This window comes from Chiloscyllium punctatum, chromosome 41 (genome assembly GCF_047496795.1).
Source record: "Chiloscyllium punctatum isolate Juve2018m chromosome 41, sChiPun1.3, whole genome shotgun sequence".
Lineage (NCBI taxonomy): Eukaryota > Metazoa > Chordata > Chondrichthyes > Orectolobiformes > Hemiscylliidae > Chiloscyllium > Chiloscyllium punctatum.
The window spans coordinates 14,371,210-14,947,925 of NC_092779.1; the positions used below are offsets into that span (position 1 = coordinate 14,371,210).

General features: G+C 44.4%; 5 protein-coding genes across 19 annotated transcripts in view; 3 read left to right on the plus strand and 2 right to left on the minus strand.

The window, feature by feature from the left end:
* Positions 1 to 148,730: 148,730 nt before the first annotated feature.
* acad11 (acyl-CoA dehydrogenase family, member 11) lies at positions 148,731 to 393,004 on the minus strand. Of its 2 annotated transcripts, XM_072560417.1 has the most exons (48): positions 392,590 to 393,004; positions 387,368 to 387,753; positions 386,452 to 386,577; positions 384,559 to 384,709; positions 381,311 to 381,463; positions 379,503 to 379,636; positions 377,037 to 377,197; positions 374,265 to 374,421; positions 373,148 to 373,222; positions 372,801 to 372,980; positions 370,576 to 370,679; positions 367,780 to 367,894; positions 366,230 to 366,373; positions 364,810 to 364,907; positions 362,481 to 362,583; positions 357,643 to 357,725; positions 354,487 to 354,625; positions 352,999 to 353,163; positions 351,673 to 351,773; positions 349,776 to 349,898; positions 345,453 to 345,642; positions 343,140 to 343,381; positions 342,203 to 342,278; positions 338,350 to 338,477; positions 335,919 to 336,159; positions 333,938 to 334,063; positions 332,882 to 332,997; positions 331,977 to 332,113; positions 308,345 to 308,372; positions 294,240 to 294,339; positions 290,550 to 290,675; positions 285,289 to 285,450; positions 284,066 to 284,230; positions 280,371 to 280,518; positions 277,332 to 277,453; positions 274,372 to 274,478; positions 263,177 to 263,303; positions 255,584 to 255,661; positions 251,030 to 251,168; positions 241,613 to 241,720; positions 239,893 to 239,991; positions 189,954 to 190,020; positions 187,059 to 187,144; positions 181,569 to 181,640; positions 180,168 to 180,322; positions 155,779 to 155,895; positions 154,635 to 154,744; positions 148,731 to 149,290 (listed from the first exon to the last, which is right to left on the minus strand). In XM_072560417.1, exons 2-48 carry the CDS (start codon positions 387,686 to 387,688, stop codon positions 149,176 to 149,178), a joined length of 6,120 nt encoding a protein of 2,039 aa, XP_072416518.1. In that variant the 5' UTR covers positions 387,689 to 387,753; positions 392,590 to 393,004; the 3' UTR covers positions 148,731 to 149,175. The 2 variants fall into 2 exon arrangements, with proteins under 2 accessions (XP_072416518.1, XP_072416517.1); XM_072560416.1 differs by lacking the exons at positions 308,345 to 308,372; positions 331,977 to 332,113; positions 332,882 to 332,997; ... (24 more) ...; positions 387,368 to 387,753; positions 392,590 to 393,004 and adding an exon at positions 301,108 to 301,284.
* Positions 196,215 to 233,329, plus strand: LOC140464864 (atypical chemokine receptor 4-like). 3 transcript variants are annotated; one of them, XM_072560419.1, is made up of 3 exons: positions 196,215 to 196,352; positions 208,201 to 208,623; positions 228,609 to 233,329. In XM_072560419.1, the coding sequence occupies exon 3, from the start codon at positions 228,614 to 228,616 to the stop codon at positions 229,694 to 229,696; it is 1,083 nt and encodes a 360-aa protein (XP_072416520.1). In that variant the 5' UTR covers positions 196,215 to 196,352; positions 208,201 to 208,623; positions 228,609 to 228,613; the 3' UTR covers positions 229,697 to 233,329. The 3 variants fall into 3 exon arrangements, with proteins under 3 accessions (XP_072416520.1, XP_072416519.1, XP_072416521.1); XM_072560418.1 differs by lacking the exon at positions 196,215 to 196,352 and having other exon boundaries at positions 208,179 to 208,623; XM_072560420.1 differs by lacking the exons at positions 196,215 to 196,352; positions 208,201 to 208,623 and adding an exon at positions 208,944 to 209,116.
* On the plus strand, positions 310,189 to 325,734 carry uba5 (ubiquitin-like modifier activating enzyme 5). Of its 3 annotated transcripts, none has more exons than XM_072560412.1 (12): positions 310,189 to 310,404; positions 313,927 to 313,972; positions 314,070 to 314,159; positions 314,932 to 315,041; positions 316,754 to 316,840; positions 318,695 to 318,779; positions 318,987 to 319,091; positions 320,817 to 320,944; positions 321,534 to 321,669; positions 323,299 to 323,374; positions 324,860 to 324,966; positions 325,298 to 325,734. In XM_072560412.1, the coding sequence occupies exons 1-12, from the start codon at positions 310,250 to 310,252 to the stop codon at positions 325,385 to 325,387; spliced, it is 1,215 nt and encodes a 404-aa protein (XP_072416513.1). In that variant the 5' UTR covers positions 310,189 to 310,249; the 3' UTR covers positions 325,388 to 325,734. The 3 variants fall into 3 exon arrangements, with proteins under 3 accessions (XP_072416513.1, XP_072416514.1, XP_072416515.1); XM_072560413.1 differs by having other exon boundaries at positions 325,301 to 325,734; XM_072560414.1 differs by lacking the exons at positions 310,189 to 310,404; positions 313,927 to 313,972 and having other exon boundaries at positions 314,070 to 314,154.
* Positions 393,005 to 393,363: 359 nt separating the features above from the next.
* Positions 393,364 to 412,889, plus strand: ssr1 (signal sequence receptor, alpha). Of its 2 annotated transcripts, XM_072560421.1 has the most exons (10): positions 393,364 to 393,541; positions 397,871 to 397,986; positions 398,759 to 398,870; positions 403,478 to 403,605; positions 403,973 to 404,107; positions 404,226 to 404,302; positions 406,568 to 406,646; positions 407,786 to 407,879; positions 409,232 to 409,246; positions 411,803 to 412,889. In XM_072560421.1, exons 1-10 carry the CDS (start codon positions 393,466 to 393,468, stop codon positions 411,865 to 411,867), a joined length of 897 nt encoding a protein of 298 aa, XP_072416522.1. In that variant the 5' UTR covers positions 393,364 to 393,465; the 3' UTR covers positions 411,868 to 412,889. The 2 variants fall into 2 exon arrangements, with proteins under 2 accessions (XP_072416522.1, XP_072416523.1); XM_072560422.1 differs by lacking the exon at positions 409,232 to 409,246.
* Positions 412,890 to 443,601: 30,712 nt separating this feature from the next.
* The window catches only part of rreb1a (ras responsive element binding protein 1a), a 285,692-nt gene continuing 152,577 nt past the window's right edge, over positions 443,602 to 576,716 (minus strand). For 3 of the 9 annotated variants that reach the window (XM_072560423.1, XM_072560431.1, XM_072560426.1), the window contains exons 2-12: positions 543,795 to 543,932; positions 538,197 to 538,402; positions 524,854 to 524,943; positions 521,468 to 521,631; positions 493,263 to 493,407; positions 483,734 to 483,873; positions 469,080 to 469,269; positions 461,006 to 463,751; positions 456,457 to 456,621; positions 453,539 to 454,231; positions 443,602 to 445,961 (exon numbers count right to left, since the gene is read on the minus strand). In XM_072560423.1, coding sequence (XP_072416524.1) covers positions 445,405 to 445,961; positions 453,539 to 454,231; positions 456,457 to 456,621; positions 461,006 to 463,751; positions 469,080 to 469,269; positions 483,734 to 483,873; positions 493,263 to 493,407; positions 521,468 to 521,631; positions 524,854 to 524,943; positions 538,197 to 538,402; positions 543,795 to 543,932 — 5,234 coding nt within the window. In that variant the 3' untranslated portion in view covers positions 443,602 to 445,404. Of the gene's footprint in view, positions 445,962 to 453,538; positions 454,232 to 456,456; positions 456,622 to 461,005; positions 463,752 to 469,079; positions 469,270 to 479,989; positions 483,713 to 483,733; positions 483,874 to 493,262; positions 493,408 to 521,467; positions 521,632 to 524,853; positions 524,944 to 538,196; positions 538,403 to 543,794; positions 543,933 to 550,270; positions 550,531 to 569,886; positions 570,283 to 576,716 lie in introns of those variants that run through there. The other 6 variants (XM_072560430.1, XM_072560427.1, XM_072560428.1 and 3 more) reach the window with 6 other exon arrangements.

The window sequence follows — 576,716 nt, forward strand, 5'->3', positions numbered from 1 at the left end:
CCCACAGTGTGGAAACCAGGCTCTTCGGCCCAACAAGTCCATACCGACCCTCCGAAGAGCAACCCACCCAGACCCACCTCCCTCTGACTAATGCATCTATCACTATGGGCAATTTAGCGTGGCCAATTCACCTGACCTGCACATTTTTGGACTGTGGGAGGAAACCCACGCAGACACAGGGAGAATATGCAAACTCCACACAGACAGTCACCTGAAGCTGGAATCGAACCTAGGTCCCTGGCGCCGTGAGGCAGCAGTGCTAACCACTGAGCCACTGTGCCACCCATGGGAAACAAGCCCTGAAGAGTAACCCACCATTCCCCTACCCTATATTTACCCCTGACTAATGCACCTAATACTACGGGCAATTTAGCATGGTCAATTCACCTGACCTGCACATCTTTAGATTGTGGGAGGAAAACCACGTAGACACAGGGAAGAATGTGAAAACTCCACACAGACAGTTGCCCAAAGCAGAGATCGAACCTGGGTCCCTGGCACTGTGAGGCAGCAGTGCTAACCACCAAGCCAACCCTTTGTCAGTTAATGGCCATCTTGGTCAGACTATTGCTCGCTGTGCACCTCATGCAGTCATAAATGGAACTAAGGCTGCTACTTCCAGGCCTTCGAAGTATCCAGCCAACCTCAGGTTCCCCTGGAAGGAGAAGCTCCCTTGAGATTTGAACAACAGGTGAAGCGAGCTGGCTCATGGTGCTGTACAACTGAGTAGTAGCAACACATGTGGTATGTTCTACTAACTGGACGTCAAACATAAAATGAACCTTCCACCTAACATACAATTGAGGATTTATAAATTTCCAAGCTTGTGCAATCATGGAATTCTGGGTACAATTACAAAGTTTAAAAGACATTTAGATAAGTAGATGACTAGGAAGGATTTGGAGGGATATGGGCCAGGAGCAGGCAGGTGAGACTAATTGGGTTTGGGATTATGTTTGGATGGACTGGTTGGACTGAAAGGTCTGTTTCTGTGCTGTATGACTGTACAACTCTTGCAGTGTGTGAGGAAGTCATTCAGCCCATCAAGTGCACACAAGATCCAAGCATCCCACCAGACCAACTCCCCCACCTTATCCCCATAACCCTGTATTTCCCATGGCTAATCCACATAGCCTGCACACTATGGGCAATCTCCCATGGCCAATCCAGCAAACTTGTACATCTTTGGACTGTGGGAGGAAACTGGAGTACCTGGAGGAAAGTCTAACCTCTCTGCCCCCACCCCCTCTTCGGCCTATCACCCTCACCTTAACCTCCTTCCACCTATTGCATTCCCAACGCCCCTCCCCCAAGTCCCTCCTCCCTACCTTTTATCTTAGCCTGCTTGGCACACCCTCCTCATTCCTGAAGAAGGGCTTATGCCCGAATGTCAATTCCCCTGCTCCTTGGGTGCTGCCTGACCTGCTGTACTTTTCCAGCAACACATTTTTCAAAATCTCCTCCTTAAATTTATTCAATGTCCCAGAATCCACCACACATTGGGGTAGTGAGTTCCACATATTCATGACCCATTTAAGAGGCATTTGGATGGGTATATAAATAGGAAGGGTTTAGAGGGCTGTGGGCTGGGTGCTGGCAGGTGGGACTAGATGGAGTTGGGATATCTGGTTGGCATGGGCAGTTTGGACGAAGGGTCTGCTTCCATGCTGTACATCTCTATGACTATGACTCTATGACCCTTTGAGATAAAGGAACTCCTCCTTATCTCTGTTTTGTAGTGCCACCCCTGAGATTAAAACAGTTGCCAACTAATCAGCACTTTCTTTCCGCTGCAACATGAATTATTATGATTATCGGAAATTTGCAAATCTGAAATGCATTCGTGCATTTATTGTGATGACTGCAAGACACTAACATGTGTCTCTTTTCCTACAATAATGATGCAGAGAGCATTTTGTGCATTCCAATTGGTTTATGAATGTTGGCGCTCCATGGGATTGGCCAATCAGGATGGAGATCTTGGATCTGTTAGATGACCAATGGCATGAGGGTAGGTGAAATCATGTGATAATGACAGCTCTGGAAAGAACCGATAGCTCAAACAAGCATTGTACCATACTAACTATCTCACAATTAAACTATTTGTTGACAAAAATTAAACAGGAGTTTCCCTACAGCGTTGTTACACACAGCACCAGAAAATCTCACACTTCAGCGTCAGCTCTCTGCAAAAGCAATCCCTCTTTAACTTCATTCTGTGGTCTTTCCACATACCCCTTTATAATTTTTGATACCAAATATATTTTCCAGTTTCCTTATAAAAGTTTCAATGGATTTTACTTCCTCCTCTTTTTCTCCGAAAATATTCTGCCCTAGATTTTCTCCTGACTAATATTTCTGTCAGCTGTAAGTGAATGCTGGTGGAAATGTGCTTGAGAGTGTTAATTAAGCATTCATTGGATGTTTCATTGTATTCTGGCATCAAGTGGGGATTTCACATGTAAAGGAGTAAACTGAAACTGTATTTCTGAGTTTGAGAGACATATTTGCAGCGTGTACCTCTGTAAACAAAAGCCAATAATGTATGTAAAGTTGGGCTCCAGTTCTATCCTTTAGGGGCTTGTTATCCCGATTAGAATAAGGAATAAAAGTAAAGTGCTGCAGATGTTGGAAATCTGAAATCAGAAAATGCTGGAGAAGCTCAGCAGGTCTCACAGCATCCATGGAGAGAGAAACAGAGTTAACACTTTGAGTCCAGTGTGATCTGTTGATCTACTTGACTCAAAATGTTAACTCCATTTTATTCTCCACAGATACTGTCAGATCTGCTTATGGCTTGATCTGATTTGATTTGATCTAATTTGATTTGATTTCGTTTATTATTGTCACGTACCTGAGTACAGTGAAAAGGTTTGTTTTGTGTGCTCTACAACCAGATCATAACATACGAAGATACAGGGTAACAGAACAGAGCAAGGAATAAAAATAAGGTGCACAAAAGCAAGATCAACATCAGATTTGAAATTTGAGAGGTCCATTCATCAACATAAAAACAGAGGGGAAGAAGCTGTTCTTGAACCTGTTGGTATGTTTAAGCTTTTGTATCGTCTGCCTGACAGAAGAGGTTTGAAGAGATTATAACTGGGGAGGGAAAGCTCTTTGCTGATGTTGGCTGCCTCACTGCAGCAAGAAGAAGGGGGGCCATGGATGGGTTTTGTGTCCAGGACTCTCTGTGGTTTCTTGTGGTCCTGGGCAGAGCAGTTGCTGTACCAAGCCATGATGCATGCAAATGGAATGCTTTTTATAGTGCATCTGTAAAGGTTAGTGAGGGTCCTTATGGACATGCTGAATTTCCTTAGCCTCCTGAGGAAGTAGAGATGTTGTTGTGCCTTCTTGATCAACATGAGTGATGCAGGACAGATTGTTGGAGATCATCACTGCTAAGAACCTGGTGCTCGAGACCATCTCCACCTCTGCTCTTGATGTAGATAGAACATAGAACATAGAAAAGTACAGCACAGAACAGGCCATTTGCCCCTCGATGTTGTGCCAAGATTTAATCCTAATGTAAAATATAATAACAACCTACGCACCCCTCAACTCACTGCTATCCATGTGATAGGAACGTGCCCTCTTCCTTGCTTCCTGAAGTTGATGATCAACTCTTTAGTTTTGCTGATGTCTATCAACATTAACCAGACATACTGAACTAAATTGTCATGCAGGCAAGGGCTTGCAAGTTAAATTCTCATGATGGTTCATGAGATTTTCACCATATTTCCTGCCACTCGGCCCGACTGAATGGTGCGAGCCACTATCAAAGTTCAGCAGTGCAGGAAGGAGCAGCAAAATGTCTTTGGAGGTGAAAGGAACTCTGAATTCATTGTCGCTACAGCAGCCTCGCAAGTCTGTTTCGAAAGTGTGACTGATTGTTCAGAGAGCTCGGGGATCACTCTTTTCACTCCATCCTTCAGCAAGGCCCGGCAGCTGACCCTGAAACCATTGGCTAGGAGGTCATTCTGTACCAACAGTCTCTTTGCTGGAAATTCAGAATCATTGGTGTTTCCTGAGTAGCCCACCAGAGATATCCAACAATCGGGAACCCCCAAACCTTCCATGTCTTCTAAACTCTAGCTGGCAGAACAAAGATTTCAGTAATCTCCCTCTAAAGGGTTTCTCCCTAGTTATTGCCCCCAGAATTATTCTTGTAAACTTCCTCTAGACTTCTCCAAGGCCAGCACATCCTCTCTTAGGGTCCAAAACAATATTCACAAATGAGGACTCACCAGAGCCTCAGACAGCCTCAGTAGTACGTCTCTACTCTTGTATGCTAGCCCTCTCGTAATGAATGTTAACAATGCATCTGCCTTCCTAACTGCCAACTGAATCTGCATGTTATCCTGAAGAGAATCCTGAACTTGGACTAGCAAGTCCCACTGTGCTTCTAATTTCTGAAAAACCGTTTAAAATATAGTTTACACCTCTATTCTTCTTACCAAAGTGCATTACCTCACATTTTCCCATATTGTATTCCATCTGGAAATACATCCAGGGAAGTTATTTGGGTGGAACTGAGAAATAAGAAAGGGATGATCACCTTGGGATTGTATTATAGACCCCCCCCTAATAGTCAGAGGGAAATTGAGAAACAAACTTGTAAGGAGATCTCAGCTACCTGTAAGAATAATAGGGTGGTTATGGTAGGGGATTTTAACTTTCTAAACATAGACTGGGATTGCCATAGTGTTAAGGGTTTAGATGGAGACGAATTTGTTAAGTGTGCACAAGACAATTTTCTGATTCAGTATGTGGATGTACCTACTAGAGAAGGTGCAAAACCTGACCTACTCTTGGGAAATAAGGCAGGGCAGGAGACTGAGGTGTCAGTGGGGGAGCACTTTGGGGCCAGCAACCATAATTCTATTCGTTTTAAAATAGTGATGGAAAAGGATAGACCAGATCTAAAAGTTGAAGTTCTAAATTGGAGGAAGGCTAATTTTGACGGTATTAGGCAAGAACTTTCAAAAGCTGATTGGGGGCAGATGTTCGCAGGTAAATGGACGGCTGGAAAATGGGAAGCCTTCAGGAATGGGATAATGAGAATCCAGACAAAGTATATTCCTGTCAGGGTGAAAGGGAAGGCTGGTAGGTATAGGGAATGCTGCATGACTAAAGAAATTGAGGGTTTGGTTCAGTAAACGAAGGAAGCATATGTCAGGTATAGACAGGATAGATCGAGTGAATCCTTAGAAGAGTATAAAGGCAGTAGGAGTATACTTAAGAGGGAAATCAGGAGGGAAAAAAGGGGACATGAGATAGCTTTGGCAAATAGAATTAAGGAGAATCAAAGGGTGTTTACAAATACATTAAGGATGAAAAGATAACCAGGGAGAGAATAGGGCCCCTCAAAGATCAGCAAGGTGGCCTTTGTGTGGAGCCACAGAAAATGGGGGAGATATTAAATGAATATTTTGCATCAGTATTTACTGTGGAAAAGGATATGGAAGATATAGAATGTAGCGAACTAGATAGTGACTCCTTGAAAAATGTCCATATTACAAAGGAGGAAGTGCTGGATGTCTTGAAATGGTTAAAGGTGGATAAATCCCCAGGACCTGATCAGTTGTACCCGAGAACTCTGTAGGAAGCTAGAGAAGTGATTGCTGGGCCTCTTGCTGAGATATTTGTATCATCGATAGTCCCAGGTGAGGTGCCGGAAGACTGGAGGTTGGCTAACGTGGTGCCACTGTTTAAGAAGGGTGGTAAGGACAAGCCAGGGAACTATAGACCAGTGAGTCTGATGTTAATGGTGGGCAAGTTGTTGGAGGGAATCCTGAGGGACAGGATGTACACATATTTGGAATGGCAAGGACTGATTAGTGATAGTCAACACGGCTTTGTGCATGGGAAATCATGTCTCACAAACTTGATTGAGTTTTTTGAAGAAGTAACAAAGAGGATTGATGAGGGCAGAATGGTAGATGTGATCTATCTGGGCTTCAGTAAGGCGTTCGACAAGGTTCCCCATGGGAGACTGGCTAGCAGGGTTAGATCTCATGACATAAAGGGAGAACTAGCATTTGGATACAGAACTGGCTCAAAGGTAGAAGACAGAGGGTGGTGGTGGAGGGTTGTTTTTCAGTCTGGTGGCCTGTGACCAGTGGAGTGCCACAAGGATCGGTGCTGGGTCCTCTACTTTTTGTCATTTACATAAATGATTTGGATGTGAGCATAAGAGGTACAGTTAGTAAGTTTGCATATGACACCAAAATTGGAGGTGTAATGGACAGCAAAGAGGGTTACCTCAGAGTACAATGGGATCTTGATCAGATGGGCCAATGGGCTGAGAAGTGGCAGATGGAGTTTAATTCAGATAAATGCGAGGTGCTGCATTTTGGGAAAGCAAATCTTAGCAGGACTTATACACTTAATGGTAAGGTCCTAAGGAGTGTTACTGAACAAAGAGACCTTGGAGTGCTGGTTCATAGCTCCTTGAAAGTGGAGTTGCAGGTAGATAGGATCGTGTAGAAGGTGTTTGGTATGCTTTCCTTATTAGTCAGAGTATTGAGTACAGGAGTTAGGAGGTCATGTTGCAGCTGTACAGGACATTGGTTAGGCTACTGTTGGAATATTGTGTGCATTTCTGGTCTCCTTCCTATCAGAAAGATGTTGTGAAACTTGAAAGGGTTCAGAAAAGATTTACAAGGATGTTGCCAGGCTTGGAGGATCTGAGCTAAAGGGAGAGGCTGAACAGGCTGGGGCTGTTTTCCCTGGAGCGTCAGAGGCTGAGGTTTACAAAATTATGAGGGTCATGGATAGGGTAAATAGACAAAGTCTTTTCCCTGGCGTGGGGGAGTCCAGGACGTGATGGCATAGGTTTAAGGTGAGAGGGGGAAGAAATAAAAAGGACCTAAGGGGCAACTTTTTCACGCAGAGGGTGGTACGTGTATGGAATGAGCTGCCAGAGGAAGTGGTGGAGGCTGGTACAATTGCAACATTTAAAAGGCATTTGGATAGATATATGAATAGGAAGGGTTTGGAGGGATATGGACTGGGTGCTGGCAGGTGGGACTAGATTGAGTTGGGATATCTGGTTGGCATGGACAGGTTGGACCGAAGGGTCTGTTTCCATGCTGTACATCTCTATGACTCTATGAATCTATTCTATTTCTGCCCACTATCCTTGCCCTTTGACAGGAAGGATGTTGTGAAACTTGGAAGGGTTCAGAAAAGATTTACAAGGATATTGCCAGAGTTGGAGGGTTTGAGCTATAGAGAGAGGCTGAATATGCTGGAGCTGTATTCCCTGGAGCATTGGAGGCTGAGAGGTGACCTTATAGAGGTTTATAAAATCATGAGTGCAAGCGTAAGGTAAATAGACATGGTCTTTTTCCGTGAGTAGGAGGGTCCAAAACTAGAGGGCATTGGTTTAAGGTAAGAGAGGAAAGATTTACAAGGGACCTGAGGGTAACTTTTTCATACAGTAGGTGGTGCATGCATGGAATGAGCTGCCAGAGGAAGTGGTGGAGGTTGGTACAATTACAACATTTAAAAGGCATCTGGATGGATATATGAATAGGAAGAGTTTAGAGGGAGATGGGCCAAATGGAACTAGGCCAGATGGGAATGTCAGATTGGTGCAGATGAGTTGGACCGAATGGTCTGTTTCCATGCTCTATGACTCTATGATTCACCAACACCCAAAAACAATTACTTTTCCCCGTGTTGAAACTCAGAAACACTCTTGTGGGAAGGGTTATACCTTGTACAGGCTGTTTCCCAGTTGTGAATGGGTTTGGTGTTAGTGTCTGCTCACAGGTCGGAACAGAATGCAGGACAATGAAGCAGCTGTAGAGAAGAATGGGAAATGTTGACATGTTGGCTCTTTAGAAGTACAGCTCTGTGTGGGATTGTGTTTTTAAGTACCAGAGTTTATAAATCAGGGAAGACCTGTACTGATTTTGATATTTTCTAATGAGTCTGTTCTACAACTCTGTTACCCAACTCTGGAGGTGAGACTTGGAGGTGGACCTCTTGGCTCAGAGGTATGGACACTACCACTGCATCACAAGAGCCCTCCTGATGCTACGTTATGCTGAGGTTCGAAGAATTCTTGTTAAGTTTAAGTTTTGCAATGGATAATTGAAATACTGTTCCTGACTATGACGCAAGTTCAACAGAGAGGAACAGATTTTGTACAATCTCTGTTACATCGCATTTACTGTGAGGATAATCCCTCCGGTCGCTACATTGACAAGTAGCTGTTTCTAGTTCAATTGCTTGCGGCCTTAGCAATAAGCATTCAAACTGTCCTACTTACACAGTGAGCGCAAACCAAGCAAGCCTCATGTCTAATTAATCAACATCTGTGTGAAAACATTAGGGAAATGGCAATTATTTGGACAAATCTGAGGCAGGAAGCCAGGTTCAGGTCCCATCTGCTTCAGAGGTGTGTTATTTCTGAACGGGTTGATTAAAAATATACATGGCCACCACTCATCTTGCTTTTGTTGCTGTCTAACAGTTTAAAGATCGCATTCATAACTTCAGAACAGAAGGGAGGGATTTCTATTCCTCTTAGAATCAATGCTGGGGACTTTAAAATTAATCCCAACCTGAAGGAGGAACATGCTCCAGTTGACAGAAATCTACTGTCGTATGAACAGATTTTATTCCAAGATAGTCACGCTGTACACTTCCATGTGCCTTCCCATTGAAGGCAAGACAGCCTTGGGCGGCACAATGGCAAGCACAGCTGCCCCACGGCGCCAGGGACCTGGGTTCGATTCCACCCTCGGGTGACTGTGTGGAGTTTGCACGTTCTCCCCGTGTCTGCGTGGGTTTCCTCCCACAATCCAAAGATGTGCAGGTCAGGTGAATTGGCCAAGGGACATTGCCCACAGTGTTCAAGGATGTGTACGTTAGGTGCATTAGTCAGGGGTGAATGTAGAGTAATAGAGTAGGGGAATGGGTCTGGGTGGGATACTCTTAGGAGGGTTGGTGAGGACTCATTGGGCTGAAGGGCCTGTTTTCCACACTGTAGGGAGTCTATGGATCCTGTTTCCCAATCTGACAACACCATTCATATTTCAGTGGTATGTTTCCCCTCCATATGCTATATGTCTCCCAGTGGAGGGTGGCCTGGTTGCAAAATTAATCTTTTCTTCAATAGACACAAAAAACATGAGTGAGGATCTCCCTCCAATCTGACGCATTCTCACTGTTGAATTTTTTTTTAACTCACTCAATGGACGATGCTGGCTGGGTCCAGCATTTATTGCCTGTGCCCAGTTGCCCACTTGAGAAGGTGGTGGTGAGCTGCCTTCTTGGGTTTGCGCCTCCTTTCCAGCTGCAAGACTTCTGACCTGCCCTCCAACTTCGACAGCTACACCCCCATAGCCATCCTTCTTTGGATGGCAACCCATCTACAGAACAAATAAGGGGATTTCCCCCAGTGAGTTTGTGTGTGTGTCGGTGGGGGGGGGGGGAGGGCTGTGTTCGGAGACCAGGAACTGGCCCGACTTCATTTTCCAGCCCCAAGGTGGAAATTCCTCTCCAAATCTTTACACAGCAGAAAGAGTCTATTTGGCCCACTCCAGCTCTCTGTAAACTAGCCCCAAATCTGAAGTCACATGACACCAGGTTATGGTCCAACAGGTTTATTTGAAATCACAAGCTTTTGGAGCAGCGCTTCAAATAAACATGTTAGATTATAACCTGGCGTCGTGTGACGTCAGATTTTGTCCACCCTAGTCCAACACTAGCACATCAACATCTCGAAGAGCCCAGTCAGTTCATAACCCAGTATATAAATATAGAAATGTGCAAAGTTTGGCTCTAGTTCCTCCCTTCCCCAAACAGTGTAGTGGAGCAGATACTTCAGCCCAGCAAGTCAAGGGTATTTTTCTTTTTCCATTTATACAACTCTGATGCCAAATTTAATTTTTAAGTCCCTTAATGCTGGGAAATTATTTTTTGGAACGGTTCTGCTCTGTTTCCATCCTCTCGTCAGAGCATATGGATGGAAATTAGCACTGCTAATAAAGGATACATTGATTCATATCAAAGCCTCTATTCACAATTCATCATTTGTATGGAGTCCAGAGCAGTCAACAGCAGCTTGTGGTTTGCTGTTACTTCCCCGATAGGGGACTCGATCCTCCCTCAGTTATGACAGGTATCACTGACGCAAAGCTCACCTTCTGTTGGCTGCTTCACATAAAGCAACTGTACCAGGTTCCTCGGGGACAAGGTGAGAAGGATGGAGTTAATGGCCCGTTTCAACAGACTTTGGCATTGTATCGTGTACAGACAGATGGAGCTGCCTGTTATTCACTTCTGTTACTGTGCTCTCCTTCCAAAATCATGTAGATGATTAAGACAGATGCTTGCTGATGTAAGATATCAGCCTAAGTCTTTGGCTACATCAGCCAGCATGGGGATAACCTGTTGGGAGTATATTACCCTCCCACTGTTGAACCTCATCCCGCAATGGAATTCAAAATCCATTTCCCCCCTTCCCCTGCATGCCCCCACGCCCCATTCCGCACACACACACACACACACGCACATCATTGCATTTGATGTGGGAAATTGGAGTGAAGATTAAAGTGTTGTTGGAAAAGCACAGCAGGCCAGGCAACATCCAAGAAGCAGGAAAATCGACGTTTCGGGCAAAAGCCCTTCATTAGGATTCCTTGGATGCTGCCTGACCTGCTGTGCTTTTCCAGCACCACTCTAATCTTGACTCTGATCTCCAGCATCTGCAGTCTTCAGTTTCGCCTGATTTGGGAAATCACCTTTTATGATGGCCTTCGGATGCTTACACAGGCTAACACTGGGATTGGTTAGCTCAGTTCAATGGATGGCTGGTTTGTAATGCACCAGCATGGATTCAAATCCCACATTAGCTGAGGTTGACATGAAGATTATGCCTTTGTTTTGTCTGAGGTCTGCTGATCCTCAGGTTAAACCACCACCAGTTGTCTCTCTCTAATGGACAAATAGTCCTCTGGGGCTAAGTAACTTTATTATAACCAGCCTTTAAGTTAGACATTCAGGAGGCTGGAAGACACAGCAAGCCAAGCAGCATCAGAAAGTGAAGAAGTCTACATTTCAGCTGTAACCCTTCTTCAGGAATCCAGCATCTGCAGTTTTTTTGTCTCTAGTTAATTTAGACATTGACACTTTCTACTGGAAGGGATAAGGGCAGAAATAATCACTGCTGTGGTCAGTGTCCTGTGGTTGCATTCTCTGGTGGAAGGTGTCTGATATTTGCCATTTTTGTAGTTTGGATTTTAAAATAGTGGCATATGGGATAGATTACATTTGTGAAAGATATTTTTTTTAAAAAATAACCAGGCCAGACAGTCCTTTTGGAACAGTCACCACGTCCAGTATATGTCAGAGAACAGAGGCCCCTGGAGTGTTAACAGAAGATTGTTTATACTGTACTGGCTTATGACAGGGAGTATAATCATTGCAGTCAGGGATCTGACATGTCCATTTATACCATTAGTTGGCATCTCTATAGTACAGAAGGTTAAAGGTTAAAAATAAATCCCTTACTATCAATGTTGTGATCTGTTTTCCACCCAGCCCCAGTAAAATAATATTCTGACTGCTCTCTGGGAGTGAGGCGATATTAATGGGGAGCATTCTCCAATAAGTGAGAAGCACAAAAGTCCCCCAACTCAGTGAGGGACAGGGAGGGTTGGTAATTATAACGGGAGAAGGCAGAGGTTTCCTTAAAGAGCCGGTGAGCAGTACTCCTATGGAAAAAGTCTTCAGAACCAGAAGCTTCCGTCTCCCTCATCATGTTGTGTTTCCAATTAATAACAGTGAATTTAAATCAGGTCTGACTTGTAATTATATACAGAGTGCTACCCACTCATTTCAAATCAAATTAAAGGTGTAATCCAAGTCTGCTCTCTTACCATGCAGGACACTGGAATACCACAGTATCTGCTGCTATTGAATAAGATGGACTGACAAGTGGCAAGTAACGTTCATGCCATACAAGTCACCTTCTGACTTCCCAAACATCTATAAGGCATAAGTCAGGAATGTGATGGAATACTCCCCACTTGCCTGGGTGGTGCAGCTTCAACAACACTCAAAAAGCTTGACACCATCCAAGAAAAAGCAGCCCACATACACCACATCCACAAGCATCCACTCCCTCCACCACCGACGCTCAGTAGCCACAGTGTGTGCCACCAACAAGATGCACAGCAGAAATTTGTCAACAATCCTCAGACAGCATCTTCCAAACCCACAACCATTTCCATTTAGAATGACATGTGCAGCAGATACATAGGAACACCAGCACATTCAAGTTCCTCTCCAAGTCACTCACCATCCTAACTTGGAAATATATCGCGGTTCCTTCGGTGTTGCTGGGTTAAAATCCTAGAATTTCCTCCATGTTGTGGGACATTGTGAGTCAACCAACAGCAAGTGGACTGCAGCAGTTCAAGAAGGCAGCTCACTCCTACCTTCTCGAGGGCAACTAGGGACAGGCAATAAATATTGGTCAGCCAACAACATCCACATCCCACAAATGAGGTTTTTAAAAAAACTGTATTGTGAATACATCCCCTTATGTTATTTTTAATTAACATGTCTGCACCCTGCAAGGGTGTTAATATCAAGACCATTTTGTTACTGATACGATGATTACTTCAGTAATTCTCCAAGTCTGACTTTCTAATTGCAAAGATTAGCAACAATAATTTCTGAAATTCCTGCACCATTTCAATTGCTATGTGCCTTTAGATTATTCCACATTTAATCCATTCCAGGGCAGATGTTAGTTCTTGCACATTGCTGTTTTGTTTGAAGCATGTTATTTACTTTCTCATTTAGATTAAAAGCAGACCCTAGGCTTTGATAATCTCGATGAGACTAAACATCTTAACGTTAAAATGTTAAAATGATTCCCTATTATTCTTTCATCTCTACATGGTTGCCAAAAAGTGGAAGGCGTACCAAGGCTCTTGAGTGAAATGGGAAAGCAGGGGGAGCAAATCGGAAAATATTAGTCAGGCTGGTGGGAAAGGAAGTGAGTTAAGGAGATCTAACAGTTCTTGCCTAAAGTGATGAAAGGTTGGTCCAATGTGCAAAAAACATTATTCAAAACATAGCACTGTCTAGCAGGCAACCTCAGAAAAGTAATTTCAGAATTATGGTAAGAAAATAAAAGATATTGCTACAACAGCTTGCATTTGTATAGCGCTTTTAACTCCTTACACACTTAAGGAGTTCTTACAGCAATTGGCCAAAAGCTTGCTCAAAGACGTAGGTTATAAAGAATCCCTGAAGGAGGAAAGAGAAACAGAGAGGAATAGGGAAAGAATTTCAGAGCATAAGGCCCAGGTAGCTGAAACCATAGCAACCAATAGAGTAGGCAGCAACATGAAGGATGCTCAAGAGGCCAGAACTGAGAAGCCAGGACTTCATGAAGACAATTACGGAAAGAGGCAATAGGGCACAGTATTGTCAAGCTTCCAGAACACGCACAGCTGATGAAGGAGCGATTCCAGTTCAGTGGCACAGTGATGATGGATGAGTTAGAAGATGGGCAGCTGCGTATTGCATGGCCTCAGGTTTATCATGTGGGTGTTACACTGCCACAAGCCAATCAGGCAAGAACTGATGCAATATTACCACACAATTCTGAATTACTTTATCAGAGGAAATTGTTCATTTTGAATGTGGTTAACGATAGGTTGCATGTAGGATAATTGTCATGTTAACCAGGTCTTCCACATGGATTTTCACTTGCTCATTGCACACTGACTTACTTCAGTATTTATGGTAATGATGCCAAGAGATACCAGTACAAACTCAATAACGCTCATGAAACATGACACCACCAAGTACAAAGCAGCCTGTTTAATTGAAGTCACATTCACAATCATCGATTCCTTTCACTACCGATCCTCAACAGCAACAGTGTATACTATCCATAAGATGCATTGCAGAAGTTCTCCAAAGATGCTTAGACAGCACCTTCCAAACCCATGATCTCTACCATCTTGAAGGACAAAGGCAGCAGAGACGTGGGTAAGAACGAGTAATCAGTGAACCAGATGGGTTTTTACAACAGGAGAAAGTGAGGACTGCAGATGCTGGAGATCAGAACTGAAAATGTGTTGCTGGAAAAGCGCAGCAGGTCAGGCAGCATCCAAGGAGCAGAAGAATGGACGTTTCGGGCATGAGCCCTTCTTCAGGATTTTTACAACAATCAATAATGGGTTGTATGGACCTCATTAAACCAGATTTTATTGAATTTAAATTCCAACATCTATCATGGTGCAATTCAAACCTATGTCCCCAGAACATTATGTTACGATTCTCAATTGCTCGTCCAGTGACCGAATTCATCATAAAATTTATGGGTTTGGAGAGTGGTACCGAAAGAGCCTTGGTGAATTTCTGCAGTGTATTTTAAAGATGGTATACAGGGATGGAAAGAGTCAATGTTTCAGATGTTGTATTTGGTGCTGAGCAAAAAGTTTTTTTTTGTTATTCACTCATGGGATGTGGATGTTGCTAGCTAGACCAGGATTTATTGTCTATCCCAAGTTGCCCTTGAGGAGGTGATGAGGAGCCTTCTTAAAACGTTGCCGTTCATGGGCTAAGTATTGTTGCAGTCAATAGATATTCAAAACAACTGCATGAAATATAACCTGATTTCCACCATTGGCTAAATTTAATATGATGCCCCATGTGTATGTCAAAGGAATGCAAATAATTTACAGTCTCCATCACTAATAATGAGCACATGCTGTTAACCTACAATAAACACCTAAAGGTAAAGACAACCTCTGATTGATTATATAAAAATTGTTTACTGGTAGCAGAACTAAGCAAATTTAAAGCTCTTGTATATTATCATGCAGCATCGAGCACCCTATTGAGCCTAGACAGAAAAAACATAGAACAATGTGTCCCTATTTATAAATGTGGTCCAACACCTGTACCTGTATTATATACGCAGTGATTGGTTGCTTGGGTTTAGGCTTCTTTTCATCCTCTTTCTGGAGTCTGTCTTGTGACAGCTTTTCCCCAATAACAAGCCACATGCACTCCTTTCAACAGTAGCATAGAACATCTGAACCCCACCCCCCCAGTACCTTCCTTGTGGAACAAGCATCAGAAATAATGGTCTGAAGCTAAAGGTCTTCCCTTTTACATTACTGCACCACAATTGCCTGTCAGTGTTGGTCAGTGGGATCAACTAGAAGGGGGATCCTGTTAGCAAAAGACAGGCTGACCTTTTAACTAGGAGTGTTTCACAATGAAATGGACATCATTGTGATTCAGTTGTGCACTGTATGTGGGGATTGCCTTATATATTGGATAGGCTTATTAGCTTGTACTACATACTGCTATTGAACACATGACAAAGGTGAACTGCTTGCTGGCTAATTTGAGGATTAGTGTAAAAAAAAAGGTTTTGCGAAATGTTTTGTTGAATTGGTTTCTCATTCAAATTCATGTCATCGCATTAGACTACAACTTCCACATTTATATATAGTAATGGCAATGCAGGATCAGATCTTCACCAAGATATCACACCTAGAATTCCCTCTTCTATACAGGGAAGCAATCTCACTTTCTGAACATTCTACCTTTGAATCATACTGCAGCAAAGATAAATATAAGAGACAGCAAAATAAAAATATTGACTCAGCACAATGTATTTTTAAATCCCTTCCAATAACTTTATAAATGTTATTATGTTGCCCTCTGCAACCAAGTGAGAGGGGCAAGATTTAAAAGGGACCTAAGGGGCAACTTTTTCACACAGAGGATGGTGCATGTATGGAATGAGCTGCCAGAGGATGTGGTGGAGGCTGGTACAATTACAACATTGGGTGAGTACATGACTAGGAAGGGTTTGGAGGGATATGGGCCAAGTGCTGGCAACTGGGACTGGATCGGTTCAGAATATCTGGTTGGCGTGGACGAGTTGGACCGAAGGGTCTGTTTCCATGCTGTACATCTCTATGAAAGGAGCACAAGTGACCAACTCAACATGTTCCAGAGAACCACAGACAGATCCTGTTCAATCATCTTCCTTCTCTGTGCAGATGCCCTAGCCTTTACCCTCAACCACCTCTCCCATTCCAGGACATGTTGCTTACAATAAAAGATGCTTGAACTTGTTGAGCGTTGGTCCCACAGAGCACCCATGTGACTGATTTGATATTTCTTTGACTCTATGACTCTATTTACTCAAGGTTTATGGAACCTTACTCCCACGGCCTTCACTTCAGGCTGTCGGGCTTTTGCTTGTGACACTGAGTCTAAGTTCAACTGTTGGTGGAGATACATATTGAGCTTCACACCGCTTAATGGTCAGTGCATAAAATTACAGGGAATCACATAAATTCCCTGCTGAAAGACTAAGATCCCCAATTAAATTTAAGCCCCAAATAATTATCCCAATACACTTAAAATGTAGTTCACAGGCTTTAAAGTGCTTTTGGTGTCCTAAGGTTGTGAAAGATTTCATATAAATGTAAGCCCCTCTTTTTCTTCCTTTGTTGTTTCTATAATCCTTTGCCTCATTGCTATCTGACAGGACAGAAGAGCCACATTGTAAGAGGTCACTGAAATGCCACTGTGTTTATTCAGTGTTTTCTGTTCTGTTCATTACTGGGATGTTGATTTTTCCCTCTAGTGCATTCATGCTATTTTAAATGAGTGACATTAATACACTGTGAGAATGAAGTTAAATAGTCAGTAAATTTGCATGTTTTATATTAATTGGTGCTGAACAAGCAGTTAACAAGCAAAAAAAAACATGAGCGCGATGCCTGTGTGTTGGAAATATTCCAAAAGCAAATTTAGGAGCATGTGCCACAGTTACAGTCTACTCAATTAATGCCAAATCACACAAATTACTGCCCCTTAAATGCACAATTAACATGTGCATTAGCGCTAATGCACAGAGCAAATTAAACCCCAAGAATTCACAGTGCATCCACTATGAAATCATTTGTGTTGGGGAACCACAACATTGGTTTACGCACGTGTTTATTTTAAATGGAATCACTTCAAAATTGAGTGGTATCAAACAAAACACAGCCGGAATAGATGTAAGATGTGTTTCACAGCTTGTGATCACAATATAATATCACACTGCCTGTAAGGGGATAACTTTGAAATGTAAACTTAAGGTTTATATTGCATGCAGTAAGCAAAAGAAGCAGTCTTGTAATGTGACAAAACAAAGACTCTTACTTAATATACGAATTATAGGTATGAATAACAACAGGAGGAAATGTGCTTTTAGTTTACCTTAAAGAGTATGTCCAAACTAAAGCTTTAATCTAGCCAATAGGTACATTTTTCTACTGAAGGGACTTAAAGCACTCACTTTACTTTCTCTCCATAGATGTTACCAGACCTGCTGAGTTTCTTCAGCAATTTCAGATTTTAGAATCAGACTCCCTACAGGGTGGACACAGGCTATTCAGCCCACACCGACCCTCCAAACAGCTTCCTACCCAATCCTTGCATTTCCCATAGCTAGTCCACCTAACCTGGACTGTGGGAGGAAACCGGAGCACCCGAAACCCACGCAGACACAGGGAGAATGTGAAAACTCCACACAGACAGCTGCCCGAGGCTGGAATCGAACCTGGGTCACTGGTGCTGTGAGGCAGCAGTGCTATCCACTGAGCCTCCGTGGCACTGAGTTTTGGTTTCTGATCAGATTTCCAGCATCTGCAGTTCTTTGTTTCTTGATATTTTTCCTACTTGCTTACAGCCAGAGGACTCTAGCAGGTTGGGGGTCAGATTGGGGTCTTCAGCACAGGATGTTATCACTGTTCAATCTGAGGTGGACTCAGCACCTGATTCCTTGTTTCATGTTGGGGGTTTAATGATTACTGCTTCCAAAGAGACAGAAATGTACAGCAGATTTCACGTGAACATTGCAAGTCACAGGTGTTCTTACCAAATACATTTCATCAAACATTCCCTTTTAGCACTGAAAAAAGTTACATACATTATCATTTGTTACACATTTCCCAATGTAAAGAAAATTATCACTCATGAACAAAAACTTTGCTCATTTTAGTCAGCCTCACTTTCTTCAATAAATTAAAACAAAACCAACATTTTCACGCATTTATGGCCCCGTTATCAGCTTTCCTTTCTTCCTGGCTTACCATTAACCAGCCTTTGATTGCCTATCTGGTGTTTTTCTTTCTGTCTCTCTCTCTCTCTCTCTCTTTCTGGGTTTCATCTCCACCTATTGGTCAATTCTTTCTCCCCACCCTCGCCCCCATCACTCTTGTCTTCAGTTTATGTACCACTTTCTCCTATCTGCTATCAGTTCTGAAGAAAGGTCACTGGACTCAAGACGTCAATTCTGCTTTCTGTCCACAGTTGCTGCCAAACTTGCTGAGTATCTCCAGCAATTTCTGTTTATGTTCCACTTTAAAAAAAATCTGTCCCTGAATGTTGCAATTCAACCATAATCTCAAATACATTCAGGTTGTTTAACGGCATGTGTGTGAGTTGGTGTTGGCAGATCTTCTGGTATCTGCTTGGTCCTGTTGTGATGTCACTTCTCTAGGGAGTGTCATCGCCATAGTGACTGCTGTTACAGTAGTGACAGTTATTTAATTCTAATGGAACCCAATTGGTATTCCTTCCCCCAGCACCACTGCATAGCCTTAGCGATGAGGTTCCAAACAGGCTCACACTCTGGTAAAAAAATCAGATGAGAACTTTCCTATGTAGTTCACAAATCTGACAAATAACTGCATTGCTTTCATTTCTGTTGCTGTCTGGGTCTGTAATATCTTTCACCTTAACCATTGCAAATCACACAAGTATCCTAACCAAAAACCTTTCATCAAACATTCCCCTCCTTCATTAAAAGAAGTTGCAGACACAATTATTTGCTGCAGATTTACCAGTATAAAGAAAACTATCTGGTCTCCATGCTATCGCTGTCAGTACACGTCAGTAATAATGTACTTGCCATCAGCATCTTCGGTTGCATTTTGTTCTTATTTGGCTTCATGTTCATCTGACAAGCTTATTCCAGCAATCCACGAGATTCTGATTGTGGTCTACAATGGACTCTTCCATTATATCTTCACATCTATAGACCAGCAGATCACCACAATACATTCTACTCTTTTGTTATCTTTAGTTGTCTGTGTTTGTATTCCTCTAGAGCAGTTTTAATGCTAAACGACATGCATAACCATCTGTACCTCACAAATGGTAGCCAGAATGTAGTTAGAAAGCTGTTTGTTTCACCCACCATCACCTGCCATTGACCATCCTTCACATCAAAGGTAGTAGAGACCTTTGCCATTGCAAGCTGTGAAAATTTTCGGATGCAAATTCACAAAGTCCCAAGATTTTTTGACTGCTGCTATGTGGCTAATCCAGTAAGGAGGAGTAATTGTTTCCCTGATCACACCTTTCCTTTCCATATCCTCTATCTTGGCTTTCAAAACAAACATCGGGGAAGCTGGAGCTATCTTTAAGAGATAGGAAGTTGGTCTCATGCTCCCACCCATTTTGAATCAAAATACATCGGGAAAACATCAAAGACCTGCAAAGAAACATCGTTTAGGATCCATTAAGTCGAGGCTTAGCGGATTGTGAAATGCTCCAAATCTCTTCTAGCATGTTTGGGCCATGGTTTACCACACTAAGCTTTAGATTTTCATCATCTGAGATGGTGGATTTTGCTTAATGCATTCCAGCAACAGACCGTAAGTTTGGATTACTTATCAATATATTGGTCTTATATTTGCAAATGTGTGTTTTAAAAGAGGACACACAGCCTCAAGCTCAGTAGCTCATGAATATTAGCTCAGTAGCTCAGTGGGAGGGACCCTTGAATGTCACACTGGAAGGTGACAAGAAACCTCAAAGCAACTTTTCAAAGGGACGGAGGCAAGTCAAAACAAACTGGACTGTGATATCCTGTGGCTACAGATGTGTATCTGTACACAGATGTGTACAGATGGAGGGGATGACACCACCTCCCCACATTCCCCACCCACAACAGAAAGCCATCTCCTGTGGATCGATTCCCAAACTGCAGACATGTTTGTTTTATTTCTCTGGGAATGTACAGATATGGACTTTAAAAACTACCTGTGACCACCCCGACCCCGTCCCAGTCTATGTCTGTTGGCGGGGTGGTGTGCTAGGGTGGTCTAATGAAGGTCACAGCTTGAGTAAAGCAGGCAAAGAAAGGAATACATTTTTCTCTTACAGAGGGCTGGAAAAGAGGAAAACATGTGAGGAATCCATCAAGAAGGAGACAGGACTAACCTGTCAGTTAACTGCAGGGCCAAGAATCTTGAAATCAACTTCTTCATTATCAACACCAGTGTTACTGGTACCAACACCAGTGTTACTGGTACCAACATCAGTGTTACTGGTACCAACACCAGTGTTACTGGGAGGTACCAGCATCAGTGTTACAGGGAGGTACCAACATCAGTGTTACTGGTACCAACACCAGTGTTACTGGTACCAACATCAGTGTTATGGGTACTAACACCAGTGTTATTGGTACCAACATCAGTGTTACTGGTACCAACACCAGTGTTACTGGTACCAACATCTGTGTTACTGGGGGGGTACTAATATCAGTGTTATTGGTACCAACACCAGTGTTACTGGTACTAACACCAGTGTTACTGGTACTAACATCTGTATTACTGGTACCAACCAACTTAAACAGCTGTAACATTCCATCATCAACTCTTCACAGAACCCCATCTTTTTGACTGTTCTCTTACTCAATTCATATTTTTATTCTGTCTGCAAATGTGTTGTGTTTTATAATCTTTTAGAGCTAATAAACACACTCATTCTCACTTTGAATTTATTAATTTGGCTCCTTTTAAAAACATTGACACATTTGGATTGGTCAACGATATCCATGAGAGAAGTGATCCTTCCCTAAATTAGCCATGCTGCAACCAATCAAGAGAAAGAATGGGAGTGATTCATCCGTCCTCACCACAGCCACCTGGGGGTATACCATGAAGAATCATAACAAAATGGGCATCAGTCATAATGTGCCATGACTCTTTGGAACAACAGATCTTCATTCTTCCCATTGCATTGGGCTCTCAGCTTTATTTTCACCCTTGCAATAAATATTGTTCGATCATATAACCTCAACATTACCTATGAGAGCTTCATTTTGGGATCACCACCTTCAGCCATTTTTCACGGGTCTGTCTCTGAATCTCCTGATGCTGCATAAAACAATGCTGTGTGTCTGACACTTCACATTCGGCAGTCATTGCTGTAACGGTTACAGGCAATTTATCACCTTAAGATTTGACAATGCTGGCCTGGTATGGTGTAGGGTGTCAGAATTATTGTCTGATATCTCTCCAGCAGCCATCTTTAGAGGTTTGTTTTGTTTCTTTCTCGCTAAACATGTACATGCAAAGTTAGATCACAGCAGTGACTGGAAAATTCACAGCCATTCTGACTCACTCGGTTTTTCAAGTTACCAACAGCAGCTTCCTGACTGTGTCTTGCCAAACTTATTACAGCTCTGAAAGTCTACACGATTACAGCTACTCATTGCTGACACAATGTTTCCTGTGGTATGTCCTTATGCGAAAGGATAATGTTCTAATGACTCCTGTTTCTAAAGCCATCATGCCAAACGGTGTCAGAAGCTGTTGGAGAAGGGGAAGTGAAGCTTCTTCCACAGATATCCTGTGTCCATCAGAGGCACAGTATCCCTCGTCTCATACATCCTTTTACCCTCTTCTCTCAAACCTCTACCACCACCACCTACCATCATCCACAACCATCTCACTTCCCCCTCTTCATTGTCTACCAGACTGACCTTGGCAATACCCCAGATCTATCTCAAGACCAGCATCCTCTTTGTCAGGGCTGCCTGTAGTCCCAGCAGTGGCCACCATTCGAGCATGGCGCTGCTACAATACCACATTACTGTAGTACTACAGTGCCAGTCTTCCATTAGTAGACAGGCAGGAGGTTGGAAGAACACAACAGGCCAGGCAGCATCAGGAGGTGCAGAGGTGAATGTTTCAGGTGTAACCCTTCTTCAGGACTGAGGGTGGGTGTAAGGGGAGCTGCAGAAAAAGTGGGTTGGGTGGGGTGGGGGGGCAGGGTGGTGAAGTAGGGATAGGTGAAAACAGGTAGAAGGTACAACTGGTTGGTCAATGGGAGGAATAGATCTGGTTGGTGGCAGGGAGCAGTGGCAGGGAAGGGGAGGCTCTGGAAAGGAAGTCGGGAGATGGGGAGGGAGGTTATTTGAAATTGGAGAACTGGGCTGTAGGCTACCCCAGCAGAAGATGAGGTGTTGTTCCTCCAATAGGTTGCGTGGTTTGTTTTGGCAATGGAGGAGGCCAAGGATGGTCATGTCAGAAAGGGAGTGGTTGGGGGAATTGAAATGGGCGGTGACTGGGAGATCTGGTCAGCCACTGCAGACCTGACTGTGATGCTCGGTGAGCTGTTCCCTAAGTTTACATTTGGTCTCCCCCGTGAAGAGAAGACCACATCGGGAGCATCTACCACGACACCAGTCTCCACATCCAACACATCATCCTTAAACACTTCCACCAAATCCAACTAGACCCCACCACCAAGAACATCTCCCCCTTCCCACTCCTCTCAGGCCTCCACAAGGACCATTCCCTTCGACAGTCCTTGGTTCATGGCACCTCCGCTATCGGACCCCCAGGTACCTTGCCCTGCAACTAGAAAAGATGCAAAGAAGAGGAGGTTGGAAGAGAGACAGGTAAATGTGTGTGTCACCTGGAAGGACTGTTTGGGGTCCTGGCTGGAGGTGAGGGGGTGGTGTACTGGAAGGTTTTGCATCTTTCCTGGTTGCAGGGCAAGGCACCTGGGGGTTCAGGGAGTTGTTGGGGAGAGTGTCCCAATCCAAGGACTGTCGGAGGGAACAATCCTTGCGGAAGGCTGAGAGGGGTGGGGAGGGGAAGATGTTCTTAATGGTCTATTTGGAGTTGGCACAAGTGTTTGAGAATGATGTGCTGGATGTGGAGACTGGTGGGGTAGGGTACGTGAGGAAAAGGGGGACTCCTTATTACATTGGGAGGGGATGGTGGTTTAGAGTGGTGGAACGGGGAATGGAGGTGGTGGAGAGGAGGGCTGTCTGGATGATGGAGGGAGGAAAAGCACGTTGTTGAAAGTAGGTGGACATCTGGGATGCTCGTGGGTGGAATGTCTCCTCGTCCGAGTAGATGCGGTGGAGGCGGAGGAATTGGAGTTCTTGCAGGATACTGGGTGGGATGAGGTGTAGCCCAGGTAATTATGGCAGTCTGTAGGTTTGTAGTAGATGTCCGTCACAGTAGATGGAAATGGTAAGGTCAGGAAAGGGGAGAGAGGTGTCCGAGATGGGCCAAGTGAATTTCAGAGCGGGGTTGAAGTTGTGAGCGAAGGCGATGAACTGCTCTCGTTCAGCCTGGGTGCAGGACGCTGTGCCGATGCAGTCATCGGTGTAACAATGGAAGAGTTGGAGCACAGTGCCTGTGTAGGACATGATTTGTGTAGAGACAAGTCTTCAGTATTTGCAAGAACTCCATCTCATTCTCCCAATTCCTCCGCCTCTGTTGCATCTGCTCAGAAGGGGAGACATTCCACCTGTGAGCATCCTAGATATCCACCTATTTTGAACAACGTGCTTTTCCTCCCTCCATCCTCCAGACAGCCCTCCACTGCGCCACCTCCATTCCCCGTTCCACCACTCTAAACCACCATCCCCTCCCAACGCAATAAGGACGGAGACCTTTTGTCTCCCCCACCACTCCACCAGTCTCTGTATCCAACACATCATCCTCAAACACTTCTGCCAACTCCAACGAGACCCCACCACCAAAAACATCTTCCCCTCCTCACCCCTCTCTGCCCTCTGCAAGGACTGTTCCCTTCACCAATCCTTAGTTTGCATCCCTCCCCTCACTAATGCCCCTGAACCCCCAGGTGCCTTGCCCTGCAACCAGAAAAGATGCAAAACCTGCCAGTACACCACCCCTCACCTCCAGCTAGGGCCCCAATCAGTCCTTCCAGGTGAGACAGAGGTTTACCTGCCTCTCCTCCAACCTAACAGACACCTCTTCCAACCTAGTTTACTCTATCAGGAGTTCCCGATGTGGTCTTCTCTATATCAGGGAGACCAAACATGAACCAAGGGAACGGCTCCCTGAGCATCTCGGCTGGGCCTGCCAGGACCGACCAGACCTCCCAGTCACCGCCCATTTAATTTCCTTTTCTACTCCCTTTCGGACATGACCATCCTTGGCCTCCTCCATTGCCACAACAAACCAAACCACAAATTGGAGGAACAACACCTCGTCCTCTGCCTGGGCAGCCTACAACCCAGAGGACTCAACACTGAGTTTTCCAATTTCAAAAAACCTCCCTTCCCATCCCCCATACCCTCCCAGCCCCTCCCCCTCCCTTCCACTCCTCCCATCACCAACCAGATCCATTCCTCCCATTGACCAACCAGGTTGTACCCTCTACCTGTCTTCACCTTTCCCCACTTAACCACCCTACCCCCTCCACCCCCTTTATCTGCAGCTCCACCACACCCACCCCCCGTTCTGAAGAAGGGTTGTACCCAAAATGTCAACTTCTCCACCTCCTGATGCTGCCTGGCTTGCTGTGTTCTCCCAGCCTCCTGCCTGTCTACTTTGGATTCCAGCCATCTGCGATTTATTTTGTCTCTAGCCTTGCATTAGGGCACCAGCTCGCTCTCGGGCAGAATGCCCTCCTGAGATTGGGTGAAATAAAGTCTGTTCTTGAAAAGATTATCACCACTCCCCAGTTCAACAGCTGCAGGGCTGGCTCACCACTGACTGTAACATGTAGCCCACACTTCCATAAGTTATTCATTGACTGTAAAACACCTGGAGACATCCAGTGGTCATGAAAAACGCCATCCAAATGCCTAAATATCAATTCCTTTTCTGCTTTTCTTTCTCCCTCTCCTTTTCTCCACACCTCTCTCTTTATTTCTCTCTCTTTCCTTCTCTCATTCATTCCTTCATTATCCTTTCCTACATTTCCCATGACTAATCTACCTAGCCTGCATATCTCTGGACACTATGGGCAATTTAGCATGGCCAATCCACCCTGAACTACACATCTTCGGATTGGGGGAGGAAACCGGAGCACCCAGGGAAACCCACACAGACACGGGGAGAATGTACAAACTCCACACAGACAGTAACCCTAAGCTGGGGTCGAACCCAAGACCCTCAGGCTATGAGGCAGCAGTGCTAACCACTGAGACACCGTTCACCTTCCTCATGAGTTTTTTTTAGTATTTGTTCACAGGATGTGGGCAGCACTGGTTAGGTCAGTAGTTAATGCTAGTGGGCAGAGTGAACCACTTCACTGTGGGTCTGGAGTCACAGCCCAGAGACTTAACATTGTGTTCTCAAATTTCAAATAACCTTCCCAGCCATCCCCCGATTCCCTTTCCAGCCCCGCCTCCCTTCCGTTCCACCTACTGACCCTTCCTTCCAGCTACCAACTAGATTCATCCATCCTTCCACCCGCCCTTTATCTGCAGCTCCCCCTACTCACTCCCAGTCCTGAAGAAGGATTAATACCCAAAACATTGACTTCTGCACCTCCTGATACTTCCTGGTTTGCTGTCCTCTTCCAGCCTCCTGCTTGTCTGCCTTGGATTCCAGCAACAGCAGTTTTTTTGTCTCTAAATGGAGTCACATGTGGCCCAGACCAGGTAAGGATGGCAATTTTCCCTTCTTCGAGGACATAGTGAACCAGATGGGTTTTTCATGACAATGAGCAGCGGTTTCAGGATTGCAATGAAATGAGCTTTTCATCCGGATTTTTATTCGATTCTGGTTTTCACCATCTGCTATGTTGGGATTTGAACTCATGGTCTGGGAACATTACCCTGAGGTTCTGCATTAATGGCCCAGTGACTTTGCCACTGTGCTGCCCCTCTCCTCCTCATTGAGATGGTAATCTTAATTTAGTTTAATTACGTTTAATGTAAATAAATGCGGTGCTGCATTTTGGGAAAGCAAATGTTAGCAGGACTTATACACTTAATGGTAAGGTCCTGGGGAGTGTTGCTGAACAAAGAGACCTTGGAGTGCAGGTTCATAGCTCCTTGAAAGTGGAGTTGCTGGTAGATAGGATAGTGAAGAAGGCGTTTGGTATGCCTTCCTTTTTTGGTCAGAGTCTTGAGTACAGGAGTTGGGAGGTCGTGTTGCAACTGTACAGTACATTGGTTAGGCCACTGTTGGAATATTGCGTGCAATTCTGGTCTCCTTCCTATCGGAAGGATGTTGTGAAACTTGAAAGGATTCAGAAAAGATTTACAAGGATGTTGCCAGGGTTGGAGAATTTGAGTAAAAGGGAGCAGTTGAATAGCCTGGGGCTGTTTTCCCTGGAGCGTCGGAGGCTGAGGGGTGACCTTATAGAGGTTTACAAAATCATGAGGGGAATGGATAGGATAAAAAGACAAAGTCTTTTCCCTGTGGTGGGGATTCCAAAACTAGATGACAAAGATTTAAGGTGAGAGGGGAAAGATATAAAAGGATCCTAAGGAGCAACATTTTCACACAGAGGGTGGTGCGTGTATGGAATGAGCTGCCAGAGAAAGTGGTGGAGACTGGTACAATTGCCACATTTAAAAGGCATTTGGATGGGTATATGAATAGGAAGGGTTTGGAGGAATATGGGCTGGGTGCTGGCAGGTGGGACTAGATTGGGTTGGGATATCTGGTCGGCATGGACAAGTTGGACTGAAGGGTCTGTTTCCGTGCTGTACATCTCTATGACTCTATGATATGTTCGATAATAGTGTGAATTGACACTTAAATCAAAGACCTCAACCCGTTTTAAAATTGTCAAGCTCTTGAATGTTTGAAGCTAACTTCAAGCTTCACTCAGCAGGAAATTCGGAAATGGAGAAGTGAGGAGAAGTAGCCTATGAGGCCCATTGAGTCCTCTCCAACATTCATCATGATCATGACTGAACCTGGATCTCAACGCCATTATCTCCAGGAGTCTATCAATTTCTTTCTTAAATATATTCAGTGACTTGGCTTCCACAGCTTTCTGTAGGAGAGGAGTCCTCACATTCACCATCCTCTGAGTAAAGAAATTTCTCCTCTCAGTCCGAAACCCGTATCCCTAACCCATATCCTGAGAATGTAATCTACTGTTTCTGAATCCCTCAGCCAGGCGAGACATCATCTCTGTATCCAGTCTATCTAGCCCTGTCACAATGTTGGTCATTACAATGAGATCTCCTCTCATTCCTCTGAACTCCAGTGAGTACAGGCCCAATCTGTCCTCAAATGTAAAGCATGCCATCCCAGGAATGAGTCTTGTGAACCTCTGCTGCACTCCCTCAATGACAAGAGTATCTTCTCTTGGGTAAGGAGATGAAAACTGCACACTGTACTCTAGCTGGGATCTGACCAAGGCCCTGTAGAGCTATCAGTTACACAGTGGACTTACAAACACAGCACTTATTTTAGGTTAATGTTTGAATGTCATTTTAGTTGATGAACGAAATATTAATTTCAATTAATTTTACCTGTGACTGGGTAGATTGTTCATTGGCACGCGGGTGAGAGGGAAGATATAAATCCAGACAAAATAACCTCTCCTTGCTGCTGGATGTCTTGTTGCAGTTACACAGGGCCTTTGTGAGGCCACACCTTGAGTATTGTGTGTAGTATTGGTCTCCTCGCCTGAGGAAGGGCATTCTTGCTATTGAGGGAGTCCAGGCTGATTCCCAGGATGGCAGGACTGATATATGAGGGAAGTCTGGATCAACTGGGCTTGGACTCATTGGAATTTCGAAGAATGGGGGGGGAATCACATACAAACATACAAAATCCTGATGGGATATGTACAGGCTAGATGCAGGAAGAATGTTCCTGATGTTGGGGAGGTCCAGCACTAAGAATAAAGGGTAAGCTATTCAGGAGTGAGATAAGGAATAATGTTTTCATTCAGAGAGTTGCAAACCTGTGGAATTGTCTCCCACAGGAAGTTGTTGGGGCCAGTTCATTACATACATTCAGGAGGGAGCTGGATGTGGCTAAAGAGATCAAGGGGTATGGGGAGAAAGCAGGATTGCGATACTGAGATCGCATGATCAGCCATGACCATATTGAATGGCTGAGCAAGCATGAAGGGCTGAATGGCCTACTCCTACTCCTGTGTTTCTATGTTTCTTGGTTTTTAGTACAGATGTTATTTAAAACAATAACATTGTACATTTTCGAAGCAATTCTATATCATTCTTGTCCACCTCCCCCCAATCCAATTTCTGCAAAATTGATGTTGTCTCTTTCTCAGGAAGGTACAAAATGACAGATGATGTGAAGTAGATTTTGTTTGATTACTTTACTATTGCGCATTGCTGAACAAAAATACATTTTGCCAAAGTATGTCACCTTGACCACATCAGGATAATTCACAAGAAATACCAAACCAAAGGGAGAACAACACTTATACGGCCTGAAGGAAGAATGATGATCAGTTGGCAAGTGGACTCTGATTTATAGAGATAGCGCCATGGAGAATGTACCAGTTAATCATGATTGACAGTTCACTGCCAAGCTCTGTTTAAATTTTGAATCAGATGAGTTGACTCTGTTGTTTTCCCATTACTTTTGTAATTGGTGCAAATGTTCTTCTGATGCCAATTTGAGGGGCCAAATGGCCTCCGTCTACGCAGTAACAATTCTACAATCCTGAATGCAAGGTCAAAGGGTTTCACCAAAATGTCTAACACAAAATGACTACTTATTTCCCTATTCTAGAATTATTGACTAATGACTGGGTCACTGCTCTTGGAAGAGTTATGAGGAGTGGAAAAAAGTGCACAAAACATCCGCATTCTGGAAACGAACAAGATCCGGGCATGATGTCAATGTGGTTCAATGAGTCACCTGTGAAGCAAAAGGTTCAGAGTTCACTCTCACTCTCCCTGACACTTTATTGCAGTACTGAAGGAGTGCTGACCTGTCAGGGGGGTTGTCATTCAGATGCAACATTAAACTGGCATCATGTTTGCTCCGTCGGTTGGATAAACAAAATTTCATGGCACTATTTCGAAAGAGACAAGTGAAGCTTGTCTGGATATCCCGACTGATCTTTATTGCTCAATCAGCATCACCAACAAACAGAAATTATGATCGTTGTAATACCAACGTCAGTGGGAATTTGAGATTAGATTCCCTACAGTGTGGAAGCAGGTCCTCCGGCCCAACCAGTCCACACCGACGAGTAACCCACCCACACCCATTTCCCTCAGACTAATGCACCTAACTCTATGGGCAATTTAGTATGGCCAATTCATCTGACCTGCGCATCTTTGGACTGTGGGAGGAAACCCACGCAGGCACGGTGAGAACATGCAATCTCCACACAGACAGTCGCCCAAGGCTGGAATTGAACCTGGGACCCTGGTGCTGTGAGGCAGCAGTGCTAACCACTGAGCCATTTGCTGTGGCAATGGCTTGTCTTCCAGCAGCAATTACCCTTCAAAGGCACTTCACTGCTGGTAAAGCCCTCGGAGACATTTGGATAATAAAAGGTGCTTCAATACGCGTTCCTTCTTCCTAGTAAGCCTTCAACATTTAAAAATAACCACTAGTCCACAAGCAGGACAAAGCTTTCTGAGCACTTTGCTTCAAGCTGTTGTAGAAATGAGGAGCGTAAGTAGACCATTCAGTCTCTTGATCTGGCCCGTCTTGCAACAAAGGTCACAGTTGATTTTAACCTCACATTCCCAATAACTTTTCACCCCTTTGCTAATCAAGAAACTATCTACCCCTCCTTCAAAATAGTTAAAGTCTCTGCTTCCACTGCCATTTTCTGCAAGAAAGTTACAGAGCCTCATGACGCTCTGAAAGGGAAAAAAACCTCCTTTCTCCCCTACACTACACTGAACAACAACTTGTTTTTAAAAGCTGATTTCATATTCTCAAATATTGCGTTATCTCCTTACCCATAATGTTTGCATTCATATCAATGGGTCTCACCAGGAGCTTGGACAGGGGTTACAGCAGAGAACAATAATTGAGGCAGGGGGCTCTAGACTAGACTTGGGTCAGGGGTGGGATCACTGAGCTCGGGTTGGGGACCAGAGGCAGAGAGAGAGAGAGACCCTGGATCAGGAGCAGCTTTGAAGCCCATGTTTTCTGTCCCTGCCCCGGGGTCTCACAAACACCAGCTGAAAGTTGACGTGAAGCTGATTGAGGTTTGGCTAAATACAGGAGGTTTTCTATGAGGTTCCAGCTAACTCTCCAAGGCCTGTAATCTAAGGGTCACAAAGCCACAGGCAGAGAATTGGCAGCATGTCAATACAGAATATAACAAAACATTCTCAAATCAGTGAAAGGGTTACTCACACTCTGTTGTATAATTAATCTATCAGTTGTCAGTTGCATTTATGGAGAGTGAAAGCAGCTAACCACTGTTAAATCGACATTCTGACCCAACAGTAGGGAATGTATTTAAATGACATTGTGAAATATGAAAATATGATGTGCTAATAATTGCATTTTGTTTCTCCTTGCCTGCCAAAGATTGGAAAGCAGTGTCAGTGGAACAGACCAAGGTGACAGATTGAGACGAATTTGATAAGGTTCTCTTTACAGTTTTTGCACCTTAAATGAACAATATTGAACTAGCTGTGTAATATAATAAAAGCAACTCCTTAAAAGTGGCTGAACAGTGATAACATTTTCAAAGATCACATCAGTTCAATCCTACCTTCAGATTTCAGCAATTCTTCATGGTATTTATGTAATCTTTGTGATAAAGAAAGTCAATCATCATTACATTGGGCGCAGTTGTATTGTATCATTCACAAAGGTAGAGTTTTGAGGGAGTGCTGCACTGTCATAGGTGCTGTGTTTTGGATGCGATGGTAAATTGAGTCTCTGTTTGCTTTCTTAGGTCGACAGATTAGCATTGGGGAGCTATTCCTAACATCCAGGCCAATTGCCAATCCTCAACCAACAACATCAGTGAAATAGCTTACCTGAACATTGTCCCATTACTGCTTGTGGGAGCTTGCCGTGTACAAAGTGGTCACTTATTTCCTACATGACAACACTGGCTCCACTTCACGAAGCCCTGCACTGGATTGTGGGTAGGGTTAGCTCAGTTATGCTGGAAGCCTGCATTTGTAAAGCAGAGTGAAGCTAGTGTCGTGTGTTCAATTGGTTAGGCCACTGTTGGAAGATTGCGTGCAATTCTGGTCTCCTTCCTAAAAGATTTACAAGGATGTTGCCAGGGTTGGAGGATTTGAGCTACAGGGAGAGGCTGAACAGGCTGGGGCTGTTTTCCCTGGAGCATCGGAGGTTGAGGGTTGACCTTGTTAGAGGTTTACAAAACTATGTGGGGCTTGGATAGGGTAAATAGACAAAGTATTTTCCCTTGTGTTGAGGAGTCCAGAACTAGAGAGCATAGGCTTAGGGTGAGAGAGGAAAGATATAAAAGAGACCAATGGGGCAACTTTTTTCACACAGATGGTGGTACGTGTATGGAATGAGCTGCCAGAGGATGTGGTGGAGGCTGGTGCAATTGCAACATTTAAGAGGCATTTGAATGGGTATATGAATAGGAAGGATTTGGAGGGATATGGGCCGGGTGCTGGCAGGTGGGGCTAGATTGGGTCAGGATATCTGGTCGACATGGACGGGTTGGACCGAAGGGTCTGTTTCCGTGCTGTACATCTCTATGACTCTATGACTCTACCATGAAGGACTCTCCTTCTCCTCTCACCTGACCCTCAGGTTAAACCACCACCAGACATCGCTCTGTAATCGTCCAATATGACTCTCTGCAGTGAGAGAGCAGCCCTATAGTCCCATAGGACTGCAGTGCCCACATGCCCTGAGGATGTGAACAGCACAGTATAAATGTAAATATACCTTTCTCCTTTGTACCTCTTTAAGAAAAAGGAATGAAGGAATCCAGTTTTTATGAATACCTCAAGACTGATTCTACTCCTCAGGCACCTAGAGGGAGCGAGATCGGCCAGTTCTGCAATTTGGTTTGCTTAAACACACCAGTGGCGAATAACCGTGAATTTTACCGAATCTCACTGCTTCTGGGTTTACATTCAACAAGTTATTTCGATGTACCTCCATTTTGGCCTACATTTTAGGCTATGTTAATCACATGTTTGGTTCCATGTGTTGTAATCATCTCAATGTTATTGTAAATCTGGAAAAGTGAAGAGATTTGTTGCTCCTGAAAGTATCTACTGTATTTGCACAAATTCAGACAGATGGACAAGTCCGCACTTCAGTCTGTTCTGAGTAATCTGGTCTCAGGAGAGGCCATTCATTCCCTTGAGACTGCTCTAATATTCACTATTAACATCCTCTGAGCAAAAACTGAACTGGACTCGGCACCATATAAACACTACAAAAACAGATCACATGCTCGATCTTTTACAGCGAGTAACTCACCTCCTGACTCCCCCAAAGCCTGTCCACCGTCTACACGGCACAAGTCAGGAGTGTGATGGAATGCTCCCCATTTGCCTGGATGGGTGCAGCCCCAACAACACTCAAGAAGCTTGACACCATCCCAGACAAAGCAGTCACTCGATTATCACCACTTCCACAAACATCCACTCCCTCCTCCATTGACACTCCATAGCAGCAGTGTGTACTATCGACAAGATACGCTGCAGAAATTCACCAAAGATCCTGAGTCAACACCTTCTAAACCCACAATTATTTCCATCTAGAAGGACAAAGGCAGCAGATACATGGCAACAACAACAACTGCAAGTTCCCCTCCAAACTCCTCACCATCCTGACTTGGTAATATATCGCCGTTCCTTCGCTGTGGTTGGGTCAAACTCCTGAAATTCCATCCCTCTGGGAATTGTGGAAATATCTATACCACATGGACTGTCGTGGTTCAAGAAGGTAGCTGACTACAACCTTCTCAAGGGCAACTAGCAATGGGCAATAAATGCTAGCCCAGCCAGTAATGCTCACATCCTAGGAATAAACTATTTTTATATTAATTCCTTTTAAATCCATGGTCAATTATACAATGATTGATCTGCATTTTAACTTCCTTTACCTGACTTGATTCAGCTAAGCCTAATATCCTCAGTTAAAAAAAACTATCAATTTTAGTTTTGAAATGTCACCATGAGAGAGTTCCAGACTCCCAGTACCTTTTGAGTGAATAAAGATTTCCTGACCAGAGCCTTGAATGACCAAGATCTAACTTGAAGGTTATTTCACCTTCTTCTGAAGCCTTGCTCTCAGGGTTGGAGGATGCTGGGATATCAGGATTGTTTTCAATATTCTTTGGCCACACACACCTTAAAGGGACCATTACTTGGTAGTAAACTTACAGTGTTGTTCCACACCCATGATAATGTTGACTACATTGGATTTATGGCACAGAAACAGGCCTTTGGGCCCAACCAGTCCATGCTGCTGTTTATGGTCAACTCATCTCATGTTTACTCATTTAAATATATCAAAGTTTGTGAGAAGATTTGTAGCTCGGGTGCTCGTTGTTGTGGTTCTGCTTGCCGAGCTGGGAATTTGTGTTGCAGACGTTTCGTCCCCTGTCTGGGTGACATCCTCAGTGCTTGGGAGCCTCCTGTGAAGCGCTTCTGTGCTGTTTCCTCCGGCATTTATAGTGGCCAGTCTCTGCCGCTTCCGGTTGTCAGTTCCAGCTGTCCGCTGTAGTGGCCGGTATATTGGGTCCAGGTTGATGTGTTTGTTGATAGAATCTGTGGATGAGTGCCAAGCCTCTAGGAATTCCCGGCTGTTCTCTGTTTGGCTTGTCCTATAATAGTAGTGTTGTCCCAGTCGAACTCATGTTGCTTGTCATCTGTGTGTGTGGCTACTAAGGATAGCTGGTCGTGTCGTTTCGTGGCTAGTTGGTGTTCATGGATGCGGATCGTTAGCTGTCTTCCTGTTTGTCCGATGTAGTGTATTGTGCAGTCCTTAGTAGGACTCACAAAACCACAACATTTAAATATATCAGCAGCATCACCCTCCATCGCTCTTCGTGCTGATCCCTCTTCTCCTTCGTGCATTCATTCAAACTGTTCGTTTCAACTCTCCGGCAGCAAGTTCTACTTTCTTGGTTAGATTAGATTACTTACAGTGTGGAAACAGGCCCTTAGGCCCAACAAGTCCACACCGACCCACCGAAGCGCAACCAACCCAGACCCATTCCCCTACATTTATCCCTTCACCTAACACTACGGGCAATTTAGCATGGCCAATTCACCTAACCTGTACATCTTTGGACTGTGGGAGGAAACCGGAGCACCCGGAGGAAACCCACGCAGACACGGGGAGAATGTGCAAACTCCACACAGTCAGTCGCCCGAGGTGGGAACTGAACCCGGGTCTCTGGCATTGTGAGGCAGCAGTGCTAACAACTGTGCCACCGTGCCGCCCACACCCTTTGGATAGAGAGTTTTCTTCTGATTTTGTTGGTGGGTTTCTTGGTGAGTATTCTATATTGAGGTGGTCTTGTGATACAGCGGGTTGGGTCCCTGTTAGAAGGTTCAAATCTCACTCCGGGACTTGATGGCTTGGAAGGTGTTCGCATATCATACTCAAACAGGTCCAGTTGCAAATCCTTCCAAGCACACCAATGGAAGGCAGTAAGATTGGGAGAGATTCCCAGTCAGCCATGTTGGAGAATATTGGAGCTTCCACCATCACGCTCCATAGCTCCAACACAACATGTTTAAAGTACATGTTGTCATAGCAATTCAGAAACCCTGGATGAACCACCACAAGCCACCATGATGATCGTATTCTGAAGGTCAATGGTTATCCTCTCCCCAGAGGAGGAACCATTCTTGATTGACCTGACCCTCATCCTGTTACTCCTACTTTGGTAAGTTTTGTTGGTGAGGGAATGTGCTCGAATTCAGAATTACCCCAACCCACAACAAGGCGAGTAGCCCCTCAACAATCACACTCAATGAAATGAAAACAGAAATCATCAAAGAAACTCAGTGGGTCCGGCAACATCTGTAGAGAGAGAAGCAAGAGTTTCAGGTCCATTTGACCTTTCCACAGAACAGCCAATCAACAATAGCTGATTCATTCAGATGACAAGAGGACCACGGAAGCTTAATCCAGCAACTGACAGACATTCTTGGGAAAAGAAGGGCAATGATATGGAAAAAAAGTCTTTAGGCAGTCAGTTTGGTGAGAGAGGAAAGGTGCTTGCACTGAATGCAGCAGTACAAACGCTAAAATTCTCAAAGACATGTAACCAAGAATTTAACGCTTAACAGGGATGTTAGGCTGGGTGGATTAGTCATGGGAAATGCAGGATTACTGGGATAGGGTAGGAGAGTGGGTTTGGGCGGGATGCTCTTCAGAGGGTCAGTGTGGACTCAATGGGCAGAATGGCCTCCTGTAGGGATTCTATGATTCTATCTCAAAATAAACCTAATTAAGGTAAGAATGAAGCCAAGGCCATTTCACCACGTCCATTAATATCGCTGACATTGATTGTGCATTTTGGCAGGAAGGCATTGAAGAGATTGGCAAAAGAAACTCAGAGACAGCTGGGAAATCAGGGGACAATCAATCAGGGACAGCCCAGCTGTGATTGGAAGGTGCTGCTTTATCAAGGACATTGCTGAAGTCCCAATGTACCTCCAGGAGCACGATGGTATCATTCTGTCTAGATGTGATGGTCCAGAAACATTCAAGTTCACCCACTCCTGCTCAGTCCATTGGAACCTGGTCATAACTAATGAGGTTTCAAATGCTGTCTGCTGCTAGTTTCACAGCACATCAACAACCATATCTTGCATTTAGATAGTATTTTTAAACATAACGAATATTCCATGGCTTATTCCAGGAGTCAGAAGTCAGACGGGACCAGGTTACAGTCCAATAGGTTTATTTGAAATTACAAGCTTTCGGAGCACTGCCCCTTCATTATGTGAGTGACATTTCACCTGATGAAGGAGCAATGCTCCATAAGCCTGTGGTTTCACGTAAATTTATTGGACTGTAACCTGGCGTCATCTGACCTCTGACCTCGTCCACCTTAGTCCAATGCCAGCACTTCCACATCATTCTCGGAGGGAAAGTTACACAGAATGAAGACAGAAGCACATAGTGTGAGACATTAGTGTGGCAAGAGATGGCAGCTACTGACATCTGTTCAGATCTTCTTTGTATTAGACTTAATGTCACAGACCCTTCTTCCAATACCAGTCTACAGGGCTTATTCATATTAAGTGGTGCAAGATTAACCATGACTAGGTCTTCAGCTGAAGAGTCACGTACTTAAGCAAGTAGCTTATTATATAGTAGTAAGGTAGCAAGGTGTTGAGACAGAGAGTCACACAGCACGGAAACAAACCCTTCGGTCCAACTCATCCATGTTGATCAAGTTTCCCAAACTAAACTAGTTCCATTTGCCTGCATTTGGCCCATTTCCCTCTAAACCTTTCCTATTCATGTACCTGTCCAAATGTCTTTTAAATGTTGTAATTGTACCCGCCAGTTTGTGAGTCACCACATTGCTGTGGGTGACGCTCGACAGAGTTGGCAAAGCATTCCAAGCACAGTCAGACCACAATCAAGCTTGACGACGTCCTTACCCAATGTCCACGTACTTCCCCACCTCTCCGTCAGCACACCAGGGACACGGAGGTTAATTGTAACATTTCCACGGCTACCACGATTGAACTCAACTAACGGATATGGCTTTGAAGCTGTAACCTTACAAGCTGTACAATTCGGCAGTCACAGCCTTAATTAACTCAGCCACTGAGGGAATCACAGCATCCGTCTAGATAATTATTTTCAGATATGAAAAGTCAATCACAAACTGAAGAACACAGCGTGCTTATAAACCCCAATGTCAAATGTTTTTAATTGACACTGAGAGAATATGACACTGCAGAATGTTTTCAAGAGGGGTTCAAATTAATTTGGTGAAGTAACTGGGGTGGAGGAAATAACAGACTTGCCACTTGGCCGACAGGTTTTAGAAATATAATCCGAAAGATCATTTTGCCTGTCTGCCTCACTTCCTTGTTAAATCATCCAGGCGGTGATCAAAACAGACAAGGACATATAAAGATGAAAGGAAAGCAGAATAGGCTGGAAATCTGAAATCAACGCAGGAAAACAAGAGTGGAAGAGAATTCGAGCAAAAGTGGGTACTTCAGATGCTGGAGATTAGAGTCAAGATCAGAGTCGTGCTGGAAAAGCACAGCAGGTCAGGCAGCATCCGAGGAGCAGGAAAACTGTGTCGGGCAAAAGCCCTTCATCAGGAATCAGGAAGAGAAATAAAGATTACATTTCGGATTTGATCAGGACTGGTAAAAGTTGGAGGCGCTGTAGGTTTTAAGCTGGAGGAGGGTCAGGAACAAAAACAGAAGGGACGGTTTATGAGAGGATGGAAGATTAAAGAGACTGTATGATATAAGAGAGGGAGGCCAAGCAGAGTGGTAACAGGACAAAAAAAAATCAAAAGATGGGTCTAGAAGAGGTGTGAATGGCAGAATTTAAAAAAAAACTGCTGTCTGAAAGACAAAATGGAAAAAAAAACTCCAAGGAAAGGATATAAAATGGAGGGGGGCTATTACAGTTCAAAATTAACTCAATGTTGAGGCCTGAAGTTGTAAAATACTAAATCAAAAGATGAGCTATTGCTCCTGGAATGAAGTTGGTTGGAACATTCAGGAAGCTGAGGACGGAGGGATCAGTGTGAGAGGCAAGTGGAGAACTATAATGGGAGACCTCTGGAAGTTTAGGGTAATGCTTGGTGGAGGTGTTTCACTCAGTCTCTGTTCGGTCTCCAGAAGTAACATAGGAAGGACAAGGACAGTGGATTTTTCCTGGATTTGCTGGAAAACCTGGATGTAGTGAATATTGGGAAGTAGGATGGGTCGTAGGAGATTCCTGTGAAGGATCATGACCTTAACCATAGCCACCCCAGGACAATCACAGTTGACTCCTGGAGTAGAATGGCACTGATGCAATGTATCAATTCCATCAGCCCACAAGACTAAACACTTGTAGCAAAAACTCAACAGATCTGCCAGCATCTGTGAAGAGAAAGCAAAGTTAATGTTTTGGAAAAAGGATCACTGGACCCAAAAGGTTAACCCTGATTTCTCTCCACAGACACTGTCAGACCTGCTGAGATTTTCCAACAATTTCTGTTTTGCTTTCTGATTTCCAGCATTCACAGTTTTGTTTTGAACTTCAAAACTTCAAAATCTTGTGTTCCAAATAAAGTTCAATTTATTTTCTTTCTGTGCACCTGCCACACCAGTTAGCAGAAGAATCAACAGCTGCAAGAACAATGTGATGCTCAAATTTATACTTTTCCATTTGGCAACGTTCAACATTTTAGAGAGAAATTTGCTAAAAAAAACACATAAAGCGCAAACAAGTGCATATATATTTCTTGGCAGGCCCTACATAAAGGATTGTGATTCCTTGTTATGTGTAGAGGTTTATTTATGTGACTCCATGCAGGGAGTCCAAGTTGCCATGGAAACATACACTTTTTTTTTATTCACTTGTGGGATGTGGGTGTCGCTGGCTAGGCCAACATTTATTGCCGGTCCCTAGTTGCCCCTTGAGAAGGTGGGGGTGAGCTGCCTTCTTGAACTGCTGCAGTCCATATGCTGTGGGTTGCCCCACAATGCCATTAGGGAGGGAATTCCAGGATTTTGATCCAGCAACAGTGAAGGAATGGCGATATATTTCCAAGTCAGGATGGTGATTTGGAGGGGAATTTGAGGGTGGCTGTATTCCCATATATCTGCTGCATTTGAACTTCTCGAACTTAGAACATTACAGCGCAGTACAGGCCCTTCAGCCCTCGATGTTGCACTGACCTGTGGAACCAATCTGAAACCTATTTATCCTACACTATTCCATTTTCATCCATATCTTTATCCAATGGCCATTTAAATGCTTTTAAAGTTGGCGAGTCTACAACTGTTGCAGACAGTGCGTTCCATGCCCCTACTACTCTGAGTAAAAAAAACTACCTCAGACATCTGGCCTATATCTATCACCCCTCAATTTAAAGCTATGTCCCCTCGTGCTAGCCAACAGCAGCTAAGGGAAAAGGCTCTCACTGTCCACCCTATCTAACTCTCTGATTATTTTATATGTTTCAATTAAGTCACCTTTCAACCTTCTTCTCTTTAAGGAAAACAACCTCAAGTCCCTCAGCCTTTCTTCAAAAGACCTTCCCTCCATACTAGGCAACGCCCTGGTAAATCTCCTCTGAACCCTTTCCAAAGCTTCCACATCCTCCCTATAATGCAGTAACCAGAACTGTACGCAATACTCCAAGTGTGGTCACACCAGAGTTTTGTACAGCTGCAGCACGACCTCATGGTTCTGAAACTCGATCTCTCTACCAATAAAAGCTAACACACTGTATGCCTTCTAAACAGCCCTGTCAACCTAGGGTGGCAACTTTGAGGGATCTATGTACATGGACACCAAGATCTCTCTGCTCATCTACACTACCAAGAATCTTACCATTATCCCAGTACTCTGCATTCCTGTTGCTCCGTCCAAAGTGAATCACCTCACACTTTTCCACGTTAAACTCCATTTGCCACCTCTCAGCCCAGCTCTGCAGCTTATCTATGTCCCTCCGTAATCCGCAACATCTTTCGTCACTATCCACAACTCCACTGATCTTACTGTCATCTTCAAATTTACTAACCCATCCATCTATGCCCACATCCAGGTCATTTATAAAAATGACAAACAACAGTGGACCCAAAACAGATCCTTGCAGTACCCCACTAGTAACTGAACTCCAGGATGAACATTTCCCTTTAAACACCAGCCTCTGTCTTCTTTCAGCTAGCCAATTTAGCCAAACTACTAAACCACCCTCAATCCATGCTTCTGTATTGTGTGCAATAGCCTACAGTGGGGAACCTTATCAAATGCCTTACTGAAATCCATTTACACCCCATCAACCTCTTTACCCTCATCCACCTGTTTGGTCACCTTCTCAAAGGACTCAATAAGATTTGTGAGGCACAACCTATCCATCACAAAACTGTGTTGACTATCCCTAATCAAATTATTCCTACCAAGATGATTATAAATCCTTTCTCTGAGAACCTTTTCCAGCACTTTACCCAAAACCGAAGTAAGGCTTACTGGCCTATAATTACCAGGGTTGTCTCTACCCCCCTATTCCTGTAGACAATGCTGACATAACGATCAAATCCAAAGGCTCTGCAACCTCCTCCCTGGGTTCCCAGACAATCCTAAAGTAATTCCGATCCGGCCCAGGGGGCTTATCTATTTTCACACTTTCCAGAATTGTTAACACCTCCTCCTTGTGAACCTCAATCCCATCTAGTCTAGTAGCCTATATCTCAATATTCCCCTCAGCCACATTGTCTTTTTCCAATGTGAATACTGACAAAAAATATTCACTTAGTGCTTCCTCATCTCCTCTGACTCCATGCACAAATTCCCACTACTGTCCTTGATTGGCCCTAATTTTACTCTAGTCATTCTGTTATTCCTGATATACCTATAGAAAGCTGTAGGGTTTTCCTTGACCCTATCTGCCAACAACTTTTCATGTCCCCTCTTGGCTCTTCTTCGCTCTCTCTTTAGGTCCTTCCTGACTAGCTTGTAACTCTCAAGCACCCTAACTGAGCTATTACATCTCAGCCTAACATAAGCCTTCTTCTTCCTCTTGACAAGAGATTCAGCTTATTTAGTAAACCACAGCTCCCTCACATGACTACTTCCTCCCTGCCTGACAGGTACATACTTATCAATAAGCTCCACATCTCAATTGTGACCATCCCTTGCAGTTTCCTTCCTCATCCTATGTATCCTAAATCTTGCCTAATCACATCGTATTTGCATTTCCCCCAGCAATAACACTTGCCCTGCATTATATACTTATCCCTTTCCATCGCTAAAGTAAACATAACTGAATTGTGGTCACTATCATCAAAGTGCTTACCTACCTCCAAATCTAACATCTGGCCAGGTTCATTACCCAGTATCAAATCCAATATGGCCTCTCCCCTTGTTGGCCTGTCTACATACCCTTCTGCATACCTTAGACAAAAACTGACCCATCTAAAGTTCTGGAACAATAGCATTTCCAGTCAATATTTGGAAAGTTAAAGTCCCCTTAACAACTACCCTCTTACTCTCGCTCCTATCCAGAATCATCTTTGCAATCCTTTCCTCTACATCTCTGGAACTATTCAGAGGCCTATAGAAAACTCCTAACAGGGTGACCTCTCCTTTCCTGTTTCTAATCTCAGCCTGTACTACCTCAGTTGACAAGACCTCAAACATCCTTTCTGCCACCATAATAATGTCCTTGACTAACAATGCCACAACTCCCCCTCTTTTACCATCTTCTCTATTCTTACTGAAACATCTAAATCCTGGAAATGGCAACAACCCTTCCTGTCCCTGCCCTAACCATGTCTCTGAAATGGCCACAACATCGAAGTCCCAGGTACCAACCCATGCTGCAAGTTCACTCACCTTATTCCGGATGCTCCTGGCATTGAAGTAGACACATTTAAAACCACCTTCCTGCTTGCCAGTGCACTCTTGCGATTTTGAAACCTTATTTCCGACCTCACTACTCTCAACCTCCTGGACTCTAGAACTACAATTTAGGCTCCCATTCCCTTGCTGAATTAATTTAAATTCTCCCGATGAGTATAAACAAATGCCCCCACCCCCAGGATTTTGGTACCTCTCTGGTTCAGGTATAGACCATCCCATTTGTAGAGGTCCCACCTACCCCAGAATCCAGGTATCCGAAACCTCCCTCCTGCACCATTCCCATAACCACGTGTTCAACTCCCCTCTCTCCATATTCCTCGCCTCGCTAGCATGTGGCATGGGTAACAAACCAGAGATAACAATTTTGTTTGTTCGAGCTCCAAGCTTCCATCCTAGCTCCCTGAATTTCTGCTTTAAATCCCCATCCCTTTTCCTCCCTCTGTCATTGGTGCCTATGTGGACCACAACTTGGGGCTGCTCCCCCTCCCCTTCCCCCTCAAGGTTCCCCAAAAACACAATCCGAGACATCACGAACCCTGGCACTTGGGAAGCAACACACCAACCGTGAGTCTCTCTCGTTCCCACAGAACCTCCTATCTGTCCCCCTAATTTTGGAGTCCCCAATGGCTAATGCTCTGCTCCTCTTCCCCCTTCCCTTCTGAGCAACAGGGACAGGCTGCTTACCCCTGGTAAGTCATTTCTCCTCCAACAGTATCCTAAATGGTATACTTGTAATTGAGGGGAACAGCCACAGGCGTTTCCTGCACTGTCTGTTGATTTCCTTTCCATCCCTTGATGGTAACCTATTCTAGATGGAAATGGTCGTGGATTTGAAAGGAGCTGTCTGAGGATCTTTGGGGAATCTCTCAGGTCATCTTGCAGGTAGTACATATTGCTGTTACTGAGCGTTGGTGGGTGGAGAGAGTGATGCACAGTGACAGTGAAGGCTCCAATTTCTTTCCATCACGGTGATTAAGCCCGAATCTCTCCTATGCTTACTGCCTGACATTGGCGTCAGTCGGAGGGATTTGCAGGTTGATGCGTAAACCTCGATTTGTCCTAAAACTCATGGCCGAACATTTTAACTCCCCCTCCCACTCTGCCAATGACATTCATGTCCTAGGCCTCCTCCAAGGGCCAGAGCCTAACTACCCGACGTCTGGAGGAGGAACGCCTCATTTTCCACCTTGGGACATTACAACCACATGGGATCAATGTGGATTTTACCAGATTCCTCATTTCCCCTCTCCCCTACCTTATCCACTCCACCCTCCACTCTGACCTATCACTTTCACCCCCCTCTCCATCTATGTATCGCACCCCCCAGCCTCACACTCTCCCAGTTAACATTCCACTCCCGAGGCTCCCAGCCTAATTCCTGATGAAGAGCTTATGCCCGAAAAGCCAATTCTCCTGCTCCTCGGATGCTGCCTGACCGGCTGTGCTTTTCCAGCACCACACTCTCAACTCTGATCTCTGACATCTGCAGCCCGCACTTTCTGTGCGTAAACGTCGGGGCCAGGTTATACTTGCACCTTCCCCGGCTATCAAATTCTGGAATGGGGATCAGACCTAGAGCTTCTGACTCAGAGGCAGGGGCGATACCACTGGACGACAAGAACTCATCCAGCTATAGTATACAATATCCCAACAAGATGTGATATCAGTTAACAAAGGTGGAGCACTGAACAGAACTCAAATGGTGTTCTGAAATAGAAGTGACTTGTTTAAGAATCTCTCCGTACCTCTGCAGGCCAGCTTTATTCATCCATTCTCCATAATATGTCGTTCATGAAAAGATATCACTGTCCAGCCTCTTGATAGTTGCTCTTGAGGTATATAAACAGAACAATTATAATGACGGAAAAACTCCAGGAGTGAACCAATTAACAGCTCGAGGCCAAGCAAGCTTTCTTTCTGAAAAAAGCAGTTATCACACTGCAACGCTGAAACCTCTTGCTGGGAAGAAGTCCATCTTTTGACCATTTTACTGAAAGCCCCTCAGCCACTTTGACCAGTGCAATCCTGTTTGCAACAGTTAAAACCTGACCCACTACAGATAACACTGCTTCACCCAGATACAGCAATGACTGATTCCATGAACAAATATAGAAATAATAAGAATAGCCATGAAAATGAGCGAAGCAGCACATAGCGAGTTACAGCGAGTGCGCCCCATAGGAGGTAGTCACACTGACGTAGCACAGCTGAAACAGGCAATTGGTAGAGGAGCAAATGGGCGAACATATAGTGAAGCGGCAAGCACCAACTCTTTCACTTGGCACTACCAGTGGACACATAGCGAAATGTTGATGACGTTGATGAGAAAAAGGAAACTCAAGGTGAGGTACGCACCATCAGTAAGGAAAGATTGCAAATAAATGCAAGGAGCTTTCTTCATACAAACAGGTCATTCAACAAAGGTGCCAGTACCAATGGTCCATAGGAACCTTCCGTCAAAATTCTACATGCACCCTCATCAATATAATGTTCCATTCACTTCTCCCTCATGCTGTTATGGACCAGACCAAGCCCCCTTCAAATAGATGATGAAGTTAGCCCAGACCCTCGCTTTTCCGTATTTCAAAGGCAAGTGCCAGCCATGGTATTCTGTATGCAATTCAATTGGTCATACTACCAGATTTGAAACATAATACACTCTACTCATACGCTGTAGTTAAAATACAACAGCAGAAAGTAGAAATTGGAATAACAACTCTATTGGAAAACTTACCAGGATAATGGTCTATTTAACTGTCAAGCAATATCTATTTCAATACAGTAACAGCCCATAAACATACCCTTGGGAAAGACAAATTCAGTAAAATAGATTGCCTCACATGCAATTCTTGCAGTAGGAAGAGAATCCCAGCTTTTAGCTGTAACAGATGAGGAATAAAAATTCCCACATCCAGTTGCGAGACCCTAGCAGAAAGCTAAAGCTAAAAACCCTGGTTCTGTGGGAGCTGAACCCCACCCATTCAGGCTGCTTCTATTGTTCCAACCTTTAAAAAAAACTCAAGGCCTCACAAGATGTTTCCTGTAGTAGATCTGAGTAGACTGCTCACTACCTTTCTCACAACCTCTCTTCACAAAAATAAGGACAAAATACACCTCTTAAAGCTGTAATGTTGTCACAACGTGTTCAATTAGCTTCCACTTCACTGTTCCTACGCTATTCGCCTCAATTATTCCAGTGAAAGCAAGTCTATACTCTCGCCGATTTGTGAATGAAGAAGTTTAAGAAGGGTGAGCAGTGGTGCTGGGTGAAGAGGGGACATACACACAGACTATGAAAATCTAGGCTTGTTATTCATTATGTATTGTGAATACTTAGCTACCCCAGTTGTAATTGGATGTAATTATACACAGAGTACAATTTGCTGTTTTGAACTATTCAACTCACAGTCTTTTGATTGAAATAATGTGTAAATTTGCATGAAGAATCAATTAATATTTTGTGTGATGCAAGAACTCCAGGGATGCAGTAAGAGCATCCTTATTTCAGAGCCACCCCAAGCCTCACCTGTTCCCAAGCTTTGTCATAATATATTTACTGCGTTCTTTAAAAGATTTAACAACGGTGCATGAAAAGAACATTCTCTTATGTGCAGCTTTATTTGGCATTGGCAGGTTTATAACTTAAGAAAAAAATGAGGTAGCAACTTAATCAGATGAAGTGAGAGAGTTTGCTCCAACAGTAAGCAGGAGAAATTGAATATAGTGGCCAAGTGTAATGTAACTAAGTTTGTTGATGGTACAGAGTGAGGTGGGAATGTAAGCTGTGAGCTTGCACAGAGATGTAGGCAGGTGCAGAGATTGAACAAGCCGGCAGATGCTGAGTTATGTGGATTGAGCGAGATTATTCACTGTAGGAATAAGAATAGCAGAACAAAATATTTTTAAAGGTGTGAAATTTTCATGTATGGATGTTCGTAGAGCTTATACTCACAGAAGAAGCACCAAAAGTTGGTGTACAGGCACAGCAAGTGATGACTAAAGGAAATGGCATGCTGACCTTTAATGCAAGGTAAGTGGAAGACAAGAACAAGGAAGTCCCACTACATTTACCGAGGGCACATCTGGATTGCTGTTTGCAGTTTTGTTCTCTGTACTTAAAGAAGCATATGCTCACATCAGACACAGTACAGTAGAATTGGTTCCTGGGATTACAGAATTGTCATATGGAGAGAGGCTTTGTGAATTAGATCTTTGTTCTTTAGGCTTTAGAGGAATGAGAGGTGATCTCACCAAAATGTATAAGATCTTATTCTCACTTCTTTATTCACATATCAGCTAGAATATAGACTTGCTACCACTGGGAGGAATTGAGGTGAATAGCATTGCAACAGTGAAGTGGAAGCTAACTAAACATGCTGTGACAATATTACAGCTTTAAGAGGTGTATTTTATCCTTTTTTTTGTGAAAAGAGGTTGTGAGAGTAAGGAAAAAATACCGTGGATGCTGGAAGTCTGAAATAAGAACAGAAAGTGCTCAAGAAACTCAGCAAGTCTAGCAGCATCTGTGGAGAGAGAAACAGAGATAACGTTACGAGTCTAGTGACCCTTTCTCAAAATGTCCAAGGGATCATAGACCACTCTCTCATTAGTTTACCCGAGGGTCAGCATGCTTCAGTGTCATTCACAAACCAATCAGGTATTTCTTCAAACCTGACCAATAACACCATGAATTCCACCCTAAAATATCATTGACACAGGAACAAATGTGCTGGGAACTCCAATATATTTTAGAACCTCTTAGAATGTTGATCAGGTTGTGGCAACACTAAGGCTATGAGCTGTATTTTGTCCTGATCTTTTTATGAAAAAAGGTTGATGTAGAGGTGTCAAGCTGCCTCTTCCAAGCAAATAAAATACACAGCTTTGAGACCCTGTTTTGTTTTTAAAGTTAGAAAATAGAAGCAGCCTGAATGGGTGAAATCAGGCTCCCACAGAACAATGGTTTTAATTTAGCTTTCAGTAAGTGTTAAGGTTTTGAAAATGTCATACAGGTTTCCTGCTACAGCAAAAAGTTTTAAGTTCTCTCTCCCTGCCAGAATTTTCTCTTGGTGTTCTTTCCTCCTGGACTGAAAAAAACATCACAAATGAGACATTCTATTTTACTGAATTTGCCTTTGCCAAGGGTGTGTTGATGGGATGTTACTATATTGGAATAGTTGCTATTTCGTAGTTAGGTAATCAATTATTTTGTTACGTTTTTCTAATAGAGTTAAAGTTATACCAAATCTTCTTTCTTTTATTTATATTTTAACTGTCATAGTTCAGAGATCACATATTTGGACTATACATTTAGTTCTTCCACAACGCGATGGCTGTGTTCTTGTACAACTCGGTGTTATTGAAAGATCGCCCTTTAGAAACAGCGTTCTGGTGCTATAATCACACGTTTAAAAGTTAGTGCTATAGAAACAGCGTTCCCCAATTCATTAATTGCGTTACAGCAAATTTGCATTGACGAAACGCACGTTATAGCTGAATGATTTGAATGTCAAATTTTAGGGCAAGTTTGAATAGAGTGGGTGAGTTGGCTCGACAGCATTTGAAAGTAGCGCAGCATGTGGGAGACAGATAAGAAATCAAAAATTTGTAGTTTTGCTAGAGGAGATAAAGTGTTAGGTACACCTTTAAAAGTAGGCTTTAGTGGGCTTTATCAAATTGAAAGGCGATTGAGTGAGGTGAATTATTTGATAAGAATGGCAGATAGAAAGAAAACTTACAGCATGAGTCATGTGAATATGCTCAAATGGTATTTTGATCAGAAAGGAAAACAAAAGGGGAATGTGGTTACAACTCGGAGTGAAGAACCGAATTCAGGTAACTTTGAATTTGATATTCCTCAAATTAAATTGGACAATGAGGATGTTGGGATAAATTATTGAGTTACCTTCTAGAGGGAAATTGAAATGACCTGAAAGAGATAGGTGGGGATAGGTGGGGCTAAGCTGGGAAGTATTAATATGATTACATATAGTGTAGAGGTAAGAAATGCTGTTCTAATTAAGCAATATCCTTATAGACACAACCCTCTAAAATTAGCACAGGTTCAATAAGAGATTGAAAGCATGCTCAAAGACAGCATAACCAAAGTGAGTTGCAATGAATGGGGCTCATCCATGGTCATAGTGCCAAAACCAGATAGTACCCAATGGTTATGTGTTGATTTCTGCAAAGTCAGCGCAGTTACGAAATCTGATTCATATCCTATTCGCCAGCTGGAAGACTATATTGAGAAGATGGGACAAGCAATCTATATTTCTAATCTGGGCCTACTCAGAGGATACAGGCAAGTACATTTATCCGAAAGGGCGCAGTAAACTTTGGCTTTTGTGACACCACATAGATTTTTCGAGTTTAATGTTATGCCATTTGGTATGAAAAATGTATCGGCTGCATTTCAAAGACTAACGAATGAAGTCATTTTGGGATTACCCAGTTGTGTGGTGGACATCGACAACATGGTAATTTTTAGATCCACATAGAAGGAACATTTGTAGCATCTATCAGAATTGCTCGATCAACCTCAGAAGGCAGGCTTGGTGATAAATCTGGCTAAGAGTGAGTTCGCAAAAATCCAAATTGCGTTCCTAGCCTATACCTTTGGACAAGGTCAGATGGCCCGTGGAAAGGAAAAGAAAAGTTATTTTCTGTACCATCAGTGAAAAGGTGAATGCTACAATTCCTGGGACTGAGTGGGGTTTTTTTTATCAAAAATGCCTACCAAATGTTAGCAGCATGGTTGCTCCACTGATTGGCTTGTTGAAAAAGTGCAGGAAATTTCAGTGGACAGAAGAATGTCCAAAGGCATTTGACAGTCTGGAAGCTGTGTTCACCACTGCCCTGGTGTTAGCCACACCTAATTACATAAAGGCTTTCAAAGTGGCTATCGATGTGAATGATACGGGTGTCGGTGCTGGACTCTTGCAAGGCTATCGGGTATTTTTCGAGAATATTAAATACTCATCAAAAAGAAATATTCCACAATTGAGAAGGAGACCTTGAGTTTGGTATTGGCTTTGCAACTTTTCAACATTCATATTGTCAGTGATGTGTCTGAGACAGTTGTATGTACTAATAAAAACCTCTTAACGTTTTTGGAAATGTTAAAACAAAAATACAAGACTGTTTAAGTGGAATTTATTGTTGCAGCCATTTAATTTGAAAATTATACGCATGGCAGGATGAGAGAACATAATTGCAGGCACATTGTCAAGACTTTGATGAAGGAAGATGAACATGTTCAGTGGGGAATAAACAAACTGAAATGAACTGTAGTAGTGAACACTTGCATGCTTAGAGTCAATGTAATGTATATGTATTGGAATGTACTAGTAGAGTAAGATTTTTTAAAAGTGAAATGACTTTTGATGGTTCCTTGTTTTTTAAAGGGGTGAGGTGAGTCAATACTATTTATTATACCTTTATGAGACGTATTTTGTCCTTTCTTTTATTTAGAGAGATTGAGACAGAGGTGGCAAGCTGTTTTTTCGAAGCCAATGAAGTAAACAGTTTACAGAGTCATAGAGATGTCCAGCACGGAAACAGACCCTTTGGCCCAAAACATCCGCACAAATCAAATGTCCTAAGTTAATCTAGTCCCATTTGCTATCATTTGGCCCATATCCCTCTCAACCGTTCCTATCCATATACCCATCCAGATGCTTTTTAAATGTTGTAATTGTACCAGCCTCCACCACTTCCTCTGGCAGCTCATTCCATACACGTACCACCCTCTGTGTGAAAAAGTTGCCCCATGAGTCTCTTTTAAATCTTTCCCCGCTCACCTTAAACCTATACTGTCTAGTTCTGCAATCCACCCCTCCCCCCACCCAGAGAAAACACATTGCCTATTCACCCTAACTATGCTCCTCTTGATTTTATAAACCTCTATAAGGTCACCCCTCAGCCTCCGACTTGTGAGACCTTGAGGTTTTTTTTAAGTTAGAACAATAACCTGAATGGGTGGAATCAGGCTCCCACAGAACCAGGGTTTTAATTTAGTTCTGTTGTTGGGTTTTGAAGTTGACTGTGGAAGCAGCCATATAACTCTCCCTATCACAGCAAAAAAGCTTTTGTCTTCTCTCTCTGCCAGAATTTTCTCCTGGTGTTCCTTCCTCCTGGACTGGAGAAACATGGCATGTGAGACAATCTATTTCACTGAATTTGCCTTTGCCAAGGGTGTGTTTATGTGATGTTGCTATTTGGATCAGGTGATGTTTAGTAGTTAGATAATCTAATATTCTGTTACGTCTTCCAATACAGTTAAAGTTAGACCAATTCTTCTTTCTTTCGTGCGTATTTTAACTGTCGTGTAAGCATAAAGTGTGTTTTGCTTAAATCCCGGTGGTGTGTTCATTTGAATCACATCTGGAATGCAGCACCTTCCACCTTCCCCTAAATAAGATAAAAGTTCGGATCTAGGCTGTCCCCTTGATATATTTTGAGGGGGTTTGGTCTGGTCCATAACAAAGTACAGTGTGTCCAAATTCATGTTTAGATTAACTTTTGATTTAGAGTGATGGGAGACCTCGATGTGCTAACCTGTTTTCTGTTGACAGCTTCTGAAAATGAAGTTCCAAAACTGATGAATTTTCTTATTGTCTCTTCCATTATTATAGCTGTGCCGTGGAATCTTCAATGCTGGTGACCTTCACTGCAACTCAATGTTAAATGTTGAATCAGTTCCTGCTGATGTATGGCTGATGTGGGCTCCAACTGCTCTGAAGGAGAATATATCAAAGGAGCCAGCTTCTGCCAGTTCGATCCATATTCTGGAAGAGTATAAAGGTCAGTGGAATATTGACAAAGTTCAAGGACATAGCTAAAGCAAGTTGAAGTGTACCACACCGTCTATCAAAACGAGGGCTGGGAAAGGTTATAAAAGATGTGTTAACTCCAGGCCTTTAACAGGAGGTAAGAAAAACTCATAAAATGCTGTGTTCCATCCATTTTTCTGTATGTTTCAGAAACTTGGACAGTAAATGTGAAAGGAAATAGAAATCTTTGAAATTCTGGATGTCAAAGACATACACTGAAAATTGAATATGCAAGCTATTATTGGGCCAATGAAAAGCTGTTTGCAATTGCAAGATCAAATCAAACTCTAAACAGGGATATCCAGAAAGGGAAATGTCAGCATTTTGGCCTTTCTGTGTGATAGTATAAACTTCAGAATTTTAATAACAGCTCATGGACTGAAAGAATCAACAATAACACTGTCCAGAATAAACTGGACAAGGATAAAGTATTATTCAAGAACTGAAAGCAATTAGCCATGTCTAGGGAAAGAGGAGGTGAAATTACAGAAACAGAACTGTTTTAACAACTACTTGATAACTGGCTGCTTTATCTCACCTGGAGAAATGATTGCCCTGCAGAAGAATTTAAGGAGTTAATCACAGGAAAGCTGCCTCTCCAAACAGACAGTCAATGCCAAATGTACTCAGGAGCAAGAAGCCGCTTCTGATAAGAAGGCTAGATGTAGATTTGATGGCTTCAGAGGAATAGTCAACAAAGTGGGCATTAGACTCTAATGAATCATCAATAATGTCACACCACAAACCTGAAAGAGGGAAAATTGCATAAGAATTCATTACAAGGATTCCTCAGCAGCAGATCTCCAGAGAACAACACTGGTGAAGGATTGAACTCTGGACCCTTCCCTGATTCCCTTGGTTGGAATCATTGCCAAATTCCGTCTTTAATCGGGTAATAGACAAGATGGGTTGTGAGGCTTAACTTGCTGACTTGAAGGGTCTTATTTTAGTTGCTACACGTAATAAAGTTTAAATAATTGTTTCAGTATTTGATTCTTAGGATCCCTACAATGCGGAAACAAGTCCTTCAGCCCACACTGGCCCTCTGAAGAGTAATCCACCCAGACCCATTCCCCTACCCTATTATCTTATATTTGCCTCTGACTAATGCACCTAACCTACACATCCCAGTACACTATGGCCAATCCACCTAAACTACACATGTGTATGTGTATGTGTGCGCGTGTGTGTATATGTGTGCGTGTATATGGGTGCATGTGTATGTGTGTGTGCGTGTGTGTGTGCACACGTGTATGCATGTCTGTATGTGTGTCTGTATGTGTGTGTACGCGTTCGTGCGTGTGTGTACATGTGTATGTGTGTGTCTGTGTGGATGTGTGTGTGGTTGTATATATGTGTGTGTGTATGGTGTGTGTGCATGTGTGTGCACATGTATGTGTGTGTGGATGTGTATATGTGTGTGTCGTGTATGGCTGTGTGTGTTTGGATATATGTGTGGATGTGTGTGTGCTTGCGTGAGCGCATGTGTATGTGCGCGTGTAGGTGTGTGCGTATGTATGTGTGTGCATGTGTGTGCGTGTGTGCGTATGGGCATGTGTATGGATATGTGGATGTGTGTGCATGTCTGTGCGTGCACGCGTGTGTGTGTGGATGTGTGTGTATGTGTGTATCTGTATATATGTGTATGTATGTGCATCTGTATGGGTGTGTGTGTTGATGTGTGTGTGTGTGGATGTGTGGGTGCGTGTGTATGTGGATGTGCATGTGTATATGTCTATGTGTGTGGGTGTGTGCACGAGTGTGTATCTGTGTGTTTGTGTGTATGTGTGCGTACATGTATGTGCGTTTATGTGTATGGGTGTGTGTATGTGAGTGTGTGGATGTGTGTGCCTGTGCACGTGTGTGTATATGTGTGCATGTGTATGAGTGCGTGTGAGAATGTGAGAATGTGTGTGTGTGGGTGCGCACATGTGTATATGTGTATGTATGTGTGTGTAAGTGTATGTGTTTATGTGCGTGTGTGTGCTCATGTACTTGTGTGTATGCGTGTGTGTGCGTGTATATGTATGTGTGTTTGTGCATGCATGTATATATGAATGAATGTGTCTGTGCATGTGTGTATATGTGTGTGCATATGTGTGTATGCGTGGATATGTGTGTGTGCGTGCGTATGCACATGAATCTGGATGCGCATGCATGTGTATGTGTGTGCATGTGTGTATGTATGAGAGAGAGAGTGTGTATGTATGTATGAGAGAGAGAGAGAGAGTGTGTGTGTGTGTGTGTGCGTGTGTAGCAGAAAGAGGTTTCGACTGAGACAATCAATGTGACAGAGTGGTTGCAGAGGAGTTACAGTGAGTGTATGAGGATCATGCAAGCCGGATGGTTGTGTTGAGCTATCACCACTGATCCCTCTGGCAGGAAAAGCTACAAATAGCCACCGCAAAATGTCTCACCGAGGATACAATGCATGACCTATCAATGTATCTGTTCATTGTTCTTCTGGTGTCACAGAGCCTATCTGATGTCAGATAGGCTCCTGCATACCATCATTGCCTTGCTTTAGTGCAGTGAGAAGTTGCTTTAAAAGTTACAGTATAATCACCACAAGTTACAGTATAATCACCCCCAACAGTTACAGTATAATTACCACAAGTTACAGTATAATCACCACAACAGCTACAGTATAATCATCACAATAGCTACTGTATAATCATCACAAAAGTTACAGTAAAATCACCACAACACTTGCAGTATGATAACCACAACAGCTACAGTATAATCACCACAACAATTACAGTTTATCACCACAACAGCTATGGTATAGTTACCATAACGGTTACAAATTAATCACCACAACCGTTGCAGTATATTCATAACAGTTACTGTATAATTATCACGGCATCTACAATATAATCACCACAGTAATTACAGTATAATCACCACAACACTACAGTATAATCACCACAACAGTTACTCTGGATGTAGGTTTGCTTGCTGAGCTGAAAGGTTTATGTTCAGACATTTCGTCTCCATACTAGGTAACATCTTCAGTGAGCCTCCGGATGAAGCATTGCTGAGATTCCCGCTTTCCATTTATATGTTTGGGTTTCTTTGGGTTGGTGATGTCATTTCCTGTGGTGATGTCATTCCCCATGGCGATGTCATTTCCTCTTCTTTTTCTCAGGGGGTGGTAAATCGGGTTCAAATCAATGTGTTTGTTGATTGAGTTCAGGTTGGAATGTCATGCTTCTAGGAATTCTCGTGCATATCTCTGTCTGGCTTGTCCTAGGATGGATGGGTTGTCCCAGATAAAGTGGTGTCCTTCCTCATCTGTACGTATTAGTGAGAGAGGGTCATGTTGTTTTGTGGCTAGTTGATGCTCATGTATCCTGGTGCTAGTTTTCTGCCTGTTTGTCCAATGTAGTGTTTGTTACAGTTCTTGCAAGGTATTTTGTAAATTACATTAGTTTTGCTTGTTGTCTGTATAGGGTCTTTCAAGCTCATTAGCTGCTGTTTTAGTGTGTTAGTGGGTCTTGGGCTACCATGATGCCAAGGGGTCTGAATAGTCTGGCAGTCATTTCCGAGATGTCTTTGATATAGGGGAGAGTGGCTAGGGTTTCTGGATATGTTTTGTCTGCTTGTCTGGGTTGTTGCTGAGAAATCGGCGGACTGTGTTCATTGGGTACCCATTCTTTTTGAATACACGGTACAGGTGATTTTCCTCTGCTCTGCTTAGTTCCTCTGTGCTGCAGTGTGTGATGGCTCATTGAAATAATGTTCTGATGCAGCTTCGTTTGTGGATGTTGGGATGATTGCTTCTGTAGTTCAGTATTTGGTCTGCATGTGTTTTCCTGTAGATGCTGGTTTGAAGTTCCCCATTGGCTGTTCGCATCTCGGAATGGCAGTTTGTTGTTGTTTTCCTCCTCTTTAGTGAATTTTATGCCAGTAAGGGGATTATTGATGGTCTTGAAGGTTTCTTCTAATTTGTTTCGTTTAGTGATGACAAAGGTGTTATCCACGTAGCGGACCCAAAGTTTGGGTTGGATGGTTGGCAGAGCTGTTTGTTCGAGTCTCTGTATTACTGTCTCTGATAAGAACCCTGATATCGGAGATCCCATGGGTGTTCTGTTGGTTTGTCTGTAAGTTTTGTTGTTGAAGGTGAAGTGGGTGGTAAGGCATAGGTCTACTAGCTTAACGCTACTGTCCTTGCTGATGAAGTCGGTGGTGTTTGGTGTATGTGTCTTTAGGTCTTCTAATAGTGTAGTCAGCATTTCTTTGGCCAGCTTGATGTTGATGGATGTGAACAGGGCTGCTACATCAAAGGAGACCATTATTTCATCCTCTTCTATCTTGGTGTCTTTGATGGTCTCCAGGAATTCTTGGGTAGAGTGGATGGAGTGGTGTGAGTCATCTACTAGGTGTTTTAGTCTTCGGTGTAGCACCTTGGCCAACCTGTAAGTTGGTGTTCCATGTAGCGAGACTATGGGTCTAAGGGGGGGGGGGGGGGGCTCCTGGTTTGTGAATTTTGGGTAATCCGTAGATGCGTGGTATGTTGGATCCAAATGGTTTCATTTTTTTTTAAAGTCAGTCTTATTTATTTCTCCAGATTGCTGAAGTTTTTTGAGTGGGGGTGTGATTCACTTCTCTAGTTGTGGGGTTGGGTCTATCACCACTTGTTGGTAAATGTTGGTGTCTGCAAGTAGTGTGTTCACTTTTTCAATGTAGTCTCTTTGATGTAAAATTACTGTCAAGCATCCTTTGTCTGCAGGTAGGCTTACAATGTTTTTATCTTTTTTTAGTCTTTCTAGTATTTTCCTTTCATGTGTATTCAGGAGTTTCCTTCCTTTTTTCTGCTTAATGTTGGTGCGACTACCTGTCTGATAGTTTGCTGGGTTTCTTCTGTGAGTTGGTTGTCTTTTAGTGTTGTTTCTAATGCCACGAAGAAATATTTCTTGTCCTGGCAGTTGTAATTTAATCCTCTTACTAAGACGGCTTTTTTCAGGGTTAGTCATATAAGTTTTTTATCCATACTTCTGTGTTGTCAGTGTTGTTACTTTGTGTAAGTTTGTCGAGTTTTGTTTTACAGGTCTAATTTTTTAATTTTCTGTGTTTGTCGCTGTCAAATATTTCTGGCTTGTTGTACTGTGTCTGTCCATTCACGGGCTGTTGCATGAGAGAGTAAAGATTTCTGGTGCAGAATTTCCCAGTTGTATTTACAAGTCTGTTGTAGGCATCATTGATCAATTCTCTAAGCATTCTGTGGCCATTTTGCTCTGCTATTCTTTTGGCTAGTGGGGTGTTAAAGGGAGGTTTTTATTGAAGACAATTAGGTAGTACTTGTTTCCTTAGGCATTCGTGCAGGAAGTACAGCTCTTTGTGGGTGGCACTCTGTTGGATGGCATTCATTTCCCATTTTCGGGCCAGTTTTAACATATTGAGCCCATAGGTCTTACCGGGTTTTAAGAAGATTTGTAGCTCAGGATGAGGTTCTGGATGTAGGTTTGTTCACTGAGCTGGAAAGCTCATGTTCAGACATTTCGTCACCCTACTATGTAACATCTTCAGAGAGCCTCCAGACGAAGTATTGCTGGTGATTCCTGCTTTCTATTTAAATGTTTGGGTTTCTTTGGGTTGGTGATGCCATTTCCTATGGTGATGTCATTTCCTGGTCTTTTTCTCAGGGGGTGGTAAATCATGTCCAAGTCAATGTGTTTGTTGATAGAGTTCTGGTTGGAATGCCATGCTTCTAAGCCAATGAGGAACTTCAAACCAGTGTTCTACAAAAAAAACACATACAGACCAAATATTGAACTACAGAAGCAATCACTCCAACATCCACAAACAAATCTGCATCAGAGCATTATTCCAATGAGCCACCACACACTGCAGCACATAGGAACTACACAGAGCAGAGGAAAATCACCTGTACGTTATTCAAAAAGAACAGTCTGCTGATTTCTCAGCAACAAATCCAAACAAGCAGATAAAACATATCCAGAAACCCTAGCCACTCTCCCCTACATTAAAGACATCTCAGAAATGATTGCCAGACTACTCAGACCCCTTGGCATCATGGTAGCCCAGAAACCCACCAACACACTAAAACAGCAGCTAATGAACTTGAAAGACCCTATACAAACAACAAGCAAAACTAATGTCATTTACAAAATACCATGCAAGAACTGTAACAAATACTACATTGGACAAACAGGCAGGAAACTAGCCACCAGGATACATGAACATCAACTAGCCACAAAACGACATGACCCTCTCTCACTAATATCCTTACATACAGATGAGGAAGGGCACCACTTCAACTAGGACAAGCACATCCATCCTAGGACAAGCCAAACAGAGATATGCACGAGAGTTCCTAGAAGCATAGCATTCTAACCAGAACTCTATCATCAAACACGTTGACTTGAACTCGATTTACCACCCCCTGAGAAAAAGAACAGGAAATGACATCGCCATGGGGAATAACATCACCACAGGGAATGACATCACCAACCCAAAGAAATCCAAACATATAAATAGAAAGAAGGAATCATCAGCAGTGCTTCATCTGGAGGCTCACTGAAGATGTTACCTAGTATGGTGTCAAAACCACTGAACATGAACTTGCCAGCTCAGCGAGCAAAACTACATCCAGAACCTCAACCTGAGCTACAAATCTTCTCAAAACACACTAACAACAGTCACTGTATAATCACCACAACAGCTAAAGTATAATCACCACAATACTACAGTATCATCACCACAGCAGCTACAGTATAATCACAACAGTTACCGTAGAATCACCACAACAGATACTGTGTAACCACCATAACATGACAATATAATCACCACAACACTACAACATAATCACCAGAACAGCTACAGTATAACCACCACAACAGTTGCTGAATAGTTACTATGACAGCTACAGAATATCACCACAACACTACAGCACTTTAGACCCCAATATGATATAACATTTTAAAGTATATTTCAAGAGTACCAAAATGAAGTACAAGTTGAGAAAACGATGCTTAAAATTTACCATTTCAATTATTTGTAGGCTAACCCGATGCATGACTTGCTGCTGCCCAGCATTTTACTGTCTGTACTGAGATCAGAAAACATCACAGCAAAAGCAGATTAAACCTGGAGTCACTGGAGGATTAGACTGTCACTGATCAGTGAGTGAACGCGATCAATTTGCCCAGTGTGAATGATGTGCATTGATTTGGAAAACACATCAAGCTGCTGTTTCCAACAAAGGAAACTTGCCAGGGGCATCAGTTCTGTACAAATACCTTCTCTGCTTATGGTCATGTTCCTGAGCATGCTGTAGTTCGGTTGGAGATTGTGGAACAGACCTGAATGCTAGCAGGGAGACAACATGTGAACCCCTCCAACCAAACCTCCCGTATCAAGATTACTTCCTTAATTAATTTGCACAAGTGATATCAAAAAAAAGACCACTCGGTCCCTCAAGTCTGTTCTGTGTTTGGAGTGTTTTCATACCCATTGAGGGCAGCATGGTGGCTCAGTGGCTAGCACTGCTGCTTTACAGTGCTAGGGGCCTGGGTTTGACTCCACCTTCAGGCATCTGTCTGTGTGGAGTTTGCATGTTCTATGTGGACCTGCATGGGTTTCCTCTGGGTATTTTCTTAGGATCCAAAGATGTGTAGGTTAGGGTGGATTAGCCATGCGATATGCACTGATAGGGTGGGGGGAATGCTCTTCAGAGGGTGGGTGTGGAGCTCAATGGATCAAATGGCCTGCTTCCACACTGTAGGAATTCTATGATTAATACTTGTTAACAGCTCTGTAACTAGAACACTTTGTTTAAGAAAAATGTGCACATACTTTAGCTTTTTTTTGTAAAATCCAATTTCTTAAAACACCATTCAGATTTCATGTAAAGTGTATGGTAACTTCTTTGTAGAATATTCATTTAAGAAGTTGTCATGTTCTTTCTCAAGGCATACTATGTAAACACTGGGAAGACTAATAGGATTAAAATCCATAAATCTGATTATGTGCCCTCACATGATTCCTGTTGGTGGAATCATTTCTCTTAACTCATCCATTCCAACAACAACAGCAGCTTGCATTTGTGTAACACGTTTGATGTAGTAAAATAAATTTTTGAAAAGAGGGATGTGTTGCTGAAGTTTTTCATTCTGCACTCATCAGGACAAATGCAAGAATGCCAAATTTCAAATGAGTACAATAATTTGTACTATAGGAGAATTGAGTGCTGATTGTGGGCGGCATGGTGGCACAGTGGTCAGCACTTCTGCCTCACAGCACCAGAGACCCGGGTTCAATTCCCGCCTCAGGCGACTCTCTGTGTGGAGTTTGCACGTTCTCCCCGTGTCTGCGTGGGTTTTCTCCGGGTGCTCCGGTTTCCTCCCACACTCCAAAGATGTGCAGGTCAGGTGAATTGGCCGTGCTAAATTGCCCGTAGTGTTAGGTAAGGGGTAGATGTAGGGGTATGGGTGGGTTGCGCTTCGGCGGGGCGGTGTGGACTTGTTGGACCGAAGGGCCTGTTTCCACACTGTAAGTAATCTAATCTAATCTAAAAAAAATTAGTTGGCAAGTAAACTCTAATTAGCTTGGCTGTTGCCATGATGAAGGCAATGGGAAACTATACGTTCTCTAAATGTCCTGGTAATTTGTTAAGAGATGAATGAAGAGTTGAATATATTCCTTAGCTGTGTAGTAAAATATTCCATTTGGCAAACCACAGGAGAATAATCAAACAAAACTTGGCACAAGTCACATGACTTGTTAGGACAAAGGCAGTTTTAAAGAAACATTTCAAAGGTAAGAGATGAATGGAAGGAGTTAGACTCGATATTCCATACATTGATAACTCTAATGTTCAAATTTGGCTGATCAAAATACAGAATGTATTTTGGGTACCACACTTTAAGAAGGATACTTTGGTGTTGGAGGGAGTACAATGTAGTTTTACAAGACTGATACCTAGACTTCAAGGGTTACATTGTGAGGAGAGATTATACAAATTAGGCCTGTCTGCTCTAGTAAACGGAAGATTAAGTTATCATATGCTGTCTTTCATTCTATTATATAAAATTATTGTCATTTGGCATATCATTTTAAAGTGGATAAAAAGACACTTTTTTTAAAAAAGAGATTTTTAAAAGGGGCAACCTGATCAAAGCCTTCAAGTCATTAACAGAAAAGGACACAGTAAATAAAGATAAACCATTTCCATTGATTGGGGATTCTAGAACTAGAGACATAGTCTGAGAATTAGGGCCAGAGCACTCAGGAGAGATGTTGGGAAGCACTTCGACATACAAAGGATTGGAGAGGTTTGGAACTCTCTTCCACAAACAGATCTGCTGTTAATTTTAAATCTGAAATTGATGAAGTTGTGCGCAGCAAAAGTATTAAGAGATAACTGCCAAAGGCAGGTATATAGAACTAGGTCACATGTAAGTCATGGTCCCTTTGAATGGTGGAACAGGCTCAAGGGGCTGAATGGCCTCCTCCATTCCTATACATCTATTATTTCTCATCCTATCTTTTAGGCTAACAGTTAAACCTCCACAGTATAAAGTCAACTTTGGATTTCCCATCCATAATTCCATCCTCACCAACTGTACCCCTGATCCTTGTTAACATCCAGACCATTCGGTCCCATATTTATTCTGTTTGAGTTAATGGGTTAAAATCTTACCTCATACGGGCTGCATGGGAACAGTGTATGGTTGAACAAAAAAACATTGTCATGTTTTTCCTTGTGTAGTTTCAGTAAAAGAGATATTACCACAAACTTTGCAAGAATTTGTTTTATTCATTTACAGGACATGAGAGTGTTGCTGCCCCTGGGCTGGCATTCATTACCCATCTCCCATTGGCCAGAGGGCAGTTAAAAGTCAATCACTTTGTTGTGGGTCTGGAGTCACATGAAGGCTAATCCAGGTAAAGATGGCAGATATCCTTTCCCAAAGGATATCAGAGCTTTGATTTGATTTGGCTTAATTTGATTTATTACTGTCACATGTACCAATGTACAGTGAAAAGTTTTTCTTATGCTCCTCATAGGCAGATTGTACTCTACAAGTGCGTCAGGGTAATAGAACAGAGTACAGTGTTACAGCTACTGAGAATGTGCAGAGAGAGATCAAAATTAACATTAAATAGATCCATTCATAGAACATAGAACAATACAGCACAGAACAGGCTGTGCGGCCCACGATGTTGTGCCGAACAAAAGCCTGATTACAGCTGGGAAGAAGCTGTTCTTGAATCTGTTCATATGTGTATGCAAACTTTTATATCTTCTGCCCAACAGAAGAGGGTGCAAGAGATTATACCCTGGGTGGGAGGGGTTTTTGGTTATGTTGGTTGCTTTCCCAAGGCAGTGGGAAGTATAGATGAAGTCAGTGGATGGGAAAGAAAAACAGAAATTGCTGGAAAAGCTCAGCAGGTCTGGCAGCATCTGTGGAGAGAAATCAGAGTTGATGTTTCGGGTTGAGTGACCCTTCCTCAGAACTCAGTGGATGGGAGGCTGGTTTGTGAGGCGGATTGGACTGTGTTCACAATGCTCTGTAATTTCTTTCAGCCTTGGGAAAAGCAGTTTCCCTACCATGCTGTGATACATATAGATAGATGCATCAGATGGATCTTTTCTGACAACAGACAGAGGTTCACTGTCATCAATAATCTCTTAATTCCAGACTTCTTTTAAATTGAGTTTAAATCTGCCATGGTGGAATTTTCCTGATGAAGGACTTTTGCCCGAAATGTCGATTTCCCTGCTCCACAGGTGCTGCCTGACCGGCTGTGCTTTTCCAGCACTGCATTCTCGACTTTGAACACAGACTTCCCAGAACGTGACCTGGATCTTTGGGATATTCAGGGATAATATCACTTGACTATCACCTCCCCAAAGTGTCTTGTAATGAGAATAAAAACATTGGAATCAATTAAAGCAGATTTTGCATAATACCTAAAGCAACAAGGATGCAGTACAGCTACAGTTTGATTTTTCAAGAGAAAATAATTGTTTGCTCTTTATGAAATGCCTTCGGCTTATGCAATCAATAAAATATCATTGGCATGATATGTCTGGCATTTCACATAATGAAGACTGCCAACTCTTATGTCTTAGAATTAGAAAGGAAGTAATTTGTCCTTATGGCCTCTCCCAGAGTGAGCTGGGAGATGGTAAGGTTGTTTAATTGGGTGAATAGATGGTGAGTGGGAACCCCAGCTCTATTTTGCCTCTGCTCAAATGAATTGGAAACGGGAAGGCTCAGGGACAGGGAGGGCATCACCTTTATCCATCCTTCACACCTGGGGTCCAGCAGATGTCACTCAACTGGAATCGAGAAGTAGCTGGCTAATATTTACACTTGAACCAGCCCTTGTGGTTTAATCCGTTCACCCCTTTGATACTCCGAGACTTAATATTCCAACAGACTCCTTCCCCGCTCTACTCTCTGTAAACCTGAAGTCATCCAAAGTGCTGCCTCCTGTGTGCTACCTGGCTGTACAGTCCCATTCATCCATCACCCATGTTTGCTGTCCGACACTCCCCATATTAAATTTCTCAGTCTGCCTTTAAGACCTGACATGACACTTTTCACAGAAACTGTAATCTCCTGTAGCTCTCCAGTCAGCTATGTCAGAATCAGAGCATTGTTTCTGTGTAGATTCGGGTCATTCACCCCCATCTGCCCAGTCTCTGCCTCACCTTAGCGATACTCCCCTCTGAACCATATTCCCAGCATCTTCAGGTAATCTGCCCTGATGGTGAAGGGGATAAACGCTTGATTGGCCCAGTTCACAAAGAACATGGCCTCGATTTACCTTGGCTCCCGAGGCCAGTTCAAACTGGTCACAGATGCCCATGAGTCTGCACACTGACACGGGAAACCGCGAGCAGGAAACAGCGACATCATCCATGTACAGGGAGGCTTTGACCCACTGGCCCCCACTGCCAGGAGCAGTATCCCTCTCAGACTCACATCCTTCCTGTTGGACTCAGCAAAGAGCTCTATGCAACAAACAATGCAGGAGAGAGTGGGCAGCCATGCCTGACTTCGGATCCAACTGGGAAGCTTTCTGATTCCCACCTGTTGATTGGGTCCGGAGTCAATTGCAGATTCCCTCCCCAGACCCCATTTTGGAAAGCACGCCCCTTAATGTCGACGTCCAGAGTTCACCAAAGTAAAGGTGACATCTCCTGCTGACATGTCGCAACAGCAACCGCCTCTCTCGCCAAGTCGAGCTAAATCTCGAGTGACTGGCTTTGAAGTTTGCAAGAGCATAGCCTGGCCCAATGAACTGCGGGGTATTCCCTGTAATAAAGCTCCATGAAGCAGTTATCTTTCGCAATTAATGAGGCAGCAGGCGTACCCTGCCCTGAATTACAAACAGCCATTCAGGCATCGAATGTGTTGGCCAACTGAAACACAACCAGCTCTCACGAGAGACTGACAAGAGGCAAGGTAACAATGGATGTAGGTCTGCCAGAAAACAGGACAGACACAATGTTCCATCAGCCACATAATTACAGAGAGGGTCCCACAGCTTACAGACACAAATTAGTCTCAAGTTCCTTTTTTCTCAAACCCTTTTCAGACATGTCCCTCCGAGAGTGGTGCCAGATATGGGAAGGATTCAGAAAATGTTTAACAGTCTGCAACATTAGAACTCTTTCCATAGCCCTATCCATCCTTCGACTGCTCTATCACAAAAAGTAAAAAGTGCTCCCATAAACCATTTAATACAATCCCACTGAAATAAAAATCAGTGCGTAGAATTTCAATCGACGTTTGCTGAGATATTATCGATAAAATACAAACTGAAAGAAGTGTAGATGCTGGAAATCAGAAACAGAGATTGCTGGAAAAGCTCAGCAGGTCGAACACAGTTCTGAGGAAGGGTCTCTGGACCCGAAACGTCAACTCTGATTTCTCTTCACAGATGCTGACAGAGCTGCTAAGTTCTTTCAGTGTTGTTTTTATTATAGTTTTCAGATTATTTCTGCCTGACTGCTTCCACAACCTAGTATTTTCACAATTACATAGAAATCCTACAGTGTGGAAACAGGCTATTGACTCCAATGAGTCCACACCAATCTTCCAAAGAGCATCCCTCCCAGACCCACCCTGTCCCCCTTTTCCCTGTATTTCCTATGACTAATCACCCAAGCCTACACATCCCTGGACACTACAGGCAATTTAGGTGAAAGTGAGGACTGCAGATGCTGGAGATCAGAGTCAAGATTTAGAGTGGTGCTGGAAAAGCACAGCAGGTCAGGCAGCATCCGAGGAGCAGGTTAGTGCTTTTCCAGCACTAATCTAATCTTGACTACAGACAATTTGCCATGGCCAATCCACCCTAACCTGCACATTTTTGGATTGTGAAAGGAAACCAGAGCACCCGGAGGAAATCCACGCAGACACGGAGAATGTACATAGAGACAGTCGCTCAAGGCTGGAATTGAACACGAGTCCCTGGCGCTGAGAGGTAGCAGTGCTAACCACTGAGCCACCCTGCCACCCCTGGAGGGCATAAGCTCACATGGGAATAAATTGCCAGAGCTAGCACTACCTTGGCATGGAGGGAGCAAGGGCTCATTCAGGAGGGTGGGTAGAGGGGAATTGAGAGAGGGCTGAAGCCTTGGTAATACCATTGGTAATTGAATCCCTCAGTAAAATTCAGATGACAAAGATAAGTGGAGAAATAAATTAATCTCTTTCTAACTTCTGGGCCCAAAATCTCTGACCTCCACCCTTTGATTTGTGCTCCTCATTTTATCTGAGAAAAAGAACAGATGGCTTCACCCCTCACTCCAATCCCATCCTGACAAACACCAACACAGTTTGTCTTTCTGTATTATTGTAAGCATCCATTAACCCATTGGGGTCACACAGAGTGCATGACTTCTTCACATTAATTAGATATTTTTATTTTCCCAATTTCATTCCGACAAGCTCCCATAGTCCAATGGAGTTGAGAAATAGTGGCTAAGAATTAACCTCTTTCACCGATAACCCAATGCTTTCAGAATTGACTGCACCATTAGGAGTTATTGATCACGCAAAAGAGAAACCATTAACAAGTCAAATTAGTTTTTGTTACATTGAGTTTACATGAACTGCAAACTTTGTAATTAAATAGTTATAATGAATTAGTTACGTATTTAGTATAAATCAGTCCCAATATTGACATCCTGATTTGACAGGACGGTGCTGTAGCAGATAATCCTAGACTGGTGGAGGTCTGAAGTTTGTGAAAATGGGATCATCCCTCTTCAGGCCTTGTCTTGCTTGTCTCCAATGCCTTGTGATATGTACACACCAGCAAACTGACCAAACTGACCAGTAATGGGCCTCTGAAATACCATACAGAGCTTGTTTCCTTAACGTGAGGGTGGAGAGTGAGGTTGATGAGACCAAGGCAATTATGACCCAAGGCTGAATCCTTGTAGGGGCACAAGCTGGGGAGCTGGTGGGGGAAACAAATTAAAAATCATGCTGTCAGAGGTCATTTTGGAAATCCAATTACTCTGGACTTGTTTTGAATTTTCAACAGGATTGGGAGTTAACTTGTTACCAAATACTGTTGCATAAAACATAAAGTAGGGTCAAAAGGTGTGGCTTTCATTAGTTCCTAATGAAGGGTTTATGCCCGAAACTTCAACTCCCATGCTCTCTTGGATGCTGCCTGACCTGCTGCGCTTTTCCAGCACCACACATTTAGACTCTGATCTCCAGCATCTGCAGGCCTCACTTTCTCTCAAACATGAAGTAATTGGGAATGAAATAGGTCTGTATTCAGCCTGAAATATTTAGAAGTAGGAATAATGAGCTGTTAAACGTGGAACCACTATTACTTTGTCTTAGCATACTCCCTCTGCTGGCACATGCATGTATGGTAGCCTTGAGCCAACAATATGCAGAATGCGGAATATTCCAAATTAAGCTCTTTAAGGAGCTTGTTAAAGCAACAGTCCATTCAGAATTGAATTTTTGTTGATGTTTAAATCCAGAAAGCCTGGACAGGGCTGTTGGCTACTCCATGATCCCTAGAAATTGTACTGTTGTTTATTTTTATATTAAATGTTAAGGACCAACTACGGCCAGCATACGCATCTGAGATAGGGTTAGGGTTTGGGTTAGGGTTAGGTTTTGGTTTGGGTAAGGGTTAGGGTTTGGGTAAGGGTCAGGGTTTGGGTTAGGATTAGAATTTGGGTTTGGGTCTGGGTTTGGGTTAAGGTTAAGGATTGGGTTAGTGTTCGAGTTTGGGTTAGGATTTGAGTTATTAATAGGGTTTGGGTTTTGGTTTGAGTTATGGTTAGTGTTAGTGTTAGTGTTAGTGTTTGGTTTGGGGTTTCTTTTTGAGTTAGGGTTCAGGTTTGGAGAAGGGTTAGGGTTAAGGGTTTGGGTTTGCAGTTGGATTAGTGTTAGGATTTGTGCTGGGTTTGGATTAGGGTTTGGATTTAGGTTAGGGTTAGGGGTTGTTTTAGGGTTAGGATTAGTCCTTGTTTGGGGTTTGGGTTTGGGTTAGTGTTAGGGTTAGGGTCTTGGTTAGGGTTAGTCATAGAGATATAGAGATGTACAGCACACAAACAGACCCTTCGGCCCAAATCGTCCATGCCGAGTAGATATCCCAATCTAATCTAGTCTCATTTGCCAGAACTTGGCCCATATCCCTCTAAATCCTTCTTATTTAAATACTCATCCAAATGCCTTTTAAATATTGTAATTGTACTAGCCTTCACCACTTCCTCTGGCAGCGCATTCCATACACGTACCACCCTCTGCATGAAACTGTTGCCCCTGAGGTCCCTTTTATATCTTTGTTCTCTCACACTAAACCACTAGTTCTGGATTCCCCCAACCCAGAGAAAAGACTTTGTCTTTTTATCCTATCCATGTCTCTCATGACTTTATAAACCTCTATGAGGTCACCCCTCAGCCTCCGACGCTCCAGAGAAAACAGCCCCAGCCTATTCACCCTCTCCCTATAATTTAAATCCTCCAACCCTGGCAATATCCTTGTAAATCTTTTATGAACTGTTTCAAGTTTCACAACATCTTTGCAATAGGAAGGAGACAAAAATGCACGCAGTATTCCAAAAGTGGCCGAACCAATGTCCTGTACAGCCGCAACATGACCTCCCAACTCCTGTACTCAATACTCTGACCAATAAAGGAAAGCATACCAAACACCTTCTTCACTATCCTATCTACCCGCGACTCCACTTTCAAGGAGCTATGAACCTGCACTCCAAGGTCTCTTTGTCCTGCAACACACCATTGGACATTACCATTAAGTGTAAAAGTCCTGCTAAGATTTGCTTTCCCAAAATGCAGCACCTCGCATTTATCTAAAATAAACTCCACCTGCCAGTCCAGCCCATTGGCCCATTGATCAAGATCCCATTATACTCTGAGGTAACCTTCTTCGCTGTCCACTACACCTCCAATATTGGTGTCATCTGCAAACTTACTAACTATACCTTTTACGCTCACATCCAAATCATTTATATAAATGACGAAAAGTAGAGGACCCAGCACCGATCCTTGTGGCACTCCACTGGTCACAGGCCTCCAGTCTGAAAAACAACCCTCCATCCTCACCTTCTGTCTTCTACCTTTGAGCCAGTTCCATATCCAAATGTCTAGTTCTCCCTGTATTCCATGAGATTCTAACCTTGCTAATCAGTCTCCCATGGGGAACCTTGTCGAACGTCTTACTGAAGTCCATATAGATCACATCTACCACTCTGCCCTCATCAATCCTCTTTGTTATTTCCTCAAAAAACTCAATGAAGTTGGTGAGACATGATTTCCCATGCACAAAGCCATGTTGACTATCCCTAATCAGTCCTTGCCTTTCCAAATATATGTACATCCTTCCCCCAAGGATTCCCTCCAACAACTTGCCCACCACTGACATCAGGCTCACTGGTCTATAGTTTCTGGCTTGTCCTTACCACTTTTCTTAAACAGTGGCACCACATGAGCCAAACTTCAGTCTTCTGGCACCTCACCTGTGACTATCAATGATACAAATACTTCAACAAGGGGCCCAGTAATCACTTCTCTAGCTTCCCACAGAGTTCTAGTTTACACCTGATCAGGTCCTGGGGATTTATCCACCTTTATGCATTTTAAGATATCCAGCACTTCCTCCTCTGTAATCTGGACACTTTTCAAGATGTCACCATCTATTTCCCTATATTCTGTATCTTCCATGTCCTTCTCCACAGCAAATACTGATGCTAAATACTCATTTAGTATCTCCCCCATCTCCTGCAGCTCACACATAGTTTGCCTTGCTGATCTTTGAGGGGCCCTATTCTCTCCCTAGTTACCCTTTTGTCCTTAACTTATTTGTAAAAACCCTTTGAATTCTCCTTAAACCTATTTGCCAAAACTATCTCATGTCCCCGTTTTGCCCTCCTGATTTCCCTACTGCCTTTATACTCTTCTAAGGATTCACTCGATCTATCCTGTCTATACCTGACATATGCTTCCTTCTTTTTCTTAACCAAAACCTCAATTTCTTTAGTCATCCAGCATTCCCTATACCTACCAGCCTTTCCTTTCACCCTGACAGGAATACACTTTCTCTGGATTCTCGTTATCTCATTCCTGAAGGCTTCCCATTTTCCAGCAGTCCCTTTACCTGCTAACATCTGCCTCCAATCAGCTTTTGAAAGTTCTTGCCTAACACCGTCAAAATTGGCTTTTCTCCAATTTAGAACTTCAACTTTTAGATCTGCTCTATCCTTTTCCATCACTATTTTAAATCTAATAGAATTATGGTCGCTGGCCCCAAAGTGCTCCCCCACTGACACCTCAGTCACCTGCCCTGCCTTATTTCCCAAGAGTAGGTCAAGTTTTGCACCTTCTCTAGTAAGTACATTCACATACTGAATCAGAAAATTTTCTTGTCTACTCTTAACAAATTCGTCTCCATCTAAACCCTTAACACTATGGCAGTCCCAGTCGATGTTTGGTAAGTTAAAATCCCCTACCATAACCACCCTATTATTCTTACAGATAATTGAGATCTCCTTACAAATTTGTTTCTCAATTTCCCTCTGACTATTTGGGGGTCTATAATACAATCCCAATTAGGTGATCATCCCTTTCTTATTTCTCAGTTCCACCCAAATAACTTCCCTGGATGTATTTCCGGGAATATCCTCCCTCATCACAGCTGTAATGCTATCCTTTATCAAAAATGCCACTCTCCCTCCTCTCTTGCCTCCCTTTCTATCCTTCCTGTAGCATTTGAATCCTGGAACATTAAGCTGCCAGTCCTGCCCATCCCTGAGCCATGTTTCCGTAATTGCTATGCTATCTCAGTCCCATGTTCCTAACCATGTCCTGAGTTCACCTGCCTTCCCTGTTAGGCCCCTTGCATTGAAATAAATGCACTTTAATTTATCAGTCCTACCTTGCTCTCTGCTTTGTTCCTACCTGCCCTGACTGTTTGACTCGCTTCTTTTCTCAACTGTACCAGTCTCAGATTGATCTCTTACCTCACTATCCCTCTGGGTCCCCCCCCCACCCCGCCACCTTACTAATTTCAATCCTCCCGAGCAGCTCTAGCAAATCTCCCTGCTCGTATATTAGTCCCCTTCCAATTCAGGTGCACTCCATCATTCTTGAACAGGTCACTTCTACCCCAGAAGCGATTCCAATGATCCAAAAATGTAAGTCCTTCTCCCCTGCACCAGCTCCTCAGCCACACATTCCTGACCTCACTATCTCTATCCTCCTATTCCTACCCTCATGAGCTCGTACCACCGGGCGTAACCTAGATATTACTACCCTCGCAGACCTCCTTTTTAAATTTCTATATTCTCCCTTCAGAATTTCAACCTTTTCCCTTCCTATATCATTGGTACCAAAGTGTACAATGACCTCTTGCTGATGTCTCTCCCCTTTGAGAACATTCTTCACCGTCTCTGAGAAATCCTGGCACCAGGGAGGCAACACACCATTCTGATTTTTTGCCGCTGGCCGCAGAAATGTCTGTCTGTGTCCCTGACTAGAGAGTCCCCTAACACAATCGATCGCTTGGAACCTGATGTACCCCTCATTACATCAGAGCCAACCTCGATACCAGAAACTTGGCTGTTCATGCTACATTCCCCTGAAAGTCCATCACTCCCGACATTTTCCAAAACAGCATAAGTGTTTGAAATGGGGATAGCCACAGAAGACTCCTGTACTACTTTTCCTACCTTTCTTGGAGTTAACCCATCTATCTGACTGTATCTGTAGCTTTTCTCCTTTCCTATAACTGCCATCCATCACACCCACTTGCTCTTAGTCATAGAGTTATAGAGATGTACCACACAAACAGACCCTTCGGTCCAAATCGTCCATGTCGACCAGATATCCCAATCTAATCTAGTCCCATTTGCCAGAACTTGGACCATTTCCCTCTAAACCCTTCTTATTGCCTCTAACACTAACTCTAACCGATTCATTCGATCTGATAGGATTCGCAACCAACTGCATTTATTGCAGATAGAATCCTCGGTAACCCTTAAACTCTCTCAAAACTCCCACATCCAACAAGAAGAGCACATCACTCTACTGAAGGCCATTTTTCTCCTTTCAATCCACAGACCCAGAAAATAGCACCGCCTTATTGTTCTACAAAGACTGCCCAGGCTAACTTAATACTTATGGCTTATATTTTTAAAATTTAAACAAGAGACAGATGCCAATAAAAACATATAATCAAGAAAGAATCCACTATACTCAAGGCTACATTTAAAACTATTAACTTATCTGTTTCAGTGCTGTGACTTCTCCCAAATAGGTTCCTTCAAGATCAAGTGTGAATTTTGCTGTTTGCTAAGTTAAGATTGGATTAGTGTTCAGGTTAGGGGAAGGGCTAAGGGTTGAGTTTGGGTCAGGGTTAGGGTTAGGTTTAGGGTTAGCATTAGGGTTAGGGTTAGAGTTAGGGTTTGGGTTAGAGTTAGAGTTAGGCTTAGGATTAGGGCTTGGGTTAGGTTTAGGGTTAGGTTAGGGTTAGTGTTAGGGTTAGGTTTAAGGTTATTGTTCATGGTAGGATTAGGTTTAGGCATAGGTTTAGGGTTAAGGCTAGGTTAGATTAGGGTTAGGGTTAGGGTTAGAGTTAAGGTTAGAGTTAGGGTTATGAACCCTTTTTTTGTCTATTGCTGCTTGCCCCTCCATTTGAGCTCCTGGTTTTCTGGTGAACTGCCAGATCTAGTCAGCAGAGCAAGTAAATGTCCCAACATTTCCGCTTTTCCTGCTGATGCCAAGCAGGCCGCTCTCTCTCTTCTCCCCTCATGGTTCAATCGGCCATTTTCATTCAAATGCAGCATCGTTGGAGCCATGTGGCTGAGGCAGATGGTTCAGACCCAGAATTCAGCTGGACGTTGAGTTCCTGAACCCCATTTTGCAAATCAGGGCATGTCACCAAAACTGCAGGAAACTCAGCAGGTCTGGCAGTGTCTGTGGAGAGAGAGTAAACATTTTAGATCTAAAAGTTCTGAAGGAGGCTCTCTAGACCTGAAATGTTAACTCTGCTTTCTCTGCACACATGCTGCCAGACCTGATGAGATTCTCCAGCAATTTCTGTTTTGTTTCTGATTTCCAGCATCTACAGCACTCCATTTTGAGTGCGAGCAGCAGTGGAGGGAAGACGAACCCGGAAGACTGCAGCTAAGGTAAGGCAGTTTTTTTTAAAAAATTACTTACCGGGAGCGGACACCGGTGTTTTCCCTTTCACAGAAGGAGCGGGACCAGCGGAGGAAGCGACGAGGACCAGAGGGGCAGCCGGGAAGGAAAGCAGTGAGTATATATATCAGCAAGGCGGCTAAACCTGAGACTCTACAACTGTAGTATCTCCCACCCGCCCTCCTCCTCTAACCTAGTTAATAAGGTAAGGTTCATTCTAAGCTTCCTCTATTGAATATAAATTTGTTACTGATTTTATAGCAATTTGAACTAAGCTTTCTACTTTAGTACTGAGTGGGTGTTCAGAGAAGTCGGGTATGGATGCTGGGGCAGTAGCTTGCTCCTCCTGCAGAATGTGGCAGGTGGGAGACATGACACATGTCTCCGCTGGCTACATCTGTGGGAAGTGCACCCAACTCCAACTCCTTGAAAACCGTGTTAGGGAATTGGAGCTGGTGCTGGATGAACTCCGGATCATTCTGAGGCTGAGGGGGTAATTGAGAGGAGTTATCGGGAGTTGGTCACTCCTAAGGCTCAGGACAAGGATAAATGGGTTACAGTTAGGGGGAGGAAAGGGGACAGACAGACAGTGCAGAGATCCCCTGTGGACATTCCCCTCAGCAATAAGTATTGGATACTGCTGGGGGGGGATGACCTACCAGAGGAAAGCCATAACAGTCAGTTCTCCGGCACTGAGCCTGACACTGTGGCAAAGAAGGGAAGGGGGCAGAATAGAAAAGTACTCGTGGTAGGGGACTCGATAGTTAGGGGAATCGACAGGAGATTTTGTGGTCAGGATCGGGATTCCCGGAAGGTATGTTGCCTCCCTGGTGCCAGGGTCCGGGACATCTCCGATCGGGTGTAAAAGGTTCTAAAAGGGGAGGGCAAACAGCCAGAAATCGTGTTACATATTGGCACTAATGCTATAGCCAGGAAAAGGATCGAAGATATAACAAGTGATTTCAGGGAGTTAGGATGGAAGCTGCAAAGCAGGACGAACAGAGTAGTGTGCTCTAGTTTACTACCGGTGCCACGAGATAGCGAGGCAAGGAACAGGGAACGGGCGCAGCTTAATACGTGGCTGCGCAGCTGGTGTAGGAGGGAGGGCTTCAGATATGTAGATAATTGGGATGCCTTCTGGGGAAGGTGGGACCTGTACAAGAAGGACGGGTTGCATCTGAACTGGAAGGGGACCAATGTCCTCGGTGGAAGTTTTGCACGAGTAGTTCGAGAGGGTTTAAACTAGTATGGCAGGGGGGTGGGAACCTGAGCTATATACCGGAGGTGAGAGTTGATGCAGATGAGGCAATAGCAAGAGGTAGACCAGCTAGTGGGAAGGAAAACAAGGTATCAGTTAAAGTGTGTTTGCTTTAACGCAAGGGGTATCAGGAATAAAAGTGACGAACTTAGAGCATGGATCAGTACCTGGTGCTATGATGTTGTGGCCATAACAGAGACATGGGTTTCTCAGGGGCAGGAATGGTTGCTGGATGTTCCAGGGTTTAGAGCATTTAAAAAGAATAGGGAGGGGGTAAAAGAGGAGGGAGTGTAGCACTACTAATCAGAGAGGGAATCACAGCCACAGATGCTTCCATTGTCGAGGAAGATCTGCCTACCGAGTCAGTATGGGTGGAAATTAGGAACAGCAAGGGAGCAGTCACCTCTTTAGGGGTTTACTGCAGGCCCCCCAATAGCAGCAGGGAGATGGAAGAAAGCATAGCTCGGCAGATTTTGGAAAAGTGTGGACGTAGTAGGGTAGTTGTAATGGGTGACTTTAACTTTCCCAATATTGATTGGAACCTCCTTCGAGCAGAAGATTTGAATGGAGCTGTTTTTGTAAGGTGTGTTTAGGAGGGTTCCCTAACTCAGTATGTTGACAGGCCGACGAGGGGAGAGGCCATTCTAGACTTAGTGCTCGGAAACGAGCCGGGGCAGGTGTCAAATCTTGTGGTGGGAGAACATTTTGGTGATAGTGACCACAACTGCCTCACATTCTACATAGCTATGGAGAAGGAGAGGATTTGGCAAAATGGGAGGATATTTAATTGGGGAAGAGGAAACTATGATGCGATTAGACATGAGTTAGGAAGCATGGATTGGGAGCAATTGTTCCATGGTAAAGGCACTATAGACATGTGGAGACTGTTTAAGGAACAGTTGTTGCAAATGATGAATAAATATGTCCCTCTGAGACAGGCAAGAAGTGGTAAGATAAAGGAACCTTGGATGACGAGAGCGGTGGATCTTCTCATCAAAAGGAAGAGGGCAGCTTACATAAGGTGAAGGAAGCTAGGGTCAAGATCAGCTCTACAGGATTACAGGCATGCAAGGAAGGAGCTTAAAAATGGTCTGAGGAGAGCCAGGAGGGGGCACGAGAAAGGCTTGGCAGAACGGATTAGGGAGAACACAAAGGCATTTTACACTTACATGAGGAATAAGAGAATGGTCAAAGAAAGAGTAGGCCCGATCAGGGATAGCATAGGGAATTTGTGTGTGGAGTCTGAGGAGGTAGGGGAAGCCCTAAATGAGTTTTTTGCTTCTGTCTTTACGAAAGAAACAAAGTTTGTAATGAATGAAACCTTTGAAGAGCAGGTGTGCACGCTGAAATGGATAGAGATAGAGGAAGCTGATGTACTGAAAATTTTGTCAAACATTAAGATTGACAAGTCGTCAGGCCCGGACCAGATTTGTCCTCGGCTGCTTTGGGAAACGAGAAATGCAATTGCTTCGCCACTTGCAAAGATCTTTTCATCCTCGGTCACCACTGGAGTCGTACCTGAGGACTGGAGGGAGGCAAATGTAATTCCTCTCTTCAAGAAAGGAAATAGGGAAATCCCTGGCAATTACAGACCAGTAAGTCTCACGTCTATCGTCTGCAAGGTGTTAGAAAGGATTCTGAGGGATAGGATTTATGACCATCTGGAAGAGCATGGCTTGATTAAATGCAGTCAGCACGGCTTTGTGAGGGGCAGGTCATGCCTCACAAACCTTATCGAGTTCTTTGAGGATGTGATTAGAAAGATTGATGAGGGTCGAGCTGTGGATGTGGTATATGGACTTCAGCAAGGCATTTGATAAGGTTCCCCATGGTAGGCTTATTCAGAAGGTCAGGAGGAATGGGATTCAGGGGAACATAGCTGTCTGGATACAGAATTGGCTGGCCAACAGAATACAGCGAGTGGTAGTAGACAGAAAATATTCTGCCTGGAAGTCTGTGGTGAGTGGTGTTCCACAGGGCTCTGTCCTTGGGCCTCTACTGTTTGTGATTTTTATTAATGACTTGGATGAGGGGATTGAAGGATGGGTCAGCAAGTTTGCAGATGACACAAAGGTTGGAGGTGTTGTTGATAGTATATAGAGTGCTGTTGTAGGCTGCAGCGGGACATTGACAGGATGCAGAGATGGGCTGAGAGGTGGCAGATGGAGTTCAACCTGCATAAATGCGAGGTGATGCATTTTGGAAGGTCGAATTTGAAAGCTGAGTACAGGATTAAGGATAGGATTCTTGGCAGTGTGGAGGACCAGAGGGATCTTGGTGTGCAGGTACATAGATCCCTTAAAATGGCCACCCAAGTGGACAGGGTTGTTAAGAAAACATATGATGTTTTGGCTTTCATTAACGGGGGATTGAGTTTAAGAGTTGTGAGATCTTGTTGCAGCTCTATAAAACTTTGGTTAGACCGCACTTGGAATACTGTGTCCAGTTCTGGTCGCCCTATGATAAGAAAGATGTGGATGCTTTGGAGAGGGTTCAGAGGAGGTTTACCAGGATGCTGCCTGGACTGGAGGGCTTATCTTATGAGGAGAGGTTGACTGAGCTCGGACTTTTTTCATTGGAGAAAAGGAGGAGAAGAGGGGACCTAAATGAGGTATACAAGATAATGCGAGGCATAGATAGAGTCAATAGCCAGAGACTATTTCCCAGGGCAGAAATGGCTAACACGAGGGGTCATAGTTTTAAGCTGGTTGGAGGAAAGTATAGAGGGGATGTCAGAGGCGGGTTCTTTACACAGAGAGTTGTGAGAGCGTGGAATGCGTTGCCAGCAGCAGTTGTGGAAGCAAGGTCATTGGGGACATTTAAGAGACTCCTCGACATGTATATGGTCACAGAAATTTGAGGGTGCATACATGAGGATCAGTGGTCGGCACAACATCATGGGCTGAAGGGCCTGTTCTGTGCTGTACTGTTCTATGTTCTATGTTCTACAGTTCTCTGGGGGGAGTCTTTCACAAGAAGGTCAATGTTAATTACAATGGCACCATACTGTGTAATATCTCAGACGTCCCCAAGCGGCAATGTATTGTGTCAATCATTGCTCTATTTTACATTTAATTTGGCAAACACTGTACAGCTATTTCAAAAATTTAACAATTAAAGATTTTACCTTCAAATGGAAAAGCAATCATTATCAGAACTTGATTTATAGTAAGCAATCAGTATCAAGTCATCTTGTGATAACTTATGTTACCATTAATAATCGAGATCTATGTTGCTATCCATCCTGTGACGCTCAGAGTCAGTCTTATATCAATAGCTGATCATGCTAAAACTAGACATAAAGTTGATGTTAGTCATTAATTCAGAAAGCGTCATTGCAAGGTTTGAAAGGTGTTGCCAATGTTATAGACTGTATAAGTCAGATATCTGACAACAGCAATTTATAGGTTACTAGCCACTCATTTCCCACACTGGCTGTCTCACTGTCCAAACCTCCCTCTAGAATCCACAACTGTCTTTGCTTTGATGTATCGGAAGCTGGGAGAACATTAGCAATGTCAGATCTACAGCTGATCCCAGGTAATCCCCAAAGAAGAAAGCTACAAAGACTCGTATTGATACAGCAGCATTGGCCTTCTGAAGTGCAGCGTCCCTTGGAATTGTGGGACCAAGATGGCTGCAGTGGAGTAGGGTGTCTGAGCCAGAGCTTCTCCGCTCAACCTGTTTTTCTTGTCTTGTCTTTTCTTTCTCTTTTCTTGTTTGTTTCTATTTTCCTTACCTGGAGTTTGGATGGTATTGGGGTGGAATTCGTGGACCTAGAATGAGCCCTAAGCAGATCTGGACTGAATCCTATACAGATCTGGACTGAACCCTATGCAGATCTGGAGTGAGTCCTACACAGATCTGGAGTGAGGCCTATGCAGATCTGGAGTGAACTCTATGCAGATCTGGAGTGAGCCCTATGCAGACCTGGAGTGAACCCTATGCAGACCTGGAGTGACCCTATGCAGATCTGGAGTGAGCCCTATGCAGATTTGGAGTGACCCTATGCAGATCTGGAGGGAACCCTATGCAGATCTGGAGTGAGCTTTATGCGGACCAGGAGCACAACATGAACCTGGAGTGAGCCCAATATGGACTTGGAGCGAGCCCTCTGCAGACCGAGAGTGAGTCCTACACAGACCTGGAGCGGGGATAGAGCATGGCACCAGCTGGGACCCAACCTGAACCCAGTGATGGTGAAGGATAGCAGCAGTATCGGTCAACAGCAAACCCTGCTATACCCGGGCGGATCTTAGCCCAATGTGAGGTAGAGTGAGCCCAACGTGGGTAGAGTGAGCCCAATGTGGGGGAGAGTGACCCCAACGTGGAGTAGAGTGAGCCCAACTTGGGGGAGAGTGATTGAACTCAATGTTGGGGGGAGGGGGTGTGGGGAGCAGTGAACCCCCCTGGGGGGGGTGGAAAGCCAGTATGAAGCATCTGCAGGTTCATGGCTCCAGAGGGACTGTAATGTTTGACATTGTAACTTTAGTTTTCTGCCTTTATGCTAAACTTTTTAACTTATTTGTTTATGTCTCTATTTCCATAACTAAGGATATGTGCCTAGGATTGGGGCCGTGTGTGTGCCAATGTTGTATACCTTTCACATTACTCTTGTACCCCGTACTTCAGTATGCGTAACAAAATCTAAATCTCAATCTAAAAATTCAGAAAGCCCAGAAGCCAATGAACACAAAGCAAGATCCCACAGACGGCGAAGTGAGTGTGATCCAAAGGGAAGCCAGTGTCATTCATACAATGGGAGATCGAGTCATGTGGGTGGAGTGGATTCCCTGAAGTGTACTCACCAATCCAGTGCTTTCATAGTCTCTTCCATTTGACGTTTGCTCACCCAAGATAATTGGATTCAATTTAATCCAGTCAGGGTGAGACGCACAACAATCTGTGTCCTGGCTCAATACCATGAACATGAAAGCTACCCAATCCAGTGAAAACCCCAAGTTGTGTTGTTGCTCATTTCTGATCACCTTCTGGATGTTGTGGCCACACTGACCACCAAATCTGGAATCACATGGCATGGAGTTGACCCTGTGGCCCTTGGCAGCTAGATACTGGGGTGGAAGGAGAGTTCAGAGCTTGTGGGACGAGCTCACCATTTTACCTCAGGCAGCCTCCTGTTACACTGGCCAGTTACCTATCGAAGAGCGAAGATGGGCAACTCCGACAGCCAGCAGCTCTGAAGGACTTTCGGGAGGGTTGTGTAGTGTCACTGATCTAGCAATCCAACAGCTGATACTAATGCTCTGAGGGCCCGGGTTCAAATCCCATCCTTTCACCTGGAGCTATTTACATTCACATCATTAATAACTGTGGAGTATAGAAGTTTGTCCCAGTGATGACCACCACAAATCTATCATCACTTGTTGTGAAAATCCTCCTGGTTCACTATGTCTTTTTGGGAAGGAAACCTGGCATCCTTACCCAGAATCACAGAATACAGAAAAGGCTCTTCAGCCCATAAAGTGTGTACTGTCCACCTTCCAGGCCCAAAGCCTTGAATGTTTTGACACTTAACTGCTCACCTGTGCACTTTTTAAAGATGGGAGATCATCCACCTCAACCACCCTCCCAGACAGTGCACTCCCACCACTCAATGGGCCAAAAAGGTTTTCCTCTAATCCCCTCTAACCCTCCTGCCTTTCACCTTAAAGTTATGTCTCCATGTGACTGAACCCATTAACCCAGGGGGATAGCTGCTTTTGATTCACTTTGCCCATGCCCCTCATAACACTTTAGCTCCCCCGCCCACTCCGCCAATGACATGCAGGTCCTTGGCCTCCTCCATCGCCAGACCCTGGCCACATGGTGCCTGGAGGAAGAGTGCCTCATCTTCCGCCTAGGAACCCTCCAACCACACGGGATGAATGTAGATTTCTCCAGCTTCCTCATTTCCCCTTCCCCCACCTTATCTCAGTCCCAACCCTTGGATTCAGCACCGCCCTCTTGACCTGCAATCTTCTTCCCGACCTCTCCGCCCCCACTCCCTCTCTGGCCTATCACCCTCACCCTCACCTCCTTCCACCAAGGTATCCCCAGCGCCCCTCCCCCAAATTCCCTCCCCCCTACCTTTTATCTCAGCCCGCTTGGCACACCAGCCTCATTCCTGAAGAAGGGCTTATGCCAGAAACGTCGATCCTCCTGCTCCTCGGATGCTGCCTGGCCTGCTGTGTTTTTCCAGCACCACATTTTTCAACCCTCATAATCTTATCCAGGATTCCCCCACCTCCATCACCTCAACTTTCTCTGCTCCAAAGAAAACAACACAAACTTCTCACAAGAGCTGACATGGCTCATCCCAGGCAACATTGTGATGCATTTCCTCTGCACCCCTTCCAGTGCACTCACATCCTTCCTAATAGAGGATGCCCAGTCTGGTCTACTCACGGGTCCACCCTCACAGTAACTTGATTTCCAGTCATTGCTTTCTAGAATAGCAAGCGAGCTACTCAATTCAAGGGTCATTAGAGATGGGCAACAATTGTTGGCCTTGTTAGTGATGAGTCGAGAGTGTGGTGCTGGAAAAGCACAGTAGGTCAGGCAGCATCCAAGGAACAGCAGAACCAACGTTTCGGGCATAAGCCCTTCATCAGGAATGATGAAGGGTCCTGATGAAGGGCTTATGCCTGAAAAATTGATTCTCCTGCTCCACGGATGCTGCCTGACCTGCTGTGCTTTTCCAGCACCACACTCTCGACTCTGATCTCCAGCATCTGCAGTCCTCACTTTATCCTCCTTGCTAGGGCCATGAAAGGTTAAAGGTCACTGCGGAGTGGGGGTCAGGGACCCTAGGATGCCTCAAAGTAACTCACCTAAAAAGAAAAAAGAAAATGTAACAGTGGAGAGTCAAAGCATCAGGGAGACAGGAGATCTCCTTTCCAGCTCAAGGCTAACCCTGGCATACTCAGCATTCACCACTGTCTCTCTGCATTAATTTTTGAATAATCCATAAATGGGTTGTTTCCAAAATAGCATGCCAAGAACTAGAGAAAAATATTCGTAACAAGTGACAAATACCTCAATGTGTTTTGGCTACTCTTCTGAATTAATGGGGAATATTATTAACCCAATTGTTTATAGAAAGTATGATCATAACATTGTGTCCTGAAAAATATAAAGGTTAACTGTATTTGCTCATGATTTATACATTGCACTTGTTAACTTAGAACTTAGAACAATACAGCACAGAACAGGCCCTTCAGCCCTCGATGTTGCGCCGACCTGTGAACTAATCTAAGCCCACCCCCAACACTATCCCATCATCATCCATGTGCTTATCCAAGGATTGTTTAAATCTCCCTAATGTGGCTGAGTTGACTACATTGGCAGGCAGGGCATTCCACCCCCTTACCACTCTCCAAGTAAAGAACCTGCCTCTGACATCTGTCTTAAATCTATCACCCCTCAACTTATAGCTATGCCCCCTCATACAAGCTGATGTCATCATCCTAGGAAAAAGACTTTCACGGTCCACCCTATCTAATCCCCTGATCATCTTGTATGTCTCTATCAAATCCCCTCTTGGCCTTCTCTCCAATGAGAACAGACCCAAGTCTCTCAGCCTTTCCTCATAAGACCTTCCCTCCAGAAAAGGCAATATCTTGGTAAATCTCCTCTGCACCTTTTCCAATGCTTCCATGTCCTTCCCGTAATGGGGCAACCAGAACTGTACACAATATTCCAAGTGCGGCCGCATTAGCGTTTTGTATTGTTGCAGCATGACATTACGGCTCTGGAACTCAATCCTTCTACCAATGAAACCTAACACACTGTATGCCTTCTTAACAGCACTATCGACTTGGGTGGCAACTTTCAGGGATCTTTGTACATGGACTCCAAGATCCCTCTGCACATCCACACAGATCTTTCCATCTGCCTTCCTGTTATTCTTCCCAAAATGAATCACCTCACATTTATCTGCCTTGAACTCCATTTGCCACCTCAGCCAATTCTGCAGATTATCCAAGTCCCCCTGCAACCTGTAACATTCTTCCACACTGTCCACTACTCCACCGACTTCAGTGTCATCTGCAAACTTACTAACCCATCCACCTATGCCTGCATCAAAGTCATTTATAAAAATGACAAACAGCAGTGATCCCAAAACAGATCCTTGTGGCACACTGCTAGTATATGGACTCCAGACTGAATATTTTCCATCAACCACCACTCGCTGCCTTCTTACAGAAAGCCAGTTTCTAATCCAAACTGCTAGATCACCCTCAAGCCTATGCCTCTGCATTTTCTCCAACAGCCTACCGTATAGAACCTTATCAAAGGCTTTACTGAAGCACTTCTTAAATGTGCATGTAATTTTGTTACCAACTGAGGGGGAAAAATCAGCCATGCACAAAACATTGGTGAACTATATCTTCATATTTCTCATTTAGCTAATGAATAATTCAACTGTGGAGAGTACAGAAGAACAAAGCCATAAATCCTATTCATTTCCTGGATATGTTCAGTCCTCATTGAAAGCTGCTACCTTTATTTGACATTCTGTGTTGAATGACTTGAACATTCCTGAACAATGTGTTCATACCAAATGTTCATAACAAATAGAATACAGATTGTGCTCAACCAGTCTGTGTTTGCAAAGCTCAAAATAAAACATCTGTTGTTAGTTGAACTCCAAATGTGCTGAACAATCTGGAGTGTGCCAATACCTTCACGAACAATGAGTTTAAGATGATCAGTCAAGAACATTATGTGGCTCATTACTGCTTGGTACAAGTGATTTGCATTCAAATGCAGAAGCCCATTTCCTGCAACTAAAGGGAATAGTCCAAGTCTTCTGCCTGTTTTTTTTTCCTCTCAATTAGAATTGACTTGCCAATCAATCAGCTCCCTCTTCCCTAGTAATGTAAATGTTGTGGCTGCTTGAAATTGGTTTCTTGCAATTTATCCTGACGAGTGCAAGATGTACAGTTTCAGTAATATATCTCTCTCTTCAGCAACATCCATATCAAATATTCCAGTCCATCTTGCTCAACATGATTTCCTGGGATTGTAATGAGAAAGCAGAATGAGAAATCTGCCTTGACTAATTTCACATTGGTTGAGATTGACTGCTGCCTCACTGTTGAGACAATTTTCCACTCAGGTATCAATTTCTTTCATAAAGTAGAAAAGCATATCAATCAAGGTCTTGCTTTGTTAAAAATTTATTCCCAGAGCTAACTGAGGCTAAGAAATTAATTCTGCCAGTATACTTGGGCTGATTCACGCAGAAAGCTATAGCTAACACTTAGATTAATTATGCATTAACTTGCAACAATTTTATTACCATTATTAATTGTCTACATCCCTAAACCAGAGAGAGAGTGTGCAGCACACATCAACACATGCACTTTTCTAATGGTTGTCAAGCAGCATTAATGAAAACATGCAAATTTCTTTGGGATTCACTTCATTTGCAAATGACATGCAAGCGATGGTAGTGCAGAAGTAACAGAGCGAGCAAACAGAATCTGAGCTGGAAGATGAGCGGGGAACCACAGAGTGAGTCGGCAACTCTGCTTTTGCATCAAGCCCTCAGCACTTTGGAGATGTATTCATCCATAATTCAGAAGGTTGAAGGCTATAGGAAGGGGATTAAAGTTTTAGCACTATCCGCTACACTGTGCAGAAGAAATATTGCTGACTGGACCTTAATGCAATGAAAATGGAAAAGCAGCACACATGTACTCAAGCAGTCAGATCTCTCTGTATATAAAGATCAGTTGGATCAGTTTAACTGTGTTTGTCTACAATACACAATACCTGTACTGTCACCTCTCCTGAGTTTTGTTTAATTTGAAGTCAGTTGAGATTGATGTTTAATGTGTGGTCAAGCTAATAATACGCTATTGTCCAAAGTCAAAACTCATCCTAGTGACTTTATCATGTCTTCTTTATCTAATCAAGTGCAAGTTCATTGATGCTAGTCTGTGGATTATAGCAAATGGATGTTAGCATATGGATGGTAGCATATAGATGTTAGCAGAATGATGTTAGTGTATGGATATTGGCTAAACATTTTTGAGGTAAACATCTTGGTGTACTGCAACGTCCTTGGATGAATATTTCAACTAGTATAAGACAATTTGACACTTGAATCCAGAAAGACAGTTTAAATAAATTAGCACTTTCACTCAGGAACAGGAGCATGAGCTACATGTTGGTCCTTGTCAGCTGCAATGAGATTATTTCTTCAAGTCTGACACTTGAGTCTTCACGGCCTCTTAACTAGCCCAGGCTGTTGATATTGCACTAGTATCCTGTTTAATTGCTGCCAATGTGGTCAAATCCCTCTCTTTCATGTCCAATTAGTTGCCCTTTTTACCATGAGAGGGATATATTGTACACATCACACAATGCACGTATTCCCCAGCTGAATTGATGCCATTGTTCATAACGGACCTGTCAAGGGAGGTAATATTAGCACTGTACTGTGGACTTCTGTAGAGTAAAGGGAATTGTCACTGAGCAAGAGCAAAGGGAGCAAGTGTCATCAGAGCACATGGGACAGGAGCCTGGGGTTGTAATGATCCCAGTAAGATGTTCACTCTTAGCATCCTCTGTACATACAGCAAGTGCCTGTATAATATAGACCGAGAATGTGCACACTTACTCATAGCAAAAGGCAATCACACCTCCCACCACCATCCTTAGCCTTAACTGACATATCCCCTTGACCCAACCTAACTGCCTACCCCCCCCAGCCCCTACTCCATCCTCAACATGGCTGCCTAACCACACCACCCTCCACAATCCCTACCCCAACTCTCCCCCTCTCTGGGTCCCAATTCCTCCCAGGCCCCAACTCGCCCGTCAGGGAAACTTCAGGCAGGAGAGGATTGCGAAGACTTTAACTGGTACCAGCGCAAGGTGCGCCCAAAGCTGATGAGGCTGGTGAGAGAATCAGGAGAAACAGCTCCATCAGAAACTAAACGCGAGGCTGAGATTTTACTCAAAAACAAAATTCGACATGAGCAATTGGGAATGTTGCATTGAACTTGTGGTGAGGTCCTAGTTTAAAGGCTGTTGTAAAAGACAGTCACTACTTCCACAAGTTGTTAAGATTAAGGTTGTGTGACTCAATAATTGGCTAAGTGCCAATATTCATACGTACAGTGTTATTGTTTACAGTTACTCGAGCTGTTGAGATAGGGTTTAATGAATACGTACATAAGCTCTAAGGTCAGCTACAAAGTCACTGTGACCTCAGTAGTCACATATTAGAGATTGGCTAAGAAATTAAACCACGTCCAGTTTGAAGCTTACTGCTTTGCGGTCTTACCATCCTACACTGGGGAACAATAAACAAAAGTTAACAGAGACCAAGAACTCTTCAATGAGCTTGTATTAAAATCAAAACAATGCACACTGGAACCAGATGGAAGGTCGAATATAAATCAAGGGATAGCCATGAGACCATCGCTAGGCAAAAGTGAGGACTGCTCACTTCCTGATGAAGGGCTCCTGCCAGAAACATCGATTTCCCTGCTCCTGACCTGCTGTGCTTTTCCAACACCACTCTGATCATGAGACCATCACTGCTTTTCTTATATTTAGTTTGGAACTGTGAGCTGAAGCTGAGAATCAAACTTCCAAATTTGAGCGGTGGCTTGTTTTGGAAAGCAGGAATGAGCGAGCAAACCGGTGTTTGTTGATGGGGAGCTGGCCCAGAAAGACGATTTCAGGTTAATGGTTGTTCTAAGAGCACAGCAAATATTTCAGCACCAGGGTGTGTTCTGGTCAAGGGCTGGCAGGTGGCTGGATGTTGCATTGGTCAACCAAGTGGAGGTCAGTGCTGGTCAGCCAACCACTGATAATGTTGAAAAAGATGGAGAACCATCAAGTTAACTGACTTTGCCTGCTATTTTGGGACGAAAGGCTGTATGCTAGGAAGCTGCTGGACTGGGAAGCTGTGCTTTAAGTGTTACTGAATCACCAGTCTATATTCAGTTAAAGAATTGTTGAATGTCTTGTGAAAAAAATCCTGAGAAATATGGGAATAAAATGCGCAGAGCCTGCTGGGAAAACATTTGCATTGACCAGTGACTTTGGAATTTAAGCAAGCTATAATCCCATTTGCCTGTCATACAATGCATTATTCAAGGATCCCATTAAGACCTGGTACTGAACATAGAAATGGTTATTGACCTGAAAAATACAATTCTTTATTTTCTTTGATTTACCCCAATGGTGTCTGACTGCCTATATGTGCAAATGGCAGTTACAATCAAAGAAGATTGCATTTAAGCCTTAAACCCTAATAGACTACCCTTGTTACTTAGCATTGTTCTGTTAAAGTTACAATATTATTAATGTTTTTTCTTTAATTCACATGATGTACATATCACTGGCTAGACCAACATTTATTCCCCTTTTTAATTGCCTGGACAGCAGCTAAGAGTCAACCATATTGCTGTGGGTCTGTAGTCACATTATAGGCCAGACCAGGTAAAGGACATTAGTGAACAAGATGGGTGTCACCTGACAATTCATAATGGTTTCACAGTCATCATTAGACTCTTAATTCCAGATTCTGTTAAAAAAAAAGCTTCAACACCTACCACTGCAGAATTTGAACCCAGGTCCCCAAAGCATTACCTAGGTTACTAGCCCAGTGCTTAATACCACAAGGTCAACTCAGTGCATGCAGCTTCCATCAGGCTCTGAAGAATATTTAGTTATTTCTTATAAACTGGGATTCTTTTCTCTAAACATTCATAATAAATTGTTAGTTTCTTTTAAAACTATAACCTTGATGTCTGATATTTGTAATTTTGAAGTCAGTCTAGGAACAATTGGGCAAATTTGAGGATCATTGAATGTTTTAAATTTACTGTGCAGTGAATACAGTGTGAGCAAATCTGATTTGGCCTGGCTTGCTATTCCTGTGTCATAACAGTAGACACATGCAGACCTCTCGTTGACAGTACTATCAGGTGCTTACTTGCAATCCCCTGCTGATTAATAAGTAAAAGGAATCTATTCAAGGAATCTTTGCTTTGCATTGTGAATTCTACAAATTGAAACTCTCTAAAACTGTTTGACATTCAGAAAGTCATACACAACCTGGTGAAGGTTCAGGCTGCACTGATAGAATTTAAATTATTAAAAACTGACTGCTCCCAGTAGCACACTCCTCCCTTACCTACCCATTGACCCATTATGAACTGATATTTCCCTCCCTGAAGATCTTGGAGTTTAGTTAAACCAAAACTATAATGGAGTTAAGAAGTAAAATGTAACGCAGGTCTGTGTAAATGATTTTTGCAAGCATTTGTAAGAAAATATAATGAATCAAATGAACAGCACAATAAATAGGAGGACACATTGAAATACTGGTTGAGATGGTAGAGCAGTCATGTCCATTAATTTCACATGCAGTTTAAATTAATGCAGTTCCAGCCTGAGGTACTAGTACTCACTCTGAAGGCATTCCACAAGCCCCTGCCATAAACCAACACATTTCTGCTGTGTTGATAGCTCTTTCCATCTCAAAAGTGCTGATAGGTATTTCTTTTGAGATTACAAATGATTGCTCACCACAATCTTCACTGAGTGCTCATCGGTTCAGCAGTAACACATCCCCCACTCTCAACGGAAAGTACATTGTTCAGTGTAGAGAGAAAATAATATGCTTTAGACTTAAAATTCCTAGTTAGCAAGACTTACATTTGGAGATAGTTTCTGAATCAACCAGTGTAGAGATGTTATTATAGACCTCTGGGGCAGGGAAGAATTGAACCTGCATCTCTCATTTATCATGATCAGCAAAATAGGCAATCATGTTACTTTGTGAAATGTACTCAATATCGTACTGTAGGAAATGCATCAGCAATTTGTGCACAGCAAGATCCCACAGGTAGCAAAGGGACAATGACCTAATAATCTGCTTTATGTATGTTGCTCAAGGGATACTGGATGGCGCACTAATGTAGCTCCTCACTGTTCACTCGAATAGGGCCACAAAATCCTTTGTATCCCAACCCCCCAACCCACAAAACCCCGAGAAGGCAGACGGGGGATGGGGGTCCTCATCTGAAAGACCGCAGCCTGCCCCCTACAGGGCACACTCTGTCAGCACAGCTCAGCAAGCTGTAACTGTGGCTTACAAAATACACAGTAAGAGCAGAAAATGTGTTGCTGGAAAAGCGCAGCAGGTCAGGCAGCATCCAAGGAGCAGGAGAATCGATGTTTCGGACATAAGGCCTTCTTCAGGATTCCTTGGATGCTGCCTAACCTGCTGCGCTTTTCCAGCAACACATTATCGGCTCCTGTGTGAAAGGACAAATATCCATAGACTTTGCACGGTGGGTGTGCAGTTCGGAGAAACAGTATGGGCTATCTGGAGACTACAGGACCCTCTAATGCCCTTATGCGCAACACCTGCAGACTATAATAAACACAGATACAATCAAGGCCTCATTGTAAAGTCAAAAATCCCAGTGTCCAATGATGATTTGATTTATTGTCACGTACATCTCGTTACAAAATACACTCCGGCGCCATCTTAAAACACAGAAAAACAAACTGAAACCTAGAAGATTAAGGCAGAAAAATGAAGAAATAAAGGAAGTATCCAGCTTTACAGTGTTTCTTTTTCAGTGCTCCATCTTGGGTTTGGTGACCAGGCACAAGTCCTCATTGCCACTGGAACAAAAGTTCGTCCATTCTTTGGCACCATCCAACCTAACCGGTGCCAGTTTGTCTGCAGTTGTGTTGCAGACCCACCCTGCAGGAGGGGTGGGGAGTAGGTACAGGGGGCTGCCATCTGTGATGGTGCCCAAGAGGGATAGCATGGCCCATTTACGGAGCGGCAGGAGCAGCACGAGTCAAGAAGAAGCCGGCGCTTTTGGATGAGAGAAAATATTTGCAGCAAGTGTCAAAGAAAGAACGGTGAGAATGAATCCAGATCCAATCAGCACAAGGAGCAAAGTGTTGTTTGTGTTGGTGCAGTGAGCAGGAAGACAAGCAGAAAGAAGCCTAGCAAAATGTTCCCCCTGCGACTGATCCAAATAAGGGATTAAGATGTCAAGTTAAACTACATGGGATTGGGGATAGTCTACTGACATGGATAGAAAACTGGATGGAAGGTAGGAAACAAAACACAGGCATGAACAGATCATTTTCTGAGTGCCAGCCAGCGATTAGTGGGGTGCCGCAGGGATCAGTGCTTGGACCCCCAGGTATTGACAATCTATGTTAATGATTTAGACCATGGAATTTAATGTAGTGTCTCCAAGTTTACAGACGCTACAAAGGAGAGTGAGCTGTGAGGAGGATACTTCAGTGTGATAAGCAATAAAACGAGAGAGTAGGCAAATGCATGGCAGATGCAGTATAATGTGAATAAATGTGAGGCTATCTACTTTGGTAGCAATAACAGGAAAGCAGATTATTATCTGAATGGTGATAGATTAGGAAAGGTTGGAGGTGCAATGAGGCCTGGGGATCCTTATACCCCAGTCGCTGAGGGTAAGCATACCAGGGCAGCAGGCAGTGAAGGAGGCAAGGGGTTTTTTGGTTTTCATTGAGAGACGATTCGAGTACAGGAGCAGGGAGGTCTTGCTGCAATTGTACAGGGCCTTGGTGAGACAGCACCTGGAGTATTGTGTGGTCTCCTTATCTGAGGAAAGATGGTCTGGTGATGGAAGGAGTGCGATGAAGATTTACCAGACCGATTCCTGGGATGGCCGGATTGACATATGGAGACAGACTGGATCAGTTAGGATTATAGTCACTGGAGGTAAGAAGAAACAGGGAATCTCATTTAAAAGAACCTAGCAAATTCCAACAGAACTAAAGAGCGTTAACATAGGATGGATGTTCCCAATGACTGGGAGTACAGAACCAGGGGTCATTGGTTAAAGATATGAGGCAGGACATTTAGGACTGAGATGAGGAGAAATGTTTCCACCCAGAGAGTGATGCGCCTGGGGAATTCTCTACCTCAGAAAGCAGTTGAGGCCAAAACATTGAATGTTTACAAGATGGAGATGGCTAAAGTGGTCAAAAGGTATGGGGAGAAAGCAGGAACAGGAGACTGAAACAAGCAAAATCGGAAAAGCTCAGCAGGTCTGGCAGTATCTGAAGAGAAAAAATGAGAGTTAACATTTTAAGTCCAGTGACCCTTCCTCAGAACAAGAAAGTAAGGAGGATGATCAGCCATGATCATAATGAAGGGCAGAGCAGGCTCGAAGGGCTGAATGGCCTACTCCAGTTCTATTTTTGATGCTTCTAACTTCATTAACTAATATACCAATGGCTGACATATCCATTTAATTTATAGACAGTAAGGCCATCCAGGTGCCTGCCTGGGAAACACACATTTCTGTGCAAGTTTCTTTTATTTCACATTTATCTAATTTCTGTTTAATCAAATCCCTTCCTTGTAGTTTACAATAGGAAATTATAATGGAGCAAGCTGACACATAAAACCATGACAGCATGAAGTTAAATTCTGCAAATAAGAAATATACACGGAAACCAAAGATTTCTAATGAGACATGAATAGATTTTGTCACAACTTGATTCAGTCCAATGCTTATTTTAGTGCACAGAGAATAATTATAGACAAACACCTTTGGCTTTCTGATTTAATTTCCATTTTTTATGACTCTTCCTATTTTTAGGTTTCTTCTTATCGATGTCTCATAACAGATAGATCAAAGTCATGGAAATTGCTATGACTTAAACAACAAGTCTGAAATTTGAAAGAAAAACAGAGAAAATTGCGAGAGAAACTCAGCAGGTCCAGCAGCGTCGGTGGAGAGAGAAACAGAGTTAAAATTTCGAGTCCAATATGACTGTTTCAGAGCAGTCTGAAATATACCTTGTTGCTACTTTTTAGATTAGATTACTTACAGTGTGGAAACAGGCCCTTCGGCCCAACAAGTCCACACCACCCCGCCGAAGCACAACCCACCCATACCCCTACATCTACCCCTTACCTAACACTACGGGCAATTTAGCATGGCCAATTCACCTGACCTGCACATCTTCGGATTGTGGGAGGAAACCAGAGCACCCGGAGGAAACCCACGCAGACATGGGGAGAACGTGCAAACTCCACACAGAGAGTCGCCTGAGGCGGGAATTGAACCCAGATCTCTGGCGCTGTGAGGCAGCAGTGCTAACCACTGTGCCACCGTGCTGCCCACCGTACTTCTGTTACAACTTAGGATCCCAAAATGATTTGCCTGCTCTAGATTTTCTTGGGACACCTCAAATGTTCCCAAATGATTAGAAATTCTAAGTTCAGCTTTTCAGTTGTTGTAATAAACCCGATCAACATAAATCATTTTCCTGCAGCCCTCTAATAGCAGTATTCAGAATTTAAGAAGGCATTATAGGACCAATTCCCAAAATGGGCAGATCTTCTGAGAACAGGCTACACATAGAGTCATAGAGATGTACAGCACGGGGAAACACACCCCTTGGTCCAACTCGTCCACACTGACCGGATAGCCTAAACAAATCTAGTTCCACTTGCCAGCCCATGGCCCATATCCCTCCAAACCCTTCCAATTCATATACCCATCCAGATGCCTTTTAAATGTTGTAATTGTACCAGCCTCCACCACTACCTCATTCCATACACGCACGACCCTCTGTGTGAAAATGTTGCCCCTTAGGTCTCTTTTAAATCTTGTCCCTCTCACCTTAAACCTATGCCCTCTAGTTCTGGACTGTTCTACCCTGGGGAAAAGACCTTGTCTATTTACCCTCTCCATGCCCCTCATGATTTTATAAACCTCTGTAAGATCACCCCTCAGCCTCCAACACTCTGGGGAAAACAGCTCCAGTCTATTCAGCATCTCCCTGTAGCTCAAACCCTCCAATCCTTGTAAATCTTTTCTGCACCCTTTCAAGGTTAACAACATCCTTCCTATGACAGGAGATGTGAATTTAAAGCAGTATTCCAAAGTGGCCTAACCAAAGTCCTCTGCAGCTGCAACATGTACCTCCCAACTCCAAACTCAATGCACTGACCAATAAAGGTAAGCATGCCCAATGCTTTCTCCACGACCCTGTCTACCTGTGAACAGAGAAGATTAGATTAGATTAAATTCCCTATTAGTGTGGAAATAGGCCTTTCAGCCCAACAAGCCCACACTGACCCTTCGAAGAGTAACCCTCTCAGACCCATTCCCTCTGACTAATGCACCTCACCCTACAGGCAATTTAGCACAACCACTACACCTGATCTGCACATCTTTGGAGTGTGGGAGGAAACCCACGCAGACATGAAGAGAATGTGCAAACTCCACACAGCCAGATGCCCGAGGCTGGATTCGAATCCGGAACCCTGGTGCTGTGAGGCAGCGATGCTAACCACTGAGCCACCGTGGCACCCCATAAGTTAAGCTAGTGCGGGAATTGAATCCACTACTATTGGTTTTGTAAACTTACCAGCCAGCCAACTGAGCTAACCTACCCCCTTTTTTTCTCCCAGGTTTGTATCCATTGGAAATTGAAGAGTAAATTGGTGAGTTGATTCACACGTAGAGTATACTGACAGGGTGAACGTCGAGATGATATTCCCTCTTTTGGAGGAAGTCACTGTTTAAAAATTCACTTTAAGAGAGATTAGAATTTTTGAAAAATCTCTCAGAGGGTCATGGACTATCTTCCAAAGTGGTGGTGGAAGTACAGTCCTTAAGTGTTATTAGGCAGTCACACCTAGATTCTTGTTAAACAAGGGGTTGAGAGGTTATCGGGAGGAGGTGGGGGTTTGAGGTTGTAATCAGATTATTGAACAGCAGTGCAGGTTTGAGGGGCTGAATGGCCTTCTCCTGTTCCTTCACCTGGCCTACAGATCCCACCAGCTCCTCATCAGGATTTGACAGCTACATTGGAGCATGTACACGTTGCATTTCTCTTTGTAGAGGTTGGAGAAAGGGGAGTGGCTCCTGTAATCTCTCTGCATCCTCAGGGCAGGACTCCCTCACCACCGCCATCACTGCCAGCCCCCACTGACTATGAGATCCCCTCGGAGCCTCCTCCTGCTTCTCTGCACATCACTGAGTGCTGGTGAGATGGTCTCAATTGGCAGGAGCTGGGAGTGCCCTGCCCCATGCAAATGATGCCAAGTCATTAAAAGACAGGGCAATCTCCCACAGCCACTGGGCACCCGAGAAACGTAGCGTCTAGAAATGTGGCTTCTAATATCATAGAGACATGAAATATCACACAACATGAAGGAAAATAATATGGTGAAACTCGTGACATTTTTAGGTCAGTGGGAAAATTTCTTGTGTCTCTCGGAGTATGGGGATCAAACTCAGGTGTATCCCCGAGTGTGTATTTATAACTCTATCTCCCAGACTATTGGCCGATTGCCAAGTATTGGCTTGCCAGTTGCCTGAATAACCCTCAGAAAGAAAAAGGGTTCAAAAATAACTTTTCCACTATGTGCCTGCATTTTCTAAAGAGCTAGTCATTGACAGTCCTGAGATTGTGACTGGCATTCACAAATTGCTTGAGACTTGACCTTGTCCTTTCGCAGAAGTGCTCAATCAATTTTAATGCTTTGTTAGTCAACACTTGTACAAGGTCTGAATCATCCCTTTTGTCTAGTTAAAAGATCAGAGTGATTTGCTTCTCTGAATTAATTAGAAGCATTATTACATTTACGTGGAACAAAACTTTTGAAGTTAAATTCAATTAATTAATTCCTTTGGAGAGGTGATGGCTCAATGGTAATATCACTAGACTATTCATCCAGATAGGCTAAAACAGAAATTGCTGGAAAAACTCAGCAGGTCTGGCAGCATCTGTGAAAAGGAATCAGAGTTAACGTTTCGGGTCTGGTGACTCTTCCTCAGAATGCTCTGGGATCCTGGGTTCATATCCCGGTACAGCAGCTGGATTCACTAAAAACCTGGAGTCTAATGATGACCATGAATCTATTGCCAATTGTCAGGAAACCCCATCTGGTTCACTAATGCCAACTGGGGAAGGAAACTGCCATCCTCACCAGGTCTGGCCTACATGTGACTCCAGATCCACAGCAATGTGGGTTAGTCTTAGCTGCCCTCTGGACATTTAGGGATGGTCAATAAATGCTAATTTCTAATCAACTGATTTAGAGATGTTACTACACACCTCTGGAGCAGGTGGGACTTGAGCCTGGGTCTCTCAGTCCAAGACTAGGGACAGTGCCACTGCGCCATAGATCAAAAACACAGGGTCTAAAGATGATCATTGAAACCATTGTCGATTGTTGCAAGGGGGCTGTAGGGAAGGAAACTGCTGTGTCCTTACATGTGACTCTAGACCCACACCAATGTGGGTGACTCATTACCGGCAAATTGGGATGGGCAATAAATGCTGGACTAGCCAGCGACACCCACATCCCATGAGTGATTGGATTATTATTAAAAACTCAACTGGATCACTAAAGACCTCCAACTCTGCCATCCATAGCGGTCTGGCCTATATATGAATCCAGACCCACAGCAATGTGGCTGGCTTTTAACTACCTCTGAAATGACCCGAGTGAGTCACTCTTGCATTCAAAATGGCGGCTTACAATTACATAGGATTGTACAGACCACATGGTGCAGAAACAGACCAATCAGCCCAAGCAATCTATGCTGACTCTATTCAAGGTGCCTCCTAACCTTTCCTCACCTAAGTCAAAGGGAGAGTGATACTGTGAGGTTTCAATAATCTATTTCTGTGTGTTAGATTACAAACTACTGGCTCCATGGGTTTGACTTTGCTGACACTTTGGATTCTCCAGTTGGTCTAGACGCAAGTAAACAGAACCGACGATGCAAGTGGTTTAAGACTTTTTGTTTTGGCTTCACTTTCTCAGTTGGATCTGACTGAATGACAGAGCAGGCTGAAGAGGCTGAATGGCCTACGTCCACTCCTATTTCTTATGATCTGGTGAAGTCTAGCTAATGCAGCAGATAGTCAGCACATAGCAAGATCCGACAAATCAGAGACAAATTCTAGTCTGAGCTATTTGCTTCAGGGGAGAATATTTGCCAGATTGGGGATGGATCTCAGAGCTGGAAAATGATTTAGAGGATAACGTGCCTGAATTAATTAGTGAGTTTGCAGACAGTACAACAATTGGTGGAGTTGTGGATAGTGAGGAGGGTTGACAGACAATACAGCAGGATACAGACCAGTTGGAGGCATGGGCAGAAAAGTGGCACACAATGTGAGACGATGCATTCTGGAAGGTCATGTACAGGTAGAAGTTACACAGTGAATGGCAGAACCCTTAGGAGTATTGATATGCACAGGTTCTGGGTGTGCAGGTCCACAGATCACTGAAGGTGGCAATGCAGCTAGATAAGGGAGTAGAAAGGGCCTATGGCATGCTTGCCTTTATTAGAAAGGGCGTTGAGTATAAGGATAGACAATTATGCTGCAGCTTTACAGGGCTTTACTTCAGCCACACTTGGAATATTGTGTACAGTTCTGGTCACCACACTACCAGAAGGGTGTGGATGCTTTGGAGAGAGTACAGAAAAGATTACCAGGATGTGGTCTGGAATGGGAGATTTTAGCTATGAGGAGAGGTTGGATCGACTGGGTTTGTTTTCACTGGAATGCAGAGTTGAGGGGTGACCTGATAGACATTTATAAGATTGTGAATGGCATAGATAGAATGGAAAGTGTAAGGCAGGGTGGAAGGGTCAGTTACTAGCGGACACAGGTTCAAAGTGCAAGGGGGGGATGTTTAAAAGAGATGGGCAAGGCAGGTTTTTCATACAAAGGGTGGTGAGTGCCTGGAACACGCTGCCAGAGGAGGTAGTCAAAGCAGACCCAATAGCAGCATTCAAGAAGCACCTAGACGGATACATGAATAGGAAGGGAATAGAGGGATATGGATCCTGTCAGTGAAGACAGTATTAATATGGAAGGGCAGGATGTGTCAGCACAGGTTTGAAGGGCCGATGGGCCTGTTCCTGTGCTGCATTGTTCTTTGAACTTTGATCTGATAGCCCTGTTGTATCCACCTTAACAAGCATTCAGAACTTCAATTTAGAATCCCATTAAAAAAGGAAATCTGTCTTCTTTACCTGGTCCAGTTGATGTGAGTCTCCAGTGCCACATCAAATTCCTCTTCTTTTTAGTCATCGACTTATAGAGATGTACAACACAGAATCAGACGCTTTAGCCCAACTCGTCCACGCCGACCAGATATCCTAAATTACTCTAGTCCTACCTGCCAGCACCCGGCCCTTATCCCTCCAAACCCTTCCTATTCATATACCCATCCAGATGCCTTTTAAATGTTGCAATCGTACCAGCTTCCACCATTTCCTCTGGCAGCTCACTCCATTCACGCAGCACCCTCTGGGTGAAACATTTGCCCCTTAGGTCCCTTTTAAATCTTTCCCCTCTCACCCTGAACCTATGCCCTCTAGTTCTGGACTCCCCCCACCCCAGGGAAAAGACTTTGTCTATTCACCCTATCCACGCCCATCATGATTTTATAAACCTCTATAAGGTCACCCCTCAGCCTCTGACGCTCCTGGGGAAACAGCCCCAGCCTGTTCAGCCTCTCCCTATAGCTCAAACCCTCCGTCCCTGGCAACATCCTTGTAAATCTTTTCTGAACCCTTTCAGGTTTCACAACATCCTTCCGATAGGAAGGAGACCAGATTTGCAAGCAATATTCCAACAGTGGCCTAACCAATGTCCTGTACAGCCTCAGTGGAATTGCTTGTTTCTCTTCCAGGTCGCTGATTGACTTTTTGGACGCTTTCTGCCCATTTTCTACACTGCCAATTCCTGGTAACAACTTTGTGCTGGCTTATTTCCTGCAAGCGAAGCCTTTCTTATTGTAGTCGTGGGCGGTTCTGTCAGCCCAGAGTCTTGGGGCTAGAGGATGAAGGGGACAAAAAAAGGGGGAGAGAGGAGGGACAGCTGGGAAAAGCAAGGGAGCTGTAACATGAGCCAGTGCCTGCCCAGGTATGAGAATCGATATTTAAGTCCTTCCTGTTGGTATGTTTGTAGCAGATCTTTCAGTATCCCATTGAGCCTCTGACCCCTGCTTTCTCTCCCTACAGTGTACACATCTGTTTTCCATCTACACATGCACTCCAGCCATTAAAAGGAAGATGATGGAAGCATAGAGCTGAAGAGGCGAACACAGGGAAGTGTTTTACGGCCAACAAAGCAGCCTTGGTGTTGTATAGTAGGAAACATAGCAGCCAGTTTACACACCACCAGCTCCTGCAAACAGAAGTGTGATAATAAGCAGATCAACTGTTTTCATGACGTTGATTGAGGAATACAGGTTGCTCAGAATACCAGAGGAGATACTTCCCCTCTCCTCTCTGAATCGGGGCAATGGGTTCTTACGTGGTCAACTGAAATAGCAGATGGGCTCTCCATTAGAACATCTCAGTTAAATGGGAAACATTAGTGATCACTCTTTCCTGTGGGTCAGCCTTTGAGTTGATTTGATTTGATTTATTATTGGCACACGTACCAAGCCTGTAATCAGCATTCTTCTCTCAGACATTATAATATATTGTTTCCCCCACACATTGGTATTTCTTGAGAAAGTCCTGTTGAGTGCAAGATGGAAAGCTTCTTTCAAATGTATATTCTTTCAAGTAGTCTAATATTGTGACTGAATGACTCATCCCATAATTGACATGTTGCTATCCACTCTCCTTGTTTACATCACTGTCAGCATCAGTGATGACGTGCTTCCACACAGACCAGGCGTGTTCTTTGTTTGATATCTCCAATTGCCATTGTGAAACACTAACAGGCTGGTAAGCCTGCCTGGCACTTCTCTTCCCCCGGTGGTAATGGTTATCAATTAGCCCATTAAATGTATGTGCAGAGCAAGGTGCAGTTTGCTTGATTGTACGTTTCCCTCACAGTTTCCTGCAGATGCTGTCTTTCCACCATCCCCACCCCCAATACATACTGTCAATCACTCAGGCAAGTGATTTGGAGCCTGGATTTGTCAGGCAAATCTGATTTTATTCCTCAGCATTTTCCTCACCAATATTTCTTGAGCCACAAATTACACAGAGCCCAAGTCGATCATGCGTTGGTGAGGTTGACTCAGAGTTGAGGGCTTTTGAGAGGGAGGGCACAGGATATTCCAGCTGTGTGGGGGGTGGGGGGGGTAGGTGTTAGCTGCAAGGTCAGCTTGAAGGGGCTTGGCTAATTCCACAAACAATACTGGGGTGATGGCTGGAGTTGGTTAGCTGAGTTGGCTGGATGGCTGGTTTGTGATGCTAATAGCATGGGTTCAATTCCCACACCAGCTGAGATTACAATCAAGGGCTCACTCTTTCTCAACCTCTCATGAGGAGCATGGGTAAGGTGCATAGCAGGTGCCTTTTCCCTAGGGCGGAGGATTTCAAAACAGGGGGCTTATTTTTAACATAAAAGTAGAAAGATTTTAAAACAGCACGAGGGACAATTTCTTTTCACAGAGGGTGGTTCATATGTGGAATGAATTGCCAGAGGGAGTGATGGATGTGGGTACAGTTACAAAATTTAAAACACATTTGAATAAGTACATGAATAGGAAAGGTTTGGAAGGATATGGGCCAAGCTCAGACAGGTGGGACTAGTTTAGTTAGGGATTATAGTCGGCATGGCCTGGTGGGACAGTAAGGTCTGTTTCCGTGCTGTAAGAGTCTATGACTCTATGACAGTCTGAAAAGGGAGCCTGTATAGTCAGCTTTGGAAGCCACAAGGTGATGTATTCATTAAGCAGAATCCAAATGGATAATTCTCCTCACAAGCCGACAAACCACTCTCCCGAGATTCCCACTCTTCTGTGGTTGAAATATAAATATATGCTAATGCCAAAAGATTTCAATGATTGATGAATGTGGATTCTAGATACTGTTACCATTGTATTTTGGCATGGAGGCCAATTATGTCATTTATATGAGGTGTTAAGTGCGTGAAACTCAGTGAAATGGTTGCTAGGTTTTATTGAAGAACTATACACTCCTTGAATAATCTGAGGATCAGACCTATAGTCATTTTTTTTCTCTTGTAATTTAGAGAAATACCATGTGACTAGACTTTCTGCTCTATCAATTTGATTTGATAAAAAAACACTGTCGGTTTAATAGTTCCGATAGTTTAATAAGCCAACACTCTCAAATCCAGAACCAACCTAGTGAACCTCCTCTGCACCCCATCCAGTGTCAGTACATCCTTTCTCAAGTAAGACACCAAAACTGTACACAGTACTCCAGGTGTGGCCTCACCAGCACCTTATACAGTATAGCATAACCTCTCTGTTTTTAAACTCCATCTACCTAGCAATGGAGGGCAATATTACATTTGCCTTCTTAATTACCTGCTGCAACCGCAAACCAACCTTTTGTGATTCAAGAGACTGTTCCCACTCAAGAAAGAGCTGTTACAGATGCTTGGGTGGCATGGTGGCTCAGTGGTTAGCACTGCTGCCTCACAGCACCAGGGGACCCAGATTCGAGTCCAGCCTTGGACAGCTGCCTGTGTGGAGTTTGTACATTCTCCCTGTGCCTGTGTGGGTTTCCTCCGGGTGCTCCAGTTTCCTCCCACAGTCCAAAAATGTGTAGGTTAAGTGAATTGGCCATGCTAAATTGCCCATAGTGTTTGGTGCATTAGACAGAGGGAAATGGATCTGGGTGGGTTACTGTTCAGAGGGTCAGTGTGGATTTGTTGGGCTGAAGGGCCTGTTTCCATACCATAGGGAATCTAATCTAATATAAAGTTACAGGCTAAAGAACTAACTGTGACAATGAGGTTAAACTTTCTCACACACAGCAAGTGGTGAAGGAGGCAGATTCAATCACAGCATTCAAAAGGGAAAGAGACTGTTATCTGAAAGGGAATGAATGTGCAGGGTTACAGGGAGAAAGCAGAAGAGTGTCACTAAGTGAGCTGCTCTTTTGGAGAGTCAGTGAAGATACGATGTGCTGAATGATCAAATTCTTCCCTGAAACAATTCTGTGATTCTGTGATAGCACCTTCCAAACCCACAACCTCCACCACCTTGAAGGACAAGAGCAGCAGATACATGGGAGCAGGACACCTTCAAGCTCCCTTTCAAGTCACTCATCATCCTGACTTGGAAATATATCTCCATTCCTTCACTGTTGCTGGGTTAAAATCCTAGAAATCCCCCCTTAACAGGACTGTGGGTTTACCTACACCAAATAAACTACAGCAGTTCAAGAAGGCAGCTCACTACCACCTTCTACAGGCACAGTGTAGGGCAGGCAGTGGTGTAGTGGTAATGCCACTGGTCTAGTAATCGAGAACCCCAGGCAAATGTTTGGGGACTTGGCCTCAAATCTCACCATGGGAGAAGGTTGAATTCAACTTCAGAAGAAAATCTGAGTAAGAAAAGATCTAGTCTCATTGTGACCATTGCCATTAAGGAAGAGAAATCTGCCATCCTTACCTTAGTCAGGCCTACATGTGACTCCAGACCTAAAGCTATACGGGTGATTAGGTAAAATCAATAAATGCTAGCCCAGTCAGCATTGCTCATATGCCCCGCCCCCCCCCCAATGATTTTAATTAAAGAAATGAGTAATAAATGCCAATCTTTCCAGAGATGCACACTTGTCAAGAGTGAATTGAAGAAACTGCCAAAGTTCATATGATGTAGGTGTAGCCTCAGCGCTGCTATGCAGGGAGTTCCAGGAGTTTGGCAATGGTGATGTATTTCCAAGTCAAGGTGGTGAGTGAGCAGATTTATCAGGGGTGGTGTATCTGCCACTTGTAACCTTCGGGCTTGCTCCACCATGGCTGATCGTCCAACTCAGCACCTGCTTACTCCTCATAGATTCGAAAGGTTTCTTTGCAAGCTTTTTTGCAATGCCAGAAATATTGGCCTGATAGAGATGTGGAGGAATCATTTTACGTTCTACCTTTGTATAAAATAGGAGGATGGATTGCTCTGAATGCCGTTACAGGAAATCATGCCAAAGATTAAGGATCTGGGTTTGTGCTGAAGTTTAGCCTTCAGGATGTCACTGGCGTGTTGAGTCCATAAAGCAAACACATCGCCTCAGCAATTTTCCATCATTTCTTGCTGTGTGAGCAACAACAGATAAAAGATCATTCAGAATCCTTCAGAAAACTGGCAGTGTACAAGGTATTTTAAAACAACGATAAAGAAATCAATTGTGACAATTGCAGCGGTTACAGTTTATAATCCTGTATCATTCTTAAGGTGGGAATGCAGTAAAGGGCAACTCTAAATGCTTGCTCTGCAGATACTGCCGTCGAGATTGGTTCTCATGTACCATCGCTCATATCCATGGACACATTGATGTCAGAGTCGAGCGCGTGATGCTGGAAAAAGCGCAGCAGGTCAGGCAGCATCTGAGGAGCAAGAGTCGACATTCCGGGATTAACCATTCATAAGGTCTGGGGAGGGGGTAGAGGGCTGAGAAATAAATGGGGGAGTGAGGTGTGACATCAATGTCAGTCCACTGATGACACAGAACAATCCACAGGAATCAATGACCGCACTTCAGAGTTCATTTCCGTCACTGCATTGAGACGTATAATGCAGAAGGAGGCCTTTTGGCCCATCGTGTTTGTTCTGAACTTTAAAGAGCCTCATTCCACTTTCCATCTGTACACAACTTCAACAGTGCACCTCAAAGTCTTTTCCTTCCGAGTGCAATGAGGGATTTCTGCCTCCACCAACCTCCCAAGGCAGTGAGATCCAAACCCTGCTGCAATTCTCCCACCCACTGGAGGAAAAGAATTCTCATCTTCTCTCTCATCCTTCTACCAAAATGCAAAAACGATGATCAGGGAGAAAGATTGGGATGAATGAGCAGCTCTACCAAGGGGCAGGCATTGGCAGGATGGGCTGAATGATCTCCTCTGTTGTGTGATTCTATAAAACCAGCACCAATGGTAGCAATTTTGTTGTAGAATTTTGTATTTGCATGATTACATTATCATTTCTTAAAAGCAAAAGTAATACATTTTCTATTCATCCTTTTATCAAAGGTGTCTTGCAAATTGCTAACAGTTTCTCATATGAAACATTTACAAATTTTAGGTAAGTTTATCCCTTTGCTATAACACTAGCAACACCTCACTAATTCAGCAATGGTTTACACACGATAAGGTACTGCCAGGGAGAACGTGGTGCAGCTCCAAGACTTTAACCTGGAAACATCAGATAAAACAAAGGCTAATAAATTGGACAAAATGTTGGCTTGATTGACCTTTAAAATCTACTCAAACTTTACACGACACATCATTTATAGGGCATTAAGTAGAAAGTGGAATCTAAACATATTCTCTCCTGGGAGAGATCAATATTCAATATGAGGTTTATTGTGTCTGCAGTGTGTTGAACTGATGAAAGGGGACAGCTGCTCGCACTAACCTACTCAGTTACTGATTATATCATGTTTCTCCTTTCCTTGAAAACAATGTCAGAACAAGCATCTTCACCATCTATTGTTGCAGCTTCCTAGTGTAGTGCCCTCTCAGTCTGGTGTGGTGTCCTCTCAGTCTGGTGTGGTTGCCCTCTTGGCCTGGTGTGGTGTCCTCTTTGCCTGGTGTGGTGTCCTCTTGGCCTGGTGTGGTTGCCCTCAGCCTGGTGCGGTGTTCTCTGCAGCCTGGTCTGGTTTTCTCTCAAACTGGTGTGGTGCCCGCTCGGCCTGGTGTAGTGTTCTCTCAGCCTGGTGTAGTGTCCTCTTGGCCTGGTGTGGTTCCTCTCAAAATGGTATGGTGTCCTCTCAGACAGGTGTGGTGTCCTCTTGCCCCGGTGTGGTGTTCTCGCAATTTGGTGTTGTGTTCTCTCAGTGATGGTGTGGTGTTCCCTCAGCCTGGTGTGGTGTTCCCTCAGCTTGGTGTGGTGTTCCCTCAGCCTGGTGTGGTGTTCTCTCAGTCTGGTGTGGTGTTCTCTCAGTCTGGTGTGGTGTTCTCTCAGCCTGGTGTGGTGTTCTCTCAGTCTGGTGTGGTGTTCTCTCAGCCTGGTGTGGTGTTCTCTCAGTCTGGTGAGGTGTTCCCTCAGCCTGGTGTGGTGTTCCCTCAGCCTGGTGCGGTGTTCTCTCAGTCTGGTGTAGTGTTCTCTCAGCCTGGTGTGGTATTCCCTTAGCCTGGTGTGGTATTCCCTTAGCCTGGTGTGGTGTTCCCTCAGTCTGGGGTGGTGTTCCCTCAGTCTGGGGTGTTGTTCTCTCAGTCTGGTGTGGTGTTCTCTCAGTCTGGTGTGGTGTTCCCTCAGCCTAGTGTGGTGTTCTCTCAGTCTGGTGTGGTGTTTTCTCAGCCTGGTGTGGTGTCCTCTCAGTCTGGTGTAGTGTTCTCTCAGTCTGGTGTAGTGTTCTCTCAGTCTGGTGTGGTGTTCTCTCAGTCTGGTATGGTGTTCTCTCAGCCTGGTATGGTGTTCCCTCAGTCTGGGGTGTTGTTCTCTCAGCCTGGTATGGTGTTCCCTCAGCCTGGTGTGGTGTTCCCTCAGCCTGGTGTGGTGTTCTCTCAGTCTGGTGAGGTGTTCCCTCAGCCTGGTGTGGTGTTCTCTCAGTCTGGTGTGGTGTTCTCTCAGCCTGGTGTGGTGTTCTCTCAGTCTGGTGTGGTGTTCCCTCAGCCTGGTGTGGTGTTCTCTCAGTCTGGTGTGGTGTTCTCTCAGCCTAGTGTGGTGTTCTCTCAGTCTGGTGTGGTGTTCTCTCAGCCTGGTGTGGTGTTCCCTCTGTCTGGTGAGGTGTTCTCTCAGTCTGGTGTGGTGTTCTCTCAGTCTGGTGTGGTGTTCTCTCAGCCTGGTGTGGTGTTCCCTCTGTCTGGTGAGGTGTTCTCTCAGTCTGGTGTGGTGTTCCCTCAGTCTGGGGTGTTGTACTCTCAGCCTGGTATGGTGTTCCCTCAGCCTGGTGTGGTGTTCCCTCAGCCTGGTGTGGTGTTCTCTCTGTCTGGTGTGGTGTTCCCTCAGCCTGGTGTGGTGTTCTCTCAGTCTGGTGTGGTGTTCTCTCAGCCTAGTGTGGTGTTCTCTCAGTCTGGTGTGGTGTTCTCTCAGCCTGGTGTGGTGTTCCCTCTGTCTGGTGAGGTGTTCTCTCAGTCTGGTGTGGTGTTCTCTCAGTCTGGTGTGGTGTTCTCTCAGCCTGGTGTGGTGTTCCCTCTGTCTGGTGAGGTGTTCTCTCAGTCTGGTGTGGTGTTCCCTCAGTCTGGTGTGGTGTTCTCTCAGCCTGGTGTCGTGTTCTCTCAGTCTAGTGTGGTGTTCTCTCAGTCTGGTGTGGTGTTCCCTCAGCCTGGTGTGGTGTTCCCTCAGCCTGGTGTGGTGTTCCCTCAGCCTGGTGTGGTGTTCCCTCAGCCTGGTGTGGTGTTCTCTCAGCCTGGTGTCGTGTTCTCTCAGCCTAGTGTGGTGTTCTCTCAGTCTGGTGTGGTGTTCCCTCAGTCTGGTGTGGTGTTCTCTCAGTCTGGTGTGGTGTTCTCTCAGCCTGGTGTGGTGTTCCCTCAGCCTGGTGTGGTGTTCTCTCAGTCTGGTGAGGTGTTCTCTCAGTCTGGTGTGGTGTTCTCTCAGCCTGGTGTGGTGTTCTCTCAGCCTGGTGTGGTGTTCTCTCAGTCTGGTGTGGTGTTCCCTCAGTCTGGTGTGGTGTTCCCTCAGCCTGGTGTGGTGTTCCCTCAGTCTGGTGTGGTGTTCTCTCAGACTGGTGTGGTGTTCTCTCAGCCTGGTGTGGTATTCTCTCAGTCTGGTGTGGTATTCTCTCAGTCTGGTGTGGTGTTCCCTCAGCCTGGTGTGGTGTTCCCTCAGCCTGGTGTGGTGTTCCCTCAGCCTGGTGTGGTGTTCTCTCAGCCTGGTGTGGTGTTCCCTCAGCCTGGTGTGGTGTTCTCTCAGTCTGGTGAGGTGTTCTCTCAGCCTGGTGCGGTGTTCTCTCAGCCTGGTGTGGTGTTCCCTCAGCCTGGTGTGGTATTCTCTCTGTCTGGTGTGGTGTTCCCTCAGTCTGGTGTGGTGTTCCCTCAGCCTGGTGTGGTGTTCCCTCAGCCTGGTGTGGTGTTCTCTCAGTCTGGTGTGGTGTTCCCTCAGCCTGGTGTGGTGTTCTCTCAGTCTGGTGTAGTGTTCTCTCAGCCTGGTGTGGTGTTCTCTCAGTCTGGTGTGGTGTTCCCTCAGCCTGGTGTGGTGTTCTCTCAGCCTGGTGTGGTGTTCTGTCAGTCTGGTGTGGTGTTCTCTCAGCCTGGTGTGGTTATCTCTCAGTCTGGTGTGCTGTTCCCTCAGCCTGGTGTGGTGTTCCCTCAGCCTGGTGTGGTGTTCTCTCAGTCTGGTGTGGTGTTCCCTCAGCCTGGTGTGGTGTTCTCTCAGTCTGGTGTGGTGTTCTCTCAGCCTGGTGTGGTGTTCCGTCAGCCTGGTGTGGTGTTCCCTCAGCCTGGTATGGTGTTCTCTCAGTCTGGTGTGGTGTTCTCTCAGCCTGGTGTCGTGTTCTCTCAGTCTGGTGTGGTGTTCTCTCAGATCTGAACTCCAGCATCTACAGTCCTCCCTGTCTTGATCAACCAGTCTTACCCCCAAGTTTACATCGACAGGCACAACTCTCATCACTGGCATTAAACCCCTCACAATTTCGGAAAATGGAAAGGAGGTAAACTGACTTGCAAAGAGAAAACTGGCAGGAGGAAAAGGAAACTTCTTTATTTGGGGCAGAGCCTCAAAATAGCAGGGAGCAGATTCAGGACTGAGTTGAGGAGGAAGGTCTTCACCCAAAACTGTTGCATTCTCTGCCCAGTGAAGCAGTTGAGGCTGCCTGTTCGAATATTTTTAAGGGAAGGGTATACAGATTTTTGAACAGTGAAGGGATTATGGGTTAAGGTGAACGGAAGTGGGTCAGTTATGTCCTTACTAAGTGGCAGAGCAGGCTGAAGGGGAAGGGGCAGATGACCCACTCCTGCTCCTAGTTCATATGTTTCTTATGTAATATTATCAATGAGTACGTTTGGGCTTTTGTTTTGGAATGGTAGTAAGAGCTGTGGCTGCAGCTAAGGTCTTATGTTAATAAAGTCAATGTTGAGGTTAGACAGTGACACTAATCATTCTCTACTTCCTCTATCATAGCTGTATCTTTGGCAGAATATCTGACAGAGAGGCGGCATAGTGGCTCAGTGGCTTGTACTACTGACTCACAGTGCTAGGGACCTGGGTTCGTTTCCTGCCTCAGGCAACTGTCTGTGTGGAATTTGTACATTCTCCCTGAGTCTGCATGGGTTTCTTCCCACAATCCAAAGATGTGTAGGTTAGGTGAATTTGCGATGCTAAATTACCCATAGTGTCAAGGGTATTTGTAGGGTAGGGATCTGGGTGGGTTACTCTTCAGAGGGTCAGTGTGGACTTGTTGGGCCAAAGGGCCTGTTTTCATACTGTAGGGAATCTAATCTAATATCTCTTTTCCTCTCCACCACTAGTCCCTCCAACCCACACTCACTTTGTTCCTTTCTTGCTGCTGATGTCCATCTTGTTTCCTTTTCCAGTTTTGACGCAGGGTTTTGTATAAACATCAAGAGAGGGATTTTTGAGAAGATTTGTATTTCAGGTTGATGATCTGGATGTAAGTCAGCTCACTGCGCCGGAAAGTTTGTTTTCAGACATTCTGTCATCATGACTAGGTAACGTCATCTCCGTCACTATGAGTCTCCAGTGAAGCGCTGGTGGTATGTCCCACATCTCTATTTATAGGTCTTGGTTTCTTAAGGTGGGCCATGTCATTTCCGGTTCTTTTTTCCCAAGGGAAGGTAGACAGGGCCTAAATCAATATGTTTATTGATGGAGGTCCGATTAGAATGCCAGTCCTCTAGGAATTCTCATGTGTGTCTTGTCCTAGGATCTGGGATCCCTGATGGTGCAGTCTAACTATCAACAGCTTTGACCCTTGTATCCTTCCAGGTTTAAACATGAAACACCAGTCTGTGTGTCTCTGCCTTTAAATACTGATTGACCTTCTCTATACCAGCATTATTTTCTAAGTTTCTTTTCGCTTTGCAACATTTGCTGTTCATTTCTTTTCATTTGTATTCGCTGTCAATATAATATATCTACATTAATTATTGCAATAAGAGAAGACCTGCATAAAATTGTCAACAGATCGAATCCAAAAGTCAGTCAAAACTCTCGCTGGTAACTCATTAAAACACACTGCCTGCTTTTAAACTTCACAGTCACCACTCTCAATAAAGACAAGTAATGTTTCCCAGAAAACCAAAAGCATTTATTTGAAGCTATCCACTCTGTACTTGATGAGTGCATTAGGACATTCCTTTTAAACTCCACACCTGAATGTTCTCCATATCTCCAATTTCCCCATATTCTGAAAAAATAAACACTCTGAAGTGCAAAGTAATTGCTACTGATACACCATTTGGTATTTTAAAGAGTAAGGTGATCCTGACCCCATCTGCACAAATCAAAAGCAGTAAAGTTGCAGATGAATTGTATGATTCTCTATTCAATGACTTTGTACACAATATTCCATTTAAATATCACAGCATCAGCGCTGATGGGGCAACTCAGCCCATTGAACCTGTGCTGATCCTTTCAGAAAGCAATTGAGCGTAATCGCCTCACATCCCTGCCTTTTGTCTATAATCCTGTTCATTCCTCATTTTCAAGTACTGTTCAACTCCCTCCTCACCTTCAGATCGAGTGTCCCAGAGCCCAAAATACTCTGTGTGGAATCATTCCTCCTCTTCACTTTCACCAACTCCACCTCTCTTCCTCCAACAACTTTATTCCAAGAACTCTAAAAATCTACAAAACTCTTGCTGTTAGTCCATTCACAAAAGGGAACATTCCATCTCTCATTATCTTCAAACCTATTTTTGATCATCTCTTCATCTTCTCTGTTCCAAAGGGAACAGTTCTAACCTGTCCAGCTTTGAACCCCTTATAATCCTAGAATCCCTACAGTGTGGAATAAGGCCATTTAGCCCAACAAGTCCACACCGACCCTCCGAAGAGTATCCCACCCAGACCCATTCCCCTTCTGCTCTACATTTACCCCTGACTAATGCACCTAACCTACACATCCCTGAACACTATGGGCAATTTAGCATGGCCAGTTCACCTCAGCTGCACATCTTTGGATTGTGGGAGGAAGCAGGAGCACCTGGAGGAAACCCATGCAGACACAGGGAGAAGCACATTATCCCTGGGAACACCTTTCTAAAGTGAGAAATGTACCGCCCAGAGTAGTCCATAATACTTCAACTGAAGCCTAATTAATCATTTGTAGTGTCCTAGTACAATCTCTATCCTTTCATATTTGATTCCTCTATTTATAACATGCAATAACGCATATTTTTCATAACCAGCTTATCAAATTCCACTGCCTACACCATAATGAGGAAACGTATATATGAGTAATGTATATATGTAGTGGTTTGAATGAGATTGGCCAAGTGGATCTTATTGAGAATGAGTTCCTTGACTGGGGCTGTTATCCTGGGCCAATCAGGGAGCCCTGGCTGACAGATATAAACAGGAGCCTACCGGGCGGTGGGGATCCCCAGTGGAGGGCTCTCTACATGGGAGTCCTCCCCCTTTCTCTTGGGGATCTGGGGTGGAGGGTGCTGCACGCAGTGGTCCCCTGCAACCGCAGATTGCGGTGGTTCACGGACTCCCAGCCCAACTGCTTGTTCTGTGGCGCTGTGGAGTCCGTGGACCATGTATATATTGGGTGGGGGCGTTTGCACTCCCTTTTTGATTTTCTTAAAAACCTTCTCCTCTGCTTTTGGTTGCACTTCAGTCCCACGTTCCTGATCTTCGGGTACCCGGTACAGAGGAGGGAGGGCAGGTCCGAAGACCTCCTCGTGGGTCTGCTCCTGGGCCTGGCCAAACTGGCCATCAACAGGTCCAGGCAGCGGGCCGTGGAGGGGGTCGTTAGGGCCGACTGCCTGCCCCTCTTCCGGGGTTACGTTAGAGCCCGGGTGTCCTTGGAGAAGGAGCACGCGGTGTCCACCAACACCCTAGAGTTGTTCAGGGAGAGGTGGGCGCCGCAGGGAGTGGAGTGTATTATTTCTCCCTCCAACTCTATTTTGATTTAGTCCCTAACCTCCCCTTCACTGTTTTGATCACACAGCATTGCCCTGTGGTTTGAAGGGCAGTGCCTGTCACTGGCCACTTGGGTGTTTCCTATCTTCCTGGTGGTGGAAATTGAATAAAGATTCATGCACCTTGTGTCTCTCACTGTGTCTCACACCTAAAAGAAAAAGAAATTTTAAAAAAGAAGCCTCAGGGATTCTCCTCCATCTCGGGACTGGCTCTGAGCTGGCTGGTAGGGCTCCATGGACTGTGTATTTGTAATAAAGGATGGTTTGGTGATGAGGGACTGGCCTCTGTGGAGTTATTTCAATGTAATAATGTGTAAGATGTTATAACTCTGACATCAACTGTCACATGCCATCAAGAAAAGAGAAATGGAATGACCTGTACAGAGATCAGCACAAAACAGCCCATCTGATAGGCACTACGTCCACAAGCATCCACTCCCATCATCACTGACACTCAATAGCAGTTATCACCTACAAGATGCACTGCAGAAGTTCATCAAGGCTCTTCAGACAGCACCTTCCAAACCCATGACCACTTCCATCCAGAAGGTCAAGGGCACCAGCCCCTGCAAGTTCCCCTCCAAGCCACTCACCATTCTGACTTGGAAATACATCACCTTCCCTTCAATTACTTTGCACTTCTGAGCGTTTATTTTTCAGAATATGGGGAAAAATTTCCATTGGAGATATGGAGAACATTCAGGCGTGGAGTTTGAAAGGAATGTCCTAATGCACTCATCAAGTACAGAGTGAATAGCTTCAAATAAACGCTTTTGGTTTTCTGGGAAACATTACTTGCCTTTACTGAGAGTGGTGATTGTGAAATTTAAAACCAGGAACTGATTCCCTAATGACATTGGGGTTTACCAAATGGATGGCAGCGATTCAATAATCCAGATCACTACCATCTTCTCAAGGAGACTAAGAGAATGGGTAATAAATGCTGGACCAGCCATACCTGTTAGTGAATGTTAGTATTATCGTATAGAAATATTGGAGGAACAATGGCAGATATTTCTGTGTATAATGCAGAAGATGCAGGATCAGTTCATTCCTAAAAGGAAGAAAGATCCCAGGAGGAGACATGGGCGGCCGTGGCTGACAAGGGAAGTAAAGAAACATATAAGGTTAAAAGAGAAAAAGTATAACTTAGCGAAGATAAGCGGGAAAACGGAGGACTGGGAAGCTTTTAAAGAACAACAGAGGATTAGTAAGAAGGAAATACGCAGAGAAAAAATGAGGTACGAAGGTAAACTGGCCAAAAATATAAAGGAGGATAGTAAAAGCTTTTTTAGGTATGTCCAAGGCAAAAAAATGGTTAGGACAAAAATTGGGCCCTTGAAGACAGAAGCAGGGGAATATATTACTGGGAACGAAGAAATGGCAGAGGAATTAAATGGGTACTTCAGATCTGTGTTCACTGGGGAAGACACAAGCAATCTCCCTGAGGTAACAGTGGCTGAAGGACCTGAACTTAAGGGAATTTCTATTTGCCAGGATTTGGTGTTGGAGAGACTGTTAGGTCTGAAGGTTGATAAGTCTCCGGGACCTGATGGCCTGCATCCCAGGGTACTGAAGGAGGTGGCTCGGGAAATCGTGGATGCGCTGGTGATTATTTTCCAGAGTTCAATAGAATCGGGGTTGGTTCCTGAGGATTGGAGGGCGGCTAATGTTGTGCCACTTTTTAAGAAGGGTGGGCGGGAGAAAGCAGGAAATTATAGACCAGTTAGTCTGACCTCAGTGGTGGGAAAGATGCTGGAGTCTATTATAAAGGATGAAATTACGGCACATCTGGATAATAGTAACAGGATAGGACAGAGTCAGCATGGATTTATGAAGGGGAAATCATGCTTGACTAATCTTCTTGAATTTTTTGAGGATGTAACTCGGAAGATGGACGAGGGAGATCCAGTGGATGTAGTGTACCTGGACTTTCAGAAAGCTTTTGATAAAGTCCCACACAAGAGGTTAGTGAGTAAAATTAGGGCGCATGGGATTGGGGGCAAAGTACTAGATTGGATAGAGAATTGGTTGGCTAACAGGAAACAAAGGGTAGTGATTAACGGCTCCATTTCGAAATGGCAGGCAGTGACCAGTGGGGTACCGCAGGGATCCGTGCTGGGACCGCAGCTTTTTACAATATATGTAAATGATATAGAAGATGGTATCAGCAATAACATTAGCAAATTTGCTGATGACACAAAGCTAGGTGGTAGGGTGAAATGTGATGAGGATGTTAGGGGATTACAGGGTGACCTGGACAAGTTAGGTGAGTGGGCAGATGCATGGCAGATGCAGTTTAATGTGGATAAATGTCTGGTTATCCACTTTGGTGGCAAGAACAGGAAGGCAGATTACTACCTCAATGGTATCAAATTAGGTAAAGGGGCTGTTCAGAGAGATCTGGGTGTTCTTGTCCACCAGTCAATGAAGGCAAGCATGCAGGTACAGCAGGTCGTGAAGAAGGCTAATAGCATGCTGGCCTTCATAACAAGAGGGATTGAGTATAGAAGCAAAGAGGTGCTTCTGCAGCTGTACAGGGCCCTGGTGAGACCACACCTGGAGTACTGTGTACAGTTCTGGTCTCCAAATTTGAGGAAAGACATTCTGGCTATTGAGGGAGTGCAGCGTAGGTTCACGAGGTCAATTCCTGGAATGGCAGGATTGCCTTACACGGAAAGACTGAAGCGACTGGGCTTGTATACCCTTGAGTTTAGAAGACTGAGAGGGGATCTGATTGAAACGTATAGGCTTATGAAAGGACTGGACACTCTGGCAGGAGGGAACATATTTCCGTTGATGGGGGAGTGCCGAACCAGAGGACACAACTTAAAAATACGGGGTAGACCATTTAGGACAGAGATGAGGAGAAACTACTTCACACAGAGAGTGGTGGCTGTGTGGAATGCTCTGCCCCAGAGGGCAGTGGAGGCCCAGTCTCTGGATTCTTTTAAGAAAGAATTGGATAGAGCTCTTAAAGATAGTGGAGTCAAGGGGTATGGAGATAAGGCTGGAACAGGATACTAATTAGGAATGATCAGCCATGATCATATTGTATGGCGGTGCAGGCTCGAAGGGCAGAATGGCCTACTCCTGCATCTATTGTCTATTGTCTATTGTCTATTGTCTATAAAAGAATTTATTGGAACTCCGTGAGTCAGACAATAGGCACTCCCCAGTAAGGCAGAGATACAGCAGACCCAGAGTGGGGATAATATTGAGTTACCCTAACCCTATCACAGCTTCTCATCAGTGTAAGGTTGACACCCAGTGCCCAAACCTCTTGAAAGACCAGCTCATGAGGACTGATCATCTCAGGGTTGTATCTGTGAAGACAAGTCAAACCATGGAAAGGACAAATCCTCCCCAACCCCATACTACATCCCTTTACAGGCTTTGAGGAAGAAAGATAGTTAAGGTTTCATTACACTCAGAGACACTGGAGTGAAACATCAACCCAGAAACACTTTAGAGCAATTGTCATGATAGCAAAGGTCCTGAGATGAATGAAGGCAATAAATTTAACATTGCTTCTTTCTGTTGCCATATCTGGTTCTTGGTTTATATCTAAAGATGTGGCTTGGCTGGCGAGGATTTTATTTCAGAAATTGTTTCAGAATTACTTGCAGTGTAGGGTTATCACGGTTATGTATAATGCAAATAGGATCACAGCTCTTTCATTTATTTTTAATCATTTGGAAGTTGCTCCAGATGACTCCCCATTAGCCATACTTACAATAAACTCCATATCAAACACATGTCAAATGGCAAGTGGGATTTACTTTGGGTCCTATACATTAGATAAGGCTGTACAGGGACTGGTATCTTACTCTCATAGCTTTATATACTACCACTCTTGCCTCTGAGTTAGAATGTTATAGTTTTAAATCTCACTGTAGAAACACAATGCATAGCTCAGTTCTCAGGCAGTGCTGAATTCTCACAGGTGCTGACTTTCACATGCAGTGTTAAGAAGGGACCTCATTTGCTTTCCCAGATTAGAGTAAAGGAGTTATCCTGCAATCATCATACAAAATTATATTCAGCAGTTATTATCATATTGCCGATTATGGGACCTTGCTGTGTTATGCTTGTTATATTACAACAGTAACTACACTTCAAAGATATTTCCTCGACTTAAGATGCTTTGGAAAGCCCGTGGTTCACACAAGGCGCAATACAAATGCAGGTCTCTCTTTAGTATTCATACATGAAGCTGACAGTGAGTTGTAGCAGACCTTCCGAACTAAGGTCTTTCTCACTGTCTCTCAGTATTCACATCCGTGTTTTCCTACTTCAGTTCCAGATGGTGTTCAGGAGGAACAATCCTATGTCGATATTTCCTTGTCATCCCAAAATGTTCAAGGATCAAGACTGATTGCAATGTCCCACTTTCACCTCCAACTGAAATCAGAAGCCACAGTGAAAGCCTGGAGATCAAAACTGGGATTTTCTCAGTTATTTTAAATCTTGCTTTTTTTTAATTCTCTCGTGGACATGGTTATCACTGGCTGGGTCACCATTTACTGCCTGCCCCTAGTTGCCCTTGAGAAGGTGGTGGTGAGCTGCCTTCTTGAACTGCAGCAGTCCGTGTCCTGTGGGTAGACCAACAATGTCACTCGGAAGGGAATTCCAGGATTCTGACCCAGTCACACTGTCATAATAGCGATATATTTCCAAGTCAGGACAGTGAGTAGTTTGGAGGAGAATTGCAGGCAGTGGTGTTCCTATGTATCTCCAGCCCTTGTCCTACTAGCTGATAGTAATCATGGGTTTGGACAGTGCTGTCTGAGGAACCTTGGTGAATTTCTACAACTCACCTTACAAATACTACATCCTGCTGCTACTGAGTGTCGGTGGTGGAGGGGGTGGATGCTTGCGGAAGTTTTGCCAGTCAATCAAATGTCTGGAGTATTGTTAGAGCTGCATCCATCCAGGCAAGTGGGGAGTGTTCCTTCACACCCCTGACTTGTGCCTTGTAGATGGAGGACAGGCTTTGGGGAGTCAGGAGGGAAGTTACTTGCTGCAGTATTCCCAGCCTCTGACCTGCTCTTGTAGCTTTTGTATGGCTGAGTTTCAGTTAAGTTTCTGATCAATGGTAATTCCAGGGTCTTGATAGTGGGGATTCAGTCATGATAACACTGCTGAATGTCAAGGAATGACAATTAGATTATCTCTTATCAGAAATGGTCATTGCCTGGCATTTGTCGGGCACAGATTTTACTTACCACTTGTCAGCTCAAGCCATTGAAATCTTTTGGCATGAGCATATCCGTTTCTTATTGCATATGAACATGGATTGCTTCAGTATCTGAGGTATTGTGGATGGTGTCAAACATTGTGCAATAGTCGATGAACATCTCCAATTCTGACCTTATGATGGAGGGAAGGTCATTGATGAAGTAGCAGAAGATGGTGGGCCTAGGACACTATCCCGAGGAACTCCTGCAGAGATGTCCTGGAATTGATATAACTAACCTTTAATAACCACAATCATCTTCCAATCTGCTATGTTCCTATGCTGCCGACCACTGCAGAGTTTGCCCCCTGATTCCCATGGACTGCAGTTTTTTCTAAGGCTCCTTGACGCTGACTTGGCCACATGCAGGTCTTGATGCCAAGAGCTGTCACTCTCCCCTCCCCCCTGAATTCAGCTCTATTGTCCATGTTTGAATCAAGGCTCTAGTGAGGTCAGGAGCTGAGTGGCCCTGGTGGCACAGTAGTTAGCACTGCTGCCTCACAGCGCCAGAGACCCGGGTTCAATTCCAGGCTCAGGCAACTGCCTGTGTGAAGTTTACACATTCTCCCCATGTCTGCGGGTGCCCCGGTTTCCTCTCACAGTCCAAAAATGTGCAGGTTAGGTGAATTGGCCATGCTAAATTGCCTGTAGTGTTAGGTGAAGGGGTAAATATAGGGGAGTGGGTCTGGGTGGGTTGCTCTTCAGAGGGTCGGTGTGGACTTGTTGGGCCGAAGGGCCTGTTTCCATACTAAGTAATCTAAAACTGGGCATCGTTGAGCAGGTGCTGCTTGATAGCACTGTTGGGAGACACCTTCCATCACTTTACTGATCAAAGATTCTCCTAATACACATATAAATCAATTATGTCCTTTTCAAATACAACACAGTTGTGATGTAGAGGACAGGACACATCAGTATTATCAATCACCTTTGTCATGAATTGGTTGCTATGGCAGCAATGGATGGCTTTTCCATGAGGCACAATTAATATTTGAACATTCACTTACATTTGTTAAATTTGGAACTATTAAACCAACAGGTTTTAACCAAATCAAATTGACAGAGCACAAAATCTAGTCACAGTAATAAAAAAGCACATGGTGTAATGGTATTTCTCCGAAATACAAGAAAAAAAACGCTATAAGTCTAGCAACCATTTCACTGGGTTTCATGCACTTAACACCTCATATAAATTACATAATTGGTCTCCATGCCAAAACAGAAAGGTAACAGTATGTAGAATCCACATTCATCAATCATTGAAATCTTTTGGCATGAGCATGTATTTATATCTCAACCACCGAAGAGTGGGAGTCTCGGGAGAGTGGTTTGTCAGCTTGTGAGGAGAATTATCCGTTTGGATTCTGCTTAATGAATACATCACCTTGTGGCTTCCAAAGCTGATTATACAGGCTCCCTTTTCAGACTGTCATAGAGTCATAGACTCTTAAAGCATGGAAACAGACCTTACCATCCAACCAGTCCATGCTGACCCTAATCCTAACTAAATTTGATGTTGCCAGGGTTGGAGAATTTGAGATATAGGGAGAGGCTAAATAGGCTGGGGCTGTTTTCCCTGGAGCGTCGGAGGCTGAGGGGTGACCTTATAGAGGTTTATGAAAACATGAGAGGCATGGATAGGATAAATAGACGAGGGTTGGGGGAGCCAGAACTAGAGGGCATAGTTTAGGGTGAGAGGGGAAAAAGGGACCTAAAGGGCAACGTTTTCACACAGAGGGTGGTGCGTGTATGGAATGAGCTGCCCGAGGAAGTGGTGGAGGCTGGTACAATTACAATATTTAAAAGGCATCTGGTTGGGTATGTGACTAGGAAGAATTTAGAGGGATATGGGCCAAATGCAGGCAAATAGGACCAGATTAATTTAGGATATTTGGTTGGCATGGACGAGTTGGACTGAAGGGTCTGTTCCGTGTTGTATATCTCTATGACTCTATGACCTGCCTGGTCCTGGCCCATATCCCTCCAAACATTTCCTATCCATGTATCCATCCAAATGCCTGTTAAATGTTGCAATCAAAGTTGCATCCATCACTTCCTCAGGAAGTTCATTCCCCACATGAACCACCCTCTGTGTAAAACATTTACCCCTTATGTCATTTTTAAATCTCTCTCACTCAATATGCCCCCTTGTCTTGAAATCCCCCACTTTGGGGCCCTGGTCAGTCAAGTCACCTCCACCATGAGGTACACTTCCATCTTTGAGACACTTCAATAAGGACTTCATTCTTACCAGACCAACCCCTGTGACCACAACACATAGGAGCAGAAATAGACCATTCAAACCATCAAGTCTGATCCACGATTCAATGAGATCATGGCTGATCTGATAATCCTCAACTCCACTTTCCTGCCTCTTCCCCATAATGCTCGATTTCCTTTCTGATTAAAAATCTATCTATCTCAGCCTTGAATATAATTAATGATGTAGCTTTGACTGCTCTCTGTGGTGAAGAATTCAACAGATTCACAAACCTCTGTGAACACTGAGCAGTCTATCCGCGGTTGTACTTTATAAATGTTCTCCCGCGTCCCACAGAAAGCAGCTGCTGACATTTGAGAATCATTCCTGATGAAGGGCTTTTGCCTGAAACGTCAATTTTCCTGCTCCTTGGATGCTGCCTGACCTGCTGTGCTTTTCCAGCACCATTCTAATCTTGAATTTGAGAAACATTGTCTGATCTGATCGGAACCTTCAAAGTGTTCCTTTGTAAGCATCCACATGCTGATGCCAGTAGTTTGTTTTTCCTTCAGCTGCAATAATTGATGTCCTCTTTAAAACCAGCATGGAGGGATCACAATGCATGATCAACTTGTTGTGTCCGTTATCGCCATTTCAGGCACCATGCAAACCCAGAGTTGCAGGGCCCCACTGCCAATGATAAGCACGGCCTCAAGATGGCGCCATTGAGCAGAATGCAGCAAAGCATGCTCCTGCAAAATATTGCAAGGCTCATCAGACTGCTCTTTTCCCATCCAACACACGCCATGCAGCAGAAAGACTCTCCCTGCTGATATGCATGCTGGCTGCATACTGGGGTCAGTAGCTAGCCCTTGCCACCCAGCCAGGAATCAAATGCTGGTCAGAGTCAACAGACTGGTCAGACCATAGATATCAGGGTCTCCAGGTATCAGTCTGCGCTGTTCACTGCATTCAGTCTCACATCAGAACAGCACAGAAGGCATGAAACTCCTTCAGCCTGCGAGACATTTCCCAATTTACAGGCAGCAACTGCAGGGAGAGGTGTGTGAAAGCTACTGAAAAGAACAATCCTACTTGGAAATGAACCTACGGGTCTTCTTCTATCTCCATTCTGAGGTATACAAGACAAGCTGGACCAATATGCCTGCTCTGTTCCCACTCATTCCTCCACCCCGCCTTAGTTAACAACAAGACAGCCATCACTTTCCAACCCCCTTTCAGCTCTGAAGATGAGTCTAATTGAACTCAAAATGTTGACTTTGTTTCTTTGTCCAGAGATACTGTCAGAGCTGCTGAGTTTCTCTGTACTTCCTTTTTTTATTTCAGATTTCCACCATCTGCAGCGTTATGCTTGATCACTAGCTTTGAGATGTGAATGACAAAGTAATTGCAATATTGAAACCAGATGTACAGTCCAAAGCAGGTGGTGGGTGCAGGCACAGGAACAACGTTTAAAAGACACTTAGATAAGTAGATGAATAGGAAAGGTTTGGAGGGATATGGGGCAGGAGCAGGCAGGTGGGACTAGTTTAGTTAGGAGTTATGTTCAGCATGGACCGGTTGGACTGAAGGGTCTGTTTCCATGTTGCATGACTCCGTGACTCTATGACTCTACGTCTGGTAAAGTACTGAGTTGGAGATAAATCACATGGGACAGGCCCTTGTTTTAATGTCTAAACATAGAGCTAATGGTAGTTGTCCTTTCCCTAGGGTAGGGGATATCAAGAAGAGGGGGCACATTTTTAAGGTGAGAGAAGAGAGATTTTAAAAAGGCACTAGAGGCAAATTTTTCCCACAGAGGGTGGTTTGCATGTGAAACGAACTTCTTGAGGAAGTGGTGGAGGTGGGTACAATTACAACGTTTAAAAGGCATTTGGATAAGTACAATGAATAGGAAAGGTTTGGAGGGATATGGGCCAGGAGCAGGCAGGTGGGACTAGTTTAATTTGGGATTATGCTCAGCATGGTCTGGTTAAACCGAAGGGTCTGTTTCTGTGTTATATGACTCTATAAGCAGCAGTACTAATCCCATCTGCCTATCATGCCATTGATCTGATCTATTCTTAAATATTAGAACAGTCCCTGGCTCAATCACAGTCTCAGGCTACATATCCAATACCTTTACAATCCTTTGTCCTCGAAACTGCTTCTTAGTTCTTGGCCGCATTTCTGACATTGAATTTAATGCCCACCTCCAGAAACCAAAACATTCTGCCAGATGCAACTCCACTCATCTTCTGGGATCTAATTGGTCTGCTGTTCTACCTGGAAAACTGAAATGGAAAACGAAATCCTGTGAACATCATAGGATCCTGATGCCTACAGCAAGAGGCATCTCTCAGACTGGCGCTCAGCATTGCCAACATTCGATGCTTCCACTGACAGCGTTGGCTAAGTTTGACAATGCAATGGTTGTGAGCTTTGCCCCACCATTTATGCAGCTATACCCACACTGAAAATCACTGCCGTGAATTTAATCAGGATCAGTCACAACCAATTTGGTGGGTGGATTGAGTTTAATCATATTTTAAGAGGGAATATAACCAATTCAGATCTCGTTTGGTACAGTGATAGTGCCCCTACCTCTGAGGCAGAAGGTCGGGGTTCCAGTCCCACCTGCCCTGGACATGTGTCAGAAAACATGTCTGAATCGGTTAACTAAAGTAACTCAGCACACTAGCAGCAAAATGGGCACTTGTTCATGACGATAGGGCGATGGATAGGGTGAACAGCCAAGGGCTTTACCCCACGGTTGGGAAGTCCAAAGCTCGACAGCATAGGTTTAAGGTGAGAGGGGGAAGATTTAAAAGAGACGTGAGGGGCAATGTTTTCATGCAAAGGATGGTTCCTGTAAGGAATGAGCTGGCAGAGGAGGTGATGGAGGCTGGTACAATTACATTGAATAGGAAGGGTTTAGAGGGAAATGGGCCAAATGCTGGCAAATGGGACCAGATTTGATTTAGGATATCTGGTTGACATGGACGAGTTGGGCCGGAAGGTCTGTTTCCATGCTGTTTATCTCAAAATGTACATGATGTCCTACCTAGACATGAACAGTCACATGCTATCAAGCCTCTAGGAAGACAGGAATGGAGTGATTATACCAGGGAGCTGTCATCACTATTCTGTGTCTATGTATATAAATAAAAAGTTATGGGAATGACTGAGGGTGAGAGATTGTCACTCTTTGGTAAAATAAACATAGAAATGCAGCAAATTCAGAGCAGGGTACTGGGGGAAAGACAGTTAAAACACAGTAGTCCTTGGAAATGAATGTGCTTTAAAGTATACAATGTTATGAACCAGACCAAACACCCCCAAAATATATGCAGAAGATAGCCGAGGACTTAACATTTTCTTATTTTAAAAGTGAGTGTAAGGTGTTGTTTTCCAGATGCAAATTTAATTGCTCAAACTGTTCAAAATTAAGCAAAACACACTATTTTTACACTACAGTTAAAATACAGACAAAATAAAAAGAAAATAAAAGAATTGGTTTAATTGTAATTCTATCGAAATACAAAATAATATATATATTTTCTACTATCAATTTACTGTTCCAATATAGTAACATCCCACAAACACACCCTTGGCAAAGGCAAAATTCAGTAAAATAGGCTGTTTGATAGGTCATTTTCCAGTCCAGGATGCAAAACATCAACAAAAAACTCTGAGAGAGAGGGAGAGAGAAAGACAGAGTAGCAGGGAGAGATGTACTGCACCTTCCAAATGCAGCTCCTGAAAACCTAAAACTAAAAACCTTGGCTCTGTGGGAGCTGAACCCCACCCATTCAGGCTGCTTCTATTATTCCAGCCATTGTACTGCTCAGACACTCCATGGTAGGCAATACATGAGGGGATCATGACATAGGCTTGAGTCCATGGAAGTAGCACAGTCCATGGACACAACAGTTTCAACACAAGACACTGAATACAACAAAAAACAGTACATTCGTAGCAAGAATCGTTTGGGTCAGAAAGTGCTGGTGTAGAAACTCCTCATATGGGTGTTCTTCTGTTGCATTCAGCCATGGTGTCCTGTTCAGGAGAACACAGCTCTGGTTAAAGTTGCTGCAGCCTCTTCACTGACTCTCCATATGTCAGGAGGAGTTATCGTGCAATGCACTGATGGTCCTGATGTCCCCGCAATTTCCTCATTGCTCTCAGCGTGAGTGCAACCCACGAGGTTAAAACAGCACTGCCCCATTATGAAATGGTTCTCCTGTATAAGTTCAGCAGTTTCATTCTACTAAAATACTTGGAAGCCATGGAGTTGTACAGCACAGAAACAGGTCCTTCAGTCTAATCCGTCTCTACTGACCAGATATCCTTTGCTGCAAAATGATGCAGGAATCTGTACCAGTTGTAATTTTGAAGAATGAGTTAAGATCTTTATTGAGACACATTAAGACGTTTGGTGAGTTGACAGGGTTAATGCGAAGAGGCTATTTCCCCCCTGTGGGAGACTCTAGGGCCAGAGGGCATTACCTCAGAATAAGGGATGCCTTTTTTAAGACAGAGATGAGGAGGATGATGAATCTGTGAAGTTCATGACTGCTGTGAGCTGATGTAGAATGTCCTACTGCCAAATTGGTAGAGTTGAACTCCAATTGAACAATGAAAAGTGAATAAAATGCCGCTATATTATTGACTCAACAAGGTGTAACTGTAATCCAGGGTCAAGAAGCCTCCCCAACTTCCTATTACAAAGTAATTTGAGCAGGTTTCCAAACTGTTTGCTTGTTGATTGTGGGGTGAAAGTGACTATCCTATACATTTAGCCTGATGAAATACTGACACCGAATGGAAACAGCTGATGTTAAATCAATTAATAAATCAGGTTTTATACTTTATTTACTACAGGACAGCTAGAAATCGATTACAGGAACAAAGCTAATCGTCTTTGTATTGTTAGTTAAAAGTAAAGTCGCTGGAGGCCAGCACTTTGTTTTACACATCTAATGCATCAAGTCTCAGGAAACACTTGACTCATTGACAGAGTGCGTTAAAACAAAATGATTAAATTCTTTAATCCCCATGGCTATTCTGGGTGAAAGGAATCTGCGGTGGTCGAAGATACACAGAGCTGTCCACAAATGTAATGTGGAGGCAGGGTCTGACCATATCTGTGTAACTTGATAGCTGTGCTTCCCAATCACTCAGCTGTGAGTGGCACAGCTGATCATGCAAATGAACCAATTGTAGATCGGGTTCGCCAATCTGAGTTATATCGTAGGTAGAATTGTCCTAATTGCTCTGAGCAGCCCCAGGACAATCGGGATGGGTGTATGAATAGGAAGGGTTTAGAGGGATATGGACCAAATGCCAGCAAATGGGACTAGATTAGTTTAGGACAAGTTGGACCGAGGAGTCTGTTCCCATGCTATACATCTGTATGACTCTCTGACAGCACAGCACTGATGCATGGCTTAAATATTCACTGTCTCTATCACACTGAACATGCTTCCGCCAATGGAGCCTGTGACCTGGGCCATTGAGCAACTGCAAAGACACAACAACATGCAGGCAGTCTGAGGATAGATGGAAACTACCAGCATTTAAAGAGGGGGTAAAGGACAGTAAAGATTTCCCAATAACCACAAAGTTTGCATTGCAAACCAGCCATCCAGCCAACTGAGCTAACTGACACTCTCCCCCCCACCCCTGAATGTGAATATGGAATGAACTGATTGGATAATATAATTAAGTGTACAAACTTGAATATAATTAGATAGAGCTCTTGTTGAACTGGGGTGGATTTCGTTAAAAATCACACAACACCAGGTTATAGTCCAACTGGTTTCGGAGTGCTGCTCCTTCGTCCACCTGATGAAGGGGCAGCGCTTCAAACGCTAGTGTTTCCAAATAAACCTGTTGGACTATAACTTGGTATTGTGTGATTTTTAACTTTGTCCAGCTCCTGCATGTCCCCTTTTTTTATATCAACCCTGCCCTGATGTGCCATTTGATTACATTTACATTCTGAATATTTGCAATTCCATAATTGATATTCTGTCACTTCCACATCTGTTAACAAATATAGCTTCCCTATAGATATATATAAAATCTATTTACACATTAATAATTCATTGCTATGCTTAATTTTGCATTGGTTATAGTTTTTTTGTTAAATGAAGCAAAGCTTCATAATTTTAGATTTTATGACTCAATCTGTGTTTTTCAAATTAGGTCTTCAGATGAATTCATTATAAAATATGCTGAATCTATGACTAAATGCTCTCTCCAAAGTTAGTACCAGTATTTTTTTTATGCTGAACATTTATAATGCTGAAGTATTTACACTCTGGAGATTTTATATCAGGAATATATTAAACATGCAAATAAATGTTTTGTTTGGCAAATGATTTGTTTTTTTTCCCACTCTCATCACACTGAATTTTGTCTTTAGTAGGGAATTAAACTCTAACTCACAATAGTTACTAATCTAAAATTCAACATTGGATATGGTGTGTGTTGAAGTCTTCTCCTTCTCTCCTTCCTCATCCATTTCCCTATCCCAAGGAATAGTATATCGACCTGAACGTTGAGGCAGGAATAAATGTGAGAATGTGAGCAATGTCATTGTTTCTCAGAAACCATAGCACCACTCTTTGGAATCCTCACGCTCAGATTAATATGGAAATCAAAAAGTGATTCGAACCTTGGCCGGAGGTTATGCTGCTGAGGGTCAGAGTCCAATAAATGAAAGTCAATTGAATTGTGGAGAACATCCATTATTGTCTCTGCTGTGGCTCATTGGGTAGCACTCCCACCTTTCAGTCACAATTTCTAGCTCAGAACGTCTTCCAGAAGATTCCACTGCAGGACGTGCGGCACTACTAGAGTGTTCGCCTTTCGGGTGAAATGTTAGAATGGGGCGCCCATCTGATGATTCAGTTAAATGTAAAAGATTCATGGCACTATTGTCAAGGAGGGCAGGAGTGCTATCCCTGGAGTCATTGATAATGTTTGTTTTTCGATGGACATCACACAGAAAGAACAGGTTATCTGATTCATTAATACATTGCTGTTTGTGGGAGCTTGCTGTGTATAAATTGGCATCCATGTTTCCTACATTGCCAGTGTAACGTTTCAAAAGAACTTGGTTATAAAGCTCTGTGTAACAATCTGCAGGTTGTGTGAGGCACCATATAAATGCGGGATTAGTGGTGCTGGAAGAGCACAGCAGTTCAGGCAGCATCCAACGAGCAGCGAAATCGACGTTTTGGGCAAAAGCCCAGGGCTTTTGCCCGAAACGTCAATTTCGCTGCTCGTTGGATGCTGCCTGAACTGCTGTGCTCTTCCAGCACCACCAATCTAGTATTTGCTTTTCAGCTTCTGCAGTCATTGTTTTTACCTCATTGTTTTTACCTCTTACCATATAAATGTGAGCCTTTCTTTATTGTTCAACCACTGAAATTACTGTAATGTTTCAAAAGTACTTCATTGGTTTAAAGCTCTGTGAAATGATCTGTGTTTCTTCAAGGCACTATGTAAATGCAGGTCTTCTCTCTTATCATTCAACTACTGGAACTACTGGCGAACACTTGCGGTCAAGTTGGTAAAAAGGCTGGCAGACACAAAGCTTTACGGCATCATGGGTGATACCAGGCTTCTATATCCCAATTGCACCAACTGCTGAAAGTCTAATCTCTTCTGATACAATTTAATTCTTGGAAATACGGAATCCTGATGTGCAGCCAGGGTTATTGAGTCAGTGTGGGGTTTCTGGGAGACTGCAATCAGATTATAAAATTAGGTCAGTGAAGGTAGCCCTTTGATTCATTGGGCGAGATCCAGGAGCACAGTGTGGAATAGAATACCCCTGATGATGTTGAGAGTTTGTCCCAGTTGAATGCTAACATTGTTTAATTGCTTTATTTATTCAAAGAGCCACTAAGCGATGTTACTCACAGGGACAGAAGAGAAAAAAATCACCAGTTATTAAGCCACAGCTGTTTGCTAAATGGCAACAGAAACATATTTAACTCCTGCGATGACATAACAAGTTTGTCGAGGAGATGTACTTGCCTTCCTGCTGTGTTACAGGGATTATGACTTTCTCCAAAACCCCTGAGATTTTATCAGCTCTTAATCTAAATTCATGTTACCAACGTGTCTCCAGGTGTCAATCGTATGGGAAGCTGGAAGCTTTGATCATTTCAGAGCTTCTCTCTGTCAGAGATCCCTGGCTCAAACATGACAAATGAATCGAAAATAGGAACCGATGAAGATTATTTTGTGATCATCACATGGCTTATGATTTCTCTGCGAGGACTGAGCAAACTTAGCCTCAGATTACAGCTCGTTCTGTCCGAATTTGGGATGATTAGATTAGGTTAGATTCCCTATAGTGTGGAAACAGGCCCTTCGGCCCAACCGGTCCACACCAACCCACCAAAGAGTAACCCACCCAGACCCATTTCCCTCTTACTAATGCACTACGGGCAATTTAGCATGGTTAATTCTCCTGACCGGCACATCTTTGGACTGTGGGAGGAAACCGGAGCACCCGGAGGAAACCCACGCAGACACGGGGAGAATGTACAAACTCCAATGATAGAAATCGTAACTATCTGGCTGTACTCCTGATGATTTTCAAACTTTCTCCGACGGTATGGAGACAAAACTGAACCGTATTAAGAGATGGGCAAAAAATACTTGTCTTGCTAATGATGCTGACATCCCATGAGTGAATCATAGACAAAAAGAAAAATCAAGTGAAAGTTCTTAGAAGTTCCAGAAGGCTTTGAGAAATACCCCACAGAAGCAATACTTTAGCTCAACCGATGAAGGCATTGTGCAACCTTTCTGTGGCTGAGGAATGACCCTGTCAGATTGAAGACCAGCATCTCCCAGGAACGTGCCACCTGCAGCATGTGAAACTTGCTGCATTTTGTCTTCACTTCTTCTACAGCTGTGCACGCGAAGAGATTCTAGAATGTATTTCAAAAAGCTGCCAGGGACTAATGCAGTGGGCATTAAGTTGAACTCCATTCTTCAAAGCTCTAAGAAATATAGGTCCATGCAGTTTACACAAGCTCCCTTCAAAGACCCATCTCTCATTAATCTAGAGGCATTGGGGATCAAGCCTAGAATCTCATGCATGCACAGCACCATCTCCGTCTCTAAACGTCACCATGAACTACGACCTGAGGAGAAACAAAGATGATTCCATAAACTCCATGCACTAAGCAGAAGAGTTTGATAATGACCAATTTGAGCATCTTCTCGAACATTGCCTTTCTTCTGCACCTTCCCTGGCAATGATATCATGCAGCTTCAATGATGGACCAGTACCTCCTTGGCATATTTGATGAGATCCGAACTGCTGCCTGCATGGTATAGTTCAGATACCAGCTCTATTAGCAAGGAGCTAATGTGCCCATGACCAAATGAACCATCTGAGATATCTTCAGTAGATTCGCTGCCTCCAAATCTTTAATCCTTTCAGTGCTAATTGCCTTATCCGGCAATCCTCAATAATATGCTGAGGTTTTCATTTCCTGGCTGCCTCCGATAACTCTGTGGCATGAACAAGCTGCTCAGTCTCTGCTGCTATGAATCAATTCTTCCCCCAAAACCCCAAGATGGCCAGCAACACTGAGTGGATCTGTCTCATTACCCTCAGCTGCTACCAAATCAAATTCTTCAGTGTGACTATGATTATGGAAATAAACCATATGTCCCAGTGATTAAATTAAGCTTGAACTGAGCACACTTATGAAAAAACAAAGATCACATCCCAATAAGTTAGAGACAATGAGCATACTAAAGATGTTTGCATTATTTGAAATGCAGTGATAGGTAAATCATTTGTGCATGAGGCAATTTGGGAATTGTGTCAAGAGAATGGAATGCACACAGGTGAGGTTTATTCATAACCAGAGGTTAATGGTTTGAAACAATGATTGAGATTCATTGAGTGCTCGTGCTTCACACATCCAGGATGTCCACACTGTCAAAGAAATGAACCTCATGAAAACAGACCCTTCGGTCCACCTTGTCCATGCCGACCAGATATCCCAACCTAATCTAGTCCCATTTGCCAGCACCTGGCCCACATCCTTCCAAACCCTTTCTATTCATATACCCATCCAGATGCCTTTTAAATGCTGTAATCGTACCAGCCTCCACCACTTCCTCTGGCAGCTCATTCCATACACGTACCTGTGAAAATGTTGTCCCTTAGGTCCCTTTTAAATCTTTCCCCCCTCACCTTAAATCTACACCCTCTATTTTTAGACTTCCCTACCCTGGGAAAAAGACCTTGTCTATTTACCCTATCGATACCCCTCGTGTTTTTATAAACTTCTACAAGGTCATCCTTCAACCTCTAACACTCCAGGGAAAATAACCAATGAACCCAGGAGCAGCACGGTGTCTCAGTGGTTAGCAATGCTGCCTCACAGCACTGGGGACCTGAATTTGATTCCAGCCTCAGGCGACTGTCTGTGTGGAGTTTGCACATTCTCCCCGTGTCTGTGTGGGTTTCCTCTGGGTGCTCCGGTTTCCTCCCACAATCTAAAGTTGTGCAGGTTACGCGAATTGACCAAGTTAAATTGCCCCATAGGGTTCAGGGCAGTATAGGTTAGGTGCATTAGTTAGGGGGTGGGTTACTCTTCGGAGGGCTGGTGTGGACTTGTTGGGCCGAAGGGCCTGTTTCCACACAGCAGGAATTCTAATTCAGCCTCTCCCTACAGCTCCAACCGTGACAACGCCCTTGTAAATCTTTTCTGCACTCTTTCAAGTTTAATAACGTTTTTCCTGTAGCAGGGAGATCAGAATTTATTTTGTATTCATTCACAGAGTGAAGGTGTCACTGGCTGGACCAGTATTAATTGCCTACGCTGAATTGCCCAGAGGGCAGTTAAGAGTTAACCATGTTGCTGTAGGTCTGGAGTCACATATAGGCCCGACCAGGTATGGATGGCAGTTTCCTTCCCTAAAGGACATTAGTGACCCAGATGGATTTTCCAGCAATCAACAATGGATTCATGGTTGTCATTAGACTTTCAATTTCAGATTTTTTTTGTTATTGAATTCAAATTCCACCATCTGCCATGGCAAAATTAGAACATGGGTCACCAGAGCATTATCTGGGTCTCTGGATTAATAGTCCAGCGAAAACACCACAAGACATTCACCTCCCCCTAATCGAACAGTATTCCAAAGGTGGCCTAACCAACATCCTGTATATCCACAACATGACCTCCTAACTCCTCTACTCAATGCATTGACCATTAAGGGCAAGCATACCAAACACCTTCTTCACTGTCCCTTCTACCTGGGACTCCACATTCAAGGAACTATGAACCTGCACCCCAGGGTCTCTTTGTTCAGCATCGCTCCCCAGGACCCTACCATACTCTGATGGGAGATATCCACCTGCCTGGATGGATGCAGCTCCAACAACACTCAAGAGGTTTTACACTATCCAGGACAAAGCTGCCCATTTGATTAGCACCGCATCCACCACCTTCAACGTTCACTCCCTTCATCACTGACGCGCAATGGCCGCACTATCTATCATCTGCAAGACTCACCACCCTGACTTGGTCCTTCAATGTCACTGGGTCAGAAACCTGGAACACCATCCCTAAGGGCATCGTGGGTCTATCTAGAGCAAAATGGATGGCAGTGGCAGAAGAAGGCAGCCCTTTTCAAGGGCAACTAGGGATGGACAATAAATGCTTGCCTTTCCTGTGACGCCACATCCTATGATTGAACATCAAAGAGGATCCAGTGCAAGAACTCACCAACGTACCTTTGACTGCACCTTCCAAATCCATAACCTTCACCATCTAGAAACGCAAGAGCATCAGGCACAAAGGAACGCCACCACCTGCGAGTTCTCCTCCATCCTGACTTGGAAGTATATCATTGTTCCTTCAGTATGGCTGGGTCAAAGTCCTAAAACTCCCTGTCAGCCAGCTACATCACATGGACTGCAGTCATTCAAGAAGGCAGCGCACCCCTACCTTCTCAAAGACGAGGAAGGGATCAACAACAGATTCTGGCCTCATCTGTGAAGGAATTTTAAAAACTGGGATTAATTTAATACAATGTGTAGACTTGATAAAACAAAGTTCACATTTGGTTAACACTTATGGGAAACGCAGCTTAACCTGAGAGTTAAGCTTAACCTGCTGGAGAGTAAGAATTGCATCAGGAGAAGAGATTAAGAAAAGGATATGCCTGTATTATTCAGCTCTTAAGAAAGGGTGAACACACCCAGTTGCTAACTGGAGAAACAGCTGTATGAATCTTCTGTTGTTTGCCAGACTCAAAGACAAACTCGTACACAGCTTATCTGACTTAATTCAATTCACAAATGTCGTGGAAAGGATTATAGACAGTCATTTGGTGGTGTAGATCATAAGAATTGCTAAATGATGACACATTTCGTTAAAGTTTTTCACCTACACTCATCAGGACATTTGCAACTGTACTAATGTAGGGGGGACAATAATTTGTACTATATGAATCATCCTGTAATGAAAGGATTATTCCATTATACAGGGCTGATGTTAACTACGTATATTGTTAGTCTACACCATCAGGGATGCAAGGGGTATATGACCATAGACTCTATCGAGAAAAAGAGAGAGAGAGAGATGGTTCTGTGTTCAGCCTCATGCTAAACCTTATGTTGCAAACAGTTTGAAGCATAGTTAATAGAAGATAAACTTACCAACAGCCTGGAATCCAGCAGTGTGAATTGATTCTGACCAAGGATGCCATCTCCCCTAAGACGCTTAACAATGCGAACAGAATGTCAAGTAGTACAAATACAAAAAGAGAAACATTTATTGACAGAGCTCCTTTAATATCATAAATCATTCAAAGCACGTTACACGAATGTTACCAAATAACATTTAAGACCAACCACAAAAGGCAATACAAGGACAGATCACCAAATTTTGGTCAAAGAGGTAGGCCTTCTATTAAACAAAAGAAAAATAAAGAGTTGTAGGAGGGAATTTCAGATTGTAGCGCCCATCAGTTGGGCTGCCAATGCTGGAGATGTTAATATGAGTGATTGTTGTATAAGGGTATTAGGACCCTGAAGGAACTTTGTGATGATGTCACACAGTTGCACATCACTGGGTTTAAGTTCCACATTGTGGGTGGAGTTAGAGCACTGGAACTCTAGACTTGGATGAAAGTGAACAAAACTACAGCAAATTACAACGTGCACATCATCACACCAGGTAGATAGCTCTTGTTCTTTCCCCCTGCAACCATCATTCAGGGCCTGGTATAGCTAGGATTGCCATTTGTTGTATTCAGTATCAGTGAATAATAAATAGCGTTACTTTGAAGTCTAAACCCCCAAAGACAGTCCTTGATATTGCCTTCTCCTCAATCAGTCTGTCTGGAATCTGAACTTCCAAGATAGTATCAAACCACAGAGAGGAACATGCAAGAGGTAGGAATTGGAGGAGTGCAGAGATTTTGAACTTTCCGATGTTAAAACCTTTTTATTTCATTGCACAATTAGTCCATCGCAAATAAAAGGCAGTAACGCTTGTTCCTGATCATTCCAGTAAGAATTGATTTTAAAGCTAAGTAGAACTGCAGGTTAGGTGGTATCAATTATTCAATTTGATTAACTTTTGAGAACTTCCATTTATTACTCTCCGTTCTCTTTAAATTTAAAGTTGCAACTCGTACAAGCTCTTCCTTACTGTTCTTAGCACGATTTCATAATCAATAGGAACTGCTGACATAAATTCAAGATGTCACTGGGATGAGAAAAACTGCTTCCATGCAGCAAATTGTTAGGGTATGGAATGCACTGGATGGAAATGTGTGGGAGCCAGGTTCTGTTGAGGTATGAATGATTATTTAAATGTGAAAGGTTACAGAGAAAACGCAGCAAGTTGGCATTAATTTAAAATATCCAGAGAGCTGGCACATGATGGGCCAAATGGCCTCCTTCCGTGTCAAGTCATCTCTGTGATTCTGTGGGCTCTCAGAAGGGTTTTGATGAACGCTGATTGTCAATAGCCGACATCTATCACTTGTAACAGGATTCTCAGGTACATTTAAGAATCTTGACCAATTCCTCAATCTCAACTGCAGGTACATTTCACCGTCAGTTTCATTGGTAAAGAGGAGATCTAGGCCCACAGTTTCCTGACCAAGAACCCTTGTGAATTTTACACTTTGGCAGTCCTCACTAACACTACTAACAGGAATTCCTGCTCTAAAGTGGCAGAAATTGTGGCTTTTCCAATTCAACATAATCATCATAAAGTATCCCTCCCTCAGTCAAAAATATCCTTGTTTTTTTTTGTCCTCATCTTCCTGTGAATAGACAAGGAGCCCAATGAGGAACTTGAAGACTATAATCAGTAAGAGAATCAAAGGTTATGGGGAAAAGGTAGAGAAACAGATTGAGAATGATTCAGATCAGCCATTGAGTGGCGCGGTGGCTCAGTGGTGAGCACTGCTGCCTCACAGCGCCAAGGACCTGGGTTCAATTCCTGCAAGGGTGACTGTCTGTGTGGAGTTTGCACACTCTTCCCATGTCTACGTGGGTTTCCTCCGAGTGCTCTGGTTTCCTCCCATGTTCCAAAGACGTGCAGGTCAGGTGAATTAACCATGGGAAATTGTCTGCAGTGTTAGCTGCATTAGTCAGGGGTAAATATAGAGTAGGGGAATGGGCCTGGGTGGGTTACACTTCGGAGGGTCAGTGTGGACTTGTTGGGCCAAAGGGCCTGCTTCCATACTGTAGGGATTCTGATCTCATTGAATGGGAGAGCAGACTTCAAGGGGTTGAATGGCCTACTTCTGCTTCTGTGTCCAATGGTCTTAGATGACCATAATAAAGCAGAAAGAAATGATGACAACAGGACAGACAGTTAAAACAATTCCACCCTGATCAGTCACAGATAAAATGTGGAATTCTTTATTCTAATCTATAGCAACCAAATAATTTATTTAAATAGAAGAATTCATCAAAACAAGAATGAGTAATTTTTGGCAGCTCAGAACTTATGTATCACTGAAAAAAGGAAACAGTTTTCTGAAGCTTTCTATTTGGGACTCATCAGGACAAAGTAAAAGGAATCGACAATTTATACTGTACAAGAGGAGAGAGCTAGTTTAAGAGGAGAATGCTGGGTCGCATTTTCACAGCATTGCAAATCAGAGACAACCTGGCTTGCTTGATTTTAAACAAAGTTTGGTAGTTAACTGTCAATCATCATCTAATTAGTACGGTCGCTCTGGCAGTGGACAATGGGATCCATCTGGTGGGGGTTTGGGTCTTGAACTTGTTTAAAAGTACAGGCTGCGCCATTTTTATCAATCCCATTGGCCTTCAGGGAGCTGAGTGGATAGTACAAAGTGTTCTTGAGCGACTGAGCAGACTGTGTAGCCCACCAACCTCATCCACCTGTTGTGGATGTTCAGATACCCTCCCAACATATGTTAATGATGTGATCCACACCTTCACTCCAAATAGGCTGGGGGCGTAGTCACTGGCACCCACTAATTTATCTTTCAGTGGCTGAGTGAGGCGAAGTATTTTAGGTTCCTCAATTATTTGCCAAGTTGAGGTTGCAGGGACAACAATTTGGTTCAGTGTCTTTTTGCATCTCTATCCCACAGGGTTCTTAACTGCATACCCTCTGGGTTCCTCCTTCTGTCTCTTCTTGTTGTTCTACTGAGATGGGAGCAATGTATGTTCTTTCTCTGGTTCCAAGACTTATCCAAGACTTCAGCAAAACTGACCTGTTTTTTTTTGTTCCTGAGCTTCCTCTTAAAATTAAAAGATTCATCAACCAGGTTGCTTTAATCAAATTTATTGAGCAACAAGGAGAAAGTGAGGACTGCAAATGCTGGAGGTCAGAGTCGAGAGTTTGGTGCTGGAAAAGCACAGCAGGTCAGGCAGCATCCGAGGAGCAGGAGAATCGACACATCAGGCAAAAGACCTTCATCAGGAATGAGGCTTGTGGGCTGGGAGGGGTACTGAGAGATAAATGGGAGGGGTGTGGGCCTGGGGGGGAAGGTAGCTGGGAATGCGATAGGCAGATGAAGGTGGGGGAGAAGGTGATAGGTTGGAGAGGAGGGTGCAGCAGATAGATGGGAAAGACAATGGATAGGTCAAGAGGGCAGTGTCGAGTTGGAGGCTTGGGACTGGGATAGTGCGGAGTGAGGGGAAATGGGGAAACTGGTGAAATCCACATTGATCCTGTGTGGTTGCAGGGTCCCAAGGTGGAAGATGAGGCGTTCTTCCTCCAAGCGTCGACTGGTTAGGGTTTGGCGACGGAGGAGGCCCAGGACCTGCATGTCCTTGGTGGAGTGGGAGGGGGAGTTAAAGTGTTCATCCAAAGGGCGGTGGAGTTGGTGGGTGCGGGTGTCCCAGAGATGTTCTCTGAAATGATCTGCAAGTTGGCGTCCTGTCTCCCCACTGTAGAGGAGACCACATCGGGTGCAACAGATACAGCAGATGACATTGGCGGAGGTGCAGGTAAATTTCTGTCTGATGTGGAAGATCCTTTGGGGCCTTGGTCGGAGGTGAGGGGAGTAGTGTGGGTGCAGGTTTTGCAATTCCTGCTGTGGGAGGGAAAGGTGGGGGGTGAGGGCTGGTGGGGGCAGAAGTGGGGGGGGGGGGGGGAAATAGTGTGGATCTGACAAAGGAATCACAGAGGGAATGGTCTCTCCGGAACGCTGATAGTGGTGGGGTCCATTTGTAGGAGGCGGAAGTGGCGGAGGATGATGAGATGTATGTGGAGGTTTGTGGGGAGGAAGGTGATGGAGGGAGGGTGGTGGTGGGGGGTTCTGTCATTGTTGAGTTGAGAAGGGTGGGGTTCAAAGGCAGAGGTGTGGGAAGTGGAGGAGATGAGCTGGAGGGTATTGCCACCCACCTGGGAGGGGAAAATGCCATCTTGGAAGAAGGAGGCCATCTGGGATTGTCTACAGTGGAATTGGTCAACCGAGGAACAGATGCAGCGGAGGCAGAGGAATTGGGAATAAGGGATGGCAGGGTGGGAGGAGGTGTCGTTCAGGTAGCTGTGGGAGTCTGTAGGTTTGTAGTAGATGTCCGTGGTTAGTCAGTCACTGGAGATGGAGCTGGAGAGATCCAGGAAGCGAAGGGAGGTGTCCGAGATGGTCCAGGTGAATTTGAGGTCAGGCTGGAAGGTCTAGCAGCCATCTCCTTCCCATTAAGTGGCTTTCCTCCACCTTAACGTTTAATCCTTCCTGCAATATCGCACGGATAATCTTTGAAAAGGACGTTCCATAGCTCACTGCTGTAAGAAATCTCGCACATTGATTTTGGAATCACTTCATCAACATGGGGACAACACATAAGTTGCCGGCAGTACCAGATCCAACGTGAAGCAAAGTGCAAGTAGACAATCACGTAGCCCTTTTGCTGGCCTTTGGATTGCTTCTTGTTTCACTTTGTAGGGTAACGTTATATCCTCGGCCTAACTTTACATACAGCTGCTCAAGAGGTTTGTCTCTCAGGCTATGTGTACAAGCTCAAGGTACACTGCCAATCAACCTCTGTCCTTGTATCATAGGGAATTCTGGATCAATATGGACACAATATCATGAAGGTCTGTATACTTTAAGAAATTGTCAATTCGCAAATACACACTCTCACGGACACACACACACAAATACACACTCTCACACATGCACACACACACACAGACATACTCTTTCTCACACATACACACACATGCACAAATATACACTCACACATGCACGCACACTCGCAAACACACACACACATGCACACACTCTCTCTCACACAAGCACTCACACACACATGCACACACACTCTCTCTCACACACACACACACACACACTCTCTATCTAACACACACACCAAACACACACACACACATTCAGGTAAATCAGATTGATAACTTCTATCTTTTGTAGGAGAATGGATTTAGAGTCTATTTCGTGAGGGATAGATTGTGCACAATTGTGGCTTCAAAAGTAATGAGTTTGCATTCGTGGGCTTGATGTGCCCAAGGTGATAGTCTCCATGATAGAACACTGGTTATAAATCCCTGTCAAGTTGGCCTCTTATCACATGAATTACTGGGCACTAAATAAATGGATCTGCCAGTCGCCAAGGTAATTAAACAGTGAGAGGTGTGAGTCAAGCTTAAAAACAGCAGTGTTCTGAGCAGTTATCATCTGGTCACATCCCTGAACTCAAAACCAGCTGTCACAGCGAAAATACAAAGTCAATTATTCTCACTGGACTGAGAGTGGAGGAGGTGGAGAAAGCAAAGGGAGGGAGCCACAGTCAAAACTCAATTTGGAATCAGAAAGTGATATTTTCGAATAAATAGTGAGATGTGGAGAGAAATCAGAGTTAATGTTTCAGGTTGAGTGACCCTGTTCTGAGGAAGGGTCACTTGATCCAAAATGTTAACTCTGATTTCTCTCCACAGATGCTGCCCAGACTTGCTGAGCTCTTCCAGCAATTTGTATTCTTGTTTCTGATTTACAGCATCTGCAGTTCTTTTGGTTTCTAAATAGTGAGATGTGTTGCACTAACCAGAATTCGATTTGCAAAATCATGAAACGAAAAGTTGAGGAGGGTGTTGGATTGGGCTGGAAAGGATTAGGAAAGGAAATCTGCTGCCCTTTCTTGGTCTGGCTTATTTGTAATTCCAGATCCACAGCAACACAGTTATCCCCCTGAATGCCCTCTGAACAAACCCATCAATAAGCCATTCAACTGCAGCAAATCACTCCCTCAGTGATGTTAGGAATAGCAAGAAGTGGGGGGCTTTTAATCCCGGGAATGGATAATAGCTTAGAGCAGCAAACTAGCAGGTTAATAAAGGAAGACTATCTGGTCGCTATCACATTAACGTCTGGGGGACCTTGCTTTGCCTAGATTGTGTGCTGCACTTCCGACAGCAATGAGACTTCATTGATGGCAAAGCCCTTTGAAACATTCAGAGGTCATGAAAGGCGCTACGAAAATGTATGTCTGTCATTTTAAAAATAAATTCCAGGTCAAAGTGTTGAAACCATGGCCCGGAATTGCACCAATCCACGATCTACTGAATCCAGGCTGCTGTCTGGAGACATGTTGTGAGATGAAACTTCCAGCGTTGGCAATCCTAAACGTGGGAAATTAGCTAGAACTGATAAAATGGGCGGGAATGACCTTGTGGGATTAACTGCTAGACTATTAGAGACCCAGGTCATTTGCTGGGAACCTGAGATTAAATCCCACCACAACAGATGGTGGCATTTGAATTTAATGAAAATATGGAATTTCTGAGTCTAATGACGATCATTTAACCATGTCTGATTGTCATAAAAACCCAGCTGGTGCACTAACCTTACCCAGTCCAGCCTAGAAGTGACTCCAGACCCACTGCAATGTGGGCTACCCTCAGGGCAATTATGGATGAGTCATAAATACCTGCCTAGCCATTAACTCCCATATACCACAAGCGAATAAAAATAAGGAAACAGAATTCAAAAACACAATTTATGAAATGAGGGAGTGGTGACTGATGGGTAATGAGATTCCAGCCTCCAGTCTCTCTCTATGGACAGATATACAAGAGGTGGCGCTATTTGACCGCCTATGACATGTGTTTTGGGATCAACGCTGGCAAATTGACCCCTGTGACCTTGAGACTGACTGCTACTCTCTGGCTGCTGCTCTATTGGGATTATTCCTCTCTGTTCTATTTAGTAGCACTGGTTGCTTGCATACAGTTCTCAGCGGCTGAAGAAAATTCCCAAGTAAGTAGCCAGATTCCTGATGACTGGTGAGCAGAGAAAAAAAAATCGATCAAAACCTCCACAGTTCTAACAGGACTAATCAATGCAGGAAGCATGTTCCTGATGATGAGGTAGTCCAGCACCAGGGGTTACAGCTTTAGGACTGAGATAAGGAGATATATCTTCAAGCAAAGCCTGTTGAATTCTCTGCCACAGAAAGCAATTGACTCCAAAACTTTGAATGTTTTCAAGGTGGAGATAGACGTACTTCTTAGGGCTAAAGGGGTCGAAAGGTTCGGGGGGACAGAGCAGGCTAGAATGGCTTAACGGCCCACTCCCAATTCTACTTCCTATTCTTCTAATGACAAAAACATGCCCCTGTGTATCATCGAGTCACAGAGATGTACAGCGTGGGAACAGGCCCTTTGGCCCAATTCATCCATACCGACCAGATAGCCCAACCTTTTGCCATCACTTGGCCCATATCCCTCAAAACCCTTCCTATTCATATATCCATCCAAATGCCTTTTAAACTCTGTAATTGTACCAGCCTCCACCACTTCCTCTGGCAGCTCATTCCATATGCTCATCATTCACTGTATGAAAATGTTGCCTCTTAGGTTGCTTTTAAATCTTTCTCCATTCACCCTAAACCTCTTGTTCTGGACTCCCCTACCCCATGGAAAAGACCTTGTCTATTTATCCTATCCATGCCCCTCATGATTCTATCAATTTTTATAAGGTCACCCCTCAGCCTCCGACACTCCAGGGAATTTAGCCCCAGCCTATTCAGACACTCCCTCTTGTTCAAACCTTCCAACCCTGGCAACATCCTTGTAAATCTTTTCTGAACCCTTTCAGGTTTCACAACATTCTTCCAATATCTGGAAGTCCGGAATTCTCCTAGTTAAGGGAGACTCGAAGGGTTGGGTGATGGCAATGTCATCATGGTACAAAACACAGGGGTCAGAGCTGGCTCTGTTTTGTTTAGCAATCCACATTCCCTCCACACAGACTGTATCCCATGGCCAACCTCCCTCCCAGCATCATGAATGGCAATGATGAGATTCATTCTCAGCAGAATTAAGAGTTAGCCATGAGTGTGATTCTACCCTTGCATTCTCTCCATACCCAAAGGGTGATGGTGGTGTAGTGGTGAGCATAGCTGCTTTCCAAGCAGTTGACCCGGGTTCGATTCCGGGCTAACGCAGTGATGGGGTTTCTAACACTGACTTGGGCAGCACGGTGGCACAGTGGTTAGCACTGCTGCCTCACAGCGCCACAGACCCGGGTTCAATTCCTGCCTCAGGCGACTGACTGTGTGGAGTTTCCACATTCTCCCTGTATCTGTGTGGGTTTGCTCCAGTTTCCTCCCACAGTCCAAAAATGTGCAGGTCAGGTGAATTGGCCATGCTAAATTGCCCATAGATGTTAGGTGAAGGGGTAAATGTAGGGGAATGGGTCAGGGTGGGTTACACTTCGGAGGGTCGGTGTGGACTTGTTGGGCTGAAGGGCCTGTTTCCACACTGTAAGTAATCTAAAAAATATCCAGATAATTGGCTGGTCTTCCAAGTCACGCATTCTAAATGTCTGCAACCCTTGTTCCTCGCCCATTCATTCAATATCTCGCGCTGGCTAATGCCCACTGGCTTCCAATTCAGCAACACTTCAGATTTATTATCCTGGTGCTCAAATCTCTCTCTCTCTCCATATATATATCCCTATAACCTCCTCCAGTCCTAAACCCTTTGAGTAACTAAGCATTGGGTAACGAACGAGGGGGACACAAATCACTGATCTATTAATCAGGAAGGCAGCTAATTTTCTGGACATGGGTTCAAATCCTGCCACGGCAAATGATGGAATTTGAATTCAATAAAAGTCTGGAATTAAGGGTCTCATGATGATCATGTGTTGATTGTCAAAAAATCTATCTAGGGAAGGAAACTATGATCCTTATCTGGTCTGGCCTACACATGACTCCAAACCCAATAGCACTGTGGTTGACTTTTAACTGTCCTCTGGGGAATTAGGGGTGGGTAATAAAATGCTAGCCTAGCCAGAGATGCCATCACTGCAATTAAAAAAAATTCCCCCCTCTGGCCATTTCCCCTTTCAATTTACAGCCCTGCCTTCAGGCAGGTTTAACCCTGTGCTCAGGAATTCCCACACCAACTCTGTCTCACTGATGAGTGTCCAGTTACCTGTCTCCTTTTTGCTTGGCCTCGTGACAATCATTACCAATTATGCTGCTGTTGTGAAATTCCTTGGGCTGTTTTATTGTGTTCATGGCTCTATTCTGAATAATTCACATCCCTAGGCTTTCATTCAACAACTTGTGTTTATATAGTGGCTTTACATTCCAAGATGCTTCACTGATCTATAATCAATTTGATGTGATTTATTGTAGTTATGTGTACCTAAGTACAGTGAAATGCTTTGTTTGCAAGCAGTGCACTCAGATCATGGCAAACAAGGACACATAGATCATACGGTGCTTAGACAGAGTGAGGCACACAGGTTACACTGCACAGGAGGTCAACAAAGCAAGATTAACGTTAACAAGATCACATTATTTGAAGTTAGAGACTCCATTCATCAGTCTAATATCATCTCGGTTTCAGCCTGATGAACTCCTTTAGAAATCAATCTATCCATCTTGACACACTCACATCTGAACAAGATATTACAGATGTGGCACATCCAGAGGTTAAACGAACCTCATACAATTTCCATTTCTTTGTTTTCAAAGTCACTTGTGACAAAAAACATTCCATTTGCTTTTCAGATTAAAGTTTTGTACCAGTCCAATAGTTTTTAGTGATTTTTGTACATAGACCCTTAAACCTCTCAACCTCCCCTACATTTCTCAGCTTCTTGCCATTTAGAAAGTCTCTCATTTACCTAACTGACCTCACTCTCAGCAATGAACTTCATCTGCCATGATTTAGCCCATTGTATCGATATTCATCTGTACTACTTACTGAGCAACCTACCTACATGCAAAATGCTGAGGTCTTTGTTGACTGATGCTCTGCATTGGTTGAGATTTTGGGATTGGGTTCACTCATGCACCTAGGTCTCTCTCTGTTTCACTGAGAGTGTTCCACTTATGGAGCATGTGTGCCATCTAATCACTCACTGATAATGTGGCATGTTCTGCTTGCATTATTCTTCATCTTTTACTGTTCTGCCTGTTGTCCATGGGCCTGAGTGGTTTAATACAGGATTGAAGGCACTAAGTACCAGCCATTATGGTCATGGCATGGGGGCTTAGCGAGCGTAAATGAGGAGGCTTGTAGGAGTCAGAACTAAGTTGAGAGTGTGTCCAACAGTCTCTGTGGTAATGCAGGTTATATTCACGTGAATAGTTGCAGGAATGCAATAAACTTCATATTGTTTATTCAACTAGTTGGATTAAAAGTGTGCCTGTCTTCATTCAGGCTTGAAGGAATCCATACACACACACCTTTCACTTCCATAAAGTAGGCAACTGATTCTATAAAGGAGAGGTACATTACCCCTTTGCAGCAAAATCCCAGTCAAATGGATCAAAAGATAATAAAATTAACCAACGCGAGAAGGTCAAATTAACTAAAGTACAAGCCTACCTGCCTTGGGAAGTTCTCGGCGACTGAGGTTTCTGCCTCCTTCACCCTCAGGTTTTGTCCAATCCACAGCTATTTACCCTCAGCTGCATCCCTTCAAGATCCACCGCTAGCCTTTTCAATCAAGAACACTCTTCAAATTTAAAAGCACTACTCTTCCCTTCCTCTCCTGGTGCAGCCACGCTGCTTGTTCACCCAGCAGCAGCCATTTCTTACTCTGAAGAGCAAGACAGCTTTAAGAGATGCTTTCACCTCACCGCCCCCCCCCCCCCCACCCCCCTCAAGTCCTGGAAGCAAATGAGCTGGCTTGGGACGCTAAATGTCTTCAAGGCAGAGATTGATAGATTCTTGTTGTCTCGGGGAATTAAGGGCTACGGGGAGAATGCGGGTAAATGATGTTGAAGTGCCCAGCAGCCATGATTGAATGGTGGAGTGGACTCGATGGGCCGAATGGCCTTACTTGCACTCCTATGTCTTATGGTCTTATGGTATTACAGTGCAAGGTGAGCAATGCAGCCAGCTGCCACTGTGCTGGGTCTACTCATTAAGAGCCTCATAATATGTCCAGGATGTCTTCACATCATCGGCCGACATGAGGCTAAGGTGTCACAATGGATAATTTGTTGGTGTGATGTGATGACCTTGGTTTTTCCCAAAAGGGGTTGTAAAAGGCAGAGACTTTGATTGTCTGGGTAGAGGCCACGTTGATTATGGCTAACAGATACTACCTAAAGCAACAATCGGGGAAAAGGGCTTCTCGATTTTTTTAAACTCTTGTAAAATGAAAGAGGAGTAGCCAGTTGTCCAGTTCAGGGATTTTTTTAGTCGGTTCAGTTTTTAGCCAGGGTCCTAGAGAAACAGTGAATGAGGTTCCATGCTTCAGCAAGTGATCCCTGGCTGATCCTCTCTCTCTCTCTCTTTGTCAAAGATCTTTCCTGGAAGAAACTGTGTTTGATTTTATCTTTTTTTGCTATGGGGTGTGTTTATGGGGATGTTGCAGGAAATTGGAACAGCTCCTTTGTTAAGTTGTGGGGGTTATCATGTCAGTCAGATTTTCAAATTGTTGGTATTCGAAATTCTGTTGCTGTTTAGTTTGTGTTTCATTCGGTGGTGTGTAATTAAATTCTGTTTCACTTGAAGCCAAGTGGTTTGACCAGCTGCATCAGTCCTGGGATACCCGCTTTACATCTGCCTGAAACAACTCAAAAAGCTAGGGTCTGGGATACCTTCTTAAAATGTTTTGGGGGGTCTGACCTGGTCCATAACAGTTGGTGCCCAGATCTGCTTGGAAAACAATCAATATGGATTTCACCAGTTTCCTCATTTCCCTTCCCCCCACCTTATTCCAGATCCAACTCGGCACCACTCTCCTGACCTGTCCCACCTGTCCATCTTCCTTTCCACCTATCTGCTCCACCCTCCCTTCTGACCTATCACCTTTACCCTCACCTCCATCCACCTATCACACCTTCACCCAACACACACGTGCCCCCCCACCCCCCAACACCCCCTCTCCTGCCAGTTATCTCTCCACTCCCTTGGCTCACAAGACTCATTCCTGATGAAGGGTTTATGCCCAAAACGTTGACTTTCCTGCTCCTCGGATGCTGCCTGACCTGCTGTGCATTTCCAGCACCACACTCTCGACTCTGATCTCCAGCACCTGCAGCCCTCACTTACTCCAAAACAATGTTTAAGTCTATTTAGCAAAACATACAGTCTTCATTTACAAGAGAGCACTATAGGCGATCAGCAGAGAAATTCACTGAGTACTTCACTTAACTAAATGACTGGAAGTATTTGAAGTGTTGTTAGTGATTGATGGATTCCCTTTCATACTTCCAGTCTCCAGTCTATTGATGGCAAGATGATATCCTTCGTTCAGCAGTTTCTGCCATGCTAATCCTGACAGATCCATGACTGTACGTCTCTTCATTGTCTTATCATTTGTACACCCTTTTAGCACAGTGTTAGTTTACTAGTCTTCAGAGTGGATGTAAATCAATTTCTCAGGCTGGGAACTGGGAAGAACAAAATGAGCTGGAGTCTGAATAATGATAAAGAGAAAAATTGGGATCCACTGTATGGAAAAGAAGCAAGCATTAAGGAAAACAGACGAAAGACAAATTGGGTGAAATCAGAAAATATATCGAACATAGAACATTACAGCGCAGTACAGGCCGTTCGGTCCTCGATGTTGCGCCGACCTGTCATACCAATCTGAAGCCCATCTAACCTACACTATTCCATGTACGTCCATATACTTGTCCAATGACGACTTAAATGTACTTAAAGTTGGCGAATCTACTACCACTGCAGGCAAAGCATTCCATACCCTTACTACTCTCTGAGTAAAGAAACCACCACTGACATCTGTCCTATATTTATCACCCCTCAATTTAAAGCTATGCCCCCTTGTGCTTGCCCTCACCATACTTGGAAAAAAGCTTTCACTGTCCACCCTATCTAACCCTGTGATTATCTTGTATGTCTCAACTGAGTCACTTCTCAACCTTCTTCTCTCCAACGAAAATAGCCTTAAGTCCCTCAGCCTTTCCTGGTAAGACCTTCCCTCCATACCAGGCAACATCTTAGTAAATCTCCTCTGCACCCTTTCCAAAGCTTCCACATCCTTCTTATAATGCGGTGACCAGAACTGTACACAATACTCCAAGTGCGGCCGCACCAGAGTTTTGTACAGCTGCAGCATAACCTCATGGTTCCGGAACTCGATCCCTCTATTAAAAAAAGCTAAAACACTGTAAGCCTTCTTAACGACCCCGTCAACCTGGGTGGCAACTTTCAAGGATCTGTGTACCTGGACACCGAGATCTCTCTGCTCATCTACACTATCATGAATCTTGCCATTAACCCAGTACTTTGCATTCCGGTTACTCTGCCCAAAGTGAATCACCTCACACTTGTCTGCATTAAACTCCATTTGCCACCTCTCAGCCCAGCTCTGCAGCTTATCTATGTCTCTCTGTAACCTACAACATCCTTCGTCACTATCCACAACACCACCGACCTTAGTATCATCTCCAAATTTACTAACCCACCCTTCTACGCCCTCATCCAGGTCGTTTATAAAAATTGACAAACAGCAGTGGACCCAACACTGACCCTTGCGGTACACCACTAGTAACTGGACTCCAGGATGAATATTTCCCGTCAACCACCGCCCTCTGTCTTCTTTCAGCAAATCAATTACTGATCCAAACTGCTATATCTACCACAATCCCATTCCTCCGCATTTTATACAATAGCCTACTGTGGGGAACCTTATCGAACGCCTTGCTGAAATCCATATACACCACATCAACCGGTTTACTCTCATCTACCTGTTTGGTCACGTTCTCAAAGAACTCAATAAGGTTTGTGAGGCACGACCTACCCTTCATAAAAACCATGCTGACTATCCCTAATCAAATTATTCTTTTCTAGATGATTATAAATCCACCTCTTATAACCTTTTCCAACACTTTACCAACAACTGAAGTAAGGCTCACTGGTCTATAAATTGCCAGGATTGTCTCTACTCCCCTTCTTGAAAAGGGGAACCACATTTGCTATCCTCCAGTCTTCTGGTACTATTCCTGCAGACAATGACGATTTAAAGATCAATGCCAAAGGCTCGGCAATCTCCTCCCTGGCTTCCCAGAGGATCCTAGGATAAATCCCATCCGGCCCAGGGGACTTATCTATTTTCACACTCTGCAGGATTTCTAATACCTCTTCCTTGTGAACCTCAATCCAACCTAGTCTAGTAGCCTGTATCTCAGTATTCTTCTCGACAACATTGTCGTTTACTAGAGTCAATACTGTCGAAAAATATTCCTTTAGTGCTTCCCCTATTTCCTCTGACTCCACGCACAACTTCCCACTACTATCCTTGATCGGCCCTAATCTTACTCTCGTCATTCTTTTATTCCTTAAATACCTCTAGAAAGCCTTAGGGTTTACCCTGATCCTATCCGCCAACAATTTTTCATGTCTCCTCCTGGCTCTTCTGAGCTCTCTCTTTCCTGGCTACCTTGTAACCCTCAAGCGCCCTAACTGAGCCTTCACATCTCATCCTATAATTGCAGGGAATGAAAAATAGATCACACGTGCAGGAATTGCTGACTCTACAGTCACACAGAGGACGTTGCATTCTGACAAGTAGAATATAATTAGAGGGTAGGGGAACAGTACAATTCTCCATTTAGTGAGTTCCAACGTTGATGCAAGACACTTGCTTGGCAGTATCACTTGGTCAAAAATGATGGATGGTCAGTCTCTCTGACCTGAGTTGGTGGCCCACACTCAGCAGATGTCATAAATACACAAAGCACTAATATCAGACCTCAAGTGCGTGAGCTCAGCTAGGGCAAGGACAACCCTGCTGTACCCATCATACTCTGAAACAACAATGTTGATACTGAAATTTCCCAGCAGCCCATTCCTTAGCAAGCAAGAAAGTGAAGGATCCAGCAAAGTGTGATGTCGCCCTTTTTTAAGAACAACTGCACAAACATATTCCGTGCTCACTTTAGAATTGCCCCGCGACCCACCTTTTGTTTTAAAGTGCAGCGTTGACTGAAAAGTAAGTAAAGGTTTGGAGTTTATCTTGGCACGAACATTGGCTTTAACTTTCCTTCTTTTGTTCCCTATTTTGGAGAGTTGTTGGTTTAACGGTAACGTCATTAAATTAGTAAAGATGAGGCTTCAGTGAAAGCCCTGGGAACAGGGATCAAATCCCGAATAGTTGCTGCTGTTATAGTTTGGAATTTGGATGGGAAGCTAATCTCAGCAATGATGAGTATGAAACAATCTTCAGTTGCTGCACAAATCCCTCTGCTTCCCTGTTGTCCTTCAGGGAAGGAAATCCACTGTCCTTATCCAGCCGGGCCTACGTATTTCTCCAAATCCACAACAATTTGATTGTCACAGTGGTTAGCACTGCTGCCTCACAGCGCCAGAGACCTGGGTTCAATTCCTGACTCAGGTGACTGACTGTGTGGAGTTTGCACATTCTTCCCGTGTCTGCGTGGGTTTCCTCCGGGTGCTCTGGTTTCCTCCCACAGTCCAAAGATGTGCAGGTTAGCTGAATTGGCCATGCTAAATTGCCCGTAGTGTTAGGTAAAAGGGTAAATGAAGGGGAATGGGTGGGTTGCGCTTCGGCGGGTCAGTGTGGACTTGTTGGGCCGAAGGGCCTGTTTCCACACTGTAAGTAATCTAATCTAATCAATGACCCTCAGAAACAGCCCCAGTGAGCTACTTAGTTCAGGGGCAATCAGGGATAGGCCATAAATGTTAGCCTTGCCAGTGACAGTACACATTAAAAATTCACTCAGTTCAGACAGGTGCACACAAGAAGATGTTACCACTATCGGTGAACTAGACATTGTGAGCAAAGAGGTCAGCGCATTCCTGGGTCAATGTTTTCTCTCTTCATGATAGAACGAGATGAAGGATATCTCAAAGATGAACCACTCCTCTCTAACCAACCTGCAGTGTCCTCCCAATATTATTGGCTTTACTTCAGATCCTAAGATGCTTTTTGTTCTTCATTCTTTTGACATTGTAAAGTGATTATTATAAAATGTTTTGTATGAACTGGCCACAAGCCACTAATTAGCCCAAACTTCTCATTATTGTACAGTTTCTCATTCATTTGAACACAACTCTGGTATTCTGTTCGCAGCACCGGTCATGAAAACACTTTCAAAGTTAATTTCCTGTTAATCATACCAGAACATTGTCTTTCCATCAGTGTTTTTCTTTTCCAATTATCAGCCTCAACCTCTGCCTCAAAATATCTGCAGAATTAGTTGATCAAGATGCCTAGCAAGAAGGATTAAAGTAGGCATAATTCAATACAGCCTCGGTACAGATGTTTACTGTCCTGCTCTTACAATGTCTTACAAAACCAGCATCTTTTTAACAACAGGAATTATATTTCATTACAAATTGTGAGCATTATGATTTATTGAGATTCCAGATTTCGATGAAGGTCAGGATGGGCAATGCAGGTAATTCAGTTTTACGAGAAACTACATCTAACTGAGCCATCCGGCAACTCACTCAGACTCCATTGGCCAGCACCTTCTAAACCCACAACCACCACCCAGTAGAAAGACATGGACACCACCACCTGGCAAGCTCCACTCCAGGTCACTCACTATCCTGACTTGGAAATATGGCACTGTTCCCTCACTGTCACTGGGTCAAGGGGAGAGATTGAGCCCAGTGTGGGGGGAGAGAGAGAGAGATTGAGCTCAGTGTGGGGGGTGAGAGATTGAGCCCAGTGTTGGGAGAGAGAGATTGAGCCCAGTGTGGGGGGAGAGAGAGATTGAGTCCAGTGTTGGGGGGGAAGGGAGAGAGATTGAGCCCAATGTGGGGGGAGAGAGAGAGTGATTGAGCCCAGTATGGGGAGAGAGAGATTGAGCCCAGTGTGGGGGGAGAGAGAGATTGAGCCCAGTGTCGGGGGGGGAAGGGAGAGAGATTGAGCCCAGTGTGGGGGGAGAGAGATTGAGCCCAGTGTGGGGAGAGAGAGATTAAGCCCAGTGTGGGGGGAGAGAGATTGAGCCCAGTGTCGGGGGGGAAGGGAGAGAGATTGAGCCCAGTGTGAGGGGGTGAGAGATTGAGCCCAGTGTGAGGAGAGAGAGATTAAGCCCAGTGTGGGGGGAGAGAGATTGAGCCCAGTGTCGGGGGGGAAGGGAGAGAGATTGAGCCCAGTGTGGGGAGAGAGAGAGATTGAGCCCAGTGTGGGGGGGAAGGGAGAGAGATTGAGCCCAGTGTGGGGGGAGAGAGAGATTGAGCCCAGTGTGGGGGGTGAGAGATTGAGCCCAGTGTGGGGGGAGAGAGAGATTGACCCAGTGCAGGGGGAGAGAGAGATTGAGCCCAGTGTGGGGGGAGAGAGATTGAGCCCAGTGTGTGGGGAGAGAGGGATTGAGCCCAGTGTGGGGGGAGAGAGATTGAGCCCAGTGCAGTGGGGAGAGAGAGATTGAGCCCAGCGCGGGGGGGAAGGGAGAGAGATTGAGCCCAGTGTGGGGGGAGAGAGATTGAGCCCAGTGTGGGGGGAGAGAGAGATTGAGCCCAGTGTGGGGGGAGAGAGAGATTGAACCCAGTGTGGCGGGAGAGAGATCGAGCCCAGTGCAGTGGGGAGAGAGAGGTTGAGCCCAGTGTCGGGGGGGAAGGCAGAGAGATCGAGCCCAGTGTGGGGGGAGAGAGGTCGAGCCCAGTGTGGGGAGAGAGAGATTGAGCCCAATGTGGGGGGAGAGAGATCGAGCCCAGTGTGGGAGGTGAGAGATCGAGCCCAGTGTGGGGGGAGAGAGATCGAGCCCAGTGTGGGGAGAGAGAGATTGAGCCCAGTGTGGGGGGAGAGAGATCGAGCCCAGTGTGGGGAGAGAGAGATTGAGCCCAGTGTGGGGAGAGAGAGATTGAGCCCAGTGTGGGGGGAGAGAGATTGAGCCCAGTGTGGGGAGAGAGAGATCGAGCCCAGTGTGGGGGGAGAGAGATTGAGCCCAGTGTGGGGAGAGAGAGATCGAGCCCAGTGTGGGGAGAGAGAGATCGAGCCCAGTGCGAGGAGAGAGAGATCGAGCCCAGTGTGGGGAGAGAGAGATCGAGCCCAGTGTGGGGGGAGAGAGATCGAGCCCAGTGTGGGGGGAGAGAGATCGAGCCCAGTGTGGGGGGTGAGAGAGAGATTGAGCCCAGTGTGGGGGGAGAGAGATCGAGCCCAGTGTGGGGGGAGAGAGATCAAGCCCAGTGTGGGGGGAGAGAGATCAAGCCCAGTGTGGGGGGAGAGAGATCAAGCCCAGTGTGGGGGGAGAGAGATCGAGCCCAGTGTGGGGGGTGAGAGAGAGATTGAGCCCAGTGTGGGGGGAGAGAGATCGAGCCCAGTGTCGGGGGGAGAGAGAGAGAGATTGAGCCCAGTGCGGGGGCAGGAGAGAGATTGAGCCCAGTGCGGGGGTAGAGAAAGATTAAGCCCAGTACAGGGGGAGAGAGAGAGAGATTGAGCCCAGTGTCAGGGGGAGAGAGAGAGAGATTGAGCCCAGTGCCGGGGGAGAGAGAGATTAAGCCCAGTGTGGGGGGAGAGAGAGAGAGATCGAGCACTGCGTGGAGAGAGAGAGAGAGATTGAGCCCAGTGTCAGGGGGAGAGAGAGATCAAGCCCAGTGCGTGGGGAGAGAGAGAGATCGAGCCCAGTCTGGGGAGAGAGAGAGAGATTGAGCTCAGTTCAGGGGGCGGGAGAGAGCTTAAGCCCAGTGTGTGGGAGGTGGGGGAAGAGATTGAGCCCAGTGTAGAGGGAGAGATTGAGCCCAGTGCGAGGAGAGAGATTGAGCCCAGTGCATCTGGAGAGAGAGATTGAGCCCAGTGTGGGGAGAGAGAGAGATTAAGCCCAGTGTCGGGGAGAGAGAGAGATTGAGCCCAATGCAGGGAGTCAGAGAGAGATTGAGCCCAGTTCAGGGGGAGAGAAAGATTAACCCCAGTGTTGGGGGGAGAGAGAGAGATTGAGCTCAGTGTGGGGGGAAAGATTGAGCCCGTGCGGGGAGAGAGAGAGATTGAGCCCAGTGTGGGGAGAGAGAAAGAGATTGAGCCCAGTACGGAGGCGGGGAGAGAGATTGAGCCCAGTGTCGGGGGTAGAGAGAAATTGAGCCCAGTGCGAGGAGAGAGAGATTGAGCCCAGTGTCGGGGGGAAGAGAGAGATTGAGCCCAGTGTGGGGGAGAGAGAGATTGAGTCCAGTGTGGGGAGAGAGAGATTGAGCCCAGTGTGGGGGAGAGAGAGATTGAGCCCAGTGTGGGGAGAGAGAGATTGAGCCCAGTGTGGGGGGGGAGAGAGAGAGATTGAGCCCAGTGTGGGGGAGAGAGAGATTGAGCCCAGTGTGGGGAGAGAGAGATTGAGCCCAGTGTGGGGGAGAGAGAGATTGAGCCCAGTGTGGGGAGAGAGAGATTGAGCCCAGTGTGGGGGGGGAGAGAGAGAGATTGAGCCCAGTGTGTGGGGGGGAGCAAGAGATTAAGCCTAGTGCAGAGGAAGAGAGAGATTGCGCCCAATGCGAAGGGAGGGAGAGATCCAGCCCAGTGTGGGGGGAGAGAGATTGAGCCCAGTGCGAGGGGAGAGAGAGATTGAGCCCAGTGTGTAGGGGCAAGGGGGATGGAGCCCTAATGGGGAAAGTTGGAGTGATTACAGACCCCTGGCTAACAAAGGACTTTATTTCGGAACTTTTAACTTCATTTCTTATTTACTACTTTATGCTGACAAGGACTGTAATGTTGAACTTTTAAATTATTTCTTTATTTTTCTTCTTTTTATTGACGATTTAACACCCAAGGAGCTTGTTCCTAAGATGTGAATGGCATTTCACCGTACTCCTCAAGTACATGTCTACTCAAGTACACGTTACAATAAAACCTCACTCTAATTCCAATTCTAACAGCACAATGGGTGTGCGTACACCCCAAGGACTGCAGTGGTTCAACAAGGTAGCTCACCACCACCTTCTCTGATGCAATTAATAATGGACAATAAATGTTGGTCCAGTCAGCAACACCCTCATTCCCCTGAACGCACATCAAAAAGCAACGAGAACACTTTGAGATGCATTTGCGTTTATAAAGGGCCTTTTCTCATATGTTCAAGATATCCCAAAGCACTCTGAAACCAATCAATTACTTTCAGAAAAGCTGTCAATATTCTTTGGTAAATAAATGTGGCAGCCGACCTGTGAAAACATTAACAAGTCATGTCATATCAAACGACCAGTTACATCCTTGGAGCCGCGTGTTAGAGGAGCATATTAGATTGAATTTGGCATCGAGTCAATTGATTTCCCCTGCTATCTCGGAAGTAATTAACAGAAGAAAAATGTTTTTTGAAACATTTGCTAAAATCTGGCAGATTAGTGACCATAATTTTGCGTAAGTGAGATTTATAATCATTGTATTAGCTCCTGCACTGACAACATCTCAATTATTTTCCTAATTTTCAAACACTCTTCATCTTTGCAATCTACTCCCAGCTCTATGACCTCTCAAAAATCTTGGTGGCTTGCCCAATTCTAGGCCTTATTTACATTCCCAATTTTGATCCATCTGCCACGGCCTGTCATATAGTCAGCTGTCTAGGCCCTAAGTCCTGGAACTACCCCAGAGAACCTCTCCCCTGCTCTCTCTCATTTCCTTTCAGACACTGCTTCAGATCAATCTGATGGACCACAATTCCGACCATCCAGCCTCATATGTCTTCACGAGGCTGGGACATCCTCAATTTTTGGATGAATGTCTGATGAAGTCCCTTCGGATGCTCCAGTACATTAAAGCTACTGCTTCCAAATAAACCTGTTGGACTATAACCTGGTATTGTGTGATTTTTAACTCAGTACATTAAAGGCACTCAAGTTTGTTGTTAATACATTCGAACACGCCAGGTTCTATGCAGTGGGAAGAGTGCTCTGGCGGAATCTGTCCTCGATAACTGCTTCAAACTGATTAATGTACAGGATAAATAAAGAAACAGAGGAGCAGCAGCAGAATAGGCCAGGGAATATGGGATTTCATTACTTCCCCTGCATTGTCACAGTTTACTGACAGTAATTATATTATGCAAATCTACAACATGCTTTTGATCATTTTATTACTGCATTATGCCAACAGTTTTGCTTCCTCTGACACATTTGTTCCCCACCAATATACGCTACAAACACAAAGAAATAAATCACTTCTGCGTGAATGGTTGATTCTCCAAATTATAACACAGCAGTGCTAAGAGAGCAGAAACACAGATGTAATTGGTGTACAGATGCTGAATTAACATGTTAGGTGGTTCATTGTTCAATGTGTAATATTTCCAGTAATTGATGCTTCAATCAATCATTGCATTGGAAAACAGAAGGCCAACGTTATGTTATCTCTGTCAGCTGCTGGCCTGGCTGCTCTTGCATTCTGAGCTTAAAAATGTGTTGCTGGAAAAGCGCAGCAGGTCAGGCAGCATCAAAGGAGCAGGAGAATCGACATTTCGGGCATCGGCCCTTCTTCAGGATGCTCTTGCAATCTGACAATTACTTATAGTTTCGCCAGGGAGTTTTTAAGCTGCTCCCTCAGCTCCAGTTTTGCTATCGCAGAGAGGTGCACTTCATCTGGCCCGTCAGCTATACGCAGGGTGCGTACCATTGAATACCTGAAAGACATCAGAACTTGATGTAGTCTGATAGATGCCCAAGTATCATTGGATCTAAAACTGCACTGAATTTCAACGGGTCAGCATCAAGCCAGTCTAAGAATAAAGGTAAAAATCACACAACACCAGGTTATAGTCCAACAGGTTTAATTGGAAGCACACTAGCTTTCGGAGCGATGCTCCTTCATCAAGTGATAGTCACCTGATGAAGGAGTGTTGCTCCGAAAGCTAGTGTGCTTCCAATTAAACCTGTTGGACTATAACCTGGTGTTGTGTGATTTTTAACTTTGTTCACCCCAGTCCAACACCAGCATCTCCAAATCATAAGAATAAAGGGTAAACCTTTCACGACTGAGATGAGAAGAATTTCCCCCACTGTGTGAGCATAAAAACACCACGAGGTACAAACAGTTTGCAAATGAACCTGGCATTCCGCTCTGTTCTAGAGATGGATGTATGGAGGGCACACCCCAAGGGGTTCACGTAGTGTGTCTACATTTTCACACACCACACATAGCTGTCTGAGAGTGGACACATCGCCCAACCTGCCCCCTATACTGGCAATCATCACAGCTCCCCAAGAAGTGTGGAAGTGAGAGATGTATCTCAGAGATACTGAGCTTACCCTTATTCAGGGAGAAAATATCAAGGAATAATGCCCTAAGGAATCACAACATCACTTTCCAGGTTGAAGAGATAAGAGGATCTGAATACAAGGTGGTCAGGTGGAGTTAGGGTTCACATCACCTGTCTCTGAGAAAGGTTATTCTTGCGTTGCTATCTCTAGGAAATGTTGGGTAAAGGCCCTATGCTTATGTCAGAGGCAGCAATGGTGTTGTGTTCTCGTTCATTCAGAGCACATACTCTTGCAACTTTCACAAGCCTGTTTTAGACTGGAACTATGGACTGGAATAATGGGCGAAACTCCAAATGACCAGGAATCTCCCCTCTCTCACTGCCTGCCATTTGCACGGGTTGGAAGGAGTTACAGGTTGATCCTCAACCTGTCTGACGACGTTACAAACACAACTTCCTTATCCATCAAAGCCTGGAGTGGGACTCAAACTTAGAACTGCTAGCTCAGAGACAGGGACACTACCTGCTGCACAATATAACCTCCAGCAGAAAAACAGGCAGATATTATGCATGACATCCTGGTGCACTGGAGGCCTGGTTATTGGTGGGCCTGGAATTTGGGGTGTCTGGTTTTTGGGTTCATGGGTATTGTGGGGCCTGGTTATGGGGGGGCCCTGGTTATTGGCAGGGAGCCTGGTTGTTGGGAAGGGCCTGGTTATTGGGGGACCTGGTATTGGGAAGTGCCTAGTTATTGGGGTGGCCTGGTTATTGGGAAGGGCCTGGTTAATTGGGGGCCTGGTTATTGGGGGGGCTGATTATTGGGGGACCTGGTTATTACGAAGGGTCTGGCTATAGGGGGTTGCTGGTTATTGGGAAGGGCCTGGTTATTGGGGGACCTCGTTATTGAGAAGTGCCTGGTTATTTGGGGGGGCCTGGTTATTGGGAAGGGTCTGGTTAATTGGGGGCCTGGTTATTGGGGGGTGCTGGTTATTGGTGGTCCTATTTATCGATGGGCCTGGTTATTAGTGGGCCTGGTGTATTGCGACATTACCTACTGGTGGTACCCGAGGCCTTGCTGCTGGTGTGGGTGTAAATCTGGTGATGGAGGTAGCAGCTGACAGCCTTTCCCTTCTTCCTTTCCGTATGGATGAACAGGATCTTGATCCATCCTCTCCCTTGACTGAAGCCAGCTCACCTCATAGCTGTGTCTGTGATGTGTTAATGCTGTGACTTTCCAGAGGTTATTTTGTCTTGGTTTTGTTGAAGACAAGTTGTAAGGCAGAGGTAGCAAGTTGCCAAGTGAAGACCGCTTGTGTAAACAGCTTTGAGACTTTGAGTTGCTTTTTCAAGTTGGACCAATGGAAGCAGCCTGGGTGTACCCAGATCTCACAGGTGAGACTTTCTCATCTACTTATAGGTTTTAGGTTTAGCTTTAAAATCTCAAAGAGTTGGAGCTTCCATGAACGCCTCTTGGCTGCTACTCTCTCTGACTTCTCTTTTGACATGTCCCTCCTAGATTGGAGAACTGCATATGAGAATCTGTGTCTGAATGTTCCTTCCTTTTGCCAAGGGATGTGTTTCTGGGATGTTACTACAGTGGAACAGTTAAATTAGTAACAGTTACTCTATCTATTATTCGGTTAAGTTTCCAAGAGAGTTAAGTTGTTCTAAATTCCTCTTTGTTTGGGTGTATTTTAACTAGTGTTTAAATAAATTGCATTTTGCTTAACATCAAGTAGAATGACCAGCCGCAATGCATCGGGAACACAGCATTTTACATTTGCTGTTAAAATAAGAAAAAGTTAGGGTCTAGATTACGTTCTTACAGTATTTTGAGGGTGTCTGATCTGGTCCATAGTATATGTAAAATATGTCAGAGACAAACTCACTCAGCCGCAATTTTACCCCCATAATTCACAAGGTGGGCAGGCGCTGAAATCAATATTGTTTCTGCCAATAGTTATTGGTCAGGTGGGCTCATTGACAAGCCTATTGACCTGAATATTACCCTGCCCACATCATAACATGGTTGCCTGGGCGGTTGAGTGGCAGTGATACAGGATGGGCATGTATCCATCAGTGTTTAGAAGGATGATATGGGTGCTTTTTCAAACATATAAGATCCTGAGGGAATGAACACAATAATTGTGGATGCTGGAAATCTGAAACAAAAATAGTAAGTGCTGGAGAAACTCAGCAGGTCTGGTAGCACCTATAGAGAAAAACAGAGTTAACATTTTGATTCAATGATCCTCCATCAGAATGCGAAACTTTAATTCTGTTTTATTCTGCAGAGGTGTTGCCAGACCTGCTGAGTTTCTCCAGGATGCTGAGTAAACTTGGCAGGCTGCATTCTGAAAGGATGTCTCCCTCGTTAGCATGGGATGGAAGAGCCAAAAATGTGTTGCTGGAAAAGTGCAGCAGGTCAGGCAGCATCCAAGGAACAGGAGAATCGACGTTTCGGGCATCAGCCCTTCTTCAGGAAAGGATGCATTCTGAAAGGATGTGTCCCTCGTTAGCATGGGAGGGAAGCAAGGGTTTAAAAATAAGGGATCTCCCATTTAAGGTGGAGTTAAGAAGAAATTCTTTCTCTCAGTTGGTCATGAGTCATAGAGTCATAGAGATGTACAGCATGGAAACAGACCCTTCATTCTAACCCGTCCATGCTGACCTGATATCCCAACCCAATCTAGTCCCACCTGCCAGCACCCGGCCCATGTCCCTCCAAACCCTTCCTATTCATATAACCATCCAAATGCCTTTTAAATGCTACAATTGTACCAGCCTCCACCACATCCTCTGGCAGCTCATTCCATACACGTACCACCCTCCGCGTGAAAATGTTGCCCCTTAGGTCTCTTTTAAATCTTTCCCCTCTCACCCTAAACCTATGCCGTCTTGTTCTGGACTCACCCACCCTAAACGTATGCCTTCTAGTTCTAGACTCCCCAAGGGAAGAGACTTTGTCTATTTATCCTGTCCATGCCCCTCATGACTTTATAAACCTCTATAAGGTCACCCACTCAATCTCCGACGCTCCAGGGAAAACAGCCCCAGCCTATTCAGCATCTCCCTTTAGCTCAAATCCTCCAACCCTGGCAACATCCTTGTAAATGTTTTCTGAACCTTCTCTCGAGATTTGTGCAGGCAGAGTCTCTGACTGGTTTTACAGCCGAGAAGGATAAAGTCTTCACTAACAAGGGAGTCAAAAAGCATTGGGGATAGATAGGAATATGCAGAAAAGTGCACACTCAAATCACTCAGTTTGGGTAAGGGAACAGCCAAGCAGTATTATCGGTGAACCACTAATGCAGAGACCCAGCTAAGGTTCTGGGGACCAAGGTTCGAAACCTGCCACAGCAGATGGTAGAATTTTAATTCCAGAAAATCTGGAATTAAGGCGATGACTTTGTCAATTGTCAGAAAAACCCACCTAGTTCATTAATGTCCTTTAGGGAAGGAAATCTGCCATCCTTACCTGGTCTGGCCTACATGTGAGTCCAGGACCACAGCAATGTGGTTGACTCTTAACTGCCTTCTGGGCAATTAGGGATGGGCAATAAATACTGGGCCCAGCCGTGATGCCTTCAGCAGTGAATGAACAAAAAAAAGTTATCTGTAATCTGAGTGAATATTGGAGGAGGCCTGAGGGGCTGAATGGCCTACTCCAGCTCCTAATTGGTATGCTCATGTTTTGTTATGGGTTTTACAAAGAATGGCTGGTTGAGCACACACGGTACTCTTCCAAGTGAATAAACCTAGTTAATTCAGAGTGGGCCCAACATGGCTCCTCTAATGCTGTGATCTAAAGTTCAAATCACTTTCCACATTAACTCCGACTGTGAAAGGCTGAGGCTCCTCTGGGTCTGTGGATGAAGCTTGAAGGTACATTTCCAGGCTGTCGATTATACTCATCACCAGACAAGTGAGAACCACCACAACTCAGCCGCAAATGGTTGGAGAAGCACAAAGAGAGCCAGTCTCCATGCACTGTTCAGCTGGAACAGAATTGTCATCCCAGTTTTTGGGTGAGGATACGTGGGCAATAGCAGAGGGTACCAAGAGTGAAGATATTGATATATTAAGCAGGAACAACTCATCAGAAAACAGAGAGACCAGCATTCACGGCTGGTAGAATAACCTGTACAAACGGTAGTAGACCTTTCTATTGGACAGTCACCTATTAATGGTCACTGAATCTCTGGCTTGATCTTAATGCTTCGTCTTAGCAAACTAGACAAGCTGGAGGCTGGAAGAACACAGCAAGCCAGGCAGCTCAGGAGGTGGAGAAGTCAATGTTTCGGTTGTCACCCTTCTTCAGGACTGGGGGTGAGTGTGGCGGCAGCAGCAGATAAAGGTGGTGGTGGGGGGGGGAGAATTCTGGGTGGGGAGAGGGGTGGAGTGGGGAAGTATGGACAGGTGAACACAGGCAGAGGGTGTGGCCTGGTTGGTGGATGGGAGGAATGAATCTGTGTGGTAGCTGGAAGGAAGGGTCGGTCAGAGGATTGGAAGTGATGGGAAGGGTGCCGGGGGATGGGAAGGGAAGCTATTTGAAACTGGAGAACTCAACGTTGAGTGCTCCGGGCTGTAGGCTGCCCAGGTTGGAGGATAAGGTGTTGTTCCTCCAATTTGCTGTCTGATTCAGTGTGTTAACAAAATAGCGTAAGCTACCATGACCTTCTATCTGCGTATATCGGTGCCGTCCAGGAGCTGAACTGTATCACATGACTTGTGTGATAATTGCTCCAACCTGCTCTGTGATACTCACATATGCGCAAAAGGGAGATCCTCAGAGACTCCACCGGCTCCATAGACCTGAATGGCACAGTCCACCACTTTACAGGCCATCCGTGGAGCAACAACCTTGATCATGGCGATCTGAGGTGAGAGAAAACAACATGGAGTCAGGCATACAGGCATGGATTCTTTCAGCAATGTAGGAGGATATTTGACCCTTTGTGCCTCTGTGAGTTCTCCACACAAATCATTCTTCATTCAATAGTTTAATAAAATGAATGCAGTTGATAGCTATTAATTGGACTTTCACTCAGTTATAGTAAGGGTTTGTTCCTATGTGCTTGAGTTAGGAGGTGCATGCTTGTAAAATGTCATTCTGTTAATAAACATCAGACAGAGATTAGCTCCAAAACAATAACACATCCCTGTTCTTGCCCTAAGCACTGTAAACATTTCTTTTTTCAGGTTTTTGTTCAATTCATTGTGGAACGTTACAGTTCAATCTGCTTCCACCACCATTTGAGACCATAAAAACACATCTCGGAAAATATTTGACTTCATCTGGTAAGAGACCACGTAGTTTGTTCTTTTGGCACTATGAACCGAAATGAAAGCTGGACTGACAGAAAGCTGAAGGAGCAGGAAGGTTGTGCAGCTTGAAGTTCAAAATGCAGCATACTTTTTGAGCTGTGCAGCACAATGGAATGTTTTGAGGTTGTGAGAGGGCAGGCCAGGGAGAAATGTCCAGAGCCTGTAAACAGAAAGCCTGACAATTGGCACATTTTCATCAGCAGGCTCTTGGTTCCAGATGACTTTTTTTGAGCTCAAATTGCGCCACTTGCCGTGATGGGATTCGAACCCAGGTCCCCAGAACATTACCTGGGTCTCTGGACTAACAGTAAGCGAAAATACCACTAGAGTCAAAATTAGAGTGGTGCTGAAAAAGCACAGCGGGGTCAGGCAGCATCCAAGGAGCAGGAAAATCGACATTTTGGGCAAAAGCCCTTCATCAGGAATGCTCATGCTGTGCTTTTCCAGCACCACTCTAATCTTGACTCTAATCTCCAGCATCGGCAGTACCCATTTTTGTCTGGTTGATAATACCATTAGGCCATTGTCTCTCCCAGTTGATGCTTTGTCTTAGATTTCCCAAGCACAAGGTAGTTTCATTTTACCTCCTTCCTTGCTGCCACAGTTCCCATGGTATCGACTGCATTGGCTGCTTTCAGTGTAAGAAGCCGGGCTTGTTCAATGGCAATTCGACACTCTGCTATCCAATGAGCAATTACTTCCTGCAGAGAGAGGAAGTGGAAAATTCCTTAGTGATAAAACTATGTTCAAGCTCTGCTCTAATTACACCCAGCATAATATCCTGCAAGAAATACAGAAAGATGATACCATTAGTTTGACAGAATCTTAAATCCACAATCTAAAAATGTTAGACACTGAATCCAAAGATGTGCAAGTTAGGTGGACTGGCCATGTGTTCGGGGATGTAGGTTAGGTGCATTAGTCAGGGGTAAATGTAGAGTAATAGGGTAGGGGAATGGGTCTGGGTGGGTTACACTTCAGAGGGTCGGTGTGGACTTGTTGGGCCGAAGGGCTTGTTTCCATATTGTAGGGATTCTATTCTATAAATAGAAGCTACCTATACCAACATTGGCAGAGAGGGGCAGTACTTTGGTACAATGCATCATGGCACTTCAGGTGATACCAACTTAGTTTTGAAATCCGATACCTTCTGAAGAGTTTTAGTGACCAGTATTAAGATATGTGGAAGCTTTAAATAAGGTGCTATATTATTAATAGTGCATACCCATTATATGGTTTTTAAATTCCTCCATGGCCTCATCACTCCAGATCCCTGAGAATTCTGCCAACCATACAATCCTCCCTTCTACAGAGAATCTGACCATCTCCTTGAAATTCAAGACCATAATCATCACTGGATCCCCCTCTGTAAATATTCTGGTGGTTACCATTGACCAGAAACTGAACTGGATTAGTCAGGTGGAATACTGTGACTTCAAGAGCAAGTCAGAGGCTCAAAAACACTACAGCAAATAACCCACCTCCGGACTCCTCAAAGCCTGTCCACCATCTATAATGAATGAGTCAGGATTGTGATGGAATAGAGCCTTGGAGCCACAGAGTCATACAACACAGAAACAGAGCCTTCAGATCAACTAGTCCATGCCAAACATAATCCCAAAATTATCTGCCTGTTCCTGGCCCATATCCCTCCAAACCTTTCCTATTCGTCGACTTATCTAAATATCCTTTAACTGTTGTCACTGTGCCTAAATCCACTACTTCCTCAGGAAGTTCACTCCGCATGCAAATCACCCTCTGTGTAAACAAATTGCCCCTCATATCTTTTTAAAATCACTCTTATCTCACCTTAAAAACATGCCCCCTAGTCTTGAAATCCCCCACCCTAGGGAAAAGACACCTACCATTAACTCTATCTACACTCCTCATGGTTTTATAAATTTCGATAAGTTCACCTCTCTATCTCCTATGCTCCAGTGACAAAAGTCGCAGTCTATCCAGCCTTTCTTTATAACTCAAACCTTCCATACCCGGCAACATCCCAGTAACTCCCTCCTGACCCCTTTCCAGTTTCATAATCTCTTTCCTATCACAGGGTGACCAGAACTGGACAAAGTAATCCAGAAGAGGCCTCACCAACGTCCAATACAACCTCAACATGACTTCCCAACTCCTATAACCAAAAGACTATGCACTGAAGTCAAGTGTGCTAAAAGCCTTTTTAACCACCCTGTTTATATGTGATACAAGCTTCACAGAATTATGTACCTGAACCCCTTGGATCTCCCCACTTGCCTGGATGGGGACAGATCCAACAACACTCAAAAAGCTTGACACCATCCAGCAGCCAGTTTGATTGGCACCAGATCCACCTTCAATACTCACTCCTCACAATTACAGCAGTGTGCGCCGTCTCCAGGATGTAGTGCAGCAACTCACCATGGCTCTTTCAACAGCATCTCAGGTACTCACAGCCTCTACCACCTGGAAGCACAAGATCAGCAGGTACATGGGAAACCACTGAGAGAAAGTGAGGACTGAAGATACTGGAGATCAGAGTTGAGAGCGTGGCGCTGGAAAAGCAGAGGTGGTCAGGCAGCATCCGAGGAGCAGGAGAAACAACATTTCGGGCATCTTCCAAGGATGCCTACCTTGAAGTTTCTATTTCCTGATGAAGGGCTTTTGCCTGAAACTTCGATTTTCCTGCTCCTCAGATGCTGCCTGACCTGCTGTGCTTGTCCAGCACAATACTCTCGGCATGGGAAATCGTGTTCTACAAGTTCCCCTCCAAGCCACTCGCCAGCCTGATTTGGAAATATATCGCCATTCCTTCCCTGTCACTGGGATCAAAGTGATAACTCTCACTAACAGGCATCCCAAGGACTGGAGCGGTTGAAGAAGGCAGCTCAACACCACCTTCTCCAGGGTAAATAAGGATGACCAATAAATGCTGGCCTAGATTAGATGCTGTGAGTAAATATAAGGAAAGATCCATCCACTCCTCCCAATGTGGCTTCCTCTGTTTTCTCTATTTCAGGCACTCCGAGCACTATGTTTTTAGCTGCCTCGTCCCTCACTGAATCTGACCTCTCCCATTTACATATGTCTTAAAACTTTCTTCTTTCAACAAATTCATCTGTCTCAATACTTACTTACATAGTTCAATAAGGACTTAAGATGTACCAGAAGTAGGGCATTCAGCCCATCAAGTCTGATCTGCTATGCAGTGAGATCACAACTGATCTGATAATCCTCAGCTCCACTTTCCTGCCTTTTCCCCATAACCCTCAATTCCCTGCCTGATTAAAAATCTGTCTATCTCAGCCTTGAACTTACTTAATGACCTCACTAGTGATCTCAGGCTGTGTCATTAAATATATTCAAGGCTGAAATACAGAGCTTTTTTTAAATCAGTAAGAGAATCAGGGATTATGGGAAAAAGCCAGGAGGGTTGAGTTGAGGATTATCATAGAGTTATAGAGTCAGACGGCATGGATACAGACACTTCGATCCAACCAGTCCATACCAATCCTATTCCCAAACTAAACTAGTCCCATCTGCCTGTATTAGCCCATATTCCTCCAAACCTTTCCTATTCATGAACTTATCCAAATGCCCGTTGTATGTTGTAACTGTACCTGTATCTACCACTTTCTCTGACAATTCATTTCACACATGAGCCACTGTCTGTGTAAAATAAGTCGTTTTCTCATCTCCTTTTTAATTTGTTCTCCTCTTGCCTTAAAAATATGCCCCCTGGTTTAGAACTCCCCCATCCTGGGAAGAAAAGACCATTGGGGCGGCACGGTGACTCAGTGGTTAGCACTGCTGCCTCACAGCGCCAGGGATCCGGGTTCAATTCCCACCTCAGGCAACTGTCTGTGTGGAGTTTGCACATTCTCCCCGTGTCTATGTGGGTTTCCTCTGAGTGCTCTGGTTTCCTCCCACAGTCCAAAGATGTGCAGGTTGGGTGAACTTGCCATGCTAAATTACCCATAGTATTAGGTGCATTAGTCAGGGGTGAATGTAGGGGCATGGGTCTGGGTGGGTTGCTCTTCGGAGGGTCGGTATGGGCTTGTTGGGCTGAAGGGCCTGTTTCCACACTGTAGGGAATCTAATCTAACCTATCCACCTTATCTGTGCCCCTCATGATTTTACAAACCTCTACGAGGTCACTCCTCAACCTCCTACGCTCCAGTGAAAAAAACTCTCAGCCTGTCCAGTCTATTTTCATATCTGGAATCTTCCATGCCCAGCAATAACCTGGTAAGTCTTTTCTGAACCCTCTCCAATTTCACAATATCCAGCCATGCTCTCATTGAATAGTGGAGCAGACTGAAAGGGCCTTCTTCTGCTGCTATGTCTAATGGTCTTATGGATTTTATTAACCTCTGTGAAGTGATGCCAATTACAAAGGACCATTCTCGCACGCAGTGATAATCCATCAGTGCCTACAGGCCAGGAGGGATGGGTAAATAATAATGAGGCACAGCTGAGTTCCCATCTGTAGATAATTTGCTTTTTACATAGCATTAAAAGAGAGAGAGGAACACCAACCATTAACCAATTGAACCCACATTATTGTCCTTGTGCCTTGGCACTTGCTGTTTATTATACAGCTGCTGCTTCACCAGCACACACACCTAGTACTACAACAGGCAGCTTCAGAGATTTCCCTCCCTGCAGCTAACTCCCACTATCCTGGTGAGATGGCTCCAAAATGAAGGTTTTGCTATTTAGGATTTTTGGAAATTGAGGAGCGTGTTCCTTCTTTCCCAACCCACACTTACCAACCATTGCATCTAGCTGCTAAAAGGCCTCTGATTGGCCTTCCAGGTGTAAAGGTCCTGGGGTGGGACCCTGAGCCTTTGGGTGGGGAGAAAGGGGTCAACCCATACCACAAGACCACCACTGATCACCGTGCCTGCTTTATGTTTCCTGGATTATTTAAGGAACACTTAGAGGAGTCAGCTTAGATTGGAGAACCAGGAAATTCTTCCTGCAACTTAGCGATTGATCAAATACATGTAAATATAAAAGAAACAAGCATTAATGATAGAATACTGGAAAATGTTCAGAACAAGGCAGAATGACTCAGTGTCACGTCCAAATGAATCAATTTAAAAGCTTCCAGATGTTAACCTGCAGCTCCCACTACACCCACCCTCAGTCCTAAAGAAGGGTTACACCCGAAACATGGACTTTTGCACCTCCTGACTCTACCTGCCTTGCTGTGTTCCCCAAGCCTCCTGCCTGTCCCTCCTGACTCTGCCTGCCTTGCTGTGTTCCCCAAGCCTCCTGCCTGTCCCTCCTGACTCTACCTGCCTTGCTGTGTTCCCCAAGCCTCCTGCCTGTCCCTCCTGACTCTACCTGCCTTGCTGTGTTCCCCAAGCCTCCTGCCTGTCCCTCCTGACTCTACCTGCCTTGCTGTGTTCCCCAAGCCTCCTGCCTGTCCCTCCTGACTCTACCTGCCTTGCTGTGTTCCCCAAGCCTCCTGCCTGTCCCTCCTGACTCTGCCTGCCTTGCTGTGTTCCCCAAGCCTCCTGCCTGTCCCTCCTGACTCTGCCTGCCTTGCTGTGTTCCCCAATCCTCCTGCCTGTCCCTCCTGACTCTACCTGGCTTGCTATGTTCTTCCAGCCTCCTGCCTGTCTATTTTGGATTCCAGCAACTGCAGTTTTTTTGTCTCTGACAATGTTCATGCCTCTCTTATTTTCCAATATGTTTAACTTTTGTCTTTTAACTGTAAATAAATCTGAATTACTCTAAAAGCTAGTTTGAAACAACAGTTAAAGCATGAACCAATAGTGTCCGCAAGAGCTTTTCAATTAGTAGCTTCTCACTATTAATGTAACAAAGAGCACAGACACCTAATGCCATTCCAATTTGCAGCACATTCATCATAGCTCCTTGTGTCCATGTAACTCATGAAACTATGTGATGTACAGAGGAACCACAATTATCTGAATATCAATTATCTGAATTTCGGACTATTCGAAGATCTCAAGGTCCTGCAAAATTGTTACATCAAAGAGGTAAGTGTATTCGATGTACCCGTACTGAAGAACATGTGAAAATGTTAGCAAGAACAAAGAAACACAAGCACCTCAACCAACAGCGATTGGATATTATTTAGATAAGGGTTAGTCACACAGTCCTTTGCAAAAATAAGCATTTTACTGTATTTCCATCACTTTATCGGGCCATTCATAAAAAAAGGCCAAGATAGTAAACGCATGTGCGAGGTGGTATTTTTGTCTTTCGGTCACGAGACTGAGTTCCCGGACACTGACAAATGCTCTTGCGATCGTAGAAGCTGTTCAGGCCCTTGTTTAATGGCTTCCCTTGGTTAAGGTAAAATCAAATATCCAAATAATCAATTATCCAAACGAAATAGTGCCCGCCCACCTCATTCAGATAATCGAGGTTCCTCTGTACTGCTCTCTCTGTTAATCACTTAACACCAGAAACTGTTTACAAGAATGGTTCAGCTCTGAGGATAGATTGGAGAGATTGGGACTGTTCCTTCTGCAGAGGAGAAGGTTACGAGGAGTTCTGATGGAAGTTCACAAAATCACGAGGGGGGTTTTTCGAATAGATAGGGAGACGCTGTTCCCGTGTGTAAAAGGCACAAGAACAAGAGAGAATCTTAGGAAGGGTCACTCAGACCAAAACATTAACTCTGATTTCTCTCCACAGATGCTGCCAGATCTGCTGAGCTTTTCTAGCAATTCTTGCTTTTGTTTCTGATTTACAGCATCTGCAGCTCTTTCAGTTTTTATTAAGAACAAGTGGGTATAGATTTAAAATGCAAAAAGAAGCATTGATGAAGTGGGGAAAATCTTTTTCACTCAGTCAGTAATTAGGGTCTGGAATGTACTCCCTGCACGTGTGGTGGAGGCAGATTCGGTTGAGTTTTTCAGAGGGCATTCAATGATTATTTGAATAAAACTAATGTATGAGGGTATAGGGAACAAGCAGGAGGATAGGGCAGAACGGTGGCCCACTGCTGCCTCATACTAGAAGGGACCTGGGTTCGATTCCAGCCTCAAGTGTCCGTCTGTGTAGAGTTTGCAGATTCTCCCTGTGTCTGTGTGGGCTTCCTCCGGGTGCTCCGGTTTCCTCCCACAATCCAAGGATATGCAGATTGGCCATGCTAAATTGCCCATAGTGTCCAGGGATGTGTATTAGTAAGGGCGAATGGGTCTGGGTGGTTTACTCTTGTTGGGCCAAATGGCACTGGGTAATGATGCCAATGACATTGACAAAACAGGCTGTAGCAAGAGCAACTTTATTATAACTACTTAAACCAATCAATCAAGAAATGGCGACAGTTATCTCCAGTTACCAAAACAGTCTCCACTGAGATAATCATTTTATATGTGTCTGGGCTGTCAGCCAAGCACTCACATTATGACTCTAGGACAAGAACATGTTTCATAACAATGGTCTGTGCTTGCTCATGTTACAGGAGGGACCCTAGCTACTCAAGATGAACCAAACTGGAGGAGCTTGACCAACAAACAGACCATGAGAGGCCTCCTGAATGTCAGGATCCTGTGCGGATACTCACTGTGTGAGAAAGTATTTTCTCACCTCCCATATGCTTCTTTGGCAAAACTCTTTGAATTGTGCCTTCTAGTTTCTGCCTATCCACTCTGCTCATCCCCCTCCTGAGTCTGTCAACTTCTATCAGATAGAGTCATAGAGATGAACATCACAGAAACAGACTCTTTGGTCCAGTTTGTCCATGTCGACCAGATATCCCAACCTAATCTAGTCCCACCTGCCAGCACCCACCCATATCCTCCAAACCCTTCCCATTCATATACCTGTTCAGATGCCTTCTAAATGTTGCAATTATACAAGCCTCCACCACTACCTCTGGCAGCTCATTCCATACACATACCACCTTCTGCATGAAAAAGTTGCCCTTTAGTCTCTTTTATATTCACTTCCTTCCTATAATGTGGCACCCAAAACTGTACAATACGCTAGCTGAGGTCTAACCAGTGTCCTATATGAGTTCCTCATACCGACTCTGCTTTTGTACATATGCCCCTATTAATGAACCCTAGAGTACTGTATATTTTATTAACTAGTCTCTCCGCCTATCCTGCCACCTTAATAACTTCTGCACCATGTATACCCAGCTCTCTCTGTTCCTATACACTCTAAAATAGTACATTTCATTTTATCCTGCCTCTCCAAACCCTTCATACCAAAGTATATCACTTGACAATTCTCTGCATTGCACTTCATCTGCCACCAACCTGCCAATTTGTTGATGCCTTTTTGAAACTCAACAGTTCACAATTTGCCCAAGTTCTGTGTCACCCCCAAGATCCAGATCATTTACGTGTATCAAGAAATGCAAGAGCTATAAAACCGACTCCTGGAAAACTCCGTCATCCTTCCACCAGCCCACACAAAATTACTAATTAACCATTACCATCCATTTCCTCTCCCTCGGCCAATTTTGTTTGGAGTTGGTCCCGATACATTTGGACAATGAAGCATGCCCAGTGATCACCACTGGCTCAAACGGCAGGCCAGACCTTATCAAGACACATTTAAAGACAGACGTTGGCATTTTCCAGCTGGTTGCTAAGGTGACCAGCTTCAAGCTAACGAGATGGTGAGAAACTGACAGGAGCATTAGGCAGGGTTAAAATCTACCCACCCTGAGTGAGGGAGAGTCAGCGCTTGCTCACATACACTATCTGAGTTTGGCCATTTGTCGAAGAACAGGCATTCAAAAACTTTCATCCATTCCAAACCAGCCATCTGCAAAGAATAAATGCTACGACTCTTGTTGGCAATACTGCTTTCTCCTCTGCTACATGTTGCCAGGGAATATTTCACATAGCTTCCATAAGATTGGCCTTGGAGACTAAATGAAAACCCAATTTCCAGGAAAACAGAACTGTTTTCGGCAGTTCAGTTGAGTTCATTTAGTTTCAAAACTCAGGAAAAATTCCTGGGTCCTCTCAGAGTGTGTCAGTGTTCATGATCGCACCCCCCCCCCTTTTGGATAATGTAGGGGCTGTCCTTGTTTTTGGTAACATGGGGTGGCAGGTGCGTGCAGCAGGATTGCTAACTAATTCCTGGTCACCCTACCCCTGGTTGTTGCTCCCTATTCCACACTACTGGTGAATATTCCTCTGGCAATTCCATTTTTAAATCCTAATTAAAATAATTATGAAAATAAAAGGCCCAACCGAAAGGGATATCAATTCTTAAGCAAACAATTAACAAACAAAATAACTATTGGTAGCACCTCTGTGCCCAAGTGCAACACTTTAAAGGATACTTAACACATTAAATCTTAATATAATTTCTGGGGCTGATGGTACTTCATCAACCGCTGCAGTGCCCATTGGTCACAGAAGGATTTCCAAGTGTACCATGGGTACTACTTGCTCCCTCTCTGCAGATATGTGAAGGGGGCAGGCTGGCCACTTAGCCAATCGACTCAACTGCCCACTATTGCACCCTGTCAATGGCCACCTTGACCAGGCCCAGGAGCAGGCTAACAAAGAGACCCTCCAATCTGGCCAAAGATCAGGAGGGTGCGTCTGAAGTTTAAACCTGAGGTGACTACGTGGGAAAGTGGGCTTGAAAGGTGTGTGGAAATGGTGTGCTTTACAGTACAGCAACAATCAGATAGAACTCATCTTCAGAACTGAGACAATGTCTTTTGATAATTCATATTCACCTGCCTTGGGCAAGCATAGACAGTAGTCCCCTAACAAGCATTAACCCTTTTCTGATGATGAAATTTAAGGAATTACTTTGAATAGTCTCTGTATAATTCCTTATCACTTGGAGGTGAAGGCAAAATTGTTTGCGCAGTAGGGATGATTATCACTGACTATTAGCATGGCTGCTCTTGCTGTTCTTAGTCAGAGACCCCATTTAATATAGACAGTTTCTCACCATACAAACATAAACATCATCTGTTCTTCAAGCTGCAAAATTATACTCATTGTGCTGGAACATCTGTTAAAATAATTATCATTTTAACAGATGTTGCAAAACGATATATGTCTTTTCTCCCCAAAAATTAGCAGCGTGCAAAGTCTGCTTCCTCATTCTGTATCTTAGGAGAGTCTTGTTGCTGTGGTCTTTACAGCTGTGGGACCATAAATCCCTCAGAAGCCTGCTCGGAAGTTCCGTCACTCTGATGTTAAAACCTGTCAACAACCAGTAACCAAATCAATCATTTGTTACGAGTTTTAGAAGGCAGCAGATGTGCACCAAGTCACACATGCATTAATATAACCACATGCCGTCACTTCATGTAAAGCACCTAGTAGCCCCGAGACATGAAACCACATTTCTTTCCTTTATGGGACATTGGCGTCACTGACAAGACCAGCATTTGTTGCCCATCCCTAATTACCCCCAAATGATGTGTCATGCCAGACTCATTTCTAGGCCAAGCACATCACTGTGGGTCTTAAAACGCTCCCCTGAAGTACTGTGTCTTTAAGAAGACGGTTGTCAACTTGGGGAAGCACCAAAATGGATACACCTACTCTATCCTTCATTATAGAAGCATATAGGAGCAGGAGTAGGCCGTTCAGCCTACTTCGAGTCTGCTCCACCAGTCAATATGATCAGTCCCCTGTTCCTGCTTTCTCTCCATACCTTTTCATCCCCTTAACCCTAACAACTACATCTAGTTCCTTCTAGAAATCTTTCAATATTTTAGCCTCAATTCTCTGTGTCAGAGAATTCCACAAGCTCACCACCATTGAAGAAATTTCTCCTCAGCTCAGTCCTACCTCATATACTTAGACTATGTCCTCTGGTTCTGAACTCCCTGGTCATTGGGAACATCCTGTCTATGTCTACCCTGTCTAGTCCTGTTAGAATTCTCTAGATATCCATGAGATTCCTGCTCAATGTTCTAAATGTCAATGAAAACCATCCCAACTGACCCAGAATCTCTTCAATAATCAGTCTTGCCACCCCATGAATCAGTCTGGACTTTATCATTGATTAACGTTTACTGTTTTCTACAAGTGAATGTATTCTTCAATAGCTAAGCTCTCCCAGGAGACCCTGGTTCACCTTTATAACTCTTAAAACCTGAGACAAAGACCCTTATTCACAAAAGAATTGATAGAAAATATAAGAACCATTGAGAACCATTGTCAACGTGAAACTCAAGGCCATCACTCCAGGAATAAAAGCCTCAAAATCTGGATGTAGGTTTGTTCGCTGAGCTGGAAGGTTCATTTTCAGACGTTTCGTCACCATACTAGGTAACACCTTCAATGAGCCTGCGGATGAAGCTTCATCCGAAGGCCCACTGAAGATGTTACCTAATATGGTGACAAAACGTCTGAAATGAACCTTTCAGCTCAGCGAGCAAACCTACATCCAGATCCTCAATCTGAGCTACAAATCTTCTCAAAACTCACTAAGCCTCATAATGGTGGAATGAGAAAAATGGGCTGTGACGGAGTTGAGCTTTGCTGTAACGCGGTTGCTCCTAATGTTCTGTCTGAAAAGACATCAAAAGTGGGGAGTTGATGAGGCTAGAATTGGATGGACACAGATAACTTGAAAAGCTGAAGAAGATTACTGAGCTAGTTAGGAACGAGGCCATGGAATGGTGTGGAAACGAGGAGAAGTGTGTCACTGGACAGAATTGGTGTTTCCAGAATTTAGCCTTTCTGACCGCTACTTTGCAATGTCGATGCAGTATTACTTAAGATCAGCAAACAAAATATTAACACAGTGAGCATAACGGATAAGGAGAGAGACACATTTCTCTGCAGGATCATTCATGGTGACACCAAATACTTTGTACCATCTGTTATAGCATGAGCTTTCTTCCAATAATTTATTCTCATCCTCAACAAAAACGTTAAGCCATCACATGAACCAAAATTTGATTTTCTTTGAGCAGTACAGTACATGAGATAGCATGCACTAAGGCAAAGAATGGATTAATATGGAATATCTTTTGCAAAATATTACAGATCAAGCCAAACAGGAATCTTGCAGATCCCTTAGAATCACTTATAAACATTGCTCAGACTAGAAATCACTGAGTCAAATCATACATTGAAGAAAGAATAAAGCACAAGACAAGCCCACAACGAAATACAATTAAATTGTGCTCTATTGATGACCTTGGCTTGGGTGCAGGGCAAATCATCTCAAAGTGGGAAATGGTAGCATTGTGATACTACCACTGGAATAATTCTCCAGGCAGCCAGTGGGGACTATAGCTCAAATGCCACCACAACAAGTCTGTTAACTGAAAAATAAATAGAAACATAATAGGTAGTGAGAAGGACAGCTATAGACTCCAGAGAAACAGAGATGGGCTGACACACAGCAGATGACACTTAATGTACAGAAGTGTGAAGAAATGCATTTTGAAAGGAAGAATAAGGAGAGGCGATGTAAACTAACTGGTCAATTCCATAGCAGCAAGTAATTTGGAACGGGAACCTTTATTGAAAGAGGGTGGATTAAAAAAGGAGGACATTCTGACAGCTTCATTGGATTTCTGCAGCAGTACTGTCTTTTCCCAAACCCAGGAGCCATGAATTGAACTAAGATAGGTTTTGTGTTAACTTTTTAATTTCATTTGTTAACTATGCCTTCTTTTATTACTGTAGCTGCCATAGTATGGTGTCTTAAACACCATACTATATTTAAAAAAAAATACAAGTGACAATAAAATACCATTCTATTGTTGAAAAACTGTACAGATCACTGGCGAAACTGCATGAGGAATAGTACGTAGCTCTGTACTCCTCAGTAAAGGAAGGAGGTAGTTGCTTTGGATACAGAGAGGGGTTCACTTTGCTGATTGCTGGGATGAAGAGACAATCTAAGCAGGAAAGGTTGAGCAACTTGAATCTACATTCACTGAGGCTTCGGTGAATGAGAGGAGACATTATTGAAACAATTAAGGTTCTGAGAGACTCTGATAAGGTACATTCTGAGAAAATGTGAGGAATAGAGTCATAATCATAGAGATGTACAGCATGGAAACAGACCCTTCAGTCCAACCCGTCCATGCCGACCAGATATCCCAACCCAATCTACTCCCACCTGACAGCACCCGGCCCATATCCCTCCAAACCCTTCCTATTCATATTCCCATCCAAATGCCTCTTAAATGTTGCAATTGTACCAGCCTCCATCACATCCTCTGGCAGCTCATTCCATACACGTACCACCCTCTGCGTGAAAAAGGTGCCCCTTAGGTCCCTTTTATATCTTTCCCCTCTCACCTTAAACCTATGCCCTCTAGTTCTGGACTCCCTGACCCCAGGGAAAAGACTTTGTCTATTTATCTTATCCATGCCCCTCATAATTTTGTAAACCTCTATAAGGTCACCCCTCAGCCTCCGACACTCCAGGGAAAACAGCCCCAGCCTGTTCAGCCTTTCCCTATAGCTCAACTCCTCCAACCCTGGCAACATCCTTGTAAATCTTTTCTGAACCCTTTCAAGTTTCACAACATCTTTCCGATAGGAAGGAGACCAGAATTGCACGCAATATTCCAACAGTGGCCTAACCAATGTCCTGTACAGCCGCAACATGACCTCCCAACTCGTGTACTCAATACTCTGACCAATAAAGGAAAGCATACCAACCGCCTTCTTCACTATACTATCTACCTGCATCTCCACTTCCAAGGAGCTATGAACCTGCACTCCAAGGTCTCTTTGTTCAGCAACACTCCCTAGGAACTTACTATTAAGTGTATAAGTCCTGTTAAGATTTGCTTTCCCAAAATGCAGCACTTCGCATTTATCTGATTCTAGAATTAGGTGTCAACACGAAAGATAAGGCATCTCCGAATTAAAATGGAAATGAGGAGGAATTTCTTCTCTCAGAGGGTCATTAGTCTTTGGAATTCTCTCCCACAAAGAGAAGAGACTGGGTCTTTGACTGTAGCCAAGATTGAGGTGTGATTTGGAGGAGTTGGTGTTGGACTGGGGTGGACAAAGTTAAAAATCACACAACACCAGGTTCTAGTCCAACAGGTTGAGTTAGACAGATTTTTGATTGACAAGGGAGTCGAGGCTTGGAGGTGGGGGGGAGTGGTAGGGGAAGCAGGTGAGGATACGTACTGAAGCCACAACTGGGGAGGCAATGGCCTCGTGTTATTACCACCAGACTAACTAATCCTCCATCCCAACCCCCATTCACCCATTGTACTCTATGCTACTTTCTCCCCAGGCCCCCACCCCACCCCCATATATCTCTCCACCCTGGAGGCTTCCTGCCTCTATTTTTGATGAAGGGCTTTTGCCTGAAACGTCGATTTTCCTGCTCCTCGGATGCTGCCTGACCTGCTGTGCTTTTCCAGCACCACTCTGATCTAATTAATTCCAAAACTCAGCAAACGCTCTGGAGAACATGGGCTCAAATCCCACCACAGTAGATAGTAGAATTTGAATTCAATAATGAATCTGGAATTAAGTCTTGAATGATGACCATGAAACTAGTGTTGGGGGTTGTTGGGAAAACCAATCCTAATGTCCTTTAAGAAAGGAACTCTGCCAACCTCAACTGGTCTGGCCTACATGTGACTCCAGACCCATAACAATATGGTTGACTCTTAACTGCCCTCTGGGCAATTAGGGATGGGCAATAAATACTGGCCTAGTCAGTGATGCCCACATTCCATGAGTGAATTTTTAAAAATTGGATCAGTTGTGATCAAAATGAATGGAGACTTAGTTTTAATGGGCTCAATGGTTTCCTCCTACCCCTATTTCTTATGAGTTTATGAACAGACAGGCCACACTATAGGATGGACCTTGGAAGGTAAAGCAAGAGAAGATCAACTAGAATATATCAGGAACTAGGGACTTACTTGTGGAGGGCCCAGAGACACCAGGAATGATTTGCTTTTTACCAGAGAAGGCTCATGGTAGATTTGATCAAGGTACCAACGTTATGAAAGGCTGTGATCAAGTTAATATAAATCAAACCAGTTTCCCTTAGCAGCAGAGAAAACAGGTTACAGACTTAAGACAAATGACTGAAGAACCAAAGAGGATATAAGCAGAATATTTTTAACACAGCGAGTCGATATGACCTGGATGATCATTATTGTACACCTGAAATGGTTGCAGAAACAGGCTGAGTCAGATCTGAAAGGTGAATTGGATAAATACTTGCAAAGGAAACATTCACATGGTTAGCAGGAGAGTGTGGCAGAGGGACTAAGCGGAGAGCTCATTCAAAGAGCTAGCACAGGAAAGATGGCCTGAATGATTAACAAAGTCGGATGCCAAACCAACACGAGCTTCACACATGATAGAAAGCCACAGAGAATTAGAAACAATGTTACGGGCTCTGAGCTAGCTTACATGTCTCTGTTTCCTTCCACGTTCAAACTGGGACAATGAAGCTAATTAAGTCACAGTTAAGCAAGAAATATCCCATTTCAATTTACTCCTCACAGTGGCAGCTTAGAGACACAAATTACTTCAGATGTAAACAATTTCTACCAACATAGAAGGTGATTTGCTGCAATTACATTTGGATCAGCCTGAGAAAACAGTGCTAATTGTACCTCAAAGTAGCAACCTCACACAGATCGAGCAACAGCAACAAGTGTCATGACCTGCAGATGTGGGAATATCTAATGGACTGTAGCAATTCAAGATGGTAACACTCTCAAGTTCATCTAGGGATGGAAAACAAATGCAGGCCCAGCCAGCGAGACACACATCCCAAGACTGAATTAAAGAAAAGATCAATTAGGAAATATTGCATCTTTCAAAATACTCTTTCTGATTATATTGTGGAGAGAATTGCTTCTTTTGTTCAGCTAATACACAATACACATCAAATGAAGCTGATTGTAGACAAACATATGGGTCCGCTAATACAAGTAACAAAGAAGCTTTGGAAATGATGACTATATTGGGGGCAGGGGTCTGAATTGAATACCTAACCTAGCATCTCCCCATCTATTATTGGTGATCATGGCCATGCTTTGTTATATGGAGAACAGAATTGGACTTATTTTTCTAATCAGCCTGTTCAGTGCTGTTATTACCCACCTGAGGAGCAGGTGAGATGTGAACCTATGCTGGTTTGGTTGAGAGGCAGGGACACTACCACTGTACCACAAGAGGGTCACCATTGGTCTTGGATGGAAGGGAGAAGGCTTTAGCTAGTACAGGGATTGAACCAAAGATCTTGGAGTTATTTGTTCCACACTCTAGCAATCTGAGTGAACTGGCCAGTGGGCAAATGACAGAGTTCGATCATTCTTGTTTCAATAACATACACTGTCTTAACAGACTGAATTTTCAAAGGCCATGTATCTTTTGAAGAGGTTTTCTGTGTTCTTAGTGTGAGAGAGGCACTAAATGTGAACCATTGTCCTTTGAGAACTTTATATTTAAAAGGCATCTGGATGAGTCTATGAATAGGAACGGTTTAAAGAGATCCAGGCTAGATGCTTGGCAAATGGGACTAGGTTAATTTAGGATATGGACAAGTTGGACCAAAGAGTCGGTTTCCATGCTGTTCAATTCTGAGGCACAAGTTGAAGGAGTTACATAAAATATCAGAAGCACCAAGTCAGGATGGAACATAGAGCCTTAGGAAATCATTGACTTTAATTACCTTTAACCAGGAACAATTGGAATAAATCACAGAATCATTTGTGTGTAGGAGGAGGCCATTTAGCCCATCAAGTCTGGACCAACTCTCCAAATTAGCAATTCACCTAGTGCCAAGCACTGACTTTCTCCCTGTCCCTTCACATGGTTTTCCTTTTCTGATAACAGTATGACGCACTTTTGAATGTTTCATTTGAATCTACCTCCAACACACTTTGAGGTAATGCATTTCAGACCTTAACCACTCGCTGTAGAAAAAACTTTTCATCCTGACATTTTTGCTTCTTTCACCAACTACATTAAATCTGTGCCCTCCCATTCTCAGCCCTTCCATGACTGAGAACAGTTTTTTACCATCTTCACTATCTGTCCTTTCCTCTCCTACAGGAAGCAATATGTACACAGCAAGCTCTCCCACCCAGGAATATAGTATGACTTGATAACCCGCGAGGGATTGTTGATTGAGGTATAAAGATAAAGATTAAATGGGGAAATTTTCCCACCTATGGGAAAAGATGGATGAAATTATGTCCAAATGATTTCCAAATGACGCAAAACAAGTTACAAACCTATGACCTTCACCACTACCTGCAAGTTCCCATACACCGCCCGACCATCAGGTCACCAATTCTTCAGTGTCGGTACAGCTTTCCCACCAGCACTGTGGGTATCCCTACACCACATGGACTGCAGCAGTTCACCACCTCCTTCTGAGCCTCTCCGACAAAGCTCACAGCCCATGAGTTAATATAAGAATGAAAACAATTGAGATCTGTTTCATATGACATAGGTACTTGACAGGAGAAGGGTCACCCTTCAGAAACACTGAGGGGGGAAATGTGAAGGTAGGATGGAAGAATTGTGTTCAGCGTGGTCCAAAGTGTGAATTTCTTATTCAATCACCCAATCTTTATTAGTGTTCACTGGAAGAAAAGAGACTTCCACCAGGCTTTTCAACCAGCCAGCAATATCCACATCCCATCAACAAACAAAAAATAAAGACATATGTACAACAATTCTGAGGAAGAGAGTAACTAATAATGAATATGCACATTCTAGAAGTTCCAATTAATTTTTTTTAGAAATGTTTGTAAATGTATCCAAGCTGAGGAATTCAGCTGAAGGGATGGAAGATTTTCTTTCCAAGTTGTTTTGGTTCTTTGGACTGATTTCAGTGAATTGTGCTTCCTTCTGTAAGTGGTTACATCTGTGAGTCGACTTGTTTGCTGCCTGACCTATAAATGTTATTATTCATCTTCTGGAAGGACATGGGTGTGGAGTGGAAATCCTGTGGAAATCCAGAGATGGATTGTCCAACTGTTAGGGCAGGATGTGTTATCTCCAATCTCTGCATCCACAAGGTCTCCTCTTAGTTGCGAGGAAGTGAAAATTTCTCTGCAGTAGCCGTATTACTGCTGATCCAGAGAATTGCGACTATCACTCATTAATATCCTTTGAAGGGCGCAGACAGGTTCTGCACAAGGTTTTTGATTTTTTTTCAAATTTCACCTTGTACTTAAAGACGAATGGTAGACGGAAGCCCAGTTTTATCCTTTTGTTTGCTCATTCACAGGATATAGGCATTGCTGACTAGACCCACATTTATTGCCTAGCCCTACTTGCCCTTGAGAAAATGCTGAGTTACCATCTTGAATTGCTGCAGTCCATGGGAGTTGGGGGCAGGGTGGTAGATAGCATGCAGAGTGCAGTTCATGAGGGAGCTGTAGGAATTTGTCCCAGCGACAGTGAAGGAACGGTGAAACATTTCCAAGTCAGGATAGTGAGTGGCTTGGAGGAGAGGTTGCAGATGTTGGTGTTCTCAAGTGTCTGCTGCCCTTTGTCTTTCTAAGGGGTAGAGGTTTGGAACGTGCTGTCTAAGGATCTTTGATCAATTTCTGCGGTGCATCTTGTAGATAGTTCACACTGCTGCTATTGAGCATTGGTGGAGCAGGGAGTGGATGCTTGTGAATGTGGTGCTAATCAAGAGGGTGCTGCTTTGAACTGGATGGCGTCAAGCTTCTTGAGTCTTGTTGGAGCTGCACTCATCCAGGCAAATGGGGAGCATTCCATCAAACTGTGCCTTGCAGATGGTGGACAGGCTCAGGGGGAGTCAGGAGGTAGTTACTTGCTGCAGTATCCCCAGCCTAGTTGGTTACACATTTTCACGCTAAAGAATGTTTAATTTGGCCTTCTTCACTTTCAGGGAAACCCACAGACTTTTACAATAAATATACTAATTCTGAAGTGGTGTCATTTAAATATTGCAGCCATAAAAGAGGCTATTTATCCCACTGAGTTCTTACTCGCCACCTGTAGATGAGTACGCAATATACATATAGAGTCCTGAGTGGTCTTTACAGGGTGAATGTCAAAGGAATTGTCTTCTTATACAAGATGATGGAACTAGGTGACCCTGTTTAAAAACCAGGAGTTACCTCGACATGATGAGGCTTTTTTTTTTCTCTCAGAAGTTCGAGAGTTTTTGTAGCTTTTTTTTCTGAAAAGGTTGTGGTAGTAGAGTCATTGACTACTCTTAAGGCAGAGTTAGACTGACTTTCATTAAGCAAGGGGACAAAAAGTTATCGGGGCAGGTGGAATTATGGATCCGAGGTAACAATCAGATCAGGCATCATAGTATTGAATGGTGAAGCAGCGATGAAGGGCCGAATGGCCTACACCAGCTCCTGGTTCAGATGATTGCATGGTCATAACGTAGTCAATGCCATTCCCCACTCTCTCCCAGGATCCTAACACCACGAGATGTAGAGCAGAAGTAGGTCACTCAGCCATTCAGTAAGATCATGGCTGATCTGATAATCCTTAACCCACTTTACTGCCCATAACCCTTGATTCCCTTACTGATCAAAACTCAGTCTATCTCAGCCCTGCATACACTTAATGACCCAGCATCTACTGCCATCCATGGTAAAGAAGTTCACTAACCTCAGAGAAGAATTTCCATTTCATTGCTGTCTTAAATGTGTTCTTTCCTTATTCAGAGATGATGCCCTAGATTCTTCCTCAAGGTGGGAACTCTCCACATCTACTCTACCAAGGCTACTAAATATTTTACACGTTTCAGTAAGATCTCTTCTAAACTCCATTGAGAGGAGGCCCAACCTACTCAACCTCACCTCGTAAGGAAATCCCTCCAGATCAGGGATTAGCCTCGTGGACCCTCAGTGGACTGCTATCAGGGCCAGAATTTCTTTCCTTAAGTAAGGGATCAAACTGGCCACTATCCTCCAAGTATGGTCTAATTTGTGTCAAGATTAGAATGGTGCTGGAAAAGCACAGCAGGTCAGGCAGCATCCGAAAAACAGGAAAATCGACATTTCGGGCAGGAGCCCTTCATCAGGAATGAGGCTGGAAGCCTCGGGCGTGGAGAGATAAATGGGAGGGGGTGAGGCTGGGGAGAAAGTAGTTGAGATTGCAATAGGTGGATGGAGGAAGGGGTAAAGGTGATAGGTCAGAGAGGAAGGTGGAGCAGATAGGTGGGTCATGAGGACAGTGCTGAGCTGGAAGGTTGGAACTGGGGTACGGTGGAGGGAGAGGAAATGAGGAAACTGGTGAAGTCCACATTGATGCCGTGGGGTTAAAACACTTGTGCCTTGTGTAGTCTCAGCAAAACTTCCCTACTTTTACACTCCACTCTATTTGAAATAAAGGTTAATGCTCCATTGCATTCCCTATTATCCGCTGAACCTTCGATGCTAGCTTTTTGTGATGTACGTACAAGGATCCCCACAAATCCCTCCATCTTTCTGCAGTCTTTCTCCATTCCAAATAATATTCAGCTCTCCCACCCTTCCTGCCAAAGTACACAACTTCACCCTTTCCCACATTATATTCCATTGGTCAGATTTTTACCCCGTCTTATAGGCTCTCTACATGTCCCTCTGTAGACTCTGTTTCATCCTCACCACTCGCCTTCCTCTTTATTTTTGTGTCATCACAAACATGGTCATACTACACTCTCCTCCCTCATCCAAGTCATTAATGTATATCGCAAACAATTGTGGCCATAGAACTGATCTCTGCTAACTACATGCTGCCATCCTGAAAATGCCCCCTTTATCCCAATTCTCCATCTTCAAACCTCAATCCACACTGACATACTGTCTTCAAAACCATGGGCTCTTACTAAATAACTTATGTGTGGTACTTTTCAAACATCTTTTGAAAATACAAATATATTATAGCTACTGCTTCCCCCTTATCTATCCAGAATGCTACCTCTAATCAATTTGTCAGGCATGACTTCGTGAAGCCAGGTTTGATTATATTGTGTATTTTTAAATGCTCTGCTATTCACCCTGATATTTTCCCACTGACAGATGTTGAACTAACTAGCCTATAGTTGTCTAGTTTCTTTCCTGTCTCCCTCCACCTTTTCAATAAGTGTGGTACATTAGCAGGTTTTTAAAAATTTAGGACTTTTCAAGAATCTAAGCTTTCTTGGAAAATTACTACCTGTGGATCCATTATCTCTGTAGTTACTTCCTCTAATATGATAGGATACATCCCATCAGGTCCAGGGGATGTTTTGGTCTTTAACCCCATTAAAGTTTCTCTTGCAATTATTTTCCAGTATTGTATTTCTTTCCTGCAATATCCACACCCAATAAGTGCATATGCACACATGCACACTCTGTGCCTGAGATTATTTAGTAATTTTGGAATGCTATTAGTATCTCCTGCCCTGAAAATTGATAAAAAAATATTTATTCAACTCCTCTGTCATTTCTTGCTTCACCATTATTATTTCCCATCCTTATTCTCTAGCAGGGCTATGTGACTTAGGCCTCTCTCTTCCTTTTTGTGTATTTAAATAAGTTGTTATCATTCTTTTCTATTTGACTTTCAAGTCTACTCTCAAAGTTTATTTTCTCCATTTTGAATTTTTTGTTGGTCATTTTTTGCCAGTTTTTAAAGTCTTTCCCTAACATTTGGTTTAATATTAATATTTCTAACACTGAATGCCATTCCTTTCATTTCAATATATTGTTCACTTCCTTGGTTAACCCATGGTTCCTCCCCTTATTCACTGGAATATATCTTGTTGTGAATTTGATGATACTATAGTTTTAAAAGTGTATTTTGTCCTTTTTCTTAATGAAGAAAAGTTGAGACAGAGATGCTAAGTGGTCTGCTCAAAGCCAATAAAGTCAACAGCTTGTGAGGCCTTGAGTTTTTTTTAAGTTGGAACAATAGAAGCAGCCTGAATGGGTGGGGTCAAGCTCCCTCAGAACCAGGATTTTTAGCTTTAGCTTTCTGGGGTCTTGAAGCTGGATGTGGAAGTTCTTATTTGCCTCTCTGTTACAGCTAAATGCTGGGGTACTCTTCCTGCTGCTAGAATTGCATGTTAGACAATCTATTTTACTGAATTTGCCTTTGCAAAGGGTGTGCTCATGGGATGTTACTGTATTGAAAGGGTTGAGTAGTTTATTATTTTATTAAGTATTTCAAGAGAGTTAGAATTAAGGCAATTAATTTATTTTTTAATTTGTCTGCATTTTAACTTCAGTGAATAAATAAAGTGTGCTTTGCTTCAAGCCTGATAGTTTAACCAATCAAATTGCATCTGGAATGCAATGTCTGGCACTTGCCTTTAAAATAAGAAAAAGTTAGGCTCCAGGCCATCTCCTTGACACATTTTGAGAGTGTTTGATCTGGTCCATAACATTTTCCTAAAACTCCGCCAATGTTCATCATCTGTATTTTCAGCTAAATATCTTTCCTTGTCTGCTCCAGCAATCAATCATGGCTGATAAGTTTCTCAACCCCACTATTCTCCCTTCTCCCTGTAGCCCTTGATCTCCCTCACTAATCAAGAACCGATCTGTCTGTCTTAATTATACTCAGTGACTTGGCCTCCATAGCCCTCTGTGGCAATGAGCTCCACAGATTCCCCACCCTCCAGCTGAAGAAATTCCTCCACATCTCAGTTCTAAAGGGTCTTCCCTTAGACTCTCCAACTGGTAAAACATCTCCTCCACATCCAGTGATTTCAGGCCTCTCAGTTTTCTGTAAGTTTCAATCAGATCTCTCTTCATCCTTCGACATTGAGTACAGACCCAGAATCCTCAACTGCTCCTCATATGACAAGCTCTCCATCCCCGGGATCATTGTTGTAAACTTCCTCTGGACCCCCTCCAAAACCAGCACATCCTTCCTTAGATACGGGACCCAAAACTACTCACAATATTCCAAATGCGGTTTGACCAGAGCCCGATACAGCCTCAGTGGTACATTTCTGCTCCTGTATTCTGGCCCTCTTCAAGTGAATGCTAACATTATATTTGCTTTCCTACCTGCCAACTGAACCTGCATGTTATCTTTAAGAGAATCCTTAACTATGATGCCAAGTCCCTTTGTGCTTCAGATTTCCAAAGACTTTGTCCAGTTAGAGAATAATCTACACCTCTATTCTTCCCATTAAAGTGTTTAACCTCACACTTTTCCCACATTGTATTCCATCTGCAACCTCTTTACCCACTCTCCTAGACTGTCCAAGTCCTTCTGCAGCCTCCCCTCTTCCTCAACACTACCTGTCCCTCCAAATATCTTTGTGTCAACTGCAAACCTAGCAACAATGCCCTCAATTCCTTCATCCACATCGTTAATGTATATAAAAAAACTGAAAGAACTGTGGATGCTAGAAATCAGACACAAAAACAGAAATTGCTGAAAAAACTTAGCAGGTCTGGCAGCATCTGAGGCGAGGAATCAGAGTTCACGTTTCAGGTCCAGTGACTCTTCGGTAGTTCTGTTTCTCTTTTTGTGTCATGAATGTATTACGTGAATAGTTGTGGTCCCAACATTGACCCGTGCGGGACTCTACCTGACACTGGCTGCCATCCGAAAAAATATCCCTTTATCCCCCACTCTCTGCCTTCTGCCATTTGACCAATCCTCTATTCATGCCAGTTACCTTGCCCTTAACACCATGGACTCCTATTCAGCAGCCTCCTGTATGATACCTTATCCAAGGCTTTCTGGAAATCCAAATGGATCACATCCACTGACTCTCCTTTGTAATCATCCTTGTTCCTCTGTAATTACCATTATTTAAATTTAGTACAATTGTTTCTGATCCAGGTTTCTCACTGAATGCTAAATGCAACATTCTACCAAGGTATGGTCGCTCTTCCCTCAGTAGATCATTTTACTCTGACTTCATTTATTAAATCCAACTCATCACAAGTCCCCAAATCCACATGAGCCTGATTCCTGACTGATTCCACAACTTATTGTTCTCGGAAACTTCCCTGATTACACTCTGTGAATTCCTCCTCATGGCTACCTCTGTCAATCTACATGAAGATTAAAGTTCATGGTTAATGTACTCCCTTTGCACATACCCTAATCAACTCCTTATTCATTCCCTATCCCACACTGTAACCACTGTTAGGGGCCTTTAGACTACCCCTACTGGTGTCTGACTACCCTTGCCTCTGCCCATATGGATTTTACATATTTCAATCCAAGATCATTTCTTGCTCTCTGTGCTAACAAAGCACCCCACCCCCTCTTTTCATTCTGCCTGTTCTTTTGAAATGTCACATCCCCCTGTTTATTTAGTTCCCAGCATTGACCTCCTTGTAACTATGTCTCTGTAACATCTATAAATCATACCCATTAACCTCTATTTGTGCCATAATTCATTTATAAATGCTTCAGGCATTTGAGTAAAGAGCCATTAATTTTGCCTTTTTACAACTTTTTCCCCTTTGATCTTATTTGCTGCTTTATTTTATGTTTTCACACTGTTGTCTCTTCCTGCCTCATTCTGGGTATCATTATCCAAATAGTTGTCCTGCAATGCAGTCATATCTTCTAGTATTATAAGTTTAAATATTTCCTCTGTGGAATCATCCTACCCCTCTGTATAGTTTGAAGCATTCAGCCTGCCCCTGGTTATTCAATTCACCTGGACACAGGTCCCAGTAAGGTTATAGTGAAGCTGTGGAGGCCAGGTCATTGAGTATATTTAAGACTGTGAGACAGGTTCTTGTGTGTTAAGGCGATCAAGGGTTACAGGGAGAAAATGGGAGAATGGGGTTGAGAAACTTATCAGCCGTGATTGAATGGCAGGGCAGACTCGATGGACTGAACGGCCTAATTGCTGCTCCTATGTCTTCTGGTCTTATGAAGCCCATCCCACCAGAATAGCTCCCTTCCAATGTCCCACAAACACATATCAATTCCTCCCACAATAATCTTTGAGCCACATGTTTGATCCCTTACTGACCCTGAGGCAGTTTGCCTGGGGCTCAGATGGCAATCCAGAGATTACTAACTCGGAAATTCCGTTTTTTTCAGTTTCGCCTTTCAACGGAATCTCCCATCCAGTCTTTGGGATCATGGGCACAGTCACGCCTACTTACATGTTCATAAAGTTTCTTCCCAAACGTCTTCCTCTGAGCTGCTCGCTGACACAGCAGCTCCAGGGCACGTTCCGCGGTTCCAATTGTCCTCATGCAATGATGGATTCGTCCAGGTCCTAGCCGGCCTTGGGCTATTTCGAATCCCCTCCCTTCACCTGAATCAGACCATGGGGAAGGTGAGAAACCATCTCGTCTCTCAGCCCTGTCAGTTTGCAAACCAATCAGGCCACCACACGCCCACCCTCAACTTCCGCAAGTTTCCGCCACCTCCCCCACCCCCCCTGATCTCCTCCCTCCACTCCGGCAGGAAAACCCATTGACAAGGATTCTCCTGGACAATTCCCCCAGAACTCTGAGGCCAGGGCCTTTCCTCAGTGCAGTCATGGAGGTACAATGAGAAAGGCACGGAGAAGATTAGTCAACAAATCACTGGCCTTCCTGGCAGAAATCTAGACCCACCGAGTCTCCTCATGAACACCTTCCTGGTCACCGGTATGGCAATGTGGTCTCAACCACATTTTCCTGTCACGACCCACAGCCATAATCTTGTCTATCAACAATCCAACCCTACTATCGTGATTGTGATGATGTCAGCTGGCTGGAGCTCAAAGAATATGATTTCCCTGAGTGAGGCTGTTAATCTGGTCCAATTAGGGAGCCCTGGCTGACATAAAAAGATTTCATGTCAAGGATCCTGATGCTCTGGTGTCTGACTATGAATGAGGCAGTACTCAAGACAAGGGTTGTTCATGTGTAAATTAAAGAGACACTTGGTGAGGGGATACCAGCCTCAGTAGTTATTTCACCCGCTAGGGATGTATTTAGTGAGCCAACCTCTAGTGCATTCTGGGGAACAGAGTTCCACAGTCCCACCCACCAACAAGAGAAGAAAGATCTCCTCATCTCCATCTTGAATGAAAGACCTCTTACTTTTAAACGGTGTCCCCTTGTTCCAGACTCCACAAGAGGAAGTGTCCTCTCAGAATCCGCCCTATTTAAGGCCCTCAGGACCTTCCTATGTTTCAGCAAGATTGCTTCTCATTATTCTAAAATCCCAGTGGGAATAAGCCCAATCTGTTCAACCCTCCTTTGTAAGACAAACTCCAGAAATGGGAAGACGGAGCAGACTCCGAACGGCTTCTCATGCAATTAGATCCTTTCTCAAATAAGGAGACCAAAACTGTATCCAGTCCTGCAGATGTGGTCTCACCTAGGTGCTATCTGCCTACTGACTCTGACTGGGCAGCAAACATGGAGGGGACCGACTCAATGGCCTCCATTTGCACAGAGTCGTTGGAGGGTGCTCCTCTGAAATGAGGAGGGTCAACACCAGGAAATGTTTCCGATGATTGTAGATATTCTGTGTCTGGATGTTTCTAGCCTTTGCATTTACAGACTCACCTAACAGAATGTTGGATACAGGAACTCGAACATTGTTGAAATGTATCTCAAAGTGTCCACCATGGAAAGCATCTGCCAGAACACAATGAAATCACATCAGTCTTCAAACACATGAACAGAAACACAAGGGCTCAGATCTACAATGACTCGCTGAAACCCTGATCAGACACACTTGAGACAACAGCTATTAAAGAGATAAAGACCTTCATTTAAAACGCAATGAAAAATGCACTTAATATTTGCACTGGCTCGCTTACAGTTCAGTTTTCCAGTTAAAATTAATTTGTATAAATTATCAAATGGAGATAAGAAAATTAAAAGGAGGAGACCATTTGGTCCCTTCAAGTCTGGCTGATCTTCGATCGTGACACCATCTTCCCACACTATTCCCTATCCCTTGATATGTTTAGTATCAAGGAATTCCTTCATGAGCCAGTATATTCAAAGTTGATCATCGTTTATCTTCCCCACATTAATATCTGTTCCTTTATTCTAGTTTAGAGCAGTGACCAGCGTGCTAAAAATGGATTGTTCAGCAGACATTTCCATTTCTATGAAGACATTATGAGTGTGGTGGACAATGGGGACCCAGTAGATGTGGTGTACCTAGATTTCCAAAAGGCCTTCGACAAGGTGCCGCACAAGAGGCTGCTGCACATGATAAAGATGCATGACATTACGGGCAATGTATTAACATGGATAGAGGATTGGTTAACTAACAGGAAGCAAAGAGTGGTGATAAATGAGTGTTTTTCTGGTTGGTGATCAGTGACTAGTGGCATGCCTCGGGGATCAGTGTTGGGACCGCAATTGTTTACGAGTAACATAGATGATTTGGAGTTGGGGACCACGTGTAGTGTGTGAGGGTTTGCGGATGACACTAAGATGAGTGGTAAAGCAAAGTTTTCAAAGGACCGTGAAACTTTGCAGAGGAACACAGATACTTTAAGTGAGTGGGCAAAGGTCTGGTGGAAGGAGTAAAATGTTGATAATGTGAAGTCATCCATTTTGGTAGGAAGAACAGTAAAAAGGGCTATTACTTGAACAGTAAAAATTGCAGCAGGCTGCTGTGCAGAGGGACCTGGGTGTCCTTGTGCATGAATCACAGAAGGTTGGTCTGCAGGTACAACAGGTAATTAGGAAGGCAAATGGAATTTTGTCCTTCCACTGCTAAAGAAATTGGGTTTAAAAGCAGGGAGGTTATGTTGCAGCTGCATAAGATGCTGGTGAAGCCACACCAGGAGTACTGTGTGCAGTTTTGGTCTCCTCACTTGAGAAAGGATGTACTGGCACTAGGCGGGGGCAGAGGGGGTTCACTAGGCTGGTTCTGAAGCTGACGGGGTTGGCTTATGAGGAGAGACTGAGTAGATTGGGATCATATTAATTGGAATTCAGAAGAATGACGGGGGATATTATAGAAACATATAAAATTATGAAGGAATCGATAAATTAGAAGCAGGGAGGTTGTTTCCACTGGTGGGTAAAACTAGAACAAAGGGCATAGCCTCAAAACAAAGGGAGCAGATTTCAGACTGAATTGAGAAGGAACTTCTTCCTCAAGAATTGTGTATCTGTGGAATCCTCTGCCCCGTGAAGTGGTTGAGGCTTCCTCACTGAATGGTTTTTAAAGCTAAGATAGATAATTTTTGGAGCAATAAAGCAAATAAGGATTATGGTGAGTGGGCGGGTAAGTGGAGCTGAGGCCACAAAAAGATCAGCCATGATCTTATTGAATCAAAACAGGCTCGAAGGACCAGACGGGCCTAGTCCTGCTCCTCGTTCTTATGTTTTTATTTCAAGAAGTCCAGTCTTCCACCTGACTAAAACCAGCTGCAAATGGGTGTTTTTTTTTAAAACAAAGACTATACTGAACCATTTCACATTTCACTGAGATATTCCACTCAGATTCTTCATCTTCTGAAATGAAAGGAACATTTAAAATGCAGCTATTAAAGCCCAGGAACCGAAGATGTATTTAGTGAGCCAACCTGTAGTGCATTCTGGGGAACAGAGTTCCACAGTCCCACCCACCAACAAGAGAAGAAAGATCTCCTCATCTCCATCTTGAATGAAAAACCTCTTACTTTTAAACTGTGTCCCCTTGTTCCAGACTCCCCCCACAAGAGGAAGTGTCCTCTCAGAATCTGCCCTATATAGGACCCTCAGGACCTTCCTATGTTTCAGCAAGATCACTTCTCATTATTCTAAATCCCAGCAGAAGACAAATGATGCAGAAAGAGCACTAATTGGTAAAACTGACCTGAAGGCAAGGTAGATTTAATAAGTGCCTAGACTGAAGGCTATGGCATAACAGGAATATCACTCCTTATGTAATCCAAGGACCCCAAGGCTCTAGGTTCAAATCCCATCACATTAGCTGATGAAGTTTGAAGAATTAATAAATCTGAGCCAAATGGTCTATGAGAATTTTTGTCCCCACGTTAATGGAACAGCAGTAAAGGCATTATTGCAGACCACAACGTCAAGGTTAGGGGTAGAGAAAGCAATCAGCTTAGGTTTTCCATACTCTCTTTTTATTCTGTGATGTTTGCTGCCACATGGGACGAGTGCAGGAAGATGACCATCTTGAGAATGGCTGCAGAACAGCAAGAGCTAGCTCCTGTTTGAACAATGCTGTTGGAGATTGATTTAGTTTCTCAACTGGGGAAACGTTTGTTGAGAAAAAGCAGCACATCTTGAAACATCCTTACCAAATCCAGTGTGAAACTTGATTGCCCTCTTGAAGATCATCTGAAAGACTTCTCGATACTGTAATTCCTGAGCAACCAGTGTCTGCCAACAGCCCAGAGATAACTGCACACGTCCCATGACCTATGTGTGCTAGATCAGCAGTCATCTGAACATTCCCCACCTGATCCTTTCTCCCTCCAGGAAGGATACTATTAAGTTTGAGAGAGCTCAGAAAAGATTTACCAGGATGTTATCCGGTTATAAGGAATGGCTAGAAAGCCTGGGACTTCTATCACCAAGAGTGTGGGAGGGTGAGGGTTGACCTTATAGAGATTTATAAAAACATGAGGGATATGGATAAGGTGAATAGCATAGATTTTCTTTTCCAGGGTAGGGGGGGTTCAAAACTAGAGGGCATATTTTTAAGGTGAAAGAAGATTTAAAAGGAAGCTGAGAGGCAACATTTTCACACAGAGGGTGGGTAGTATGTGGAAGTGATAGATGCAAGTACCATTACAACATTTAGAAGACATTTGGACAGGTACATGAATAGGAAGATTTAGAGGGATATGGGCCAAAGCGAGAGGAGCTTAGTTTGGGAAATTTGGTTGGCATGGATGAGTTGGACAGAAGGGTCAGTTTCCATGATGTATGACTCTAGAGCTGTATTATTCTATGTCTAACAATTATTGCCTAAGAGTTTTTTTAATCCAAAGTGAACCTCTGCAGAGGAAGACTTTTCTCCCCACTTTTACTTTGTGAGAGAGTGTTTGTGTGTATGTGTGTGTCTGTCTGTGTGTGTGAGAGAATGACTGTGTGTGAAAGAGAGAGAATGTGTGTGCGTGCGTGTGTGTGTGTGTGTGTGAGAGAGAATGACTGTGTGTGAAAGAGAGATACTGTGTGTGTGTGTGTGCACGCGCGCATGAGAGTGTGTTTGTGTGTATATTTTGGATTCGGAAGAGGGATAAAACATTTAATTTAAATTTTTAAAACGATGAATGTTAACCAGGTCTCAAATTTTCATTCAATAAGTTTGCTTCATGATAAATCAGTAATGTTGAGTTTTCTAAAGAACCGTGATCGATGATTTTTTAATTCTAGTCTAATACACAGAAAGTATACCATTGGCCATACTGGGGACTGGATCAAACAGTTACCTTTATATCGTGGTCTATGGAGCAGTGGGACTAGAGAAAGTGAGTGCACTCCTCCTGGCATAGTCTCAATACTGTCTAAAAAAATTCATAACCAATCACCTTTTACTCTGAGGAAAACAACCCTGGCGTCTCCGACCTAACCCCGTAGTTTAATTCAATGAATGAATGTGAAAGGACAGGCGAGTGAGCTCTCACTGTTGCTCCTCTCTCCAGGTAAGGGGTGAGGCCAATTACAGGAAAACCTCTGGGATATAGCCAGACCTTCCAAGCAAGCTCTGGGAGAGAACTGTGCCCCATTGTTCATTACTGAACAGGCTCTGGCACAGAGACAACAGACTGCTCATCGTCAGATAGCTGACACTAGCAATGTTGTCTCTCACTGGGAAGAATCAATGCACTAATTGTTGAGGTGAAGAAAACTGATTAACCTAGAGGTTCGCCAAGATGGTGGCACCCAACTGTAATTAAAATGGCAACAGAATTGAAACACCGATGGTATTAAAGATATGGACAAACCAGTAAACTGCGGCAAGAAAAAGAATTGTTACGAAATCCCATCTCAGATAGGAAGCTGTGACCCATGCAAGCAAGTGTCAGATAGAATTGCACAAAAATCCTATTCCCAGTCAAGAGCATTATTCTCCAGAGGCAGAATATTAAGATGTGCTGGTCCAGAGATGTGCAGGTTAGGGTGGGATGGCCATGCTAAAATTGCCCCGTAATGTCCAGGGATGTGCAGGCTAGGTGGATAGGGTGGAGGACTGGTTGTGAGTGGGATGCTCTTCGGAGGGTCGGTGCAGACTCAATGGGCTGAATAGCGTCTTTCCGCACAGTATGTCATTTTATGATTGAAATACACAGGCCAGCATGGTGGCTCAGTGGTCAGCACCAGGGACCCGGGCTTGATTCCAGCATCTGGCGGCTGTCTGTGTGGAGTTTGCACATTCTCCCCGTGTGTGCGTGGGTTTCCTCCGGGTGCTCCGGTTTCCTCCCACAGTCCAAAGATGTGCAGGTTTGGTGGATTGGCCATAGTAAATCACCCTGTTGCATGCAAGCTAGTCAGTCTAACTCTAGTAGATGTGGGGTTATGGGGATAGGGTAAGATGCTCTTTAGAGGGTGGGTATTGACTCAATGGACCGAATTATCTTTATCTTCAGATTCTATGTTGTTTCTATGTAGAATCTTTATTGTTCAGATTCTATGACCATTGCTCCCCCTGACAATGGGCTTGGCAACACCCCACCCTCTTGCCTGACCTGTTGGTACAATTACCTGGGGCAGGCAAGTGGTGGCTGACCCAGCTGTCAATTTGGCACAATTGAAACCCTTAAGGGGAGTGTTTGTTAGCTGCAAGGTTGGCATTGTCCCAGAAACTCCTTGGATGGTAGGGTGAGAAACCCCATCATAGGGGGGAAAAAAACCCTGCCCCAGGAGTCCAGAGGCTCCATTAGAAATCCTGAGCAGGGAATAAACCACACAGTGACACACAGAATTGGGGAGGAGCAGCCCGATGTCTACTCAAGGAGAAAAGCCTCCTTGACTCTGTGAAAATGCTGCTTCTGACATCCCATCATGACATGGCAGATGCCGAGAATTCTGACAGGAACCACCGACGCTGCCAAATAAATTAAAGCATCTCACCATCGTATCCAAATACTGTCAGGGGCCTGATGACCTTTACCCCTGGTGTATCCATGGGAACAAGAATCATGCTGTGTTGCTTGTGCCTAGGAAACAAATACAGAATCTAATAAACATATACAAGGAAAAAAAACACGGATTATGTGCATTTCCAATAAATAAAATGCATTTTTGAAATCCCATTTTCACATTCAGAGTGAGTGGATTTAGACTCTAATCACTTCCTCCTGGCCTGGTTTGCACAGTACACAACTTTTGCAAAGAAAGCATATGTGTACCTATTGTTGAACGTGGTGTTACACTAATGTTAAACATAAACAATTAACTTTTTACTTGCATCAACTGATTTTAACACTCGAGACCTTTATGGGCTAAAACAGTTTTACAAGAGGAATAAAACACTGGCTTAAAATGGCAGTAGTCATCACCTGCCCACAGACTGAGGCTAGCCTTGTAAAACCAATGTGAGATAAACAAGACCATCCAGGCTGAAATTAATATTTTCAAAAGGCAGTAAAACACAGATTTTTATTGCCTGTTATTTATACCCTTTAAGCATAACTTCCACATGTTGGAGATAAAAGACTTGCCTGCAATTATTCAGCTTGGAAGAACACTGAAACCAGACAATAGAATATACAATAAATTTATACTTCTCGAGAGAGTGAGGTTAGATGAGATTTACTAGAACCACTTAGCGATAGAAACTGACATAACTGCACAGAGGCTGGTATCCCGTCACCAAATCACTCTTTATTTTATGTGCACAGAACACTGGCAGTGGCCAGCCAGCTCAGAGTCAGTCCCTGATCTGAGGAGATCCCAAATCCCCTTTTCATATTTTTCTTTTCTTTTCTTGCAGGTGTGAGACACAGTGAAAGACACAAGGTGCACAAATCTTTATTCAGTTTCCACCACCAGGAAGAAAAGGAAACAACCGAGTGGCCAGTGACAAACACTGCCCTTCATATCAAAGGGCAATGCTGTGCGATCAAAACAGTGAAGGTGAGGGCAGGGGTTAAATCAAAATACAGTTGGAGGGGGAAATAAGGCACTGCACTCCCTGCGGCGCCCACCTCTCCCTGAACAACTTGGTGTCGGTGGACACCGCGTGCTCCTTCTCCAAGGACACCCGGGCTCTAACGTAACCGCGGAAGAGGGGCAGGCAGTCGGCCCTAACGACCCCCCTCCACGGCCCGCTGCCTGGACCTGTTGATGGCCAGTTTGGCCAGGCCCAGGAGCAGACCCACGAGGAGGTCTTCGGACCTGCCCTCCCTCCTCCGTACCGGGTGCCCGAAGATCAGGAGCGTGGGACTGAAGTGCAGCCAAAAGCAGAGAAGGTTTTTAAGAAAATCAAAAAGGCAGTTCAAATGCCCACAGCCAATATATACATGGTCCACGGACTCCATCCCCTGTTTATATATTTTTTTCTTTTTTCTTTTTTTTTAAGCAGTGCCCTTCACATCAAAGGGAAATGCTGTGATCAAAACAGTGAAGGGGAGGGTAGGGACTAAATCAAAATAGAGTTGGAGGGAGAAATAATACACTCCACTCCCTGCGGTGCCCACCTCTCCCTGAACAACTCCAGGGTGTCGGTGGACACCGCGTGTTCCTTCTCCAAGGACACCCGGGCTCTAACGTAACCCCGGAAGAGGGGCAGGCAGTCGGCCCTAACGACCCCCTCCATGGCCCGCTGCCTGGACCTGTTGATGGCCAGTTTGGCCAGGCCCAGGAGCAGACCCACGAGGAGGTCTTCGGACCCGCCCTCCCTCCTCCGTACCGGGTGCCCGAAGATCAGGAGCGTGGGACTGAAGTGCAGCCAGAAACAGAGGAGAAGGTTTTTGAGAAAATCAAAAAGGGAGTGCAAACGCCCACACCCAATATATACATGGTCCACGGACTCCATCCCCTGTTTATATTTCTTTTTTTTTATTCACCTGAGTGGGCAGTGACAAGCACTGCCCTTCACATCAGGGGGCAATACTGCATGATTCTCCTGGTTATATTTTTTTTTCTCTTTTTTTTTGTTTTTTTATATATTTTTTTTCTTTTTTTTTAACCCCCACACTACCGCATCCCCTGTTTATACCTGTCAGCCAGAATTTTCCTGATTGGCCCAGACTAACATCCCCAATCAAGAATCTCATAGTCGATGAGATCCACCTGGTTCCAATCACTACAGAAACCATGTGGAGAGACGGGGATAAGCTGGGGTTTCAGAACACAGACGTTTAAGACAAGACGTGACAGAAGTGTTCAGAATCTTGAACATTATGGGCAGGGCGAATAAGGAGAAACTGTTTCCAGCAGCTGAAAGCAACCTGCTTAATGCAGATCGATGGACAAAAAAATAGCAGGAGGCCGGATGAAACATTAATTTAACCCAACACGTGGAATACACTGTCTGAAAGGGTAGTGGAAGTAGACTCAATTGTAAAGAGAATTGAATTCATCGTTGAAAGGAAACATTCACAAGGCCTTGGGGAAGGAGCAGAGGAATGGGTCAGATGGTACAGAATGACCAGACAGCTAGCACAGGTTCAATGGGTTGGATGGACTCCTGTGTGTTATGTCAGTCAATGATTCAACCAATGTTTACAGCAAGTGTGTCTGTGAAAAGCTGAAACAAAGGCAATGATGACAACATTAGGGTCCATTCTGTGACCTCCTGCATATACCAGCTTTGTCTTTTGGGAGTTGGTTACAGGATTAGCTCATAGACCTGATCCCTGGGTGACGTGCACACTTCCTCCCCAACATCTCTTGCCCACGCCCATCCTGGGCAGCATTCGGAAAGGGAGGGGCTTTACAGCATTCCCCCATTCTTCCGGGAAAATAAACTCCTCTGAACCTTAACGCTTCATCAGACCGAAGGCCAATTGCTTTGTTCCTCACCTGGGAAGATGTTTATTTTCCGTTCTGCCCATGACAACAGCGATTTTACAGTTTGGATTCCCCGCTCCTGTAACAGAAGAAAAAGAAGGAGAATAAAGGTGACTAAAAATCTACTGTGTATGTCACATGCATGATTACAACTCCGAAATCCAAGAGAGGAACTTGCATACTCATTTCATTGCAATGGGGGGAGGTGAATGTGAATGGACTTTGACAGGGGACACCTGAGGGGTTATGACACCTCCCTGGCTGTGGCAGTCAGAAACATGCAGATGCTGACTCAGCGGCTTGGGTAATCATTCAGGACTGAGCTAGGGAGATATCACTTCAGTCAGAAGGATGTCAATCTTTGAAATTCTCTTGCCCAGAGGTCATTGAACAAATTCAAGGCTGCGAAGGATACATTTATGATCTGTCTAGGAATTAAGGGACATTGTAGTACAAAATAATTAATACGTTAAAAGACTAAGTGGTATCACCATCTGTTAGGATGGAAAGGATTGCTCTTGGGATCAAATATCCAGTTGTTCTTCCATTCCAGTTCAGTTTGCTACCAGGTCTAAGCTCAATGGTTAACAGTAATGTGTACTTTCTCTTAAGTCTAGTCTGAGGTCTTACAAAAGTCTCTCTTATAACTCAGATATAATGTAACTAGCTGTTAAGTACTGAAAACAACAAATGCTGGAGATCACAGCAGAGCTCTTCGGACGGTTGGTGTGGACTTGTTGGGCCAAAGGGCCTGTTTCCACACTGTAAGTAATCTAATCTAATCTAATCAGGCAGCATCCATGGAGTCTAGACTTGAAATGTGAGCTTGCTCTCTCTCTATGGATGCTGCCTGACCCACTGTGGTCTTCAGAGTTTTTTTGTTTTTCGTACAGATTCCAGCATCTGCAGTAATTTGCTCCTAGCTATTAAGTAATACGTAATAAACTTAACATTTTTTTATCATGATCGAACATCCCTTCTGCTCAAGACTTTGTGTCGGCATCCTTTTCTACTTCATACCCGGGTCTTAGGTTAGCATCAACAAGAAGGTTTGGTGGCAGTGAATTCACCCAGGCCATTGCAGAAGGATGAGGTAGACATGACCACTATCAGACAGCAGCAATGTGGAGCCAATGAGAAAATGGAGTTTAGGCAGAAGACATTCACTAGCTGAGCAGGGTTAAGGGGCTGAATGGACTATTCCAGCTTCTATTTCTTATGCTCTTAGTGTGAACTAATTGGGTGACATTTCCAAGTTTACATATGATTACCAAAATGCACTCCTATTATACTTACATCTGCACCATTGCTACACAGATGCTTAGCAGATATACTAATTGCAATGCATTTAATGAGATTGAACATTACAATCTCGGTGGCTAGAATACAGTTCAATTTCCATTATCATCAGTCACTTTGTAGAGCATTAGTTGGGTGCTCCTCATCTCTGAAACCCTGCGAACACTGTCCCCACACACCACCACCATGCCCCCTCAACACCCTCAAAATCTACCCCTGACACCTCTTCTTGCCATGGATTTGATTGGAGTCGGGGGCCTGAGACGATTGGGGTCCCTGGCTATTGCCCACTTGCCCAATTAACTGCCTCACCTACTCTCCCCCTCCCTGTCACCAAATCCACCATTGGAGGGAGTGGGGGGAGGTGTAAAGCATTAATGTCTGCCCATCAATACATGTGCTGACCCTCCCACAACCCTCCCAATCGTATAGCCCAGCCCGAAAATCTACCATAGCTTTGCCCAAATGTATTGGAACGTCAACCGATTGGTTTCATTCCTGACTCTGCAAAGGGATGGTCATACTTTAACAAGACAGGATTGTTAATCCAAGATGGAGGATGGGAAAAAATTGAGGCTGTAGGAACTGCTCCTTTTTTGAAGTATTTTAGATGTTGGAGGTGATTTCCTCGAATTCCAGGAGTAGTAATGACTGTTTTATAAGCTGTGCATTGTTTTGAAACTTTGGCTAGAAGGGTATACGGGCTTAGAGGGATCAGAGCCAAGTGCTGGCAAACGAGACTAGATTAGGTTCAAGATATCTTGTCAGCATGAATGCGTTGGATCGTGCTGTACAGCTCTATGAGTCTAAGTCCATATGTAGGAAGACATTAGAGGTCCTTTCCGAGTGCATGCTGGGACTGGAGAGCCACCCCCTCCCTCCACCTCTTTGCGCCACTTACAGTCAACTTTTGTCAGTTGTCAGTGACACCCCATCTACAACAACTTGCCATCAAGTAGCGATCTGTAAAACATCCCAAAGCGCTTCACAGGAGAGTCATCCGACCAAGTTAGACACATGCGTGATATATCATTGTGACCGGGGACCAAAAGGTTGGTCAAGGTGACACGTTTTCAGGAATGTCTTAAAGATGGGAGGAAAGAGAGAGAGAGGAGGGAGGAAAGAGAATGGAACAGAGAGGAGAATTCCACATCTAATGACCCAGATAGCTGAAGGAATGGGTGCACTTATTTTGGAGCAATGAAATTGGGCATGTGCAAGGGCCGGAATTGGAGGAACAATGCAATTGGAGTAGCTTGCTTAAATAGGGAGGGGCGCGGCCATCTACAATGGTGTGTATTCAGAAAATGACCTATAAACTGTCAAACCTTACTGAGGATTTGTTTGCAGAATCCTGAGGTTGGTTCATATCTCTTCCCACATGAAAGGGAACTTACTGTCAGAAAATCGCTCCTCTGCTGTTTATTTTCCTGCCGATTATAAAGGAACCCATTGTTCTCTCAATTCCAGGTGACGTCTTATACCATGACAATAAATTTGTGCTGAATTTACCTATAATCCTGGAAAATAATAACCTCTTTACATTACATGATACTGTTCCGACAGTGACACTTGCTGTGGGTTGAGTAACAGCCCCAGGTTATACCCACAGTTTAAATCATTCTCACCTCACTTGCATTTGAACTTAATCCTGAAGGATTGTGAGTTACGTCATGCAAGAACGAGATTACACCATTGCGTAGATCAGATTATCCGTAAATAAACCCACCAGGAAATTCAAGTAAACAGAAGCCATTAACAGTACCTTCTTTGTGTTTCTTTTAGACAACACGAAAATATTGCTGCAACATCTTAATTTCTTGTCTCAACACAACTCCAAAAACCAGTTTAACACCAGTTTGCAATTAAATTGCTGACATTGGAAAAGGCAAAGAACATGTTCGACCCAAGTAGAAGTGAATTATTGTGGATGCTGGAATCTATACTGGAAAAATAATGTTAAGAGATCACAGCGGGTCAGGCAGAATCCGTGGAGAGAGAGCAAGCTAATGTTTCAAACCTAGATAACTCTTCATCAGAGCTGATGTGAAATGTGGAAGGGACAGCATTTATGCACCATTGGGGCGGGGTTGGGATGTTGGAGGGCTGCGGGAGAAAGGGCGTTGATAGTTCAGATTAAGTGATTGGAATGTGAAAATGACAGAATAACAACGTGTCTAGCCACCAGACTGGAAAGAGCGGGGGGGGGGGGGGGGGGGGGGGAGCGAGGACACGGTGACAGAGAATGTAACAAGTTTAACTAAAAGAAAGAGAAGGAATGGGGGTGGGCTCAGAATCTGAAAGTATTGAACTCAACATTAAGTCCAGAACATTGTAAAACAGGAGAAAGTGAGGACTCAGATGCTGGAGGTCAGGGACGAAGAGTATAGTGCTGGAAAAGCACAGCAGGTCAAACAGCATCCGAGGAGCAGGAGAATCCTGATGAAGGGCTTATGCCCGAAACGTCGACTCTCCTGCTCCTCGGATGCTGCCTGACCTGTTGTGCTTTTCCAGCACTACACTCTCGACTCCTTATACTACACAGCCCTACAGTTTAAACATTCCCTATGACAAAAACGTCATTCTCATTGCTCTGCTCAGCAGCAGACATCAATGGCCTAGTGGAATTATTGCTGGCGTGTTAATCTGGGGACCCAGATAATATCCTGGGGACCCAGGCTTGAATCCTACATAGGCATTTGGTGGGATTTGAAGTCAATTTTTTAAAAATGACCATGTATCGATTATCAGGAAAAGTCCATCTGCTTCACTAATGTCCTTTAGGGAAGGAAACTGCCATCCTTACCCGGTCTGGTCTGCATGTAACTCCAGACCCATAGCAATACCCTTATAGCCCTCTGGGCAATTAGGGATGGGGGATAAATGCTGGCCTGGGCAGCAATGCCCTCATCTCTTGAATGAATAAAGGAAAGAAAACAGTTCTCTTATCTTTGCTTTAAAGTTTGTCTCTGAGGATGTGCAAACTCTGAGGCACTGAGATGGAGTCACAGTGGAAAAAGTTATCCAATTTAAAAAGTTTGTCTGCTTAGGAATGATTCATGCACCAGGCACTGACCAGTGGAAACAAGGATAAGCCACTGTCTCCATTGAACCAAGGTCACACTGTGGTTGCCCTGCAGGATTTCTCTCTGTTTTGAGATTAGCAAGTACTGACTTCACTGTAAACCTCACACACAATAGGACTTGTTGTGCCTGGTGGTCACCATGCACTACAGGAAGTGGTAGAGTTGCTAACTTTTAACATGTTGCATATCAGAGCGAACCCAGACAAAGCCATTGCAAGAGGTTAAACAGAATCATCTCAAGGAGAATGCTTTACAGCTTCAGAAAGACAGGAACTCAAACAAACTGCAGATGCTGGAGAAACTCAGCAGGTCTGGCATCATCTGTGGTGAGAGAGAGGAACAGTTAACGTTTCAAGACAAGTGACTGCTGTTCAGAATAAAATGTCTTTCAAGTGGATTTCAACCTATTTCCATTTTTGTAACGTCACCCAATGTCATCCATCTCAGCTCATTTCCCGGTGAAACCCTTATTCGTGCCTCTAGACTTGACAATACCAACACTGTCCTGGTTGGACCCCATCATCCCACACTCTGGAAATTTGAGGTCATCCAACATTCTTGCCTTTGTCTTAACTCATAGCAGGTTTCCTTCCCCTATGATCACTGTGCTCATTGATCTGCACTGGCTTCCAGTCAATCACTATCTTGATTTTAAAATTCTCATTCTTGTTTCTGAATTCCTCTATGGTCACACCACCACCACCGTCAACCTCAATCTCTAACTTTTCCTCCAGCTTCAGTACGTTCTGAGATTACCTGTGCTCATCTCATTCTGACATTTTGGGCATTCCCAATTAGAATCACTCCATCACTGCTGGGTGCATCTATATTCCAAGCTCTGGACCTCCCTCTCTACCTCCTTTCCTTTCTTCCTTAAAACTTACATCTTTGACTAAGTTTTCCAAAATCTGACCTAATATGTGGCTTTGTGTCATTTCTGACTGAATTACTTTCCTGTGAAGTATATTGAGATGCTCTACTACACTAAAGGTGCCAGGTAAATGTAGAGTTATTGTTGTCACTTAAGCGTTCGGATCAACAGTATTGTTTCTGATCAGCACAAACATGTGTGAACACAATAAAGCAGGGAGTGGTTACAATGTTGGAACCACTGTCATAGAAAGTACCTCAATCAGTCCTAATCCCCACTCCTCTCTCATAGACCCGTCAACGTTTCTGCTCAGCGATTTACCCAACTCCTTTTGTGAGAGTTTTTATTGAGTCTGCTTTCCCCACAATTTCAAACGGTGCATTCCAGGACATAACAACTCACTGCATACAATATATTTCCTTATCTCCTCACGGTGCCCCTATTTCCTTTGTTTTAGCCAACTGTCTTAAAATCGGTGTTCTCTGGCTTTCTGATCCACTTGCAAAAGGATCTCTCTGTTTACTTTGTTAAAGTCCTCTGTGAGTTTAAGAACCTCTCTCCACCTCCCTCTAACTTTCTCTCCCCCACTGATGCACTTGAGGAGGAGCTACATAAACACATGAGGGGAATAAAAGGATAGACTGACAAGGGCTGTTCACATGCAGGATGAATGTTAGCATGGACCTATGGGGCTGAATGGCCTGTTCCTGGACTATATATATTGTCAGAGCTGAAAGGCAGCATGGGCAATAGGGAAAACAGTGTAACAAAAGGATGGGGTGAACAATGGTTCTCAGAATCGGAGGTCAACTGACCAATGGTGTTGGGCAGAACTGACAAACAGAACAAAGGGACAATTCAGGGAGTGACAATAACGAGTAACATTTCCGTTCTCTGTCTTCATGGCTGTTTTAATGAGCGTGAATGATTTTACTTGCTTATTAAAGCCACAGATTGTTCCAATGTTGGCTGTCTCGTTAAATCAGTATAAATAAACGCCTTCTGGCAGACAGCTGCTTTCAGCCGCCCACTCCGGGCATCTGTGGGAGGAGAAAGTCACACACTACAGCACGAACCAGAACAGTCTGCCTGCGTTGGAGCGGAACACAGTGCTCTCAGTGCCTACCTGCCTGCCAGAGCCTTCAGGGCAATCAGGTAATGGGATCAACGGAAGTGTGGGCACTGGCATGGAGTCACCAGGAGGCACCAGCCCCTCACTCAGTAGAATGGGAGCTGCTTCTGAAAACTATAGGGTGGCGCTATTGGCTGGAAGGTGTGATTTTAGTTCCAGACAAGGACCTGGAAGAGACTCCATAGCCAAAATAATAGGCCGAGTCTTCCCAGAGGTGACTATCACTGTCGGATTTCTGCTCCTCTCCCGTTGTTTTGGAGGATGGAGCTGCACATATCTAACGTGGACCTCTGAATCTCACCTTAGAAATACAGAACATAATTGTTTTTACATTCATTCCTTAAGTGCAGAATCGTGGGAGTATTCCAAATCATACCCCTTTTTTTGTAGCTCAAATGGGCATATTCTGCTAAATTCATTTGCCAACACATTAAAACCCTTGGGATGTTTTGAAACTTTTTGATTGCTATTATGGTCAGTAGCACTGACCAATAAAGACAGACTAAGCCTGTATTCAACAGTTTTTAGAAGGATGAGTGAGGATCTCATTGAAACATGGAAATTCTAACATGTTTGGACGGTCTTGATGCAGGGAGGATGTTTTCCCTGGTCAGAGAGACTAGAGTCAGGGACCATGGTCTCAGGATACAGAGTAGGCCACTTCAGACTGAGATGAAGTACCACTCAGAGGTAGTTAACCTGTGAGAATTCACTACCACAGAGGGCTGTGGATGTTGAATCATTGTGTGTATTCAAGGAACAGATAGATATATTTTTAGATATTTAAAGCATCAAGGGGTTTGGAGAGAAAGCAGGAACATGGCATTGAGATAGAGGATTATCCACGATCATAGTGAAAGATGGAGCAGGCTTGAAGGGCCGAATGGCCTACTCCTGCTCTAAGTTTCTAGCAAACTCCTCGTTTCCTTTTCCTTTTGCTTTTTTTAAAAAGAAAATCTCCGTAAGGAATTGTCATTTTTGTTGTGTAAGCATGTGACAATGGGGAGGTGATGGCCGAGTAATATTATCACTGGACTGTTAGTCCAAAGATTAAGGTAACGTGCCGGAAATCCAGGTTCAAATGCCGCCATGGTGGATGGTGGAACTTGAATTCAATAAAACATCTGGAATTAAGTGTCTAATGATGACAGTAAGTTGATCGCTGTGGGGGTGGGGACCCATCTGGTTCACTATGTCCTTGAGGAAAGGAAACTACCATCCTTACCTGGTCTGGCCTACGTGTGACTCCAGACCCACAGCGATGTGGTTGACTTTTAACCACCCTCTGGGCAATTAGGGATAGGAAATAAATGCTGGCCTAGCCAGCAACACCTTCATCCGGTGAATATAATGAGTAAATTAAAAAGGGCCTGTGTGATGGATTAAGGAGGTGTAAGTGTAATCCTAGATCACAGTTTACCTGTTGTCCGTTTTTCAATTTGCTTTAATAAGAATGGTTTATAACAAATGGCTCATTTTGATTCAATTAAAGAAGTTTCAAGACCATTTCTTTTACTACAGATCATTGTACAGAAGGGAAGCAATTGGCCATTGTGGGAACTGACCAACACACTTATATTAATCATGGGACTGGTAGAATAAAGGGCTTAATCTTCGGCAACTTCCTCCTGCCACAATCATAACAATGTCAAAGCTTACTAAGGATAAGGATCTAATATTTGAGCATGGATGGAAGGTTTTTAGCAAACAGGAAACAGAGAGCAGGGTTTTCCAGTTGGTAAGCTGTAACTATTCGTGTGTTTAGGGATCAGTGCTGGGCCTCCTCTGTTTACAATTCCCCTCCATAATTTGGTTGAAAGAACTGAATATACAGTTGCTAAATTTACCAAAGACAGCAAGAAATGTAAGCAGGTATGCTGTCAAGAGGAGACAGAGAGTCTGCAAAAGGATACGGGGTGGGCTAATTGAGTTGTCAAAAGGTCAGCAGATGGAATATAATGTGGGAATATGTTGATGTCACCACTTTGGTACAATAATTAAAATAGCAGGATACTGTATAAATGGAGAGAGGTCGCAGAATTTAATGGGAATATGTTCATGTCTTCACTTTGGGACAAAATAGGATTGGACAGGTTTAGAGGGATATGGACCAAACCCAGGCAAATGGGAGCAGTTCAGTTTAAGGAACCTGGCCAGCACGGCTAAGTTGGGCCTTAGGGCTTGTTTCCATGATGTATGACACTGTGACTCCATGACTATGGGGCAGGTCAGATTATGAAGTGACCTTATCAGTAATGAACTATCTCCAATGCTGATATAAGTTTCTGAAGCAATAAGCTCTGAGTTGGAGAATAGGGCTAGTGTAAGTTTGGCAGTACAGACTTGATGGGTCGAAGGGCCTCTTCTGTACTGTGACTCTGTCCCTTCCCAAAATCCTTTGAGCTAGAATCATGAATAAAAATTATGGCAAGACACGTAAGTGAAAGAGTAAGCTATATTTTTTAAACAGAGCGGTCAGTATCTGTCTGGAAATCTCTCAGATGGGAGAATGGACTGAGTTTACAGACTCTGTGGAAAGGTCATCTGTGAAGTGGAATTCTTTCCCCACAAGTCCCCAGTTGCTTATAATGATACGTATAACTCCAGACATCCTGGAGGGAAGTCTTTAGGAGAGGAATGTCACTATTTTCATTCCTTAGAGGCTTGGTTTGTGAAGATATATCTCTCACAGAATATTAATGAAACTGACTGAGATTTAGCAGATGGGAGCTTGTGGCTGAGTCAGGGAACATGCTGTGCTGTGTTTCTGCAGCCACAGGAATTTACCCCATGGAAAGAGGCCATTCGGTCCATCCTGACTGTACCTGTGAAACATTGCTATCCAATCTACTCCCAACCTCCAGCTCTTGCTTTGCCAATCTTTAGATGACCGTGCCTTAAAATATTTAACATAGTGACCTTAATTTAAATGCAACAGAACTATTAACCCTCATCACAACAGAGAAAGGAAGTCTGAAGGACAGTGAATTAAGGATCCAGGTGGGTGGGGGAGGGGAGCAAGGTAGGTGAGGGGATAACGGACAATGTGGGTGAGAGGTATAGGAGCCAGGTGGGTGATGGAAAATAGTGCCAGGTGGGTGAGGGAACATAGGAGCCAGGTGGGTGAGAGGTATAGGGAGCCAGGTGGGTGAGAGGTAGAGGGAGCCAGGTGAGTGAGGGGATATAGGGCCAGGTGGGTGAAGGGGACATAGGGCCAGGTGGGTGAAGGAACATAGGGCCAGGTGAATGAGAGGTATAGGAGCCAGGTGGGTGATGGAACATAGGAGCCAGGTGGGTGAGAGGTATAGGGAGCCAGGTGGGCGAGAGGTATAGGGTGCCAGGTGGGTGAGGGGATATAGGGCCAGGTGGGTGACGGAACGTGGGGCCAGGTGGGTGAAGGAACAGAGGACCCAGGTGGGTGAGAGATAAAGGGAGCCAGGGGGTGAGGGGATATAGGGCTAGGTGGGTGAGGGAACATAGGGCCAGGTCGGTGAGGGAACATAGGAGCCAGGTGGGTGAGGGGATAGAGGGCCAGGTGGGTGAGGGGACATAGGGCCAGGTGAGTGATGGAACATAAGGCCAGGTCAGTGAAGAGACAGAGGGCCAGGTCGGTGAGGGAATATAGGGAGCCAGGTGGGTGAGGGAACATAAGTAATCTAATCTAATCTAGTGCCAGGTGGGTGAGGGAACATAGAGCCAGGTGGGTAAGGGGTACAGGAGCCAGGAGGGTGAGGGAACATAGGGAGCCGGGGGGGTGAGGGGTATTGGGAGCCAGGTGGGTGAAGTGTATAGGGAGCCAGGTGGGTGAGGGGTATAGGGAGCCGGGTGAATGGGGGTGTGGAGTAGGGAGTGCGGTGGATGAGGGAGAGCCCAGTGGTTGAGGGGGGAGTGAGGAGCCTGGTGGCTGAGGTGTGAGGAATGAGCCCAGTGGGTGAGGGGGGAGCCCAGTGGGGAGGGGGGAGCCCAGTGGGGAGGGGGGAGCCCAGTGAGTGAAGTGAGAGTGAGCAGCCCGGTGAGCAAAGGGGGAATAAGGAGCCTGGTGGATGGGGGGGGAGTGAGGAGCCCAGTGGGTGAGGGGCGGAGTGAGGAGCTCGGTGGGTGAGGGGCGGAGTGAGGAGCTCGGTGGGTGAGGGGTGGAGTGAGGAGCTCGGTGGAGTGAGGGGTGGAGTGAGGAGCCCGGTGGGTGAGGGGTGGAGTGAGGAGCCCGGTGGGTGAGGGGTGGAGTGAGGAGCCCGGTGGGTGAGGGGTGGAGTGAGGAGCTCGGTGGGTGAGGGGCGGAGTGAGGAGCTCGGTGGGTGAGGGGGGAGTGAGGAGCTCGGTGGGTGAGGGGCGGAGTGAGGAGCCTGGTGGGTGAGGGGCGGAGTGAGGAGCTCGGTGGGTGAGGGGGGAGAGGAGCCTGGTGGGTGAGGGGGGTAGCCCAGTGGGTGAGGAGTGAGGAGGGAGCCCAGTGGGTGAGGGGTGAGCCCGGTGGGTGAGGGGGGAGTCTGGTGGGTGAGGGGTGAGGAGTCCAGTGGGTGAGGGGCGGAGTGAGGAGCCCAGTGGATGAGGGGCGGAGTGAGGAGCCCAGTGGATGAGGGGCGGAGTGAGGAGCTCGGTGGGTGAGGAGTGAGAGAGGGAGTGAGGAGCCCGGTGAGTGAGGGGGAGTCCTGTGGGTGAGGGGTGAGGGGAAGAGTGAGGAGCCCAGTGGGTGAGGGGTGAGGGGGGAGTGAGGAGCCCGGTGGGTGAGGGGACAGGGTTAGGGAGCCAGGGGTGTGAACCCTTCAGGCTAATGGAACTCTGCAGATGATCCACGTGATTACTTTCTCCAACTGAGTTAATGCCCATTCCTCCTGTTAGGAATGACACGATTAACTCTTTCAATCTCATTCCAGCAGAAGAAACAGAAAAAGATATGCACCAACAGGAATTACAATGGTCATGACTCACCCTGTTTCTCTGCCTACCAGACATAAACATATGATGGCAATGTTTGTAAATTGTATTCATGACCTTGAATTGTTGTTTATACCAATAAGTTCTCACAAGGAAACATCGGTGACTGACAGCTAAACCTACCCCCATCTCACACTCCCCTTCAGAAGACCATGTTCTTGCAAGTTTCCGCAGAGTATTGCAGCATCTTTGATACAGACAGAAGATGCTGTGACCACTCCTACAGCAATCAGACATCATCACGAAGCAAGATCTGACAGGACGTGAAAAGAGAATTCATCATATTTAGCAAACTTTTCAAAATAAGATGGCCTTTCCTCAAGCTGAAGGTCAAGTTGAATTAATGACTGCATTAACTTTTCAATACATATTTATATTTAATGTGGGATACAGTGGGCTCCTGTCCAATGCTGATGCTATAAATAATATTGTGTGCCTTTTCCAACAGGTTGTACACCAAGCTATTATCTGCAGTTATTGTCCCATGCCTAAGGATGAAATCATGTCTGAGGCGTCTTTAGTTAAAATCGACCCACACCTAAGAATTTTGTTGCAACTCTCATTGTCCTCCGTATGTTGCCTGTTTATAGACTTTCCGTCATCAGAAATTTAACGAGGTTTGCACTAGAGAAATATGAGAATTGTGGACCTTTGGCACACTTAGCCCCAAACCCTGAACATGTTGAACAATCTGACTTGTTAGCTCAGTTAGCTGGATGGCTGATTTTTGATACAGAATAACATCAACAGCATGGGTTTAATTCCTGCATCTGCTGAGGTTACCATGAAGGTTTCTCCTTCTCAAACTCCTACCCTCGCCTGAGGTGGGGTGACCCCCCAGGTTAAACCACCAGCAGCCATCTCACTCTAACGAGAGAGCAGCCCTATGGTGTCACTATGCTGACTTTACTTGGGCTCAGATTTGTCCCCAACAGAAGTTGTCAAGTCAGGGAGCAGTCACTACATTTATCTGACACCTCGGGTAGAATTTCTTTTCAGTCAAGGTAAATTCCTGCTGCAGAGATTGGAGATGGGAGAAGAAGATTCCATTCCAGCAGGAACCTGTGGTGACATTTTCCTGGCACCAGTCAGTGAACAGAAGCCATTTTTAGCCAGAGGGTTTGGGGCTCAGCAGCGCCACCCCTGGTTGTGGCCACCCTGTGAAGTTGCATCAGAAAGGAGAGAAGATCTCAATGTCAAGACACCCTTGAACATCGGGCTGGGTTTTGGGGAGGGGCAGGTGGGGAAGCTGGTTAAGACTATATTCTGACATTGGTGCCTTAGTCGGGTTGATGGGGAGGAGAGGGGTCATTTTCATTGGTGTCAGGGACCCTTGCGTGAATCATGGAGCAGCCATTAAGGGAACCAATCGGGAGGTTTACCTGGTGACCTGTGCCTGTGGCAAAATGTCTTCAGCAGGTGACCCTTAAAGAAACAAGAACAGGAGGGCACTGATTTAATGTGATGTACAAGCCAAGCAAGGTTGGCATAAGATAAACCTTCCTCATGGAGTGAATAGTTAGGGTACGCAATACACTGCCTGGAAATGTGATGGAGGCACAAGAGGGCATTGGTTGGATAGTAATGATATGCTGGGAGACGGGAAAAGGCGGGAGATCATAGAGTTGAACTCGATAAATACATCTGTGATTCTGTAATTGAGCCATTAATTGCCTCGGCGAACAGCATCACTTGTTGGGCATCACTTTCAACTCCTCCCCCCACCATGGAGCCTGTCCTCCTGACACCAACATGTCTCCAAAGGATTGAGGAAAATCAAGGCCTCGACTTTACCCATAAAGAAATAAGCACATGAGAGAGAGGCAGTCAACTGCAGTGTGCCTCGAGTGACTGAAACATGATTGGCTTTTATAAAGCACTCCAAGTCGAGAGTTTTCCTCAAACACTGAGGAATTTCAAAGAGACCATTCCCTACAGCCAACATTGTTGTGGCTTGACCTAAATCATAACAGGATTCAAATCAAAAATGTGAATGATTTTCCTCAGTATCAAAGGATATCTTTCCCTTATGTCTACAATGTCACACTAACCATATTCTGACCCGAGATGCTGCCCCTTCCCCCATTTCCACAGGGTCAATTGCACAGATACCTCAGATACTAACTCAAACTGTTTCCACACCAAACAATTAATAAGATTGAGTTAAACTCCTTTGTCGCTGAGACTTATACAGGGGACTCAAATCTGTGTCCTATATCATATCTGCTAATTACATCTTGCATCAGATTTTACATGTCCTTCCCGCTCCGACAGAGTCGATGTGCTATCCTACCCGTCAACTCCCAAGTCCTTAATTTTCAAAACCTCACTGAAATCAGTTGAGGGATGCCAAAATTTGCAACTAGTGCTTGTTAGATGTTTACCAGCCCGATTCTAAATGAAGGGAGTGAGTGAAATATAATCCTTTGCACCTTTGTTAGTTACACCCACTACTGTTAGACAAAGCCCCATGTGGTATTGGTGCAGGGCTGGGCTCTTGTTTCGAGACCTGGTGCCAAGGTTTTTGGAGCTATATAAGATTTCCACACTGTTAATCTCCACGAAATCCCTGAGCGTTCCTTCCCAGAATCTAAGATAATAGATCACTTCCTGAAATCATAAAGGATGTAGTTACATTGGCTACCACCACAATTTACATTGCAGGAGAGCACCAATCCATGCCAGGGCTCCCCCAAGGACGGGTTTGTCCTTACATTGGGTCACATGCTGAGCGCAGCTCTGAAGCATTAGTAGCTGAACTCCCTGTTCTCACTGAAGGGTTACACTGAATTTACAAACCTCGAAATTGGGTCGCAATGGGAAGAAATTTGGAAAGCGATGATCTATGTGCTCACTCCCCACATTTACGTTGTTCAAACCCGTTGCAATACACTGTCGACAGCGCTGCTGCCCTTTAAGCTGCAAATGCATGTCTCAGCTAATCCATTAGATTTTGCCTCTGCCACATTATTGCTGATGTCTGCAAAATTCAGGTTAGTTCCACAATAGTCACATGGCCCACTCCACAGAGACCCTCCAGTTTTAATTTAGTTATACCATATATAACTAGAATGAATCACAATGCTCATGGCGTAGCAGTAGCTAAACAATCAAGAGTTCCAGAATCGCAGAATTGTCACAGTACAGGAGGCCATTCAGTCTATCGGGCTTGCACTGTTCATTAAGTGAGCATCATCCCCTGGTGACAATTTCCTGCTGTTTCCCCATACCCTTGCACATTATTTTTATTCAAATGATCATCCAAAGTTTTCTAGAAAGCTTTAACAGGAAGGATGCTGATAAACCTGAAAAGGTTCAGAAAAGATTCACAAGGATGTTGCCAGGACTGGAGGGTTTGAGATATAGGGAGAGGCTGAATAGGCTGGGGCTGTTTTCCCTGGAGCGTCAGAGACTGAGGGGTGACCTTATAGAGGTTTATAAAATCATGAGGGACATGGATAGCATAAATAGACAAGGTCTTTTCCCTGGGGTGGGGGAGTCCAAACTAGAGGGCATAGGTTTAGGATGAGAGGGGAAAGATATAAAAGGGACCTAAGGGGCAACTTCTTCAGACAGAGGGTGGTACGTGTATGGAATGAGCTGCCAGGGGATACGGTGGAGGCTGATTCAATTACGACATTTAAAAGGCCATCTGGTTGGGTATCTGAATAGGACGGGTTTAGAGGGATATGAGTCAAACACAGGCAAGTGGGAGTAATTCCGTTTAGGAAACCTGGTAGGCATGAATAAGTTGAACCGTAGGGTCTGTTTCCGTGCTGTATAACTCTCTGACTTTATCACACTCACAGGATTGGAGGAGCACAGGTATCCTGTACAGTTATGGGAGGGGGGGGGGGGGGGTGGGGGGGGGGGGGGAGAGATGTTAAGGTAGGGAGAAGCAAGGCCAGGAAGCAATTTGAAAACAAGTTTGAGAATTTTAAAAGCAAAACACTTGCTAGGGAGACAGTACCCTAATGGTAATGTGTGTGGACTAGTAGCCCTGAACACCAGCATAATGTTCTACGGACATGGTTAAAATCTCATCATAGTAGATTGTGAAACAGGAATTCAATACAAATCTGAAAAGGAAAAGCCAATGTAATGGCTATTGATTATCATTAGAAACCCATCTGGTTCACATTTTGCCCTTGAGAGAAGGAAATCTGCCATCCTTATTCAGTCTGGCCTACATAGAACTCCAGATCCAAAGCAATGTTGTTAACTTTTAACTTCTCTGTAGGCAATTAGGAGTGGGTTATAAATGCTGGCCTGGTCAGGGACACCCATATCCCATGAATGGATACAAAAAAGGACACAAGGCTGATAACTGAGAGTTTAAACACATGCGCAAGCAGCAGAGATTTGGATCCCTTTCATTATTAACCAGAGTTAAAAATCACACAACCCCAGGTTATAGTCCAACAGGTTTAATTGGAAGCACTAGCGTTTGGAGCGATGCTCCTTCATCAGGTGGTTGTTGAACCTAGTGCTTCCAAATAAACCCGTTGGACTGTAACCTGGGGTTGTATGATTTTTAACTTTGTCCACCCGAGTCCAACACTGGCTCCTCCAAATCATTAATAACCAGAAGTTATTTGCCTTTTGAGTTTTATGCATCAAGACAACAGAGCTCCTCATAAAGTGGCACAGTGTCTCACTGGACTGGAGGACATTTGGAAATAGTGTTTTCTTGGAGTCGCTCTGGCCCCCTTCAAGTACTCCAGTCCTTGCTTTCCTAATCACCGATGTGAGATCTGACAGCCAGTCTCTATCAGCGGTTGTCTGTCCCCTGGGAGGCCTGTGGACTGGAGTCAAATGGCTGACTAGCTGCTGTAATCTACTCTGCTTGTCCACTCAGACACTGACACCTTTGAGTGATGGGAAGAATGCGCCAACACGTACAGAACAAAAGTGTGTTTACTCCCAGTTGCCAAACTACTGTTAAGCATAATTTAATAATGCAATCACTGACTGTACAAATAAAGCTAACAACATAATAGCTTGGGAATGGAGTGGCCGAGTGGCATTATTAACCCAGAGACCCAGGTAATGTTCTGGGGACCCAGGTTTTAATTCCCAACACAGCAGATGGTGGAACTGGATTTCAAAGTTTTAAGAAATTGGAATTAATACCCTAATAAGGAGTGCCATTGATTTAGAGTGTAGGTTTGCTCGCTGAGCTGGAGGATTGATATCCAGACGTTTCATTACCTGGCGAGGTAACATCATCAGTGGCGACCTCCAAGTGAAGCGAAGCTGTTGTCTCCTGCTTTCTATTTATATCTTTCTCCTGGATGGAGTTCCTGGGGTTTGTGGTGATGTCATTTCCTGTTCGTTTTCTGAGGGGTTGATAGATGGCATCTAGATCTATGTGTTTGTTTATGGCGTTGTGGTTGGAGTGCCAGGCCTCTAGGAATTTTCTGGCATGTCTTTGCTTTGATGTCCCAGTCGAATTGGAGGTTTTTTTCATCCGTGCGTAGGGCTACGAGGGAGTGAGAGACCCTCTCTCCCTCGTAGCCTTACACACGGATTGAAAAAGAAACACCAATTCGACTGGGATAACACATCTATCCTGGGACAGGCTAAGCAAAGACATGTCAGATGTTACCAAGCCAGGTAATGAAACATCTGGATATAAAACCTACAGCTCAGCGAGCAAACCTACACCCTAAACCTCAACCTGAGCTACAAACCTTCACAAACCTTGCAGTATCATTGATTGTCATAAAATTTATCTGGTTCACTGATGTCCTTTTAGGGAAGGAAACTGCCATCCTTACCTGGTCTGGGACAAAAAACACTGCAGGTGCTGAATCCAAGGTAGACAGACAGGAGGCTGGAAGAACACAGCAAGCCAGGCAGCATCAGAAGGTGAAGAAGTCAAAGTTTCGGGTCCTGAAGAAGGGTTACACCCGAAACGTCGACTTCTGTATCTCCTGATGCTGCCTGGCTTGCTGTGTTCTTCCAGCCTCCTGCACATCCTTACCGAGTTTGACCTCCACGTGACCCCAGGCCCACAGCAATGTGGTCGACTCTTCATTGCCCTCTGAGCAACTGGGGAAGTGTAATAAAGGCTGGCTTAGCCATGTAAACTATTTAATGAACACAAATAAAACAGAATAGCTCTATAAGCAAAAAGGGGCCTCTTTAACATAAAGTCCTACAATTGTATCGTGCCTTTTAAGCCACTATCTCAAAGCACTTTACAGCTAACCAGATACATTTTCAAGGATGATTGCTCCAGTAACATCAGCAATGTAGCAGCCACAAGTCCCTACCAGTGGAAATATGGCCATGACCAGATAACTGGGTTTCATTTTGTGATTTATTTTGAGGGGTTAATATTTGTCAGGACACTGGACAGAATGCCCCTGGACTTCTTTGTGTCCTGGGATCTTTTACACAGACTCAAGAGGGCATGTACAGTCTTGGTCACTGTCAAAACATAGAAACGGCTGAGGTAGGCCATTTGGCCCTTCAAGCCTGCTCCACCATCCACAGTTGATCATCTAGAAACCCCCGTCCAGAAGAGAGACAACAAAAGGGAAGATTCATTGATAAGTTGTTTTTAATTATTACTTTTGAATACGGTGATATATTGAAAAATATCACTCGTGCTAAAGATCAATGTAACTTGGTTCTGTTTTTGATTTACTGTTTGCTACTTTGGAAAATGTTTGGCAAACACTTTTTTTTTCCATAAATTTAATACATTACTCATTTAAAATACAGTTGCTAATCCAATTTTAATATCTCCCATTGCACTAATATGTGTTTCCAGCTTATCTTTCGGAGCCTCTTGCTTTGAAGCTGCATCTTATTTATTACACTTTTCTGAATCAGAGCCAAACTTTCACAGCTCCCTCTACCCGTGCAATCTCGGTAGCTCACAGGTTAAAAGCAGCAATTGCCTTCACAAGGAGAGCCTTTTTCTTTCAGAGGATACAACAGGGCTGGTCATCAGCTATGAAAACAAGCAGCTAAATCCAGGGAGTACGATCATCTTCAGTCGCAAACATCCTCATTGGGGGAAATGAGCCCACAACAAAAGGATATTTCAAACAGCACAATCTACTGGGTAGAGCAGCAATAAACATGCTGTAGGCACAGGAACTGTTCAGGAGCACTTTATCTCTCTGGCTGCTGTTGGAACACCCCGCCCCACCGAGTGCTGTAAAGACATTTCTCTGGGCCGTCCCAGACAATGAAAAGTTTCCTGGGAAACTTCTGATAAAGGAGACAGTAGCAGCTGAAACGCACGATTCCTGTCTTGAACCTGCCCACCACAGAGTCGGTCTTTCACGACGGCAGGCTGCCACATTTAAGAGAGACAAAAAAGCAGGAGGGAAACTCAACTGATAAGTAAGTTACTCCGCTTTTGAATTACTTTTACTTCAAAAGACATCAGGAAAAGGACTTACAATTAAGACATTAGATTTTTTTTAAAATCACTCGTGAGATCTGAGTGCTGCTGGCTGAGCCAGAATTTATCGCTCGTCCCTAGTTGCCCCTTGAGAAGGTGGGGGTGAGGTGCCTTCTTGAACCACTGCAGTCCATGTGATGTAAGTAGACCCATTAGGGAGGGAGTTGATGATTTTGACCCAGTGACAGTGAAGGAAGGGCGATATATTCCCAAGTCAGGATGGTGAATGACTTAGAGGGGAACTTGCAGGGGGTGGTGTTCCCATGTATCTACTGCCCTTGTCCTTCCAGATGGAAGTGGCTGTGGGTTTGGAAGGTGCTGTTTAAGGTTCTTTGGTGAATTTCTGCACTGCACCTTATGGATAGTACACGTTGCTGCTACTGAGCATTGGTGGTGGAGGGAGTGGATGCTTGTGGATATAATGCCAATCAGGTAGGCTGCTTTGTCCCAGATGGTATCAAGCTTCCTGAATGTTGTTGGAACTGCACCCATCCAGGTGGGTGGGGAGTATTCCATCACACTCCTGACTTGTACTTGTACAGGAGTCAGGAGGTGAGTTACTCACATTTGAGTGATTTGAGGGTCATTCTACGTAATGCAATTTTCATTTGTTATTACAATCCTGTTCACCCTGCTTTTATACATCAGCCTCACAGTTCAAATTGTAGATAATGCTGGTTAGATTTTAAATAAAAGTAACTCCCTGCTTGAAAAAAAAGTCTTAATTTCCGATGCTGGCAGTCTATAATTGGCGAGGTGTTACAAGAATTTGCACTTATATTTCAGCCACGTGCAATCCTTATCAATGATTTAGATGAGGCATTGAGTTCAAGTTTGCTGATGATCCAAAGCCCGGTTGAAAAGTTGACGATGAAGAGGACACATCGAGGCTATAAATGTTACAGAGGCAGCTTACATAGGTCAGCAAAAATATGGTGGGTGGAATATAACATGGGAAAGTGTGAACTCATTCACTCTGGAAGGGAATCTAGAAAAGTCAAACGTTTGTATTCAAAGTAGCTTGGATGTCCTTATATGCAAAGTTTGCAGGCAGGTACATAAGCAATGAGGAAAGCAAGCAGTGCTTGTCTTTATTACAAGAGGATTAGAGTCTGAGAGTGAAGACGGCTTTCTGCAATTATACAGGACATTGAATGCGAGCCCACATGGAGTGTTGTGTACAGTTTTGGACCCATCACTACAAGAAAGGCACACTTGCCTTGGAGAGAGTTCAACAAAGGTTCAACAGATTTATGATAGGAATGAGAGGATTGTCCTTTGAAAAGGTTACCTCAGAGTACAACGGGATCTTGATCAGATGGGCCTTTAGACCAAGGAATGGCAGATTTAATTTAATTTAGATAAATGCAAGGTACTGTACTTTGGAAAGGCAAATCAGAGCAGGACGTATACACTTAATGGTAAGGTCCTGGGGAGTGTTCCTGAACAAAGAGGCCTTGGAGTGCAGGTTCATAGTTCCTTGAAAGTAGAGTCAAGGGTAGATAGGAGAGTGAAGTGGGCATTTGGTACACGTCAGGAGCTATAAATAAATCTCCATCAAATCTTTGAATACAAAGTTAGCCACATCTAGTTCTTATCTTACAGGATGTGGAGGTGCATGTGTTGGACTGGGTTGGACAAGGTCAAAAATCACATGACCCCAGGTGTTAGTGAGTAGCAAATGAAAGAGGAGCAGAGCTCCGAAAGCTTGCGTTTTCAAATAAACCTGTTGGACTATAACCTGGTGTCATGTGAGTTTTGACCTTATCTTATAGGAGCATTCACTGTATGAGATACATTAACCCTGTCGGAGGCAGAGCCCACACACCACAGTTAGATCAATTCTGTGGACATGAGTGGCTCGATTAATCACTCATTGCTTTGAAAACATTGCCCCACTGAACAAAACGGTGGAGAACTGCTACATGAGAACTCATTTCTGAGCAAGCCTTTGCACTGTCTAAGCATGGGAAAGCGGTTTAGATTTCATTAAAGACCGTACAGATTCTGAACATAAATGGAACATGTAACTTGGGTGGCTGCATCAGGTTTTTCATCAGTTGTAGGGTTTGGTTTTTACCAGACAGCACACAGCACTGATTATGTCTGGCTGACTGGATGGCTTATCTTTACAGGGATCTGGAAGTAATTTAGAAATGGAATCCAACACAGGCATACCCAGTTGGCAGTGTTTATGCGTGTGTTTAAAATAACAGAACTGTGGGCTCTTATTCACCCTCTGTGATGCTCACATCCCACTCATAATTTAGTGCAAAACATTGACGTGAGTACTGCACTGTCAGAGATCCTGGCTTTTGGATGAAAAAAACTAGAGGGCATAGGTTTAGGGTGAGAGGGGAAAGATATAAAAGGGACCTGAGGGGCAACTTTTCCACACAGAGGGTGGTGCACGGATGGAAGGAGCTGCCAGAGGCTGTTACAATTACAACATTTAAAAGGCATCTGAATATATGGGCATCTAGGTATATGAATAGGAAGGGTTTGGAGGGATATGAACCAAGTGCTGGCAGGTGGGACTAGATTGGTTTAGGATATCTGGTCAGCATGGACAGGTTGGACCGAAGGGTCTGTTTCCATGCTGTACATCTCTATGATTCTCTGTTAAACATGGGCCTCACTTGCCTGATTAGATTAGATTCCCTACAGTGTGGAAACAGGCCCTTCGGCCCAACAAGTCCATACCGACCCTCCGAAGAGTAACCCACCCAGACCCATTTCCCTCTGACTAACACACCTAACACTATGGACAACTTAGCAAGGCCAATTCATCTGACCTGCACATCTGTGAACCCACGCAGACACGGGGTGAATAAGACCATAAGACCACACAGACAGTCGCCTCAGGTGGGAATTGAACCCGGGTCCCTAATGCAGTGAGACAGCAGTGCTAACCATTGAGCCACCCTGCCACCCCTACATTGTATGGATATCAAAGATCCTGTGGCCACTTATCTGAAAGGAGAGCTGGGGAGTTACAACCCCCACCCCCCCCCCCCCCCCCCACCTCCGTCCCCTGGCCAATATTTACCACGCAATCAACATCACCTCAAACACGATTATTTGGCCATGTGCTCATTGCTGCTCGTCAGAGCTCGCGACGTGAGACTCAACATCATGTTTCCTACTTTGCAACACTGACTGCACTTCAAAGAAGCACCTCACTGGTTCTGAAGCTCTTTGGGATGTTCGGTGGCTCGTTGAAATATGTTACATAGAAGGCAAGCAGCAGGGATGGGAGCAGTGTTCCTGCCTCTGAGACAGAGGTCTGGTTTCAAATCCCAGGACCTAATGGTCAAAGAAGATGCATTCACAATAAGCCCAGACAAGTTGATCACTAGCCTGCAATCCTTATAGCAGGCAGTAAAACAGGGGCACTCCCCTGGTAAACCAGAATACTGTGGGATTTACAGCACTACAGCCTCCCCATGTTTAAAAAAAAAATTCCATGGGCACATTCTCTGTCACAAATATCCCCCTCACTTCAAGATTTAAAACGCATTTGGATGGGTATACGAATAGGAAGGGTTTAGAGGGATATGGGCCGGGTGCTGGCAGGTGAGACTAGATTGGGCTGGGATACCTGGTCGGCATGGACGGGTTGGACCGAAGGGTCTGTTTCTGTGCTGTACATCTCTATGACTCTATGAAGACTGTAAGAAGATGAAATGTACAAGCTGTTTTTGTTTTACTTTGCATGAAAATTATTTTCAGTGCTCAGGCGTGAAACTTGTCTCTGCTATCTGCTTTGATTAATGCAACTCAAGAGGATGAAAAATGTGAACATTCTTGGATCAAAGCATTTAAAAAACAATGGAGTGGCCCACACAGCAGCATTCAATTTTCTTTGTTACAGTCCACAAATGCTCAGCGTGATTGCAGATTTGAAAAACAAAATGACTCTCAAGGCCATATGTTTTAAACAAGAGGATAAACCGGGGAGCTAAAAGAATTGCAAATTTCTGAAGTTGTAGCAACTAGCTGCAGAGAAACACAGAGTATTGGGCGTGCCTTGTGTGAGTTAATAGCAGAAAACTCTCTGAAAACACTGAGCATTTCAACCTTTCAGAGTTTTTGGAATTTCTAAGAATCGTCACAACCAGTTCAAGCAGGCAAGCCAAGTTCTTAGAAGTGAGAAAGTCCAGCAGTTTGGTTGTGCATTGTGTCCACAATCCTACCAGTGAGCGAGGCAGGAGTGTGGCTATTTGGGCCATTTCCATTGAGGTCTTTGTGCTGTGCAGAGAAACATTGAATTATTGAGGGGCAAAATGAGGTCCAATTGCACCTTCTTATGAAAGGGACAAAAAGGCATCGATTTTGCACAGCTACATCAGAAGTACAGCTGACGCTAAGTTTGGCTCGCCTGATTATTTTGACTTCCTGCATGGCTTCCTGCACCAGGCCTCAGTGACTTTGCACATGCATTGAGGACCATCTTCCACCAGCCCCCAGCGCCTCTTTCTGTCCATGGAATGTGAGTGCTGCTCACTAGACCAACATTCATTATCTATCCTTAACTGCCCAGAAGGCAAATAAGAGTCAGCCGTATTGCTGTGGGTCTGGAGTCACATGCAAGCCGGGTCAACAGGTTGGTTTTTAATGAAAATCAGCAGTAGTTATACGATCACCCTCGGGACAGCTTTTTATTGAATTGAATCTCCTCCATTAATGTTACCACTGACTCCCTCTCCTCCCCTCTTTCTTTTACTGTGCCATAAGAGGGCCCCTACATTTCTGCTGGGTTTTTTTTCAACCTATTTTCCTAATCGACCTGTTTAACGATGTTGCTCTGCCCCCTCTTACCTCACCACATTAAGTCAGAGCAGTTGGCTTACCTGCCCTGATTATCAGCCTTAATAATAATCCATGCAATAAGATGGCTGAAGAACCTCGATTAACAGTAAAACCCCAACAAACACTCCATTCCTGCAGATTCCAGCATACTGAATGCATCGATTTTAATAATCGTTGGGAAAAGACAAGATTAGATCCTAAGCAAGTTGAAATCCAGGGCGTGTTCACTTCTTGACTTGTATTTTTTGCTACTAAACAGCGTGTGCATCACAGCCAAGGCCAAGGAGATGGGGATGCTCTGACTTGGAATAAGAACATGAGACACAGTAACGAAAGAAAGAATTGGCCATGCTAAATTGCCCATGGTGTTAGGTGTTTAGTCAAGGGTAAATGTGAGGAGATGGGTCTGGGTGGATAACTCTTTGGAGGGTCCGTGTGGACTTGTTGGGCCGAAGGGCCTGTTTTCACACTGTAGGGAATCTAATCTATAGGTGCAGAGTCCTCCAACATTCCTCATATGTTAAGCTTTTTATTGCTGGGACCATTCTCGTGAATGGAGGGATGGCCACAATGACATCGGCCATGATCTTATCGACTGACGGAGTGTCCGGTTTGGGGGAGAGGGGCCGATGTCATTGTGGCCATCCCTCCACTTTCCTGCCGGTCCTTCATAACTCTTGACTTCCTTGTCAATCAAAGTCTGACTGATGCAACCTTGAATACATTCAATGATCCAGCCTCCGCTACTCTCTGGGGTAGAGAATTCCAAAGGTTAAAAACACTGAGACAAAATTCCTTCCCATCTCCATTCACGAGAATGGTCCCAGCAAAGAAAAGTTTAACATATGAGGAATGTTAGAGGACTCTGCATCTATATTTTTGATGAGATTAGATTCCCATCAGTGTGAAAACAGACCCTTCTGCCCAACAAGTCCACACTGACCCTCCGAAGAGTTACTGACCCAGACTCGTCTCCCCACATTAATCCCTGACTAAAACACCTAACACCATGGGCTATTTAGCATGGCCAATTCACCTAACCTTCACATCTTTTGGACAGTGGGAAGAAACCAGAGCACCCGGAGGAAACCCACACAGACACGGGGAGAACGTGCAAACTCCACACAGACAGTCACCCGAGGCTGGAATCGAACCTGGGTCCCTGGTGCTATGAGGCAGCAGCGCTAACCACTGAGCCACCACACCAACCTTGATGGAGTTTAGAAGGATGAAGGGGGAATCTAATTGAAACATACAGAATACTGAATGACCTGGACAGAGTGGATGATGGGAAGATGTTTCCATTGGCAGGAGAGACTAGGAGGGCAAGCCTGAGAGGAAAGGGTAGTACCCTTTATAACAGAGATAAAGAGAAATCTCTTCAGCCAGAGAGTGGTGAATCTATGGAATTCATTGCCACAGAGGCTGTGAAGGCCAGGTCATTGAGTATATTTAAGAATGAGATAGATAGGTTCTTGAGTATCAAGGGTTACAGGGAGAAAGCGGGAGAATGGTGTTGAGAAAATTGTCAGCCATGATTGAATAGAGGAACAGGCATGATGGGCCAAATGGCTTAATTTCTGCTCCTTTCTGGCCTTATGGTCTTAAATGGGAAGCCCCTTATCTTGAAACCGTGAAATCCTAGTTCCGGATACCCCCATTAGAGGAAACATCCTCTTGGCATACAGCCTGCGGAGGACCCTCATGTCTCCACATAATCACCTCTTGTCCTTCATCTTTAAACTCCGATGGATTGAATTAACTTGCTCAACCTTTCCTCACAAGGGGAACCTGTCGAACCCAGGAATCAGGGGAGAGAGCTTCTCTGAACTGTCTCCAAAGCAGGATACAATCCGACTCTAACAAACAACAGGAATTTAGGAGAGTACTCAGGGGGAAGCTGGGCGGATGGAGAATCAAAGAGTCAAAATCGTGGACAGCTGACAACCTGGCCAGGCAAAATAGGAGACACAACAGGTCATTCTCCAGGAAATTAACAACATGGGCATTAAATATGATTGTGGTTTCGCTAAATCTGATGGATTCATTCCAAAATTCCTTCTAGCATTCAGTCCCATACACATCAGCACATAATAATGGGGGTGTGATGGGAGACAGATACAAATTCCTATGTCATGATGTTTAGTGAGTCGTAAATTTTTACAAAAGAGCTTCCAGAAACCAGGAGCTCAACAAGACACAGATGATACATCTGTGGACAGAACTCAGAGCTGTCAAGTGACCCGAAACGTTAACTCTGATTTCTCTCCACAGATGCTGCCGGACCTGCTGAGCTTTTCCAGCAATTTCTGGTTTTCAGCCGTTTTTATTTTGGTTTTTAGGAAACAGACGAAGTTAATTTGGCCAAAGGTTTTAACTCAACTAGTGGGGTCTTGCAACACAGTGGTACTGTCCCTGCCTCTGAACCTGGGGTCAATTCCACCGACACTGGACGTGTGTAATAACATCGCTCTGAACAGATTGATTTTAGGAATTACTCTGAACCATACTGGTTGAATGAATCAGTGACTCATCTCACTGTGAAACATACTCATGTCAGGACTTGTGGCTCGATGGGCTGAACATCCTGTTTCTCATTCTAAATCTTGCTACCATTGCCCGGAGCCTCACCTGCAGGGTTATGTACAGTTTTGATCTCCTTATCTAAGGAAGGATATACTTGGAGAGAGGATTGTTTTATATACTTGGAGAGAAGATTGAGGGAAGTGAGGCTATATTTTTACATAACTCACAAAATTCTTATGGGGTGGATGCAGATAGGATGTTCCCCTTGGCTAGTGACTCTAGGATTAGGACACATCAGCACAAATCTACCTAACCTTAGGCACATCTTTGAATTGTGGGAGGAAACCCACGGGCAGAAGGTGCAAACTCCACACAGACAGTTGCCTGAGGCTGGAATTGAACCTGGGTCCCTGGTGCTGTGAGGTAACAGTGCTAACCACTGAGCCACCGCATCACCCCATTTAGGATTAAGCTGAGGAGGAATTCCTTCACTCAGAGGATGGAGAATCTTTGGACATCCCCCCCCCCCCCCCCAATTCTGAGGCTTGAGGAAGCTCAATCACCGAGTATGTTTAAGACATACACTTCTGCAGAATAATGGCCTAAAGAGACAGGGAGATGGTACGCCAAACTGGCATTGAGGACCACAATCTCAAATGGGTTGAAAGTCAAGAGTGTGGTGCTGGAAAATCACAGCAGGTCAGGAAGCATCCAAGGTGCAGGAGAATCGACGTTTTGGGCATAAGGCCTTCATCAGGATTCCTTATGCCCGAAACGTCGACTGCCCTGTTCCTCGGATGCTGCCTGACCTGCTGTGCTTTTCCAGCGTCACAGTCTCAACTCTGATCACTAGCATCTGCAGTCCTCATTTTCTCCTCAACGGGTTGAAAGGGCTCCTGCTCTTATCACATTGCTATTTGTGGGAAAATTGGCTGTGGTCTTTTCTGCATTTTGACCACGACATCAAAGTACATCATTGAATGTGAAGCCCTTTGAAATGTCTGGTGCACTAGAGTTGCTACAGAATGCAAGTCCATCCATCGTAAATAGTTCCACAGAATGACTTAGCATCTCGATGGTGGTGCTTTGTTCTGAATAGCTGATAGATGTCAGTGAGGGATGATTGAAACCTGTACTGCAGCGTTCTTAGGAATTGTCAGGTCACACCAAGGGGAGATGTCCACTATTGCTGCACTTTTTTAAGAAACTGAAGTCCAGGCTTCGGGAAATCGTTCCAATTGTATTTGGCATCTTGTGCTGGGAGGCAGGAGCTGGATTTCAGGCAGCAGAGGTGTGAGGGGGAACTGGTCAGTGAGGAAGCACAGCCTGAAGTGGGTGCTGGGGCTGGCCCGGGTTGTATGGGCTGTTGGGGAGGAGGAGAATTCCTCAACAGAGCCCAGAATGGCACTGCTCCTTCTACTGAGATGAAGGACAGCTCACAGAATGGCCACTGAAGGAGACCATTTGGCCCGTCCTTTCTGTGCTGGCTCACAAAGGAGCAATTTCGCCGGTGCCAGTGCGCAGCCTATTCCACATCCTTTCTTTTCAACTGACGATCCTTTTCAGCAGCTCCACCTCACTGTCAGCACATTCCTGATCCTCACCACTCACTGGGCGGCCTAAACCTTCTCACCATGGTTTCTTTTGGCAGTTCCCTTAACTCCTGCATCCCCCTCGTTCTTGATTATTTCACCAATGCACATACGTTCTACTCTCACTACTCTGTATCGACCCCATGTGATATTGAAGATGCAATATCCTCTCAATAAAGTGATAGCGTTGGGCCTTATCAGTTTGAGCTTCCTGTTTCCTACCGGTCTTGTCTCAGGTTTAACATTTTGAAGTTATTTTTCATTCATTCACGGGATGAAGGCGTCATTGGTGAGGCCAGCATTTATTGCCCATCCCTAATGCCCAGAGGCCAGTTAAGGGTCAACTACATTGCTGTGGGTTTGGAGTCACATGCAGGCCCAGACCAGGTAGGCAGTTTCCTTTTCTAAAGGATATCTTTGAACCAGATGTGTTTTCCCCGACAATTGGCAATAGTTTCATGGTCATCATTAGGTACTTTTTTAAAATTATTGATTTCAAATTCCATTATCTACCATAGCGGGGTTTGAACCAGGGTCCACAGAATATTACTTGGGTCTCTGGATTAATAGGCTAGCAACTTTACCACTAGACCATTGGCTCTCCAGTAAAAGTTGGATCCCAAGCCCCATAGTGGCTAGCACTGCTGCCTCACAGCGCCAGGGATCTGGGTTCAATCCCAGCCTCAGGCGACTGTCTGTCTGTATGGAGTTTGCACATTCTCCCCGTGTCTGTGTGGGTTTCCTCCCTCAATCCAATGATGTGCAGGATCGGGTGGATTGGCTATGGGAAACTCAGGGTTACAAGATCTGGCTGAGACGTTCTTTGGAGGGTCGGTGCAGACCTGATCATCTGAATGGCCTCCTTTTGCACTGACGGGAGTCTATGATTCCATTCTATAATGTAAATATCAATCAGAATGCGCCGCTCTGCCTGGGGTAGGCTCATCGCCATCACTGGAGACACCACCAGTTCAAACAGTGGCAAGTGGGAGCAGGTCACACAGGCAGAAGGAAGTCTATGACCATAGACCGTAAGCCATAGGAGCAGAAATTAGGCCACTCAGCCCATCGAGTCTGCTCCGCCGTTCAGTCATGGCTGATAAGTTTCTCAACCCCATCATCCCCTTTTCTCCCTATAACCTTTGACCTTATGACTGCCATATTAACCACCATCTAAATGCCCCCCCCCGCTCCTGGCTTGACGGCCACTTTTAAAATCAGGCCCATCTCACTCCCCTGAAGCAAGTCTAAAAAGTGCGTCATCCCGCACCCGACCCCTCCAGGTTCAGCACTGGAAGAAAGGTTTGTGCTGCATTTTATAAAACATACAAACGAGGAATGAGAGTAGGCCCTTCCAATCAGTTCTGTAAGATCATGGCTGATCTGACTTTAACCTCAACTCTACATTCCTGCATAGCCCCAATAACCTTTCACCCCCTCGGTACCAAGAAATTATCTCCCTCTGCCTTCAAAAGATTTACAGGTACTGCATCCACTTCCTTTTGAGAAAGGGAATTGCGAAGACTCTGAGCTCCCTGAGAGTAAAAAACCTTTCCTCATCTCCATTTTAAATGGGCACGCCCTCATTGTAAGCGTTTGTAAACTGAGAAAAGAGATCCGGAGAGATTATCTACGTTCCGAGCAATGCTTCATTGATGTTGCTACGTCACAATCATTATCCAGCTCACCATCTCAAAAGTTCAGATAAACAGCAAGACATCTTTGAAGATGATGAATCACTGGGTGAACAGTCAAGTGAATGGGCCCCAAACAGGGGAGCAGCAATCACACTGGCCATTAGATTTACTGAAGATTTAATTTTCATGGTGATTATTTCTCCAATCTGCGAGTGATGGATCTTCACACTGCCTTTGGCAGCGACTTTACTCACTAATCTACGAACCGACTGCACTTCTACAAGTACAGGGTCAAAGTAAACTTCATTCGTGCACCATAAATGTTATTTTCTCTTCCCGTGTCTATCCAGCAATCTAAAATACTGTTTGCACTTCAGCTTGCTCTGCAAAACGTAAATCCTCAGCACTGCCCACACCGAAAGCTTTTCCTCCGTTATATCACTTATGGTGAGAACAGCCTTCTCATGTTGCGGCTGTACAGGACACTGGTTAGATCACTGTTGGAATATTGTGTGCAATTCTGGTCTCCTTCCAATCGGAAAGATGTTGTGAAACTTGAAAGGGTTCAGAAAAGATTTACAAGGATGTTGCCAGGGTTGGAGGATTTGAGCTATAGGGAGAGGTTGAACAGGCTGGGGCTGTTTTCCCTGGAGCGTCAGAGGCTGAGAGGTGACCTTATAGAGATTTATAAAATCATGAGGGGCATGGATAGGATAAATAGATAAAGTCTTTTCCCTGGGGTCGGGGTGTGCAGAACAAGAGGGCATAGGTTTAGGGTGAGAGGGGAAAGATATAAAAGACACCTATGGGGCAACTTTTTCACTCAGAGGATGGTACGTTTGTGAGAATGAGCTGCCAGAGGAAGTGATGGAGGCTGGTACTATTGCAACAGTTAAAAGGCATCTGGATGGGTTTATGAATAAGAAGGGTTTGGGGGGGATATGGGTAAGGTGCTGGCAGGTGGGATATCTGGTCGGCATGGACAAGTTGGACCGAAGGGTCTGTTTCAGTGCATCTCTATGACTCTATAACTTCTGCACGTTTGACTTCTTGCACCTCGGGTCAGGCAAACCTTTGCACAGAGTATTGAGTTGTGACATGAATGGACGACATAATTTTCTTACTCCTCTCCCAAAAATACAAACTTTTCTGCACCATTTCCCCACTGTTTGCTTTCTGCTTCGTGCACAGATTCTCGTGCACAGAGATTCTCAAGCATAGCTGGGTCTCTCAGTCTTCATTTGGCACATAACTGAATTCACAGTAAATACTTTCTCCCCTTCCTCTGCAGAAAGTGCTAACTGATATAACCTTCGACATGTGATATAAATCTCTCCAATTAAATGTTTAGTTATCATTTAGTCATACAGAACTTGTACATAGCTAAACAAAAAGACACATTTTGACAAAACTGTTAGTCTTGCGCACATCAGGACAATTTGCAAGAAACACCAAAGGGTAAATTATCTTTTATGGGGTAAAGCAAAATAAAGAACTATGGATGCTGAAGATCTGAACCAAAAACAGAAACTCAGCAGGTCTGGCAGCATCTACAGAGAGAAAGCAGAGTTAACATTTTGGGGCCAGTGGCCCTTTTTCAGAATTGATTGCAGCTAGACACAGATGGTGGAGACGGAGCTCAGAGAGAGAAAAAGTAAGCTAGGTAAACAAAGGGATGAATGAGGGTAAGCCAGGGAAGGAGAAAGCTGATAATGGGGACCATGGGTTGGCTGTGCTGACAGGGCCTGGGGCGTGAGGATGGGGAAGGAGGTATTCGGAGTCTAAAATTATTGAACTGGACGTTGAGTGTGGAGGCAGCAGGGTCCCAGTTGGGAAATGAAATGTGGATCTTCCAGCTTGCACTGATCCTCGGTGTAGAACTGTAGCAGGTCTGAGACAGAGAGGTTCGCTGGGGAATGCACTGGGGAGTTGGCGAGGGACACACTGGGGTGTTGGCTAGGGAATGCACTGGGGTGTTGTCTGGGGAACGCACTGGGGTGTTGGCTGGGGAATGCACTGGGGTGTTGGCTGGGGGACACACTGGGGTGTTGGCTGGGGAATGCACTGGGGTGTTGGCCGGGGAATGCACTGGGGTGTTGGCCAGGGAACGCACTGGGGTGTTGGCCGGGGAACGCACTGGGGTGTTGGCTGGGGAACGCACTGGGGTGTTGGCTGGGGAACGCACTGGGGTGTTGGCTGGGGAACGCACTGGGCTATTGGTTAGGGAACACACTGGGGGGGGTTGACTGGGGAACACACTGGGGGGTTGACTGGGGAACACACTGGGTGGTTGACTGGGGAACACACTGGGGGGGTTGGCTGGGGAACACACTGGGGGAACACACTGGGGTGTTGGCTGGTGAACACACTGGGGGGTTAACTGGGGAATATTCTGGGGGGTTGGCTAGGGGACACACTGGGAGGTTGACTGGGAAACACATGGGGGAACACACTGGGGTGTTTGCTGGTGAACGTACTGGAGTGTTGGCTGGGGAACACACTGGGGGGTTGATTGGGGAACACACTGGGTTGTTGACTGGGGAACACACTGGGGGGTTGATTGGGGAACACACTGGGTTGTTGACTGGGGAACACACTGGGGGCGGTTGGCTGGAGAACACACTGTGGTGTTGGCTGGGGAACACGCTGGGAAGGGTTGGCTGGGGAACACACTGTGGTGTTGCCTGGGGAACACGCTGGGAAGGGTTGGCTGGGGAACACACTGGGGTGTTGGGTGGGGAACGCACTGGGTTTTCGGCTCGGGAACACACTGGGGGCGTTGGCGGGGAACGCACTGGGGAACGCACTGAGTTGTCGGCTGGAGAACACATGGGGGGGTTGACTGGGGAACACACTGGGTTATTGAAGTGGCGGGCAATTGGAAGCTTGGGGCCATTAATGAGGAGTTTGGGAGTTGAACCTATGAACAGGGAAGATAAGCTAGCTTGTGTCAAGGGTATGAGAGAGGAGAGCTGATTAGTTGGTAGATGGACTCTGATAGATAGACACATTGCCACAGAGAATGCCTGACAGTTAGATGATGACTGACAGTTAATTCCCATAACAATGGGGACCCTGGCAGCTGAGAGACTTTTTTTTAATTTCATGTTTTATAAAGTTGTAGAGAGGTTTTACAACTTCAGGGACAGAGAAATTATAGTAAAGTTATAAAGTCCACCTTCTCTCCGCAATTGTGCAGGACTTTTGCCCTCAATTTGGGGCAAGTCACTGACTGTTCACCTGCACCATGCAGGTTTCTGACACCCATTTCATGTCAAAGGGAAAATCCATCCCTCAGGCATCAAGAGGATTGAGGCGTTTTGCCCGGAACTCGCTTATGAAGTCTTACTTCCAAAGTTTAACTAAATATTCCCCTCAAAGGTTTTACACCCCCATGGCCACCGAATTTGCCTGTGTTTAGGAAACTATAACAAACTCGAGTTGTTTTTGAAGCATTCTGAGGTGCGTTAAAATGCAAGTATTTCCTTTTCTTCCCCAATCATTATCAGCTGCAGGTTGTAGCACTTACTGCAAAACGCTCAATTTCTCACATACACAACCTCAAAAATGCAAAATTGAGCAAGGCAGCCACGCTCCAGTAAGCTGCCTCACCCAGTTCCAAAGCAGAGGGGAGGAAAAGAAGTTAGCTGGGGATTTTTTTTTTCAATGACCTTGTGTTGCCTTGTGACAACTATGGGCATTAATAGTAACAGTGATGCTCGGTTCAAGCTCACAACCTGATGAACTGACTGGTGTATCAGTCTAAAAGTGATCAGCCTGGAGTTTCATTCTAACTGAAATGGGTGGCAGCAAGCCAAGAGTTAACTGTAAACTGTCAAGAGTTCTGTACTGGGACAGTGTAGACATAAATATATACAAGCCCTCTACCCCCCCCCCCCCCCCCACCCCCCACCCCCACCACACAGATAAGCCAGTGTGCACCATCGAATTATTTTGATCTGAATACTGGGGGGGGGGGATATCCAATGCTCCCAGATTCAGACACAAGATGTGCGCGGAGGGTCTCTGAAGTGAGTCTTCTCTGGGCATGGAGGGGTAGCAGATGACGAAAAATGGTTCGACAGTCCAGCCCACGATTCCCCTGCCGCACCCTTCCCCCACCCCCACCAAACACCCACCTACTGCAAGCAAGGGTCGAAGTGAGCGGGTGTCAGAATAGGCAGCCTGCCCACCGTACTTGAAGAAACAATTCCGGCTCCATTGAGCCGGTCACCCACCTGAATGACCCACCCCGCGCCATTTTCTTATCGACCTGTTCAGCGTTGCCATTACGCAGCCTCTGTGTATTTGAACCCGGGCCTCCTGGCTCAGAGATAGGGTCAGTACCACTGCGCCACAATGCCCTATTACAAGGCTGTGCAGGCAGACATGCTTAAACACCAGAGGTTAAAGGTTGGTTAGACAGTGTTGGAGTCGATTTTATAGAGTCATAGAGATGTACAGCACGGAAACAGACCCTTCAATCCAACTTGCCCATGCCAACTAGATATTCTAATCTGACCTAGTCTCATTTACCAGCACTTGGCCGATGTCCCTCTAAACCCCTCCTAATCTTATACCGATTCAGATAGCTTTTAAATGTTGTAACTGTACTAGCCTCCACCACTTCCTCTGGCAGCTCATTCCACACTTGCACCACCCTCTGTATGAAAACGTTGCCCCTTAGATCCCTTTTAAATCTCTCCCCTCTCACCGTAAACCTATGCTCTCTAGTTCTGGACTCCCCTTTCCCAGGGAAAAGGCCTTGTCTCTTCACCTTATACATGCCTCTCGTGATTTTTTTCTTTTAATACAGAGTTTTATTTCAATTTGCAAATCACAAACAACTATCAGGCCTGATTGTATGATGGATGATATGTTTTGTTTAAAGTTGTTAAAGTAGGGCAGGAAGGAAAGGAAGGTGTCTGTTATCAGAGGGTCAAAGGGGATTTCCCCTACCAGCCATTAATACCACCACCAGTATCCTCTCCACCAAGAATTAAAACCTAACCCTTCATTCACTCCTTCCCCAAGATGCCCAATGCCCCTGACTCACTCGCGTTGCCCATCTATTGGAACTTCAACCTGGAATTGCCCACTGCTGGACCCTTGGTGATGCAGGTGCTGCTCAGATTGGCAGATAGCTCCCATGGGTGGGGCTGCAGGTCCTGCGCTCATTGGGCCCTCAATGAACGTGGCTCAGCTCGCCACCACCTGGAGGCATGCCATTAGCCCTGCCATCCCTCCACCCGCACCCAAACCAAATGAGCCCAGGGCATGCCTAAACCAGGCAAACCACACGACAAGTGATTGTGCAGAGCTTCACAGCTCGCCAACTGACCTTCATAGCAGGCCTTCAAACGCATCCTCCTCTGGAAACTTCCAGTGGACACTGGGAGCTCTGCAGAGAACGACAGTGCGCAGGAAGATGTCGTTCAAAAGCAGCTCTTCAAAAGGGGTGTCCAATGTGTGTCCTGCTGCTTGGTTCTACCCTGTTCAAACTTGCTGCCTGAAGCTTCCGCCACACGCCTTTGAGGCAGTATTTTTCCAAACCTCAACAACTCTCCACGTTAATGTCTTCCCTTCCATTCAGACTACATTGTTCAACTCAAAAGGATAGAAGCTGATTCTCCCCAGAGGTGCAGGTAGTTCATCTTTGCTTCAGAGGTTACCCTTCACTCAAGAACGTGAGTGAAAAATTCAAAGCAAACAAAGACATAACCTCGCTCTCTCATGTTGCCAATTAACATTCAGTCAGTGTCACTGCCGTGCGATCTAACAGCAGAGATTGCTTTTAAGTACTGACTATTTTGTATATTCATTGGGAGCCTCTCTATATTTAAATATCCCATTCATCAACTCAAGCAACAGCTCCACACAAATAAATTTCCTTCTCTTTGACATAGCCTTCAGAACGAGTGTGACAAGTCTGGTCATTCTTGTATTCGAGGTGACTCCTAAGTCAGGAGTCAGACTGAATATTCTCGATGAAAAATTAAGTGTTAAGAGAGTGGAGAAGCAAGTGTCTCTTCACAACAGTGTCTCTTCACAACAGTGTCTCTTCACAATAGTGTCTCTTCACAACAGTGTCTCATCACAACAGTGTCTCTTCACAACAGTGTCTCATCACAACAGTGTCTCTTCACAATAGTGTCTCTTCACAACAGTGTCTCATCACAACAGTGTCTCTTCACAACAGTGTCTCATCACAACAGTGTCTCTTCACAACAGTGTCTCTTCACAACAGCGTCTCATCACAAGTGTCTCTTCACAACAGTGTCTCTTCACATCAGTGTCTCTTCACAACATTGTCTCATCACAACAGTGTCTCTTCACAACACTGTCTCATCACAACAGTGTCTCATCACAACAGTGTCTCATCACAACAGTGTCTCATCACAACAGTGTCTCTTCATAACAGTGTCTCATCACAACAGTGTCTCACAACAGTGTCTCTTCACAACAGTGTCTCTTCACAACAGTGTCTCATCACAACAGTGTCTCTTCACAACAGTGTCTCTTCACAACAGTGTCTCATCACAACAGTGTCTCTTCACAACAGTGTCTCTTCACAACAGTGTCTCATCACAACAGTGTCTCTTCACAATAGTGTCTCTTCACAACAGTGTCTCATCATAACAGTGTCTCTTCACAACAGTGTCTCTTCACAACAGTGTCTCACAACAGTGTCTCTTCACAACAATGTCTCATCACAACAGTGTCTCTTCACAACAATGTCTCATCACAACAGTGTCTCATCACAACAAGTCACAAACACATTGAGAAGTGCACCCAATTTAAGAGCAGGCATTGGGGAATTGGCCCCATCTAGCCTGTTCTACCATACTAGAAGAATATACTTGATCTGATTACTCCACATTTCTACCTCTTCTGACAACCGGAGAGGGTTCAGAAGGGATTTCCCAGGATGTCGCCGGGAATGGAGAGCTTGAGTTATGGGGAGAGGCTGGATAGGCTGGGACTTTTTTCACTGGAGTGCAGTAGGAGGCTGAGGGGTAATCCTATGGAGGTTTACAAAATCACGAGGGACATAGATAAGGTGAATAGCAGGAGTCTTTTCCCTAGGGTGGGGGATTTCAAGACTAGGAGGCATATTTTTAAGGTGAGAGGAGAAAGATTTAAAAATGACTTTTTTTTTACACAGAGAGTGGTTTGTGTGTGGAATGAACTTCCAGAGGAAGTGGTGGATGCGGGTACAGTTACAATGTTTAAAAGACATTTGGATAAGTTCATGAATAAGAAATGTTTGGACGGATATGGGCCAAGGGCAGACAGATGGGACTAGTTCAGTTTGGGATTATGGTTGGCATGGATCGGTGGGACTGAAGGGTTGGCTTCTGTACTGTGTGACTCTGTGACTTCGGAATTCCTTATTAGTTCTGAATCTGCCTTAAACATCCAATGGCAAAAGATGTCTAGATTAGAGTGGTGCTGGAAAAGCACAGCAGGTCAGGCAGCATCCAAGGAGCCATCCAATGCTCCACTCTCCTCCACCACTGTCTGGGAGAACAGCTCTTCTTACCTTCAAAGAGTCATAGAGATGTACAGCATGGAAACAGACCCTTTGGTTGGTCCTGGGGAGTGTTACTGAACAAAGAGACCTTGGGTGTGCAGGTTCATAGCTCCTTAAAAGTAGAGTTGCAGGTGGATAGGATAGTGAGGAAGGCATTTGGACCAGCCTGCAGGGACCTGGTCAGTATGGAAACATCACCCCCTGCAAGTTCCCTCCAAGTCACTCCCCATCCTGACTTGGAAATATATCGCCGTCCCTTCAGTGTCGGTGCGTCTAAATCCTGGAACTGAGTGCAAAAAGTCATGGGTGTTACGGCATTCAGAAAAGGGAAAGGTTCAGGAAGATGGGAGATCAAAGATGTCACAGAACAAAGACAAAAGTGAGTGGCAATGTTTTTACAGAAGGCAAGACAGAGATCTAGAATCTTGGAGATAGTGAGGACTGCAGACACTGGAGAATCAGAGCGGATAAAGTGTGGAGCTGGAAAAAGCACAGCAGGTCAGGCAACATCAGAGCAGCAGGAGGTCAGGACATTTCATCAGGACTGGGGGAGGGGGAAGGGGACTGAGAAATAAATAGCAGAGGGGGTGGGGCTGGGGGAAAGGCAGGTGGGATGGCAATAGGTGGATGTAGCTAGGAGGTGATTGTGATTGGTCACTGGGAAGGGTGGAGCAGATAGGTGGGAAGGTAGATGTAGATAAGTGTCAAAAAGGGTGACGCTGGAAAAACACAGCCGGTCAGGCAACATGCGAGGAGCTGGAGAGATAACTTCGGGCATTAGCCCTTCATCAGGTAAAGGGTGCAGGGCAGAGAGGGAGGACTGGACCTGGGATGGGGTGGAAGAATCCAGAGTCAGTGATAATGACAGAGTAGAGAAAAACAATGGGGAACAAGATACAGACCTGGAGAAAAGGGCAGGGGGAGCACAGGGAAGGTATCGAAATGGAGACTGTGTTCAGGCTCTGAACTCAATGAACTCCTGAAGGCTGCAACTGCCAAAGTGGAAAATAAGGTGCTGTTCCTTCAGCTTGCATTGGACTTCTCTGGAACATTCCAGGACAGAATGAGAGCTAGAGACAGTGTTTCTCATTGTGAGCAGTAGACTAGATTGAAAGGAGTGTAAGTTAATCACTGCTTTAACTGGAAGGAATGTTTGAGCCTTGGACAGTGAACACGCAAGAGTTTAAAGTGGTCCATCTCCCGTAACTGATGGAGGAGTGGATCTAGAGTCCATGCCTCTGGTGGTGTGTTTGGTGACAAACGGTTCCAAATCACAGACTCGATCAACCTTACCAATGACTATCCACCCCCACCCTTGCCATCAACAGGCACCGGGATTTTACACAGCACCCAAAGGTGCACCTTAAATGATATTTGAGACCATTCAGTATAATGCAAACCCCATCACAGGTTGAACTACACCCACTTCGGTGTGACTGAGGGAAGGCCGCATTGTCAGAGGTGCTGGCATTTATCCGTGAGATGATGAACACTTGCCCATTGACCTGAAAGGAAACAATCCCATTAAATTCCTTAGAGTCAAGGGGGGGGTGCACAGAGTTGCTCCTAATGTCCTGACCAACACCCTTCACTCAGTAACACGCAGCACAAAAAGGTAAATGCTCAGTTATTATTTGTGGGAGCTTGCTGTGCTCTGGAGCACTGAGAGCATCTACTTCAGAGCAACAACTTTGATTAACAGGTTAAGAGGTGTTTTGGGATGTCCCGCAGAGGTGGAGACACCAGACAATGGGTGAAAAACCTTGCCTATTCTGCAAACGTAATTTTTCGGATAACATGATTGCTGTTATTTTATCTTGAAGGTGCCATGGAGGATGAAGACATTTATGACTATTACCAGAACAGTTATTATAACGGGACTGATAGCGACTACAGAAATTACAGCATCAACTATGACGATTATTATCATATATGTCAGAAGGATAACGTGAGACGGTTTGCCAAGTATTTCCTGCCAGTGTTCTATGCGGTCACTCTGATCATTGGGCTTGCTGGAAATTCATTGGTGGTGGCCGTTTACACCTACTACAAAAAGCTCAAGTCGAAAACTGACTTGTACATCTTGAATCTGGCCATTGCTGACTTGCTGCTTCTCATAACTCTCCCCTTCTGGACAGTCTACGCAATCCATGGGTGGATATTAGGGGTGGCCATGTGTAAAATCTCCTCAGCTCTCTTCGTCATGAACTTCAGCGCTGGGATGCTTTTCCTCGCCTGCATCAGCGTTGACCGATACCTAGCCGTCTCCAAGGCGACGAGCTCTCCGGCCGTCGGCAGCAAGGGCAAGGTGGTCTGCGTTTGCGTCTGGGCGGCGGCCATCTTGCTGAGCGTCCCCGATTTCGTCTTCACTTCGGTGCACGGGACTGAAGGCCGGGAACTGTGCATCTCCGTCTTCCCCTTGCACATGGCCCGCTCGGCCAAGGCCACCATCCAGATCTTCGAGATCCTCATGGGTTTCGCCATCCCCTCGCTGGTCATGCTGTACTGTTACTCGGCGGTGGCAAAGGCCGTGTGCAGAGCTCCGAGCGGAAAGAAACGCGGACCCCTGCGAGTCCTCCTCGCCGTCGTGGGGGTCTTCTTCCTGACCCAGCTGCCGTACAACACCGTCAGGTTCTGCCGTCTGCTAGACCTGTTGCACACGCTCATCAGTGAATGTGACAGCAGCAAGAGGATGGACATCGCCATCCAGGTGACAGAGACCATCGCTCTCTTCCACAGCTGCCTCAACCCCATCATGTACGCCTTCATGGGGGCATCGTTCAAGGGCTACATCCTGCGGGCGGTTAAAGAGTACGGTTACCACCGTCGGCATCGGAACACCTCCATCGCTCTCGAGTGCTCCTTCAACTCCCTGTCTCAATCTGAGCACACCAGCAGCTTCACCATCTAGCGAGATGACTGCACCAAGACTACACAATCAGAGCTTCTACTGCGTTACCAGAGTAACCTTATTGACCAATAGAAACCCACCCCTTCACTCTCCCAACACCCTTCACTTGCTCATTTTCACCACAGCCTTTGGAAGGCCATTGGCAACATTTTAGGAACATAGAATCACAGGAGGCAGAGTAGGCTATTCAGCCCTTCCAACTTCTTTGACCATTCATTGGGATCATGACCGATCTGTGACCTAACTCCTTATACCTGCCTTTGGCCCATATTCTTGACATCTTTGCTCGACCAGATTCATCTGTGTCAGATTTCACATAAACAACTGATCCAGTATCTTGCTTCTTCCCTTGTTTTCACAGAAATCTCAGAACCCCCCCAGTGTGGAAGCAAGCCGTTTGGCTAATCAAGTCCACACTGACCCTCTGAAGTGCATCCCACCCAGACCCCACCCTATCTCTGTAACCCTGCATTTCCAATGGCTGATCCACCTAACTTGCACACCTTTGGGCTGTGGGAAGAAACTGGAGCACCCAGAGGGATTGCACACAGAACAGGGGAGAAATAGCAACCTGCACACAGAGAGTCACCTGAGGCTGGAACCGAACCCGGTCCCCGGGCTCTGTGACGCAGCATGGCTAACCACTGAGCAACCCCAAAGGTTGTTATTATTTCCCAGCCACCTCCCCCCTCCCCATCCCCATTCAATTTTCTTTCTCTTCTGTTTCTACCCTCACTTTCTCCTTCAGCTGTTGCCAGGCCAACGCTCTCCGGTCTCCCTTTCCAGTCCCTGGATTAATCATTCTCTCTCGACCATTCAAAATAAAAGTGTTGGTCAAAATGAGCCAAATTAGATTGAGCAGCCCCTGACGAGCATCGTAACACAACTCAATATATCAAAGGAAACTTACAAATTTAAATCAAAATGCAATTTTTTTGGGGGGTGTGGGAAATAATGTAGTCCAGACCCCATGGTGTCCCACTGTTCCTATTGTTGAATACTTCACACACCCTCTGCACGGGCTCCCAGGGCCAAACAGAGGCACCAAAGTATTTCTCTCCCTAATTCTACTTTCCAATTCCTTAACTTCCCCTCGTGATCCAACCCATCTTTCTATCCATTCAGCTGATTCCGAGCATCCTCAGTCACACCCTCACTTCAAAAGTTATCAGTTCTTTTCACTGTCCATTCTCAGAGTCCAACTCTCACGTCCAACGCTCGGCATTAGTGACTGTACTGAAAGTTCTCACAACTTTATGCTGATGCTCCTTGAAGTCACTGGTCACGCCTCCTGTCATAGCCAATCTAATTTGGAATTCATTCATTTTCGATTCTAAGTTTGGGTCTTATCAGCACGCTATGTCTTTTCAACCCTTCCAGTCGGTGACATATCGAGTGTGCAAGTGGTGGTACCCTTACTTCACCCTCACAGTCGGATCATCTCTCTGGGAAAGGGGAAAATTGGACCATGGATTCATTCCCAATTGAGTCCCAAATCTCTACAGTAATCGTCTTTTTTCCCATTCTCGTATTCCACTCTCTCCTCTGGGAGCAATCATTCTGAATGCTCTTTATTTGACCTCTTCAGTGCTCCTGCTATTGTGCTCTCCATTTTTTCATTGTTAAATTCATTCATTTAATGCCACATATAAATCACATTCTGCTCAAGTCTGGAAGTAATAGTGAGTTTTTGAGGTAATTTTCGTCCCCTTTATTAAAGACTTAACAACATAAGAACTAGGAGGAGGAGTAGGCCTCTCGAGCCTGCTCTGCCATTCAATATGATCATGGCTGACCTTTTTGTGGCCTCAGCTCCACTTACCCGCCCTCCCACCATAACTCTAAATCCCTTTACTGTTCAAAAATTTATCCTTGCCTTAAAAACATTCAACGAGGTAATGTCAACTGCTTCCCTAGACAGGGAATTCCACAGATTCACAAACCCTTTGAATGAAGAAATTCCTCCTCAACTCAGTCCGAAATCTGCTCCCCCTTATTTTGAGGGTGATGCCCCCTAGTTCTGCTTTCTACAGCCTCCCTGCTTCTATCTTATCTCATAATGTTGTAAGTTTCTCTGAGATCCCCCCTCATTCTTCTAAATGCCAATGAGAATAATCCCAGTCTACCCAATCTCTCCTCATAAGCCAACCCTCCCAACTCCGGAATCAACCAAATCAATTCAATAAACGTTGACCTTGCCAGTGGTATCCACATCTCACAAATGAGCAAGACGAACTTTACAAACATCAGAAAAATCTGCATCTTAACAACAGAATGTGACTCAGAGTTCAACGCAGTATGTTACTTGTAATAACTTTGCAAGGAACACAATGACCACTTCCAACACGATATAGTTGAACCTTTGACCCTCAACTGCATTCCCATCACTGAATTCACCAACTGCTAACATCCTGGAGATTATGACTGATCAGAAACTGAACTGCGTCAACTACATAAATACTCTAGCGTCAAGAGCACGCCAGAGGTTGGGAATTTAGTGGTGAGTTAACTCACTGCCTGTCTCCTCAGAGTCTGTCCATCATCTACAAGGTACTCAGTCAGGAGTGTGATGGAATATTTCCCCACTTGCCTGGAGGAGTGCAGCTCCAGCAGGATTAAAGATGTTCACCAAAGATGAAACAGAACCTCATTCTCCACTGTGAGCATCCACTCCCTCCACCACCAATGCTCATTAGTGACAGTGTGTACCCTCTGTAAGATTTGCTGCAGAAATTCACCAAGGCTCCTTCGACAGGACCTTCCAGATCCATGATTTAGAGATGCCAGTATTGGACTGGGGTGGACAAAGTTAAAAATCACACAACAACAGGTTATAGTCCAATAGGTTTATTTGGAAGCACCAGCTTTCGTAGCGCTGCTCCTTCATCAGGTGGTTGTGGAGAATAAGGTCGTAAGACACCTTACTTCCACTCCTATGTCTCACGGTCTTATGGTCTTACGATCTTATACTCCACAACCACCTGATGAAGGAGCAGCACTCTGAAAACTAGTCCTTCCAAATTAGCCTGTTGGACTATAACCTGGTTTTGTGTGATTTTTAACTTTCCAAATCCATGATCACCTCCATCTGAAAGGACAAGGGTAGCAGATACATGAGAACACCCATCAAATGCAATTTCCCCTTCAAGCCACTCACCATCCTGAATTAGAAATATATCGCCATTCCTTCAGTGTCACTGGGTCAAAATCCTGGAGTTCCCTTCCTAACAACCCTGTGGGTATCCCCACATTCCAATGTCTACAACAATCAAGAAGGCAGCTCACCGTCAACTTCTCAAAGACAATAAATAAATTCAATAAACATTGACTTTGCCAGTGACATTCACATCCCATAAATGAACAAAATAAACTTTAGAAACACTAACCACGACTATGTGTAGACGTTTTGTATACATTTTTTTACAAATACAATGTGTTTTCGTAATGGTTCTCAGAAATTTATTCTTTATATTTGAAGTTGCTGTTTGTAATCTGGTTTATGTCCCTAATTTAATTAGAAGTGTACTTTGGCAATATTATTTTTAATGTGAATGCATTTCCTTTGTATTCAGTAGAAAGATCAAGCTATGAGTCTACCATGCAAAATCATAAAATTAAAGATATTTATGCATGCATCAGTTTCATACCAGATGATTCAAAGAGCAGGACATTTCAATTAAAATATGACATGGGCTGGATTTCAGTTATCATCTACAAGATGCACTGCAGAAATTCACCATAGCTCCTTAGACAGCATCTTCTAAACTCATGACGCATTCTATCTAGAAGGACAAGGGCAGTAGATACAATGGGAGCACCACCAATATACAACTTCCCCTCCAAGCCACTCACCATCTCAAATTGGAAATATATCGCCGTTCCTTCACCGTCACTGGGTCAAAATCTCAGAACTCCCTTCCAACCAATATTGTGGAGGTACGCTGAAAGTACATTGAAGAAGGCTCACCATCACGTTCTCAAGATCCAACTCAGCTTTAAATGCTGGCCCAACCAGGGATACCCATGAGTGAATGGAAGTGACAGTGCACACCTATATTGGTTGCCATGGCAAATTGTCATGGCAATTCAAGCATCCCCTTGACTAGAGTCATAATCATAGAGTCATAGAGATGTACAGCATGGAAACAGACCCTTTGGTCCAACCTGTCCACGCTGACCAGATATTCCAACCCAATCTAGTCCCACCTGCCAGCACCATATCCCTCCAAACCCTTCCTATTCATATACCCATCCAAATGCCTCTTAAATGTTGCAATTGTACCAGCCTCCACCACTTCCTCTGGCAGCTCGTTCCATACCTGTACCACCCTCTGCGTGAAAACGTTGCCCCTTAGGTCTCTTTTATATCTTTCCCCTCCCACCCTAACCCTATGCCCTCTAGTTCTGGACTCCCCCCACACCAGGGAAAAGACTTTGCCTATTTACCCTATCCATGTCCCTCATAGTTTTGTCAACCTCTATAAGGTCACCCCTCAGCCTCCGACGCTCCAGGGAAAACAGCCCCAGCCTGTTCAGCCTCTCCCTGTAGCTCAAATCCTCCAACCCTGGCAACATCCTTGTAAATCTTTTCTGAACCCTTTCAAGTTTCACAACATTTTTCCGATAGGAAGGAGACCAGAATTGCACGCAATATTCCAACGGTGGCCTAACCAATGTCCTGTACAGCCGCAACATGACCTCCCAACTCCTGTACTCAAGACTCTGACCTATAAAGGAAAGCATGCCAAATGCCTTCTTCACTATCCTATCTACTTGCGATTCCACTTTCAAGGAGCTATGAACCTGCACTCCAAGGTCTCTTTGTTCACTCCTGAGGACCTTACCATTAAGTGTATAAGTCCTGCTAAGATTCGCTTTCCCAAAATGCAGCACCTCGCATTTATCTAAATTAAACTCCAAAACTCCATAAGATGGGTCCAAGTAGCTGGAGCTATCCACAAATCAAGCAAAAAGAAAGTATGGGATGTGGCCTCCAGGCCCAGAGAGACTCTTGTAGAGTCTCAAAGTGCTGTCCTGGAAGATGAGGTAAATTGCCATGCAAATGGTCTGGGCAGTAGGTGGATGGATTTGCGTCATCCAGTTCTAACAGATTTTAGATGGACAATCAGAACCACAATTCCTGTTGGATTATTTTCCTGATCAAAACAATAAAGATTTAGCTCCTTAATTGTGGTAAGTCTTTGGGTGGGAGGAGTTGGTGAAGTGAAGTTTAAAATTGAAGACGTTTGATGGTAAGCTCATCCGACAACTCTGAGCTGTTAATGTTGTACAATCCAATCCTTACACCGTCAATACTGGCAGGTTTGAAGGTGTTTGTGACCATAGTTACCAAATGTAACAAGTTTTCAGGTAGTTTATTAAGTTTGTTAAGAAACAGCACTTTCGAAATGATGCATTAGTTAATGAGACAAAAACAAAATATATAACTTGTGACCATTAGGATGAATCCTTAATACCAATGGATGACCAGGCAGTTGGCATAGAGTGTGTCAATCCCATTTACTTTGTGTGTTAGTGTCCTTCCTTGAGCAGAAATCTCAAGGAACTCGTCCCTGAGGTCTTCCCTCAATCTCTTCAATCTTCAGTCTGAAGAAGACAGCTCCTTAATAAGGAGGCATGGTGGCTGAGTGGTTAGCACTGCTGCCTCACAGCACCAGGGACCTGGGTTCGATCCCAGCATTGGGTGTCTGTCTGCATGGAGTTTGCACATTCTCCCCGTGTCTGCGTGGGTTTCCTCCCACAATCCAAAGATGTGCAGGTTAGGTGAATTGGTCATCCTAAATTGCCCACAGAGTAAGGTGCATTAGTCAGGGGGAATAGGTCTGGGTGGGTTACTCTTCGGAGGGTCGGTGTGGACTATTAGGGCTGAAGGGCCTGTTTCCACACTGTAGGGAATCTAATTTCTCCTCAGACTCTGAGCTCTTGTTGATACATCCTATTTTTGGGATTGGCTGGTCTGAATCCCTTACAGCTACATATGACATCGCACCCAATGGCCAAGCCAACTGCATTCCTTGCTCACCTCCATCATAACATCAGTCTGCAATTTTCCTAAGAAGAAACCTTTGTATTTTTTTCTGAAACAACTTGGAGCTCCGGGCATTAGTGGCCTGTTAGCCTTTGTAACCTTGATCCTTATAAAATCATTGAATTTTACAGTCCAGGAGGAGGCCTTTCAGCCCATCGTGACTGCACTGGGTGCCGAAAGAGTTACCCAGTGAGTCCCATTCTCCAGCCCTATCGCCACGGCTCTCCGAATTCATCACTTTCAAATACATATCCAGCTCTCTCCTATGGAATGCACCTCCACTACTTTCCCAGGCAGTGCATTCATTTAAGACAAGTGCATTATTAAGTTTTTGATCTCTATAAACCACAGTGCAACAAATAAGGTGACACAGTGAAATGAGAAATGGAAAGAAACCACCAGAACAGAAATATCTTTTAAATCCAGTATCAGACAATAAGGCGCTGATAAGACGAAATGGCCATAAATTATTATTTGTCTTTGATGTGCACAGTTACTGTTTCATTTAAACTTGCCCTACAGCTCGTAAAACATAAAAGTTTGCAAAGAAACACAATCTTTTGATTCCCTCCCCAACATTTGTGGTTAATCCAGCACTTTGAAGTAAATGTTTATTGGGCCTTTAATCAAAGTCATGCAGAGACCATTCAGCCTATCAGACTCTGCCAACTCTTTCCAGGTGTTATCATTCCTTATAGGCATTGTGTCACACAGCCACCTTTGACCTGCTGGGTTTCTGGGAAACGCCATGTCACTGAAGCTAACTGGTTTCAACAAAGACTTCCACAAGTAATCAGCCTGTTCTACCAAGAGTGGCAGCACTGCTTTACCAAGATGCCAACTAGACCCCACCATCAAAGAACATCTTCCCCTTCCCACCCCTCTCTGCCTTCCACAAGGACCATTCCCTTTGACAGTCCTTGGTTTGTGCCACACTCTCCCCACCAACCCCCCCCCCAAACCGACAGGTACCTTCCCCTGCAACTGGAAAAGATGCAAAACCTACCGGTACACCAGCCCCCTCACCTCGATCCAGGGCCCCAAATAGTCCTTCCAGGTGAGACAGAGGTTCATCTGCCTCTCCTCCAACCTAGGAGAAAGTGAGGTCTGGACATTAGAGTTGAGAGTGTAGAGCTGGAAAAGCACAGCAGGTCAGGCAACTTTTGTCTGAATAAAGGGCTTTTGTCTGAAACGTCGATTCCCCTGCTCCTCGGATGCTGCCTGATGTGCTGTGCTTTTCCAGCACCACACTCTCGACTCTCCTCCAACTTTGTTTACTGTATCAGGTGTTCCCGATGTGGTCTTCTCTACATGGGGGAGACCGAACGTAAACTCAGGGAGGGAACGGCTCCCTGAGCATCACAGCCAGCTCCTCAGGGGCCGACCAGACCTCTCAGTCACCTCCCATTTCAATTCACCCAACCACTCCCTTTCCGATATGACCAACCTTGGCCTCCTCCATTGCTCCAACGACCCAAACCACAAATTGGAGGAACAACATCTCATCCTCTGCCTGGGCAGCCTACAACCCAGAGGACTCAACACTGAGTTCTCCAATTTCAAATAACCTCTCGCCCCATCCCTGACACCCTTCCCAGCCCCTCACCCTTCCCTTCCACTCCTCCCAGCCACCAACTGGATCCATTCCTCCCATTGACCAACCCTGGTTGTATCCTCGGCCTATCTTCACCTCTCCCTACCTCACTACCCTGGCCCCACATCCCCTTTATCTGCAGTTCCCCCCACACCCACCCCGAGTCCTGAAGAAGAGTTACACCTGAAACGTCGACCTCTGCACCACCTGATGCTGCTGGGCTTGCTGTGTTCTTCCAGCTTCCTGCCTCTCTTTTAATAAAAGGCTGGTATTCCGAGCAGCCGAGCCAAGACTGCCAACTGGTGGTGTAATGGCTGTGAAATAACCTGCTGGCTCAACCTCCAGCTTTGACACAGAAACATAGCAAACAGGAGCAGGAGGAAGGCCACTCAGCCCATCGAGCCATGCCACAATTCAATGTAATCACAACTGATCCTCTATCTCCACGCCAACACCCATTCAGTCCACACACCTTTAGCCTCTAGAAGTCTATTTATTCCTTCAATACATGGGGTGGTGATGGAGGGTTGTTTTTCAGACTGGAGGCTTGTGACCAGTGAAGTGCCACAAGGATCGCTGCTGGGCCATCTACTTTTTGTCATTTACATGAATTATTTGGATGCGAGCATCAGAGGTACAGTTAGTAAGTTTGCAGATGACACCAAAATGGGAGGTGTAGTGGGCAGTGAAGAGGATTACCTCAGATTACAACAGGGTCTGGACCAGATGGGCCAATGGGCTGAGAAGTGGCAGATGGAGTTTAATTCAGATAAATGCGAGGTGGCTGCATTTTGGGAAAGCAAACCTTAGCAGGACTTATACACTTAATGGTAAGGTCCGATGGAGTGTTGCTGAACAAAGAGACCTTGGAGTGCAGGTTCATAGCTCTTTGAAAATGGAGTCGCAGGTAGATAGGATAGTGAAGAAGGTGTTTGGTATGCTTTCCTTTATTGGTCAGAGTATGGAGTACAGGAGTTGGGAGGTCATGTTGCGGCTGTACAGGACATTGGTTAGGCCACTGTTGGAATATTGCGTGCAATTCTGGTCTCCTTCCTATCGGAAAAATGTTGTGAAACTTGAAAGGGTTCAGAAAAGATTTACAAGGATGTTGCCAGGGTTGGAGGATTTGAGCTATAGGGAGAGGCTGAACAGGCTGGGGCTGTTTTCCCTGGAGCGTCAGAGGCTGAGGGGTGACCTTATAGAGGTTGATAAAACTATGAGGGACATGGATAGGATAAATAGACAAAGTCTTTTCCCTGGTGTGGGGGGTGTCCTGAACTAGAGGGCATAGGTTTAGGGTGAGAGGGGAAAGATATAAAAGAGACCTAAGGGGCAACTTTTTCACACAGAGGGTGGTATGTGTATGGAACGAGCTGCCAGAGGAAGTGGTGGAGGCTGGTACAATTGCAACATTCAAGAGGCATTTGGATGGGTATATGAATAGGAAGGGTTTGGAAGGATATGGGCCGGGTGCTGGCAGGTGGGACTAGATTGGGTTGGGATATCTGGTCGGCGTGGACGGGTTTGTCTGAAGGGTTTTCCATGCTGTACATCTCTATGACTCTGTGACATTCAATGACTTCCAGTGGTAGAGAATTCCATGCTCTGAGTGAATTAAGATCTCCTCAGCTCAGTATGCATGGCCTATCCCTATATCCTGAGACCATGATCTTCTTGTCCTGGATCTCCCTACCAGGGGAACCTTCATCCCAGTATTCAGACCATCCGGCCCTGCCATAATGTTAGACATTTCAATGAGATCCTCACCCATTCTTCTGGTCTGCAATGAATTCAGGCCCAGTTGACCCAGTCTCTCCTCATGTGACAAACCTGCCACCCCAGGAATCGGTCAGGTGAACCTTCATTGCACTCAGTCTCTGGGAAGTGTACCTTTCTTGGGTAAGGAGACCAAAGCTGTACCCAATACTCTAGCTCTGGTTTCACCAAGGCCTTGTACAGTGGCAGGAAGACTTCCTTGCTCCTATACTCAAACCCTGTTGCAATGAAGGCCAACAAACCATTTGCTTTCCTAACTGCTTGCTTTCAATGACCACTGTATAAGACTACCCAGCTCCCTTTGCTCATTAACATTTCCTCACCTATCACCATTCACTATTTTTCCTATAAAAGTGAATAACTCCACATTTATCAGTGTTATACACATCTGGTACATGATTGCCGACTCACTCAATTTGTCTAACTCACACTGAAGACCCTTTATCTCCTTGTCATCACTCATACTTCCCCACTTACAAGTCCTTCTGCTATAACATGACAGTTATGTTCCTCCGTGACCTCACGGTCTAGAAAATCATGCTATACAAAGCTTACTAACAGAAAATTGTTATACCCATTCAGAAGAAACTGTGTGTTATCCAAACAACACCCACAATTCGTAAATGGTGTTATAGCCAATTCATGCTGACAAAACGCACGTTATGGCAGAACGACCTGTAGTTTTGAGTCAAGCAGAATGCTCAGAGTATTGGTCCCCCCCAGCCGGGGAAAAGTGCGTAATTTCCAAACCTGGGCTCTGGGTCACCCTTTACTCACCACTGGCCCACCACTTCTTGCCAACAATGACATAGCTCTCTCCGTCCCGGTGAATGGTACATTCAACATTGGTGGCATCACTGGAAGCCACATCCGGCTCTGAGAGTTGGACCGAGTGAAGAAAAAAACATCATTGTCAGAGATGAAAAGGTCACCATTTCCGAATTAACAGCAGCCATTAATAAACCCCAAGGGGGTTGGTGTGTTGGGGAGGGGCGGTGTCACAGCCATCAAGCATGAGCCTCTGCCAATCAGACACACAGAAAGGCTGGGGAGCTCAGAAGGTAGTGTTTCTGCCTCAGAGTCAGAAGCTGTGGGTTCAGGCCCCACTTCATGATGTGGTGGCCATGGCCCGTGATGTGGTGAAACAGAGTAAGCACCAAGCTGCCCCCAAGCCCTTCAAACACATGCCAATGGCAGACAGCGAGAGATTCCTCGTCCGTCATTGAGATGGAACAAAATGTGAAACCACTGCCATCCCAACTGGAAAATGTGCATGTCACTGGCTGGGGTAGGTTTAGAACCTGCATCGTGCCTTACCCCGGTGGAGATCTCACGGTCCATGGTTCAGGCCTGTGGGACTGTCCAAAACACTGGGGCCATCCGACCGTGGCTGCCATCTCTCAATGTCAACACTCAAATTGACACCAGTTGCCTGGGAAGTCACCCCATCAGCTCAGCAGATCCAGGGGTGGGTACAATGGCTCAGGGGTTAGCACTGTTGCCTCACAGCGCCAGGGACCCGGGTTTGATTCCCACCTCGAGTGACTGTCTGTGTGGAGTTTGCACATTCTCCCTGTGTCTGGGTGGGTTTCCTCACACAGTCCAAAGATGTGCCGGTCAGGGTGGATTGGCCATACTAACTTGCCCCATAGTGTTCAGGAATGTGTAGACTAAATGTATTAGTCAGGGGTAATGTAGAGCAATAAAATAGGGACATAGGTCTGAATGGATAGTTTTCGGAGGGTCGCTGTGGACTTGGTGGGCCAAATGGCCTATTTCAAACTGCAAGGATTCCATCCACGATCCATTTGGGGAGGCACGGTGGCTCAGTGGCTAACACTGCAACCTCACAGCACCAGGGACCTGAGTTTGATTCCGGTGACTGTGTGGAGTTTGCACATTCTCCTTGTGTCTGCGTGAGTTTCCTCCGGGTGCTCTGGTTTCCTCCCACAGTCCAAAGATGTGCAGGTTAGGGTAGACTGGCCATGGGAGATGGAGGGTCACGGGAATAGGGTAGGGGGTGAGTCTGGCTGGGCTGCTCTTCGGAGGGCTGGTGTGGACTCGATGGGCCGAATGGCCTGCTTCCACACTATAGGAATTCTATGATCAGCTTTGTGACCAACAGCAAACAGCCTGTTGCATTTAAATAGTGCCCTTTCCGTTGTAAAATGTTCTGATATGCTTCACAGGAGTGACCCCAAAATGGAAATGTGACACTGAGCCAATTAACAAAACCTTATGACCAATGGCCAAGAGCTCAGCCCAAGATAGGGATGTTTTATGGAGTGTCATGGGATCAGTGGAGAGGTTTCAGGAAGGAATTTCAGAGTTTGAAACCTCGGCAGTTGTAGGCCGGATCAGTCAAATGGAGCCTGCCGTTGTCTTTGGGAAGTGGGGGGGAATAAAGGGGTGTGTTACTTCCACAGCCCAGCTCCAGCGAGAACATCAACTAGAATCCTAAACGACTAAATGGATTAACCCAGGCAGATGGAGATACCTGTCATGCAAAAACACGAATGGATTTCTCCATTAAGCAGAGGTTCCAGCCATCTCTTCTTCTGCTCTTCTGTTCCGTACAAGTGTAGCACCTCCATGTTCCCTGTGTCTAGGAAACAAGGTGGGAATGTCATCAGATGGAAAGTCTGCCGTTCTACTCTGCTGCTTCTGTTATGATGCTGTGTTGAAATGAGCCATTTACACATCACCCTCATGGATCAGTCACCGAGAGTGGGGTGGGCTTTGGGTGGGCACAGAGAGGAGGAAACTGTTCCCTGCAGCGCTGAGCTGGACATGAACTGAAGGGGGGGGGGAAGGGTAGTTGGTCATTAGGGAGGACTTGGTCATTTCAGGGTGTGCATGTTGGTCATTTTGGTGTGTGCATGTTGGTCATTGGGGAGGTGGGGGTCGAAAGTGTGGTGCTGGAAAAGCACAGCAGGTCAGGCAGCATCTGAGGAGCAGGAGAATCGATGTTTCAGACATAAGTCCTTCATCAGGAATGAGGCTTGTGGGCTGGGGCACTAAGAGATAAATGGAAACGGGATGGGGCTATGGGGCTGGGGGGAAGGTAGCTGAGGATGCATTAGGTAGGAGAAGGTGGGGGAGAAGGTGATAGGTCGGAGAGGAGGGTGGAGCAGATAGGGGGGAAAGGTGATGGACAGGTCAAGAGAGCGGTGCTGGGTTGGAGGCTTGGGACTGGGGTAAGGTAGGGAAGGGGAAACAAGGAAACTGGTGAAGTCCACATTGATGCAGTGGGGTTGGAGGGTCCCAAGGCAGAAGATGAGATGTTGTTCCTCCTGGAATCGGTTGGTAAGGGAGTGGCGAAAGAGGCAGCCCAGCACCTGTATGTCCTTGGCGGAGTGGAAGGGGGAGTTGAAGTGTTCAGCCAAGGGGCGGTGCAGTTGGTTGGTGAAGGTGTCCCAGAGATGTTCTCTGAAATGATCCGCAAGTTGGTGTCCTGTCTCCACAATGTAGAGGAGACCTCATCGGGTGCAACAGATACAGTTGATGATGCTTGTGGAGGTACAGGTAAATTTCTGTCGGATGTGGAAGGATCCTTTGGGGCCTTCGATGGAGGTGAGGAGGCAGGTGTGGGTGCAGGTTTTGCACTTCTTGTGGTGGCAAGGGAAGGTGCCAGGAGAGGGGTGTGGGGTGTGGGCTGGTGGGGGGCAGGATCTGACAAGGGAGTCTCAGAAGGAATGGTCTTTACGGAATGCAGATAGTGGTGGGGAGGGAAATATATCTCTGGTGGTGGGGTTCATTTGGAGGTGACAGAAACGGCAGAGGATATTGTGATGTATATGGAGGTTGGTGGGAGGAAGATGAGGGCTGGGGGGTGTTCTGTCCTTGTTGCATTGGAAAGGGAGGGGTTTGACGGCAGAGGTGCAGGAAGTGGAGGAGATATGAGGGCATTGTCGAGCATGTGGGAGGGGAAATTGCGGTCTTGGAAGAAGGAGGTCATCTGGAGTTGTCTACAATGGAACTGGTCCTCCTGGAAACAAATGCGGCATAGGCGGAGGAATTGGGAATAAGGGATCACCTTTTTACAGGAGGTAGGGTGGGAGGAGGTGTAGTCCATGTACCTGTGGGAGTCAGTGGGTTTGTAGTAGATGTCTGTAGTCAGTCGGTCACCATTGATGGAGATGGACAGGAAGCAGAGGAAGGTATCCGAAATGGTCCAGGTGAGGTCGGGGTGGAAGATGTTGGTAAAGTTGATGAACTGAGAAGAAAGTGAGGACTGCAGATGCTGGAGATCAGAGCTGAAAATGTGTTGCTGGAAAAGTGCAGCAGGTCAGGCGATGAACTGTTCAACCTTCGCGTGGGAGCACGAGTGGGTGTCAATACAATAATTGATGTAGCAGAGGAAAAGGTGTGAGATGGTGCCAGTGCAGAGTCATAGAGATGTACAGCATGGAAACAGACCCTTCGGTCCAACCTGTCCATGCCGACCAGATATCCCAACCCAATCTAGTCCCACCTGCCAGCACCCGGCCAATGTCCTTCCAAACCCTTCCTATTCATATACCCATTCAAATGCCTCTTAAATATTGCAATTGTACCAGCCTCTACCACTTCCTCTGGCAGCTCATTCCATACACGTACCACCCTCTGCGTGAAAACGTTGCCCCTTAGGTCTCTTTTATATCATTCCCCTCTCACCCTAAACCTTCGCTCTCTAGTTCTGGACTCCCCGACCACAGGGAAAAGACTTTGTCTAGTTATCCTATCCATGCCCCTCATAATTTTGTAAACCTCTATAAGGTCACCCCTCAGCCTCCGACGCTCCAGGGAAAACAGCCCCAGCCTGTTCAGCCTCTTCCTACAGCTCAAATCCTCCATTCTTGTTAATTTTTTCTGAACCCTTTCAAGTTTCACAACATCTTTCCCATAGGAAGGAGACCAGAGTTGCATGCAATATTCCAAAAGTGGCCTAACCAATGTCCTGTACAGCCGCAACATGACCTCCCAACTCCTGTACTCAATACTCTGACCAATAAAGGAAAGTATACCAAACGCCTTCTTCACTATCCAATCTACCCACGACTCCACTTTCAAGGAGCTATGAACCTGTACTCCAAAGTCTCTTTGTTCAGCAACACTCCCTAGGACCTTACCATTAAATGTATAAGTCCTGCTAAGATTTGCTTTCCCAAAATGCAGCACCTCACATTTATCTGAATTAAACTCCATCTGCCACTTCTCAGCCCACTGGCCCATCCGGTCACGATCCTGTTGTAATCTGAGGTAATCCTCTTCACTGTCCACTACACCTCCAATTTTGGTGTCATCTGCAAACTTACTAACTATACCTCTTATGCTCGCATCCAAATCATTTATGTAAATGACAAAAAGTAGAGGGCCCAGCACCGATCCTTGTGGCACTCCACTGGTCACAGGCCTCCACACTGAAAAACAATCCTCCACCACCACCCTCTGTCTTCTACCTTTGAGCCAGTTCTGTATCCAAATGGCTAGTTCTCCCTGTATTCCATGAGATCTAACCTTGCTAATCAGTGTCCCATGGGAACCTTGTCGAACGCCTTACTGAAGTCCATATAGATCACATTTACTGCTCTGCCCTCATCAATCTCCTTTGTTACTTCATCAAAAAACTCAATCAAGTTTGTGAGACATGATTTCCCATGCACAAAGCCATGTTGACTATCCCTAATCAGTCCTTGCCTTTCCAAATACATGTACATCCTGTCCCTCATGATTCCCTCCAACAACTTGCCCACAGCCGAGGTCAGGCTCACTGGTCTATAGTTCCCTGGCTTGTCTTTACCTCCCTTCTTAAACAGTGGCACTACGTTAGCCAACCTCCAGTCTTCTGGCACCTCACCTGTGACTATCGATGATACAAATATCTCAGCAAGAGGCCCAGCAATCACTTCTCTAGCTTCCCACACTTGATCAGGTCCTGGGGATTTATCCACCTTTAACCGTTTCAAGACATCCAGCTCTTCCTCCTCTGTAATCTGGACATTTTGCAAGATGTCACCATCTATTTCCCTACAGTTTATATCTTCCTTATCCTTTTCCACAGTAAATACTGATGCAAAATATTCATTTGTTATCTCACCCATTTTCTGTTGCTCCACACAAAGGCCGCCTTGCTGATCTTTGAGGGGCCCTATTCTCTCCCTAGTTACCCTTTTGACCTTTATGTATTTGTAAAAAGCCTTTGGATTCTCCTTCATTCTATTTGCCAAAGCTATTTCATGTCCCCTTTTTGCCCTCCTGATTTCCCTCTTAAGTATACTCCTACTTCCTTTATACTCTTCTAAGGATTCACTCGATCTATTCTGTCTGTACCTGACATATGCTTCCTTCTTTTTCTTAACCAAACCCTCAATTTCTTTAGTCATCCTGCATTCCCTACACCTACCAACCTTCCCTTTCACCCTGACAGGAATATACTTTCTCTGGATTCTCGTTATCTCATTTCTGAAGGCTTCCCTTTTCCAGCCGTCCCTTTACCTGTGAACAGGTAATCCAATCAGCTTTCAAAAGTTCTTGCCTAATACCGTCAAAATTGGCCTTTCTCCAATTTAGAACTTCAACTTTTAGATCTGCTCTATCCTTCTCCATCACTATTTTAAATCTAATGGAATTATGGTCGCTGGCCCCAAAGTGCTCCCCCACTGACACCTCAGTCACCTGCCCTGACTTATTTCCCAAGAGTAGGTCAGGTTTTGCACCTTCGCTAGCAGGTACATCCACATACTGAATCAGAAAATTGTCTTGGACGCATTTAAGAAATTCCTCTCCATCTAAACCCTTAACACTATGGCAGTCCCAGTCGATATTTGGAAAGTTAAAATCCCCTACCATAACTACCCTATCATTCTTACAGATGGCTGAGATCTCCTTACAAGTTTGTTTCTCAATTTCCCTCTGGCTATTAGGGGGTCTATAATACAATCCTAATAAGGTGATCATCCCTTTCTTATTTCTCAAAGTTGCAGAAGATGGACTGTTCCATGTATCCGACAAAGAGGCAGGTATAGCTGGGGCCCATGTGGGTGCCCAGGGCTACCCCTTTGGTTTGGAGGAAGTGGAAGGATTGGAAGGAGATTTTGTTGAGGGTGAGGACCAGTTCAGCCAGGTGGATGAGGGTGTCAGTGGAAAGGGACTGGTTGGGACCGCATTACAGGAAGAAACTGAGGGCTTGGAGATCTTCGTCATGGCGGATGGAAGTATACAGGGACTGGATATCCATGGTGAAGATGAGGCTTTGGGGGCGGGGAAATGAAAATCTTGGAGGAGGTGAAGGGCGTGGGTGGTGTCACGAACGTAGGTGGGGAGTTCCTGGACTAAGGGGGACAGGACAGTGTCAAGGCAGGCAGAGATGAGTTTGGTGGGACAGGTGCAGGCTGAGGCAATGGGTCAACCGGGGAAGTCAGGTTTGTGAATCTTCGGAAGGAGGTAGAATTGGGCAGTGGGGGGATCACGGACAATGAGGTTGGAGGCTATGGATGGGAGATCCCCAGAGGTGATGAGATTGTGTACAGTCTGGCAGATGATGGTTTGGTGATGGAGGTGAGGTCATAGTCGAGGGGACAGTAAGAGGAGGCATCTGTGAGTTGGCGCCTGTCTTCAGTGGTGGAGAGGTTGGTGCCATACATGACTTCTGCATGCCCCCCCCCTCCCTCTGCCCACCTTCTGCGGGTTTGATGGTGAAGTTGTAGTTGGAGCAGAGGGAGTAGAGGACTCCGTGTTGTGAGGGTGGGAGATTGGAGTGGGTGGACAGGTTGAGGTGGTCAATGTCATGGCAGCAGTTAGAAATGAAGAGGTCAAGGGTGGGTAACAGGCCAGCACAGGGTGTCCAGGTGGATGGGATGTGTTGGAGGCAGGAGAAGGGGTCCTCTGTGGGTGGGCGGGAGTCTTGGTTGATAAAGTGGGCCTGGAGGCGGAGGCGGCACAGAAATGCTCAAGGTCACGACGCGTGTTGAAGTCATTAATTTGAGAGCATCGCAGGATAAAGGCCTGTGCTGAGGACTAACATTCATCTCAGTGAGGGGGAGGTCTGAGGGATTGGTGAACATACAGCAGGGGCTGGGAGCCAGGACCTGGTGTGGGGTTGCAGCTGGGTGTGGGGGCAGAGACAGTCACTTGAATGGGCGTGATTATAGGATCAGGAGTGATGTCACCAACAGAAGTGATGCTCACAAAGGGGGCGGAAGAGGGGTCTACAGCAGTGTCCATGGGGTAGGAAGTGACATCACATGTGACGGCAGCAACATTGCAGACTGGTTTCTGGTGAGTGACATCACTGGTGGTGGAAGTGACATAGGTGATGGAGTCATCATGTCCAGGTGAGTGACGTCTTTAGGGGCAGAAGTGGCAGCAGCAGCGGCAATTGCGGGAGGTGGGTGTGTTGGTCATTTGAGGGTGTGCATGTTGGTCATTAGTGAGGTGGGTGTGTTGGTCATTGGGGAAGTGGGCGTGTTGGTCATTGGGGAAGTGGGTGTGTTGGTCATTTGGGAGTGTGCATGATGGTCATTGGGGAGGTGGGTGTGTTGGTCATTGGGGAAGTGGGTGTGTTGGTCATTGGGGAGGTGGGGGTGTTGGTCATTAGGGGTGATCATGTTGATCATTGGGGAAGTGGGTGTGTTGGTCATTGGGGAGGCGGATGTGTTGGTCATTGGGGAGGCAGATGTGTTGGGGGTGTGCATGTTGATCATTGGGGAGGTGGGTGTGTTGGTCATCGGGGAGGCAGATGTGTTGGTCATTGGGGAGGCAGATGTGTTGGGGGTGTGCATGTTGATCATTGGGGAGGTGGGTGTGTTGGTCATCGGGGAGGCAGATGTGTTGGTCATTGGGGAGGCAGATGTGTTGGGGGTGTGCATGTTGATCATTGGGGAGGTGGGTGTGTTGGTCATTGGGGAGGTGGGTGTGTTGGTCATTGGGGGTGAGCATGTTGGTCATTGGGGAGGTGGGTGTGTTGGTCATTGGGGAGGTGGATGTGTTGGTCATTGGGGGTGAGCATGTTGATCATTGGGGAAGTGGATGTGTTGATCATTGGGGAGGTGGGTGTGTTGGTCATTGGGGATGTGCATGTTGGTCATTGGGGAGGTGGGTGTGTTGGTCATTGGGGGTGTGCATGTTGGTCATTGGGGAGGTGGATGTGTTGGTCATTGGGGAGGCGGATGTGTTGGTCATTGGGGAGGTGGGTGTGTTGGTCATTGGGGAGGCGGATGTGTTGGTCATTGGGGAGGCGGATGTGTTGATCATTGGGGAGTTGGGTGTGTTGGTCATTGGGGAGGTGGATGTGTTAGTCATTGGGGGTGTGCATGTTGATCATTGGGGAGTTGGGTGTGTTGGTCATTGGGGGTGTGCATGTTGATCATTGGGGAGTTGGGTGTGTTGGTCATTCAGGGTGTGCATATTGATCATTGGGGAAGTGGGTGTGTTGATCATTGGGGAGGTGGGTGTGTTGGTCATTGGGGGTGTGCATGTTGGTCATTGGGGAGGTGGGTGTGTTGGTCATTGGGGAGGTGGGTGTGTTGGTCATTGGAACAGATGTTGGTTATTAGGAGGATTTGGTCATTGAGGAATGGGATATACAATCAGCCAGACTGCTGCCTCTCACATACCCAGTGGTCCCTTGCCCTGGGTGCTTGAGGTTTGGAGTCAGTGAAGGATAGAGTTAGTCTGGACCACAAAGCCCTCACCCCATGGTCAACCGCTGCTCCTGTCTCTTTCTGGCCAATAGGTTCCACAACTTTAAGGGTGAAAGATGTTTTTCAAATCCCCCCTAAATCTCCTGCTCTTTACCTTAAAGCTATACCCACTGGTTACTGACCCCTCTACTTAGAGGAAATGTTTTTCCCAGTCTAACCGCAGTCTGAGCCCCTCAATCAGATCCCTCCCAGAACACCAGATCAGTCACTGTAGACAATACTTTCTGGTTAGCCATATGCCAAAGAACAGCATCAAGCACCGCATTTGTATAGCACCGTTTGCACAGCAAATTACTTTCAAGTGTTCATCAAACAAAGTTTGACATCGAACCACAGAAGAAGGTGTCAGAGCAGATGGCCAGAGAAGTGAGTTTTAAAGGGGAAATGTGTCGAGAAGTTCCAGGAGGGGAAGAGAAAGATATTAATGCAACAGCAGAGTAAACCACAGAAGGTACAGTATTCAGTACAGCTCCCGAGGGACGCAATACGAAAGCTCTGCTTTAAGCTGAGAATTTGAATTTTTACAGACACTTTAAAAGAATCATTTAAACACACTGAAGGAATAGTTATATTTTGATTCATTCATGTGTTCTGCCCAGCCAGCGTGTACTACCTGTCCCTAACTGCCCAGATGGCAGCTGAGAGTTGCTGTGGGTCTGGAGTCACTTGTAAGTGGGGGTTAGGCAGATTGCGTTTCTTAAAGGACATGACGAACAAGATGGGTTTTTATGCTTGCCATTGGATTAGCTTTTTATTCCAGATTTCTACGGAATTCAGTCTAAAGGGAGGCAGTGGCATTGTGGTAATGTCACTTGAAAAATAAACAAAAACCTTCAGAGTCATATTCCGGGGATGTGGGTTCAAACACCACCATTGGCAGAGGATGAAATTTGAATTCAATTAAAATATCTCACTGTCAATTAACACAGGCTCAGCGAGCGCTGTCAATATCCCATGAATGCTTTTTGTTCTCAAAAATCACAGGCTCAATGGACCATTCCTGTCCCTAACATGGAGAACTTGGCGAGGAGAGGATTAAAAAGTGAAAATACCACGCTCCTGATCTTCGGGCACCCGGTACGGAGGAGGGAGGGCAGGTCTGAGGAGCTCCTCGTGGGTCTGCTCCTGGGCCTGGCCAAACTGGCCATCAACAGGTCCAGGCAGCGGGCCGTGGAGGGGGTCGTTAGGGCCGACTGCCTGCCCCTCTTCCGCGGTTACGTTAGAGCCCGGGTGTCCTTGGAGAAGGAGCACGCGGTGTCCACCAACACCCTGGAGTCGTTCAGGGAGAGGTGGGCACCGCAGGGAGTGGAGTGTGTATTATATCCCCCTCCAACTCTATTTTGATTTCATCCCTGCCCTCCCCTTCACTGTTAAACAAAAATTAAAATAAAAAGTGAAAATATCAATGCAGAGGTGTTGACATTGTTCCTTGGCAGAAGGTTGGAGCCATGTGGACTGGCCAGAATTCACTTGTTGAGATCAAACCCGAGATCGTGATTTGTGAGGGTGGGTGGAGTTCACAGGCAAGGGGTTGGGGAGAGAAAAAAAACAAGGAAGAGAAAAAGTGAGAAAAAAAGCGAGAGAGAGAAAAACAGAGAAAGAAACAAAGAAGAGAGAAAGAAGGAAAGAAAAGATGGAAAGCGAGAAAGAGAGAAGGATCGAAAGAGAGAAAGAAAGACAGAGAGAAAGATGGAAAGAAAGAGATAGGAAGGAAGGAAGGAGACAGGGAGGAAGACAGTGAAAGAAAGAAAGAAGAAAATACAAGGGAAATAAAAAGGGAAAAAAAGGAAAAAATGAAGTGGGAAAGACAGTGTTAAAAGAAGAAGAGAACATTGAATACAAGAGAAAGATGGTCATCACAGAACATGGAAGGCTGGAGCTTAGTCGGGAAGGTCTGTGATTGTGGAAAGGAATGAACAATGATGCTCAGGGATGGCCGTGGAGTCTCTGATGAGGGTGGTCTTCAGGTAAGTGGAGATCAGGTTCAGCCGAAGAGAACTGATCGGTTCCAAAAACCAGTCATACCGGGATTCGAAACGTTAATTCCCTTGCCCTCTCCACAGGCAGCGCCCGACCTGGTGAGATGTCCCAGAACTTGCTGATTTTGTTATAAAATATCAGGAGTTTTTTTTCTGTCAACTTCCCTTCTCACTTAAACCTCACGGTTCGTAAGCAGAAGGTGCCAATCCATTCAGCAACGATAATGGGTGATGCTTGAGTTGGCGACCTACCTGGAGCCTGGCAGTTGAAAACGTCAGGAGCAAAGAAGCATCTTCCAGTTTCTTCAGCAATGAAAGCATAATCCAACTGAGTCAGGCCGCTGACTGCTGGCAGGAAGAGGTTCCAGAGACCTGCAGCTTTCGCCTTGTGCTGCCAGGAAAAAAAAACACACAAAGAGCCAAAAAAAAAATTCACCTCATCCAATCCTGCATAACATCATTGAACAATGTCACACATTCAACCGATCATGAATATCTGGTGAAATAATCAATCAGTCCCGCCTCTCCACTTTTTCAATCTCTTGAGAGTGATGCTGTGTTCAGGCAGAGGTTTTTCAGATTGCGACCTGTTGTGTCAAGCAGTTTGTTTGCCTAACTTTGTCTCCATTTCTTGCTGTGCCAATCACCTTCCATCCATCTCCCCTGTTTACTGCCCCCTCTGCCATCAGAACCTCATTTCCTCTGTCGTAACCGTTCAGGATTCATACACCTCTGTCAAGTTCTCTCTTCCTTTTCTCTACTCTGAACAAGTACAACTCCAGTCTCGCCAAGGGACAGATGCTTTTCATCCCTGGGTATCGTTCTATTTGAAGTTTTGTGCACAGTTGAAAGGAACATCTCGTGGTGCAGTGGGTAGTGTCCTTGCCTTTGAGCCTTGCACCTCTGGGTTCGAATCCAATCCCCCAGCCTTGACGGATAAGGTCAGTTCAAGGTTCAAGAACGTCCTCCCTCAAAAAATACAACGTCCCATCTCGTTGCGGCACTACCTTACCCTAGACCTTCCAAACAGCAGAAGGGTGTTCGCAAAGGTGCCATATTGTACACCTTCTGGAGGTCCAACCACAAACACTGGACGGAGTGCGCAAAAATCCAAACGTGCCACACACCTCTTCGACTGCCACTTGCCTCCCCCTGTGGTAAAGTGTGAATACCCACAGTCAGATTGTTCAGGGCCCTCGGGAATGGGGGGGGTGGGGAAGGACCCCCTCAATGCTGGGAATGATGGTGTGACACTGACCAAGGAAGGTGTCTTCACCATGTGACCAAACAGGTTGAGTCTCAACCTGCAAATCCATCTGACAGATGGAGGGAGAGAAAGGGAGACAGTGTGGGAGAGATTCCTGGTCAGCTAAGTGATGGAAGGGATATGGGGGCCCCTACCTTCACTGTTCAACGCTCCAGCTTACAATGTATCACACAGCAACCCTGGCTCCCTGAGTGAACTGTAACACCCCGCCAGTTCATTGCTTGCACCTCTAGGATTCACTCATCGGACTTTCCCAAAGTCGCTGGCATTGGTGTCAAAGAGCAAAGGGCACAGGTGAAGAGGAAACCATTAACCAGATTCAACACTGAGTGTTAGCAATCTCCTGGAGGGGTGCTCAACGTGAATTCACAACAGAATGGGGGCATTACAGCAGGATGGAGAATTCCCACTGGATTAAAAGGAAGTTGGGAATTACCACTGAGTGCTGAGAGGAGCCAGCTATGCTAGAAGGGCATTTTTAAGGAAATCTGTGTACCAAGTCTGGCTTTAATTGTAGGAGCAGCAGTTCAGAGGAGATTTACTCAACTGATTGCCAGGGCGAGGGTTGAGCTATCTTATAAGGAAAGGCTGAGCAGACTATGGTATAGTGTGTGATGATGTTGTCACTTTAAAAAGGTTATTTTGTCCTTGGTTTTTTTGAAGAGAGATCGTAAAGGCAGAGATACCGAAGATCCACATTTAACTCTGATTGCCCTCCACAGATGCTGCCAGACCTGCCGAGCTTTTCCAGCAAATTCTGTTTTTGTTTTAAACTTGCTGTCCATTGCATTGCAGTACGGACTTGATGGGCCAAATGGATCCCATGCTGTACAATTCTGCGAGTCCAGGCAATACCCAGGAATGTTGTGGTGCTGCACAAGGGGGTTTTTAAACAGAAACCATGATGAGCCATCTTGTGAGAATGACATTTTGCACCATGCCAGAGATCTCAGAGTTGATCTATTCCCATGGTTCCTCTGTTTTGGAAGGTGGTTCTTAAGCTGTCAATTGGAAATCTGAAGCTGCCCAGTACTCCTGCTGTGACCTGTCACCGAGTACTGCGTTCTGCCAACAGAAAACTGCAAGACTGTAACATCCGTACCCACACCCAGTTAAAGGCTTCAAAAGAAAGTTCGTCCCAATAAGAAAAGAAAAACTGAAATCTTTCAGAAGTGAAATCTTTGCCCTTTCGTTTCTTCCCTGCTGCATTTAACTCTATTCTGATCTCTTTCAAGATCGATCATTTCTAAAGAGAAATTCAAACCTCCAGTTAAGACCGGGAATAAAAACACATCAAGGCTTCACGTTTTAAGTCTTTTACTGCAAGAAATGGCCAACGAAACACAATCGACTAAACACTATTTTCTTTTTGTAGGCAATTAAACTGTAGAAATACTTGTTTCTTTTTCGGTATCACTCTCCATGGAATTAGTTACGATAACAAACAGTTCACAATTGCTCCCAGCTTCTAATCTGTTACTTTCTCCTCAGTTTTCCCAGTTAGGTAGCCTCTAATCCCAGGACTACCACCCACTGTGAGGCTTACACTGTAGATTCCTTCTGTTAGCACTGAGCTAGGCAAATCTTCCATTCTCCTTTCATTCCTACTGAATGCTGTCTTTAATCTGTGTCCAAGCTCCCACTCACACTGAATGATAACGTTAACATTTTTCTGCATGATATGTGGGCCTGTCTGATTCCATCTCTTGCTCTCTACCTCTCAGATGACAGCAAGAAAAAAATGCATCTGCTGTATGTTGGTGACAGCCAAGTGTTTATAGGGAAGTCTGTAACCTGATCTCAAAATGGCTTCCTCTGCATTCTTACTAACGGAAATGAAATACACATTTGTTTTGTATCTAAGTGGGAACTTTTTTGAGACTGGCATTGATGCCAACCTCACCCCATCCACAACACATTCACATCTTTAAAGTAAAGGGGTGATTTACAGCATATATGTGACAACATCTTGCTGAGACTTTGGAGATATGATGAAAGGTGTATTTTATACATATTACAGTTTGGGATTTCTTTATTAAAATAGAGACACATGTGGGTCGGTCCTGTGAATTGTTTTTTAAAGACAGGTCAGAAATTTGTGTGAAACAGTTTCTTAAGTGCATCAATTCCAAGAAAGCATATCAAAGACATGTCATAGAGTCATACTGCAGGGAAACAGGCCCTTCAGTCTAACCAGTCCATACCAACCACAATCTCAAAATAAATTAGTACCATTTGCTTACATTTGGTTCAAATCCCTCTAAACATTTCTTACTTGTGTTTTTTTTTAAATCTAAATGCCTTTTAAACGTTGTAACTGCACCTGCATCCACCACTTTCTCTGGAAGTCCAGTCCACACATGAACTGCTCTCTGTGGAAAAAAAATTACCCCTTGTGTCTTTTTGAAATCTTTATCCTCTCACCTTAAAAATATGCCGGCTAGTCTTAAAATCTCCCACCCTAGGGTAAAGAGACCCGCTATTCACCTTATCTACATCCCTCATGATTTTATAAGCCTCTATAAGGTCACCCCTCAACCTCCTTCACTCCAGTGAAAAAAGTGCCAAGCATTCAGCCTCTCCTTGTATCTCCAACCCTCCATTCCAGGCAACACCCTGGTAAACCTTTTCTGAACCCTCTCCAGCTTAATAATATCCTTCCTAGAGCAGGGTGACCAGAACTGGGCACAATACTCCAGAAGAGGCCTCACCAATGTCCTGTACAACCTCAATATGAATGTTCCAACTCCAATACTCAAAAGGTCTGAGCAATGAAAGCTAGCATGCTAAATGCCATCTTAACCACCCCATCTATGTGTAATACAAACTTCATAGGATTATCTTCCTGAACCCTTAGATTAGATTAGGTTAGGTTAGATTACTTACAGTGTGGAAACAGGCCCTTCGGCCCAACAAGTCCACACCGACCCTCCGAAGAGCAACCAACCCAGACCCATTCCCCTACATTTGCACCTTCACCTAACAGTACGGGCACTTTGACATGGCCAATTCACCTAACCTGCAGACTTGTTCTACCACACAACCGAGAGCCCTGTTTTGAATTGTATAAATCCTGTGATTGCAGCAAAGTGCCCGGGAGAACCCTTGTATTGGGAATGAGTACAATGCTTACTCTGCTGACTTTACAACAGACCAACAGCTTGCTTTGACCAGAACAGAAGACTCTATGTCCCAGTTGAGAAGAATCATGATTACATCTCAGAAGGGACTCTCCCAGCAGGATAATCTAGCTTCTCCCAGCAGGAGAACCAAGCTTTCAGTTCGGGGCAACTGGTCACCCCACCCCACCCCACCCCCCCCCCCACCTGCTCCCACCCCACCATCATTCCAGGAGACTGGATCTACACAACCGAGGCTTAGAAATGGCTTTGTTCCCAGGCGTAAATAACTTTCACCATACAGTAACTAAACATAATTCTTTATAATCCCCACAATTGTGACATAACTTGCCTGTTACGGGTCTCCACAGGGATCATAATGACAATCATAAGGAGAAAAAAAAATCACTTCAAAATTACCTTCAGTGCCTCTACAATGGGAGGTTTCTGCCATCTGCGGGTTGATTGCACGTTTGCTGCATAGTACTCTGTAACTTCCTGGACAAACATGAACAGCAGGGCGTGAAGGATAGAAATGCACACTGTAGAATGAACAGCCACAGCGCGGAGTACCCAACAACCTTCGCAACACACGGGTTATAGAAATGGCTGGCAGAGCCAGGAGGCTACTGGTTCAAGTCCATTTCAGCACAGTACCCTGGGCTCACCCTCCAAGGCAGTGCTGAAGGGTGCTGCATGACCAGAGACACCACGTTGGAGATTCTTTATTGCCTTCATGGGACGGGGGGCATTGCTGCCTGGGGTCAGCATTCAGGGCCCATCCTGAACTGGTGGTGACGGAGACAAAGGGCGACTTGAAGCTTAAAAGGGTTGGAGGAATTGAGCTATAAGGAGAGGCTGGGTTGGCTGGAGGGATTTCCTTTTGGAGCACTGGAGGCTGAGGGTTGACCTTATAGAGGTTTTAATTCACAGGGAGCATGGTTAGGGTAAATACACAAATCTTTTCTCTGGGGTGGGGGAGTCGGAAACTAGAGGGCATAGATTTAAGATGAGAGGGGTAAGATTTAAAAGGGACCTGAGGGGTAATGTTTTCATACAGAGGGTGATGCATGTATGGAATGAGATGCCAGAGGAAATGGTGGAGGCTGACACAATTATAACATTTAGAAGGTATTTGAATGTGTATATGAATACAAAAGGTTTAAAGGGGTATGGGCCATATCCTGGCAAATGGGACTGGACTTATCCAGGATATCTGGCTGGCATGCATGAGTTGGACCAAAGGGCCTGTTTCCATGCAGTATGTTTCTATTTCTTTCCCAGGAGCCCATGTAGACTGGGAAGCACACTGCTCAGTTGAGAAATGGGACTCAATGCAGTTTAGGCCTGGGAAGCAGATAGAGTCATAGAGTCATAGAGATGTACAGCATGGAAACAGGCCCTTCAGTCCAACCCATCCATGCCGACCAGATATCCCAACCCAATCTAGTCCCACCTGCCAGCACTTGACCCATATCCCTCTAAACCCTTCCTATTCATATACCCATCCAAATGCCTCTTAAATGTTGCAATTGTACCAGCCTCCACCACTTCCTCTGGCAGCTCATTCCATACACGTACCACCCTCTGCATGAAAAAGTTGCCCCTTAGGTCTCTTTTATATCTTTCCCCTCTCACCCTAAACCTATGCCCTCTAGTTCTGGACTCCCCACCCCAGGGAAAAAACCTTGTCTAGTTATCCTATCCATGCCCCACAAAATTTTGTAAACCTCTATAAGGTCACCCCTCAGCCTCTGACACTCCATGGAAAACAGCCCCAGCCTGTTCAGCCTCTCCCTGTAGCTCAGATCCTCCAACCCTGGCAACATCCTTGTAAATCTTTTCTGAACCCTTTCAAGTTTCACAACATCTTTCCGATAGGAAGGAGACCAGAATTGCACGCAATATTCCAACAGTAGCCTAACCAATGTCCTGTACAGCCGCAACATGACCTCCCAACTCCTGTACTCAATACTCTGACCAATAAAGGAAAGCATACCAAACGCCTTCTTCACTATCCTATCTACTTGCGACTCCACTTTCAAGGAGCTATGAACCTGCACTCCAAAGTCTCTTTGTTCAGCAACACTCTCCAGGACCTTACCATTAAATGTATAAGTCCTGCTAAGATTTGCTTTCCCAAAATGCAGCACCTCGCATTTATCTGAATTAAACTCCATCTGCCACTTCTCAGCCCATTGGCCCATCTGGTCAAGATCCCATTGTAATCTGAGGTAACCCTCTTCGCTGTCCACTACACCTCCAATTTTGGTGTCATCTGCAAACTTACTAACTATACCTCGCATCTAAATCATTTATGTAAATGACAAAAAGTAGAGGACCCAGCACCGATCCTTATGGCACTTCACTGGTCACAGGCCTCCAGTCTGAAAAACAATCCTCCACCACCACCCTCTGTCTTCTACCTTTGAGCCAGTTCTGTATCCAAATGGCTAGTTCTCCCTTTATTCCATGAGATCTAACCTTGCTAATCAGTCTCCCATGGGGAACCTTGTCGAACACCTTACTGAAGTCCATATAGATCACATCTACTGCTCTGCCCTCATCAATCTTCATTACTTCATCAAAAAACTCAATCAAGTTTTTGGGACATGATTTCCCACGCACAAAGCTATGTTGACTATCCCGAATCAGTCCTTGCCTTTCCAAATAATATATATCCTGTCCCTCAGGATTCCCTCCAACAACTTGCCCACCACTGAGGTCAGGCTCACCGGTCTATAGTTCCCTGGCTTGTATTTACCGCCCTTCTTAAACAGTGGCACCAGTCTTGCCAACCTCCAGTCTTCCGGTACCTCACCTGTGACTATCGATGATACAAATATCTCAGCAAGAGGCCCAGCAATCACTTCTCTAGCTTCCCACAGAGTTCTCAGGTACACCTAATCAGGTCCTGGGGATTTATCTACCTTTAACTGTTTCAAGACATCCAGCACTTCGTCCTCTGTAATCTGGACATTTTGCAAGATGTCACCATCTATTCCCCTACAGTCTATATCTTCCATATCCTTTTCCACAGTAAATACTGATGCAAAATATTCATTTAGTATCTCCCCCATTTTCTGTGGCTCCACACAAAGGCCGCCTTGCTGATCTTTGAGGGGCCCTATTCTCTCCCTTGTTACCCTTTTGTCCTTAATATATTTGTAAAAACCCTTTGGATTCTCCTTAATTCTATTTGCCAAAACTATCTCATGTCCCCTTTTTGCCCTCCTGATTTCCCTCTTAAGTATACTGCTACTTCCTTTATACTCTTCTAAGGATTCACTCGATCTATCCTGTCTATACCTGACATAATGGTTCCTTCTTTTTCTTAACCAAACCCTCAATTTCTTTAGTCATCCAGCATTCCCTACACCTACAGCCTTCCCTTTCACCCTGACAGGAATATACTTTCTCTGGATTCTTGTTATCTCATTTCTGAAGGCTTTCCATTTTCCAGCCGTCCCTTTACCTGCGAATATCTTTTTGCATTAGCTCTGTATACTGTGTATGGAGTGTGTGAGCCCAGGAAAAGCTGCATTGGGATAGTTAGGTCGAGAGGCACTCAGGCACGGGTAGGCCGAACGGGACTACGCATGAAGAATGTTGACATTATGGAGGCACAAAATGGACAGTCTTTAATGATGACACAATTTAGAGATTGGAAGGTCATCTGAGGGTCAAACTCCAAGGTTATGGACGGACTGCCTTCATCTCAGACTGTTCCCCAAAAGATGGGTAGCGTTAGCTACTTGGGAATGGGAGTTTGGAGTGGGGATTGAAAACAATAGCTTTAATTTCCATGGAGCGGCCTGGAAGAGATTGGGAATGTGTGTGTTTTAGAGAAGCAGGTTTGGGAAAGTTAACAGTTGATATTAGGAGAGAAAAAGGACCTGAGGGAAGGGAGTAGAGGAGCTGGAAAATGAGATTGGGTTTCAACAAAAGATACTTTAGAGGCAGAGGAGGTTGTGAGGGGAAGGGCTTACCCCTGTCTCTGAGCCAAGTTCTAATCTCACCCCAGGGCTTGATGGCCATTTTATCGTAACACTGGCAAATTCTTTTTGTATTCACTCACAGGGTATGAGGATCGATAGCTGGACAAGCATTTATCATCTAACCTTAGTTGCCTTTGAGAAGGTGGGGATGAGACTCCTTCATCAATCACTGCATTCCATGTGCTGTGGGTTGACCCACAATACCCTGAGGGAGAGAATTCCAGGATTTTGACCCAGCAACAGCGAAGGCTATATTTCCAAGTCAGGATGGTGAGGGGCTTGGAAGGGAATGTGCGGGGCGCAGTGTTCCCATGTATCTGCTGGGATGGAAGTGGCCATGGGTTTGGAAGGTGCTGCCTGAGGATCTCTGGTTCTGATTTTTGCAGGGCAGCTGAGTACACACTGCTCCGACTGCGTGTCAATGATGGAGGGAGTGAATGTTTAATGGGTATAGTTGGTGCCAGCTGAGCAGACTGCTTTGTCCTGGGGCAGTGTTAAGCTTCTTGATCAATTGCCGATCTACAACTCCTTCCAACACACACCAACAGAAGGGGAGACAAAAAAAGAAAGAGATTCTGGGGTCAGCCATTGTGACAGAAGGAATGTAAAGGGTTATGGACCATGAACAGGCAGATGGGATTAGTTTGGAATGGCATCGGGGTTAACACAGACATGGTAGGCCGAAGGGCATGTTCCTATGCTGTACTCTTCTATTGTCTATGAATGTCAGAGCCTGTACCATCACTCCACACAACAACCTGGTTTTGAACAGTGCATGTTGCCCACAGCCCTAGAGGCTGTGCAGCAAAGGTTTAGCAGACCGATTCCAGGAGTGGTAAGATTGGCATATGAACAGAAACTGGATTGGTAAGGACCCTATGGAGTTTAGAAGAATTAAGGGGTTTAGAAACCTACAAAATTCCAAGAGGACAAGACAGGGCAAATGCAGGCAGGATTTTCCCAATGACTGGGGAGTCCAGAAGAGTCCATGGATGCAGGGTATGTCCTTTAGGACTGAGATGAGGAGACATATCTTCACCCAGAGAGTGGGAAGCTTGTGGAATTCTGTGCTCCAGAAAGCAGTACACACAAAAACATATTTTGTGGGGTGAGTTTGTACTTTCAAAGTTACACTGTACTTTGCTCAAAAACTGCATAAGTTCATGAAAGACTGCGTTATCTCACTTTTTAGATTAGACTCAGTCTAACCATCATGGCACAGACAGAGAACACAGGGGGCTAACACCTTCAACATATTGTCTGGCTGACACCAATTGTTACAGTTAACCTGAGAATGTAACTTTCTTTTTTAAAAGTTTTGTGATTTACACATGAAAGAAGTGAAACTATCATGGTATTCGAACAGATGAAAGATTCAACAAATAATCAAGGTATTTTTCAATGAATAATTTCAGTTACATCACACTGTAAACTTTTGCTATGAATTCTGTGTCTCACAGTTGTGCCCTTCACAACCTCCTGATGAAGGAGCAGCGCTCAAAAAGCTAGTGCTTCCAACTAAACCTGTTGGACTATTACCTGGTGTTGCGTGATTTTTAACTGTGTACACCCCAGTCCAACACCGGCATCTCCGACTCAAGGCCAAAATAGTCAGTGTTTTCAAGAAGGAGTTAGATATAGATCCGAGGGTATGGGGGGGAAAGCGGGTAAAGGTGACTGAATGACTAGCACAGCAGGCTCAAAGGGCCGAATGGCCTATTCCAGCTCCTATTTTCTATGTTTCTTAGACTCCCTGAGTGAAGTCTAACAGACACACTGTCTGCTCCCTGAGTGAAGCAGAACACACAAGGTCTGAGGGAATGTGCTTTGACTGCCACCTGGTGGCCACTTTCATCGCATACATGTTCTACACAGGATTTTCTGGCACGATTAACTTTCCCTCAAGAGCAACCAGCTGTAAAATAGACTCTACTGACAATGCTGGGTAAAACAGCCATGAATTTCAGTCAGAGTCATAAGGAACAATCACAAATAGAAGGTGGAAGGTTCGGGAGAGGGCAGAGTTTAACCTGAGACTGGTTTCCCTCACTGCAACAATTGTTCCTTTGGACATTATTAAGGCACAGGTAAAAATAATCCCTCTAATTTTGGAGGAGGTCTCACGGATGTTGCTCAGGTAGTGAGGGGGGAGGAGGGGTGTTGTGGAGAGACTGGGGGACCCAGGTCATCAGCTAAAGGGTGAACCAGACTTACCATCTCCACCCCATGTTACCACCATCAGGGAAACTTGGTTCAACATGGGCAATGGGCAACTGGGTGGGGGGGCTTCCCATGGAATCCCGGGGTGGGGGGGGTTGTTGGAAGGTAGTGCAATCGGTCATATACCGTAGGTGGGAGGGCGTGGGGGGTTGGGGGGGTGGGAGAGCTGGTAGCTGCTTGCCTGTACCACACTCACCCAAGGTTGCCAATTCACCATGGCCCCCAGGACGAACAGAAGTGATGACAGGACAGGAGAGCACGTGGTGGGGGGGGGGGGGAAAGGGAAACAGGGTGCGGTTGGAAGGGCAGGGCTGCTGCATGGCCAATACCTGGGGCCTCTGACCAAGGGTCACTTCTCCCACCACAACCCCTTACCTTCTCCATCACCCCACTCGTGCCAGCCACCCTCAATCTACCGAGCATGGGTTTCCTCATCTATCCCTGGGTAAATGGCAGTGAGGGCAGGATGGGGGTCATTCAGTGACAACTCTGCAGAGTAACCCACGCAGACCCACTCCCCTACTCTATTATCCTATACTGACCCCCGACTAATGCATCACTACCTACATATCGCTGGACACTATGGGGCAATGTAGCATGGCCTATTCACCTAACCTGCACATCTTTGGATTGTGGGAGGAAACCGGAGCACCCGGAGGAAACCCACCCAGACACGGGGAGAATGTGCAAATGTCCCGAGGCAGGTATTGAACCCAGGTCCCTGGCGCTGTGAGGCAGCAGTGCTAACCGCTGAGCCACCGTGCCGCCCTCTTCCTCCTGGGGGCAGGAAGACCATCAAGGTTCCTCGGCCCCATTGACTACACCTGCCCCGGATGGCTGCAGTGTGGGAGGTCTAGCGAGTCGAATGGCCAGGACATGGGAAAGGTTTCCAGATGCTTTCCCTCTATCCCAATGTTTCCCGAGTATGAGGATCAGTGGGTAATATGCTGTTCCATGCAGGAAGGAGTCCACAGCTGGTTACCGCATCAAGAGTCCTCAACCACTAGCTCTGGAGCCATATGCAGCTCATTGGGCTGACAAGGAGTAAGTGACATGTACCCCTCACAAATGCCAGGCTATGTACATCTCCAATAAGGGGCCAGCTAACCACTGCCCCTTGACATTCAATGGTGATACCCTCACTAACAACATCCTGGTGGTCACCATTGGCCAGAAACTCAACTGGACTCATTGTATAAACAGAGAGGCTTCAGCAGTAGGTCAGAGATTAGAGATACTGCAGCGGGTAATCCACAAAGCCTGGCCACGCTCAACAAGGCAGAGGTCAGGAGGTATGATGGAATATTCCCCAATGGCCTGGATGGGTGCAGCGCCAACAACACTCAAGAAGCTCAACACCACCCAGACAAAGCAGCCCCTGCTTGGCATCCACTCCCACCACCACCAATGCTCAGTAGCAGCAGTGGGTACTATCTACTAGATGCGCTGTGGGAAAAACGAGGATTAAATTGTCCTCGGATCTGGACTGCATTTCCTGAGAATGGAGGGAAGGCAGATTGAATGGTCAGGACCTGAACAAAAACGGAATAGACTGCACAACACAACGCTGAAGGGATATCAGGTAAAGGTAACATCTCCGCAGACAAAGGGACAGAGGGGAAGGATGAGATATGTTTCTCCTGCAGGGAGATAGCCAGGTATAACAGGCCAAATGGCCTCCTGGAAGGTAGCCATTCTAGGATTCCCTGATAATGGCGGTTGATGTTGACAATGCAAGTGGACTCTCAGGGTTTGGGGCTGAGTTTTGTCGATGGTTAGAGATAATATCCCGTACCTGCTCTGCTGGGTACACATGTCGTTTACTGAACTCCCTCAGCTGCTGAAGGACACTCTCACCCAGGACTGACCGCTGAAACATGCCTCTCGTCCAGGGAAAACTCGCCTTCGACGATTCCGATTTCCTAAAGCGGAAAGGATTACAGGATTACTGTCCACTCAGCACATTCTGACTTGACGTTACAGCTTGGAGGTTTACTGTCAGGGCTCTGACAGAGCACTCCCTCCACGGGAGATTAGGGGTCAAAGTTCACTCAGCTGCACTGAGTGCTTCAATCAGAATGGGAAGCTCCTGGGAAACGTTTAGGGCCATGTTTGAGGGGAATATCTTTACCGATCAACCTTCAAACAAGTTAGGGGCTGTTTCTGTGCTGTATGACTCTATAAAGTCCACCTATTAAAATTTATAAATACTGGCTAGATTAAATGTTCGGCTCATTGACAAACCATCAAGGTGACAGATACCAAACTGTGATGAAATACAAATAAAATAAATCACCATAGTTCAGAACAGAGTTATAGCAAACACTCAAGGAAAATGATGTCAATGAACAATAAAAAAAGAGATGGTAGGCCTATGATCATTTCAGGATATAAGGGATGTCCGCACACTGCAAAATGTGGGTCTCCCTAATCTGTGGAACTGAAATGGACAATGGTTACAAAACAGAGTAAGGCCATTCATGCGTCATGTCTGTCCTAACCCTCTACAGAAGCAGTTCACCAAGTCCCACTCCCCCACTTGTTTCCCAGTCCCCCCGGAAATACTTTCTCTTAGATAATGAGCTAATTTTCTTTTTAAAGTCCTGATTGAACATGCCACCTCCACACATTTAGACAGTTCGTTCCAAACACAAACCGCTCACCTTTTCTTTAAGAAAGGTTTCTTCCCGTGTCACCGTCACCTCATTTTACCAATTCAGCGTCTGCGGGTTCTTTCATCTCATTTTATCAATCCCCTTCAATCACTTCCTTCTCGTTCTCAATCCTTCTGCCATTTTCCTCACTATCTGCTCTGTCCATGCCCCTCAGGATTTTGAGAACCTTGATTAAATCTCCCCTTAACCTGCTCTTCTCCCTGTTTATCCCGTGTCCCCATGGGAACTGAAGCTCCTCAGTTCTGCAACAATTCTCATCGATCCTCGCTGCTTCTTTTTAGTGACCTCGTTACTTCCCCAAAAGTCTGGTGCCCAGAACTGCACACAGGGTATTCAGCTTTATATTCACTGCCTTGCTTTGGTATTCTATTGACCTCTTCATTCTAGATCTCACTTATGGAATTCTACCAAAAATTTACTTCCAGTTAATTTAAAGAAGGGTTAATTTAATGATCTTGTGCAACCAGCTGACTGCTGCAACAGTACATTGAGATCACCTTTAAGGATTCAATATGCTTTGTGCACACAATGTTGTGCCTGCCTCTTAGCCCGCTTCGTGTTTGCAAGTTGCACTTAAACAGAAATCAGCTGGTTTTACTGTCATGTCTGCTTCATAACTTACAATGTGTTTCACTGTTTTAAACAAACTAGCCCACAAAGTTAAACAATCAGATGAGAAATTATGAGACCATTATCATTAAATGTGGAAGTGACCTCACTCAAATCACAAGAGGGTAAGATCATTGGTGAAGCTCTGCTTCAAAAATAAATTCCCTAAAGTCTACCCTTGTCTTCCATCTCCCCAAACCACCCCTCGGGTGATCCAGTGGATTAATCCATCAACCAGCATAACATCAAATCAGAACTTGGGATAGTCCAACCCTTAGTTGCTAAGGGGGGGGGGGGGGGAGTCTTATGCTCTCACTGGTGGTGGGTAAGTGGGAAGGTCATGGTAATTGACAGCATTGCAAGGAATGGTCTCTCTTCCCCTCAATCGGCTATTGAAGGGGCTGGATACAGGATGACGTGGGTGCACTGAGGGCCATACGCTGTCCTCCTTACTGCCTGCTCCACCCCACAATCCCCTACTTCACACGTGTCACCTGTGTGGCACCATGCCCTCCCCCCCCCACCCCCCAAACAAACCTGAGCGCACTTCCAGCAGCAGCCATTTCTTCCGGCGAGGCGCTGCTGAGGCTGGCCTGTGATTGGTTGGTAGTTTTTGCTTTGTGGGTGACCTGGGCCCATGGGGTCTTAATTGCAAAGTGGCCTGGGAGATTGCCATGACGTCAATGGGCCTCCTCTAAAAGAGTCGGAGCAGCTCTCCCACTACCTGATGAGGCCCTCATTCCCCACCAATTAGAGTGCGGCCCGAGTCAGATGTGTGTGTGTGTGTGTGTGTGTAGTGTGTGTGTGTGTGTGTGTGTAGTGTGTGTGTGTGTGTGCAACCCCTGCCAAAGTGAAGAATGGCCAAATGTGAGCATTGTCAGAGCGATACGTAATGTGAGGGAAACTGAGGGAGAGCCGAGAGGGTGGTCCTGGAAAAGCACAGCCCGTCAGGCAGCATCAAAGAGGCAGTATGATAATCAATGTTTCGGGCAAAAGCCCTTCATCAAGAATGAGGCTGGAAGCCGAGGGGTGGAGAGATAAGTGGGAGGGGGGTGGGGAGGTAGCGGAGAGTGCAACAGGTGGATGGAGGTGGGGGTCAAGGTGATAGGTCGGAGGGGAGGGTGGAGTGGATAGGTGAGAAGGGAGATGGACAGGTGGGACAGGTCGTGAGGACGGTGCTGAGCTGGAACTGGAATAAGGTGGGGGGAGGGAAAATGAGGAAACTGGTGAGATCCACATTGATGCCGTGGGATTGGAAGGACCCGAGGCAGAAGATGAGGCGTTCTTCCTCCAGGCGTCGGGTGGTGAGGAAGTGGCAATGGAGGAGGCCCAGGACTTGCATGTCGTCGGCAGAGTGGGAGGGGGAGTTGAAGTGTTTGGCCACAGGGCAGTGGGGTGTCCCGGAGACTGAGGGAGAGCCAGCTTAATATTATCTCAGCTGCATCGGGACAGAGGCGCTGAGGGATAATGTGGCAGCATTGGTGAAAAAGTCAAAACAAAGACAACGGAGTCTACGGCAGGGTGGGGGTTGCGTCTCCCAGCTACTCCCTTCACAGTGTGCGGCAAGCTTGGGAAGAATGCTGAATTGCATCCAGCAGATCCCCACACGATCGGAGGGAATCTGGTACACAGCCAGTGTGGGTCAGGGTACACACAGCCAGTGTGGGTCAGGGGGGGACACAGCCAGTGTGGGTCAGGGGGGTACACAGCCAGTGTGATCAGGGTACACACAGCCAGTGTGGGTCAGGGTACACACAGCCAGTGTGGGTCAGGGTACACACAGCCAGTGTGGGTCAGGGTACACACAGCCAGTGTGGGTCAGGGTACACAGCCAGTGTGGGCCAGGGGGGTACACAGCCAGTGTGGGTCAGGGGGATACACAGCCAGTGTGGGTCAGGGTACACACAGCCAGTGTGGGTCAGGGTACACACAGCCAGTGTGGGTCAGGGGGGGACACAGCCAGTGTGGGTCAGGGGGGTACACACAGCCAGTGTGGGTCAGGGTACACACAGCCAGTGTGGGTCGGGGGGTACACAGCCAGTGTGGGTCAGGGGGGTACACAGCCAGTGTGGGTCAGGGGGGTACACAGCCAGTGTGCATCAGGGTACACACAGCCAGTGTGGGTCAGGGTACACAGCCAGTGTGGGTCAGGGGGGTACACAGCCAGTGTGGGTCAGGGGGGTACACAGCCAGTGTGGGTCAGGGGGGTACACAGCCAGTGTGCATCAGGGTACACACAGCCAGTGTGGGTCAGGGTACACAGCCAGTGTGGGTCAGGGTACACAGCCAGTGTGGGTCAGGGAACACACAGCCAGTGTGGGTCAGGGGGGTACACAGCCAGTGTGCATCAGGGTACACACAGCCAGTGTGGGTCAGGGTACACAGCCAGTGTGGGTCAGGGAACACACAGCCAGTGTGGGTCAGGGGGGTACACAGGCAGTGTGGGTCAGGGGGGTACAGAGCCAGTGTGGGTCAGGGTACACACAGCCAGTGTGGGTCAGGGTACACAGCCTGTTCTATCACACTGCTTCGGACGGCCTGCAACTCACACTGAAGAGGACTCACTGTCAGAAAGTGAAAACCTCTCCATTTACCTTTACCTTTCAGATCTCCAGAATTCCCCTTCGACATTCCGCCAATGAAACGTGCAGAAGCTGCAACACCCACAGAATCAATAAGAGCTCTGACTGGGCCAAGGAAATGCAAATCAAATATAAAGTTAGATGTGAATCGGCAAAACTGGCTGCGATCCAGTCGTTTCAGCCTGGAGCCCAGTACGAACCCAGAACAGGCGGGGATATTAGACAGTCAGTACAAATAACAGGAGGGACTGAAAGGGAAAACAGACTGTGGGGGTTTCACTGCAAAGCACAAAGTGTGTACAAACCGTCCGAGATGTGAACATGTAACAATCTGACTGGGTGTAACGTCTGCCTGCCTCAAGAACAGGGGGCCCGTGCAGTCATTTGGGCTCTGCTGACACCTCAGCTCAAAATGTAATCGTAGCGACCTGTAAATAGGAATGATCACTCTGTTTTCGGTATGCTAACAAATGGAATGTTTACATATGTATGGCATGTCCAACTGTACAGACCATCAAAGTATTTTATGAATAAAGTATATTTTTGAACTAAAAAAAAGATTGGATAATATGGTTGCATATTAATTTGGAACGTTAACCATGCCAACACCGTTGGGTGGAGGTGGGAGTGAGTAAATGAGTAACTGTTTGAGTGGAAATGATTCTCTGCAGGAATAGTCAATTGGAAGATTGTTTTCGACAGAAATGATCTGAATCTTTCTTCAGGTTTGAGCTGCACACCATTTTCTTCATGTGTACGTCTCCCATGCTCACGAGGATGACATTCTCGGCTCCAAGAGGGCTTCATGCATTCAGAGGCCGGTCAGCAATGGAACCTGAAATGTGAACCCCAACCTCGGCAGCAACAAAGGACGAGAGAAATGCAATCTGGACTTAACAAGCTGCGCACAGCGCAACATTGCTAAGGCTGGACACAGTGAGGGGAGGTCGGACACGTGAGGGAACGGGAGGGGAAGGGAGAGCGTACGGAGGGAGGTGAGAGCACACAGAGTGTGGTGAGAGTGTACAGAGTGAGGTGAGGCTGCACAGAGTGAGGTGAGGGCGTATGGAGTGAAGTGAGAGTGTACAGAGTGAGGTAAGAGTGTACACAGTGAGGTGAGAGTGTACAGAGTGCGGTGAGAGTGTACAGAGTGAGGTGAGAGTGTACAGAGTGAGGTAAGGCTGTACAGAGTGAGGTGAGGTGGACGGAGTGAGGTGAGGCTGTACACAGTGAGGTGAGAGTGTACAGAGTGAGGTGAGAGTGTACAGAGTGAGGTGAGAGCGTATGGAGTGAGGTGAGAGCGTACAGAGTGAGGTGAGGCTGTACACAGTGAGGTGAGGCTGTACACAGTGAGGTGAGAGTGTACAGAGTGAGGTGAGAGTGTACAGAGTGAGGTGAGGTAGACGGAGTGAGGTGAGGCTGTACACAGTGAGGTGAGAGTGTACAGAGTGAGGTGAGAGTGTACAGAGTGAGGTGAGAGCGTATGGAGTGAGGTGAGAGCGTACAGAGTGAGGTGAGTGTGTACAGAGTGAGGTGAGGCTGTACACAGTGAGGTGAGAGTGTACAGAGTGAGGTGAGGCTGTACACAGTGAGGTGAGGCTGTACACAGTGAGGTGAGAGTGTACAGAGTGAGGTGAGAGTGTATGGAGTGAGGTGAGAGTGTACAGAGTTAGGTGAGAGTGTGCACAGTGAGGTGAGAGTGTACAGAGTGAGGTGAGAGTGTATGGAGTGAGGTGAGAGTGTACACAGTGAGGTGAAGCTGTATGCAGTGAAGGGAGGCTGTACACAGTGAGGTGAGGCTGTACACAGTGAGGGGAGAGTGTACAGAGTGAGGTGAGAGCATATGAGAGCGTACAGAGTGAGGTGAGGGCATACGGAGTGAGGTGAGGGCATACGGAGTGAGGTGAGGCAGTACACAGTGAGGTGAGAATGTACACAGTGAGGTGAGGGTGTACGGAGTGAGGTAAGGGCGTACACAGTGAGGTGAGGGCGTACAGAGTGAGGTGAGTGTGTACAGAGTGAGGTGAGGCTGTACACAGTGAGGTGAGAGTGTACAGAGTGAGGTGAGGCTGTACACAGTGAGGTGAGGCTGTACACAGTGAGGTGAGGCTGTACACAGTGAGGTGAGAGTGTACAGAGTGAGGTGAGAGTGTATGGAGTGAGGTGAGAGTGTACAGAGTTAGGTGAGAGTGTGCACAGTGAGGTGAGAGTGTACAGAGTGAGGTGAGAGTGTATGGAGTGAGGTAAGGGCGTACACAGTGAGGTGAGGGCGTACAGAGTGAGGTGAGGCAGTACAGAGTGAGGTGAGGCAGTACACAGTGAGGTGAGAATGTACACAGTGAGGTGAGAATGTACACAGTGAGGTGAGAGTGTATGGAGTGAGGTGAGGGTGTACGGAGTGAGATGAGAGTGTATAGAGTGAGATGAGAGTGTACAGAGTAAGGTGAGAGTGTACAGAGTGAGGTGAGAGCGTACGGAGTGAGATGAGAGTGTACAGAGTGAGGTGAGAGTGTACAGAGTGAGGTGAGAGTGTACAGAGTGAGGTGAGAGCGTACGGAGTGAGATGAGAGTGTACAGAGTGAGGTGAGGCTGCACAGTGAGGTGAGAGTGTACAGAGTAAGGTGAGAGTGTACAGAGTGAGGTGAGGGTGTATGGAGTGAGGTGAAGGTGTACACAGTGAGGTGAGGGTGTACGCAGTGAGGTGAGAGTGTACAGAGTGAGGTGAGGGTGTATGGAGTGAGGTGAGAGCATACAGAGTGAGGTGAGGGTGTACAGAGTGAGGTGAGAGTGTACACAGTGGGGTGAGAGTGTACAGAGTGAGGTGAGAGCGTATAGAGTGAGGTGAGAGTGTACACAGTGAGATGAGAGTGTATAGAGTGAGGTGAGAGTGTATAGAGTGAGGTGAGAGTGTACACAGTGAGATGAGAGTGTATAGAGTGAGGTGAGAGTGTACAGAGTGAGGTGAGGCTGCACAGTGAGGTGAGAGTGTACAGAGTGAGGTGAGAGTGTACACAGTGAGGTGAGAGTGTACACAGTGAGGTGAGAGTGTACAGAGTGAGGTGAGAGTCTACAGAGTGAGGTGAGAGTGTACAGAGTGAGGTGAGAGTGTACAGAGTGAGGTGAGAGTCTACAGAGTGAGGTGAGAGTGTACAGAGTGAGGTGAGAGTGTACAGAGTGAGGTGAGAGTCTACAGAGTGAGGTGAGAGTCTACAGAGTGAGATGAGAATGTACAGAATGAGATGAGAGTGTACAGAGTGTGGTGAGAGCGTATGGAGTGAGGTGAGAGCGTACAGAGTGAGGTGAGAGTGTACAGAGTGAGGTGAGAGTGTACAGAGTGAGGTGAGAGCGTATGGAGTGAGGTGAGAGCGTACAGAGTGAGGTGAGTGTGTACAGAGTGAGGTGAGGCTGTACACAGTGAGGTGAGAGTGTACAGAGTGAGGTGAGGCTGTACACAGTGAGGTGAGGCTGTACACAGTGAGGTGAGAGTGTACAGAGTGAGGTGAGAGTGTATGGAGTGAGGTGAGAGTGTACAGAGTTAGGTGAGAGTGTGCACAGTGAGGTGAGAGTGTACAGAGTGAGGTGAGAGTGTATGGAGTGAGGTGAGAGTGTACAGAGTTAGGTGAGAGTGTGCACAGTGAGGTGAGAGTGTACAGAGTGAGGTGAGAGCGTACGGAGTGAAGTGAGAGTGTACAGAGTGAGGTGAGTGTGTACAGAGTGAGGTGAGAGTGTATAGAGTGAGGTGAGAGTGTATAGAGTGAGATGAGGTTGTACACAGTGAGGTGAGAGCGTACGGAGTGAGGTGAGAGTGTACGAAGTCAGGTGAGAGTGTACACAGTGAGGTGAAGCTGTATGCAGTGAAGGGAGGCTGTACACAGTGAGGTGAGGCTGTACACAGTGAGGGGAGAGTGTACAGAGTGAGGTGAGAGCATATGAGAGCGTACAGAGTGAGGTGAGGGCATACGGAGTGAGGTGAGGGCATACGGAGTGAGGTGAGGCAGTACACAGTGAGGTGAGAATGTACACAGTGAGGTGAGGGTGTACGGAGTGAGGTAAGGGCGTACACAGTGAGGTGAGGGCGTACAGAGTGAGGTGAGTGTGTACAGAGTGAGGTGAGGCTGTACACAGTGAGGTGAGAGTGTACAGAGTGAGGTGAGGCTGTACACAGTGAGGTGAGGCTGTACACAGTGAGGTGAGGCTGTACACAGTGAGGTGAGAGTGTACAGAGTGAGGTGAGAGTGTATGGAGTGAGGTGAGAGTGTACAGAGTTAGGTGAGAGTGTGCACAGTGAGGTGAGAGTGTACAGAGTGAGGTGAGAGTGTATGGAGTGAGGTAAGGGCGTACACAGTGAGGTGAGGGCGTACAGAGTGAGGTGAGGCAGTACAGAGTGAGGTGAGGCAGTACACAGTGAGGTGAGAATGTACACAGTGAGGTGAGCGTGTACGGAGTGAGGTGAGAGTGTATGGAGTGAGGTGAGGGTGTACGGAGTGAGATGAGAGTGTATAGAGTGAGATGAGAGTGTACAGAGTAAGGTGAGAGTGTACAGAGTGAGGTGAGAGCGTACGGAGTGAGATGAGAGTGTACAGAGTGAGGTGAGAGTGTACAGAGTGAGGTGAGAGTGTACAGAGTGAGGTGAGAGCGTACGGAGTGAGATGAGAGTGTACAGAGTGAGGTGAGGCTGCACAGTGAGGTGAGAGTGTACAGAGTAAGGTGAGAGTGTACAGAGTGAGGTGAGGGTGTATGGAGTGAGGTGAAGGTGTACACAGTGAGGTGAGGGTGTACGCAGTGAGGTGAGAGTGTACAGAGTGAGGTGAGGGTGTATGGAGTGAGGTGAGAGCATACAGAGTGAGGTGAGGGTGTACAGAGTGAGGTGAGAGTGTACACAGTGGGGTGAGAGTGTACAGAGTGAGGTGAGAGCGTATAGAGTGAGGTGAGAGTGTACACAGTGAGATGAGAGTGTATAGAGTGAGGTGAGAGTGTATAGAGTGAGGTGAGAGTGTACACAGTGAGATGAGAGTGTATAGAGTGAGGTGAGAGTGTACAGAGTGAGGTGAGGCTGCACAGTGAGGTGAGAGTGTACAGAGTGAGGTGAGAGTGTACAGAGTGAGGTGAGAGTGTACACAGTGAGGTGAGAGTGTACACAGTGAGGTGAGAGTGTACAGAGTGAGGTGAGAGTCTACAGAGTGAGGTGAGAGTGTACAGAGTGAGGTGAGAGTGTACAGAGTGAGGTGAGAGTCTACAGAGTGAGGTGAGAGTGTACAGAGTGAGGTGAGAGTGTACAGAGTGAGGTGAGAGTCTACAGAGTGAGGTGAGAGTCTACAGAGTGAGATGAGAATGTACAGAATGAGATGAGAGTGTACAGAGTGTGGTGAGAGCGTATGGAGTGAGGTGAGAGCGTACAGAGTGAGGTGAGAGTGTACAGAGTGAGGTGAGACTGTACATAGTGAGGTGAGAGTGTACGGAGTGAGGTGAGACTGTACACAGTGAGGTGAGAGTGACAGAGTGAGGTGAGAGCGTACGGAGTGAGGTGAGTGTATAGAGTGAGGTGAGAGTGTATAGAGTGAGGTGAGAGTGTACAGAGTGAGGTGAGAGTGTATAGAGTGAGGTGAGAGTGTACGGAGTGAGGTGAGAGTGTACAGAGTGAGGTGAGAGCGTATGGAGTGAGATGAGAGTGTACAGAGTGAGGTGAGGCTGCACATTGAGGTGAGAGTGTACAGAGTGAGATGAGAATGTACAGAGTGAGGTGAGAGCGTATGGAGTGAGATGAGAGTGTACAGAGTGAGGTGAGGCTGCACATTGAGGTGAGAGTGTACAGAGTGAGGTGAGAATGTACAGAGTGAGGTGAGAGTGTACAGAGTGAGGTGAGAGTGTACGGAGTGAGGTGAGAGTGTACGGAGTGAGGTGAGAGTGTACGGAGTGAGGTGAGAGTGTACAGTGAGGTGAGAGTGTACAGAGTGAGATGAGGGCGTACGGAGTGAGGTGAGAGTGTACAGAGTGAGGTGAGGGCGTACGGAGTGAGGTGAGAGTGTACGGAGTGAGGTGAGAGCGTATGGAGTGAGGTGAGAGTGTACACAGTGAAATGAGGCTGGATGGAGTGAGGTGAGAGTGTACGGAGTGAGGTGAGGGCATACGGAGTGAGGGGAGAGTGTACGGAGTGAGGTGAGGGCATACGGAGTGAGGGGAGAGTGTACGGAGTGAGGTGAGGGCATACGGAGTGAGGTGAGAGTGTACGGAGTGAGGTGAGGGCATACGGAGTGAGGTGAGAGTGTACGGAGTGAGGTGAGGGCATACGGAGTGAGGGGAGAGCGTACGGAGTGAGGTGAGGGCATACGGAGTGAGGGGAGAGCGTACGGAGTGAGGTGAGGGCATACGGAGTGAGGTGAGGGCATACGGAGTGAGGGGAGAGTGTACGGAGTGAGGTGAGGGCGTACAGTGTGAGGTGAGAGTGTACGGAGTGAGGGGAGAGCGTACGGAGTGAGGTGAGGGCATACGGAGTGAGGGGAGAGTGTACGGAGTGAGGTGAGAGCGTACGGAGTGAGGGGAGAGCGTACAGAGTGAGGTGAGGGTGTACAGAGTGAGATGAGGCTGTACACAGTGAGGTGAGAGCGTACGGAGTGAGGTGAGGGTGTACAGAGTGAGATGAGGCTGTACACAGTGAGGTGAGAGTGTACGGAGTGAGGTGAAGGCGTATGGAGTGAGGTGAAGGCGTATGGAGTGAGGTGAGAGCGTACACAGTGAGGTGAGGCTGTACACAGTGAAGTGAGGCTGTACACAGTGAGGTGAGAGTGTACAGAGTGAGATGAGGCTGTACACAGTGAGGTGAGAGCGTCCGGAGTGAGGTGAGAGTGTACACAGTGAGGTGAGGCTGTACGCAGTGAGGTGAGGCTGTATGCAGTGAGGTGAGGCTGTACACAGTGAGGGGAGAGTGTACGGATTGAGGTGAGGCTGTACCCAGTGAGGGGAGAGTGTACGGATTGAGGTGAGGCTGTACACAGTGAGGGGAGAGTGTACGGATTGAGGTGAGGCTGTACACAGTGAGGGGAGACTGTACAGAGTGAGGTGAGGCTGTACGCAGTGAGGGGAGAGCGTACGGATTGAGGTGAGAGTGTACAGAGTGAGGTTATTACCGATGGCAGAGTTGCAGTCCGGTTTCAGCCAGAGGTTTGATACTTCCACCGTATTTGTGCGCATTCTCAGCAGTGGCATTTCCGAGCAAGGACCGTGTGTACACACCCTGCAGAAATAAAGACATTGCTGTTACAGCAACAGTTTGCAATATTGGTATTCCTGTAAACATTGGAAGAATCCATTTGTATAAATTCCATTGATCATGGTTACATCGAGGTAATGCCCCTGGGATAGTCGTCCTGAAGGCTATACGGGAACATGGGACACCCAAATCAGACACAGCAGCTGGTGAAATCTCAATTCAAATACATAATCAATCTGAAATATGAAGCTCGTCTCAGTCATTGTGATCTCAAAACTATCATCGATTGTTGTTAAAACTCATCTGGTTCACCAAATCCCTTTAGGCAAGGAAATGTGCAGTCCTTACCAGATCCTATCCACATGTGAAGAGTTTGGAGTTTAGAAGTAGGAATGTCTTACACAGGGTCTTGATGAAACAACATGTGGAGTGTTGTGCACAGTTTTGGTCTCCCTACTTAAAACAGGATACATTTATCAGAGAGGGAGTACAATGGAGATTCCATCAGCTGATACCAGGGCTATCAGGGCTGCCCCATGAGGATAGATTGGTTCGACTGAGCCTGTATTCACTAGAGTTTCAAAGAATGAGTGGCAGGGTATCTGACTGAAACATAAATTCTAACAGGGCTGGACATTGTAGGTGCAGGGAACGTGTTTCCCTTGGTTGGGGACGCTAGAGCCAGAGTCAAAGTCTCAGGACTGAGATAAGGAAAGATTTCTTCAGTCACAGGGTGGAATTCTCTACCTCAGAAGGCTTTGGAGACTGGGTGACTGAATATATTCAAGAAAGACATTGATAAATTTTGAGAAAGATTCGACATGTTTATCAATCTATCTTCATTACAGAAGCTCCTTGTCTTTGCACCCATTCTTGCAATATTGAAATAGAACAGATTAGAATCATTGATTGTCACCTTAGATGGTACAGGGTGGAGTTGGCTTTGTCTTAACACAATGGACTCCAACTTGGTATGTTTTCTTCATTCATCCATGGGACATGGAGCACACTAGCCAGACCAGTATTTAATGCCCATCTGTAATTACCCAGAGGACAGCCGTGGATCTGGAGTCACATGTAGGCCAGACTGGGTAAGGATGGCAGTTTCCATCCCTCGAGGAAGTGGACCAAATACAGACAAGTGACAATGTCATCATCAGATTTTATTGAATTCAAATTTGAACCCTGGTCCCCAGAACATTATCTGGGTCTCTGGATTAAAGGTCCAGTGATAATACCACTAGGCTATCACCTCCCCATCTGGTGTGGATGAACTCTCCCCCTGCCTGTTACTCCAGCAATAGGTTGAGTGAACTGTGCAGGACAAGGGGAGGCTCAAATGAGAGTCACGCCTCAAAGTATATCGCACAATGTCCAAGGGGAGATACTCAGACTAGCTTTGATGGCAACCTATTGGCAATGATATCATCTCCCAACCAGAGAGGTAGCACAGGGCAAGGAGACCCAGTGTTAATTGTTAGTCATCCAATGATTGAAGCAGCACTCAGCCCATCTTCCACAATTGTTTAGATGCATTTCATAGTCCAATACATGCTCCAGTCTGCTTCCTCTCCCATTCGTGACCAACCGCCCTTCCTGAAGAAACCCAACCCTCAAACAAACACCTCACTGAACTCCAGTAGCCCTCCATTATCTCAGAAGCATATCCTGAATAATTTATAAAAGGGACCATCATTTACAATATTCTCATTATGGTCATCGAGCTGTACAACACAGAAACAGACCCTTCAGTTCAATTTGTCCATGCCGACCTGACCACCAAAACTGATCCAGCCCCATTTGCCAGCACTTGGCCCATGTCCCTCTAAACCTTCCTGTTCATGAACCCATCCAGGTGCCTTTTAAATGTTGTCATTGTACCAGCCTCCACCACTTCCTCTGGCAGTTCATTCTATACACGCACCACTCTCTGTGTGAAAAGTTTACCCCTTAGATCTCTTTTAAATCTTTGCCCTGTCATCTTTAACCTATGCCCTCTAGTTTTGAACTCCCATTACCTGGGGAAAATACCTTGTTTATTCACCCTATCCACGTCCCTCATGATTTTATAAACCTCTAAAAAGTCACCCCTCAGCCTCCGACACTCCAGGGAAAACAGCCCCAGCCTATTCAGCCTCTCACTATAGCTCAAACCTTCCAAAACCCTGGCAACATCCTTGTAAATCTTTTCTGAACCCTTTCAAGTTTCACAACATCATTCCTATAGCAGGGGAACCAGAATTGTACATAGTATTCCAAAAGTGGCCTAACCAATGTCTTGTAGAGCCTCTCAACTCCTATACTCAATGCATTGACCAATATTGACCAAAATGCATTTCTCACCACCCAGTCTACATGACTCAAGGAATGATGAACCTGCACCCCTAGGTCTCTTTGTTTGGCAACACTCCCCAGGGTTCTACCATTAACTATATAGGTCCTGCCCTGATTTGCCTTTCCAAAATGCAGCACCTCACATTTATCTGAATTAAACTCCATCTGCCATTCCTCAGCCCATTGGCCCATCTGATCAAGATCCCGTTGTACTCTGAGATCACCTTATTCACAGTGTCCACTACACCACCAATTTTTTGGTGTCATCTGCAAACTTACTGACCATTCAGGGTGAAATACCCTCGGTCTGGGCAGTTAAGTCCCCCTCCCGTAGTCAGTGTGTAAGAGTGCAGCAGAGATCCACAGGTAAGCACCAACAGTGGGTCATCAGGATCCCACAGCCCGTTAAACTGCCCAAGCGTATTAAGAGCAGGAACTCAGGCTTTAGTCAGTGAAAAGTATTGTTTCCGTGCAGCCAACAGTCCCAACCCTTTCTGCATCCCAAAGGAGTGATTCCAGCCTTTAGCACAGAAAAACGTTTACCTGAAGAATGGAGGCAACTTTGAAATAGGATAGAGCCAGGAAGAAGGTCCAGTTGGGTAGAGGAGGATGGAGACCTCGACAGTGGCTGTACGTAGAGATCAGCTCACCACATGATGGCATTCCTGGGAAAAAGTCAAAGAAAGCAGGAGAACCTGAAGCAAACAGTTCACTCTGAGCCCCCACTCAAAAGCCATACCACAGATCGGACCCCCCTCACGTCTGTAATCGTTTGGTATGACATATGAACAAGGAACGAGAGTAGGCCACTCAGCCCCTCGGCTCTACTCTCCCATTCAATAAGAACATGGCAATCTGACTATAACCTCAACTCGACGGTTGTAAAATTATAACCTGACGTTTTGCTCAGTATGATTTGACTTTCTGAGAAACTTGCTGGGATCGTTATTTCAGCATCCTGTCACTTTGTGGCTTTCAGCTTGTTGGGTCAAGAGAGAGAAACCCACACACACACACAGAGCTAAGCCATTCAGGAGAGAGATCAGGTAGTACCTTTCCATGTACAGTGCGATGGAATTGAGGAACTCTCTCCCACTGAAAGTGGTAAGTGTTTGTTCCAAAACAATTCCAACACTGGCATCCTGGTGGCAATGTGGAAAATAACCCACATATGCCCTCTACATAAAAAGCAGAAGAAATCCAACCTGGACAATTACCGCCCCCATCAGTCTACTCTCGATCATCAGTAAAGTGATGGAAGGTGTCCTCAACAGTGCTATCAAGCAGCACCTACTCAGCAATAACCTGCTCAGTGACGTCCAGTTTGGGTTTCACCAGGGCCTGACCTCGTTACAGCCTTAATCAAACATGGTCAGAAGAGCTGGATTCCAAAGGGGAGGTACTGCAGCAAGATCTGGTCAATATCCAGACTTGGGTTGACGAGTGCCAAGTAACGTTCGTACCAGACATGTGCCAGACAATGACTATCACCAACAAGATAGAATCTAACTATCACTGCTTTACATTGAATGGCATCTCAATCTCAAACTCTCAACATCCTGGGGATTACCATTGACCAGAAACTGAACTGAACTAGCCATATAAATATTGTGGCTACAAGAGCAAATCTGAGGCTAGGAATACTGTGGTGAGTAACTCACCTCCTGACTCCCCAAAGCCTGTCCACTATCTACACGCACAAGGCAGGAGGGTGATGGAATCGTCCCCATTTGCCTGGATGGGTGCAGCTCCAACAACACTCAAGAAGCTCAACACCATCCAGGATAAAGGCAGCCTGACTGACTAGCACCACATCCACAAGTATCCACTCCCTCCATCACCAACGCTCAGTAGCAGCAGCGTGTAGTATCTACAAGATATAGTGAAGAGATTCACCGAGGCTCCTCAGACAGCATCATCCAAACTCGCTGCCAATTCCATTTGGAAAGATGAGGGCAGCAGATACATGGAACACCACCACCTGTGAGTTCCTCCCCAAACTCCCCACCGTCCTGACTGTTACTCATCATCGCTCCTTCACTGGGTCACAATCCTGGGACTCACTCCATAATGGTCTTGTGGGTCTCCCTACACCATTCAGTTTAACACATACTTATACCATGCTGTGCTAATTCATCTTTAAAAGAATTGTACAGGCTTGGCCGCTGCTGAACTGCAGAAGACTGCTCACTACCACCTCCAGGGCAACTAGGGAGGGCAATAAAAGAGACACCACCCACAATGCCCTCATCCCATGAACTAAGTAACTTTAAAACTTGATTATTTTAAATTGCACATTTTGACGGACAAGGATAATAAGGGGAATGGAGCAAAGCAGATAGTTGGGGTTAGAAGGTTTACTTTCACTCACCAATGAAGGTGCATGGGGGAAATGTTTCCACCCTATTGTTATAGTCTATTTATCCATACCCCAAAGACTAATGTCTGGATTTCAATGAAATGTGGTACACAGATGGGCCACATTGTCAAGAAGCAGTGATTAGATAAGATGTGATTTCAGAGTTCAATCAATCACATTGTCGGAGACTGTGCAGGGAGCTTTGAGTGACAGTCCTGTGGTACAGCTCAGTGCAGTTCAAGCAGCCAGGTAATGGTTGACATTTACATTTTGCTTCAGTTAAATATGTCATGAATTTCATACAAACCATTGAATGGTTACAGCACAAAAGGAGGACATTCAGCTCATCATATCTATGGAGTTTGTCTACAAAAGCAGTCAACTAGTCTGACTGTAACACCCTTTCCCCATAGTCCTGAACATCTTTTCAGGGATAGTCAGATTCAAGGCAGCATTATAGTGCAGAAGGAGGCCATTCGGCCCATAGTGTCTGCTTTGGCCACCCAAACGCATCATGACTTGGTGCACCCAAGCCATTGTGTTACTCTGAGTGTTTCTCCCTTCCTTTCCCTGGCTCTGATACAAGGAAACCCCATCTCAATTACTCAGAAATGTAAATAAACTACAAATGGAGGAAGTTCCCTTGCACTATCATGGAGAGAAAGTCTCATATCCACTTTATCTGCAATACTGTCATAATATCAGTGAATTCTCCCAGTTGCCCCCACTTAGGGCCCTAATGATGTAAATGTGACCTCGGAGGACTGTTCCTACCCTTATATTAGATTGTGTACAGTATGGAAACAGGCCCTTCAGCTCAAACCGACCCTCCAAACAGTAACCCACGCAGACCAATTCCACTGTCCTATACTAACCCCTGACTAATGCACATAATACTATGGGCAAGTTAGCATGGCCAATTCACCTGACCCACACATCTTTGGACCGTGGGAGGAAACACACGCAGCACTGGGGAGAATGTGCAAACTCCACACCGACAGTCGCCCGAGGTTAGAATCGAACCCAGGTCCCTGGTGCTGTGAGGAAGCAGTGCTGACCACTGAGCCATCATGCTGCCCCTTAAGAGTGCATTGCAAAACCATCCTGACATGCTCCCCGCTAATGTTCCCAGTGCCTCCCAACACCCCTCCAAGATTATGCTCAGAGGTGGTTAGGTTAGACAACACTGTAATATGATGCCAATTACATCTTTAGTAACTTACCCTCTACGTCCTGAATGGCGATGTCATTGCTACATCCTGGGAAGGGGGTTCCACTGGGCCAATAGAAAGGCATACAGGCATAGGCCAGGTCAGCAATAGGATTTCCAATGGTGGAGAGCTCCCAGTCCAACACAGCAATAACTCGGGCCTAGGATTTAAATACATCACACCTAATGAGTGAGAAAGACAACAAAACACACACATGTTGTGACTATTTGTATTATCTTATGTATCACTTTGATGCAAGACGAGGAGAATGTGATTTACTCTGAGGGTTGGGAGTTGGTTTAGTTCAGTTGGCTGGACGGTTAGATTAGATTACTTACAGTGTGGAAACAGGCCCTTCGGCCCAATAAGTCCACACCGACCCGCCGAAGCGCAACCCACCCATTCCCCTACATTTACCCCTTTACCTAATACTACGGGCAATTTAGCATGGCCAATTCACCTGACCTGCACATCTTTGGACTGTGGGAGGAAACCGGAGCACCCAGAGGAAACCCACCCAGACACGGGGAGAATGTGCAAACTCCACACAGTCAGTTGCCTGAGTCGGGAATTGAACCCAGGTCTCTGGCGCTGTGAGGCAGCAGTGCTAACCACTGTGCCACCGTGCCGCCTCTAAAATGGGTGGTTTGCAAAGCAGCACAATGCTGATGGTTCAATTCCCATCCCGGTTGAGGTTACCAAGAAGGACTCTTCTTCTGAACCTCTCCCCTCGCCCAAGGTGCGGTGACCGTCAGATTAAACCGCCACCAGTTGTGTGTGTCTCTCTCTCTCTAATGAGGGCCCCCCTCTGGTCTGGTAAAACAATGGCGACTCGACTCTGAGTGTTGTAAACCTTTAGAATTCTCGACTGCAGACGTTCAGTCTTTAAGTATCATTAAGGCAGAGGTTGACGGATTTCTGATTGCCAGTGGCACCCAGGATTATGGGGATGGGGTGAGCAAAAGGTATTGAAGTGTTTGATCACCCATGATGGTTTTGAATGGAGGGATTGGCTCTATGAGCTGAATGACCTACTCCCGTTCCTGTATGTGTGCACTACATAGGCAGGAACAAACTGGTCTCTCTCTGCCTTTGGGAATGTAGAAGACAATTTGTAAAGAACAGAAGGAATAGGAACAGGAGAAGACCATTCAGCCCAACGAGCCTGCCCCTCCACTCAATAAGACCATGGACTATCTTCTACCTCATCCCCACTCTCTAACACTACCTCCATATCACTTTATATCAAAAAACATCTCTCAACCCCTGCCTTGAATGTACTCAAGAACTGAACACTCCCTATTCTCTGGGCCAGAGAATCACAATGATCCACAGCCCTTTGAGTGAGTAAATTTCTCCTTCTGCCAGTCCTTAATGGTCACCCTCTTTTCCTGAGATAGAGAGATGTGTTCCAGGCTCCTCAAGAAGGTGAACCATTTTTCAGAGGCCACCCTGTCAAACCCCTGCAACAAAGTATATTTATCTATTAGATCATCTCTCATTCTTCTGAACAGCAGCTAATAACGTCTGGTCCACTGAACCGCACTTCATCGGTCAATCCCATCATTCCAATATATCAATTCACTGAACTTTTCTTGCACTCACTCCAGGGGAAGTATGTCCTTCCCCTTGTGGCAGTCTGGTGGCTCAGTGGTTAGCACTACTGCCTCACAGCGCCAGGGACCCGAGTTCAATTCCCATCTCGGGCGACTGTCTGCATGGAGTTTGTACATTCTCCCCGTGTCTGCATGGGTTTCCTCGGGTGTACCAGTTTCCTCCAACAATCCAAAGCTGTGCAGGTCAGGTGAATTGGCCATGCTAAATTGCTCATAGTGTTACGTGCATTAGTCGGGAAAAATATAGGGGAATGGGTCTGGGTGGGTTGCTCTTCGGAGGGTTGGTGTGGGTTTGTTGAGCCGAAGGGCCTGTTTCCATACTGTAGGGAATCTAATCTAAACTAAAGTAAGAAAATAAATCTACACACTACCCTCAAGGTTTCGCTCCTGTAAATCACCAGTCACTGACAGCTATGAACTGGAAGAACAGCAGATTAAGTGAGGACTATAACGTATTTCAAAATATGCAAATCTGACACTATGCTTTGAGAATTTGAACATATGACAAGTTAAGGCAAGAGGGGCTGGTGCATTGGGAATGTCACTGGATTAGATCCCAATTGATCAAGACAGATCCCAGAGTGAAACCTGGCTTGATAGACAATAAACGTTATCTTTGTAGTTTGCTTATCTTGGCAATCAGTCACTGAATATGTTTGCATGAGGCTGCTAATGTAATTTTCACAAAAGAACAGAAGTTCATTCCACAAAAAAAATTTACACACATAGACACTTATACAACAACTTAACAGCAAAAAGAAACATTCAACCCTTTTCCTTGGAAAATCCCAATAAACTTTGTAATTTCTTCCTCAAATTACTCTTTTCAGCTTTTCTCCCTGAAGTAGCTTAAGACTCTTTCCAATTATGAAAATCTGGTGACTTCTACAAACTCTAAAACTGCCCTCTCCTTGTCTGAGCATAACCGACTAAAGTCCCCACTCACCTGTTTCTGAATAAATGATTTTTTATTCAGTAATTAAATAGCTCTAACCGAGGAGGCCCAGGTTTGAGTCCTGCCTGCTCAAGAAATGAATCATAACAACTCTGATGCTCTGATGATTTTGTTTCTCCAGACTTTTGATTTTTTTCTAACAACCTGTTATTACACAGGTCTGGAGCAGGTGGGACTTGAACCCAGGCCTCCCAGTCCAGGGCTAGGGACTTTACCACTGTGCCGGAAGAGGGCCCTCATGACAACTCTGAACAGGTTGATAAAAAATACCTTCAGCAATTAACTCCCCAGATAACGGGTTGTTTCATTTAGCTTACTTGGAGAAGCTGTCTTTAATTTACTGGCCACGATGACCTTCCAATCTTTGTTTAAAAAGGTCACTTTCACATAACTGAAACCCAAATTCCATTTTCCTCCAATTCCAAATCCAAACACTAATGCTGTTGAGGTAGGTTCAAATCCCACCCCAGTAACCGTACTGGATTCAAACTTAGTTTGTAAAATTTGGAAATTTGGAATCGAAAGTTAGTCTCAGTTGATGACGAAAGTGATACTATTATTGATGATTATAAAAACCCATGTGGTTTGCTAATGACCTTTTGGAAAGGAAATCTGCTGTGATTACTTGGTCTGGCCTACAAGTGACTCCAGACCAAGAGCAAGTTTTAAATCATAAGGGCCATAGATAAGGTGAATGATAAGGAGCTTTTCCCTAGTGTAGGGGAATTCAAAACTAGTGGACATATTTTTAAGATGAGAGGAGAAAGCTTTTAAAAAATCATGAGGGGATTTTTTTTTTACACAGAGAGGTTCATGTGTGGAATGAACTTCCAGAGGAAGTGGTGGATGCAGGTACAGTTACAACACTTAAAAGACATTTGGATAAGTCCATAAATAGGAAATGTTTAGAGGGAAACACGCCAAGCGCAGGCAGGTGAGACGAGTTTAGTTTAGGTTTATGGTCTGCATGGATTGGGGTTGGACCAATGGGTGTGTTTCTGTGCCATATGACTGTTAAGTATGACTCTACGACTCCAAAACACTCTCTGAAAAGATCAATCAGTTCAGGGGACAGGGATCAAATGGCCAGCGATACTCCACACTCAATGAAAGAATAAAAGAGAGAAATGAGTCACCTCAGTGGGGTGAAATACGAAGTTCTCGATTCGGAGGTCACCATGGACTATCACTGCCTCCTGGTCATTATCCGGTAAATTGTTGATCAACCACTCTGAGAGCTTCTCCATGGCAGGAATATCAGCAGGAGCAGCTGCTTTATACTGCGCTGTCCATGTTAATACCTGGATCAGGGAGAGATCATTCCACTTAGCTCCAGGCCGCTGACTGTACCTTCAAACAGCATTCATTTGATCAATGCAGCCCATTCTCAAACACAACTCTCAGGGTTACATCAGTGCTTTGCAAATCACTTCCTGACCTGCTTCTATTTTAATATTTGCAAGTGAATATAACCCTAAACATCACCTAAAACAAGACACGCATAAATCTTAACGGAACACAGAAATTGCTGGAGAAACTCAGCAAGTCTGGCAGCATCTGTGGAGAGAGAAACAGAGGTAATGTTTCGTGTTCTGGTATGAATCTTCCTCAGAATAAACACATCAGCTGAGTAAGACTCAATTTCTCCAGAATTAGAAATTTGATAGTACAGAATATGAGTATTGCTGAAAAAAATCTTCACATGTATAAAATAAATCTGTATGTGATTGATCAACATATAACGATATACCATTTCAATAACACAATGAATACTTCTAAATTAATTTGCAAAAAGTGTGGATGTTTTATATGCCCATGTAGTTTTCAGCTAATCTTACCACAGTCCCCAATGACATCACCTCAAACATACAATCATCATCAAATCCTTACACACCCTCCGCTGCCCCCCTTACACACCCCACGACACCCCCAAACAACACAACGCCCCCTTACATAACCCTGACCTCCCCCCATACACATCTGCGAACCCCATCTTATACACCAGCCGACGCCCCCCCCCTTACACACCCCCCAACCCCCCTTACACACCCCCCAACCCCCCTTACACACACCCCAACCCCCCTTACACACCCCCCAACCCCCCTTACACACCCCCCGACCCCCCTTACACACACCCCCGACCTTACAGATGGCCCATCATGCCTGTTACATAGCGACACTTTGACTGTAACATTGTGAAGTCTAACGTGCGTGTGTCAAAATGGGAATTTTGACTTTGCATTCACGAGTGTTCTCTGTGCACATTCTATTTTCGGACACGTTATATTTGTAAAATCACAGTCATCTAAAAATGCCAGAGGTTCTGATGAACACGAGGTTTTCTATGTGGGAGGTGAACCTGTCTCTTGGAGTAACTGTGCTCCTTGCCAAAGCCCTGCAGTCCCAGTGCTCTCCAGTCGATGGAGTGAAGTCGCGCGATCATTGCCATCATGGCCAAGTACAGGGCACAGCGTTCTGCTGGCTTCACCTCCAGAAGATTCACATCTCGAAATATCCGGCCCTGGATCATAAATAGACAAGAATAAGACAAACCGAGATGAGTTGGTGTCAAGCCTGTAACTCTTGTGCTGTCTGAGTTCATTCGACTGTCACCCATCACCTGGTTTCTAAATAACTGGGTACTTTTCTCAATCTTCTTTCATGGCAAGGCCAACATTTGCTGTCCATCTCTGAATCCTCCTGAACAGAGTGACAAGTAATTGTCAATCACGTTACTGTGGGTCTGGAGGCACATGTAGGCCAGACCAGGTAAGGATGGCAGATTTCCTGCCTGATAAGAGTTAAAAATCACACAACACCAGGTTATAGTCCAACAGGTTTAATTGGAAGCACTAGCTTTCGGAGTGCTGCTCTTTCATCAGGTGGTTGTGGAGGACACAATTGTAAGACACAGAATTTATAGCAAAAGTTTACAGTGTGATGTCACTGAAATTATACATTGAAAAATACCTTGATTGTTTGTTGAGTCTTTCATCTGTTCGAATACCATGATCGTTTCACTTCTTTCATGTGTAAACCACAAAACTTTTTTTTTAAAGTTGCATTCTCAGGTTAACTGTAACAATTGGTGTTAGTTAGACAATATGTTGAAGGTGTTAGCCCCCTGTGTTCTGTGTAACACCTTCAACATATTGTCTCGCTAACACCAATTGTTACAGTTAACCTGAGAATGCAATTTCTAAAAAAAGGTTTTGTGATTTACACGTGAAAGAAGTGAAACTATCATGGCATTCGAACAGATGAAAGACTCAACAGACAATCAAGGTATTTTTCAATGTATAATTTCAGTTACATCACACTGTAAACTTTTGCTATAGATTCTGTGTCTTACAATTGTGTCCTCCACAACCACCTGATGAAGGAGCATCGCTCAGAAAGCTAGTGCTTCCAACTAAACCTGTTGGACTATAGCCTGGTGTTGTGTGATTTTTAACTTTGTACACCCCAGTCCAACACCGGCACCTCCAATTCATTCCTGATCGGAGATTACATCCAAAGTGAAACATGGCCCATGTGAGTGTAGAGAGTTCAGGGAACTTGGTGGGAATTTGCTGCAGAAGAAAATAGGTGCATTTTTTGCTTGTTTTATTTTTGGCTGGTAGTTTGTAAGTTTTTTTTTAAACAGGATAAATTGAAGGCCAAGATCATGGGCCCAGCGTAAAAGTGTCATATCAGGTCAACACATAAGTTCTTTTATTTTGGTAATAGCTACTAATTTGACTATCTATTATGGGTTGCCTTGTGATTTGAAGGTAAACAGGGGAAATATGTACAGGCCACAAACTGAAAGACAGTGTTCCTTTTTATATAAAAATCAAATTAAGAATGAAGTACATCAAACTTTGATTTATCTGGTACCTTATCAACTGGCTCTCTTGATAAACTGGCAAAAAATTATATATCTGAAATACTGCTAAGTAATTATGGTGTAAATAAAGTACAATAGTAATGGGTGTACCCCGGTATTATGTTTCTGTTTCTTACTGTGTGTTTTTACATTGAATTTAGGAGGGGTGTTGATGTTTTTACATTTTTTTTAATGGATGTTGATGTCTCAAATCTTTGCTTGATCAGGGTTTGCTGTGGTTATGTGTACCTTATGATTATCGGAATATTTGACCAACTGGCACACTCCTGGTCCCATAGATGCTGGTTGATAAAAGGTTTTCTGTGATTAAAACAGATGTGGGGCCAGGTGGTATACTGTAACTGAATGATGTCAGAGTTGGTAGACTGCATTGTGGTTCAGAGTGACCACATAGGGTTGTACAAAATGGAAAGTACTTATTCAGTTCCTTTGCCATTTCTTTGTTCCCAACTGGGAAACATAAGGAGAGAGTTATTCTGGTGGGATAGGCTTGTATTCCATGATTACAATGACATTTCTCTTTTTCTCCACCCCCCACACCCCTCCCCGTCTCGAATGGCTCCTTGCACCATGGTGCTATGGTTAATTTACTCATTCTCCCTACAGCCCCATTCTCATCCATTAGATTACTTACAGTGTGGAAACAGGCCCTTTGGCCCAACAAGTCCACACCGCCCCGCCGAAGCGCAACCCACCAATACCCCTACCCCTACCCCTACATCTACCCCTTACCTAACACCACGGGCAATTTAGCATGGCCAATTCACCTGACCTGCACATCTTTGGACTGTGGGAGGAAACCGGAGCACCCGGAGGAAACCCACGCAGACACGGGGAGAACGTGCAAACTCCACACAGAGAGCCGCCTGAGGCGGGAATTGAACCCGGGTCTCTGGCGCTGTGAGGCAGCAGTGCTAACCACTGTGCCACTGTGCCACCCATCCATAGAGGGAGTGAGAATCTTAAACTTGTTAAACAACCTCAAGGTCTAAGGCTCCTTCATCACTACCTCCTAGATCCCTCTACCTGCCTTGTTGTTCGTCACACCCTCTGGTCCCTGACTACTGACTAATGGAAAGGCATGACTGCCTCCTGAAACAGTGTCCAGATAACTCTTACCCCCTCCCTGATGTGTCACACAATGTTCAAAGCTCAAATTCCAGTTCATCAACTTTGAGCCAGTGTTCCTCAAGCAAGTTAGACGAAGGAGAGCTAGTGGACATGATCTACTTGAATTTCCAGAAGGGTTTTGACAAGGTGCAGTACAGGAGACTCTTAAATAAGATAAGAGCCCGTTGTGTTCGGGCAAGGTACTGGCCTGGATAGAGATTTGGCTGATTGGCAGATGGTAGAGAGTTGGAATAAAGAGGTCTTTTTCAAAATGGCAACTGGGGACGAGAGGAGCTCTGCAGAGTCAGCATTGGGATCTGAACCAATCATATCATACATTAACAATCTGAATGAAGGAACTGAGGGCATTGATGCTAAGTTTGCAGGCGACGTGAAGATGGGTGGAGGGACAGGTAGTGTTGAGGAAAGGCAGGTTGTAAAAGCACTTATGGAGTTATACAGCACAGAAACAGACCCTTCGGTCCAACGCATCTGCGCCAGCCAGACATCCCAATCTGACCTATTCCCATTTGCCAGCATTTGGGTTATCCCATTAAACCCTTCCTATTCATATACCCATCCAGACACCTTTTAAATGTTGTAATTGTACCAGCCTCCACCACTTCCTGTAGCAGCTCATTCCATACACCCACCACTGTCTGTGTGAAAAGGTTACCCCTCAGGTCCTTTTTAAACCTTTCCCCTCTCAACCATGCCCTCTGGATCTGAACTTCCCCTACCCTGAGGGAAAGGCCTTGCCTATTTACCCTGTCCGTGCCCCTGATCATTTTATAAACCTCTGTAAGGTCACCCCTCAGTCTCTGAAGCTCCAGGGAAAACAGCCCCAGCCTGTTCAGCCTTTCTCCATAACTCAATCCCTCCAATCCCGGAATAACACCCTTGTAAATCTTTTCTGCACCGTCTAAGTTTAACAACATCCTTCCTATAGAAGGGTGACAGGCTAGGAGAGTCGGCAGAAATGGTAGATAGAATACAATGTGGGAAAATGTGAGGTAATGCACTTTAGTAGGAAGAATAGAAATGTAGAGTATTTTTAAACAGTCTTTTTGGAAATTAGATTAGATTAGATTACTTACAGTGTGGAAACAGGCCCTTTGGCCCAACAAGTCCACACTGACCCGCCGAAGCGCAACCTGCCCATACCCCTACATACATCCCTTTTTACCTAACACTACGGACAATTTAGCATGACCAATTCACCTGACCTGCACATCTTTGGACTGTGGGAGGAAACTGGAGCACCTGGAGGAAACCCACGCAGACACGGGGAGAATGTGCAAACTCCACACAGTCAGTCGCCTGAGTCGGGAATTGAACCCAGGTCTCTGGCGCTGTGAGGCAGCAGTGCTAAAATCTGAAGCACAAAAGGACTTGGGAGTCCTAGTTCAGGATTGTCAAGACTAACTTACAGGTTCACTTGGCTGTTAGGAACACAGATTCATTTCGAGAGGGTTAGATTACAAGCGCAGAGATGTACTGCTGAGGCTGTATAAGACTCTGAGGAGGTTCACAAGGATGATTCTGGGGACACAGGGCTTGTCATACGCGAAGCAGTTAAGGACTCTGGGTTTGTACTCAGTAGGGTTTAGAAAAATATGGGGGCATCTGAGTGAAACTTACAGAATACTGACAGGCCTGGATAGAGAGGATAAGGAGAGAATGGATCACCCTTTTACAACTGATATGAGGAAGAATTTGGTCAGCCAGATGGTGGTGAATCTACAGAATTAATTGTCGCAAAGATCAAGGCATTGAGTGTGTTAAGACCAATTGATTGGTTCTTGATTGGTAAAGAGATAAGGGTTATTGGAAGAAGGCAGAATGGAGTTCAGAAACATATCAGCCATGATTGAATGGCACAGCTGACTCAATGGGCCAAATGGTCTAATTCTCCTCCTATATCTTATGGTCTTTATAATTGAATTTGTTTTGCCGTTATTTCAGATTGTAACAACTCACTATACAAAGACATTGTGCATCTTCCTCCACCCCAAGCCTCAGCTCCTTTGCCAGCTTAATGACATGTGAAAACAGTTTGTCTCTATCTAAGGAATTGCTCAGTTGGTCTACATCCCCAGTAACCTCCTGCTCAGTTCCTCAATACTAACTGGGCCCGTCAATTTTGGTCTAACTTTACCTCATAATGGGGAGGGATCCCAGTTGGCTCATGATGCTAGAAGTCCTGACCATGAACTCTGAACTAGAGGGCCCATATAGAGACAGATGGGGTTAGGTTAGAATGACATCACAGTCAGCACAGACATTGTGGGCCAAAGGGCCTGTTCATGTGCTGTACTCTTCTGCATTCCCTTTCAAAACCCTTCGGGATTAAACTTTCCTTTCAGCTTCTCAGCTCCAAGAGGAACATGTCGGTTTATCCCGACTCCCCACAATGCAGAAGTCTGTCATCCCTAGTACCAGTCTGGCAAATCACCTCCGCACCGTCGGAATTAGGGAAGGAATTGTTCAGAGACTATTCACTCTGCTTTTCCCATCGTGGGCACAGACCAAAACACCGGAATTAAAAAGCATACTCCAACTTAAATTATTTAAACATCTGCTGAGCTGTAAACGTTTTCTCATAAATGCACATAACGTACCTGCACACACTCCATCACATAGAAGTCAGTGCCAACAATGGAATGGTCATCTACAAACATCAATGGCTTCGGTACAGGAAATCCCACCTCAAATAATGCCTTTTGCACCCGATATTCTCTAGCCACCTGAAAAAGAGAAACAAAAACAGTCTCTGGGTGTTTCTCCTTCCCTCACACCCTTTATTGAAGCAACTTTATTTATAGTCCTTCTTTACTTGATTTGATTTATTATTGTCACATGTACCACGTAAAGCTCTTTGTTTTGTGTGAAGTACAGTCAGATCATACCATACAACGATTACATCAATAAGTGATAATTGTCAATATCCACGAGACCATAGGCATTTCTCTTCACTAGACAGGAACAATTAGTTTATATCAGGACAGACTAATTGACCTTTGGAGCCCACTCTGCAATCCAATATGGTCATGGCAACTGTTTAAGATCGTGGCTGATCATCCAACCCATAACTCTTTCCTCCTTTTAGCCCTAAGAACTAGATCTCCCTCTTTCTTAAATATTCAATCTTTTGGCAGAGAATTCCACACAGCACTGCTGCCTCACAGCGCCAAGGACCTGGATTCAATTCCAGCCTCGGGCGACTGTCTGTGTGGAGTTTGCACATTCTCCCCGTGTCTGCGTGGGTTTCCTCCGGGTGCTCCGGTTTCCTCCAACATTCCAAAGATGTGCAGGTCAGGGTGGGTTGGCCATGCAAGATTACTCCATTGTGTCCAGGGTATGTGTTGTTTAGATGGATTAGCCATGGTGAATGCAGGGTTACAAGGGAACAATAGAGGGGGGGTCTGGGTGCGATGCTCTATGGAGGGTCGGGTGTGGACCCATTGGATTGAATGGCTTGCTTCCACTTTGCAGGGTTCCCATGATTCTCTTTGGGTGAAGACATTTCTCCTCACCTCAATCCGAAATGGCCTACCCCATATTCTTAGACTGTGGCCTCTGGGTCTGGATTCCCTGGTGATTGGGAACATCCTTCCTGCATTTATCCTGCCTAGTCCTGTTTACATTTTATAGTTCTGTATGAGAGCCTCATTCTTAACTCCAATGCAAACAGCTAAAAGGACAGCACTCTGCATCAAACATGTGTTGCTTGCATTATAACATGTACTACAAAAGTACTACATTGGCTGAGAAGAGACTGTGGTTGTCATAGGAGCTTTATAAATGCAAGCCAGAAATATACAGCACAGAACAGAGTCTTTGATCCAACTCGTCCATCCTGACCAGACACTCTACATTAATCTAGTCCCAATTGGCCCATATCCCTCTAAACCCTTCCCGTTCATGTACCCATTCACATGCCTTTTAAATGCTGTGATTGTACCAGCCTCCACCACCTCCTCTGGCAGCTCATTCCATACACACACCACCGTCTGTGTGAAAAAGTTGCCCCTCAGGTCCCTTTTAAATCTTTCCCCTCTTAAACCTAGGCCTTCTAGTTCTGGACTCCACTACCCTGGGGGAAAGACCTTGTCTATTCACCCTATCTATGTCCCTTACGATTGTATAAACCTCGATAAGGTCACCCCCTCAGCCTCTGATGCTCCAGGGAAAACAGCTCCAGTCTATTCAGCCTGTCCCTGGAGCTCAAACGCTCCAATCCTGACCACACCCTTGTAAATCTTTTTCTGAACTCTTTCTAGTTTCACAACATTGTTCCGATAGCAGGGAGACCAGAATTACAGACAATTTTCCAAAAGTGGCCTTAACAGTGTCCTATATTGCCACAACATAACACCACCGCCCCACCACCCCAAATCCTATACTCAATGCTCTGATCTATAAAGGTATCTTTCATTTTAGGAGACCCTACCAATAAGAACAAGTATAAAGTACTTTGGAAGTATTGTTACTGTTATAGGAAAGATGGCAGCCAAGTTGCACACAGCAAGCTCCCACAAACACCAAAAGTGTTAACAGTGAGAATGAGTGCTAGTGTTTTGAGGATAAATATTGCCCAGACTATCCTGCTCTCCATCAAGGTACTGCAGTGTCTTAGTCACTTGGGATTTTCTGCTTGAGCTCTGGGGCAGGAACTGACTCTCAAATTTCTGACTTAGCCACAAAACTGACTACCGCCCAGTGGCCTTAACTTGGATGGTCATAAAGTGCTTTGAAAGGCTGGTCATGGCATTAGTCAACTCCAACCTCCCCACCATTCTTGACCCACTCCAATTTGCCTATCGGACCAACAGATCCACGCCAGATGCCATATCATTTGCTCTTCACTCCTCCCTGGAACATCTTGGCACCAAGAATAGCATGTAAGATTCCTAAGCATTGACTACATTTCAGCCTTCAATACTATTATCCCCTCGAGAATGATTACTAAACTTAGTGATCTCGGACTAAGCCCCATTCTCTGCAACTGGATCCTGAGTTTCCTGACCCAAGGGCCACAATCAGTGAAGATTGGGGACAATATTTCATCGTCACTAACACTCAACACTGGAGCCCCCCCCCAGGGGGTGTGTACTCAGCACCCTACTATACTCACTGTATACCTATGACTACGTCGCGAAATACCAGACTAATGCCATTTACAAGTTCACTGATGACAATACCATAGTCAGTCGAATCTCAGATGGGGACAAACCAGATAAACGACAGGAGGTCTGGAAAAATGGTGCACTGAGAACAACCTAGCTCTCAATGCCGGCAAGTCCAAGGAACTCATTATTGACTTTCGGTGGGATGTTACTCATGCCCCCCGCCCCCAGACATTAATAGCACAGAGGTGAAACGAGTGGAGAGTGTCAAGCTCCTGGGAGTGGTCATCCACAACAAGCTTTCTTGGACTCTTCATGTGAACGCGCTGGTTACAAAGGCCCAACAACGTCTCTTCTTCCTCAGGCAGCTGAGGAAATTTGGCATGACGGCGAATATCCTTGCCAACCTTTAGAGGTGCGTCATCGAGAGCATTCTGCCTGGATGTATCACTACCTGGTATGGCATCTGTACCAGTCAAGATCGGAGACAGTTACAGAGACTGGTGAACTCAGCCCTGACAATCACAAAGGCCAACCTCCCATCTATAGAATCCATCCATCAGGCCCACTGTCAAGGAAAGGCCACCAGCATTCTCAAAGATCCATCCCACCCTGACAATGCTTTTCCACAACCTCAACCATCAGGGAGAAGGTACAGAAGCCTGAACACCCAGACCAGCCGATTTCACAACAGTTTCTACCCTACTGCTGTTAGAATATTGAATGGACTCAAAAACTCTTAACATTGGCCTGTACCTGTGTTTTTGTTTTTGCTGCTATTTACCTATTAATTACTTATCCATGCTACTTAGCTCTGTGATCTGCCTGTGTTGCTCGCAAGACAAAGCTTTTCACGGTGCTTCGGTACACGTGACAATAAATTCAATTCAATTCAATTCAATGTAATTGAGCTGCAGCTGACAAATAAGGAAGGCTGATACCAACCAGTGCCCGGTCACAGTTGGCACTTGGGTAGCACCACCATCTTTTTTTTCCCCTTTCTCAGATTAAAATCACTTTTTTTGTCTTAAACCAGAGTTAACGGCAGTACTTGAGTTCCTGTGACAAGATTGCGATCGTTGTAAGTACTATCAATATCTTTTTTTAATGATCACAGTGCAAAGCAAGAGTGAACATCCCGTCCAGAAAGCCCAGTTTTTTCGTTTCCCTTCATTGCTGTACCTGATGTGCTCCTTTCAGGAGTGTCCCAGGGGGTCTCTTCCTCAGCACATACTCTTTGTCTCCCTTCTGTAAATGGAATGTTGGGTTGGACTGTCCCCATCTAGTGCAGAACACAATAGGAACTAATATTAGGAACACGTACATTACTCCAGTCTGGAGGTTTTTAATTTATAATTTTTAATTTGTTTTTAATTTGCGGGCGGCACGGTGGTACAGTGGTTAGCACTGCTGCCTCACTGCACCAGAGACCCAGGTTCAATTCCTGCCTTAGGCAACTGACTGTGTGGAGTTTGCACGTTCTCCCTGTGGCTGCGTGGGTTTGCTCCAGTTTCCTCCCACAATCCAAAGATGTGCAGGTCAGGTGAATTGGCCACGCTAAATTGTCCGTAGTGTTAGGTGCAGGGGTAAACATAGGGGAATGGGTCTGGGTGGGTGCGCTTCGGTGGGTCGGTGTGGACTTGTTGGGCCAAAGGGCCTGTTTCCACACTGTAAGTAATCTAATCTACAATGGTATTGGGTGGGGCGAGGGGGAGGTGACAATTAATTTTGTGACAATGAAATGTTTCTCTCATTGTCTCCAATTGTCAAAGTACTTAAGCAATGTCTGACTATTTGAGCCAAGAACCAAAATTGCTGGAGAAATTCAGCAGGTCTGGCAGCATCTGTGGAGAAAAAAGCACAGTCCATGTTTCGGGTCTAGTGATGCTTCACCAGAAGTAGTAGTGTACTGAGGAAAGGGAGTGGAGGGTATAAAGGAATGGGAGGATAATGAAGATAGAGCTCAGAGGGAGAGAAAGACAAGCAAACAATAGTTAACGGTAACCCAGGGGAAGGAGAACCCATGGGGACCATAAGTGAATGGAAATGGGTTGGCTGTGCTAACGGAAATCTGTGATGACAGGTTCTGGGGTGTGGGGCGGGGGAAAGGACATGGGCAAAGGTGCTCAGACCCTAACATTGAGTTCTGAAGGCTGCATTGTCCCTTGAGCAGAAAACCATGGGAGTCAATGGGCTTATGGCAGATATTGGTGGCCAGCCTTTCCCCAGAAGTGGAAACAGATGTCAAGGAAGGCGGAGGTGAGGGTAGGAGTTAGATATGGACCAGGTGAAGGAAAGTGCAGGGCAGCTATTGGAAGCAAAATTAACACATTTTTCCAATTCCAGACAAGTGAGGGAAACAGCATCGATGATAACCTCAATGAACTGGAGAAAGAGTTCCAGGAAGGAACTGAAGTCGGAATGTTCCACGTACCCCCCCAAAAGAGACAGGCATTACTGGGACCTATGCAGGTACCCATGAGCACACTATTGATCTGAAAAAAGTGAAATGAGTTCAAGAAGAAGTTGTCCAAATTTCACAATTTGAAGTTCTGACAGTCAATCTGACTGATTTTAATTGTGTGTTTTCAACAAACTATTCCTTCAAGACTAAAAGAAGACATGCTCGCATAACAATGTCTCAAAATGTCGTACAGCTAATGAAGCGCTTCTGATGTGTAATGCAGAAAGCACAGCAGCCAATCTGTGCACAGTGCACTCCCGTAGTCAGCAATGATATAGGAACCAGATAACACCCTAACTTTTCCAACCTGGGACAGAAGTGCAATTTGTTTAGCTGCCTTAACAAACCTGTGGAGACCAATCCAGGAAATATCGCAACTAGCAGCGCCGAGGAACTGTAGAAACCGTGACCTTTTTCACACCAACAAACAGGCCATATCCTTCCGTTTAAATATTCTCAAGCCACTTCAACAGCTACAGTACTTAGAATCAGTGAACAGGTAAGGTAAATGTGGGTGTAGGGTGACAGCAAAGGGTAGGTCAAGAGGCCAGGTCTATTACTTCAGGGTCAGTGAGGGTGTCATCTCCCACAGTGGGGAATCAAAAAGTGTGGTGTTGAAAATGATCATTCCTGATGAAGAGCTTATGCTCGAAAAATTAATTCTCCTGCTCCTCAGATGCTGCCTGACCTGCTGTGCTTCCCAGTACCATACTCTTCGACGGTGATCACCGCAGCATCTGCAGTCATCACTTTCTCCATGTCAGTGGGGAGTTGAGTGTTCAATTTACCAGTTACCCAGGAGCTAGAGGACGTTTATAATTCAGTAACTTTGTCTGGGTAATTGCTAGACCTTTGAGACTAAACATTCCCAATTCTCCAATTCCAGATGACTGGTAATTTCCTGGACAATTTCCAGATTTGGGATTTCCACATGGTTGCAACTCTGCCCTACCCTGCAGAAACAATTATCCAGGTTGTTGGAACTTCTGATGCGATTGTTATGAAAATGTGGGTGTACTGTACTTTTGAGAGAGTTAAAAGCAACAGAACTACCTGACAGAACCAAGTGTTCTGAAAAGAAATATAATGTAACATTTGGTTGAACAACTCAATTAGCTGGTTGCCTGGAGATGACAAAACAGATTCGAATTAGGCCAATCAGTTTAAATTATACCCTGAAAAATACCAAACTCCAATCCAGTTTGAATTTAGTATATTTACCATCTTAAAAGCCAATGACACAATCCGATGAGTTGGGGGTATAAGTCTGGGAAAAATCGAACAGTTGGGAGGAGAACTGCCAAGCCAACAACATCTGCACGCTGCCCAGAAAATAGCTCTCTTAAAGGTACCTTTATCAAACAGTAACTTCTGAAGCAGAATCCGCAAGAAGAAAAGAAGACAGGAATACAGAGAAAATTGAAAGCTGCCTGGTTTTGAGACAAGAAGTTTTGTTTCATAAATTGTAATCATGAGTTTTATCGGACTAGTATTATAGAAGGGAGGTTAAAGATAGGTTAGAGTAAAGAATTGTAAATAGGTGCTAGTTAATTATTCTCTGTTAAATTTTAAGAATTAAAGTTGTCAATTTTTACTTTAACTAGTTCTTGGCCTATTGAATTTTCACAGATTACTGCAAGGGATAAATCTTTTCTGTGTTGCTGGTTTTTAAATTAAGCAGGAGAGTTTACCCCGTGTTGTAACACTATGTTAGTAGTAAAGGTTAAGGGATCAATACTGGCCAGGACACCAGAGAAACCCCAATAGCAACTCTTCAAAAAAGTGTTTGACAGTGACCTGAGAAAGCAACTGACATTTCATCTAAAATACTCCCTCCTTGGTGCAGTTCAGGGAGTATTGGCATGGAATATTTGCCACTTGAACCTGTAACATTCTAATCCTGAGTGGTCTTATAGAGTAACACCTGACACCATTGAGTGAAATTAGCACATACCTGCCATTAAATACAGAGTTTATTATCTGAGAGTTCACTAGCCCCTGATTATCTTTGCACTTGTTTCAAAGGACCAGGGAAATGATGGCTAGAACATCATCTTGTGTTTGACTTGTTTTAAAAACATGCTAACGATAATTTTAGAGTTGGCTGTTTAACACTACTTAAGGAATGGTGCAGTGGAACCTCCAACCGTGATGGGATCCATAAAGCTCAGTAGACATCAAAGGCCGGTCTGAGAATGCCATATAGCCTGCTGTCTTCACACTGTCCAGAACAGGGCATCCTGTTATGTTCCAATATCATCTACATCAGATGCCAACAAAAGCAAACCAGCAATAAAACAGCATTGGAACGTTCAATAATTTTAACAACATTTCAGTACACAGATGGCACAAAGATCATGAGGCAGGATTATTTTATTCCATCAGGGGCGATACAAATATATTGGGAAAACAACATTAAGTTGAAAAACAAATTACAATCGGTTCTGCTCTAACACTTTTTTTTCAACGCAGTTGAAGAATTTAGACTGTTGTTTGCAGAATGTGAACTTTCTTTACCTGTATTGGCTATAATACAATTCTGGTAAAAACAATGACTGCAGATGCTGGAAGCTACTTGGATGCTGCCTGAACTGCTGTGCTCTTCCAGCACCACTAATCCAGAATATAATACAATTCTGGCCACATTAGTGTAAATGGCATGGCTATTGCATGATTTTCTTAATGTGAAATCGCATGAGAATGGAATTATCACGTTATATCAGAACCGATTATACATGTGCAGTTCATATCTTGTTGAGTAAATTATTTAAGTGACTTTCCCTCTATAAAGTCTCTTTCTTACAAAGGCATCCTTTCCTTTAGAGAGGTTCTGCTTAACTGCTTGAACTCGCTATTTGTTCCACAGTTATTCACATTATGTATTATAGATCAACATAACATGAAAAACTCTGGAGAAAATCCTGATCCTGAACTGCAAGTGGTCATTAAATTTCATGCCACCTCTACTCCCACGTTTTGCAGCCACAGGATAGTGTCAAACCTGCTGCAGGACATTTGAAAGCTGAATTAATGTCAAATTAATAAAGTAACAATAAATTAAATGTTACATAGAACATAGAACATAGAACAATACAGCACAGAACAGGCCCTTCGGCCCACGATGTTGTGCCGAACTTCTAACCTAGATTAAGCACCCATCCATGTACCTATCCAAATGCCGCTTAAAGGTCGCCAATGATTCTGACTCTACCACTCCCACGGGCAGCGCATTCCATGCCCCCACCACTCTCTGGGTAAAGGACCCACCCCTGACATCTCCCCTGTACCTTCCACCCTTCACCTTAAATTTATGTCCCCTTGTAACACTGTGTTGTACCCGGGGAAAAAGTTTCTGACTGTCTACTCTATCTATTCCTCTGATCATCTTATAAACCTCTATCAAGTCACCCCTCATCCTTCGCCGTTCCAAGGAGAAAAGGCCGAGAACTCTCAACCTATCCTCGTACGACCTACTCTCCATTCCAGGCAACATCCTGGTAAATCTTCTCTGCACCCTCTCCAAAGCTTCCACATCTTTCCTAAAGTGAGGCGACCAGAACTGCACACAGTACTCCAAATGTGGCCTAACCAAAGTCCTGTACAGCTGCAACATCACTTCACGACTCTTGAATTCAATCCCTCTGCTAATGAACGATAATACACCATAGGCCTTCTTACAAACTCTATCCACCTGAGTGGCAACCTTCAAAGATCTATGTACATAGACCCCAAGATCCCTCTGTTCCTCCACCTGACTAAGAGCCCTACCATTAACCCTGTATTCCACATTCTTATTTGTTCTTCCAAAATGGACAACCTCACACTTGGCAGGGTTGAACTCCATCTGCCACTCCTCAGCCCAGCTCTGCATCATATCTAAGTCCCTCTGCAGCCGACAACAGCCCTCCTCACTGTCCACAACTCCACCTATCTTCGTATCATCTGCAAATTTACTGACCCACCCTTCGACTCCCTCATCTAAGTCATTAATAAAAATTACAAACAGCAGAGGACCCAGAACCAGACCCAGTTACATTGGGGAAGCTTGGTTAACCTTGAATCTCCAAGGGAATATGGAATGTTTTACTACATAAAAACACTATATCAATGTAAGTTGTTGTTGACATACTCAAACGTCCATCCTCCAGCCCTCCATCCATCTTAGCCATTTGGGCTGGAGCACTGGAAGCACATTTTCCAAATTTGCTGATTCCACCAAATCACTGGATGTAACCAATACATAGCCATAGGCCATAACAAGATACATGGAAACATTATAAACAAAGCTGAACAGGTGTGTCTTTGGCAAACTAACCTTTTTGTACAGAAAAATGCAATCATGAATAAGGTGGCCGGTTCCTCATTCAAACATAACTTTTAAATCACAGAACAGCCAGGGGGGGAGGTGGAAACAGCAAAACTTGTGACTGATGCATACGACTTGGATATGTCAGAACAGTGGGTAAAAACAATGACTGCAGATGCTGGAAACCAGATTTTGGATTAGTAGTGCTGGAAGAGCACAGCAGTTCAGGCTGCATCTGAGGAGCATCAAAATCGACTTTTCGGGCACAGTGCTCCAGTATGACCAGTACATTCATTTCCCAGTGTTACTGGTTGTTCCCTCTGTTTGAAATAACAAGTGACTACAGACATTCCCCAGATTACAAACAGATTCCCTTCCTGAGTACGTTCATAAATTGATTGTATGCAAGTTGGAATACAATAGGGTACCTTATAAAATATCTAGCTATCAGATAGAGTCATAGAGGTGTACAGCACAGAAACAGACCCTTTGGTTCAATTTGTCCATGCCGACCAGATATCTCAACCCAATCTAGTCCCACCTGCCAGCACCCAGCCTATATCCCTCCAAACTGTCAACCAGCAAGAACAAACTTTCATGTCAGATGTTGAAAGTTAGTAATTGTTGGAAGTACATGAGTTTGTGAGGCAAGCAGCCTCTGTAGAAGCACAGTACTGACACAAACTAATTAAACATTTTCAAAACAAATTTAACACTGGGATTCACTAATCTAGTTACAGAACTGAAAAACAGAATTAATGTTAAAAACTTCTGTTGACCTTTAAACTGCGAATACCTGTGTGTCACGTGACTATGTCACATGATCAACCTTCCAAATGTAGCCAGGCTTTGCTACATTCCTGCCTTGTAAACATTTGAATATGTTGGAGCAACATGTTGTAGCTTTATCCTCTCCCTGCCGGCCTATCCTATTTGAAGCTGTCCTGGGGGCAGACACAGCCAGGGAATCACCGATTCTAGATTTTAGTAAATTGGCATATTGTTCCTCCGATTTCTTGAAATCTCCATCGTTTGCTGCTGCAGCAGCAGCAGCAGTGAGTGAAGCTCTGGGGTCAATGAGGGTTTTTTCCCAAAAATCTCACTTCGGTTGTGCAGTCCCTGAGACTGGAGAAGCCCGGGGTCTCAGAGAGACCCTGGGATCTTTCACTGGTCACAGCACAGATCGCTCCTGCTTCTCTCGGCTCTGGGCCACTGCAAACCCGGGCCACACACAGCAGTGAAATGGTAACCGCCTGACCCCCCTGAATTCTGAGTGTTACCTGTACTGTCTGACGGTGAAAGGTTGCCCCGGGTCTTGAGGAAACCCTGGGATCCCTGCAGACAGCACTCTCTCCACTGCCTCTTCATCAAAGCCATGGTTCTCCCGGACTGGAGTAGTGTCAGCCATGGTGTAGAGAAGAGATTTCAGCAACTCATCTGGGTTTTTGTTTTGTCCAAAGATCCCACTAGAGGGAACCCTTAAGGTAATATGTGAGGAAACCTCTTACAGAAGAAAAACATTCGAGCTAGGACCAGGAGTAGACAAGGTAAAAACAATGACTGCAGATGCTGAAAATCAAATACTGGATTAGTGGTGCTGGAAGAGCACAGCAGTTCAGGCAGCATCCAACGAGCAGCGAAATCGCTGCTCGTTGGATGCTGCCTGAACTGCTGTGCTCTTCCAGCACCACTAATCCAGGAGTAGACAGTTCATAGAACATAGAACAATACAGCACAGAACAGGCCCTTCGGCCCACGATGTTGTGCCGCACATTTGTCCTAGCTTAAGCACCCACCCATGTACCTATCCAGTTCAGTCCCATCCATTCCAAAGGTTTGTCTTGTGAATAGAGACGGGAGTAATTTAGACCTAATACTGTCTGAAGTTTAGAATGATTTGGAGACGTCGGTGTTGGACTAGGGTGGACAAAGTTAAAAATCACACAGCGCCAGGTTATGGTCCAACAGGTTTATTTGGAAGCACTAGCTTTCGGAGCACTGCTCCTTCATCAGGTGGTTATCTGATGATGGAACAGTGCTCTGAAAGCTAGTGCTTCCAAATAAACCTGTTGGACCATAACCTGGTGTTGTGTGATTTTTAACTTTGGAATTTAGAATAATGAGAGGAGGTCTCATTGAGGTGTGTAATATGCTAAAGGGGTTTGACCAAGCAAATGTAGAGAGGATGTGAAAACAGAAATTGTTAGAGAGCTATTTAATACAATCCAATTCATCTCAACCTCAATTCCATTTTCCTGCCTGCTCTCCATAACCCTTCAACTCTATACTGACTAATAATCTGTCTATCTCCTTAAATTTACTCAATCACTGAATCCTCACAGTGAGGAAGCGGGCCATTCTGCCCATTGAGCTCATACCAACCCTCCGAAGAGAATCCCACCCAGACCCACCCTTATATTTCCCATGGTTAATCCACCGAGCCTGCACATCCCTAGATACTATAGGCAATCCTGCACATCGTTGGACTGTGGGATGAAACCAGAGCATCCAGAGCAAACCCACGCAGACACCGGGAGGATGTGTAAACTCCACACAGTTGCCCAAAGATGGAATTGAACCCAGGTCCCTGGCACTGTGAAGCAGCAGTGCTAACCACTGAGCCACCGTGCCACCCAAAAAGTGCAGAGGACTTCACCATAGGATGGTCTCAAACCACCAACCAATCACACTGACCCATTGCACTAAGATACTGATGTCCTGACATCCACAGCGCTCTGGGGGAGTGAATTCCACAGATTCATGACTGTTTGAGAGAAGTAATTTCCCCTCATCTCTATCTTAAATCAGCCACCCCTTATCCTAAACCTCTGACCTCGTTGTACATTGCCCCACTTGGGGAAACATCCTCACTATAAAAATACCCCGCAGATGCCAGAAACCTTTTCTGAGGAAACGTCACTGGACCCGAAACATTAACTCTGCTTTCTCCCTATGGCTGCTGTCAAACCTGTTGAGTTTCTGTAGCAATTTCTGCTTCTGTTTAACATCCTCTTTATATCTACGTTGTCAATCTCATTTAGTATCTTACATTCCTCAATTAGATTCCTCATTCTTCTAAACTCCAGACAGTATAGGCCTAAACTGCTCAATCTCTCTTCAGAAGACAGATTCCTGATCTCTGGAATCATTCAAGTGAACATCCTCTCGATTGCCTCCAGTAAGGGGACTGCAATTGTACATAATACTCCAGGTACAATCTCAGTAACATTTTTTTAGTGTTGTTTAATTGTTTAAGATGCAGCATGTTTAGTCTTGAGGGATTTCGTTTGTGAAAGTGAGCACTCAAAGCCTTAAAGAAACACAATACCCGTAAAGGGCAGGAATAGATTGGAGATGTCAATGATGATTTCTAAAAGTGCAAACCAATCAGCTTCGGTCATGGAATCATACACTGATACATCATAGAAACAGGCCTCTTGGCCCACAATGTCTATACTAACCAACAAACACCAAACTACACTCATCTCATTTACCTGCACTTAGTCCATAGCTTACTGTACCCTGGCACTTTAAGCTCTTCCAGATGTTTCTTAAATATTGCAAGAGTTCGTGCCTCCACCTCCCTCTCAGGCAGCATGTTCCATATTTTTATGACCCTCTAAGTGAAAAACAATTTCCTCAAATTTCCTGTAAACCGCTTACCCCTCACCTTAAACTTGTGCCCTCTGGTCTTAGGCACATCTGCCATGGGGAAGAGACACTGTGACTCGGTACATGTGACAATAAATTCAATTCAAATTCAAATTCAATTCAAATTCTCACAGTCTACAGGTTGTGGCTCTCAAAACTTTGTATACCTCAAACTGACACCCCCACCTCCAGGCTCCTCTGCGCCAAGAAAAACAAACCCACTGTATTATATGCCCCCGTGTATATATTCTGCTTTTATGTTGATAATTCAGGATCTTTTTAATTTTCAAGAATCTTACTTACAAATGATATGCCACAACAACCCTGCATTTGCACAGCGCCCTGTGATGTTTTATTATCTCAAAAGTGACATATAACTATGAGGTCTTGTGATGAAATACAGTTTTTTGTGTGTTCTGAAGGTGGCTGCAACTGGCTGGGAGAATTGTAACATTCACAGAACATTAGCATTCCAATATTAGTTACATTTTTTAACTTTCCCACATACTGTCATCTAAGATGCTCATCAAGGGCAGGAACAGGCTGTACTCTCTGTGGGCTGGCTGTACTCTCTTTGGGCTGGCTGTACTCGCTGTGGGCAGGTTGTACTCTCTGTGGGAACGCTGTACTTTCTGTGGGCTGGCTGTACTCGCTGTGGGCTGGCTGTACTCTCTGTGGGCTGGCTGTACTCTCTGTGGGCACGCTGTACTCACTGTGGGCTGACTGTACTCGCTGTGGGCTGACTGTACTCTCTGTGGGCAGGCTGTACTCGCTGTGGGCTGACTGTACTCTCTGTGGGCAGGCTGTACTCTCTGTGGGCAGGTTGTACTCTCTGTGGGCTGGCTGTACTCTCTGTGGGCAGGCTGTACTCTCTGTGGGCTGGCTGTACTCTCTGTGGGCTGGCTGTACTCTCTGTGGGCAGGTTGTACTCTCTGTGGGCTGACTGTACTCTCTGTGGGCAGGTTGTACTCTCTGTGGGCTGGCTGTACTCTCTGTGGGCAGGCTGTACTCTCTGTGGGCTGGCTGTACTCTCTGTGGGCAGGCTGTACTCTCTGTGGGCTGACTGTACTCTGTGGGCAGGCTGTACTCTCTGTGGGCAGGTTGTACTCTCTGTGGGCTGACTGTACTCTCTGTGGGCAGGCTGTACTCTCTGTGGGCAGGTTGTACTCGCTGTGGGCTGGCTGTACTCTCTGTGGGCTGGCTGTACTCTCTGTGGGCAGGTTGTACTCTCTGTGGGCAGGTTGTACTCTCTGTGGGCTGACTGTACTCTCTGTGGGCTGGCTGTACTCTCTGTGGGCAGGTTGTACTCGCTGTGGGCAGGTTGTACTCGCTGTGGGCAGGTTGTACTCGCTGTGGGCAGGCTGTACTCTCTGTGGGCAGGTTGTACTCTCTGTGGGCAGGTTGTACTCTCTGTGGGCTGACTGTACTCTCTGTGGGCTGACTGTACTCTCTGTGGGCAGGTTGTACTCGCTGTGGGCAGGTTGTACTCGCTGTGGGCAGGCTGTACTCGCTGTGGGCAGGTTGTACTCGCTGTGGGCAGGCTGTACTCGCTGTGGGCAGGTTGTACTCGCTGTGGGCAGGTTGTACTCTCTGTGGGCAGGTTGTACTCGCTGTGGGCAGGTTGTACTCGCTGTGGGCAGGTTGTACTCTCTGTGGGCAGGTTGTACTCTCTGTGGGCAGGCTGTACTCGCTGTGGGCAGGCTGTACTCGCTGTGGGCAGGTTGTACTCTCTGTGGGCAGGTTGTACTCTCTGTGGGCAGGCTGTACTCGCTGTGTGCTTCATGTCAGACAACCTGGCTCAACAGGATTTCTTCATTGCTCAGTCCTTTGCTTATAGGAGTTGGTATGTTATGTTGAGGTTATACAGGGGGTTGGTGAGGTCTCTTCTGGAGTACTCTGCAGTTCTGGTCGCCCAGTTATAGCAAGGATATTATCAAGCTGGAGAGGGTTCCAAAGGGATTTACCAGGATGTTGCTGCGTATGGAAGGTTTGAGTTATAAAGAAAGGCTGGAACTTTTTGAACTGGAGCCTGGGAGATTGTGAGGTGACCTAATATAAGTTTATATGATAATGACAGATATAGATAGAGTGGATGGTAGTTGTCTTTTCTATAAGATGAGGAATATCAAGACCAGAGGGCACATTTTTAAGGTGAGAGGAGAGAGATTGAAAAAAGTCATGAGACAAATTATTTACACAGAGGGTGATTCGCGTGTGGAATGAACTTCCTGAGGAAGTGGTGGAGGTGGATACATATACAACTATTAAAAGACGTTTGTGTGATTACATGAATAGGAAAAGGTTTGGAAGGATATGGGCCAGGAGCAGGCAGGTGGGACTAGTTTAGTTTGTGATTATGATTGGCATGGACTGGTTGGACCGGAGTATCTGTTTCTGTGCTGTATGATTCCATACTGATCCTCAAAATGTCAGAATGTGATGATCTTTCTGAGTTTACTTCTTTGCTGATCACAAAGCTCTCTCTGTTTACAGCTGAAAATGTGTTGCTGGAAAAGCGCAGCAGGTCAGGCAGCATCCAAGGAACAGGAGAATCGACGTTTCGGGCATAAGCCCTTCTTCAGGAATGAGGAGAGTGTGCCAAGCAGGCTAAGATAAAAGGTAGGGAGGAGGGACTTGGGGGAGGGGCGTTGGAAATGCGATAGGTGGAAGGAGGTTAAGGTGAGGGTGATAAGCCGGAGTGGGGGTGGGGGTGGAGAGGTCAAGAAACAAGATTGCAGGTTAGGAAGACGGTGCTGAGTTCGAGGGATTTGACTGAGACAAGGTGGGGGGAGGGGAAATGAGGAAGCTGGAGAAATCTGAGTTCATCCCTTGTGGTTGGAGGGTTCCCAGGCGGAAGATGAGGCGCTCTTCCTCCAACCGTCGTGTTGCTATGGTCTGGCGATGGAGGAGGCCAAGGACCTGCATGTCCTTGATGGAGTGGGAGGGGGAGTTGAAGTGTTGAGCCACAGGGTGGTTGGGTTGGTTGGTCTGGGTGTCCCAGAGGTGTTCTCTGAAACGTTCCGCAAGTAGGCGGCCTGTCTCCCCAATATAGAGGAGGCCACATCGGGTGCAGCGGATGCAGTAAATGATGTGTGTGGAGGTGCAGGTGAATTTGTGGCAGATATGGAGGAATCCCTTGGGGCCTTGGAGGGAGGTGAGGGGGGAGGTGTGGGCGCAAGTTTTGCATTTCTTGCGGTTGCAGGGGAAGGTGCTGGGAGTGGAGGTTGGGTTGGTGGGGGGTGTGGACCTGACGAGGGAGTCACGGAGGGAGTGGTCTTTTCGGAACGCTGATAGGGGAGGGGAGGGAAATATATCCCTGGTGGTGGGGTCCGTTTGGAGGTGGTGGAAATGACGGCGGATGATACGCTGTACATGGAGGTTGGTGGGGTGGTAGGTGAGGACCAGTGAGGTTCTGTTCTGGTGGCGGTTGGAGGGGCGGGGCTCAAGGGCAGAGGAGCAGGAAGTGGAAGAGGTGCGGTGGAGGGCATCGTCTATTACATCTGGGGGGAAATTGCAGTCCTTGAAGAAGGAGGCTATCTGGGTTGTACGGTTTTGGAACTGGTCCTCCTGGGAGCAGATGCGGAGGAGACGAAGGAATTGGGAATATGGGATGGTGTTTTTACAGGGGGCCGGGTGGGAGGAGGTGTAGTCTAGGTAGCTGTGCGAGTCGGTCGGTTTACATTCTGGATGAGGAAACACAAACCCGTCTCGGCTGAAATGGTTGTTTTGATTGCTTCCCACCAGATTCCTGGAGACTCGAGAAGAGTTCAGGACAGCTGAGAATGAGGGCAAAGGAAACCTACAATCTCACTGCAGTGAAGAAAGTCTGGAGCTCGGACAAACGCTGGGGCTGTGCTAGTTTGGTGAAGTTAATGCCTGTGAGAAAAAAATATTGGAACCAAGGAAAGGAGAGTTAACACCAAGACTGGAGCAGTAATGAAAGCATTTCATAACCAGTTGGCTTTAAGAAGTTTTAAAATGAGAATGTAAAGGTTTAACAAGATTTGGTGAACCACAGTATCATTAAGTTGGGTTGGCTGAGAAACCTGAGATCTGTATTGACTGCAATTGCGATTTGAGAGGTGTTTGATCACAGTTAATCTGTTCCCTATATTGACGTCATGTTAATTCTGGATGTTAGAATATAAGTTGTATACATATTGTAGATTGTTTTGCATGTTCTAACCTGGCTTGAGTATGTTTTCATTGAAATACATTAGTTCTTTATTTGTTACTGAAGGAATCTGGCGGACTTGTTTCCGATACAGAGCTATGTGATCACATACTTATGCACAACCTTCAAATTTCCTGTAGTCAGGGGAGGAATAGCACAAGAAGGGTAATCAGTTTACCCCTAGCTATCTTGATTTTTAATGCAACAAAGTAACTCAAGTTGCTTCACAGGAGCTTCAGAAATAAAACATTGTCACTGTGTCACGTAAGACGGTGTTAGGATAGATATCCTAAAAGCTCAGTCCAAGACGTATGTTTTAAGGATCCTCTTAACAGAGGAAAGTGAACTGCAGAGCAGTGTAGGGAGATTATTCCTGAGCTCACGGCCCAGGCAGAACAAGCAATGGTGCAGTAATCAAAATCTAGGTGCTCAAAGGCCAGGACTGATCAGGCAGAGAGATCGGTGTGGGAGCTGGAGATTCTGGGGAGGCCATAGAGAAATTTGAAAACAAGGCAAGAATTTTAAATCTGAAGTACTGTTAGAGGCATAGGTGGGATGGGAACGCAGAACCAAAAGAAAATATTCAGTTTTGCTCTAACAGTCCCAAAGAAAGGTAGCGGAAGAGAAAATGGCACATTTATCTGAATAGGTACAAACATTTATATCAAAAAACAGAAGAATGCTGGAGAAACCTCAGCAGATTTGGCATCATTTGTGGAGAAACAGTTAATGTTTCTGTTGAAGATGTTTCTTAGAGCCATGTTGGACTCATACAAACAAGGAACAACAGTAGACACACAGAATGTGGAGGAATTCAGTAAGTTTGGCAGCATCTGTGGAGAGAGAAACCAGGTTCACTTCCAAGTCCAGTATATTGTGTGCAATTCTGGTCTCCCTGCCATAGTAAGGATGATGTGAAACGTGAAAGGGTTCAGAAAAGGATGTTGCCAGGGTTGGAGGATTTGAGCTATAGGGAGAGGTTGAACAGGCTGGGACTGTTTTCCCCAGAGCACTGGAGGCTGAGGGGTGACCTGATTTGTAAAATCATGAGGGGCATGGATAGTATAAATAGATAAGGTCTTTTCCTTGGGTCGGGGAAGTCAAGAACAAGAGGGCCTAGGTTTAGGGTGAGAGGGGAAAGATATAAAAGGGAACTAAGGGGCAACTTTTTCACACAGAGGGTGGTGCGTGTATGGAATGAGCTGCCAAAGGAAGTGGTGGAGGCTGGTACAATTGCAACATTTAAAAGGCATCTGGATGGGTATATGAATAGGAAGGGTTTAGAAGGATATGGGCCATGTTCTGGGAGATTAATTTAGGATATCTGGTCAGCATGGACAACTTGAACTGAAGGATCTGTTTCCTATACGTCTCTATGACTTCTTCAGAAGACATCTGAATTACGCCGGACTCAAATTGCTTGCTCTGTTTTTTTCTCTCCATAGATGCTGCTGCAGCTGCTGACTTTCTCCTGCATTCTCTATTTGTTTCAGATTTTCAGCATCTGCAGTATTCTGCCTTGATCAAAGGAGCGAGCAGGCCAGTTGACCCTTTGAGCTTGCACCACCATTCAGTATGTTGATTTTAAAATGTTAATATTTTCTCTCTACCCAGATTCTGCCGACCGTTCTTTTTCTTTTGATACCCATTTCCAGCACTTTGTTTATAATTCATTTATGTATATATTTGAGGGACAGTTGTGGCTGGGAGAGGTACTTTCTAATCAAGCAGTTTTGATGCGTTATGGACAAAGTTAAAAACTACACAACACCAGTCTAACAGGTTTACTTGGAAGGCCAAGATTTCAGAGAGCTGCTCCTTCATCAGGTAGCAACCTGAAGTGCTCAGAAAGCTAGTGCTTCCAATTAAACCTGTTGGACTATAACGTAATGTTGTGCTCCTCGGATGCTGCCTGAACTGCTGTGCTCTTCCAGCACCACTAATCCAGAATCTGGTTTCCAGCATCTGCAGTCATTGTTTTTACCTACCTGATTTTTAATTTTGTCTACCCCCAATAACAAATCATCGATGCGTTATGACACATCTCTGGAGCAGGTAGGAGTGTGAACGAAACGTCGATTCTCCTGCTCCTCGGATACTGCCTGACCTGCTGTGCTTTTCCAGCACCAATCTGATCTAATCATGATTTGCACAACCATTTGATGAAGGAGCAGCGCTCCGAAAGCTAGTGTGCTTCTAATTAAACCTGTTGGACTATAACCTGGTGTTGTGTGATTTTTAACTTTGTGCACTCAAATCTAAACTGTGAACCTGGTCCTCCTGGCTCAGAGGTAGGAACACTACCACTACCACTGTTCCGCAAGAGTCCTTTGTGTTTGGAAGATGATTACCACAGGGGTGGCCGGTCCTGTGTTTTTATCAATGGGAAGCCAGTCACTGAGTAACTCGCTACAATGTTGGAGCGAGAGATCTGACCAATCAGCGCGGCGTTCCGCCCGGCTTTTGCCACACTACGTTCGATCCTTTGTGACGTCGCGTCCCGCTGATGTCACAACGTTCGGGCCGTGCTGCGGCAGTGATACGTGGCGTTCCATTCTCTTCCTCTTTGGCCTGAAGCTCGGCGGTCCGGCTCTACCATGGCCACGATCCCGGAGCTCCAGGCGAAAATCCGAGCTCTCGAAGACGAGCTGGCGGCGGTCAGGGCCGGGAAAGCCGGCTCGGGGGAGCAGCCGTGCCAGCGCAAGAAAATAGAGAAGATGAGCGCGGAGGTGGTGGATTCCAATCCTTACAGGTGATGCTGCATTCTCCATTGGCCGCTTGTCTCATGCACCCCGCTGTGAAAGTCTTCCTTCCCCACATCCTTTTCCTCTCCCGTTACTTGTTAATGTTTCTGCAAGTGAACGAACCATGACTTGTAAGTTACCATATGGTGCTTAGTCGTTCCCAACTTAATCGCAGCTACTGCAGTCTGACACAACTAACAAATAAATACACTTGTTGTAATGTTGGTGTACGTAAGCTTTCTTCTGTTGATTTAAAAGCTTACAATTTTACTAGTAAGCTAGCCAGCCCCATATCTTGAACTCATCTAGCACTTTTGTCAGGATCGTTCTAATGTCCACAACTGGTTGATATTTGTCAGTGTGTGTGTAAGACAGACTGAGGGTGTGTTTGTGAGAGAGTGTGAGTAATGTGTGTGTGTGAGTGACAGTGAGCGTGAGAGAGAATGAGTGAGAATATGCACCTTATTTTAAAAGGGAATTAAAAAGGGCAATTATAGGCCAGTTAGCTCCACATCAGTTATTGGGAAAATCTTGAGAGTATAATAAAGAATGTATCAGCAGAGCATTTAGAAAACTATAATATAACCAAACAGAGTTGTAATGGAAAAATTACTTAGGATAAATTTAGAGAATTCTGACAGGGAGGATGGATAAAGGGGAGACAGTGGGTGTAATATATTTGGATTTTCAGAGGGTATTTGATAAGGTGCCACACTTTAAGTTATTTAAAAAGGGTTTGAGGGTGTAATAAATTGGCATGAGTGAGGATTGGCTAATTAGAAGAAAACAGAGTTGGGATAAAGGGGACATTTTCAGGATGTCAGCCTGGAACTAACAGAGGGGCACAGGGATCAGCGCGGGAGCCACAGTTATTTGCTTCATACGTTAATGACTTGGATGAGGAAAGTGGATGACACATAAATAGGTGGGAGGGTAAGTGGTGAGGAGAACACACTAAGTCTCCAGAGGGATATAGTGGATGGGTTAAGTGGATGGGTTAACAACTTGGCAGATGGACAATAATGAGGGAAAATGTGAAGTTCAGCACGTAGGCAGGATGGAGAAAGACTTCAGAAAGCTGCACCCCTAACTCATCACTGGCCTACACTGACTCCCTGCCCTTCTCTTTGTTTTGAGTTCTCATGCTTATTTAAATCCCTCCATGACCAAGCATCTCTTTCTCTCTCTCTTAACCTCATCTGTTCTGAAAATCCACGACTCGACAGTCCTTCGCTCATTCTGCCCCCATCCTGACTTCCTTTAATCTATGATTATTAGTCATACCTTTAGCTGCTAAGGCCCTGGACGGTGGAAAAACTGTAATTGTTTTGGCCAAAGGTCAGAGACCAATGTTTACCCAAGACTGGCTGCTAACTGAGTGTAGATTAGATTAGATTGGTGCTGGAAAAGCACAGCAGGTCAGGCAGCATCCGAGGAGAAGGAAAATCGACATTTCAGGCAAAAGCCCTTCATCAGGAAGATTCAGCACCACTCTAATCTAGACTCTGATTTCCAGCATCTGCGGTCCTCAATTGTGCCTTGCTAATTGAGTGTGCAAGCTATGCAAATGTAGACATTAGAGTGTTCTCAGTTCCCCAGATCCAGCATGTAATATTATCTTATTAACTTGTATTAATATACAAAGCAATTCCTTTGTTCTGAAGTTAATGCAACATAGGAATGTTTACAATCCAGATAAGGCCTTCAGGTGCAGCAAGACCTCTCCAGCTCCCTCAGTTGGCTGAGCAAGCCATTCAGTTCTAAGGGTGATCCTGCTACCCTACTCGAGGGCAATTCGAGATGGTCAAGAGTGCCTTCATGCTGTGAATGAAGTTTTAAAAATCTTGAATGGTCCTTTCCTCAAGACTCCGAGTCGTAGAATTTCTGCAGCACAAAAGGCAGCCATTTGACTCACCATCTCTGTAACAGCTTCCAAATGAGCAGCTCACTTAATGCCATTCTGTAACCACCATCACACTGTAATCCTTTCTCTATCGTTCTCATTCACTTGATTTTTCTCCAGTGTTCAAGTTTTTATGTAATGTACAAAATTTATGCGAAGAGCTAATTATAACTTCAGGAAGTTACATTGGAAGCTCTTCAAGATATTCCAGATCCCTATTATTGTGTGAATTGATAAGTACTTTTGAAATAGGTGTAGGAGTAGACCATTTGGCCCTTTAAACCTGCTATACCGTTAGAAACGATCATGGATGATCTTCTGTACTAATTCTGTTTCACTGTCCTCTTCCATATTCCTTGATTCAGGATAAAAAGTTTGTATCTCCCATTTTAAATATATTTCACTGGAGAGAAATCACAGCCCTTGGAGTGAAGAGACTTCTCTTCTCAGTCCTAACTGATCATCCCATTACCCTGAGACTTAGTGCCCCAGTTTTCTCGATTTCCCCTGTCAGCGGAAACAACCTTTCCATGTCTCCGTCTTCAGGTCCCAGCTGACAATAATACTGGACAAGTCAATCTCAGCATGAAACTTGACTTCGTAGATTGTAAATTTTATTTTTGCAGTTTGGTTAGCGTGGCGGTTGACTACTGAACATATTCACGGCAGGCTGTCAGTGTCCTTTAACAGGACAACACAAGTTATCGCACTAAAGAAAAACAAAGTTTCCTTTTATATAAGGTTTAGAAAGTTCTTAGTATTATCAGCAAAAAAAGGAAGGTTTAATCTTGTTCCTTGCATCACCTTTACAGATATTGGGTCCCAGTAAAATATCACTGCTGTCCTAATGCTTTAAGTCCCTTCCTAACTGATATTCCAGCTTTGCTGGTTTAGACATTTATTCCTAGTTCTGGGTGCCTACATTCCTTTCCAGTTCTGACAGCTTAACCCTCTCTTCAGTTCTGTTGGCTTTCAAACTTTTACATAAACTCTTATAACTTGTAGACTTCACAAACTTATCTGTCTTCCTTCTCGGGTGAAACTGTTCCTCTGAACTGAAACCTGATTGTGAACTCAAACTGCTTGTGGCCTTTGGTCAGTTTTTCTAAGATAAGATCCAACCAAATGTTCAAGTGAAGAAGTTCAGTTAACATAGCCGGTATCCTGCTAGGTGCTGAACCTAAGTCATGTGTTGTCTTTAGTTACCTGTTCCAAATGACTTTCTGATCTTTATGTTTGAAAGAAATGTCTTCACATCACTGAAACCATTTATCTACTTCTACTTTAAAATCTAAATTTCGAAATGATGATATATTGTACTTCTTCATCACACCTGTCAAACTCCAAATCAATAATATTTCACTAAGATTGCCTATTATTCTTCTAAACAATGGGAATACTTGGTCTCTCAACATAGGACAGCCCTCTTGTGCCAGGAGCCAATCTAATGAACCTTTGCCACACGGGCTGTCGTGCTGGTGCATCCTTCCCTTAGGGAGAACCAGAGGGCTGCATGGGACCCAAGATGCCATCTCACCAAAGCCCCTGTGATGTTGTTGAGAATTGATTAAATTTAGTTTACATTCTCTATTTTATTCTAACTTCAAAAACTTTCTGTTTTACTCAGTCGGCTGATGGCTCTGAAACGGATGGGAATTGTTGCAGATTATGAGGTGAGCTGACTTTGCCAATAAGCAGTGACTGCGTGTCTGTTGGGTGGTTTCGTGCTGATAAGACTGACTTTGTTTTTCGTTCTAACTGTACGAACAGAAAATTCGGGAGTTTGCAGTGGCAGTAGTGGGTGTCGGTGGGGTTGGAAGTGTGACAGCTGAAATGTTGACAAGATGTGGCATTGGTAAGGTAATACAAACTCTCTGCTTCCTTTTTGACCTTCATTCTACGGACAAAACCATTCCACGCAAACTTTTAAATTTGACATCGTAAATCTAGCAAGCGTTTTTATATTTCATACTTATCATATTGTCCAAGGGTGTAAGAAATAGACACTTCCTGAAGAGATTAAGAGTGTGAATGTTCTGAAGCAGCACAGTGCAAGATATCCTTTAGCACGACCATAATATAGGAATATGTTACACTGTTAAGTGTATAAACAGGAAGAGACCCTTTGGACCTTCGAGGCACATGGTGCTAATCTGTGATGTAAGTCCATACACCTGCTTTTTCCCCATTTCTTGGAATACCTTTGGTTGTTAAAAGAACTACCAATCAAGAACGAGAAGGGGAGAAACTGTTCCTGCTCATAGAAGTGGCGTGAATGACAGGACTTAGATTTAAAGTCACCTGCAAAAGAAGCCAGGGTGAAATGGGGAGGAAAACCTTTTCACTCTGTGAGTCGTTAGGGTCCGGAATGCAGTGCCTTGAACTGTGACAGAGGTGGGTTTGATGGGACCGTCGAGAGCATTAGATTAATTCAACAGAAACAAGGTTCTGTGGAAAAAGCAGGAGAGTGGCGCCGAGTCGTAATGCCCATTTGGAGAGCTGGTACAGCATGATGGGCGGAATGGCCTTCTGCCTGGAAATGCTTCTGTGAAGTTCAGTTGTTGGTCAAATGAAGCGGGTGACTGGATCAACCCGAGTGATGTTTCCTTCCCTTTTCTTTTCTAACTTGCAGCTCTTAATCTTTGACTATGACAAGGTCGAACTGGCAAATATGAACAGACTTTTCTTTCAGCCTCATCAAGCCGGCCTCAGTAAAGTGGAAGCAGCTAAACACACACTGAGGTAAAGCAATCGTCATTACCACCGAGAGACTCGTGTTCCTCCCTCTCCTTGAGGAGTTGGGAATTCAGTAGTGAATCCATTCTGTTCTTTGTTTGATGGAAAGATCCAATTTGCATTATCCATGGAACTTTCCATGAATGTGGTAATGGAAAAGCAGCTGCCAGGGTGAAAGACTGTCTCCCACCCCTACTACCACAACCACCACGGTGGCTTTGTTGGTATCAGGCATTCAGAGCTTATGAGTCAAAAGCTGATGATTGTCACTGACCTGGTTTGGTCACTCTCTGAACAGATATTTGATCTTTTGGTATTTCCAACATTTTCTCTCTTCATTATTACGATTTGAGCAACAGACATACCTAGCTGTGCCCTAAATCATGACAGCAGATGAGCAGTCCATAGATGTGCAGGCTAGGTGAATTGGCCATGCTAAATTGCCCATAGTGTTAGATGCACTAGTCAGAGGGAAATGGGTCTGCATGGTCTGATTGGGCCGAAGGGCCTGTTTCCACACTGTAGGGAATCTAATCTAATCTCATGAGCAAGATTGAAGAAACTTGTGTGCAATGTTAGTTTTTGTGTGTGTATGCATGTGTGTGTGAGAGAGAGAGACAATATCTACACCCACATTTCTGCAGTTGGATTGATAATTCAATATTGTGAGAGCTGCAGTCACCCACAGTGCTTTCTGACAAAGGGGACACATCTGAAATGTTGACTCGTCTGCTTTTTGTTTTTGTCCCCTAATCTCTTGAGAATTTCCAGAATTTTCTGGTTCTCTGCCATCCATCACTGTTGGAATGAGCTTTCTCAACTTCAGTGCAAAGGGGAGGACCGAAGGATGACTGGGTGGGGGAGGGGTGAGGTTACTAGTGTAGATATACGTATTTTCATGTAAGAGAAATCTAAGCTAGAGGTTATCTATATAAGGTAACCACTAAATAAATCCAATGGGCAATTCCAGAGAAATGTCTTTAACCTGAAAGAAAGTGGAATGTGAAACTTGCTACCACTGGATAGTGCAAAATAGATCTTTCCTCTCTCCTATTTGTAATAAAGAAATTTTTGACTTTAGCCATCTGAGTTTGAGTGTAGCATTTGTCCCTTAGTGAAAGTTTAGGAAAATGAGAGGTGATCTGACTGAAAGAAGATTCTGAGGAGATTAACAGGATTGGTGCTGAGAGGATGTATCCCCTCACGGGAGAGGTTAATATTAGGGGACACGGTTTAGCGATGAGGGCTCTGCCATCAAAGATGGAAATGAGGAGAAATTTCTTACAAGGATCATGACTCTGTGCAATGCTCTGCCCAAAGAGTGACAAAGGCAGAGTCATCTAGTGTGGAAACAGGCCATTCAGCCCATCGAGTCCACACTGACCCTCCGAAGAGCATCCCACCCTGTTGAGTCATCTTAAGGCAGAGGGAGATAGAACCTTTGTTAGTCAAGAATATCTGGAGGGGGGTGGGGAGGAGCAAGTAGATTAGAAATTACAAACAGATCAATGTGGAATAGCATATGTTCATAAAACCAATCCTCCACTCAATTTGTCATCATTAATCATCTAATCCTCAATCCTTTAAAGAATCCACTGGCCTTCCACCTTTTATCCAATGTATTGTGTACAATAGTATCATTATTAATATTGCTAATGTGGTTAGTTTGGCAGCCCATCAGGAGCTGAATGGAAATGACCTGTTTCTTGTGTTTTCAGGAACATTAACCCTGATGTTCAGTTTGAAACTCACAACTACAATGTCACTACAATGGACAACTTTCAGCATTTTATGGATCGAATCCGGTTAGTTCGGAGCTGCAAAGTGTGAATCATGCTCCCTCCTTTTCCAGGTGCCACTTTAAAGCGCTTTTTCCTTCGGATCTTCACAATCAGATGGAAGCTGTTCAGCCCATTGTCTGTGCTGGCTCTTGAAAGGCAAATGTCCAGTTCCCCCCTCACTCCGGTGTTTGCTCTGGTGTGCGTATTTGTCCCAGGGATGATCAAACTGGTTTTGTAAGTAGGCCAGATGCATTAGGGGTTGATGGTCCTACACTTCTCATAACATAAGAGACGTGGCAGCCAATTTGCACACGCAAGGCTCCACAAGCACAGATGTGATAATCTCCAGAGTGGGGCTGATCGAGGGATAAATAATCCGGAAAGCCGACTGGGCATGTACTTGCTGGAGTTTAGAAGAATGGGGGGGAGGGCGGAAAATCTCGTGGAAACATGAAATCCTGATGGTACTGGACAGATTAGATGGGAGGAGAATGTTCCCGGTGTTGGAGAAGTCCAGAACTAAGGATCACAGTCTAAGAATAAGGGGTAAGCCGTTCAGGACCAAGATGAGGAAGAATTTCTTCACTCAGAGAGTTGGGAACCTGTGGAATTCTCTCTGACAGGAACCAAGAGGGAGCTGGGCATAGCCCTTGTGCCTAAAGGGATCAAGGGATATTGGGAGAGGGCTGAAAGGGATACTGAGATTGCATGATCAGCCATGGTCATGTTGAATGGTGGTACAGGGGTAGACCATTTGGCCCTATTTCCCATGTTATCCCCTCAGCCTCCCTGTACTTATCCCTCAGCTAACAGGGAGAGCATCCCATTCCAAACCTCTCACTGATGCTTGGTGTTCTCTGGATCTGCTGCTGGGAGAGGCTGGTCAGTGTGTGGACACACTGACTCCAGGGGCTGTTGCAGGGCACAGACCTGGAACATTCACACAGCAACTGGGGAATTGAGGGATTCGTGTGGAGAAGACCTCTGCTCTGCCAAATCGCCCAGCAAGGTGTTGACAGTCTTGAGGTTTTCAGTATGAGCTTGTCGCTCACAGCGAGAATGAATCTTGCTCAGGGTAAGTGCGTGGAGTCTGTAGCAGTGTAGCCAGCAAATGGTTCTGGCTGTTCAAGAGATTCTCCCCCTCCTACTACACCAGGAGGAATTACAGATCGACAGTTGACCTGTTTAGTCACTTTATAGAAATGTAGTTAACAGGAAGAGAAGTAAGCTTTTTATTTACAAAAACTGGAAAGTCTTGATGACTGTGATCAATGTGGTATCACATGAACACTCTTTGAACTTGAACAGATGAGCTTCACAGGTGTGTTAACCTTCACATCTCTCACTATTTATCGTATGGGTGAGCTTCAATATGAATCTCTTCCAATTAAGGTTCTTCACAAAGTAATCGTGATCAAAAACAGATCTTCACAGATTGTAACTTAACTGTAAATTGGTGCCTGTGAAACCACAGAACAATTTTACATAAACATGTAAAAAACAAAGAAAACAGGAGCAGGAATAGGCCATTCAGCCCAGCGAGCCTGCTCCACCCTTCAGTGTAATCATGGTTTATCATCCAAGTCAACACCCTGTTCCCACTTCCCCTCTTGCATGAGGTGGGACTCGGGCCAGGAGGTAGAGATTGCTATCCACTGCACCACATCCTCTTGTGGTTTTTTCAGTAGGGTAACCTGGACACAGATGCCATAAGTTTTCTTTAACATTCTAAGTAAGTTGCCTGAGTGTTTTGAGCATATTCCCCGCTTTCCAACCACACATACCCCTTGGTGATACGTCATTTATGTTATAGTTCTTTCCAGCCTGAACTGTTCTGCAACAGGTTAACCCATCCCATATGATTCTGGTTGCCATTAGGAACGGTGGATTGCAGGAAGGACAGCCTGTGGACTTGGTACTGAGCTGTGTGGACAACTTTGAGGCCCGAATGGCAATCAACACAGTAAGTTGGCTTCAATCTTCATCTGATTCAGAGTCACTGAAGTGAATGTAGTGGCACTTCTTCAGTTTTCAAATGCAAATTTGAGTTTTCAAATAAACTGATTTTTTGGGGGGGGGGGGGGGTGGGGCGGGCGCGGAGAGAGAGTTATAGGATGATGTTTCTGTTCTGCTGGTCGTCCATCTTTGACATGTGTTTATTGGATTACAGGCTTGCAATGAGCTTGATCAGGTGTGGATGGAGTCCGGGGTCAGTGAGAATGCAGTGTCGGGACACATCCAGTTTCTTATCCCAGGACAGACGGCCTGTTTTGCAGTAGGTCCATTGCTGTTTATTGTGTTTCTGTTTCCAAATGTTGCAAACGACCCTTGTCTAAGCTAAAGAAGGAGAACGAGAGGGGCAGGGGGAAATCTCATTGAAACCTCTCTAATTCTCACAGTACTAGACTGGGTAAGCACAGGGTGGATGTTCCTGATGTCTCTGGATTCACAGAAAGGATACAGGGTGGTCCATTAAGGACTGAGATGAGGAGAAATGTCTTCACCCAGAGAGTGATGAACCTGTGGAATTCTCTGACACCGGAAACTGCTGAGGTCAAAACATTGAATGTTTTCAAGCAGGAGATAATATAGTTAATGTGAAAGGGATTGAATGGTATAGGAAGAAAGTGGGAACAGGGGACTCAGTTGGATGATCAGCCAGGATCATTTGAGTGATGGATAAGCAGGAGGCTGGAAGAACACAGCAAGCCAGGCAGCATCAGGAGGTGGAGAAGTTGATTTTTTTAGGTTTAACCCTTCAGTATCTGCAGTTTTTTTTGTCTCTAATCAATATTGAATAGTGGAGCTGACTCAAAGGGCCGAATGGCCTGCTGTCTGTGTAAAATTATTTCATGTTTTCTCAAGCACAAGGTTACATTTGATCGGGGGTGGGCAGATCTGCTTTTGATCACGACAACTTAATAGGCAGCCCCAGCTGAGAGAGATTCATATCGAAGCCCACCCACATGACAAACAGCGAGAGATGTTAAGGTTGACACACCTTCCTTGAACTGTTAAACTCATCTGTTCAAGTTTAAAGAGCGTTCATGTGATATCACATTGATCCCAGTCATTGAGACTTCGCAGTTTTTGCTGAGAGGGTAAATGTTTTGGACGTATCTAATTCTAAACGGCACACTTTAGGAAGGGTGTGAGGATGCAGAAACTGGTTCCTGTGTATGGGAATGATTCCAGGGTGGAGAAGCTTCAGTTTGATGGATAGACTGGCATTGTTCAGCCTGGAAAAGGAAAGGTGGGGAGGTGTCAGAGGCAGGAGGGAGCTGGGTAGAATAGAAATAGAGATCCAGGTATCAGCACTTTTTAACTGGGTATCAAGGGATATGGGCCCAAGGCAGGGATATCTTATTGAAGGTTGAATGTTCTGGAATGACAGAGCAGGCTCAAGGGGCTGAATGGCCTGCCCCTGTTCCTATCCATTTACAGAGATTAAAGTCCGGAGAAATTACCTTGTCTTCGCTCTTAACTTGCTACTCAGCCTACTCCTTAGTTTCTCATTTCCTTTGGAGACAAGTCAGTGAGTCCTTCCCAAGGTCCTGCTGACATGGACTTCTCTCAAATCCGAGCGCTGAAAAATTCTCTGTTTTAATAATCTGCAGAACTCTCATCCAAACTCTCTTCTGGTTTTGGAAGCTTTACCGACTATAAGCCCTTCTCCTGAGGAAACTGGTTATTCAGCCTCACAGCTCCAAGATGCGCCAAGCGAGTAATTTGTTTTATTTAATCACCAAAATGGTCCATTTGTTTCATGTTGTGTTACTATCCAGAATAAAATCAAATCTATCAGACCTCTGTGTAGGTAATTCAGTTACTTGAAACAGTCTGAATCTTACAATAAGTGGGAAAACTGGTTAACTGTTGTTAATTAAACTCTATCCCCTTGATCCCAGAGAACATTGAACAAGTTTTCAATCACTTGAAGTTTTTCTTTACTAAGCTCGACACGTTGTGACGTTGCCTGTTGTGTGTGGCCCCTTTGCAGTGTGCCCCCCCACTCGTGGTGGCTGCGAACATTGACGAAAAGACGCTGAAACGTGAAGGGGTGTGCGCGGCCAGTTTACCCACCACCATGGGCGTCGTCGCTGGGCTGCTTGTACAAAATGTCCTGAAGTAAGTCAGACTTTAAATTGCTATGTGTGGAGGGTGGAGTGTATCACAGATCACAAAATCCGTACATGTGGAAATAGGCCTCTCGGTCTAACAAGTCAACACAGACCCTTTGAAGACTAACCCACCCAGACCCATTCCCCTACCCTATTATCTTATATTTACTCCTGGCCAATGCATCTAACCTACACATACCTTTACACTACAGGCAATTTAGCATGCCCAATTCACCTGACCTGCTCATCTTTGTGACTGTGGGAGGAAACCTGAGCACCCAGAGGAAACCCACACAGACACAGGGAGAATGTGCAAACTCCGCACAGACGCGTGAGGCTGGAATCATACCCGGGTCCCTGGTGCTGTGAGGCAGCAGTGCTAACCACTGAGCTACCGTGCTGCCCTGCAGACAGGCTGTGTGAGTGTTTGCTGGCAGTGGTTTGGTGTCCAGAATGGTGCCTATGAGTGTTAGCTGAAATTTCCAAGGGCTGCACTAGTTTCAGGCAACAAACACCCCTGAAACTGACTCAACATCAGCATATCTAAGATAGAGTTACATCTGGCTATTTAATGAGCAACTCTGTTTTCTTTTCAGGTATCTTCTAGGCTTTGGCTCTGTGAGTTACTACTTGGGCTATAATGCAATGCAAGACTTCTTTCCAACAATGGCAATGAAACCAAATCCGAACTGTGATGATCAAAGCTGCCGGCTCCAACAGGAAGACTACAAGGTGGTCCATCAGTTTAAGCAGTAGTCCGTCCCTAAGGTGTGCCCTGTTCACAGACTTCGATTCCTGCTCCTTACGCCCACACCCTTTCGCTGTTTATTTTCTTTTCGATTCCCTGGTCCTTGCACATCATGTGGCCATGGAGATGGAAGGTTTGCCAATTATTGAGCTGCTTGTGTTGCTCTGACCCAGCCATTTGGCAGGCTGGTGGAACTTGGCACTTAACCACAGCCCTTCAGTTCTTTGCTTCCTGAGAGAATTGCAGTTCGTACAAAGGAACTAACTCTTTCAGCTGCTATGATCCCAGCAGATGGTAACACTCGATAAATGAGATCCCAACATGAAACCTGGCTTCATAGATCATTTTGTTTTGGTCAGTTAATATGATGACTGCAAAAGATTTTCTTTTATAGAAAGATCAAGTTGGATGACAGTTGAAGATCTTAAAACACACTGCAAATCAATGCTTCAATTTGTTTCCCAAAACACATGGCCGTCAGTGATAATTCTATTGCTAAATTTAAATCTGAGACAAATATTTATTCAACAAGGGCATCAAGCGATATGGGCCCAAGGCAGGCATATCTTAGTGAATGACAGAGAACACTCAAGGGGCTGAATGGCCTGTTCCTGTCCATGACGGAGATTCAGGTTCAGAGAAATTACCCTGTCTTCACTCTTAACTTGCTACCTGTGGAGACAATTCAGTGAGTCCTTCCGAAGTCTGCTGGCATGGACTTCTCTCAGATCTGAGTGCTGAAAATTTCTCTGTTTTAATAATCTGCAGAACTCTAACCCAAATTCTTTTCGGGTTTGGAAGCTTTACAAACTCAGCCCTTCTCCTGAGGAAACTGGCTTGTTGAAGTACTACTAGAAAACTAAACTTGCTTCTAAACTCCATCCTGGAGTCCTCTGTAGTGAACTAGACTGAACTGAAAAGGCAAATGGTCTTCACTGTTTACTCAACTGTCACATCTGTCCATTAACACCACAGAGATCTACGGTCACCTGCTAATGACAAAATGCTAGATTTAGTCATTGTTCAGGAAGAACGCTTTGACCTTTGTTTGAAAAGAGAATTCCTCACTAAAATAACTCTCATATATCTTCTATTTTGAAATGCAAATTCCAAAAATGGGAGTTGTGTATATAAAATAAATATACATCTTTTCATCTCACATCCCAACGGATAGATGGTTTATTGCTCTCACTTAGAAATATCAGTGGGGAACAGTGCCTGATCTTTTCAATTCCTGCAGAGATGAGTTTAAAGTTAAAAAGAGGTCTCTCTGCTCAATTTAACAATATACCTCCGGTCTGACATCAGAGACAGCAACCTCCCCTCTGGCCTCTCCATCCTCTTATCATGTGATCGTAGTGCTTTCTGGGATCTGCAGTGAGGTCACACCCACCCCCAAAATTACCTTCAGACAGAACCCTCCCAGTCAACAAGAACAGGCACTGCCAGTTCCTTTAAACTAGGTTCAATTTGAACTCAAGCACTAGAGGTGAAATGAAATTTCTATTCGACTTCTTTCCTTCCTTATCCACCTATGGTCAAAACGTTGTCTTCTGCATGTGTAAGACTTTGTGGAAGGTGGATAAGTGACATTCCACTTCTCTCTCCAACAGAAGAAGGAAGCAACGCATCCAAAGCAACAATTAGTTGAAGAGGATCAACAGATTGTACATGAGGAGAATGACTGGGGTAAGACTGGGGTGACTGGGGTAACTTGGGGCGGTGTAGTGGCTCAGTGGTTAGCACTGCTGCCTCACAACTCCAGGAACCTGGGTTCCATTCCACCCTCAGGTGACTGTGAAAACTCCACACTGATATTCTCCCTGCGGTTTCCTCCTGGTGCTCAAGTACCCTCGCAGAGTCCAAGGATGTGCAGGTTAAATGATTTGGCCATGATAAATTGCTCCATAGTGTTCAGGGATGCACAGGCTAGGTGGATTAGCTATGGCAAAAGTCAGGTTACGGGTTCTGGGTGGGAGAGTTGGTGCAGACTCAATGGCCTGTATCTGGACTGTTGGGATTCTGTGACCAGTCAGATCCACTTACCAAGTTAAGGATATGGGACAAGTGCAGGAAATTGGGATTAGCACACCTTTTGTGGTAGTTATGTCAGTACTGACATAATGTGTTGAAGGGCCTTTTCTGCACTGTATGAATCTATGCTAGAATACGATTTCTTGGCTGAAAGTTTTAACATATATTCTTTCTTAGACTGTGGTTGTCACTAGCATAGTGAAAATAATCAGTTATTACATTTATTACCCATCCCGAATTCCCCTTTGAGCAACTTGCTAGGCAACTTCAGGGGGCAGTTAAGAATCAACCATATTGCTGTGGGTCTGGAGTCACATGTAGGTCAGGCTTCTTCAAAGGACATAATCGTACAGCATGGAAAGAGACCCTTCGATCCAACCAGTCCATGCTGAACATAATCTCAAACTAAATTTGTCCCACCTGCCTGCTCCTGGCTGATATCCCTCCAAACCTTTCCTCTTCATCCACTTACCTAAATGTCTTTTAAACAATGTAATTGTAACCACTTCCTCAGGAAACTCACTCCACACACGAACCACTCTGTGTAAAACATTTGCCCCTCGTGCCTTTTTTTAAATCTCTCCCCTCTCACCTTAGGAACGTACCCCTGGTCTTGAAATCCGCCATCACAGAGAAAAGATAACTACCTGTTGGAGGGGCCTTAATGACAGTCAAACATGATCACTCGGACTAGTTCTCAATTCCATGTTTTATTAATTTAAATTCCAATTTCTCGGATTTGAACCTGTGTTGTCATGATCTTCGCCTGGGCCTCTGGAATTACCACTAGACCATCCTCACCCCTAATTGAAAGTCTTGGCAGCAGATAGTGGACAGTGGGAAGGAACAGACACTGAATCGCACAAAGTAGAGGGTGTAGGAGGAGAGCATTCAGTCCATTGTGTCTCCAACAGCTCAGTGTTGTAAACCAAATCTTCACAGTACAGACTGAGGTAGGCCAAGCTTTCCAGTTTGAGAAATTGAGACGGTGCGCTTTTCTTTCGTAAATATATATTAGCTGGAGACCGAGGACTGATTTTGCTTTTTCAGTGCCCCTTCACACCGTTTCATTTTATGAATTATCTTAGCAGGTGTCCAGAATGATTGGAATGAATGTGTCGTGCTTTTTCATTTGTGCAGGTATCGAGCTAGTTTCGGAGGTATCTGAGGAAGAATTGAAAGCTGCATCTGGCCCTGTGCCTGACCTTCCGGTGGGAATCACTGTTGCATACACGGTGCCTGATAAGGTACGTTTAAGTGTTAGTACCGTAACAACACAAATCATCATCATAACAAATGGTTTTTAAAAATGTACCATTATAATTCCTCAGAGTAAAGCTTTGTGTTGGAATAATGTTGAAAGAAAATTGATTTTAACAGTTCCGAAAGGGAGATGGTCCTTCATTTCGGATGTTTTATATTTCCTGTGACTGTGCCAATCTGCATTTGTCCAGCAGCGGGCTCCTTGGAAGGTTGGGCTGTCCCTTGCTTACAGCTGTTTGAGCTAGGAGAATGATTTCAACTTTACAGGGACTGATTATTTTCACTTGCATTCTTGCTTACTGTTTGTCCTGTAAGCAGGAGGAGGACACCGCTAACATCGGAGAGACTGTACAAGAGACGGAGCAGAGTCTGGAGGAGCTCATGGCTGCAATGAAACGCCTTTAACATCTTCATCAGTGCAATCAAGTGACGGAAATGAATCAGACCTTTTTCAACATGAAGACTGCAGTAGTAGTGGTCCTGCCTCTTAGCCAGGAGGCCCAGGTTCAAGACCTACCTAATATTTCTCATCAATCTGTTTGGAAAGTATCTTAACACAAAGACCTTGTTTGACAGAGCTGACTTGAGTTGCTGTCATCAATAACAGTAAAACATGGCGGTTCCATTATATTTAAAACATTTTAATGGCTCACAGTTTATGTATTGTCATCTCTTTGTATTCCTCCAAAGCTAGTGTGTGTAAATGTATGACTGTATATAATTAAATAATACAAACCTAAGTGACACCATAAGTTGCAGTTGACTAAAATTTTTTTAAAAGTTGTTAACAACAATATAAAAGACGAGAAAAATAGAACTTCGATTACCCACACTTTCAAAAGTCCACAATTTCTGTGGGAATTGGGAAGCTGATAAAAACCCAGGTCTCAGTTTTAGGTAGCCCAGTTCAATATTCAAAGTGTTTGTATTTCAGAGGCTCTGACTCTGGATTCCTATTCCAATGGGATAAGTATTGGTCAGAACCGGGCAGAATTCACTTTCCCTACAGGAACTCTACAGACCTCTGGCATTAATGTAGGATTGGGTTATTTGTTTGAAATTGTTATTTTTGAGGAAGAGTCTTATCTCCTTGCTGACTCGTATTTAACTCTGACTCTGAAACTAATCTGGGCAACCTACTGAAAGCCTGGCAACAAGTCCTGCTCTTATTACTAGGCAGAATGTACCGCAACTAATATTGGAATCTGAATCTTCTACTTTTACAACTAACCTCCTTACCATAACTGCTAACTTCAGAATACAGGGACCAGCAATCCCTCTAATTTTCTTTCTGCTTGCACGTCTCTGAAGTCTGTGAGTAGCAGCAACATGTAGAACCAGAAGTCAGTGTTGTGAACTGAACTGAGTGGATCAGCTGTACACCTGCACAGCCTACAGGAACTGTTGGGCGGATAGAGGAACAATGTTTTGCTCTGAAACCAAAGTGTCAGCTGTAATTAATAGCCAAAACTTGAACCTTAACCTGTTACTGCTGGTTTTACACTTTAAACTGTGGAATACATACTGTACAAGTTTTGATCTTACTGTTGGAATAAATGCAATTGGTGATTTTAGAGAGACCCTAAACAAACCATAATACTGGCAGAGTTTAGTGGACTCAGGTTGCAGAAAATGAATGAGCTCTCTGGTAAATGGACTGGTATTGACACGGAGCAGACCTTTTTGGAGAAGAAGGAGAGACTGGGCTAACAGTGAACCAGTGTTTTAGTGGAGCTGAAAGGAGCACACGAATGCTCCTATTACCTCCATACACCGAGGGGGATTTAAAAACCAAAAACATACCTTTTCAGAGCAGACCTTTGAAATAAATCAGGAGTAGTATGCTCTTTGCATGTCTGGCTTAGTTGCCGGTAACATTTGTCTGCATAGAAGTAATACTTTCACTTGTTTGAGTAGAAGGACTAAACTTCCTGCAAAGTGAATCAGGGCAAATGGTTCTCCAGTTTTTCCAACACCTAAAATGATTTTTGTTCATCTCACTTGCTCTCCATGTTGGTTTAAAGTTTTGACAGAACTCACAAGGTGCTTTTGAGATTTTTTTTATTAATCCACACAGAATGTATATTGGTGTTACTAGTCTGACCAGCATTTACTGCCCATTCCCTATCTGCCCTGGATGTTATGAGATATTAGTGAGTATTTCTCAAGGCTGTACAGGGGGTTCAGCAGCTATATGAAGCCAGTTTTAGTTGCATATGTACCTTAAGCTTTCTGTGATGCTGATGTGAATGTTTCACAGACACACACACGCAGTTGCACTCTTAAGGTTTGAAGGACAGTCAGGCTAATGTCTGGTAACGTTTCCACAGAATCTGCTCAAATTAGATTCCTGATGATTCAGTGGTGAACTGTAAATCTGGTCCAAGCAGCCATAAAGGTGACAGAGGAGAGAGCTGAACATTAAGTTATCTCGCTACTTTCACCGATATCTCATGGTCACAAAGACAATGGAAGGAAGGGAGACTGTAACGGTTGATAAAGCCTGCTCCTTGCATCGATGGTTTCAGTATCGGTTCTCCCATCTCTAACTGAGAATGGTTTTATAGTAATGTTTTCAATAAATGTCAAGAATACAGAATGTTCATCTATCCTCACTGGTTTTTTGTCAAAGTAACAGGCCAACATGAGAACCATTGTGTCCTATACATTATTAGACAATCTTGACTGTAGTTTTTCCCAGCAATAGATATTTTCAAATCAATCTGTTCAGGGATGTTAGGGGACATCTCTGGAATAGTTGGGACTTAAACCTGGGTCTCCTGGCCCAGAGGTAGGGACACTACCATTGCATCACAATAGACCTTATTCCCATAATAGAGCACTACACTGCAGCTATTAAGAATCATAAAATCCCTACAGAGGGGGAACAGGCCATTCGGCCCAACACGTCCACACCAATCCTCCAAAAAGTAATCCACCCTGACCCATTCCCCTACCTATTACTCTACATTTACCCCTGACTTATGCACCTAATCTACACATCCCTGAATACTATCAGTCATTTAGCATAGCCAATTTACCTAACCAACACATCTTTGGACTGTGGGAAGATACCCATGCTGACACAAGGCAAATGTACAAACGCCACACAGACAGAAATCGAACCCTAGTCCCTGGTGCTGTGAGGCAACTGCTAACCACTCAGCCACCATGCTGCCCATAAGAAGCTGAAAACAAAAATTGGAAACGTTCAGCAGGCCTGTGGAGAAATGACCATTGTGCAAATTAGTCCCTGTAACTGGTGCTGGAGCTGAAATGTTGACCCAATTGTGTTTTTCCTACTGGTGCTGGCTGACCTGCTGTGAATTTGCTAAATATGTAAACAGTGACGCAACTCTGACAGCAGGAGAGAAAAGCACTACACAGCATTGTAGGGAGAACCACATTTTGGAACCAGAAGTAAGGCACTAGAGTGCAGCTTTCAGTTATGTACAGGTCGCTCTGCTAATAATTCCTGATGAAGGGCTTTTGCCCAAAACGTCGATTTTGAAGCTCCTTGGATGCTGCCTGAACTGCTGTGCTCTTCCAGCACCACTAATCCAGAATCTGGTTTCCAGCATTTGCAGTCATTGTTTTTACCTCGCTCTGCTAATAATGCACATTGTGTTAATGTGAGTTTGCTATAACAGGAATTGACGAATTGGGGACACTTTCTATAGTGCGGATGTTTAAAGTATGTATTGATTATAATATGAATCAGGTTTAAATGGTGCTGCTATTACACTATTTTCTTATAACACAGAATTGCACAAGAATAGAACTATTGAATTATAGCAGAAGCAACTGTATAGCAGCATAAATAAACAGTGCTGAAGAGAGCGAGTGTCTTACTCTAGAATAAGGACAAACATGGGATACCAGCAACACAAAATAGTAACCTAGTGAAATGGTACAGCCTCCAAGAGTACAAGTAAAGATGCCCAACACCACTGAGAGCTGAGACAGTACAAAATCCACAGAAAATGCAGTGACCACAACATGCTCAAAAGTGTAGTAATATGAATATGCAAGGAATGAAGGGATATGGACCAACGGCAGGGAGAAGGGATTAGTTTAATTTGGCGTTATGTTCTGCACAATATCGTGGGCCGAAGGGCCTGCTCCTATGCTGTACAGCTCTATATTGTTCTAACAACATTATTTTTTTAAAGCACTTCTCAAATTCTAGACCAGCTGGCCAGTCTAAGATTTATCATAATTGTCCAGGGTAATCTTGTCTGGAAAATTTAACAGCAGATAGGCTTTATCTAGAACTTGCAGAAAACAGTCTTGGTCCCAATAAAACAATCTAGAAGCTTAACATACTACAAAAGATGGATAGTTTGAGTGAATTTTAATGTATCCAGTTACATCAGATTGATTGCATCCGCAAGTTCTGCACCAAAATAATAAATGCACTGTGCATTATTCCATGTCATTCAGGTGGTAAATAGATTTCAAATTCTTTGTTACAACTTCATTTACAATACTGTATTTTCAGGACTTAATAGCTTATTTCTCAAACAGTAGGATAACATTACATTGCACTATAAATCTAAATACTTCACATGTAACTTTAAAAAATTAACAGTTTTTTTGCCTATTGGCAATTTTCAATCAAGGCACAATTACCCACATTTCCCCTTGTACCGTCTCAGGTTTGCTTTGAAGGGAAACAGTCCACAACAACAATGGAACTCAAAATTCAGGCAGTTGCAAGACTTTGTGACTTTAAACTTTCGCACATCTGCTGCACAAAAGATTAAGGACAACATCAGGACGATAATGTAACAATGCTCCAGGTTACTTCATGTTTCAGTGGTTAGACCGAATCAAAAAGGGAGTGTATACTTTAGAGGTAAGTTGGAGTCACTTCTGAAGGTGAGAAAAGATGCCGTGAGACAAAGTGGTAGCAAGGCAAAGTTAGAACTCACTAACAGCTAGGGAATTAGAAACTGCAAAGGTCAGGTCAGTGTACACACTACTACAATGTAAACTTTACTCTTTACCATCCACTATGCCTATGAACCTCCCACTTTGGGATTATCTAACCTGTTGCATGTATCCCATCATTCCTTTTTTCCCCTCTTAAACTTTATTTTGCTTCCCTTTAAAAATAACTGCTATTCACCTCAAATACTGTCAGAGAATTCCACATTCTATCTACTCTCTGGGTAAAGAAGTTTCTCTCAAGTACTTCACTAGATTGTTTACTGACTAATTCAATTTATTAGAAGATATATTAATTTATCACTTTCAGATTTTCCCACAAGTGGAAATATCTTCTTTGTTCTGTCAAACTCCAGAAATGTAAAAATCTCACGTCAGATCACCTCTCTTCAGGACCAGAGCTCTAGTCTGTCCAGCCTTTTGGGTTATAATTTCTCAGGTTTGCTATGGTGTGTCATTTGTTATCTCCACCTTCTCCAAGGAGTGCCCCAATTTCCTTTTTTAAACATGAAGTCTCCTGCAGTATTCATCTTATTCTTCCTGTGGCTTAACAAACATTCAATATAAATTTAACACTATCTCAGTACTTTCAGCTCTGACCCTCTTCTGGGAGGGAACTTTCATGCTTCACATTTTTTTTCAAAGCCTCATTAACCTGTGTTGCTAATTAACCTTTGCTTAACCCTATGTTGTTATTTATAACGATGTGAATCAATCCCCTAGACTCCTTTGTGCCTTTCTCACTCTACTCATTTCTCAAGAGCCACGTAATTTATGTTACACTCACCAATATGTATCACGTCACAATTGTCTACATTGAAAGTAGCTTGTCAATTACACATCCATCCTACAAATTTATTAACTTGTTGGGTCTTTATTGCAGTCCTCCTTAGTGCAAACAATACCTTCCATGAGTTTCCAGTTAATCAATCGATTTTACACTTGTTAACTCCCAGTGGCTTACAGCTCTTCAGTACTGTCCCTTACACAGGCTACAAGAGCAGCTGTAAAATGGAGGATGCAAGCAGTCACTTGGGTGAAGTGAGACCATGGTCTGAATTGGAAACAAAGTGTGGGATTTCTGGAGGGAGTGTGCTGTAGGATTACCAGTCATTGGAGGTCAGCAAGGATAGTGTTGAACAGGATACTTTGTTGAACAGATGGAGGATGCGGAGTTTTGGATGAGCATTGGGAGGAGTGCATCTGAAGTGTTGAATGAGCTCACAAAGACAGCTGTATTGGCCAAAAGGACCTTTCCCTTCATTGTGGGATGAGGGTTTCCATGGCAAATGGCATGAGAGCCAGATATTTATGTCCTATATTTAATATTGAGGTATTGAGCATATCACTGAAATGAGTTGTGTTTTGCTTCACCAGCAGCAACTAAAAAAATACATAAACATTCTTTTGTACAGTTATTATCTTGTTACTCTCCTTCAAGGTGATCTGTGGAATTTTATTTTGGAAGTATTAGTTTAGGTTTCCTTGAAAAACGTTTTTCCTTTCAAAGGAGGCTATTTAACATTGCTATATTAATGTCTGTTTAAGACTGAGACAAATTTATACTCAATTGGAATAAAAACAAAATCAGTACTGATAAAAACCTCAAATGTTGCTCACAGAAGGTTTTGTTGCTTTCTCCAAAGCAGTGTTATTGTTCAGTAATGAAATCTTCATTTACAAATGTGTCCTGCTAATTCAGGACACCTGTAGGGTAACATGATGCCAGTTACTAGCTGAAAGGACTTTGCTTTCCATTGTCACAGCTTTACTGCTTGAACCTAATTTTTCTTTCTGATAAATTTCTTTATGCAACTTGTATCTCCTAACATGATTACTTCAGTTTCTTAGAAAATTACCGCTGCAAATTTAAATATAACTCCATTTCAGGCTTGACAGAGCATATAGTAATCAAGGCAGCTGTAAAAACGGAAATAACTATCACTTTGTCCCAATATTTTTCATATTTACAGGTTCTGCAGTCCATTTCTATCCATGAGTCATCTGTATCCCAGTTCTAGGTAGGGATTAGAAGCCAGCGCATTTCTTAAGCTGAAAGTGTCTCCCGTGGATGAATGTCTTGAAAGAGCTTTTCCACCAAGCACTGAGGCCTCAGCTTCCTTAATATCCATTGCTCTTTTGTATAGCTCAGCCGCTTTTTCAAAATTGGCCTCCTCATAACTGTAAATTACAAAATAACATCAGTCATGTATTGTGTTACACTGATGTGAAAGGGTGTCTGAAAACTACTCAATATTGCAAATATCAAATTAAACAAATTTTTTTACAAGTTTCTCCACTTTGCATCCTTTTCCTTACTGCCCTCTGAGCTGTAACTTTGTAGGTCACAAGTTCATATCCACGGTTTTCAACAGCATCCGATCTCAGTTCAACTGAAGCTCATTTAGAAACACCAAAACTACATGAATACCTAGATTTTTTTTTAAAGTGGCTTTTTCTGGTAATATTTCTACTATGTAGAATTTGTTTATCGTTATGTGTATAATACATGAACATCCTGTTCTCCCTGACTCTCAATCTTCCTGCACAAGGTGGTCCAATAATCTGCCCTCCTCCACATTCACATGTATGTCAATCCTGACAATTACGTTTCAATACATTGGGCTGTTTTTTCACTCCCTCAACTCCATTCTCCTGCCTTCTCCCCATCACCCTTGATCCCTTTACTAATCAAAATCCTAATCAAGGTGTCAAACCGATACTTTACTTGGGTTTGCAAAATTGCAGCTTCATTCATTTCCAACCTCAGCCAAGTAAAACTTCAGTAAATTCTGTTGTGCCATATTTCAGCACTTGAGATGTAGCATGACAATGTACCAAGTGTACACAGTATGCCAGGCACTGGCGTAATGTTACCAAGCTAAAACAAACCCGCAGCAGTGATATATTTCTGACAACTATAAAGACCATGCTCGGTGCAGCTGTTACCTTAGCACTGCTAGATTCTTCAGTGTCTCTCCCACTCTGGGATGAGAACGACCCAAGCTGTCCTCATAAATTTTCAGAGCACGTTCATACAGTGGTAAAGCTTCAGCGTGTTTTTTCTGTGGGGAAACGTGACACATTTATGGATTTCTTTTAAAGTTAAAGGATTAAAGATTGCTTTTACATCAAAGTTGTTCACACCTCAATTTATGGAATTGTGTATCATATAAATGATCTATTTTACACTCTATATTATTTATTCCACATCCAATTGTTTACACTTGGCAAATCACCCATGATGCAAGGCATGTTCTCAAAGAGTACATTGTAAAGTAACTAGTGTCTTTACAGCAACTGGTAAAAGACTTCCTGGTTAGCTAGTGGCAGCTGGATTCTTGCATCTGAGATAATAGGCCACTATTTCAAGAATTATAATTTTTATACATTTGACATCTTGCAAGCACAAGCAACCTTCCCACACTATTAAAGATATTTTTAGTCACTCATTTCAGATATGGTATGACCCACCTCTTGAGCAGGTGGGACATGAACCCTGGCCTTCTTGTCCAAAGATACAGACACGAACACTGCACCTACAAGAGCCCTCCCATACGATGATATCTTTATTGTAAAATGTAGAAAATTATGGGAGGTGAATGTTCAAATTTGGGATATGTACCCCGGATAGGTGAGGCTTTGCGGCAAGGCAGTAACTCAACATCAGCCCTTATTATTTGGCCTAGCTTTCCTGATTGCTCATGTTTGTTTTATATGCCCTGATGTTCCCTCCCTTCCACACTTCGAATACATGACTGAAAGTTTAGAACCTTGCCCCTCACAATAATGTTTGTGATAATAGTCATGTCCACATGCAACATTTGCACAGTAATAAGGATTTTCATCCCCCTGTCCTCGGTGTTTTATTCAAAACCACCTGTATTAGTAAGTTTCCTGAAATCTACTTTTTTTTTCTGTTCACCTTTCTTAAGCCTTGCCTAATATAACTGTACAACAACAAAGAGTAACAGCCAAGTATCGTGAGGCCAACAGTTAACATACCAACTGACAATACAGAACAGCCAAATTCACCAGGGCAGTTGCCACACTTGGGTGCTTCGGACCAAAGGACTTCTGACGAATTTCAACTGCCAGCTGACATAAAGGAACAGCCTTGTCCAATTTTCCCTGCAAATTCAGACAAGGATTAATATGCTAGGAAAGAGTTTTGGTATTAAAGGCAACAATAAAACAAGAAATATTTCATGCACTTGATGGTTTATAAGCTACAAGCTCAATGGTAATTTATTTGTTCCTTGAAATCTAGTCATTTGAAAAAAAACTCATTTCACATCCTGCCTTATAAATCCATCTGCTGTTACATATACAAATGAGCATTAAATATTGTTTAAATAGAATCAATGGATTTTTACACTGTAAAATTCCAGTAAACATCAAATGTACCTCTCTTACAGTATAAATATAGTTTTCCTTTTAATTAGTATTCACATTACATTGAACTGTATTACAAATTATCCTGATGAATTTAAAAAGAAAAAATTTGACAAAATATTTTTTCCGGCAATACTGAAGTTCTGCACGAGCAAACTACCAGCTGTTAATAAAACTTAGTGATGTTGTCAGGTGATTTCAAGGGAAATATGAGAATTACTTTGTATTCCTGAAACAATCAGCAGGTGAATTAGAATTTTATAAGCATCATATTCTAATGCATAAATTTGTGAATTGCACAAGTACATTTCAATGATCCTTACAGAAATACAAGGATTGCACCCTTTGGAATTATGAAAATTGAGGGCTGATTTGATCAAAGTTTTCAAGGGGAAACTGATGCTATAGATAGAGAGCACCTATTCCATTGGTTGGGGATTCTAAGGCACAAACTTGGACACTAAAAAAACAGGAGCCAGATCTTTCAAAAGGGAAGTTACTGAAACAATTTTGCAACAAAGGGCAGCACAAATTCAGAAATACGTTCCACAACTGGCAACTGATGCTTGTCATCTGTTAAATTTAACATGAGATCAACAGAAGGTGTTGAGGGATATGGGGCAAGGAGAGCTATAGAATAATGTTAGAATCTTGTTGAATAGCAGAACAGGTTCAGCTGGCCTCCTTCTGTTCCAATGTTCCTCAGGTATGTCACAACGTTTTAGTAATTTTCATGCCTCCTTGCCTTGCCCCACACTTGCAGAGTGGTGACCTTCAAGCTATGTTTAAGCAATTGACTTTCGCTCATAGAGAGAGATGCTTATGGCCCTTTGTGGATTATGGCATAATGTCAACTAGGAGAAGGTGAGGACTGCAGATGCTGGAGGTCAGAGTCGAGAGTGTGGGGCTGGAAAAGCACAGCAGGTCAGGCAGCATCTGAGAAGCAGGAGAGTCGACGTTTCAGACAAAAGCCCTTCATTGTTGCTATGTTTTTCCAGCACCACTCTCTCAACTGTAGCATATTATCAGTAATTTTCATTTATGGGATCAGCTATATTAAATTATGAAATCATTAAATTATAAAATTATTTAAAAATACATTTACTTTTCTTTGCAAAACAACAATCCTCTTTAGTTTTCTAATTCCTGCAGCATAACACTAATATTCACTCATTTTTGACTCAGTTAGAGTAGAAATGAATCTAAGAGGTCAATATTCAGATATGGATAGGAGATATGATTTGGTCTCAAACAGGAATGGGCATAATTGCTGGTCTCTTAAACAAGTTTATGGTACTTAAAAAAAATGCAATCTACAATTTTAAGGCTATCTCATCAGGGATGCTGCAAGATGCATGGGAAAATAAACATTTTAAATATTTTAAGGCAGAAATGAAGGGATGAAAGATTATTAGTGATATTCAGGAATATAGAGTTGAGATTAAAAATCAGATCCGCTATGATCTTGTTGAACAGCAAAGTAAGCTCGAAGGGCTAAGTGGCCTTCTTTTGTTCCCTGTTCATATGTTCGCAGAGATCAGGAGTTTTCAAAACGAAAATTCAGCAATCCATTGCAGTATGGTTAACTCACTCGCTTTTTATACAACACTGCCAGGTGTTTCACAGTATAAGCCACAGAGGGATGATCAGGTGCCAGGGCTATACGCCGAATATCCAGTGCCCTCTCATACAGCTCCTCAGCTTTCTCATGGTCCTTCTTCTCATTGTATAAAGCTGCCAGGTTATTCAAAGACTGTGCACAGTCAGGATGGTCACAACCAAGGGTCCGCTCCCTCATTTCCAATGAACGTTTAAAGAAGATTTCAGCTGTCCTATGTTGAAATTGTAAAAGAAAAACAAATAAAAAATCTTCTGCGATGCCTGTAGCTGTATTCCTGACCACGTTAACTAAAAACTAGGTTGGTAACAGGCTTTGAAATCCAGTGTAGGGAACCATTACAGCTTACCAATTTTACTCCACGATTACAGATTTTCCTTACAGTTTTATTGTACGGGAGACAAGATTCTTATTTGAAGATAGACAATGGCGTACACAACCAATAGCGTGTGGCATTTTCCTTGTCAAAGCTTTCCGAGAACAAGCTCTCAGCAGAATGCACCCCAGCCCACTGAGACACACTCAATCAAAGCAGCTTTGTGCTTGATACCGGAATCTCAGAGCATCATGTTTTCAATACAGATGGGAAAATGTTCTGCAAACTAACTTTCCAGGGACAAATGACTCCGTAAAATTCTATTCCACAACCACAACTTGCATTTACATATCATATAGGGTTACACCATTCAGCCATTTGGACCATCAACCATGTTCCCACATTCAACTGCATCATCGTCGATCTTTTACATCAAAGCTATTTTCCTGCACTATCCAAATATCTTTTGATACCTTCAATATCTAGAAATCTATCAATCTCAGCCTTGAATACACTCCATAGTGCTGTGGGGTAGAAAATTCCAAAGATTCACCAGGCTCTGAGCAAAACAATTCCTTTGTCATCGCAGTCCTCAATAGGACTACCTCCTGTTAGAGTCATAGAGATGGCACAGGAACAAACTCATTGGTCCAACTTGTCCACACTGACTAGATATCCTAAATTAATCTATTCCCATTTGCCAGCATTTGACCCATATCCTTCCAACCCCTGCCTGTACATATACCCATCCAGATGCCTTTTAAATGTTGTAATTGTACCAGCCTCCACGTCTTCTGTCAGCTCATTCAAAACACGCACCACCCACTGCATGAAAAAGTTGCCCTGTAGTCCCTTTTAAATCTTTCCCCTCTCACCTAAACCTAATCACTAGTTTTGGACTCCACCACCCTGGGGAAAAGATCTTTGGTATTCACCCTATCTATGCCTATAAACTTCTATAAAAGGTCACCCCCTCAGCCTCTGATGCTCTAGGAAAAATAACCCTCCAACCCTGGCAACAGTCTGAAATGGCGTTCCCTGATTCCAGAAGTGAAAGCCAGAGAAAACATTCTTTCTGCATCTACCCTATTGAGCCTTGTAAGAACTTATTACGCCATTAAATCACATCTAGTTTTTCTGAACTCCAGAGCATTCAGTCTCCTCAAACTCCCCTCAAAAGACAATTACATCATCCCAGGAGTCAGTGTGGTGAACAAACTTGGACACTGAGCCACATATTAGGAAACGTTAGTCTCACAGATGGATTTTTAAGAAGCATCTTAAACTAAGCAGACGTGCAAAGATGATAAGAAAGAGAATTCTGGAACTTGGAGTTTAGGCAGCTGGATGCAGAGAGATTGGGGGATATTTCAATACATTCAAATCAACACCGAATATACCGTTTTGCATTTTACTTAAAATTTTTTGTTAATTTTATGTGATTGTGAACTAAGGAGCAATACTCCACTCCACACTGACAGTACTTTATCACCATATCTCTAGAGTATCAGATGAAGTTGAGCAGGCTCTGTTCAGGTTTTGTTCTTGAATGCCGACAGGGAGAAGATTCTCACATTGCTGGGCGCAGTTGAGGAGACAGGGAATTGATGTTTTGAAAAGGTTGAGATCTTTCAGTATTGTTCTGTACAAGATTTGACATTTGCATTAAAACACTAAGAAATATCATCACTGAGCAGGGATAATCAAGAGTACATAAGATGTATACAATTTTACAAGTATGTTTCCGGGTTCTCTGGTTTCCTCCCACAATCCAAAGATGTGCAGGTCGGGTGAATTGGTCATGCTAAATTGGCCGTAGCACTTGGTGCATTAGTCAGGGGTAAAGATAGAGTAGGGGAATAGGTCTGGGTGGGTTACACTTCAGAGGGTCGGTGTGGACTTGTTGGGCCAAAGGGCCTGTTTCCATACTGTAGGGAATCTAATCTTCTAATTCTAATCTATTCTGAGCACACCATTGTGAAATTAAGGAACTGAGAAGAGGTGTAATCCAAGGTTTATTCTGATCTTCATTGTTGGTCAGTTGATAATCAGACACACAATGATAAATCATTCATTAAATTTCCTTACTCAATGTTGTTTTGAAGGTAGTAGAGAACTCCCAGTTCATTCAGTATGCGAGCAGTGTCTGCCGACTCTGTCCCAAGTGTAAGCTCCTCCAACTGTAGAGCGCGGCGGCGGAGAACAGCAGAACCATGCTGAGGTATAAAATATCACTGTTTAAACTTTGCAATTAAACTTCAAGTACCTCAATACAGCAGCAGACATTCAAAACTCCAAAATCCTCCTTTGGACGTAAACATTATTGCAGCCACAACTAATCAAAGCGCTTTTCAAGAAGAAAGAGAAAGCAGTGAAGATAACAGCAGGACACTACAATCAGATGTGTGAGGAGATAAAACAAAGCAGAAAAAGTAGAGCAAACTTCAGGCTGAAAGGAGAGGGCTGGCTTCATAATCTAATACTAGAATGGAGGAAATAGGAGACAAAGCATCCTTTAAGTACAGCGACTTCACACAGGTTTATTAGAGATCACCATCACAGAATGAAACACAGCCAGAAAGAGATCCAAGAGGTTAGTGTGCACTGACAAGAGAGATGATGACCACATGGAACTTCATGTCAGTGAGAACATGAATAGCAGAATTCTGAATGGAACATTTTGATTAAAAATGAAGAATACGTTGCTCAATCGAATTACTACTTTATCAGACTGCTCACCATCATGAGCAATCACCACCATCAACCTCTCCCTATAGCTCAAATCTTCCAACCCTGGCAGCATCCTTGTAAATCTTTTCAAGTTTCTGAACCCTTTCAAGTTTCACAATATCTTTCCGATAGGAAGGAGACCAGAACTGCATGCAAAATTCCAAAAGTGGCCTAATCAATGTCCTGTACAGCCACAACATGACCTCCTAATTCCTGTATGCAATACTCTGACTAATAAAGGAAAGCATACCAAACGCCTTCTTCACTATCCTATCTACCTGCAACTCCACTTTCAAGGAGCTATGAACCTGCATTCCAAAGTCTCTTTGTTCAGCAACACTGTCCAGGACCTTACCATTAATGTATAAGTCCTGCTAAGATTTGCTTTCCCAAAATGCAGCACTTCGCATTTATCTGAATTAAACTCCATCTGCCATTTCTCAGCCCATTGGCCCATCTGATCAAGATCCCATTGTAATCTGAGGTACCCTTCTTCGCTGTCCACTGCACCTCCAATTTTGGTGTCATCTGCAAACTTACTAACTATTCCAATGCCATGTTCCTAACCATGCCCTGAGTTCATTTGCCTTCCATGTTAGGCCTCTTGCATTGAAATAAATGCAGTTTAATTTATCAGTCCTACTTTGTTCTTTGCTTTGTCCCTGCCTGCCCTGACCATTTGACTCACTTTTGTTCTCAACTGTACCAGTCTCAAACTGATCTCTTTCCTCACTATCCCACCCACCCATCCCCCCAATCCCCATCCCCATCCCACCCACCCCCTCCCCCCAACCACCTTACTAGGTTAAATCCTCTTGGACAGCTCTAGCAAATCTCCCTGCCAGTATATTAGTCCCCTTCCAATTCAGCTCCATCTATCATAAGGTCAGAAATGGATATGCTTGATGATGACAGTATAACTCTTGTGCTAATGAAACAGCCAGTACCAACTAACAGTAGGATCTAGATAACAGAGTGGGAATGGAAGGCAACATTCATGTTACCTAAATGCCAAGTAATGACCATCTTAAACCTAAGAAAGCTTACTGACCTCCCTCTGATCTTTCCTGTCACAAACAGGAGTAAATCTCCTCCCATACCAACATTGATCATAAGCCTAACAACGAAAAATCATATCAAAATTAGTAAAAGCAGAATTACAGACCAGGGCTGGATGCTTGGTGATATATAGTTCACCTTCCGACTCCTCAACGCCTATCAATCATCCACAGGGCTCATGTTAGGCACATGAGTTACATCTTGTTCTGACTGGATTATTCAGCCAACACTGGGGCCATGTTTAAGGAAGAGGAGGAAGTTTAAATGAAATGTGCGAGGCAAGGTTTTTTTTGAACAGAGGTTGGTAGGTGCCTGAAATGTGTACCAGGAGAGCTGCCAATGGCAACATTTAAGAGGAATTTAGACAGACACATGAACAAGCAGGGAACAGAGGGATACGGACCATGTGCAGGCAGATGGGATTAGTTTAGAATTGTATCAAGATTGGTGCAGCCATGGTGGGGTCGAAGGATCAGTTCATGTGCTGTACTGTTCTATGTTCTTGACACTTCCAGGACAGAGCTATCTATAACATCAATGTCTCTACTACCAGTTCAGTGCCTGAGTATATCATGCCTGAGAAATGCATAAGCTTTCAGCATCTCTTCCTCTACAATTTGTACTACCAAGGACAAAAAAAAACAAAATTTCCTGATCAGTTGTCTTCATAAGGACCACACTTGTTTCCCAGAACATAACTTACCCAAGGTATAACCTATCTTCATGATGGTGCATTTCCAAGTAAAATGTGAAAGTATATTACCTCTAAGAGTAACTCAATGCAATGAGTGAACAGTCATTTGGCAAGATTCCATCTATAAGTTTATTTGTCTACCAAAGTCAATTAATTAAAGATTCCAACTCCCTTCACTATTTCTGGTGCTGAAGTTACTGTCTGAGAGAACAGCAGTGTAATTATTTTTTTATATAGAATCCCTACAGTGTGAAAACAGGCCATTAGCCCACAAGTCCACACGACCCTCTGAACAGCACTGTACCCAGGTTCATCCCCCTCCCCTAACCCTGCAACCAACGTACACATTCCTGAAGTCTATGGGTAATTTCCCATGGCCAAACCAGCTAACCTGCACATCTTTGGCTTGTGGGAGGAAACTGGAGCACCTGGAGGAAACCCACGCAGACACAGGGAGAATGTGCAAACTCCACACAAACAGTCACCCAGGGGTGGAATCGAACCTGGGTCCCTGGAGTTGTGAGGCAGCAATGCTAACCACTGACCCACTGTGCTGCTTTAACTGTCAGTTAAGTCTGGTAAGGACCGTATGCAAGGTTCTCTCTAATTGGGTGGGTGGAGGGAGTGAAGCAGAAGAATTAATTTTGTCTCATGTCAAATTGGAGATTCATTGAACTTACAGTAATTGGCAAAAAAAACAACAGCAACATGCACATGGTTAGGATTTGGAATGCACCAGTTGCAAACATGATAGCCTCAGTTTCCCTTGCACTTTCACAAGGGAACCAGATCATTACCTGGAAAGGAAAAATTTGCAGAACAATGGGGAAAAGACAGGGGAGTGGCACAAGTTGAACAGCTGCATCCTAGGACCAATACAGAGTTAAAGGGCTGAATGAACTCACTCTGTGCTGTAACCATTCTAGGATTTGGCAAATATCTCAGACAGAGGATTTGGGTGATGACAACTCTGCATATCAGCAATAACCTCATCAGCAAGAGAAGAAAGTACGGAGATTTTAAAAAGTAGCATCCATAACAAACCTCGAAAAGAAGTGTGTTGAATCTTAGATTTATAGCTTGACTATAGCAGTACTTTAGTCCCTGTGGCTCTATCAGCATTCCAAATAAAAACAAAATAGGTTTCTCTGAATTTACAGTGAACCTTTTGGGCTTAAGATTTTTTCCCTTTTTTGCTGCTTAGAATGAAAACTGAAGTAGTTTTAAATTTGCCAAATAAATAGGTTCCATAAAAGAACCCTAACTCTAATCTACTTCCACAACAAGGAAACATTGAGAACTATAAAAGCTTTCTTCTACTCCAAAGACACATTGCACAAGCGAAATAAAATGCCATTTAAATGGGTGTCCATTTAATTCAAATACATATCTGAAACTGATGGACAGAGAGCACACCATTATAATTCAGTCAGGCTACTTACATCTTTCATCCCTTACCATGTTTCCTTTCTGTGTGGAAACCTTCTGTCGGATCTTCATAGACCGCTTTCTTAATGGCTCCACTTGTTCATACCTCAAAATATGAAACAGTCTGTATGAAATTGAATTGCAGTAACTTAACACTGGCCTTTCTCAGGGATTTTTTTTTTTAAAAAAAGGAGAAACAAAAATTTCATTTGGAACTTCAGAGCATTGCTGAAATAAATGCATGACAGTCCATCAGTAATAGCACATTAGCGAGCAAGTGAATATTGTGGGAGCTTCCAAATATCTGAAAAGAGATTTTAAATAGGAAAACGTGAAATGTCCATTCTGACAAAATGAATAAGATAAATCTAAATTGTGAGGCATTACAGAGCTCTGAGATGTGGGGGAATCTCAACGTCCTAGTGCATAGAGTTAGAGAATCACCCAGCACACAAACAGACCCTTCAGTCCAACCAGTCCACACTGAACATAATTCCAATGAATCATAGAAGATTAGTATGCAGGTACAGTAAGTCATTAAGAAAGCTAAATATTGTTCATTGCAAGAGGAACGGAATATAAGAGCAGGGAGGTTATGCTTCACTTATACAGGGCATTGGTGAGAAAATTGGGAAGGGGAGGAAGAGGAGAAGTTGTCTGTCCAAAGCAGCACAATCTCTCAAACCAGTACCGATGCTTAGCCAAAAGCATTCAACACTTGTGAATAAATTATCATCATCTTGGGATGGTTTTCAAATTATAATAAGGTGCATTATGCACAGAGGAGAGGTTATGGTATGATTTTAGTAATAGGCATTTCTACAAAATAAAGGAAATCTTCTGGATAGATAGTTATGGCTTGAGCTCCTTCACAGCAAAATACAGGTATATAGGTGTATTAGCTACATAATAACATCCGTTAATATAAAAGGTGCCTTAGAGTACCAAACTTACATCAAGAACTCACTTATTTTGTTTCTGATAAAGCATTGCTAGAGCATCCAGCTCCTGAGCCACCCGGGGATGAACCGAACCATGGGCATTTTCACTGATTTCTAGTGCCTGCTTGTACAGCTGCTCTGCATTTCCAAACTTCTTCCACTGTACATACACACCAGCCAACTGGTGCAAGGACTGAGCCACGCTGGGATGATCAGGATCCAATGCACTCTCTCGGATCTCCAGAGAACGCTGCAAGGGTGCTACGGCCTATAAATGGAGAAAGTTACACACAGTTAACATATTTCACTTCTGACCCAGTCATTTACCAAGTTTAGTTTATCATACAATGATGACCCATACTTACAGCTAGCAAGTTAAAGTTACAAGCTGTGACTTGAGTTGCAGTACTGTATTAGAATTAATGTTTTGTGGGACAGTATTAACTTTATAAGGATAAAGCCCATAAACCATGCAAGTAAGACAATGCTGCAGGATAAAGTTAAATCATTACTCTTATTTACATTGCAACTTGAATGTAATAAAGAAAGTTTTAAAAAGGGCAACTGCATCCCTTGGGAAATGAGAAGCAGCAAAACATTTGAGGTGTCTAGCAACAAGAGTTTGTGCGATTTGATATTTTGAGGACAGGGAACATATCAAGGTTAGTCACTGTGGGATATAATGCAGACATCCTAAAGCATTACACAACATTTGGTTGGTTTGAAGCAAAATCAGGACGTGGGGGACAGGGTTTAAAAATAAGGGACATTCCATTAAAGATGAAGTGGAGGAGAATTTAGGGACACGAGTCTTTGGAACTCCCCCAGAGAACAGTGAAAGCAGAGTCATTGAATATTTCAAAGGCAGGGGGAAAACAGATTCTTGACTAATAAGGAACTCAGAAGTTATGGGGGTAGGCGGGAGTATGGAATCAAATCAGCCACAATCTTACAGGTTACAGAGACCAAATGCTTATTCCTGCAACTAATTCTTACGTTCATTAGAAACTCAACAGATTGCAAGTAAATAACTGGAATATTCAATAGTGATAGTGCAGATAAGCACTCAACAATGAAAAGGAGATAAGAGAGAGACAAGCAACGCACGGCAGTGGGAACAAATGAACAGACCTGGATGTGCAGTTTAAAGCTCAGAACAGGATCAAACTGGATACCTAAGTTAGGTACAGTCCGATTCAGCATGAACTAGCAGTAGAGAAGAAAAATAAAACTGGGTGGTGAATTTGGGGAGTTGAAAAGAATGCAAAGTTTATTCAGTCAAAGAGAGATATAGACATTCACAGACGGGGCCCTGAGAATAAAACAAAACAAAGAACTATGGATGCTTGAAATCTGAAGCAAACAAAAACAGAAGTTCTTGGCAAAACTCAGCAGGTTTGGCAGCATCTGTGGACCTTTAGGGTCACTGGACTCAAAATGTTAGCTGTTTTCTCTCTCACAGATGCTGCCAGACTTGCTAAGTTTCTCTAATGAGAATGATTGGCTTAAAAAAAATCAATTTTGACTCTTCATTCAGAACAGTGTAGATGCCGAGTCTTGTTTAGTGTTAACCTAAGACAGCTGTTCCCCAATTTCTACGTCAGCTGAAAAAAAATTTCATCATAGCCTGGGATTTAGAACCGCGACTCTCTGGTTTGTAAAATTTGGAACCACAAAAAAAGTGCTGTTGCCAATCAAGCCAACAAACGAGCTCTCATATTTGAAATACATTTCACCTATACACTCTAAATTACTGCTGAAGCTTCTTCAGTAGGGTGGGCTATTCAGGTCTGGGAGACAGACTAAAATGTATACTCAGTCCCACAAAGACAGTGAGAGATTAATCAGAAGCTCCACCAGCTTATTTAATAAACATTTCAAATTCAAATCACTCGGCTCTCTTGGGTGACCATGATGTGGAGGTGCCGGTGTTGGACTGGGATGGACAAGGTCAGAATTCACATGACACCAGGTTATAGTCTGACAAGATTATTTGAAATCACGAGCTTTTGGATCGCTTTCCCTTCATCAGGTGATGAAGGAGCAACGCTCTAAAAGCTTGTGATTTCAAATAAACCAGTTATACTAAAACCTGCTTTCATGTGACCTCCTGAGTGACCACAGTGTTTGAATCCAGTGGAAGATCTGCACAGAACACAGCTTCTCTCCTGATGTTAATGTAGTTTGGACAGAGCTGATTAATAGAACCATTTGCAACAGTCAGTGTCTTATTTTAAGATGTGAAAGCTGGGTAACTTAGGTCTACGTTAAATATAATATTCTGTTGCGTTTTACCCAAGTTTTCTCTCCTATACCTTGACAGGACTTATTATAAGTACCTGACTCAGTAGGCCCAAGTCTTTCAAAAAGCGCCCTAACGTTTCATAGAGATCTGCCAAACGTGTGATCATATCTTCGCCTTCACATTTTTTTTCATACTGCTTTAAAGACTCAAAATAAGCAGCAGCCATAGAAGTTTTATCCATTCCCACATATTGCCAGTACAAAAGCAGCTCCGCAAAATGGCCCCTGAAAGACAACATACAAATGGTTGAAAAGATGCACAGAAGATCTGCACCAAGCTAATAGGAAAACATTTTTTGACAGAGAATAAACCTAGTTGGTGCAAATTTTTAGCATATAAGCAATTAACAATATGATTACATACTATTTCTATAGAATTGTCACAAGCATCTGAGAAATGTTTATAATTACAATCAAGACAGTGTTGTCCACTACTTTAATCACCAATCAGATATGACAAAATTGCAAACTGCATTTCTAATTAGCAATTAAAAAGAATAATGCGCATAATTATTGGACATGAATAAAATTTATATTCAGATGTCATATCTATGTGAATTTTAAACTTTTTGGGTAGTTTACAGTAATATGATAAACTGAAGAGTTAGTGGGTTTTGAGAAGATTTGTAGCGCAGGTTGAGGTCCCAGATGTAAGTTTACTCGCTGAGCTGGAAGGTTCATTTTCAGACGTTTTGTTACCATACTAAGTAACATCTTCAGTGAGCCTCCAGATGAAGGTGACGAAACGTCTGAAATTGAACCATCCAGCTCAGCGAGCAAACCTAAACTGAAGAGTGGCGGGGTGTTTTCTGATTGTTGCAAATGTTTTACTTCTTTACTTCCTAAAAATGTGGTAGGTGGCTGTTAAGTATATGTACAAATGTTAAACAGATCTACCTATATTTCAAGTGGAAAAAAATCTTCTACTAAAGTCAGCACATGCAGCTAAAACAGTGTCACTGTGACTATTTAACAATTTCTAATTGACAGCAGGCTATAGTGTCTGTCATAATTTATTCAATGCTGCTATTCCTTCTTTCCATTCTCTTGTTGACAATTCATTCAGTGCCTGAGTTTGGTATTATATAAATGAACCAAGAATATTAAATCTGTGGTTTAGATATTCACTGCAAGTGGATTTACAACTACACAGATAGACAGAATTAAATTTATTTTGCCTCTAATCTTTGGAGACACAAAACAAGAAAGCATTTCATGTCAAACAGAAACAATTACATTTTTCTTTTGCAGCAATTTTTCTTGTAAGACAATTTACATAAATAAGTAAGATGGAACTCTCATTTAGTCCTTCCACATTATGGAGCAAAATGCCAAACTAGAGAAATATGATGTTAACACAAAACAGCCTTCAAAAATTTTCATTAGTCGTCAAATTAAAATTTCACTTTTCCAAAACTTGTAATGGCTAAGTGATACTGTCGAAGAGGATGTTTAATTACTTGTAATAATCACATGTCAAAATTCAATGTGTACAAACTCCAATTAATTACAATATTAGGCAACACAGCAAGACTCCAGAAATAGGCTCTCAGTTTCCTGCTTTCAAAAGGCACTGAGGTGAAATTGTGTCAAAATAATTACATTTGGTGTCTTTTCTAGTCTACTTCACTAAAGACTTTCAGTCTCAAGCTTCTTGAGATTAATCTCATAGCAAGTGTTTAATAGCATGATCTTTATAGCCACTATCTTTTAAAACGATAACCGAACTTTCAGTGACCAACTGAAAGGACCATCAAATAAGGCTTCAAAATACAAACTGAAAACAATATTTGCAAAATACAATTTCAGTAGACAACGTATACTCTAAACTACAGAAAGAATCCTCTCCAATTAAAATTTAAAAACACCAAAAATTTATAATTATACTTTATTCTGTCCCTTAAATCCCTCCATTATCCTAGAACTAGCCCAAAGTGATTGGCAATTATCAGGAATTTAATTCTTTTCTTTTCCTTCCTCAGTCAGGTAACTCCTACTGCCTGAACTGACTTTCATGGAGAAGAATGAGTTGATAACATTCTCATCACATTTAATTCCTCGTGAACAAATTCCTACAGGCAATATTGCATGGAGACATAAACCATAGAGACTTACTGCCTCTATCTCATCCAACTCTTGGATCCGAACAGATAAGCACTAAGATAAGAAAACATTTTGGAAACCAATCTACAATGGCTTCTTATGGACTCTTCCCCCTCTCAAAACTCATCTCCAAAGCAACATAGATCACATGGGCCTCGTATCCACAAATACTAATTAGCTATTCTTTGAATTCCCACTTTCATTTGTTACCACACAGCAGTGAGCCCCTCTGTTAATTAAACCAAACACTCAGAAAAGGCCGCCTCGCAATCTGTTAAAATACAAATGACAGAGAACTTCCAAATTCCACTATTTAAGGAAAGTAACATCAATTTATTTTTGAACTGTAAAAGTGAACATTAAACAACTATTCACAACTTTAAGCCCCCCTTTCTCTTAACTGCTTATCATCTGCCTCCAACTCTACAACAATATGCTAGTCCCATGAAACACTTATCAAAATGACATCAACTTAATTTCAAAACCACACAGTCACTGCCGTCTTTTGTGTCTTTCTTCTTCTGGCTGAAGATTTTCCTGGGTTGTCTTATTTCCTTTTAATGCGAGTATGTTTCATATGAAAAGGTACCTTTGATAGAGACAGCTTCCTAATTTCTTGGAGATCAAGATGTTAGCTCTCCATAAGTTTGCCTCGACGGCTATTACTCTGACCAATTTTCAAAAGGTTCACATTTTATACCATCCCCTCCCCCAAATCGGATCATCTCATTGGTTTGATGTTGGCAAAACAATAAATTCAAACTCGATTGGTTTTTTTGTACCTGGAGCATAATTTAAACTGATTGTTTAAATTCGAATTGCTGTCAAAACAGTAACCAAAACACAGGTATCTATTTCACAGTCAAACGTTACAAATTTTCAATTACTGCCATCTAGTCATGTACACAGATGCTTGTAATCTCTCCAGTTCAGAACAGCTTCACTCTCTCTTAAAGGAACAGTACACACCTTCAACTTCATAACACATTCTACCTTGAAAATAAATGGACAGTTTAAACTGCAAGTGTTTACAAAATATGATCTTCCCAACACTTTCCTGGGACTTTAGAGACCAACAGTCTATCTACATCAGCACAGATGCTTTATCATTGTTATTAGACTTGAAGAACTTGCATCATCTTCTCAGTAAACACAACCTTCTCATCATTAATCTTCAACAGCTACAACCCACTCTGTCTCACTAACAGCAGAATTTAGAGGTCACATGATTACTTTTATTCCTCCATTTTTCCTAAATTGAAAAGACAGTCCCAAAATACAAAAAATATCTTTATATTTGTTAAAGAGCCCAAAATGCTCTTTCCTTCAACAATACTTTCATTAGTTTCATATTGAAGCAGTCCTCAGCACTGAATCCAAAGAAGAGCCTAACAGCTAGTTTCTTTTTAATGTACTGATCGTGTGCCTCCACGTAATTTTATAATTCTATTATATAACTGCTCAAAAAGAAATTAAAGTCTATTTCGTCACAGAATTGGTACAGTACAGGAGGCAGCCATTTGGCCCATCAAGCCTGCAACAGTTCTATCCATGCACTTTACCAATCCAAATAATCATCCAATGCTTTCTTAAACGCTTGAATTAAACCTGCCTCCACCAGATTTCCAGCAGTGCATTCCATGCCCTGACAAGTCACTGTGTGACAACCTTTCTTCTCATGTCATCCTTGCTTCATTTGCACAGATTCTGCACAATAACTTAGACACAAATCATTCTTTTCTATCTTTACTAACTACAGGAGCCGGTTCATTTATCTTGTTTCTCCATGAAGATTTCAAATGATTTACTCCCATTAAATGAACTTTCTGCTGCGTTCTTATGTTCTTATCATACAAACAGTTGCTGATGTTATTTATTCTACAAAAATAAATATCTGGAAAACAACAATGCAACGTATGGAACAATACAGTTTAGATGAGTATCGTTGTTTTGTTAAACTCTTTAGGTAATAAACCCTGAATTAACAGGGCTATGTGCATATTAATTTTTATCAATGGCATGACATTTCATTTTAATCAAAGAAATGGATTAACAATTCACATGATCACATAATCACATTTGTTGTGAAGTCTTCACAGTAGATTGTGAACCCAATCAAATTATATTCCCCATTTCCACAGAGTCCAAACTATCAAGACTTAATACAGCCACCCTGGTTTTAAGAGATTCCCCAAAATAAGGATCAAAGCTTTTTTTGAAAAGGGAGATAATGACTGAGTGGTCCAGCTTCCTACCTCTTGTAAAGATTCTGAGAGACAAAAAGGTTCAACAGGCAATTGTGCAGTTTCTGTTTGTCTCCCAGTTGCTGGAAGAGCCAGGGAAGTTCATCAGCATCACGCCAGGTTACTCTGCCCTGACTGAAAAGCCACAGATTAGTTATGAATAACATGTGCCATACAGTCACAAAGAATAACATTTTATACACTGAAGTAAAACAGAAACTGCCAAATCAGTGATTTAACAATCCATTCAACAAACTTATCTAGAAGACATAAAATAATGTTAATTATAATTCCAAGTATTATAAAGAAAGCAAAATAGCAATTTAGTGTAGAGGGGCTCATATCTGTGGTTCCATGTGGTGGGATTCCAATTTCATTGTATTACATCTGGCAGCATGTTACACACAGTATCCATCAGCATTAGGACTGACCTGAAACATTAAGTCACATTGTTTATCAGGTTACAATTAATCCTATAGATGGATTGTTACCCTAAAACATTAACTCAGTTTGTCTTTTCATGTGTACTGCCAGGCCTACAGAGAACTTCCAGAATTTTGTTTTTAAACCCAATAAATGAATCATGTTCATTATCAATTTGAGTTCATCCAATGTCCTGTTATCTGTATCTTAACTCAGACCAAGTTCTGAGCAATCGTGATCCTCACTGACCGACAATGGCTCCATGGATGACAACACCCCAAATTTAAAATTGGTAGAAAGAATGAGAAATGGCGAGATAAATATAATGGTACAAATTCACAAGGAGCGCAAGAACAGAAAGCCTTGACCACCCTTTACACATACACACACAAAATCAATGCAAGTGATAGGACATATTGGGAGGACTGTAACAAGGCATAACGGGTCCTTGGTTTTACAAATGGGTGAATACAGGACAGAATCAAAGAACTTAAGCTAAATCTTTATAAAATCTGGTATGGCCTCAGCTGGATAACTGTATCCAATTCAGGGCACAGTTCTTTACAAAGAGCTATCAAGGTTTTAATTGCTAGAATGATACCAGGGATGAGACACTTCAATTACAGGGAGAACTTGAGAAGCTGGGAATCCTTCTCTTTACAGTCGTGAAGACTTAACATAGGTATTCAAAATTATGAAGTGATTTGACAGAGTGACTAAGGAGAAACCATTTTCAATTGCAGAACAGCCAGTATCCAGAGGGCACAGATCTAAGATAACTGGCAGAGGAACTAAAGACAGAATAAGGAAACATTTCTTTTCACATGGATTATTGTGATCTGGAATATGCTGTTTGAATTGGTGGTGAAAACAGATTTAATAGTAACTTTCAAAAAGGATTTGTGGATATATTTGGATGCAAGACCTTTCCAGGATATTATTGGTAAAGAATGAGGAAACGGGGCTAATTGGAGAACTATTTTAAAGAGTTAGCACAGACACAATGGGCCAAGTACCCTCCTTATGTTCTGTAAGATGGTGTTTGATTTTATAGGAGTACCGAGGTATACCAAGCCAAGTGTTTCTTTATTAGAAAAAGGGCAAGAATGCAAGAGAGAGTGTCTGCATATTATATTTTCTAGCAAAATCTAAGCTGGTCTGGCTGCATCTGTGGAGAGAAAGCTGAGTTAACGTTGAGCCCAGAATGTTGACTCTGCTTTCTCCCTGCAGATTCTGTAGACTTGCTGAGTTTTTCCATTTTGTTTCAGATTTTCAGCTTCCACAGTCCTTTGGATTGTTAGTTTGTTTTTTTAAAATATTTTCTAGCACATAGTTAAAAAGTAACATTAGTTAAGGCATGGAATCAAGATGCCCTCTGTTGGAAGGATGTAGAGAGAGAGAAGAAAGTGTCTTTTTTAAAAATTGTAACTAAATTGTGATGGTGTTGTTATGTACCCTTGTGATTGCTTGTAGGGCTAATAAATACCTCATTTGATGTGAAAAATATTGCACAAGTTTTTCTCTGTATACTGTAATAGTGTCGGACTCTTCTTTTTCCATATATTGCAATCTCACTGCTTCCCAAGCCTTCAAATAAATCATAAGATCATAAACATTAAACACAAAGTACCATCTGAACTTTACCCACAATGTAGATTGTTACAGTCACTAGAAACAGAATGCATATCTAACACTTTAATGGTGCTCAAATAACTGTGAATACATCAGGAAAGGAGTCAATGTGGTATCAGCATTGACGCTCATACCCAAGTCAAATCATGTGTTCAAACTCCACTCCAGAGAATTGAGCACATAACCTGGATTGACACTCCAGCCGAGTAAGGAGGGAGCACTATCCTGCTCAAATGCAAGTTTTGTCTTGCAGGTCATAGAATTATAGAATTCCTACAGTGTGGAAACAGACCATTCAGCCCATTGAGTCCACACCAACCTCTGAAGAGCATCCCACCCAGACCCAACCCCCTACCCTATCCCTGTAACCCGGCATTTACCCTGGCTAATCCACCTAGCCTGCACATCCCTTGCCATTATAGGCAATTTAGCATGGCCAATTCACCTAACTTGCACATCTTTGGACTGTGGGAGGAAACCAGAGCATCCGGAAGAAAACCATGCCGACGCAGGGAGAATGTGCAAACTCCAAGCAGGCAGTCACCAAAGGATGGAATCAAACCTCTGTCCCTGACACTGTGAGGCAGCAGTGCTAACAAGTGAGCCACCATGTAGCCCGATCGACATAAAACATCTTATACATCTATTCAAAGAATAATGCGGACAGGTCACCCATTGCTGCAGCCATCCTTGCCCCATGGAAATATCACTAAACAAAAATAGTTTATTTGATCATTTATCTCATTGCCACTTGTGGAACCTTGATGCATACAAATTGATTGTCATGTTTTGCCCTGTAAATTCATTGGTTGTCATGTCTTCTTCCATAATTTCATTGGCTGTGTCACTGGGATAGAATAAGATTGACAACAGCACGACATAAATTCAAATAATTTCTTGCCCAAAAAAAAGGATGTTCCAAGTGTGGCTGACCTATAATATTTACTACTATTTATTTCCCAGTTAATAAGCTATCAGCAAATTTGCTGTATGATAGTGGGAGTTACCAGAAAATCAGAAGCTAGTTTTGTGAGCTTAATGCTTTCCTAACTATGAAAATTCTATTCAGTCCTGTCACTGTTCTATACATCTGCGAAAATACAATAGCTTAAGTGTTCGCATGCCTTCGGAATCTTGAAGAACAGGGAGGTGAATGCTATTTGCAAGTCAGTAATCTTACCTGAAGATGCTGAAACTTCAGCAATCCACAGCTGTACGTTATCACATATGTGCCCTGCAAACTATGAAGAAGAGAGGCTAATATAGGCCAGGAAAGTTCTGGGTAAATCTCTAACAGTTCACCTTCGCTAACACCATTGTGACTCACATAGATTAGACAGAGAATCTGAAAAGGAAGTAAGAGATAAAGGTTAGAAATGACATAGACAAACTTATCGATAACACAAGAAGCATTTTAAAGAATCGGACTTAAAATCATCCTGTTGGTTGAAAATAACTTAAAAATGATTTTTTAAAAAATATACACTAAAATATGTGCTTTAACCACTGAAGGCTTACTTTTTACTCACACGACTTCCACATAATTACAAGTGAACAATCATGCATATAACTTGCATTTTCTCAACAAATAACAGTTTTAAATATTTTAAACATTTGAGTGGGTTCTACTTAGGTCATGGGAATATAAAATATCAGATAAACATTTATTTTCCTTTTCAAGACTTTTTCAAATTAGCAATATGCTTTCCTCTTCTTCAGAAACACAGAAATCAATTTCTAAATTTCAGAAATTTTGATAATCTTGAATTGAAACAGCAAACCTGCACAACTTTGATGAGGACAAGATTGAAAGCAAATTCAAATCCTTTAGCAGGGTTAAAATAAACAAGCCACGCTTGACATTACTATTAAGAAGTTTTCATTTACATTCCTTTATAAGTAAAATAATATGGTACTAATTAAATATTATGGTATTAATTAAATATAAAAATTACAAATTTAGCCACCAGGCAAACAGATTCAGGTTAGAGCAACTCAAGTGTTTCACAGCCAACTAATTATTGTTTACAACAAAACCAGGAAGTGCTGGAGAAACACAGCAGGTCTGGCAGCATCTGTGAAGACAGACAGAGAGTTCATATATCAAATCCAATATGACTCTTCTTCAGATTGGTATATTTCCCCCAATTACTTTTTGTACCCTGCAAAGCTTCTGACCGTGGCGAAGAATAAGGCTGTAAGGCACAAATCCGTTTTTTCGGGAGAATTTCTTTTCATTTCTTTACAGTGATCTCCACAATATTTTTTTCATGCTGGCTGCCAAATTGTGATAGCAAACAATCAGCCTAATGCACCTTAAGAAACTATGTCAAAACACAACTGGAGTGTTCCACTTTAATGAATTTCAGACGAATCACATGATGCAAACATTAAAATTCTTAAGTACTTGAAATCAAGATTAGATAGTTAAAATATACCAAACACTATTAATAACATATTATAAGGTCCACCACATCCAAGAAAAACATTTCTTCAGACAATCAATTCCAGTTACTTATGGTTTATGTTTAGTTTAATTTAATTCCAGGAAACCTTCTCTGTTCTTTATGTGATTTTTAAAAATATTTGCAACAATCTAACTTTACATCTGTACAGTCCTCCAAATTGAAAGTAATTTGCTGACAATTGCCAAAAAAGATCTTCTCACCTCTCTCATCAGCTGCTTGGCCCTGTCAGTAGGCAGAGATTGCTGTATAGATTGCAGCACAAGTCTGTATAAAGAAACTGTATCCTGACACTGGAAACATTTCTGGAGAGTTTCATCTATATTTCCCAAACCTTTGATACTAAACAAATACAAATGCAGTTAACCTCAGTATCTGCAATTAAATAGGTTGAGCTTTTTCTGAAATTGAAGAAAATGCAGCACATTCCCTTTTATAAAAGCAACTACTTAAAGTTTATGCTACACAGAGTATGATGATATAATTTCTTGAAGCAAATGCATCATTAATTATTACTTAAATACTTCATACTAAATTCATTTCTGGGTCCAGTAGCAGCAGGAGCTGAGCAACATAAAAGTTGATGATTACAAAATGTAGAATTAATGCTTAAAAATAAAACACCAAGCAGAAATAAAGCATACATTTCAAAATGTTATCGTTATGTCCTTTAGGGAAAGAAACTGCCATCCTTACTGGTCAGGCTTACATGTGACTCCAGACCCACAACAATGTGGTTGACTCATAACTGTCCTCTAGACAATTAAGGATGGCCAATAAATGCTGGTCTAACCAGAGATGCTCTCATCCTGTGAATAAATAAGAAAGTTGCTAATTACATTGGTCTATATCTGTGTTAAGAATAATGGTGATGATTCAGTGCTTAACATTATCTGGAGTATATAGCATAGCAATCTCGAGAGTCAGCACACACACAGTCAAATGCAACTATTTTTATTTTATTCCTTCACTGGATGTGGGCACTTTGACGAGATGAGCAATCATTAATTGCCCACACCTAGCTGCCCTTGAGGAGATGACAGTAAGCCAACTGAGTACTGCACAGTTGCTTGTTGGCCCAATTCAGAGGGCAGCTACATGTGAAACATATTGTTGTGTGACTGGAGTCAAATAAGGGCCAGACTGAGTAAGGTTGGCAGATGTCTTTCTCGACAGGACATTAATGAACCATATTTGTTTTTACAATGACCCACAAGTGTCTTGGTCACCATAACTGGCAGGAAAATTTCATTCCAGATTTTTAAATTCATCAAATGGTGGGAGCTCATGCTTCTGAATCATTCGCCCAGGCCCATAACATAAACATTGTGCTCTATATTGCTGTCAAAAAGCCACTTTCCAAATTGTCACGTTCGTCTATTAGCTTTGGGTGCAGCAGTACCTCATCCAAAGCATCAACATTAAAAGTTTGGATTTTCAATATTTATCCATTAAACATGCTAGAGACACTTAGAACTGAAGCATTCAGGGTTAAATAAATTTGTAACATTACGATTAATCTTGATTACTACTAAATAAACATTCCAATACTGAAAAGTAATAACCTTCACAGTTATGGAGTCTCATTCCCTCCTCACGTAATCATTGTTCTCACAATCACCAGACATCCTAAAGCAACTTACAGCCAAAGATGTACTTCTGAAGTGCAATTAATGTAGTAGGAATAGCTTCTTTTTAACAAAAATAGCAACATTCAATTTTGTTTTCCTTTTGTGTTCCTTTTATATACCTTACTTCATCTCATCATTTTTCATTTAGTGTTGCATTCAATACAATTGAACATCGGATTAAATATTCTGTTACACTTCCTGGCTTTGAATGCATGTCCGAGTGAGCAATCTTAAATCTGCTTTTGTGAGGATATATGCTGTTGTTTGCTCTGCCCATACACACTACAGATTCCGAAGGGTGTGGGATTTGCTCTGAAAAGTGTATCTATATGATAAATTGCCACTCAAAAATTCACAACATTTCTGTAGGGACCTGTAAGCATGATAAATGAGAAACCAAAAAGTCTGAGCCATTGAGTATACAGTGTAATTAATGGAGCAAGCAAAGATGGATTACAAGCCAAGCATGACTAAAATAAACTAAGTTAAAGTCACACAACACCAGGTTTAATTGGAAGCACACTAGCTTTCGGAGCGACGCTCCTTCATCAGGTGATTGTGAAGGGCTCGATTGTAACAGACTTATTGCCCATCCCTTAGGATAGCTATAAATTATCAGCCTGGTCAGCAATGTCCATGTCACATGAATGACGAACTACATTTTCATCCAAATTGTTGATATGTATTTCAAACAGAGGACCCAGCACTGATCCTTGTGGAATATCACTGGTCACAGAACTCCACAGAAAAAAAACAACTCCCACAACTACCCTCTGCCTTCTATGACCAAGCCAAATTTGTATCCAATTTGCCAAATCACTGTGGATCCCATATGACCTTATCTTCTGGATAAGCCTGCATCAGGGACCTTGTCAAATGCTTTAATGGAGTTCATGTAGTTAACATCCACTGCCGACCCTCAATTATCTTTGTCAATTCCCCAAGAAACTCAATCAAATTTGGGAGACAAGACCTCCCCACACAAAGCCAGGCCGACTATCTGTAAAACAAAAATCATTTTTTTCCAATACCAGTAAATCTATTCCTAAGAATCTTCTCCAGTTATTGGAGAATACCACTAATGTAAGGCTCACTGGCCTATTATTTCCTGGATTATCTCTGTTGGCCTTCTTAAACAAAGGATAACAATTGGCTATTCTCCAGTCTTCTCGGATCTCACCTATAGTTAAAGCGGACACAAAGATCTCTATCAAAGACCCTGCAATCTCTTCCCTTGCCTCCCTCAGTATCCTGGGATAAATCCCATCAGGCCCTGAGGACTTATCTACCTTAATTTTGTCTAAATACTCTTGGGATGGAGAAGTTTCTCATGAATGATTTATTAATTATCATCTTACATTTGAGAGTTGGTTCTCATCTTGTGCTGAAGTGAAAATTCCTCCCCAATAGTTTTGAAGAATTCTGTCAGGTCACCCACCCAGCCAGTTCAATCTTGCCAATTACATATAACTTTTCAGCTCTGGTATTATTCTAGCATTTCCTTTTGGCAACTTCTTCTGTGCCCTTAGATCCTTTCCTTGGCACTTGGGACAGTATATCCACAGTTTTCTAACCAAACCCTATGTTTAAAAAAAGTTCACAGTTTAAAAGAAAATAGTTGCAGCAATATTTTCCACTTATGCTGGAATAAATAGAGACGGTTTGAAAGCATTTTTACAGAATACAAAAAAATATATAATAGTTAATTATACAAGTTTATATTCTCACCTTGTGATCATTTTGCCCAGTAGGGTAACATAGAGTGCATTGCATGTAGTCGCAGATCTGCAATGTTTCTCCAACTTCTTCTCCTACAATCAATGATGATACTCACATAAGTAAACAATTCATTTCCTCATCTCTCCAGAAACAGTATGGTTCCTCAGGGAGCAGTTACATCAGTCAAGTGCTACAATTCATGAGCAATCCTAGAATTGTCTAGAACAGAGCAAGTGCCCTGTTGAGTTCAACCTGTCTTCAGTGTTCCCAGAAGCATAAACAGCAACACTGAGAAGTGCTCAAATACACAGATTTGATTGAAAGCAGTTGAGGCTATGGTAATATCTTGAAAAATGTCCATATCACAGAGGAGAAAGTGCTGGGTGTCTTGAAATGCATAAAGATGGATAAATCCCCAGGACCTGATCAGATGTACCCTGAAACTCTGTGGGAAGCTAGGGAAGTGATTGCTGGGCCTCTTGCTGAGATATTTGTATCATCGATAGTCACTGGTGAGGTGTCAGAAGACTGGAGGTTAGTTAACTTGGTACCACTATTTAAGAAAGATGGTAAGGACAAGCCAGGGAACTATAGACTGGTGAGCTCGACGTCAGTGGTGGGTAAGTTGTTGGAGGGAATCCTGAGGGTCAAGATTTACACATATTTGGAAAGGCAAGGACTGATTAAGGATAGCCAACATGGCTCTGTGAGTGGGAAATCATATCTCACGAACTTAAGAGTCATAGAGATGTACAGCACGAAAACAGACTCTTCGGTCCAACTCGTCAATGCCGACCAGATATCCCAACCCAATCTAGTCCCACCTGCCAGCACCTGGCCCATACCCCTCCAAACCCTTCCTATTAATATACCCATTCAGATGCCTTTTAAATGTTACAATTGTACTCGCCTCCACCACTTCCTCTGGCAGCTCATTCCATACATGTTCCACCCTCTACTTGAAGAAGTTGCCCCTTAGGTCTCTTATTGAGTTTTTTGAAATAACAAAAAGGATTGATGAAGGCAGAGTGGTGGATGTGATCTATATGGACTTCAGTAAGTCGTTTGACAAGGTTAGAAAGGTTAGATCTCATGGAATACAGGGAAAACTAACCATCTGGATACAGACTGGCTCGAAGTTAGAAGACAGAGGGTGATGGTGGAGGGTTGTTTTTCAGACTGGAGGCCTGTGACCAGTGGAGTGCCACGAGGATCGGTGCTGGGTCCACTACTTTTCGTCATTTACATAAATGATTCGGATGTGAACATAGGAGGTATACTTAGTAAGTTTGCAGATGACACAAATATTGGAGGTGTAATGGACAGTAAAGAAGGTTACTTCACATTACAACGGAATCTTGATCAGATGGGCCAACGTTCTAAGGAATGGCAGATGGAGTTTAATTTAGGTAAATGTGAGGTACTGCATTTTGGGATAGCAAGTCTTAGCAGGGCTTAATAGTAAGGTCCTAGGAGTGTGTTGCTGAACAAAGAGACCTTGGAGTGCAGGTTCATAGCTCCTCGAAAGTACAGTTTCAGGTCGATAGGATAGTGAAGGAGGCATTTGGTATGCATTCCTTTATTGGTCAGAGTATTGAGTACAGGAGTTGGGAGGTCATGTTGTGGCTGTGGTTAGGCCACTGTTGGAACACTGCGTGCAATTCTATTCTTCTTCCTATTGGAAGGATGTTGTGAAACTTGAAAGGGTTTAGAAAAGCTTTACAAGAATGTTGCCCGAGTTGGAGGATTTGAGCTACAGGGAAAGGTTGAATAGGCTGGGGCTGTTTTCCCTGGTGCGTCAGAGGCTGAACAGTGACCTTATAGAGGCTTATAAAATCATGAAAGGCAAGGGTAGGGTAAATAGGCAAGCTCTTTTCCTTGGAGTGAGGAGTCTAGAACTAGAGGACAAAGGTTTAGTGTGAGGGGGGGAAAAGATATAAAAGAGACTTAAGGGGCAAATTTTTCATGCAAAATGGTATAGCGTGTATGGAATGAGCTGCCAGAGGAAGTGGTTGCAACGTTTAAGAGGCATCTGGAAGGGTATATGAATAGGAAGGGTTTGGAGGGATATCTGGTCAGCATGGAGGAGTCGGACAGAAGGGTCGGTTTCCACACTGTACATCTCTATGACTATCTGGTCTCAACCTGGGACCTTCCTGAACCTTATGACTCTCTCAATCTCTGAATATGTATCTGCTAAACCACTGGAGAATTCCAATGAGAACATTAGTTTCAAGGTATTTTGACTTTAAAATTATCTATTTAATTAACTCGCCAGAGTTGGAATTCTGAACAGAAGTTTGAGAGTAATTGAGTAATTGTAATTGTTCTTTGGTGTTTGGGTGTGCAGATAGGCAGAAATCTGGAGAGAGGAAGTTTTAAATTTTACATGAACTAGGATATTTAAAAAGGGTACTTGAAAAGTTATTTATCAATAGTTTTAGATCAAAGCCACATGGATGTCGAAGGTGAAAAGCTATGAATTGTGCCACATGTTCCCAAGAATTAAACTGTGCAGATAGGTTATAATACTGAAAACTGCTAAAGAAAGACAGACCTGCACTTATATAGGTAAAAACAATGAGTGCAGATGCTGGAAACCAGAGTCTAGATTAGAGTGGTGCTGGAAAGGCACAGCAGTTCAGGCAGCATCCGAGGAGCAGTAAAATCGACGTTCCAGGCAAAAGCCCTTCATCAGGAATGGCTTTTGCCTGAAATGTCAACTTTAGTGCTCCTCGGATGCTGCCTGAACTACTGTGCTTTTCCAGCACCACTCTAATCTAGAGACTGCACTTATATAGCACCACTCACAACCAATGGTCATCCCAAAACACTGCAGAGTAAACATAGTACTTTTGAAATGCAGTCTCTATCAGAATGTAGGATAAGCAGCAGTCAATTTGTGCAGAAAACCTCCTATGAACAAAACTATAAAAATGACAAGATAATCTGCCTTTATGGTGTTGATTGAGTTCTGGAAACATACTTTAACAGACACTGGCTGCACGTATGACAGGATCTCGATATGCTTGATCTGTGTGGGTACACTGCTGACTACATCCTTAACATTGCTCCCCAGCACGCTCTTAACACCCCACAAAAATTGAGGTAGATTGGACAGTTTCAGCAACTCATCTGTCCCATTGCCTGTAAGTCCTGTTTCCCTTTACTGCTCTCAAAAAGTGGTTACAGTCTTCTCATATTCTACTGAACTGTCCAGTATTACTGCACGGCTAGCCTGATTCCAGACAGTACAATTCAGAAGCAACTCTGACTCACAGAAGAGCTAAAGAAAAAATGATTCCTAAGTCGAAGACCCTTACAGGTTAATTCAAAGCAGTACGGACTTAGAGATGACCCGATAGATTTTCCTTTTTTCACTTCATTCATGAGATGTGGACATTTCTGGACAGGGCAACATTTATTATCCATCAATAACTGCCTTTGAGAAGATGGTGGTGAGCTGCCAGAGTGCTGTTAAGGAGGGAGTTCCAGGATTTTGACTCAAAGACAACAAATATGTGGTGATGTCGTTCCAAGTCAGGATGATATACGCAAAGATCAGGCTTGGAGGGGAGTCTCAAGGTGATGGCATTGCCATGCACCTGCTGCCCTCGTCCTGGTTTATGGGAGAGATCATGTTTTTGGAAGGTGCTGTCGAAGAAGCCTTGAATTACTGCAGTGTATCTTATAGATGGTACAAACTTGTTGGAGAGCTAACTGAGAGAGTAGTCAAAGATAATGCAGGTGTTAATGTATCTAGCTTTCCAAAAGATCTTTAGTAAGGTGCCATATAATAGACTAGTTGGTAAGGTCATGCATGTTCATCATGGTGACGGAAGTATATAAAATGATGAAAGGGACTACACATCCATTGGGAGATTCTGAATTTAACAGATTTGAAGGATTGAAGGGCATGTGTTTAAACTGCAGGAGTAGGAACAGACCTGTTGTCAGAAATTCCCTCTCTTTCCTGAGAGATGTGAGCCAACTGAAGGTGTTGCCAACTGCTGCAGTGTGTACCAACTCCCTTCATGGTTTCAAGAGGGAGTTGAACCAGTTCCTGGTTAATGCATCGGTTGCTGACAGATAATATACAATCGCATGGTCAACATGCTCTCTTGGATTGATGTTAATAACCCAAAGTTGTAAGGGAGTGTCCTCCTCCCTTTACTAGCCCCAGCTTTCTTTTGTATTGTCCTTCCAGGGAGTTGCAAGGTTTCAGGGAGAGTACCAATTGTCAGGTCATAATGTTCCTGATATCTGGAGTGTCAGGCAGGCTTGTTAGCCTCCCTGATGAGGTAGAATTTAATCAAATGTTCTTAAAGCAAAGATTCTCTGCTCCAGAAACTCAATTCTCAAAAAAAGACACTCTCTTCCATCTTCAAAGTTCAGAAACAGAATCCTGCTAGCACCAATCTTCTAAACATCAAAGCCTCTTTGCTTAATGACTCAAGTATTAAATATTAATTGATAAAAGCACTCTGGCCCATTACACTTTGAGGCTGAAGTTCAGCTAAGAATTACACTCCACATCTCTGATCTGGCTTTTCACATTCTATCAGCATCTCTGCTCCAGTCTCTTCATAAATGTTTCTATTTGTTAGGAATGCATTTCTTCATTGTTCACTTTAACATACAAGTGTGCAGATTCACAAAAGAATAAAATTTAATAATTTACAGGTCAGAAATTTGAACTATAATTTGCAATATACTTCTGTTTATGTGAACAAATGTTGAAAGAAAAGTCATACTTCAGTTAATATTTATTATTTAACCTTTCAAGATGCAAATAAAAGCATTTTACACAGGGAACCTTGGTTACAAATGGACACTGGATTGCAAACCTGTTCTCTAGTCAATTTCACGTCAGCATTACAGCACTGCAAATTGATCAGAGTCTTGACATCCTTTGGGCTCAATGGATCAAGGTGTAGTGTTGGCCATAACCTGATTGAAACAAAATTAAATTGGTGGATTAAGGGATTCTAATTCATCTTCTGGTATTCTTAAACTAAATACTACCCTATATGTTCATTCACCACCGAATATATTACAATGTGCGAAACACACAGAGAAATAGGTCTTTAGTTCAGCCAATCCATGCCAATGATTGTGCTTCACATGAGCCTCCACTCATCCTACCTGATCTGAATCCTACCCTTGATTCCTTTTCCCACCATATCATTATGCAGCTCCATCTCAACTACTCCCTGGGGAAACAAGTTTCTCATTCTAGTTTTTGGGTGAAGAAAGTATCCTAAATTCCCCATTGGATGTCTTAGTGATTACTTTAAATTGATTGCCTCTAATTTTGCTTTCCAAGTGGAAACAATGCCTGTTTCTACTTTGTCAGAGTCTTCCATAATTTTAATGCCATCATTGGGTCACCCACTGAAGACATCCAAACTATTCATCCTTTCCTTATAGGTACAAATTTGCAGTACTGGTATCATCCTTGTAAATCATCTGAGAATCTTCCTAGTCCTCTAAATACTTTTTACAATATGACAACATAGTACTCCAAGAGTGGTCTATCCAAGATTAAATCTGCGTTTAGCATAATTTTCCTGGTTTTCAATTCTATCCCTTTAGAAACAAATGCTTTTACTTCTGTATTTGTACGTCCAGATTTCTTAATCTCTCTACCCTAGTTAGACTATAGTTTTCTAATTAATTTAACATTCTTATGTTCTTTATCAAGATGAAAATCCTTAGCTACACTCATGTCAATCCGACATTGGCATGTGCTAATTGTATGCCCATTGTGCAAATTTAATGTTGCCTTGCAATTTGTTGCGGTCCACAGTATTGACTGTTGGATGTCATCCAAAACTTCAACTATTTATTAACTTCATTTTGATTCTGAAGTCTGAATTATTAATAGGAATTGCCATTTTGAATCGCTAAATTTTACCCCAGATTTCGGCTTTAAGTTTTGCAGCCTGTCAGACTGCATTCCAATACCCCATAATTCTGCATGACTTTGCCAGCTCGTGTATTACATGGCACCTTACAAAAGGTCTTTTGGAAAGCTAGATATATTAACACCTGAATTATCTTTGACCACCCTCACTGTTAGTTCTCCAACAAATTCAGTACATTTGGTCAAGCATGACTTTCCCTTTTGAAATCCATGCTGATATTTATTATCATATTTTCGTTTTCTGACTTTTTCTATTTTCTTCTTTAATACAGAAGCTGTTATTCTTCCTGTGGCCAAAACTCTGCTGCCTGGTCTATAATTCCCCGAATATGTTTCAAATTTGTTTGTTCAAATTTTTTAATTTATAGAATCCCTACAGTGTGGAAGTAGGCCAGTCAGCCCGTCAAGTATACACCAACCTCTCTCAGAGATTCCCACCAGGACACACCCTATCCCTATAACTCTGCATTTCCCATGTCTAATCAATCTAACCTGCACATCCTTGGACTGTGGAGGAAACTGGAGCACTTGGAGGAAACCCACACAGAGAGAATGTGCAAACTCCACACAGACAGTCACCCAAACCTGGGTCCCTGGTGCTGTGAGGTAGCAGTGCTAACCACTGAGCTGCTATATTTTGATTGAACATCTGTGCCATTATTTAAAAGATTATTTGAAGCCCCAAGAATATGACTGGCAATGATAGTAGTGGAGGTGAGAGTCTGATGAAACAGGTTGAGGAGAATTATAACATGTCCACTACAGCAGGTCAAAGTACCGAATGTTGCAAGGTATTACCAACATTCTCAGGAGTGGAGGAGATGAATACTTATGGATGGATAAGCAAGCACTGACAAAATCTAACAAATTTATGATGAAATAATCCAGTTTCTTGTCTCAGTCCCATTATCTTTAGCACTGTACATTAACAGTTACTCATTACAGTATTACCAACTCTCTTCTAAAACAAATGAGGAAGTGGAGGAAGAAAAGCAAGAAATTGACAGAAATTGAAATTATTCTTATTAGTGGGGATGGCCCATAAGCTATCATCATTTTGTAAATTCCATGTCTGAATATAACAACTAGCTAGGTCAGAAAACAAACAACTAATCACATACAAAACACAAAAATAAAGACAATAATGTTTGACATTCAAGACTAATTTGCTGGGTTTATTGTAAATGAGTTTTACAAAGTTCAATTTAAAAAAAAAAGAGACAAACTTTGTGAAACATTCAGTCACTAACCTCCATGCTTGGGGACAAGTTTCCACATTTACAGAAACAATCACCCTTACATTGACAGGCAATGGATCAATCAGCCATTTCATGTGCCATTCAGCTTGCTAGAAGAACATAAATACATAAAGGTTTTACAACTGATGTAGCAACATTCCGTAACGCTCCAAGTGCACAATTCTTAGTTCAAATCCAAGTGGAAGGCTGTACTGGTTTTTTAAAAAAAAAGCAAACAAGCATGTATCCCACTTTAAGCAGATGTTTTTCACACCGAAAAATCCCAAATAGACTGAATACACACTGAAAGAATTTTCACAACTGAAGGAACGAGATTTCAGACCTTCTGAATAAGAGGGGGCCATGGACAAGTATCAAAACTATTAATTAGTGGCTAGAACATTCTGTGCAGAGTTTAATGGGTAATTAGTGTGGAAAAAATACTAACTTCACAAAAGTTATAGCAATTTTAAATATTAGTTTCATAAAGTGCCACAACTCAGACAGAAATTTGTTATGATTTGGAATTCATGGAATATCTCTTCTCACCATATGGTTTTGGCCAATTTCAAATTTACACAAAGACACCTGGTAGCATCTGTGGACAGAAAACAGAGTTAAAATTTTGGATTCCATGACCCTTTTTCAGAATTGTTCTCTCCACAGATGCTGCCAGACCTATTGTGTTTTTCTAGCAATTTCTGTTTTTGTTTCCGATCTCCAGTATCCGCAGTTAGAGTCAGAGTCACAGAAATGTACAGCACGGAAACAAACCCTTCAGTCCAACTTGTCCATGCTGACCAAATATCCTTAATTAATCTAGTCCCATTTGCCAGCACTTGGCACATATCCCTCTAAACCCTTCCTATTCATCTACCCATCCAGATGCCTTTTAAATGTTGTTATGGTACCAGTCTCTACCACTTCCTCTGGCAGCACATTTCAAAGACACACCACCCTCTGTGAAAAAGTTGCCCCTTAGGTCCCTTCTAAACCTTTTCCCTCTCACTATAAACCGATGTCCTCTAGTTCTGGACTTGTCCAATGCAGGGAAAAAGACCTTGTCTATTTACCCTATCTATGCCCCTCATGATTTTATAAACCTCTACAAGATCACCCCTCAATCTCCAACACTCCAGGGAAAACAGCCCCAGCTTATTCAGCCTCTCCCTTTACCTCAAACCCTCCAACCCTGGCAACATCCTTGTAAATCTTATCTGAATGCTTTCAAGTTTCATAACGTCCTACTTATAAGAAGGAGACGAGTTTTTTTAATCGTTCATACAATATTAGCTTTTCAGCTAAACTTAGCATCATACTTCAAACTATGATCTACAAGTTTCAGTACCAGTATTATGAAAACACAAATTATCCATAATACAAGGACAAAAAAGGCTAAAATTAATTTGAGGGCTTCTAGTTTTATCCTTACCTCAATCTGGTCAATGGAGTCAATGATTATGATAATACTGCCTTGGTGGCGTGCGGACAGTTTCTCCAGCCATCGAGGAAATTCTTCCAGTAACTTATTTGGATCCAGGGCAAGGGCAGACATGGACCATGAATGCTGCAATAGCTAGAAGTGAACAAGAAACTAATTTATGCGTTACTCTGTTTTTCAAGGCTACACTCTGAATTGCACAGGATCTTGGTGTCATGATGCATGCATTGCAAAAGACTAGTACGCAGCAAGAAATTGGGGAGTGCTAATGTTTATTGCAAGGGGAACTGAATACAAAAGGAAGCTATGCTTCAGCTTTATAGGGCATTGATAAAATCGCATTAGTACTGTGTACAGCATTTGTCTCCTCCTTTATTTAATGAAAGATATAAATGCATTGGGAGTTCAGAGAAGGTTTCCCAGACTAATTCCTGGAAGGGCAGGGCTGTATCCTCTAAAGTTTAGAAGCCATTTGATTGAAAATAACATTCTGTGGGCTCTCACGGAAAGGATGCCTTCTCTTCAGAAAGAATCTAGAACTAGAGGGTCATTCAGTTAAGGCAAAATGAGGATAAACGTTAATCTTACAGAAGGTCACAAATGTTTGGAATACTTTTCCTCAAAAAGGCAAAGGTAGAAAGATTATTGACAAGAAAGAAGGAGAAAGATCATCAGCAAGTGGGGGGTGAGGGGTTTAGCGGGAATGTGGAATAGTCAGATTAGCCATGATTTATTGAATGGTAAAGCAGGGTCAAGGGGGTGTGTATCCTATCCCTGCTCCTCATCCATTTGATTGTATGGCATGAAGCTTTCTGCAAAAGGGCAACAGACTAAAGAATCTGAAATCTTTAGCCCAATTACTTATTAGAATCACTGGCTGTTTATTTTCCAAGATCTGCACTGCTTTCGAGCTTGCTCCATGACAGGAGTGCAACCTTACAAAACTTCTCACTTTAAGAACAAAACCGATTTAGAAGCAATGCGCTCCCAAGTAACAAATGCAACATCACAGAAGATGTGAAAACACCGAAAGGGAGCACTATTTATATTTTCAGTAATGTAAATAATTTTCAATCAATACTCTAATGTTTTTCTATCGCATTTTCTCCGAGAACAACATAGCTGTGATCCGAACATGTTGAGAAGCTTAGTTGAAGTTTAGTTACATTAACAAATAAAACTGCCATTGTTTTACTGAACAGCAGCTACAAAGTGGCTCATTTACATAAATTTGGCGCAAAGCTCTTGAACACTGAAAGACATTGTTTTACAGTATTCTAAGAACAAAACATTTTCAGATTGACACAAAACATTTCTGATAAGGATTGTAGAAGGTTTGGCAACTAGCATTCATTTGGACCATTAATCACATCAACTCAAAAAGTATTTAACTCAGATTATCTGATAATTGGATACTATGTTCACGAGTAAATAAATGAACTATTCATCAGTGCCTGGTTAGTTAAAAAGAAAGGTTATTTTGTTTCCTTCCATCTCTTAAATACCATGCAGAGTTCGATTCAAGGCATTCAATTCTCTACCTTTACAGTCAGTCGCTTTATTATTAGAGCTGGCTCTGAGCTGGTGGACCGGGGCCTTCCCACAAAATGATATAAAACTAAAGTGTTTGGGGAACCTTTTTGCTGGTGCTCAATCCTATGAAGACACAAAAAAAATGACAAAAACAGCAAATGAGAAACTTAAAACTCACTATTTTAAGTCATGTCTTCCTCAATGATCCTGTATTTATAAGAGGACTAAAGAGCAAATAGCAACCCTGCACTTCATTCAATAAATTGTATATTAGATACATTGCAGAATAGGATGCCTTTCACGTTGGGTTTTGAGAGTTGTAATATGATCTACCCTCTCAATATGAAAATCTTTAAACAATTACTTTTAGCTTTGTGTTCAGACCCCGTAGAAACAAAGCAATACACAAAAAAAAAGCTGAACTAAGACCAGAAAATTCTGATGAAAAAACATTGACTTGGAACATTGGCCTGGATTTTCACAGAACTGGGAAGACTCAATACATGTGCAAACAATTGCCAGCCGGACATTAATCACTGGATTCCTGTTACCGGTGCCTTCAATTTTTACTAGTATGTAAGCAAAGATGAAAGTACAGTGAAAACAGTTCAGAGAAGGTTTCACAGATGAATACCTAAATTGAGGGATGGGTTGTCTTGTGGAGGAAAGGTTGGATAGGCTGGACTTGCACCCATTGGAGTTTCGCAGCATAAGATGCAATTTGATTTGAAAAGGATGTATCCTCTGACGACAGAATCTAGAACAAGGAGCCACTATTTAAAAATAATGGGTTGCCTTCTTAAGACAGATGAAGAGAATTTGTTTTCTCCCACAGGATTGGAGTCTTTGAAACTCAAAAGGCAGTGGAAACAGAGTATTTAATATACATAAGCATAATATTCTAAGGCAGAGGTGCACAGATTCTTGGCAATAAGGATGTGAAACGTTATCAGGATGATTGGGAATAAGGAGTTGGGAATCAAGTCAGCCACGATCTTATTAAATGGTGGAGAAGGCTCGAGCAGCCAACTGGCCTACTCTTACACATAACTCATATGTTCACAAACATGTCCATTGCAAGCTGAGGGCGCAGACTGGTTTGGGTCATGTGCCTACGTCAACAATATGACCAGCTCCAAAAGGGAGATATGCATCTCCTAGGGCCCCCACAATTTTTATGGACTTGAAGGAGCTTGGTAAAGATCTTGGGATTCAAGATCCCTTAGAACCATCATCCGGATAAGGGAACCTTTTAATTAGCCAAGTTCAAAAGGTTTCCCCCATATCCATCCCACTTCAGTTTCCAGAGGATTTTTTTTTAAATGCAACAATCCAAATGAATTAAAAGTTAGTCAAGTATGAAGATACTCATTTTTGATTTAGTCATTGTTCTGCCTGTCATAGAGTCATCAAGACGTACAGCAGAGAAATAGACCATTCGGTCCAACTCGTCCATGCAGACCAGTTATCCTAATCTAATTTAGTCCCAGCTGCCGGCACCCAGCCCATATCCCTCCAAACCCTTTGTATTAATATTCTCATCCAGATGCCTTTTAAATGTACCAGCCTCAACCACTTCCACTCACAGCCCATTCCACACATGTACCACCCTCTGCGTGAAAAAGGTGCCCCTTAGGTCTCTTTTATATCTTTCCCCTCTCACTCTAAACCTTTGCCCTCTAGTTCTGGATTCCCCTACCCCAGCGAAAAGGCCTTGTCTATTTATCATATCCATGCCTCTCATGATTTTATAAACCTCTAGGAGGTCACCCACCAGCCCCCACGCTCCAGGGAAAACAGTCCCAGCCTTTTCAACCTCTCCCTACATCTCAAATCCTCCAACTCTTGCAACATCCTTGTAAATCTTTTATGAACCCTTTCAAGTTTCACAACAGCTTTCCCATAGGAAGGAGACCAGAACTGCACGCAATATTCCAAAAGTGGCCTAACCAATGTCCTGTACAGCCACAACATGACCTCCCAACTCCTGTATGCAATACTCTGACCAATAAAGGAAAGCATACCAAACGCCTTCTTCACTATCCTATCAACCTGCGACTCCACTTTCAAGGAGCTATGAACCTGCATTCCAAGGTCTCTATATTTAGCAACACTCTTTAGGACCTTACCATTAAGTGTATAAGTCCTGTTAAGATTTGCTTTCCCAAAATGCAGCAACTCGCATTTATCTGAATTAAATTCCATCTGCCACTCCTCAGCCCATTGGCCCATCTGATTTGGGCAGCACGGTGGCACAGTGGTTAGCACTGCTGCCTCACAGCGCCCGAGACCCGGGTTCAATTCCCACCTCAGGCTGTGTGGAGTTTGCACGTTCTCCCCGTGTCTGCGTGGGTTTCCTCCGGGTGCTCCGGTTTCCTCCCACCATTCAAAGACGTGCAGGTCAGGTGAATTGGCCATGCTAAATTGCCCGTAGTGTTAGGTAAGGGGTAGATGTAGGGGTATGGGTGGGTTGCGCTTCAGCGGGTCGGTGTGGACTTGTTGGGCTGAAGGGCCTGTTTCCACACTGTAATGTAATGTAATCTAATCTAATCTAATCAAGATCCCATTGTAATCTGAGGTAACCTCCTTCGCTGTCCATTACACCTCCCATTTTGGTGTCATCTGCAAACTTTCTAACTATACCTCTTATGCTCGCATCCAAATCATTTGTATAAATGATGAAAAAAGTGTCCACATTCTAAATAAAATAATAATGTTTATTATAGTCTGGTTACAGCAGACAAAACATATTATAGTATGTAAAAGGAAAAAGATATTTTATGAATGTTAAACTATGTACATACCACTTGGAGAGCAAAAGTGATTTTCCCGAGCCTGGACCACCTGACACCAGAAGTGGAGGAATAGGTGCAGGAGCTGTCACCAGTTCATTCAGCCGAGCATAATACTAAATAAAAGTTACAACAAAGACCAGAAAACTTTGTTTCACATTGGCTGCATTTCATTTTATATCATTGTGCTTTGAAGTTTTCTTTGCTCTGAAAACCATTACAAATGAGTGGAAAATATAAACCAAACTAAGCATTAGATGAACAATTTGCATAATTAACCCTTCAAGCGTGAGATTATTTTTCTGATAAGACAAAGAACTACTTTATTGAAAACTAGTGAAATAAAAACAGTTTTATATTTCTATAGATTTTAATAACTTATCATTGCATATTTGAAGTAAATATGTTTTATTATTATTAATAACAAGCTTAGAGTTAACCAACAATTTGACAATGATGTGTGTCATGAAATAATAATCTATTCATGTAAATTTACAAATTATTAGAGATAATGCACAGAATAAATTTTCTCCAATCGTGTATAAGTAATGTCAATTTCCAAAACGCTAATACAAACAATTGAGTAGTCTATTTATATAGTTTTGTCATTGATGGCAATGCAGTTTAAATACTATGCACAGATGCAACTGAAGTTAAGCACCATTAATAGTTTGCTCAGATGTTAACTGATAAAGGTTGAACCATTACCAGGCTACAATGAAAAGCATTAGTTCCTTTGACAGGATGACTATTAATATTATTTCAGCTTCTGATGTATGACATTTGAAAACTACATATACAGATAAAATACAACAAGTGATTTGTAATTTGTTGAACAATCTGACATTTATCCTAACATTCTAAATGATTTGATAACAACTTATTACATACTTTTGTCTGGATCACGAATGGCACACAGTAGGTTAATACATCTCTTTACATGGTCTAGACTGATAGACTCTGCTTTATGGTTTCCTGAGCATTAGGACCAGTGTTTAGAGGCAGCAATTCCACAGTATAAGAACGTAAGCAATTGGGAAAAAAAAAAGTCTGACCGAAGGGAGGATAGCAACGATACCAAGTTTAATCAGTAGCATAATATATTGAGATCTTTACAAGCAGGTGACTGTGATGAAAGCAACACTGGATTACATCAGATGGATTGAAACCAGTCAGTGACACCAACAACGTAAAGATAATTGTGAATATTATCAATTTTAAATTCTCTTGTCTGTTATTGACCTTAAGGTACTGAGGGGTTACTTTGCTAACACTATTAAGTATGACTTTACCACTCAATCCTCGAAGGCATTTCTGAGAGACCTTACTGTGCACAAAAAAGCTGCCACTTTTGTCTGTAATGCAGTTACCGCATTTTATTTCAAATTCATGCAGCATGTGAAGTATTGTGTAAAGGCAATTTCTTTACTTAACATTCAGAAATTTCAAATCAATAACGGTAACATATCTGTTATTCATATTGTCCATGAGAGGAACACAAACAAAATTCACTCATAGTCCAAGAGTCATACAGCACAGAAACAGACCCTGAGGGTCAACCAGTTCATGCCGACCATAATCCCAAACTAATCTAGTCCCACCTGCCTGTGCTTAGCCCATATCCCTCCAAGCATTTCTTAATCATATACTTCTGCAAATGTCTTTTAAATTTTGTAACTATACCTGCATGCACCACTTCCTCTGCAAAGTTCATTCCACACAGTAACCACTCTGTTACAAAACTGCTTCTCATGTTTTTTTTTTAAATGTTTCTCCTCTCACCTTAAAATATGCCCCCAAATTAAAAAATAAAAGTTCTCTCTTTTGGAAAATGTTAAGAAAACTAAGGGAAAATGACAAGCTTCAACATAATCCATGGCAGACAAGAAGGTAATGGTAACTTCCAATCTAGGTCATCCCCTTCAAACAAGGCACAGACTTGAAAAATCACACTAGTTTAATAATGAATCCTCCTCACAGGATAGGTATGCAGCACCACTTAAAGTAATCGCCCACTTGGCAGCTATTCTTTGCTCTGTTTAGTCTGTACACTCTAAAGCAGGAAATTACTCCAATCCACTACAGAGTGATCCCTCATGTTGATGACTACAATATTCATTTTTATTCCATTTTAAATCATGTTTAGGGTTTGCCATTTACTTTGAGCACCTGTATTTCACCGCAATGGTTATGTAATTTTTAAAAGAATGTTATCGTGAGCATAAAGCGAAGAGTACCTTCTCAAATCCCAATTCACAGCTTGATCCAACTGCTACTTGAAAAGCTTCTAACTGTTCCTGCTCATCATGCATATCCCAAATTGCATCGTCAATGTCCTCCTCCTCCCAGTTGGTGGAATCATCCTCAATTCCAGAATCTTTGTTTTCAAGATCTGTGCTTCCCCAACCCAGCAATTCCTAGACCAAGGAACAATGATTTGAATAAAAGCATTAAGTGATTGCCTTCTTACAGCCAGCAATGCTGCTGAGGAAGACTAAAGATAATGAAAAACACGATGATGTATGTCAACATACAAAGAAAAGTCTGTGGTCATTAACTCATCATGTTGTAGTCTGTACAGCACCTGTTTAATAAGCTTTTCGACTTGGGAAAACACTTTCTTTGCTCCCTCCTCTGCACTTCCATCATGCTCAATGATCTAAAAAAAGATAAGAAAAAGTTGATAATTTTAAAATCAATATTAAACTTATGGTTTTAGCATAATCCCTGTGCAAACAGCAAGTGATACTCAAGTGTTTAAAAATATGAACAAAAAATTGCTGCAGCGTTGAAAAAAATTAGTGTTTGCAAGTCCGCTCTGTCTGCTGACATAAGCATGGGAACTATCTTCACAGAATTACTACTGCCTGACTGATATTATCATCATCTGCTCCCACATTGGGAATGCTTCTCAATTCCAAACGCTGTATTTTTAAGGGATTCAGTAAAGTTAAATGTATTGTTTTAGTTTTTCTCAATTATGGTGTATTTTTTTAAATAATGAATTCATCTTTACTGAAATTTACTTAATCTCAAGATAGGTCCTAGCCGTCACTCAGCGCAGACAAAATATCTGAATGTCTGAAGCACGTTTCCCCAGGTTGGGTTTGTGGAATTGTAAATTGGCCCAATTTTGCGTTCCTATCACAACAGCAAACAGTTAGGCTGCAACATCAATTGATGTCAGCTGCAGACACATGGTGGAGATCATAAGTTCCAAGTTTTCCCCACAAATGTTCCCCAAAAATCTGTCTGCAGCGCATGATTCCTTTAAGATTAGCAAACATCCACGATTGTGCATATCTTAAATGGAACATTGCTTCTGCGAAGCTTGCAGTAACATTTATACCCTATGGTGATGCATTCCCGATTGCACTGGTACATCTTAGAGGGAATACTGGTCTCTATTCAAACTGAGATTCGTGGACAAAACAGGGGCTTTCCATTACCTTTGTTTGGATGCAGAGACCTTGCTACAGTGCCTACTGCTCTCCAGGCTGATGTATTTTCCAGTTAAACCACAAAAGGCCAAAATCCACCCAAAGTGTCAATTATCACCTTTGTCTCCATCATCAAAAGCAAACAAAGCAGCTACATCGAGTGATAAGAGCAATAGCAGACTATAAAACATTGTGTTGTTTAGAATAAAAACAATGAATGCAAGGAGTCTCCAGTTAGTGCAAATAATTCCAACATGTTACCTTTGCTTTTTGGTTTTGATGTGCATCAGACAGTCTGCCAATCATCTGGAATACTAAGTCTGAATTCCCACTGCTCTCCTCCAATCTGTGGTATATTATCAATGGTCTAGTGTCAGCATTCTTCAGGAAACTTTCTTCACAGTCCTCTTCTATACACCTGTCATTAAACAAAACAGCATTGGATTTCATGTGAGAGCAGGTAATGATTACAATTCCTCAGCATATTTATACATTGTACATCGACTACTTCAAAATACTCCTTTTAGGTTGGAATTCAAATATAAATAGAATTAGTCCTATCAACATTAGCATTTGAAGCCAGTTATGCCTTTGTGATATGATTCCACCAGAAAAGATCTCAGTTAACAATTAAAGAAATATTAGTCAAGAAAATAAACATTTTGACAAAATTGTGTGTCTTGGGCTCATCAGGGCAATTTGTAAGAAAACCAAGGTCAAATTCTGAACAGCGTCCAAGCCTGAATGAGACTCCACAATGGGTCCAAATATGATAAATAATCCCGAGTGTGTCAATAACGATCAATCTGATACTGTCAGTTGGGTCCACTATATGGCAGACTTGCAAATACTGTATGCTATGTTAATGTACTGGTCCTATTCTTTGCAGAAAGAAAGATCGCATACATCCACTGTCCCTGTTTCAACTGGACAAAACAGATGAGAGCCTTGATCTGGTTCATTCCTCAGGAGAGTGCCTTGACCATAATCAACCTGCCTAGATCACAGTTGAATAAAGCTTGGCACTTGACGGTCAGTCATCATCAACTATCACATTCCCATAGCAACACCTTTACCAATCAGAGTCCACTTGCCAACCAATCAGCACATTCTGCTCACATAGTATAAATATGTTGTTCCCCTTTAAGTTGACATGCTTGCAAACTATCCTGATGAGTTCAAGACCGCTTCAAAAAACTGTTTTCAAATAATACCCATGTAAGAAATTCTATAATCTACCTTTACACCACAAAAATGAGTGAAAAACATCCCCCACTTTAGTTAAGCAAACCCAAGATTTGTCTTTTTCTTTCTTGGTGTGGAGGACACTGAATAATGAAAAATTATTATTCTACACTCAGGATAAATTAAGTATTCCAAAAATAAGTTTAAGATTTAATTTCCACAGTTTTTGCTACACTTTACAAATAAAACTCAGAATAAAGTACAATTGCAAATCATCCAACTATGTAAGCTGCAAAAACAAAAACAGAAGTGGGCTTTTATCACTCTGATCACTGACTATTTCCATTTTTATTGGACCTTGACATTTGAAATGGCAAATCAGAAAATAAGGCAAGAAATAGCGTTATTTTCAAACTTTAATAATACATCATAAAATTGACATTACTAAAATAAAAATAACCACTAAACATATTGCAAAAAGCTGTTACTTTGAATGTGAAAGAACATGTAGACACATCATTGAACACAGGGGCACGACTGGTAGCATAGTGATTATGTTACTGGACTGGCAATCCAAACACCCAGATGATCAAGAGACATAAGTTCAAATCCCTTTAGAGAAAATTGAGTTCCATTCGTTAAACGAATAAGGAATTTAGTAAAGTGCTCTTAAACCTACTGAATCACCTTTTTTTTAAAATGTACTATCGGTTCACTAGGAAAGGAAATCTAATTGTCAGCGACTCCAGACCCACAGTTATGTGGTTGACTTGAAACTGCCCCTGAGATGGCCTGGCAAGCCAATCAGTTGAATTCAAAAAGGCAGCTCATTATTATCTTCTCATTGGCATTTTTGAATGGGCATTAAATTCCAGGGACATACACACATAGTGAAACCTTTAAATAAAGTGTAATGAGTTAAGACCAGCCTTATCCTTCAGGTGAAGCAGTTTCCTTTATGGTGGGGGAATAATTTGACTAGGAGTTATAAATGCAATCCAGTCCTCATTTCAAAGTCTTACATTTTGTTTTTACTTTTACATCTTTTGAAGTATAAACTCTACTATCCACATTTATAGTTAAAGCTGACCATATGAACATAGTTAGCTATACTGTATTAGCATTGCCCCAATAACAGGCATTGAGCTGCCTTCACACAAACGTTTGGTAAAAGCTTGGAAGTCACTGTTGCAAAGCAATTCATCAATCTAACCAATGTGTCAATAATGATTCCCATCAGGAAATCTGGGATACAGCACATACTCAGACTGAATGAACAAAATGTAGTTCCCATATTCACTGATCTAAATTAAAAACATCAAGCCCTAGTCCATTCTTTTGAGAAAGGCATGGTCTTTCAAAGGAAGTTGTCAATAACAGCATAATAATGCCAAAACAATTCAATGGATATATTTACGTCATGAAAAATTTAACATTTTCGTTCAAATTTTTGTTTAGAACTAATCTTTGATATTAAAAATCTCTTTCTAAGAGGACCTGAAAACAAAAGAATTCAGAAAGCATTATGTGCAAATTCTGACAATCCACAGGGCAGGTTGCCAGTGCAGGCTTGGTGATTGACAAGGTCCATTACAAGGCGCAAATAAGAGTAGAATTTATAACAATATTGTTATAAAGCTGTGGCAAACATAATTGGAAGTCAAGAATCAGTAGTAGTCTCATACAAATGCAGAATGCACATATATAATTTTCTTCTCTACATTACCTTTAACAGCAAATAAATGGGCTAATGCCTCAGTTAACAGCACCAAGAAGACTTTAGTGTGAATAGACGCAATCACAATCACAATTTCAATTCTATACTTAACAGTGCAGAACTCTCCTTACCGAGGTAAAGCAGAACCCAGAAGGAAAAGACACAAGGAGCTTTTCTCTATCTCTCGTTTTCTCTCAGCTAGATACTGACTGGCACACTCCACTGCGAACTGTACTGGAAGAAAAAAGTTCCCAAGACTCTCACACATCATTTGCAGCTTCGGTAAATATTCCTAAAAGAAACAGACAACACATGTTGTAGTAAAATTAAACTTCAAGCCAGATTGAAAACAGCAAAATTGATTCTGCTCATTTAAGGGCTTGCAAAACCACAGCATTCGATCAAAGAGTGAGGAAAGCTCTCACCCAGAACAAAATCAGCAGCTATTTACCCTTATTATGATGATGAAACAAAATCATCTTCCAAAGTCGTGTTTTATGAATCCAAAGACATGCAAGTGAGTGCTTATGCTATGCAAGTACTGTCAATGGCATTCTGAATCCTAGACATTTCTACACAAGATACAGGTTAATAGCCCGAGTTTGAACCTGCTGAAAAGCCAAATTGGTTTCTAGATTTTCCATCAAAATCCTCTCCCTAAAGAACTCCATTCCTCAAAATACAAGAGTGAAAAGAAAGCAAAACCTGCATTTGCATCATATATTTCACCAGCTCAGTAGCCAATGTAACATCTTGAAAAGTTCAATAATCGTTGTAATGAAGGAACCTCAGCAGCCAGTATAGCAGACTTTCACAGCCAATAGTGAAATAAATTATCCATTTTCGATTTAGATTTACTGTCACATGTACATAAAAATACAGTGAAAATACTTTTGTTTATTATACACCAAATGTTGCCATGTTCCAGCGCCATCTTAAAACAATTAATACAATATAAGATTTTAACTGCAATAGAATTCATCTTTCTCTTTTCTTCTTGTTCCTCCCCCGCTGCTCCTCCTACTGGACATTTGCTGGAATCTCTGAAATGGGCTCCTGGGTCCTGCACGGGCTCTGGAATCTTGGTTACAGGTCTCCTCTGCTGTCACTCCCGTGACCTCTGCATCCAGGCTGGATCCACGGGCCTGAGAATGTGCGGGTTCCGTACCTCTCATTCCCCTTCTAAGGCTTCTCCCGACACTGCCGCCAGTTCACCTTCCATCCTTTTCACTGATGCTTCCACTCTTTCAGGTGCCTGAGCCTATCTATCTGCGGACCTGGAGCCTCGCCTCAGCCTGCGTGTCTGGGCTGGGTGAGGCAGCTTGGGACTTGCTCCTCGCTCACCAGGAGACACGGTCTGGCACCTCCTGACATTGCTGCCACTGCCTTTGGAAGCCTGCTCCTTCACCCAACCCCAGGTTTAAAAAGAGAAAAGAAAAAAAAAGAAAAAGTAAAAAGAATACAAGGCGAAAAAAAAGAAAGAAAGACCAGCACAGATGAGCCCCAGCTCATCCCTGTTACGTTTTTAAATATAAAATCTGAAAAGGCTGGAAATACCCAGTTAAATTTTGGCAGCATCTGTGGAGAGAGAAACAGAAATATAAACTCAGTTTCTCCACTGATTCTGCTGATAATCTGCTCGATAATTCTGCCATTCGGCTTTTATTTCTGATTCCCAACATCCGAAGTAATCTGTTTTTTGAATCTTTTTAGGTGTTGACTGAGGGATGGCAGGCATGAGACTACAATCTCAGAGAATTTACACTGCTGGCAGCAACTCTGACTAGATTAGGCAAGTGACATTTTGAACCTCCAAATACGCAGGTTATATTATTTACCTAAATGCACGTAAATGACACGAGACTATGTGAGAAAGCTGCATAACTCAAGAGTATAGAACTTGTTTTTCCCTTAGTTATGGAGTATCTATAACAACGCTTAGGCCATTGGAATGTAGATTTTTGACTGAAGCGGTTTTTCATATCACAGTCATGATCATGGCTGGAGTCCTCCAGCCCCCCATTTAATGAGAACTGTTTACATGTGAGCTTGGAATGCTGAAAGAATATTCAGCCAACAGGAAATATATCGCTCACAGGTTCAATTAAAGGAAGCATCACTGGACCGTATTTTATTTTAACAGAAAACCCCTGGAAGTTAGATCTTCCACCACAGAGAGTAGTATCAATGCTATATCCAGTTGCCAAGTTTGACAATTTCTTCTCGAGTAGTAGTGCTATGCTTCAAACAACCACTAAAGAAACTAGCAAAAGGAAGGGGATATTACCTTCGATACCATCATCACAGGTGAATCCCATCGTGTCCACGTAGCATCCACGCATTGTACATCCCAACATTGATTATGTGATCTTGATGTACCAAGATCAGTTATAACCACTCCCCTGCGATTTTGGATCTGAAATGACTGCATTCAGAGCAGATCACGGGCAGTAAAATAAGATCTTCTTCCTCTGTCTGGTTCAGTAGTGTTTCATGCTTAACCACAGATCCAGAAATAGACACTGAACAACTACCCAATCCTTTGATGCAAATGACCATGAGGGTACTAAACTAATATTCGATAAATTGTGCCTTACTTGTAGAAGCAAGTCCACTTCAGGCTGTGTGTCTGCAGAATTCATGAGATAACAGCGCACTGTATTGCTCCAAAGGGTCTGAGGAAGAAATGATGTCGTCTGCAGCAAGCTTGCCATAGCAGCATCCCAATCATCTGGAAAAGTCAATGCAACAAAATAAACCCCCTCCAAAATATGATTCACATATCCTACTATTCATCTACAGTAACGGTTTCATTAATGGCTTTAAAACAAGTAAAGAACAAAGCACATTCAAACTTTTGCTTCATTTTAGACTGAGGTGCAATTTCAATAAGTCACACCCACATGACGTACGGTCACTTGGTTCATGCTAAAACTCCAAGTTACTCCCTCTCCTAGCAACAACTGCTTTCTTCCACTACCACTGACACAAGTCTGGGATTTCTACCAAATTAATTCTAAACTTACGCTTTTTAACAATCAACTCAAGTCACTGCCCTCCACCTACATCTGGCCTCACTCAATACTTCACAGCACTGTCCACTGACAATTAAAAGTGAAAACACAAACGATGCTTCCAGAGATGTTGCAATTCATCATTAACTTCATCAAAATAGCATCTCATGTTCAGACACACCTTTGAATATCATGAAGTTCCTTGACTTACATGGTAGATATAAATAATACAAACTAATCAAACCACAAAACGTTAACTCAACAACATGATAAGCATTGTTGTGGTTCTGTTCGCCGAGCTGGGAATTTGTCTTGCAAACGTTTCGTCCCCTGTCTAGGTGACATCCTCAGTGCTTGGGAGCCTCCTGTGAAGCGCTTCTGTGCTGTTTCCTCCGGCATTTATAGTGGCCTGTCTCTGCCGCTTCCAGTTGTCAGTTCCAGCTGTCTGCTGTAGTGGCCGGTATATTGGGTCCAGGTCGATGTGTTTGTTCATAGAGTCAACATCGACCTGGACCCAATATACCGGCCACTACAGCGGACAGCTGGAACTGACAACCGGAAGCGGCAGAGACAGGCCACGATAAATGCCGGAGGAAACAGCACAGAAGCGCTTCACAGGAGGCTCCCAAGCACTGAGGATGTCACCTAGACAGGGGACGAAACGTTTGCAAGACAAATTCCCAGCTCGGCGAACAGAACCACAACAACGAGCACCCGAGCTACAAATCTTCTCCCAAATGATAAGCATTAGTTGTCAGTCACCCCTAACACTGAAAACAAATGAGTCTCAATCCTTCACACGTTAATTATTGGTGGAAAGGTTTCTCATGTCAAATGGATTTTGTTTTCAACTTTTATCCAAATTCCTTTTTCTCATCTCTTTATTTTACTTACCGTACCTGTGCTGACATTGAATTAATCCGTTATCCATCATAACTTGTATAATCATCTCAGTCCTAATGTAGTGAAGTTCATGATGCTTCAATCGCTCGCCTTGAGGAGGCACACAGTTGCTTGCCCCATTTTTTCAGGCCATGGACGCCCAGTTTCCCTCACTGAACTGTTCACAATCCTGATATGTTGCCATGCAAAGATTCTAAAAAGCTTTGAAGTTGTCACTAAATGTCTTGCCTGGCCGCAGCAAATTATAGGTAGTGCCAGGTTCCACCCTGGAGTCTGTATACAAGTTGGTACACAATGCAAGACAATGGAAATCAGCCGTCATAAGTTCAGGAAATGTTTGTATGTCAGGTCTTTAAAAATTAAAATCCTGTATGGGATTGCAGTCAAAAGGATAAGTACTCGTAAGTCAGGGACCCCCTGTACAGCCTAATATATGTAAAGCTGTGAAAGGAATGGTATTACCTCAGTATTAGCAACTGATAGTTTACCTCGATTAACATTGGCAAACGGTCCTTCGACATCTATGGAACTATGTGCGAGCTCTGGACCTCGGAACGTCTGTTGAAGCTGTATCATGCTGCCCAAAGATGGCTCACTTCCCAAGACCCCACCACTCCAGTATTCACACTGAGTGCCTGTGGCTGAAAAGTTCAAAGACAGTGTCAAGCTTTAAGGAGGTACAACTAATAACATAACTGAAACACAAAGTCTGGTCTCAACAGAACCAAAAAGAAATTTAAATTGCTGACGTATGCAGAATCACAAATCCAACGTCATACATGCAGCACCAAAATGGAGTAATTGCATATTAGCACCTGAATTACAAAGGATCCTACACTAGGCCCATTTTGGTATACACTTAGACAAATATTTGCAATAATTCTCTTAATACTCGCCACTCCTACTTTGCAGGAGTTCCTCAGGGGATTGTCCTAGGCTAAGTAGAAAGTATCTGCTTGGACTTTCCTCACATGAAATTGGAACACCAACAGGAGCAAACCATTTTGTCCTCAAGCCTGTTCTGCCATTCAACCGTGAATCTAATCTGTAATTTAACCACAATTGTCCCATATCCCTTGAGACTTCCGACAGATTTTCATCATGTAAAATTAAATTTAATATTAATCAATTGATCTAGCAATTGATTGCAACCTTCTGCTAATGTCACATTGATTTTATTTTAAAATTTCTTGTACCAGAAATACTTACCCTATCTTCAGTACCACTAATTCACATTCTGTGAGAATGCAAATGTAATTTTCCAATATCACAATGTTATAAAGGAGATGGAAGTGGTTAAAACAAAGACAAGTAAATACTTGTCAGAAGGATTTATAAAACTTTGTAACATCATGATTGAGAATTCAGCTATAAGTGATGGAAAGCAACTCTAACAAAAAGATCAAAGTGGATTACAAAACAATTAATTACAACAGAAATAGAGAAACAAGTCAGGCAGTCATGATACTTGTAGACTCTTTAACCATCGCAAACATTTTAAAGTTTATTTCAGAGTAGAGAGTGCATAGGGCAATAGATTTTATTAATTAATATATGTTTCACCTAATATTTAAAATCTGCCATCATGACTGCAGATACTATGAAGTGACTGAGTTTAATAAAAAAAAAGAGATGATATTGTTCTGTCCTTAAGTATCAACTCAAGCAATCGACACCATTCCAACACATTCCTTCTAGATGACAGACAGGTTTTGGGGAGTCAGGAGGTGAATTACTTGCTGCAGAGTTCTTAGCCTCTGACCTACTCGTCACCCCTATATTTATATGGCTAGTCTAGTTCAGTTTCTGGTCAATGGTGCTTCCCAGGATGTTAATTGTGAGAGATTCATTGACGGTAATGCCATTGAATGTCAAGGAACAATGGATAGACTCTCTTTTATTGGAGATGGTCAATGCTTGACACTTGTTTGGCATGAATGTTATTTGCCATTTATCAGACCAAACCCGAATATCATCCAGGTGTAGATGCTTTGGGAAGTGGACTGCTTCAGAATCTGAAAGGTCATGAATGATGCTGAACATTGGACAATGGCCAGGAAACATACTCACTTCTGACCTTATGATGGATGGAAGGTCGGTCACTGATGAAGCTGGTGATGATGGTTGAGCCAAGGACAATCCCCAGAGGAACACCTGCAAAGATGCCCTGGCTGAGATGACTGACCACTAACACCAAAACCAGCTGCCTATCTGTCAGGTATCATTCAACCAGCAGAGAGTTTTCCCATTACTTCCATTGATTCTAGTTTTATTAACCCTCCTTGATGCCACACTCAGTCAAATACAGCCTTGATGTCAAAGGTAGTCATGCTTACCTCACCTCTGGAGTTCAACTGGTTTGTCCATGTTTCAACCAAGGCCGGAAAGAGGTCAGAAGTGGAGTAGCCTTGACAGAATCAAATGTAATGCCAACTGCTGGTGTGTTACTTTGTGTATATGCACAAAGCTGCTATTTTTCTTAACATCTGTGCATATTTATATACTGGCAAAAACAGCCTTCTCACCTCTTCTTAGGGAGGTGCAAGATCCAGCATCAACGTGACAACTTCAATTTGATATGTCCCCCTTACCCTAAACAGCCAAATGTGAGCTAACACCTCAGAGTTTTAATGAAGGTCACAACAGAAATTCAATGAGAGAGAGAGAGAGAGAGAGAGAGACAGAGACAGAGAGAGACAGAGACAGAGAGAGACAGAGACAGAGAGAGACAGAGACAGAGAGAGACAGAGACAGAGAGAGACAGAGACAGAGAGGGACAGAGACAGAGAGGGACAGAGACAGAGAGGGACAGAGACAGAGAGGGACAGAGACAGAGAGGGACAGAGACAGAGAGGGACAGAGACAGAGAGGGACAGAGACAGAGAGGGACAGAGACAGAGAGACAGAGAGACAGAGAGACAGAGAGACAGAGAGACAGAGAGACAGAGAGACAGAGAGACAGAGAGACAGAGAGACAGAGAGACAGAGAGAGACAGACACACACACACACACACACACACAGAGAGAGAGAGAGACACACACACGCACAGAGAGAGAGAGAGACACACACACGCACAGAGAGAGAGAGACACACACACAGAGAATGAATGTGCAAAGATTGAGGGAAGGAGACTTCAAGAAAGAGTGTCTAAATCAATAAACATCACCACACTAAAGCTTATATAACTCAACCAACTATTAGGTGCGCTTCCCACTCTGTGCAGGGTTTACTGAGTGTGCTACTCGATGCATTAGCTAATTTAAAAGATAATCAGTTGAGCCTAGAACATGGCTCATTTATGCTTGCTAGAAGCACCATACATTCTGACACAAGGGCTCCTTTTCTGAAAAACAACAGGAATATGTACAAGTCTTGCAATTCTTTAAAATTACCTGGAAGTGTGGGGAGCCTATAGCTCCCTCATAGCAATAATTCGGCGAATCAAAGACAACTTGTCAACCAGTGTTCTTTTATACTACAGTATAAATGGCTGTGATTGTTTACAATTTGTCATTCTTGTGTTTGTCCTGATGACTGCAAAGACAAAGCTTTGGCAATACATCTTTCTTTGCAGCCATACAAGTTTAAACTGGCCATACAATCCAACAACCGTGGATACTGCTACATTATAAAATGATGAAAACGGTGAAATGTATGTCAAGCTCTTAGTGTTAGCTGGAAATGGGCGCTGTGAAGGAAGAGAAAACTCAGTAGGATTAAACATTAAAGTGTTACCTGTAACATCAGTATGATTATCGTCTGAGTCAGAATCAGCGAGATCAAACATTTGAACACCCTGAGCCTGCAGTCTCTGAAATTTGGTTTCTAACTCACGCTTGGCTCGTAATAGATCTTGAATCTCCTTCTCCTTCGTTTCCCTGAAAATCTGAAATAAAATAGAGCCCCATTTAAAGCTAATACTCAGAGTTTTGAAAACCTTTCATTCAATAAAGTAACAAGAGCGAAGTTTATAAAAAAATGTCTGGAGTTAAAAAAATCTTTCTCTGCAAGTAAAGATAACAAAATACAAGAAAGAATGAATGCAAAAAAATACGATCATAAATTCAACTTAAGGTTGCAAGAAATGTTCCAAAATTTCACAATAATGAAGCAGATTGAGGATTAGAAATGTGAAATGTAAAACAGTATCATTAAATACACATGGACACTGAAATAAAAAAAAACTGACAATTTCGATTAGTAATTAGCTGCATGGCATTTTTCAAACTTCCTTTAAATCGTGAGGTGGCAGATATTTAAACACAAAAAAGGCCAGAAAATAATACAATAACTTCTTGATTTACCTCAACTAAATGAAAGAAAGCACTTTCACAGACAAAGACCACTTTTTAAAGGTGAAACTCATAATCTAACATGGTGAGTTTTAATAAAAGGAATAATTAGTTCAATCACGGCTTTGCCTTTCTGTAAAAGCACAGATGTAAAGGAAATCATTACGATAGGAAATGTAGGGAAGGATGGAGACAATTTTCACACCGTAGGTTCCTACATGCTAGTAACCAGACAATCTCACATCTTGTATACAGAGGAACCTTGATTATCCGAATACCAGTTATCCGATCTGAAAATCAGATTATCCGAAGGAGATCTCGAGGTCCCGGTAGAAAGATTACATCAAAGATGTGTGTCCAATAGCGATCCCATCTTTTGTTTAGTGATTAAACAGGCACCGTCCCCTATTGACTGACCTCACGCCTCTCTCTCCCCCCACACTTTCCCTGGAGTTCAACACAGGAGTGTACCCTAAACCCGCCTCCCTTCCCCAGATAATCTGACATTATCCTGTAGAGGATAGAAGTGGAACCTGTCAAAAAGTTTCAGTAAAATGTTGTGTGTGTGGCTGCGGCGTTCACTATTCGGAGACTTACCCCACAAAGGCGGCAGCAGCAGCAGCCTTATTGTTGGTGTTCAGTCTGGCTGCCCTGGGGGGGGAGCAGGGGGGTGGCAGTGGCGTGGTGTTGGATGGGGTTGGGGCGGGGGTGGTGGCATTGGACAGGATTGGGGGGGGGGAGGGGTTGGGGTGTTGGACAGGGGTTGTCACATCATTGTTAGCAGCAGGCAGCCTTGGTCATTGATAACTGGTCACCAGTCCACAGACCAGTTAATTACTACTGACCAAATCTCCATTTGTACACACCCCAAGCTTCTGTTCATCTGGAATTGAAGTGTCCCCACTGCTTGAACCAACAGCTATATAAACAGCACTTACAATGAGTATCACGTAACTTGTTTTTAAAAAGCCCAGAAATCCTTCAATAATCCTTGGCATTAAATCAATCCCCTTTTTATTCATTTCAGTCCACAATCAAAAATACAGAAAAAGATAAAGATATGGTATTTACAGTTCCTAATGGAAAATAATGCTATTCCATCCAGTGCCCTTGCTCAATAGTAAAGAAATGCAAACAATAAACAGCAAATCAGGACACTCACACTAGCTTCTAGGGCAGATCACAGATCACACCCTAAGATCTGCTCATGTTTTTCAAGCATGTAAATTCACTTCAATATTACTTTGATTTGTCAACAAAGAGATTGGATGTGGCATTGATACACCAACCATTTTTTTTCTTCAATCTAGTGCTGCTGTTTGTTGGCTGAAATTACCTTGAACTGCCTTTTCACTTTATCCCTGTCATGCTCAAATGTGGCAGCTCTCTCCATGGCCTGGTATTTTGCCTCAAGGGCACTTTCTTTTTCTCGAAGTATCTTCTGGTAGGTTTTCTGCAAAGCCTATTAAAAACAGTACCATGCAGGTTAAAGCAAGTAAAGAGCACAAACAACCACCCACTCCCCAGCCCCACAGTGCTCAGCAAGCTTACTCAGTGAGCAGAAAAGCTCTTGAACACCAGGGATATCCTAGACTTGGTATTCAAAACCAAGTCGCAAAATCTTTCAAGCACTTCTGCAAGATGCATACACTCCTAATACAACCTAGTTTAGTATTAGACACACAAAGCATTGGAGAAACTTTTCAGGTCTGGCAGCATCTGAGTAGAGAGAAACAGAGTTAACATTTCGAGTCCCTTCTCAAACCTCATCACAACTATTTCCACAGATGCTGCCAGACCTGCTGCGTTTCTCAGCATTTTCAGTTTTTAGTTCAAATTTCAAGCATCTGCAGTATTTTGCTTTTATTCGCGATGTTTAGTAATATGTTTCCTTAGCGGCTTCTACATGGCTCAGAAGAAGTTCACATTTTCACTTTTAAAAAAATACACCAAACAATTTAACTTCTTAAAAAGATCTCATCATTCTTTTCTTCTGCAAATGAAAATAAATGAAATGCAAACAATGGTTTAATACATAATGCAGTTTTAACAGGATTGGACAGCATTAGGGTGCATGAACAGAACATATCAAGGATCTTCATGTCAAAGCAAAATACTGAAGATCCTAGAAACAGGAGCTAAAAATAGCAAAACATCAGAAAACATCAGCAAAGTAGGGAGCATTTGTGAAGAGAGAAACAGTTTTACACTTCAGGCCAACAATCTTTCAGAGTTTACGGTCAAGTTCTTACCTGAAGCTCCGCTCTCAGTCTTTTATTTTCCTTGTCAAGTTTGGTTTCCTTTTTCTGCATGGAGGCAATCTCATTATTTTTACTGACACGGAAGATTTCATATTCTTTCTTGAGTCGCTCATATTCCGCAGCATATTCAAGGTCAACTGAAGTTGTTGATTTGAAGCTTGCACCAATTACCCGTGGACCCCTTCTAAAGGAGCTGCGCAACAGCCTGGCCTTAGGTTTGAATTCCACTGGGATCTCGCAAGCCTCCCCACCACCACCATCTGTGTCTTCAATGACTTCATTTGGGCCAATCAGCGAAGACGCCGTTCCCATTGTGTCAATGGGTTTGCACACATTTAGCCCATGATTCCTTTATAGCTGCAGTTGAGAATAAATTTCTGGAAATAAATGTTGGAACAGCAACAAAAATAAAACAATTGGTTTTAACAATCATGCTGGTAAGTTAACAGCTCTGACAATGAATTGCCCAAAATTCAAAGGAAGCTTACAAAAAGGAACATTTCAGGCTCCAAACATAAGAAGCCACCTACCTTTGATCAAAAAATTGAATTACCAATCACTTGAATTGACTATGTAAAAGTAAATGTAATGCTGAAAAAGTAGAGCACTTAGAATAGGAATCCAGCTTTTGCTTGCCTTACTTTAGGAAAAAGCCAAGATCATGGATGGTGAAAGAACAATTCACCATGGGCAAACCTTTAGCTGTGAGCAGAGAGGAGATAAACAGAGCCTTTTCCCTTCTAAGAGAGGTTAAGAGAAGAATAATTAATATGTTCAGCGTGTTGAAGCTTTGATAAATGTGAATGATGAAAACGTATTTCCAGAGACAGCAAGTTAATAATCGGAAGGCATAAATTTAAAATTGCCCAACAAATTAAGTGAGAAGCTAGAAGAAAGGTTTTAGCACATGCACTTTGTCAACACGCACATTCGCAAACAATGATTCCTAATGAAGGGCTTATGCCCAAAACATAGACTCTCCCGCTCCTTGGATGCTCCCTGACCGGCTGTGCTTTTTCAGCACCACACTCTTCAACTCTGATCTCCAGCATCTGCAGTCCTCACTTTTTCCTAACGATTAATTTCCAGGAGAATTCCCCAGGAAGGGAAGTTTTGTTATATTTTCAAAAACTGAATCACACTTTGGTCACAAAGTTTTAAGGAGGATGTAATGGCTTTACAAAAGATTTACAAGGATGATACCTGAACGGAGGAGAAACAATCAGGAAATGCTGTCCAGACCAGGAACCAAATCTCTAGAAAAGGGAAAAATGAGGGCTAATTTAGCAGTGACATTTAAAACTATAAAGGGGCTTGAGGGGATAAATACAGGTGTTTTTACTTGCAGAAGAATCCAAAACTAGGGCCATAAATAATAACAGACATCAATAAATCGAAACAGGAGAAACATCTTTAAATGATTGAGTGGATAACATACAAGACATACCCACCTCGAGGTGTCAATGACATAGATGCATTTAAGATGTAGCTGTATAATTACTAGAAGAAATAAGGAACAAAAGATATGCTGACAGGATGAGATGACATAAGGCTTGGAAAGGCTTTTGTAAAGCATGACCACTGTAACAGTCTAGTCTGGATGAATTCAATAAAACAATGACAGACATTTTAAATGAAAACAGGCAAATATTCAAAAAAGAGAAACAATGCTGTGAATGAAGAAAATGCAAGGAAAAGGGACTTTACAGTTACAATAGCAGTTTACGTTTACAGAAAACCAATGTACTCATTATGGTCAAATAGCCTTCTTCCAAACAGTGGAATTCCAAGATTCTCTGAAAGTTCAATTACAAACTTTAATCGCGTTTAAATTAAGTCTACATTACAAATGTAATATTCTTATATCTAGCCTGCTGTGATATTTATCTCCAATCAACACTGCACAATAAAATTGACTTCCATTGAAAGCACAACTCGTCTTTTAATGTAATATCATCTTTCACCAATCCCGTGCATTCTTTACTGTAATTCAGCACATGCTAATTTTTCAAAAAGTCATTATTCCTGCTCTTTTGGATTTTTGGATGTCACTGACTACGCCTGCATTTAGTGCCCATCCCTAAATGCCCTTCAGAAGTTGGTGCTGAGCCATCTTTGTGAATTGCTGTAGTTTTTTTGTGGTGTAGATACACCACAGTGCAGGTGGGAAGGGAGTTCTAGAATTGAGAGCCAGAGATGCAAAGTGAGAATACATCTTCCCTGAGACAAACAAGCACTGCATCAAACCTTCACAACACACATAAAAGGACAGATCCATACAATTGCTCACATTTTCCAGTAAGCTTTCATAATGATATTTCACAAGGACACATCAGCAAAGCTTGATTCAAATTTCTCTTTGTAGCATACAGAAGTGTACTGTGCATATTTACTGGTTTGTCAGCTGCTTATCTGGATTATAAAACTTTAACACCTATTGAATGTAAAGATAAACATTTGAGTTTGATAAGAAGCTGTTTATTCTGGATCAGCCACATTAAAGTCCTCTGAAAAATTAGAGATCTGCTGTGTACTCTAGAGAAGGTTAACAGCTCAACCTTGGTTGTGAAAAGATATGACCTTGGACCTGATGTAAGCTATTGCTTTGTCTGCAGTACTTCTGATCTGTTCCTATTCAAAGTTTAGGCATCAGCCTTCAGGGATACTACCTTATTATTTAGAAACACCAAAGCTGCATTCTTTTCACTAATACACCTACTGAGTACATCATATATGAACCACTATCTATGTTAAAAATCCTTTATCTACAAACACTTGCGTGGATGATCTGAATTTCAATTGTCATGCTTTTGGGACATTTTCCCCAATTTATAAATTACCAATGTCCAAATTTCTAATGGAAAATTGCATACCCAAATTAAAGGTTAAAAATTTTAAAAATATTTGTGCAAGTCGATGCTTCAATTAAACATCTTCCCTTAGAGACCTCCACCACCTCGTGTCAATTTCAAGGCTGTGAGTTAATTTGCACAGCACTGCAAATCTGCAAGTGGAATTTGAACTGTGCGGTATTTCAGGATGTCAAAAATGTCAGTCAGACATATAAAATAGGGTAGGGGCAAATTACTGCAGATGCTGGAATCTGTACTGAAAACAAAAAAAAAAATCCTGGAGATTACAGCAAGTGAGGCAGTATCCATGGAGAGAGAGCGAGCAGCAAACTCTCAAAACATTAGTTTGCTCTCTCGCCACTGATGCTGCCTGGCCCACTGTGATTTCTAGCATTTTTTGTTTTCAATGTAAAATAGGGTGTTTTCTTCAGTTTTATGTCCCACAAAATTGTTTGAACTATAGGACACATTACAAAGTTCTAGCAAGCTAAAATTCACCTGGACTAATTTTTCACTGAATGAAAGAAGTTTTGAGAGAGAGAGAGCATGGAACTCAACACTGATTACAAGTTTTGTCTTGAATTCAATTAACTTAAAAAAAACAAGTATGTCTGACAGAAGAAAGGAAACAAATATTTTTTTTAAACTTCACTTCAGCATTATTAAAACAGAAGTTAAATGTTGAAGTCAGCTATAACTTAATCTGTTTTGAGAGGTAGAAACAATGAGTGCAAAACAGAGATTCTAATTTCCAACCCAGTTAGTGGGAGCAGAAGACAGACAGGAACAAATTGAGGAAGAAACAAAAAGATAAAACAAGGGATTATTTTCTTTTAAGTTTTGCTCTTTTTTAAAAGCAAATTTTAAGGAAAGTAACTAGGAAATCAGTGACAAAGCTGACTGAGGGTGTTGGGTTCCTGGCCTGTCATATTTACACTTGGGAGAGGCACTGGATTCTGGAGGCAACAAAACTATGATTGAGAGTTTCAGTACCAGCGAGTTTGGAGAAGATTTGTTTCAGTACCAAATAGGGGAGGGGGTGAGGAGTATTACAGAAGTGAAATTAGGGAGTCTTTACAATCGAGGAGGAATAGCAGCAAAAGCTGCGCTTGGAGTCAAAATGAAACCAAGTTCATAAGTATTTTGGTTCAGCCCACGAGAGACTGGGAAGGAAAACAGAAACAGTAATGAGTGACATGGAGTATAGTGGGAGACCAAAAGCAGTGGCTTTGGACTTACAAATTATAAAAAAAAGCTAGCTCATCCAAGCCTGAATGTTGGGCAAGAAGGCTAACAAGAAAAGGCAGTGGAGGGGGCTTAGGAAACGGGCAATATAGAACTGGATGTTTCATCAACACATACATGGAAACTGAGACCATGTCTTTGAATTGAGGGAGGCCATGTAGATGAAGAATAGGAAGAGAACGAAGGTCAGTTTCTGGAGACAGGAGAATAAAGAGATAGAGATTTTCCAATTATACCTTATTCGTCAATAGTAAATCAAAGTGTGTGCAGTTGGAATTCTTTCAGTTTTTAAAAATAATTCTTTCGTGGAATGTGACCATCACCGGCTGACAAACTTGAAGATGTGTCAAAGGTCACAGAGCATTCATGAAGTTAAGAAAATTATGCACTACATCCACAGACTATATCATACATGGTTTTCATTAAGGGCTGCTCTGAGCTGTGACTGTGACAAGGCAGCAAGTTAACTGGACCAGTTCCACCATAGTGTTGAGGGAGAGACAGGCAGATTTGGAAAATGACAGCAAATCAAAACTAAAACGGAAGCATGGAAAAGAGGGGGAACAGAATGAGAAGGCAAAAATGGATAGATTACAAAAATTGAGACTAAAGTTTTCAAGCTAGCATTGAGAAGTTTATTCTGCAGTCCTCGGCAGCACCTCCCAATGTCAAAGCAAAACAAAAGTGACAGAATAATAGGAATAGTGTATTTGCCCCAATGCACCTACACAACCACTCAATAAGAGATTGTATGCTTTTCTAACAAAACACATTGGAGATAGTGAGGACTGCAAAATGCTGAAAAGTCAGAATTGATAAAGTGTGGAGCTCAAAAAAGCACAGCAGCATCAGAGGAACAGGAGAGGCAATGTTTCAGGTCAGGACTAAACACATTGCCACACTATTCCTTAATGCCCAAAAATCTATTGACTGCCAACTGTGCAATCACAGCTCCCCAGGTAGGGAATGCCAAACATCCACAAGTAAAGAAATCTCTCATCACCTGAGTCTTTTGAATGTGACCCTGTACTGTTAAGGGCCAGTAACCCCCCAGGGAGCAGCAACACAGGCATGGCAAAGATTGTCAAGAGAGGGGAGGTGATGTGACTTACTTACCCCTGAGTTCTGTCTGAAAGCTGCCAGCACAGACTGTCCAGTCATCAGCAGGAACTCACTGTCCTCCCGTGAGGGGACATGTTTAATAACCGTCACTCTGACAAATGATGTTCGAGGAACGAGGAGGCAGCAGCTGAGGTTTTATTCCCCCGGACGCGAGCTGTTTCCCTCGTAACCCCCCTCCCCCCACGGGCCAGTGTGCTGCTGCTGTTGCCGAATAACCAGGGCAATAGAGCGCACGGAGAACTTCAATTTGAAAGGTGGGGTGAGGGTTAGAGCGCGGACGGTGGGGTGTGAGGGGGGGGGAAGCAAGGAGCGGTGATATTTAAAAGCAGGCGAGGGGAGCGGGGCGGCGGGCTGCACTCCTTCCCTTCAGCCCCGCGTTCGCCATTTTCCCCTCTCCGCTGCCCCTGGTTACGCCGAGAGCGTCACCACGTCGCAGCCGCACGCCGGCCGTCTACGTCACACGCACACGCCTCCCTGCCCACTATGGCAGCGCCAGAGGGACAAACTTCATCCTCTCCGCCCCCCGCACTGACTTCGAAATCCTTTTGGGAGCCCGGTCTGCCACGGCTCTGTGTTCCAACCCCGCACAAACACACACCGCTCACCTTAACGTTTGGAAATTTTAATAACCGTTTTAATAATATTGTCGGCGTTTCCTAATCAAATGGTTTCTAAAAAAAAAGATAAATAAATGGGCGGCGGGTGGATGTGGAGGTCGTTGACCTGCGGGTGGGCGGGGCTGACCTTTCACCCCCTGTCCCGCCCGCCTCCCCCCCCCGGTGCCCGGATGGAGACAGACGCCATTCTGAGGCGGACCGCGAGTGAGTGAGGATCCGTGAGAGACAGAGGGCCGCTTCCTTCCTCTCAGCCATGGGCAGGCTCCACAACCTCCTGCTCTTGTTGTTGCTGGCCTCCCCCCTCTGCCTTTTCCAGCAAGGCGGCCCCGGTAAGAGCCGTGAGCGGTACCAAGGCGGCCCCGGTGTGTGTGTGTGTGGGGTACACGGCGGCGGAGGGGGAGGGGCAGAGCTGACCTGGCGCCTCAGTCACCGGCTGCAGGCTCGGGGTTTTAACCGTCCGGGGGAGCGGGCCTCGCCGCCTTCCCCACACAGTGGGGAGGGTGGTTTGTTTAATCTCCTGTCTAACCCCGGGTTTTAACTGTGTGTGTGTGTTTTCGGGGGGGATGGGGTGGGTGCAGCTCTGCCACCTTTAGAGCTGACGTGTCAGTGCTGGCTTTTCACATGTTCCTCTAAAGGAGCTGGTCTCCTTTGGCCCAGAGCGTTGTCTCATCCCCTTTCATTGACTCCCATCCCCAGGAGTCTGTCTTTTCTCATCCTCTGTGGTTTGTCATTCAACTATTACACTTTTTATTTCTCCTTTTTCAGTGTTAGGGTGGCTATGTTCTCTCCTACTGGCCCTTCAAATTATATTTCTGCAGCTAATGTTTGTCGTTGCTTTATTGCAATGATGACTTTGGCTGCCTTTTTTAAAAAAGAATAGGCTGAATTGGAATTTTTAGGTGTTATCTTTTATTGAATGATGGTATGGTTTTGTCCTGTTTGTGACATGACTGCTGTAGTTAATAGCTGAAAAAGGTTTCTTCAGACTTGAAACTTTGTGCTGTCCACTGATATTAACGGACCTGTTGAGTTTCTCCAAAATTTTCACCAGTTAATAGATCTAACAGTTCTCAAAAAATCTGAGCTATGCACTGGAGGCTTTTTTGCTTTCACTTTTCCAGAGTAATTGTTCAGCTTTCTCGAACTTGTATTGTTCAAAGGGTAATGTCAACAGGGTAGTGAGTTCATAGACTTTTTAACCCATTAATGGTAGCTATATGTTATCTGCCACACGCTTGAATTGTCTTTCCCAGAAGAACCCTTTTAGGAGTTAGCCATGATGCTATTGAATGTGATGCAGATTTGAAGGGCCCAAAGGCCATTCCTGTTCCTATTTGTTAAAGGAACTCCATTTGGAAAGGTATGAGGTCTTTACACTTGAAAACAATCGCAGCAGCCTTTGTGCTAACAATAGATATTCACTCGCCAAAGTCCCAAAAAAGTGTTAAGAATGCTGGGATCTTAGTAATTGTGCTTTAAAATGTCCATTTAGGTCAAGGTAATGGGAAGTTGGGTTTTCAAGAATGGTGAATCTGCATCTCCATCTAAGTGCAGTCTAATGTCCATCACATCGCCATGGTGATTGAGTTGTTGGTGTATCGTTTTGGTTCTCATGAAGAACATGTGGTCATAGTCATGACCACGCAGAAAGGAGTCCATTCGGTCAACAACTCCAAGCCAACTGTGTAGAACAATCAGTCAGTCCCATTCTCTAGCTTAATCAATCAAACCCTGAAAGTTTATTTCTTTCTCCATTTCGTGCATCATTGATGACACCAAAGTAGTACCCAAGCATTGGTACATATTCTGAAGAGATGCTGCTGACTGACACCCTGTTGCATTACATCTGCTTTTGCTATAGTAGCTCAAGCCTACTTGTAACAATCTTGATAAACTAATGAGACCATGTTCTCTCAGACTTTAATATGCTTTCAATAATCGGTTATTCACATAATTAAAGTGCTCTTAGCATAATATATTAATTGTTGCCCTTTTAGTCTTTTATTTTGGTGCCCCATTGAACAAAATAGAGGCTTCTGATAACCTCAATTATTGACTTTTATTTATCTGCATGCCTTCACATTTTTAAAGAGAAAAAGTGTTAAACTCTGTAATTTAAATTCTTGATTCTGTATACATTAAACATTTCAGCAACTTTTATATTTATGGATGCTTGCATTCTTCTTTTCCCCTCAATTCGAAATTTCAATCCTGTGCAATCACAATTGCCAAATTTAATGTACTGTATGCAAGTTGAGGCATCTTGTCAAATGTTCTTATTACAAGCTCATAACTATTGGGATAATTCCTCGACAGAGAATCCAGATTGTGACTGGAAGCTTGTGTAACTGAGCTTGTCTATTGGAGAACATGTTGTGGCTACATGTTCCTTGGGTGGAATAAAATGAGGGAATATTTTGCTGCTTTGGTCTTAGCTGAGCAAGGGTGTTTGAAATGGACTAGGAGCGCATAAAATCTTTCATCATTATGGACTGCTTCATTGTTTAACATTGTATTTTCATATTATATACAAATGTTATCAGCGTTACGTACATGTCAGAGCAGGAGTAGACTATTCAGCCTTCAGTTAGCTCCACCATTTGATGAATCTGCTTTTGTACCCTCTGCCCTGTATATGAAGCGCAGGATATGTTTTATTAACTGATTTTTTTTCAAATGCCCTTCTCCTTCAATGAACTGAACTAATACTTCCAAGTGTTTATGCTCCTCCGCCCCCTTTATTATTCTTCTTTGTACTGTCTCTCCATATTTTTCCAAAATATCACTTAACACATCTCTGCATTAAATTTCACATGCCATTTTTTCCCATCCAATCTCTGTTTCTCTGTCCTTTTGAATTTAATGATATCTCTGCACTTCATATCATTGCTAATGTTTTAAATAGTGCCCTGTGAAGCAGTCTCAGTCATTACTGTGTCAGGAAGTGATACTGATTCCAAGGCTGTCTGTTCTACCTAATTTCTTGGCCAGTAAGGCTGTTCAGCTAGAATTATGAACTTTGTACACCATTAAAAGCACTCTCTCAACAAGGTATAGTTGTAATTGTTGAGGTTTTTGGAACAGGGTTGATGTAAAAGGGAAAATTACAATCAGTTTGAATTTTCATTTGATCACTGTCTGATGGCGTGATGGAAGATATCAATAGGGTGCCCACTTGAAAAGCTTATCACAACAAATTTCTGGTCTCATTTTGAGAGAATTACTGACGATTGCAAGCCACAAGATCTGGGCCTTTTTTAATTTGGGAGTTTTGATTTAGGAGGAATGAGTACCACCATAAAGTTCCCAATGTTTTGGGAATTTTTTTCTTGAAAAAGAAATGTTTAATTCTCCAATTCCAATGACGTTTGCATTATGCCTTATCTAAACATTTTGCTGCCTTTCATAAGGGGTGGTAAAGCTGATCGCAGACATGTCGAGCACTTGAGGCAAGCTTGAACTTTGACTTTCAGTTGGTGGTACTTCAAAACATTCTCCAGTGGCCGCTGATTTGAAGATGAAATATCTCTGGTTTCTTTTCTGCAGATAGTAATGGAAAACAGATTTACTAAATCAATCTGGTCTCTTGCATTAAAGCTCATCCTTTGGTAAAACGTTCCCATATGGAGTTATATATTTTAAGGTTTGTAACTCTGATGTTGGCACTCAAAGTGCACTAATTATGCAAACTAGTCTAGGTTCAAAATAGAACGCTTCTGGTTTGTATATGAAATCTTAATTGTCGTGCAAGTTCACCTTATATTTCTATTCCAAGCCTCTAACCCACAGTGCCTGAATCACCTAGTTACTGAATCAAGTCTTACCTGTTTTCCTGGTTTGCTTGAAAAGCATTTTTTTAAAATATCCTCTCATAAGGTCTGATTTGTTGCCAATGTCTAATTGCCCTCCAGCTAGATGTAGTTTTCTGGCCATTTCACAGGGCACTTGAGAGTCAATGACATTTCTATGGATCTGGAGTCACATGTAGGTCAGACTGGGTAAGGACAGTAGATTTTCTCCCCTGAGGACAACAGTGAACCAAGCGGGTTTTCACAACAGTGAACGGTAGTTTCGTAATCACCAGGACTGAATCTACCTTTTGATTCCAGACTTCTTAATTTGATTAAAATTCCTGCTGCCGTAATGGGATTGGAGCCACTGTTCTCAGTGTTAGCCCAGGTATCTGAATTACTGTCCAGTGGCATTAACTTAATTCTAGAATTCAACTAATGGTTATGCCGAACTGGGCTGTACTGAAAGCTAATCGGAAATTCAAAGGGCATCAAAAATCTTGTTCAGTGACTGGGGAAAAGAAAGTACTAAACTTTAGTGTGGTCTGCCTTTAATTTCTTACTCTTGCATAACTTATTTTCAGCTGTTGATCCTTGAGTCACAGCAAGTGCCATGATGGAAGCGATCCATTGAATGCGCTTGTTTAAAAATATAGGATTGACTGTCATTGCTTGGATTGATCTAAGAATAAATGCTGACAGAAGTAAAGTTGCAAAAGTCCATGCAAGCAGACTGCACGGTGCTAAGGAAATGAAGAAAAGTGCACCTGCAAGTGGAGCAATATTTGAAATTTAAAATATCTTTCTCCTCCTTCAAAATTTCTATCTTTCATGGAAGTAATATACTTTTTTGTTTGGGATCAACAGGAGCAAGACTTGTTGCTGCAGATGATCCAACAGAGGATGAGGAAGGTATTGATGATTCTGTCGTGGAAGATGAAGATGATGAAGCAGAAATAGAAGAGGATGAGCCAACAGACATTGTGAGTTTTTCAGTTCTGGCCTCTTGTAAAAAGGCAAGCACTTCACATTCACAGCATTTCTGATCATATGTTTTCATCATTGCCATAATCTCTTGTATGGTTATGATTGAAGACGTGGATTTAAGTTTTAGTTCTGTATAGTGATTTCACAATGGATTGCATTTTTATTTAGCGTTCCAGAAAACAGGTTCTCTTCAAAAATTGACAGTGGATATTAATGTCTGCATGTTCACAATTAACTTAAACGCCTTTTACCATGTACTGATATCTAATTTTTCTTTGCTTTTGTCATTTCAATTTACACCCACCTGCTTTGGATTTAATCTAACTTGTTTAAGAATTTAAGATGTTAATTTTTGGTCATAATTTAAAGTTTGATCTATTGAAACGTGCAAAATTTTCTTGATTTCTAGCATAATTGTGAGCTTGTTTCTATTTAACAGGTGTTTGCCATTTCAGTATTTGATACTGTAAGTTAATTCAGGATTCTCATGATGCAGTGGTAGTGGCCCCACTTCTCATCCAGGCAGTCTGAATCCAAGACCCACCTGCACGAGAACCATTTAATAATGTCTCTGATCAAATTGCTTAGAAAAAAAAATTAAACATTCATTCAAGTAGAATAGGTCAGGTACCCATCGTTCATTATCTGAGGATGTTCTTGACTGAGAAAACATGCACGTTGTTGGGCAGTTTCAAGAGCTACAACGAATCTCTTTATTTTTGGTAGCTTTTCTGAGTTGTGATAATGTGATCTTGTTTGCCAATACAGATGGAAGACGAGAAAGAAGAGGAGGAGGAGGAGGAAGAAGATGATTTGACATCTGGAGAACCCAAAGCTTCTCCCAATGCTGACACGACTATTCTGTTTGTGAAGGGAGAAGGTAAGGAAAACAGTTGCAAGCATAAGATACATTAAGCCATCTAATCTACAAATGCCAAAGTATAGTGTTGATCAGTTTATATATTCAATAGATATCACGTTGATTGCACTGTTAAGTTGACTGTCCTTGTTCTTTTAGCTTCACATCTATTTTACAAGTTTTTTTAATCCCTTGGCTGGAATGCATAGAAGTGACTGGCTGTGCTAAATCGCTTACATTTTTTTCTGTCTTAAATACATCAGAGTTCTGCACAATCCTTTGGATTCTGTTTCGCTATCTAAGTTCTCTGTGATAACTTAGAGCCACTCTAGTCAGAACGTTGCAGGCTTAACTTCCTTCCAAAGACTCAGAACGAAATCTGAGCTGATCCTCCATCAGTGTTTGGAGTACTACAGTTACTCCCTTTTTGGATGAGGGGTTCAATGAAAGCCTTACCCGCTCACCCACGTGAACATAAAAGATCCAACAGCATGGTTTAAAGAGGAGTGAGGATTTCTCCTGGTACTTGGCTGTTGCCATTGTTTATATAGTGTCATGTAAACTGGTTACTTGATCATTGTTTGTGGGACCTTGCTGTGCAAAAGTTAGCTGCCAGGGTTGTTTTTGTTGCAACAGGGCGGCACGGTGGCATAGTGGTTAGCACTGCTGCCTCACAGCACCAGAGACCCGGGTTCAATTCCCGCCTCAGGCGACTGACTGTGTGGAGTTTGCACGTTCTCCCCGTGCTTGCGTGGGTTTCCTCCGGGTGCTCCGGTTTCCTCCCACAGTCCAAAGATGTGCAGGTCAGGTGAATTGGCCATGCTAAATTGCCCGTAGTGTTAGGCAAGGGGTAAATGTAGGGGTATGGGTGGGTTGTGCTTCGGCGGGTCGGTGTGGACTTGTTGGGCCGAAGGGCCTGTTTCCACACTGTAAGTAATCTAATCTAATCTTAAAAAAAAAGTGCCTGTACTTCAAAAGCGCTTAAATAAAATCAGAAAATGGTGGTAACACTTGACTGGTCAGGAATTAAGTTTTTCGTTGTGGAATGTGGGCATTGCTGACTTGCCACCATTTATTGCCCATCCCAAGCTGCTCTAGTTGCAGAGTATTAATATTTCATTTTGGTGCCTTTTCATTAGAACTGGAAGAAATTAGAATTGACTATTTACTGCAAGTATAGAGCCTGCTCTGGGCACACCAGTCATCCCACATCACAGTCCGTTCCAGCAGTCCCATTCTGGGGCTGCCGCTAGGAGTGCCACACCATGCCTAGAATGCCTCTGCCAATGCAAATGCAGCTCCCACTGATCCGCTAGGAGTACCACGTCCCAATTCCGATGCCAACCGCAGAGGCTGCCTTGCCATCTCTGACATCATGAAGATTGGTTCCACTGCCTCGAGTCCTGCTATGAGCCGACCAACATTGAAGTTGCTGTGATGCCATCTCTCACCATGGGGCCAGCACTTGCCATCGTGAGCTGTTTGAGGGCTCGCTGTCCCCAAGGAGCCATCTCTTGCTGCTGCACATACTCGGGAGGCTTAGCCTGCTCTCGCTCTGCCAAAATGGCCAACAAAGAGTAGGGAAGAAAGTAAAACCCAAAGTAAAATAAAACAAAGCAGGCAAGCTCCAGGCCAGGAGCTAGGGTGCAGTGCTGCTACTCCACTGCCCTCTTGGTTCTAAACGCAGAAGGAAAAGATAAAAGCTATTGGGCCTACAGTCTTGACATGGTCAATCATACTCTCATTCTCCAACACCTCTCTGCTATCATGTAGCTGCTGCCATCTGGTTTCCTCCTTTTCTATATATTGCAGCCAGTGAATGACTTGCAATGATTTATTTTCTTAACTGATGTCTGCCAAAAGTTGATGCTTGGCCCCATCCTACTTCTCCAATACCTACCTTCACAACATCTGAAGACACAACATCAATAATCACGTGTACATTGCCACCCAGATCTACCTTGCCACTATCTCACTCCCACCACTTATTAAATGATCAAACTTTTTTCTGCACAGAACTGGGTGAGCATAAGTATTGGGAAACCTGAAGCCCTTGTTTTCAGTTATTACAAGTGCTGCTGCCTAGCCACTGACTCTATCCCTCTCCCTGTCAACAAACATAAGCCAGTCTGTTTGCAGCATTGCTATCGCATTTCATTCGGGGATGAACTTCTGACCTTGCTTGTGTTATTATGAAGACTGCTTATTATCTTACTTCACTGGGCGATTGGTTTGTGATGCAGAGTGACATCAATAGCATGGGTTCAACACCTATATTGGCTGAGGTCAGCATGAAAGATCTGCGTTCTGAATGTCTGAAATGTGGTGACCTTCAAGATAAAATCCTTTTATCAATCATTTTTCTGTGAAGAGAGAGCAGCCTACTTTCCTCCTGACACTTTGTATTTCCACCTCTGTATTATGGCTTGGCTTCGCCCCTGTCTCAGCTCATTCATTCCTGTAATGTTCAGTCATGCCTATATTATCTTTAGACTTCGATATCCCATCATCTTAATTTATCTCCTTCATTCAAACCGCAGCCACCACCATCCCACATGCACAAAAAAAAAACACCTGACCATCAAAACATTGTCCACGTCTTAAGTTGTGTCACAACCACTTTGGAAATTGTACTGATACTCAGGCCCCACTCATCCTGGGGTTAAAGCTCTGATCAAAGTACCAACTTGGGTGAACACAAAACTCTGATCATGTTTCGAGCAACTGTTTATTACAAATAAATCCTAACCACAGGCAAAATAAAATATTATTTATTGACATAACTCTACTAGTTAAACTCTAACCTCTTTTTAGATACTACTGTCACGTACAGACAAACAAACATCTGTATAATGAGTGGAGGGGAAAAAAATTGGGGGCACAGTTCAAAAGCACTAGTCGATGGGATCTGATGAAGTGTCCCTTTGGCTTCCTAGTCATTCTGATCAAACTTCATATCCAAGTTCTTTCAATTCCTTGAAGGGGGTAATTGACTTAATTTTTCAATTTCTCTGTCACTAGTTGGAGGCAACTAACAGTTACAGCAAATGGTGGGAGAGAATAGCTAGCTATCTTTCAGGTTTTGGTTATATTGCTATAGATAGAGGAGAATAAGAGGTGCTGCCTGTTGTAGTCTAGAGACCTCCTTATTCTGTGCTGGTCTCACACAAACTTTGGCTCCTGGACTGATGAACTCTGAATTGTTGACATGCTGATCTCTGACCACCTCAACTGGTCCTGATTGCCCAAACTAATCAGTCTGTTTCTGGTTGAAGTTTAGTCTGAACGTGTGCACATTTTCTTACTGCTTGAAGAAAACGACCATGCGTATATGATATGCAATGACATTTACTTGTTTTTAAAAGTTAGCAATTCCTTCCGTAGACCTTGATTTGAAATATTTTGGTCCACACATCAAAATAAAAAGATGTCGTCTTTACACACATTGCAACTCCTCTAAACTCCTCTGGCTTCACAGTCTTCTGATATTTGTGCTGTTCAAATAGTGGCCTCCTTTGCATCCCCAGTTATCATTATGCTATTTGTGCCTGCGCCTTCAGTTGCTTAGTTCCCAAGGTCTGGAGTTCTATCCCTATATATCTCTGCTTTTCTACTGTGCTTTACCTGATAAGACACGTCCCCTACCTCTTTGATCAGACTTTTAACCTTCCAATGTAATATCTCCTTAAGTGGTTTGGTGTCACATTTAGTGGTCCTGTGAAGTACCCTGGGTTACCTTATCACATTAAAGGCACTAAGTAGATGAAAATTGTTGAAGTCAGCAGTGGTTAAATTATTAAAAGGCCTAGGTCTGGGAGGAAGAGACCCTCTGACTTCAGGTGGGAAAGAGTAGAGAGTTACACTACTGGTAAGGTACTGCGAGTCAGGTGGTGGAGGGGAACTGTATGTCAGGCCAGGAAAGTCGATTGGGGGTGGCATGGGGGTGAAAGTTAAGCCACCAAATTGCATTGTGTGATTTTTCTTTTTTAAATATATAAAATTGCATTTAAGACTCTATAGAAAAGAAGAAATTTGGCCACTTTCATTGCAAAATGTTTCACATCAGGATAAAAGCACTCGTGAAAATTTGGAGTGCAAAGCAAGGTTTTTTTATTTTGAAATTATAAAGGGTTCAGAATGATATAGGGAGGGTGAGAGAGAAGGATGTGTGTGTGGTATAAGGAAAGGAGACAGAAGTAAGGAGGAAAATAAAGGCAGAATGTTAACTCCCTCCTGACCCCCACTTTCGAGTAAATTGTACCGAACCAGTTTGGAGTGTGTCCCACTAAAGGCAATCCAAATTCAGCCTAAGATTTCACTAACTCCTTAGCTTGGCCCCAGTCGTCACCCCATCTACTGCTGATCATGAAATTTGGCTGTTTTGTTTTGCTCTTTAGTTCAGCTTTTTAACTAAGATGGCTTTATTATTAAGCTATGATGTTGGTTATTCTTAACTCCTAATTACCTGTTTAAATTATAAACGTACTGCTTTCAAATTTGCTTTTTTAAGCTCATGTTTACTATCGTGGCAATTCTTATCATTGTAAAATTCTCACCTCTTCAATGGGGGTGCATTTGAAAGGTTATTGTAGGTTCTCTCTAAAATAAGCACTTTACTTGTCTTTTAGATTTCCCAGCTAACAACATTGTGAAATTCTTGGTTGGTTTTACCAATAAGGGCAACGAAGAATTTGTTGTGGAGTCTTTGGATGCCTCGTTTCGTTATCCTCAGGATTATCAGTTCTACATTCAAAATGTAAGCACTTTACCTTTTCAATGAGACTCCTGACTGAATTAGATGCATCTGACCTGATATGAAAACTTCTAACTGAAATCAAATCAGGTTGGTGGTCAAGTGATCTTCCATACATTTCACCCATTTTATTAATTGTTGAAAGTGGAATCTCCTAAATTCTGTAGCAGCTCATTCAAGTCTTGGTTTCAACAGACTTCGAATGTAGCTCACTATGTAAACTTCAGCCATCTGGATGCTGACTTTCCTGCAGAAGTCTGTTTCCCAATGTGTGTTCCTTCTTGACCAAATGGCCTTTACCTGTAGTGAAGAATAATGCAAGAGAATGTCGCAAATGGGGAATAATGCAAGTGTCTGTCTTCAATTGCAGTTCACAGCACTACAACTGAACACGCTGGTACAGTCCCAGCGCCAAGCTACATTTGAATATTCATTTATCCCTGCTGAACCAATGGGTGGCCGACCATTTGGACTCGTAATCAACCTGAACTACAGGGATGCCACTGTAAGTGCTTCCACCTCAATTTATAGTTAATTTTTATTTTGCAGAGGGTTGTGTGGCAGTACCATAAAATGTCTGCAATTTGGTTGCTGTATATGAATGACATTTTTCTGCCCTTTAGGGTAACATTTACCGTGACGCTGTGTTCAACCAGACGGTTACGATAACTGAGCGAGAAGATGGGCTTGACGGAGAAACGTAAGTGTTTGAGAACTGATCTTTTTTATTTTCTGCACTAGAACTTTAACTGATTTTTAACTGAATGGCCTTACTTCCACTTCTATGTCTTATGGTCTTATGGAATGTTTTCTGTTGCTTAACTAGTTATTGTATTTAATTTCAGACTGTACATCCCTAATCCAGCAGCCTTTGGTCTGGACCTTTCCCAGGCCTTTGGGAGATCACATGTGTGATTCAAACCCACCATAAAATCCAAAGCACGTTACTGACTCTCGTGCGATGGTCAGTGACTGAAATCCTGATGAAGCATTTTAAGCCGTAAAAAAAATCAAGTATTTTCAATGCATGAACGTTTAACTTCACAATTGAGCAAAGACCTCTTCTTGACTTGTCAATCATACACCTAATGGATGAACAGTTTTCCGACTGGATACCAAAAACAGGATGCTGAGTATTCAACTCGGACAAAGTTTAATAAAAAATAATAAACAAAGATTGACACAGAGCTCCTAGATGCTACCCAAAGGGTGAACCAGAAGGACTGGGTACTGGACTGCAGACTGTGGAATTAGGAAGCTAAAACCTGCACTATAATACTTGTGTTGGTGAAGTGATTTATCCTTGTTTGGCTCCCAAAACTTCTGGTTTTGTGAACAAAGTCCATTCAGTTTGCAGTAATCTTGTAACTGATTAAACTGGAAGACCTTCAAAAGTCTTTTTTCCTTATTAAACAACTTAATTAAAATGTGAAAAGGGCATTGTAGGAGACTACTAGGTATTTAGTGTGAAAGTGTTAAAATGGCCAAAATCATTGTGATCCATGTTTACATTCTGGTGTTCATGTTGGATAAGTCCGCTTAGGCAGATAATGTTTACTTTTAACTGAAAGTGTCTCTGCCTTTTTGCTCAGTTGCATGTATGAGTTTGTGTCCATCCGTATTTAGACCAGCTTTTTAAAACAAAGCTCAGAGGTGAGGCAATGGCCTAGTGGTATTATCAATACCCTATTAATCCAGATCCCGGATAATATTCTGGGGACACAGGTTCAAATCCTACCATGGTAGTATTTGAATTTGGGATTAAGAGTATAATGATTGTCAGAAAAAACCATCAGGTTCACTAATGTCCTTTAGGGAAGGAAACTGGCATCCTCACCTGGCCTGGTGTGTGACATTGTATAGATTATATTTTTAAAGATATACTGGAATGTATCAATGAAGCATGTTTTTGAATAAACCATTCCAATCCATGTAACATTTGAACATGCCCAGTCTACTCCTATTGCAAGTACTTGCCTGCTTCTCTGCAGACTATAAATCTGTTTCTACTTGAAATCTGATTTTTTTTTTGTTTGAGGAAGTCTGAATGAATTCACTTTCGAATATGTGATCATATCGTTTCACACTTTTACTACACCATTTTGATCTTTTGCAAACAGTACGTTAGATTTCCTGCATAGCTTGGGGGAAAAATCTGCCGAACTTTAAAGCATGTAGGCAATCTTTCTCCCAACCTCTTGGTGCAGTAAAATTTGTTTAGACAATATCGAGCGATATTTTAGCTTAGCTATGCAATAGAATTCAGAGTTTGAAGCTTTGAATTAAGTATTGTTTAGCTGAATAGCTTAACAAAATTCATATTGAAATTACTCAAAACCAGTCAGCACTTTCTCCACAAACATACCATAGGGTTTCCCATTTAAGGCCTAGATGGGAATGGTTTTGGCATGTTCTGAGGTTTGAAACCTTCTTGTACAGAGCAGTTAATGCAAAGTACAATGACACCTTTGGTAGTCAAGTCCCTAAAGTTATTGGGAGGAGGCAGAACTGTGGAGTAGGCCCCATAGTCAGATGAGTCAAATGTTCCCTATACTTTTTTGCATTTCTTCCAACTGTTTGTAGAGTTACAGCTCCTTCTCAATAGTAGTTAGTTATCCTCAATTAACTGCTTTTTCAGTAACCTTTGGCTGATCATGTACATATAGTCTGGTCATTTAAAGAAAGTCTGTTGGTATACATTTCACTGTCGACAGGCCTAACTATTTATGTAAAACCTTATGTACTGGTGCTTATATTATAATGCTTATCACAGAACTTCATTTCTAGAGCAAGCAATGTGTTCTGTGGCCAAAGGAAAATTGGCATTTCATTTTATATCTTGGATTTTTTTAAAAGTATAAAATAGCCTGCTTTTCTATTCTGTTCAGATTGATGTACTTTTTTTTGTAACAGTCTGCACTCCATCCAGGTACAGAATTTTAATATTAAACACTCTTATTTCTAGAATCTTCCTGTACATGTTCCTGACTGGCCTTGGTTTACTTGTTGTGGTTGGTATCCATCAGCTTCTGGAATCTAGAAAAGTACGTCAATTCATTGAATTTAATTTCTGACATTTTGGTTTGGTATCTCTGAATTTTTTGGCATGTGGAGCTGCAAAATATTATTTCTTGTAGCTATGTTTGTATTCCAGAGATGTGTTTGATGTTTGCACGGTGGCTAATTAAGCACATGACTTCAGGTACAACGCACAGTGTCCACAAAAAACTAACACTTTGGGTACTATTTTTGATTATGTTTAATTTTTTATATCAGGTTAGAGTCCATCTATGTAATGGAAAAGTAATGAACCTCAGATTGTAAAGTAACTTTCCACATGCCTAGACTTTTATACAGTTTAATAAATTAATCCATTGTTTGACTTTCTTAGAGCTTGTATTGTTTTAATGAAACTTTTTTTCATGAAGTACTTGTGCTAATTTAATTGGTCAAACCAATTAACTTGAATTTATTGGGGTTGTGACACTACATAGGCAGACATTTGACATTTTCCTTAGGGTAATTATTCCCAAACAGTGGTCATCAGGTTTAACATTGAAGTGTTTGGAAAATGCACCTTGCTTCTGATAACACAGACATTCAACTGTTAACCAAGGAATTTACAGTTGGGTTATGAAGATAAAGTAAACGGTGTTGATAATTTCAGTATTAAGGCTCCTTTTTCCAGCCATCAAACAATGCCAGTAATTGTTCTTTCTGCAATGTCATTCTGATCCTAATCTGACTTAACCAGGATAGATATGAAGTTCCATTTACTTGGTCATGTGCCACTAAACAGCAGGTTTAGCAGCAGTTGTCGTCTTTCCCCCCGCCTCCAAAACTTTGACTCATTCATCTCTCTGTGCCCCAGTTGACCACATTGGAAAATCTGTACCACTGTAATTGCTTAATTCTGCACTGCAGCAAGCCTCACTGCCACGTAGCCATCCCTGGGCGTTGTTGATGCTCGTCAAAAAGTTTTAATGGATTTTACCATCCATTTTTTAAATTAGGCCTCGTGCTTACTATGAGTTACATTCAGACTGGGAATTCTTGAGTTGTATCCCTCGCTTTCAACCTGTAAGTTCAGCAATTTAAACTGTTAATGTGAATAATAGGAGTTTTTAAACTGGTGACATCAATGCATTCGGTGGCTTTAACAACTCTTTTCTTTCCCAATCAGAGAAGGCGACCAACTTCCAAAGTAGAGATGGGTACATCTAACCACAATAATGTAGACATGAGTTGGATTCCTCAGGAAACCTTAAATCAAATCAGTAAGTAACATACAGGTTATGGAAAGATCTGGAAGTGGGCAGAGTTCCAGTTCCAGGTTCTACATCAAAACTGCTTTGGTGCCTTTCCCTTGATTGGTTTGATGTTTGCCATTAAGTTGGTGTTAGTTTTAAAATTATGATAAATAAGAGACTGACTCTGGTGTTATCACTTGAGATTAGTGACCTCTTAAAATTACCAAATATAAAATGGCTAAGTGTATAGAGAATTGTTTTATCAATGCAAAGCATCCATGTAGGAGTCTGATATAATTGTGACTTGTAAGAAACTTTCATAAACTGACAGTCACACTAATAAAACTTGGGAGAAAAAATGTTTTGAATGGCAATATATTACCCTCCTCTCCTTTTTTTAATAGGGGTTGGGAATTTTTAATTAATTTGAATTGTGCTGCAGAATTCCCATCATACTTTGTAGTAGACTATTTGTATCACTAATAAGTTTTGTTCAGGTGTTTGTATTGGTACTACAGCTTGTTTAAGCGCCCCTTCTAAACTGCCATATTTTGCATGAAATGAATGCAACTACATTTATGCAACTACAAATGTTGCTGACTGAATGTGGCTGAATCTTTTGTAGCTGCATTGTTGCTACTGCTGCCCTGAGTTTTTTTTTGTCAGCCTCTTTTTTTTTTTGTACTACTTCATTTTAAAAACATTAGTAAAATTCAGTAATTTATAGACTTCTTGCAACATTGTTTTGTTGTCTTGTAACTACCGGTAAGTGCAGTTCAGGCCTTCTACACCCTATCATTTTTATTCCCACGCCCACCGTTACTTCCCGTTACTTAAAAATTTTAAAGAAATTGCAGCAATGAATTTTCAAACAGCACTGATTTGATTGATGCCGCTGAAAGTAATTTTGTCAATATTTATAAACCTATACAAACCAAAGTATGTTGATCTTTGTTTCAAAACAGCAGGATCTAGACTGACCCTCCCAGCCCACTTAAGATTAATATACGTCAGCCAAGTACTGTATTGCTGTGAAAGAGATTCCATGCATCTGGAACTCCTCTCACCACACCTAACAAAAAAAAATGGGAGCTGCATTACTGAACATACATTTCAGGTTTATCAAAATAGCTTATCAAGTGCTGTCACTTCTGCTTTGGGCATCTGTTCGCATGTGCTTATTAATTATGAAAAGAAACCACCAAAGCTGGCTTTCTGCATGTTTTGAGTGGAAGCACTTCCACCAAATTTGAGAAACTCATCTTGCTGCTCTTCTATGTATCTATGCTTCAGAGTCTGTGTTTCAAAAGAAAATTATATTCAAGATATTGATTCTAATATATTTGCTATCTTTTGCTTTGCCTTTCTTATGCCTTCAGTGCAGAGTAGACGAGGTGAGATCAAATGTTTCCACTATTCCTGAATATTTTACTAAAAACTCAAAATTGAGGTTGGAATACTGCTATTTTGTTTGTGTTGGATGGGGTAAATGTTAAAATTTTGGGTGCACTGTAATTTAATGCACTTGGAATCTGTAATATATGATCAGAGATGCATTATTTCTGCTTTGTACCTCCTTGCCATGCCAGTTTTCTGTATGGTAAAGTATATAGTTTTATTCAGCATGATCTCCTCCATTCATATAAACATGCATTAGGAAAGTCACTCTTTAGTAAGGTTACTGATACTTTTAATGTTTCCACTTCCATGATCTCCAGGTATTCCTGTACTTTGTGGAAAACAGGGTGACACATACTTTGGGCAATGTTATTTAATCCTACAATGAGGGGCATAAGCATGCAGAACCAATAGTAGTACCACTGATCTGTCAGGTACAGCTCCGTTGGTAGGACACTTCTCCAAGTCAGAAAGGGTCTAGTCCAACATCAGGATTTGATCACAATTCAAGACTGATATGACCGTGTAGTATTGAGGGAATACTGCATTGTCCAAGTTGCCTTTTTGTACGAGGTAGTTAAACCAAATCTTCCTCTCCTCGCTTCAAGTAAGTGTCAAAAAGAGTCTATAGTGCAACATAGCAGAAGAGCAGGGGAGTTCTCCCTGATGTCCTAGCCAATATGTGCCCTTCAATCAATGTCACTAAGAATAGATATCACTTCATTACCAAATTGCTGTTTGTAGGAACATACTGTGGGCAAATTAGCTGCAATATTTCCTTCATTACAATAGTAATAACATTTCAAACTAATTTGTTGGCCATAAAGCACTTTGGGACATTAAGATCATGAAAAGTGGTATTGTCAGTGCAAATCATTCTCTTTTTTATGTTTGTGGGTCTTCTGAATACACTAGAGTGTGGAGGCAGTACTATAGCGTGCTTGTGTAGCATCAAAAGAGATAAAGTTGAACAAAATTATATATGGTACCAAATTCTAAAATTCTACAGATGTTTAAAGCTAATTAGCCCTTGGTTTGAATTTTTTTAAAAATTTCAATTAGTTTATAGTCACCATAAAGTTGTATCTAGGATTGGCAACTGTTAGAAAATTAATCCTCCATATCCACTTATTTTGTTGACTTGTTAGTGGAATAGTCTTTAAAGAACAAGTCTAAATTGTACTAAATAAATACTGTGGGTTTGACATTATCTTTGCACACTGCAATCCAGTATTTTAACCTTAATTATGGCAGTCAAATTTCAGTATCTGTTTGTTCATAGGTACAGATCTTCCAGCAATTAAGTGTTGGAGCCAAAATATGTTTCAGGTTCATGATATTTGACTGTGGGCATTTGACACATTTTTCTACTAACAGTATATTGATTTAAAGATTGGGTTTCTTTGTTTCATCTGCTTGTTACCATCACATTTGTAAATGTATGTTTTGAAATAACCGCATAGCAACCTGAAGTACATTTTGCTGTGAACAAGCACTGAATGAAATTTTGTGTTACAACCATTGAATTATATTCTGAAATGACTGAGATTCCAAATGTTTGGTCCCGATTTAGTCTGGAAATTAAGATGCCCATTCAACAAAGAGCATTTTTGTTTAAAGAAGGTTCAATTCATCAGGTACAAATGAAATTCCCCTCTATTGGTCTCTACAGTAAAGCTGTGCAGCTTCATGAGGAAAGGGAAAAATTGTCACACAAGTGCATATTTATTTGAGAGCTTGGACTGTCAGTAACAGGAGGCAGAAAACAGACTGTTCACCTCCTGTTTATTACCTTTTAAATCTGCGAAAACTGCAGCAGGAAGTGAAAAGTGACACTACAATTCTTTTTCAACTTGTAGATGAAAGAGAGTTGACTAGCTCAGTTGGTTAGTTGGTTAATGCAGAATGGCGCCAACCGTGTCCATTACATCATCATTCCAGCTGTGGTATATTGTTGGGGATTACCTCCTCATCTTGTCCTATGCTTGTGTTACCTCTCTAACTATATTTAACAATCCTCTTTGCGATGTAGAGAAATGCCTGTAGTCCTTTGACCTACAGCTAGTTGATTAGATTAGATTATTTACAGAGTGGAAACAGGCTCTTCGGCCCAACAAGTCCACACCGCCCCGCCGAAGCGCAACCCACCCATACCCCTACATCTACCCCTTACCTAACACTGCGGGCAATTTAGCATGGCCAATTCACCTGACCTGCACATCTTTGGACTGTGGGAGGAAACCGGAGCACCCGGAGGAAACCCAGGCAGACACGGGGAGAATGTGCAAACTCCACACAGAGAGTCGCCTGAGGCGGGAATTGAACCCGGGTCTCTGGCGCTGTGAGGCAGCAGTGCTAACCACTGTGCCACCGTGCCGCCCATTACCTTTTTACTGCCTAGATGGCAAATGACTAATTTTGTCTGTCTTACTGCGTTGTAGGTGTTGTATTGTTATAAAACACTTCTGAAAATTTGGTTTGCATTTCTCAATCAGTAGGCACTCTGTAAATTAGAGCAGTTCTAATTATGGATTAATTTTATTTCTCTGCAGACAAAACTTCCCCGCGGAGGTCACCCCGTAAGCGAGCGAAGAGAACTGTGGGATCAGACGAGTAGAAACTCCGTTTTTAACTTTCAGTGTTTAATCCTGTCCATTTTTTTGGAGATAATGCAGAGATGCCATCTAAACTTAGTTTTTTTTAAAAATCAAATGGACTGAGCAGGAGAACCATTTAAGAATGTTTATTTTTTTGAACAAGAGCTTTTCATCAAAATGCACTTGGCTGTATGCAGAGTTGGTGTTTTTTTTTTTGCCATTTCAATCAGTTTTGAGCTTTTGTTTAAAAAGAGGAACTGCAGCCGGTCAATATTTTGACAACTTAATGTGAATGATTCTACGTGAATTGTTTTTGGCTTCTATGTACTTTTGCAGTGGTGCAGGGAATTTAATTTTGATAAGGGCAATGTGTGTTCTTCTCCCTTCCCTCCAAGATGTCAGAACAGACGCCATGTTACAAGTCCCTCCCCCCGCCCTGCCCTTTGCGCAGACTTTTACATGTTAACATGTTGGGTTGTCATTCTTTTCAAATTTCAGTCTAAAATGATATTCACATATGTGCAAAATCATTGCATCATCCTTTAATTTTATCCTACTCCTGTATGTTTCTAAGGTGGATGTTGTGAACTTGTGTGTATAGTTAAAACACTTAGGGTAAGAGATCCATTGCACAGACTTGAGTATCTGTTTGGCTATTTGGCTATTGCAATACTACAGATCAGTGAAATGACTGAAAATGTACGTGTGCACATCTGTATATCAAGAAACCAAACAGGATTGTAAAGTGTATTTTTTAAAGAGTCAAATACTATCCGATTTGAGAATAATTTTAGTTTCGGATGTGAACTTGGAATTTGTGCACTCATTTTGGTTTTGAGTGCACCATAGGTGTTGAAATCAAAGATAACTTTCAAAACCAGATTATTTTCTCATTGTTGGGAGACCATATGGCAAAATGTACTTGGCCAGAGTTTCAAAAACTCACATAGGCATTAAGATGTTTTCAACTTCAAAGATTACCTGGAAAGAGATGGCTGGTTTTAAAAGTGGATGAGAAGATATTAAAAATGAACAAACCGAATTCCTGTTGTTTCTACATTTTTTTTTTGCTTGTTTTTTTTTAAATCTTCTTTCCAGATTCCTTCCACTCTGTCTTTAAAGGTGATGGGAGAGCATGTGGAGGGGTAGTATGTATCTAAATTTTTTTTTTACTTTTTAACTAAGCAGAGGGAAATTCATTACCTGAGACATTCTAATGTTGTGTTGGTCTTCGGTCATTTCTTCTATTTGCATCTATACTTTATTATTTGTAGAAGGAAACCCTTGATGAATCAACTTATTCAGTTGAACAGATATTATCCTGTTTCCCTCTGTGAACAAAATGAAACCTTTGGAATTGACATGTTCTTCACTTGCATGTGTTATTGCTGGAAGTTGCAGCTGCTGTGAGATGCTTCACTTCCATGCAGGGAACTAAATTTCCTTGTGACCTGATCGCAGCTGTGTTTTTTTTTCTAAATTTTAAAGCGTAATCATGAGTTTAAATAAACTGGAAACTTCTAAATCCCACCATTCTAGACCACACAAGAATTAAAAAGGAGAAACCATTTAATGCTAATATTTGTGCATTTCATCAATTTAGTATTTTTCTTGGGGTTTAATAATTCTTCCCTCATCCATTGGTTTTTAGCTCCTTGTTTATATTGAAGATGTGTATGCTGTCCCTGTAAAATTCTCCATGTAGTATTGTGTGCTTTGGTGCTGAAAAGCTATTTCAAAGGGTTCATGTCACTTCCGCCTTCAGTATGCTAACAATGAATCTGGTGGGAAACACAAGACTGGGAAGAGAGGAATGTTGAAATGTACTGTTATATCTCATTTAAAGTAAGCAAAGTAACTCTTGGGTAACAATGCCATCAGCTGGTGAAACTGGTGCAGTGTTGGAATGCAATATGGCATTTTGTCTTTTTATTCTGTCTTACTGTTGAAATGTTTAGGTTAGATTCCCTACAGTATGGAAATGCTTGGCGTTGGAATTAATGGGACCATCATCAAGAATACACGGCCCAGTGAAAAATCAAATTGCAGTAACTGAGAATGTTAATTCTGTAAATATAAAAATTAGGAAGAGAAGTGAGCTGTTTGGCCCTTCAAGCTTGCTCTGTCATTGAATAAGATCATGGCTAGTCTGTTTGTTTGTTTTGAATTCCATCTTACCATCTAACCCCTCAAAACCTTAGATTCTTGTTGGCAAGGGAATCTGTCTGTCTCTGCCTTAAATGTTTGGTGGCCTTTACCACCTTGTCAGGCAAATAATCCCAAAGGTGCAGTCACCTCCTTTTGTCTGAAAAGGCCAACCCCTCTGTTTTAAACAGTGCTCCCCTCACCTGCAGGAGGAAATATCCTTTTCATGTCTACCTTGTCAGAAGCATTCAGAATCTTGTACACTTCAATCATGTCATGTCTCACACTTTTCTAACTAAGAAGCTCGCTCACTCCCTCTCTTCACTCATCTGTCTCCATTTTTCAGATGAGACATTAAACTGTCACTGCCCTCTGGGAATGTAAAGATCCCATGACACTATTGTGAAGAATAGTGTGGGAGTTCTAAAGTTGATCCCTTACTGACTTAGTGAAGGTATCTGTCCATTTGTAACACTGGTAGTTTGATATGGACAAATTGACTGTAAAGTGCTTTCGGGTGTCTGATTTACAAAAGATACTATAAGTCAGAGTCTTGCTATTACATTAAAATTGATCGATTTGGGAGTTTCAACACTAAAGCAAAATGTTTTTTTTAGGAAAATAAAACAGCAAAGAACAATATGCTGCATTGCTTGCGCAAAAAAATCCAACTTTCAATTAAAATAAGTGAACATACATACATCCATTTTTGTGAATAAACATTCCTGGGAATTTCGCTGTACATCACAGCCTCTGACTGCACCCTACAACTTCAGAGCTTGTGCTTAGTTCTAGGAGTTGATATATGCAACTCAACTTTAATGAATGCATAATACATACAATCCAAAGAATAACTTTAATTGGTTGTGGAAGTTTTTGTTGACAGTACATGAGGGCAGAATGACAGCTGGAATACATTGATTTCTGGGAATGCATTAGTCTTGTAATCAAGGTGAGTAAGTAGGTGAAACTGATCCCAAATGTGATAAGAATTATTAGACCAGGTGAAGGAATTCAGAAGTAATAACAAAGTTAAATTTTACACCCACGGGATATTTGTGTGCTTCATGTGGTGCCAGTTGACCATGAGGGATATATTGAAAAGGATTTTGCAGTGCAAGCCACAGCTATGGAGATATGATGTCACCAGCTGGCACATAAGCATTCACTGGCAGAAGAGCTATTGAGTTGTTTAGAGATTTGTGCAATGTTTTTGTCTGTTTAAGGCCACAAAAATCTCTTAATGTTGTTTTTCTCTCAAACAAGTGCGGTGAGGGCATTTCGGTCACGTTCAATCTGCTGTTCAGAAGAGGACAGCATTTTAAAGTTGGTTTTTACTTGTCCTATGACAGGGCAACTCTACTATCAACCCACTAACTGTAAAAATAAAAGTATGAAATTTTGGGTGACTTTTCAAATGAGCTACTATATTTGTGAATCGTAAAAAGAACTTGGATTCATGTTGTTCACAAATTTTGCACAACACAGCCCACTTGACTCAACAGCGTACAGCTACATTCTTATGGAGGGAAACATCACTGGTAACTTGCACAAGTCAATGAGCTAAATTGCCATTTAATCTTCAGTTATGTACTTGCATTCTCTCATTAGGTACAGTGTGTGATAACATCTCTGAAAAGTTTTGACTTTTTTTAAAAAAGAAAATCAATAAAAAATAAAACACCGGTTCTTGTATGGTAGTAATGCCCCTGCCTCTGAGCTAGGTGGGTTGTGTTCCAGTTCCATCTGCTCCACAGTGTATAATATTTAAGTGCTGAAGGACTACAATGTAGGTGCTGAGACTGGTTTCCCCATCTGTGGGTATTATCCCATCAGATGAACTTGACCTCATTTCCCTGAAATTTGATAAATGGGAGAGGTGATCTCTTTTTAAAACCTAAAAAATTTTGAAAGGGTGGATGCAGAGGGATTTCCACTCTGCTGCTAAAGAGCATCTGGCCATCAAATGTAAGCCAATTCCAGGTTAGCGTCTGGGCTTTCATGCTTGCTCCTCTCAAATGAGTCTGTTCTGAATTAGTGGAAGATTTTGCATCTGTAATTCCCACCCACTCCCATTCATTTTGAACTTATCTATGTGCTATTTAAGGGGCCTTTTTTATTCTCATGTCTGTAGTCAGGGACTGGATGATGATGATGGGTTGACTATACAAAGATTGAAAAGCCAGTATTATTCTTCAAGCATCAAGGAGCAATGACATGGTCAACAGCCCAGAGCAAATCTTGATTTGAGTGGGACAACTGCCTTGAGGATAGTGGTAGCAGACAGCTGTAATTCGGAGACTTAACCCTGGGATGTAATTCCTATGCTATGACAGGAGAATTAGGACCTTTTCGCACACCAGATGGTGAGATTGTAGGCTGCACAGAGAGAGCAAGCATATGACCATAACACAACACACAGACATTTCAGGATAGGTTATGTGGGAGTTATGAATATGGGAAGAGAGTGTACTTCTGGCACTGTTGTTCCTAGGAAGTGCGAACAGCCACGTGGTTTAGTATGAATGATCTGTTTCTACACTGCACATAGAGGGTAACATTACAATAAAGGAAAACTTGCATTTGTATAGCAACTTCATGACCATCAGAAACATAGCCAATGGGATATTTTTTAAATGTAGTCATTGTTGTAATATGATTTATGATTTGGCTCCACTTTTGAATCCAATTTTCAATGGCTTTTCTGGTAACTTGTGACCTGGTCTACATTCAGAAAGTTTCCTCTACCTAAGGGTCATTCTAGTTGGATTCTGGTAACTTTCCACACTACCCACCGCTGGAATATTGGGAGCAGTTTTGGTCCCATTATCTCAGGAAATGTATACTGGCATTGCTGAGAAAGTTTACAAGGCTGATTGCTGTTTATGAGGAAAGGTTGAGTAGATTGAGTCTGTGCTCATTGGGAGTTTAGAAGTCTAAGAGGTGACCATTTTGAAACATACAGATTTCTTTGGGGACTTGACAGGATTGATGCGGAAATATCATTCCCCCTTGCGGCAGAGTCTAGGACTGGAGGACATGATCTCAGAATAAGGTGCCACACACTCAAGATAGCGATGAGGAATTTCTTCCCTCCAAAGGTGGTGAATCTGCGGAAGGTGGGTCACGAAGGATATTCAAGGCTGAGATGGACAAATCATCTGTCAGGCAATTGAGGGTTATGGGGAAAAAGCAGGAGAGTGATAATTGAGGATGATCAGATCAGCTATGATCACATTGAATGGTACAGCAGAACCGATATGCTGAGTGGCCCACCTCTCCTGTGTCTTATGACTCCACTATTCATTGTTACTGCTCTCTCCACAGGACCTCGCGCTGACTGACAATGTCAGCATTACATCATCACATACATTGCTATCAGATCACTCAACAGGAAATTTGTGCACAGCCAGTTCCCAGAGTGAGTACTGTGATAACCACCGGATGGGTTTTGGGGATGGACATTAATTGAGGATGATAACCGATGCCACTTCAAAATAATGCAATGGGATTTATTTATGCTGAGCTGATAAGACAGACGGCACCTCCATTTAAAAAAAAACAGCACTTCTGAGCTGCTGCACTGCACTGGAATATCAGTCTTGATTCTCGTGCTGAAATGTTGGTGTGAGGCTTAAAGCCAGCACCTGGACTCAGAAATAGGTGGGCAAGCCATTGAGCTACAGCAGTCTAGATTAGACTGGTGCTGGAAAAGCACAGCAGTTCAGGCAGCATCCGAGGAGCAGAAAAATCGACGTTTCGGGCAAAGCCCTTCATCAGGAATAAAGGCAGAGAGCCTGAAGGGTGGAGAGATAAGTGAGAGGAGGGTGGGGTTGGAGAGAAAGTAGCATAGAGTACAATAGGTGAGTGGGGGAGGGGATGAAGGTGATAGGTCGGGGGGGGAGGGTGGAGTGGATAGGTGGAAAAGAAGATAGGTAGGACAAGTCATGGAGACAGTGCTGAGCTGGAAGTTTGGAACTGGGGTGAGGTGGGGTAAGGCGAAGTGAGAAAACTGTTGAAGTCCACATTAGTGCCCTCTGGGTTGAAGTGTTCCGAGGCTGAAGATGAGGTGTACTTCCTCCAGGCGTCTGGTGGTGAGGGAGTGGCGGTGAAGGAGGCCCAGGACCTCCATGTCCTTGGCAGAGTGGGAGAGGGAGTTGAAATGTTGGGCCACGGGGCGGTGTGGTTGATTGGTGCGGGTGTCCCAGAGATGTTCCCTAAAGCGCTCTGCTAGGAGGCTACAGCAGGCAGTCACTCCTTCCCCCAATGATACGCTACAACAATGATTAATAATCCTCACTCTACAGTTTAAATTTTATAGAAAACTGGCAAAGGAGCTAATTCTAACATCCACACCCACATGCACGCATACATATATAAATTTGTCAGGTGAATTTGTACTTGTGGAATTACATTTTACTTTGCTCAAAACTGCATGAATCAATGTAAGATTCTGTAAATCTTTTTTAGATTAGAATCAGTCTGACCATTGTGGTCAGACAGCCTCACACAGGGAGCTAACACCTTCAATACCTTGTCTGAGCCGACATGACATTAATTGTTAAAATTCACTTGAGAATGTAACTTTAAAAAGGTTTTACAATTTACATATGAAAGAACTGAAATCAACATGCCCATTCTAAAAGATGAGAGACTTAACAAACAATCCAGGTCTTTTTCAATATATCATTACACTGTAAATTTTTGCTATAAATTCTGTCTTACAATCTTATTCTCCACAACCACCCAATGAAGGAGCAGCGCTCTGAAAGCTAGTGCTTCCAAATAAACCTGTTGGACTATAACCTGGTGTTGTGTGATTTTTTTTAACCTAATTCTAATCCTTCTGTTGTCTTTCTAAACTTTCTTTGCAAATTTGGGAAGCACCTTCAAACCTCAGAACATCTTTAGCACTGTTAAGAGCCATTTCCCTCACCTTTCATTTAACCAACCACAAGAAACTGAAATTAAACAATTTTTTTCACCTAGTTTTATTTAAAGATCTAGGACACTAATCGGCAAGTGCTTAAATCTGCTGGGATCCTTTGTACCCCAAATCTGTTCAAATCTCATATTGGATCTGTCTAAACCTGTCCAAATCTTTCACCCAAGCCCCCAAACTTTCACGACAAGACGATGTGATCTGCTTAGCTTTTCAGAAGCTGTTCGCAGGGGGGCATGGTGGCTCCGTGGTTAGCACTGCTGCCTCATGGGGCCAGGGACTCAGGGTTCAATTTCAGCCTCTGGCGTCTGTGTGGAGTTTGCACATTCTCCCCGTGTCTGTGTGGATTTCCTCCGGGTGTTCCGGTTTCCTATGGGCGGCATGGTGGCACAATGGGCGGCACGGTGGCACAACGGGCGGTTCAATTCCCGCCTCAGGCGACTGACTGTGTGGAGTTTGCACATTCTCCCCGTGTCTGGGTGGGTTTCCTCCGGGTGCTCCGGTTTCCCCCCACAGTCCAAAGCTGTGCAGATCAGGTGAATTGGCCATGCTCAATTGCCCGTAGTGTTAGGTAAGGGGTAAATGTAGGGGTTATGGGTGGGTTGCGCTTCGGCGGGGCGGTGTGGACTTGTTAGGCCGAAGGGCCTGTTTCCACACTGTAAGTAATCTAATCTAATCTAATCTAAACTCCCACAGTCCGAAAATGTGCAGGTTAGGTGAATTGTGGCCATGCTAAATTTCCCATAGTGTTCAGGGGTGTGTAGGTTAGGTGCATTAGTCGGGGTAAATGTAGAGTAATAGGTTAGGAAAATGGGTCTGGATGGATTACTCTTCGGAGGGTCGGTGTGGACCAATGGCCTGTTTCCACACTGTAGGGATTCTATGCTTCTATTCTATGAGTGGGCAACAAATGGTACACATTTTGGTAAAGTGCAAAGATTTCATTTATGACAATAAGCTCATGCATTTGGACATCATTCTCTTTCGCATCATGTACATTTACGAACAATCGATTAAGCAATAAACATCAATCTGTTATGAATTGGGGTAAACTCTCCTGCCATATTAAAACCAGCAACACAAAAAAGATTTATCCGTGCAATAATCTGTAAATATTCGAGTGGCCAGCAACTATTTAAAGTAAAAATTAACAAATTTATTTATTAAAGTGTAACAGAATAATTAATTATGTACAAGTCCTTACTCTAACCTATCTTTTACCTTCCTTTCTATAATACTAGCTGAAAATGTGTTGCTGGAAAAGCGCAGCAGGTCAGGTAGCATCCAAGGAACAGGAGAATTGACGTTTCGGGCATCATCCCTCTCCTGTTCCTTGGATGCTGCCTGACCTGCTGCGCTTTTCCAGCAACACATTTTCAGCTCTGATCTCCAGCATTTGCAATCCTGACTTTTTCCTTTCTATAATACTAGTCCAATAAAACCACCATTATGATTTACAAAACAGCAGATTTTGGTTCTTCTATTTGGATCTTCCTGTGTCATCTTTTCTTCTTCTTAGGGATTCTGCTTCACAGAATACTGATCAAAAAGGTACCTTTTAAGAGTGCTAATTTTTTCAGGCAGTCTTTTACCCGCTGGAGCTTGGCAGTTCTCCTCTCAACTGTGCGATTTTCCCAGGTCTTATACCCCCAAAGTATCGGCTTTTAAGATTGTCAATATACTAAATTCAAACCGGATTGGAGTTTGGTATTTTGGGGGGGTATAATTTAAACTGATTTACCGAATTTGAATTTGTTTTTGCCTCTAGGCAACGAACTAATTGAGTTGTTTGACCAAGTGTTATATTGTTACCTTACTGAGAACATTTGGTGCTGTGTTGGGTAGTTCTGCTGCTTTTAACTCTCTCAAAGTACACCCACACCTTCATAACAAATCCCTCTCCAGCACTGCCACTGAGATTTCACTCCACTACATTACACTGTATGTACCTGTTCCATTCATTTGTTCACCTTCATCAACAATATCAAGTGCAGGGCAGCAGTCATTACACTTTGGAAGTTTACCTTTGCCCGAAAAAGGCTTTGGAATGTCCGGAGGGATACTATATAAATGCAACTTCCTCCTTTTCCCATACTGTTACAGCCTATGAACTATTTGCAACGTGTCACTGCTATACATCAGCCCCAATCAATATTGCTTTGGAATTCCAAAAAAAACGGCAGAGATTGTGTCTCAGCTGAAAAACTGGAATAGGAATAATGGTGAAAACAGTGTTGAACATAAAATGTTGTTTGAATCTTGCAATGTTTTATGGTGAATGCATACAAATGTACAATGTCCTACGTGGTGCATGCAGAAGATTTGGTAGCTGTAGGTGGTGTTTATACAAGTCAAGACTCCATCATTATTCTGCAAAATCTGCCCATCCTTTGTGGCTACAATTTCTAGGGAGTGGTTAGTTTCTCCATTCGTAGTGCAACATGATATTAAGAAAGCTAAGAGCTGCCTGTTGAACACACCAGAGGATATCAATTTGCAGGCTGTACTGGGTTAACACATCTCCGCTGAGAAAGCAGGAGGGCCAGCAGAAGTTGGAGCTGAATTCCAGCCCCCCACCCCCCAACCTCGATTATGGGTTGGAAATGCACATTTTGTGCTCCTGGCCAATGTGCCAGTCTGCCAGCAGCTTCCTAACCCCTTGGCCAGTTTCCCTAGAGGTCAAAGTGGAAGGCTTACATGCCTGCAAGGTCAGAGGTCAGGAATATTCCAGATGATAGCAGCATCCTGCACATGGATTCAGGAAAGGGCTGCCTCCCCCCCCACCCCCCCGGTGTGTCCTCCCACCAACATGGAGGGCATTGGCATCTGGCAAGCTTTGGGGGCCACCGCTGCCTACTTTGGCCATAGCTTTGGCTGTGGGCTGCACAGTCCCATTCTGTAATGGTTGCCTGGCAACTGTGGCCATTCATTAATGAAAGTGTGTTAAAGGCTGCTGCAATGGCGCCATCTGGTGGAAGTGGCCTCGTGAACTTGCTCTCTCTCTCTTGCTCTCTCTCTCTCTTGCTCTCTGTCTCTCTCTTGCTCTCTCTCTCTCTTCCTCTCTCTCTCTCTCTCTTACTCTCTCCCCCTTTCTCTTTTTTCTCTCTTTCTCTCTCTCTTCTTCTTTCTCTCTCTTTTATCTCTCTCCATTTCTCTTTCTTTCTCTTCTCTCTTTTTCTCTCTCTCTCTTTCATTCTCTCCTGATGCTTTCTTTTTCTATTTCTCTTTCTCTCTCTCTCTCTCTCTTTCTCTCCTCTTTCTCTTTTTTTTCTCTCTCTCTTCTCTCTCGCTCTTTAATTCTATCTCACTCTTTCTTTCTCTCTGTCACTCTAATCATAGGCTACAGCTCTTTCGGTTCTGAGGGACTCCAGTAAGCCATCCAGCATGAGGCCACGTCTAAGTGAGAAATCCAGACATGACACAGACTCAGGCTCTCCATTTCACCCTGACCCAAGACCCTTGGTTTCTGCCTCTGTTCTCAGTCCTTTTGGCTAGACAGGCACAAAGTGGCCAGATTTTTTATTTCTGAGTTCTAGATAGTATTGTGAAGAACTTTTTCATGGGATCAAAGTATCACTGACACAGCCATCCTAAATGCCCTTGACAAGGTCGTGGTAAGGAGCTGCTACAAACACAATGTTGCTGGGAAGGGAGTCGTGTGAGTTGAATCGTGCTGTTGGCTGAGATTTTAGAGAAGATTTGTAGCTCAGGTTATGGGTCAGGTTGTTAGTTTGCTCGCTGAGCTGGTAGATTTGTTCTCAGACATTTTGTCACCATACTAAGTAACATCATCAGTGAGCCTCCAGTGAAGCGCTGGTGTTCTGTCCCGTTTGCTATTCACGAGTCTGTTTGTTGTGATGGGTCATATCATTTCCAGTTCTGTTTCTGAGAGGTTGGTAAATGAGGTCCAAATTGATATGTTTGTTAATGAAGTTCCAGTTTGAATGCCAGGCCTCTAGGAATTCTTGTGCACATCTTTGTTTAGCCTGTCCCAGGATGGATGTATTGTCCCAGTCAAACTGGTGTCCCTCTTCATCTGTGTGTAGTGGATACCAATGATAGTTGGTCATGTCCTTTGGAAGCTGGTTGGTGCTCCCGTATCCTGGTGGTTAATTTCCTGTCCATCTGTCCAATGTAATGCTTGTTGTAGTCCTTACAGGGTATTTTGTATATGACGTTCATTCTGATGGTTGTTGTTTCAGGGTCCTTTAAATTCATCAGGAGCTGTTTCAGTGTGGTGGTAGATTTGTAGGCCACCACGATGCCTAGGGGCCGGAGTAGTCTGGACGTCATCTCTGAGATTTCTTTGATGTACAGTAGGGTGACTGCGCTTATCGGGTACCTGTTGTTCCTGAATACCTTGTATGGATGTTTTTCCTCGGCTTCTCGTAGTTCCTGGGTACTGCAGTGTGTTGTGGCTCGTTTAAATAATGTCCTGTTGCAGCTCCGTTTGGGGGTGTTGGGATGATTGCTCCTGTAGTTGAGTATCTGGTCAGTGTGTGTGACTTTCCTGTAGACGCTGGTCTGTAGCTCTCCGTTGGCTTTGCGTTTCCCCCATGACGTTTAGGAAGGGGATTCGGTTGTTGGTCTCTTCCTCTTCGGTGAACTTTATACCAGTTAGGATGTAGTTTAATGTGTTTGTCGCTTTCTTCTAATTTGTTGTATTTCGTGATAATGAAGGTGTCATTCACCTCGCAGACCCAGAGCTTGGGCTGGATCGTGGGAGGGGCTGTTCGTTCTAACCTCTGCATCATTGTTTCTGTTAAAAGTCCTGATATTGGGGACCCCATAGGCATTCCATTGATTTGTTTGTAGATCTTGTCGTTGAAGGTGAAGTGGATTGTGAGGTACAGGTCTACTAGTTTGAGGATGCTGTCCTTGTTGATGGAGTTGGTGTTGTCAGGTGTTTGTGTCCTCGGTTTGTCTAGCAGTGAGGCCAGTGTTTCTTTGGCTAGGGTGATGTTTATTGATGTGAATAGGGCTGTCATGTCGAAGGAAACCATGATCTCATCACCCTCTACCTTGGTGTCTTTGATGATGTTCAGGAATTCCTGGGTGGAGTGGATGGAGGGATTGAGTCTTCTACTCGGTGTTTCAGTTTGTGTTGCAGTTCCTTCGCTAGTCTGTCTGTCGGTGTACCGGGATGTGAGACTATGGGTCTGAGGGGGGCCCCTGGTTTATGTACCTTTGGTAATCCGTGGAAACAGGGTGTGTTGAATCCTTCAGGTTTCATTCTTTGGAGGTCTGCCTTGTTAATTTCACCTGCCTTATGTAGTTCCCTCAGGGATGCAGTTTTCTCGCTGTGGACCCAAGATCATCACCACCTGTTGGTATAATTTGTAGATGCCGGTGTTGGACTGGGGTGTACAAAGTTAAAAATCACACAATACCAGGTCATAGTCCAACAGGTTTAATTGGAAGCACACTAGCTTTCGGAGGACAATCACCTGATGAAGGAGCGTCGCTCTGAAAGCTAGTGCTTCCAATTAAACCTGTTGGACGATAACCTGGTGTTGTGTGATTTTTAACCTTGTCCACCTGTTGGTAGTTATTGGTAATTGTGAGTAGTGTGTTTGCGTTTTCAATGTATTGTGTCAGGATGACTGTCATGTGCCCTTTGTCTGCCGGTAGGATTATGATATTTCTGTCTTTACTGAGTCCTTCTAGAGCTTTCCAGTGCGTTGAGGGTGTCCCCTTCTTTCTTTCTGCTTAGTGTTGGTGCTACTGTCTGTCTGATGACCTGCTAAAATTCTTCCATAAGTCCGTTGTCTTTCAGGGTGGATTCCAGGGCTGCTAGGATGTCCTTTTAATCTGTGTCCCTGTGGTTGAAGTTCATCCCAACTACTAGGACAGCTTTATCTGTGTGTGTGAGTGAGTGGTCAGTCTGACAGGTTCTTTATCCAAGTCTCTCAATTGTCCATGTCATTGCTATGTGTGAGCTTGGGCAGTTTTTCTTGTAAGGTTCGTCTTTTCTCTCTTTTGATCTGCTGTTGTTTAGCGTTGATGGCTCTTTCAAGTGTACGATTCCATTCGTGGTCAGTCGCATTAACGTACAGAGTTTTTTGGCGCGAAATGTCTCCTTCGTATTTCTGGAGTCAGATGGAGGCATCGTTTATCATTTCTCGCAGTATTCTGTGGCTGTTCTGTTCTGCTGTTGGCTTCAAATCATTGGTCACGAATTTCTGTCAGTCGTACCAATTAATAAAGACACAGTGCTGCATTAAAGACATTAAAACGGTTGTGGTTCTGTTCGCCGAGCGGGAAATTTGTGTTGCAGACGTTTTGTCCCCTGTCTAGGTGACATCCTCAGTGCTTGGGAGCCTCCTGTGAAGCACTTCTGTGATGTTTTCTCCGGCATTTGTAGTGGTTTGTCTCTGCCGCTTCCGGTTGTCAGTTCCAGCTGTCCGCTGCAGTGGCCGGTATATTGGGTCCAGGTCGATGTGTTTATTGATTGAATCTGTGGATGAGTGCCATGCCTCTAGGAATTCCCTGGCTGTTCTCTGTTTGGCTTGTCCTATAATAGTAGTGTTGTCCCAGTCAAACTCATGTTGCTTGTTATCAGAGTGTGTGGCTACTAAGGATAGCTGGTCGTGTCGTTTCGTGGCTAGTTGGTGTTCATGGATGCGGATCGTTAACTGTCTTCCTGTTTGTCCTATGTAGTGTTTTGTGCAGTCCTTGCATGGGATTTTGTACACTACATTGGTTTTGCTCATGCTGGGTATCGGGTCCTTTTTCCTGGTGAGTTGTTGTCTGAGAGAGGCTGTTGGTTTGTGTGCTGTTATGAGTCCTAATGGTTGTAGTAGTCTGGCTGTCCATTCAGAAATGTTCTTGATGCATGGTAACATGGCTAGTCCTTTGGGTTGTGGTGTGTCCTCGTTCCGTTGTCTTTCCCTAATGCATCTGTTGATGAAATTGTGGGGGTATCCGTTTCTGGCGAATACGTTGTAGAGGTGTTCTTCTTCCTCTTTTTGCAGTTCTGGTGTGCTGCAGTGTGTTGTGGCCCTTTTGAACAGTGTCTTGATGCAACTTCTTTTGTGTGTGTTGGGGTGGTTGCTTTCATAGTTTAGGACTTGGTCTGTGTGTGTGGCTTTCCTGTAAACCTTTGTGGTGAATTCTCCGTTCGGTGTTCTCTGTACCATCACGTCTAGGAATGGGAGTTGGTTGTCCTTTTCTTCCTCTCCAATGAATCGGATTCCTGTGAGTGTGGTGTTGATGATCCGGTGTGTGTTCTCTATTTCTGTGTTTTTAATGATTTTAATGAAGGAGGGTTGTAGTGAAGGAGGTTGGAAGGAGGGTTGTAGTGAAGGAGGTTGGAAGGAGGGTTGTAGTGAAGGAGGTTGGAAGGAGGGTTGCACTGAAGGTAGATTTTAGTGAAGGAAGTTGGATGGAGGATTGTAGTGAAGGAGGTTGGAAGGTGGGTTCCAGTGAAGGTGGTTGGAAGGAGGGTTGTAGTGAAGGAGATTGGAAGGAGGGTTGTAGTGACAGAGAGTCGTAGTAAAGTTGGTTGGAAGGAGGGTTGTAGTGAAGGAGGGTTGGAAGGAGGGTTGTAGTGAAGGAGGGTTGTAGTGAAGGTGGTTGGAAGGAGGGTTGTAGTGAGAGAGGGTTGTAGTGAAGGTGGTTGGAAGGAGGGTTGTACTGAAGGAGGGTTGTAGTGAAGGTGGTTGGAAGGCGGGTTGTACTGAAGGAGGGTTGGAGTGAAGGAAGTTGGAAGGAGGGTTGTAGTGAAGGAGGGTTGGAAGGAGGGTTGTAGTGAGAGAGGGTTGTAGTGAAGGTGGTTGGAAGGAGGGTTGTAGTGAGAGAGGGTTGGAAGGAGGGTTGTAGTGAAGGAGGGTTGTAGTGAAGGTGGTTGGAAGGAGGGTTGTAGTGAAGGCAGTTGGAAGGAGGGTTGTAGTGACGGAGGTTGGAAGGAGGGTGGTAGTGAAGGAGGTTGGAAGGAGGGTGGTAGTGATGGAGGGTTGTAGTGAAGGAGAGTTTGGGTGATGGTGGTTGGAAGGAGGGTTGTAGTGATGGAGGGTTGTAGTGATGGAGGGTTGTAGTGAAGGTGAGTTGGGGTGATGGTGAGTTGGGGTGATGGTGGTTGGAAGGAGAGTTGTAGTGAAGGAGGGTTGTACTGAAGGAGGATGGAAGGAGGATTGTAGTGAAGGAGGGTTGTAGTGAAGGTGGTTGAAAGTAGGATTGAAGTGGAGGAGGGTTGTACTGAAGGAGGGTGAAAGGAGGATTGTAGTGAAGGAGGATTGTAATGAAGGAGGTTGGAAGGAAGGTTGTAGTGAAGGAGAGTTGGGGTGATGGTGGTTGGAAGGAGGGTTGTAGTGAAAATGGTTGAAAGGAGGCTTGTAGTGGAGGAGGCTTGTAGTGGAGGAGGGTTGTAGTGGAGGAGTGTTGTAGTAAAGGGAGTTGGAAGGAGGGTTGTAGTGAGGAAGGGTTGTAGTGAAGGTGGTTGCAAGGACGATTGTAGTGAAGGTGATTGGAAGGAGGGTTGTATTGAAGGAGGTTGGAAGGATGGTTGTAGTGATGGAGGGTTGTAGTGAAGGAGAGTTGGGGTGATGGTGGTTGGAAGGAGGGTTGTAGTGATGGAGGGTTGGAGTGAAGGTGGTTGGAAGGAGGGTTGAAGTGAAGGCGGTTGGAAGGAGGGTTGAAGTGAAGGAGGTTGGAAGGAGGGTTGTTGTGAAGGACGTTGGAAGGAGGGTTGTAGTGAAAAAGGATGGAAGCAGGGTTGTAGAGACAAAGGGTTGCAGCGAAGGTGGGTTTTAGTGAAGGAGGGTTGTCATGAAGGAGGTGGGAAGGACGGTTGTAGTGAAGGAAAGTGGTAGTGAAGAGGGTTTGAAAGAAGGTTGTACTGAAGGTGGTTGGAAGGATGGTTGTAGTGAAGGAGGGTTGTAGTGATGGAGGATTATAGTGAAGGTGTTGGAAGGAGGGTAGCAGTGAAGGAGGGTTGTAGTGAAGGAGGTTGGAAGGAGGATTGTAGTGATGGAGGTTGGAAGGAGGGTTGTAACGAAGGAGGTTGGAAGGAGGGTTGTAATGAAGGTAGTTGGAAGGAGGTTGGAAGGTGAGTTCTTGTGATGGAGTTTGGAAGGAGGGTTGTAGTGAAGGAGGGTTGTAGTGAAGGAGGTTGGAAGGAGGGTTGTAGTGAACGAGAGTGTAGTGACGTTGTTTGGAAGTAGGGTTGTAATGAAGGAGATTGGAAGGAGGGTTGTAGTGGAGGAGGGTTGTACTGAAGGAGGTTGGAAGGAGGGATGTAGTGAAGGAGAGTTGGGGTGATGGTGGTTGGAAGGAGGATTGTTGTGAAGGAGTTTGGAAAGAGGGTTGTCGTGAACGACGTTGGAAGGAGGGTTGTAGTGAAGAAGGATTGTAGTGAAGGACATTGGAAGGAGGGTTGTAGTGGAGGAGGGTTGTAGTGAAGGAGGGTTGGATTGAAGGTGGTTGGAAGGATGGTTGTAGTGAAGGAGGGTTGTAATGAAGGAGGGTGGAAGGTGGGTTGTAGTGACGGAGGGTTGTAGTGAAGGAGAGTTGTAGTGAAGGAAAGTTGTAGTGATGAGTTTCGAAGGAGGGTTGTAGTGAAGGAGGTTGGAAAGAGGATTGTAGTGAAGGAGGGTTGAAGTCAATGTGGTTGGAAGGAGGTGGGCTGCAGTGAAGGACGTTGGAAGGTGGGTTGTAGTGAAGGCAGTTGGAAGGAGGGTTGTAGTGATGGAGGGTTGGAGTGAGGTGTTTGGAAGGAGGGTTGTAGTGAAGGAGGTTAGAAGGAGGGCTGTAGTGAACGAGAGTTGTAGTGAAGGAGGGTTGTAGTGAAGGAGGTTGGAAGGAGGGTAATAGTGAAGGAGGTTGGAAGGAGGGTTGTAGTGAAGGTGTTTGGAAGGAGTGTTGCAGTGAAGGTGGTTGGAAGGTGGGTTATAGTGATGAAGGTTGGAAGGGGGATTGTAGTGACAGAGGATTGTATAGAAGGAGGTTGGAAGGAGGGTTGTAGTGTAGAAGGTTAGAAAGAGGGTTGTAGTGAAGGAGGGTTGAAGAGAATGTGGTTGGATGGAGGGCTGTAGTAATGGAGAGTTGGGGTGATGGTGGTTGGAAGGAGGATTGTAGTGAAGATGGTTGAAAGGAGGGTTGTAGTGGAGGAGGGTTGTAGTGGAGGAGGGTTGTAATGAAGGAGGGTTGTAGTGAAGGTGGTTTGAAGGAGGGTTGTAGTGGAGGAGGGTTGTAGTGAAGGAGTTTGGAAGGAAGGTTGTAGTGAAGGAGGTTGGAAGTAGGGTTGTAGTGATGGAGGGTTTTAGTGAAGGTGGTTGGAAGGAGGATAGTAGTGAAGGAGGGTTGTAGTGAAGGAGGTTGGAAGGAGGGTTGTAGTGAAGGAGGTTGGAAGGTGGATTGTAGTGATGGAGGTTGGAAGGAGGGTTGTAACGAAGGAGGTTGGAAGGAGGGTTGTAGTGAAGGTGGTTGGAAGGAGGCTTATAGTGAAGGAGGTTGGAAGGTGGGTTCTTGTGATGGAGTTTGGAAGGACGGTTGTAGTGAAGGAGGGTTGTAGTGAAGGAGGTTGAAAGGAGGGTTGTAGTGAGGGAGTGTTGTAGTGAAGGAGTGTTGTGAAGGTGGTTGCAAGGACGGTTGTAGTGAAGGTGATTGGAAGGAGGGTTGTAGTGAAGGAGGATTGTAATGAAGGAGGTTGGAAGGAGGGTTGTATTGAAGGAGGTTGGAAGGACGGTTGTAGTGTTTGAGAGTTGAAGTGGAGGAGAGTTGGGGTGATGGTGGTTGGAAGGAGGGTTGTAGTGATGTAGGGTTGTAGTGAAGGCGGTTGGAAGGAGGGTTGTAGTGAAGGCGGTTGGAAGGAGGGTTGTAGTGAAAAAGGTTGGAAGGAGGGTTGTAGAGACAAAGGGTTGCAGTGAAGGTGGGTTTTAGTGAAGGAGGGTTGTCATGAAGGAAGTGGGAAGGACGGTTGTAGTGAAGGAGAGTGGTAGTGAAGAGGGTTTGAAAGAAGGTTGTAGTGAAGGTGGTTGGAAGGATGGTTGTAGTGATGGATGTTGGAAGGAGGGTTGTAACGAAGGAGGTTGGAAGGAGGGTTGTAACGAAGGAGGTTGGAAGGAGGGTTGTAGTGAAGGTGGTTGGAAGGAGGCTTATAGTGAAGGAGGTTGGAAGGTGGGTTCTTGTGATGGAGTTTGGAAGGAGAGTTGTAGTGAAGGAGGGTTGTAGTGAAGGAGGTTGGAAGGAGGGTTGTAGTGAACAAGAGTGTAGTGAAGTTGTTTGGAAGTAGGGTTGTAATGAAGGAGATTGAAAGTAGGGTTGCAGTGAACGAGGGTTGTACTGAAGGAGGTTGGAAGGAGGGTTGCAGTGAACGAGGATTGTAATAAAGGAGGTTGGAAGGAGGGTTGTAGTGAAGGAGGATTGTAATGAAGGAGGTTGGAAGGAGGGTTGTAGTGAAGGTGGTTGGAAAGAGGGTTGTCGTGAATGACGTTGGAAGGAGGGTTGTAGTGAAGGTGGTTGGAAAGAGGGTTGTCGTGAACGACGTTGGAAGGAGGGTTGTAGTGAAGAAGGGTTGTAGTGAAGGACATTGGAAGGAGGGTTGTATTAAAGGAAGTTGGAAGGAGGGTTGTAGTGAGGGAGGGTTGGACTGAAGGTGGTTTGAATGATGGTTGTAGTGAAGGAGGTGGGCTATAGGGAAGGACGTTGGAAGGAGGGTTGTAGTGAAGGAGGGTTGTAGTGAAGGAGGTTGGATGGAGGGTTGTATTGAAGGCGGTTGGAAGGAGGGTTGTAGTGATGGAGGGTTGGAGTGAGGTGTTTGGAAGGAGGGCTGTAGTGAAGGATAATTGAAGGAGGGTTATACCGAAGGAGGGCTGTAGTGAAGGAGGTTGGAAGGAGGGTAATAGTGAAGGAGGTTGGAAGGAGGGTAATAGTGAAGGAGGTTGGAAGGAGGGTTGTAGTGAAGGAGGTTGGAATGAGAGTTGTATTAAAGGAAGTTGGAAGGAGGGTTGTAGAGATGGAGGGTTGGAGTGAAGGTGGTTGGAAGGAAGGTTGTAGTGAAGGAGGTTGGAAGGTGGGTTATAGTGATGGAGGTTGGAAGGGGGATTGTAGTGACAGAGGGTTCTATAGAAGGAGGTTGGAAGGAGGGTTGTAGTGTAGGAGGTTAGAAAGAGGGTTGTAGTGAAGGAGGGTTGAAGAGAATGTGGTTGGATGGAGGGCTGTAGTAATGGAGAGTTGGGGTGATGGTGGTTGGAAGGAGGATAGTAATGAAGGAGGGTTGTAGTGAAGGAGGTTGGAAGGAGGATTGTAGTGAAAAAGGTTGGAAGCAGGGTTGTAGTGAAGGAGGTTGGAAGTAGGGTTGTAGTGATGGAGGGTTTTAGTGAAGGTGGTTGGAAGGAGGATAGTAATGAAGGAGGGTTGTAGTGAAGGAGGTTGGAAGGAGGATTGTAGTGAAAAAGGTTGGAAGCAGGGTTGTAGAGACAAAGGGTTGCAGTGAAGGTGGGTTTTAGTGAAGGAGGGTTGTCATGAAGGAGGTGGGAAGGACGGTTGTAGTGAAGGAGAGTGGTAGTGAAGAGGGATTGAAAGAAGGTTGTAGTGAAGGTGGTTGGAAGGATAGTTGTAGTGAAGGAGGGTTGTAGTGAAGGAGGTTGGAAGGAGGGTTGTAGTGAAGGAGGGTTGTAGTGATGGACGTTGGAAGGAGGGTTGTAGTGATGGAGGGTTATAGTGAAGGTGGTTGGAAGGAGGGTAGCAGTGAAGGAGGGTTGTAGTGAAGGAGGTTGGAAGGAGGGTTGTAGTGATGTTGTTCGGAAGGAGGGTTGTAGTGAAGGTCTTTGGAAGGAGGGTTGTGGTGTAGGAGGGTGGAAAGAGGGTTGTAGTGAAGGAGGGTTGAAGTGAACGTGGTTGGAAGGAGGGCTGTTGTGATGGAGAGTTGGGGTAATGGTTGGAAGGAGGGTTGTAGTGAAGGAGGGTTGACGTGAAGGAGGTTAGAAGGAGAGTTGTTGTGAAGGACGTTGGAAGGAGGGTGGTAGTGAAGGAGGGTGGTAGTGAAGGAGGTTTGAAAGAGGGTTGTAGTGAAGGTGGTTGGAAGGAGGGTTGTAGTGAAGGAAGTTGGATGGAGGGTTGTAGTGAAGGAGGGTTGACGTGAAGGAGGATGGAAGGAGAGTTGTAGTAAAAGAGGTTGGAAGGAGGGTTATAATGAAGGGGCTTGGAAAGAGGATTGTAGTGAAGGTGGTTGGAAGGAGGGTTATAGTGAAGGCGGTTGGAAGGAGGATTGTAGTGATGGAGGGTTGGAGTGAAGGAGGTTGGAAGGAGTGTAGTAGTGAAGGAGGGTTGTAGTGAAGGAGGTTGGAAGGAGAGTTATCGTGATGGAGGTTGGAAGGAGGATTGTAGTGATGGAGGGTTGGAGTGAAGGAGGTTGGAAGGAGTGTAGTAGTGAAGGAGGGTTGTAGTGAAGGAGGTTGGAAGGAGAGTTATCGTGATGGAGGTTGGAAGGAGGGTTGTAGTGACAGAGGATTGTAGTGATGGAGGGTTGAAGCCGGGTTGTTGTGAAGGAGGGTTGTCGTGAAGGAGGTTGGAGGGAGGGTTGTATTGAACGTGGTAGGAAGGAGGGTTGTAGTGATGGTGCTTGGAAAGAGGGTTGTCGTGAAGGTGGTTGGAAGGAGGGTTGTAGTGAAGGAGGGTTGTATCGAAGGTGGTTGGAAGGTGGGTTGTAGTGAAGGAGGGTTGGAGGGAGGGTTTTAGGGACAGAGGGTTGTGGTGTAGGTGGTTGGAAGGAGGGTTGTACTGAGGGTGGTTGGAAGGAGCGTTGCAGTGAAGGTGGTTGGAAGGAAGATTGTAGTGAAGGAGGTTTGTAGTGAAGGTGGTTGGAAGGAGGGTTGTAGTGAAGGTGGGTTGTAGTGAAGGTGGTTGGAAGGAGGGTTGTGAAGGTGGTTGGAAGGAGGGTAGTAGTGAATGTGGGTTGTCGTGAAGGAGGGTGGAAGGAGGGTTGTAGTGAAGGTGGTTGGAAGGAGGTTTGTAGTGAAGGTGGGTTTTAGTGAAGGAGGGTTGGTGTGAAGGAGGTTGGAAGGAGGTTTGTAGTGAAGGATGGTTTTAGTGAAGGAGGTGGGAAGGAGGGTTGTAGTGAAGGAGGGTTATAATGAAGGATGTCAGAAGGAGGGTTGTAGTGATGGAGGTTGTAAGGAGGGTTGTATTGACAGAGGGCTGTAATGACGGAGGTTGGAAGGAGTGTTATGTAGGAAGTTGGACGGAGGGTCGTAGTGAAGCTGGTTGGAAGGCGGGTAGTAGGTGGGTTGTCGTGAAGGAGGTTGGAAGGAGGGTTGTAGTGATGGAGGGTTGGAGTGAAGGTGATTGGAAGGAGGGTTATAGTGATAGAGGTTGGAAGGAGGGTTGTAGTGAGGGGGATTTTAGTGAAGGTGATTGGAAAGACGGTTGCAGTGAATGAGGGTTGTAGTGAAGGAGATTGGATGGAGGGTTGTCGTGAAGGAGGGTTGTAGTGAAGGAGGTTGGAAGGTGGGTTATAGTGAGGGAGGTTGGAAGGAGGGTTGTAGTGACAAAGGGTTGTGGTGAAGGTGGTTCGAAGGAGGGTTGTAGTGAAGAAGGGTGGTAGTGAAGGAGGTTTGAAAGAGGGTTGTAGTGAAGGTGGTTGGATGGAGGGTTGTATTGAAGGAGGGTTGTAGTGAAGGAGGTTGGAAGGAGGGTTATAGTGATGGAGGTTGGAAGGAAGGTTGTAGTGAAGGTTGTTGGAAGGAGGGTTATAGTGAAGGAGGGCACTCGTGAAGCTGGTTGGAAGGAGGGCTGTACTGCAGGAGGGTTGTAGTAAGGGGGGATTGTAGTGAAGGTGATTGGAAAGATGGTTGTAGTGAAGGTGGTTGGAAGAAGGGTTGTAGTGATGGAGAGTTGGGGTGATGGTGATTGGATGGAAGGTTGCAGTGAAGGCAGTTGGAAGGAGGATTGTAGTGACAGAGGGTTGTGGTGAAGGTGGTTGGAAGGAGGGTTGTAGTGAAGAAGGGTGGTAGTGAAGGAGGTTTGAAAGAGGGTTGTAGTGAAGGTGGTTGGATGGAGGGTTGTAATGAAGGAGGTTGGAAGATGGGGTGAGGTGAAGGGGGGTTGTAGTGAAGGAGGGTGGAAGGAGGGTTGTAGTGAAGGAGGGTTGTAGGGAAGGAGGTTGGAAGGATGGTTGTCGTGAAGGTGGTTGGAAGGAGGGTTGTAGTGAACGAGGTTGGAAGGAGGATTGTAGTGACAAAGGGTTTTAGTGAAGGTGGGTTTTAGTGAAGGAGGGTTATCGTGAAGGAGGTGGAATGGAGGGTTGCAGTGACAGGGTTGCAGTGAAGTTGGTTGGAAGGAGGGTTGTAATGAAGGAGGGTGGTAGTGAAGGAGGTTTGGAAGAGGGTTGTAGTGAAGGTGGTTGGAAGGATGGTAGTAGTGAAGGAGGGTTGGGCTGATGGTGGTTGGAAGGAGGGTTGTAGTGAAGGAGGGTCGTAGTGAAGATGTTTGGAAGGAGGGTTATAGTGAAGGTGGTTGGAAGGAGGATTGTAGTGAAGGAGGATTGAAATGAAGGAAGGTTTCAGTGAAGGAGGGTTGTCGTGAAGGAGTTTGGATTGAGGGTTGTAGTGAAGGAGGGTGGATGGAGGGTTGTAGTGAAGGTGGTTGGAAGGAGGGTTGTTTTGAAGGGGGGTTGTAGTGAATGTGGTTGTAAGGAGGATTGTAGTGAAGGAGGGTTGTAATGAAGGAGGGTGGAAGGAGGTTTGTAGTGAAGGAGGTTGAAGATAAAGCTGGTGGTGTTTGCTGAGAGGAGGCTCATGTGAAGCACAAAAACCAGCACTTACCAGCTGGGCCAAATGGCTTGTTACTGTGCTTTTGGATATTGTCTTTTTTGCAGAATTCCAGTTCAGAGACGTTAGATAGAAATCAGAGCTGTCATTCTGCAGGCTGCTTCACCCAATGTTCTGTGGGAATGAAAGGTTAGGCCAGAGGATACCACAAATAGTGCAACCTTTTTTCCGAGCCACATTCAAAGCCTGACTGGGAGGATTCTCTGTCACAAATCAAGCAACTGGAAAAAGAAACTGCTTTCTTTTCTCCCCTTGCAACCACCTTCCAATTTTGTCTGATACAAGAGACAGAATATACCTCATTCCCTGTTGCATTACAAAAGAGTAATCATTTTCTCTCTCTGTCCTCCTGTCTCTCTCTCTTCCCCCTTCCCCTTTATCTCTTCCTCTCTCTCTCTCACCCCCCCTCTCTCTTCTTCCACCCCTTCCCCCCACCACCAACCCCCCCCACCCTGCATCCACCACACACATACATGAACACTATTCTTGGCTGCTGGCCCCTTTTATAAATTCACAGGACTAGGCCACCTTTTATCGTCGGTCCCTAATTATCCTTGAAGGTAGTGGTGAACTGCCTTCTTGGACCACAGCAGTCCGTATGATGTAGATCCACCCACAGTGCTGTTGGTGCTTCAGCATTGACCCAGTGACACTGCAGGTATGACAATATATTTTAATAGTTAGGATAGTGAGTGCCTTGGAAGGGAATTGCAGAGGTATCTGCTGCCCTTGTCTTTCTCAGCGGCAGGGGTTGAGTTTGGAAGGTGCTATGGAAGGTACTTTGCTTGATTTCTGCAGTCTGCTACAGTGCCATCAGGGAGGGAGTGAACGTTGAAGGTACTCTTTTGGTGACCACTTTGTCCTGGATGGAGTCAAGTTTCTTGAGTGTTGTTGGAGCTGGACCCAATTCAGGTAAGTGGATCATGTTCCATCACAACCCTGACTTGTGGCTTAGAAATCATTTTGCGCATGTTGAAAGGTGTGGCTCTTGCATCCCACTCCAGAACTCACAAATAAAAGTTACAGCTACAGGACAACTGCACTGTTAGAGGTGCTATCTGGGCTGAGCCATTATGCTAAGGTTAGGTCTGCCATCTTAGGTGGACAGAGATGATCCCTTTGCCACTATACTGAAATACTACCAAAACTTTACCCCTAGTGTCCTATCCACTATTCATCTGTTGATGGACATCAAAAAAATAGTCTGTTCATTATCATTTTCCTGATTGTGGGAGATTACTTTGTGCAAATTTGATGTATTTTCTGCATGTCAGCAGTGATTGCAGTTCAAAGTACTCCATTGGCTGTAATGTCCTTTGCAACATCCTGAGGTTGATGCAGGATGCTATATAAACGCAAGCTACTCTATGGTGTGCATGTCATAGAGATGTACAGCACGGAAACAGATCCTTCGGTCAACTTGTCCATGCCGACCGGATATTCTAAATACATCTAGTCCCATTTGCCATGGCCGAGATCTCCATGTCCTTGAAAAATTCAGTCAAATTTGTTAGACATGATCTCTCATGGGCAAAACAATGCTGGGAATCCTGGAGTAATCCTTGCTTCAGCAAGTGGAGATTAATTCTGTCCGTCAGAAATGTTTCCAACAGTTTCCAAACCACTGATGTTAGACTGACTAACCTGTAGGTTCCTGGTTTATCTCTACCATTCTTCTTCAATAGAGGATTTGTGTTGGCTTGCACCTGTCCTCTCTCCAGAGAAGAGTTCAAAACTAATGTCAGGGGCTCCGGCAGTTTCCCATGACAGCCTGGGATTCAGCTCTTCTGGACTTTCTTAAGCTTGATAAAACTGCTAATACCTCGTCCATCTCAATGCTAATTTATTTAACCAAATCACGTTCCACCTGTCTGATTTCTAGACCCACATCATCCTTCTCTATAGTGAGTACAGATGCCAAGTACTCATTTAAAACCTCACCTTCACCTTTCATCTCTACACACAGTCCAAAGATGTACAGGTTAGGTGTATTAGCCATGGGAAATGCAGAGTTACAGGGATAGAGTCGGGGGATGTATCTGGGTGGGATGCTTTTCAGAGTGGCAGTATGGACTCAGTGGGCTGAATGGCCTGCTTCCACAATGTAAGATTCTCTGACATTCTATGAGATTGCCACTTCCATCCCCTAATGGGCGCTACTGTTTGTCCTCATGCCCCTAATCTATTCATGCAACACCTTTGGATTTTCAGTGACTTGGAGACAGTAAGGACTACAGATGATGCAAGCCAGAGTCAATAGATGTGAAACTGGGGGAGCACAGCAGGTCAGACAGCATCCAAGCAGCAGGAACGTCAATGTTTCCAACTGCAACCCTTCAACAGACCGGGGAGGGGGAAGGAGCCCAGAAATATATGGTGGGGAGGGGGGGGGAGGGGATTGTGGAAGTGGCGGGGAGAAGGGTAGGTGGGATGGGGGAATGCAGATAGAGGGTTATTGTGATTGGTCAGTGGGAGGGAGGAGTGGATAGGTGAGTAGGAAGGTGGACAGATCAGGGAGGTAAGGAGGAAGGGTAGGGCTAAACATGGGATAAGGCTGGGGGAGGGAGGATTTTGAAGCTGATGAAGTTGATATTGAGGTCACTGGACTGTAGGTTTCCCAGTCAAAATATCAGGTGTTGTTCCTCCAGCTTCAGTTTGGTCTCACTCTGACAGTGGAGGAGGCCAAGGATGGACATGTGGCTGGGGGAGTGGGAGAGTGAATTAAAATGGATGTCAGTGCCAAAGCCAGCATTTATTGCCTATCCCCACTGGAGAAATGGTGGTGAACTGTCATCTTAGATACAATGGATTGGTTTGCCAGAGCCATTTTGGAGGGCAGTGACATAGGGAGTCACATAGAAAATGGACTGAATAAGAATGTTCCACAGATGTCTGCCTCCTCACCTTGGGGAGTGCGGTCCCCTTAAGCAATATATAGCCAACCATGTCTCTGCAATGGTGAGAGGGTGGATTATGGCTAATTACTAAATGAGGCTGACAGATTTATTTCCATGAGGGATATTAATAAACCAAGTGGAAGCAGTAGCATAGTGTTTATACCAGTGGACTAATGCTTAATAATTAAAATTTCACCCTGGTGTCTGAGGCATTGTCCCCCTGTGGGTTTGGTTGTCGAGCTGAGAAGTTGATTTTGCAAACGTTATGTCCCCTGTCCAGGTGACATCCTCAGTGCTTTGGAGCCTCCTGTGACGTGCTGCTGTACTGTTTCTTCTGGAATATATTTGGTTCCGTTCCTGCTGCTTCCGGTTGCCGGTACTGTTGTTTGTTGTAGTGGCTGTTATTGAGTCTAGGTCCATGTGTTTGTTGATGGATGAGTGCCATGCTTTGAGGAATTCTTTGGCTGTCCTCTGTTTAGCTTGTCCTATGATCGTTGTGTTGACTCAGCCGCATTTGTGGTTCTTGTCATCTGTGTGTATGGCTACTTATAGATGGTAAATGGCATATAGTGGCTAGTTGGTGTTCATGGATGCGGATTCCGAGTTGTCTGCCTGCTTGTCCTATATAATGTTTCATGCAGTCTTTGATGGAATCTTGTAAATTATATTAGTTTTACACATGATGGGTATCGGGTCTTTTGTTCTGAATGTGGCTGTCTGTTTATGGGCTGTCATGAATCCGAGAGTTCAGAGAAGTCTGGCTGTTAGTTCCGAGACATTTTTTATGTAAGGTAATGTGGCTATTATGTTGGATCATGGCATGTCCTCGTCACATTGCTTGTGTCTTAAGCATCTGTGGAGAAAGTTGTAGGGATATCTGTTCTTGGTGAAGACTCTGTAGAGGTGTTCTTCCCTTTTGTAGATTGGGAGAGCTGCAGTGTGTTGTAGCCCTTTGGAACAGGGTCCTAATACAAGTTCTCTTGTAAGTGTTCGGGTGTTTGCTATTGTAGTTGAGGATCTGGTCAGAGTGTGTGGCTTTCCTGTACACTTCTGTGGTGCATTCACTGTTCTGTGTTCTTTCTACCATCTCATTTAGGAATGGGAGTTTATTGTTGGTTTCCTCCTCTCTCATAAATCTGATCCCTGTGAGCATGCTGTTAATAATCCGGTTTTTGTTATCTTAATGATAACAAAAGTGTCATCCATGTAGTTGATCCAGAGTTTGGGTTGAATTTGTGGGAGGGCTGTTTGTTCCAGTCTTGGCATCAGAGATTCTACTAAGAGCCCAGAGATAGGTGAGCCCAAGGTGTCCCATTGATCAGTTTATATATTTGGTTGCTGAATGTGAAGTGTGTTGTCAAGCACAAGTTTAGTAGTTTGAGTATGCAGTCCTTGTTGCTAGGTTCCCCATCGTGTTGTCTGTTCTGTTTGTCCAGGAGGCTGGCTATTGTCTCTCTGGCTAGAGTTTTGTTAATTGAAGTGAACATTTCTGAGGAAATGTAAAATCAATTTACTTACCAGATTTAGTAATTAATCTGGTAAGCATCCACAACTTATTCTGGCAGTTTATTCCACTTACAAACCACTCTGCATAAAAGTTTTGCCCCTCGGGTCCCTTTTAAATCTTTCTCCTCTCATCTTAAAAATATACCCCCTAGTTTTGAACCTCCCCCTCCACCCCGCCCCAGGAAAAGATTCTTATTATTCACTTTATTTTTGCCCCTCATCATTTTATAAACATTTATAAGGTCACCTCTCAATCTTCTGTGTTCCAGGGAAAAATGTCCCAGCGTATCTTTATAACTCCAACCCTGGCAACATCCTGGTAAGTCTTTTCTGAACCCTATCCAGCATAATAATATCCTTCCTATAGAAGGGCAACCAGAACTGTATACAGTATTCCCGACGAGGCCTCACCAACGTCCTGTACAACCTCCAACATAATGTCCCAACTCCTACATACAAAGATCTGAGCAATGAAGGCAAGCATGCTAAACAGCTTAACCACTGTCTACATTTGACGCTAACTTTAAAGAATTATGTACCAGAACCACAAGGTCTCTCTATTCTACAACACTGCCCAAGGCTCTACCATTAGTGCTGCCCTTGTTTGTTTCACCTTGCATCTATCCAAATTAAACTCCATTCCTGATGAAGAGCTTATGCTTGAAACATCGACTTTCCTGTTCCTCGGATACTGCCTGATCTGTGCTTTTCCAGCGCCACACTTTTTGACTCTGATCTCCAACATCTGCAGTCCTCACTTTCTCCCAGCTACTCCTCAGCCTATTGATCCAATTGATCAAGATCTCTTTGTAATCTAATAGGTAACCTTCACTGACTAGTAGACAACCAATTTTGATGTCATCTGCCAACTTACTGACTATACCTCCTATATTCTCATCTCTGTTATTTGTAAAAATGTTAAATAAAAGTGGACCCAGAACCGATCCCTGTGGGACAGTGCTGGTGAACAGGCCTCCAGTCTGAAAAGCAACCCTCCACCACCACCCTCTGTCCCCTAATGTCAAGCCAATTTTGTATCCAATTAGCAAGCTCACCCGGAATCCCACGTAATCTAACTTTACTAATTAGTCTACCATGCAGAACCTTGCTAAGCACTTTACTGAAGTCCATGTAAATAATGTAGACTGCAAAAGTCCATGTAAATAATGTAGACTGCAAAAGTCCATGTAAATAATGTAGACTGCAAAAGTCCATGTAAATAATGTAGACTGCAAAAGTCCATGTAAATAATGTAGACTGCAAAAGTCCATGTAAATAATGTAGACTGCAAAAGTCCATGTAAATAATGTAGACTGCAAAAGTCCATGTAAATAATGTAGACTGCAAAAGTCCATGTAAATAATGTAGACTGCAAAAGTCCATGTAAATAATGTAGACTGCAAAAGTCCATGTAAATAATGTAGACTGCAAAAGTCCATGTAAATAATGTAGACTGCAAAAGTCCATGTAAATAATGTAGACTGCAAAAGTCCATGTAAATAATGTAGACTGCAAAAGTCCATGTAAATAATGTAGACTGCAAAAGTCCATGTAAATAATGTAGACTGCAAAAGTCCATGTAAATAATGTAGACTGCAAAAGTCCATGTAAATAATGTAGACTGCAAAAGTCCATGTAAATAATGTAGACTGCAAAAGTCCATGTAAATAATGTAGACTGCAAAAGTCCATGTAAACAATATCTGCTGCTCTGTCCTCATCATTTGCTTTGGTTATTTCCTCAAAAAGCTCAATCAAGTTTCCCTTACACAAAGCTATGCTGACGATCCTTAATCAGGCCTTGCCTCCCCAAATGCATGTAAATCCTATCTTTCAGAATCACCTCCAATAGCTTACACATCACCTATGTCAGATTCACCCGTCTATACTTCCCAGGCTTCTCCTTGCACCTTTTCTTAAGTAAAGACACAACATCCGGTTTTCTCCCACAGTCCAAAGATGTGCAGGTCAGGTGAATTGGCCATGCTAAATTACCTACAGTGTTAGGTCATATAGGGTAGGGGAACGGGTTTGGGTGGATTACTCTTCGGAGGGTCGGTGTGGACTTGTTTGGGCGAAGGGCCTGTTTCCATACTGTAGGGAATCTAATCTAATCTAAATTAGTTAAAAATCACACAGCACCAGGTTATAGTCCAACAGGTTTGATTGGAAGCACACTAGCTTTCGGAGCGATGCTCCTTCATCAGGTGATTGTGTTAAATGAAGGAGCATCGCTCCGAAAGCTAGTGCGCTTCCACTTAAACCTGTTGGACTATAAACTGGTGTTGTGTTATTTTTAACTTGGTACACCCCAGTCCAACACTGGCATCTCCAAATCATAATCTAAATTAGTTACCCTCCAGTCCTCTGGCACTTCACCCATGGTTATAGATTATACAAATATCTCTGCCAGGGGCCATGCAATTTCTTCCCTAATCTCCCACGACGTCCTCGGATACACTTGGTCAGATCCTGAAGATATATTCTCCTTTATGTTTTCTAAGACCTCTAGAACCTCCTCTTCAGTTACGTGAACTGTTTTCAAAACATCAATATTTATTTCCCTGTGTTTTCTAGCCTCCATTTCTTTCTCCACAATAAAAACTGTTGCAAAATATTAATTGAGTACCTCTCCCATCTCCTGTGGTTCAACACATAGATGACCTTGTTGATCTTTAAGGGACGCTATTCTCCCCCTAGTTGCTATTTTGCTCTTGATGTACTTGTATATGCTCTTACACACAATGTTTTCTACCCCCAATCACCAAATCCTACATGGTCTTTTGCTCCCCCCGCCCCGTCTATTAACCATAGAAAGTGACTTTTAACTGCCCTCTGCAATGGCCGAGCAAGACACTCCGATCGAGGGCAATTAGGGGTGAGCAACAAATGCTGGCTTTGCAAGTTATGCCCACATCCCAAAAACGATATTTAAAATTCTGTGCAACCATTTACAAAGGTCCCTTCTGCATTTATCAGCCTGTGGTTTCAGCTGGAAACTGCATTTATGCAATCCCAGCAGATGAGGTTGTGGGCAGACCTGGTCACAATGCCTTACCACAATTCATGCTCTAAATTCAATGGATATTTGGATGAGGTTCCAAAAAAAACAACCTTGGAACCGTATGGAGAGAACGGAAAACACTTGGAGCAAATTCCTTCATTTACAATCAATCTGTTCTATATTAACTACCACTTTTTTAAAAAAAAAGTGTGGAAGTAGCCAGGCAGAGAAAGATAAACCACTCCCATGATTTATGCTCCAAATTGTACGTAACTCACCATTTTGCAATGACGATGGGTCAATACTATCTAAATCTGACCAAGTTCATAACAATGAAGTGGCAGCAGCTTAAAAGACAATCTTTTAATACTTGGCAGTTAAGTGTTCAGGAATTGCAATTGCAGGTTTTCTCATGAAATATTTATATTATCATACATTCCCATCAGTCCACACCAACCCTCCAAAGAACATCCCACCCATCCCCATCCTATCCTGCTAACCCACCTAGCCTGCATATCCCTGGACACTATGGATAATTTCCCATGGCCCAATCACCTAACCTGCGCATCTTTGGACTGTGGGAGGAAACTGGAGAACACAGAGGAAACCTACGCAGACACTGGGAGAAAATGCAAACTCCACACAGACAGTTGTCTGACGATGGAATCCAACCCTGGTCCCTGGCAGCAGTGGCAACCACTGAGCCACTGTGCTGCCCCTTTAGGGCAGTAATGTAAATAATAGTTTGAAGGTATATACACTGTGTTTGCCAGTCTCCATCACATGGTGGTTTAGAGACGTACAGCTGTAAATCCTTGATGGCTGAATTAGAGCACACAGCTGAGATCAAACTAAACAGCATCAAAATCAAAAAACCTGTGGTTCACCTGGGGGACCATCTGCACAGACACACTACATTTTCGAACAGACTAAGAGGGTGAGGGCTGGAAAGGTCTCTCATGTCAAGTGATTGCAATGAAACACCCCCCCAAAAGACTTTGGCCCCTGTTACACACTACACCTTTTATTCCCTCCCATTACAGCCTAAGGTACCCAACAATCAGGTAGTGAGACCTAAAACTGGAGCCATGTACAAGTAATTTACTTAGAGACACACAATACAAGCAGGCACCTCCAAACACAAAAAGGCTACATACTAAAATTAGAAGTCCACGTGGAACCCCAGGTAATGGCCACGTCCTGAAGATGACTAAACACTTGATTAGTATAAATAACTTAAAATATTAGATTAACTATCGGCCAATTTAAGCTGTCGATTTTGCAACACATGACAAAGTTCTAGCCCATAGACTTAACAACGTGCTGAAGGCTTTAAGCAACAATCCCCAAACCACACAACAGGATAGCTCTGTTATCATGCAGTGGGGTCATGGAGCAGATTGAGAGGAGAAGTGAGGTGACAGTGGAAATAATCACCAATAACTTTCTACTATCAACACATGAACAAATACAGTGCCAGGACAAATAAAAAGCTCAAGTATAACATTTTATTGCTTAGATGGTTTTATACAGAACAGCTTTAAATTTTTGCATTGGAAATAAGTACCAAAACTCTGTGATTCTCTGTTCGTGTGGCATACACCAGATGTGTACATAATATTTAGCAGCAGTAAAGATTCCCTTTACGAAAAAATATGGATTCTGGATTTTCAAACAATGTTTTATGGATTAATGCATTACTTTTATTTCCTTTTAATTTTCCCCCATTAAAGTTTCTTTCCTTCTTGAAAATAGACAATAATTCACTAAACCTCTGGTAATAAAAAGCTCTTTAATCATGGTGCAGTGAAAAGTGACTGTTTTTTTTCTTTTTTTTGAACAAGCTGTAAACCAATTAATTATCATTATTTTTCTTTCACAGTCAAGTGCTTCATGTAGTGATTGAATCGTCTCAGCTTCAAGTTCTTAAAGTGGAAGAAAATTTGGAACTAGAAAGGGATTTAGTAGATGCAATTTTTTTTTGAAAAGCCCTGAGAGAGACAGTCGGAATTACAAATAACTGATAAAACAAATTAGTTCCACATGCAATCTATTCTAAGATTCACCCATAACTCAGCACAAAATAATTTTCTCCTTTTCACAGCTTTTGAAAAGAAAACGCAACAGATTTGCTTCAGTCAGACAACAAAACCCACTAATAAAAGAATCAATAAAATGTGGCAAGGGCCATATAAACTAATATTGCCGATACAGAAAAAATACTAAATAAAGCTTTAAATCAATAGTGATTATTGCTAGTACACTGTTCCAGCTTAACGCTGGGAGAATTTTTTTCCTTGCTACAGTTCTGCATTATATAATTGATTAATGGCTGCTCCCCCCAAGGATGCTGGATTAGACCATCGAGAGCAGAATTGTAAATAAAAAACCTTAAATTCTTTTGTACTGAATTTCATATTGATATAAGATTTAACAAAAAAAAGTGTCTCCTAATTCATTTTACCTTCTTAGTCCCATTTTCTTGTTTCTAGCCAAAACAACCCAATGCGCATTAAAAATGGAGGGGGAAATCTTGTGGAAGCCATCTTGCATTTTCACAGACAGTGGCAAACAAGTTCCACCTTAATCAAAATACATCTTAAAAGACCAAATTACAAAAAGAAAACAAAACTGCACTGTCGTGCACACCATAAATGGAGAACAAAGTCATAATTGTTTTGTGAAAGAAACAAAATAAAAAGCCATAATTGCTATTTTGCCCCTATGTTTGTTATTTATGGTGGAAAACTGGCCCAGAGATTGTCAGTGTCATTGATCACTGTAAGGCCTTTCTGGAAGACTTAGTACAGCAGTTCCTCATTAGGGACCTAAACACAGCCTATGCCAAGTGCATTTTGATGCCCCATTATTATGTGTTATTTGTTTTAAAAATCAGCTTTAAAATATAAACACATCACAAAGGAATTTGATACTTCCCCAAGATTGTTCTCAAAAAAAAGGCTAGCTCTTCTTGTTGTACTTATTTTGAAACAAGGATTTTCGAGCACTTCTGAACAGAACTTTAGTTGTGCACAGCAATCAGGTCATAAGGCACTTGGAAGATACAACATGCAGTCTGGAGAGTTGCACTGGATTCCTCTCACTCGTGTCTCTTAAGGCGTTCCATCGCACCAGAGTTAGAAAAAACTCTGCCCGCACACAGGCGGACTAGAACAATTCACCACAGCAGCCTCATCCCTGCTTGGTGTTTTGCGGGTACAAGACAGTCAATTTCATTCCAAAGTATGGTGGCACAGCTTTAAAGCAACAAAAACCTCCAGTTCCTTGGAAGCCACATTATTCCACTCCAAGCAGGCAAGGAGTAGACTCCACTGAGCCCAGGACATGGTTCATTGGCGCCCCACTAGGTATTCCCAAAAAGTTCTGGATGATGTCTGAGGAGCCTGTGGAATCAGCAAGTGTCTTCTCTGAGTTTTTTAATGATTCTTGGTCATTGCCCTGAATAAGGAAGGTTCCTTGCCTCACACCGTTGACTGCTGTTGCTGGGCGAATGAGGCTGTTCTCTGGCTCAGCTGCTTTGACACCTGCCTGGCTGGGAGATTGGCTCGTTGTGGCTGTTACTGGGCTCCCTGCAATGCTCAGTGGCAGCGGGGAGTCATTGCTGAGGCTGATGCTAGTGACTGTCTCGCTCTCGTTGTCCGACAGCTGGCTGGAGCCCGCCTGTTCGGCCTCACTCTCACTGTCGTCCTCATCCTTGGACAATTCATCGTCGTTCTCACCCGGATGTCTCTTGGCTACCTTGGCTCCCTTCTGATGGATGCGCTGATGGCGGACGAGGCTGTGTTTCAGGGTGAATGTCCTCTCGCAGGTCAAGCATTTGTACGGCCTCTCACCTGAAAGAGCAATAAGTGGAAACATTATGTTTTTGACCAGAGTGATGGCTACGAGTGCTAGCACAGACTGCCGAACAACTGACAGCTCCCCAACTGACAAACAGTGAACAGTGAACAAATCACTGCTTACGTCACCCAGTACACCTCTGCCTTCTGAATACAATGGAAGCTGGGAAACAGGCCTTTCGGTTGCCGTAGGGGTGCAGGATATAAAAACCTGACTCTTGATACTTTCCTGATAACTCAGTCACTACCAAACACCAATGGAAGATCATACAGTAGGCCCTCCATACCCGCAGGGGATACATTCCAAGGCTGGCATGGTGGCTCAGTGGTTAGTAATGTTGCCTCACAGCGCCAGGGACCCGGGTTCGATTCCCACCTCGGGCCACTGCCTGTGTGGAGTTTGCACATTCTCCCTATGTCTGTGTGAGTTTGCTCCAGTTTCCTCCCACAGTCCAAAGATGTGCAGGTCAAGTGAATTGGCCATGCTAAATTGCCCAAAATGTTAGGTGTATTAGTCAGAGGTAAATGTAGGGGAACGGCTCTGGGTGGGTTACTCTTCAGAGGGTCAGTGTGAACGTTTTGGGCTAAATGGCCAATTTCCACACTGTTGGGAATCTAATCTACCCACCCTGGAAACCTGAAACCACGAACAGGTGTGAACCCATTCACTTAAATGGGAAATTTACCTTCCCGGTAGCCCCCGGTCCCAAAATGTTCCCTGTAATATGTTCAGGCTGCGGTAAACCACGGGTTAACTGATACCACGGAACCAATTCCGCAGATACACCTGTCGACCTGTACTTTCACAGGAATACTTAACTGTCAATTATTAGTGACTGATAATGACTTTTAAATGATCAGAAAAGGCCGTTCAGCATGTCGGGTCTGTACTACCAAAACTATGCTAAGTTTATACTCATCCCACTTTCCAGCACTTTGTCCAGAGTCTTGAATGATAGAATATTTCGACTGCTCATCCAAGTAAGTTTTTAAAGGCTGTAAAGTTTCCTGCCTCAACTACTCTCCCTGTACTTTGCACCCATTCCGTCATGTGCTTCCTGACCTACTTTGGTTCCCTGTCACCACCATTAGCCCAAACAGGAGAATGCATTCCAAATTCCCAACATCATCTGGGGGGCCCCTCCTGTTTGGGTTGATTGTGGGGGACAGGGAACCAAAGTAGATCAGGAAGCACAAGACGGAATGGGTGCAAAGTACAGGATCAAGGGGCCAAATGGCCCACTCCGAATTGTTCATTTCTCCCTCAGGGACAGGCTGCAGTTCCAGCAATGGCCACCACTCAATTCTGGTGTTGCTGAGACAACAGTGATGGACCAGTGGTTCCCCTCTGGCAGGACTTTACCCTGAGGGTCCCTCTCTGATGCAATTATGGCCACTGCCAGGATATCATTACTGTTAGCCAGCCAGGTTTCTGACCGGCACTGTGTTAGCAGACATTCTGGAGACAAGTACAGGTTATTTGTTCTCCCAACCCAAAGTCTGATTTCCCCTCCCTCCTGACAGTGGGGGAAATACAAAAATACTTGGTTAGAATCTTGCCCATAGCTCCCTCCTGCTCACATGCTCAGGAAACCACTGGGTTAAATAGCAGTGACCTCCATCTTGCTATTTAAGTCAGAGGAGCCACTTATACTGGCCCCAAAACGGTTTGATGTTGTGGGAAATTCACAATTTAGCCAACAACTAACTGATCTAACACTTCACAAGCAGACAAGAATATAAGCTAAACCAATGCCAATCTCCCCCACTTCCCCCAAAAGGTTCCCAGCTGTGCGGAATACACAGGCCATCCTGGACAGTTAAGGGGCTTGAGTCAGAGTCAGCACATCTTGTTTTCATTTTCCCAGCTTCAAACAAACTGACAATGTGAAAATCAACAAAGAATCATTTGTTAACTGGCACTAGTACACTAAGCATTAAAACAAATGCATACATCTGCTGAGAAATTGAACTAAAACACTGTTCTGACTTGTTTGCAAGACTGGGGTTCCTTTTCTTTGTGTTATAATCCAGGGGTTTTCGCAAGAGGCCATGCTTCATTTTTCAGAGCTGTGTACAATAAGACGTTTGCAAGTTTCGCTATTATCAAAAAACATAAGACGTGCATCTTTATGAACAAGCTTCACATGGGAAGGTTATTCCATTAATTTCCTGTCATCGTGTCAATCACTGATTTAGTGTGATGTTGGCAATGCAGCAGTCACACCAAGGTGGTTTATGTCCCAGCTCTGCTGACAGTGCCATTACCCTCCGACTCCCTTTGCATCATGGAAGATATTTGCGGGCTGTTCCTGCCACTTTTCAGGGAGGCCACTTCTCTCTCACTATCTCCCTTCCAACTCCACTGTTCCTTGCCAACTCACTACCACTGTCACCCTAGTGCCCAGGCTAAACAAATGGTGTTCTGACTGAAAAGACAGACTTCATTTTGGCCAAGTTTACATCTCTTGGTGCACCATATTTAAAAAAGCAGCCTAACTGAGCTCAAACCTCTCAGGCAGATGTGCGTAAAGTACCCAAGGGAGGATCTGTTTCTGAGGTGTGGATTTCAGGACACTGCTGAGTAGGAGTGTTGCCAGCTCTACTTACAAAGTCTTTCACTTGTAATGAGAAAGAAAACATGGCCTGAGGATGAAGACTGTCTCTCAATTTCCCAGTGCTCTGCCAATCACAGATTGTCTTTTGCCTGAATTTGATTTTTACTAATGGTGAGCATCTCAATAACAAATGTGGGACAGAAACAGCCTGAGACTGGAGAAGCAGCTCCTTGCAAACTCAGTCATGTCCACCTGCCTGTATTTTAAACACAAGTCTGTGGGGCCTGACACTAGTGTGCAGTCTGTAGGTCGGATACCTCTGCTTTAATCATTAGATACTACTTTGTTCTGACAATGAGGATCCTATTGGGCATCCAGTGAGGTAAATATCTTTCCTCTGACTGTATTTCTGGTGGAAACTCACAATAGACTAAGAAAAGATAGTGAGGAGGGTTTAGAAAATAATGCACAATTCAGGTTACCATATATAAAGAGGACTAAGGAACTGGAGAGGGTGCAATGAAGATTCAGAAGGATGATACCAAAAGCAGTTTATATACCAGTAAAGAATTTACAGGCCAAGTCTCCTTTTCACCTGTAGAAAGGCAACTGAGGGGTGACTTAAAATTACAGAATGATTTTGAAAGGATAAGCACAGAATGTTTCATCTTGCGGGGTGGAAAGTGGGGTTGCATAGATGACTCTTTCAAAGAAATGGCCTTCTGTGTTGTATGATTCTACATTGGTAACAAATTCAAGTGTGAAAGGGGAAAGTGCTTCATTTCTCTCTCAAGGAAACAAAATCCTGCTGTCCCAAGCTGCAAGCTCACCCTCCACCTCTTGGGAAGTTCCCCAAATCCTGCACACAAACCTCAATCTCCCCCCAGCTCTGCGATCCTCATTCACCAGATTATTCAGCACCTCTGTCTTGATCACCCCCTCCTTCTTAACCCAAATCATCTCTCCTGCCCTGGCCATCCTCTACCCCCATGACTCTTCCCCCAGTTGCCCAATTGTCCATTGTGTGCAGGAGGGTTCTCTGACAAAGTATGTAGACAGGCCAACAAGGGGCGAGGCCACATTCGATTTGATACAGGGTAATGAACCCGGCCAGATGTTAGATTTGGAGGTAGGCGGGCACTTTGGTGATAGTGACCACAATTCAGTTATGTTTACTTTAGCAATGGAAAGGGATAAGTATACACTGGAGGGCAAGAGCTACAACAAGGGGAAAGGCAATTATGATGCAAGTAGACAAGATTTAGGTTGCGTAGGATGGTGAAGGAAACTGCAAGGGATGGACACAATAGAAATTTGGAGCTTTTCAAGGAACAGCTTACAGTGTGTCCTTGATAAGTATGTCAGACAGGGAGGAAGTTGTACAGTGGAAGAGCCATGGTTTACTAATGAAGTTGAATCTCTTGTCAAGAGGAAGAAGGCGACTTATGTTAGGATGAGATGTAAAGTTAGGGAGACTGAGAGTTACAAGGTAGCCAGGAAAGACCTAAACAGAGAGCTAAGACGAGTGAGGAGGAGACATGATAAGTTGTCGGCGGATAGGATCAGGGAAAACCTTAGAGCTTTCTATAGATATATAAGGGATAAAGAGTGACTAGAATAAGACTAGGGGCAATCAAGGATAATAGTGGGAAGTTGTGCGTGGAGTCAGAGGAGATGGGGAAGTGTTAAATGAATATTTTTTTGTCAGTATTCAACTGCAAAGATAAATTCCTAGGGCTGGATGGGATTTATCCTAGGATTCTCTGGGAAGCCAGGGAGGAGACTGCCAAGCCTTTACCTTTGACCTTTATATCATCATTGTCTACAGGAGTAGTACCAGAAGACTGGAGGATAGCAAATGTTGTTCCCTTGTTCAAGAAGGGGAGTAGAGACAACCCTGGTAATTAAAGGCCAGAGCCTTACTTCTGTTGTGGGTAAAGTGTTGGAAAGGTTATAAGAGATACGATTTATAATCATCTCGATAGGAATAAGTTGATTAGGGATACTCAATATGGTTTTGTGAACGGTAGGTTGTGCCTCACAAACCTTAATGAGTTCTTTGAGAAGATAACCAAACAGGCAGATGAGGGTAAAGCCGTTGATATGGTGTATATGGATTTCAGTAAGGCGTTTGATAAGGTTTCCCCATAGTAGGCTACTGCACAAAATATGGAGGCATGGGATTGAGGGTGATTTAGCGGTTTGCATCAGAAATTGGCTAGCTGAAAGAAGACAGAGGGTGGTAGTTGATGGGAAATGTTCATCCTGGAGGTCAGTTACGAGTGGTATACCGCAAAGATCTGTTTTGGGTCAACTGCTGTTTGTCAATTTTATAAACAACTTGGATGAGGACATAGAAGGATGGGTTAGCAAATTTGCACATGACATTAAGGTCGGTACATTAGATTAGATTACTTACAGTGTGGAAACAGGCCCTTCGGCCCAACAAGTCCACACCGCCCCGCCAAAGCGTAACCCACCCATACCCCTACATCTACCCCTTACCTAACACTACGGGTAATTTAGCATGGCCAATTCACCTGACCTGCACATCTTTGGACTGTGGGAGGAAACCCACGCAGACACGGGGAGAACGTGCAAACTCCACACAGTCAGTCGCCTGAGGCGGGAATTGCTGTGAGGCAGCAGTGCTAACCACTGTGCCACCGTGCCGCCCATAAAGTTGTGGATAGTGCCAAAGGATCTTATAGGTTATAGAGAGACATAGATAAGCTGCAGAACTGGACTGAGAGGTGGCAAGTGGAGTTTAATGCAGAAATGTGTGAGGTGATTCACTTTGGAAATAGTAACAGGAATACAGAATGAATGGTAAGATTCTTGGTAGTGTAGACGAGCAGAGAGATCTTGGTGTCCATGTACATAGATCCCTCAAAGTTGCCACCCTAGGTTGACAGGGCTGTTTAGAAGGCATACAGTGTGTTAGCTTTTATTGGTAGAGAGATTGAGTTTTGGAACCATGAGGTCATGCTGCAACTGTACAAAACTCTGGTGTGACCACACTTGGAGTATTGTGTACAGTTCTGGTTATCACATTATAGGAAGGGTGTGGAAGCTTTGGAAAGGGTTCAGAGGAGATTTACCAGGATGTTGCCTGGTATGGAGGGAAGGTCTTACGAAGAAACATTAAGGGACCAGAGGCTGTTTTCATTAGAGAGAAGATTGAGAGGTGACTTAATTGAGACATACAAGATAATCAGAGGGTTAGACTGGGTGGACAGTGAGAGACTTTTTCCTATTTTTCCCCCTCCCACCCCACCATTTTCCACCATTCCCTCATCTCTTCCCATCCCCCCCACCTGCCATCTCCCTATACCCCCATCTCCCCCTCCTCCCATCTCTCCCCCCATATCTACCTCCACCGCCATCACTCACCCCCATCCTCCTCATCACCAGCCCCCACCTGCAATCTCTCGCCCAACCCCAACACTCCATCTCTCCCCCCTCCTCCATATCTACCCCTCCCCATCACTACCCCAATCCTGTCTCTGCCCCTCTCCCATCCACCCCCACCTCTGCCCCGTCCCCCCCAATCTCCGCCCCATCCCCGCCCCATTTCCCCCCCAATCTCTGCCGTCCCGATCTCCTCCGCCCCCCCAGTCTCCGCCCCGTCCCCACCCCGTCCCCCCAATCTTCGCCCCATCCCCCTCAATCTCCGCCACCCCATCTCCGCCCCGTCTCCCCCCAATCTCCGCTGACCCCCACCTCCGCCCCCCCACACCCGTCTCCTCCACGTTTCCCCCCTCGTCTCCTCTGCCCCCCACCCCCAGTCTCCTCCCCCCACCCCCAGTCTCCTCCCCGTCTCCCCCCTTGTCTCCCCCGCCCCCAGTCTCCCCCCTCGTCTCCTCCGCCCCCCCCACCCCCCTCGTCTCCTCCGCCCCCCCCACCCCCCTCGTCTCCTCCCTCGTCTCCTCCGCCCACCCACCCCCCAGTCTCCTCCCTCGTCTCCCCCGCCCACCCACCCCCCAGTCTCCTCCCTCGTCTCCCCCGCCCCCCCCCACCCCCCAGTCTCCTCCCTCGTCTCCTCCGCCCGCCCACCCACCCCCCAGTCTCCTCCCTCGTCTCCTCCGCCCGCCCACCCACCCCCCAGTCTCCTCCCCGTCTCCCCCCTCGTCTCCTCCGCCCCCCCCACCCCCCAGTCTCCTCCCAGTCTCCCCCCTCGTCTCCTCCGCCCCCCCCACCCCCCAGTCTCCTCCCAGTCTCCCCCCTCGTCTCCTCCGCCCCCCCCACCCCCCAGTCTCCTCCCCGTCTCCCCGCTCGTCTCCTCCGCCCCCCCAGTCTCCCCCCTCGTCTCCTCCGCCCCCCCCACCCCCCAGTCTCCTCCCCGTCTCCTCCCCACCCCCCAGTCTCCTCCCCACCCCCCACCCCCCAGTCTCCTCCCCACCCCCCAGTCTCCTCCTCACCCCCCACCCCCCAGTCTCCTCCCCGTCTCCTCCGCCCCCCCCACCCCCCAGTCTCCTCCCAGTCTCCCCCCTCGTCTCCTCCGCCCCCCCCACCCCCCAGTCTCCTCCCCGTCTCCCCGCTCGTCTCCTCCGCCCCCCCAGTCTCCCCCCTCGTCTCCTCCGCCCCCCCCACCCCCCAGTCTCCTCCCCGTCTCCTCCCCACCCCCCAGTCTCCTCCCCACCCCCCACCCCCCAGTCTCCTCCCCACCCCCCAGTCTCCTCCTCACCCCCCACCCCCCAGTCTCCTCCCCGTCTCCTCCGCCCCCCCACCCCCCAGTCTCCTCCCCACCCCCCAGTCTCCTCCGCCCCCCCCCACCCCCCAGTCTCCCCCGCCCCCCCCCACCCCCCAGTCTCCCCCCTTGTCTCCCCCCGCCCCCGTCTCCCCCGCACCCCCCCCCAGTCTCCTCCGCCCCACCCCCCGCCAGTCTCCCCCCGCCCCCGCCAGTCTCCCCCGCACCCCGCCCCCCAGTCTCCTCCCCGTCTCCTCCCCACCCCCCAGTCTCCCCCCTTGTCTCCCCCCGCACCCCACCCCCCAGTCTCCCCCGCCCCTTACCGGTGTGTGACCGCATGTGCCGGGTGAGATCCTGCAGGGACCAGAACCGTTTGCTGCAGACCGCGCAGATCTTTTTCCGTTTGTCCGCCTTGCTCGAGCCGCTGGGCGGGGCCTTCCGGAGCTCGAGCTGCCCCGCGGCGGTTGGCGGTTGGGGCGCGCGGGCTCCGGGGGCGCCCCCTCCTGCCCCTGCCGCCTCTTCCACATCATCCTCCCGCCGCGGCGGGGGCCCGTCTGAGCGGGAGGCGCCCGCGCTCTTGGCGGGCCGCGAGCGGAGGGCCCCGGGCTGCTCGGCCGCAGGCCTGGGGCCTCGCCTGGCATCCCGGTCCCGGCGGCGCTCGCAGGCGTGGGCCTTCCGGTGGCGGGCCAGGGTGGCGGCGTATTTGAAGGTTTTCCCGCAGACGCCGCACGAGTTGCGGCCCTCGGCCGGCGCCGCGCCCGGGTCGGGGCTGCCCAGCTTGAAGTCGATCAGCTTGCTGGCGAAATCCAGGTCCAGGCTCTTGTTGCTCTGAGCGTCCTCCTCGGCCTCCTGCTCCTCGGCCGCCGCCGCCGACGACTCCGCTTTGGGCTCGCTCTCGCCCGTCGCTCCCTCCGCTCCAGGCCGCTCTGTGGGCCCGGGCGAAGGACAGGCCGCTGCCGCCGTCGCTGGAGCTGGCGAGGCCTCGGTCACCGTCGTCTCCGACTCGGGAACGTTACCTGAGGGCGACACAGAGAGAGGTTAGAGAGTGGGAGAGAAAAAAAGAAACTACCGGATAATAGAAAACACAGCTCAGAAAATCCAGGAACAAGGACAATTAAAATAAACTTTTAAAAAAACACAGGTCAGAAAAACAGCAACTACCAGGAAAAGAGACAAATTAAACAAAAAAAAACACCTACCAGGCGCAGAAACAAAAACAAAGTCAGAACATCAACAACTACCAAGGACAGAGACAATAATACAAAAAAAAAACCTCGACATTTACCACGTACAGACAATAAGATGTATAGGTCAGAAAATCAACACCTACTATGGGCAAAGACAATAAAAAACAAAAAGGTCAGAAAATCAACACCTATCATGGACAAAGACAATAAAAAACAAAAAAAAACAGGTTAGAAAATCAACACCTATCCTGGACAAAGACAATAAAAAACAAAAAAAAACAGGTTAGAAAATCAACACCTATCCTGGACAAAGACAATAAAAAACAAAAAAAACAGGTTAGAAAATCAACACCTATCATGGGCAAAGACAATAAAAAACAAAACAAAAAGGTCAGAAAATCAACACCTATCCTGGACAAAGACAATAAAAAACAAAAAAAAACAGGTCAGAAAACCAACACCTACTATGGGCAAAGACAATAAAAAACAAAACAAAAAGGTCAGAAAATCAACACCTATCATGGACAAAGACAATAAAAAACAAAAAAAAACAGGTCAGAAAATCAACACCTATCCTGGACAAAGACAATAAAAAACAAAAAAAAACAGGTCAGAAAATCAACACCTATCATGGACAAAGACAATAAAAAACAAAAAAAAACAGGTTAGAAAATCAACACCTATCATGGACAAAGACAATAAAAAACAAAAAAAAACAGGTTAGAAAATCAACACCTATCATGGACAAAGACAAATTTTAAAAAAATCACAGGTCAGAAAGTCCACAACTGCCAGGGACAGAGACAATAAAATGCACAGGTCAGAAAACCAACACCTACTTACAGACAAGGACAATGAGAAACAAAAAAGACACAGGACAGAAAATCAATGTCTGTCAAAAAGTGACACATAAAACAAAAACACTCTTCAGAAAACGAACACTATAACTTCCAAAGAAATGGACAATAAAATAGACAGGTCAGAAAGTGAAACCACCAAAGATGGACATAAGCAAAACTATCGGGGACAATAAAACACTGGTCAGAAAGTGAACAATCATCAAAGACAGGCAAGCAATAACTACCAGATACAATAGAACAAAGAGCTTAACTTTCCAAGTTAGGCAGCCTGTTCAATGCATGGGCCCATTGTTGTTTAAACCAGTGGTCTCACTACGCTATCACAAAAAGTGGCTCCATCTCTTAGGAGCATCATCATTTACTATTGACACAGGATATAGCCAACATCGACTGGTTTAATTGTACATTCATGCCAAACTACAGAATGAATTCTGTTTTATGTATCTTACAACTCAAGGCAGGTCAAACAGATAACCACTAAACTAAAGGATATTCACAAGGTACAAGTATTGGACAAACATCTGGTTGAGTTTCTCTGTGATGTGTGTCTGCGTGCGTCAGTCAGAATATTGTTGAGCGTGTATTGAAAACTGGACCTTAGAGAAAGGAGCCATCACAGATAGGATCATGTCCTTGTAAACATATCCTAATTCATTGGGAATGATTATGTTGGGAATTTTAGGCAGGAGAAATTAGTTGTACCAAAGCGACCAACTGAGGTACTTTTAGGCCAATTGTTTGCAATCAGCATTGTTTAAAGGAAAACTGCCTTGGTGCAAAAAGTGTTTGGCATTTCTTTTTGGTTTTGATTTGAAGAGTGTAAAAGGGGCAGAACATTGTACATCACAGGAACTTCACTGGTGAAATTAATTACAAAGAATTCTGGTATGGTTTATGCCCTCACACAGTGCAATTACAAGCAAACAAAATAACCATTTGCCAAATACTTTTGTGTTGCCCCCAAGAGGCAGAGCTCCTTTAATCTGATGGCAGATCAATCATTTTGGAAGTGAGGCCTCTCTGTCACTCTCTCTCTCTGGACTGTTTGCTCTCGCAGGCACTGCCCCCTTGCTACGGCAAAGCCTGACTGCACCTCTCATTTCAATTAATCCCTCACAAGAGCAAAGGAGCACTCTTTAAACCTACTGAAACACGGCACTATGACTGGAGCTGGCTCTCTCTGGTGGTAATTACCTGTGCTTTCCAGGGGCTTTGCATCAGTTGCTTTGGATCTGGCAATCAGGCCATTTCTTCGCAGTGACCGGTTGGCAACACCATGCTTGCGCAAGAGGTGGCGTTCACAGTTAGATTTGGTGGAAAAGAAAGCGTCACATTTTGGACAGGGAAAGGGCTTCTGACCTTTTATTAAAACAAAAAGTAAAAAAAAACAAAAAAAGTAGCTATTTATGCAGTTTGTGACAATCGCATTGTCTTATATAAACGAAACAGAAAAAAAACACCAGTTAAACGGTGTTTAACTAGTAACTACAATATTCCCAAATTAATACCATGCCATCTTACCAAAAAAAAACCCAACATAACACATTTTAACTGGGTGTCCATAAGCTGCTGTTGCTGCTGCTATGGGGCTTGCAAATCTTGTTAATGAGTAACTTGACACACACAGCCCAGGGTTACTCTTCACTGCAATGTGAATACCTCTGTGGAAGCAGTACCTATGGTGTTAAATTGCTCAACTAAAATAAAAACCAGTTTTTTAAAAAATGCACAGCACTGGGAAGAATCTGAAAAGGTGTTCAAGACACAGCTTCTACTGCCCATGGGAGTGAACCACATGTCTCAGAATAAGATTGCATCCTATAGGATATTTTCAATAAAATCAAAATTGTGCTGCATGTTAACACAATGGTTTCATACATTTGAGTGGGTTAAACAGTTATTGCTTCTTTTCAGCAACAGATTGGAGCTCGAGACTTCAGCATTTAGTACAAAAACGATACAATGCAATTTCAGCCTAACCAACTTTACTCATGGCGGGGAATTTAAAATCAACAGCTCCTGGTCTGGCCTAGCAAAGCAATTTGAGCAGTGCAGCCGTAGTAAACAGTCCATTGGCCAAGTGATTGTTGAATAGGCTTTTTCCAATAAAATAATCATTTTAAGATGAAGCTCCTTTCTCTAGAATGGCTATGAGTGCCATTCTCTTTATGTTACATCTGCCAACCTCTGGCAAAAGTGTAATTTATTGAAGATTTACTGCTACTACTTCTCCCACTGTAAATCTAAAAACACCACATAGAGGGAGCTGACAAGATTCCGTTTCTGTGATACAGCAGCCAGCTGATTTTCGGGTGGAAGGCCTCCCCTGATCTGTCAGAGTATTTCCAGTGTTTTTCTTGGTTTACTAACGTTCAGGTCCAAACAAACTATAGACGCTTTTAACTTTGGCTCAGACCTCACACACTTCTGTAACTGTGGTGGTGTTCAGCAATCAGTTTGCTCAGTACCCATCAAAGCCTGACACAGCCCCCAGGGGCAAAGAGCTGGGAACAGGGTGTGGCCGTCTCTGCTGTAAGGCTCCATGTCTCATATACTGTGCCTACACACATACTATGTCCTCAATCATTTTCACAAAGAAGTTCCGTTTTTGTGAGCTATATTACTTTACAGAGTTATTAAACTGGATACTGCCCCCAAGGAGGTGGTGGATTGCAACAGCATTTTCTTTTTACAAGGCAATATTTTGAGAGTTTACAGATCTGCTCAGGTACCCCAGGTTGCTTTGCTATTTTGAATCCATTTCACACAACATGATGCCAATGTTATAAATGCGCAAATACTCTGCATGAGTAAAACTGTACTTTTTAAAATTATATTCCTGAATGGACCATTTGGCAACTTGCTTGACCCATCAGCCAGGTAAGGAAGTCCACCTGGTCCAACTCCACCCAACCCAACACAAATCCATTCACCATCTCTTTGCCTTAAGGGATGTGGACAAAACTCAGTCTTCCAGAGAGTCCACTGAAAGGTGAAAAAAAATGCCCACTCAGCACAAAGGCAAGTACTAATTAACACCCAGCCCTCTAGCACTGATAGAATCAAAGAGCCTTACAGCACAAGAGGAGACCATTCAGGCCACCCAGCCTAGCTCTAGTCCTTCAAAAGACTTGCACCTTCATTCTCTTTTTTTATATATATAAACCTTTCATCAAGTTGCCTGTATCTCTCATGAAGTGACAAATTAACAAACACTACCACAACAATAACGAGAGGGAAAGATAGGGAAGAGTGAAGTAGTTTAAATTAAAATGGAGCTGATGGGGGGAGATAATGCACTCCAATCCCCTGTAGTGCCCACCTCTTTTCTCTCCAATGGTTTTTTTTTAAGTGTACTAATAGACATGTTGTACTTCCTCTCCACAAATGTAGCCATGGAAGGAGGACAGGCAGCTCAGAACTACGACCCTTCTGCAGCATGTGTCTGAATCTGAAGGTTGTGTGTTCAGGAGCCCCATCAGGATTTGAGCACAAAAATCTGGACTGAGACACCAATGCAGTAATGGGGGAACGTGTGTGCAGCTGCTCCAATGTTCTGCACAAGCCGATTACAGAACTGACTTCCAATTCCAGAAGTCACTGCTGTGCACAGGCCACACAGCTGCTTAAGAAAATTAGAGGGATTGCTGCTGGGTGAGTGCTGCACAGTTGGAGATGAAGGTTTTTGAGTGTGACCTGAAACTGAAGCTCTATCTGCCCTTTCAGGCTAAATTAATATATCCACGACGGCCAATCAATATCACAGAAACAGATTATCTGGTCCTGAAGACGTGGTTTCTGGAAACCTACTCTGCAAATTGGCTCACTTGTTTTCTATATTAGAACTGCAACCACATGTCAAAAGTCAGGGTTGATTAGCTCCGTTGGCTGAATTGCAATGCAGAGTAATGCCAACAGCATTCCTGCACCGACTGATGTAGTATATTTTTGGCAATACCAGCTCGATAGGCCAAAGGACCTTTTCTGTACTGTATGATTCTAGACACTGGGTGCAAGGGGAAAACACACTGCAAGAACCAGAAAGTCCAATTTACATTTCAAAAGGTTAATTATACAGCAGCAAGGGTGAGCAAAGTCCATTCCTAAGCCTTTACACTTTGATCAACTGATAGTATCATTTTCAAAAAGTAATCTTACACTTGCTTGCTTCTCATTATAAAATCCAAAGACTCTGCGAAAGGAGAAAACTCATTGGAGCCCAGGTGGCCTTTATGGCCCAGTAAAAGCCTTGAAAATTGAATTATTTGTTGCCTTTTTCTTTTTCAGACCCGCATTCTCTCCCTTCCCCCTTACTGGTGGAAGAATTGCAAATTATTTCAAAAACATTTGCAAAGCGACAAAGGCTTCATTCAGAAGGTCAAGTGGCACCAACACAGGACCTGGAAAGGAATCTAAGGTAACCCCTGGCTCATTATTAAAAAAGGTGTTTCAAAGTCAACACCACCACTCATTGTACACCAGTTCAGAATCCCACCATGTAAAAGTGTTTGTAGGCAATCCTACAGCAAAGCGTGTCACAGGAAAACAAACAAGATTACATGAGTGAATGCACATCAATGCTGCATTCAAATAAAGCCCAACAATTACATGGCCTTTAGCCTGATGTCTAACTAAACACAACCCTCTCTTCTCCCTAACCCTGCGACCACCAGTCAAACTCAAAGTTGAAAAGTTTTATATTATAACAGCCGGTCAACAAAAAACAGGGAATATTAACTTTCACCCCCATGTATAGTTTATATAGCTGGTGTCTTTAATTTTTTTTTAAACCCTCACAATACCGTCAAATTGCTGGCATCTTTATTAGGAAGGATTCAATCTAACTCATATTACTGCAAAGAGGAACATCATTCTCAAACGCAGTTGTTCAGACTAATGTCATTCTCAGTATGACATGGTCCTGCTTGACTGACTGGTGATCAGCACCTCCAGATTCTCAATTGCTAAACAAGACATAGTGCCTCACAGGACAGCAATGATCCAGGTTCAGCCCCTGCTCTGTGCTCCTTTGCTGCTTATGGATAAGGATATGCCAAGGTGACCCCCGCACTGAGCAAGTGTTTTGAGTGCCCCATACTGAGTTCCAGTGACTTGCATGCTTACAGATGTGAGGTGATGGTTCTTTTTGCTGATAACCTACACCCCAGGATCCCTGATGTTAAACAGGCTGCCAATGTGTACTGTCTAAGACAGTGGTTAACAACCAGAATGTCAGGATCCTACAAGCATTGCTCTAATTCCTAATTCCAGGAGCATCTGTGCGGTTTTTGGGTCATTTGAAAATTGTCTCATATTTTCAGATATATTATTCTTACATTCATTGAAAAATAAACATCAAAATGTCTGCATTCGCATTCATTCACCGTTTCAATTGTGAACTTACTTTATTATTAATTTTGTTTTATGAAGCACACATGATGGAAGGGAATGACCGAGTCTCGGTTGATGGTCCATACAATTCCACAGTAAACTAGTGGGTTCCTTAACCAAAAAGGATTGAGAAGCCAATAGTCAAGGCTCATAGATTGACCAGCTGAGTGAGGGAAATTAAGTCTTTCAGACCCAAGCACAGGACCACGGGCTCCAGGTCAGAAAGAGTCAAAATAACACAGGAAAAGGCAGGGCAAAATCAAAAATGTTTGGTTTTCCAGAATAGTTGTCCGATTTCAGAAGAATTAACTGCATTAAATTCTAAATGTGAACAATTGTATAGTGGTCTTACCTGTGTGTGTTAACATATGACGCTGCAGTGAACTAGCCCAAGGAAATAGACGTGGGCAGTATGGACAAGTGATTTTTTGCACTGAGTTAGAGTAGGAATTTTTTTTCCCCTTCAAGGTTATTATGTCTCCTTTTTCCTTTCCCTGGGAATCTTTTTCCTCCTTTTCGGGTTCCTCTTTGACACTGGTGGACTGTAGGAAAGGACTGAACTTGTTGGTGTCGGTCGTGGCCAACATTTTCTCCACACTGGCAAATTCCCCACTGGACTCTGGGTCTACGCTGCTGCTGCTGACACTGGGTCGAATCTTCTTGAACTTGAGACTTCGCCTTCTTCCCTTCCTCTTGCCTGGCCCCGTTGCCCCCGCTGATGTTTTCTCCGCGGTGTGTTGTAGGGCCAAAGGTTTTGCTGGGCCATTGGTTCCTGTTTGTGGAGCAGCCTTGGTAGCCAGGCCGATCTTTAAATCCTCTGCCCCATCAGACGAGGGGGTGGGCTTGTTAGCTTCAGCACCATCCTTGACATCCCTCTTCAACAAGGCGGGAGCAGATGAAACGGAAGAAATTATTTGGGCGATGGAAGCCAGGGGTGGCAGCTCTTTGCCCGCGGCAGGTTTGGGCAGGAGCAGCGGAGGTGGTGGTTTAGGCCTAAGGGGTCGCAGCATGCTGGTGCTGGCAACCACGGCTGGGAGAGAGGCCGGATTCCTCGTGGGCACCAAACCCTGCAATGGCGAAGAATGTTTCGTACTTACGTGTTTATCGAGGCTGGTCTTCGCCTGGAAGTTAGATGGGCACTGCTGACAGGCAAATGAGCCACCATTAACAACCAGCTGGCTCTCGTCCTTATTTTCTTTGCCCAGGTTTGTTTTATCCTTCGGGGGGTTTTTGGGGACAGAAAGGTCTATGGGCTCCAGGGTGCTGTCAAACTGTGCAACAATGGGTGAGGCATGCTTCCTGAGCAAGTGGCACTCCTGTTTGTAGGAGTGGAAAGACACATTCTTGTTCTTTTGAGAAAAATCCAGCGGTTCGTCCAAGTCCATTGAGAAAATACCCATGGGCTCCATTTTTAAGGAGCCCTGGGGTAGCGACCCATGCATAAACCCATTCTGAGGCTCCTTGCATGAGACCGGAGAGCCATTTGCAGATACGCTCTCCTCAGATAAAGTGGGGGACACTGCCCCGTTTTCACCCACGAGGCAGTCCACCAACAAGATGTGCTTTTCCATCTCCTTCTCCTCAACGTGGGTGTGCTGCTTAAGGATGTGACGGATGCAGTTGTTTTTGGTGGAAAAGCCCATGTTGCACTCTCGGCACTCAAAGGGTTTCTTCTGACAGCTGCTGTGTGTCCTCAGGTGATGCCGGAGGGCGCGGTAGTATTTGAGGTCTTCACCGCAGTACTTGCACACAGTGTCTGGTGAGCAGAAAGAGTCCACCAGCTCTGCGGTATGGCTCTCCGCGTACTCAATGTTCTTCTCAATGTCCTTGCGGGTCATCTTGAGGTGCTTCTTGCGCAGGTGCCTCTCACAGTTGGCCTTCACTGTGAAAGGGTAGTGGCAGATTTTACAGATGAAGGGCCTCTCGCCGCTGTGTGTGCGGAGGTGGCGGATTAACGCAGCCTTGTCTGCTGCAATGTACGTGCAGATGTTGCACTGGTATGGTGAGATGCCCAGATGTGAGCGGATGTGAGCTTTCAGCACACCAGAGAAAGCAAACACCTGGTTGCAAAAGCGACATGGATATAAGACTTTCTTCAACGCGGGAACCTTCTTGCTGGATGTCCCCGTCATCATGTCTTTGAGATCTCCTTCCATGACTTCCTGTTTTATAGCCCCGTTCATCTCCATTGGCATCAACGCTTCAATAATACTATCCTGCTCAAGCTGGGTCTTCATCTCAACGGGGCTCAGCGGCTCAGTCTTTGGCTGAAGAAAGGGCTGCGCTCCGTTCACAGGTTTCACCTTCAGGTCTTGTGGGCTGCACAAAGGCCCAGCTACTGTCTTCACAAGTTTCAGAGGAGGAGGGAAGAGGTTGGGGCTAATGCATCCAGGTGAAGCTTGCTGGGAACTCATGAGCGGGGGTGGTGTGGAAGCCACAACGGTACACGGTGCGACCAGGGGCTTTGGCTTGAGCGGAGGCATCTGCCTGTAGATGGACTGGTTCGGGATGGAAGGCGCCTTGGATAGTGGTGGCAAACTGATCTGTGTGGGAGCAGAGGATGCCATTTTCAGGATCTGCTGAATGTCAGCAAACTCAATGGTGGACTCACTAGAGATGGGCTTCACCACAATACTGCTATCGGGCTGGATTATAAAGCCCTTCTGGAAAGGGTGCAAGGACAAGATCTTAACCTTGTCCTGAAGTGGAGAGAGGGAGGACAGGCTTGCTCCCAGGGAAGCCAGGTCTAAGGGTGGTTGATCCTTCACAGTAGCACAGTTGGCCTCTTGAGGTAGTTTCCAAGGGGGCGTTTCAGCCCAGATTGTGTGGATATCGAATTCTGTGGTTTCCTCTCGTTTCATCGCCTTCGCCTCTTTGGCGTGCTGCAGACCCAATGACGCCATGAAGGCTTTCTGCTTCACATCCACGTCGGGCATTTGTTGGGGCTCCGGTAGACCCTGGCCTCCTTCCAGCTGCCCCCGGTGGGTTTCGAGGTGTAACTTCAGAGCCGCAAGCATTGGGAAGGCTTTGTTGCACAATTCACAAACAAACCGGTGAAACTTGCTCGTGCATCTCCTCAGGTTCAACTCAGACCAGACCTGCACAAACGAAACAACAAAAATAAATTAAAAACAAAAACCAAGAGGGGAGGGCCTTGACAACACACCCCTCAGGCAAAAATACACTTGCATTTATGCATTAGGAACACCCTGGTTAAAAGATGGACCCATTGAGGAACACCCTAAGTAAAAGCTGGGCCCATTAGGAACACCCTGGTTGAAATCTAGACCCATTAGGAACACCTTGATGAAAAGCTGTGCCTAATGGTTTGTCTTGTCGAATGAAGGAATTATTTTGTGCAAATGAATTTTACACTCATTCTGTTAAAGATTGCTGAGTTTGAAGCATTTCCTGGTTTAATTATAGCAGAGTCAAATTATAGCTCCTCCACTGTTACTCCTCCTGTGTTGTACACTGTCTACTCCTTCAGTAATGATTGTACCAGACAGGTTACATAGGAGATTCCCCAGAATGTGGCCTGGGCTGGAGTGATTCAGCTCTGAAGAGACTAGATAGGCTGGGGCCAGAACAGAGAAGGCTGAGGGGAGATCTAGTTGAGGTGTTCAAAGTTCTAAGGGACAGGGACAGAGTAGATGGGGAGAAACCTTCCCCCCCCCCCCCCTTAATAGAGAGGTCAGTAACCAGGGGACATAGTTTTAAAGTAAATGCAGGAGGAAATTTAAGAAAAAATGTTTTTCACTCTGAGGGTTATGAGCATGAGGAATTCACTGCCCGAAAGAGTAATGGAAGTGGGAACCCTTGAGACATTTAGGAATGATTTAGATGAACACTTGAAATGGCATCGCAAACATAGCTATGGGCCAAGTGCTGTAAAGTAGGATTAGAACCGATGGATATTTGATGACTGATGCAGGCACAATGGGCTGAAGGGCCTCTTTCTGTGCTGTAAAGACTCTGGGGTACAATTTCTCCAGTCCCCACCAGTGTATTTTTGGACTCCTTTGTAGGACAATGACAATTCACCAAATTAAGGGCAGTTTCCTTTCTGAAAAGTGAATTTGATTTTACTCATCTCACATTGGATGTTAACAACCACGACTTAACAGACTTCATCCAGACAATCTGTATCTAAATCAAATGCACATCGCAGAGGGAAAGGTCAGTGCCTCACTCACTAAACAGCCATTTCATTTACACTCAACAGTACATTTGAGTATTTCAGCTGAAAACAGTGTGTGGCTTTGTAAACTAGCCAAAAAGGCATATTCTTGGCCCATTTTACCACTCAGTTACGTACACGTGAAGCCAACTCATTAATGTGTTTTCATGTAAATGATAATCAAATGCTGCATGCAACACCACACAGTTCAAATGATTAATCAAGACTTCAAATAATTAACCTGTCCTTTTGATGGATAACCAGTTCCTTTGCTGGCTTTCGGGCTTTGTTATGCAACAATAGGCAATCTCCCTGAAATAGGTCAAGGGTGCAGACTCAGCCTTGTCCTCAACCCCAGCCCTTTCCTGTGCCATACATGGATTACATCTCAAGATAAGGGGCCAACCATTTACGATGGAGATGAGGAGGAATGTCTTCACTCAGAGTGTGGTGAATCTTTGGAATTCTCTGTCCTAGAGGGCCATGGAAGCTCATCAAGCAGATTCAAGACAGCAATCAATTTCTGGACACCAATCACACCAAGAGATATGGAGGTAGCGCTGTAAAGTGGCATTGAGACATAATCTATTTGAATGGTGGAACAGGCTCGATAGGCTGAATGGCCCTACTTCAATTCCTACAGATTGGGTGCACTGTCATTTCCAATTGGCTGTCAACTAGCAAGTCTCTGAAGTGGGAACCACTGTTGGAGTAAGAACATCGCTCAATAACAGGGGTGGGTTTCCAAGTGGCTGCAGTATAAAATCAGGACAGGACTGGACCACAACAACTGATCATGATGTTAATCCTAGTTTTTGGGGTAGAATCCCATTGGTTGCCTCATTCACATCTGCAAACAGAATCAAGGGATGTAACTAAGACCATGTCTGCTCAATGGATGTTGTCCCATCAGTCAAAAGCAGTGCAAGGAAGGAGATGGACATTTCCAGACAGAATTAAAGGGGATCCTTAACTGCTACTGGATAAAGGCAGATGGAGCTTTTAAAGATAACGTTTTGGAAGCTGTTTGCCTGTTTTTCCTGCCTTTTATAGAACCACAGACATGTTACCGTACCAAAAGAGACCATTCAGCCCACAGTACGGTTAAATGAACATACATGAAACGTTTGGCATTTCACTGCTGCTACATTTTTCAAAATGCCTTCATGGGACATGTGTGTCACTGGTAAGACCAATATATGTTACCCATCCCTATCTGACCTTCAACCTGCCAGTGCTCGCTTGGTCATGCCACAGTCAACCTGGATTTGGCATGACATGTAGGCCATACTGGGAAATGAAGGCAGATGTCCCTTCCTACATGAGTGAACACCAGATGGGCTTTTACAGCAATCAATGATAGTCTCTTAATGGTGAGCATGAAAATATTTTTATATCTGGTGCCGTGGTGGGATTTGAACTCATGTCTCCATAGGTTCTGGATTATACGTCCAGTGACAGAGCCATTAGAGCACCATCCCTTCCCACACACATTCACTGAGCTATCATAACACCAGATATCCGTGTTAAATCTGCCTCTTTTTAACTTGATGGGATGAGACTGCCGCTGGTAATCAACGTTTATCATTCATCCCGAGTTGCCTGGCAGCAAGTAGCCTTTTGAACCACTCCATGTAGGGTAGGCATGCAAGCACAGAGAGTCCGCACAGGAAGTCAGCCCCAATGGATTAGCTGTCCACCAGAGTGCTTTCACACCAAAAGACCACCAATGATTGGTGCCTCAGTGGTTAGCACTGTTGAGGCCTCACAGCGCCAGCGACCTGGGTTCGATTCCAGCCTTGGGTGACTGTATGTTGAGCTTCCAAATTCTCCCCATGTTTGCATGGGTTTCCTCCGCATGCCCTGGTTTCCATGTGCAAATTAGGTGGATTGGCCCTGGAAAATCGCCCATAGTGTCTAAGGATGTGCAGGCTAGGTGGATTAGCCACAGGAAATGTGGGATACTAGGATAGGGTGGAGGGGGAGCTTGGCCTGGGTGAGATGTTCTCCAGAGGGTTGGTGCACGCCCAATGGGCCAAATGACCTCTGCCCATACTGTAGGGATTCTGTTTATGATTCTATAATTATACCATGCAAAGCAGACTTCCAGCTGACATTTAGGACCACATCTCATCCACCCGACCAATTAAAGTTCACACACCAATATCACCCTACATGAGGGACTCTGGTATGCAAGAAAATGTCGCAATGAAAAGCAATGGGAATTTTTCTCCACCCCAGTACTGGGGAAAATTAATGTTTTCTATTCATTTCTGGGATGTGGATGCTGCTGGCAGGGTTGGTATTTATTGCTCATCCCTAATTAACATTGAGGTGGTGAGCTACTTCCTGGACCTACTGTAACCCTTAAACCAAAGTCCTGTTAGACTGGAAATTTCAGGCAGCAACAGTGGAGAAATGACAATATTTGTTCCGAGTCAGGATGATGTGTGAAGAAACGGCAAATGTTAGTTCCGAGTCAGGATGATGTGTGGTTTGGAGAGGAAACTGATGGTGATGTGACCACTGCCTAGCTTCTTCGAGATAATGGAAGTTGCAAAAGAGGGAAGGGCTGGTGAAAAGGCTTTAGCAAACTGCTTGCATACTGTCACAATGGTGTGCCAATTGTGGAGGGAAATTGTTTAAGGTGGTGAATGGGATGATGGCCTGGGCGGTGTCAAGGTCTTGAGTGTTGTTGGGAGTTGTACCCATCCATATAAATGAAGACTATTCCATCACACTCCTGACTCTTGCATTTGTAGATGGTGAACAGGCTTTGGAGAGTGAAGAGGTGGGTTATTTGCTGCAGTATTCCCAGCCTCGGAGCAGCTGTTGTAGCCACTGTCTTTATATGGCTAGTCAAGTTCAGTTCCTGGTCAGTGGTTAACCACCCAGAATGTTGATACTGGGAGAATTCAGTGATAGTAATGTTATTGGATGTGAAAAAGAGATGGTTACATTTTCAATTGTTGGAGATAGCCATTTAGTGGCATGAATTTACTTGCCATTTATCAGCTCAAACCTGGATATTGTCCAGGGCTTTGGATCTGAGGAGTTGTGAATGGTGCTAAACATTGTGCAATCATCAGCGAACATCCCCACTTCTGATCTTACAATGGATGGAAGATCATTAATGAACAGCTGAAGATAGTTGGGTCTAGGATACTACCTTGAGGAACTCTTGCAGAAATGTCCAGGACCTGAGATGTCAGATCTCCAACAACCACTACCATCTTCTTATGTTCCAGGAATGGCTCGAACTAGTAGAGAATTTTTCTCCTGATTCCCATTGATTACAGTCTTGCTAGGGCTCCTCAATTCCACAGTCTTGATGTCAAACCAGTTGTTCTTACCTCACCTGTTCATTTTAGCTTTTTGTTCATGTTTGAGAGAATGCTGCATTAAGATCAGGAGCTCAGTGACTCTGTGGAAGCCAAGTCAGACTATTGAGATGTTACTGAGTAACACCGTATATGTGGAGGTCTGCAATCCACTACTAAGGAAATAAAAGCTTTGAATAAAGTCAATGGGAATCTCCACTGACTGGAGTCATACCTAGAACGTAAGAGGGCGGTTGTGATTATTGGAGGCCAATCTTTTAAGTCCCAGGACATCCTGAGGGTAATGTTCTAAAACCAATCTGGACACTAGTTGCTGATAGTTGATTTTCATCGATTTGGACTTGGGCAGGGAAATGTTAAATAAGATTTCAACTTCTGTTTGCTATTGATTTCAGAGAGGAGGCATGCATAAAATGGACATCAGGTGGGAACAAGATGAGATCTAGCTATGTTCAAATTTGCAAGGCTACACATTAATCAGTCACCACAGTGTTGGTGCCAATTGAACAAACTCATTGTCTTTGGTATGAAGATACAAATGGAATTAGCAGAAAGGAGAACAATTGGGAGAGCTGGAGGAAGACAAATTATGCTTATGACCACAATTTAATTCATTGGCCAGGTAGAGTAATGTATCTTCCCAAAAATAGTCATTAACATAATTCTTCCACGAAAGTAAAATTCTGTGGATACTGGAAATCTGCAACGAAGATAGGAAGTGCTGTAATACACAGCAGGTCTAGACTCTCTGGGAGGGTCAGAAACAAAGTTAACATGAGCAGTCCTGAAGAAGTCAAGTTCTTCCTTCAATGTTAACCCTTGTTTCTCTCTCACCGGGGAGTAATTGGCTGGGCGGCTATCGTCCACACTCACTATTTTTTTCCCAATTGGGCAGCAGGGTTTACCTGAGAAATGAGGGGGAACTTCCGGCAGGAGAAATCGATGAATCCGAGGTCATGGAAGCCCACGGGAATTGTGGGATTGTTCTGGATGTAAGGCTTTCCCGACACGTCTGTTGGAAGCTGCTTGTGGATTATTGCATTATGACGTAGCAAACCCCGGTGTGTCTTAAAGGAGATACAGCAGAGGTTACACCTGAGCAGGAAAGATCAACGGGGTACACGGTCAGAGTTTGTTCAGAAAACATGGCCCCAAACTACTGATAACCATACCTTCCCAGGATGCTTGGGAACCAGGCATCTTGTGTACAACAGTGAATATCTAACATATCTTTATAAAAGAAGCAATACAACAAAATAAGACCTGCTGTAATCTAACTGTGATGCTATTTTAACTGAGGCTTCTAATACATACAGGGACATCCAGCTTTGTGAACTGTAGGTTATCTTGGGTTCAGTTCTGTTTGCAGCTTTAGCGATTAGACAGTGAGATGAGCTTCCAACCTCATACCACCAAAACATGCCATTTCCACCTTCATTACACACAAACTATGAGCAGAAGGCCATTCAGCCCTTCAAAGTCTGCTCTGCCACTCAATACAATTAATATTGATCCTTGATCTCAATGCCAGATTCCCTCTTTATCTCCAGATTCCTCGATGCCTTCAATATCTAAAAGAAATTTATCAATCTCCTTTCTTGAATGTACTCAGTGATCCAGCTTTCTATGCTGGAGAATTCCACAGTTTATGACTCCCCAAAGGGGATATGGTTTCCGCATCTCAGTCCCAAATGATCTACCTTGTATCTGGAGGCTGTAACCCCCCCCCCCCCGCCGCCAGATTCTAGATTCCCCAGCTGGAGAAACCATCCACCTTGTATCTATTCTGTCCAGCCCTTTTAAAAATGTATATATTTCAATCATATCCTCTCTCTCAGAATCATCACCTGACTTAGTCATGTGATAGGAAACATAAGAACAAGAGTTGGATCATTCAGCCCATCAGACCACTATTTTAGGTCTTGGCTGATCATCTCGATGACATTTTTCCCTGCACTGTATTCCATCCCTGCTCATTTGCTGCTGCAACCCTCAATTGTGTCTTTGTCACTTCTAGATTCAACTACTGCATTGTTCTCTCAGTTTCTACCTTCCGGAAACTTAATGTTGTCCAAAATCCTTACTGCCTACACTGTAACATGCACCTAGTCACGTTCACCACTCATCCCCAAGCTCACAGACCTACGCTGGTTCCTGGTCAATCTTGAAGCCTGGTCAAAGATGTATATATTAACTCGTGTCTCAAAGGACTAGAACAAAATAGAGAGGTGGAGAGGTTTCATGATGGAATTTCAGCGATTGGGACCCAACGCAATTGAAGGGATGGCAAGTAATCAGGAGACTCAAGAGGGCAGAATTTGAGGGGTGCAGATTTCATGGAGGTACAGAGATAGGGAAGGGTGAGGTCATGCAGGGATTAGAAAGGAAGGCTGAGAATTTTTAAATCAAGACATTGCTTGATTTGAAGCCAGTGTTATCCCAGGGGATGGAGAGAATAGGAATCGGAGTGAATTGGTACACAAGCTGTAGAGCCACATGGTTTATAGCCTGTTTTCTCTGAAGCCTGGGGTAGGTTAGCCTCCCAGTGTATCACTTCATAAAGTGCAACAAGTGAAGGCCAGCTCTTGCTCACATGACACTGTTTCCTGACAACGGGGCATTTCTTGTAGCTTGCCAGGCAGGGAGAAGGGACTGCAGACTTGTTAACATTCTGCCATTCAACATACACTGTACACCATCAAAACCACTGACTATCACTTGATTGGCCAATGTGGGCATAATACAGGATACAGGTGCCATGACAAAGGTGGTTCAACAGGGCAGTCATCGGCTGTTGGGTATTTGACGATACCTGGGTGAAGGTGTTTAAACTTTGTCCTCCCATTGTCATGACCTCTATCTACTGTAGCCATCAACAACAACTTACATTTATGTAGTGCCTTTGATGTAGTAACACACCTCAAGGCACTTCATGGGGAGCATCATCATCATCATCATAATTTGACACTGAGCCACACGACCAAAAGCTTGGTCAAAAAGGGAGGTTTTAGGAAGTGAAAAGAAAGAAGGGGAATGCCAAGCAAGGGTAGGAGCCAGTAGAAAATCCCCCTGGGGTGCAGTCACTGGAGAATGTACTTCGTAAATACAAGCTGTAATTAGAAGCCCTTGAGCACACTGCATTGTGGGAAGTTAATTATTTAAAATTGATTTTTCTGGCAATGCAGTGGAAAAGCCACTTCTCATTGCCTATTTCCAGTTGTCTGGAGAAGATGGTGGTAACCTACCAACTTCAATCTCTTCTGTCACTGTTAAGTAAATACACCTACAGGGCTGTTACGGAGGGAGTTTAAGGAATTTGACCAAGTAACACTGAACCTACAGTAAGATAGCTCCAAATCAGAACGCCATGCATGTATTGTGACAAATTTTATGATTAAAGTACAATTTCTGGAGAGGAATCTTAACAATTGGTTCACACAGTTTTGGCTTTTGCTCCCAATATTATCTCCGCCTTGTTGCTACTTCAATCAGATTTCACTTCTAGTTTGCAAGAACTACATCACAAACATTTTCTCAACAAAGCGTCAGCTCTGAGCTGCAGTTTTTCACTGCCCAAGTGATTGGGGTGAGCATTTTTTGTGAAGTAGCAGTGATGCTGAAATGGGAGTATGTTTCACGACAGTCTGTACACATGCATTACTCTTTCATGCACTGGTACTGACTGGTGCAGGCACGATGGGCCAAATGGCTTTCATCTACACCCTAGCAATTCTGAGTTTCAGTGACCTGGACAGTTCCTTATTGGTCACATCATGGGACTCTGTTTCTGCCAACCCCTGGAGTGACTTACAAAGTGTCCGCAGACATGACTGTTTCCCATGGTCAGTGTGGATGAAACATCCACACGATCTGATGCACTGTGGCTGGCATCGGACCCTATGAACATGGAACAAGAACATGCCACTCAGCCCTTCCAGCCTGTTCCACCATTCAGTCAGATCAAGGCTGGAGATTTTATCTCAACACTACAATAGAGTAAAAGCCAAACTGACAAATTAACTCCCCACAAATCCAAATCTTATCTCAGCTAATTAATGGATGTTTAAGTCTATCCTTGCAGTCAGACTTCACAAAATCACAGGAATAGGCCATTCAGCCTGTCATATTGGTACAGGCTCTCCAAATGAGCAATTCACTCCGTGTAATTTTGCTGCCTCTTCCCTGTAATCCTGTGCCATTAGTCCTTTCCAAATAACAGTCCAAAATCACCTCTGAAAACCTGGATTGAACCTGTGTCCACCATACTCCCAGGCAGCGCCCTTCTCATTGTAACCACTCAGGTCGGGTTAGGTGCTGACTGTTCTTGCTGAGTACCCTTCCAGACCCAGACCCCAGAGTTTATTCCCCCAGGACCAGACAGTTGGGCCTACACTTTTCAGGACACATCCTTCAGGCTCTCTTACTGCTTCAGCCAAGTAATTACAAATTATTTTCCTGTTTGAACAATCCTATTCACCTACTCCAATACAGGCTGCCTTAACCTTGTGCCAAATTGAAATTTAAGAAGTTAATGATTTATTGAAAAAATTTCACACACTGATGTGAGTTATTGCAAACATGCTACTGGCCTAGATCATTTCACAACTTGGTGGTGGATTGGGATGGGACGGGGGAGTGAAGAAAAGGGGAATCAGGAAATTAGCAAGCTCCCCTGAACATGTAGAGATCCCACCCAATGAGCCACAAGTTGACACTGCATAGCAGCCAGTGTCTGACACCAAAGCTGCCTCCTTCAGTATCTACACTTGGTGACACCTGCAGAGGTGACCCCAGGCACCTGAAGCCAAGTGAAATCACATTATTGTCACAGCATTCAACAGAAGGCCACAAGGTTTTTCTGTTTTAAAATCAGGTGCTGAACCTTAAACTCACAAGCCACTTTAAAAAAAATGTCAGTTTACACGTGGCTAGAGACCAAGAGCGTGGACAACAGAGGTCATTATATACCCCCAAATGTACTACTAGGGGTGGCACTCAGAGCCTCACACACATTCTGTCTTCATCGTCCATTACACATCTGGCCATTCATCATCTCAGTCCCTTTCTATATTGCCTTTCCTTCACTTCATTGCCTTTTAAAAGCAAGTAATGGGTTCTTCACTGATGCAATCTCTTCGAACTGAGGGCAACGCATGAGGACACATTAGGACCCAATAGCTCTCATAGCCAGCTGTGTCTCAGGGCTCAGCTATTTTTCTTCAGCTCCAACATTCCTTAATCCTATCATCCATCTTTTCTATTCAGATCGCTCAGCAAATTTCCAGAAATTCAAAAACGCATTGACCCAGGTTGGAATACTGCAACAGCAGATGATGGAATTTGAACAAAAAATCTGGAATTAATAATCTAATGATGGACATGAATCCATTGTTGATTGACAGAAAAAAACAGTCTGGTTAATTTTAGGGAAGGATACTGCCATCTGCTTTCATGTGACTCCAGACCCACAGCAATGGGGTTTACTCTTCCGGGCAATTAAGGATGGGCAATAAATGTTGACCTAGACAGTGATAGCCTTGTCCTGTGAATGAATAAGAAATAAAAATAATAAACTGGGTTTATGCGTGTTTGGAGTGCATTTGTGCAATTTACCCTCAACCCCAAGGACTTCAGCACTCCAAGATGGCAGGTTACTGGGGCAATTAGGGACTGGCATTAAATGAAGGCCTAGCTAGCAAGACCCATGTCCCGCAAACAAATGCAAAAACTACCTTCTTCCCCCATTATAGGTCAGGACTTTTCCAAAGCTTGAGTTTCCCACTATTGAAAGGTCAGGAGGGTGAGTACATCCTCCTAGATACTGGCGCCACACCACCAGCTATAGGGTGTAGTCAGACCTTGTGCCCTCACAAGGAAACTGGCAATCTGCAATCACAGTGGCACCAGCAATGGCCAAGACTGGGACTGCAAGCAATACCCAGAGTCCAAGTACTAGAGCCCAGGACCAGGTAAAGTATGGGGTCTTGGGAAGGGGGGAGGGGGTTGCAGCCACCAGCCAACCCATTACCTGAAATGGGCAGTGGTGGAGTTTGAGGAATTGAGAAAGATGCTGGGTGTGTGTGTGTGTGAGAGAGAGAGAGAGAGAGAGAGAGAGAGAGAGAGAGAGAGAGAGAGAGAGTGTGTGTGTGTGTGTGTGTGTGTGTGTGTGTGTGTGTGTGTGAATGTGAGAGATCGCGAGTGCAACAGATCGCAAGTGCAAGACCTAGTGCAAGAGAGTGCAAGTCTGAAACAGCGCAAGGGAGCAAATGTGACAGAGAAGAGTGTGAAAGTGAATGAGTGTGCATGTGCGCACACGTGTTTAGGTACATGCTTGTGGAAGTAGGGGGGAGATGCCCAATGTTAGAAGGAGGCAATGATAGGAACACCCCCAATTCCCACCCAAGGCCCAAGTATGATTACTTTGTACTTCCCTCACCTCCCAATTCATGAATGTCTCCTGGCACCGTGAATATTGAGGCTGGTTGGGATACAGCTCTTTTGTGTTTATTCACTGGGCACTTCAGGGCCTGAAATGGGGAAAGGCTGGGACCTCATTAAGGTCTCAATCATCCCATCTGAAAACTACACAGGAACTGAGAATGGGCTGAGGAGGCCACCCGAGAAATCTTAAAGAGACCCCCCCCACCCCAACCATCCAACCTGCAAACCCAGAGAGGAGAGAATATTCCCCTGAGTGGCTCCAGTTCTGTCTCCAAGGCCTGGGAGATCCTCAAATCAACAACAAAGTCCAGATTCAAATCCCACCGGCCCTGGAGATGTCTCATAACAAATATAAACAGGCTCATTACAAAATACTGCAACGTAAAACTCCATGAATGTAATGTAACGTCCCAATTCCTAAGTCACATCTAGGGGCTAGAGGAGCAGCTGAAGTAATGCTTGGGGAAAGTCGTAAAGTTTTAAGAAGCATCTTCGAGGAGGAGAGTGAGATGGAGAGGGGAGAGGAGGCACAGAGGAGATTTTCAGAGCTTGAGGCCCAAAGCAGCTGATGGCACGGCCACTAAAGATGGAGTGATTAACATCGAAGATGAGCAAGAGGCCATAATCAGCGGAGCACAGAGCTCTGAGGAGAGCTGAAGCAGATTACAGAAAGGAGGAGGGGCGAGAGGGACTGAAGGATTTGAGAACGAAGAGCAACTGTATCAAATCATAGGCACTGCCAGACACAGCCTCATTCCTCCACCACCCCCGTGAATATCCTGTCAGGCTGACTTTGCACAGAGCAGGGATTGATGCAGAGTTTTTCCCAGCAGCCTGTCCATCAGGGGAGTTGGGAGTGCTCAGGTCTAGCCACACTGTTAACACAGCGATCCTCAACACAAGCCTTGTTCGAACAGCAGTCAGCGAGTAAATAGCCAGGCCTCAAAGCTTCTCTAAACTCAGCTCCACACAGGCTGACATTTCTCTGCACCCCACCCCCCCACTCCATTCCCACTGAGACGTCCCGATTACAGGATTCAAAACAACCAGGCTAATCTCTTCCAGTTGCTGCGAGGTTTAACACAGAACTCACCAGGCCTTCAGGCTGACCACTACTGCTGCACTAACTCCAGCCATCACACCCATTCTCTCTCTCACACAGACACTCAGCCACATACACAGCCAGACACACACACACACATTTTCTCACACATATAGTTGCATTGCCCATTACTAGATGAAACAGTGCAATTATCAGGAGTCTGGCTGAAATCAAAGAGGCTTGAATAACCCCTTTGATGTGACAACCTCCTGATTCTAGATGCTCCTTGCACAGAAATGAAAATTCGATTCCAGTGGGAAAGGGGAGTTCATCAAACAGCCTAAATAGTAGTGGGCAGCACTGCTGTCTCACAGCACCAGGGACTGGGGTTCCATTTCAGCCTCAGGTGACTGTCTGTTTGCCCCTTCTCACCGTGTCTGTGTGGGTTTCCTCTGGGTGCCCCGGTTTCCTTCCACAGTACAACGATGTGCAGGTTACGTGGAACAGCCATGAGAAATACAGAGATGGGGTAGGGGCCTCAGTTTGGTTGGGATAGTCTTTGGAGGGCTGATGTAGACTCAATAGGCTAAATGGCCTCTTTGTGCTCTGTAAGGATTCTGTGAACAGAGAGTTAATTTGTTCATTACCAGTGTCTAGGAAGAGCGTTGCGCGTGACTACTCGCATCGTGGTCTTGGCTGCACCACCCCGGGAACACGGAGTAAAAGGAAGATAAGGAGAAATTTCTTCAGCCAGAGTGTGGTGAATCTATGCAATTCATTGCCACAGAAAACTGTGGAGGCCAGGTCATTGAGTATATTTAAGACAGAGATAGGTTCTTGATTGTCAAGGGGATCAAGGGTGCTACTTCAAAACCAGCTGTAGTCTCAACACACACACACTCTCACTCGCACAGAATCTCACACTCATACATTCCGAGCCTCTCACTCACATGCAGCTCCATGTTCAGGCACACACATGCGTGCACACACACACACAAAGTCTCTCTCACGCACACGCAGCCTCACGCCCTCACAGAGCTTCCATTTAGAGGTGACTTAATTGAACCATAAGAGATTCTGAGGGGTCATGACCAGTGGATATGGAAAGGATGTTTTCTCTTGTGACAGATTCTGGAGCTAGGGATCATGGCATTAAAATAAGGGAGCACCCATTTGAAACAGAAATGAGGGATCATTTTATCTGAGGGATGAGAGTCTTTGAAATTCTCTTCCTCAAAAGTACAGAATTTTAAAATATTTTTAAGGCAGAGTTAGTAGATTCTTGATGACAAAGAGGGGTGAAAGATAATCGGGGGATGTAGAGTTGAGGTAAAATCAGATCAGCCATGATCCCAGTGAATGCTGGAAAAGACTTGAAGGGCAGAGTGGTCTCCTCTTGTCCCTTGTTAGTTCAGCTTACTCTGGGATCGAACCTCTGAACATTTGTGATCACTGACACTGGAATAACTGGCCACTAGATGGAGTGCGGGAGAGGCTGAGAGCCACCTGCCTCCCTCTAGCTCTGGGATGCTGCCTGACTCCTCCACTCTTGGCACAGGCAACATTTAAAATTCAACGCCCAAGGAATGGGAGTAACAAATCTGCCTGTACCACTCGGTACACAGTGCTGGGACACTCCTCAGCCCTTGGATCTGTTCACAGTTCAAAACTAGAATGATGCAGCTTTGCTATGCAAGCTATTTTACTGGATCCTATCTGGCTCACTCCTCCAGGCCTCTGGCTACATTCGTTCACGTCCAGATTCAGTGAACACTTCTGTCAAAATTCACAATGCACAAAATAAACCGCAAGCAAGTTCCAACTGCTGATGGCTTCACAATCCAGAATGCACTGACAAACAAAGGGCCTTTGTCTCACTGCACTCTCTGTACACATACGTTGCTGTTCTATATACATTCTGGAGAAATGCATACAAATCAGAACAAACGCATTTCCCCCCTCTACCTCTCCATTTATTAAGTCGACAAGTATTGTCTAATTCAATTAATACAGGGCTGTGTACAGAGTGCAACAGATTGGGACTAACTAAATAGCACTTGAAGAAAACTGCCACAGAGTTGATGGAGCAAATGGTCTCTGCTGTTGTTTCAGTCTATGATCCTCTAGTTCCATTTGTGCCACACCATTGCCAGGCAATGACTGTCACCAACAACAGGGTGGCGCAGTAGTTAGCACTGCTGCCTCACAGCATCAGGCACCTAGGTTTGATTCCAGTCTCAGGCGACTGTCTGTGTGAAGTTTGCACTTTGTCCCCGTGTCTGTGTGGTTTTCCATCAGGTGCTCCAGTTTCCTCCAACAACTCAAAGATGTGCAGGTAAGGTGGATTGGCCATGCTAAATTGCCCATAGTGTCCAGGGACATGTAGGCTAGGTGGGTTAGCCATAGGAATTGCAGGGTTATAGGGGAGAGGGATGGGATGCACTTAGGAGGACCGGGTGGACTTGATGGGCCGAATGGCCTGCTTTCACACCAAATGGATTCTATTATAAAACAAAACTTCATCACCCCCTGACATCTAATGATATTATCATCACTGAATCCTCCATTATCAACATCCTGTGTATCACAGTGGTACAGAAACTGAACTGGACTCGCCATATAAATACAGTCTCTTCAAGAGGAGGTCAGAGGTTAGGAATACAGCAGCGAATAACTCACTTCCTGACTCCCCAAAGCCTATCCACTATCTACCAGGTAGACAGTGATAGAATTCTCCCCACATACCTGGATGGGTGCAGCTCCAACAACACTCAAGAAGATCGATACCAAAATTAATTCCCTCCACAACTAATGTACACACTACTGACACAGTGCAATCTACAAGATGCACCATAGAAATTCACTAAGGCTCCTTACACAGCACCTTTCAAATGTGTGATATCTACCATCTAGAAGGACAAGGGCAGCAGATGGATGGGAACACCATCCCCTGCAACCTCCCCTCCAAGTTGCTGACCATCCTGATTTGGAAATATATCGCCGTTCCTTCAGTGTCACTGGGTAAAACCCTGGAAATCTCTCCTAATGTGTCTACCTACACCACATAGGCTGCAGTGGTTCAAGAAGGCAGCTGACAACCACCTTCTTAAAAAAAAACCGCTAGCGGTCACAGTGGGTCAGGGATCCTGTCTGACCTGCTGTGATCTCCAGCATTTTTTGTTTTCAGTTCAGATTCCAGTAATTTGCTCCTTCACCGCTACCTTCTCAAGGGCAACTAGGGACAGGCAATAAGTGTTGGCCCAGCCAGTGATGCTCACTTCCTGTGAAAGAATTCAAAACGTCAATATCTGTTATAAATTCTTGAGGTGCCCTGTGTGGCTTTCCTTGTATTCTAATTGTCCATTGAACTTGAAAGCATGGTTCTGGGCTATTCTAAGCAGGAACATATGGATCAGTCCTTACGACTGGTGTAAAGAGGCAAAATGCTCGTTGACCTTCAGCCAAGAATCGAAAATCAAGAATCAAAACAAAACTCACTCTGGCCATGTTGACCAGGTGATCAGGGGATGTCAGGAATATATCAGTCTGCCTCCAGTGGCAGCCTGCTGCTAATGCAGTCTTCCAAGAGCCAAAAGCCCCTTCTATTACAGCATGGGAGAGTTACTCAGACTGCCACATTGGATATATATAGACTCGCGGGCTTAACCCAATTCCCCAGGAAAGTCTTGGTTAGAAAGCCAGCAGAGGAGAAATGTCTCTAATGGGGAAAAGAATAAACATTTTGAAGGAGTACCACCTTCCTCAGTCCAACATTCAGGAGGTGGTGTTGTGGTGGCAATGTCACTACAGACTAGTAACCCAAGGTTCTGTGAACAGTGGTACAAATCCCATTCTGACAGATGGAGGAAGGGAAATTCAGTAAAAGTCTGGAATTAACCACTGTCAATTGTTGTAAAAACACTATCTAGGTCATGGATGCCCTCAAGGGAAGGAAATCTGCCACCTTTATCCATTTCTGACCTACACATGACTCCCAGACATGCACAAGAATGATTGAGTCATAACCGCCCTCAGGGCAATGAGGGACGGGTAATAGATGCTGGCCTAGCCAAGGATGTCCACATCCTGTGAAAGAATCAAGAAAATAAGGCATTTGGAGTAATGTGGCATAACTGGTAATGTCACTGGAATAGTAATCCAGAGGTCCAGCCCAATGGCTAAGAGACACAAGTTCGAATCCCACCATGGCAGATGGTGAAATTGGATTCAATAAAAATCTGGAATATGAACTAGATGCAATAATGATGATGATCATTGATTGGTGTAAAACCCTATCTGGTTCCTTTAGGAAAAGATATCGGCCATTCTTACCTTGTCTGGTCTGGCCTACATGTGACTCCAGATCCACATCCCATGAAAGAACAAAGAAAAAAAGATTAATGTCACCCTATTAATGTCAGAATGGGTAACTTTACCACAAACAGTGATTATTAAGCATGGGGCTCTAGGTCTTTAATTCAGCAGAAAGACTGGATTTATGAAACTGTGGTGACAAGTTGCTGGTGGTTAGCCAGCAGTTGGTAAGGTTCAGGAGCTCCCTAGCACCCATGCCCAATTTTGCCACTGGCATTGCATACAAGGCCAGCATTTTCCTTAATCTCCCTTGAACACAATGGTTTGCTTGGCCATTTTAAAAGGACTTCTTTTTTTTGTTCACAGGATGAGGGCGTCGCTGGCTAGGCCAGCATTTATTACCCAGCCCCATTTGCCCAGAGGGCAGTGTGATGTGGGTCTGAAGTTACATGGAGGCTGTACCAGGTAAAGAAGGCAGTTTTCTTCTCTAAAAGATATTAGACAGTGTTTCCTGTCAATTGTTTCATCGTTAGACTCTTATTTCCAGATTTTGGGAATTTTGTCATGGTGGGATTTAAAACCAGGTCCCCCAACATTACCTGGGTCTCCAGATTAATAGTCTAATGACAACACTTCTAGGCCAATGCCTCCCCATAAGAGTTAACCCTAATGCTTTGGGTCTGGAGTCACATGCAAGGCCAACTTCTTCCTCTAAAGGACATTGGTGAAGCACTTGAGTTTTCATATCAAGCACTAACTGTGTCAGCTGTGGTGACCATGAAACTAGCTTTCAATTCCAGAATGTTACTTAATTGAACTTAATTTCCACCCACTCCACTGGTGAGATTAACCCTTATCCCAGAACATTAGCTGGTAACCTCACCTAAGTGACACTGCCAATGCAATCACCATTCCCCGTTACATTACTTCTGGAAAAAAAAAGTGATTCTGAGATCAAGTGATGGTATCTACACTGGAAAATGTAAGAACTCAGTAATGAGCACCCAAGTGAAATGATCTCAACAACACTGCAAGAAGCAGCTTTTCCAACTTGCCATATTCTCAAATCTAATGCCAACATTGCCGCAATTCCAGATCAGTTTTGAAATATGCTGTGGGCAAGGAGATCCTGAGGCACAGATGATGGTATCCTGCCCCTGAGCCAGCAACTCCTGACTGAGGGGATGTTACCCCTTGTAGGGGTACCTTGAACCAGAAGCCACAGTCTTCGGATACATGGTAGGCAATTTAGGATTGAGATGAGAAAGGATTTTGTCATTCTGAGGGTAATGAGTCTGTGGAATTCTCTGCTACAGAAGGCTGTGGAGGCAAACCCTCTGAATATGTTCAAGAAAGAGAGAGAGACACACACATTTTTAGACATTAAAGGCACCACCAGCTATGTGGAGAAACCAGGAACATGGCATTGAGATAAAGGATCAGCTATGATTATACAGAATGGCAGAACAGGCTCAAAGGGCTGAATGGCCTACTCCTGCTTCTAGTTTCTACCCTTCTATATTGTCTGAGAGACTTTTGGAAAGAGTCTCTAAAGGTGGACAAAAGAACTTATCCATCTGTTGCCAGGCAGAGACAACAATCTGCCCTCACTCCCCTGTTTCCTGATTCCCTACCGTGTTTTTCTGGTAGGGCCCTCTCCATGGTGGTGACAAAGGAGGCATTTTGCAATCTTTTGCAAAGAATAAAACATGTAAATTCAGCCCCAGATCGTCTGAGTTGCTGATTCCCATAACACACGGGAACAGCAAGCCACTCAGCCGCTCTGGCACATTTTGTCATGAACATAATCACAGCTAATTTTTCAGCTGAATGCCACTTACCCCGCTCTCTCCTTCATATCCATCAATATCTTTAATGCTATAACACCAAAACACTTGATATAACTCAGTAATGAGCACCCAGGTGAAATAATCTCAACAACACTGCAAGAAGCAGCTTTTCCAACTTGGCATATTCTCAAACCTAATGCCAACATTGCCGCAATTCCAGATCAGTTTTGAAATATGCTGTGGGCAAGGAGATCCTGAGGCACAGTTGATGGTATCCTGCCCCTGAGCCAGGAACTCCTGACTGAGGGGATGTTACCCCTTGTAGGGGTACCTTGAACCAGAGGCCACAGTCTTGATATAGAATTAATGCAAGATTGGGATGGGTAAGAGAGGAAGGATGTTTCCCCTGACTGGCAGGGAGGAGAGTGGGCCACAACCAAAGGATAAAGTTTCAGAATGTGAGGTAGACCACAGGGGAGTGAGGTGAGGGGAAACTCTCTCTCTTGAAGGGTGGTGAATCTTTGGGATTCTCTACTCCAGAGGGTTGTGGAGGTCCAGTTGTTGAGTTTATTCATGATAGTGATAGATAGATTTCTCGATACTAAAGGAAGCAAGGACTGCAGGAAAATAGCATCGATGTAGGAGATTGGCCATGGTTGAGTTGAGTGGCGGAGCAGATGTAAAGGGCTGAATGGCCTAACCTTGCTCCTATCTCCCATAGTGGGTTGAGATGAGGGGGGGGATGCAGAGTGGGGACAAGGGTTATTTGTGGGATCATGCTGCATGCAAAATGAGCTACTATGTTTCCTACATTACAACTGAGACTACACTTCAAAAAGCAATTCATTTTCCGCAAAGCGCTCTGACATAAAATAAATTACAAAAATGTAGTCTCTCTTTACTAATAAATTCAATGGATTCCGGGTGCTAATTTGCTCCTTTCTTCATGGCAACATTTCAGCCAATCAGCACTCTTCCCTCCTGTAGTATAAATTGCTGTGATTGCTTGAAATTTGGCATTCTTGCATTGAGTCCTGATGAGTACAAGACAAACAGCTTCAGGAACATGTTTCTCTACATTCAGTGAAATTCAACAGAAAGTCAAGGATCAACCCCCCCCTTTAACCAACAAGGGGTTAACAAGGAACCAGCCTCTGCTACAAGGTCAAAATCAGTGGTCCATGTGAGGGGGAATCTAGATAAACACAAGCTGGAGAAAGGGATAGAATCAGAATGGCCACAGAAAGCCTTTCTATCCATCCTGTCCATTGTGTTATCTTGTCTCACTCCTCCTATTTTTACCCATAGCCCTCTAAACTGTTTTGTTCTTAGAGATTTCATTGAATGGCAGTGCAGACTTGATGGATTGAATGGCCTATTTCTATTCCTAAGTCCAAGGGTTTTGTCATTATCTGGAGCCCCGAATTGAAAGCTCCGACTGAAGAAAAGGTTCTGTTGACAGGATGAGGCACAGCCGCGTAGGCAGAGCCCTGTGCTGAGCAGAAACACTGACAGAGGCCAATTGAAAATCACGACCCGTGTTTGGGCTTCAAAACACTGGGAGTTGCTGTGCCAAGCAAAACGGTTTCCTATGTCCCAAATGCCCCTCCAAGATTAAAGAGAATCTTTGCAACCGTTAAAGGACAGCGGAGGGTCAGTAGGGTTGGCTGGACAACACAATCTGCACTGACACTTCAGAACCCCAAGACTTTCAGGGAGATATCAAACAAAACAGACCCTCGCTCTGTGTTATTGCTATGGTAACAGAGCCTTGGGGAAGCTGTACACATGCTATCTTCGGCAGAGCTGCACGCTCCACAGTCTGACACGAAGTGGATTCTCCAACCAGTTCAGACTCTCAATAACATGATAATGAGTCAACGAGAGACAAAGAGAGACGATTTAAGACTAACATTCGGCCATGCATCCTGGCTTCAGTGATCGCAGGGCTGGGATAGGGGAACCAGCTTACCTGAGGGTTGAGTCAGGGTGAGTCTCCATGTGGCTCTCCAATCCATATTTGCAGATGAAAGTCTTGTAGCAGATTGGACAGTGAAGAACCTCTTCAGTCTTTTTCTCTTCCTCCTCGTCAGAGGGAACCTCTCGGGTAACCTAAGCAGGAGGAAGGGACAGAGAGAGAGAAAAGAGCACGGATGGTCAATCAGCATGTCGAGAATGTTGTTTCCTTGTTGGGAGGGATCAGTTGTGTTGGTTTCCATCTCTTCTTGCTCCAAAATGTCTCCCCCATGACCTCATATGGACTGGAGCGGGGGGGGGGGGGGGGGGGGGTGGGTGGGTGGGTGGGGGGGAGGGGAGAGCACTTCTGTGGGCTATTCTGGTGATGGGAATGTGGTAGTTATCCTACGCCTGAGACTTGTACTAGGTAACAGCTCTTCACCTATTCAACCACGGGAGGAACAACTAAGATTTCCTAGGATGTTGCCAGGGCCAGACAGTTTCAGTGACAGAGAGGGATTGGACAGACTAGGGCTGTTTCCCATGCAGCAGAGGAGATTGAGAAGGTACACGGTGTATAAATGTATAAAATCATCAGTGGTGTAGATAGGGTAGACAAGAAGAAACTTTTCCCCTTAAAGGGATCAATGACCAGGCATATAGGTTTAAGGGAAAGGGCAGAACGTTCAGAGGAGATGTGAGAAAAACATTTTCACCCAGAGGGTGGCGGGAAATCTGGAACTCACTGCCTGTGAGGGGTGGGAGAGACAGAAACCCTCATCACACTGAAGAAACATTTAGATGTTCATTTGCAATGCGAAGGCTATGGGCCAAGTGCTGGGAAATGGGACTAGTGAGATTTTTGCTGTTGACAAGCACAGATTCAACGGGCTGAAGGGCCTTTTTCTGTGCTGTAAATCTCTATCCCAGTACGAGAAGGAATAGGTCTTGATTTTATTCCCATGCCACACCCCCACCCCGTACCCCTGGCCTCTGCTGTACAGTCGATTGTAGCCCTAGGGCCTGCTGTATGTTAACTGAGACCAGCTCAGAGCACAGGCAGACAGGGCTGAGGGTGGGAACCAGGTGACTGCCTCACCTAAGGTGTTTCCCAATGGACTCCCTCTGCCAGTGATGTCAACCAACATCATCACAGGGTGAGGCACTGGAGTTACTATCCAGCCAACTCCCTGGATAGTAACTGCCACACAGCTGTGGGGTGGAGGTAAAGGGCAGTAAAGGATGTGACGGAAGAGTGGGCATGAGGGAAAATAAATTGTACAGTGAGTCAACTGCCTCTTCCCCTGCTCTGACACACTCACAGATATCGCCCAACATTTGCAGAGACCTCTAGGACATCAGCAATTTCCAAAGTCAACTCATGCCCAATCACTTAGTGGGTCCAAACCAATTTGACTGGGTTATAAATTTTAATTGTAGAGTCACTGGGTATGTAACTCTATTCAGATGGGGCATACTCAGGTGTGACACTGTATACCAGAGCTGATTTAAACTGTGTTTATTGGGTTTGGAGGCACTTGCTTGTAATGTGCATCCCTGCAAATACAGATGTGTGAAGCTTATACTCCACTTGTATCCTTCAGCACTCGTCTAACTGATGTGGAACACAATCTCCTCATAATAGTGACCTTTTTGACAATGAAACTGGACACTGCAGGAACTGAGTTAGGGAATGTGTTCAATGACATGCAAGCCAGGGGGGTGCTGCTGACTACACTCCCATGTGTTAAAGGGGGAACACCCTCAAATGGCCTGGCCTGTCACACGAACATCCATCGAGTATTATTTGTGCATTCATTATTCTCAATCCATCACTAGTTGTTACTCAGCTCTCTAAGGTTTTAAAGTGGGGGAGACACTGGAGGCCAGCATTGTGTAGAGGATTTAAAAAAAAAATTCACTCCACTCGAAGCACTCTGACAACAGAGCAATACTTTCCACAGCTGCATCCTATCACATTCGTGCCCCAACTGAGGAACTGTCAAATCTTTCAGTCGAACCCACTTCCCCTTTGAAAGATTACAGCAGCCAGTCTGCCTAGAGATTGAGAGCATCATGTATACCCTCGCATTCGTATTATCAGGCCATCAGATCACTCTCGCCACACATGCTGCATGTATCAGTACCCATTCCTCTGCTGCCAAATCTTTCATAGTACAGGCCTATACTATGCTTTTCTTATTCAGGATATTCTAGAATGCAGCAATGTCAGGATGTAGGAGAAAATTACTGCAGATGCTGGAATCTGTACTGAAAACAACAAATGCTGGAGATCACAGCAGGTCAGACAACATTCACGGAGAGAGAGCAAGCTAATGTTTCAATTCGAGATGACTCTTCATCAGAGTTGAGGGTGGAGCGGATAGGTGGGAAGGAAGATGGAAAGGTAGGACAGGTCATGAGGTCGGTGCTGAGTTGGAAGGTTGGAATTGGTGGGGGGGGAGGATGGGAGGGGGAATGTGGTATTGGAAAGGCACAGCAGTTCAGGCAGCGTCCAAGGGGCAGAAGAATCGACATTGTGGGCATAAGCCCTTCATCAAACCTATGCCCAAAACATCGATTCTCCTGCTCCTCAGATGCTGCCTGACTTGGTGTTCACTTCCAGCACCACACTCTTGACTGTCATCTGCAGTCCTCACTTTCTACTAAAATGGGAGAGGGAAAATCAGGAAACAGGTGAAATCCACTTTGATGCCATGTGGTTGGAGGGTCACGAGGTGGAAGATGAGGCATTCTTCAGATGGTTAGGGTGTGGCACTGGACGAGGCACAGGACCTGCATGTCCTTGGCAGAGTGGGAGGGGGAGTTGAAGTGTTCAGCATGGGGCGGTGGGGTTGGTTGGTGCAGGTGTCCCGGAGATGTTCTCTGAAGCGCTCTGCAAGTAGGCCTCCTGTCTCTCCAATGTGGAGGAGATTGCGTTGGGAGCAACGGATACAGTAAATGACATGTGTGAATGTCCAGGTAAAACTATTATGGATATGGAAAGCTCCTTTGGGGCCTTGGACAGAGGTGAGGTGGGAGGTTTGGACCCAGGTTTTGCACCTCCTCTGGGGGCAGGGGAAGGTGCTGGGAGGGCATCTCCAACCACACGGCATCAATGTGGATTTCACCAATTTCCTCATTTCTCCTCACCCCACCTTATCCCAGATCCAACCTTCCAACATGGCGCCACCCTCATGACCTGTCCTACCTGTCCACCTTCTTTCCCACCTATCCACTGCACCCTTCTCTCTGACCTATCATCATTACCCCAACTCCATTTATCTATAGCACTCTCAGCCACCTTGCCCCCAGCCCCACCCCCCTCTCATTTATCTCTCCACTCCCTTGGCCCACAAGCCTCATTCCTGAGGAGGGGTTCTTGTCCGAAACGTCAATTCTCCAGTTCCTCAGATGCTGCCTGACCTGCTGTGCTTTTCCAGCACCACACTCTCGATTCTGATCGCCAACATCTGCAGTGCTCACTTTCTTCATCAAAGTTGATGAAGGGCTCAGATAAACAGTCATCTTGACTCAAAATGTTAGCTTGCTCTCTCTCCTTGGATGTTTTCTGAGCTGCTGTGATCTCTGGCATTTATTGTTCTCATGTCAGGATGTAGTTCACTGTGTTACAGACCAGCACCCTTGCCTCAGTGACAAGGTTCTGCAGCAAGGAAAGTGGAGAAGCATCCTGCAGGAACTGAGGGTAAAGGGTGCAGTCCATTTAGCGGAGACAGTAAATCAAAGTCTGCTTGGGTGGGCACAGCTCTATTTTCAAGCCAAATGGACATGCATCCAGTTTCTTTCGCAACATTCACCCCTCTGAAAACATCCCGCAGGAAAACAGATTCTCTGGTTGTTCTTTGTGGGAGCATAGCTGAAAATGTGTTGCTGGAAAAGCGCAGCAGGTCAGGCAGCATCCAAGGAGCAGGAGAATCAATGTTCCGAAACGTCGATTCTCCTGTTCCTTGGATGCTGCCTGACCTGCTGCGCTTTTCCAGCAACACATTTTCAGCTCTGATCTCCAGCATCTGCAGTCCTCATTTTCTCCTTTGCGGGAGCATGCTGTGTACAAAATGTCTGCCACATTCCTGACATTACAACACTTTAAAAAGTGTCATTTTGAGACTATCAAGTGGTTAGAAAAAGCACCATATAACTGTGAATCTTTCTTTCATACGATATCTATTCACCTGGCACAGAATCATTCACTGTTGGAAATAACAACAGAAAAACTTAATTGCAAAAATGTGACAGGTCAGACAACAGCGGGAAGAGAAAGCATAGTTTTGATGCTGAGTGGCTAACCTGATGCACATTTCATCACATTCTGCTTTCAATTCAACAGTCGGCAAACATGGCTACAATTAATTTTTTTAAGGCAGCATTTATTAATCAGTGGAGTTGCTGTTCGAACAAAGTGGTTTGTTAGGGCCATTTCAGGGGGTGGGGTTCAAGAGTGAGGGTCCTATTGCTGAGATTCTACTGTCAGTTTGGGTAAGGATGGTACTCATCAGTGAATGAGGCAGCTTTTTGACAACAGCTGATGCTAGTTGCTGTTATTGAGACTAGCTTTCAATTGCAGATTTTATATTAATTAATCTGCCCTGGTGGGATTTGAACCCATTCCTCCACGGACCTGCACGTTATCAATCCAGTGGTTTTGCCACTACATCATCATCATCAATAAGGGAGCCTCACGACTGAGGTCACACAGCACAGGAGGAGACCATTTGGCTCAGCAAGATCATGCTGGCTCTCTTAGAAGCATTCCGGTCACTTCCACTGCCTCCCTCCGTTCCCTTAGTCCCTCAAGTCCAGTTCTGGAACAGCCTTCTATATTCCCGCAAAACATATGCATGCACAATATCAGGGTGGCACACAGTGAGTCATTGACCAGAGAACTGAGGTGGCAAGATGTTTCTCTTTGTAAAGAATTCCTCTTGAAAGCAAAAGGGAAATAAGATCATGGTGGAAAACATACAGCTCTGAGTGGTCAGGCAGTGTCAGACACTGAGGCTTGTGACCAAATTACATTTCACTAAGGCAGCCTGAACTGTACCCCAGTACGGAGTAGCTAATGGTGACGCCTGTACCCCAGTACAGGCCAGCTCAGAGGAATGACTCTACCTCAATACAGAGCAGCTCAGGGTGACGCCTGTACTCCAATATGGAGCAACTCAGGGTGATGCCTGTACCCCAGTACAGAGTAGCTCAGGGTGACATCTGTATCTCAGTACAGAGCAGTTCAGGATATTGCCTGTACCTCAGTACAGAGCAGCTCAGGGTAATGTCTGAACCCCAGTATGGAGCAGCTCTGGCTGATATCTGTATCTCAGTATGGAGCAGCTCAGGGTAATGTCTGTACCGAAGTATAGAGCAGTTCAGGGTGACGCCTGTACTCCAGTACAGAGTAGCTAAAGGTGATGTCTGTACCTCAGCACAGAGGGCTCAGTGTGATGTCTGTACCTCAGTACAAAGCAGTTCAGGGTGATGCCTGTACCTCAGTAAAGAGCAGGCGGAAGTGGGTATTGCAGATGCAGGAGATTAGAGTCAAGATTAGAGTAGTGCTGGAAAAGCACAGCAGGTCAGGCAGTGTCCGAGGAGCATGAAAATTGACGTTTCTGGCATTCCTGAGGAAGGGCTTTTGCCTGAAACTTCGATTTTCCTGCTCCTCGGATGCTGCCTGACCTGCTGTGCTTTTCCAGCACCACTCTTATCTTGTCAGTAAAGAGCAGCTCAGGATGATGCCTGTACCCCAGTACGGAGAAGCTAAAGGTGATGTCTGTACCTCAGTAAGGAGCAGCTCAGGGTGGCATTTGTACCGGGTATAGAGCAGGTAAAGGTGACATCTGTACATCAGCACAGAGCAGCTCTGGGTGATGCCTGTACCCTGTTTGGAGCAGCTCTGGGTGACGCCTGTACCCCAGTATAGAGCAGCTCAAGGTGATACCTGTACCCCAGTATAGAGCAGCTCAAGGTGCCGTCTGTACCCCAGTGCACAGCAGCTCAGGGGGAGTCCTGTACCCCAGTACAGAGCAGCTCAGGGTGATGATTGTACTCTAGTACAGAGCAGCTCAGGGTAATGTCTGTACCCCAATACAGAGCAGCTCAGGGTGACACCTGTACCCCAGTATGGAGCAATTCAGGGTGGCGCCTGTATCCCAGTAAAGAGCAGCTCAGAGTGGCGCCTGTACCCCAGTAAAGAGCAGCTTAGGGTGATGTCTGTACCTCAGTATGGAGCAGCTCAGGGTGATGTCTGTACCTCAGTACGGAGCAGCTTAGGGTAATGTCTGTACCCCAGTATAGAGCAGTTCAGGGTGGCGCCAGTACCCCAGTACAGAGTAGCTTGGAGTAACATTTGTATTTCAGTACAGAGTAGATCAGGGTGATATCTAATTGGAGGCTTCAAATTCATTGAGATCAGCAATGCCATTCAGGACTGGAAAAGTTCACTGTTTCTCGATCCACACACGCTACCAGATCTCTGAGTTTCTCCAGCATTCGCTCTATGTATTTCAGATTTGCTGGTGTTCCAGAGTTTCTGAAGTGTTCAGGCCACTTGTCCTTGCGAGCACTTGACTAAAATAAGCTGCTATGTTGTGCAATTTCTAGAGATTACCATGAGTAACTCATGGCATTGCTGGAAGACAGGTGGATATCCAGTGCAGAGGGTAACGTTCCCACCTCCCAGCTGTCACTTTAAGGAGACAGCACCTTCCTTTGTTGCTCTGTGTAACCTAATATTATCCAAAATCAAAATGTGACAGCTTGTTTTTATTACAAACACAAAAAGAGAGGCAGATTTTTGCTCACTGTCTCAATCTACAGTCGTGTCAATGGCTTTGTATTAACAGCAGACAGACAGTTGATGGACACTGACTGCTGTGGACAGGAATGACACTTAAACCCAACTCCACTCACAATCAGGGGAGGAGGGGGCAGCATTACGATGAATTGTTTATAGCTCTGAATTCCAGACTTTGTCCCCTGACTTTTTATCTCTCTGCCAAGGGTCATCTCTGCCAAATATCGAGGTGGATTCATGGGTGCAACAGCTAACAATCATTCTGAATTGTTCATTTCAGGTTTGCGGCACTTACTAAATTACTTTGGGGATAATAGATAGGACATAAGAGACAGTAAGAGGCATAAAGACAGTGAGACAGAGAGAGAGAGAGAGAGAGAGAGAGAGAAAAAGAGTGGGGGGGGGAGGGAGGGAAGTTGAGGGAGGAAAGATAGGGAAATAGAGACACAGTATCAATATCCAAACCAATGTCCCATAGTAACTATATCCAGACCAAAATTCCTCAGTAACCACATCCAGACCAATAGCCATTATCCTTTATTCAACATCACACAAAAAAAAGGTCATTACCATGATCCTGTTCGAGGGAGCTTCCTGTGTGTGAATTAGCTGTGAAATTTCCTACACAACAACAACGGCTATACCTCAACACTCAACATCACTCTCATCAGAGCAGGTGGCTACACAAATGTAACAGTAAAGTTGTCGTAGGCAGTGTGGACTAGATGACTACTCTCTCTCACTAGAGGGGGACAACTGGTGATGATCTAACCTAAGGGTCACCAGCCCTTTAGTGAGGGGAGGAGTTGAGAAGGAGGGTCCTTCATGGTAACCTCAGCTAATGTGGGAATTGGACCCACGCTGTTGACATCACTCTACATCACAAATCAGCCGTCCAGCAAGAGAGCTAACTGACTCCTGCACAAGATTAACTTGTGGGTACAAAGGTGTTCGGATTTCTTGAGGCAGGTACCAACTAGGGTGAGGCCAGGCGGACTGGGTGAGACCATTTTTACAAATTGAAGCAAACAAGCAGAATTAGCACTGCACAGGACTGAGAGTAGACAAAGGGTGCGAATAAGGAAGGTGCAGTCAGCAGCCGGCAAATGATCAACTGGTGCTCACAGAACTCCTGACTGTCACTGACCTTAACACTTATTTAGCTACAGAGTGCTCCTTAGAAGCTGCTCAGTGTCTGGTACATGCCAATCAATTCATCAAGAAAGAGGGTGGGGTGCCCTTTGATACCTTATCATGATTGTAAGGGATTGCCTTGGACTGGCACCTAATCCATCAGCAATGCCTAATGGAAGCTGATTAAAGAAAACCATTTAACTTTACTCTACAGGCAGAATACAGACCATACTCAACCAGCCCATGGTCGCAAGAAAAAAATCTACCATTAGAGTGACTCCACAAATAGACAACACTCATTGAATAACCCTCAGTGTACCAATTAATAACCAATTTATAACAACCAGTTGAGCTCATTATGTGGTTCATTTACACATTCATGCACAGGGTTTCTACAAATAAAAAGGAATAAGATTAAACTTTTAAAAAATTATCCATGACAACACCTCAGCCAACCAGAACTGACTTGCCAACCAACCAGCGTCCTTTTCTGTAGTGTCAAATGTTGTGACTGCTTCAAATTTGGCATTCTTGCATTTGTGTCCTGATGAGTGAATGATGAAAAGCTTCAGCAATATGGCCTCACTATTCAATGATTCTGAGTACCAAGACAGTACTTAGTACCAGAATTAGATAGGAAACTAAATTTAAGAGGCATTTGGACAGATACATGAACAGGCTGGGAATAGAGCGAAATGGACCACATACAAATATATGAGATTAATTTAGAATGGCACGAGTTCAGAAGGTTTGGCACATACTGGGCTGAAGGGCCTGTTCCTGTGCTGTATTGTTCTATATTCTATGATGTTTGTAGAAACGTAGAATTCTTACATCAAGGAGGAGGCCATGTTATCCTGATTTCAATGCCCTGCCTGGAAAATGCAAAATTCCACCTTACTGTCTGGAGAGCTCAGTTATTCACAGGTCATTTATACAGAGGGGCCACAGTAAGGAGAGTCCATGTTTTTTTTGGAAAACAGATTAGTAGCAACTACAACATACCTACTTTACCTCAGTAAGAGCTGATGGCGCAGGTCCATGGGTAAGAATACCCAAAGACTCAGATGTTTACAGTCCAGAATGAGAACATCAGCCCATCGTGCTCGCACCAAAGAAAAGATTTACAAGAATGTTACTAGGGTTGGAGGATTTTGAGCTATAGGGAGAGCTGAATAGGCTGGGGCTGTTTTCCCTGCAGCCTCAGAGACTGAAGGGTGACCCTTTATAAAATTATGAGGGGCCTGGATAGGATAAGCAGACAAGGTCTTTTTCCTGGGGTGGGGGACTCCAAAAGTAGGGGGCGTAGATTTAGGGTGAGAGGGGAAAGATTTAAAAGGAACCTAAGGGGCAACTTTTCCACGCAGAGGGTGGTGAGTGTATGGAATGAGCTGCCAGAGGTAGTGGTGGAGGCTGGTACAATTACAACATTTAAAAGGCATCTGGATGGGTATATGAATAGGAAGTGTTTGGAGGGATATGGGTTGGGTGCTGGCAATAGGGAATAGATTAGGTTACGATATCTGGTCGGCATTGACGAGTTGGACCAAAGGGTCTGTTTCCGTGCTATATATCTTCATGACGCTAAGTGATGTGCAAGTACCTTTTTGCTGGGTGATTCCTCCTCCTTCGCCTCCCCTTCTTCCTGGCTCAGTTTCCTTTTGACCGAGGGTCTTCGGCGTTTGGTGGGGGATGGGGGACTGGAGCCCAGCGAGCTGGTAGGCTCTTTCTCGTGGATCTTCATGTGCCTGTAACAGCAAGAGGACAGGTTTTAACATTCATTTCAGCTTTCACAGCCAAGGCTTCATCCTGACCAACCAGACTGGAGGCTGGATCACCGGGAGCTGGGAGCAATGTACACACCAACAATTAAACAGGACTGGGATATACAGGAAATATTAAAGATGGGTATGAACCTCTCATTCCTTTCAGCCCATCACATGCAGGAACTGACAGTCTGACCCTTAATACAATAGTAGTCCTTTACTGAAATACAAACCTCGCAATTATGCAGATTCAGTTTTAACAAGAAAACTAAAGTTTATTATGCAAACAAAATTTTAAAAAGAAACAGAATAAACCAAACCATTTACACATATGGCAACTTTAAATTTGTGGTAAAATACAATCCCATCCATCCCAAAAGTACTCTTTCACAATACTCCCACCAAAGAGAGTTTCCTTCTCGACAGAACTTAATTCAACTGAGGCTTCAATTAATTGTCTTGAGAATTTTACAGCCTCTTCCTTGAGTCTTCATACCACTAAGCTTATGCTTTCTCAGCTTCATAATTTGAACGAAGAGAAAGTGAAGACTGCTGGAGATCAGAGTCAAAAAGTGCAGCACTGGAAAAGCACAGCAGGTCAGGTAGCAACCGAGGAGCAGGAGAGTCAGCATTTTGGGCATAAGCCCTTCCTGACAAAGGGCTTATGCCCTAAACATCGACTTTCCTGCTCCTCGGATGCTGCCTGACCTGCTGTGCTTTTCCAGCGCCACACGTTTTGACCTTATAATTTGAACGCATTTTAAGATATAACGTAACACTGAAATTTAAAGCCCAAATGCATCCAAATGGTGGGGTTACCATTAAGTAGTTAAAAAAAAGCTCGAGATTGAGTTGTGGTGAAGGTGTAATTCCAAGGTAAGTTTGATGTCTGCCTCTTATCCATCTGCTCTCTCCCAGTGAACTATGCTGATAAGCCACTTCACTCTGATTCAGGATGCTGGGGACCCTGTTCATGTGTGCAAGTGTGTGTGAGAGTGGGGGTGTGTGTGGATGCAGGGGTCCCAGTTCCTCCTGTGTAATCTGGATCTTCAACACAATTACATCTATTACTACACCAGTAATTAAAAAGCATTCACTTGAAGCTAACACTGCCTCACTGACATGGATGTCTATTACAAGGGTCTATACTTCAGCCCACAGAGAGAGAGCCTGAATTCTGTAGGGGCAGCTAAAAGTGATCAGGTCCCAGTTCGATGACAAGTCTCATCCTGTCACAATGAAACTGCTTCAGTATAGTGTGCGCAGGACAAGAAACTGAAATCAGAAGGTTTTCTCAACAAAGATTCACACTCAATGCAGAGCTTCTTGTCTGACAATGAAACAACTCACAAACAGAGCACACACTCCAAAGCAAAATCAAAAATGGAAACCTCTCCAAAAATAAATAAATTGGAATACTCCCAAGAAAGAGAGTTAAAGCAACAAATGTAACGAGACAGGGATCTCTGTCAGAACTGGTGATAGTTACCTTAATTACTATTAATTACTAACTCGAGCAATGTGATTACACTCCATTCTCAGAACTATTAAAACTGATTATGTATAAACAAGCAAAATAACAACAGCAACGTGTACTTATGTAGAGTCACTACTCTGTTAAACATCTTGATATGTTTATAGGAGCATGATGAAACAAAATTGGACTGAGATGTTGGGCAGAATCTCGTTGATGAGCTGGGAGTCTTAGCGAGACAGATGGTGAAAGATCTCACCATGCGGCCTCTTGGCAAAAGCCCTGCCATCTGCATAATAATCCAGCACTGGCGAAGCCAGAAGAGGGCCTTCACCCAGAGGGTGGGCATCCAAAGATAGGTGGAGGGGTAGGTAGTGTTGAGGAAGCAGGGAGACTGCAGAAGGACTTTGACAGGCTAGGAAAGTGGCAGATGGGATTTCAATGAGGGACAGTGTGAGGTTATGCACTTTGGTAGGAAGAATAGAGACAAAGACAATTTTCTTAATGGGGAAAGGCTTCAGAAATCTCTAGCACTTGGGCGGGGGGGGGAGAAGATTCTAGTTCAGGTTGACTTGGAGGTTAGTTGGCAGTTAGGAAGGCAAATGCAGTGTTAGCATTCAAGAGGGCTAGAATACAACTCCAGAGATATACTGCTGAGGCTTTGTAAGGCTTTGGTTAGACCACATTTGGAGTATTAAGAGCTGTTTTTGGCCCTGTAAATAAGAATGGGTGTGCTGGTGTTGGAGTGGGTCCAGAGGTGGCTTACAAGAATGATCCCGGGGATGAGGGGCTTGTCATATGAGGAACAGTCGAGGGCCCTGAATCTGTACTGATGAAGTCTAGAAGAATGAAGGGGAGAATCTGATTGAAACTTACAGAATACTGAGCGGCCTGGATAGACTGGATGTGGAGATGTTTTCACTAGGAGGAGAGATTAGAACTTGAGGGCACAAGCTCAGAGTGAAGGGACGATCTTTTATAACTGAGGTGAGGAAGAACTTCTTCAGCGTGGTGGCTCTATGGAACCCACTGCCACAGAAGGTAGTGGAGGCCAAGCCATTGAGTGTCATTAAGACTCAGGTAGATAGGTTCTTGATTAGTAAGGGGATCAAAGATTACAGGGAGAAGGCAGGAGAATGGGTTGAGAAACCTTAGCCATGATCGAATGGCTGAGCAGACCTGATGGGCTGAATGGCCTAATTCTGCTCTGTGCGGTGTTGGCCCACTCAGCGAGAGCTGCCTGCCGATCAGGGGCTCCCATCTACAGTGGCATCATGGAGGTGGCCAAAGCTGCTGGTGGAAAAGGACCTTCTGACACCCTCTCCCCCTCACTCCAAATCCCACTGCTCTACCCCCACCCCAAATCACACCCCTCTCCCTCATCCCAAATCCCACCCCTCTACCCCACCCCAAATTCCACCCCTCCCCTAACCCCAAATCCCACCCCTTCCCCAACCCCAAATCCCACCCCTCCCCCCAACCCAAGTCCCACCCCTCCCCCCAACCCCAAATCCCACCCCTCTCCCCCATATCAAATCCCACCCCTCTCCCCCTGGAAAGAATGGACTAAATGGTCGCTTTCTGTGCTGTAAACATCAGAGTCTCCTTCATCCAGAGAATTTGCCATCACAGGAAGTGTCTGAGGCCAGAACATTTAACGTTTTCATGGAGTTAGATACAATAGAGCTAAAGGGATCAAAGGATTTGGGTGAGTAAGTGGTAACAGGGAACTGTGTTGGATGATCAGCCATGATGATGTTGAATGGCGGAGCAGGCTCTAAGGACCGAATGACGTCCTCCTGCTCCTATATTCCTATGTGACTATATGGGGGTTGGTAGAGAGAGAGAGCACCAGGGCAAAGGCAAAGGCAAGGCACAACACCTTTCTACCAAACATCAGTCCCTCGATTAGACTCCCGACTGCCTTTGATAGAAAGCTATTCTGGCCCTGAGGTGACTCCAGGCTACATGAAAACTATCAGCTAAGGTGCACCCTGTACAGTGACAGGGCCCATCTCCAGCTGGATCTTGCCCAGCCAGTGTGATCCAAGGCCCCAGGGTCACTTGGCAACAGCTGGGAAGACCGGCCCTGGGTTGTCGGAGTGGTAGAGATGGGGGTGTGCCCCCTGCCCCACAGTTAAATGTCCTTTGTGCTACTGAGCCCACCAATTCCCAATGGCAGAAGATGCCACACATGAAGAAAGTGCATCTTGGAGAAGGAGGGACAGGAGAAGAGGCAGACGGAAGGAATCCCTCATTTTGGAGCCCAGTCAGCAATAAAAGTCACAGCCACCAACGGGGGAGCAATTCCAATTGGGGCAAGCTTTCGAGGCTGAGAGAACAGGCAGAGGTGTGGGGGCTGGAGCAGATTACAGAGAGTGGACAGGACAAGGCTGTACAGGGATTTGAAACCAAGGGTAAGATTATTAATACCAAGTGGTTGTGTAATGAGAAATTAAAGCCAACCAATGAACAGAACCATGTTTTAATGCTGTTTAAAAGTCTGGGATATTATCTTTAAATTACCAGACTCAAAACCATGGGATTAAATTGAGCCCGTAGAAAAAATTCCAAGATAAATTTGAGGAAAATCAACAGGAATGTGTTGATATTGTGAGCATCACTTCACCGTGTTGTGATGGAGTCAATGTGTGCACTATAAATCTCCGCCTTCTCAAAACACTGTCAGGTTATGTTCGAGGTAAAATACCTTTATTGTGCTTGTAAGTGGCAACGGTGTGTGTGTTTAACACATCACCACTGGAGCTTTGAGACGCACAAATATTTTTCAAAAGGGTGGACGCAAAGAAGCAGAGTGTCTCGGGTTTGGCCTCAGCTGGAACGTGGTGTCCACTTCCAGGCGCTACGCCGTCTCGGGAAAGGAGTCAAGACCCAAGAGAGGGATATACACAGACACACAAAAATGGATCTACTCTCAGTCCAGGAGAGAAGGCAAAGAGGGAGCAGCTCCAAACATAATGGGCTTGGATGGAACAAATAAGGAAAGACTCTTTGCAATGACATGAAGGTCAGTAATGAGAAGACACAGTTTGAAAAGTGATTGGCAAAGGCTGCTTCAGAAAACACCTCTTTTAAAGCCCAACGCAGACTGGGTGTGGGGATAACGTACTATTGACAGATCTGACAGATGTTTATTACAGCTCTTATGAATACATACAGGGTCTAGGCTAACACTAAATATTCAGACACTGGCAGTAACAAGCTTCCATCAGTGAGATATCCTACGAGTGGTCCCAGCAAAGATACATGGAGACCTTTAATCCCAGGGCTTCCTAACGTGAGGGTCAGGACTCCGAGAGGAGCAGCCTGCTAATATTTTGAGGAGGGTGAATTGTGAGGCAGCAAGGGAGTGCCCACAGAGGGAAATCTCCAATTGTGTTCCCTTTACGACGAGTCCCACTCTCATGAATGTTCGTAGCACCCTCTACCTGAAACTATATTCAAGCACGGACAACGGGGAGTGGAAGGGTTAAAGTGCAAACAGCTCAGGAGCATTTCGTCAAACCATTGGGTCGCACACTATGATACAGTCAGGATATCATGTCTCTTTTAGGTGGAGACACCACACCACTATTGCACACAAGAATTGGCTAGCTAACTCACAGTTCTTCAATAGAGCCACAATGTGGTTCTCAACATGTATCCTGTAAACATTATCTCTTCCAGTTTCTCCAATTCCCTTTCCAAAATTGCTGCTTTCACTATGTTCCAGATCCCAATAACATTCCCTGTTTAAAAGCAAAGAGTTTCCACGCTCAACCTAACCTGTTGAGACTCTCTGGGAGTCTCAAACAATTACCGTTAGCCGGAGAAATCAATTAGCTTCTTTTTTTAAAATCAAACCAAGTATCTCCACCGGTTCCATGGACAGCAGATGTACAGAAGTGACCTACACTCTACTACCTTCAACAGGCCTCTTCACCCAGCCTCAGACTGTCAGTGGCATCACCAACACTTGACCTAATTATTTAGGTTCAAACAGTTACTAAGCTGCAGGGGGAGAGGTTCCAGTGGAGGTGATGGAATAGAGGGAACCTTCAGAACTAGGCATTCTGACGTCACAAACACAGACATGCGGGCAGTCAAATACACAAACTCCTTATGGTGGGAGTGTAGAGATGGGGGGGGGGGGGCGGGGGATTGACCAGACATTAAACCACGAGCCATTCCCCCATTATCTTTTGTCACCAGACCCTCACTGGGCTGTTTCTCGTTCTACCCCTCTTCACTTCTTTTCTGAAAAAAATCTCCTTTGAGATTATCAGCCAGCTTTCGCCAAGGTTTCCAAGCAGGTGTGTGCACAACAACAACAACAACAACTTGCACCTTTATCTATTCACTTTCACGACATGAACATCGCTGGCTGGGCCAGCATTTATTGCCCGTCCCTAATTGCCCTCAAGGTGGTGGTGCTAGTGAGCTGCCTTCTTGACCTGCTGCAGTCTACATGCTGTGGGCTGCCCCACGATGCCCCTGGGGAGGGAATTCCAAGATCAGGGCGGCACAGTGGTTAGCACTGCTGCCTCATAGCGCCAGAGACCAGGGTTCAATTCCCGCCTCAGGCAACTGACTGTGTGGAGTTTGCACATTCTCCCCGTGTCTGCGTGGGTTTCCTCCGGGTGCTCCGGTTTCCTCCCACAGTCCAAAGATGTGCAGGTCAGGTGAATTGGCCATGCTAAATTGCCTGTAGTGTTAGATTAGGGGTATGGGTGGGTTGCGCTTTGGCGGGTCGGTGTGGACTTGTTGGGCCGAAGGGCCTGTTTCCAGACTGTAATGTAATCTAATCTAATCTATATTGATCCAGCGACATTGAAGGAATGGCAATATATGTCCAAGTCAGGATGGTATTGGCTTGGGTGGACCTTGCGGGAGGCGAGTAACTTGACACAGCATTCCTAACCTCTGACCTGCTTTTGTAGCACCGTATTTATAGTGCAAGTCCAGTTGAGTTTCTGGTCAATGGTAATCACCAGGATGTTGGGGGGGGGGGAAAGAGGTGGATTTACGCTGACACCTTCATTGTCAAGAACTGACCTCAGCGCTCAGAGTGTTGACCCTCCACCACAACCTTACATCTAGAAGCTGATGGTACAGATTACAGATATGGTCCAGTGTAATCCCACAGATGAACTGCATTTTGTAATGCTACACTGAATAGGTCACTCTGTGCTTGGGACATTGGCACTCGTTGGGAATAGCAATTGGGAGAATGTTAAATTCCAACAGGATGCATCTCATTGTTTTGGCACTTTTGTGTTTGACATGAATGTCAGAAAGCAGTAAGCATTCCTGAACTGGCTGACAAAGGTGCTTCAAATGGTGCCTGTAATCACCATCAGCAGAGGAACCTCCAGCATCAAATCGAGAATCAGAAAGGCAGCTTTCCACAGAGAATGAAGATAGAAGAGTATTTACGTAATCAGTGCAACATTATAGTCAGGAAGGGAGAGATAGTGGAAAGATGAGGGAAAGGATTGGGTGATTGGCAGAAGAAGGTGCTTTATTTTCCTTCTATCTCCTTCAAATTCCAGAAAAGGGTTAGAATCCCACCAAACTGTAAACCCGGATCTCCTAACAACATGCCCTGTGCTTTTTTACATCTCATTGTCAACTTAAATGGAAATAAAACACATTGTGAAGATACAATGGTGCTGGGAGTGGAGGGGAAGGCAGCCAAGGCTCCTGCTCCCAGTTTGACCACATGAAAGTGCTGTTCTCAGAAACAGAGCGACTAACATCAGGACGCAACAAAGTTCCCTCAGCCCCAAGCTCTGTGATGCTCCCTCAACCTCACTTTCTTCCTTCGAGTCACTGTGACCAGTATTGGGTCATCAAGCCCGACCACTCTGCACGTAGCTCTGTGCCACACTGCGTTTGAGAACTCCCGGTGACCCTTCATCATATTAAAGACAAGATGGCACCACCAGACAATGTAGGGGGAGCAGACAGAGTAGGAATGCTGCACGTGAGAACCACTCGCTGAGTTACGAGACACTCGATGCTGGGGGTGCAATTTTCCAACTGGGCTGGACAGCCCGAGTATTAGGACAGTCAGACAAGCTGCTGAGTATTCCCAACGTTGTCCTGTTTCTATCCCGAGCAGGAGGAGGACGTGTTGTTGTTCCACTTTGATGTAGCCAGTTTGCTGATGAGCACATACAAGGAGGACAAGCCCGGTGGTGGGGAGCAGCACATTTCAGGAGGTAGAGCTCAGCATCGCCTGAATCCAGGGAGGTGCCAGCAGGTCAGAACATGTCCAACAGGGTGACTGTACTCTGAACCATCTTGTTATTCTGGTGCTTGTGTTCTGGAAACTCACCAACCTTGAGCCCTGTCGAAATACACCAGCTCCTGCACTCATTGCTTTGAAAACATTTTTTCAAGCCCGTGAGTGAGCAGCCATTTTAACCTCCTCCTCTTCCAGCTATTCTCAGATCGAAGTGTTACCTCACGCAGTCAGAGATATTTCAGCTTTTCCTTCAAAGCAAGCATTCATTCGATTCACAGGAACCGCAGTGTGAACATTACAAACCCAGACAAAGGGGTGGAGAGAGGAAACCTGCAGGCTATGTGCTGTCCTGGAGACCAGCGTGCACTGCAGTCACTGAGACACATCCAGCACACTGCAGCAAGCTCAGCTTTTATGGTTTAGTCTTCCCCTAATCCCAGCTGTGGAAGAAAGTCAGGACTCCATCACAGGAGGGACTCCTCCTGCAAGACAAACTGTTCATCCAAATACCCCTTTAGCGGAAGCACTGGGGCAACTGCCAAGGAGCTTTCATGTTCCCAGAGGGGACACTGGTCCCTGGCATCACTCTGTGATTCGGGAACCATCTGGGAAGGCACAGAACCTTCATACATGACTGACGGAGGGTTATTGTTTACAAATAAGTTGTTGTCAATCTTTGGAATGCAAGGAGTTAAGGATGATCCTTTACCAAACAGATCTCGGATTTGGAATGACAGATTTAAGGTGCCTCAGGGAGCAGCTGGACAAGTGGAGATGAAGCCTGAGCTCAGTCAGGATTGTAGTGAACGGTAGAGCAGGCTCATCGTACTGCACGGTTCACTCTTATTTGTCACCTTCTTGTATCTACAGCTTAGGTTGTCTAGCACCATCATCCCTTTTGCTGTTCACACTAGCAGACAACTTTGCCTGCAGTCTTCATCATCTTCACTTGCCCACTGAACTTCAATGCTCCAGTAACAATATGCCTTTGCCAAGGGCAGGCACAGCTCTGTTGGTAGCACTCCTGGACCTCTGGATTCAGATCCCAGTCCTTAGGAGAATTTCTTCTCTCTAAGAAAGTTGTTAGACAGAGCGTGGAAGTCGTGCAGGTCTTCAACCTTATTCTGAGCCAAGTGCAATACATCTTTGATAAACAAGGGAGCTGACGGGCCTTGGGAGATATACAGGCAAGTGGAGTCGCGTCTACAATCTCATCAGCCATGTTCTCATTCAGTGGAGGATCAGGTTCAAAGGTCAAATGGGAGCAGGAGTAAGTCCTCCCCAGCGTTTGAGCACAAAAATGAAGGCTGACTTTCGAATAGAGTACTGAAGGGGTGCTGCACTGTCAGCGGTGCCACCTGCCAAATGAGACATTGAACCCACTATCAGCTTTTGCAGGTCGGAGTAGAGGATCCCATGGCACTATATTGAAGAGTAAGAGGTATCCCAGGCAGGAAAAGTCCCGACTTCCACTTATCAAATCCAGTTGCAACATTCTGGCCTATATCAATTGATGCAAGATCGTCAATGCATCAATAAGGGGAGAGATCTGACAGGTCCTGGTGCCTGTGGTACAACTACCATGCAGATTTCACAACCAACAGCAACACGTTTCTCTACCGCTGTATACTTGCTGGAGGGAGAGGGTTGGAGTCCTTGCCAAACTGTGAAAGGATGAGAAACATTGGCTGGAGCTGTTCTTGCAAAATAGGCCCAGACTTGAAAATCGTAATAAATCTCACATACAGATATCAACCCAACTTAGAAAACAAGCCAACAACCAATAGCAAACATGTGAACTACCCAACCCTCAAGATTAAAAAGAAAATATTCGAGGGTCTTACTCATCTTTGTGGGGTTGTAGCTACTCAATTTTGCCTAACATACATGTGGTTTCCTTGAATGACTGTTTTCTTCTGACTTGCTTAAAACTTAATATGGCAAAGTCAGACAAAAAAAAATGCTCTCACCATATTCCTGCCCGACTTTGCCCATTTTAAATTATATACACAAGAAGACGGTTTGTGTATTAATTTCCCAGTACATTAGCAAAATGGGTAGTTGCACATTCTTGCAACCCGGAGGCCTGTGAAAACAACCTAGAAAAATTGACTCGGATGCTAAACTTCAGGGAAGGAAATCTGCCGTCCTTACTCTGACTGTCGAGCTGTGGAGGCGATGGGACCATGAACTGGCCTAGCTATAAGACGGCTGCTCAGTTGTAATGGAAACTCTGCCTTGCAGCAGTTCAAGAGGGCTCTCCACGACCTTGTGAAGGGAAGAAGGTTAGGTAATAAATGGTTGCGTGGTGAATGAAGAAACAGCAGTGAGACCAACACTTTTGCAACAGCCCCTTTGGCTTTCAGGCCATTTTGGACATTTGATCAGGACTTTCAATAAAGTCATTCTCACCTTAGAGTCATAGAGATATACAGCACAGAAACAGACACTTCATTTGGGGCTATCCAGTATAATGTAAAACGATCTACTTAAGGAACTAAAAGAAATGATTAGCGGAGCCTCTGAAGTTCAAACTCGAGGAAGTGAATTTGGTTCCTCAGCCCTTTCTGTTATTTCCTTCTCCAGCAAGGCCCCACTGCTAGTAAGAGCAGGGGGCTGCACTAGAGAGGCAGAATGTGAAGGAACAGGAAACCCACTTTAACACAGCCACGATCCATTTGAAGGCTTACAACAGAGGAAAGCAGATGCTATCTTCCCCTCGGAAACAGCTAAGATCCTCTGTCTAATTGCTGATACTTTTTTTAAGATAGTGGTGAGGCAGCTGAGCCTTGCTGCTGGAGCCACTGTATCACATCTGCTGAAAGCCGTACTCGGTTATAATTCTTGTTCACAGAAACTTAGTAATCAGGCAGTGATGACTACACCGCCACCATTTCTGAGCTAACCCATGACCTTCAAATGTCACACTCAGGGCTAACACTGTTTTAATTTGGAGGCAAAGAAACTAAATATAAAAATACCCTTACCTCAGCAGGAGGTGGGTGAACCTTTCTTGGGCAGGTTGCTCACTTCCAAGAATCTTTTAGTCAACGATGCTGTCTCTGGACTGCCAAGAGATGCCAGCCATTTCTTGGGAGGAACATGAATCTGAACTGGAAGCTTGAACCCCGAGATGGCAGCCTGCACAGCAGTCACCCCAGCACCACTCTGGGTGGTACTAATATTCCCTGCCTACCTTCCTGTGCTACCTGTGGCTCAGTGGGTGTCAGCTTCACCCCTGAATTGCAAACTTCTGGGATCAATCTCACTCGTATTCATGAGCACAATACTGCAAGGCTCCGAGTGCAATGCTATGCAAAGGGAGTGCTGCATGGCTGGAGGTGCCCCCTTTCAGATAACAGGTTAAACGATGAGCTACCTGCTCATTGGATAAAAAAGATCCTACGGCACTATTTCAAAGAAGAGTGACTCCAGATCCATACAATGTGGTTGAGTATTAACTGCTCCCGGGGGGGAATTAGGGATGGGCAATAAATGCTGCCTGGCCAGCGATGCCCCCATCCCATGAATGAATTTAAAAATCTCTCGGTTGTATAAAAACTGTGAGAGATGTTTACTTGCTGGGATGCCAGAAACTCATACACATCAGAAATGTTAAGGAGTGAAAGAAGCTTCTCTCCAGATCTTCTGTAAAGATTCCCGTGTGGGTAACGGTTAGAGGAGGAATGGGGGCAGGTATATAATAGACAGTTTACACCACCCTCCATTTAAAATAGCCCTGCCCTGACCACAACCTCCTTCACCACACAGCACCCCCACCCTCTAAACTAAAGGCCAATGCTGAATGTCACCTCCGTGATACAGGCTGCAAGGCTTTGATATGTTCTCTCAATAATTCAGCAGCTTAGCAAGACACTTCCAAGTAACTGCATTAACAGGGATAATAAATTCATTACAAAGAAAGACCACAATGTTACACCCAGCCATCAAGGAGAGGCATTGTGTCAAGTTCCTCCAGTCATAGGGAGGAGGCAGGCAAAACCTGAGAGTTTTATTGCTGGGCGAAGTCTGTCAGCCCAAGATAACCAAGATTACTGAGAAACTAGTCTTTGTACACAGATTCCTGACTTGACAGCCTTGTGCCTGTTTAACTTTTCATTTTTCTTCATCCTTAAGGCAGCACCTTCCAGATCTGCAGCCTGTACCATCTAGAAGGGCAGGCGATACATGCCACCACCTGCAAGTTCCCCTCTGAGTCACTCACCACTCTGATTTGGAAATACATCACTGTTCCTTCACTGTTCCTTCACCCCTTCCCTAACAACACTGTGGAGGTATCCCCACACCACCAGGACGGCAGCAGTTCAAGGAGGCAGCTCACTGACACCTTCCCTAGGACAGCTGAGTGAGGATGGGCAAGAAATGCTGGCTCAGCCAACCGTGCTCACTGCCTCGGGTTACCATGGCTACCATGGGGGCTGGGGGAGGCAATAAAAGCTGTTCTTGACAGTCCAACACACTCATTTCTCTCAGATTGATGATAAATCCTACCTGGATTCAAGCATTGGCTGTAAAGGGAGTTTAATGACCATTTAACAATAACCGCAAGATTGAATTGATAAAGTAGAAAAAAATTAGGAGATGATGGTCCACATGAACTATTGCGAATGGCAATCTCTTCATTAAAGAAACTCCCAATTGCACCATTAGTCCCTGCCCCCCAGCGACGCATCAGTGAGCTGTGCAACCATGGCAGGCTTCACACTATGACTAAACCCCACTTGACATAACTCCTGCATAGGTACAGGTTCAGGACAGAATACTGGGCAACAGTGAAAGGCTGTGGTGTAATTATAATTCTACTGGATAGCATTGCAGCATCTTAAGCTAATGTTCTGGAAACAAGGGTTCAAACCCCACCGGGGTAAATCTGAATTCAATCTGAAGCTAGCTAATTGTGGGCACATCCAAGCTGACTTTGTCCTTTCCCAGTACTGAAGACAACACAGGAGCAGGGTGCAAAACCAAACCTGTTTGCAAGGCTGGTTTCCTCAATACTCACTCGGCATTAAGGAGAAGTCTTGGTTTAAAATGGTTTGAATGCCAGCAGAAAGTCTAATATAATTTTGTGTTTGCAAAGATTTAAAATGGAAGCTCCAAAACGGAGCTCTGCAAGCCACAAAAATTATTTGGTGAAGGTTACAAATAAAAAGATTTGATTTAAAAATTAAATAATGTATTTTGAAGAGTGAAGTGTGAAGAAAAATAACTGTGATTAAAGCCCGAGTTTCCACTGGGTCCTCCAGTTTCCTTCCACAGTCAAAAGATGTGCAGGTTAAATGGATTGGCCAAAGCAAATTGCCCACAGTGTTCAGAGATGTGCAGGCTAGGTGAATTAGCCAAAGAAATGCAGGGTGTGTTGGGGTGGGATGCTCTTCAGAGGGTCGGTGTGGACTTGTTGGGCCAAATAGCCTGTTTTCACACTGTGGTGATTCTATGATCCTGGTCTGACAAGAGCTGAAACTACTAACCTGGCTTCTCTCACCACAGGTACTGCCTGACCTGTTGAATATTTCCAGCACTCTGTTCTTAACTCAGATCTACAGTGTCCACAGCATTGTGCCTTCCTGCTGTTCTGTTAGATATCACCAGACAGCAGAGAAAAAGAGACTGGAATGTCATAAACTGCCTGGCCCTCAGGACGTGTTCCAGACGGATTTAAAAACTAACTTTGAAATCACCGATACAACACAAACAATACTTGCTCATTCGCCTCTAACTCCATGGTATCTGAGCAGGAATAAACATGGTTACAGCTCCCCATCACAGAATACTTACTGTTAAAATGTAACAGTGCTCAATGCCTTGCAGCCTTGCACTAAGGAATGACAACTCCATATATAGAAGTATTGAGCACAGAAGGAGCCCAGTTTTTTTTTAATTTTTCATTATTTCATGTACAAGGATGTTGCTGGAAAGGCCAGCATTTGTCTGTAACTGAGTGGGCTGATAGGCCATTTCAGAGGGTAGTCACTAATCAACCACAATATTGTGCGTCTGGAGTTGCATGCAGGCCAGACTGGGAAAGGACGGCAGATTTCATTCCCTTAAAAGATATTAATGAACCAGATGGGAGGTTTTTTTTTAACAAATATTGCTGATAATTATGTTTTGATTAGTTAAATTGAAACTTGACCAGGTGCCATGGTGGGTTTTGAACCCATGGTCCTTAAGACAGTAGCCCAAGCCTCTGGGTTACCAACCCACTGACAGTATCACCATTGCTCCGTGATGGACTACAGGCATCCCTTACATTACTGACAGCAAAGGGATGCTGGATTAAACAAGGAAGTGAGGAAGAGCCGAAAAGATCCTGCAACAGAACAGCAGAAGAGTTATCCCTCACGAAAGGTCACAAACCTGTGTTAACTCTCACTCTCTCTCTCTCTCTATACACTAACTCGCTACTTTTCCTTCTCGGCATTTTGTTTTTTTTCCCCCCATCTCAGATTGCCAGCATTGACAGTACTGTTCTGCTTTTCCAGTTGTGCACTCTGGACAGTATCAATAGCACACTGCTGCATGTGGGGGCTTACTGTGTTTCATGCGTTCATTCCAAGAAATATTTAGTTGCTGTTATAAAGCTGGAGGGAATGCTGAGGCTGTGGGGGTGCTATGTAAATGCAGGTCATTCCTTTTCTTTTAAAAAAAACTTGGAACTCCTCATGATCCTTCATGAGGAAAAAGCAGTTTGTAAGTCAACACTAAAAGCTCACAAACATCCTCTGCAACAACTGAATCGTGTTCATTTAACATCCTCTCCCTCATCGGCGGCTGCGGAATGACCTCGCTCCAGTTCGATTGCCAACAAATGTGCCTGAGCGAGGGCCATTTGACTCCTCCATGCTCTACTAGCTTACTGACACTTCAGACCTCCACGTGGGCCTTTGTGTGAGCTGATGGGCACGACTGCAGGCAGTTTCCAAAGCGCTCTTGATTTTTATTTTCCCCTCTGGAGGTTAGGGAGATATTTTGGCAGTTAGTTGGGAGGGGAAATGGTAAAGACTGATTGAATTGCTCAGAAGCATCCCGGTGATCCTATCTAGCCCAGCAGGCCATGCTGCTGGGAGCAGATAAACAGCGCCTTCCTGTTCAGCTGCATATGTTTACCTCCCAATGTCTTTCTGGAACAGAGCAGACGGGAGAAGCAGACAGGCTGAATCCTGACAGGGATGGGGAGCGGTGGGAGTGGGGGGGGTTGGTGTTGGACTGGTCCATTGCTACGAGCCAGAGAACAATAGTCGTGTCACTCCGAGAGCACTGTCCGAGGGGCAATGATTAACCCTTGCCTTATCATCATTAACATGGTGAAGGTGAGGGGGAGGAAACACATCCCTGTTTTTAAAGAGATTCTGATGCCCATCGGATCACATTTGAGGTGTCTCCTTCCAGGGCCCTCAATCCCAATGCCCTCTTCTCCCTCCCTCTTCCCACATCATACTGTAGCCCCCTGCCCAAGCTGTTCTTACATGCCTGCTCAGAGACAGAAAAGAGCCGTGAAGTGTCCTCTTCAGTCTAATTCTTTCTGGCAGACCATCCCTCTTTGGGACCCTGAGGGCACACAGGGATGGGTACATCAGGGCTCTATAAATGGGCTTCAGGGGAGCCCCCTGCTATCCTGAGGTGGGCAAATGGTGAGAAGCACTAGGAGCTTGGGCTTAAGCAATGCCAGGCCCCGTAATTTCTCTCTTTGACCCTCTACAGATGATTTGTACCCCCTCACCATAATCAATTTTTAGAAAAAAACCTATCTGGTTCACTGATGTCCTTTAGGGAATGAAATCTGCCACTTGTGACTCCACACCCACAACAATGTAGTTAACTCTTAAATGCCCTCTGGGCAATTGGGGATGGGCAATAAATGTTGGCCTCGCCAACGATGCCCTCATCTTGTGAATGATTTAAAAAAACTTAGATAGCACCTCTCATAGGACAAACATTTGATGTCAAGCTGTTAGGAGCAAGCAACCAATCATGAAGTCAATCTGGATGGCTACTAAACAAGCTTAATTATATGGTCATTGGCAAAGTTGTGTCCTGTCCTTGCCGTGACACCTTTCTGAAAATCAATCAGAATTGAAATCTCTGGCTGATCCTTCCCTCTTTCCTGGGGCAGACAGAGAGTGAGCAAGAGAAGAGAGAGCAGGCGAGCATGCTTCAAATTGGAGTTACCATCTCTTGAACCTATTCTTAGTCCTGCAGGACCTATGTGGCAGGCCCCATCAGCACTGAGGATGGGGAGCGAAAGCCTATATCTACAGGATGGTCTGTCACTGAGAAGCCCAGGCAAGCAAAGGGAATTCCTGCCACACTGGCACCCTCTGGTCTTGGCAAAAGGTCACCTGCAGGTAGTGGGCCTAGTTGCCCCAAGGGAGGATATGGGAGTGTGTTGAAGGTGGTCTTTAACCGCTAACTTCAATCCAACCTTTAGTAAAACCGTCAAGTGCTGAGAAAGGGTGGGAAAACTGACGTGCCAACCAGCACCATATGTTTTCCCACCAGCCTCTCTATGCCCCCACCCCGGATTCACTTGCCACAGCAAGGGGGCAGGTCAAAGGATGTGAAAAGTGCAGAGTAGAGAGCTCTCCTGTAATTTCACCTCATGAGGTACGTAGTCCACAGTCTAGGACGCCATAGTTCACCAAGGTCATGACAAGCCCCAGTTCTGCGTTTAGCCACCAGCTGTGATGGCCAAACGTTGCGCCAACAGTCAGTTACACACACCAAGTAAAGAATTTAAAATACACTGTGCCCTCCACTCTAAATAAACAAGCAAGGCCAGAACTGGAAATTCTGGTTCCAGCCCGGGGATATGCAGCACAGTTTCAAATCACTAAGTTAGCACTCTCCCCAGCTCCCGCTGCTGAAGGAGCTGAGATAGCACTGGGGAGTGTAATGTTGGCGAGGGCAGCAGGAGGATCATCAGGGGGTATGCGAGGCTGTGTTCTAACCAATAGCTGTACGTCACTTAACACCACAATGAGCCAATAACCTGTTTGTGATCCCACAGGAGCCTGCTGGGTGCACATTTAGCTGCCACATACATTAGCAGTAACACTTTAAGAGTGTCTCTCTGGCTGCAAAGTCATTTGAGGTGTCTGGGAATGGCGAAAGGTGCCATATCAATGCAAGCCTTTCTATTTTCTGACAAATCCAAAGCACAACATCATTGGCAAGCCATGTCCTGGCCTCGCCCAATAAAGCACCTTCCTGTGTACAGGATGCAGGAAGATCACCTCAGCAGCCAACACATCTGTGACAAATACCCTCTTACTAACAAAATGTTGCTCAATGCCTGTTGCAATCCTGAATCCATGGGGAGGCAAGTCAATGAAGCCAGTGCAATTGTGGCAGCCAATTACTGGCCATACACTAATTCGACTCTCGTTTCAAATGTGCTAAGTATATACTTCCAAATAAATAAATTCATTCCTCCACCCACTGCTTTAAATATTAAACAGCAAAGAATCTAGTCCTTGCATCGTAATTCCTTTCCCATGGGTGTTTAACAAGGGAATCCCAAAAGGTGTCAGAATTCTTTATAGAAAATGATGGAACACATACCTGCAGAACAAGTTTAAAAGCTTTGACCAGCCTAATTACAGGACACTGCACAGACACTGTCTGTGATACAGAGCCTAGTCAGGCTGCTGCAGACAGGTGTTATGAACGTATCACTGTCTCCCAAATCCAGTTTCCGTCAACAATCAGCTGAAGCACAGAAACTGTCCAAAACTATTCTTTTGCATGAGGCCATCTCCTCCGGTACAGTGGGCTATTCCCATCTCCTCGGTGAAGGAGGGGTGCAATGGGTAAGAGGTCATGTGGCCCCCATGATGGGGATTCAGAACAAGGAGGGTATAGTTTCAGAATAAGGGGTTGCAAACTCGAGAGAGAGAGAGTGAGCAAGCAGGGAGAACTCCCAAAGGATTGTTAAAAGGAGCATGCTCTACCCGTCTATCCTGCCCCACCATTCTTGATCATATCTGACCATCTATCCCAATGCCATATTCCTGGGAACTCCTATACCCCAAGATGTCATTAATAGCTAGAAATCTATTATAGAACACATGCAGTGTGGAAACAGGCCATTCAGCCCATCAAATCTCACCCACCCTCCGGAAAGCATCACACCCAGATCCACACCCTCTATCCTATCCCTGTAACCCTGCATTTCCTATGGCTAACCCATCTAATCTGCACATCCCTGGATACTACAGACAATTTAGCATGGCCAATCCACCTAACTTGCACATCTTTGGACTGTGGGAGGAAACTGGAGCACCTGGAGGAAACCCATGCAGACAAGAAGAGAATGTGCAAATTTCACACAGTTGCCCAAGGGTGGAATTGGCCCAGCTGCTGTGATATGTCTAAACCTCCTTAAAGCCTCTTTGCATCCACCTCACAACCCTCAGTCCCATCAAGTGTTGCATCATCTGCAAACTTAGAAATCTTTGTGGAATTCTCTCCCCCAGGGAACTATGGAGGCTGGGCTATGGAATCTAGTCAAGAGCGGAGTCTTTTGGGGCTTTTGTTTTAGAAGGAGTTGAGTGATGGGAGGGACAGGCAGAAAAGCGGAGGCTCAGATCAGTTCAGCCGTGATCTTGTTGGAGAGCAGAGCCGGTTTGGGGAGTGGGCGTGGGATTATAGGGCCTCCTGCTCCTGTAGTCTGCTTACATTCTGATCTCGTACGGAGGCAGAATACATTGACACAACGAACATTGCAACAGAATGCCATCAGCCTGTGTCACTTCAAACCACAGGGTAGCAAGCAGCTGGGTGGAATAGGAATTGGAAACAGGAATTTATCATTTTGAAAGTGTTAAAGCCGTTTATTTTCCCTACAGGCCTCACATCTCCATTCAGTGTAGCAATCTGCTGTTTCCTCATTGTGATTTTAGAATTGGAAAAGCATGCTGCATTGTAGAGGCCACTGAACCTATCAGGTCCACTCTATCCCTCTACACAAACAACTCACCTAGGTCCACTCTTTGCCTCCCCTTTCTACTCAACAAGTCCTTTCTTGTCAGGTAACAAGCTAATTCTCTTTTTTGAAAACAATAATTGAATCTGTTTCTGCCGTGCTCTGATGCAGGGTATTCCAGATGCTAACCACCCACTGCATTAAAAAAAAGGGTTTTCCTCACGTTGCCAAGGGAACATAGAAAATAGGAGCAGCAGCGGGCTACTTGACCCTTCGAGCCTGCTTCACCATTTAATCATGGCTGATCATCCAGCCCAGTACCTGTTCCTGCTTTCTTCCGATACTCTTTCATCACTATCACCCTCAGAACTATACAACTTCCTTGAAAATGTTCAATGCTTTTGGTCTCAATTGCTTTCTGGGGTAGAAATTCCACAGGCCCCCCACTCTCTGGGTCAAGACATTTCTGCTTATCTCACTGCTAAATCGCCTAGCCCCGTTTCTTTGCCAATCACTTTAAACCTTAAGTTCTCAACCCTTCCACCAATGGGAAGGAGTCTCGCTGTCTACCCCACACAAAAAAAAACCTGAAAGAACTGTGGAGGCTATAAATCAGAAATAAAACCGGAAATTGCTGGGCAAGCTCAGCAGGTCTGGCAGCATCTGTGGAGTGGGCCCATTCTGAGGAAGGGTCACTGGACCTGTAACATTAACTCTTGATTTCCCTCCACAGATGCTACCAGTCCTGCTGAGCTTGTCCAGCAATTTATGGCTCTGTTTCCAAGCAGCTTCATCGCATGTCTTGTTGACCTTCTCTTCTTGAGGGAGACCAGTCCCCATCAGTCTCTTCTCATCCCGGAACCATTCCAGTCACACCAAGTATAAAATAAACAAACATTTTCCAGAGTTCAGCTGCCTTCCCCCATCACCACCTCCCCCCTCCATCATTAGCTGATGCAGCCAAAGCCTAAACAGATTGGAGGGGAGACAGTGGCGCAGGGGTAATGACACTGGACTAGCAACCTATAGCAACCTATAGACTCAGGTAAATGTTCTGGGCATCTAGGTTTAAATCCCAGCAGGGCCAGCTGATGGAATTTGAAGCCAATTATAGAGTCATAGAGATGTACAGCATGGAAACAGACCCTTCAGTCGAACTCGTCCAGGCTGACCAAATATCCTATATAAATTTAGTCCTATTTAGCCCATATCCCTCTAAACCCTTCCTATCCAGATGCCTTATAAATATTGTAATTGTACCACCTTCTACCACTTCCTCTGGCAGCTAATTCCATACATGCACCACCACTACCCCAGAAAGCAATTGAGATCCTTAGGTCCCTTTTATATCTTTCCCCTCTCACCCTAAACCTATGCCCTCGAGTTCCTCCCACCCCAGGGAAAAGATCTTGTCTATTTACCCTATCCATGCCCCTCGTGCTTTTATAAACCTCTATACGGTCACCCCTCAGCTTCCAACACTGCAGGGAAAACAGCCCCAGCCTACTCAGCCTCTCCTTATAGCTCAAACCCTCCAATCCTGCAACATCCTTGTAAATCTTTTCAATTAATAAATCAGGAATTGAAAGTGATCATTGATTGTCATTTTAAAAAAGCCATCTGGTTCACTCATACCCATCAGAGAAGTGAATCTGCCATCCTTACCCGGTTTGGCTGACATGTGACTTCCGACCCACAGTATTGTGATTGTCTCTGAAACAGGCTATCAGGTCAGAGTTTGCCTTCCCAATGAAGACACCACAGGCCCAGAAGAGTTGAGAGAAAGACAGAATGTGAGAGCGAGAGATAGAACGAGAGAGAGAGAGAGAGAGAGCAAGAGAGCACTGCTGGGAGAGAGGGAGGACTGCTGGTGGCCTAACCAGAAAGTAACGACACCTCAGGCAAGGTTCAAACCGAATCGGTTTACAGACACATTGTGACTAGTCTCAGAGGTCAATGACAGACTGGGCTGAAGTGTCAATCCCCATCATTTGTAATGGGACCATGAACCACACTCAGCGTCTACTGGAGTGAACACTGCAAACAGAATACAGAGTACTAAGTATGACAATGAAACAATCATTAAAGAATTAGGTTTATCCACTGAACGCCAAATTAATTAAAGCTGTGTACACCCTCCCCATGACAATGCTGCTCGCTAACAAACAGCACTGCAGGCTATCAGAATCTCTCTCTCTCTCTCTCTCTCTCTGAAGCCCAAGAACTGGGCAGAGGGACCAGGCCTGATCAGGATACCTCTGGCTGCCACACATGAAGATACTGCCATTTGAAAAGAGAAGGCAAAATGACGACAGATTGATAATAGTAACCAGAGAGATCCTGCCCTCAGATTCCACACATAATAACACACACATCCACCCCGGGCAGCTGGCTAACAGATGCAGTGAACACTCTACCATGGAGGAGACTGCTCCCTTTGTGTAGTGAAGCTATACTGGATCAGCTTGGAAGTTTGTTCCTAGGTAGATTTACTGGAGGATCCACCCTTAGTCGGCAGAGAGAGGTGTCGTAAACAGAGGTAAAACATGCCCGACATTGTCGGAGGAACAAATCAACCCTGATGAAGAGTTGAATGGATGCACGTACATGGGCTCTTGCTCTCCAGTCTCATACATCAAATGCTGAGATTACTACAACCATCCGCATTTATAAAGTGCCTTTAACATCCCAAGCTACTTCAAAGGAGTCTTCTCTATCAAAATTGGCCCCAGTAGACATTAGGATGGGTGAACTGACAACCCGGACAGAGGCAGATTGTATAGACATGCTCAAAGATAGAAGGCGAGGTCAAGACGTCTTTCTTGGGAGAGGTCATCTCAACAGTTGGGCCTTTGCCTTTCAGATGGCTGCTGGCTAGAGAACGACAAAATGAAAAGCATTCAACTGAAAGCAAACCATACTGGAAATCTGAAACCAAAGCAAGAAGTGCTGGAAAAATTCAGCAGGTCTGGCAGCATCTGCCGAGAGAGGGAAACAGAGTTAGCATTCCAAGTTCAGTGTGACACTTCTTCAAATGTTTGGGGCATGTGACTACAGGTGGAAACCCCCTGGGGCTATGGGATGGAAATGGTGAGAAGTTCTGATAAAAGAGTAGGAAGAATCCCCTCATCTCTCTGTCCCTCTCCAATGGGTCACTGCAGCTGTCAGCATTTCATGGAGATTTACAATTTTCACTCTTCCTAAACCAGGGGCCACGGTTTAAGAATACAGGGTAGGCCATTTGGGACTGAGATGGGGAGAAACGTCTTCACCCAAAGAATGGTTAGCCTGTGGAATTCATTGCCACTGTAAGTGGCTGAGGCCAAAATATTGAATGTTCTCGAAGAAGTTAGTTATAGTTCTTAGGGCTAATGGATACGGGAAGGAAATGGGAACAGAGTACTGAATTGGATGATCAGCCAGGATTATTCTGAATGGTGGAGCACCAGTGACCAAGTCCTGCTCCTACTTTCGATGTTCTTATGTACAGTACTGTCCTCTGTATGTCCCTTTCAATGCCACACTGACGGTATATGTGGGGCCCACATTACAGTAACACAAACATGGAGTGGTTTCGTGGAAGTGTTTATCAAAAACCTCAGACAGGCTCAGCCTCCTCTCTGTCACTGCGTGGACCACATCAGGACAGACTGACTTAGGAGCAGATCAAGTCAAGCACTGTGTTCAAACTTAGCCTCCTTCACAGGGTGGCATGGTGGCTCAGTAGTTAGCACTGCTGCCTGACAGCGCCAAGGACCCAGGTTCGATTCCAGCCTCAGACGACTGTCTGTGTGGAGTTTGCACATTCTCCCTCTGTGTAGATTTCCTCTGGGTGCTCTGGTTTCCTCTCACAGTCCAAAGATGTGCAGGTCAGGTGAATTGGCCATGCTAAATTGCCCGTAGTATTCTGGGATGTGTAGGTTAGGTGTATTAGTCATGGGAAATGTAGATCAATAGGTTCGGGAATAGGGTTGGGTGGAATACTCTTCTGAGGATTTGTATGGACTTGTTGGGCTGAATGGACTGTTTCCACACTGTAGGGATTCTGTGACAACACACTGCTCATTGGATATTAACATTATATACAGGTGTACAGGAGCCAGGAGGTGATCATGGACTTGTCGAGGCTTGTCTAGACCTCAGCTGCAGTACAGTGTACAGTTGTGCGTGCCATGTTATAGGAAAGACCTGACCATGCTGGAGCACAGGAGGGATTTACATAAGAACAGTTCAGAAGTGAGAAACTTTAGACCAAGAAGTTGGGACTCTTCTCCTTGGTGTGAAGGAGATCTAGTCTGAAGTCACATGACACCAGGTTATAGTCTGACAGGTTTCTTTGAAACCACAAGCTTTCACAGCTTGTGAGACAAAGGAGCAGCGCTCCGAAGGCTTGTGATTTCAAATAAACCTGTCAGACTATAATCTGCTGTCGGGTGACACTAACTTTGTCCATCTCAATCCAACACCTGTGATACCTCCACATAGGAAGGAGCTTTGACAGAGGTTTGTGAATCAGGATTGGGCTGGACATCGGAGATCGGAAGACCATGTTCCCTTCTAGTCAAATGAACAAGAATGGGGGAGAGGGCAGAGATGTGTGAAGGCGACAGGAGAGAAACCTCTTTCACACGGATACAGGATGCACTCCCTGGAAACGTGGAGGAGGCAGTGGGAAAGGTTCCTGGATAGCCAACCAGGGTTCAGGAAAGGTGGCTGCCACTCAGGAAGCTAAGGAAACACGAGGGTGCCTCTGACCTGAGGAACCTCGGAGGGAGCGAGGTTCACAATTGTGCTGGCAAAACGGCCAGCACTCAGGGAAATGGCCTGTATCTGGGCCTTCCAGACGTTACCATTTAGCAGGTCTGTCACTGGGAAACGTTCCCCTGCCCTCTTTTTCCCAGGGTTGGGGTGTCCAAAACTAGAGGGCATAGGTTTATGGTGAGAGGGGAAAGATTTAAAAGGGACGTAAGGGGCAACTTTTTCACGCAGAAGGTGGTGCGTGTATGGAATGAGCTGCCAAAGGAAGTGGTGGAGGCTGGTACAATTACAGCACGTAAAAGACATTTGGATGAGTATATGAATAGGAAGGGTTTAGAGAGATATGGACCAAGTGCTGGCAAATGGGACTAGATTGGGTTGGGATATCTAGTCGGCATGGACGTGTTGGACCGATGGGTATGTTTCCGTGCTGTTCATCTCAATGACTCAGAGGATAGAGAATCTGTGGATGTTGGGAACACCCCTAGTAGAAAATTCCCATCCAAACCACACTTCACCCATCATTCCTCCATTGTAGATGGGTCAAAATCCTGGAATTACCTTCCCAACAGCACTGCAGGTGAACTGATGCCACTGGGACCGCTGCTGTTGAAGGAGATGGCTCAGCACCACCTTCTGAAGGCAATTAGAGATGGGCACCAAATACTGTGGTTAGCTAGTGACATAGGGATCCCAGGAACGGGAATAAAATAACTATGCTGGATCACAGTCTCAGCATAAAGGGACGTTAATTTAAAACTGATGACTCTGAGGGTCAAGAGTCATTGGAAATCCTTGACATACAGAATTGTGAGGGGGGGCAGAGTCCTCATGTATATGTTAAGGCTGAGATAGATTATTGATCAGTCGGGCAATCACAAGTTACGGGGAAAGGGCAAGAAAGTGGACTTGAGGAACATGATCAGCCATGAAACTACTGAAGGGCATGGCAGGCTCAAGGGGCCGAATGGCCTACTCCAATTTCTATTTCCTCTGGTCTTGTCAGTTAAGCCTAAAAGTGTGATTTGGTTGGGAAAAAAGAAAGTAGAAATCATCAAGGGAATGCATACGACAAAAAAAAAATTAAAATCAGGAAACAAAAATCCGTGGCTGGATTCTGAAATGAAAACCACATGTTCAGATGTATATCGACTGTCACCTCAGCCCCGGATCCCCATTATCTACAGCACTTGCTTCTCTGGAAGCATCTGTTTCCTCAGGACAATATGATACAGGTAACCACAGAAACAAGCCTGTGGTCAAACAGGAGCAGGCTTCAGTTGCAGCTCTCCCATCAGTTCAGCCTCTAACCAAAGACAGGGCTGATTGCGAAGACACCCGACTCTCGGAGAACAAGATCTCAGACTGTGGGAAAGAAATCAAGAAAAGGGATGCGAGTGAACAGCATTGCTGGAGATTTTGTAACAGCGCTGAAAGTAAAGTCTCAATTCCTGCTTTTGTTACAGCTTCCTCCCTGTGAAGGCTGTTGCTTTATTCAGTCCAGGAAGATACCCTTGCCACAACGTCACTTTAGGAAATAAGACCAAAACTGAGTTAGTCGGTGAAAGAGGGGTTAGCCTTCTCCAGGAAGGGAGGGAGTTGTTATCGGGGAAAGAGGGAGCAACACATTCAAACGTGAGGGGTTTAACATTTCACAGGGGTCTCACAACCATACCCATATTAGGCAAGCTTTTAAAGAGTCAGAATTCACTATAACTGCAGAAAAGAAATATCGATGTCAACAGACAACATCTACAAGATGGTCTATAAAATGCCAGTGCTTTGTTTTACAAAAACACCAAGCATAGCATCCTTCCATCATACTTTGCAACACTGGTGTCATGTGATAGAGTGAACAGACACACAGAAGGTCACTCAACACGCAACTGAAGTTGTTTCCTTCACTTTTCAATTTTAATCAGAAAGGCTGCTTCCTCACCAGGCAGCTGGGTTTACAGATTGTTAAGCGCACTGGGTGGAAAGATAGATGCAATTTTTCGATTGTTTGCTCCCCATTCAGTTATGCCTCCGATATCTGAGAAACCAGTCCCAGGCTGATGGGATGAGCAGGTGACATTCTCCTGTTGTCTGTCACTGCTCTCGAGCTGGCTGGCAGTAAGATGCCTCTCTCTCTCTCTCCCAACCCCATAAATGGAAAAGGACAGCTCTTGGTGTATCAGTTCCCTGAATGGCACAGCCACAAACCTCACATCATCAAGCAGCTGGAACAGGAATCTCCACAGTCCCTTACAGCAGCCACGACACCAACACAACTCCTTACTCTGCCATTGAAAGGATCTTAAGCAAGAGCTGCTCTAACTTAAAGATACAAGAGATACTTTAATCAGCAACAAAGCAAAGGAGAAACTTGGGGACAATTACATCGCTCGTGCATCCTCGAACAGTATGATAGAATGGTACAGTCTGGAAATTGGCCATTCAGCCCATCGAAGTTTCACCATCTCTTTGAAAGAGCAATCCAGTTAGTCTTACTCACTAGCTATTAACCCACACACCGGATTTTATTTTTTTTCTCTCCTTAAAGTATTCAGTTCCCTTTCGATGGGTACAGTTAAATCGATAAACCCTATAAAGAGGACGCATTTCAAATCTTTACCACGCCTCGTAAACAACGAGAACACAGATCCTAGTCTGGGGCTGGTCCCAGCACTCGGAACAGCCTCTCTATGCCTCGATCCTATTTTTTGTTTCATTTTCCTTTCCTGGGGTGTGGACATTGCTGTCAAAACCACCATTTATTGCCCAATCATCATGACCCTTGAACCATGTGGATCGCAGGGCCATTTTGGATGTCAGGCGGCAACCACATTGCTGTGAGCTTGGAGTCACATGTAGGCCAGACTAGGTAAGGATAGCAAATTTCCTTCCCTGAACAGAAGAATCAATGATGGTTTTAGCTGAATTTATATGCCTCCAGCTGCTGGGGTGGATTTTTACCTGATTCCCCAGAGGTGGCCTGACGCCTCTCAATTGTGAACTCAGTGACATTACACCACCACACCCCACGGTGACCACTACCACCGCACCACCTTCCCAACAGTGATCACGACCACCACACCACCATCCTCAAGGTAATCATTACAACCACATCGCCATCTCCACGGTGATCATTACCACCGCACCACCACCCACACAGCAACCATTACCGCTGCCCCACTAACCCCACAGTGACCACTACCACTGTAACACCATCCCCATGGTGATCATTACTGTTGCCCACCATCCTCACGGTGCCCGTCACCGCTGTAACACCATCCCCGTGGTACCCATTACCGCTGTAACACCATCCCCACGGTGATCATTACCGTTGTAACACCATCCCTGTGGTACCCAATACCGATGTAACACCATCCCCGCGGTGATCATTACCGCTGTAACACCATCCCCGCGGTGATCATTACCACTGTAACACCATCCCTGTGGTACCCAATACCGATGTAACACCATCCCCGCCGTTACCATAACCACTGTAACATCATCCCCACGGTGACCATAACCGCTGTAACACCATCCCCGCGGTGAACATAACCGCTGTAACACCATCCCCGCGGTGAACATAACCGCTGTAGCACCATCGCCGTGGTGCCCATAACTGCTGTAACATCATCCCCGCGGTGACCATAACCGATGTAACACCATCCCTGCGGTGACCATAACCGATGTAACACCATCCCCGCGGTGATCATTACCGCTGTAACACCATCCCCGCGGTCACCATTACCGCTGTAACACCATCCCCGTTGTGCCCATTACCGCTGTAACACCATCCCCGCGGTGATCATTACCGCTGTAACACCATCCCTGTGGTGACCATTACCGCGGTAACACCATCCCCACTGTGATCATTACTGCTGTCGCACCATCCCCGTGGTGACCATTATCACTGTAACATCATCCCCGCGGTCACCATTACCGCTGTAACACCATCCCCGTTGTGCCCATTACCGCTGTAACACCATCCCCGTGGTGATCACTACAGCTGTAACACCATCCCCATTGTGCCCATTACCACTGTAACATCATCCCCAAGGTGACCATTACCACGGTAACACCATACCCACAGTGATCATTACCGTATAACACCATCCCCAAGGTACCCATTACCTCTGTAACACCATCCCCGTGGTGACAATTACCGCTGTAACATCATCCCCGCGGTCACCATTACCGCTGTAACACCATCCCCGTGGTGCCCATTACCGCTGTAACATCATCCCCGTGGTGCCCATTACAGCTGTTAGACCATCCCCGCGGTGATCACTACAGCTGTAACACCATCTCCATTGTGCCCATTACCACTGTAACATCATCCCCAAGGTGACCATTACCACGGTAACACCATACCCATGGTGATCACTACCGCTATAACACCATCCCCAAGGTACCCATTACCTCTGTAACACCATCCCCGTGGTGACAATTACTGCTGTAACATCATCCCCGCGGTCACCATTACCGCTGTAACACCATCCCCGTGGTGCCCATTACCGCTGTAACATCATCCCCGTGGTGCCCATTACAGCTGCCCCACCATCCTCGCAGTCACCATAACCGCTGCCCCTGCCTCTCCACCCTGAGCAGCTGCACTCACCTGTGCATGTTACCATTGGTAGTGAAGGCCTGGTGACAGATCGAACACTTGTACGGTCTCTCTCCTGAGTGGACCAACATGTGACGGTCGAGGGAGCTGGCGGAACTCAGGGACTTGCCACAAATGCTGCAGGAATGGGTGTTCCCTCCACTATCTGTGTTGTGCTGCAGAGACACATGGAGCTCCAGTCAGCGATACGAGCAAACACGGAGCGTGATGGATAAAAGGACCCTCCCTTGCCTCACCTGTCCAGGCTGAAAGCCAGGTCAGCCCCAGCCTTTGAACCAGTATCACCAGGTTCACAATGGAACCCATTACATTACAGACTGCTTCCCTGAAATCCGTTCAGAATGAAAATTCTAACTGAAACAGAATCCAATTATCACAAAACAACCACCCAGCAGGCAGAGCAAATCTACTCGATTCCCTTTTAAAAGTCAAAAAGTTAAATTTTACAAAGGACTAGTTTCAGGTATATTTTTTGTCTCAAGTTATTAATTTCCAGCATGTTGCGACATGAATCCACATAAAAGAATGGGCTGGTAAACATAGTGTGTAGATCATCTTGACTATGACACCAAATGTTGGTCCAGCTGACAAATGCCTTTTAGCAGAATGACAAAATGGAAAGCATTATTTGCTAGCTACTCTCTGTGCATTCTTCCTGCCTGCAAAAGGTGATGCTGGACTGTCACATTTTTGTCACACGTTCTGTATCATATTTGCCTCCGTAATAAACACCATTGCCCACATTCGTTACAGGGTTTTGCCATGCAAATTCATTCAAAAGGTTTTCAAAATCATTCAAAGTCTTTTCCGACACCATTTCTTTACCCTCACTGATACAGCTTTTCCATTTGCTTCAAATAGGGGCACATTTTTCATTCATGGGACTTTGCTGCTCATCCCTAATTGCCCTTGAGATGTTGGCGAGCTGCCTTCTTTGAACTGCTGCAATCCATCTGCTGTAGGCATACCTTAGTGCTGTTGGGAGAGTTTCAGGATTTTGACCCCATGACAGTGAAGTCATAGAACCATCATAGAATCCCTACAGTGTGGAAACAGGCCCTTCGGCCCAACAAGTCCACACCGACTCTTCGAAGAGTAACCCACCCAGATCCATTCCCCTACCCTATTATTCTACAGTTACCCCTGACTAATCTCCTGACCTACACATCCCTGAACACTTAGGAATTTAGCATGGCCAATTCACCTTAACCTGCACATCTTTGGATTGTGGGAGGAAACCAGAGCACTCAGAGGAAACCCACACAGACATAAGGAGAATGTGCAAACTCCACACAAACAGTCTCCCAAGGCTGGATTTGAACCCGGGTCCCTGGCGCTGTGAGGCAGCAGTGCTAACCACTGAGCCACCGTCAAGGTGCTCTGTGTCTTGGCGGGGAAATTATAGTTCGTGGTGTTCCTATGTATCTGCTACTTCTGTCTTTCTAGGTGATAGAGGTCACAGATTTGGAAAGTGCTGTTGAAGGAATTTGGTGAGTTGGAGCAATGCATCTTGTAGATAGCACACACTGACACTACTGCACATCAGTGGTGAAGGGACTGAACATCGAAGGTGGTGGATGTGGTGCCAAAGAGGGTTGCTTTGTCCTAGATGGTGTCAAGTTCCTTGAGTGTTGTTGGAGCTGCACCTATCCAAGCAAGTGAAAAGTATTTCACCACACTCCTGACTTGTAGATGGTCTTGCAGATCCAGAAGGTATAAACTAATTTTCTAAAAATAAAGATTACATTTCCCCAATAACATGGTTAAATTTATTCATCAGCTTGTCTTATAGGTCTTTCAACGCCTCCTTTAAGATTCTTAATTAACATCTCAGTGTCTCCCAAAAGATTGGGATTAACTTGAACTTGACTAGTTGTAGCCCAGAGCAGTTACTCGGAGGTTACCCAGGATAGGGGATTCCAAGTTCTACACTTTATGTCAACTTTCCCAGGATGGACCAGTACAACTCTGAATTGTTTAGCTTTCAACACGTTCTCTTAAAAAAAGAACTTCTCAAACTAATTTAGAACAAAAATATTACAGGACGACTTCCAAAAGGAAAACTGCAATGTAAACCGATCACTTTGAAACGACATCCTGAAATGGTTTTAAAAAGTAAGCACACGGATTGGACTTTAAAATGGGGATCAAATTGCATCTGCACAGCTATTCCAATTATCTTATGCCCTCTAACACTGCTTCACCTGAAGATGACACTTATTGTTGTCTCCTAGTGTCAAGGAAGATTGAAGTATAAAACTGTACAACTTCTCATTTTCATTTAACTCCCATAATTTCAACATTTGAAATGTCAGTCACTGAGAAACGCAATGGCATATGGATATAAATTTCAGAAGGTATCACAGAATACCTACAGTGCAGAACTCAGCCATTTGGCCCATACCGAAACTCCTAAGAGCATCCCACCCACCCTTCCACTGTAATCTGCATGCCCCATGGTTAATCTATCTAACCTACACATCCCTGAACACTATGGGCAATTTATCATGGCCAATTCACCTAACCTGCACATCTTTGGACTGTGGGAGGAAGCCCACGCAGGCACGGGGAGAATGTGCAAACTCCACTCAGACAATCGCCTGAGGGTGGAATTGAACCTGGGTCCCTAGTGCTGTGAGGCAGTAGTGCTTACCATTGAGCCCACCATGCCACCCTGCACAGCAGGTAGTTTGAGATAGTTGTGGTCAGACTGCACAATGTGAGCAAGGCACAGACAAACACAGGGAGGGGTTTGTGTCAAGTGTTTCTGATCTGATTGAGGACCATTGCAAGGAGCATTTATAAGGCAAAGTGGAGCAAGCATCCGATGGGGGTGGGGTGGGGGGGGGATGGGGGGGGGGGGGGGGGGGAAATTAAACATGACAATGGGGAGACTATGTGTTACAGGCAAGATGATTGTTATTACAGGTTCAGATGGAGCTTTATCTGGACACCTTTCATTTCAATATAACATAGTGCTGTGTACCACTTCAGTTCAGCTCCTGCTCCCCTGGCTGGGGGCAGGGATGTGCTGGTTGCATTGTCTGAACTGCAGCTGACTGCAAACACCATAAGTTCTTCCTGTGATGCAAACAAAAGTTAGCCATCACACTGAATCAAACCCATCTCTCTCTCTCTCTCACACACTGCTCGCAAAGATCTGCCTTCCGAATTGTACAACGTGTTGAAAATGCATTGTGCAACTGTGCTTTTTTTTGCTTTTTCTTCCTTTGTAACGTGGCTTTACTAATTTGAGAACACTTGATGTATGGTAAAGGCTTGTGAGGCAGAGCACAACTTTTCACCACATTAGAGCTAACGACAAAGTGCACCGGGCCTGAACAGCCTAGAGAGTGGTGCCACAAACCACAACCTACCTGTCGAATGTGCATCGTTAGCTGGTGCTGGGTTCCACAATCCTTCTCACACAGTGGACAGATAAAGAAAGACTTCTCTTCTTTGGTTTCCTGTAAGGGGCAGAACAGCAACATGTGGATCAGTGAGGAGGAGCTCGGGTGAAAACAAAGTCAGAGGCTACCGAGACCGGTGTGCTGCGTTATAAAAGGGAATGAGTCAGAGTCACATGCAGCATCAGGCACATTGTCGGTGCCTGCTCCTCAAGCAGAAGTTGAGCATTCTGCAAGAGATGTTTCCTACACCCCTGCACCCCGAAACTTTGTTGACAAAGTTGCAGAAGGGTGTCCCTCTGCCAAACGCACTCTTGGGATGGTCAGCTCTGAACACACAAACACTGACTGCATTTTTCCTGCCAATCCATTATTACAAATCTCCCACCCCACTCTCAGACACCCCCCCCCCCCCATCAATAGCAAGGCTAAAAATCACACAACACCAGATTATAGTCCAACAGGTTTATTTGGAAGCACTAGCTTTCGGAGCGCCGCTCCTTCATCGGGTGACCCGCTCCACTAGTTACCTGATAAAAGAGCAGCGCTCCGAAAGCTAGTGCTTCCAAATAATCATGTGGGACTATAACCTGGTGTTGTGAGACTTGTAACATTACCGGCTCTTCCACATCAACAATAGCAAGGCCAGTTGTTGTTGCCGGTACCTAATGGAGATTATTTTAGACAGTCAACAATCATTTTCAGCCTGGAGTCACGTGGAGGCCAGAGCTGGCAGATTGCATCATTTGTGAGTGAATGCTTACTCAGAGATCTCATTAGTGTGCCAGGTGGATTTTTACAACAACACTTTTGTGATTACAGGTACGGAGATAAGACTCCATAAGCTTAATTCCACCAGTAGCCCATGGTGGGATTAGAACCCATGCCCCTAAAGCAGGAGCAATACATTGGCTCCGTGGTTAGCACTGCTGCCTCATCGCACCAGAAACCCATTTTCCATTCCACCCTCGGGCAACTCTCCATGTGGAGTTTGCACATTCCCCCAGTGTCTGTGTGGGTTTCCTACGGATGCCCAAAGATGTGCAGGTTAGGGTGGATTGGCCGTGGGAAATTGCCCTGTAGTGTCCAGGGGTGTGCAGGCTAGGTGGGTTAGCCATGGGAAATATGGGGTTGATGGGGTGGTTCTGGGTGCAATGATCTTCAGAGGGATGGCGTGGACTTGATGGGCCAAATGGCCTGCTCCCACACTGTAGGGCCTCTATGATTAGCCTGAGTCTCGGGATTAATAATCCACAATGTCACCACCTGCCCTGTACGATGTGCACAAGATGAGAAAAGCAAAGCAAGGTTGGGACTGAGGTTAAGGTGCAATTTTTAAAAAAGCCAGTTGGGTCTCTTGCCAGTGATAGGAGTTTTATTGGAATGGAAACTGGCGGTGGAACACAGGAGTGAATGAGGGTTGTTTAATCTGGGTGGAACATAGCCATCATGACATTAGTCAAACAAGCTTTAGCCATAAACCCATTCAATCAGGTCTTTGTCTTGCCCAATAGTACAAGTGTTTCTTTTGCACTTAATGGGTGCTGCACAGAAATGTCACTTCATACAGCACAGCATGTGACCATTTAGTTCTTCATTCCCATGCTAGCTCACTGAAATGACTATCCAATAACATTTCAAGCAGATTGAAGACATTCACTAGCCCAAGGCTTATGTGCACATGATAATATGTAAATGTCTTATAACGTGTAAATGTTTGTGTATGAATAGGTGCACACACATGTATACATTGTGTGTATAATTTATAAATATTACTACCATTTTCAAAATTTGGATTTCAAAAGTAGAGGCAGATGAGTGTTGGTTTTTCTGTGAAGGTTTTTGTTTAAATGAACAAAACGAGGTCAAACAGTCTTTCCAGGACAGTGCCTAAATTCAGCAGTTGTCATTAAGTGTGTGATTTCAGGCCCCTGCAGTGATAACAAAAATAGGTTTATACTACTGGGTTTGTCGCTCTCCTCGCCTGTCCAAGTCCTTAAACAGCCTCTGCTTTCTCAGTCCTACCTGTCCCTCCACCTATCTTTGTGTCAGCTGCAAACTTAGCAATAATGATTTCAGTTCCTTCATCCAGATTGTTCAAATACAACACAAATAACACTGACTTCTGTGGAACTCCACTAGTCAGCAGCTGCCAAACTGACAAAGACCCCTTTATTCCCACTCTCTGCCTTCTGCCAGTCAGCCAATCCTCTATCCACGCCAGTCAGTGCCTTGTCCTGAACACCATGGGCTCTTATCTAATTCAGCAGTCTCCTGTGCAAACCTTCTGGAAATCCAAATCGATCACATCCACCAGCTCTCCTTAGTCTAACTTAGTCACTTCCTCCTCAAAGAATTCTAACAGGTTTGTCAGACATGACCTTCCCTTGACGAAGCCATGCTGACTCAGCCCCATTTTACCACACACTTCCAAGTACTCCACAATCTCATCCTTAATACTGGACTCTAAAATACCACCAACAATCGAGGTCAGGCTAACTAGCCTGTAGTTTCCTGAAATTCCTCCTCCCTCCCTTTTTAAACAAGGGTGTTACATGAGCTATTTTCCAGTTCTCTGGGACATTCCCTGACTCCAGTGATTCCTGAAAGATCACCACCAAGGCCTCTTCAATTTCTGAAGCTACCTCCTTGAGATCTTTTGGGTACAGCCAAAAGTGATTTATTCACCTTCAGGTGATTTATTCACCTTCAGACTTGTCATCTTCCCCAGCACCTTGTCCTTAGTGATGGGCATTACATTCGCCTCTTCTCCCTGACTCTTCCAAAGTTCTGGTATGCTGCTGATATCTTCATCCATGAAGACTGATACAAAGTACCTATTCAGTTCCTCTGCCATTTCTTCGTTTCTCATTACTACTTCTCCAGCCTCATCTTCCAATGGTCCAATGATCACCCTTGCCTCTCTCTTTCCTTTTTATATATGTAAAAAAACCTCTTGCCTCTTATTACATAAATTATTAGCTAGCTTAACTTCATATCCACCAAGTGCATTTTTGGTTATCCTCTGGTGATTTTTAAAAGCCTCCCCAATCCTCTAGCTTCCCACTACTCTTCACCATACTGTATGCAATTTCTTTTACTTTTACACTTTCCCTGACTTCCCTTGCCAACCACAGTTTCCTTGTCCTCCCCTTAGTAATTTCGTCTTCCTTGGGATGAATTTCTGCTATGCCTCTCAAATTATCCCCGAAAGACCTGCATTGCTGCTGCACTGTCTTCCCCGCTGGGCTCCCCTTCCAATCAACTCTGGCCAGCTCCTCCCTCATGACTTTGTCGTTAACTTTACTCAATGGTAATACCATTAGGTCTGATTCCAGCTTCTCCCTCTCAAACTGCAGGGTAAATTCTACCATAGGCCAGGCAGCATCCGAGGAGCAGAAGAATCGATGTCTTGGGCAACAATCTTCAGCAGGAATGAGGCTTGTGAGCCAGTGGGTGGGGTATAAAGATAAATGGGAGGAAGGTGGGGCTAGGGGAAGGTAGCTGAGTGTGCGATAGGTAGACAGAAGTGGGGGTAATGGTAATAGGTCGGAGAGGAGGGTGGAGCGGATAAGTGGGAAGGAAGATGGACAGGTCATGAGAGTGGTGCTGAGTTGGAAGGTTGGAACTGGGATAAGGTGGCGGGGGTGGGGAATGGGGGGGGGGGAGGAGGAGGGAGGAAATGAGGAAACTGGTGAAGTGCACATTGATGCTATGAGGTTGGAGGGTCCCAAGGCGGAAGATGAGGCGTTCTTCCTTCAGGCGTCGGGTGGTGAGGGTGTGGAGATGGAGGCGGCCCAGGACCTGCATGTCCTTTGCAGACCTGCTGTGCTTTTCCAGCACCACACTCTCGACTCTGATGTCCAGCATCTGCAGTCGTCACTTTCTCCTGAACTCTACCATATTATGGTCACTGTTCCCCAGGGGCTCCTTCACCTTAAGATCCCTAATCTTGGTTAGAAATGTGCAGGTCATTAGAACTGAGAAAGTTTAAGCTCTCAGATTTGTAAAAGGTTCATGTCAACAACTATGGAATAGACTCATTGAATTATCTCCATAGTCCATACCAAAGAAGTTGCGAGGAGTCAGTTCAGTAGAAACTGAAGGAATTGAGGTCAGGGCAGACATTTCTCTAGCCTTGAGTCTCTGGAAGGGATGGCAATTGAATACAGTTTGAAGTTTTGATCTTATAGTCCTTGATATTTAGGTAGATTGGTTTGACTTTCTTTAACAGGAGAACAGAAGTTTATTACATAAAAAAGAAAGCTGTAGCCTCAATATGTTTAATACATTAATGAACTAAACAAATGAAAACATTTGATCAATCAAACCAGGTTTCATTCTGACTTGCCCAGTAATACCATGAGCTGGTCACATCTGCATGTGCACACCTAAGTGTACATGCGCATACCAAATGCCTCTGAATATACTTTATTAGCTCCACCACTCAGGCTGGACAGAGAGAATGCTTCATCCTGGGTTGTTAGCTTATAGAAAAAAATCTAAAATATAATGGATGGAATTCAGTGAAATGTGGCACACAGATAGGGTCCTGTCCAAGGAAGACCAGATTAAATTTTGATGAAGATTCACCTTTAGATCTTGGAATTCTGGATCTTGAAGGATTCATTAACACTGGGAGATAGGACAAACTGGCTTTTCTTAAAAGAAAATCTTTTATTTCAAATGCTGTAGATTGCTTTAGAATGATGTGGATTTTACCAGCTGCTGTGATGCAATTTGTAACAGCTGTCAAAATGTGAGCAGAGTTTTTAGGACAGGTTGATGGCTATGATTTGGCCTTAAGTTTCCTCCTTCAAGAACAAAAACTTCGTTTTTCCAGTACTGTTGCTAGATACCATCGACAAGGCAAGGAAAAGCCCTGAGGATTCGCTAAGTAATTATAATCCTGAGACAGCAGTGGCTCATTCCATTAGATTGTTAAATGTTAAATTAGCACGGCCTCACAGAGGTATGTGTCCTACTAGTGACTGGCTTGTTGCAGCTGTACAAGACATTGGTAAGGCCAGATTTGGAGTACTGTGCGCAGTTGTGGTCACCCTACTATAGAAAGGATATTATTAAACTAGAAAGAGTGCATAAAAGATGTACTAGGATGCTACTTGGACAGGAAGGTTTAAGTTATAAGGAGAGGCTGAGACTTTTTTTCCCTGGAGCAACCTTATTGAGGTCTATAAAATCACAAGAGGCATAGATAAGGGGAATAGCCAACAGCTTTTCCCCGTGGTAGGGGACTGTAAAACTGAGGTTTAAGGTGAGAGGGGAGAGATACAAAAGGATCCAGAAGGGCAAATTTTTTCTCACAGTGGTGAGGATCTGGAATGGGCTGCTAGAGGCAGTGGTCGAGGTCAATACCATTTTGTCCTTTAAGAAACATTTGGACAAGTACATGGATGGGATAGGTATGGAGGGACATGGACCAAACATGGGCAAGTGGGACTAACTTAATTGTGAAAACTGGACAGCATGGACAAGTTGGATCGAAGGGCCTGTTTCCATGCTGTAAAACTCTAAGACTTTGATATGCGTTCGAAAATTATCCGAGTCTTGTCACATCTGTGGTCATACTACGTTCAGACTATTTCTCCACAGGGCACGACCTGATATGAACTGCACCAATGTCTCTCCTGCTCAAAGAGGTGAACATCACTCACTGTCCAGGGTCCTGAGTGAAGAGTGGGCCACTTGGACAGGCTCAGTTAGAGGGTCGACACAAAATGTGGAACCATAACTCTGCAAGGAGTCAACGCTTCTGGAGAGGAGAGATTGTGGGAGCACTGGGGAACATCCACAAAGAAGTTAGGGAGGGGACCTGCAGGCCAATCCAAAATCCGCTCAGTCATGCCTATCAGGTCATTGGTATCTCTTCTCACACTGCCTGGCTTCACATTATTACCCTTAGTCAGGTGACAGAGAATAATCAATTCATTTCAAAGTTGGAACACAAACTGCATCATAGCTTGGGGTGACAGAGTACAAAGGAACACAGGGAAATGCAAACGAAGGTCAGAGACTCTGTTTTAAAAAACAGCCTATTTCAGTTGGAGCACAGTTTGAGACATCAAAGTACATTATACTTGCTTGTGCTAAAACTGAGCTCGGGGACGAACAGGATAAAAAAAGTGACAGTCACTGACGTCAAAGATGTTCACTTCCCAAAGCAGCAAAGACAAAATTCCCTTGATGTGAATGAGTGACTTCCCCCCTCTTTGCTACCAGATGGAACAGTCAACTGGAAGATTGAGAGCTTGGGACAGTGCCAGCCAACTGCTGGGTCAGCCAAGATCTGTGACTACAGAGTGTACCCGCGCTGCGTCAGAACCTCTGCCACAGTTTTAAAAATACCCCACTGCCCTTGTCCGGCTGGGATGAGGGGGGTGTTAACATCCCTCCAGCAAAGCCTGAGCCTGGGCTCCAGCCTGTTAGCGAAGGAAAGCAACATGTGGCATTTTTCAGTCCGAACTGGTGCTGCTACTCTGACAGCCAACTCCTTCTCTCAGATTTAAAGAGAAGGAACCAATTAATTCGGCGCAGTATTGCACCCATCCAAAAAACTGCAGCTGCCTGCACCTCTGAGGCCTTTCAATTTAACAACAGACTGGAATAGTCAGCAGCCGTCCCTCACCCACCCCACTCCCCTGTTTAACCTTGGACTGGAGATCAGAGCTGTGCTGCCTGGCCCTGTGAATATTGACTCTGTAGTTTATCATTAACCAGCCAGTAGGACTGACTCCCATACCAGCACATTGCACATAGCACAGGGCAGGTCAGTCAAACAAACGGCAGCACTGTACACTCTGCTACAGGGAAAAGTGCAAATGTTTACAAGCCACAACAGCTGCTACTGGATGGAGGCTCCCTGCCTCTCTCTCTCACACTCTCATACAACACACACCCACTCACTCACACTCATTCACTCACACATACACACACACAGTGCCGTTGCAGAATTCCACAAAAATTGAAAGTGCTGATCGTTGGAAAGAGAAAGCTGGGAGTAAAATTTACTTTCAGCATCTGGCTTCGAGAGAAAGGAAGAGATCAATTCCCTATTTCAAGCACATTGTCCAGGGCACAAAGCTCCAACACTGTTTCTTCACACGGGCTTATCGCTTTTATAGCTCGGTTAACTACTTTCGATAAGTGTCTGGAGCTGATTTGTTTCACAGCCCCTTTGCAGAGCTGGTCCTGAATTGAGCTGCATTGTAATACACACACGTACCCCCACGCAGACACACACACATCCATACTGACACACACCTGCCCACACAGAAAGCCCCATGCAGACTCTCTCTCTCTCCATCCATAAGAATTCTGGTTTGCTTCTATTGTGCAGCTGTTGGAAGTGAACAGGTGACCTTTGTGGGTCACTCCTTGCTCAGCTGGTCACCCTCCTGCTTCAGATTGAGAAATCCCTGGATTCCAAGTCAACCCCACCACCTCCCCCAACCTCCACTCCCCATGACTCAGACACTGAGATCAAGGTAAACTTTCCACTACAGTACTGAGGGACTACTGCACTGTCAGAGGCGCTCCCTTTCACAGGACGGGTTAACCCAGAGGCCCTTAGGCTCACAAGATCTCCTTTCTCTCGGAGTTCAAAGAAATGCAGAGGCCCGGTTGTTCTCAGTGTCCCGGCCAATATTAATCCTTTGGTCAACGATCACAGAGAGAAAACTTAATATCAAGATTATCAGGTCGTAATCGCAACGCTGTTTGTGGGAGCTGTCCGTGTGCAAACCAGCTGCTGTGTTTCCTACACATGACCAGCCTGTATGGGCCATGACTGTGACTTGTTCTCATGAAAGGTGCTATATAAATTGAACTTTTGCCTACACACACCAAGTGCAGTATCAACATAATCAGACATGCCCCTTCTCAGCACAGTGGCTCAGTGGTTAGCACTGCTGCCTCATAACACCAGGGATCCAGTGGGTGTGGAGTTTGTACATTCTCCCATTGTCTGCGTGGGTTTTCTCCAGGTGCTCCGGTTTCCTCACATAATCCAAAGATGTCCAAGTTGAGGTGGATTGGCCATGGGGGATAGGGTAGGGGGTTGGGTCTGGTGGAATGCTCTTCCAAGGGTCAGTGTGGACTCGATGGGCTGATTGGCCTGCTTCCACACTGTAAGGAATCAACGGTTGTCCCGATGCCCAGTGTTAGGCCACAGCTTTCTTTCCTCCCCAGTGTTGTGGGATGTGGATCTGAGAGCATCACTGGCCCTTCAGCCTGGGGGTAGATTTCAGTGGGACCACGAGGGAGACTCACAAACCACCTTCGATAGCAATCAAAGATGAGTGACCACTGTTGGCCTCAAACAGCGACACTCCTATACACCCAGAAAGGACAAGTCAAAAGAAAACAAACTGATATTCTTCAGCTACAATGCCACTGAGTGTGGCACTGGAAAATCACAACCAGTCAGGCAGCATACGAAGAGCAAGAGAGTCTATGTTTCAGGCACATGCGTGATGAAGAGGTTATGATCGAAACATCGATGTATGTGCATGTGCGCGCGCACGCGCATGCGTGCACGAGAGCGAGTGAGATAGAGTGTGTGTGTGTGTGAGAGAGAGTGAGTGAGTGAGTGAGTGTGGGTGTATAGGGTGGAGAGTTGGTGAACAAAAAGAATTGGGTGGAAATGTGACTCGGCGGGGAGGGGGGCAAGAACTCAGCAATCCAAAACCAGAAAGGTGACCAGTATGAGGGCTAGTTAACAGACAGTTAGCAGATAATAGGAAGAAAGTGGCCATTTTCAAGTGCTGCAATAAATGCAGCCAAGGATCAGTGCTGGTGCTTCAGCTACTTACAATCCACTACAAGAAGCTATATTTAGATAGCGTCTACCATGTAACATGTTCCAAGGAGCTTCACAGGAGCATTATAAAACATAGTGGGATGAGATGCCACCGGAGACAGCAGATGACCAAAGGCTTGGTCAAGAGATAAGGTCTTCAGGAGAACGGTGAGGTAGAGAGATGGGGAGATTTCAGGAGAGAATTCTGCAGCATGGCAAATAACCAAGCCATTAAAACTTGGCCTGCACCAGACACCAGAATTAGCTGAGGGCTGGTACTGGGGAGTTGGAGGAGATCACACAAATAGGGAGGCTGCAAGGCCATGAAGAGATTGGGAAATGAGAGAAGAATAAATTTCTCAAAGCATCATGAATCTGTGTAATTCACTCCCCCAGAGTGCAGTGATGTCAGGACACTGAATAAATTGAAGGAGATGGACATGAATTTTAAGCAGTAATTGTTCAAAGGGTTTCAGGGAGTGAGCAGGAAAATGGAGCTGAGGCTGAGATAATATCAGCCATGATAGTATTAAATGGTGGAGCACGCTCAAGAGGCCAAATGGGCCTACTCCTGCTCCTTGGGTAGGTTTTTATTAACAAAATCCAGATGTTGCTGGACTGGGAGCTTGCGAGCACACCGGAGAATAGGGCTTCATTTGGAAGATCTCGATTTTGCAGAAGGTCAAATGTGGGAAAGCGGCCTGAAATGTATCAGAATAGTCAAACTGGGAGATGACAAAGGGCACGAATGAGGGTCTCAGGGTCGATGAGCTGAGACAGGGCAAATGTAACAATGGTGGAAATAGGCGGTCTTAGTAACATCACAAACACAAGGCCTGGGCACCAAGGTGTGAACAGACTGGCTTCATCTCAAGACTGCGGTCAGGGAGAGGAATGGTGTCACTAGCTAGGGAATAGGCATTTCCAATGGAGACCAGAAAAAAGTTGACTTTATTCTTTCCAGCATCTTGTGGAAGGAAAGTTCAGCCAAATTAATGACATTAAGAAGCTGAGAGTGCACTTCCACCTGGCTGAGGAACAAGACCATAAGATCATGAGAATGGAAGTCAGGCCATTCGGTCCATCGAGTCCACCCCGCCATTCAATCATGGCTGATGAGCATTTCAATGCCACTTACCCACACTCTCCCCGTATCCCTTAATTCCTTGCAAGATTAAGAATTTATCAATCTCTGCCTTGAAGACATTTAACGTCCCGGCTTCCTCAGCACTTTGTGAATTCCACAGACCCATCACTCTCTGGCTGAAGAAATGTCTCCTCATTTCCGTCCTAAATTGACCCCCTCTAATTCTAAGGCTGAGCCCACGGGTCCTAGTAACCCCGCCCAACAGAAACAATTTTCCAGGGTTCACCCTTTCTAAGCCTAATAAGAGGGACAATCATTCAGGACTGGGATTAAGTGAAATTTTTTCTTAACTCAAAGGCTTGAGAATCTTTGTAATTCTCTATATCAGAAGATATTGAGCGGCACGGTGGCACAGTGGTTAGCACTGTTGCCTCACAGCGCTAGAGACCCGGGTTCATTTCCCACCTCAGGCGACTGACTGTGTGGAGTTTGCACATTCTCCCCATGTCTGCGTGGGTTTCCTCCGGGTGCTCCGGTTTCCTCCCACAGTCCAAAAAATATGCAGGTTAGGTGAACTGGCCATGCTAAATTGCCCGTAGTGTTAGGTGAAGGGGTAAACTTAGGGGAACGGGTCTGGGTGGGTTACGCTTCGGCGGGTCGGTGTGGACTTGTTGGGCCGAAGGGCCTGTTTCCACACTGTAAGTAATCTAATCTAATAGTGCATCCTTGAGTGTACTCAACAGAGAGATCAACAGATTTTTGATCTCCAGGTGAGTACAAAGAAATACAATGAGTGGCTGAGGAAGTGGAATGGAGGCTATGATCCAATCAAATGATATTGCAGACTTAAGGGGCCGAATGGTCAACTTGCTGCTCCCAGTTTGTATATTCTTACACTTACGTCACCTTTCAAATTCTCAAAGGACAACACGAGCCTTAGGAAGTACAGTGGCATTATCGCTGGGCTGTTAATCCAGAGACCCGGGTAATATTCTGGGGAGCTGGGTTCGAACCCTGCCACGGCAGATGGTGGATTATGAATTCACTAAAAGTAAAATCTTTTTTTTAAGATTCCCTACAGTGTGGAAACAGGTCCTTTGGCCCAACAAGTCCACACCGACCCTCCGAACAGTAATCCACCCAGACCCATTTCCTTCTAACTAAGGCACCTAACACTATGGGCAATTTAGAATGGTCAATTCACCCGACCGGCACATCTTGTGGGAGGAAACTGGAGAACCCAGAGGAAACCTACACAGACACAGGGAGAAAGTGCAAACTCCACACAGTCAGTCACCCAAGGAGAGGTTATAAGTATTTCTTCTCTCTTCACTCCCACACCATGATTGTGCCCACTTGGCTGCAGCTCCCATATTTAAGAAGCCAACTACCGAACACCTTGCCTGAGGATATCTTAGGATTTTTGGGCAGCGAGGGGGTCGATTTTGAAGCTATCATCCCTTGATGATTTCAGACCCCACCTGTGTCCTCAGGCCCCACCCTCACCCATTCCCAAATCCCCCAGCTTATTTTAGTTCACAATCTCGCGACACCATTGTCCAATCAGATACTGGGCACACTCCTAAATACATGATGCCCATAAACATGAACACTGCAAATATGCCAGAGCATGGCATTGAGGAATGGGTTGTAATCGGAATGTTAAACAGGTTGAATTGAATTTATTGGGAACTCGAGATGAGCTCTTTAGTATTTATATCACGAGTCTGACCTCAAGGAACTATAAGGTCATAAAACTTTGCAGAAAAAGGCCATTCAGCCCATCGAGTCTGCTCTGCCATTCAATGAGATCATGGCTGATCTGATAGATGGGCAATTGTTGACATCGGGAAGTTATCCAAGCTTTTTACCCTCTGGATATGGTACAAAACCCATCCTCACGATAATCAAACTCATATTCCTGTCAAACTGCCGATTCCAGGTTGTGGCTGATGGCAACAGGCTCAGGTTCCGTTGTTGCTGGGCTACAACAGCAGGTCATGTCAGGGCCCAGTGTAGGCTTCAATACTGGCCAGAGGCTCCAGAAATGAAACCCCGAGGCAAACCTTCTGAAAGTCTGAGAGGCAAGCTGTGAATGGGGTCGGGAAGGGGCTTGCGAATGAGCTAATGGGGGAAAGGGTTGGTGCATTTAAAGGTAGCAAGAGACGGAAGACAAAACATTCTTTTTGACCAGAAAGCTGAAAAACCTACATTTATATAGCACCTTACATGACCTCGGGACACCGAGATTTACAACCAATCCAGCAATTTGCAGACACAATGGGCCGAATGGCCTTCTTCTGTACCATAACAATTCTGTAGTCACTGTGGTAATGTAGGATTAAAAAAATAGCAACTTTCCACAGCCAGCAAGTTCATCAGGTCATTTGGGTGTTTGTTTGTTTGACAGTTAACATGTTAGTAATGTTGACTAATGCTTGACCAATCTACATTGCTCTGCTCTGAAAAAGCTGCACAGGAACTTTTGCAACTAGCTCAGCATCTTATCCAAGAAGAGGCGCCTCTGACAGTGCAGCACTCCTGCAGTACGGTGCTGGAAGACCAGCCCATGTTCCACTCGCACAGGTGTCAGCCTCACGCCTCTCAGGCAAACAAGGTATCTGAGGGGAATGACTGACAAGGGGCACACTTATCACTCATAGGGGTGGACAGCATGGAAACAGACCCTTCGGTCCAACTTGTCCATGCCAACCAGATATCCCAACCTAATCGAGTCCCATTTGCCAGCACCTGGCCCACATCCCTCCAAACCCTTCTGATTCATATACCATCCAGATGCCTTTTAAATTTTGTAATAGTACCAGCCTCTACCACTTCCTCTGGCAGCTCATTCCATACACGTACCACTCTCTGTGTGAAAATGTTGTCCCTTAGGTTGCTTTTAAATCTTTCCCTTCCCACTCTATGCCCTCTAGTTCTGGACTCACCCACCCCAGGGTAAAGACCTTGTCTATTTATCCTATCCATGCACCTCATGATTTTATCAACCTCTATATAAGGTCACCCCTCAGCCTCCGACACTCCAGGGAAAACAGTCCCAAGCCTGTTCAGCCTCTTCCTGTAGCTCAAACCCTCAAAGTCCTGGCAACATCCTTGTAAACGTTTTCTGAACTCTTTCAAGTTTCACAACATCCTTCTGACAGGAGGGAGACCAGAATCACATGCAATACTCCAGAAGTGGTCGAACCAGATGGCTGACAAATCCCAGGACGAATGAAGCAGTAAGAAGGTCTGTGCAAGTGCCAAAGTGACCAGTGTTGAGTGACACCCCCACCACCTGCCACCTGCCTCCCGCCTCCCCCCACCACCTGCCTCCCCCCCTCCCCCCACCACCTGCCTCCCCCCCCTCCCCTCCCCCTAGGTTTCAGCCTTTCCCTCAGAGCCTACCTGCTTGATTTTCCCAGCTCGTATGGAAGACTTTGAGGGGCTTTTGTTACTCGGCATCTCACCGGCCTCCCCGTTGAGGCTGCCCATGTTCATCACCGTCGACATCATGGACTTCACGGAAGACAAGTCGACGCTTTCGGGATTGTTTGGCAAAATCACTGCTGTCCCCTGGGCGGTGGTAGTGATGACCTCCGTCTCGCTTTCTGCTGGAGTACAACATATACACAAAATATACGCAAACATCCTCACAGCGGTGTCCAGACAGACAGGACTTTTATCCACAGTATCTGAGATGACGCACGGGTGTGCCAGTGTGGTCAGGTCTGAGCTGTGCCCCTAGTGATTCCCCATCGCAATCCCACACACACAGAGAGAAGAGCCAATGGAGGCAGGTCAGTAACAAACGTGCAGCAAAAGTGGCCTGATTTCAGATGGAAACCTCACACTGTATTCCAGACAAAAGGCTGATGCTTGAAAAGTCGACTCTCCTGCTCCTTGGATGCTGCCTGACCTGCTGTACTTTTCTAGCGCCACACTCTTGACTCTGATCTCCAGCATCTGCAGTGCTCACTTTCTCCCAGGTCAGTAACAAGTCAATGTTCAGGGTCAAACACACAAGCCTAATGGCTGAATCAGGATTCTTTGGGCAAAATGTAACGGTGACAATTTTATTTTTGAACTACTTTTAATTGCAATGTTAACAAAACATCTAGTTGGACAATTATAGATTCTGACCTTCCAAGCAGGTTCTACTTGGACAGAACATTCTGAGCCGTTTAATACCAGAACTGCTGACGATTACACGCCATCACTGGTGACTGTAGCAACGGCAGTGACAGTTTGGTGATGAATTGTGAGGATGTTGCACAAGGACCACACTGTGAGGTTTCCTCCAAGTGAGTGTCCATTTGAAATCAGGCCACTTTTGCTGCACACTTACTGTGGGCACGCCCAGGCTGTCAATTATATAAGGCAGGGCTCCTCAATGTAGGAGTTGGCACCCAAATGGCAGTATCTCAGCTAGGCGTGCGAGTGGATCTGCCCAGGTAGGTTCCCAAGGGGGGTGGAGATCGGAGAGGCAGTAGTTCCAACTGCAGCGACAGTATCTGCAGCGGCTGCTTCTCCTCGGAGAACGAGATAAGCAGAGGGCTGTGAAACTTTTAGCTTATTCCTTATTTCCCTAGTTTAAGCTAGAAAAGACTTTAATGTAAACTATAACCTATTTCTTTGCCTTTCTACTATTCTATGAAGTAATGCTTAACTTGGGGCGGTACGCTGGCTCAGTGGTTAGCACTGCTGCCTCACAGCGCCAGGGACCAGGGTTCAATTCCTGCCTCGGGCAACTGTCTGTGTGGAGTTTGCATATTCTCCCCGTGGCTGCGTGGGTTTCCTACAGTTTCCTCCCACAGTCTGAAGATGTACAGGTTAGGTGAATTGGCCATGCTAAATTGCCCGAAGTGTTAGGTGCATTAGTCAGAAGGGAATGGGTCTGGGTGTGTTGCTGTTCAGAGGGTCGGTGTGGACTTGTTGGGCCGAAGGGCCTGTTTCCACACTGTAGGGAATCTAACTTTTTAACTCTGGTTTCTCTTACTACTTTGTATCTAAGTGTTTTTTTACCTCCCTTGGTACTTTGGTACATAAGGTTGCACCGAGTTATAGAGTCACAGAGATATACAGCACAGAAACAGATCCTTCGGTCCAACTCATCCATGCCGACCAGATATCCCAACCCAATCTAGTCCCTTTTACCAGCACTTGGACCATATCCCTCTGAACCCTTCCTATTCATAAGATGCCTTCTAAATATTGTAATTGTACCAGTCTCCACCACTTCCTCTGGCAGCTCATTCCATACACACACCACCCTCTGTGTGAAAACGTTGCCCCTTTATTCCCTTTTAAATTTTTCCCCTCTCACCCTAAAACTATTCCGAAAATGAGTACTGCAGATTAGAGTCGAGAGTGTGATGCTGGAAAAGCACAGCAGGTCAGGCAACATCTGAGAAGCACGAAAGTCAACGTTTCGGGCAAAAGTCCTTCTTCAGGAATCAGGAATTCCTGATGAAGGGCTTTTGCCCGAAGCATTGATCTTCCTGCTCCTCGGATGCTGCATGACCTGCTGTGCTTTTCCAGCATCACACTCTCGACTCTAACACTACACCATCTAGTCTGGACTCCCCCACCCCAGGAAAAATACCTTGTCTACTCACCCTATCCATGCCCCTCATGATCTTATAAACCTCTATGAGGTCACCTCTCAGCCTCCGACGCTCCAGGCAAAACAGCCCCAGCCTATTCAGCTTCTCCCCATAGCTCAAATCCTCCAACTCTGGCAACATTCTTGTAAGTTTTTTTCTGAGCCCCTTCAAGTTTCACAACGTCCTTCCAATAGGAAGGAGACCAGAAATGAACACAATATTCCAAAAGTGGCCTAACCAATGTCCTGTACAACTGCAATATGACCTCTCAGCTCCCGTACTCAATACTCTGACCAATAAAGGAAAGCATACCAAACGCCTTCTTCACTATCCTATCTACCTGCAACTCCACATTCAAGGAGCTACGAGTCTGTACACCAAGGTATCTTTGTTCAGCAATGCTCTTTAGGACCTTATCACTAACTGTGTCAATCCTGCTCTGATTTGCTTTTCCAAAATGCAGCACCTCACATTTATCTAAAATAAACCCCATCTGCCACTCCTCAGCCCACTGGCCCATCTGATCAAGATCCCGTTGTACTCTAAGGTAACCTTCTTCACTCTTCACTCCATCTCCAATTTTGGTGTCATCTGCAAACCTACTAACTATACCTCCTATGTTCACATCCAAATCATTTATATAAATGATGAAAAGTAGTGGACCCAGCACCGATCCTTGTGGCACTCCACTGGTCACAGGCCTCCAGACGGAAAAGCAACCCTCCATCACCACTCTCTTGTCTTCTACCTTCAAACCAGTTCTGTATCCAAATGGCTTGTTCTCCCTGTAATCCATGAGATCCAACCTTGGTAACCAGTCTACCATGAGGAACCTTGTCAAATGCCTTACTGAAGTCCATATAGACCACATCCACCCCTCTGCCCTCATCAATCTTCTTTGTTACTTCTTCAAAAAAACTCAATCAATTGCGTGAGACACGATTTGTCACTGTATTCCTGTACTTGAGTACGCATGACAATAAAATCTAAAATCCCAGGGTCACCAGATCCAAGAAGGCCGAGGTCACCATGGATTTCCGACTAAGATATAGCTTTAACAAGCGCCTGCTCTCTCAGATCTTACTGAGGGACTCACAACAATTATACAGCCTCAGAAATAGGGTCTCGGTGGGAAAGGTTTGGGAAGCACGGATATAGGGCACAGTTTCCACAGATGCAACCAAACCTGCTGAGTTTTTCCAGCAATTTCTGTTGCTATCACTGAAAGCAATGATAGGCTCTGTAGAATAGAAGACTCACTTCAGATCACAAAATGTTAAAAACATGCTGATGCCGATCAGCAGGTTAGGCTGTATTTTTAAAAATCATTATCTGTCTTGTTAGATGCCAAGGCCAGCATGTGTTGCCCATTCCTGACTGCCCTCTTAAAGAGAGAGGCTGTAGCAGAGGGCAGATCACAGTCAACCACATTGCTGTGGGTCTAGAGTCACGTGTAGGCCAGACCAAGTAAGAATGGCAGATTCCCTTCCCTAAAGAGCAACTTGCTGTGGTAATGGCAACAGTGAAACTGAGCTGAAAATGTGTTACTGGAAAAGCACAGCAGGTCAGACAGCATCCGAGGAACAGGAGAATCGACGTTTCGGGCATGAGCCCTTCTTCAGGAATGAAGCCCTTCTCCTGTTCCTTGGATGCTGCCTGACCTGCTGTGCTTTTCCAGCAACACATTTTCAGCTCTGATCTCCAGCATCTGCAGTCCTCACTTTCTCCCCAACCGTGAAACTGAGCCGGGCTTTCAATCCCAGAATTATTCATTGTATTGGAATTCCTACAGCAGCGATGATGGCATTTGAGCACTGGTCCCCAGAGCATTAGACTCTGGGTAATTAGAATATAAATAACTGACCCATTCAGGGTGATTAGGGATGGATAACAAATACTGGCCTGGCCGAGAGGCTTGTGGAGGTGATGACCCCATGGTATTAACACTATACTGTTAATCCAAGAGGCCCTGGTATTGCTTTGGCCACCTGGGTTCAAATTAAATTTCAATCAAAAGCTAATTTGGAACTATGAGTCCAACAATGATTGTCGGAAAAACTCTTCTGGTTCACAACTGTCTGTCAGGGAGGCAAAATTTGCCGTCCTCTCTTAGTCTGGCTGACATGTGACTCCAGACCCACAGCCACGTGGGTGACTCTTAACTGCCCTGTGGGAAATTAGGTATGGGCAATAGATGCAGGCTTTTCCAGTGAAACTCACATGTAATGAATAAAACAAGAATCCCAGGAAAGAAAAACAAAATTACACAGTGACATTAGTAACGTCTCCAACTGCAGAGAGAACCAGTAATTGGTCTGAATCTCTAACTCACTTCCTCTCTCATTAAATGCGCATTAACTGTGGGTGTGTATATTGTGGATTATCATATTAAATGCAGATGCTGTCTGACCTGTTTTGGTTCCAGTATTTTCAGTTTTTATATCAGATTTTGTCTCCACTCCTTCACGGCGTCTAAGTGTCATTAGGAATCGGTGTGGTGCACTCATGGAAGGGTTTTGACCCAGTGACAATGAAGGAGCAGTATTAGAAAGTGTAATCTTGTGGGGCACTGGGGTCTGGCCCACCACCTGTAGAACGAGTGATGGACCCCCATTCGGACTCTTTTCAAAAGGCCCACCAAATAAGGCCATGTCAAGGCAACTGGCAGGCTGTAGCCAGGAACCAAGGCCTCAGAAGGTTGGCCGCTCCTGCGCTCAGCAGTGCCACTGAACCTCCTCTCCTTGGTGACTGTGCAAGACCCAGGTACTTAAAATGGGAGTTCCAGCCACTCCATGCCCCCGATACCCAGTCCTTTGATCAGGTATTGATTGCCTTTGATTGAGGCCCCTGCCTGGCCGAGATATGAAGTGACCCACACAGTTTGACCATCTGGCAATCTGCATGGCAACAGACTCATTCATAGCGGAGTTAATCCCAATGACAACGAGGCTTTCTACTGATTCCTCATTGGCCACTTCTGGGTCTTAATCGCTGGTGGGGTAGGCAAATTAACTCTCAAACCATAAAAAGTAGGAGAATGGGTAGGCCATTCGGCCCTTTGAGCCATTCAGTATGGTCATTGTTGATTCTCTCTCTCGATGTCATATTCTTGCTTACTCCTCATATCCTTAAATTCTAAACATTCAACTACCTCATCTTTGACTTGGCCTCCACAGCCTTCTGGGAGAGAATTCAGAAAAGCATTTTCACCCCCTCTCTGCTTCCCCACCCCACCCTTTTCACTGCCAATCACCACCTCCCTGAGGATATCTCAGAGGAGCAGAACTCTTATAAAGGGTCTCAAACCCACAGCTGAAAACTATAAAAGGGCTGAGCACCCACTCCCTTCAGTGATGGAACGAACGATCGCCGGAAATGTGTACAGTTACAATTGAATTACCTCCATTTTCTGTTTGAGTTTTGGACTCGATCTCAGCATCATCATCTTCTTGAATTCTACTTTCATCAACCAATCCTGTCAGTGTAGCTTGAGATGTCTGACCCAGGTCTCCTCTCTCTTCAGATCCATTGTCCCCCACTGTAAAACAAGTTTGGGAAAAAAGACATTAAGTACTGACTGGATTGGGTAGGAAGGGTAAGGTGATAACAGCTGAATGTAAAACTGTAAAGATGGAACGATAAAGAGAGAGAGAGAGAGAGAGACGGCTCTGTGCTCACTCTCAGAGCAAATCAGATTTACAAAGCTGTTAGATGGTAGTGACACCCTGTGATGGACTGATGCTCTCCAAATGTCGGGAATAACAATCCCAATATAGATACAGGCACTGGTTACAAACATGCTGCTAGCCTTCTCAAAGTGCAAACTGATCCAGTCTCCTGCACAGACTCCATTTAGACTCTGCAACACAAAATAAGCCAACCATCAGAAAGGGCTCAATTCCCTTTCTGTTTCCCCCTCCTGAGATACCCCCTCCCCCCGCCATCACGCACATCCATTGACTGAGATAGGAAGCGTGCGATGTAACTCTCTAATATTCTTCCACTTTCTGCAAGTTCCTCTTCGAGCCACTCACCCATCTCAACTTGGAAATATATCACTGTTTTTTCAGTGTCAAACTGCAGGAATGGCACTGAGAGTCTACCCACAGCACATGGACTGCAGCGGTTCAAGAAAGCAGCTCAACCCCCATCTTTTCTGGGACAACTGGGAACGGGCAATAAATGCTGTGCCCCAGCCAGCGACGCCCACATCTCACAAATGAATAGGAAGAATTGCCCTGTCCAAGGCAATGAGTGTAGAGGGACAAGGAGGCCTGGGACTTCTTATGTACAGACTTTGGAATTTCTTCTTGGAGAGTCTTTACTTTTTGGAATTGTCTTCCAGATGGAGGGAGAGCGGCACAGCCTGGGTCACGGAATCTGACTGTGGCTGAGTTGGAGAGATCTTTGACCTACAAGGGAGCTGAGGGTTATGGGACACTGAGGGTAGCCATGAAGATGGCATTAGCATTGCAATTGGCACAGTGGTTAGCACGGCTGCCTCACAGCGCCAGAGACCTGGGTTCAATTCCCGCCTCGGGCAACCATCTGTGTGGAGTTTGCACATTCTCCCCGTGACTGCGTGGGTTTCCTCCAGGTGCTCTGGTTTCCTCCAACAATCCAAAGATGTGCAGGTTAGGTGAATTGGCCATGCTAAATTGCCCATAGTGTTAGGTGAAGGGGTAAATGTAGGGGAATGGGTCTGGGTGGGTTGCTCTTCGGAGGGTCGGTGTGGACTTGTTGGGCCGAAGGGCCTGTTTCCACACTTTAAATGATCTAATCAGGTTAGCCACAATCCCATTGTATCAATGGCCTGCTCCTATTTCCTACGATCTCATGAAGGTGGCAGCCATTAAATGGTCCCTGGAGCTTCAGGAATAAAGATATCGTGCACAAGGGAGGAGTCACACTGAGCCAGAACAAAGCTCTAGTTAGGCCACAACTAGGTGACTAAGTCCTAGTTATGGTCAGCTTTACTAGAATGGCTCCCGGCAGGAGGAAGTTTAGTAACAAAAGGTTACCTTGGAGAAACTGGGGTTGATCTTGGAGCAAAGGAGTTGGAGGGGAGATTTGATTGAGGTGTACACGATTATGTCAAGTTCAGATAAGGCAGACAAAGTAAAGCTCTTCCACCAGCTGACGTTACAAGGACAAGAGGGAACACAGATTCAAGGATGTGGCTTAGAGATACAAGGGAGGGAGGTTATGAAGAAGAACTTTGTAAAATGGCGAGGGTGGGGGGGGGAGGGGGAAGACCTGGAATGTGGCATCTGTGAAGGTAGTGGAAATGGCAAAGGATTCCAAAATGGAAGCTGGATTCAAAACAAAAATGGACTGGAGGGAGAAGTGGAGGTAGAGGGTAACTGGGACCTATTGGTCAATCAAATGTCAGCAGGGATTTAATGGGCAGAATGGCTTCCTTGTGTCATAATGGATCTATAAACGCTAATTACAATCAGACTACTGTGCTCTGGTCAGCTGATTTTACTGGCTATATGCATCACTCACAGAGGGCTCTTGTGATGCACTGATAGTGTCGCTACCTCTACACCAGGATATCAACATCCATCTGGGAGAAAGTGAGGACACAGATGCTGGAGATCAGAGTCGAGAGTGTGGTGCTGGAAAGACACAGCAGTTCAGGCAGTGTCCGAGGAGCAGGAGAATCGACGTTTCGGGCATAAGCTCTTCATCAGCTTCTAGAAGAAGGGCTTATGCCCGAAACGCTGATTCTCCCGCTCTTCGGATGCAGCCTAACCTTATGTGTCTTTCCAACACCACACTCTTGACCCCCATATCAACATCCATCACTCACTTATGTGTAGTTTGATTGTTAATGAAACTCCAGATCCTGAACATCTCAAGCAGAGCATCATTCGAATGGGTTGAGCCACCATTCTAATGCAGCATCTTCCCATTCTTCTAGATAGCCAATGAACAATTGTCCCACTAACCAGAAATAAAACGATTCAACCAAGGACTTTGCTGCTGAGGGAATGAAACATAGTCGGTATCTGCGGATAAGATGGGAATCTCTACCCTGATCATTTGGGTTCTTCTCTGATGAGGACAGAACATTAAAATAAGTCCCATCTATTAATATATGTCCTCAGTGTGGGTTAATCCTTTTCCCCATCGAGTCAGCGTAGGTGGTTACCATAGAGATAGAAACCCTCCTATACTACAAATAGCTTGAGATGGAGGGATGGTGTTAGATCCAAAAATCATAAGAAATAGGAACATTGGCAGGCCATTCAGCCCCTCGATTATGCTCCGCCATTTATTAAGATTGTAGCTGGTCCGAGATCCCTCATCTCCACTCTCCTGCCCTTTCCCGTTAACCCTTGATTCCCTGATTGATCATGAACCACTTCACCAAAGCCTTCAATATGCACAAGGACTCTGCCCCACAGTTTCTGAGGCAAGGAATTGCAAAAGTTCACAACTCCCTCAGAGAAGAAATTCCTCCTCTCGTCTGAGATTTCAAGAGAATGGGTGACAGACCCTAGCCACTAGGTAACAGAGCACTGGCAAGAGACAAATGGCTCAGACTTGAGGTTAGGCCAAGACCTCCACAGTAGGCCATTTCCAACTACACTGAAATAGCCCGTTAATATCGCTGTCCGGATCAGGCTCTGTGCAGCCCCAACTCAACTCCCAGTGAGGGATAGAAGAAAAGCATTTTTCAAGAGTCCCAGGCTTCAGAAACAATTAGGAAGACAGCCACCAAACCTGCAGTTACATAGCACCTAGCACATTCACAAAAGTAGTCTTGCTTTACAACAATGTTCTGGTTATTAAAGGGATGTCACTGCTGTCTGTCACACCTCCCTGTGTGGATAAGCCGCTTTTTTGCGATGCATATCGGGGGCCAATACACTGGAGAAAGCCCCCACTTGTAATGGATTACTACCACAGGACGTTATAATGTTCACCTCAACAGCTAGGTGGGGTGTTGGAAGATGGCTCCCTGACAGTGTAGCACTCCCTCAAGAGTTACACTGATATCCACTTCACCAAGGCTTATGGCGACAGACTATATATTACCACTTAAGGCACCTTATTATTCCATGGAAAGGGGCCCTGAATTGAATTTATTGAATTATTGGAGGTCAATGGAGCACAAAATCTTGGGTGGTGGATTTATCAATGTCAATACAGGGAATAAGTCACAATCATTTCTTTATCCTATAAGGAGGTGCGAAGACAGGAAGCAGAATAAAACCAAACATAGCTGATATTATTCTCAATTTAAAAAGACACATCCTTCGGACAAATAAATACAGAAAATGCTGGAAACACTCAGCTGGTCTGGCAGCATCTGTGGAGGGAGAGGTGATGGCCCAGTGGTATTATCGTTAGACTATTAAACCAGAGACTAGAGTCTAGATTAGAGTGGTGCTGGAAAAGCACAGCAGGTCAGGCAGTATCCGAGGAGCAGGAAAATCAGAGAGCCAGGTAATGTCCTGGAGACCTGGGTTCAAATTCTGGCACAACAGATAAAAATCTGGAGTTAAGAGTCTACTGATGACCAAGTGTCAGAAAAACCAATCTGGTTCACTCAGGTCCTTGACGGAAGGAGATCTGCTGACCTTACCTGGTCTGGCCTACATGTGACTCCAAACCCACAGTAATGTGACTGACGGTTATTACCCACAGAGCAGTTTTAGGGACGGGCAAAAAATGCTGGCCAAGCAGCGATGCCCTCATCCCGTGGAACAATAATAAAAAACACAAGAATTAATGTTTCTGGTCGATGGCCATTCATCAGGTCTTCTACCTGTACTTTCCTAACAGGCCCTCAGCATGGATCCCCTCACCTTCCTGGTCTGGCTGCACTGGAGATGCATTCTGTTACATTCTGTAGGGTGCGAAATCGGTCTTGTCTCTCACAGCACAGTCCACGTGGTTAAAAACCAACATTATCAGCACTTTGCTAGTTACCACACTAGCTCACAGCATCACACTCACTGAAGCTAATTACAGCCTCATCAAAAACAAAAAGAGACAGATCTACAGTCTCCAGCCAGTTAAAAAAACAGACAAGCTGACAAATTATGCAGCCAATTCAACTCAAGAAAAGATTCTGGGTCAAGTGTTTCCAACACATCTTGGAGTCACTTCTGAGAATCTAATCAGCTGTCTCTAACAGGACTCAGTCCTATCTCTTGTGTTATTGGTTATTTCGAGTGGGTACAAATCAGAACCCTGTTAAAAAGCCATGAAGGTACAATGTTCCTTTACTATACAAGGGGCCGGAGGGGATGGCACACTCACTCTGATAAGAATAACAAACAGTAAAAGATCCTGTTAAACCTCACCGTCAGGACAAAAGGTTTCAGCCCAAAACATTGACGTGCCTGCTCCTTGGACGCTGTCTGACCTGCTGGGCTCTTCCAGCTTCACATCTATTAGACCATAAAACATAGGAGCAGAAATTAGGCCATTCAGCCCATCCGACTCTGCTCTGCCATTCAATCATGGCTGATAATTTTCTCAACCCCATTCTCCAGCTTTCTCCCTAAAACCTTTCATCCCCTTGATAGTCAGGAACCTATCTATCACAGTTGATTGACTCTGACTTCCAGCATCTGTCTCCTTCTCTACTACTGGCCAAAAATGTACAAGAACATGACACAAAAGAGCAAAAAGCAGGCCATTCTGTCCATCGAGTCTACTCCGCTATTCAATGAGATCGTGCTGATCTGTAAGTCTTCAACCTCGTTTTCCTGCCTTATCCCGGCAAATCTGTTTATCTCAAGCCTTGAATGTACATAATGACCCGACCTTTATGGTAAAGAATTCCACAGATTGACTAAACACTGAGAGACTGTCTCATTTTAAATGGGCAATTCCTTACTCAGATGATAGCCCATGGACCTTGACTCTCTCACAAGGGAGAAACAACCTGTCAGCATCTAACCCCATGTCAAGCCCTTTAAGAATCTTACATTTCAGTGCAGTCACCTCTCAGTTTACCGAACCTCCATGAGTGCAGGCTGATCTTACTCAATCTCTCCTCAGAAGAAAAGCCCTCCATCTCTGGAATCAGCTGAGCAAATCTCCTCTGGATTGTCTCCAATGCCAGCCTATCTTTCCTTACATAAGGGGATCAAAACTGTTCACATTATTTCAGCTGTGATCTGACTAGTTCCTTGTATATTCTTAGCAATTCCTCCCTGTGTTTAGACTGCACTCCTTTTGAAACAAAGGCCATTCCCCTAACCTGTTACCACCAGCCTTTGGTGACTTAGATACAAGAACCCCAAATCCCTCTGTTCTGCAACCTTCTGCAGTATCTCTCCATTTAGACAGTATTCAGCTCCTCCATTCTTCTTGCCAAAGCACATAACCTTTGTCTAAGCACCCTATGTCCTTATATGGTATGATCTGCCTGTACTGCTCACACAATAAAAATGTTCACTGTACTTAGGTACATGTGACAACAATAAATCAAAGCTTCTTACATTTCTCATCTGCCAAACCTTTGCTCACTAACAAAACTTGTTTCTATTTCTCTGCAGATTCACCACCATTTGCCATCTCACCTATTTCCATGTCATTCACAAACCTTTAGCTAGAAAACATTCACTTTCCTCATCCATGTCATTCATATATATTGTGAATAATTCGGGCCCCAGCACTGATCCCTGTGGTACTCCACCAATTACAGGTTGTTCTCCTGAAAATGCTGACCACCGTGCATGATGAGGAATCTTTCAGGGGACCGGAGAGAGCTGGAATTCTGCTGGACTCAATGATCCCACCGTTCCAGATTCCCTGATTAAACAAGCAGTGAAGTGCAACAGGAATGCACCTCCAGCAAATAACCACTTGAAATACTTCTAAGTAATTTTTTTTTAAAATATCCAAGACCTTGCTCGAGGACGCAAGTTGCTGTCTTACTGTCACGTGACAATCTCAGTCACAGAGATAAGGTTATATTCTTCTCCTTAGACAATCCGTCAGGATGGAGGAGAATTTGTTTCCACAGCAGCGTGATGGGTTTCGAGATGGGTATGTCCAAGCTGTGGTCTGCACTCTCCACCACATACAAGTCCAGGGTTTTGGTCGATGAGATTTTAAAAGCTTGCGTACTAACTCCAAATACTCATCCACCTCTGCACTTTTCTGACCAAACCTCTCGGTGCATTCATTCAACACTTTGCTGGAGGAATCCTCACCACTTTGGTCAGTACCAGCCTGGGACCTCCATGGGTCAGTCAGAATCTTCAGCCTTGCTTTGAAGACAGCGTTCCTCCTGGGAGTCTCCCCCTGGATTAGTGGTGCTGGAAGAGCACAGCAGTTCAGGCAGCATCCAAGGAGCTTCAAAATCGATATTTCGGGCAAAAGTCCTTCAGGAATACCCTAGTCTCCCCCTGTGACCAAGTTTTGAGCATTAAACATCGACAGAGAAAAGTTGCCTTAATGGGAGGGACAGTCATTCGGTAACGATCTGGAATTGCCCACAAAGGATTCCAGGTTGAATTCACAATGCACGGGATTGTGAACAGGAGGAAGAAAACGGCAGGACCGAAAATATTAAAAGTGGTCCATGTCGCAAAATCACAAACTTGAAAACAGTCTCTTTCTAAGTGTGGCCCCACCCTTTCAACTCCAGTGCAGAGAGAGCTGCATTTGGTGCAGACTGGTGATGAGAATGTGCCTGTCTTGACACTGGCTTTGTCAGTGTTTTCCTGCTTGTTAAAACAGGTCCAAACTTCCTGCTGTGAATTCACTCAGAAAGTTGAATTCTTTTGTGTGCGCGCAGCTCTGACAGAAAGGATGCTTTCAGAGCACATGTATTTTTTTAAAAAAGCACAGCATAAACTCTTTTCAAAAGGAGGTGCCTGATAAGATAACTCTTAAACTAATTGTCTATGAATGCTCGAATCTCTTATCTTCAACACAATTACCAGACATGTGCCCATTAACAAGTCTTTGCAAAAGAAAATGGAACAGATCTCATCACAGTGAGATGACAGACGTACAGACTGCTGAAGTAATACTTCACAGAGCAGATAGCTCACCTTGTTTGAAGAGTTACCCTTCATGTGATTAAAATGGGAGTGCAGCCTTCACATATTAATGCTTGGTGTTTTGATAGGCAAGTGATGTACAGGAAAAGGCTGGATAAATGCAGCGTGGTCTGCTGCTGATCTTGCTGAATCCCTGATTAGATGCTCACCCCCCCTTCCATCTAACCGTCTTGCTTCAGATGGACATGATTAGTTTTGCGGGAATTCTCGGAGCCTCTCCCAGCCCTTTAGGTGAGTGAGGTTAGCAAGGCTTTGTCTGCCGCCCATTATCAGCAGCAGCTAACATCTTGACATTAGTACTACCCAGACTCCACCCCCCACCTTCCCAAAAAAAAACCCAGATCAAGTCCAAACAGTAAACAGAATTCTGTCTGAATCAGTTTATCTTTTGATTTTCAAGAAAGCACCTTTAGAACGGCCCCACCTAGACTATTTTAACCTCCTAACCCAGTCCGCACTGGCTTTCTGAATTCACTGGACTGAACGGCATGGCTTAGGAAGAAAGGCTGAGGGAACGAAGGCTTTTCCCGTTGGAGGGAAGAAGGGTGAGAGGCGACTTGATAGAGGTGTACAAGATAACGAGAGGCATAAAGTTAAAAATCACACAACACCAGGTTATAGTCCAACTGTTTTATTTGGAAGCACTAGCTTTCGGAGCGCTGCTCCTTCATCGGGTGGTTGACAACTATTGGTGGTTGGACTATTACCTGGTGTTCTGTGATTTTTAACTTTGCCCACCCCATCCAACACCAGTTCCTCCACATCATAAGAGGCACAAATAGAGTGTATAGTCAGAGATTTTTTCCCAGGGTGAAAATGGCTATCAAGAGGGGGGCGGCTTAAATTTTAAGGTGATTGGAGGTAGGTTTAGGGGAGAAGTCAGAGGTCAGTTCTTTAGACAGGGAGTGGCGGGTGCGTGGGATTCACTGCCAGCAGCGGTAGGACAGTCAGATACATTGGGGACATTTAAGTGACTCTTGGATAGCACAAGGACGCTAGTAAAATGAAGAGTATGTAGTTAGCTTGATCTTAGAGTAAGATAAAAGGCTGGCACAACATCGAGGGCCAAAGGGCCACTGTTCAATGTTCACACCTCAGGAAGAACAGGTCTAAAATATGCACAGATTAGTTCAGGCTTGGCAGGCTACATCGCTTGATTTTTAAAAGGCAGTGCAGAAACAATGACTTAACAGGTTCTGACAGGATGGAGGAGAACCGAACACCACCAAATCTAAGACAGTCACCAAACAGTCTGCACATTCTCCCTGTGCCTGTGTGGCTTTCCTCCGGGTGCTCTGGTTTCCTCCCAAAGTCCAAAGATGTGCAGGTTAGGGTGGACTGGCCATGGGGAATACAGGGTTACAGGGATAAGGAAGGGGGTGGGTCCGAGGTTGGCGGGGGGGGGTGCTTTTCCAAAAGTCAGTGTGGACCAGCTGGGCCAAATGGCCTGCTCCCACAATGCAGGGATCCAGGATTCTACAAAATTCAATTGGGAATCAAGAAGAAAGGTCTTGAACAAAAAGAAAGTTTCAGAAACACATCAGCAGGGAATGGCTGCAATGAGTAGTTTCGAGGCATTTAAGGAGAAGCTGGGTGGGCAATTAAGGGAGAAGCAAATAGACAGTCGTGATGGTACATTGAGATAAGACCAGGAGATGTAGGAGCAGGACTAGGCCAGAGAGTCTGCTCCACCACTTAATAAGATTGTGGCTGAAATGACAATCCTCACTCCAGGTTCCTGCCTTTCCCCCCATCACCTATTATTCCCTGACTGCTTAAAAATCTGTCTCTCTCAGCCTTGAACATACTTAATGACCCAGCCTCGACAGCCTTCTGCTGTTAAATATATTCCACTTTCATTATCCCAGAGGAAAATAAGGAGTAGAAACATCAGCATGGACTGGTTGGGCTGAATGGTCTTCTTCTTGGTGGCAGAACAATGGCTCAGAGGTCAGCACTGCTGCCTCGCAGCGCCAGGACCAGGATTCGATTTCAGCCTTGGACAACTGGCTGCGTGGGGTTTGCACATTCTCCCTGTGTATGTGTGGGTTTCCTCCCACAGTCCAAAGATGTGCACATTCGGAGGATTGGCCATGGGAAATTGCCCCGTGGTGTCAAGGCATACGCAGGCTAAGTGGATTAGGCACGGGAAATGCAGGGCTCCAGGGATGGGGTTGAGACTGGGTAGGATGCTGTTTGGACGGTCAGTGCGTACTCAATGGCCTGTTTCAGCACTGTAGGGATTCCATGTAGCCTGACGTAAATAAAAGTCTTTCACTCAGTAAAAGCACAGGAAGCGAAACATCACGTGTCATTTACTAAGAAGGTCATTTTCCTGCTGGAGTGTAACACAGAAAGAGAAGAGAACAAAATAACAGCACTAAAGATTTAAATGGGCGACGAAATAATATCAACAATTACGAGTTGGTGTCGTATGAGAAGTCAGAATGGCACAAGAGGCCATTTGGCCCATCAACATCCAGTTCTATGGAGCAACACAATCAGCTCCACTCGCCCTCTCCATCTCCCCAACCCTGCAAACCTATTTCCCTCAAGTGTCCACCCAATTTCATTTTGAAATTGTCAATTATCTCTGCATCCACCACCCTCCAGATCACAGGGAATTACCACATGCTGTGTAAAACAGTTCATCCTCCTAATCCTACACATCCTTTCCCCAAAATCTTAAAATCAGCAATCCCTCTCATCTCGTTATCTTCAACAAGTGGGAATTGCTTCTCTTTGTCTGCCTCATCGCAACCTGTTTTAATGTTGTCCACGTCGATCAAATCTCCCCTCAGTATAAATGCCATTATTCTGCTTCGAAAGTGTTTAACCTCATCAATCCCTTTATGATCACAATCAAAGTAGGTACATGCTGAAGGTCAAACACAATAAAATAGTTTAAAGTGCACCTCAAGATTATATACATCTTCTTTGCAGCCGTAACTTTGTATTCCTCTCAGGATTCTATCACCCTTTGATCTTTGGATGGTATGATCTGCCTGTAGCTCAGGCAAAACAATATTTTTTATTGTATCTAGGTACACGTGACAATAATAATTCAAATTTTAAAAAACTGTAATCTCGCTTTTCTCCCTTTTTTTTGAATACATTTTTCAAAAAACTCTCATCTGCTGGTGTTTTATGGATGAGTAAAGTGGGGCATTTTTTATTATATCAAAACTATTGCCCATCACACGTGCTTCCTGTTGTAGTTCTGCCATCTCATGCATTGCTGTCACGCCTGGTCTATCACATTTCCCTTGTTTATTCAACTTGCATCTCAAAACAGTTTTGCACCCTGTTCAAAGGGTGATGGTGCTCCACATCCCAGCGTCAAATATCTGACTCTAGTTCGTCAGATCCCAGAGGTTCGTCCGAGCTATTCCGAAAACGGAAGGTGCTAGAGAAACTCAGTGGGGTCTGGCAGCAACCGTAATGGCAACAGAATTAGCATTGACTCCACAATGATTCTTCTTCGCTTCTGAAGAGCAGTATTGACTCAAAACCTTTACACCATCATATTACCAGAGTCGTGGGGTTTCTCAAGCACTGTGTTTTTATTTCAGATCCCCAGTACTTTGCTTTTACTTAAATACTTCTTATCTCTTCCATCCATTACTGCCCCACCCTCAAACAACAGACGGAAGACAGGAAGGAGACTGTTGAAAGGTTAACAGAAAAGAGAAGCACAGAAAGGGAAAGAATAAAAGCAAGGAACACACACCAGGATGTGATTTACTTGCTGTAACATGAGGTTGTCAGGCACTGGTGGGGAAGACATGTTTTGCAATATAGCCACTGTAGTCCCAGAGGAGCACAGGGCTACTCTCTCAGTAGAGAAACAGAACTGACAGTGGTTTAACCTGAGGGTCACCGTGCCTCAGGCGAGGGGAAGAGGTTGAGAAGGAGAGTCCTTCATGGTAACCTCAGCCAGGGCGGGAATTGAACCCACGCTGTTGGCGTCACTTTGCATCACAAAGCAGCCAGCCTGCCAAATGAGCTAACCCAGCTTTTCTCTCAAGCAGCCTTGCTCAAATATCACCCTTTGTGAAAATGTATCCCACTGTGCTTTGGAACAAACTACTGAAGTGCCCTGGAACAGTTTATCACGTTGAAGAAGCTATGTAAAGACAACTTCTTGTTGTAGCCACAGAGTCTGGTGATTTCAGTAGATTAGAGCCCAGTCGATAGACTTTTTCATTGTTGCTATAGCATTGGGCAGATTGCTCCACACTTTGAGTTGCAAATCACAAATGCACATTCGAAATGTTTAAGACTGGCATCTATAAGAAAGTGAGATGTCTGGGGCGTAAGTGCACACATGCAAGTGTGTGCATCTTACAACATATTACTTAAATTGTCTAACACGTACACAGACACTCTCCAGACTCAAGTTGCAAATGTAAAGTTTTCTTAAAACACTGGGGATCTTACAAGACTCAGTAACCAGCAGCACATTCCAATCCACAAAGTTCCCAGACACAATCCGATTAAACTCTTAAATGTACCTGGACCTGCATCTACGTAACAACTAAATCTGCCAAGCTCCAGTGCAGAGTTTCCCAATGATCAGAGTACACAGGTCACAAGGTTCACTACTATTCACTCTACATGCCTGCAAAACTTGAAAAATCCATGTCCCATTCATTTGCACAGACAGGGTGTTCCAATTTGCTAAACCAGAAAAGAAAGCCTTGCATTTATACGGCACCTTTCACAATGTGAGAATACCCTGAAGCAGTTTACAGACAATCAAACCATTCTGTTTTACTCTATCATGGAATGTCACTATCACTGGCCAGACCTGAATCAATCACATTGCTGTGGGTCTGGAGTCACATGTAGGCCAGACCAGGTGAGAATGGCAGATTTCTTTCACTAAAGGACATTTGTGAACGATTAGTAATAAACCCCTTTACTGTTGGGACATCAGCACATTAATGTCCTTTAGCGAAGGAAATCTGTCATTCTAACCTGGTATGGTCTACATGTGACTCCAGACCCACAGCAACCAGTAATGAGGCAACAATGAAATGCCCTGCCCATGGAATGCACAGAGGGTCTTCTCCACATTGTCGAATCTGTCCAAGGCCTCACCCTTCCATATCCTGTCATACACCATTCCGTATCGCAGCAAGTCACCCCTCACCATCAATATCTGCCACCCTACCAAGCCTCTGAGATAGCAGAGCTCCTCTAAACTCTGAGCTCTGGAGCATCCCTGACCACAATTGGGCTCGGAGGCTGTGAAATTCCCTCCCTATACCTCCCCAACTTGGGAATCAGTTTAGCTCCATTGGGTGGATTGTCGGTTTGCAGAGCAGTGTGATGCCAACAGCATGGGCTCAATTCCCAACTCTAGTCTGAGGTTACCATGAAGGAGTCTCCTTCTCAACCTCTTCTCCCGACCTGAGATCTGGTGACCCTCTGGTTAAATCACCCACAGTCGCTTCTCTTGAATGAGAGAGCAATTCCTATGGTTTGGTAAGACTATGGCAACACAACAACCTCCTCACCTTGCTTTCTTCCTTTAAGACACTCCTTAAAACCCAGTTCTCGGATCAAGCAGGTGGCCACCTTACATAATGTGTGGCTTGGTGACATGATCTGATTTACAATGCTCCTGTGAAGTGTCGCGGGGGTTATACAAATAGGGGTTGTTGTTATCGACTTTAGTTCGCTTCATAACATTCCAGTGAAATCTTGACAAAGCTAAAGGTGCTACGTAAATACAAGTCGTTGTCATGTGTGTTTCTGGGCAGTGTTCAAAGCTGAGATAGGCAGATTTTTAATCCATAAGGGAATCGAGGGTTATGGGGAAAAGGCAGGAAAGTCGGAGTTGAGAATTTTCACTTCAGCCATGATCTCAGCTAGTTCAATATATCGTTTTAATTACATGACACTGTGATCTTTTGCTATAAATTCTGTGTCTTATGATCCTATCCCATTAGTTACCTGATGAAGGAGCAGCGCTCTGAAAGCTAGCACTCCCAAATAAGCCTGTTGGCTATAATCTAGCGTTGTGTTAAGTTAAAATTCACATAACACTAGGTTACAGTCCAACAAGTTTATTTGGAAGTACTGTGTTGTGTGATTTTAAACTTTGTCCACCCTATCCCAACACCAGCTCCTCCACATCATAATCTCAGTCATCAGCAGAGCACACTCAATGGGCTGAATGGCCTACTCTCACTCCAATTCCTTATGGTATGGGCTCAGCTTTGCTGTATGAGCACAGATAGTGGCTGCGAGGAGGTGAGCCTGAAAAGGAGTTGGGTGGGAGGGGGTTCACACATACTAGGCCTGACCTCAATCTCACTGGGGAGTCGCTAACTATAGAAAGCAGGTGGTGGCAATGGAGCAGGAGATGGTGGGTTAGACCGACCAAACAACCTCTTCCCCCTCTCAACTCTACGTCACCACAAACAAGCCAAGCTGCTGAAAAACCCCTTTGACTGTTGGGACATCAGCAGACTCCAGCACCCCCACCCCAGGGCTCAGTCCTGCACATTTGACGAGGTGGGATTTGTGGAATAGATTTACTCAGGGACTCCTTTCAGCCCAAGAGGACTCCAGTCTGAGAGAGCCACCATGACACAGCCACAGCTGGAGGAGGTTATGTTTAGAACATGGGCTGTTAACACAGTCAGTGTACCACTGACAACAGATGGTATCAACTGATAAAGAGGGAACTGCTTCTCCAAAACTGAACTGATGGCTCTCTGGTTAAAGAACTGATTATGTTTCAAGCCACTTACACCTCTGCCAGCAGAGACCCACAAAACATTCAAGTTGACAATTCATGTCTTTATTGCAGCAGAACTCATTTGCCAAACTACCCCTATTTCATCCCACCAATCACACACAAAGCCACACCGAAAAAGCACTCACCCCCAATCTTAACCAATTCCATTCCTCTCAGAACCCTGACAACCCCTCGCCCCACCCAGGAGGCCATTTCGCTTATTGTGTCTGTGCTAACCCTCCTCACTCAGCACCAACCTCCCACCTTCTCCATGCAGTTTTCCCTTCTTAGATTACAATCTCACTGCTTTTTGATAGGTTCAGTTGAACCGGTCTCCACCACACCTTTAAAAACTCACTTTGCAGAAAAGGCTTTTTCATCCAGTGGTTTTTGCTTCTTTTACGAATTATTTCAAAGCTGGTGCTGGATCAGTTTATGAGTGGGAACAGTTCCTCTCTCTCTCTCTCTCTCTCTCTCTCTCTGTCTGTCGAGATCCTGCTTGTGATTTTGAACACCTCAATCTGATGCCCTCTCAGTCTTCTCCTCACTAAGTCAAACACTTCCATTCTGTTCAATCCATTTACAAAACTCATCCCTGAAATCATTCTCAGGAATCTGTTCTGCCCTTGCTCCAATTCCCTCACATCCTCCCTACAGTCCAACTCCAAGAACTGTACACAATACTCCAGCTCAGACTCAACTATAAGTTCAACTAAACCTCCCTGCTCCATACAGGCAGGAGGCTGGAAGAACACAGCAGGCCAGGCAGCATTCGGGTCTAACCCTTCCTCAGGTCTCTAAGCCAACTTTAAGCTCTGGTTTATACAGCTGAGGATACTGTCTGCTTTGTTAACCTCATTCTCGACGTGTCTTGACACCATTAATGACACAAAATCTGGTTCACTCCTGTCCTTTTGGGAAGGAAACTGCCATCCTTACCCGGTCTGGCCTACATGTGACTCCAGGCCCACAGCAATGTGGTTGGCCCTTAACTCCCCCCCCAGGCAATTAGGGATGGGTAATAAATGCTGGCCTAGCCAGCAACGCCTTCATGAAAATGAAACAAAACCTAGGGTGACCAGATAAGAAGTATATAAAATTATAACAGGCATCTAGATAGCAAGAGACTTTTGCCCTGGGTGGAAATGTCAAATACCAAGGGGCACAGAGATTAAGGTGAGGGAAGAAAAGTTTAAAGGAGATGTGTGAGGAAAGTTTTTTTTAAAACACTGAGGATGGTATGAGCTGGAATGTGCTGCCAAGGGAGATTCCAGGAATAGGTACAATAGCAACATTGAACACGCATTTAGACAGACATGAACAGGCAGTGGATAGAGGAATATGGACCATGTGCAGGCAGATGAGATTAGTTTAGAGTGGCATCATGGTCGGGCACAGACATGGTGGGCCGAAGGGCCTGTTCCTGTGCTGTAATGTTCTCTGTTAAACATCATTCAACTTCCAGACGGTCTAACAAGTTAATTCATAAAGAGGATTAAGTGATTCCTCATCTCCCCAGTGTAGATCCTTTCTGGATTCTCATCTTAAACTATCGGGACTCACTCAAGATTGTAATAATGTGTTCTCTCATCTAATTGGATCAGACAAAGAAAGACAAGTGGAACTTACATAGAAAATAAGGGCTAGAACAATCTGTTTGGGTTGAATGGCCAGTTTCTGTCATACACTATACATCAAGTTACATCTAATGTAGTTGAGAGCTAAGGTAAATGGAAACATTTATGGTGATTAGTCATAGTCATCGAGATGTACAGCATGGAAACAGACTCTTCGGTCCAACTCGTTCATGCTGCCCAGATATCCTATATTAATCTTGTGCCAGTTGCCAGCACTTGGCCCATATCCCGCAAAACTCTTGCTAATCATATACCTATCCAGATGCCTTTTAAATGTTGTAATTGCCCCAGCCTCCACCACTCCCTCTGGCAGCTGATTCCATACAGACTTTTTATTCATTCATGGGAGTGAGCGTTGCTGACTTATTGTCCATATCTAATTGTCCAGAGAGCAGTTAAGAGTCAACCACATTATTATGGGTCTGGAGTTACGTGTAGGCCAGACCAGGTGAAGAATGCAGCATGGTGGCTCAGTGATTAGCACTGCTGCCTCACAACACCAGGGCCTCGGGTGCGATTCCACCCTCGAATGACAGCTTGTGTGGAGTTTGCACATTCTTCCTGTGTCTGCGCGGGTTTCCTCCAACAGTCCAAAGGTTAGATGGATTGGTTATGCTAAATTGCCCTAGTGTCCAGGGGTGAGCAGGCTAGGTGGGTTATCCATGGGAAATGCAGGGTTACAGGGATAGGGTAATGGGATGGGTCTGGGTGGGATGCTCTTCAGACAGTCAGTGTGGACTCAATGGGCTGAATGGCTTGTTTCCACACTGTGGGGTTTCCAAGATCCTATGAACTGCTCCCCAAAGGATATTAGTGAACTAGGTGGGTTTTACAAGTAACAATGGCTTCATGATTACCATTAGGACTTATTTCCAGACTTTTATCAAATTCAATAAAACCCAGGTCCCCGGAACATTAACCAAATCTTGGAGTTTCTACTCCAGTGACAATGTCACTCGTGCATCATCTCACTTGCATTAGACAAATATACAATAAAAACAACAGGAGGAAAGTCTCCACACAGTGAGTGGTTTCGATTTTAAATGGCTGCTCAAGAGACTGAGTTGAAAGCCGGTTTCGTTAAAGCTCTCAAGGAACAGTTGGGATTGTTTTATGAACGGGAACACGAAGGGAGAAGTTTGGGGGAAGCAGTCCTGGGTTCCGGGCACATTTGCAGATCCAGCACAGGAACAATGGGCCAAATGGACACCTTTGGTGCGGTAACCATTGAGAGGTTCTGCAAACGGTGAGGAACGATGGCTCAGTGGTTAGCATTGCTGTCTCACAGCACCAGGGACCCACCTCGGGCGACTGTCTGTGTGGAGTTTGCACATTCTCCCCGTGTCTGTGTGGGTTTCCTCTGGGTGCTCCGGTTTCTTCCCACAGTCCAAAGATATGCAGGAGAGGGTGAATTGGCCATGCTAAATTGCCCACAGTGCTAGGTGCATTAGTCAGGCATAAATATAGGGTAGGGGAATGGGTCTGGGTGGGTTGCTCTTCGGAGGGTCAGTGTGGACTTGTTGGGCCAAAGGGCCTGTTTCCAGACTGTAGGGAATCTCATCTAATGCTTTGAGATTCCAGGTTCAAATCTGCCACTAAAGATGGCGGGATTTGAATTCAATGAAAAAATCTGGTAAAAACATCCGACTAATGACCATGAGACCATCATCAATTGTCAGAAAAATCCCACCCGGTTCACTGTTGTCCTTCAGGGAAGGAAATCTGCCATCCTTACCTAGCTTGGCCTACATCAGATGTGACTGACTCATAAGTGCCTGCTGGGCAATTAGTGATGGGCAATAACAGATTGACACCCTCATCCTATGAATGGATCGTATAACATTGTCACGCAACTACCAGGAAGGTCCAAAAAGGGAAGACTCGAAGGGTTTATGCAGAAAAATGAAAGCGTCGTTCCTGAAGACCTTTCACCAGGATGCGAAGCCTGGGGTTTCTCCATTTGAATACAATTGTGCTCGACTTCAAATCACCTGACACCATCACCTGGGAAAAATACACAATCGACCTCCGAGAATTGGCATCAGATTCAGGGCAGTTCCGCAGCCTGGTACACAAGTTGGTTCAGGTGCCAACATGACAACAAACAGTTTGCAAACAGGCCCCCAGAATAATGACCAACAAAATCCACCCCGCCCCACCCAAAACCCACAAAAAATCTCCAACAAAGCTAAACAATGAGGCAGGTCCCTTGCTCAACCCAGTTGCATTGCTGCTTCCCCCCAAAATTGTTGGAGAGCCTCAGCAGGTCTGGCAGCAATTTCTGTTCAGATCTGCAGTTGTTTGCTTTTTTTTCCAGACTTTGTGGGATCTCCCTGTGCCAGATTACTGCCATATCCACCTTGGGAGGGCTTCCGGGACAGATAAACATAAGAGGCAAGAGCAGGAGCAGGCCATTTGGCCCAGACTGTTCTGTCTCTCCACAGGATCGTGACTGCTCTAGTCTAGGCCTCGCTTTCACATTCTTACCGATCCCTTGTAAACCTGAACGCCTCTTCGCCCAATCACCATTTCAACCCGGCCTCCATGTACCACCTCCCACTGACTTTGAGGGAATAAAATTCCACGGAGAAGAAATGCCTGCCCACCTCCAGCTCCAATGGGAGACCCCCTTCGTCGTCTGTGGTGTATCCAAGTTCCAGACTCTCCCACCAGGAGAAACACCACCCCAGCCAGTCAAGCCCCCTCAGACTTTTACATAAATCAACCAGATCACCTCCCAATCTCCTGAGCTCCAGTGGGTACAGGCCCAGCATCCTCTCCCCAAACCCCCTCGTCCCGGCATCGAGTTGGGTGACCATTCACTGCCTGCTAGTTCCCACCAGGGACGCTCTGTCTTTATGGTCTGGACAGGGGACTGAATAAGATCATCAGCCTCGTTCATATTGAATGGAAGTGCTGGCCGAATGGCCTACTCCTAACTTCTATGTTTCTATACAGGGAGGGGGTGGGGTGGGGGGGTGGGGAATGGGGAATGGAAATGGCACTCTCACAATGGCACCCAAGATGTAGCCCCACGCAGTGCTCAGCTGGCATCAAATTCATCACGTTGCCTGGTTAGCGGGACCTCATCACCAAATTACACTAACACCATAGGGAGGCATCTCACTTTAGAGCTATCAAACAAAATGTCATCAGCCATGGCTCAGCTGACAGCATACTTGCCTCCAAATCCCACAGTGCAGGGCTCAAGGGCCATGTCACAGCTTCATTCCCAGTGCAGCGCTGGGGGAGTGCTGCTCTGTCAACAGTGCTGTCCTTCCGATGATATGGCAGCCTGACATCCCATCAATGCCCGCTCAGCTGGATGTAAAAGATGTCAAGGCACTCAAGGCACTGTAAGATAGAGCAGGTGTCCCTGGCCAACACCTAGCCATCAAGCAACGTGTCAAAGACCCAGCCGATGGTCTTTCTGACAGTGAGCATTCCCTCAGTAATGCACTGGAGGGGTCAACATTGATTTGTTTCTCGAGGTGACCTGTGACTTCTGAGAGGGACAAGCACGAACCGATATTGGAGAAGTCTGTTGGCTCACAGAAGAACAGGGATCCCAAAACTTCACCAAACCCCCTTCCCGGTGGAACACAGTGAGGCTCTCTGGCTCTTGCTGGTTGCTGAAGACAATGTGGGACACACTATTCTGGTATCGGTGTTGTTAAGGGAAGGCTGGATAAACACGTGACAGAGGGAAGGCAATGAAGGGCTATGATGGCATATTTCAATGAGGAATGATCAAGGGGAGCACAAGACCAGGTCGGGCTGAATGGCCTGTTTCGGTGCCAGATGACCTGCACACACATACATGTACATGTCCAGAATACAGTGTCCCTGACCGCCTGTTACAACAACACCCTCTCTGCCCTCACTTTAGAGGTCACTGAACTCTCAGTCAGGTCTCTGCTCAGAAAAGTGCACTCTGCCCAATCACGGCATCCTTTCAAAAGCCGTCCTCAACAAATGCTGCAAGATTTCAAACAGAAACCGCTGCAGCCCAGGCTGAACGGCACCTTGCTCTCCTGCCCCTCTCTTTATAAGCATCTTGCCCTGACTCGCTCTGTTTAAGGGAGCTGCCATCCTGTCTCCTTCACACCTTGAGGAGCCACACTCTACAGGGACAAACTTGACCCCCTGCAGATGCTGAAACTCTGACCCATTTCAGATATCAGCGAGGAAGAGAATTTCAGAGCAAGATTGTGTTAGATACAAACACGGCCACCGTAGTGCTTAAACCAGCGAGAGCCAGGAATCAAACTGGGGAGCGGGAGAGGGGAGAATGTTCCGGATATTACTGAACTCGCAGGCTCACGGGGGCTTGTGATCACAGAGGATAGGTCAGTGCCTCAGCTCCAAGATAGGAGGGAGAGGAATTTCAAATCAAAGGGCCCAGTGGAAACTAGCTGCGAGGACCATTCAAGGACCCCAGGGAGACCCAGTGCCATGACACAATCAACGGGCAGCAAGGATGCCACTTTCTTCACTCCACCGCGCACCGCGCGCACTCCCCACGCCATCATGACCCATCCCAAAGTCTTACCCAACCCCAGTCAAGTCCTCTTCCCATCCCCACCCCAAACACCACAGCATCTCCCTCCAGATCAGCCTAGTAAGGAAACAGATCGAGGGGCGAATCCAGTGAAGAGCCAAATTAGTGGAAAGAGATCCTGAGGGTCCCTTCATCATGTTAACTCAACGCTGCGCTGCTGGGATAATCACTCAGGACTACTTTTCAAATGCAGTTTTATGCAGGAAACCTGGTGCACAGCAAGCTCCCACTAAAGACAACCAGATGGGCCAGAACCTCAGGTGGGGGCCGGGTTGCAGGAAGGAAGCACACTACCTCAGTGCTGCACTATAGTGCATGCTGGGAATATACAGTCCCGAAAAAAGTAACAGCATAGGGGACCCTGGAAGAGATGGAAGAATTTGGACAATTTCTGGGTTGTAGACAGTTTAGTAAGGAGCCAAGATTTGAAGTGTGCTTTGGTTCGCCTACTTTTTCCAAAACAAAAGTCAACTGACTCTGTCGACAGAATGTAAACCAAAGCCTTTTTTTAAAAATGAAGGATCAGAAATGGCTTTCATGGCTTATAATTCAGAATGATTTGGGAGGCCTGTAATCAAGGCTGCCTAGCAACAGCTTCTGAGCTAGAGTTGCTGTTTGAGTCCACACCTACGTGCGTCAGTTGAAGGTACAAACCTACAAGAAGCAGGCAGCAAAAAGAAATTTTGTGGAGGTGCCGGTGTTGGACTGGGGTGGAGAAAGTCAGAAGTCACACGACACCAGGTTATCGTCCAACAGGTCTATTGGAATTCACAAGTTTTCAGAGCACTGCTCCTTCGTCAGGTGTCACAGAGTCATAGAGGTGAACAGCACAGAAATAGACCCTTCAGTCCAACCCGTCCATGCCGACCAGATATCCCAACCCAATCTAGCCCCATTTGCCAGCACTTGGCCCATATCCTTCTAAACCCTTCCTATTCATATACCCATCCAGATGCCTTTTAAATGTTGTAACTGTACCTACATCCACCACTTCCTCTGGCAGTTCGTTCCACCTATGAACCCACTCTCTGTGTGAAAAAGCTGCCCCTCATGGTTCTTTTTAAACCTTTCTCCTCTCACCTTAAACATATCCCTCCACCCCCCCCCGAGTTTTGAACTCCCCCACCTTGGGGAATAGACTGTTCTCACTCATCTTATCCATGCACCTCAAGTTTATAAGCCTCTATAAAGGTTACCCCTCACCCTCTTACACTCCAGTGAAAAGAGTCCCAGCCTACTTTGATAACTCAAGTCCCAGCAACAACCTGGTAAATCTTTCTGAACCCTCTCCAACTTCATAACATCTTTTCTATAACAGAGTGACCAGACCAGAGGTCACCCATGAATGTGCAGGCACCTACATCCAGGGCTTAATGAATAAATTAAACATCCACTACACTAGTTACACTTCCATTTCCTGTGACTTCTGACTTTAGCAAAACGAAAGATCCCCCTCTCTCTTCTGAGAGAAAATATCACAGCAGGATGGCTTTCTCTCAGTAAAGTATCCTGAGGGAGCTTGAAAAAGGTCCAGATATCAAAACCTTTAACTACATCCTAAACTCTGAAACGTGAACTAATTGACCCTCATTTAGACTGAAGTCTGATCAAACAACCTCCCCAAGGATGCCAGAGATCTGGGAAAAATGACAGAGAACAAAGCAGGCCTAGGCTTTGTGAGACCATTATTGATGCACAACAGAAAATTCACCAGCTGACAACTCTGTACTCCAGACTCCAGGATAGGCCAGACCTAGCCCACTGCATTATCTACAGTGAGCAAGTAACAATCTCCCTTCCTAACACATGGCCTGTATGGTTCAAAACTGAAGCTCACTACAACCTTCAGGAGGGCAATTAGGAATGGGCAGTGAACATTGGCCTAGCTACTCACATCTGCACTAAAGAGAGAGGGGGATGTGTGAGAGAGAGAGAAGGGGCAAGAGAGATAGAAAGGCTGGAGAGAGAAATGGGGTGAGAGAGAGGGGTGAGAAACGGGGGGGGGGTGAGAGAGATAGAAAGGCGTGAGTGAGAAAGGGGGCAAGAGAGAGGGGGAAAGAGAGGGGGCGTGAGAGTGAGGGGGCCCGAGAGAAAAAAAGAGAAAGAGAGAAGAGGTGAGAGAGCGGGGTCGAGAGAGTGAGGGGGGGCGAGAGCGAGAATTTTCTTTAAATGATAAGAATTTTCTTTAAATTTTATAAGCCAGCACAGCGCCTCAAATGACTTAAAAATCAGCATGATCTTGGGTGAAAATGAGATGAGAGTAGCCAAGCACAGGAAGTTAAAGACAGTGTTCTCAGGTGAGTTTAGACGGACAGTCTCTGGTCGGGGTTCTGCTATCAATTAGATAGTTGATTCTTATCCTTTCCCCATCTCTAGCCATTCTCGAAGGATGCTGATAGGTCTAACGCAGACAGAGTGTGGGAATTAAAGAAGTTGTACTACAACCTCATTCGCAAAGTGAAAACAGATTGCAAAATGTTTACAGAATTCAGTAACTTCCCCAGAAACAGACTACATTACACACAACAATCAAATGCAGCAACAAAAGCCCCAGTACGGAAACCGGGATGCAATTCTACTGAAGTAACCTGTACAAATAGACGCAAAATACTGAAAATGTTGTAATCTAAAAACGAAACACGAAGTGCTGGAGATACTCAGCACGTCTGGCAGCATCCGCAGAGGCAGAAACAGAGTGAACATTTTAAGTCTAGTCTGAAAAACAAAAACTGCTGGAGATCACAGCAAGTCAGGCAGCATCCATGGAGAGAGAGCAAGCTAACGTTTCAAGTCTAGATGACTTTTCATAGGACTGTTCTTTGGAGCTGAATCCTGCAGCAGTTCCAAAGGAGAGTCATACCACATTCCAAATGTTAACTCTCACTGACCAAGGGTTAAGGCTTTTGAATTTCCATCCTCAAAGAGCAGTGGATGCAGAATCTTTCACTCTTTTGAAGTGCTGAGTCTTGGTTACCAAGGGGATGAAAGATTATCAGGGAGATGCAGGAATGTAGAGTTGTGCTTAAATCAGACCAGCCATGATCTTATCGAACAGTGGAACAGACTGGAAGGGCTGTGGGTGAACTCTTGTTGCTTGTTTGTATTTTGCTTCCCAAACCTGGGAATGTGGCATTGAGAGGGAGACTCAAGAATAGCTACGTAAGGTGGCCACCCATGTCCTCCTCATGTCAACAGACTAGCAACTGAGCCTGAAGAGAACAGTAGGTGGGTGTCTCCCAGACAGTTCCTGTTAGACAAAGCTGCCATTTGACAGAAGCTCTTCAGCCACATACATGAAGCAAGCTCTTCAGTAAGTGCAGCATCACAAACCACACCCTTATCTGCCTAGCCTTTGTGGAGGGTCAACACCAGAAGGAGCCAATCTCTGATTGCTCGGGATCAGATAGGACCCTTTATCCCATGGAGGTGGAGAAGAACTCTTCCCAATCTCTGGAATCCCACATTCCCAAAAGATTTGCCTGACTGACAGCTCTCTATCCCAGTAGACAAATGAACAAATCTAACAAACGAAAAAGGACATGGGGTAGAAATGGAGAGTCAGTTTCAAATGTTGACACTTGGAAAACGAGAAGGGTAAAATACCACAAATGGGCCTTCCAGACCCTCACAGTGCAGGAGGGAATCTTCTGGGCCCATGGATTCCGTGTTGTACATCTCTATGAATCTAGATATTTTTTAGATTACTTACAGTGTGGAAACAGGCCCTTCGGCCCAACAAGTCCACACCGCCCCGCCGAAGCGCAACCCACCCACACCCCTACATCTACCCCTTACCTAACACTATGGGCAATTTAGCGTGGCCAATTCACCTGACCTGCACATCTTTGGACTGTGGGAGGAAACCGGAGCACCTGGAGGAAACCCACGCAGACACGGGGAGAATGTGCAAACTCCACACAGTCAGTCGCCTGAGGCGGGAATTGAACCCAGGTCTCTGGCGCTGTGAGGCAGCAGTGCTAACCACTGTGCCACCGTGCCTCCCACTAATCTAAACTACATAATCTTCCAGATAAAAGCTGTGAAATACACTTTTAAAAAAAAGGACAGACCCTATTTCAAATGTTGATCATGTGTTTAAGCATGAAACAGTGTGATACTGTCCAAGTACTTCCCTATACGTAACATACAGCACGAAGATGGAGTTTCTATTGAGCCTGATGTCTTGAAGTTTATTAACAATTAAATAAACAGATGCATCTCAAACTTATGTGGGAGTTCTATGCTTATTTATGATAATGTTACATTATATAGATCACTGACGGACTGTAGGGAGAGCATCTTTGAAGTGCTGAGTCTTGGTTACCAAGGGGATGAAAGATTATCAGCATCCTGCTGTGACATCATCCAGCTGTCTTAAAGGTACAGTGCCATTCTGAGATCTATGCTGTAATGCTACACTTGATGTGACTCAGGTAATATGCAAGTCATAAGAAATTAAGCTTTCACATGTTCATGGTCATACAAATGATCCGAAAGTACAAACTGTGTTGCTGGAGGCATAACCAGTGCATATTATGTCCTGGATAACAATGTTAGTTCCAATATTGCTCCAAGGTTATACAAGATGTTCCACCACGAAAGCAGCTTATTATCCCAGCCCTGGCCATGCTGACATGTAGTGGCTAGGCCTCCGACCAACAGCATTGTCCACTCTTACTCTGATACTGGGCCCTCTCTTTCCAAAGGTTGTGTAAAATAATCAGACAAACACCCCCTTCGACCAAACATCCCCTGACAGCTGGGGCAGCCTCAAACTTGTCACAACCAACCAATCAGATCGAAGCTCTGCAGTCTGACCAGATCCAGACATGAATGGTGGTGGATCATCCACCGGGGAGGTTCCAGAAAATAACTTTGGAGGTCCGGATGGAAGATAAAATGATCAATGGGAATGCTGTTTCTGACTCACCAAATTCTGTCCATTGTCTACAAGACACAAGAAAGGAGTGTCATGGAATACTCCCCATTTGCCTGGATGGATGCAGCTCCAACAACACTCAAAGCTCAGGACAAAGCAGCTCACTTGGTAGGCACCACATCCATAAATATCCACTCCCTCCACCACCGATGCTCAGTAGCAGCAGTGTATACCATCTACAAGTCGCACAGCAGAAATTCACAAGGCTCCTGAGTCAGCACCTCCTGTCTTGGAGCAAGTGCTAAAACCCAGCACCTCGAATTTCAGTTGTGACGAAACGACAGAGAAAGACAAAGAGCTTAGCGTCAACTCGCTTCCTCGTCAAGTTTCGATTTCAAATACCCCGACCGCATTCCAAACCCATCTCCCAGACCACTCCAGTTATAAGGCTGCAGATGCATGGGAACACCACCATCTGCAAGCTCCTATCGGAGCCTCGTCATCCTGTCTTGGGATATACATTGCCATTCCTTCAGTGTTGCTGGGTCAAAATCCTGGAATTCCATCCTAAGAGCATAGTGGGTGCTCTTGTTCAGAAATAATGCAATTCAAAAAGAGAGCTCACCCCCACCTTCTCCGGAGCACTGAGGGGACGAGTAACAAATACCGTCTCAGCCAGTAACCTGAAGTCCTGAGGAAGGGTTACACCTGAAAGGTTGACGTCTCCATCTCCTGATGTTGCCTGGCTTGCTGTGTTCTTCCAGCCACCTGCTTGTCAGCTAGTAACATGGCGTTCCATGAGTGAATAAACCAATCACTCCCTCAACTACAGGAACCATGTTTAAATGATGACTGCTGGTCCTAATGTCTTGACAATTAGCATGAAAATTCCTCCTTTGGATGATTGCAAAAGTCCTTTGGGTAGACAGTTTGTGGACAGAGAGGTAAGGTATGCAAATGATAAGCACTCTGAGACAACGTGTGGCCTTCTGACACAGCAACGCATTGCTAGGGAGACTTTATTCTTCATTTACCTGCCACAGAACTGAACAGAAACACTGATGTGGATGGCAGTGTCGCAACACAGAGCTCAGTGTACTTTGTGCTGGGTAATTTTTATTGAAGGAGGTGAGAGGTGCTGTCTGTTTGCCGCAATAACTCGTTACCCAGCATTCCCAAGCTGCCAATCGGCGGCGGCGAAGCAGCAGGTCTCCGAGCCAAGAGCTGCCGAGGGGAGAAAATAAAAGCTGGGTTGTTGCTTCAGTTCACCTCTGAGGGAAACAAAGCCTTTTGTCTGGGCCTGAAAAACCTGAAATGCAGCTTCAGGGCGAGTGCTGGAGCTCAGCACCTCGGGTTTCAGTTGCTGGTGAAACACTGCTGGGGTGATGACAGAGAAAGACAAGGAGCTTAGTGTCAACTCACTTCCTCGTCGAGTTTCGATTTCAAATAACCCCGACCGCACTGGAAAGCCAGAAAAGTTGCTCGTGATGCCTCACCTCCAGCTGAGTTGGCGATTAAGTAGTATCATTTAGACTCTATGCAGTCAATTGGTCCCTCCACCTCGTCTCTCCCTTCTTTCATTCCTGGTGCAGTTGTTCTCAGCTTTAGCTGGCCCTCACTTTCCTCAGCAGGAGGTCCATAGAGGGCGCAGCGTTTACAAATCCCCATCTCTCAGTAGCAGCAGCTCTGAGTGGGACACAAATCCATACTATGGCAACATATCGTCAACAACAACAACGGATCGGGAGAGGCAGTCTTCAAAACCAACAACAGTAGCATGGTTCCACAGACCATATATGCGTCCTCACTCACATTTGGGTATAACTTCATTGGATGCGGTGCAGTGGTAGCGCTCTTACCTTGGAGCCAGGAGTCCTGGGTTCAAATCCCATGCTCCAGACATGTGTTACAATAGGTTAACTTGAAATCAAAAGGGGCTTCTTTGATGCAATAGTATTGTCCCTACCTCTGGGCCAGGAGGCTTGGGTTCAAGCTCCACCAATTCCAGACACACCTGAACAAGTTGATTAAAACGAACTTGAAGCACTTCACAGAATTGCTGCCCTGGAAGGAGACAGTCATCCTACTAGGTTGAAGAAATTTGGGTCGATTTCCTCTTGCGTTTCGAAGGATGGGAGGGGGTCTCGTTGAAACATACAAGAGTCTGAAGGAGCCTGGTTGAGAGGTGACTTCTCCATTAGCTGTGTGCGCCATGTGGGCTCAGGATTGAGGGGCCAAACATCGAGGAGAGAGGTGAAGCGAAATTATGTCTCTCAGAGGATTGCAAATTGTTGGAATTCAGCACTGTGGAGGGTTGTGGATAATTCATCGTTAAACACATTTATAACTGGGACAGAGAGATTGTTGATGTCTCAGAGAAACGAGGTTGTGGGTGGCAATGTATCCAAGATCAGCCACGATTGTGCAGAATGTTGCAGTATGCTTTGATAGGCCGAATGGTCTCCTGCCACTCCCATTTCTTGTGCTCCCAACATGGCAGATTCCGGTCCTGACTAATTCAGGGTCACTCAATGTGATGTGAAGAAACACACGTGCTCTCTCAACACAGCAGGGACTGCGGGCACTGGCAATCAGTCCGTTGGAAAGCTCAAGTTAAAATGAGTCACTCCCCTGGTCAATCTATTCCAGTACAACTAGGAGACTGGCACCTACCCAACAATGTTGAAAATTGGCCATGTATGTCCTGTCTATAAAAAGCAGGACAAAGCTAACAGGCAATGAGGGAGCTACTGACTTATTACCGTTCATCCAGCAAAGACGTTAACCACACCACCATCCAACACTGCCCAATCACCAATGACCCTCAGCTTGGGGTCCAGCTCAGCCACTTGGCTCCATCCCAGCTTTGATCCAGGGACACAGCGGGATGTGTCTGTCCTCAACACTGGGCTGATGAAGACCTCCCAGCAGAACGCACGTTAATGAGGCCTGCAGTGACCAGAAATCATATCGCAGATACAAAGAAAGATTGTCCCTTGTGGCCAATGACATCTCAAATTCTCACTTTCCCCCCCCCCCCCCTTTATATTATCATGGAAGGCTGTTCTTTTTATTTCTTTATTTTTTTCCTGAGAATTTGTACTTAACAATTTGCACCCAAGTACTTCTGTACCTAAGACAGTACCTTAAGTGGTGACTAGTAAACTTTTCACGGTGCTCACGTCAGTACATGTGACAATAAAGTTAATTCAATTCAGTTCAGGAAGAACACCACTAGTCTGTTTTCATTTGAACTTCCATGCTCCTACCTATTCCTGACAATCTTCAGTCTAACAAGCTCTCAGTTAGCTTAGTCTTCAAAAATAAAACCACCTCCCCCCACCTTCCACCCCAACCATCTCCTGAGACAGACAGTGTTCCAAAGGCACGCAACCCTCAGAGAGAAATTCTCATCTCGATCATGAAAGGGGTAGCCTATAATTTTAAAACTCTGCCCCTTAGTTCCAGACTGACCCACAAGAGGATATGTCCTTTCCACATCCACCTTGTCAAGACCGTTCAGGATTCTGCACAGTTCAGTCAAATCACCCCTCACTCTTATAAACTCCAATGGACACCAGCCCAGTCTGTCCAAACCTACCTCATAAGAGAATCCACACATTTCAGGTATCAAATCTAACAAACCCCCTCCAAACAGCAAAATGGATATGGACGTTAGGATAGTTTGTGGTTTGGTGGTCAGGTTGGGGAGAGAAGGTGAGGGTATCCCCATATGGTGCCCCTGAGTGGAAGAGGCTACAAATTTAAAAGGTGCTGTCATGCCAGTCTTTGCAGACTTGCTGCTGTGTTTCTTGTAGATGACACTGCGCATCAGGGAGTGGATATTGAAGGGGGTGGATGGGGTGCCTATCAAACATGCTGCTGTGTCTTGGGCTGCATGGGTACACCACCTGTACCCATCCAGGCAGGTGGGGAGTCCTTTAGTACTTCCACATCTTTTCTCCCTCTACCCCTCCCCCCAAAATCTATTTACTTTCTGATCTGGGGGAGGGCAGGGGAGATTTAATGTGGAAGGGATGTCAGCCCACACCAAGGTGGGCATGGTTTTTACCCTCTTCGTCCTGTCTGGGGGGGGGGAGGGGGGGCGGGGATTGTCTGCCTATGTAACTCTCTGCCACCTCAGAAGGCAGTGCGCAGACAGGACTGTTTAATATTTTTAATAATGTGGAGATGCTGGAGTTGGACAAAGTTAAAAATCACACAACATCAAGTTATAGTCCAACAGATCTATTTGGAAGCACTAGCTTTCGGAGCACCACTCCTTCATCAACCACCTGATGAAGGAACAGCACTCCAAAAGCTAGTGCTTCCAAATAGATCTGTTGGACTATAATCTGGTATTGTGTCATTTTTTAACTTAATATTTTTAAGACAGAGGAAGGTAGACTTCTGTTAGAATCAATAGTAATCAAGGTAAGTGGGGAAGTGGAATTTTATTACACAAACAGATTGGATCAGATCTTCTTGAATGGCGGAGCAGGCTCAAGGGCTTAATGGACAGCAAGATAACCCCCTACACGGAATCACTAATAATCTCCTTTTGGAGCTCATTGCGTATGAGTTCCCAGGGTGACAGGCAAAGGCTGGAACTCATCACCTGAGCCCTTGCAGAAGACAGCAAGGACTGCAGATACTGGAGGTCAGAGCCAACAGATGTAAAGCTGGAAAAGCACAGCAGGTCAAGGCAGCTTTGAGGACCCAAGGGTGGGTCTACAGAACTGTCTGTCCTGGTCTGGGATGTACACCACATGTAGTGGCTCTACTTTATTGTTCAATAATAAACAATGCTCCTTTCCAGTTGGTCTGCCTGAATGATTACAGTCTGCCTCTGATTTCCCATGTTCACATGGACAGGGCATCAACAGTTAGAGGGGGGCAGCACAAAAGCAAAGTCAAAGCCTCAATCGGATTGGCAATGATCTCCCCGAACAGGTCAGAGGGGCTGCGTGACCTACTACTGTTCCTACGCCTAACCTCAGGCACTGAGGTAAGGCCCCACTGCCAAAGCCAGGGTTTTCCAGAAGTGCACTTGGATAAATGGGAATTCTGCTAGGTGAGGAGCTAGGGGTTACCTTGATAAACTCCTCAGTGCCTGTCCTTTGTCATTCCCCTGAAATGCCAACCAGCATTATGCAGCGATTCAAACTATGATCAGGTCAGTGGGGAAGATCAACAAATCCTTCACAAACTCATCTGTGGAGGGACTGTTCACAACAACACACCACATGCCACAGTAAGAGTAGATCTTACAAGGTGCCAGAGCGAAAACGCTTTTAAAAAATTTTACTCGGGAGGTGGGGTGACAGGAATGGGGCGCCACTGGGTGAATGCTCTTCAGACGGTCAGCACAGACTCGATGGGCCAGATGGCCTCCAACTGCACTGTAGGGATTCTATGATGGGACACAGTTGCAGCCATCCTAACAGAAACCCAGTCTGCCTGATAAAAGGTTCAACACTTTCCAGGTGTCAGCTCTGGAGAGATGGCTCACTTGAAGTGATGACACGAGTTTCAGCGTAAGAGATGGTTTACTGATAATGTTCCATTAAAGGACGGGTGTGACACAGAAATACAGTCTGAAGCATTTCAGCATTTAAAACATCCATGGCTAGTCACTGGGAGTAAACTCCAACAAGAATAGCTGAAACACTCTGTGATAATAGGGAAATACCGCACGGACAGTCAAGGGGAACCTAGAAGCAAAGGAGCTGGAGTAATAGCAACAGAGCAATAGCAATAGAGCAAAGGCAATGCATTAACAGCAATAGAAGTGGAGTAACAATTGGAATCGAACAGGATATGGAAAAATGGTTGAGAGAGTGGGAGACAGAAACACAAAATCAGTATATGTGAGACAATTAATAGGACGGCAGTTGGTTTGGGAAGTGGGAACAAGGCATAAAGCTGATTAAAACTGGAAACAGGCAAACAAACAAACATGTGCACCAACCCCTTAAGCTGTCCTGCCTATAATCCCTCCACCACTGCCGGTTGTGACTTCAGCTGCCAAGACCCTAGAACTTTCCATCTCCCAGTCTCACCTTCTTCCTAAATCTAAGACACTCTCTTAAAACCTCTTCCTATGCCCCTCTGACCCAATATTACATCAACTAGAAGAAAGTGAGCACTGTAGATGCTGGAGATCAGTGTCGAGAGCGTGGTGCTGGAAAAACGCAGCAGGTCAGGCAGCATCCGAGGAGAAGAGTCGACGTCTAGGGCATTCCTGATGAAGGGCTTATGCCCAATGCATCAACTCTCTTGCTCGTCAGATGCTGACTAACCTGCTGTGCTTTTCCAGCATTACAGTCTTTGACTTATATCAACTGGAGTCCCCTTTCACACCCATGAAGTGCTTGGGAATGTTTCATTGCACTAAATGGTGCTGTACAAATGTACGCTGTTGTTGATTTAAAAAAAAGGGAAGCTTGCACAGAAATTGTATGTTTTAGAAAAAAAGATAAAACTTGTGCAAAAGAGACAGGATTCGACACTGCTGACCACGGACAATGAAAAAATGGAAAACAGTTAACTGGAAAGTTAAAATCCAAACTTTTGAGGGGTGCTGAAGGATTTCCTGTAAACTTCACCCAAAAGCCAGTTACTAGGGCATTTGGATTATAGAGGACGGATTGCTCCCATTAAAGTTGCCCCTCACTCCCCTCAGTTTCAGAAAAGAATGCATCACTTTTTGGCCACTAGGATTCTCCAGAACATCCCACACCAATTCCTGTCCCTACACCTTTGAAGGCCTCAACTGTTGTAGAATTGTCTGCATTTACGCAGCTCCCTGCCTGTCCCTCTTTATCATGCGTGAGCTGATACAATTGCAGGGGCTGGCACTGTAAAACAGGTCAATTCCTCCTCAGGCCTCTGAAACACAATGCTCGATTCAGTGGATAGTGAACAGGAGGATAACCCCAGGTCGACATTCCTACCTGTAATTTGGTGGCTCTGAGACCTAATTATCACATTCTGACTACAGCCAACAGCAACAGTGGAGGTAAACCACTGATCAAAGCTACTGTGTAAGGTTGAGGCCTTTATTAGACCAGATCATCAAACGTTCAATGGTGCCACCATCACATAATCCCCCATTATCTACATCTTGGGGTCATCATTAACCAGAAATTCAACTGGAATCACCATATATGTAGGTTGGGTGCATTAGTTTGGGGTAATGTAGAGTTGTAGGGGAATGGGTCTGGGTGGGTTACTCTTCCGAGGGTCGGTGTGGACTTGTAGGGCTGAATGGCCTATTTCCACAATACAATATCAGAACAGAGTTAGGGAGTACTACAGCAAATAACTCACCTCCTGACTCCCCAAGGCCTGTTCCATCATATACAAGGCACAAGGCAGGAGTGTAATGGAATACTTCCCACTGGCCCAGAATGGGTGCTGCTCCAGGAACACACAAGAAGCTCAACAACTTCC

Excerpts from the sequence above, each read along its gene's own strand:
- acad11 (XM_072560417.1), bottom strand. The coding sequence starts at position 387,688 with ATGGGAACGGCGTCTTCGCTGATTGGCCCAAATGAAGTCATTGAAGAC. Across the intron at positions 334,064-335,918 it reads CAGTGTTGTATAAAAAGCGA|GGAAAATTGGACAAGGCTGT; the intron begins GTGAGTTAACCA and ends CTGAATTTGCAG. Across the intron at positions 155,896-180,167 it reads GGAAGAAACTTTATGAACAT|GAAGTAATTGCTCATTGGAT; the intron begins GTAAGTAGGCGT and ends CTCTCTCTGCAG.
- LOC140464864 (XM_072560419.1), top strand. The coding sequence starts at position 228,614 with ATGGAGGATGAAGACATTTATGACTATTACCAGAACAGTTATTATAAC.
- uba5 (XM_072560412.1), top strand. The coding sequence starts at position 310,250 with ATGGCCACGATCCCGGAGCTCCAGGCGAAAATCCGAGCTCTCGAAGAC. Across the intron at positions 314,160-314,931 it reads CAAGATGTGGCATTGGTAAG|CTCTTAATCTTTGACTATGA; the intron begins GTAATACAAACT and ends TCTAACTTGCAG. Across the intron at positions 315,042-316,753 it reads GCAGCTAAACACACACTGAG|GAACATTAACCCTGATGTTC; the intron begins GTAAAGCAATCG and ends TTGTGTTTTCAG.
- ssr1 (XM_072560421.1), top strand. The coding sequence starts at position 393,466 with ATGGGCAGGCTCCACAACCTCCTGCTCTTGTTGTTGCTGGCCTCCCCC. Across the intron at positions 397,987-398,758 it reads AGGATGAGCCAACAGACATT|ATGGAAGACGAGAAAGAAGA; the intron begins GTGAGTTTTTCA and ends TTGCCAATACAG. Across the intron at positions 403,606-403,972 it reads ATCAGTTCTACATTCAAAAT|TTCACAGCACTACAACTGAA; the intron begins GTAAGCACTTTA and ends CTTCAATTGCAG.